The 568,807-nt window shown below is 41.3% G+C and overlaps 3 protein-coding genes, 1 long non-coding RNA gene and 1 pseudogene across 9 annotated transcripts; 4 read left to right on the top strand and 1 right to left on the bottom strand.

Annotated features, from left to right (window-relative positions):
• Window positions 1–30,381: 30,381 nt before the first annotated feature.
• LOC150060743 (small ribosomal subunit protein eS1 pseudogene) lies at window positions 30,382–31,169 on the top strand (annotated as a pseudogene).
• Window positions 31,170–63,271: 32,102 nt separating this feature from the next.
• Window positions 63,272–232,753, top strand: Sptbn1 (spectrin beta, non-erythrocytic 1). 2 transcript variants are annotated; one of them, XM_090336921.1, is made up of 36 exons: window positions 63,272–63,460; window positions 109,638–109,832; window positions 166,857–167,008; window positions 178,642–178,815; window positions 182,581–182,672; window positions 184,104–184,184; window positions 184,492–184,607; window positions 187,424–187,536; window positions 188,018–188,205; window positions 189,087–189,204; window positions 190,260–190,418; window positions 191,013–191,315; window positions 192,430–192,583; window positions 193,246–194,116; window positions 194,200–194,337; window positions 195,074–195,830; window positions 196,818–197,020; window positions 203,028–203,118; window positions 207,425–207,571; window positions 208,553–208,816; window positions 210,343–210,567; window positions 211,492–211,581; window positions 211,733–212,014; window positions 212,630–212,760; window positions 213,851–214,055; window positions 214,415–214,789; window positions 216,285–216,529; window positions 218,101–218,239; window positions 219,454–219,538; window positions 221,056–221,252; window positions 222,835–222,947; window positions 223,508–223,571; window positions 228,071–228,309; window positions 229,542–229,715; window positions 230,741–230,783; window positions 231,442–232,753. In XM_090336921.1, the coding sequence occupies exons 2-36, from the start codon at window positions 109,685–109,687 to the stop codon at window positions 231,658–231,660; spliced, it is 7,095 nt and encodes a 2,364-aa protein (XP_090193047.1). In that variant the 5' UTR covers window positions 63,272–63,460; window positions 109,638–109,684; the 3' UTR covers window positions 231,661–232,753. The 2 variants fall into 2 exon arrangements, with proteins under 2 accessions (XP_090193047.1, XP_090193049.1); XM_090336923.1 differs by lacking the exons at window positions 63,272–63,460; window positions 109,638–109,832 and adding an exon at window positions 133,785–134,189.
• Window positions 232,754–257,785: 25,032 nt separating this feature from the next.
• Window positions 257,786–258,986, top strand: LOC150060741 (uncharacterized). Its single transcript, XR_016536260.1, has 2 exons — window positions 257,786–257,959; window positions 258,900–258,986. It is a non-coding gene; the product is annotated as an uncharacterized LOC150060741 (long non-coding RNA).
• Window positions 258,987–259,378: 392 nt separating this feature from the next.
• On the top strand, window positions 259,379–482,933 carry Eml6 (EMAP like 6). The gene is made up of 41 exons (XM_090336920.1): window positions 259,379–259,719; window positions 329,996–330,155; window positions 335,964–336,062; window positions 340,380–340,448; window positions 346,430–346,615; window positions 348,644–348,779; window positions 364,394–364,595; window positions 367,027–367,164; window positions 370,748–371,004; window positions 375,287–375,499; window positions 381,633–381,800; window positions 382,730–382,836; window positions 385,604–385,722; window positions 388,776–388,962; window positions 392,196–392,301; window positions 400,366–400,459; window positions 405,734–405,834; window positions 406,970–407,172; window positions 408,609–408,720; window positions 408,897–409,024; window positions 412,751–412,892; window positions 415,289–415,441; window positions 415,622–415,753; window positions 423,587–423,675; window positions 426,439–426,615; window positions 436,612–436,813; window positions 436,908–437,034; window positions 458,376–458,454; window positions 460,663–460,792; window positions 461,954–462,052; window positions 463,183–463,356; window positions 466,705–466,913; window positions 467,556–467,713; window positions 468,315–468,429; window positions 470,769–470,957; window positions 474,008–474,180; window positions 474,565–474,727; window positions 477,006–477,109; window positions 478,263–478,416; window positions 478,773–478,873; window positions 481,071–482,933. Exons 1-41 carry the CDS (start codon window positions 259,523–259,525, stop codon window positions 481,093–481,095), a joined length of 5,877 nt encoding a protein of 1,958 aa, XP_090193046.1. The 5' UTR covers window positions 259,379–259,522; the 3' UTR covers window positions 481,096–482,933.
• Window positions 482,934–483,123: 190 nt separating this feature from the next.
• Rtn4 (reticulon 4) lies at window positions 483,124–537,911 on the bottom strand. 5 transcript variants are annotated; one of them, XM_090336912.1, is made up of 10 exons: window positions 537,108–537,911; window positions 520,860–520,916; window positions 517,652–520,012; window positions 493,975–494,182; window positions 492,263–492,401; window positions 485,308–485,377; window positions 484,624–484,670; window positions 484,394–484,452; window positions 484,018–484,102; window positions 483,124–483,766 (listed from the first exon to the last, which is right to left on the bottom strand). In XM_090336912.1, the coding sequence occupies exons 1-9, from the start codon at window positions 537,688–537,690 to the stop codon at window positions 484,060–484,062; spliced, it is 3,567 nt and encodes a 1,188-aa protein (XP_090193038.1). In that variant the 5' UTR covers window positions 537,691–537,911; the 3' UTR covers window positions 483,124–483,766; window positions 484,018–484,059. The 5 variants fall into 5 exon arrangements, with proteins under 5 accessions (XP_090193038.1, XP_090193037.1, XP_090193039.1 ...); XM_090336911.1 differs by having other exon boundaries at window positions 484,039–484,102; XM_090336913.1 differs by lacking the exon at window positions 517,652–520,012 and having other exon boundaries at window positions 484,039–484,102; window positions 537,108–537,901.
• Window positions 537,912–568,807: the final 30,896 nt, after the last annotated feature.

Here is a 568,807-nt window from a genome sequence, read left to right as displayed (position 1 = left end):
AATCCTAACTACTAAAAAGGCTGAGGTCTAAGGATCCCGTTCTAAGCCACCCTGCACAGGAAAGTCCTTGAGGGTCTTATCTCTAATAAACCACTGAGAAAAAAGTCAGAAGTGGCACTGGGGCTCAAGTGATAGATTGCTAACCTTGAGCAAAAGAAGCTTAGTGACAATGCCCAAGCCCTTTGTTCAAGCCCTAGGAAAGGTAAAAGATTAATAAGTTTTAAAGGAAAGGAAATAAAGGGGCAAATACTGAGAAGGGAGATTTAGGTCCTGGCATGGAATAAGAAGCAAGAAACATGGCTAGTTTAATTTTTTAGGAAGGGATAGTGAATTTTTTAGGGATAGTGAAGAACCAACTAGAAGTCAGTAGTAGATCTGTTGGGATGGGAAGAGAAACAAAGGTGCAAATCCATAGGTCTTCCATAGGTGATCCATGAATTCTCATTGTTGTGGAGAGATAGGGATAACCTAACCGTTCCTTCCAAAGATGTTTCCTCCCAAGAGCTTGTCCTTTGATAAAGGTACAGTTATCCCATGCTCATTTACCTAAGGATTTCTGGAATTGCATCTGAACATTCTGCTTATGCACAAAGGAAATCTGGTCCCTCTTCCCTGGAGAGAGGAATCCATTGGCCTAAAAGGGAATCTGGAAACAGTTTGTACACAGAGACCTAGTATTTCCAAAGAACCTATGCTCTTCCTGTGATGTGTGCAGGTGACATTTGGCCCAAACCCCAAGAAAGCCTCAAACCTGAGGGAAGTTCACACATTCACTGGAGAATATGACCTATTATGGCCTGTGCCAAATGAGTGGGACCTAAAATGTAGCATACAAGGCAAAGAAGATTCAGACTAAGGGAATTGGGTGGAAAGGAGGGAAGGGAGACATTATGACAGTAAAAAGAGAAGACAAGAAAACGAACAGAAGCCCTGCAGGGTCACTGCTGCATCCTCCAGAATAAAATGATCACGCTCCCAGCTGCAGAAATGTTACAGACTGAGCATCTTTGTCTTCCAAGGAGACCAAAACAAAGATCAAACAATCCAGGGGGTGGAGAGTGGGACTACAGAACTTCAGAGCGTGCTGACTTTAACACAGCATGTGATTCCAAAGTTTTGTTGTCTCATAGAGTAATTGGGTTCTTGGCCTTTTATAAGCACATGTGTTAACAGTTCCTTAATATCAGCATTGATCTCTCTTAACCTCTCTTTATGACTAATTAATAATTCCTAAAGAGAGCAGGTGTTTTAAACTTGTGTTGGAAATTATAATGGGATGTGCTGAAGGTAGTGTTAAGGGGGTGGTGGAACATTCTGGTTGCATATTAAAAATAACCCAGCCTGGACATGGTGGCTCATGTCTGTAATCCTAGCTATTCAGGAAGTAGAGGTCGGTAGAAGGGTGTTTCTGGGCCAGCCTAGGCAAGAAGATAGTGAGACCCCCATCTCAGAAACAAGCGGGGCATGGTAGTTTATATCTGTGATCCTAGTCATGTGGGAGGCATATGAAGGAAGATCACAATCCAAGAGTCCACGGAAAAACGCATGAGACCCTATCTGAAAAACACTTAACAGCAAAAAGGGCTAGGGGCATGGTTCATGGCTCAAATGGTGGAGCATTTGTCTAGGATGCACAAGGCCTTGAGTTCAAACACTAGACCTTCCCTTGTTCTTCCTCAAAAGATAGTCTAGCCGGGGACGGTGACTCATACCTGTCATCCTAGCTATTCAGGAGGCTGAGATCTGAGGATCGCGGTTCAAAGCCAACCCTGGGCACTAAAGACTGAGACGCTTATCTCCAATTAACCACCAGAAAACCGGAAGTGGCACTGTAGGGCAGTCGCCTTGAGCTGAAGAGCTCAGGGACAGCATCCAAGATGAGTCCAAGTCCCATGACTGACCAAAAAAAAAAAAAAAGATAGTCTAGAGAATTATAAAATACACCTGGAATTTCTGATTTGATTATTCTGGGGTTAGGGCAGTGCATTACTATGACTTTCAGGCGTTTCCATGGTGATTGGAATGTGCAGGTTGACATGAGAAGCAAGGTCTAAGTGGCTGACTTATCCCAAATAAGCACTGCTTCCTGAGAAGCAAAGGAACTCTCCTCAGGTACTGCACTGCAGTGTTCTAGTGAGCTGGGCACGCCAGGGAAGCCGGATCCCCCACCGAAGCTGACTGTAGGCTGTTTCCTCTCTAATCCCCAACTCCAATCCCAGATTTCAGTTCTTTATCACTCCAGGATTGACAGCCACACCCACAACAAGAAGCAAGAGAAGGAACACAAAGCCTTGAATGACCATAGCCCGGGCCTGCCTCAGCCAGGCAGTGAGAAGGAGCATGTCTACAGTAGCACAGGGGATGCTGGTCCTCCAGGGTGATCCTCGAGTCCCATGGCGCTTCATGCTAGAAGATGAAGGGAGGAAGAAGATACAACAAGTACTTCCCTGAGGAAGTAACACCAGGCCAGACCTCAAGTGTGGAAAGGAAGAAGAATATAGAGGAGTGGCACAAAAGGCCGCTCATTGCTCTGGTAGGGGTTAGCAGTAAGTGGACATTTGTGAGCAAGCACGGATGGAAAGAGACAGACATAACTGAAGTTGGCCTTGCCATTGCTCCACACATAGGATCACTTCATAAGGGGCAGACAAAAGGAAATTTCAAAGGGCAAATCCAACCCGTGCGGGGGCGGGCGGGGGAATGAAGGTGGAGACCAAGCAAGTTCTGAAGCTGGAGGAGCAGGCCCGTGGACTGGCAGCCTGGTGGTTCTCGTGGGCAACTGACTCAAGGTGTGGCACTGGCATCAAGAAAGATGTGGTCTGGGGCTTCTAGCCAGCTGGAAATAGCAGTTCCATACACAAAGTGCCTTCACTGAGCTGCCCTTCCTTCTTTAAGTAAAGGGCTTGAAAAACCTACCTGCCCAGGACATCAAATAGAAAAAAAATCAATACTAACAAAAACTCTAACAAGAAATCAAAACCAGGCCAGGCACCAGAGGCTCAGCCTGTAGTCCCAGCTACTCAGGAGTCTGAGATCTGAGGATCATGGGTCAAAGCCACCGCAGGGAAGAAAAGTCCTTGTAAGACTCTTATCTCCAAAAGTGGAGATCTCAGAAGTGGAGCTGTGGTGCAAAGTGTTAGAGCACTAGTCTTGAGCAAAAGAGTTAAAGACTGCACTCAAGCCCTGATTTGATGCCCCATGACTGACCAGGAAAGGAAGAAAGAAAGAAAGAAAGAAAGAAAGAAAGAAAGAAAGAAAGAAAGAAAGAAAGAAAGAAAGAAAGAAAGAAAGAAAGAAAGAAAGAAAGAAGAGAGAAAGAGAGCAAGGAGGGAGAGAGGGAGGGAGGGAGAAAAGGAGAAAGAAAGAAAGAGAGAAAGAAAGAAAGAAAAGAAAAGGAGGGAGGGAGGGAGGGAGAGGGAGTGAGGGGGAAGAGGAAGGAAGGAAAGAGAGAGAGAGAGAGTCAGAACCACACATCTATGGAGGGGTGAGGTCCAGATTACATCATCTGTATGGTATACGAATCCCAAGCCAAGGAATAAGAGTAGAAAACTGGGATAGATGCAATAAAACTCCTAGTCCACAGAGTCAAACACAAAACTCCCCTAATGTGATACTTCCACAACTCAGGAGGCACATGGGTCTCAAATGTGGAAGTTAACACCAGTGAATCATGGCACTCCAGAAAAATTATGAGCCACCCAGGATAATAAAATAGAACAAGGGAGAATCAGGAGAGGCAGCAAATGAGAGTAAGTATCCCACCTGAATAGTTATAAAATAACAAAAAATTACATACATTACAAGTAAGTAAAAGTATGTTTTAAAGGAATACAAAGAGAGAACATAAGTAAAGAGGGAAAGCACTGTTGAAGAGGACTCAGAGATTGTCCAGAATTTTTTTAAAATAGTGGCATTAAAGTTTTAGTGAACTGGTTAAAGAGAAAATACAACCTAATAGAGGAAAAATTCTTGTTCTAGAATATGGAAAGAAAAAATTTAGTTGGCAACCTAATGTGGAGAAGAGATTTAAGCCCTGTGACACTTTTATATCATGGTAATTTCCAAAAGAGCAAATAGAAAAAATGGAAACTATCAAACATTAGAAGACATAGTAATGGCATGTTCAGAATTATAGAAAGGTGTGAGTCCTCAGATTCAAAAAGCACACGCACTGGAAAGGATGAATGAAAGTAAATCTATAGAGGTACTGTACTAAAACATCACAACACTAAGGACAAAAACAAAAATCTTAAAACCAACCAGAGCGGGGGAGGGTGGGAGGGAAATGGGGACCATGTCATGAGAAAGAGAATGTTTGTGAAGTTATACACCTTCTATCTGGTGAATATAATGTAACCCTTCTATCAATCACAATAAAAATATTTAAAAAAACAACAAGAAAGAAATAATGGGTTACCTATAAAAAAGTAACAATTCGATCTATAAGCAAATATTCATATAAACACTACTCATAAGAGCCAAAACTTGAAATAATCCAAATGTCTGTCAACTACCTATAGATAAAATACTATTTATCAATGAGTAGAATATTTCATGATATGTGATAAAAATCATTATGCAAGTAAAAGACGCCAAATACTACAAGCCTGTGGCTTGGATGAATAATGTGCTGCATTGATGACACGCCAGTGACGTTGTTGGAAGTTCTATGAACAGTAACAACGAAATATACAAGTTCCAAATGATTGCATGATTTAGGTTATTTTTGTTTGTTTGGTTAGTTGGGTTTTTTTGTTTTTGTTTTTCTTTTTGCCAGTCCTACCTAAGCTTGAGCTCATGGCCTGAGCACTGTCCTTGAGCTTTCTCAAGGCCAGAGCTCTACCACTTGAGCCACAGCACCACTTCTGGCTTTTTTCTAGGTATGTGGTACAGAGGAATCAAACCTGGTCTTTGTGCATGCTAAGCAACCAATGAGTTAGGTTTTACCAGTCATTTAAAGAGCAGATAACCCTGATGCAATCCAAACGCTCTGCCATTGATAGCGTTTGTATTCCACTATGTATAAAGCTAATGCAACATGAGACTCAAATCTAAGCAATCTAACTCTGTGACTGATGAGTTGGGAAGGATTATTTTTTGTGGGGGAGGGATACGGGTGGGGCATGGAAAAGATGGTGTTTGGTTTTGAACTTAGGGCCTCATATGTGCTTGGCAGATGCTTTCAGACTTGAGGCATGCTTTTCTCTGGGATCTTATTTGTATGTTAGTTAAGAACTTTATTTTGGAAAGGATCTCACTTTTTACCCAAACTGGATGCAACACTTCCTTCGAACCTTCAATGAACTTTTTGCCCAAGCTAGCCTTAAACCATGATCCTTCTAATCTCAGCTTCCTGAGTAGGAAGCTAGATTATAAAGCCTCTGTACCTTGTGAGAAAGATTATTTCTTTTCCTTCCCTCCCTCCCTCCCTCCCTTCCTTCCTTTCTCTTCTTTTTTGCGCCTCTTCTGGGACTTGAATACAAGGCCTGCCCTCTCTGTCCCTGAGCTTTTGTGCTGAAGCTAGTGCTCTACCACTTGAGCTACAACCCTGCTTCTAGCTTTTTTGGTGGTTAATTGGAAATACAAGTCTCACAGACTTACCTGCCACTGATAGCTTTGAAATGCTGTCCTTAAATCTCAGTCTCATAAACAGCTTTGACTACAGGTGTGAGCTACTGGCACTTGACTTAGGATTATTTCCTTTTTTTTTTTTTTTACCCATCCTGGAGGTTGAACTCAGGGATGAGCACTGTCCTTGAGCTTTCTCAAGGCTAGAGCTCTACCACTTCAGTCACAGCGCCACTTCCAGCCTTTTTTCTCTGTATGTGGTACTGAGGAATTGAGCCCAGGTCTTTGTGTATGCTAGGCAAGCACTCTACCACTAGGCCAAACTCCCTGCCCCTAGGATTATTTCTTAAGAAAATGTACCACCATACAGGAAATTATGGTTTTTGACTACACTAAAATGTAAAATTAATGTATTGCAAAAGACACAATAAGCAAAAGCCTATCACCTTAGAAAATATGTATATTTCAACTAAAAAAGAATTGTATCCCCAAATAGAAGATAATATTGCAAATTGATTTTAAAAAGTAGCATCCAAATAGAAAAACAAGCGAAGAGTATAACTTAGTTGATAGAAAAACATCTTGTAAAGACCAATAACCATCTGAACAGAGCTACAATTAATCTATATCCAGAAAAATGCCAGATACAGTCATAAATGAACTCACCAGAATTACTAAATCCAAAAGTTTGGTAATAGCCATATTAGCTAGAATATTGAACTAGAGAAACAGTGTACATTGCAGGGTACAAATTTGCACAGTCACTTAAAAGAGCAGTTTTGTAATGTTTGTTAATGTAGAAGAAGACACTCATATCTTTCCAGAAATCAGTTTCACTGCTCAGTCAGGTCTGCCAGGTGTATTGCTTATAACATGAATGAGCTGGGAGAGTTAACATCCATCACTCTATCAATAATAGCATGGATAATTGTGGCTTCATTCTTATATCGTTGTTTTCAAATATTAAGTACATATGTACCTAGTTCAACATAGATTATTCTACAATGCAAAATTGAATATAAACAAAGTCACAATTATAAAAAAGTCATTTTGTATGACACCTTGTATAGAATATTACAGCAAATAATATATTTATGAACATTGTCATGGTTAATCTTATTAACTTGACTGGATTAAGAAACACCTAGGAGATTAGTAAGGCACACTTCTGTGATGGTGTTGTCAGAGACAATAAAATCATGAGAGCTCTGGCATGGGTGGATTTACTCCTTGATGGATTCATAATAGGATGACATTATTGGGAAAGAGGTAGTAGGTGAAACCTAGTTAGAGTAATTGAGGGTATGTGTGTCTCCCCCTCTCTCTCTCCCCTGTATCCCTCTCCTCTCTGTTTCCTGTCTTCCATGATGTAAACTTTCCTTCCCACCCTGATAGACCAAACCCTCTGAAATCATAAGCCAAAATAAGTACTTACTAATAAAATAAGAAATTATTTTTTATTACAGATACATGATATCTCTCAGATCACTTTTATTTATTAAAATTGGCATGAACTAATTTCTATTTTTTTGTTGTTTGTGGATATTGGTGCCGTGATCTAAATTTGGGGCCTGGGCACTGTCCCTTAGCATTTTTACGTAAGGCTAGTACTCTACAACTTGAGCCACAGCTCCACTTCTTACTTTTTGGTGGTTAATTGGCGATAAGAGTCTCACAGCTTTCCTGCTGGGCTGACTTTGAATCAGGATCCTCATATCTTAGCCACTAAGGGTAGCAAAGATTATAGGCATGAGTTACCAGGCACTTGGCTATAAACTAATCTAAATGAATCTCATAAGCTCTTCTCTCCTTCTTCAAGGTAGGCAGGGGTGCGTGCGTGTGTGTGTGTGTGTGTGTGTGTGTGTGTGTGTGTGTGTGTGTGTGTGTGTGCATGCACATTTGGTGTAAGCAAAGAGGCCTGGCTATCTGTCCTAACACCTCTGGTTGGGGGCGCTGAGAGGCTGAGGAGATACTCTTCTGTGGGTGGTGTTGAGGGTGACCTATTGGTCACACTAGCTTATGTTTGCTTTTGTTTTGAAACAAACTTTAAGGACACCCAAAATCTCTATGGTACCTGGGCCAATGAGAGCTAGATATACTCCAAGGGAAGCTTGTTGGGAACTGAAAGTGGTTAATACCTTATCCTGCTCTCCCTTGGGGCATCCAGAAACAGTACAGGTTCTGTCATCAAGCTCCTCACGGCCAAGTGCATCAAAGCAAAGGGGGTGGCCTGTTGGAGAAAACATGCTTTACATCCCTGGATTTTCAAGGACAGTATGCCTTTTCTGATTCTGTGTCATCTGGTATGGCCTTGTTTGGCCCTCTTCTCTGTTAGACTGAAACTGGTCAATGACTCTTCATGAATAATTGATCAACAACTGCATCAATACCCTTTTCAGTGCTGAGCTGAGGAAAGAAGGAAAAGACATGGGCGTCCCCCATCAAGGGGCCATATCTGAAAGAGCAAGAGGAAGCATTTAAGGATTCCATTCACAGCCATTTTTTTAAGAAAGAAGTTCATAGATAAATTCCCTCTGGAGACTGTGATCCTTTCATTTAACCATGTCCGCTTCTCACAGTCCTCACTTGCGTGTTCTTGCTGGCTTTTATGATTGTTTCCAGTAATGAGTCTGTCTTTGAGTAAAGACCTGGGTTGTAGAGCATCCTACTCCCAAAAGCTATCCCCAAAAGAACATAATTCACACCTTACAACAGGTTGGCTAGGCTTTATGGACATGTTCAAGGACCTCCATTTCATATAAAACTTGCTATATCTTCACTCTGTTTAATTTAGAGGCCCTAAGCTACTATGGTTCCATTCCTTACAGACTTCTACATAAAATTGTCTTTTCAGCAGGGTTTGGTGGTGCATATCTGTAATCTCAGCTCATAGAAGTCAGAGGCAAGTGGATCATGAATTCAGGGGTAGCCTGGGGGAAGATCTGTTTTAAATATCAAATATCCCTGGGTAGAAATTGATATAGGCTACATAGAATAATTCATGAAATTCTTTGATTAAGCACTATAGTCTATATATTAATGCAATTTCATTTTTTATGTTGTTGAGATGTTCAATAATTGATATGTTCTGGGCTCCAGATAGTTTCAATTTACATCAGTCAGAAGTTACCAAACTGAAATACAGTCTATCTAAATGGCATTTACATTCTTGTACATAGGCTCAGATATTGCCAGATAGCAAAAATAACCTTTTGAGGGCAATGCAGGATATCCAGGGAGAGATTTTGTTTCTTTTTAGGGTCAACAAAATCCTTGTCTTTTTACCAATTAAATCCCACACTTGATTTTCTTTCCTCTTAGTTCCTTCCATGACATTATTTTTCCTCTCAAATGTGCAGTCGAGTTCTTTACATTTTATGTCACTCAGACTAGTTAAAATTCTTCTTCCTTTAAAATATAAAAACCAAACTTTAATGAGCCCTGAGTTTCTATTTGTTTAACTTGTAAGAAGCAACATTGTCTGCACATCATAGAGGAGAGGATGAATCAATCTCCTTCTCCAACAAGAAGCACTGAAATATTTATAACCCAGGCAGGTCAAGGATAAATGCACTAGAGGGCGATTGGATGTATGCAATTAGCAGGATACACAGCCTAATGATGTGCAGAAAAAGTGACAGTTCAAATAACATCAGCCTCTTTAGCTAAATATACATCTTCTAAATGCCTCTGAACATTTCTGAATGTCTGTCATTCGCTGTTTTCCCTGGGATGGCTTTAATGAAATCATACATCCCTGTGTGAAAGTGAGTCACAGGCTCAGCCCACCCATCTGGATATGACTCAAGGCTCTAGTTTCTTGTTAGGAAAAAAATATGGGACTTAAAAACTCTGAAAGTGGGGCCGGGAGTTTAGCCTAGTGGTAGAGTGCTTGCCTAGCATGCACGAAGGCCACGGTGCAATTCCTCAGTACAACATACACAGAAAAAAAGCTGGAAGTAGTGCTGAAGCTCAAGTGATAGACCTCTATCTAGCCTTGAGAAAGTCCAAGGACAGTGCTCAGCCCTGAGCTCAAGCCCAAACTGGCAAAAGAAAAAACAAAAAATAATAAAACAACAAAAACAAAAAAGAAAACACCTCTGAAAGAAAAGAGTATGTCAGGAATTTCAGACGCTACTTGGAAAACCACCCTGGGGACCTCTAAGATCTTCATGTCATGAAGATCATGACCAATCACAGATCACAGTAAATTACCTCTCCTTGTCCATTTGGGGTATGTAGCAGGAGTGCTCCATTGGATGCTCTCTCTCTCTAAAGCATCCTCATTTTCTCTCTCTCCAGAGAGAGAGAATTAACCAGTGAAGTTGAACCTCTGTGCCTTTGAAGAGAGCTGTAAAGTACTAAATCTTGTTCTTTCTCCCCTCTTCACCTCCTGCTTCTCGTTCAGTGTTGGTAGAGACCTTGGTGTCTTCCAACTGGTGTTATGACTGGAGGGAGGGAGGGAGGGAAGGAAGGAGAGAGAGACAGAGGCAGAGACAGAAAGAAACCTATTATCCTATAATTTGGAGGTCTATTGGCTGGTTGGTAAGAGCCAATGCAAGGTCTCACCTATCCTCATGGTTTCCCCTCATTCTCATATGCTCCTCCTTCCCCCACTTGATCCATGTCTTTGCTTCCTGACTACCTGCTCACTTCAAGCTGCAGTACCAGAGGCAAGAACTTCACAGAGCTGATTGTCAACATGTCATTTGTTCCCACAAGTGTACACAATTACATTGCTTTATGATTAATTGCCTCATGATTCTGCTTCTCAGATACTTCTTGATGGACAGATACACTGATTTTACTTGGTTGGGTTCATTTTGGGGAATACAGGAAAACTAATTTAGACAACCACTGTGAAGGCCAGGAGAACACACCCCTTAGCCATATCTGGATAGACACTTGATGAACGCATTGACATATCTAGTTGGGTCAGATGCCCAGAATTATGACCAATAACACTTCTGTCTTCATTCTCAGAGCAGTTTAATGTTGCTTGTTTCATGCTGCTTTAGTTTCTCTGAAGTGAACTAACCCAGGATGGCTTAATGGAGATGTGGGTGGCCAGGGTTTAACTGTCACCTTTGGGAACATTCCACTGCGAGTCTCCTATCAGAGCTTGTCAGTACAAGGCTGCTAAACACTCTGGTCTGCCTTGTTAAGAAGAGGCCTTCTGAGGGAAATTCGTAATGCTGTTGGGCAGCCAAGCAGTGGGGATTTGTTTGACTCTTCTATCTGGGTGGGTCTGTTGATTTAAAAGGCCATGTTTTAAATTATGAAAGTTTCCCAGCAGCCACAAAACTACATTTTGGTTGCATGCATGCTTATGTAGAGAGCCAGCAGGGTCTGGAACACACTCTAGGAAGTTCTCAAAATTGTTCCTGTGGCTGAACCTTCCGATTTTTTTTAAACATGAGAGTTTCTTTTGGATCAAACTTAGGCATACAGGTCATGACTTGTTCAGGATCTTAAACAATCCCAAACCTAGACAAATAAGAGTATTTTCCCAGCACAGCTGCTTGACAATGGAGATTGCCAATGTTCTTTCAATAAGGAGGGGAACGAAAGATGTTTACAGGAAATCTATTTGCTTTCGTCTAAAGTTTGTTTTCACTCAATCTAAGAATGAAGACGTAATGTTTTATTGACTCTAAGCATCCATCTTTGAAATAATTTGGGGACAGACTTTGTGCCTTAATTATTTTTATAACCTTGCCTAATATTATGTTGGATTTATTCTGCATAGATCTGAGCAAATAGACTACTATTAGTCCATCCAGGCCCCCAAGTGACCCTACACAAGCCTGCCAGGAAGAGGTCATAGACAGGGAAGCCAAGCATCACTCAAGTGGAGGAGATTTCATTGCCTGATACAGTCTGCCACAATCACACTTGTCAATGCAGGCCACTAAGGCCTTGGAAGGCTCTGCCTGTCTGAGTGGATCAGGGCTCCTATATGCAGGCTATTCTGGAGTTTATATATATATATCCTGTATTCCTCCCATCTTAGCCCAACAATAAGAGCTAGACACAGAGTTGATGAATAACCATCGAAACTATCAGCTTCATTACTGAGAATGACTCTTCGATGATAACTATTAGTAATATAACTACAGGATTATTCTTACTGTCTCCCATCATAACCATCGTCATCACTCACTGGGTCAAGTTCTGTCCCACTAGACTTTCTCAATGGTCAGAAACAGATTAATCGGGAAGTTCCAAAGGAGAGAAGAGAGGAAGGGTGAGGGGCTGAGACAACCCAGTGTTCAATATTCCTAAACCCTATATTAGAGAAATCTCTTCCTTCTGTGAAGGGCAGAGAGTCCAAAATCCTGCTAGATTGTGATTCCTCCATGCAGACACTACACTTTCAAGAGTCTGTTGCTATCTCTGCATTGTTCAACCATCACTGTTAGAGCACTAGAACTTTCAACAAACTAAACATGGCCTAGTGACCTTTAGAAAAGCAATAAAGAATGTTTCTATTAATTTTAGCTTATTATACTAGCATTTTGCTAATATATTCCAGTTTTACTTAGGCTAAATATTAAGTATAAAATATTTAGGAAAATTCTAAACTAAATATTTCCTTTTCTAGCCTCCAATGCATAAGGGATGTACATGGGGCACAGTTTAAACCAATGAGACATAAATAGAAGTCTCTTGAGCTTTTTTGTATATTACTTTCCAGATTTTGAAAAAAAAATAGATCATAGTGTCCTCCATTCCCAGTTTCTTCTTCCTGCCTTGAAAGTAAGCCATTACTTTCAAGCCATTTTGCAGTCATGACAAGATAAAAGTAAGCACTGCCTCAGGAAGGATGGGTGGTACAGCCGCTAGAAGTGCACAATGGCTCCATTCCTCAGCTGAGCTACACAGGAGTCAGCCTACCTTTGGGTTTCTCCTAGACAGAACAACCAAAACAAGACCCAAGAACGTTTCTATAAGATCCTTTTAAGATGGATTTTCTGTGACTTGCAGATTCTTATAGTCCAAACTGACCTTGCTTCCACAAGCATCACCAAGAGGGTACTTTATAAAGCAGTAACAGGTCAAGGGGCTCTCTACCCTTTTGCCTACCAAGTCCCAGTCAGAAGAGCATTCAAACCAACACCAATAATGACAGATAAAATATGTCATGGCCACTTATCCCACATCCTGTCATCCTGTAATAACACTGAAGAGCAAAGCCTGCTTCCTTTGACCTCTTATGTGCTATTCTTACTCTGCTCTCGGTGCTCATACCAAGCCCAAGATTCACTGCCTCATTACCAGTGATCACAGAATCCTTTCTCCTGGCTCCCCATTTCAACTTAAGGGACAGCTAACATGTGACATCATCTCCCATTTGGAAGAAATAGGATAAGTGAGAACTGTGTTTTTAATAGAGTCCATTAATAAGAAGTTATTTTGTCATCAACTTCTCCAGCCTTTAAGGCAATCGATTCCCTTCTCAGCAAATTCAATAACTTGTTATCATCTGCAAAACAAGATTTATATTGAGTAGAAACAGGCTGAGTGAAGAGCTTCCTAGTACTAGATTGTTAAAGAAATCACATTTTCACTGGGTAGATTGTACATTCTGAAATTCCACAGAGCTCTGTCTTATATAATTTCATTCTATGTGAATGAAAGACAATTGATATAGAGAGAAAGAAAAACAACCACCATGTCATATCCAAATAGGCATGCAAACCTAAAAACAGTCAACCAGCTAAAGAAGGTCTCTGGATCCTTATTTTAATTATAAATATTAAGCAATATTTATCTAACAAGGAATATTAGACTCAGGGAACAAATCAGTACTTAATGCATTTAGCAGTGTTTCACTTCCTTCCATGAAAGGAACATTCCTCTAAATTGTCTGTACATTCATTGCAATACTTTCTATTACTTTGTGATATCTACATATTTGGATAGCTGTGGGTACATCATGTCTGATGTATCAGTTAGGATACACTGATCTGCAAGTATCAAAAATGTAATGAATTCAAAGGCAGGCAGGATTTTTGAGTATGGCTATCCTAGGGCCATCTGGCTTTGAATAACGTGATGCCATCAAGTGCTAAGGTTCTGTCTTTTTTACTCTGCCCTGCTCAGAGCTAAGGATGTTGCAAGACAGCTGTGAGAGCTTCCAGATCCAGTTCTCACAGGCAAAAGGCGGAGCAAAAAGATACAGATGGAAAGACTTCTCTGGCATCTTTATGAGGGGAAAAGGGTGTGTGTGTGTGTGTGTGTGTGTGTGTGTGTGTGTGTGTGTGTGTGTGTGTGTGTGTGTGTTTCAGCTAACTCCCACAGACTTCCTCATAGGACTTATTGACCAAGATTGGATTATATGACCACAAAGGGATCTAGGAAATCTACATTTCCAAACTTTTGTGTAGAGCCAGACAAGGACAAAGAGACTGAAAACATTGAATAGGCTACAGATATCACCTTCCCAGTATAAACCATTAGAGATTACCAACTGTAAACATTTATTTGCTATCTGGCAATAAAAAAAGATATGAAATAAAACATAAATACATGAAAATAAGCAGAGTAAATATGATCAAATAGTACTTAGCCGTAATGATGTCTTCTGTTCACTATCAATGGGCCCGTATTCAGGGATTTGTAAAACCGATTCACAATCTTATTTTATATTCATTTTCCATTTACAAGTGCAATATAATCATTCTTTTTTATAAATTGTTCATGACTATAAGTTTAGTGTAAAATAATTTTTTAACTAAGATTTATTCATCACAATTTACTTAGCCATTCACTCCTGTGGTACTCAGATAATTCTCCCCTCCCACTTTAAAAAAAAAAACTTAAATAGATTAGACTGCAATGTCAAGTTTATGCTAGTAAAGTTTTTCTGCTTGTAGAATTGTTTTAAGTGCAAAAACACTATAGAAATTTTATAACATAAAATATTGCCATATTGGGGACAAAAATATGAGAGGGGTATCAATGTGTGAGAAGTAATGCAACCTACTACCTGTAAATGTAATTGTAACCCCTCTATACATTAACCTGACAATAAAAAAAGAGACTACAAAAAAAATATTGCTATATTTTTAAACATCCAGTTTGACTATTGCAGTTCAAAATCCTCCTAGCAATATACATATATTTGTAAATTTAATAACAATTTTACTGACATGATGTTATAATTCTTTTGATTTTTAAAAAATTTACACTGTAAAGTATAATATTATATTTTGTTTTTATTCTTTTCCTGGAAGAACTGACCCATCCAGGCTGAAAATTGTAGTTGATGGCAGTTAGTCTCTTATCTAGAGCTAATTTTAAATAAAATACTAATAATAGTTTTTATATCTGAAGGGCATATGTAAGAAAGAGTTTGGTTGAGTTCTCTCACTTTTTGTTCTAGTTATTAAATGAATTTGGATAACTGTGGTTAGCAAATATAAGGGAGTTAGCATAACATATTTTTTTTCTTTTACTAAGCTCAGTTTTGATAGCGATAGGAGTATACACAAGAGAGAAGAATCTAAACAGGAGGCCAGAACACAGAGCCATGAGGGAGGAATGTAGAGCTGAGTATTAGCCAAGGCCCCAGAAGTTGGGGAGACCACAAGAAGGAACAGCATGTCCACAGTGGAACCAGGATTCCTACATGCCCTGAAGCCAGACAGGAGACAGGAGACAGGCTGGACTGCTAAAGAGTCAAGGAGAGAGCAGATTGTTTCTTTGATTGTGTCAAAGGGTTTTCTTACTGTTATTATTCATCTAAAATATGTCTTTGTAATTTGATATTAATTTAAGCACCAATTTCACAAATATTTGTTGTCTATGGTGTAAACATTGTCATAAGTCTGGTATGCAACCTATGACTAAAAATTTAGTCTGAGAAGACTTTCTCTAAGTACAAAGGATTATTAACCATTAGGAAGAAAAGGCAAGAATGGTAATGATGCAATGTCCAGGGGAAGAGAGATCTCTCTGAAGTCAGGTGGGAAAAAAAGTTCTCTGATGAGGTGCTTTTGACTAGAGCCTGATGTAACGAAGTGACACACAGGTGTGTATTGTGTTGAAAAGAAAACAGTCCTGTGTCTCTGGAATGGATCAATAAGGGGAGTGTGGTCAGAGGTGTGATCAAGGTAAGATCTAGATGCACAGGGCATAGGAGAAACTTGACATTATATTTTCAATAGTGGGGGAAAGAAGTTGCACTTGTAATACCTTATATTTTAAGGAATCACATGCCATAGTTTAAAGAAGAGATGAATAAGAGTTGGAGACAAGATTGAAAGCAAAGGACCAGTTGAAACTTATTGCAACAGTTTAAGTAAAAGTATTACTGTATTTGGTTTGGATTCAGGTGAAGGTTATAGAACTGTGAAGAACTTGATATTATGCTTTCAATATAAAGGAAAGTAGTTGAGTTTTCAAAGGCTTATATTTTATTTTTTCTGTGGGTCATGGGACTTGAACTTGGCCTGGGCACTGTCCCTGAGCTCATCAGCTCAAGGCTACCACACTACCCTTGAGCCAAGCCCCATTTCCCATTTTCTAGTGGTCAATTGGAAATAAGAGTCTTAGGTCCTTTTATGTTGGGATGGCTTTGAACCTTGATCCTCAGATCTCATCCTCCTGAGTAGCTAGGATTACAGGTGTGAGCCACCATGCCTGGTAAAATATATGCCATTCCTGGGCTTGAGCTCAGGGCCTGAGCACTGTCCATAGACTTTCTCAAGACTAGAGCTCTACCACTTGAGCCTCAGCACCACTTCTGGCTTTTTTTCTATGTATGTGGTACCGAGGAATCAAACCTGGGTCTTCATGCATGCTAGGCAAGCACTTTACCACTAGGCCAAACTCCGGCCCAGGCTTATATTTTAAAGGACTCACAAGTCAGTGTTTGAAAAAGAGGTGAGTTAAATTTGGAGAAAAGATTGAAAGCTATGGGACCAATTTGGGTTTATTGCAGCTGTCCAAGAAAGGTATCAGGAATTTGGATTAAAATGGAGGCTATGGGCCTGTGAACAGTGTTTGATTCTGATTCATTTTCAAGATGGAGATGAGAGAATGTGTTGATAGATAAAACTGACATGTTAGAGAAAAAGAAAAAGTCAGGATGCAAGATGGTCCCTCAGGTGTTAACCTGAACAATTAAGTGATCAACTGGTACTGCCTTTCCTACATTTTAGAGGAATGGGTTTAGAGGAGAAAAATCAAAACATTCAGTTCTCATAAGTCTGATATTCAGTAGCCAAATGAAGATGAGGAATTGGCAGTTGAATACAGTTCAGAGAAGAGATTTTTGTTTGGAGGTTCAATTTTAGAGTCTTTAGTGCATGAAGGCCGAGCCTGAATGCACTCATGGAGGGCCTGGGCACAGCAGGAGACTCTTCAGCAGGTAGGGATTAGGAAGTCAGGTTGCAGAAGTCACTAAATGGCAGTGACCAGAGAAAAGTCAAGTAAAACAATCCCAGCAGTCATCTCTCCCCAGATTGTTCTAGATTGATGTCAACAGAATTTAGGTTTCTTTATAATTTAGGACCAGCTGGCTCATGTCTGGATGTTCCATCATTTGTTGTCAGTCCTTGCTTCAGGGAGATATATGTTAGCTATTGTATGAGATTGTTTTGGGGGTTAAAATAGATGAGAAATGGAAAACATGAGGCACAGGGTCTAGTGCAGTATCATCACTGGATAATGTTGGCTTTGACTTTATAATGAGTCTAGAAGGTCTCACTTCATTTTTAGCTTTCATTTCAGGCTGTTGCTTAGCACTACCCCAGAGATAAGCACTAAGTTTTCTGGGAATAATTGAAAGGAATCTTAACATCTTAGAGCTGAAAGGACTGAAGAAATTCCTCCATTCTCTTCACCTGGCAGATTAAAAAACAAAAACAAAACTGAGATCAGCAAGATTAGGTGACTTCTTAAGGTTGTCCACCAAGTTAGTGGCAGAAGTCAGACCAAATCATGATCTCCCAGCTCTGTATTATTTCAAATTAGTGACAGTAAGGCTCATGATTTAATCACTTAAAACTTGATAATAATCACTGTCATTTTTTTTAATGCCAAGCATTTCCCCATAATGACTCCCTTTATTTTATTTTATATTATTATTTTTTTTGCCAGTCCTGGCCTTGAGCTCAGGGCCTGAGCACTGTCCTTGGACTTTCTCAAGGCTAGAGCTCTACCACTTGAGCCTCAGCATCATTTCTGGTTTTTTTCTATGTATGTGGTACCAAGGAATCGAACCCGGGTCTTCGTGCATGCTAGGCAAGCGCTCTACCACTAGGCCAAACTCCCAGCTCCTAATCACTGTCATTTTTTATTAAAATCCACCACTCTTGATTAAAACACTTGAGTTTTTCTTGTCTAGAGGATTTGAAATCCTTAAAGTTAGCCTTAACATTAGTTATTTTAAGCTCTAAAATCTTTGATCTTAAGGCAAGTGACAGCTTCATTTGACAATATTATAGTATTGTCAAATTCATCATGTATTTTTCTGGAAGAGCAGAAGAGTAAGAACAGCAGTGAGCTATTCTTCATCTAAAATTATACACACACATCACACACACACACACACACACACAGAACTGCAGAGGCATTATTATGAACATTTCAATACATGTTGCAGATCTGTGGCTCATGCAGAAATTAACCTGAAATGAACCAGTGTAATTTTTTCCTTCATCTCTTCAGAATCTACATGGGGCTCATATATATTTAGTTGTTGAAATATTTTATACTTCTAGTACATTTCCCATAGAGAAAACCTGAACACCTCTTCATTAAACTTATAAATAAGCCTATGAGAGATGAAGAATCAGACAGTCTTATTCCTATTTTAGAAATGTGAAAACTAACAACTCCAAAATGTTAGATATGCACAGAGGACCCATATGAACAGGAACAAAGTCCCTTTCCTCCCTCTCCCTTCTTACTCGTCAATCTTTGAGTTTTATCCAGTAGTCTGAATTTAGCCCTCTGTATTTTCAGCTGTTCCAAGAATAGATGCTGCCAGAAAAATAAAGACCGTCGATTCCTGGTGTTCACAAATCCACTCTCCACTTTCCCCTTCACTGGCAGCCTCAGGCTCAGCCTCTGCCAGCCTCTAGAGTCAGGTGGTGTCTGTCACCACAACAATGGTGGAATCCATCACATTTCACCCTGGATAGCTCTTAATAAGTCACCAGTCATTTATTTTTTATCCAATCTTACTAGAGCTTACTGAACTGTACATCTGTAAAGAATGAAGTAGCAAGCAAGAATGAAGTAGCAGCAGAATACTGTCTTTCCTTGATAGCTGTGAATGATGAGCAATGCTAGGTGTGGAGCTATATCTGGGCAATTGTAAGGTGGTTGGAAAGATTCGAATTCATGGGGCAACATGGTGCTTAGCAGAGTCAAAGAAAATGTTGCCGGGCACTGGGGGCTCATGCCTGTCACCTGAACTCCTCAGGAGGCTGAGATCTAAGGATCACTGTTTTAAGCCCGTCAGGAAAGTCCATGACTCTTAGCTCCAATACACTACTCGGAAAAAGCCGTAAGTGGCATTGTGGCTCAAGAAGAGCGCTAGACTTGACTAAAAGAAGCTCAAGGACAGCACCCAAGCCCTAAATTCAAGCCCCAGGACTGGGACAAAAAGAGAAAAAAGAAAAGAAAAAGTTTACAAAATGTTAGTGGTTGTTAGTACTAATAGTAATATAAGACAGATGATAGGATGTGGGAAGGACTAATAATCATAGTGGTGGTTGTGAGCTACGATTATCATGAGATTAAAGTTTAGTTTCATGATATGTTTATAAAGTGATTGTCATTTTACCCATTCCACAGATAAGACTTCCATAGATAAGACTAATAGTCACCAACGTTACTCCAGTATTACCAAATAGATTAATTTGTTTACCCACCAAATATTTAGCAAGTCTCTGTGCATTACGTACTGAATTAGGCAAAGAGAACAATAGATCTGTGACTTCATGGGGTTTAGAGTCTAACAAGGGGCATAGACAGGGAAAACACACATGTTATGGTATCCTGAAGGCAACTCCCATTCTTGTCCTTCCACCTTGCAGAAATCTTAACATAAATCTAGCCTAGGTTGGGGATATAGCAGAACAGTGCTTGCCTAGAATACAGAAGGCCCTGGGTTCCATCCCAAGCACCACAAAACAGAAAGAGGGGAGGAGAAGGGAAAGGTAGGGGAAAAGAGGGAAGAAAAGGGAAAAGAGTGGAGAGAAGGGGAAAAGGAAGGGAAGAGAAGAAGAGGATGAGGAAAGAAGAAAGAAAAGGGAATTGGGAGGGGGAATGAGAGAGGAAAGAGGGAGAAGGGTGGGAGAGGGAGAGGGGAAGGGGGAGGAGAGGGAGAGAGAGAGGAAGAGGATTATCCTACTAGGCCAGAGAGAAAAGGACATTTTCCTGAAGAATGTACAGGGGATATGTCAGGGGTTTATACTTCACAACCCACAGAATTCTTTTTCCCATAGACATTCTTGTCCTTTCTACCACCTTAATTCTTCATCTTTTCACCCCACCTCAGTTTCTACCTCAGTTTCTCAGGCTAGGGTCAGGTCCCTAGCCAACATGCTTCCTTGCCAGCCACTCTATGGCACTTTTTCATGCAATCCATTAAGCCTTATATCAAGATATTAAAAAGCTCCTCTCATTAGTAAGATAACCCACTTAGAAGATAACTAAGGGATTATAAAGAGATTGTTTGTTTGTTTGTTTGTTTTTTCCGTGCTATCTGCAGACAGGCAGTTTTAATGGGGTTGATCCCCTGCATTTAAAGGAACAATGAGAAACGAGTTTGAACCTGGACTTAGGGCAGCAGGGCAAATGTCCAGGAAAAAGTGACATTTAGAGTACTGTGGGTGTCACCGTTGCCTACTCAACATGCATTGTTGAACTGTTTGTAACTCTCCTAATTTGGAGACAGAAGGGGGGGTGCAGGATCTTGTACCTTCTATATAAAGCCCAGGTGCTGTGAGGTAAAAGGATTCTAGCATGCGGAGCTCAAGCCTAAGCTCCATTGTAAATTTCCATCTCCCGGCCACAGTTCTTGGATCAGAGATGAGCAAGAACTTAAGATGAGCCAATGAGGCTGAAAGAGATGCTGGGGGAATGGGAGCTGCTATGTGGCAGGAGCTGGCTCTGCTTTCTTTAGAATACTGTGAGGCCTCATCAGGAAGGTTTTGTTGACCATAGGGTGAAGAATTCAAAGAAAACAGAACGCTATGTCCCCAGTCTCAGTGCTGCGAGTCTTTCTTATCTGAGGTACTTATAAGTCAACCCGGTGTGACAGAGACAGAAGATGAGATCTGATTAATGAATAGCCAATAAACCTGGGAAGGGAGATAAACTTACAGAAGTTCATTTCAATGAAGTTATCAGATTTTCAGAAATACCATAAATATCTATATATATATATATATACATGCATTAATTTTTAAACTTAGAATAACTAGGAACTCATAACTTTTTGTTTTCTTTGGAAACAGGGTCTATCATAAAAATAGAAAGAATGAACACTTTTCCTAATAAGACCTTAGAGAATGTCTGTCATTAGGTTTCTGAGAGAACTTTCTTTCTTTCTTTTTTCTTTTGTTTCTTTTTTTTTCTAGTCCTGGCTTTGAACTCAGGTCCTGAGCACTGTCCTTGGGCTTTCTCAAGGCTAGAGTTCTTTTTTTTTTTTTTTGCCAGTCCTGGGCCTTAAACTCTGGGCCTAAGCACTGTCCTTGGGCTTTCTCAAGGCTAGAGCTCTACCACTTGAGCCTCAGCACCATTTCCGGCTTTTTTCTATGTATGTGGTACCGAGGAATCGAACCCTGGTCTTTGTGCATGCTAGGCAAGCACTCTACCACTAGGCCAAACTCCCAGCCCTCAAGGCTAGAGTTCTAACACTTGAGCCACAGCACCACTTCTGGCTTTTTCTGTGTATTTGGTACTGAGGAATTAAACGTAGGTCTTCATGCATGCTAGGCAAGAACTCTACCACTAAGCCAAACTCCCTGCCTCTGAGAGAACTTTTAATTTTCTGGTAAAAATGGGTTGATATGATCTCATTGCCCTTCCTTTCTCCTTTTAACTTGAGTTTCAACACCCATATTGATAACAGGAGGTAGTTAATATGAGGAAAAGGCCAAGAGAATTTGACTTTTTAGCATCAACATTATAGAGAGTTGAAATAATCCAGCAAGTCACACAGGCCTGGACTGCTTATAAAAGGAGAAGAAACCATTGTTACTCAGATTTCTGTTATTTGAAGTGAAATAATCATAACAGATTTAAAGAATGTTAGATAAAAGTAGAGTTAATAACAGTAATTTTTATTATGTAATTCTATTAGGGTTATGCCGTATTTTTTTTAACTTTTTGTTACTGTGAAGGCAATATTCAGACAATAAGACCATTTTTTGGACAATGTTATCTTTGCTCTCTCCCAGTAACAACAAATCTTTTATTAAATTTTTATTTTTTATTGTTATTATAAAGGTGATATACAAAGGGGTTACAGTTATCTAAGTCAGATGAGTACATTTACCTCAACATAATATAGATACATTAATAAATGAATTTAATATTATAAAAAAAAGAACAGAGGGATTGGGAGTTTGGCCTAGTGGTAGAGTACTTGCCTAGCATGCACAATGCTCTGGGTTCGATTCCTCAGTACTACATACACTGAAAAAAGCCGGAAGTGGTGCTGTGGCTCAAGCGGTAGAGCTCTGGCCTTTCAGCCCAAGGACAGTGCTCAAGCCCTGAATTCAAGCCCTAGGGCTGGCAAAAAAAAAAAAAAAAGAACAGAACACTGGAACAAATTTAGATCTATGAGAAGAAACATTCTTGTAACTTTATTAGGGATTGCAGAGAAAGAAATAGATAAGTATACACACACACACACACACACACACACACACACACACACACACAAATGTTAAACTTTCATATAATCAAAACACCAAAAACATAAGAAAATACACAGTATGGAAAATACATCAAATACGATACTGTAGGACACAAACACAATGAGAAAAGCTTACTCATCATTCTGACAAATGGTCAAAGGATAGGACCAAGAAATGTACCCAAGGAAAAACAGAAACATTCAATAGATATCTGAGAATATGTTCATCTCCAGTTCCAGTAGTAATCAAAGAAAAGCAAATTAAAGCAACCTTGAACTATCACTTGGAACCAACTAAAGTAGCATTTTGTGAAGTGATGGACTGGCAAGGTGACAGCAATCCTTGTTGTACCCATTTTTTATTAACACTACAAATTACAACCACGTTTGAGAAAGCAATATGGCAACCACAGAAAAATTTGTGCCCTTTGGCTCAGTAATTCCAGTTCTTACAATTAATGCCAAGGGAAATAATTCAACAGAAACAGAGACACACTATGGCTGTTCTTCATGGCCTCAGTAATTCAATTAAATCCAATTAACATATATTTACACCTTCTACTTGCCAAGCAGAGACAACAGGGAATCAGAAATTAATAAGACACTGTGTCTGACCTCAGGGGGCTCACAGTCTGGCTAACGAATCAGGTGAATAAGTACACTACAGAATGTCACAGAAAATCCAGCAGTAGAAGTCAGAAGAGCCAGATATATGGGGTGAGCAGGACAGGTGACCCAAGGACAGGCAGGCTGAGAAAGACACACTAAAGGGTTAGAGATGAAAGCACAGAGTTAAGACAGGGAACAATGAGTCATCCACTCATGCACGAAGACAGATTCTAGTTGGTTTATGGAAGGAGAGTTTTCAGTTGCTCTTGATGAACCGCAATAGTAATGAAAGTGGGACATTCATTATTGGTCAACATTAGAGTTACCTCTTCATGAATTGTGGCGCACAGTAAGGGTGCAAACTATAAAGAAGATATGTGAATATATGCACAAGACACTTTAGAATGATGGTATGCTGGCTAGATACTTGGGGGAAGTAGCTGGCCATCAACACTGATCATGGCTCCAAAATTCACTTTTTAAAATTTTTTATTGTTATTATAAAGGTGATATACAGAGGAGTCACAGTTATATAAGTCAGGTAATAAGTACATTTCTTCCCTGGCTATCACCCAGTTTTGCCCTCACATCCCCACCCACAAGTAGTATGGTTCATTTTTTAACATAGTGAGTACCATTGTTGAACTTGTTTACCCTTTGTCCCTTCATTTCTGTGCCCCCCTTACCCTCCCAAAGACAGATAAATGAACAAGTAAAACAGTAAAGAAAAGGCAACAAAAAACAGCAAAAAGAAAACTTTGTTTCCACAGGGTTCACTTTCATTGGATTCCCTTTATTAAAATGTAATCCGCATATCACAAAACACACTCATTTGAAGTGTACAGGTCAGTGGGATTTTTGATAATCTGTTTGTTTTGTTGGTTATGGGCTTGAACTCAGGACTTGGGTGCTATCCCTGCCCTCTTTTGCTTCAGGCCAGCATTCTACCACTTTGAGAGACAGTTCCTCTTCCAGGTTTCTAGTGATTAATTAGAAATAAGAGTCATTGATTTCCCTTCCTGGGCTGGCCTCAGTTCTCAGTCTCCTGAGTAGCTAGGATTTCAGGCATGAACTGCCAGCGCCTGGCAAAGACCGTGGTTTTGATATCTAAAAAAAGTTGTACTGCTTTCTCCAAGACCTAACTCCAGAATATTTTTGTTCCCTTATGCCGGGGCCAGCCGGCAGCAAACCAGGATTCGCGGATTGGGATTCGTGAAATAGGGGCAAGGACTAGGAAAAAATAGAAGAGAGACAAACAGATGGAGTTCGGGAGGACTACAGCCCAAGTCAGCAGTCCAAGAAGGCTGTGAGCTCCAGACTGCCGCCTAAGACTGTCCTGTTTATTTTAAGTTCCGACCTTAAATACTCTTCTTAAAACTAGGGAACTGCCAGAGGCTACATTCATACAAAATAGTAAACAAATCACATATAGGATAAATGAGAAAGGATTAACATTGCTTAAAGTCATCCTGATAAGAACTGATTGACATTGCTTAAAGTCATCATGATAAGAACTGATTGACATTGCTTAAAGTCATCCTGATAAGAGTTACTTCCTTGTGTATACAGTTGTGTAGGTCCAAGGTCAGGTCCAAGGTCATTGACCCCACAGTCGGTCCCCAACACCCCTAGAAAGAAAGCTGTTAGTAGTCACTCCAAATTGCCATGGCTCTTTGGTATGAATCTACCTCCACAGAATTGTTTTGTTTTGTTTTGTTTTGTTGTGCAGAGGGGCCTGGATGGGAGTCTGTTGGAACTCTGAGTCTTCTACTGGTTAAGCAAGTACTCTACCTCCATCTCCATCCCTTTTCTATAGTGATCATTTTTGAGATAGGGTCTGGCTTCCTTTTCCAAATATACATCTGAAACATGATCCTCCTACTTTTCACTTCCACCATGCCCAACTTCTTCCCTTGATGAGGCGTTTTTCCTGTCCTGGCTGGCCTAGCACTTTACCTCAGCCTCCTAGGTAGTTAGGATTACAGCTATGAGCCACTATGCCAGGCCAGAATAATCTACTTTTCATCTTCCTTTCCCATCCACTACTGGCACCCCCCTCCCTGCTCTAGCCTGGTAAAGCAAGCACAATACCTTATTTATTGTTCTGGCCCCAGTAGGGAAGCTGGCCCTTGGCAGAGTACAGCTGACTGAACCCTGTAAAAGGTATAGACATAACAGAGGGGAATTAAACACAGACTCTTGTGAAATGAGAGAATCTGCTTTCCAGCATGTGTAACTCCTTGCTCTGTGGGGTTCTGAAGGCCCATCCATCCTAATTTGAGTCCTTCCTCCCTGAGGTAAGGTGAACATGATCTTGGCTGCCACTCTAGCTTCCCTCTTTGACGTCTAGGGGTCCTTCCACAGCAGGACCACAACTAGGATAGGAGGGGACGGGGAGGGGGGGGGAAGCATCCCCGGTCAGTTACACACATGGAGGAAATCTGGTGCTGCGTTTAGTTTTCCACTAAGGAACTTTAAGAAGCCATTGTTCCTGTGGCTGCCTTTACTAGGCTCATTATCTCTCCTCCTCACTAGTCTTATCTCTGGCAGGACACTGGTTTTTATTCTTTCCTACGGACATCAAGTATAAAAGCTGTGGTTCTCTGTGGAAATAACCACAGATAAGTTTGTGTGTGTGTGTGTGTGAGTGTGTGTATGCCATTTCTACTTGTGCTTTTCTGATCAGTGAACGTTTAGTTACGCCCTTTTATTTTCTGCACCACAACACATTCCCTTGAGCAACCTCAGAGGTTCCAGATGTTACCTCACTCCTCAGAAAAAATTCAGAAATGATTCGTCAGGCACAATTCCAGATGAAGATGAGGATGAAGCCCAGTGCTGTGCTGGAAGCACAGACATGGAGAAACTCCATGTCTAAGGAGGAGAAGCACTGGCTGGGAGTCAGAGTGTCTGCATTTGGCTATAACTTCTCTCCTTCATTTCATTGATGTCGTGAAAGGCTGGAATGAAAAGAAGTCGTAGCAGTTCCTTCTAGATTTAAATTCCACAGGTGCTCCAAATTAATAAGGGAGAAATGTAATCTTACTGTTAAGGCATATTTGGTGTCAGAGTCCAGTGAAGGGCCTGAAAAGAAAGGTGAGGAAGGAAATGGAAGAAGACAAAGGATGGAATGGAAAAGACTGTAGGGAAGCAAGGGGAGAGGAGGAAGGGTACAGAAGTAAGCAAAGGGAAAAAAGAGGAGGAAGGAAACAGGAGGGAAAGAAAAAGGAAAAGTGGCAGCTAGGGGCCAGAAAAGGGGCAAATAGACAGGAGAAGAGGGGAAGAGAATGAAATTGAGGGCATAGGAGTCGGGAGGGGACAGGAGGAGAGATTGACAAACTGATGTGACTCATTGAAAAAAATGAAACAGGGCCGCCATTTCTGATGTCCCACCACATGGTAAATTATACAGCCAAGATAGGTTATCAGGATTGGTCTTCAATGAGAAACTGTATTTCAGATTCTTCAGTGTCCTCCCTGTGTGCTAAAAGGTCACTTTCCCTTTTCTTCAAGTGATTCTGAGGCTGGAGGCTTTGAGACAAGTGAAGAGAAGTTATTCATGCAACATCTTATATTAGCCATTCATAGTACACAGTGCAGACTCATCTACCAAGACGCATGTTCTGAGACTCTACAAGCCTGTGAAAAGACAATGCAGAAAAGAAAGGGAAGGAAAGGTTTCAGATTGGTTACCTCTCCACAAATGTAATTTAAAGACAAAAACAAAACAAAAAAGCCCAGGTCATGAACTTGGTCAATGAAATCCACCCACTATAAAAAAGAGGAAAACATAGACTAAGTACAACTTGTTCAATAAGATAAAGGCTCAGAAGCATTCTTGGCACAACAGGCCTCTGCCAGAACGATACTTCTTCCGTGCTGTGATGGCAGTTAACTTTTGCTATCTTACTTTTTAATAGTGACTTAGATTTAGCAATAATGCTTTAACTTGCATATTCACATTCATCATTTTACTATGACAATAAACAAGAGGACGGAGAAGAAGGAGCTCAAATAAAGCTTTTGTTTTGTTTTGTTTTTGCTAATCCTAGGGCTTGAACTCTGGGAGCTTTCTTTGAGCTTCTGGGTTTTTTGGCTTTTTTTCCCCTTTCCTCAAGGCTAGCAATCTACCACTGAAGCCAGAAGGCCACTTCTGGCTTTTTGGATAGTTAATTGGAAATAAGAGTCTCCTAGGCTGAGCTGCCCAGGGTTGGCTTCAAACTACAATCCTCAGATCACAGCTTCTTGAGTAGGTAGAATTGTAGGCATGGGCCACTGGTGATTAGTCAATTAAAGATTTTTGAGCCAGATCTGTTTGCTACACCTACCACTTAAGAGTTTTATGACCTTTGACTGGCTAACCATCTCAGGTCTCAGTCTTCTCTCCTTTAAGACGGGGGTTAATAAAAGTATGAATCTCATAGGTGGTGTAATGTGCATCCAAACAGATAAAACATGCCAAGTGTTGCTCTGCATATACTAAGTGCTCAAGAAATAGTTAACACCCTGCTCATGGGTAGGGAGAACCAACATAGTGAAAATGGCTATACTGCCAAAATTCATATACAAATTCAATGCAATCCCCATCAAAAGCCCAAAGACATTCTTTACTGAAATAGAAGATACAATCCAAAGGTTCACATGGAACAAGAAAAGACCTAGAATAGCCAAAACATTTCTAGGCAAAAAGAGCAATGCTGGTGGTATTACGATACCAGGCTTCAAACTCTACTATAGAGCCATAATAACAAAAACAGTATGGTATTGGCACAAAATAGACCAGAAGATCAATAGAACAGAATAGAAGATCCAGAAATAGAACCACGTACCTATAGTCAACTTGTATTTGACAAAGGACCCAAAGCTACACTGTGGAACAAACACAATCTATTCAATTATTGCTGGCAAAACTGGGCAGCCACATGCAGAAAACTAAAAATTGACCCTAGCTTTTCACCATGCACAAGCATTAACTCAAAGTGGATCAAAGACCTCAATGTCAGACCAGAAACCGTGAAGCTGCTACATGATAAAGTAGGAGAGACCCTGGAACTCATAGGCACAGGCAAAAGATTCCTGAACAGAATCCCAGAGTCACAACAGATTGGAGAGAGACTCGATAAATGGGACTACCTAAAAATAAAAAGTTTCTGCACAGATAAAAGCATAGTCGCGGGGCCCGGGAGTTTGGCCTAGCGGTTAAAGTGCTTGCCTAGCATGCACAAAGACCCGGGTTCGATTCCTCGGTATCCCACATACACAACCAAGCCGGAAGTGGCAGAGACGAGACACAACCAAACCGGAAAAGTGGCAGAGACAAGACTGCTACGGCGACAGAGAGCGAAAGAAGCGAGCTGAGCTGAAGTGAACAGAGCCCAACCGAGCGGGGCCGGAGCGAGCAGGACCAGAGCGTGCGGGAGCGAGCCGAGCCAGAGCCAGCGAGGCCGGAGCGAGCGGGGCCAGAGCAAGCCAGGAGCAGGGCCGGGCCGGAGTGAGCGGGGCCAGGAGCAAGCTGGAGCGAGCCGGGCGGAAGCGAGCAGGGCCAGAGCCAGCGGGGCCTGAACTAGAAAGAGGGCCTAGCCGGGCCGGAGCGAGCGGGGCCGGAGCGAGCGGGGCCGGAGCGAGCAGGGCCTGAGCTAGAAAGGGGGCTTAGCCGGGCCGGAGCGAGCGGGGCCGGAGCGAGCGGGGCCGGAGCTAGAAAGGGGCCAAAAATAAAAAAAAGCATAGTCGCAAAAGTAGAGAGACAGCCAACCAACTGGGAAAAGATATTCACCAACAATACATCTGACAAATGCTTAATATCCAGTATCTACAGGGAACTCAAGAAACTAATCACCACCCCCCCACAAATCCAACAAACCATTCACTAAATGGGCAAGAGAACTAAAGAGAGACTTATCAAAAGAAGAGATTAAAATGGCAGAAAAGCATATGAGGAAATGTTCATCATCCATGGTCATAAAGAAAATGCAAATAAAAACAACCCTAGGATACCACCTTACCCCAACAAGAATGACCAAGATTTTGAACTCAGACAATGACAGTTGCTGGCGGGGTTGTGGAGAAAAGGAACCCTACTATACTGCCGGTGGGATTGTAAATTAGTTCAGCCACTCTGGAAAGCAGTGTGGAGGTTTCTTAAAGAACTGAAAATTGACCTTCCCCATGATCCCGCTATACCACTTCTGGGCATCTATCCTGAATACCATAACCCAATATATGATAAGGACACCTGCTCAGCTATGTTTATCTCTGCACTATCACAATAGCCAGGCGATGGAAACAATCCAGATGCCCTACTGCAGATGAATGGATACAAAAAATGCAGTATATATATGTATATATATATATATATGTATATATATATATACACACACACACACACACACACACACACACACACAATGGAATGCTACATAGCCAACAGACAAGATAAAATAATGGCATTTGCAGGGAAGTGGATGAATCTAGAGTGAATCATGTTGAGTGAGACAAGTCAAGACCAAAGGAACAAACGGCACATGGTATCCTTAATATGTGGCTATTGGATCCAAACAGCACAAGAGCGAGGACTCAATATTCGCATACCCAATGACATGGACATGGTACAGGAAATATAAACACAACTACATAGACATAAAAACTTATGACTCTATAGACATAATGTTTTATTACATAGATTAATATGTATCTATGATATAGAAACCCTTAGCCTAATTTTGATTATGTTCTAAAAACTAAGTGCCAGTGATTGTATATAGAGATTCCCTTCTTGAATACTTGCTTGTTAAACACGTCATTTGAAATATGATATAAAAATCAATGTTAAGGGGCTGGGAGTTTGGCCTAGTGGTAGAGTGCTTGCCTAGCATGCACAAAGACCCAGGTTCAATTCCTCATTACCACATACATAGAAAAAACCCAGAAGTGGTGCTGAGGCTCAAGTGGTAGAGCTTTAGCCTTGAGAAAGTCCAAGAACAGTGCTCAAGCCCTGAGCTCAAGCCCAGAACTTGCAAAAAAAATCAATGTTAATAAATTCTTAAAAAAAAAAGAAATATTTAACAGACATAGATAGCTAGAGATAGAGCTATAGATATCAATATGTAGATATATCTATACAGATATATATTTATCGATATCTATCAGAAAAACAATCCAATATTTGAAAATAGGCAGAAAAGACTAATTCTTCCTTCAAAGCAGCAGTTTTAAGCTTTTCTGTTGATTTTAAAACGTTATGGAGATTAACTTGAAAATTTTTCTCTATAAAAATAATTTCTGAGTTGCATTTCTGCCCTTTTGGCTCTCTGACCAGCACCATGGTGGCTGGCAAGCACAAGAGCCTTACAAAAGGCAGCAAAAAAGGAGCCAAGAAGAAAGTGGTTGACCCATTTTCTAAGAGAGATTGGTATGATGTGAAAGCCCCGGCCATGTTCATTATAAGAAATATTGGGGAAACACCAGTCACGAGGACTCAAGGAACCAAAATTGCATCTGATGGCCTCAAGGGTTGGGTGTTTGAAGTGAGCCTTGCTGATCTGCAGAATGATGAAGCTGCATTTAGAAAATTCAAGCTAATTACTGAGGATATTCAGAGCAAGAACTGCCTGACCAACCTACATGGCATGAATCTCAACCGAGACAAAATGTGCTCCATGGTCAAAAAGTGGCAGACCATGATTGAAGCTCATGTTGATGTCAAGACTACACACGGTTATTTGCCTCGTCTCTTCTGTGTTGGCTTTACTAAAAAACGCAACAATCAGATCCACAAGACCTCGTATGCTCAGCATCAGCAAGTCCACCAGATCTGGAAGAAGATGATGGAAATCATGACCCAAGAAGTGCAGACTTGAAAGAAGTAGTTAATAAGTTGATTCCAGACAGCATCAGGAAAGACATAGAAAAGGCTTGCCAGTCTATTTACCCACTTCATGATGTCTTCGTTAGGAAAGTAAAAATGCTGAAGAAACCCAAGTTTGAATTGGAAAAACTCATGGAGCTTCATGGTGATGGTGGTAGTTCTGAAAAAGCTACTGGGGATGAGACCGGTGCTAAAATCGAGCGAGCTAATGGATATAAACCACCAGTCCAAGAATCTGTTTAAAATTCAGTTTTCTTAATGACAAATAAAAGACCTATTTGTGATGTTTGCTCTAAAAAAATAATTTCTGTCCAATAGAGCAGATGAGCACAAAAATTATAGCTTCATGTCTTTTGTGCAATATTCAGTTTTATATCTAACTCATAAATCTTGTAATATTCCTTTATTAAATTTAATCCATATACACATATCTCAAATACTCTCTGAACCAGTTTTAAAATCTTAATGTTCTCCTAAATAAATAAAATATTCATACTATATTTGCCTGAAATCTGATTTTTCCCCTTTTGAAAAGTAGGCTTTCATATGTCACATGCTAATTCAGGAGGAACTTTGAAATACCAAGAGATTTCCACTTGCTCGGAGCTCAGAATAAAATAAAATTATCTCAAATTCAAGCCCAATATCTTCGTTGTATCTTAAACCATTTCAACAAAATAGAATAGCAACAATGATATATAATGTAATATAATAAGAAAGAACAGAAAGCCACTTTTCTGGAAGGCTCTGGATGTTTCCAGGCTGTCTTCACAACCATCACACAATCAGAGAATGTGAGAAAGCTCCTATGGATCTCCTTTCCAAAGGTCTGCTTCTCTAAATATGTTTTCCATAACCTGAGAAAAAAAAGGGGGGAACTCTTTAAAATAGCATTGGTCTAAAAAAGGGGTGGAGCAAGGAATCTATAATTTACTAACCTTGGTAATGGGAAAAATAAAGTTAGTCTACATTGATTACTTAGATGGTGTGGGCTAATTCTGTTTGGGGATTTGAGCACACTGAGACTCTCTAAAAAGCCTCATATTCACTTTTCTCTACATGAAAGGAGAATTCCTTCAGAGCTCCAGAGAGGTGAAGAGAACCCTCTGTTATTTTTTAAATGAGGCAAGTATCTAAAACTAACATGTTGTTCAGTGTCCTGGGCCCAGGCTATTCTGGAAAAAGAATCCACAAGCAGAGATCTGAGTCTACCTCAAACAATAAATATGGATGTGGAAAGAGGATTTATTTAACTTAAGCAGAGCCTGAACCCAGTAAAAGTAGCCATGTTTGTACTTATCACAACTGCTATTATTGAAATAATAGCATAAGTGAAGAGAGAGTTTTGTATTAAGAATTTACCAACACCTCATTGTGGCATAGTTAGCTCTTGATTTCAAATTTGCCTGGATTTCATTCATTCTTTCCAGCTGCGTCTTCTCATCTCTTTTGCTGACTGCTCATATTCAGTTCCCCAGTGTATAAATATTGGATTCAGACTCCAAAATTTCTTGGTTCACATTTCTTGCCTTGTTTAAATGTCACCCATAGTCTAACACTTCCCCAATTTTATCTATATCATCAGAAGTAACCACATTTCCATGTGGATATCAAGAATCAACTTAAATTTCATAGTCAAGACAAATAATTCTATCCTCTCATGCTATATCCTTAGTTTCACAAAGCTAATTCTGCATGCGGGCCTTTTCACATACTGCCCTGTGGGCCTCAGCACTCTTCTTTCAATCTTTTCAGAGACAGTTTCCTTTGGTCATCCAGATCTCAGTTCAAACATGGCTTTCTTCCTGGAGCTCAGCTATCTCTGGTCCCCCACCTGAAGTAACCCCTCCCTTACTCAGCCATCACCACTCATTCCAGCCATCATAGACGTAACTTCAGGTTATTGGCTAAATATTACTGAAGTAATCATTGCTCACTATTAATCTTCCTCTATCCTTCTTCCTGAAGCTCTGTGTCATACTCCAATAAAAAGGTACCTCAAAGTGCTAAGACTCATCTATTTTAATTACTAATATTTGTCCAATACCTAATCAACAAGCTTTTACTGAATGTATATGTGCTTGCATGAACATATCTCTGGGGATCTTGTTTTCTTATAAAGCCTGAGGGCCATCATCACAAAAGCCATACAGGATAACTGGGAAGGGAGGAACTACATATTGAGGCATGATACATATGAGGCATATATAAGAAACATATGAGGCATTAAATTAGTTGGGGAACTAGTCAATTCTGGAACAGAAAGGAGATGGTGGGAGAAGAGATTTTGTGTCCTTTTTTGTTTCTGTTTTTGTTTTGGGGTTTCCTTTGCCAGTCGTGGGGACTGAACTCAGAGACTGGGCACTGTCCTTGGGCTTTCTCAAGGCTAACACTCTACCACTTGAGCCATAGCACCACTTCCAGCTTTTTCTGTGTATGTGATACTGAGGAATTGAACCCAGGTCTTTATGCATGCTACCACTAGGCCAAACTCCCTGCCCCAAGAAGATTTTTGTAAACAAAAACAATACAAAAAAGTAAATTTTTTAGTTTCCAGATTTTGAGATTCTAATAATATCCAGAAATCTTTAAGTCTTCAGAAAAACTTCAGGAGACTGATAAAGATGATTCAGTCCATTCTTTTTTTTGTTTTGGTTTTTGGCTTTTGGTTTTTTTGCCAGTCCTGGAGCTTGAATTCAAGGCCTGAACACTGTCCTTGGGTTTTCCCAAGGTTAGAGCTCTACCACTTGAGCCACTCCCAAACTCCCAGTACCCTATTTTTATTTTGCCAAGTAAAGATAAAAGAAATTTGTATCATCTATGATCACCCTACCAATATGTCCTAAAAAAATTTAACTTCTAAAAAATAGAAAAGACTCAGTCAACCTTGATTTATGGGAACTCTTTATTTTTTTCATACATTTTTATTGTAATTAATAGAAGGGTTACATTATATTCACCAGATAGAAGGTGCATTACTTCACAAACATTGATACCTTTCTCATGTCTTGGTCCCCATTAAGGACAACAATCACTCATTATATGGCTTTTTTTTAGTGTCACACTGTATGGCCTTATGTATCTAGGTTTTGCTCTATTGTAAATCTCTGCTAGAAGAGCACAAGGTTTCTAATGATTATGACAAATGAGGAAAACCATTGAGCCTGTGTTCTTTGGGTCTGGCTTACTTCACTTAATATGATTTTTTTCTAAGTCTTTCCATTTCCTTACAAATGGGGCGATGTCGTTCTTTCTGACAGCAGCATAGAATTCCATTGTGTATAAATAGCACATCTTGTTGATCCATTCATCAACTGAGGTTCATCTGGGTTGGTTCCATATCTTTGCTATGGTAAATAGTGCTGCAATGAACATCGTTGTGCTAGTGGATTTAGTATGTCCTTGTTTCTGGACTAGTGGATAAATGCCAAGTAGTGGAATTGCTGGGTCATAGGGGAGCTCTATGTTTAGTCTTTCAAGGAACTGCCATACTGCTTTCCATAGTGGTTGAATGAGTTTGCATTTCCACCAACAGTGTAGTAGTGATCCCTCCTGGTCACATCCCCTCCAGCATCTGTTGTTATTAGATTTCTTGATCAGGGCCATTCTAACTGGAGTGAGGTGGAATCTTAGAGTTGTTTTGATTTGCATTTCTTTTACGACCAGAGATGTTGAGCATTTCTTCATGTATCTATAGGCCATTCTTATTTCTTCTTCAGAGAAGACTCTAAGTCTTTGGCCTATCTTTTAATGGGATGGTTGTTACTTTGGAGATTAGTTTTGGAGTGATTCAATTTTTGGAACTGTTGATATATTTTAGATACAAAGCCTTTGTCCATTGTATGGTTAGTGAAGATTGTCTCCCATTCTGTAGGCTTCCTATTTAATTTACTAGGTATGTCCTTTGCCCTACAGAAGCTCTGCAGTTTAATGCAGTCCCACTTATCCAGCCTTTCTCTGATTTGTTGTGTTTTTTTGGTCCTTATTAAGAAAGTTTCAACCTGTGCCAAGGAGGCCTAGTGTGTCTCCTATTCCTTCTTGTAAAGTTTTCAATGTGTCAACTTTTACCTCGAGGACTTTGATCCATTTGGAGTTAATTCTAGTGCAGGGTGACAGAGAAGGATCCAAGTTTAGTTTTCTGCAGGTGCTTAACCAGTTCTGCCAGCACAACTTGTTGAAGAGGCTGTCTTTCTTCCATTCTACTTTTTTGGCTCCCTTGTCAAAGATTAGGTAGCCATAGGTCTGTGGTTTAATATCTGGGTCCTCAGTTCTATTCCATTGGTCTTCAGGTCTGTTCTTGTGCCAGTACCAAGCTGTTTTGATTATTATAGCTCTGTAATAGAGTTTAAAGTTTGGTATTGAAATTCCTCCTGCGCTGTTCTTTCTGCTAAGAATTGTTTTTGCTATACGGGGTCTTTTATTATTCCATATGAAATTTTGGATTGCCTCTTCTATTTCTTTAAAGAATGACATTGGGATATCGATGGGTATTGCGTTGAATTTGTAGATAGCCCTTGGGAAGATTGTCATTTTCACGATGTTGATTCTTCCAATTCAGGAGCATGGGGGTTTTTCCATTTCCTCAGTGCTGCTTTAATTTCCTTTTTCAGGGTTTTAAAGTTTTCATCAAAAAGGTCCTTTACATTCTTTGTTAAGCTAATTCCTAGGTACTTTATTTTCTTTGGGGCTATTGCAAAAGGAGTTGCTTTCCTGGTTGTTGCCTCATTCCTCTCACTGTTGGCATAGAGGAAGTCAGTTGATTATTTTTTTTTTTTGCCAGTCCTGGGCTTGGTCTCAGGGCCTGAGCACTGTCCCTGGATTTTTTCTCAAGGCTAGGGCTCTACCACTTGAGCCACAGCACCACTTCTGGCTTTTTGCTATGTATGTGGTACTGAGGAATTGAACCCAGGTCTTCGTGCATGCTAGGCAAGCTCTCTACCACTAGGCCAAACTCCCAGCCCTGGCAGTTGATTTTTGAGGGTTAATTTTATATCCTGCTACCTTTCCAAAGTTTTGACTCAGCTCAAGGAGCTTGGGAGTGGAGTCTATAGGGTTCTTTAAATACAGAATCATGTCATCTGTAAAGAGGGAGAGTTTCACTTCCTCTTTCTATGGGAACTCTTTATATTGATCTTATTTCTTTCATTTGCCTGCAGACTACTATGGAAGTATCACCCTGACATAAGAAACCACTGACTTAAGTGACTAGCTCAAGGTCAAAAAGAAATCACTAGCAAGTTTCCCAGCTTCTCAATATGTTGCCTGAGAGGCCTAGTGATAAAGTGCTTGCCTAGCATGCACAAAGGCCCAGGTTCAATTCCTGGGTACCATATACATAGAAAAAAGCTGGAAGTGGTGCTGTGGCTCAAGTGGTAGAGCTCTAGCCTTGAGAAAAGTCCAAGGACAGGGCTCAGACCCTGAGCTCAAGCCCCACGACTGGCAAAAAAAAAAAAAAGAAAGAAAGAAAGAAAAAAGCTCTCTGATAAATATTCTCTGCTAACGTGTTGCAATGTGTAGGTGAGCTCACTGAAATTTTTCTTAGAATTTTTCTTATGCAATAACCAATTATAAGGCATAAAATAAGATAAAATGTCTGATATGTTTGTTTGTATTTTAATATGGAAGAAATCAATGATACAGGGAAGTCGTAACATGTAAACAAGATTAGTAGTACCTACTGAAAATAATGGCCAAGATATCATTATTGTTGTATGCAATTGTGTCACATGCAACATAACATAGAATTTCCTTTTATTTTACTTTTAACTTTAAATTTTTTTTATTAGTACAAAGGTGATGTACAGAGAGGTTGCTGTTACATGAGTTAGGTAAAGCATACAATTCTTTTTGGACAACATAACCCCTTTCCTTTCTCTCATTCAGTTTTTCCCTCCTGTCCCCATAAATTGCTTTTATTTATTTATTTATTTATTTATTTATTGCCAGTCCTCGGCTTGTACTCAGGGGCTGAGCACTGTCCTTGTACTTTCTCAAGGCTAGAGCTCTACCACTTGAGCCTCAGCACCACTTCCAGCTTTTTTCTATGTATGTGGTACCAAGGAATTGAACCTTGGGTCTTCATGCATGCTAGGCAAGCACTCTACCACTCGGCCAAACTCCCAGCCCCATAAATTGTTTTTAAAATAAGCATTTTTAAAGAGTAAGATTAGATGGTACATATAACGTGAGGCAATTGGAAAAAAAATATTTAGTCTACTGGAGAAACTAAGTAACTAAATCAAGTGAGCCTCAGTCTACCAAGGATTATTCACATTGACTACTGAACCGATTTATTCAGGAATAACACCCACATGAGAAGGTGGATATTTTGAAATATGGAAAATATGAATAATTTTCTTAGATGACTTACTTCATCTAAAAAGAGAGAAATCTGCTCCCAGATAATATGCAGAATGCAAATTACAGTGATGAGAAACCAATTTTTTTGCCAGTCCTAGGGCTTGGACTCAGGGCTTAAGCACTGTCCTTGGGCTTTCTCAAGGCGAGAGCTCTACCACTTGAGCCTCAGCACCACTTCCAGCTTTTTGTATGTGTGTGGTACCAAGGAATGTAACCTGAGTCTTTGTGCATGCTAGGTAAGCACTCTACCACTAGGCCAAACTCCCAGCCCCCAAATTTTAAAGGGCTAAGAGTATTAGTCTGAGTATTTAAAAGAAGCAAGGTGACTGGGCCCTGTGTCACCACCAATTAGACACTATTGTAAGAAATTAGTAAGCTCCAGGGGAACACTGCATGTCCATCATCATATGTACAAGTGAAAAAAACCCATTAGGACTAAAGAATGTGGTGATTTAATCTGATTGGCTCTTGTAGGTGTCTGGCTCACTAGATCAACCACGGGAATGAGGGGGAATCATGGTTGTCCCCGTTTGGAACTCTAGCTCCACCGGACATCAGGTCCTCACTCAAGTCAAAAAGCCAGAGAATCCTCTGGAAGGAAGTCAAACTGGATCCCACACACTTCTGCCCTGCAGGGGCGGCTCCTGAGCTTCTGAACAGCAGTCAGGAAAGGAGGCTGCTCTGTAAACTGATTCTGTGAACTCAGGGTTCCAGTGAAGAGCTAAAGAGAGTAACACTAGGAGATAGAGTTGAATTGCTCATAACAACCCAAGACAGTCGTTGCATTTATTTCTAATAGTATTTTTATTTTATATTAGCACTGCTGATCTTCAGCTGATTCATCTTCAGTTGGACTAATGCCTGCCCCCACTCACTCTCTTTTCCAGAGACTGAGATCCATTTGAATGCCAAGTCTCACCATCCTCAAGGTAAAGCCGTTACATGATCATCCTATAAACCTTTCTATGTAAACCTAGTTTATGGAGTAACTGTGGATAGCAGTGGACATTAACCTTGTTTTTCTGTAATTGCATCTTTTGAACCATAAAATAAGATCATATGGTAGGAGGAGTGAGTTTTTTCCACTACAGTCAAACATCCTCTAAAGTGGTTTCTTTGGAGACAAGCAATTGGAGGGTACAATGCTGAAAGCAGACTGCATCTGAATCTGAGGCATGGAACAGATTAGAGACATTCCACTGGCAGAATAACTGCTGCTGGAACATGTAAACAGGCAATGACAATGCCAGGTACCCAATCAAAGTCAAGACAAAAAAGGGGGTCCCACTTTGTGACTGGGGTAGCAATTGTGAAGCTACTTAGTCTCCAGGGTTGGAATGCCGATCCATCAACACAGTTACCCAGCAGACATCTGATGCCGCTGCAGTGTGGATAGCACTGAAGTAGCAGCAGCAAGATGAGAATGCTAGACCAGAAAACCCAAGAATTTGGTGGGTTCAACTGAAAGACACTTGTAAGGTATTCCAATAAACAACTGATAAATACTGATAAGAGAGATTTCCAGTAAAACAGGCTCTATACCATAATAACTTAAGTATACCAAGGAAGAATAATTGTTGATGGTTACTGGCTAGTGGGGTCAGGGTATTCCTCTGATTACATCTACTACCATCCATATTAGTTTATCTCATCAATAGCCACTTAGTCTTCCGAAACTATCAAGGTCTATATTCTCTGACCTTCCATAAACAATCACACCTTCCATTGCTTCCTTTCATCTGTTGCTGTGTCAAGGAAAACAGAGATTCTGCATTGTGTTTAAAGTTACATTGAGTCTTTTTTTTTCTTTCTTTCAGTACTGGGATTGAACTCAGTGCCTCAGGCCCGCTAGGTTAAAAAAATGCTCTACCACTTGAGCCATACTGCCACAGCCCTTTTAGCTTTAGTTTATTTTTCAGTTAGGGTCTCTTAATTTTGTTCTTGTTTGGCTTTAGACTGAGATTCTTTTTTTTTCTTTCACTTTTTTTTAAATTGTAATTAGTAAAAGGGTTACATGCTATTTGCCAGATAGAAGGTGCATTAATTCACATACATTGATACCCTTTCACATATCTTGGTACCCATTAAGAGATTCTTCTTTTACCACCCAAATATTTGGATTACAGATGTAGATCATATCTAGATTGTTTTCTTTTTTAATTTAATTTTAATTTTTTTTGAGGTAGGGTCTCAATTACATTTATGCCTGGATCCTTCTATCTCTACTCTCAAGTCGCCTGCAATCATGTTCTGGGCTGGCATCTCTTCACCTTGTAAGGACACTAGTGCCTCTGGATTTGATAACCTCATTGACTCTTAATTACCTCCTTAAATGCCAAGCCTCTCGAACAGTCACATTGGAGGTTAGAACCTCAACATGATTAGAGACTAATTATGGAAGGATGCAATACAGTCTATAGCAACTACACATATACCAATGTAGCTAATATGAAAAATGAACACTATCAAGTACTGGAAACTAGAATGACAGGAACTCTCACATACTGTTGCTAGAACTCTAAATTTCTGTTTAGCAAAATACTTGCTTAGACTATTAGCCATAGATTCTACTCTAGGTATTTTATTCATGCATACATCTACTCACTAAAACACCACACAAGAACTTTTACAACAGTTCTGTTCAATATTGCCTTCAGCTAGAAGGAACTCAAATGTTTATACATCACAGGAAAGATAAATAAATTGTGGTATGTTCATACAATGGGATATTATACAACCACAAGATTGAATGTACTGTATCTCCCACCACACGATAGCATGAATGAAGCTCATAAACATAATGTTAATGGATAGAAGCTAGACTCAAAAGACTATATACTTTAAAATTCCAGCTAAATAAAGTTCAAAACAGATCTATGGTGTTAGGAGTCAGTCCAGTAGTCACACTGGGAGAGGAAAGAGGTGACTGGAAGGAAATGAGGGGACTTCAAGGACACTAGATATGTTATGATCTAACTTCTGGCTACACAGCTGTGTTCAGTTCATGAAAATTCATGGAGCTGAATACTTATATGTGCATATTTCTGCACATATTTTACACTTCAATAAAAGTTTTCTTTAAAAAAAAAAGAACTACTCTATAAACTCCACATTGTTCTGGAAAAAAAAAATCCCCAGTACATCAGCTTGGCCTCTTTATGACCTGGCCCCCAGCCCATCCTTATAACTTCTGGCTTAAACCACAGCCAAAACAAGATATCTTTAATACCCATAATGCATCAGGATCCTTCTGCTCCCTTGCTCCCCACCCAAAGCCTGAATAGCCTTCTCACTTTATCTACTTGGTTCACTCTGTTTTAAACAGCAAAAGTCAGCCCAGGATTGTATTCTCCTCCAGCAAGTCTTCCTTCCCTTGATACTCTCTGTGTACTTACTCTTCTGACATTGCACTGTCATCGCTGCTGGTTTACAAATCTGTTCTCTCCGCTGGACTGAGTGCCCAAAGGGCAAGCATTGGATCCTTTACCCTGCATAGGTAGCAGCTAAGGCGGTGCCCAGCACATAGCAAATGCCCTGTCAACAACAAACAAATAGAGATGAATGGAATTTAGTTTACGTCTTGATTTTGTTACAGAATTTTCCTTTGGTCAGTCTAGCAAGAAAAAGAAAAAGGTTTTGTAGTAAATGAAAACGAATCAGACAGCACAGATCATCCTAAGCTCAAAATGTAGTTTTCAGTGGGTTTTTTGTCTTTCATGAATGTATGTATCAGAGAAATCAAATACACATTTCTTAAAATGCATAATGGTAATATTGTCATTCCCTAAAGGCTATCCAGCTGTAGAAAAGGATCACATTCCTCTGGAATATGGGTGAAGTGTTAATGTTCTTGGTTGGCGAGAGACTCAAGAAATTCCTCTGACATCTAGATTGGCTATGTTTCTTGGTACATCTGCCAGAAATTCCTCAGATATCCCATTCTAGGATTTATAGACTGAGAGGTCTATGATATTTCAGAAGGTAGAATCGGCTATCGTTACACATATTAAACAAGTGAAGCAAATGCAGCGTAAGCTGTGATTGGGCTTAGTGCCCAAAAAGGGATCTAGCTTGACAACAGCCATTTTCTGTGCAGGTTCAGAAAAGCCGTCAGGTGCAATACTAAGTCATAGCTATAATCATAACAGATTCTCAACAAGTGTATGTTCCCTATTTCTGACTTAGGGCTTCAGAATAAAGAGCCAGAAAAGACTAATGACTGGTAGGTAGGAAAAAAGCGACTTACCATGCAAATAGTTAAGACAAAGATAAAGCAGTAAGTGTAAAATTGTGTGTGTGTGTGTGTGTGAGAGAGAGAGAGAGAGAGAGAGAGACAGAGACAGAGACCGAGACAGAGAGAGAGAGGCAGAGAGACAGAGAGAGAGACGGAGAGAGAGAGAGAGAGTCTTGGGGCTTAAACTCATGGCTTGGACATTGTTCCTGAGCTTTTGTGCTCAAGGCCAGGGTTCCCTCATTCGAGCCACAGTTCTTATGTCTTTTTGGTAGTTAACAGGAGATAAGAATCTCATGGAGCTGGGAATTTGGTCTAGTGATAGAGTGCTTGCCTAGCATGCATGAAGACCCAGGTCCAATTCCTCACTACCACATACATACAAAAAGCTGGAAGTGGTACTGTGACTCAAGTGATAGAGCTCTAGACTTGAGAAAGTCCAAGGACAGGACCTGAGTTCAAGCCTGGCAAAGGCAAAGCTGGCAAAAAAAAAAAAAAAAAAGAATCTCATGGATGGGCTTTCCTGACTAAGGTGGCTTTGAACTGTAACCTTCAGATTTCAGCCTCCTGAGTAGCTAGGATTTCAGGCATGAGCCGCTGGCACCCAGCTTATATAACTTTTTTTTAAGGTGAGAGGAAAGTTTATTAGAGAAGTCTGGCAGAGAAAAAATGCATGTGGCATAGACCTGCCACAGGAGGATGATACTTCATCTCATCTCAACCATCCAGTGCTGCTTTCCTCTTTACAGAGCTTGGCCTTGGATTAAATAGGGAAAATTGGGGCCTTTGAAGATGGCTTTCTGATTGGTGGGTCTCTTATGTGTCTGTAAGGTTGTGACACCAGTGATTTACAATCTCATTCTTATTTCCTCCTTCTTTGTGTATAACTTGGAAATGTATGCACACACTAATAGTTTGTCTAGACGAACTACACATTCTCAGCCTGTCTTCAGAGAAGTGTTTGCAGTGGGCACTGCCACTTGGCTGAGGACTTCTTGGTTCCACCCCTCTGACAGGGGATGCAGGCTTATTGGTAATACTCTTGGCTCTGCCTATCCCCCGTGAGTCAGCTGATTGGACCTAACATGAATACCCGATTCAAGCTGACCCAATGCCATGTTTTCCAGCTAAGTCCTATTTAGGCAGGCAGTCCAAGTAAAAGAGCCAGTAGGGCTACCTAGGTGGTCATTTGGGATCCAAAGGAGTAGGAAAGCTTCAATACATGGAAAGGGAAAGCGAAGAGATAGAGTTGTAGCTGGAGAGAGAGAATAGGATGGTGGGGGAAGTCAGTTCCCAGTAGCTTTCTCATTTCAGGTTCCAATTCCTTGGTTGAGAGCCTCGACACTCTCTGCATAAACTGAGCTAGGTTTTCATAACGAAGCACCACATCATTGTACTGGCTGTTTTGTGAGGATTTCTGAGCCTAGAATTCTCAGGCTGCTGTATTCAGGCAGATCTGCCTTCACTCCCCAGAAGTGAGGGTGAGTGGGGATTTAGGGTAGCTGGCCAGAGGGAGTCTGCCCTGCATCAGTCCTATCTCAGACCCAGGTTGGGCTTTCTGTTCTTGAGCCCTGAATGCTGGTGTCTTGGGAGAAGTTGGTTAAGGGAGGGTGTTAATCTGATTCTTTAAAACCGGAAACTGGACGTTGTAAATGATGACATTTGAACGTCAGCAATATCAAATTAAGCCCATGGAAAAATTTAATTACGATAGCTAGCACAGGAAATTGCATTTATGTATGGAAACTAAATTTAGCAGCCTGGACAAACTGACAGGATCCCTTCTTAAGTTGGCGTAAATAGCCCATGCCAGGTGGTAGGAAGTAGCAGGCGGGCAGCCGAGGCTGGCTGAGCAGCCCGGGCCCTGGCTGCCTGTCCTGGGATCTCAAGGAAGAAAAAGGCTTCTCTTTGGCAAGCCCAGCTTTTTAGAAGTCTTTTTTCCCCCCTAGGGTAGGAATGAGCAGTTTTTGGAAGAATCACTTTGCAGGGCAGTTCCTAGTATCTCTCAGCTTCAAATAAGGAAAGGGTGTGGTCTGACTTGGATTGGCCCTGGCCAGTGTTTTTTGAAGCCCAGAGTACTTAATAAGAAAGAGGAAGTATGGTGGTGGGTGAGGGACATGTCTCAGGCTCATTTTTCTCACCCAAGCTCCCTTTATTCTCAGGGTTCCCTCCTTTCCAAAGAGTGCCTTCTACTCACTGCAAGGCCAAGGGATATGAAGGACCTCTCCAGGGATCTAACTGGATTGTCCTCAAAGTCCACTTTTGTGAAGAAAGGAGAGTCAGCCCAGTCACAGAACCTCCCTTTCAGTCTGTGTCACCCCCACAGAGACCATGGGCCAGATTCACAGTATGCCTTTTCCAAGAGTCTGGTTTCAGGGTGCTGTAGGGACAGCTGTTAGGAGATGGTGTGGACGGGATTGGGGGGTGAAACTCAGATTCAGGGGTAAGTAGAGAAAGGCAGAAGCCAGGACCTGATTTTTCCCTCTCTTTGTAGAGTCTGAAAATACTTCTTTTGAAGCTGTCCTTCCAGGTTGTTTTGAAGGTTTATCTATCAATACAGGAGGAAAGGACACATTTTAACAGTTTAGCTTAATTTGTATCTATTTGGGCAGTTTTGGGATTTGAACTCAGGGTCTTTAGCTACATCCCTAGTTTCTCTTGTTTTAGGTACTTTTCTGACAGTTATTCCTTTTTTGCTCTAGGCCAGCCTTTGACCTCAGTCTTCCCACTTAAGTCTCCAGTATAGGTGGAATCACGGTTGCACAGTACTTACCCCTGGCTTATTGATTGAGATGGGGGTTCACCAGCATTATTTGACTAGTCTCAAATAGTGATCTCTCAATCCCGAGTGGCTGGGATTACATGTGTATGTGTCCGTGTACAGCTTTGACATCTACATAGAAAATGGACCTTGGAATGGCTCTATCCCTAGTATTGGGGCTGGGCTGTCACACAGTTTCCACACTGTTTGAACTTGAATGAGTACCCTAGATCCATGGTCCTCAAATTCCTTTTCTGCCAAATGAGGATAGTAACAGTAATAGTTATGTGAAAGCTTAAAGTATAATTATCATGTGCCATTGAGCAAGTTAATTTCCTGTGCTTCAGTTTTCTTATCTGTCAAATTGGGAGGATAATAATGATATCCATCTCTAAAACTTGTTATAACCAGGTATGCCAAGGTCTTGAACCAGGGTCTGATGCACAGTGAATGTTACTTGCATGTTAGTTGTTCTTACAGTTCAGCATCTGATACCTCTATCCCCATCTGGCTGACTGGATAAAAGGAACCCACGGTGCAATGTGTAGCTCACAGTAAGATCCACCTCTTCTACAATCTTGGAGGTTAGTTGAGATTTGCCTCATGCTCCACACTCATTACAAAATCCCTACCAGACTTCTTAGGAAGTGTAAGGCCTGTCCCTCCTTCCAACTGCAACTGTTACATTAGCCAAGTATAATCTGATGAATACAAACTAGGCGTTTTGTCCTGGGATAACCCCCATTCTTGATTGTGAAGTGCTCTGAGATCCACTCAGAAAGGTACAAAACAAACTTTACATCCCTGGGCAGAGATGTGGTGGTGGCAGAAAGTGAAGGATGGGAGGGAGGATGTTGGCCCCTCTCCTAAAATTCACTGATGGCCACTCTTGACTGTAGAAGAGCTTCTGCAACCCTGTGCATTGGCAGGCTCTCTGGACTGGACTGGGTTTGGGAATTGATTTCAAGTGTGGATTTTGTGAGAGGACTGAGCCTCTATAAGCAGTGACTTGATCACAAAAAAGATCTCTATGCCATGAAGAGTTATAAAGTGTTTCTGAACAGCAAGCCCCATGATACTGCCTCTGGGGATCAGAAACTCTGTTGAATGCTTAGTATCCAGAGACAGCCCAGTCCTCAGCTGTGGAAAGATCCCCATGAAACCTCTTTATAGAATTAATATTGCTAATAAAAAGAAGAGACTCCAAGTTGGCCAGTGGCCACCTGGGACACATCAAGCACCCAGATCCTCACCTGCAGTAGCATCTTCTCTCCTAAAGACCCACTGTAGGCACTTTCTTACTATGTCCCCTGCCTTTGTGGACACATTTTATCTTAGGAACATTTTATTCCTTAACCAAATGTTGGCATGAGTAAGAAAACAGCATACAGTATTATACCACTAAGATCTTTTCATTTTTAAAAATGTCTAGGAAAGGGCTGGGAGTTTAGCCTAGTGGTACAGAGCTTGCCTAGCATGCACAAAGACCCAGGTTCGATTCCTTGGTACTACATACGTAGAAAAGACTGGAAGTAGTGCTGTGGCTCAAGTGGCAGAGTGCTAGCCTTGAGAAAAGCCCAAGGACAATGCTCAGGCCCTGAGTTCAAGCCCCATGACTAGCAAAAAAAATGTCTAGGGAAATACTAGGCTGGGGAAGATTAGCATGTACCTGCACAATTTCAGATAGCAGTCAGAAGTTAAGGAGGATTTTGTTGGGCTATGGTTCTGGAAAATCAGGCCTTTTCCACAGTCTTTCTCATCTTTGAATCCTTTTCTTCAGACTAAACATTTCTCTGATGGTGCCTCCATGATGGGAAGGTCAATGACAATCATTGTGCTTTGGAGTTGTGTGGAAGGTATTCCCTTGGGCTCATTATCAATGACCATTAAACCCCAGTGGCTGTGGGTTCTAACTAAACCTTTACTTTGGAGGCTCCATCCCCTCATTGCCAATAGCTTTGAGTCATGGGAACAGTCAGTGAACAGTGTCCTCACCATCTTTTGTTCCTATTTGGAGGCTTCTGACCATGTAAACACCAAAGGAACAGAACCATTTTTACATATAGGAAAATGCTAGTGTGGGGAAAGCAGTGCCTTATTGGTTTGAGCCATTACTGTTGTCAAAATCATATTTGGTGCAGGATATCAATGTGTAAGTCGGTTTTGCATGCCATGTCAAATAAGCCCTGCAGTAAATTATAAACACCCTTGTGACATTTCTTCAAGGGAATAGCTGCTATGTGTAACTGGGTAACCACTTTCTCAAGAGTTAAACATCTGAGTTATTTAAATTCCTCTGCCAAGTATGAAAAGCAAATTAAGTAATCATGGCACAAGCACTGAAATCAGAAGAATGAGAACTGCAGTGTTTTTTTAAATAACTGTCGAGGCTAGCGATCTATGAAATCTGATTGTCAAAAATTCACTCAAAATCACTAGCTGTTGAAGGTTTTCCGAGAATACAGATACCCCTTGCAGATATCTGTCCTGGTGGCAAATGAAGTTACAAGTACTTGAATGCTGCCTGCTGGGCAGTACAGGGTGAGTCTCTAAGTCCAGGGTGTGGGGCTGAGCTTTGTAAGCATGTGTTCTGGGTGTGTCCATAAAGCAGCAGAACTATTTTTCTCAACTTTGTGTTTTTAAGGCTGTGTTACTTGGATAGCTGGTGAAAAGTTGAACCCAAACATGTGATGGTCAATTTATGTTTGCCCATGTGACCTAATTTAAATAAATCAATGGTATAGAAGCCATATTCTATCCCAGCTTTTCTCTGCTCAGAGGAAAACAAAGATACTGTTTATTTCCCATGAAGGAAAAGTTTGAGTTCCACCCTGAATGTACCTTTGATTGTTTGTAGAGCTGTTTCCTGTTTTTCCTTATCAAAATATTTCAGCTGTAACCCAACAGATTGGGGGATCCTGTCCCAATTAAATCAGAAAAGTATGCTTAATCACTGTCTTGAAATGACTTACTATGTTAGTAATTAGATAATTTTTAAAAAAGAGAGGGGCAGGAAGTAGTTTTATTCCATTCAGTATCTTCTACTGAGAAAAATTCACGAGAAAACAGCAATATTGAAACAAAATTAATGTAACTATACTATATAACAATCATAAGAGTTGCCTATGGTATTTGTTTCCTTTTATGGATAATGTACATATTTTTCTTTGAATATGCATTTATGCTTGAGTCTGGCAGTCAACAAACCTTAGAGGAATGAAATAGATGATTAATTTATGACCATAAAGAGACTTTATCCATTGCCACTCAGTGTGTGTTGATTTCATCATTTCAAGCACAAAATGTGTTTATATTCCTATTTCCTATTTCTTGGCTATGTTTATTTCCTTATATTCTATTTCTGGGCTATGTTGGGGAAGGGAGGAGTAGATATCTTCTTTTTGCTCACTTCAACACGTACACACATGAGATCAAATTCTAAGGAAACATATCCTAAATAATGTATTCTCATTTGATGGTAAATACAGCTTCCAGGCACCAAAAACCAGGGTGTTTTGCTTTAACTTTCTGTTTCTGCCTATACATCTGTCAATATATTGAGCAAGAAAGAACTGCCTCACTCTTTGGGCAGAAGGTTGAGCAAAGTGCTTAGATGGGTAAGAGAGTTAGTCATGTGTCCTAAAGTTGGCAGGTCTCACCTAGGGTATCCAGTTAACTAATCTTTAATTTTTGTACCAGGCACAGAGCCAGCCCATCCAGCTAATCAGGATAAATGATTAAGAAGGACTTTCTAAAACTGCTGAACATAATTCACTCTCACCAAATATAGGAATCTCTGAAGCCAACTTGCTTTGGTCAGGTGAAATGTAATGATGAAGTGCAAAGACAAAATGAGGGGTGATGGGAAGGGAAAAAATGGGAGAACATGAGGGAGAAGGTAACATTTCAAAAGCGGGGGTGGGGGGCAGATCCAAATTGGGGGGGGGGGCGGAATTCTCCCTGGTTAGGACAGGAAAAACAAACCATAAACAAAAAATCTTGGGAACTTTTTTAAAAATTAAGATTGAATTTAAGACTCATTGTGCACTGAATGATACAACCTTCTGGCTGGTGTTGAACAGCCACCAAAGTATCTCCCACAGCTCACAGTGAAAGGAAACTCCACGGTCAGTGTCCTTATCAGTGCTTCCCGAGACTTTAGAGAATGATGATTCCAAGTTTGGAACAGCCATAGGGAAAGAAAATATTTGGTCAGCTGTAGACTTGGGATTTGCTTATCTGAAGTGGTTTTCAACTTCAGAACAACTTTTGCTTTTTCTTAACAACCCATCATAGCTCAGGAGTTTGAGTCTTTGTTAAGCTATCTTAATGTAGTTTGTTTTGTTTTGTTTTAAATCAATTGCCTCAGAAGAAGCTTTTTTCTTTCTTCTTTGCCAGTCTCAGAGCTTGAACTCTGGGCCTGAGCACTGTCCTTTAGGTTTTGTGCTCAAAGCTAGCACTCTACCACTTGAGCCACAGCTCCATTTCCAGCTTTTTGTGGTTAATCGGACATAAGAATCTCATGGAGTTTCCTACCTGGGCTGGCTTTGAATCATCATCCTCAGATCCCAGCTTCCTGAGTAGCTAGGATTACAGGCACGAGCCACTATTGCCTGGTAGAGGAAACACTTTAAAAAAAAATATTTTTTTTGCCAGACATGGTAGCTAATGCCTGCAATCCTAGTTCAAAGCCAGCCTGGACACAAAAGGACTTGAGACTTTTATCTCCAATTAACCTCTAGAAAACAGGAAGTGTGGCTTGGCTCAAGGGTAGGGCGGTAGCCTAGAACTGAAGAGCTCAAGGATATGCCCAGGCTGAGTTCAAGCCCCATGACCCACAAAAATAAATTATTGTTATAGAGGTAATATGTAGAGGGGTTACACTAACATGAGCTAGGTAATGAGCACATTTCTTTTGGGATAATTTTACCACTTTCCTTGCTCTCTTAGTTTTTCCCTTCCATCCTTATCCACAAGTTGTATAGTTCATTTTCAACATAATGTCTAGTGAGTGCCACTGCTTCATTTATTCACCCAGGAATCATTTTTTTCAGTCCTTTCTAATTGTCTAGACAGGGTACAAGTATGTATATAAGGACATGATGTAGTCGCTGCTTGCAGAGAGGAGATCCAACAAGTGCTCTTGGCCTGTTTCCTGTGTGGATGTTCACAAAACAGGATCTGAACATGGCTTTTCTGTAACTTTGATATATTCTTTGGATATGTGTCCCACGATGGACTTTAAGGCTTCAGTTAACTTTAAAAAATCATTATTATACATAATAGAGAGGAAATGGTGAAATACTATGATGTAAAAAAATGAATCTTGTAACTCAATAAGACAAGCAACCCCAGATAAAAATATGCAAAAGACAATGGATACAGAAAATATGGTATATCTACACAATGGAATTCTACATAGCCAACAGACAAGATAAAATAATGGCATTCGCAGGGAAGTGGATGAATCTAGAGCAAATCATGTTGAGTGAGACAAGTCAAGACCTAAGGAACAAAAGGCGCATGGTATCCTTAATATGTGGCTATTAAATCCAAAGACTACAAGAGCAAGGACTCAATGACAGCATATCCAATGCTATGGACATGGTAATGGAAATATAAACATAACTATATAGACATAAAAACCTATGACTCTATAGACATAATATTTTATTTCATAAATTAATATGTTTTTATGACATACAAATCCTTAGCCTAATTTTGATTAAGTTCTAAATACTAAGTCCCAGTGATTGTAAATAGAGATTCCCTTCTTGAACACTTGTTTGTTAAACTTGTCATTTAAAATATGATGTAAAAATCAAAGTTAATAAATTCTTTAATAAAAAATATGCAAAAGATACATACAGTCCATTCAGGAAGAGGAACGAAGTATAGAAAGACACATGAAAATGTACTCCATCTCACTCATCATTTGAAAAGTCAAGTTCAATTGATGATGACATAGCAGTTTCACTTTCAATTGGTATAGATGATAGAAAGGAATGGAAAGCCCAGGATAAGCTATAAGGAAGCTGACACTCAAACCCATTATTGGTGAGGGCATTGGTTGGGGGCAAAGTTTTGTCTTAGCAACTTTGTGATAGCTATACAATTGACCTATATATTTTATTTGTACTAATGTAACCTAAGGAAACAAGTAAGTACACAAAAAATGTAGATGGACTGTTGTTGATTCAGCATAGATTCTAATAGAAAAAAACTGGAACCAAACTAGAAAAAGAACTCCATGCACTCTCACAGAAAGTGTTCAAAGACATAGCAACCAGTAAAAAGAGCAAATTATAAAAGAGACATAGAGAAAGCAAGACATAGAAATGATTTCCTTTTTGTTAAATATATTGGCAAAAGCTAATGGCTATATTCTCAGATATACATGCTAGCTATTTCTAAGGGTTGGCATTTTGGAGAAGCTTTCATTTGTATCGTAACTATTTCTATAGCATTTCAGCATATAGTAAAGAGAAAATAAAAGCAGTTTCAAAACCTACCATTAGGAACAAGTTGTTAAAAACGTTTTCTTGCTAAGCGTATTAAATCTGAATCTAAACATGAGTAAACAACACTTAAATAAATCCAGGTTCCTTGATGTTCTTTAAGATAAGAATTTGTCCTCCTACAATAAAATTTATCAATGTTATAGAACGTGAATGAGTCAAGGAGAGTCCTTTTTTTTTCTGTTGGTCCTGGGGCTTGAACTCTGGGCTTAGGAGCTGTCCCTGAGCTCCTCAGCCAAGGCTACCACCCTACCCCTGGAGCCACAGTGCCACTTCAGGTTTTCTAGTGGTTAATTAGAGTTAAGAGTTTCACTGACTTAATGCCCGGGCTGGCTTTGAACCGCAATCCTCAGCTGTCATCCTCCTGAGTAGCTAGGATTATAGGCATGAGCCAGTGTGTCCAGCTGAGTACAGCTTCTGACTTTTGCTTGAATCCTGAATTTATAAACACAAGGAGACAGTCTAAGGTACTTTATTTGGACATGATTGCATTAGCGATTGTAGGTGACTGGGTAGTATTTCTGTGGTTAAATTTGGAGACAGGCTAGTATGCAAAGTTTTCTTTTAACCAAATATTTTGTTTCTCTCCATAATAGATATTCCTATGTATATGTTATCTCATTTTAGTTTTGAATATTTATAGGACAAAAAGATGCTTTTCTAGTTAGGTTAAAACTCTATTTCTGTGACTGTGGAGGATATCAACATATTCCTTTCCAGAATATGTGATCCAGCTTATAGATTTCCAAATAATGCTAGATATCAATGGAATATATCATAAAGTTGGGGAAATTCTGAGCCAGAGCAGATGTTAAATATCACATGGGATCACAGTCAAAGAGTCTTACAAATGAGCAAATGAATCTGGATGAACCAGAGAACTTGCACATAATCAATTAGAAGTGTTGGGAAACCCGTATCCCCATAACCAGTACTCTTACCAAAAAGCCAGTTAGATTTATTTAACCCTTACTAAATATGAACGATGGATCAGACCCCACAATGACCTGCCCTGAGAGAAGCTGCTTTTTTGTATGTAAAAAAAAAAATAAAAGCCTTAGCACTTGAGAAATTGCATGATAATCTTCCAGGAACAAAGAACCTCCAACTTGTAGCACTTGTAATCATGCAGGCAGTCTGCCCAGTTCAGACTGAACCACGACATGCCCTTTGCTTGACTTTTTTGTTATATAAGAAGCACTAGGCATTCAAGCCAGCACTTTTTTTTCCTCTTTGAAAAAAAAAAGGAAAGAAAAAAGAAAAGTGGTGGTTTATGGAAGATGGATGACAGAAGTCTAAGTCCCTTATCCTCCTAATAAACATTTCCTGCTCTACTCCTTGCCAATACGCTCAGTATTTCGTTCATTGAATGATAGGGGAGGGATGAGATCAACTAGCCTTCAGAAATGTGTAAACCTCTTTCATGACTGAATGAAGAGAGACTCCAGCTTTACTCAACCACTGGAAATGATCTGGTGACTCACACAGTTGGTTGCCTGAAATCAAAAGGCCTTTCTTCCTAAAACAATATAAATGCCCACACCTTAGGGGCCAATGGAATGCTCCCCAGTGTTCAAGGAGAGGGTGACTTCTCGAAGTGACAAATATACATGAGGCAAAGGATTCTAGACCCACAGGGCAGGGCCAGCTTAGAGACTGTCTTAGAAAATAGCCCCAGAGACTGGCTGGCATGTGAGACTTAACCACTTTTGGCTGGCAGAACCCAATGTCTTTTTGTTCTGTTGCTTTTTTGAGACAGGGTCTCACTGTGTAGTCTGGTCTAGCCTCACTCTTGTAATCTTACTGCCTCCACCTCCTGATGCCTATGATTACAGATATATAGCATCATGCCTGGCTTTTTTTTTTTTTTAGGGAGTGGGTGGGTTATGTCTTGAATTAAATGAAGTGCTTAAGATCAGATAAACCAAGAACCACTAGGCAGGGTATTACAGCTGAGAATGCTGAGACTTGAGTTTTGATCTAGAGTCAAAAGTGGATCTTCACACCCAGTGAGGGTAAAAAGGATGTGAAGTCAACGGTAACACTGTTGTTGGTCTGAAAGTCAAGTCTGACCAAAAAACAATAGCAAGAATGAAGGCACGGAGAACAGGTAGCCAAGCTAATCACAGTCAGGGAAGAATAATGCGGTCCTGGGGGTGAGGATGGAGTGGTGCCAGGGCTCTCTGTTCTGCACCTGCAGCTCTGAATAGATATATATATCTAGGCCATTAGAAGGAGTACCACCATAAATGTATTTACTCTGTTTCCTGGCAGATGAACTGAAAGTATAAGGCAGAAAGAAGTTTGCTGCTGGAGAAGTATGTCTGCATTGAAACAAAGGACTATTGGAGACCTCAGACTTTTGAGCATACAAGAATACTTGTAAGCTGAAGCAAGAGAAGGGAGGAGATCAAACAGACCAGCCTGTGATCAGTCATATTGAGTTATTTTGCTGAGTGCTTGTGTTCCCATGGATCAGATCAGGATGCTTAAATGTGGGGAAGGGTTTGTAATGTTAACATGCAGAAGAGCCCTAGAAGTTCGGGTCAGATGCATTTATGTTTACACTCCCAGGAAATGGCATGAGGAAGCCCAGTGCATAGTTAGATCTGGAATGTCCCCTGAAAGGTCCCTATGCTAACAGCTTGCTCATTGGCCTGCAGAGGTACTGGGCGAGGGTGGAACCATTATGAGGTTAGGTCATTGGAAGCATGCCCTTGAAAAGGATGCTGGGACCATTGCACTTCCTTCTCTCTTTATTTCCTGGCCACCATGAGGTGAGCAGCTTCATTTCACACATGACTTTGCCAGGATGTGTTGTCTCATTTCAGGTCCAAACCCATCAAGCCAAATGACCATGGACAAGCCAAAACAACTTTTCCCTTTTCTCAACTTTTCTAAGGCATTTTGTCTTAGTAACTGGAAGATGATTAACAAATTCAGGTATTAGAGAAGGGGAAAATATAAATTCCCAGCAGAAATCCTGATAACTTAGTGTACAGAGCAAGGGGAAAGGGAAGGTGAACCATGCAGATGCTGTAGAGCTGACTTAGAAAGATAGTGAGTGGGGGCCAGGGCCCAGAGTGTGATCTGGTGGTAGAGTGTTTGCCTAGCATGCATGAAGCCCTGGGTTTGATTCCTCAATACCACATACCCAGAAAAAGCCAGAAGTGGTGTTGTGACTCAAGTGGCAGAGCTCTAGCCTTGAATAAAGCTCAAGGACAGTGCTCAGTTAAAGCTCCAGGCCAGGCAAAAAAAAAAAAAAAAAAAAAAAGGAGGGTCCAGCTAATGGGATGCCAATGTTTACCTCAACCATTTGAAAACTGTCACCCATTATGAGCAATGCCCAGTGCAGTCCATGTTCTTAGCTTTAAATCTGATGCTGTCATGTTTATCATGTAAGAACCCTTTCTCAAGGAATTCACTGTTGTTCTGGAAGACCCTGGTATTATACAATGGCCAAAAGAAGATGGGGGAGGAATCTATTCTTAGAGGGAGGGGAAGAAGCACATGTCAAAAAGTACAGAAAGTAGGGCTGGAAGCATAGCCTAGTGGTAGAGTGCTCATCTAGCATGCACAAAGACCTGGGTTTGATTCCTCAGTACCACATACACAGAATATGCTGGAAGTGGCACTGTGACTCAAGTGGCAGAGCACTAGCTTTGAGCAAAAAGTGTCCAAGGACAGTGCCCAAGGTCTGGCAAAAAAAGTATAGAAAGTTCTACCCTTCCCCTTTCAAAGTAGGACCTGAGCTGAACCTAAAAGGAGGAGAGGGCTTGAATGAGTACACAGGGCATTCCTAGCAGTGGGAACAGCATGAACTGAGGTAGTGATGCAGGTATGCTCAAAGGCCAGTTTGGGAAACAGAAAATAGAGAAAACATATGGATGACTAACAGTGTTTTTCATATTTAAAATCACTTATTCAGACTGTATCCTGAGCAAGGCCAATTTCCTGTTGTTTATAAATAGACTCTAGTTATTTTAGTATAACTGAAACACTGATAATAGTTCATGGAATGTTCCATGGAGACTTCAGTTTTCTAAGAGCCAGGAGAAAATGTATTAACATGTAAGAAATAGTATAGAACATGAAACACCACCAATAAAAGCTAATACAATGCTTATTCAGAAACTTAATGTTCTTCACCAGGTTTTGGCCTCCCTCTCCTTTTCTCTCTTCCTCCCTCTTGGACTGATCCTGAATTATTTTATAGAATGCCTAAGCTTTTTGAAAGATCTAGAAAGATGTTTAGGAGATAAACAAACACAAAAGATGAAATTATTATATTATTAGTTAAACTTTTCTTGCTCTTCCCCCTCCTTCTTTTTCTTCTCTTTCTCTTTCTCCTCCTTTTCCCTCTAAATTCCCTTCTTTTTTTCCTTTCCTCTTTCTCTTCTTGGCAGTAATAGGGCTTGAACTCAGGGCTTTATGCTTATTATGCAGCCCCTCTACCCTTAGAAACAAGCCTTAGTCCCTAGATTCATATTTTGTCTACTATCAGCATATTTAACTATGTTTTATACTACTATATCTCTCAGTTTGTTGATTAGTATTCCTATCATTAAAAATTGCTAGTTTTTACCTAGGAAAGATTACAAGCAAGCAAATCTATTTTATTTCTATTTTTTTCATTAGGGTCACTATTTCTATAGACAGGGCAAAAATGACCCCACAATATCCTACATATGCAGTCATAATGCAGCTAGGCTTGGGCTTCAATCACAAGTTGGAACACATTAAGTTTTAGTAGCAACAGCATAGTGCTACAAAATCTTTATCAGAGGAAACACCAAAAGGCAGTCCTTTCTTTTATCTGAAGATTGCCATCAAATATCTCCAAAACTCTTCAATCCTGCTTCTCTGAGTGATTCTAGAAGACCCTGTAGTTATGGCTAAGCCTCTAACCACACTTGAGCTCTTTAAATAAGAATAGGCATTATATCACTCTGAACCTAACAGTTATGTCATTTTATGGTGTAGAAAAACCACCTGCAGCAGCAGTCCTGGCCATTCTAATAGTCCCCTTAGACACCTTCAATTTTTGAAGGTACTCTAGGATTGAAAAGGAAGCTCCACTCCAATATTTTTTAAATAACAAGTCCCTACAACAATCCTGTTTAGCCTGGTGCCAGTGACTCACATCTGTGATCCTAACTACTCAGGGGGCTGACATCTGAGGATCGTGGTTCAAAGCCAGCCTGGGCACGAAAGTCTGTGAGACTCTTATCTCCACTTAACCACCAGAAAACTGGAAGTGGCACTGAGGCTCAAGTAGTAGAGCACTAGACTTGAGCTGAAGAGCTCAGGGACAGCACCCAGGCCCAAGGTACAAGCCCACCACCGAGAGGAAAAGAAAAATCTCCTTTAATTTGTAGCCAAGGGTCATTTTCACACTTGGCTTTTGTTTCTACAAACAAACTTTCTTAGTGATAAAGATTTTACTTGATTCAGCTACACCATGTGCATACGTTTACATTTCAGGGGGTCTTCCAGAGGAATTAGGTGAAGGCATGTTTATGGATAGATTCACAGTGACATGATGAGAACGTTGGATTCCATGTTAGACCAGCAGCTAATGAGAAGTATCATCTAACAGAGGTGTCCTACATATGATTTCTGCCTCAACATCCCAACCTGTTATGCAAGACATAGGAAAGAAACTTGGTATTTTCTCCTTTAGATATCAAATCAGATTTTGTTTTCCATTTTAATTAAAAAGTCATTTTAATTAAATCTTTGACAGTTGACATATTCCTGGTGTTTTCTCCTCACACCAGCCACATTGACTCACCAGTTCACAGTACCGGATTCCAGTGAATCAGAAACCAATGGCCACTATCTGTTTGGGGTGGAATTGGTGACCCTGTGAGAGGCAGCTGTATTAGCACCCTGTTCTTTTCGCAGGATTGGGGAGAATTCAATCAGTTGTGAGGGAAGGCGCAGCCTAGCAAACTCTCAAATCACTTTGAGGAAACTAAAACAACAAAAGAAGAATACCTGGGCAGGCTCTGATTCTACACAACATGTCAAGACATGATTCAGAGAACACTCTCCTAACTTTCCCCTATATATGCAGCATCCCCTTTGCAGCATCCCCTATCTCCCACCCAGTGGGAGAAATCCCAGGTTCTTCTCAATTCTGTTAATCCATATGGAAAAAAAAAAATCCCATCGGGCGCTGTGGCTCACACCTGTAATCCTACCTACTCAGGAGGCTGAGATCTGAAGATCAAGGTTCAAAGCCAGCCCTGGCACAAAAGGACCTCTAGAAAATGGGAAGTGGGGCTTGGCTCAACGGTAGGGCAGTAGCCTTGAGCTGAAGAGCTCAGGGACAGCACCTAGGCTGAGTTCAAGCCCCATGACCTACAAAAAAAACAAAAAGAAAAGAAAAGAAAAGAAAAAAAACCTATAATAAATACTTTTGTTTCTACTACAGAGTCCAAAGCATTTTGGAATCCACTGTATGACTTTTCTCAGGTCCAGAGTCCTCTTGGAGAGAATTCTGCAAGTATAAATGACTTGCAGCTGACTGCTGGCCTGGGCTGCATTAAAGCCCAGCACTCCTGCGTGGTGACTCCTGGGAAGGCTTCAGAAGAGCTCTTCAAAGCAGGCCTCATAAAAACAAACACCCCCACCGCCTCTGCCACCTCCTGTCCCCTTCAGAAAACAAATAACAATACTGCTCTGTTCACCAAACACAGGGGAAATTTTCTGTTTAAAGCTTTTTTTTTCTTTTCCTTATTCCATATTGGCAGCACTTATTAAGGAGCAGATGACTTTCAAGTTGGGTTATTTGAAACATAAGCACGTAAGAAGTCAGGTGCGTAAAACTTCTCAGACTACAGCCTTCACACACAAAAATTAGTTTTAGAAATTTGATTAAAATTGTCAGTTCTTTTTAAGTGTCTTTGACTATACATTTTGTCTATGTTTATGTTAAAACTAGTAAGTGGCTGGGTGCAGTGGCTCACGCCTAGCTACTTGGAAGGATCATAATTCCAGGTCAGTTTTGGCATTCACATGAGATTCTTTGTCCACCAATAGCTGGGCATGATTGTAGACAGCTGTCATCCCAGCTACAAAGGAAGCTTTAAAATAAGTGGATTGAAGGTATATACTTTGTCTCAAAAAATAACCACTGCAGCTGGGCACTGGTATGGCTCCTGCCTATGGTCCTAGTTATATGCAGGAGGCTGCAATCTGAGAATCAAGCCTGGGTAGACTAATTTTTGAGACTCTTATCTCTAATTAATCAGCAAAATCTGGAACTGCAGGTATGGCTCAAGTAGATGAGTGCTAGTCATGAGTAGAAAAGACCAAAACAAAGAAAACAGCGAGAAGACAAGGTTCTAGACAACATTTAAATTAAAGTAAATAAAAATAAGCCCAGTGCACAAAAGGGCCGGAAGCTTGTCTCAGCAGTCGAGCATGGCTGCCTCGTAAGCCCATGTCTGCTGTGGAATGGACACTGCTGAGTTGCCAGCATCCGGCTGCCTTAGGTTAGGAGGATCTCGATCTGAGGTTGACTGGGCAAAAACTAGAGACCCAACCTGAGAAGCGAAGTTAAATGAGGCCAAGGGAATGGCTCAAATGGTAAAGCATATGCCTAGCCAGGATGAGGCTCCAAGTTCACACATCACTACTACAAAAGAAAGAAAGAAAAAAACAAATAAGGAAAACATCTGAGCATCGCTCTCCTTTTTCAAACTTTCCAAAACAGCTTTGGCAGGTATAGTGGCACACACCCCTAATCCCAGTGCTCTGGAGCCTAAGGCAGGAGAATCTCAAATTCAAGACCAACCTGCGCTGAATAGTGAGGTGCTGTCTCACAAAGAATAAGAACAAGAGGATAAGATGCTGGAAGCAGTGTTGGTATCAGGTGGACCTGAGTTTGAATTGCTTTTCCTCACTGTAAGACCTCAAGCAAATGACTCAACCTCTTTGTGCCTCAGTTTTCTTGTCAATAAATGCAATCAGTAGTACATATCACACAGACTGGCTGTGGCAGAGTGTAATGTTCTTAGCAAAATGCCTATATATACATATATATGTATATATGTAGTGAGGATAATATTTAAACTACAGTAAAATTATCGTAACTTGTCTCTCATTTAGGAAAAAACACTTATTAGAAAAATGTTTTCTCATTTTTGTAATTCTTTAAGGGCTCTTATTTCAATCATTTTTTGTTTTGTTTTGTTTTTTTGTTTTTGTTTTTGCCAGTCCTGACTTGAACTCAGGGCCTGAGCACTGCCCTTGTGCTTTCTCAAGGCTAGAGCTCTACTACTTGAGCCACAGCACCTCTTCTGGCTTTTTTCTATGTATGTGGTACTGAGGAATAGAACTTGTCTCTTTGAGCTTGCTAGGCAAGCTCTCTACCACTAGGTCAAACTCCCAGTCCCATTGCATTCTTTTTTAAAGTAGATCTCTGAAATCTGATGTGTGTACAGATTTCATAAAAACGTTTAAGCTAAATCAATATTCAAGTTCTAAGCAGAAAAGTTCTCTAGTAACTGAACCAATAATTCTTTTAAAGATTAACTTACTTTTGTTGGAGATTGAATCTAGAACTTCTTACATGCTCGGCAGGGATGCTGCCAGTGAGCTAGATTCCCTAGCCCTACATTTAAATTGTAATTGATTAAAATTTAATAAAGTTAAAAATTCACTTCTGGTCATTGTAGTTGCTTAGCAAATAGGGTGAAGCCAGAAACTTACCTATACACACAAACACACACACACACACACACACACACACGCACACACACACACTATATGTGAATATAGTATAGATAAATATACAATGCATGATACATTATACACTATAATACATTGTTACATTTATATATGTCTTTATTATATATGATACACACAATAATATATATGGACTACTGGTGTTTTACTGGAATAAAGTGCTAAGGTTGTATGTGACCCTTTGTGAAGAGAAATTGAAAAACAAGTGGTACTGGAATGGAGGGAGGTAATTTATATATCAAACAAAGATTTATGGAAGTACTATTATCTGTGATATATATTTATTGAATAAATCAAAGAATGAATTATTCTACAGAGCAGCAGTGATTAGTGCTTAAAATTCATTTCATGATAATGATAGCTTAAGCATATGTCTTTAGATTTCTCACTACAAAATGAATACATGTAAATCCTTAAACTGAAACATTTTGATTTTGAGGAAACTTCCCAGACTAGCTCAGAGGTAAAGGGAAAACAAGTTTAGGAGTAAACAGAAATCAATCCTGGGCATGGAAGTACTTAGAAGCAGGGAGGCTGAGTTAGGAGTAGCCTGAGTTTGAGGCCTGCCTGGGCTACAAAGCAAGTTCAAGAGGAGGGAACCCATGGAGTCACTCCTGTAATCCTAGATACTCAGAAGGCTGAGTTCAAAGGCAGGTTGGACAGAAAATCTTCCAGATTTAATCTTCAAGTAACCAGCAAAAAACTTCTAGACTAGAGGCCTAGCTCAAGTGGCAGAGTACTAGCTGTGAATGCAAAAGCTGAGCAAGAACACAGGGCCCTGAGTTCAAGTCCTGGTACTTACACAAAAAGAAGAAAATAAAAAAAAATTTAAAAGACCCTGTCTCAAACAAAACGGAAACCAAAAACATGAGTAAATAGAAACTAAGAGAATGCATTCAAGTTTTTAAATGTGGTTTGGTTTTAAAGTGTGAAGCTGTTATTACTATAATAATTGGGTTGATTGAACAGGAAATAATATAAGGTATTATTCTTTCTTTTCTAAGTAAAAAAAGTTGTGGCAGACCATCCTATTTATTGTTTACTAAGACCTGGTTTTAGGTGTAGACATGTGACTTATTGTCACATGAATCAGGGAGAGTGAACCATGGGACTTTCCTGAGTGGAAGATGCCAACCAGAGGTGACTTTACAAAGGAATAAATTATCCTTTGTTGATCTGGGGACCTGTGTGCCATATTGAGATTTAGGAATTATGCTCCATAGCCATAGGTTATTGTTTCGTGTGTGTGTGTGTGTGTGTGTGTGTGTGTGTGTGTGTGTATGTGTAGCAAGATTTCCTCCTACATTTCGAATAGGAGTTAAAATGACAGTATGTCTAGAAAATTTTTGTAACCAAGAACCATTTGTATGGATGACAAAACCATATATAATCAGTGCTTTAAAAGAAATGTACTCATTACCTTACTTATGTAACTGTAACTCCATTGCTTATCAAATTTACAATAAGGATTTTTTAAAAATAGAAAGTAACATATGTTCCATAAATGATATTGATGAATTCCAGGTTCCTTGAAATCAATCTTGATTCTAATGTGAAGATGGAATTCAACACAGCTGCTTCTGAGCTATCTGGGGACCCTTCTGAGTCCCTGTTACCCCTTGAAAGCTTTTAAACTTTTTCCTAAAATATGGCCTTTCACTGAGATGTCTCCTAATAAACCTTCCAGGTTTAGACCTAGGTTTTAATTCTTCCACCAAAGAAGCAGAATTTTACATAGTGAGGTAGGTTTTGTATGTTTTAACTCTGAATGCTTTCACATTTTTGGAATAATTGCTGGTGCTTTACTGAGTTATGTGTGGCCCTCCTTATTAAAGAAAAATTGAAAAGCTTAAGTGGGAGTGGAAAGGGGAGGTGAGTCATTCAGCAAATGAGGATTTATTTAAGTACTGTTATCTGCAGTAAAGGAAGCAGTTAGGAGTCACCATTTCAGAACAGCACTGGAAGAATTTAAAGTGAGACACTTCCCAGTATTGAAGTTGTTTTCCTTGGTAATCCATTAACATTGTGTGTAGGGGGAGGCACTGGGGGCCACTGCAAAAACTAAACAAGGGAAAGGGAACAACTTTCATTCCCAGTGGATTTCCTGTATTACCTAATGGGAACAGCAGTTTCCACGTAGGTTCTGTTCAATTCAACAAATAAGTATCTTTTGAGATACTGCTATACTGTGAACAAACAGACACGAGAACAAATAGACAAAAGAACCCTTGGCTTGGAGAGTTTACCTTATGGTTTGGTTCATCAACCTGAGAAAAACGTTCAATTACTTACCTCCCTCAATTTCATAAATAGGTATCAAAAGAAAGCCTTGGACAAAATATTCAAACGGATGGCGAAGCCTTAAGAACAATCATCTTTAATCTGAGATGACAATTTTATTTAATTTTAAAGTATTTTAAAAATTCAAAAATATAAATCCATCAGACTAGGTTCTGATCCGAAGCTTCATTTGCATGATTTACCTGTCCGTACTTCTGGCTTTTATCCCGGAGATCAGATCTTTGGGAAGAGAACTACTGGGGTGTGTGTGTGTGTGTGTGTGTGTGTGTATTTAAAAAAAAAATTTTCCCAATCAAGACGGGCCCCTGTCCCCGCTGAAAACCCACCCTGCTCCGATGGGCTCTTTACAGAACTAGGAGAAAGTCTTGCAGTCGCATCTTTTCTCCCAGATGATGTAGGTTTCAGAGTCGCCCCCGGCCCAGGGCGGGGAGTGGGGGCTGTCGGGTGGGCCGGTCCTAACGGAGGTGGCACCGGCCCTTGATTCAACTTGAGGAAAACGTAGAGGAGGAGGACGGGGGCCAGCTCCAATCCCCAGGCCGCCCCGATGCGAGGGGGCGGAGGATGCGCCGCCACGACCCCACCCCGGGGTCGGCGGGGACCGCACCTGGCCCCGGGTAAAGGCCGAGCCCGTGCTGGGAGTCGGTCCACCGCCGGCAGGCTCTGTTCCCGGCTCCCCAGCAGAAAAAGGGGGAGCGGGGCGAGCAGGATGGAAAACACCCGGCTCCCCGCGGCGCCCGAGCTCTCCCGGGAGCGGCCGGGGACCTCCGCCCCGAGCTGGAGAAGACTGGCCGGCCTCCCCACCCAGATGGCCCGCGGCCGTGGAGGACGCCCCCCGCTCCGCCCTCCCTCCCTCCACCGCGCTCCCAGAGCTAACCTCGCGGGCGCACCGAGCCTGCGCAAGTCACCGAGAAAATTAGGCTGCCCTTTTCCAGGGCGATAATCGACTTAGCCTCAAATTAAACGTGAAATTGGACCTTGCTGGCGTTGGGGACAAAACCCCCCATTGTCCCCTTTTTTCTGTTTTGCTGGGGCGGCGGCCGCAGCGGAGCCCACTCCGCCCAGGCCAGGGAGTCAGGGTCCGGGGTTGGGCCGGAGCTGGGGAGAGCGGGGACGCGCCCGGAGATCGGCTGTCCCGGCCGAGCCAGCGCAGGGTGGGCGGCTGCGGGGCAGCGCGCGGCGCCCGAGGGCGGGCGAGGAGGGGGCGCGCAGAGGAGGACGGTGCGGGAGAGCGGAGGTGCGCGCGCCCGCAGCCCCAGCTCGCGCCGCGCCCGCGCGCGCCCGCCCTCTCCCCGCCCCTCGTCTCCCCCCCCCCCCCAGCTCGCTTTCTCCTCCCCTGCTTCGCGCTCCCCCGCCCCTCGCGCCCGCCCAGCCCCCGGAATCAGTGCAGCTGTTGCCGTGCAGGCTGCGGATTCCTCCAGTCCCTCCCTCGGCCGCCTCTCCTCCGGAGCGAGTGCGCAGCACCGCGCGGCAGCGCCCACCGGTCCCGTCCTGTGAGCCCCGGCCCCAGCCGCGGACAGCCCCGCGGAGTCGCGTCCCGGACCACCCGCCCGGCCGCCGAGGAGCGGGAGGAGGACGGGACCCCGGCGCCCCCACCCCGTCCCTGGAGGTAGGTAGGCGGTGGGGCTGGGCTGGGCGGGGGGACGAGGCAGGAAGATGCCAACTCACCGGGGCTCCCTCCCGGGCGGGCTCCGCGGCGGCGGGGGAGGGGCGCGAGCCCGAAGCCCGGGGACGCGGCCGCCCGGCGCCCGGGGGAGCGGCGTGGGGGCGGGGAGGCTGCAGAGCCCGGGCGGGGCGGCGCGGTGCGCGGAGCCCTGGGCTTCAGGGCTCATTTATTACGATCGGGGTGACCGGGGGCGAGGGGCGGCGAGCTCCGCAGTGAGGCCGCTTGCTTGCTGCAGACCCACCGCGCGCTCCCTGCCTCCTCCCGGGCCCCTTCTGCCCTAGGAGCGGGCGCTGCTGCGGTCCCCGACGCTGGGGTGGTGCGGGGTGGGCGGCCGAGCGGGGGGGGGGGTCTTTCCAGGTTCCCCCACCCCGGGCCCGGCGGGCGAGGAGCGGGGGTGGCGTTGACAGGGCCGGGACTCTGCGCCTAACGGTACCGGGGATGCGGCCAGGCGTGGTCCGGGCTGCGCCGCGCTGCAGCTGAGCCAGAGGCGGTGGCCGCGGGCTCCCCTCCCGCTTCCCGCCGGGTCCTGGCGCTCGCCCTCGCCCCCCCTGCCGGTCCCCGCCCTCGCCGCTGTCCCCACTCTCCCCGGGCTGGGCGTGAGCCTCCCCGGGGCGCCCAGCCGTCGCCTCGCCCGCCGGCTCGCCCCTCCTTCAACACCCAGCCTTCAACAGGTTCGTGCCAGCGCGGGGACCCGGGGCCCGGCGCGGGGAGGTGGGCATGGAGGCCCTCTCCTCGCACCCGGACTCCACGCCCGGGGCCCCCGGCGGGGGGGGCTTCCCTTTGTTTTTATGGCCAGGAAGGTGCCAGGTGCTGCCCTCCGACGAGGAGGGTACCCACACTCTCGGCCATTATTATTATTATTATTATTATTATTATTTTATTATTATTACATCCCAAAGCCCAACCCGACCGTGAGGGGCAGGCGCTGGGGGAGGGGAGAGGGTGCGCCATCGGAGGAGAAAAATGGATTCCCTGGTTGGTTTATCTGGGCGGGGATGTGCGTTTTTGGCAAGATGGATGGCTCGCGGTGCCCTCGTCGTGATGCAGCACAATGCCGCAGCCTGCCCCATCCTCGCCGGCGGGGCTTGGCACGGACACTCGGTGCCTGCGGCCCCCGCGCGGCCCCACCCAGACCCGGGGCTGCCCTTGGCCCGAGCTTGGAGCGGCATCTACCTCTTCGCGCTGCTCCGGCGGGATGTGGCATGGCGAGAACCAGATCACCTGGGTGGGAGTGAGAGGGAGTCGTCTCTTTCGGGGCGACCCCTCCTTGCTGTCCCAGCTGTGGGCTTGTGCGCCCGGGGCGCAGGGGTGTCCGCCCTTCCGCACCCATGCAGGCCGAAGCCGCGGGCCTGCAAAGGCAGACGAGACCCGGATCACCCACCAGGGGACCCGAACCCGAGGGAGGGGCCGCAGAGGGACACGGTGGGGTGCGGGGCAGTGGTGCAGTCAAGCTGAGTGTGGAAGCGTTTCTGTGCATCGCCCATCAAGCTGCAGCCATAGCCCAGATGGGCACTGATTCCATTTGTGAAAAGTTGGTGTCTATTCATTATTAGGCTTTTGCAGCTATGACATTACAGTTCCTTGTCTTTGGCCAATACTCAGAAAATGATTCGATCCTATAGGAAACCATTTTTTTTGTTGTTGTTGTTTTAAATGAGAGGAATGAATTTTAGTTATGATGTTCCTGAGAAGATTCATAAAAATTTTAGCCTTCAGTTGATTGTCTTAAAGGCATTTGACGTTGTTGATGGGCAGTAAATGATTCTTTTAACCTGTTTTTGCTCTGTTTTTCACTCATGCTTTTTCTGCAAGTCAAGTACTATTATATATATATATATTTTTTTTTTTTATTGGATTGTTAGGCAATTGAGTGCTTTGGTCGATGGTAGATTGCTATCCACACTTTAGAGGGTTGCAAGCTGCATTTATGTTTGTTTATATGGTTGTTCTGTATCTTTTTTCTTTCTTTCTTTCTTTTTTTAACAGCTGTGACTGAGTAGAGGATGACAGAGGCAGACCACCAAGGCCTCTGTGGCTGATATCTGGTCAGAGGAGTCAGTTCCCAATGTTATCTAAGTTTCCATTAACACACAGGACATACTCTGTTTACAAGGCCTGTGTGTGTGTGTGTGTGTGTGTGTGTGTGTGTGTGTGTGTGTGTGTGTGTGTGTGTGTATTTCACTCAGTGTGGGATGGCAGATGGGATATGTTTCAAATGTCATTCAGGCTCTTGTAAAAAGTGTAGGTAAAAAGGGAAATTTCAGTAGGCTAGCTTTAAGGGAAGGTCAGTGTTCAGAGCCAAGGGCGTGCCTGCTTTTTTATTTGTTTTAAATCTCTGATGAATCCTAGCTACTGCAGAGTAGATTTGCCTGTAAATTGTGTGTGTGTGTGGGGGGGAGATCTTGAGTTTCTCTAATAAACGCTGGTTAAAATAGGGAAGTTTACTAGGTTCAGATTACTTTTGGAATTGGATTTCACTGTTGTGCTGGGTGTATAAAGTTGCATTGCTAAAATTTTGGGGAGTGTTGTTTGCATGGATTATCTAATCTTTTTGGATAGAAATATCCTGTGTTGATGTCAGAAGGGGTTTAGCTGTTCTGGCTTATAAACCAGGAGCAAAATTCTGTTGGGTTAACTCATCCATCCCTTGAAAGACCAGAACCTTCATTGGTACCTTCCATGGTAGCCTTTTGTGGGGAAGATTCTTGGTGAGACTACTAACAACCTCTTGGTAGTAACAAGTGGAAAGATATCCCTGGGCAGGGCTTACCACCGGCAGGTTTCCTGGAAGTGTTTAATCATTTTGCCTTGATATAGGAGAGCATGACTTGCCTCATGGAAGTACTGTTTTGACATGGAAGGATTTTACTACTAGTAGTAAACAAATCTAGACATGTTGAGTATAAATCACTGGATGTGGGTTTTTAAATTGAAATAATTACAAGGTTGTCATTTGAAGAGTTTGTTTTTGAGTCTTGGTTTTACTTGGTGTTGCTTGGGCTGGTTTCAAACTTAAAGAGTTCAAGTCATCCTCCTGCTTCAGCCTCATGACTACAGGCTCCTTGCCACTATGCCTGGCTAAGATGTAATCAAGCTTTATTTAATGTTTTGTGGATTTCCTTATAGTAGCTCTGCTTTCTCTTTGCCAGATTATTGGGAATGCAAGCCATCCTTCCATTAGGAAAGAGCTAATTAATGTTTTTGCTAGGAGAGCTACTTTTGTGGTTCTGTACCATTTCTCTTGTAAGTTTACATAGTGTTCATATTTTCTGGAAGTACTTTGTGTTTGTAAGACTTTGCTTAAGTACTCTAATTTCCCTGGAAGTTGTGCTGTAGTCAAATTTATGTAGAATTCTCATCATCTTATTATCTTGATGAATAAAACTCAGTTACTCCAGTTAGATTTACTCATGTTTCTATTTTCAAAAATCTCTGCAGAGGGGCCAGGAGTATGGCCTAATGGCAGAATCCTTGCCTAGCATTCATGAAGCCCTGGGAGCAATTCCTTGGTACTACATACATAGAAAAAAAGCCAGAAGTGGTGCTGTGGCTCAAGTGGTGGTAGAGCTCTAGCCTTGAGGAAGCCCAAAGACAGTGCCTACGCTCTAAGTTCAAGCTCCAGGACTGGCAAAAACAAAGACAAACCCCACGAATGTCTTTGGAGAAGGTATTTTGATACTGCCCCTTGCATCTTAGTGAAGTTCCCAGACCATCAGCATTAGAATCCTCTGAGAATTTGTGAGAGACTCTTAAGTCTCACTCCAGACCTTCCAGTCAATCTCTACATTTTAATAAGACTCCTAAATGATATGCATAAAAGAAACTTGCCCACACCTTCAGATAGAGCCTTCAATATTAAATACCTCCTTTTCCTCCCCCTCTTCCTCCCCCCCCTCCTCCTCCTCCTCTTCTTCTTCTTCTTCTTCTTCTTCTTCTTCTTCCTCTTCCTCTTCCTCTTCCTCTTTTTTTTTTTTTCCTTTAGTGTGTGCCACTCTTGGGACTTGAAAACTCAGGATCTGGGTGCTGTCCCTGATTTTTTTTTTTTTTACACGAGGCTAGCACTCGGTCACTTGAGCCTCAGCTCAGTTTCCAAATGCTTCCTTCTTGTGTCTTCCTGTCTTTTCTTTGGCTTAAGTAGCGATGCCGATTTTTATTTTCATTTTCTTCAGTCACTCCATGATGAGAAAGGTGATGTGTTCACTGTTAATTATTTAATGCAGAAATTTTAAAAATAAAGTTCTACTTTAATCTTGAGTTTGAAGAGTCCTACTTGTGGTCAGTGTTTTGGATTCTTTTCTAAAATACCCATAAAGCTGAAAAACAGCTGAGGATGAGAAGGCATTAACTTTAAGGCAGCAGAGCTGGAGTCCAAGAAGCTAGTTTTTTTTTTTTTTTTTTTTTTTTTTTTTTGCCAGTCCTGGGCTTGAGCTCAGGTCCTGAGCACTGTCCTTGGGTTTTCTCAAGGCTAGAGCTCTACCACCTGAGGTGCAGTACCACTTCTGGCTTTTTACTTTGTATGTGGTACCAAGGAATCGAACCCCGGTCTTTGTGCATGCACTCTATAACTAAGCCAAACTCCTGGCCCCCAAGAAGCTAAATTTTGACCTCAGAGTCCTCCCTTTCTCTGGCATCTTGTCCTGTCCTTCTGATCCATTTGTTCCATTTTGTTTCTCTTTTTATTATTTTCTACTCTTTTCCTTTCCTTTTTGTGTGCCTGTGCATGTGCTGGTGCATGGGGCTGGGCACTGCCTCCAAGCTTTTTGCTCAAGGCTAGTACTCTCCCACTTGAATCTGAGCTCCGGTTTCAGCTGTTTTGATGGTTAATTGAAGATAAAGAGTCTCCTGGACTTGTCCTGCCTGGGCTGGCTTTGAACTTTAATCCTCAGCTCTCAGCCTCTTGAGTTGCTAGGAGTACAGGTATGAGCCACTGCCACCCAACAGTCCCTTGTTTTCTTAGGGCTGTGTGTTTTTTTTTTTTAATTAAGTAATTAGTAGATAAAAACAATTGTAAAACATATGTAGTACCACAGACCAGAAACACCTAAGTTCAAATAAGAACCTCATTCTGTATTCTGAGCTCTTCTACCCAATCTAAAGCAACTCCCATCATGGTTTAGCTCACTTTAAGAAATCTTAGTTTTGGGGCTGGGAGTTTGGCCTAGTGGTAGAGTGCTTGTCTAGCATGCATGAAGGACCCGGGTTCAATTCCTTGGTAACCACATACATAGAAAAAAGCCAGAAGTAGTGCTGTCTCAAGTGGTAGAGCTCTAGCTTTGAGACAAAGGAAGAGGTGATGATAAGTTCAAAGGTAGCCAAGGTAACAGTGATGGTTAAGGGAATGACAGGAAGGGGGAGTAGGTGGAAAGAATATGGTCTAGGTCCCATCCTGAGCCACCTATTTAATGGATGAACCCAGTAGATCAGGAGCTAAGGTGATAAAGGTTTCAAGTTGCAGTGACGACAAAGAGCATGGTCATTGTGATGATAGAAATAGGCAAATCAAGGGCATGAATGGATATTTGGTTGGGAAGAATTTTGTCTTACATGTTGAGTTTGCAGCCAAATCCTCAGTAGAAGTGGGAGAGAGGTCATGGTTACCAGAGCGTGATTGGTGGCCTTTGGATCACAGGGATCCAGACCCTCTCCAGTCTCACAGCTAGACTGCTCAGGTGCTCAGTCTCCTTGGACAAAGTTTTTGGATTCTCTCTGATGCCGCAGACTCTTCACTGATTAGGTAGTGGTAATGACAGTGCTTACCATAGGACTTTATTCAAACTAAGCAAGGTAATCTTGGACCCTCTGCAATACACTTTAGAGAATATAAAGTGTGGAAGTTTTGCTTTGTTTGCTCAATATAATTATTTATTTATTTTTGCTGTCCTTCAAATAAGTTGTTTGATTTGTTCAGGAAGGATGCATTCCAGCAAAAAAAAAAAACCTTTAAAATTTCCAAATTCATTTTATCTTAAACTGGTCAAAAGAATAAGAAAGGCAAAGCTAATTTAGTATGTATTTACTTTTAAATGACCAAGAAAACATTGAAACCCTAGTATCTGGGGAGAAGATATAGGTAGTTTACAAAAGTTATATTACATTTTTTATGTTCATCAGTATATCAAGTACAAATCAAAAGCCAAAGAATGGTTTCTCAGCACTTGGCAATATTATAGGCTAAGAATGGGAGGAACTACTTTTTTTTTTAATGCTAGTCCTTGATCTTGAACTCAGGGCCTAGGCTCTTTGAGTTTTTTTCTCAGGGCTAGTAGATCCAGAACTACACTTATAGATTTTTCTGGGACTTAGTGGTGGAGATAATTGGAGATGCGAGTCTCACAGATTTTCCTGCCCAGGCTAGCTTTGAACCATGATCTTTAGATCTCAGCCTCTAAGTAGCTAGGATTACAGGGTTGAGCCACTGGTGCCCAGCTGGGAGAAATTAATTTTAATGATACCTTTCTTTTCTATATGAAAAAAAAAAATCCTGGGCTGGGAGTTTGGCCTAGTGGTTGAGTGCTTGCCTAGCATGCATGAAGACCTGGGTTTGATTCCTTGGTACAACATACATAGAAAAAGCCAAACGTGGTGCTGTGGCTCAAGTGGTAGAGCTCTAGCCTTGAGAAAGTCCAAGGACAGTGCTCTGGCCCTGAGTTCAAGCCCAGGACTGGCCAAAGAAAAAAGTGTGTGTGTGTGTGTGTGTGTGTGTGTGTGTGTGTGTGTAAGAGAGAGAGACAGACAGAAATTTCATTGTGTCTGAAGGGACACAATGAGCTTTTCTAAGACTTTTTAAATGGAGGGTTTTTACAGATAGTATTTTATAGGTAGTATAGATACTATTTTGAAGCTGAATCCCACCAATGAGTCAAGTTGTTTTTAATATTGAAGGGAATAATACTTTTCTGTACAGAACCGACACTTTTTTTTTTAATAAAATTCTGCTTCAAATGTTACTTCCAGAAATTTTGTATATTTTTCTGCCATGAGCTTTAACCACATGGTTGTTTGAAGAGAGTTTTGAGGGTTATGTTATGAGATATAAAAGCAAGATTGTTGCACCAGCATGTATGAATCCCTGGGTTTGACCCTAATATTTGCTTATTTAAATTCAAATCAATTTTTATTTATAAATATGTAAGTTTAAATGATTTTTAATTTATAAATACATATAAAAGGAAGAGATATTATAATTTCAAGATTGCTTTAAAACTGACCCTTGTTTGTAGACATGTTCATTTCATTCTCAGTAAAGTCTCCACTAAGGGAGTAAGTACTGAATGATTTTTTAGAAGCATTGGATGTTTCTGCTCTAGAATCTCGAGTTCAATGCTAGTTCTAGTCTTTCATATACAAACTCAAAACCACTAGTTAGGTAGTAAAACATGCTGGAAGCGTATTTAGTAGGATTTTGAACCACAGGATAAACGAAAATGATATGTAGAATGGTATATAACAGAATTTATTCTTTTGAAGTATGTACATATTCAGCATGTAATTAAATATGCATTTAAATGTTTGTGCATAGTTAATTCAGAAACTTGTTACCACTGGTTATTTCTGGGTGAGGGGAATCCACCGCATGAGAAATACTTATTTGTGCTTTTTATCAAAAATATCTTACACTTCAAGCCAGGCACAGGTGGCTCAGGCCTGTGATCCTAGTTACTTAGGAAGCTGAGATCTGAGTATTGCTGTTCAAAGCCAGCTTGGGTAGGAAAGTCTGTGAAAATCCAGTTAACTACCAGAAAACCAGGAGCGGTGCTGTGGCTCAAAGTGGTAGAGTGCTAACCTTAAGCAAAAGACCTTAGAGACCGGCCCAGACCCTGAATTCAAGCCCCATGACCCACAAGAAAAATTGGAAATATTCTATATTTTAGAGTCCAACTCATAGTGAACTAATGCGGGGCAGGGGGAGAGATCTATCAGCTAACTTTACTGTCTGCTATTTAAATCCTTTTTCTATCAGAACCTAAAGAAATAGAATATTAATAAGGAAGGGGTAATAATACTGGAGTTTCAAACAAATTTTTTCATTCCTCATCTAAATGTGCATTTTGTTAGGGATTTGGTCCTTCCGTCCATGGCGTGTGAGAAAAGGTATATGAACTGGGCTGCAGGGAGCCTGAACAAGGTGAGAGCACGAGGGCCACTGCCTTTAACTCAATGAGTTCCCTTTAGTTTCTCTACCTATTGGGTAGCTCTTTCAGAGATAATTTTTCTAGTGTGTTTACCTCAAGGCCATATCTGAGTGTTAAAAGTTTGCACATTTTTTTCTGGAATGTTCTTCACCAGTTATACAGAATATTGGAGTGAGCAAGAGAAATTTTTTTTGGTGGGTGAGGACCCCTTTACTTCTTTTCTTATTTATTTAAATGGGAAGGCAAGTTTAGACTCCTCCTTAAAATAATATGTTTTGCTCTTTGATGTTCATCTTCAATGGGAAGTATTTGGAGAGCTTTTATTGAATTATAGAAGTCTTAAAACAAAATATATATGTACTGCTTTAGGAACCTTGCATTTTGACTGTGTCTGCTAATTTATTCAGCATGTATAGGTTTGTTTTCTGAACAGTTTATATAGAAAATCTTCATAAAAATATGGGTTAGCATAAAATCGCTATAACAAAAGTAGGAAAATGTTAAAAAAAATCTTTTGTTATCCACATAATGTTTATTGTAGATCATGCGGAAAATAAAGGCAAACCCCAAAAAGAAAATTAAAACCACTTGGTTTTCCACAACCCCAGAAATATAGTGGATGGACATTTTGGTGTTTATCCTATAAGCCTTTTTCCCTCTGTCCATCTCACCAATCTGTCATGAGGGCCAAAGGTGTAGTCTTTTGACTGTAAAATCACATGATGTATTAGTCTTCTAGATTATACATGTAGCATGGCAAAACATGAAAGTTGATAATAGGTCATGTCATAGCTAAGCTATCCCATGTCTGATGCCTAGAGCTGTTTTAGGAGTAGTGATATTAAAGGAAAACAATGAAGAAACAGAGAATCTAAAGTTTGTTCATTATAAACATTTCTTTTCTGAGTTAAATATTGTTTTTGTAGTGGAAAAATACCAGAAATCAAATTCTCATTAGATAATGTGTGCTTTCTGTTGTGTTTTGAAAGGAATTCCCATCAGAGTCACATTAATTCCCCTGAGAGATGGCTCCATATACTTTGGGACAGTGTCTGATTTTATTTTTTGCCTTCAGATTTTAGTGTCTTTACTCCATAATGTGTTGCAAATGGAATGAACTAGTTATAATCTTGTCATTTGTTAGTTTTTTTTCCTCTAATAAGTTTTACTAAGCAGGGTTTTGGGTATAGCTGTTGAAAGCATAAATTAGATTTGGGCTCTTTAAGGGTCTTTATAGTAACTGAATTCTTTAAAATTCTCTCTTTGGACATAGGGTCTGTTTAAATGAGAAAAGGAATTGTATATGCTTGATTGTGCAAGCCATTTCTCTTATCCTTGGGACATTTGTTTTCTCCAGGACCCACTAGCTGGCTCCTCTTCCTTGTCTCAGGTCTCATCTGGCCCCTTTCTGAGGCAGGCACTAAATGGCTTCTCTCTATGCTGAGGAAGAAGAGGGAGTGTGAAGAGAACAGAAACAACCCTTTGATTGGGAGAGAAAGTAAGCCCTTTCCCACAGTTTCCATTAGGCACATTGGGACTGTTGATTTTATACTGGGGAAAATGGCAAATGGTGTTCTTCTCAGGTTGACCACTAAAGTAGAGGCTCCTTTCCTACTCGAGAGAGTGATCTGGATTGGATGAGAGATCTGACAGTACTGGTGGACTTCCTTTCTCCAGACAAGGAATTCTTCAGAACTCCAGTTCTATGGGGGAGCATTCGCTACACTGGAGGCAGAAATCCATCAAGGGACTCTATGAGTCTCAACTCCCTTGCTGACCCTTCTTTCTTGCCTTGGTTCTGGTATTTAGTTCCTTTCTGAGGAAGAACCCTCACATGTTGCACATGTTGAGTCTTAACACTTGGCATTGCCCACAGGGTCCTGGTAGCCCAGGTTGGGCGAGGGTTGGGCACTCAAATGTGGCCTTAGCAGAACAACTGACTGGATGAGAGTACCTGTCACTATTTTGGGAAGTGAGTGGTTGCCAGAGGACTCAGTATGGTGGCCTCTCTGAGAGGGGCCTGGTCCTTCTCACAACAGCTTGACAGTTCTAGGTTGCCAGCTCCCCTTAGATTCTCAGCTTATCTCCCTGGTGGAGTGGGTAGAGATGTAGGAGTGCCCTAATCCTAGCACAGAGAAATTTGGGCACCGTTTGGAACGGGAAGAAATGGACACACACCTGTTTCATTCTTTGTGAAGGTATGATTTTTGTCATTGGTTGGTTGATTTGCTTATTTTTAAATAGTCTGCTGGTAAAGGGATTCTTAAGTTTTCCTAATTATAAAAATGACTTTTTTTTGGCCAGTCCTGGGCTTGAGCTCAAGGCCTGAGCACTGTCCTTGGGTTTTTCTCAAGGCTAGAACCCTACCACTTGAGCCACAGCACCACTTCTGGCTTTTTCTATGTATGTGGTACCGAGGAATTGAACCCAGGTCTTTGTGCATGCTAGGCAAGCACCCTACCACTAAGCCAAACTCCTGGCCCCAAACGACTTGTTTTTGAAATGATGTTGCTGACATGAATACTGATTTTATCCTACTGCTAAAAAACAAAACCACAACAACAACAACAAACCCTCATTTGATCCTTAAAAAGTTAAAGTTTAGAGTATAGGCTAGATAGTTTATCATTTTGTTTCAAAGGAAGATTTTTTTTCCTTTTTTTATTGTGAAGATGGGTTTCATTTACATAAGTAGCTACTGAGTATATTTCTTTTTTTTTTCCCCCAGTTCTGGGGGCTTGAACTGGAGGCCTGAGCATTGTCCTTTGGCTTTCCCAAGGTTAGAGCTTTACCACTTGAGCCATAGCACCACTTCAGGCTTTTCTATGTATGTGGTAGTGAGGAATCAAACCTGGGTCTTCGTGCATGCCAGGCAAGCACTCTACCACTAGGCCAAAATCCCCGCCCCATATAATTGATTTTCAATATAATGTCTAGTGAGTATCACTGCTGAATTAGTTCACCCTTTGTCTCAGTTGAATTTCTTAGATGTATTTTTCTGACTGTGAAAAAATATTTTCTTCGTGTATATTTGGATGTATTGTAAAATGCTTGTGGTAGTATACATTTTGTTAAAGAAAACTCAATCACAAGAAGAAAACAGGGTTTCAGTGCGACATACTTGAAAACGGTTTCTGTGTTTTCTACTTTAAAAATAACTAGATACTTAATGTAAAGAGTCTATCAATAGCTGGCCTATCACTGGAATGTTGTGCAGCTGTGCAGAACCCGAGGCTCAAATGTGCTAATTAAATACAGAATGGAATGTAGCAGCATGTGGTTAACCATTCCAGTTTGTTTTTGAAAAGGACTTTTTTTTTTTTTGCCAAATATTAACAGGAGAGTATTCTGACTTTTAGAAGATGTACTACTATGTTCAATTATTCTTTGCATGGAGTTAATGGAGCTTATTAAAATAAAGTAGGGATTGGACTTTAAAATACATAGGATTAATCATATGTTTTAACATGCAGGCAGTGGTGACTAGACAGGTTTAGCATCTGATGTCCTGTCTTTATTATGATTTGGTCTTTTTGTGGGATTTAATCTTCTTTCCTTAGTGTGTGAGTGCTTCACTTTGAGCAGTAAGGCACAGCAATTCTTTTCAGTTTGAGTAATATTCTGAAAGTTTTTGAGGGAGCCCAATATGACTGTGTCTTTTGGATTAAGCTGGATCCACACAGCTGGTGGTCTGAATTTTTTTTTTAAGTCTGGCATTGTGCAGAGTGGTCAGATTGGGGGAGGGGGAATGGTAATGTGGTTAGGTAATGTGGTAACATCTTACTTGATGTGTCTTGGGAGATAAGTGGGATGTGAGTCCAGCAAAGCTGAGCATAAAATGTTGGAATGCATTGGAGAGCTGCCAAGAGATTGGGAGCAAACTGTGTGACAAGCACCAATGCAGCTCATGTCCTGCCTTAAAATAGCTGCAGGTAAGCAAAAGGTCTTGGAACTTACCATTCCACTTGATCAGAGACTGTTCCTTTAAATACACTACCAAGAAATGGAGCAAAATGTTTAGTCTTTGTGATTTGATCAGGGCTCTGAAGATTTTTTAAATAAAGTCTTTTATTTTATATATTTAATTTATATTCTACATGAAACACTGATGTTTGAACACTGAAACACTGCAGAGGCAAAGTAAGAGGCACTGGGCACTATCATGTGGCATCTTAACTCATAATACATTTGCTGTTGTTTACTTAGGTCCATTGATGATTTATCTTCAGTACTCTTTTTTTTTTTTTTTTTTTTTTTTTGGTGGGTCATGAGGCTTGAACTCTGGGCCTGGGCACTGACCCTGAGCTCTTCAGCTCAAGGCCACCACCCTATCCCTGAGCCATAGCCTCACAGCTCCACTTCCTGTTTTCTAGTGATTAATTGGAGATAAGAGTCTTACAGTCTTTAGTGACTAGGGTGGGCTGGCTTTGAACTGCAGTCCTCAGATCTCAGCCTCCTGAGTAGCTAGGGTTATAGGCATGAGCCACAGCACCTGGCAGAGGTTTGTCTTTCAAGAAGAAATATACCCTGCCTGTCACGCAGGAGACCAGGGTTTGATTTCCTGACAGGGAGCCAAAAAAAAAAAGAAAGAAAGAAATATACTCAGTGCCTACTTATGACTTACATAATTGAAACCCCTCTGAAACTGCCCAGCTAAGTACTCTATTCTTGATTCTACTTGATTAACTTTCTAATTGTGGTCTCTGGCTTTCTCAGTAGAAAGACATACTTTTTTTTTTTTGCCAGTCCTGGGCTTGAGTCAGGGCCTGAGCACTGTCCTTGGATTTTTCTCAAGGGTAGAAGAGCTCTACCACTTGAGCCTCAGTACCACTTCCGGCTTTTTCTAAATATGTGGTAACAAGGAATTGAACCTTGGGTCTTCATGCATGCTAGGCAAGCACTCTACCACTAGGCCAAACTCCCAGCCCCAAAACACATGTTTTAAAGCAAGCAAGGAAGTGCTTTTTCCCTATACCGAAGAATTTTTAAAATTTAGTATTTGGGAATCAGGAGAAATAAAGTATATGTGAAAGAGCACATAGAAATAGTAAGTGACCTTTTGAGGGATGTAAACATAAGCAAAGTTTCTGTTAAGATTTATTAAAAGAAAATCTACAAGATAGCATTAATAGGCATTGAGACTATCACTTTTGGTTTTTTTTTTTTTTGGTCAGTTGTGGGGCTTGAACTTGAGGTCTGGGCACTGCCCCTTAGTTGTTTCTGCTTAAAGCTGGTACTCTACCATTTTGAGCCACAGCATCATTTCAATCCCATAACTTTTAAAGTCCTTTAGAAATTTGGAATTAGACTTATTGTAATCATTTTATACCTCCATAGAATATTCTGAAAATGGCTGTTTCTTTTGTATCAGTTTATATTTTCTATAGATCCTACAGTTTGTTTTGTCACTTCCAGTACTTTATACAAATCACATAGATGTGTTCTTGTTTAGAAACACCGTTTCCAGCTCTATGTAAGTGTCCTATGTGTAGATTTATCATTTGTGATTACTGTGCCTTTTGGTCAATAAGGATGTTTAGACTACATAAAATATTTTGAGTTCTTCAACTACATAGACATAAAAATATTTGACTCTATAGACATAATATTTTATTACATAGATTAATATGTATCTATGACATACAAACACTCAGCCTAATTTTAATTATGTTCTAAAATCTAAGTGCCAGTGATTGTATATAGAGATTTCCTTCCTGAATACTTGTTTATTAAGTACATCATTTGAAATATGATGTAAAAGTTAATGTTAATAAATTCTTTAATAAAAAAATTTGTGTTTTTGCAAAATGAAAAATGCTTTGTAGAAAACATGGAAATAGCTCCTTTAGATATATTTCTCTTTTTCACTTATTTTTTTGCCAGTCCTGGGTTTGAGCTTAGGGCCTGAGCACAATCCTTGGTCTTTCTCAAGGCTAGAGCTCTACTACTTGGACCACAGCACCACTTCTGGCTTTTTTCTATGTATGTGGTACCGAGGAATCAAACCCGTGTCTGAACCTGGGTCTTTGTGCATGCTAGGCAAGCACTCTACCATAGGCCAAACTCTCGGCCTCTGTCTTTTCATTTTTAAATTGCAATTCCCTATAGTATTTGTTAGTGGAAATGTTTCCCTTATTGAGCTTATGTCTACTTTTTGTTTTTGTGTTTCTCATATATACACACACACACACACACATGTTTTTGTGTTTCATACACACACACACACACATGTTTTTGTGTTTCATACACACACACACACACACACACACACACACACACACACACACACACACACCTTTTTTGTCTTGTTTGCTTTGCTTTTAAACCACAACCTTGAATCATGGTTTGAAGCCAGCCAGGACAGGAAAAGCAATGAGACTCTTAGCTCTTATTAACCACCAACAAAAACCTGGAAGTTGAGCTGTGGCTAGTAGAAGTGGTAGCTGTGGAAGTGGTAAAGTGATAGTCTTGAGTAAAAAACCTCAGGCACAGTGCCCAGGCCCCTAAATTCAAGCCCTAGAACTAATAAAACACAGTGTTAGATAATGTAACTGGTAAATTGAGTTCCAGAAGAAGTGAACTATTAGCTCTGTGTGTGTGTGTGTGTGTGTGTGTGTGTGTGTGTGTGTGTGTGTGTGTGTATTCTGTCTGTCTGTCTATCTGTCTTTCCTGAGCCTTGAACTCAGGGCCTAGGCACTGTCCTTGAGTTTTTTGCTCAAGATTAGCATTCTACCATTTGAACCACAGCTGTACTTCCAGCTCTTTTTGATGGTTCAGTTGAGATAAGAGTCTCACAGACTTTCCTGTCCAGGCTGGCTTCAAATCAGGATCCTGAGATCTCAGCCCCCTGAGTAGTTAGGATTACAGGTATGAGCCACCTGATCTACCATTTCCTTTACTTAGTATACTATTATTTCATCTGCTCATGGGAACCTGAGCAGACTGTTGTGACCTCAGACAATCCAGTGATTTAGAACATGCATTCACTCAGCTATGCAAGAGAATTCAGTCATTCATTCCCAAGATAAGCAGGCAGAAAGTTAAATATTTGAATACCGCTTTTTCTAAATTACTATCTGGACTAGAAAAAGTGATTTTTAAATTATTACAGGTTGGGTATGCTCCCTCCTTGTCTGTATGTATGATCTGTATGGGCACAATCCTGTAAGACTGGGAACAAATGACCTTAGCATTTAAAATATTCCAGATCAAAGAATGTTTGGAATTTGCATATATATACACATACATACATATATATATATATATATATATTGGACAGAGCAGGGTTAGTTGGCTTCTCATGTAGTGGGCAGGCAGATGACAGCTTTACTGAAATCTGCTATAGATGGCAGTAGCCTGGACAGGTGAGGACCACATGGGGAGGTCATTCCACTGGTAGGGGGGTAATGACTTCATTTATGCAATTCTAGCCATTCTAGATGTTTCCACGGCTGTTGTCAGCTAACCGAAAATATATCAAACTTGTTTTGCTGTCTGAATAGGCTTAGGTAAAATAGTGCTTCCCATACTTAAAAAATGTCAATTCTAACATACCAGTAAATCAGTTTGGGCAATAATTGAAAGATGCACATTAGTAAGCAAGCAGGCTCGATATCACAGAGGCAGGTAGTTGGTGTAGAGCCTCTGAATGCTGTGTCAAACAGGGCTGTTCTTACTGAGTCTGAACTATGATTTTACACTGTTGGTACTGTGGAAAAATTTGTAATAGCATAGGAGTTTTTAACAAAAGAAATTATATAGTGAGATTTCAGCTGTGTAAAACACACACACACGCACGCACACACACACACACACACAGAGAAATAAGGGCCAAGCACTGGTGGCTCAAGCCTCTAATTCTAGCTACGCAGGAGTCTAAGACTAGAGGACTGTAGTTGGAAGCCAACTGGGCAGAATAGTCTGCTTAGATGCTTATCTCTAATTAAATAACCAAAATGCTGCCTAGAAGCATGGCTCAAGTGGTAGATGCCAGCTGTGGGTGAAAAAAATGGAAGCCCAAGGTCCTGATTTCAGACCCTAGTACCAGCACAAAGAGGAGCAAGTAAGTGAGGGGAGAGAAATTATCACTGTTAATTTTTTTGGGGGGGGGTCAGGTAAAGGGGCAGTTGAACTTTGCTTCTTTCTCAGTGCTTTCTGAATTTTCTAGTGTTCTACCATAAACATATGTTACTTTTGCAGTTTGAAAAAGTAAGTTTTGTTTTCAGAAGTCCTCATATCCCTTGCAAACAATTAGTATGTTGATTGTAAGAACATATTATTCTTTAAAAGCTCAAGGCCTTCTATTTGGCAACAGTTTGCCTGCTTTCTGGTTCTGCAGTGCTTTCACATTCTTACAAAGTGCCCACGAGTAATGAATCTCAAAACGGTTTTAGTTTAGAAATTTCATGATTTGGATACCATTGGTTATCACCTGCCAGCTCAAAATGAAGCACAGCAGTCTATGCATGGGATTTATCAGGGTCTGGCACACTGTGGGAAACCAGTTAGTGATGTTCTTCCCTCACTCCCACCACGCTTTCCCTCAGGTAAACTACAAACCAGACTTGACCCTATGGAATTAATCACGGACTACCATGGTATTTAACTCTAGGGATCCATAGACCAACCTTATTGGCCTTATTGTTGTGTGCTTATTCTAGTCTCCATCTTCATGTAGCTCTGTACATGTCATTGTAGACATTTATTTAAGAAAAATTTCCTTCCATGGTTTGTCATGTAATTGAAGCTGAGGCCACAGTAACACAGACATTTTTAGAAACTTGAGTGGTACAAATTCACACCAGTGTAATCCTCACTCGTGTTGTGTATCTGGCCCAGAATGATGTGTTTTCTCTCTCTCAGGGACTCCAGCTAATTGACTATTGCATTTATCCAAGTTAGCCAGAACTTGTCACATGCTCTGCCTGCCCCACTACAAGGACAGCAGACAACAGTAATCCTCCTCTGTGACAAAAATGAGACTGAATACATGCGATGTTTAGAAGTTTCTAGTTACATAACACTGTGGATAATAGGGTCTGGCTCAGCATTTCATATCAGTTTCTTTGAACTTGAAGTATGTTGACACATATTACATATAAAAAACATTTCCTGGTTATATAAATTGGGAATGCTGGGCTAAAGTAAAACGTCCTAACAAGTTTGTTCAGGAAGGACTATTCAGAGCCATCCTGAGGAGAGTATGACATAGGGTATTTTCCAAACTTACCTGACCTTGGAATTCTTATTATTTTTTTGTAGCCTATCTTTGGCATGTAGTTTAGTAGGATGTGATTGGATATAGGAGTGTAGTCTATACTCAGAGAAATAATATTGGAATTGTATTTTGTTTATTAAAATTGTAAGAAAAAAGGGGGGTTAGGAAGAGCAATAGCGAGGATGAATTTGATCAGAGTATGTTATCTACATGTATGGACACATTTCAGTGAACCCTTTTGTATACTTAATATAGACTAGTTTTTTTAATTATAAGAAATATTTAATAATGGGTACCAAGACATGTGAAAGGGTATCAATGTATGTGAATTAATGCACCTTCTATCTGGCAAATATCATGTAACCCTTTTATTAATTACAATAAAAAATATAAAAAAAACAAATACAAAAAAGAAATATTTAAGTATTACTTACTTGGAGATAGGACTTTGCCTTTATTGTTTGTTAGAAGAGTTGACTATTTGAAGAATCTTGATTTCTACTGTTACAAAACAAATTGTCTGCAATACTTATGAATGTCAGTCACTCGATTATATGCTTATGTTGAATCTATAGGGTGTTTCTTCATTGCATTGATTTTTTGTTCCAAACCTACTATCAAAAAGAGAAAAGTTAAAAAAAAAAACTCATGACCACTTATTGTAGGGGTTAGGAAACATTATTTGGTTTGAAGAAATGACCCAAACACACTTTTTTTTCCCCACTAGCTTCAGGATTGTTCTTGGTTTTCTCTGACTCTGTAACAAGTTTTCTAGAAGTCTTGAAAAGAGACACTATTGGAATGGAGGCTCAGATAAGAACTAAGAGACAGCTTTTGCAAGAGAAGTCCATACTGAGATTCCTTCTAGAAAGCACAGAAACCTCGAGGATCTGTTGAAGAGCCAGCTGTTAGGAAGTTCTATGTAAGAGCAGTGTTATCTCTTTGCAAGCTAAAGTTCATGGTCAGAAAGAACATACAGAATGCATATAATTGGAGGTTTGGGGACTGGACAAGGCACTGTAGAAGATCTTGGTATATCCGTACTTTTATGTCAAGGGAGAGATTAGGGCTCAGAGAGCCTAGGTGAACTTACATAGTATAAGGACTGAAATTACCCTGAGTCCATGACATTTCAGTATCCTTGCAACTATTTTTCAAAGTGTCAAACCCTAAAGGGCATATATTGCATATATAATGTCATATTTTAATGACTTCTACATATGATACACTCGAATTATGTACTTATTTTTAGTCTTTCCACAGGAAAGTAGAATTCGCTTTCAGTTTCTGAGCTACCAATATATTTGCCATTTAGCTGCATAATGTACATCTGTGGTAGAGAGAAGGTTGCCATTGGGACACTCATTTATTAAGTTGTAGCTAATTAGCATTCACCGTAGAGAATACACTGCATAGCTGACCCTAAGATACAAGAATGGTTGTGTGGTTGAATGGGTGGGGAGTAGCAAAATGAAACCTTTTCTCTGCCTCTCTCAAACTTAAGGTTTTCCCAGTAGAAGTATATGTAGAGCTGCCAAGTGTAGGGGGGAAAATAAAAATACTTGGCTAATTTTGCATGTCAGATAAAAGCAGAGTTTTTAGTATGTCTCATGCAACATTTTGGCCCTACCTAAACAAAAATTTTACTTTTTAATCTGAAATTTAGCTTTGACTTGATGTCTGATATTTATCTGACAGTCAGTAGTTAATGTAATCTGAAGACAGTTTTAACACTGGCATTCACCATCACCAAGTTGTACATAAGAAAGTATAGCATGGATCCTATTTTATGTGCTCACAATTTTAAAAGCCTGCCTCCTATTGGTATGAATGGTTGAGGTTGGTATCCTGAGTAGCTGTTGCTGGGTACACACTCAAGCCAAGATGAAGAGGAATTTGTTCTGGTTTGCCACAGCCGCAGGAATTACATTGGCTGTGGAAGGATTTGGCAGTGATTGCAGATAGATGGACATAAGCCAGCTTTCTCCTTGGAGGGGAGTCCATTGGTTAAGGTGACTTGCAGAAGTTTTGGCCAACTCTATGAATTCTCCCTTATGTGACTGAATTGCTTTGGTAGTAATTGGAGGAGGAAGGGCATAATTTTGGATCTTTTATACTTGACTCATCCATGTAGAGGGAACAACGTTATTGTCAATGAATGACCTTCCAATAACCTTCCCTTTAAAATCTCTTCTTCCTGTTTTTGTAATGCTGCCTAGAAAATGCTGGGGGAGCTTTTTGCTTTGGAACGCTGTCAGCAGTCAACCTGAAGGGCACTGCATGCCTTTGGGAATTACTGATTGGAAGATTAGAGGCTGCAGAAACATGAGTGTCAGTCTGCCTTTCTTTCACTGTTGATCTGATCCGTGCCTTTGTTATCCATACCTCTGTTAAGTCAGGTCTCTGAACTAAAGCTTCTCCAGGTTAATGACATACTTGGTGAAATCAATAATGGTGAAGGTAGAGACTGTGCCTGCTGGAGAAGAGTGAGCCAGAGTGGACTGATTTTGCACCAGCACCTTTTCTTTTTAAATTGCTGCCAATGTAAAAAAATTGAGTGTGTCCAAAGAAAACACACAGGTTTCTAGTTCCCATTTGAAGAAAAAGATACAGCAAGAGTATACTATTAGGCACAAATAATATGTCTATGGCTTAACCATTGTAAAAAGAAAATCTAATTAAGAGCTGTTTAAAGTACTAGAATTAGAAGTGTTATTTTGTTGCCAAAGGGCAACTTATCTACAACCATATCTCCCCAGACACACACAATTTCTTTGGTTTTGGAAGCTAAGCAGGGTCAGGCTTGATTAGTACTTGGATGGGAGGTATGGGAATACCACATGCTCTAGAAGGTTCTTAAACAGAGAGGGGGGGGGGGGGTCGGGAGTTTGGCCTAGTGGTAGTGTGCTTGCCTAGCATGCACGAAGACCCGGGTTGATTCCTTGGTACCACATACATAGAAAAAAGCCAGAAGTGGTGCTGTGGCTCAAGTGGTAGAGCTCTAGCCTTGAGAAAGCCCAAGGACAGTGTTCAGGCCCTGAGTATAAGCCCCAAGGCTGGTTGAAAAAAGAGAGAGAGAGGGAGAGACATTGTCCAAAAAGAAATGTATTCACTACCTGATTTATGAAAGTATAATCCCTTTGTATATCATCTTTATAATAACAATGAAAAGAATGACTCCACAAAATGAATTATTTTTTACATACTAATGTGAGCTAGGCTTGGGATGCTAATGGTTATTTGAAAAGCTCAATTCCTGAAAGGACCTCCAGGATAATGAAACAAAAGCCATATAACAAATGATTGTTGTCCTTAATGTACTATGTTATCTCTCATCTCCTTTGCTGTCCCTTGGGTATCTCATATTGTTATAGTATCTCATTTTGTTATCTGATATATTGAATTTATTTGTATTTGGTTATTTGAAATTTGATAAGGAAGGGAGGAAAACCAAGATGGGTGGGGAAGTGTGGGGGGGAGGGTAATGGGTACCAAGACATGTGAAAGGGTATCAATGTATGTGAATTAAAGCACCTTCTATCTGGCAAATATCATGTAACCCTTTTATTAATTACAATAAAAAAATTTAAAAAAAGACCCAGATTCAATGCCTTGGTACCACATACATAGAAAAAGCTGGAAGTGGTGCTGTGGCTCAAAGGGTAGAGCTCTAGGCTTCAGAAAGCCCAAGGCCAGAACTCAGGTCCAGAGTTCAAGCCCCAAGGACTAGAAAAAAATTATTAGAGAATATTTACCTATGTGTGCATTTATGTCTATATTTAGATATCTCATGTGCTTATAAATCTGTGGAATTGACCTTGTCTAACATTAGTAAGTTTACAGTATAAAATATTCTCAAGCAAATAAAATGTCTTTGTTCATATTAAACCAAAAAAAAAAAAAAGGAAAGCTCAATTCCTTCCTTTTTTCTCCATGCCTTTTGGATGGTTTGCTCCTGACAAGCCTGAGGTTTGTCTTAGTGTCACCTAGTTGATTTACATAATGAATGCAACATTTGCCCTAATTGCTCACCTAGCCTAGTGTGTGCATCTGTCTGGTTAGATAGGAATTGGTTATTAATGGTAGAAGTGTTCACATTTTGGAGTAGATCTCATCCTTGGCAGCGCATTGGCATTACCTAAGAGCCTTAAAAAATGTCAGTGTCTGGGTCTCACTTCCAGAGAATCAATTTAATTGTCTGGGGTCAGGATGGATTTGGGAACTTGTAAGAGCATTATGGACGACTGAAAAATAGTGCAAAGTTGCATAGAATCTTCTGATCCACTCATAGAATCAGGGCCTACCTTATGCTATCCAATAAGAGAACCACAAACACTAGGTAACTACTTGCATTTAAATTGATCAAAATTAACTAGAACTATAAATTCAGACAAGGTTATCCTCCATCAAGCATCCTCAGCTGTTTGTTAGGAACATTCTGCCTCATGGTTGCCATACTGGACAGTGCAAATCTATGCTTACATCATGGTTGTGTTGGCAGCTTTGTTTATTAGGCTCCTTAAAGATTTCAGCCAAAACTGGGGAGACGTTGTAAACATTTGAGAAGTCTGACACAGGAAGGACAAACTCAGAATAGAGCTAATCCAACAGAGTCCTGTTAGAATCCTTGCCAGGCCCAAGTTACCACATACTTTTTAAGGCAGCCTTTTTCTCAATGGCCTTTTTGGCACCAGCGGCTCAGGAGCAGTTGGTATGATGGATTAAGTGTCACATCTCACAGAAAGGTCCCATTTAAAGCAGGCTGGCCTCAGAGGTGTAGTAAGGACTTGGGGCAGACAGATGTGAAACTGAGGAGGTGGGCTGGAGGAGAAAAAGAGTCAGTAGCTTCATTCCTCTAGAGCCTAGGAATGCCCTTAAAGGGACTGAAGTGTGAGAATTCAGGATGACATTGGGTGAGATGGTACTTTATGCCTTCTGCTGAAGACAGATCTGCCTAGGTTGTTTGTCTTGCCTGATTTGCCTTTTCTGTGGAACAAGGGTATTGCATCGGAAAGCTGCTGCCTTCTTGGAGAGTTGGGACATAGGAAAATTGAGAGAATAGAGTCACACTTAAATCCTGCTCATTCAGAGAGAAGATGACAGGGTCATGGAAAAGAGGAAGGTTAGAGAAGATGAAGTGTGTGAATAGGTGTGGGATATGTTTGGAGAGTAAGCAAAGAAGGTAGGCATCAAATGGATGCAGGTGAGTCCAAGTATGTGAGCCCCACCAGGCTCTCTGAGAGAGTTTTTCCTGTTTTATCTACTCTTGACCCAAATGGATTCTTAAGAGCCTGCTGGCAGATCTCATCAACTCTGGTTGTCTTACTTGATGATTTTTAATGGCTAATGTAGTAGAAAGCCATCTTGGTTGAACATTTCTGGGTGCTGCTTGACTGAGCTTTGCGACTTAGAGAACTAAATTTAAAGGACAAATAGAAAACTCACTTCCAAGCTTTTGAACATTTGTGTTCTAAAATATAGCCTTTTTGTTCTTAGTAGAGTACATAGAGAAATCTAGAGAAAAGTAGAACAGCATCCTCAGCAGTGAGATTAAATTGGATGAGGTGGTACTTTAGAAATCATTTGTTTGCTGATTTCCAGTGCATTGTCAGGACACTTAAGATGTTATTAAAGATATTACTGGTTCAAGGTCATAACACATGCCTGTGGATAGGCAGCCTTTTTAGGCACTGGGCCCAGAAACCTGTAGTTTTTAATTCCTAGGTGATTTTGGTAAACTGCTGAGTTGGGAACTCTTTGTCTTAGGGCCATACTGCAGTTTTCACATGAGAAAACTGAAGGGCTAGGGAATGAAATTGATTTCCTGGCAGTTAGAGGCACCCAGAGGTAAAGCTAGACCAGGATCTTTGTAAGGTCTCTTGTACCATAGAGAAACAAGGACTCTCTGATTTCACCTTAGACTGTTGTGGTATCTGACCCATACTGCAGTTTCCTTCCTAAAACCCACTTGTCTTTTTTTGGTTTCTTTTAAAATCTTGGCAAAGAGTTGAGTTCTCCTTTTTCACTCCCAGGGTGCTGGCTGTCTCACTCCATTGTAAAGGGTGGGGTGTCACACACTGGTCCTTTGTGGTCTTGCAACCTGGGTGTGAACTTTGGGACTTTTTTTTTCCCTCTAGACTCACAGTGTCTTGCATTATCTCATCCTGGTGCTTTGTGATTTAGTTTATTCTATTCCCCTCCCTGATACAAAAAAAAAAGTACCCTATCTTGATATATTTTTTTGGCTGCAGAATAACTACAGATGGTTCATTTTGTACAGGGAGAAAAATAACAGAAAATTTCACACTTTTCCATGAGTTGTTTTCTACTTTCAATTTTAATGAGTCTGTTAATATTACAAAGAATGCATTTTTAAGACAAATCTGAACAAACACACTTATAATTCCAGTGTGGCAAAAACTAATAAGTATTGTTACCATGAAAAGCTAAAATAACAATCCAGTTTTTCTTTTTTTTTTTTTGCCAGTCCTTGGCTTGAGCTCAGGGCCTGAGCACTATCCTTGGACTTTCTCAAGGCTAGAGCTCTACCAGTTGAACCTCAGCACTATTTCCGGCTTTTTTCTATGTATGTGGTACCAAAGAATCAAACCCTGGTCTTGATGCGTGCTAGGCAAGCGCTCTACCACTAGGTCACACTCCCGGCCCACAATCCAGTTTTTCTATAGAAAAAGTTAAGGAAGAGATCATTTAATGCTTGGGTTTGGCCTTGAAAAATGAGTGACAAAAGTGGGATCAAATAAAATGACAAATTTGAAAGTACTTTGAAAAATGTATTTCAGTGTGCCTTAAAAAGACATTGATGTTCAAAATAATTCTGATTTGAGAACTGATTTTTTAGATTAAGATCTTTTGTGAAGAGCATGTACACAAAAATGTCTACTCAGGAATGTTTTACAAAGTACTATTGAGTGAGTTATTTATAGAAAATCTTCTTTACTTTGAAATGATTCTTTTCATTATGGATTTTGTTTTCATAGTGGTGGGGATTCAACACCAGGCCTCACATGCATGCTAGCCAAATGCACTCCCACAGTCCCTAACCATAGCTTTTATCAGTTGGATTTTTCTGGATCAAAGAGAGGACCTACACAAATCTTGCATAAGCCTAAAATATGTTTAATCTTTGCTGTGTTCTCATAAGTATGTAAGATTACCTCAGCATTTGCTGCTTATGCTGATCTCATAGAGCTGCCCCCAAGAATCTGCTGTTTTTGTTCAGGCAATTGATGCAGAGGATGGAGGACAAAGTTGTGAAGGTTTTATAAATAGATCTATGTGAGTTTATGTGTGGGGTGGGGTCGGGGGTGGGGATACCTGATACTTGAACTCAGTGCTTCATGCTATTTTTCCCCCACTCAAGGCTGCTGCGCTTTCACTTCAGCCATACCTCTACACCTGGATTTTTTTTTTTTTTTTGCTGGTTAATTGGAGATAAGTCTCATGAACTTTTTCTGACCCAGTTGGCTTTGAACTGTGATCCTCAGATCTCAGCCTCCTGAATAGCTAAGATTACAGGCGTGCGCCACCTGCACCTTGCTGTTATTTTTTCTTTGTTTCTTTCTTTTTTTCTTTTTTTTTTTTTTGGTAGGTCATGTGGCTTAAACTTCGACTGGGCGCTATCCCTGATCTCTTCAGTTCAAGCCTACCACTCTACCCTTGAACCAAGCCCCACTTCCCGTTTTCTAGAGGTTAATTGGAGATAAGAGTCTCAGGTTCTTTTGTGACCAGGCTGGCTTTGAACCTTGATCCTCAGATCTCAGCCTCTGAGTAGCCCGGATTACAGGCGTGAGCCAAGCCACTACGCCCAGCTGATAGCCTGGCCGTTATTTATTCTATCTGGTTTACTTGCACTTGCGAATAAGCATATTCTTGCATACTTTACCATCTCTGTGTCTTTATATAATTGCGCTTGTTTTTGTTGCATCATGAGTTGAATCTATATTAAGAAAAACATTTAGCTGGGTGAAGTGGCTCATTTTTTTTCTACTCTAAAAAGGTACAGTGATGAGCATCATTGCATATAAATTTTTATCTGAACTCACTTTTCTCTTTCGATTCCTCAGAGGAGCATTGCTGGATCTGAGGATCAGCTTGGCATGTGTTTCAAAGGCAGTGTGATTGGTGTGATCTCATTGTAGGTGTCTGATCACTTCCTGCCCTTTGTGCTGGCTGACTTACAACTGGAGAAGATGACTTCAGATTTTAACAGAATGTTAACATTTTATATGCAGTTTGGTTTATGTTGCTTCAAAGGCTTTGCTCTTCCACATTTATTCAAATAGTAGCAGTCTTCATGGTAAGGAGACACGGACACCTGTCTTATGTCTTGAGCCAGGATATCCCCAGCCTACAGTAGAAATGTAATTGACTACTGGATAGATTTCCTTTCTTTTCATGTGGAGTAAAAATAAACTTTATTGGCTTGTATAAACTAGACCAGAAAAGTTAATAGGAATAATAAAAGCTGTCAGACTCTGTTGAGCTCTAGGATACTATTAAATTCAGATTCTTCTAAAGCTGTGTTTAGAAAATTGTATATATTGTGTAGTTTAATGTGTCTACAGAATATGGAGTATAGTACTTACCAGAAAATGTACTTACCTGTATAGTTTTAGTTAGAACCAAAGAGACAGCTTGCTATTTTCAAATTTCCTATTATTTTCTCTGTGTCATGGGTTGCTTTTACATATGTATATGTAAGATATATTATATCTGTAAACTGTATGCTTTTATATGCTTTAAATTTAACTAGGTCAAAGTTGGAGGAGAGGTTCCAAGACTTACATGCCAATAAACAAATATACAATATGCAAATATACATTTTCATCTGAATTACTTTTCTATCCATAGCACATCTTATATCTTATATTTATTGTTGAATAATGCCTTAAACAGGAGACTTTTGAAGACATACATTGAATTGTCAGTGATGATGGAATGGCTATGAAAGATTGAGAAAGTTTATAGACCTTTCTCAAAATCACGAGTAGGTTGCTTTCTTTATTTGGAACACAGACAAAGAGAGGATTCTTCATGAGACTGATCAGATCACAACCTCACTGGTAGAGAATGACAGAGAAAGAATGATTAATGGTACCATCCAAACTCAAGGGCACAGTGTCTCAGGACTATACAGCATATAGTACAAGATTTTATAGAACTCATTAATACAGGCTTGACTCATCCACATGCAAAGAATGGGGTTTTTAATTTTAGGTGTTTATTTTACCTTTTTTTTAAAAAAAAAGGACTCATCATCCCATATCCTTTAAAGAGGCCATTCCTTTAATATACTTAAATATTTGTCTACTCACTGTTGGCTTGTTTTGTTTTGTCTTTTAGAAAGAAAAAAAAAAAAACCTGGGCCAGGAGTGTGGCTTAGTGGTAGAGTGCATACCTAGCATGCATAAAGCCCTGGGTTTGATTCCTTGGTTTCACATACACAGAAAAGGCCAGAAATGGTACTGTGGTAGAACACTAGCTTTGAGAAAGCTCAAGGACAGTGCTCTTATTTTAAGCCCCAGAATTGGCACAAAAAAAGGAGGAGGGGTGAGGAAAGGGAGGCAGGGGAAGGGAAAAAAATCCTGTAGAATGTCCTACAATGCAGTTTCTTAATTGAGGTATAACCTGTGCTAGGACTTGACTTTCCATTTCTGAATACTTTTCTGGAACACCTAAGAAGGAAACAAAAGCATGTGTCCACATTAAAATATGTTCATCAAGGCGCTGGTGGCCTACACCTGTAATCCCAGCTACTCAGGAGGCTGAGATCTGAGGATCCTGGTTCAGAGCCAGCCTGGGCATGAAAGCTGGTGAGACTCTTTATCTCCAACTAACCATTAGAAAACCAGAAGTGGCACTGTGTCTCAAGTGGTAGAGCGCTAGCCTTGAGCTGAAGAACTCAGGGACAGCGCCCAGACAGAGTTCAAGCCCCACGACCAACCTCCCCTCCCCCCCCCCAAAAAAACGTGTTCACACAGAATGCTGTGTGTAGCTTTATTTGTGTATCCCAAATCACACAAATGTATCATCATAAATGAATAAACTTTTCTAGCTATTTTGAAATACTATTCAACAAGAAAAGGAGCAAACTGTTGCTGTATGAAGTCACATTGCTGAATCTCAAAATTATTATGCTGAAAGAAGTAGCCAAAGAAAGACTTTAGACTGCATTATTGTCTATTGAAAATGTAGGTGAGCCAGGCACGGTGGCTCACGCCTGTAATCCTAGCTACTCAGGAGGCTGAGATCGGAGGATCGATTCAAAGCCAGCCCGGGCATTAACCACTTGAAAACTGGAAATGGTGCTGTGGCTCAAGGGTAGGGCGGTATCCTTGAGCAGAAGAGCTCAGGGACAACGCCCAGGCCCAGAGTTCAAGTCACATGACACCGAAAAAAAAATGTAGGTGAATATATAGAAAGCAGATCCATGGTTCTGTGGGTGTGGGTGAACAGAAGGATGAGCTAGGAGAAATGGACGAAAGGGACGTGGGGAAGCTCTGTGCGGTGATTGACATGCACATTTCCCCTTCCTGCTCCGCCTTTTTGTACTAGAGATTATATTCACGGACTCCTGCTTACTAGGCACTCTTATTAGAGCCACACCCCCAGCCTCTTTTGGCATTGGTCATTTTCAAGGGCCAGCTTGGGCTGCTCTTCCTACTTGTGCTTTTCTGTGCCAGTTCATTTAGCCAGTGGGCCTCCCCTATATCTGAGATAATGGCCATTGGTTGATATGCAGTGTCTCAATCTGGCCTCTTAATCTTGAGCCTACCGATCTCCGCCTGCCTCCCAAGTAGTTAGAATAATCATTTTGAACTACTGCATCTACCCTGCTCATGTTGATTGTGGTGATGGTTTTACAGATACAGACGTAGGTCAAAACTTAATGTTGTATATCTTATATGTTCACAAAATGTGAAGTATCCGAACAGACAGGGACGGGCCAGCAGCTGGAGCAGTGTGAATACGGGATGGAGAAGGGTTGAGTGAAGAACCCTAGAGGTGAGCGCCAGCAACTGGGAAGGAGGGCATGGACCTACTGGGCCTGGGTATTGTTGGGATACAAACATTTGTGGCCGATAGGAGGGAAACTGGGATGGTCTGCAACTCTAGCAGTTTGCAGCTTTGCTTTGAAAGCCTTGGGTCATCACTGGTGGGTGGGTGGTAAGCAGGGACAAGGGTTTGTCCATCTCTGGGAGGATGCGGGGAGGCCAGAAATCTCAGGTTCAACCTCAAACCATCTTATTGAGATGCCACCATCCTTCCCCCACAGCCCCCCCCCATCTACCCAAAGAATGTCCCTATTTGGGGAGAACCTTTATTTTGCCAGTCGTGGGGCTTGAACTCCGGGCCTGAGCACTATCCTTGGACTTTTTCTTAAGGCTAGAGTTCTACCACTTGAGCCACAGCAGCACTTCTGGCTTTTTTCTATGTATGTGGTACCAAGGAATCGAACCTGGGTCTTCGTACATGCTAGGCAAGCACTCTACCACTAGGCCAAACTCCCAGCCCCTGGGGAGAACGTTTTTTTTATCCAAGAGGGGGTCTGTCTTGCCAGGCAGCTCTGCTGTGTCCAGGAAACTGCACACCACATTGGAATTCCCACCTGGATAAACACTTAACATTTCTCATTGAAAGATAAAGTGTTCTTTGAAGAAGAAAGTAAGAAACATATAGTTAGGAAAAATAAAAAAAATATTTAAATTGTCTTCACTCTCACAATGGTTTGGGACATTTCAGTGTACATTATTTTGCATATGTGTATGTCAAACAATAATAAAAATCATAACACATTTTGTCACCTGGCATTTTACTGATATTTTTCATGTTTTATGTTGAAATACAAGTTGAATTGTCCACATTATATGTTGTCTACATATTATTTAATCAAGCTCCCTTTTGTTTCTTGTTAAAAATTCTGGAATATACAAGAGCGAAGACTCAATATTTGCATACCCAATACTATGGGCATGGTAATGGAAATATCAACATAACTATATAGACATAAAAACCTATGACTCTATAGACATAATGTTCTATTTCATAAATTAATATGTTTCTATGACATACAAACCCTAAGCCTAATTTGGATTAAGTTCCAAAAACTAAGTCCCAGTGATTGTATATAGAGATTCCCTTCTTAAACACTTGTTTGTTAAACTTGTCATTTGAAATATGATGTAAAAATCAATGTTAATAAATTCTTTAATAAAAAAATTTTGGCACCATCTATCTGGCAAATATCATGTAACCCTTCTATTAATTACAATAAAAATATATGAAAAAAATTTTTGGAATACGCTGGGTGTGGTGGCTTACACCTGTAATCCTAGCTACTCAGGAGGCTGAGATCTGAGGATGGTGGTTCAAAGGCAGCCCAGGCCTTTACTAAGGTTCAAAGCAGCCCAGGCACTAAAAGTCCATGAGACTCTTATCTCCATTTAACCACTAGAAAACCAGAAGTGGCACTGTGGCTCAAGGTATAGGGTGGTAGCCTTGAGCTAAAGAACTCAGGGTCAGTGCCCAGGCCCAGAGTTCAAGCCCCACGACTGACAAAAAAAAATCTGAAACACAAATTACTTTCCTTTATTAACAAGCAAGCAAATCAAGGAATATAGTTATATTAAATTTTGTATTAAAAGATGTAATACCTTACTAGGTGTTGGTGTTTCATGCCTATAATCCTAACCTCACAAGGCTGAGATATGAGGATCCTAGTTCAAAGCCATCCCAGATAGGAGTCTGTGATACCTATATCTCTAGTAAACCACCGGCAAAAAAAAGTGATGCTGTGGCTCAAAGTAGTCGAGTGCTATCCTTGAGCAAAAGAGCCCAGGGACAGGATCCAGGCCTTGAGTTCAAGCCCGGTGACCGACATGAATGAATGAATAAATAAATAAAGCGGAGAGGATTGTAATGATTATTATGCTCATGGAAATAATGAGAATAGTGAACATTTACGTCATTAAGTGGAACGAGGGTCTCTCCCCTTTCATTTAGTTAAAATGTCTACTAGGCCAAGTCTGGTTTTCTGTGACATAAACTAAGAAACTATATCTCTTAAAATTTTTTTTAAGATTTTTTTTTTTTTTGCCTGTCATGGGCTTGAAATCAAGGCTTAAGCACTGTCCTTGGGCTTTCTCAAAGGCAGAGCTTTCCCACTTGAGGCACAGCACCATTTCTGTCTTTTTCTATGTATATGGCAGCGAAGAATCTAACCTGGGTCTTTGTGAATGCTAGGCGAGCACTCTACCACTAGGCCAAACTCCCAGCCTTATTAACATTGATTTTTACCTCATATTTCAAATGTCATGTTTAACAAACAAGTATTCAAGAAGGGATTATATACAATCAAACCTTAACAAAATTTTAATAAATGATACCTTTTTTTCTTCCTCAATTTTAAGATAGTCTCATTCTTTTTTTTCTTTTTTTTTTTTTTGTGGGTCATATGGGGGGCTTGAACTTGGCCTGGGTACTGTCCCTGAGCTCTTCAGCTCAAGGCTACCACCCTACCCTTGAGCCAAGACCTACTTCCTCTTTTCTAGAGGTTAATTGGAGATAAGAATCTCAGGTCCTTTTGTGCCTGGTCTAGCTTTGAACCTTGATCATCAGATCTCAGCCTCCTGAGTAGCTAGGATTACTGGCATGAGTCACCACGAAACCATGTCCAGCTGATAGTCTCATTCTAAAACCCATTTTGGTCTCAAACTCATAGCCCTCCTGTCTTATTCTCTCCCAAATGCTGTGATTATAAATATGGGCCATCACAAGTCAGATTTGTAACTGTATGTTCTTTTATTTACTTGTTAATAAGGGACTCTAGTAGAGACTTGCCTCTGTAAATTGTGGTCATCCACGGATATTCATAGAATTCTATATCCCTTCTAAAAATGGTGATTTGGGCATATATTTATAGGAATATTGTTTGGGAACCCATCGTGGTCCATGCCATGTGTGTCTACTCAGATCACCTAAAGTGATGTTCCATCCAGTGTGATGTTTTGAGAGCATCACCAAAACATATGCCTAATTTATTATTTGAAGTCCGATAGGGAAGGGAGGAAAACAAGATGAGGGGTGGAGGTCGGGGGAGGGAAATGGGGACCAAGACATGAGAAAGAATGTATGTGAAGTAATGTACCTTCTATCTGGTGAATATACTGTAACCCTTCTATTAACTACAATAAAAATATATGAAAAATATGCCTAGTTTAGAAGAGAGGAAAGGAATTCTTTGCAAAAGCAGCCTCACAACTAGAACACTAAGCCACAGAAAATAATCAAATTCTACCACCTAGTGCTAAATACTTCAATGTTTTCTATTCAGTGTGATCACTTGCCTTCCTCTCTCCCTTCTTCTTTCACTTCTTTGTCACACCTCACTTTATTTATTTGTTCCTTCATCCAGCAGTTTTCTTTTTCTTTTTACAGTTTACTTGTCCTAAACCCCACTTCATTTGAGCATTAGAAGCTGGCCATGTGGATACGGGTATTCTGCCCAGCAGCGGTTTGATGTGTTACCCTTAGGTAACTGAACAGCCACTTTTCCCCAAAGGTGTAACTAACTTGTTTGAGAATTGCAGAATGATAACTCTTCATTAACAACCCCCAAGGACAGCTTACCCTGAATCCTTTTCTAAGCAACAGAATTTAAAGTCCACCTTCATATCACCTACAGCCTTTGTTCCTTGTGTTACAAAAAGAACTTTTATGTGCTCCTTATATTTTGAAAAATATCTGTAGGTGTTTTGGGGAACTAAATTTGGGGAAGGGATAGCTTCTGGCTGAACCACCCTGCTGTGAAATTCATAAACACAGGACTTCAGCACTGGACAACAGGGCAGGTACAAGTATAAGCTAGTGACTTCACAGCCAGACACCATTCTCTAAACATCCTGCCAGGAGCAGGGTAGCAAATATCAAAGGAAAAGAAAACGTTCTAGTTGGCATTCTTGTTGAGGAAGTCCACCAAGAATCAAGCTGCAATTGGCTCGTTTGTATAGTTTTGGCTTAAAGAATACATGTTTGGCCAGGAGTTTGGCCTAGTGGTAGAGTGCTTCCCTAGCATACATGAAGACCCAGGTTCAATTCCTCAGTACCACACACATAGAAAAAAGCCGGAAGTGGTGCTGAGGCTCAGGTGGTAGAGCTCTATCCTTGAGAAAGTCCAAGGACAGTGCTCAGGCCCTGAGCTCTAGCCCAGGACTGGCCAAAAAAAGAAAACATGTTAGAGAGTCTAACCTGAAAAACTCACCTATTATGCTAGGCTTCTAAAGTTGGGATGCAGTATGGCGAATGGGACTTGAGGGTTTGGACCCAATCACAATGAAGGGGCAGTAGAAGAGTGAGTTGCAAGTGAGCCCCCGTGCTTCCAGTATACCGGTCTGTGATACTGGGATCTGGGCAGTCCACACTGTTTAGTATGGCTACCGTGGACAGCATATGGCTTCTGAGCTCATGTGGTTGGTGAGGCTGAGGAGGTACATTTTAAATGTTTATTTAATTTTAATTAACTTAAATTTGAATACCTACACATAGCATCAGATGGCCGTATTAGACCACATTGGTTGGGCTCAAAAGCTAGACCACTTGGGTTCAAATCCTATGTCTACTGTCTTTTATCTCTTTGACCTTGGGCAGATTCCCTCAGATCCTGAGCTGCTTCTCGCCTTTTTACACCTGTGGGGACCAGCTACATCTTGACTTCTGTAGAAATCTTGGGTAGACCACAGAAAAATACAAATCAAGAAATGAGCAATTAACAAAAATCGAAAAGTTTTATAATATCATGATGGCAAAAATACTGATTACATTTCAGTTCTGGAAGGGATTGGGTTTTTTAATTCCCTGATGATGATATTAATCCTTTGCCTATTTTGGTTCCTCTTTATAAAATAATGGCAGTACTAATTTGTGTGTGTGTGTGAGTTTTAACCTTTACTCCTTAAATAAATGTAAGGTGGAATACCACATTGGCCCTCCATTTCCGTTTGTTTAATTTTACTGGTTCATAAGCTCTAAAAGTCTGTACTTAAGGCTGCACAAGCTTCATTAGCTTATATAATGTTTTTGGTGTTTGTGTTGTACTGGGGTTTGAACACAAGGATTGATGCTTTACCTTGGATTTTTCACTCAGGTCTGGCATTCTGACACTCAACATTCACTTCAGGCCGTTAGAATTATGTGGCCTGAACCTCCATCCTCAGATCACTGCCTGCTGAGTAGCTAGGATTACAGGAGTGAGCTACCAGTACTTAGTTTATTGCTCTGTAATCATAGCATAGCTACTGAGGAGACTGAGATCTAAGGATCATGGTTTGAAGCCCAAGCAAGAAAGTTTGTGAAATTCTTTATCTCCAATAAATAGCCCAAAAGCCAGAAGTGGAGCTGTTGTATCAAGTAGTAGAGCACTAGCCTACAGCCTACATCAAGCCCCAGGATGGTACCCCAAACCAACAGACTATGAAATACTGAAAGTGAGAGGCTTTTGAACCATAATCGGTGTGATGAAGGGAAGTAACTGGTTATTTGCCTATTTCGTTTGCTTTCAGCATTTGATAAAGTGGAGAAGAAGGGAGAGAATCAAACCAATTTGCTTCTACAGCTGCAAAATATTAAAATGTTAGCATGGCCCAACAACTGACATAAGAAAAATCATTCCACAGTTAAGTCTCTAAATGTTGTCCTAAAAAACACAACATCTGTAATGATCTAATTAAATTAAAAAAGGCTGCAGGTAACCAAAGTAATATGGAAGGCATTTTCTGGCAGATAAAGAACCCTCCCATCTGCACATGATTATGAAGCCCCTGTTCTTATTTGGCTTTTCCCCTTCCTGTAGCCCCATTTCTCACTAGGAACTAATAGTACATAATAATAAAAGCTTGGATGGCAGCCAGTGCAGTTTTGGCTAGCTTTTTCAGTGTTTGTGAAAGTTGAAAAAGCAATGCAGCTGTTACACTGGGTACTTTCCAGTAGAGGATATGTTTTCCAGATGAAATCACAAATGGTAATTGAAATGTAATCAGTATTTTTGGCATCTTAGTATTATAATCCTTTTCACTTTTTGTTATGTTCATTGTTTATTTCTTAGGAATTGTTTGGTGTTTTCCTGTGGTCTATAATCTGCTAAAAGTAAGGGAATAAAAGAATGTTTTAGGCAAGTTCTTTAAGTGCAACGCAAACAGTTACATTTGCTGACTAGTTTTATTTTAAACAGCTATACAGCTTATTGTGAGTCTCATGCTTCAAGCAGTAGAGGAAACAAAATCTAAACTCCAACTCAAGTGTCCAAATTCAGCCGACTCATAGCTTTTAGATCACTTAAGTAGGTTTGCAAACATCACTCAGAATTGTCAGGCTCGCCCCGGCTGCTGGAGAGAGTCCTGTTCTCAGTGATTCGTGTACTTTTTCCATCTATATCTAGAATGCTGAATCGGGGCTGGGACAGGGATTGCTCAGATGATGTCATTGGCATTTTGGGGTGTAGGAAGATTTTTTTTTTTGTCTCTGGAGATCAATCCGAGTAGTAGTACCCAGTCTTTGGTTTCGTGTTTGAGGTATCCTGATAGTCACTGTATCATACCAGTACAAGTCCTGGTGCTTGTGATGTGTGTCTAGGGTTGAGAGACACTGTTCCAGTCCAGTCCTCCTTACAGATAAGGAAACTGAGGCCCCAAATAGCTAGAGGACTTTGTGACAACCCTTGGGGATAGTTTTCTGGAAGGGATATCTGGTGACCTTCCAAAAAAGACTGTGGGCTACCCTGCAGAGATCCAGTCCCTGCAGCTGCAGAGGAAAGTACTTGGGTTCCCTGTTGAGCGAGCCCTCATTTGCTGACTCTTCCACCCTGCGAGTCTCTGCCTATTTTCCACAGGAGCCACTGCCACTCTCAGCCTCCTCCAAGAGACAAGAAGCAAAGAAACAACTGCCGCAGGTGTTTTTTTTTTTTAATTCCCAAGACAAATAGGTTTGTAATTAACTAAATTTAGAAATAGCAACTTCCACACCAGTTGATGTTACAGAAATGTTGCTCAGAATAGCTGGTCTCCCTTAGCCTTTTGTGGAAACCTCTTTTTCGCTCCTTTTAGGGAACAGTACACAGTGTTTAGTTTTAACTGACCATTTCCATTGCCACAACGATTCATTAAGGATACTTGAATTAAACTCCAACCTGGCTGGACAGCAAGGTGTCGGATTGTGGTATCCAGAAAGAGGGGTTGGGCTTTATGGACTCTGGGCTGCTCTGTTTCAGCGCGTTGTGCTTTAGAAGCTGTGTTCTCTGTACCTGCTCTCCTTCCTGCAGAGTGCTCCTGGGTATTGAGCTTAGGTTGACGGCAGGTTGCTATCTGGGTGCACCTTGCTGGCACTGGGCACTGGATGGAGTATTCTCACTTCTAGCTGGGGCTGGAGAGGGGACAGAAAAGGAAACTGGAGAGATCTGGGGAGATTTGAGAAATGAAAGCTGGAAACTGAATAAGAAGCAGCAGCAGCTTCTGTGCTTCATTATGTATTGTGTGTGTGTTTGCATGCATGCGTGCGTGTGTGTATGTGTATTGGGGCTTGAATTCAGGGCCTGGATGTTACCCCTTAGCCTTTTCTGCTCAAGACTAGTGCTTTGAGCCACAGCTTCCTTTCCAGCTTTTGAGTGATTAATTGGAGATAAGAGGGTCCCAGGCCTTTTGCCTGGGCTAGCTCAGGAACCTTGATCCTCATGTCTCAGCCTTCTGGAGTAACTAGGATTACAAGTGTAAGCCACTGGCACCTGGCAACATGGAGACTTTTTGTGAGAGAAATTTGATCACAGTTTTTGCTAACTATTAATAATTATCTGAAAATGTATGCTGCAGATATCCATGCACGTATTTTGGAATATTTGACAGAACAACATTTTTATCATAAAGCAGGATTTGGATTAAAGGGCTTTTTTTTGGTTCATTTCCAGATTTTTTTACTTGTTCTTATTCAACATCTCTCTCCAAATGTGAAATGCAGTAAGAGTATGTACATGTGTAATATATATGCAATGCACATATATATACATATGTATACACACACATATATATATATAGTCACTCACCCCTTATCCATAGCACTTTCCCTCTGAAATAATGTCTTATATTTCAACATTCCTTCTTCTAAAAGAGTTCTAAACTGTGACCGTGATGGGGAAGGTGGTCCTTTCTTTCTTTCTTTTTTCTTTTGGGGGGGTGGTTGTGGGGCTTGGACCTTTTCTTTTAAAAAAAAGTCTTTCTTGCCCTAAAGGCCTTGTAGGTTTGTTAGTCTTGCTACAGGAAAATAGACTGTAGTAGGCAGCTGATGTTAATTTAGCGCTGTGGACTGGCCAGGCTGTCAGGGGTCTGGCCTTACCCGCCTACCCCTTCCTCTGTGAAGAAATGGGTTACATCAGAGAATCCTGCTCCTGGCTAGCTGTCTATTTCTGACACAGAGACAGACCACAGCAGAGGTGGAAGATAGCTCCTGCCATTTAGACAAAGAGGCATATTCACTTTAAAGAATTCATTAAAAGGCTATGTATGCCTGGGTGACAGCTCCCTGCTGCAATTCCTGCAAGTTTCACTACGTAGAAAAAGATTAATGGACATACCAAAAGGTCAGGCAGAGCTATGTTAATGAAAAAATCTATGTCAGTGCCAGACCAAGGACAAACTCTGGCCTTGCTGGTTTTATTTCCCATTTTGGAATGTGTACTGAAGTGATGGGGAGGGAATGGGATTGGTTACACTGGTTTTGTAAAGCCCTGTATCCAGAACCTTCTGGAACATATAGATGGAACTTCCTGGAGTGGGGAGCAAGGTGAGCATCAGGGCCAGTGCTTGCTGGCTTTGTCAGTAAAGAGCAGCCAGCAAGCACTGTCCTTGACATTGCTGTCAGGGTCTTCCTGTGCTGAGAGCTCTACACCCTGCCAGTGCTGCTGGCCCCTTTCTTGGCACTCTGTTTTACACTACGAGAGGTCCTAACAATTGAGTGCATTGTTAGTCTTCAGTTCAGTGATCCCTAGCTCAAGTATACACATACACACACCCAAGTGAAGCTTATTCTATTGAACTTGTTATTAAAAAAAAAACAAATAAAAGAAGATGGCATATTTGGACCTTAATGGTCCATTCGCATCTGCCCCTAAGACTTATGTCTCTATTCTGAGAGTTTATAATCAGCTCTGTTTGCTCTATTTGGAGACATGAGAAGAAATCATAGGAACTTTGCCAAAATTTTGCACCCTGTCTATCACCAATGGCTGCCTTCCTGTTCATGGCTTAGTGAGAAGGGTCTTTGCTCATCTGGATAATCCCTCTGTAAGTCAGAATTATGGGGACCCGATTGCTTTTTCCTGTCTGCCTTCCCGCAGGTCCAGAATAAGGAAGATGATTTCCAGAGGAATCTTTTCACACACACACACACACACACACACACACACACACACACACACACACGCATGAAGATCCAGGGATTTAGCAGAATTTAAAATAGCATTCAGGAGCCAGGACGTTGGCCTAATGGTAGAGTGCTTGCCTAGCATTCATGAAGACCTGACCCTGGTTTGATTCTTCAGTACCACATACATAGAAAAGCTGGAAGTGGTACTGGGGCTCAAGTGGTAGAGAGCTGGCCTTGAAGAAAGGCCAAGGACAGTGCTTAGACCCTGTGTTCAAGCCCCAGGATGTGCAAAATAAACAAACAAATAAAATAAGATAGCATCCAAGGTTAGACAAGAACTCGCTGACATTATAGGTTACTGTTTTGATGCATGCTCTCATCACTGGTCTCACAAATAGGCCTTTCTTATCTGGTCTTCAAATGCTCCAGCTGTTGTTGAGCAACATAGCAATATCAGAAACATACACCCATCACCCAAAACAAAACCAGCCAGCTTCTCATTAAGGAAGCGTTCCCAAATGCCTAAATCTTCACAACTCTTGGCTGGGTGTGGTTACAGAGTGTCTTACTTTCTTGATGCTTCCAAATGTATTAGTTCACTTTCCTCAAATATCTTAGTGTTGTCATCTATCTGTATAAAATGAACGTGATAAGAACACATGTGGGCACTGCATTAAAGAAGCCAATGAGGGGCCAGGAGTTTGGCCTAGTGGTAGAGTGCTTGCCTAGCGTGCACAAAGACCCGGGTTTGATTCCTTGGTACCACATACATATAAAAAAGACAGAAATGGTGCTGAGGCTCAAGTGGTAGAGTTCTAACCTTGAGAAAGTCCAAGGACAGTGCTCAGGCCCTGAGCTCAAGCCCACGACTGGCAAAAAAAAAAAAGAAGCCAATGAAAAATTCGACAGCTTTTATTCCAGATGACTCTTTGAGAAATTTTAAGTAATGAGATTTAAACCTAGTAATCCACTAGCCTTAGAGCTCAGGATTTCGGTAAATTATTTTTTTAAGAAATTGAGCCCTGTTTTGTTGAGCTAGAGTCTGGCTATGTAATGCAGGTAGGCCTTGAACTCTGAATCCTCCTGCCTCTAGAGTGTGATGACAGATGGGCCCTGCCATGCTTGGCAAGGGAAGTGATCTTAATTTATATAAAATGTGAAATAAAGCAAATCCAATGATGTTATGAGATGAGTATTCTTCTGCTCTACCACAAAATGGTACATCATGCTTTGCACCAGGTGAAAATAAACAATGAACATTAAGCTTTTGCTCAACAAATCCATGTGAAGAGAAGGCAGTGAAGAGACGGCTGTCGCTTACGTAAGAAAGAATTTTACTGGCATCGGGAATCACATTATTTAGGCAGAAAGGAACATTGTATTTCATATTTCACTTAGATGTCTGCATGGTGCTGCTGCTCCTGCCACCACCGGCTGTTTCATTTCACAGTTGTTTTTCAGCATTGCTCTGGCTGGGTGTTGGTGGTCTAAAAGTGAGCAGAACACAGGTATGCATGTTCCTAGAGAGAGGAGAATATATCATAGAAAACAGCTCGTGTAATAGTGCTTTTCATTTATTCATTTTATATATTTCTTGTATTTGATTGCTATTCCAGGTAATCAGGATGTGCATTTTTTACTGGATAGATTTGCAGAGAATGTTATACCCGGCAGCTTTCCCACAGAAAGCATATTCATTACTGCTGCCCTTGTGCTTGAAGCACACATGATGCTAACTTAGGAAATTTCACAACAAACAAGGCAGTAAAATGCCAAACTCACCAGAATTCCGTTTTGGATTTTGGTAGTAGTGTCATGAGAACTATGCCCTGATATTACTTAAAACAGTTTGGAAGTAAATGTAAGATTGAAGCAATTTTTATAGTGGTTCAAAACCTTACACCATCCCATAAAACTATGGCATGGTTAGTACAGAATTTCAGTTTTAATCACTCCTATAAAGTGAAACAGAAGATGAGGTATGGGGGGGTTACTATTACATGTACAAAGATTGGAACGTATTTTGTGTTATTTTTTTGGACAGTTTTAGTTTGGTTCCAATTTTGTAATTTTTGAAGTTTATAACTGAGAATGTAGTTTAGTGGTAGAGCGCTTGCCTAACCTGCATGAAGTCCTGGGTTCCATTCTTCAGTACCACAGAAACAGAAAAAGCTGTAAGTAGAGCTGTAGCTCAAAGTGGTAGAGTACTAATCTTGAACAAAAAGGCTCAGACAGCACCAGGGCCTTGAGTTCAAGCCCCACTAATACTAACAACAACAACAACAACAACAACAACAACAACAAAGGGGGGGTTGCAGGGAAAGAAAGGAGGATAAAAACATGAGAAGGGGTATCAAAGTTGGAGAAGTAGTGCACCCATTACCTAATATATATAACGGTAACTCCTCTACACTTTATCCAGACCATAAAATACAATTAAAAAATTATTCTGAAAAAAAAATCTTCTCTAATAAGGATTATTTTGCTCTTTGGAAGAATAGAGTCTAACTGAATTTGCCCAGTTTAAAAAGCAGTTTGAGCCAGGAATTTGGCCTAGTGGTACTGTGCTTGCCTAGCATGCACCAAGACCCCAGTTCAATTCCTCGGTACCACATACATAGAAAAGCTGGAAGTGGTACTGTGGCTTAAGTGGTAGAGCCATCGTTGAGAAAGTCCAAGGACAGTGCTCAGGCCCTGAGTTCAAGCCTTTGGACTGTCATAACAACAACTACAGCAACAAAAGTTTTTCATCAAGCTTTGTGACTTATTTCCCAGTGGCTTTGGGAAAGGGTTATCTCTGAATGTCATGAGTGAGGGTTTATAATGGTTATTTTATTCTTTCACTGTTACACAGAGAAGATAACCAACCTGGTACTGGCTCTGCAGAGTGCACCTGCACAGAGTTTACTTCAAGGAGATGAATTTTTCTCTTTAGGGTGGCTTCTAGCCTTTTTGAAAATTCTCACCCCCACCAGAAGTCTTTTGGGCATATTTCCCCTAATTGCCTATCTATGGCATTTTTATACCATAGATGCAGTGAATATCTATTCTTATATATGAAGGAGGTTTTTTTTCCACTTTAGTCTCAAGATAAGTTTTCAGCCCTTCGGAATCAATGCCATCTCTTTTCCTGATGTGCTTCCTAGGAAAGCTGCCTGTGGAAGCTGTGGAGAAGGCAGTGAGTAGACTTGGATGAGGTTCATCCAGTGAGATTCATCATTAAGTACTTGAAAACTTTAAGTACTTTTCTAATCACTGACAAGGGTTTTTGCCTCCAGTGGGAGGCTAAACTGTCCATGGAAAGCTCAAGTTTTACACAGTTGGTTCAAGACCTTTTGGCCTCATTCTCTTCTGGCCATCACTATCAAAGCCTTAGTCTTTTCATTAATTCAGTCTTTGATTAGCAAAATGGAGGCACCAATATTAGCTACCAGAAAAGTTTGTTGAGGAGACCAAAAGCACTAACCCCATATAAAATGAGCCTATCAAATCAGTATTAAGAGTTAATTGTGTTGAGTTTAGACTCTTCAGCATTGTCTTTTGGAGATTAGATTGTGTTGTTCTGGCTTTGAATTCAAGGTGATAAAGGTATTATGATAAAGATAGAGCTGTTTGCCTTGATGTAGCTGTTTGACATTAGAAAGTTAGAAATAATTGGGATGGAAACACATGTACTAGGCAGATACAACTATCAATCAGAGTAGAATTTTTGTATTAACGGATTGATATTTCACAACGTTGATAGCTTAATGAAGAAGATAAAAATAATAATTGTGTATACTTAGAAAAGTAGAAGGAAAATCTGATAATCATCGTGGGAGAATTCCCATACTTGGTAGTTGATAAATAAAGCAGAAAAAGTCAGCACATCTGTAGAATAAGTCTTCCTTTGCCCCAGGTTGGGTGGGAAGCACTTCTTGAAGAGCTTTGTGTACCATGTGGGCTTTCCCCATGTATGTGCACAGAGAACTCAGTGTGTAGAATGGCAGTCTGGGGTCCTTTGGGAGCACTAGCTCCACGAGACTACGAATAGGTAAGCAGGATATTCAGCACAGCGGTTTTGCTCGTGGTCTGCTGAATGCGCAGGTGCATGGTGAGCAGCAGGGTTCCACTTTCCTTCTTTTTGGTAACTGAATAGTTGAGTGAGGCAAAACCATCCCCTATCTGTCACCAAAAACCAGTGCCCTTAATTTTCATTTAAAGAAGTTTAAAAAAATAAAACACTATATCAGTCCAGTGTATTCTTGTATAAGTCTTTCGTAAGTAAGATGGGAGAGTTTTAAGTGTTTGCATACATATAGTCTGTGAATTCTGCCAAAGTAATTGTTAGTATCTGGTTTTCCTTCCGATAAAGGACTGGCAAACTTTGGCCAGTCTTTATTTTATTTAAATTTATGTCAGCTCTCAGTTAAGATTATTAGTCCGGCAGCGTGGCCCAGTGGTAGAGTGCTTGCCTAGCATACACAGAGCCTTAGGTTTGATTCCTTGGTACCATATCCACAGAAAAGCCAGAAGTGAGGCCGGGAGTTTGGCCTAGTGGTAAAGTGCTTGCCTAGCATGCACGAAGACCCGGGTACAATTCCTCAGCACCACATACATAGAAAAATGCTGGAAGTGGTGCTGTGGCTCAAGGGTAGAGCTCTAGCCTTGAAAAAAAAAAAGTCCAAGGACAGTGCTCAGGCCCTGAGTTCAAGTCCCAGAACTGGCAAAAAAAAAAGATTGAATATTAAAGATGTATGTGTGCATATGTGTGTGCTCACGTGTGCTGTGCTAGTGAAAAGTCTATTTATTTCTTTGCTCTGTGAAATCTGACTAGTTTAGACAAGAAATGATAATACTGATCATGACAAAGATTGCATTAAAAAAGGGAAAGCTAGATTTTCCTAGTACATGGAGAAGCACCGTATGCATTCACATTGTCTAGCAGCATGTTTTTTAAATGTGGCTCTGTTGAGAGCAGAATGTCCTCAGAATAACTGCCCTAGGGAGCAGTTGTCAGCATAGGGTAGGAATTAGACAGGGAAGTATGGCCATCTGGGGAGATTCTATACAGTAACAGGAGAGGGCGCTAGAAAGATTCTTGGACATGAACTCTTGTTCAAACAGATAAATACCTGTGGATTCAGGTGTGCCTGTGTGGCAGAAAATAAATGTAGTACCTTGGGCAGTAACATAATAAGTATGTAGAAAATCTGGCACGTGCATGTTGTAATTACAGGAATATTTTTGCTTTTTTTTGAACCTTTTTTTTATTTGAGGCTGGTACGCTACCAATTGAAGCACACTTCCATTTCCAGGAATCGCTTTGCCTTGTACATCTAGGAAAAGAGTTTCTTTATCTCTTTCTGTCTTGATCCCCTGCTTATTAAGACAGAAATTATAAAGTATTGAGAATTTCTATCTCTTGGAAATTTCCAGTTCATAAGACATGGAATTAAAGAAGAATGATCTGAGCAAAAGGGCATTAAAAAAAAAATACTCTCTGGGCTGGAAGTTCAACCTAGTCATAGAGTGCTTGTCTAGCATGCCCAAAGACCTGGGTTCAATTCCTCAGTACCACATACATAGAAAAAGAGGTGCTGTGGCTCATGTGGTAGAGCTCTAAGAAAGCCCAAAGAATACTCAGGCCCTGAGTTCAAGCCTCAGGACTGACAAAAAAAAATGCTCCTTATCTTTATGTGCTCCACATACAGTGGAGATGAATAGGGAAGGTAGATAGGCATTAATTATCTTCTCAAAACCTAGTCACAGGGGCTGGGAGTTTGGCCTAGTGGTAGAGTGCTTGCCTAGCATGCACAAAGACCCAGGTTCGATTCTCAGTACCACATACATAGAAAAAAACTGGAAGTGGTGTTGAGGCTCAGGTGGTAAAGCTCTAGCCTTGAGAAAGTCAAACCCAGGACTGGCAAAAACAAAAACAAAAACTAGTCACAAAGAACGTGGATATTAGTCATGTCACATCTAGGACAGAACTGCTTTTTCCTCACTCCAAGGCTATGTATTGAGCAGCTTGTGTGGTGGTCAAGACAGATGAGAACTCAGGCCCTTGCTAGGAGAGGAGCTGTCTCTCTGAAGGGAGAGCGTCCTGTCTTGTGCCGATCATACCCAGTCCTTTCAACAGTGGAACTCTTCATAGAGTTCCAGGCTGACCAAGCTTTCTTCCCTTCCATGGGGCTCATCTTCCCACAGCCGTTTGAGAAGTACAGATTATCTCATGGGCTCTGGGGAGGTGTGGTTGATAGTTCCTTGGGAAGAAAGAGGAATGCCTGCCTCTAGGTGTGATGATGTAAATGGTACTCACACCTGACACAACCTTGCTGAAAAGGGTTGAGGTGATGTTTGTGGCATGCTGACATCTGAAATCCCATTCAGAGAACTCTTTCCTGTTCTCCTGACTGGTCTTCACCTGCAGGTCTCGGTCTCTCAGTCCCCACCCTCCTGCCACTGAGTGCTCCAAGCACCCTTTTACAATGGCCCCAGTAGGGGTAGAAAGGAAGAGAGCCTTGAAAAAGTACCCTGAAAATCAGAAAAACTAAGAACTTAGATTTTGGATAATGGCTTTGAATAGATGGAGAATATGGAAGACAGGGTTCTTGATATCCAAATTCTAAGCTCATGAGTGTAACAATTGAGTAAAAATAATAGTGATGCCCGGTGCTAGTGGCTCACACTTGTGATCCTATGATTCTAGCTGTTTAGGAAGCTGAGATTTGAGAATGGGTTTGAAGCTTCTGAGACAAGAAAGTCTGTAAGACTTACCTCTAACTGCCAAAAAGCCAGAAGTAGGTTCAAATGGTAGACCACTAGCATTGAGCATAAAAGCTCAAGGACAGCACCCAGACCCTGAGTTCAAGCTCCAGGAGTTGTATACATACTACAGGTAAAGAAAAAAGTATAGCATCAGTGTTTCTTGTTCACCCAAACCACAGGTCCTTTGGTGTTGGGAGCCAGAGTGGAATCAAACTGTACCTTGATTTGCATCAGACAATGGCTTTATTGTCTTATTGTTTTCTGGCCTTATTCTGTTTAAATGACCTGAGATTTACCATATGAATGTAACACCTGGAAGTTCCCTGGTTTCAAGAAGGGATATAAGCCTCGAGTTGAGAATAAATGGGGCTGCAGTTTTTACCTGGGCTGCAGACCTCCCGGACCCCATGTGTTTGTCTCTCTTCTATTTTTTCCAGTCCTTGCCCCCTATTTCAGGAACCCCAGTTTGCTGCCGGTAGGCCCCGGCACTTTGGATTCCCAGTAAATTCTCTACATGTATATCATGCTATACACTCTACATTTGTAGTTATTGTGCATAAATTCAGTTGAAACAAAGGATGAACACTTGTTTATTGAGAAACCTACAGAAAGTAGTTGGTGATTGAAGATGTCAGTAGTGAGAAGAGATTTCAGTCACAGGTAGGGACAGATAAAGGGTGATTCTAGAGCCAAGGGTGGCAGGAGGTGGAGTTGGAACATAGACTGGTATTAGCTGTTCTGCCGGCTGAAGTAGGGCTTGTTATTCCTGGTCAGCAGGTGGCACCAAATAGCCAACTTATTTGGGAAGGTACATTGTGCCTGAGTTTCACCTTGAGTTGGATTTTATCAAATTCTCTATACTTTCAAAATTTGGGATTAATCACATACACACACACTCACACACCTCCAAAATTTAATTTTGTAAAGGCCTTTGATATTGCTATAGTTACGAAAAGTAACCATCTCCTTGGTCAAATGGCAGGTAACTCCACACTTCCCCTCCTTCCACCCTTTCTCCTTCCATCCCTCCCTAGACCATTCAGTATGTTTATTAATTTAGTTTTCTATAACTTTGTTTTTGTGAAATTCCCTAAGTATACAGTTAATGTAGATGTTAAAATTCATTTGTATTATTAAATTGGTTATCTGTAGTGGGAATTTTCCTTACATTCAGTGTTTTTGTTTGATGATGGATAACCATGTCTGGAACATTATTGAGCATGAAATAAGTCTTAAGTATATTTGTGTTCAGTGAGTGAATAATAGTTGAAAGGAGAAGCTACATGTACAGCTACACATCGCAGTGAAGACAGCAGTGGGTAAAGATTGAAGCCCAGGTCCTTATGTTTACAGCAAAACACTGACCCAGGAGTCGATGTTGGTGTTAGTCATGGGATTCATGACAGTTATAAACAATTGCAGACACGCCATGAACTGGCACTATTCATGGTGCCACTTATTTAAATCTTAATCTTAGACATTGCTTTCTAATGGGTGAGTGAGGTACACAGAAAGAAAGTTCTCATTCTTATTTTCTCATTACTTTTATCCTCTATATACTTGACACATTAAATGTTTTCCCCTTTCTTCCTCACAGAACTTTAAGAAGGAGCTGATGTGGAGGAGAAGCTGAGACAGACCAAGATGACCACCACAGTAGCCACAGATTACGACAACATTGAGATCCAACAGCAGTACAGCGATGTCAACAACCGCTGGGATGTGGATGACTGGGACAATGAGAACAGCTCTGCACGGCTCTTCGAACGGTCCCGGATCAAGGCTCTGGCAGGTGAGTCTTCTTGCCTGTCATTGGGGCACAGCATGCTCGATGGCCTTTTAAAAAGTCATGTACCTTGTTCCTGTTACAGCTGTTTGAGGATCATCTCACCTCTATTTGAATATGTCCCAGGAGAGCAAGCTGACCACATAGTAAGCAAGTTATGTTGAAGAGCTGTCCATTCCAGTGGCTAAAATCATTCAGGAAAGAGTGGGTTTTTATGGTTCTTTGGAAAGCACTATCCTAATATTGTAAGCTTTTTTTTTTGTATCCTCGCTTTTTGGTGGTTAATTGGAGCTAAGAGTCTCATGGATTTTTTTCTACCTGGAATGGCTTTGAATATCGATCCTTAGATCTGTGCCTCCCAAGTAACTAGGATTATAGGCACAAGCCACCAGTAACTGGCTTTTTTTTTCTTTTTGATGCATCTTCTAGTTCAAAATATTGAAAAATATATATACACAAAAATATCCAAGCTAACCTGTGTGTATTTAATATATGACATATTAACTGCTTGAATTGTATAAGATTGGTTAGTGTCCTATGCAAGGACTTCAGATTTGAAAAGTTAATATGGTAAGAGCATAGTTAATACTGTAATGTAGATCTGCCATTGATTTATCAGCATTGGGAGAATATGTCCATATTGTGCAATTCCTTATCCTTTATTCCTTATCCTTTGACAGTGACTCTGGTTAGGGTAGGTAGTGTGTTAAACTATAATTGCCCTATAAAACAAGAAAGTACTCCCATCGCTCTGAAAACAGTACCAAGTATATGTAAAACAAGACAAAATAATATATTCAGGCTCCTACCTTGTACTTTGAGATTTCAAAGGAAATTGTTTCTAAGAGAATTGTTTTTGTTCTTTTAATTTCCTCCTCTTAATAGTACCTTTGATTATAATAAATTAAAAATCACTACTTGATCAGGCACATTTACTGTTGGTTATAAAACTAGCTTACTTTTTTGTTACCTTTATAATGTAATCTGATAATGAAGCTTGCACCATTTTAAAGTAAAAGGAAACCTACCCCAAAGTGGCTTAAGTACGAAGAAAAAGTTAGCCTTAAACTTCTGGCTCACATGGTATGAACAGGACTTGGTTTCTTTCTCTCAACTTACTACATTTTTTTTTTTTTTGCTAGTATAAGTTCACAAGCTCTTGTAGTTTCAAGATGACTGCCAGAGATCCTAGACATACTATGTTTGGGAGCAGTTGATGAAAGAGCAACTCTCTATACCCATGGTATCTCACTGATCTTGATTAATTATGACTTGGGTTGGAGAATAGGATGCACTGGTAGAGTTCATATAAAGAGGATATAACCTTCTATTGAGAGAGTTTTCTCAGGGAAAACAGCTTCTTGCATGTTAGCATGGAGTTTTCAGAGTTGTGATTAAAAAATACATACTTTGGTCTAGTGGTAGAGTGCTTGCCTAGCATGCATGAAGACCCAGGTTCAATTCCTCGGTACTACATACATAGAAAAAAAGCTGGAAATGGTGCTATGGTTCAAGTGGTAGAGCTCTAGCCTTCAGAAAGTCCAAGAACAGCGCTCAGGCCCTGAGTTCAAGCCCCAGGACTGGCAAAAAAAAAATACATACTTTGTATTTAACCAATACAATTTAGCCAATACAATAATTGTACATGTCTTCAGGGAACAATGCAATCTGTACCTGTATATATGCAAATGTACCTGTATATAATGTTACAGTTAGGATTAGTAAGGACTTAATAGCTGAACCTTATTTTCCTTATCTACTGTTGAGGCTGTTTCCTAAATTATGCATTATCTGAGGTTGTGAGAGAACAGCACATGGTAAATACCCCCTTTTTAGAAATCTGTATCTGAAACAGCATTTCTTCTCCCGGAGGTTCAGGAAAATTGGTGAAGAGGAAGTCTGTTTAGACCATCACATGGGATCCTTGACTTGAAGAGTTTTGACTATAGGAATCAATGCATGACAGTTTTCTGCCTGTTTTTGTTTTTTCGGTCAGTCATGGGCCTTCAACTGTGGGCTTGGGTGTTGTCCCTGAGCTCTTCAGCTCAAGGCTGCTACCCTACCAACTTGAGCCACAGCACCACTTCTAATTTTTTGGTTTTAATTGGAGATAAATTGGAGTCTCACTGGAGGGCCAGGAGTTTGGCCTTGTGATAGTTTGCCTAGCATTCACGAAAGACCTGGGTTCCATTCCTCGGGACCTCATACATAAAAAAAAGCCAGAAATGGTGCTGAGGTTCAAGTGGTAGAGCTCTAGCCTTGAAAAAAAAAAAGAACCCAAGGACAGTGCTCAGGCTCTGAGTCCAACCCCAGGACTAGGGAGGAAAAAAAAAAGTCTCACTGGACTTTTGTGCCTGGGTTGGCTTTGAACCTTGATCTTCAGAACTCAGCCTCCTCAGTAGCAAGGATTACAGGCATGAGTCACCTGTGCCCAGCTTTTTTTTTTTTTTTTTTTTTTTTTAGGTACAGTTTCCCTCTCTTCCCTCCCCATGATGGTAGACCAAGTTTATTTCTTGTTTTTGAACCCAGGTTGGATCCTATTCTTTAATTCCACTTTATATCTGTTTTGTATTTTGTCAGTTGTAGGGCTTGAACTCTGGGCCTCAGTGCTGTCCCTGAGCTCTTCAGCTTAAGACTAGTGCTCTACCACTTGAGCCACAGCACCACTCCAGCTTTCTAGTGGTTAATTGGAGATAAGAGTCTCACAGACTTCTGTGTCTGGGCTGGCTTTGAACTACAATCCTCAGATCTCAGCCTACTGAGTAGCTAGGACTATAGGCATAAGCCACTGGCACCCAGCTTGTTTTTTATGCTTTTTTGTTTTTGTTTTTGTTTTTCCCCTTTTAATAGTGGCTGAAGTGTTATGGTAGCTGAGGTGAGTGATCCAAGCTTGAAAGAACAAGAAGATAATAAGAGTCTCATGCTGCCATGGTTCCCTTAATAAAACCTCTTAACTATATACTAGCTCTTTTCCCCAGCTAGTTTCCATCTTGGCCCTTGCTATTCCAGAACCAGTTCTTCTTCCTTAATTTCTTGAGTACATACTCAGGCTCACTTTTCCTCTAATCCTACCTCCCTTCCTCTCACTCCCTCCCCTCCTCCACTCCCCCCCCCCCCTGCCATTTTTCCTTCCTGGCCCATTTATCTCACTGATTTCCCCCCTTTCAGGAAACATAATTCAGGGGCTGGGCAGGGTAGCTCACACCGGTAACCCTAGCTACTCAGGAAGCTGAGATCTGAGGATCGAGGTTCAAAGCTAGCCCAGGGCACTAAAGTCTGAGAGACTCTTATCTCCAATTAACCACCAGAAAACCAGAAGTGGTTCTATGGCTCAAGGGGTAGAGAGGTAGCCTTGAGCTGAAGAGCTCAGGGACAACGCCCAGGCCCAGAGTTCAAATTCCACAACCCACCAAAAAAAAGAAAAAGAAAAGAAAACATAATTCACTTACTTAAGAACATCAAGAACTGTACAGCATTTTCCATGATCTAATTCCAGAACATTTTTATGGCTCCTGAAAGAAATCCTGTACACATTTAGTTGTGGCTTCCCATTTTCCCTTCCTTGTAGCACCAGGTGATCATTAATCTACCTTCTGACTGAGATTTGCCTGTTCTGACCTTTTCCCAAAAGCAAGAAGTTAGAAAAAAACAATTGTGTAACCTTTTCAACATTAACTTATAATTTTATTTTTTATACAAATGGAATCATAGAATATTTGGCCTTTTGTGAGTAGTTCCTTTCATTTAGCAAATTATTTTCAAGGCTCATCCATGTTGTGACATGTATTATTTATCCCTCTGCTCTAGCATATAAGTAACGGTGGATTAGTAAGAAAGAGCAGCCAAGACTATAAAAGCTACCAGCACCATAATATTGTGACTTTTATTTGGTAGCTGCTTAGGAACAGATGGCAGATCTATGTTCTATTACAGACCTAAAAGTGCTGTGGTCATCAGAAAGCCTACTGATAGATGCTTGGTGTCTTATGTGGTCATGTTTGTTGCTTTCATTTAATTTACCTCTGTAATTTAGTTCCTTTGCCACTTTTCTACAGCTCAAAGAGTTTGTGCCTAGGCATCAGAGGGATGTTAGACTTAGATGATGCAGAGGAATTATAGCATGGTAGAGGAAGGCTGTTTGTATTAGGATTAGAAAGAGACTGGGCACAGTATTCTATATGATTATAGAGAGCTAAGCACCCAGTATGAGGAAGGCCTGGACTTTTGTCTCTGTCTCTTAAGTGGTTGTCCCAGTGATAGGAGCCATGACTACCATCTGCTCCTGGGCTTCACTGCTGGCCTTCCTTTTCACCATTTTTTCTAGTTCGATTTGAAACAGGACCAGTATTTGGGAGTGAGGCAATAACTTACTAGGCTTTGGTTAAGTGGCTGCCCCTGAGCCAGTGAAGTGTGACATACAGTGAAGAGGGATGTAAAAACAGTGAATCTCCCATATAACCACATAGAGCTCCTTCCTTCCAAAGTGGCTGGGTGCTAGGAACATGACTGTAAATAATAGGTGTTCACAACAGACTTTCAGAAAATTAATGTTCTCAATTGAGTAAGACATTTTAGCAAAGTGTTCACATGTGACAAATTTCTTCTCTTTACCCATCCATCTGATGTGCTAGGGTTTGATCTCCGGATCTTGTGCTTGTTAGGCCATGCCACAGCTCCAGATTCTTCCTTTTTAAAGTAAGGAACCAAGCCAGATATGGTTACACACACCTGTAGTCCTAGTTTCAGAGGCTGAAACAGATTGTGAGTTGGAGGGCCAGCCTACGTGTTACATAGCGAACATTACACCAGCCTGAACTACATAGTAAAACTCTGTGTCACAGAAGAAAAAAGAAAAAGGAAAGGGAAGACAGATGAATGAATGAAGAAAGGAATGAAAGGAAAAGAATGGAACCAATATTGGACAGCTTCCTTTACAATCATGGGAAAGAAATAAAAGAGAAACATAATTTCAGTTGGTAAGAATATGTCTCCAGCAAGTTTTAGGTTATTTTGTGGGCTGTTAAACAGCTGGACTGAAGTCAGGAAGGAGCTGGACTCCCCACTCAGCAGACCTGGATCACCCTGTAAGCCTTCATGAACCCAGGTACTCTTCTTCAGTTTCTGCCCTGAACCCTAGTCCCATTAGGGACCTACTTAGTCTGGTGGCTAACACTGACTTTTTCTCTGTGAGAAGCTTCTTTGGGCCTCATTATTCTCTGTCTTGTGCCCTGTACATTATTATTTTCATGTGTGTACTCAGGGTGGGTAAATTCATAATCTCCTTCTGCCAGTTAGTCACTTCCTGGAATCAAGTGACAATGGCTTTTTCTTTTAGCATTACCTAAATAAGTCTTGAGTAGTTACTTATTGAGTACTTTGACAAGACTGAAAAACTCATTTATGCTCAAAATGAGTTCTTACCACTTAGAGAATGTTTGTGCTATTTAACCATTTTATTTAAGAATTTCACATTAAAATGTACTATGAAGTAGTGTATTGTATATCATATATTACAATGCATTCATTGAAGAGAAAGCAAAAACCCAAGCACTTCAGCAGTGGACAACGAATACATTCTTTCCCAAACCCATCTTACTCCCTGAAGATAATTTCTTTTAAATGTTCAGTGCATATCTTTTGGATTATCTTGTCAGGCATTTAATTGAAGACTTGAATATAAGATGTACATTCCCCTTTATATCCCTATGTTGAAATCCTGTTGCCCAAAATGCTGGAGTTAAGGGGTAAATCTTTGAAAGGAGACCTCAGAGTAGGACTAGTACCTTTATCCAAGGGGCACAGAGATGGTCTTTGTCCCAGGTATGTGAAAATACACAAAGAGGCCTCCACCAAGAAACAAGAGAGGGTCTTTCACCATGAAGCCAATCATGCTAGATCCTGACTTCTAGTCTTTAGAGCTGTGAAAAACAAGTGTGTATAGGTTAAGCATTCCCCCATTTTTTGTCTTCTTTATTTTTGTTTTGCCAGTACGCTTACTCAGTTTTGGGGGTTTTTTTTGTTTGTTTTGGTTAAGGCCTGATGCTCTACCACTTGAGCCACAGCTGCTCCACTTCCAATTTTTTTGGTGATTAAGTGGAGATAAGAGTCTCAGATTTGTCTGCCTAGGCTGACTCCAAACTATGATCCTTACATTTCAGCCTTCTAAATAGCTAGGCTTACAGGTGTGAGCCACCAGTACCTGGTTTACTTTTTTTTTTTTTTAAGGATAACAACAGAAACAGAAGATAAGAATCTTGCAATTTAATCTTCCTCACACCAACAGGATTTGCCTCAGATATTTTTCATTCTTTCAGTGTCTGGTCTACCCACCACAGAGTCAATTTAGCAGGACTGAACTTCAAAGTTGGGAGCATTGTCTATAATGACATAGACATGGTAGACCAGATGTCCTTCACACGAAGTGGTCAGTATAGTCTGTGCTTTTGTCAGTTTTTGCAAGTGTTTTATCCTTACCTGTTTTAGTCACATGAGCTAAGACTACAGATTTTTTTTTTGTCTATGCCTTTTTTAGTTCACAGTGATATTTCTGCACCTTTTCCGTTTTTACCTCTTTATCTTCCATATTTACTGTGAAAAGGTGCTTTATGAAGGATATAGGGTATTTAAGTCCAGTGGACAGGCACAGCAGGGAATGGGATGTCAGAGTAGTAATTACAATGAGAGAACTTCCATTTTGCTTCGGTAGCCAAGACCATTCATCCACCTTTTAGACAAGCAGAGCTTATTTTAACTCATGTGTAAGTTAGCCTTTTTTTTCCCCCTGTGACTGCTGACTTGAAAATCATTAAATCATTAAATCCATGACACCAGCGGTGTCTTGCATTTATCCAGTAGTACCCTGTAGCCCAATTTTTACCCTTTCTCTGGCCAGAGATACGTTTAACTGTCTCATGGATTGGCTTATAAATGATTTTGAATAAGTAACTTTACATACCCAACTCTTTTACCTCTTTATACATCTCCTGTTAGCGCACATACAGTTTTATGCCCAGAGCTGTTTACTCTGCCAAGGATTATTGTGTACTTCCAGCATCTGCTGAGGTCTGAAACACACCATCCATGGAATTGCACTCATGTCTCTAAACATTTGAAGGAAGGTCAGTGTTAGTGGGGATGTTTGTAAATAATGTAGAGGTATTCAAGACCGCCTGAGAAATACAGGATGGAGAGGAGGAAGAGCTTTCAGAGGATGCACCTGATACTAATGTGACACTTGAAACCCCAACACAGAATGAACAGGTGTGCTTGTGCAGCTTTCTTTGTGCATTTAATCAGCTGTAATCTTCAGGAATGCCCACATGTGGGTTGGCTTTTGAACTTTCACATTTAGGGAGCCATCTTAATTGGCACATTGAACATAGCTATTGTCTGAAGTGAACTTTATAATGGAAGCTGATTCTCTGTTCTCTTTTAAAACTAAATGGAGGAATTTAGAGCTATTTTGATGATTTAATCTATAACCAACTTGTGATTTTGGAAGAAATAGAAAAAAATGATGACTATACTTTTTAAACAATGAGATTATATGACCAATTTTTAATAAGAAATTAATTTATGTATGCAACTTCATACATTCATAAATATATTTGGTTGTGCATGCCCTCACATATTTAAGTTTCACAATGTAATGTTTACTTAATTTGATGAAATGCATTGAAGTTTTGTTTTGTTTTTGTCATGGGGCTTGAACTCTGGGCCTACAGGTTGTCTCTGAGCTCTTCAACTTAAGGCTACTGCCCTAACCCTTGAGCCACATCTTCATTTCCCATTTTCTAATGGTTAATTGGTGATGAGTCTCATATACTTTAGTTCCCCGGGTTGGCTTTGAAGCATACTCCTCAGATCTCAGCCTCCTGAAGAGCTAGGATTACAGGTGTGAGCCACCACACCCAGGGGCACATGAGGGTTGTGTCTGGTGGTTTTGATCACAAATTTGCAAAGCAGACCACTGTTTGATTTTTTTATTCTATTCATCCATCCATCCATCCATCCACCCATCCATCCATCCATCCATCCATCCATCCATCCATCCATCCATCCATCCTGTCTATCTTTTGCAGAGCAGGGGAGGCTGTACTGTATGGCTTCTAGTTTTAGAATTCACTTGTCCTTGGGTCACATTTGTCTACACTTGTCCAGCTTTTGGACACTATAAAGGCTCTGAGGCTCTTTCAGTTTGACTGTCTCTGCACTTCAGCCATCCTTAAGGGCCAAAGCGTCTGAATCCTCCTGCCTTTGGATCCATGCATCTAGGACTGTCCAGCTCAGGGCTGATGATGAACTCAAGAATGGCCTCAGAAGCCTAGGGTCCTATATAGGATCCCTGCTGTGACCCCTACTGCCTAGGAGATAGTAAACAAGTTGTCTCAATAGAATGGGAACACAGTATTTATGAGATTGTTATGAGAACTCAGAATATTGTTCAAGTGTCTTACTCTGAAAGGTGTTAATTTGTAACATTTCATTATGGAAAAAAAAAAACTTTTGGAGTATGGGATCTCTATTGCCACCCTAGACCTTCCATATTGAGAAGACTATATTAATGTCCAATGAGAAGGTTAGAAGTGGAGGTAGGAAAACAGGAACATTCAAAGGGCACATGTGTGGATGGCCCAAGGACACTGGTGACCTGTGGAGTGGTTTGCTGGGGTGTGCAGAAGATATTTGTGACTCTCAGTCCTTCTTCCTAGAGGCAGGAAAAACACTGAAAAAGATTGTTTTTGAATTAAAAAATTAATATGAGCTTCACATTTGTGTCTTCTTTTACTCTCCTCAGTTTTAGATTTATACTCAATACACATTAAAATCCTGCATAATCCCAGATTTACTGAGTGAATGATTCAGGATGCCATAAAAATGCTTTAAAACTTTTTGATAAATTGATTTTCCCTCCCCTTCCCCCAGCCCTCTAACCAAATGAATGAGCCCTATTGGAGGGAGATTGCGTGCCAGAGTAGAAAATTCCTGGTTGGGTGGGCTGCCTTGTCCCAGGCTGGCTGGCTCTTCATGGAAAGGGCTGGTCCTTTATGGGGTACTCTTATCTTTAGTGCTCTGCTCCTTTGTTGAGACAGCTCCTTTGTTGGCAAGGGGGATAACAAAAAAAGCGTGATTATTAGATTTTCAAGAGGATTAATTGTGTGTCACTTTCATGTTAGAGAACATAGTATATATTACCATAATATTCGTGGCAGTATTGGAGGGGTGTGATTTTTCGCTTTACAGATTTCATTCTCAGATTATTCAGAATCAGGTTGTCATTGCCTCAGCCTGTGTGAGTGGTCATGTAAATTGGGGGCTATGGCTTCATAGGCACTAATTGAAAACCTCTGATACTTTTTCAATCTTCTTGGAAATTGCCTTGCTTCACATTAAGTAGGTCTCCAAATACCCTTTAACTCATGGAAGATTTTTTTAAAAGAGCCTTATATAGCATGCACAAAGATCCAGGTTCAATTCCTCCATACCACACACATAGAAAAAGCTGGGAGTGTGGCCCAAGTGGTAGAGTACTAGCCTTGAAAAAGTCCAAGGACAATGCTCAGACCCTAAATTCTAGCCCCAGGACTGGCAACAAAACAAAACAAAACAAACAACAACAAAAAAAACCTCTTCCTATAATTACTTCATTTTAGAGAATTATGTGAAAGAGATAACTTGAGCATCTTGTAATGTTTGTGGTGATGGAGCTTATTAAAAACCTTTCACAAACACTAGGCTCCAATAGCACATGCCTATAAATTATAGCAACTCAGGAGGCTTAGATCTGAGAATCAGTTTGAAGCCAGCTCTAGCAGGAAGTCTGTGAGCCTCTTGCCACCAGTTAACCACCAAAAAGCTGGAAGTGGAGCTGTGACTCAAGTGGAAGGGTGCTAGCCTTGAACAAAGCTCAGGAACAGTACCCAGGCCGATTCAAGCTCCAAGACTAGCACCAAAATTAAAACAACAACAAAAGAAAAAACTTTCCAGCTGGGCATGGTGGCTAACCCCTGTAATCCTAGCTACTCAGGAGGCTGAGATCTGAGGATTGAGGTTCAAAACCAGCATAGGCACTAAAAACTGTGACCTGAAGAAAACGGTTAGTGGCTCTGTGGCTACAGGGGTAGGGCAGTAGCCTTGAGCTGAAGAGCTCAGGGACAGCGCCCAGGCCCAGAGTCCAAGCCCCAGGACAAACAAACAAAAAACAACAACAACAACAACAAAAATTTTCCTAGCTAGGCACTGTAATCCTAGCTACTAAGAAGGCTGAGATCTGAAGATTATGGTTTGAGACCAGCTAGGACAAGAAAGTCTATGAGAGAGACTCTTGTTCATTTAACCACCAAAAAGCCTAAAGTAGAGTTGTGGCTCAAATGACAGAGCACAATCCTTGCTTGAAAAATCTAAGGAACCCAGGCCTCAATTTCAAGCTCCATAGTGTCACCAAAAGCAAACCTTTGCCTGTATTACTGGAAAGACCAGGCGCTGAGAATCAGCTGCTTTACAGAGTATTTTCTTTATTTTCCTGATTGTCAAGTATAAGACAAGAGAAGCATGGCCAGTTAAAAAGGGGCATAAATAGGTTATTTTGATTTTAAAAAATCTGAGGTAAATCAGTTCTGTTCATTGGAACATCACTGATTATATCATTTTTCAGGACAGTTATACTGGGGCAAATAGGTTAAAATTGAACTGTACGGTATTTGCATTTAGGTTCAAAAGGACAGAATCTGTAGAAAAATTTATGTAACATAAAATTTGTCCAGATTTATTTTCATTTGGAGAAAGGAGTTCTGAAGTATCTCTAAAGCAGTTTTTACTCATCAATTGAAAGTCCTCCAAACAAAACTATTGGGAAACTATGGTGTGTAGTGGTGGAAAAGAAAAGCTCCCACAGTTTTTGGAAGGAATAACTTTAAAAATACTTAAATGGCTAAATTTACTTGGTGCAGTTAAGATAAACTTGTCAATTTTAACATTGCTGTTACATCTGAAATAAACTTATGTGATGCTCTGGTTAAAAAAAGGGGGGGCATAAATAATCTATTATTTAAAAGAATAAAGCCAGGCAATGGTGGCTTACATCTGTAACCCTAGCTACTGATCTGGATCATGGTTCGAAGCCAAGCCAGGCAGAAAAGTCTATGCTCTTATCTCCAATAAACTACTCAGAAAAAGCCAGAAACACTATTGTTCAAGTGGGAGAGTGCTAGTCTTGAGCACTGAGAGGCTCAGGGACAGAGCCCAGCCCCTGAGTTCAAGTCCCAGGTCTGCCAAAAAAAAAATCAAACATTTATACTAGATAGCATGCTAACAGAACAAAGCAGTATGAATTATCTTAGAAGATATGGAGGGCTAGGGTTGTAGCTCAGTAATAGAGAATTTACAAGGCCCTCGCTTTAAACTTCAGAACCAGGGGTAAAAAATATGATGATATAAAATATATTAGAAGCAATTAGCAAGCATTGTCTTGTTACTGAGGTGAATTTTGGCCTGTTTTCCAATTGATTTCTGGGTATATAGTGAGATGCACATGGTATGTTGGAATAGAGATAATAACAACCTTTGTTATTCTCCAGGAAAGAACTGCCCTATGATTCCAATTCAAGACCCAGTCTTAAGTTTTTGCTAATGTTTTATGTTTGATGAGTCAGAAATGCAGACTCCTGTAGAGTATAATTAACAAGAATTAGTACAACTTTGATTATAATCACTTCCAATTACAGACTTCTTTCCTGTGTAATAGGTTTTGCTATTTGCCCTTCCATAATCTTTAAAAGGCAGACAAGTACATTTTTTTTATCAGTAAGAACTTTGGTCAATTGCTTCATGAATCTTGAATAGCCTGAAATTATCTTTAACAGCAAGCTATGCACATGCCCAAAGGGACGGGCTATGTATATTGCCATTCTTTATCTGGTTAGGCAGGTCTTGGTATTTCAGGATAGGTGAGGATTTGCGTGTCACAAAACCTTCAGAGTAAGAGAAAGTATTCTAACATCTGCCGAAGTGATCCTGTGCACAAGTGATCCTGTGTAATTGTACACTTGTCTATGCACATGTACCCTGAAATTGTGTAATCGTAAGCATGCCTACTACTGTGATTAAAATACCTTTAGCTTCTTCAATGCTTTATGTGTCTGAGTGTTTGCATTTTTATATTTTGGTAGTAGTGGGATTTGATCTCGGGGTCTTGCTGGTCGGGTGCTCTACCATTTGAGCTGCACCTCCAGTCTTACCTCCATGTTTTGGATAATCAGTCTCCAAGATGCTGATTGAAAAACGAATTGAACAATTTCATGAAAGTTGGCCTGTAGTATTGATCACGAGCCTGGTGCAGGCAATGACTATGATGGATGGAGGTTGGACCACCCACGTGCAAGTGTGAGCCTGGGGGCAGTACCTAGCTTATGAAGCTTTTTGTTGAGGGGGGGGGAGATAACGGGGGGGGGGAGGGAGGAAGAAGAAGAAGAAGAAGAAGAGAGAGAGAGAGAGAGAAAGAGAGAGGGAGAGGGAGAGGGAGAGGAGGGGGGGAGAATTGGCAGGATTCCAGGTAAGTTCTAATTTCTTAAGGTTGGAAGAGAGGATTAGTACTGCTTGGAACCCTTTGAGCTCTAGAATCACAGACTCAGAACATGTGGTGGATCTGCTGTCTTTGCTGATACTGCGTTTTCCTTCCATCTTACTGAAGCATTCTTCATTCACTCATTCAGTCATTCCCCCCTTTTTTTTTTTTTTGCCAGTCCTGGGCTTGGGCTCAGGGCCTGCGCACTGTCCTTGGACTTTCTCAAGTCTAGAGCTCTACCACTTGAGCCTCAGCACCACTTCTGGCTTTTTTCTATGTATGTGGTACCGAGGAATCGAACCCGGGTCTTCGTGCATGCTTGGCAAGCACTCTACCACTAGGCGAAACTCCCGGCCCCTCAGTCATTCCTTTTTGAAGAGCCAGTGCTAGGGCTCGAACTCAGTGTGGGTACTGCCCCTTGCCTTTTTCAAGGCTGGTGCTTTTGGGTGGTAATTAGAGATAAGAATTTCACAGAAGCCAGGGGCATGGTAATGTGCTCGCCTAGCATGCACAAAGCCCTGGGTTTGATTCGCCGGTACTACATACACAGAAAAAGCCAGAAGTGGTGCTGTGGCTCAAGTGGCAGAGCGCTAGCTTTGAACAAAAAGTATCCAAGGACAGTGCCCAGTCCCTAAGTTCAAGCCCCAGAACTGGCCAAAAAAAAAAGATTTGCTGCCTGGGCTTTGAATTGTGATCCTCAGACTGATTAGTTAGGATGAGAGATATGCATCAACAGTGCCTAGCAATCTATTTATTTTTAATTTTGGTTAAAGAATAAAAGAACCCACATAGCATAAATCTTATCATCTTAACCATTTTTAAGTGTATTTACACTGTTGTGCAGTAGATATCTACAACCATTTCATTGTGTAAAACTGAAACTTTATACTCATTAAACAATCACTCCCTGTTTCTCCTACTCCTAGATTTCATTAACGGCCATTCTACCTTGTTTCTAGCTTGATGGCAGTAGGTACTTCCTGGAAGTAGAAACAATAGTATCTGCCTTTTAAAAAATTTTTTTAATTTTTAATTTTTGGTCATTGTAGGGCTTCCATTCAGGGCCTAGGAGCTGTCCTTGAGCAATTTTTTTTTTTTCCTCAAGGCTAGCACTCTGCCACTTTGAACCATAGCACCATTTCCAGTTTTTTGGTGTTTAATTGGAGATGAGTCTCACAGACTTTCCTTCCCAGGCTGGCTTTGAAATGTGATCCTCAGATCTCAGCCTCCTGGGTAGCTGGGTTTATAAGCATAAGGCCACCAGCACCTGGCATATATTTGCCCATTTTTTGACTGACTTAGTCAAAAAGTCCTGAGGGTTTGTTAGTGCTGTAGCCTGTGACCGGGTTTCCTTGAGGGTCTTTTTTGTTTTTTTAAACACTGAATAATATTACACTGTCAGCATTTATCCCAATTTTTTGATACATTAATGGATATTAAGACTGCCTTTACCTCTTTGCTGCTTTGAAGAATGCTACAGTGAACAGAGATATGTAGAATTTTCTTTTTGAAATCCTGCTTTGTTTCCCAAAAGTGGCAGCATATGGTGGTCCCAGCTGTTAATATTTTGGAGAGTATCCATTCCATAGCGGCTATGTCATTTTATATTTCCATTGATAGTACACAAAGGTTCTAATTTCTCTATATCCTTTAGTAAAGCTTGTATAATGTTATTAAGATAATATATAGTACAGAAAAAGGTACCATGTGGGTCTCAAGTTGTTTTTCTAGGTAGATGCTGAATTCAAGAGTGATAAAAAGGTAATGAAAATGAATGCCTAGACGGGTTTATAGGTGATCATAGGTGGCAGACATTACAAAGACCTTAATCCATTTCTTTTCTCGCTTCATTCCCACCTGTCATTAGAATTCTAGTTGCAATGAACGCAACCATTTGTGAAATATATATTTTTAAAATGTCTTCTACGTGGGTTTTCTATTGGACATTGTAAAAATGATGAAGCAAAGGTCAATGAAGAAAACAGAATGAATCGTCTTTGAACAGCCAAGTGTTTATGGACTGCTAGTATGCTTGGTTTTCTGTGCTATGCCAGGAGGATGAGATAGGGGCTGACAGTATCACAGTCTGGACTCTGCATCTCTCTAAGCTGGCACAAGTTGGGCATAAGAGAACATGGAAAGATTTTGATCATCTACTGCTTAGTATAGGCCTTTTGACTTTCCCATGGTGTTAGATGGTGGGAGAAAAGAGTAGAGTGCTGTCCCAGAGCTTCTGGTCAGGGCAAATGCTTTACCACTTCTGGCCATTTTTTGAGTAATTTGTTAGAGATGGTAGTCTCAGGGAGTTTCCTGCCCAGGCTGGCTTCAAACTGTGATCCTCAGATCTTAGCCTCCTGAGTAGCTAGGTTTACAGGCATGAGCCACCAGCACCTGGCAACTTCTGGAATTTCAACCCCTGGAACCATGTTATTTACAGAGAGGCACGAGAAAGGCAGGCCAGTTTTTGTTGTTGCTTATTCTGCTGATGTATTGAGGCTTGAACTCAGGACCTCGTGCTCTTGCTCAGCTTTTTCTGTTTTAGACTAATGCTGTATAGCTTGAGTCATGGCTCCATCTCTGACTTTTGATGGTTAATGGAGTATTAGAGTCTAACAGAATTTCTTGCCCATGCTAGCTTTGAGCTGCAGTCCTCAGATCTTAGCCTCCTGAGTAGCTAGGATTACAGATATGAGCCACCCTGCCCAGCCTTGCAGGCTGGTTCTTTGTCCTCAGCTTCCTACACCTTGAGATTTGCCCTAGAAATGAAGAGGCAACCATGACTCGGAAAACCTACTTTCAGATCTCTGGTATGCCAGTAACTTGGTCCATGCTTCATTTTTTTTAATCTATAAATGAGATGGTTGGCTTAGATACATAAGTTTTGAGGTGGCACTTTTGACACCTATTAGGAGTAGCTGTGAGGTGGGAGGGAGGCTTATGTAAGGTAGATTAGGCTCTTCAGCTGACCATGTGGGGCCACCTACCTGCAGAGCCTTTGCTTTGATGGTGTTTGGGCTCCGAAATGGCTACATTGTTTCTCAGAGACTATGATAGGAGATGGGGGGGGGGGGGGGGGGGGAGTAGGGATTCCAGAGACAGGCATCTGTCTAAACTAGCTCATGATCTGTTTCCAAGGGCATTCTACCAAAGGGCCTGAAATATTTTCTGCTGGGGAAGCTAAGGCACCAGCTCATTGTCACATAGCCGGTGTCCAAAGCTGATAATTGAGTCCACATTTTACTTCTCTTGAGTCTGTAACTGGTGCACTTCCATTATTTTAATTAAGCAGATAAGACTGGCGCACAACAAGGGGTAAGCAATACTGTAAGAGTGTGTGTAAGTGCCAGGTGAGGCAGGCTGCTAGGACTGGTGTAGGGTTTCTGAGAAGAAGCCATCATGCCAGCTGGTATAATCTGGGAAGAATTCTTGGAGAAGAGAAGGTTTCAAACTGTCTTGAAGGATAGATGGATGACTGAAGGAGAGAAGAATGGAGCTCCAAGAGAAGACATGGAAAGCCTGAGACAGGTGGTAGGGCACTTACTGGTCAGTGTGGTTAGAGCAGAGGGGCAAGATGGACAGGATGAGCACTGACATTTATTATTGCTTAGCCTATGTTACCTCAGCATCGCACGGAGAATGGCATGCTCATCATGCACTTGTTTGAGGGAATCACTCTCTCTGCCCCATTCCTGTACATTGGGACCCATCCTCCTTATGTAAAAGTCATTTATACTTGGATGCAATGGGAACTTACCTGGCTTTTAAAGTGGGGAGAGGAAAAAAAAAAGAGGAACAGATTGTATGTTTCTGTAAAGGTCTTGGATGTAGCTAATAGCTCCCTTTTTCAATAAGTCTGGAGTCTGCCTCCCACCTAACAGGCAATGGGCAGCTGGCAGGCCTTGGCACTCCTGAGTGACAGGGAAGTCTGTGAATTATTCAAATCCTGGGCTCAGTCATTGGCTGCCTAGCAAAGTCCTGTGGGAAGGAGGCTGTGCTATCTCATGGAGAGATCAGCAGAAGCTCAAGTGCTAGGTTGGGGCCGAGTGGATAACCACACTCAGAAAGCACTTCACATGCTGCTGTGGCTGGGCTGTGCACCATTGTTCCCTACCCCTGCAACTGGCTCTGTTTTTCACTCAGCAAGGACTGACTGACATTCAGTCAGTAAATACAATAAACTACTTTCATTTTAGCATGCTATATTCATGTTGGCAGAGGTTTGATTAGAAAATTACACATTCTAGCTGCCAGTGGCTGATGCCTGTAAACCTAGCTACTCAGTAGGCTGAGATCTGAGAATGATGGCTGGAAGTCAGCGCAGGCAGGAAAGTCTGTGAAACTCTTATCACCAGTAAGCCACCAAAAATCCCTAAGTGGCTCAAGTGGTAGAGTGCTAGCTTTGAACAGAAGGAAGTTCAGGGAAAGTATCCAGGACATGAGTTCAAGCCCCTGGACTGACACACACACACATACACACAAAATTTACACACATACACGTACATGCATACATACATGCAAACATGCATACATGCAGATGCTATGCTTAGGAACAGAAACTATTCATAGGAAAGAAACCCCTGCTGTTTTCTGATACTTCCCAGCCAAGTACAGAATCACAATTGCTATCACTGAGCATCTTTGTATCTGTGTCTGAGACCCTCCTGTGTTCCTGAGTGGGGCTGAGATCACTCAGGATGGGTTGATGGACCTCTTTGTGGACAAGGTATTGTAGAGCCTGTCTGGAGGTCTGCACACAGCTTGCTCCCTCCCTTTCTTTCCTTAAGTCCCCTAGGGCCTGGGAACTTGGTTCTTTTACCATTTCATTTCTGGGAAAAGATAAGATGGGTGTGACTGCCTGAGGGCAGGGTCCAAAGCTTATTTTCACCAAGAATAGATTCCTATTTCCTCCTTTTCCCATTTCTGAGCTATTTGGAGAACAGTGTCTTCTTATCACCCATTCAGCTCTGGTATATTCTTGTCCTGTGACTTTGAACACTGGTATCTAACAGCCTTGGTATCCATCAGCCATGTTGAAAGTAGAAAGCAGAACCAAAAATCCTGGGCATGAGCAGGCCTGGCCCCAATTGCATTCTTGGGATGTTCTTTTCATTTAAACCTCTCCACCTGTGGGGGAGGAGCTGGGTCCTCTCCTATCCCTGGTTTCTGTTACCTTCAGGAGCTTAGCAACACCTGTTTGCCAAAGGTGGAGCCTCTTCTGGGATGTTGTTTTGCCCATATAGGGAAACTTTGCCTGTGCAGTTAACTGATGTCATAAATGCTGGGGTAAGGTTTGACTGGGATAGAAGGTTCAATAAACTGCATTCCTGATCCAGGACCTTGGGTGGTTGTTATAAGTATAACTTGCTAGATAGTTTTCTCTGCAGCAGTAATGTCAGGTGCTTTTGGCCAGTTGGACAAGAAACAAGAAGAGAATATGAATGAAAATTATATTTTCCCTGGTATTTCAGATTCCTTATGTGACTAGATAGTTCTGGGTATGTATTGGGGGTGGGGGAAGATAGAGGATGAGGGAGAGAGATAGAGACAGAGAGAGAATGAGACAGAATCACCATGGAGGGAAATGTACTTTTTGGGGTCCCTTTAATTTTTCTTGTGCATAGCATATATCTAAAAACACCAAATCTGATTACCCCCTTAACAAAACAGTGATCCTTCTAAAAATATAGCCCTTGTAACCTGTTCCCTAGTGCATATTGCATTGGTATTGTCTCTGAAGCATTACTGCATTCTGGCTATAAAATGGGATTTTGAGTCTGTGTTTCCCTGCACATAATGAGGGAGTTAAAGAGTGATTATTTGCCAAACAGAGGACTTGTTTCTGCCACCTAGAAATGTCCTTGCCCGGTCCCCAGTGGACCTTCCTGGTACTGGGAGCCACAGCTATTCTTTAGAGAGCTGACTTTGAGAAAACCTGAGAGGCCAGAATGGGCAAGATGAAGGAAATGTGCTTTTCCAAAAACCTAAAAGGCTGACCATTCTGAGTTCCAGTTGAGGTCAGCATTTCCACATGAAGTCTGCACTATACCCAGCCAGTAGCTTTTAAGATGAAGTGAGAGATGGCCAAACATGGTGTAGAATTCAGTTTTGAAAATTCCCCAATGAGCAATTTAAAGGTTGATAATTATGACCACTAGGATTATGCTGGGATCTCTATAGACATTTTAGCTCACTTAATTTATAGATAACTCTGTGGTGATGGTCTCCTTGTTCTGCCAGTTTTTCAGGCACAATCACAAGGTTACAAAGTGCCAAGTCTGCTTTTCTCCATCTTCTCTTCCCTTCCTGAACTCGTCCAAACCCTGACTTAAAGGCTCTCGTGATCTGTATTCTAGCATGTGTTAAATCCTACACTGTATAGGACCAGTTGTATAGGTTCATTGGAGGCAGACTTGTGAGATTTAAGTTTACCCCACACCATTTACCAAGTTTTAAGGTTTTTCCCTTTTGTTTTTGACAAAATGAACCCTGTTGCTTGAGCCATGTTCCTAGCAAGTTTATAGTTTCTCAGAAAAGCATAGAAGTCTTTACCTCTGGTTTACTTCTAGTAAACTTGATATATCATTAACACTCAGGAGAAATGGCGGAGATGAAGGGGTAGAAAGAGTACTGCCTTGGTCAGCTTGGGGTATACCTGTTGGCTGTTTCCAGCCAGGTGGCTCTCGCTGAGGAAGGTACTAGGTATGCTTGACCCTCAATTACCCAAATTGAGACAGTATCTACCTCTTAGAGTTAGTCATTTTGTAAGCTACAGAGGGTGATGTTACAATTATCATGGCCATTCATTCAGTTTATGTGGAGTGGAGGATAATTGGGACTACAGTTATAACTGGGACCCAAGCAGGGGAGCACCCAAGTTGTGGATAAATCCATTTGGGAACAGAAGTAGTTTTTATGGCCATAGATTCCTGCTCATTTGCTTTATGGACCAGGATTGCGAAGCCTGGGAAAGTCAGGAACACATGCTCAGGATTATGTAGCTCTTGGTGGCACTCAGAAGTTAGAGTGAGCCTAAATACTTGATGTTGAACTTGGGTCCTTCCTTCCACAGATCACCAGAGGGACCTAGTTTTACCTTTCTGGTATCTCAGGATTGGCAAATACAAGGCCCTAGTTGCTTTGCTTGTGTAACTGCCTTCCTTGTCAATCCTGGCTTCTTGGAGAGTTTGGATACAACTTAAAGGCTGTTGTATCCAAGCTGGTGCACTGATCTGAATGAGGGACGTGGTTTTTGGATTAAGGGGGAAAAAGCCAAAATAGAAGGATCTGTTTCTGCAGAAAGCTTAATTGACTAAGCGTTCTGAGAACTGTCTTTACAGCTCTCCACTTAGTTACTATTCACATGCCACATGTTTCTGAATAGGGTAAGGACTTCTAAAGGCTTCTTCTAAGATCATGATAAATAAAACTGTGGGTAGAACCCATGGCCTCTTGCTCTCTTGCTTTTACTAAGGCAGTACTGAGAAAGATCCTGTAAATTCTTTCGACATTATTTGAAAAATACTCTCCTTCAACATGCACATTAGTCATTTGGCAATGTATTGTCAAATTCTCAGAAAGCTATGTGCCTGGTTCTGTTTCCTAGCAATACACTAAAATGTTAGAGAGCTTAAATGTAATGATGTTTCTGTAAAGAAACTGCATAATAAAATCCAGTTGATTTTTTTAAAAAAATCTCCTTTCCTCTTCAGAATATCTGGAATATCCATCCTCCCCCGCCCCTTCCGCTGAAGTTAAGCAGCTAAGGCTGACTGACTGCTCTACCTATATACACTTGTCTTTCATTACCCCTTCTTCTCTTTCTCCTTATTCTATAACCCCTGTAACTTGGCTTTTCCTGTATGAACCCACTGATTTTTTTTTTCTATTGTGAGGCTTGAACTCAGCACCTGGGCACTGACCCGGAGCTTTTTCACTCTACCACTTTGAGCTACAGTGCCACTTTTTTTTTTTTTTTTTTTTTTTTTGGTGGTTGATTGGAGATAATACTCTTACGGACTTTACTGCTGAAGCTGGCTTTGAAGTGCAGTCCTCAGATCTCAGCCTCCTGATTAGCTAGGATTACATGTGTGAGCCACCTGTGCCCAGCTCCACTGACCATCTCATTTGCATCCTAGCTCACCTTTTTTCCCCACTCAGTCCTTTCCAGTGTGTGATGCCATCTCTCCTGCCTCTCCTTGAGTACCTCTCTTCTGTATTAGACTTTACTTCCCCACGTCCTTTGGGATTGCCACTGATTTTTCTTCTGCCTTCAGTACCCAGGTCTTCCTCAGGCTTCTGCTCACCTCCTTGCCTTGTTCTTCCCCTCCTAGATATAAACCCACTGCTCTTTCAACTCCTATCTCTGTGCGCTGGACTGTATCTTCCGCTTTGAGCACCATCTAATCCTTGAGTGCTCTGGACTTGTCACCTGGTGTTACTGCAGGTGACGCAGAGTCAGCCTGTTTAGAAGGAAATATTAATCCTATGCCTTCCCCCCCCCACACACACACAGCCAGCTCTAATGCCCAGTCTTTCCTGTTCCTATCCTTTGAACTTCTTTGGTTACCAAAGTCCTATGGACTCTTACATCAGTCCCATTCCTTTTCATTCCTGTTGCTACACCCTGATTGATCCTTTGACCTGGAGAGTTACAGTCACCACCCAACTAAACTTGCTACCTTCAGAGGCTCTCTCTCTCCCTCTCCCCTTCTATTTCCCCATCCCCCCCTCACCTCCCACATTAATCATTCCTAGAGCCTAGCCCAAATTCTGTCCTCTGGCTCAAAAGTTTCCACCAGCTTGTGGCCTGTTTTTAGTTCTAACTTTCTCATGACTTCTCTCCTAGCCTCACAGTTCCTTATACACCAGCCACATTGTGGCACTGGGCAGCCCTATTCTTCCTACACACACATCAGTGAGGAGGCTTCTTTCTCCCTGCAGCTTATTGGTTATTTCTCTGGGTTCAAGGTCAGGTTAAAATGCCGTTTTGTCTCCTGGAGTTCTCACATGCCTTCTTAGTAGATGTGGCCTCCTTGTTCTCTGAACTCTTGTATTCTGATATTTGGTTGTTTGCATCTAATTTGTCCCATGTATCTCTCCCAGTCATCTTTGTCACTTCTCCAAAAAGAAAAAAGAAAACCCACAACTCTTCAGTAGTGTCCCCTGTACATGATGAATACTGTAACTGTAGCCCAATAAACCCTGGGAGAGAAAATTACAAAGTGTGTCTGACCTTTTACCTCCTTCCTGTTGCTGAATTAGAAATGGTCATATGGGCCTTCTTCTTTGGCTTCTTTATACCATTATCTCCATTTCTCACCCACTGTCCTTGTAGAATTAAACCTTTTCTTAGTCTCAAAACCTTTTAAATGCATGGGCACATTCACTCTGCCTGGTTTGATTGCTGCCAGCTTTTAGGCTTGTGACTGCACTGGTACCAGCTTCTGCTGTCACTCTATGCTGGCTATTTGGAAAAGCTCATTCCATGTACTTCCCCATACCTGAGGGAGCTAAAGGGAGATGCTGGTTAGTGACTCATACTCTGCTCACTAAATGGCTTACAGATTAAAAGTAAAATGGTATAAACTGGCAGAGCATGTTGTAATCTAATTTTCTGTGCCATATCTGGATCCTTAGACTTATTACCTCACCAGTATATTTAATAGCAAAGCAGTGCTTATTAAAAAGATCTTCACTGAGGCAATTCCCCATTTACTTCTCTTTGTAGTCTTGATGAGGTATGAAAGGGGGAAAATGTAAGGTGAAACAGGTACCTTGAAAAATGTACTTTTAATTTGTAGAAACATGAAAAAAATTGAAGCATTTTCATATTATCTCTTAAGTGACTTTCAGAGATAGGTGTTAATTCTTACTCCCTGTACCAGTTAAGAAAGGTGGACAATTTAGGAAGAATCCAGGGTTTGTCTCAAGGTCATGGGATAATGAGGAGGCCTAACCAGGTCCAGAAACTCAGGTCTTGGGAATAGTAGATAAGGTGGCAATTTTGTTTTGCTACCTTCCCACTTATTGCAGGTCAGCATTTGTGAAGTGGTAAAGCTTCGAAGACTTGAGCATATGCTCTACATCTTGGATAATGAGAAATATCTTCTTTCTTATCCTGATTGGGTCTGTCCTGAAAGCCAAAGCTTGACACTATGGGTTGTTGAACCCGGCACTTTCTGGGCTCTTGAGCTGAGCTTTTAACTTTGGGCAGGATAGACTGCAGCCCCCTTGAATGACAAATGTGCCTGCTTAAAGTGAATCTGGATTGGGGAAATGTTGGAATCCTTTAGGAATTTAGTGAATTATCTCTGTAGGGCTCAGCTTTAGCTAATGAGCAGGGTTTTTTGTTGTTTTTTTTTTAAAGGATGGGCGGAGGAACAGGAGTCAGTTATTTCCCAAGGGCACATTTGAAAGTTTCCCGACCACGAGGAAAACTAGAGAGAAAGTTGAATATTTCCGAAGAACCAGGGTTGTTTTTTTTTTTTTTTTTTTTTTTTAACAAATCAGAGTGGGATCTGAGGGCTTGTTTCTTCCTGATCGTAAGCTCCTCCGGGGTCAGGGATCTGGTGGTGTTTACCTGTGTACCTTTCTCCCACAATGCCCTGCGACTCGGTGCTCCCGGTAAACCCTCCTCACTTGGAATTTCTGCCTTAGGAAAAGCTTCCTCCCGCTTAACCTCCCGGGGTGGCGGCCCGTCCGCGGGAAAGGGCTCTCCCCAGGGCTAGAGCCTCCCCTCGGCTCCCCCGCCTGCGTCTAGTTAGTAGGGCGCTCAGCCCGACTTCGGCTTTACTTGGGGCGGGCGGGCGCGTATTTGGCGCCCGCGCGCACCCAGGTGTGTGTGTGTGTGTGTGTGCGCGCGCGCGCGCGTGTGCGTCCCGCGGGATCTCCGCGCTCCGCAGACGTTCTCACAGTGACCGGGTCGCGGGGGGTTGTGGGGGGTTGTGGGCGTGGGGGGGACCCTGCCCACGCTCCGGGCCTCCCCACGGCTCCGCGTTCCTCGCTACGCGATAGTAATCCGACACTTTTCCGTTACGCGGGGCGCCCGGCCCGACCCCAGCGGGCAGTTCCAGCATCTTGGCGGGGGGAAAGGTCCCCCCGCGGGCCCGGGGTGGGTGGGGTGCGCGCCGGCCCGCCCCCACCCGCTCGCCCGCGCCCCCTCCTCGTGGTGCCGCCCGCAGTTTCCTCCACAATGCTGTTATGCTAATCAGGTGACATCACCGCCCGCCCCGGCTCCTGATTAAATTACAAACCGGCAGCCTCCGGGAGGAGGTGTGTGCTGTCGGGAGCCGGGGCTCGGCGACCCGGGCGTGTTTAGGATTGGCCATATTTAAAACATTTTTTTTTTTTTTAGGTAGGACTGTTTCTCCCCTTTCCTCCTCCTCTTCTTCCTTCTGTCCTCGGCAATTTATTTCAAGCTTCTAGGCCAGGGCCACCCAAAGGAAGGAGGGCCCCAAGGAGTGGTGGGGACTCCACGCCCGGGCTTTAGGTGGACTCTGCGGCCGACCTGCTCGCCGTCTATCAGGTCACCCAGCACCCATTTCCGACTGGAATGCGGCTCGTTTGAGGTCCAGCCCTCTTGGCCGGGACGGGAGGCGGGCCTCACGGAAGCTGCTGCGAGTTGGATGGGGGTAGGAGGGGACCCGAGCGGGATTTCCAGTGTGCAGCCCGCCGGGGCGTTAAGCCGGGCATAATGGAATTGCAGAGGACATCCAGCATCTCTGGGCCGCTGTCGCCGGCCTACACCGGGCAGGTGCCTTACAACTACAACCAGCTGGAAGGGAGATTCAAGCAGCTCCAAGGTGAGTCCAATCCCCAGGCCCGAGCTGCCTTGGAAGGAGCTGGTGGGGGCTCTGAGGCTCTAATTCTGCCATATGGTAGGTCCTGACCCCGGTGAAGACGGTGGCCACAAGGCCTGGCCCCAGAGTCCCCGGCTGGTCGCCCACAGCTTCTTTCAGCACTTAGATTAGAGGAGGCAGTTGCACACGCTGCACCACACTAGCTACCACTTGGAGTTCCCTTTGCCTTTCCTGTACTCTACTCCAGGTATCCACTGCTTTCTCCCTCTTCGCCTCTTCTCCCCACCCCCCATCCCCTTTCCCCCTCTAAGAGTGCTAATAGAGCCATTAGGAGGCAAGTATTTGGTTCCTTAGTCACCTTTGCCTCCCAGCCCCCAGCCTCTTACCCCTGGGAGTCTTCAAGGTGTAAAGTGCCCTGTGGAGACCCAGTCTTGTAGAACAATAGCAAAAGGGTGGAGGGAGTGGTCTTTTTTTGTTGTTGTTGTAGTTCCTAAGTCTTCAGTAAATTACAGTTTTGATTCTGAAGCTTAATTTTATCCCTTTTAATGTATTGTGTCGGGGAAGAGCTTTCCCATCCGTTTAGTGGGCCATGTAATTTATAATAAAAGCCAGTAATTGTCATTCAATGCCATGGGCTGGATTAGTTGGATCAATTACAGGTTTTTTTGGAGTCTGTATCGGGTTCAGTTAATGAGATGCATCCAGAAGCTTACTGCCCATATATTTTGCCGTTCCTGGGCTTGAGCCCTGTCCTTGGACTTTCTCAAGGCTAGAGCTCTACCACTTGAGCCTCAACACCACTTCCAGCTTTTTTCTATGCATGTGGGTACCGAAGAATCGAACCCAGGTCCTCGTGCATGCCAGGCAAGCACTCTACCACTAGGCTAAACTCCCGGCCACTTACTCCCCATATTTTTAGGATGCATAGGATCCTGCACTGTGTTGGGTTCTGCCTGCCTGCAACCGGGAGCTGTCACTGACCAGCCTGCAGGCCCCTAGCAGTAACTGAAAACAGAAGCACTTCCGTTTGGAAGCTCCAGGAATCAGTACTAGGCCAGGAATGGCTCTAGTTCTGTAAAGCGTAGCATTGAAAATTTGTGTTTCCTATTTTAAGTCTTCCTGGTGGCACAAACGTGGTTCCTGTGAGGAGGAGAAAGGAAGGAAGCAACCTAGTCCTACTGTGTTTTCCTTGGGGGTGGGGGGAGGAAGGGAGAGTGTATTTCATTCATTGGTTTGTCTTGTGAAATAGCTGACAGTAATGACACTCTTGGAAAACGAGAAGCAGAACAGGACGTGATTTTAAACATTTGCTAGATGGTGCTGCATTCCTGGGGCAGTTAACTCAGAGGCAGTTCTGTTCACACTGGGGAATGATTAGGAGTCTTCAAAAGCAGAATCTGCTTGTTTGAAAGTTTAGGTATGAAGAGTTGCAAATGATGAAATGGATGAGTGTTCACTTTCTAGATTGTGGCTCTCTGGAGCTCTCTGTTGGGAGCCCAGGAACTCAGAATGTGACCACACTCCCTACTTCACTGTGTCATTTATTCAAGAAGAAAGCACTCATGGAGAAGTCTGTGAGAAAAAACCTATGACCAGTTTCCAGCCCACACCTCAGGAAAAAGGCAAAACTGTTGAAAATAAAAAGGTGTGGGAAGGAATGCACTCCCAGGCCCATCTGTAACAAAAGGCTGTTATTCCACTGGGGTTGAAGTGACTGTAAACTGCTCACTGAGCTGGGTGGAGCTGACACACAGGAAATATCTTAACTGACCTCTCTGGACAAGGAAATATTTAAATTAAGGAATTATCAGTACTTTCTGATATTTTTACCTCAGATGTTTTTATTATGGAAAGTCTTTCCAAATGGGTAGGTTTTGTGTTGTGTGGTAGCTTTAAAAAGTTCTTAACTTCTTAACCTCTGCCCTCCCAGTTTTTAGCTCCAGATAACTTTCTTATTTTAAAATATGGTGGTTTGGAGTTAGTTGCGCAAGTTTAGTGTTGGTATTTCTATAACAGAAAACCACCCAGTGTTGAGGAAGTGAGAATATTTGAATTACTTTTCAAGGGTAATAGATCACATTAAGATCACCTTTGAGTGTCCTGTGTAAGACATAAAACTGCATTTTTAACTACCATCTGAGAATTTCCCTAAAAACCTCTCCCCCCCCCCCACCTCTGTCTTGGTTCTCTGTTTAGTCCGAATAGCTCTCTTAGTCATCACTTCTTTCTCTGTGCTCATGTGTGCGTACCAGTACTGAGATTTGAACTGGGGACTTGGGCATTTTTCTGACAAGGCTGACACTCTACCACTTGAGCCAGAGCTCCATTTCTGACTTTTGTTGGTTAATGGGCTCTAAGAGTCTCAGGGATTTGTTTACCTCAGCTAGCTTTGAACCACAATCCTCAGATTTCAGCTTGTATAGCTAGGGTTTACAGGTCTGAGTCACTGGCTTCTGCCTCATCACCTATTTTTGATAACATGTAAATTCTCTTTGATTTAATTTTATACCTGTATACAAGGCCACCTCTTTACTCTTCTGGGTATAATCTTTCCTAGTTCTTAACACCTGTTGGAAAAATAACTACTCTGAATCTGTATTTTTTTAATACCTCCTATATATGTATACATTTAGTCTATACCTGCATGCTGTGATTCTCGGGGAGTTATTTCACATTTTTGCTGCATCCTAAGAATTTCAAAGCCCTAGAAGGAGGTTTGCTACTCTGGGTAAAGGAAGGATGATATTAAAATGAGCTGGTTGATTTACATAAGCAGAAGTAGCAGTAGAGATTTGTGGATCAACAAATCAGAGGGATAGAAACAGCTTCATTGACTTGGTGAGAGGGAGGAAGAGGGAAAGATAGATTGTATAGCGGCCTTTGGTATAAGACAAAATGGCATTCCTGATCCTCAATGTGTACTTTTTTCCTTCTGGCTTTTTTGTTTTGTTTTGTTTTTTTCTGTGTATGTGGTACCGAGGAATCGAACCCGGGTCCTCGTGCATGCTAGGCAAGCACTTCACCACTAGGCTAAACTCCCGGCCCCTGTTTTTCTTTTTTAGATGAGAGGACTATTGAAACAATTGAACTTGGTGTAACAAGTGTGGAAAAATCTGTGCTAACAGGTTCATGATACTTTCTCCCCAGTATCACCTATACCAGTTTAAGTCCTTATGAGAGAGTACTGAGCTTGCTCGCCTTAACTCTCTGAAACTGCTGTTTACATGCCTATTGTGTAAGTGAAATTCTGGCTCCAGCTGGGGATTCAAAGACAGACACCCACAGAAGAGTCTACCTCCTATGCCTTCTCTTCCAACTTCTGTCTTGCACTCAAACCTTCTGGGACTGCAGTTGTAACTTGCTTTCTTCTAGCACCCTCAGCACCTATCCCATTGGCCTTATTGGCCTTAGTAGTGAAGATGGAACCCAGTTGAAAAAGCATCACAGTGAATCTTGCCTTCTTTGCACCTTACCCTGACATTTAGCAGCTGACATTCTTGAAAAATGAGCTCTTTGGATTCAATGTATTTGCACTAGAAAGAGCCATAGAGTACCCAGTCAGCTGAGAAGGTCAGCTGAGAAGACAAAGGCTGAGTGAAGAGCTTCGAACTGCAGGAATGTATCACTCTTGTCATCCAGATTCCATGAATACAAGCTGCTGGCATGGAAAGTCAGTCTATGCAGAGAGCTCTGGTCAGATTTCTGGACATAGGCTGCTCCCAGGATTGGTGAGCCAGAAAGCCGCAGTGCTTTCAGTTGAAATTCTTGTCCCATTGGATGCTGGTAGCTCATGTCTGTAATTCTAGCTACATGGGAGGCAAAGATGAAGGAGAGTCATGTAGGGCTTAAGACCAACTCAGACCAACACTTGGCCAGATTCCATCTTATCAAATAGCTAAGTGAATCAGTATGCACCTGCCATCTCAGGTATGCAAGCAGCTGGGATGAGGAGGATTGTGATTCCAGGCTAGCCCAGGCAAAAAAAGTTCATAAGACTCCCACTCAGCAGGGACAGCTGGGCACAGTGGTGCATTATCTATCATTTTAGCCACTGTGCAAAGCTTAAATAGGCCAGCCTGGTCAAAAAGCATGATCCCATTTCAAAAATAACTGAAGAGCCAGGCACTGGTAGTTCATGCTTGTAAACCTAGCTACTCAGAAGGCTGAGATCTCAGGATCACTGTTCAAAACCAGCCCAGGCAGGAAAATCCATAAGACTCTTAATTCCAATTAACCACCAGAAAACTGAAAGTGTAACTGTGACTCAAAGTGGTAGAGCACTAGCCTTGAGCAAAAGAGCTCAGGGACACTACCCAGGCCCTGAGTTCAAGTCTCATGACAGACCACTCCCCCCACACCCTCCCACCCCCCGCCAAAAAAAAAAACCTTAAAAATAAAACTAAATCAAAAGGACTGAAGTATGGGGCAAGAAATAAAATGGCTACCTATCAAGTGGGAAGCCTTGAGTTCAAATCTCAGTACTAACAACAACAAAAAAAAACCCCTTAAGTCCAGTGTTTGGCAAGATTCTTAGAAGCCAATTATGTAGCAGAGAATTAGAGATAAACAGCTTTTGAAGACAAGATACCGCTTTGGTGAGGAGACTGAAGTCATGGGATTAAGGTGGGAGAGCTTTGGATGACTTCACATCTTCAGGCTGGAAAGGGTTCTAGTCACAGCCTCACTGTTCCTTTGTTTTTGTCTTCATGGCAAGTGCCTTCCTGCTCCTATCTATCCCTAAAGCCAGGCCCTGACAAGAGTTCTGCTCACAAAAATGTTTGGGATTTGACTACATTGGAATTTGAGTTGAGCCAACATTTCTGATTGTTTCTAGCTCCCATGCCTGATAAATGTCCTCAGTACAACCATGATTCCTTACCCCTGACCTGCATTTCCTCGTCATTCAAGACCTGCTATCCTTTTGGGAATCACTTCATGCATCAGAATTAATTCCTTCTGGGGTTCATTTCAGATTCTACTCTCTCTGAGCATTCCCAGAAGGAAAGAAAAGCTCAAAATCCCTGCTCTCTAGCCTTCCCTTTGAATAAGTTTAACTGCTTGGTCTTTTTCGTGTTATTTCCACATACTGCTTTTTTGTTACAGTTTTAGTTTGCTTTTTTTACATTATGTGAATCTGGGAGCCTAAAGACCAAGTGAGGTCCAGCGTAACCTGTCTTGCACATAATTATTTGTTAAAGGGCAAATAAAATGAATGTTACTACCTATCTATCATAGAGGATTTTAAACTGAAGCTCCTCAAACAATAACAATAACCTGAGAACTTGCTAGGAGTCCCCTTCTTCTTATCCCCATCAGAAACTGGGGGTGACTTTTAGCACCTGGCATATAGCCTCTATGCACAAGAAAGTTTGAGAAACAATCCCTTCTTAGTTCCTACTGCTTTTGAGGGGAAAAATGGGATGCTGGGCATTGGTGACTCAAGCCAGTAATCCTAGTTACTGAGAAGTCGAAATATGAGTATCACAGTTTAAAAACAGCCTGGGCAGGAAAGTCCATGAGACTCTTGTCTCTCTAGTTAACCACGGAAAGCTGGAAGTGGAACTGTAGCTCAAGTGGTTGTAAGCTAGCCTTGAGTGGAAAAGCCGTGAGTGGAGCACCCAGGCTCAGAATTCAAGCTCCAGGACTTGATAGTAAATAAATTTGGGGCTGGGCGCAGTGACTCATGCCTGTAAGCCTAGCTACTCAGGAGACTGAGATCTGAGGATCACGGTTCAAAGCCAGCCCGGGCTTTAAAGTCCTTGAAATTTATCTCTGATTGGCCATCAGAAATGGTGCTGTGGCTCCAGAGGTAAGGCGGTATCCTTGAGCTGAAGTGCTCAGGGACTGTGCCCAGGCCCAGAGTTCAAGCCCCACAACCAAAAGTGTGGGGGAGGGGGTGGGGAGGAGATAGTGGAAATAAGGAAAGAGTATAATTCCTTGAGTTTCTTCTAAGTAGGAGCAGGTATAATCTGATTCCTGATTGGCAAATGAAGAGTTGGGGGAAGGCATGTTTCAGAACAAAGTTGTGAAATTGAAAGGCATGCAGGCAGTCAGGAATGACTCTGTCTTGCTGTGTTAAGAGAAGCTATTTGACATCTGTGGCCTCACACCTCTGCCATGTGGGGTCAGTTACCCACTCTAGTCTCCCACTGAGTGGGAGAGCCATTACAGCGAGAGGTGCAAGTTCCAAAAATTGTATATGTAGGCTGTGAAGACAGTTTCAGGTATCAAGCATAGCTTTGTATTGTTAAAAACCAACCAACCACAAAAACCCTGTTGAGTTTAGCCTTAAATCTACATGTTAAGTCTCTTACAAGACCGGTGTTTAATAGCAAGTACTATAATCTCTGAAGTTTCTTTGAAAACTTGTCCATGTGCAGTTAAACATGTAAAGTATGGCTCTCGTTCCCATGATTATATTTCCTTATAAAGAAAACTAAATGTACTACAAATTCTAATATTGTTGCTTACCAAAAAATAAGGTAGAGCAGTTCAGGTATGGACTTTGAGTCCTCTTATCTGGAATGTGGCACAACTAAAGTTTTCCATGAAGGAGGGCTTCACATGGTATATTTGTACCATGCACCTTATCAAAATAAGCCAGGTGGATTTAATAAACCACCCATCTTTACATTCTAGTGCCTATTCTGCTTATTCTTCCGCTTTGTCCAACAAGTTCTTTTGTCATTGAGGTCCAGCTATTCCAAGTAATAATAGTGGTGAAGTAAATATAAGAACATTATAAGCACTTTTCTGACTTGAATATTCTCTGCAGAATTGGCTTAATTAAAAATACAGCAGTTGTTAAATCATTTTATGAGTGCACAGGACCTGCCATTTAAAAGCTTAGCTGTTGATCACTAATCTGAACTGCTTTAAAGCAGGAAGATGCTAAGAAATGAAATACTAAAATAAAGCCAACACTAAAAAGTGAGGTCGTTTTCTGTTTATCCTTATTAACAGATATTGATTGGTTACCTGCTTTTCTTTTTGTTGATGTGGTCCTGGGGCTTGAACTCTGGGCCTGAGCACTGTCGCTGAACTCTTCAGCTCAAGGCTACCACCCTACCCCTGGGCCTGGGTGTTGTCCCTGAGCCCTTCAGCTCTAGGCTATTGCCCTACCCCTTGGAGCCACAGCCCCACTTTCCTTTTTCTAGTAATTAGAGTTAAGAGGCTCTTGATCTTTAGTGCCTGGGATGACTTTGAACTGCGATCCTCAGATCTCAGCCTCTAGAGTAACTAGGATTACAAGTGTGAGGCACCATGCCTGGCTGGTTACCTGCTTTTCAATGAGCAGTTGTATTCTGTTAGAACTTATGTGGGCCAGCCTGTGTCAGCAGTGCCAGAAATGCTGCTGAGTTGACTAAAGCATAGAAGGAAGTAGAACAGGTCCAAGTGGGAGTGGGGGATTCAGGCTTGTTATGGGTGTCGAGAGCTTGGAGTGCAGAGGGAAGATGGTAGAAGGGGATTGGAAAGATAAGGAACTGTAAGGTTACAGAGTTGGAGGAGTAAATCAGGCACTGAAAAACGACTGGAAAAATTCAAATAGAATAATTTCATCTAGCTTTTATAATAGTTGACCCATGTGTGCCCTGTGTAGGATGGCTGCTTTGGAGGGTCACAGTCACCAGAAGCAGGAAACATGCTGCATTCCTTGGTGTGTGATAAGCTTGGAAACAACATAGCTTCCTTGAATTTAGAATTTTGTTGTTTAGTGTGATCTGTAGGTGACTTGGAATATGGTAGAAATGTAGCCTCTTAGGCTTAACTCAGATCTATGTCAGATTCATTTTATCAAGATCTTCAAGGGGGGATTCATGCACATTCTTCATTTTATTTTATTTTTGGCCAGTCCTGGGACTTGAACTCAGGAATGAGGCACTGTTTCAGAGTCTCTTTGTAGGACCAGCTCTGTCACTTGAGCCATGGCACCACTTCTAGCTTTTTCTGAATACTTCATTGGAGATAAAGAGTCTCATGGACTTTTCTGCCTGGGCTAGCTTCAAACAATTCTCAGATCTCAGCCTTCTGAGCAGCTAGGATTTCAGGCCTGAACCCTGGTGCCTGGCTTGCATATTCACATTTGAGTAGCTGCCTAGGTAATTGTACCTTCTTCCCCTCTCCCACATGAACAGAAAAGGTCTAACATTGATGTTTGTGTCATATATATAGTTCATGATAGACATGAGAAATGTTTATTTTTTTTGGTGTATATGTAAGCTATCATTTCAACTATAAAGAAGTCTTGAAAATCTGAATGTATAATAATTAAAGTTGATTAGTCTAAGAGATTACCAGGTTTTAAATGGTGGTTGGCTAGTTCCTAGCTTTATAAAGCTTGGTAGAGCTTGGTTGAGATTTTCCTACTTGCTAATCATGCAGTTACAGAAATTTGTGAGGCTAAAACAAGTTTCTTTTCATTAGTGGGGAAATTAGAAAAATATTTTGAGCCAGTGTGTTTAAATTTTAGCAGGCTAAGTGAAGTAGCAATATCTATATTCTCTTTACACTGTGCGTGCGCGTGCGTGCATGCGTGTGTGTGTGTGTGTGTGTGTGTGTGTGTGTGTGTGTGTGTGTGTGTGTTGTCATGGGGCTTGACCTCTGGGCCCGGGTACTGTCCCTGAGCTCTTCAGCTCAGGGCTAGCACTCTAACCCTTAAGCTACAGAGCCACTTCTGGTTTTCTGGTGGTTAATTGGAGATAAGAGTCTCATAGAATTTCATGGCTGGGCTGGGCTTGGCTTTTAACCCTTATCCTCAGATCTCAGCCTCCTGAGTAGCTAGGGTTACAGGTGTGAGCCCCCAGCTCCCAGTTCTCCTTTATACTTAAACATCATCATCGTTATTATTATTATTATTATTACTACTACTACTAGCCATTCCTGGGGCTTGAACTCAGGGCTTGTCCCTCAGTGTCCCTCAGATTTTTCTTTTCTTTTTTTTATCAAGACTGGCATTCTACCACTTGTGCCACACCTACTCTTAGCTTGTGGAGGTTAGAGATAAGAATCTCAGACTTTCCTGCCTGGGCTGGCTTCAGACTTCAGCCTTCCCATCGTAGGCTCTTGAGTAACTAGGGTTACAGGTGTATCTAGCACCAGGCTTAAACAATGTTTGTTTTTTTTTCAATGAAGCAAAAATGCCATGTATTACTAGAGTGAGTCTATATTTAATATTCTTGTAACTGGTTAGACTTCATTCCATTTGGATGCTTATCTTGCAGTGTTTTCAGGTTTGGGGGCTAAATGGGGACTAATATATGAAAGTGTGTATTCTTTGATAAATGTTCACTTCCAGATGTTCACTTCTTCTGAGTCTGCAGATGTTCTAAAATGGCTGGTATTGATTAGGGAAGGGAGAAAAACACTTGGTGAAAGTCATTTGCTTAAGAGCAAAAGGAAAGGACTGGAAGAGATAAGTGACCTCTGCATTTGACTAATACCCTTGTAGATTATTTCTGAGAGGCCAGTTCTAGTGGTAGAGTTGAGGGAAGCTAGAGCAGTGACTCTGGTGACAATTTGTTTTTCCAAGGCAGGGTTGGCAGTCATTATTCAACACAATTTTATTTCTGGCTATTTCTTTATTATCTAAACATGTTTTAATGTGTCATATCCACTGTATTATGATATCATCATGAGAAATAATCCCAGAAATCCGACTTTCCAATAGATGCCCATTATGTACTTAAGGTTTAACACTGTCATGATTATTGTGCACATTCAGTTTTGTCTAGGTATCTTGTTTTTATGTACCTCAGCAGACTTTGTCAGTATGCTTTGCAAACCAGAGCAATTTATTTACAGGCTTATTCCTAGAATGGGGGTAATACAAGTTTTATATAATGAAATTCTCAGGAGAATTTAACAAGATTCTCTTTGGACACTAATTAGTTATATGGCCCATTGTGGACTAGTCACTTATTGTATACAATAGTTGCAGGGCCTGGTTAAATAGGCAGATACAGCTAGGGTAAGCCTTCTGAACTTAAGCTGAATACCTCAACACCCACCCCACCCTTGAAACCTCTGGGTGTGGTTTCCTTCTTTGAGCCAGAAGGTTTAGTTTGTCTAAAAATGCACCCTGCTGAAACATCCTCTTTCTCCTTTAGAAAGGTTACTGGACTGATAGCTGGTACTTAGGTCATGTTACCTTTGATGTAGGTTGAAGGTCACAGTGGTAATGCCTCTCCCAAGTTCTTAAAAATCATCTGGAGCAGTTACTACTGAAGCCTCAGCTTCCAGCTGTAGATCAAAGAACTGCCTTTGTCAGAGATCAATATTGACCACCCTCCATGGAGACGTTGAATGCTTCTACTGTGTTTGCTTTTGAAAGGCCTTTCTTAGCCTTTCTCCTCCAACTCCCATTTTCAAGAGGCATAAGACCTTTAAGTAGAAAACACAGTAATCACAGTAGCATAGAGACATAGGCTGGCCTATATTTGGCTTTACAAAGGCCTTGTGAAAGATCTAACCTTTTGAATGCTGAAATGATGGAAGTAGAAAGTTAATTTGAGGATCAATCACTGTAGCACATTCTATTCATGATGAGCAAAACACAACTAGTCTAGAGGCTCTGTTCATCTCTGGTAACAAGGATATTACATAAGTTGTCATTATTTGGGTGAATTTCCTTCCACTCCCACCTTGGGAACAATTACAGTGGAATTATTTTTTCCATCCATCCTTATTTCCTCCTCTCCTTTCCTTTCCTTTCCTTTCCTTTCCTTTCCTTTCCTTTCCTTTCTTTTCTTTTCTTTTCTTTTTTTTTCTTTTCTTCTCCTCTCCTCTCCTTCCTTCCCTTCCCTTCCCTTCCCTTCCCTTCCCTTCCTTCCTTCCTTCCTTCCTTCCTTCCTTCCTTCCTTCCTTCCTTCCTTCCTTCCTTCCTTTTCTTTGTTGGCTCTGGGGCTTGAACTTAGGGCCTGGGTGCTGTCTCTGAGCTTCTTGTGCTCTAGGCTAGCACTCTATCACTTGAACCACAATGCCACTTCTGGCCTTTTCTGAGTAGTTTATTGGAGATAAGAGTCTCATGGACTTTTCTGCCTGGGATTGGCTTTGAAGCATGATCCTCAAAGCAAGTTACATTTAAGATGGTTAGAAAACCAAACCATCTCGTAATATGTGGCCTTGACATTTCTCAACTATGTTTCTTCATTTGGGTTTTTTGTGTAGCCAGAGCTGGCCTGTAGCTCATATTTCTTCCTCAGCCTTCCAAGTACTAGGATTGTAGGACTGTGCCTGACTTGTTCTTAAAAGTCTATATCTAGTCTGTTGAATTGTTAAATGTCATTAAGTTTCTGTAGGTCAACAGAATGTATAATATCTGAGACATGAATGCTAAGTGTGTTCTGGTGCTTGAAAGTGGTGCTCTGATTTCTATTGGAGAAGGCATTTATTCCTGTAGAGGTTTAAACAACATACTATAAAATTCAGCCTTGCAGTAGGTAGTAGAAGGGTGATTTATCTTCTAACACTTGCTGAGCAGATGAAATCCCAGCTGTGCAGTCTTTGAGGCGGCCTAGGAAACAGATTCCAAACTAGGTGGTGGTTGTGGTTTTGGTGAGGAGGGCCAGCCAGGGCTTTATCTCTCCTTCCAGAAGCAGAGTGGAACAAGGGTTTAAGATAGAAGCCAGCATTCAAATCCTGGCCTTGCCCATGACTTTACTCCTTTTCTACATCTAGGAAGAATTAAGTAGTCCATGGGCTCTGAAGATTATGCATTAATGGTGTGAACCCTCTATAGTTTACCAGACAGCTTTGGATTTTAATACTGAACATTCCATATTCAGGTTGATGAGTGGTGGGGCTCACCCTAATTAAGTGCGAAGGTACCTATTACCATGGAGCTGACACTCAGGTAAAGATTTGTAAATTTGCAGAAGGACATTGTGTCTGTGTCTGTCTCCCTATACATGGCACATTAACCTGTTTCATGAATGAGAAAAAAAGTAATGGAAGCACATAGGTAGCTGTGATGAGATGCCCTTAAGAGGTGGCATCTCTGCTACTTAATAAACATTGTGTTGAATGAAAGAATGAATCACTCATAATAATTTTTTATCTATTCTGTGGACATACTGTGACTATAGGAAGAATGGTTAAATAAGGTGAGCCTGTTGACATTTTTGATATGGACCTAGTGAACCTCTCCGATTGTAGCTCTGATTTAGGGACCTTGTATGAATGGATTCCTAAAACAGCAGGGTGCTAGGGATTTTTACTTTGTGGCTAGTTGAGGAGTATTGAGGTGCTTGAAAAACAAGTCATTCTCTAGAAGTTTTCTTTTTATTTTCCCTTTTATTTTTATTTTGAGTAGAATGGTCCAGTAAGAGTAATGTAATGTAGCTACATTGCAAAAAATTGGAAAAATGTACCCAGTGAAATGGAATCCCTTTTCCTAAATATAGTAGTCATTCACATATTATATGTGTGACAATAAAGCAAACACAACTTTTCTAACCACAAATGTCTTTGCTCTTGGAGGCATAGCATGATTAATACTTTTCTAGAAGCTAGGCAGGTAAATCACACTCTGACTAAATAGAGGCAGGGCCTCAGTAATTTAGATAACATTAATGTGGACACCCAGCCTATTCACCCGATTAAGTAGCAGAGAGAAAATGAATTGTGGCCTAAGAATTTCAGTGCCTCCCAGTCACCCCCCTTTAAAGTAAAAGTCTTTTTTTTCCCTTTGTATATAGATATGCATGGTTTCAGTGTATATGTCTGATGTCATTTTTTATATATTTTTATTGTAATTAATAAAAGGGTTACATGATATTTGCCAGATAGAAGGTGCATTAATTCACATACATTGATACCCTTTCACATGTCTTGGTACCCATTACCCTCCCCACCACCCACCCCCCACCCCCCTGATGTCAATTTTGAGGTTATTTCTTTTCACTTCAGACACAAGGCCCCACTCAGCTTGGCCTGGTGCCTGAAGACAAAGGGAAAGGATGTCTTTTCCATGACAGTAGCCAACATTTATTTGTACATTAGACTTATCACTATTTATTTGCTCCCCTCCCCCCCACCACCTTCAGCTTTTTTGAGGCAGGATTTCACTGTGTAGCCAGGCTGACCTCATATTCATAGCCCTCGTATCAGCCTTCTGACTGCTGGGACTTCAGTGGTGGGGCACCACCATCCTTGGCTTCTTTGCTACTTACTATATGTGTTATTACCTTACTTTACACTCAAGAATGCTAGAAATAGAGCCAAGTTATTTCTATTTACAGAGGAGAAAACCCAGGCTTGGAGAGATAAGGTAATTTGTTCGGTGAAGTGGTGGAGCTGGTCTTCATCCCTGGCTGTTTCTTCCCAAAGCCTCAGCATTAAACCTTTACTCCACACTGCCTGGTGGAGATAGTTACCTTCGTTAGAGGATTTGGGTGTGGGTGCAGCAGTTGAAGTCTAGTCTAGCTGTACCCCTTCACAGTTCCCTAACTCTGCTTTGAAGCAACTTCCTTAGCCCCACCTGCCCTGAAAGCATCCTGCCCTCTGAGTGGTGATATTTATGATATGGTTTCCTTCCTCTTACTTACCTGTGGGGACATCGGCTCTTCTTTCACCCAGAGCTTGAATTGCTCCGTGTTCCCCTTGTATTTACAATGTTATACTATGTGGGCCACAGAGTAAACCAGTGGTACTATGAGGAACTCTATCAGTGCTATCTGGTTTGGGACAGAGGTCATATCCTTAGGTCTACCACATGGCTCAGAAGTCCACTGATGCTTGTGATGTAAAAGTTAAACCACAAGCTTCAACCGCTGAATGTGACTTTAAGAAAACGTTTGTTGGGTGCCTTCCAGCGCGAACCGGGCATAAACCAGTACACTTCCCCTCAGCATCCACACCCTCTGATCCTTTCACCTTGTGAGCTGGGGCATGTCACATATGCTTCTGACAGCTGAAGTGTTCCCCAAGAGTAGAAGTACCTGACAAGTGACAGAATATATAGGAATGAAACTGTAGCAACTAGGATGTTATCCACGTTTATTTGAACTTGAAGTCCATTTTCTAAATAAGTAGAGATGCAAAGCTGGGTATAGTGTACATAGTTATCAGCTGATGGATAGGTATTACTAAATTTTTTTTTGTTTAAACCTAGAGCGTTGTATATTTGATCATTCCTATTAAGAGATTAGCCAAATTCATAGGTGTCCAGAGGAGTTCCACTTAACCTAGGAACACATTTGAACAGGCAGCTGGCAAATGGAAAACTTACCAGTTAGTTCTCAAATAACCAGTTTCTGATAAAGCTGTTGCTGTTGGTGAGTAAATCCTCCCACTATAAACATTGCAGCCAGCTAATTTGCTTATCGTTGATATTGTAAGCACAGCTTTAGAGGGATGAGTAATGTCTTTGCATATCTCCAAGGGCAAAACTGACATCACTCAAAAGGGATAGTGTTTAGCAACACAAGTGAGACATTTGGGGATGGAATTTGAGCCATATGCTAACTGTAGTTCAGTGATACAGAGGATTGGTTTGTCAGGGTCCTAGGGAAGATGGAGATGTGGGTGTAGATCCATTGGCCCTGATTGTCAATGCTCTGGATTTGAGCTGCTGGATAAAATACTGCAGCAAGAATGCCTGTTATGATACAATGAAACAGTGACTCAGTGGTAGCCAGACTGCATGAGGGTGGCTCCACTACAAGGTACAAGGGCTCATTTGAATCGGTCTCCTCACTTTGAAGACAGAAGGGAAATGTGTTCATATACATTAGGAAACTCTCGTTCGAACATGCCCCTGCTTAGACAGTCATGAGAACTATGTCTTTCCCCCTTTCTTCCAAGGCAGGAATAACCTAAAAGAAACATACTATGAGTGGGTGCTTAGGGCAGTGCCCAGAACTGATCCAGTTTAGCCCATGGCACCAGTGAGAAGAAAAGGTGGTGATGGTGGTGGTGTGTGTTACTCAGATCCTTCTGTTACCTTGGCTCAGTTAATGACTAAAGCTAAAACATCCACAGCAGGTATATGTAGCTGTTAGTTTAGTTTCACTCAATGTTTTGACTAAGCTGTGGTAACTTTCTAAAACATCCTCAAAATCCAACTGGCAAAGTTCCAAAGTTAGATGCTTATTCTATAGTTGATGCATTATTACAGACTGACTGTTGGAATAGAGTAATATGAGCCTCCTAATTAAGAACAAATATGATGAGATTGGTCCCATTGGCTATGCCTGTCATCCTAGCTACTCAGGAGGCTGAGATCTGATGATCATGGTTCAAAGCCAACCTGGGCACTAAAGACCAGGAGACTCTTATCTCCAATTAATCACTAGAAAACGAGAAGTGGGGCTGAGGCTCAAGGGCTAGGGCTGTAGCCTTGAGCTGAAGAACTCAGGGATGGCACTCAGGCCCAGAGTTCAAGCCCCATAACCCTCCTCCTCTCCTAAAAAAAGAACAAATGTGATGAATGAAGATATGACAACTTTCAGAAAACCTGTATGATGAGTATCTCCATTTTGAGGATAAGGAAACTAAGGCCTAAAGATGCCTAAGTATCAGGGATTACATTCTAAAAGGGAATACTAGGTTACAAAGTAGCAAGTGTTCCAAGACATGCAGGCAGTATTATTAGATGGGATTTTGCCTCCTTTGTTAAAGAAAGGCTGATGTTGGCATAGGTTCCTAGAATCAGCTGTTTAGCAGCTGACATCGGCAAAGTGACCTTGGATAAATGACTGGCCTCTCAGTTCTCTTGCAGGTTAGAAAAGGCTGTGGGTAATTGGATAAGAGATTTGTAGGATCCTGCAAATCAATACAGATCTTTATCATTGTCTTTTTCATTTGCCTCAATGTTTCTCCAAGTGTCTTATGGGTTTGCTTACTGCTTAAAAAACCCTAACAAACTTGGTTTGGGTTCTCTGGATTCCTAGAATTGGATCTGTGAAAGAAACTAAAGAAAAAAGTACATCATGCAGAGAACAGGAAGGCAGATAGATTCCTACCTCAGCCTCAACTCCAGCCTTGACAGCAATGATGATGGTGGTCGTGATATTAGGTCCTAGCAGTGCCTGATGCTCACTGAATGTAAGCACAATCTAAAGTATTTGCAGCATTGATTCATAAGTTCCTCACAATATTCTGTGGGGGTATTTGTACATTTGGAGGGTGAAGAGACCGACACACACAGGATATTGATTATCCAGAGATGCTTAACCTAGTAATGCAGGAGCCAGATTACCAACAGGCAGTCTCATCCTATTCCTCAACCGTTTTGTTGTACTGCCTCTTGAGTATTTCTTACGTGATGATTTCTACTAAAGACCTGATCTCTAGGATCTCAGCAGCCTTGATTTAGGAAAATCAGTTACTAAGAGGTAGAAATTCTTGATTGTGTTCCAACCTTAAAGGGCTTTGGTTGACACATTCTTGATTGGTGAAGGCCGCAAAGGGCAGCATGGTAAATGTAATGTGCAATTCCAGCCTTGCCCAATCTTGGAAGTCTTTCTTTCCTGTTTTTTGATGGTAAGTAGTTAGCTCTGGTGATTCTGGCAGACTAAAAGGGACTCAGCTGACAGTATAGATTCTTGTGGTCCAGATTTTGCCACTATGTAGCCAATGATTTGCAAAGGACCTAGAGTGAAGAGTGCTAGAATTGAAGTCAAATTTTGGAGTTAAAAGTGTGTTATTCATTCCTGAGTCACTGATTACACCAAAAGTGACTGAAGCAATTTTCAAAGATGAGGGATGATTACCTAGGCATATGGAATTGGGCCAAGAAAAACTTTTTTTTTTAAGGTTTTAAGTTCTAGGAGTTCACTATTTCTTGGCGTTAACCATTTTCAGCTGCTGAATGGTTCGTTGGCATGTTTAGGCCAAATGGTCTTTTGTTCTATGATGTCCATGCGTGAATAAAAGTATATAATCCGGGCCAGGAGTTTGGCCTAGTGGTAGAGTGCTTGCCTAGCATGCACGAAGACCCGGGTTCGATTCCTCGGTACCACATACATAGAAAAAAGCCAGAAGTGGTGCTGAGGCTCAAGTGGTAGAGCTCTAGCCTTGAGAAAGTCCAAGGACAGTGCAGTGCTCAGACCCTGAGCTTAGGCCCAGGACTGGCAAAAGAAAAAAAAAAAAGTAGATAATCCCTAATTCTGGTTTGGCTATTGCTGCATATCCTAAGTAAAGACTTCCAGTTGCTATTCACATGTTCCCACCCCACTCTACCCCACCCCCACTTTTTGAGTCTCCTTCTTGCTGGAATAAAAACCAGTTTTTAAAAGAGGCATCAATTCATCATCTATACCATACCCTTTAAGTTCTGGTCATTGTTTTCTACATTTAGCACCAAGATGCAAGCTATTGATTTGTATTTATTGCTTCTTCCAGAAATGATTTAATTTGACCTGAGCAAGTGTCCTCTGGTGATTTCGGGGTGTGTGTATGTATGTTCTGTTTGGAAAGGCTAGAATGACAAAATACACTCTAGGATTATTGGGCTAGTTAGTGGTGGGTTTATTCTCTTCTTTGGCCTCTCTGTCAAGAAAAATGTCTTCTTGGTTTCTCATGGCTTACCCAAAAGTTGCCAGATCACTGCTCTGTTTCAAAATACTTCAAGAATTTTTTTCTTTTTATTTGTGGATCATGGGGCTTGAACACAGCCTGGGCGCTGTCCCTGAGCTCTTCAGCTCAAGGCTATACCACCTTACCCTTGAGCCAAGCCCCATTTCCCCATTTTCTAGAGGTTAATTGGAGATAAGAGTCTCAGGTTCTTTTGTGCCCAGGATGGCTTTGAACCTTGATCCTCAGATCTCAGCCTTCTGACTGGCTAGGATTACAGGTGTGAGCCATCACACCCTGCTTCACTTCAAGAAATTCTCTATGGAGTGTCATAGAGCAACCCTCTTGTGTCAGTGTTTATATTATATATTCCTGGTTTCCTCTCCCCTCCTGTCTCCCCTCTCCCTCTCCCCTCTGTCTCCCCCCCTCCCTTTTGCCAGTTTTGGGCCTTGAACTCAGCCTGAGCACTGTCCTTGGGCTTTATAAAGGCTTAGAGCTGTACCACTTCAGCCACTTTCAGCATTTTTCTAAGTATGTGGTACCAAGGAATTGAACCCCAGTCTTCCTGCATGCTAGGCCACTCTACCACTTTACCACTAGGCCAAACTCCCAGCTCCTCTTCTCTTTTTGTTGGTTGTGGGGCTTGAACTCAGGGCTTAGGCACTGGCCCTCGGTCTATTTGTGCTCAAGACTACCACTCTCCCACTTGAGCCACAGCACCTTTTCTGGTTTTTGAGTGTTTAATTGGAGATAAGAGCCTCACACACTTTCCTGCCCAGGCTAGCTTTAAAACACGATCCTCAGATCTCAGCTGCCTGAGTAACCCCTCATACAGAGCTAAAAATCTATTATTTCTTTTGTTCTTGTTTTTTAGATTGTTTCTGTGGCAATGATACACAGTATGGCTTTTTTGGGGTGGGGAAGAGGGTAAGCCACATAATATCATAAACCAGAAGTTTCTGAAAACACCTACTCCTTGTCTTCATGTTCACTTATATGGCCTTGGCCACCCACTGCATAGCAGTTTCTGTGTGGTAAGGTTAGCACACAAGCCATCTTCCCTCCATGGCTGCATGTGGGGCACATCATGGGAATGGGGCATTGCTCTTGTCCTTCTTTTGAATTAGGAAGATGAGCTGCTGAATGGAATTCAGAAAAGAACCTTGAGTCCCAGAAGCTCCTGACTATTGACTGTTAGGATTATATAATGTCTTAGAAAATTGATGAGTGAATGTATTAACCAGTTTTAGCCAACAGTGCATTAAGACTAAATCGACGGTATTATACATCAAGCTTTGCTTAAAAAGTGCAATGTGACACAGAGATCCCCAAAATGTGAAAGTAAAATAGCCCCCAGCATTTAATTCTATTGACTTTGGAAAGATTCTGAGCCCAGCTTTACATTTCCTTTCTCCTCCCAGGGCTAAAAGCTGCTGCTCAGAGTTGTTCTTCCTGGTTGCTAGGACCAACCAACTGGTGTGACCTTCTTAAGTAAATAATTAACAGGGTCCTAGTTTCATTTACTTTACAACTCTAGGTGAAAGAGGTTTCTGGGCTGTTTCTGACAGTCTACTGTAGCCCCCATGGGTAAGGAGGCCCACTGTCAAAAATCAAACTTCTAAAATGGTCAGAAGGAATGCAGAAATGTTTTCTTCAAGGTGGATGACTTGAGAGGCAGTTTTTCTTCAGATAAAATTTTCATTTGAGCCCGTTGCTGGTGGATCACACCTTTAATCCTAGTTATTCAGGAGGCTGTGTTCTGAGGATCAATGTTTGAAGACAGCTTGGGCAGACAATTCAGTTTTTAAAAATCAGCCTAAATTGGGAATTGAAAATACAACTCAGGTGGAACAGCCCTTAGCCATGAGCAAAAAAGCGGAGCAAAGAGCATTACACCGATGGCTCGTGGCTGTACTCCTAGCTACTTAGGAAGCTGAGAGCTTGAGAGTTACTATTCAGAGGAAGCCAGAGCAGGAAAGTCCATGAGACTTATCTCCAGTTAATCTACAGAAAACTGGAAGTGGCCTAGCCTTGAGCAAAAGAACTCAGGGACAGTGCTCAGGCCCTGAGTTAAAGCCCCAAAATGGACAGTCAAAAAAAGCCAAGTAAGGGTTAGGATTCAAGCCCTGGTTCAGGCCCTGGGCGTGTGTACATTCACACACACATCCCTTTTGCTTTTTTTTGTTGTTGTTGTCTGTTTTGTTGTTGTTGCTGTTGTTGTTTTACATAGAATCTCATGTTTTGGCCTGGCTGCAATCTTCCTATTTGTGTTTCCTACGTAGCTGGACGGACAGGCAAGCATGTGGCACCATGCCCAGCCTTTTTTGTTGAGGGAAGGGTCTCGAGAACTTTTCTACTCTGGCTGGCCCAAAACTGTTGATTCTTCTAACCTCAGCTTCTTGCATACCTAGGTCTGCCATGCTGCCAGCTTACAACCTGTTTCCTAAATACATACAGAAAGAGCACATTCATCCACATTATTGGAAAAGAGTTTGAAGCATGGGCTGTAGGATTTGGGAGGATAGGCAGTATTGACCTCAACTGCTTATTTGTTGTTTGTGCAAGTGGAAAAAGGAGAGCCTGGTTTATACCCAACCTTCTCACTGTCCTCCGTGCTGGGGAGGTGTAGATGCCTTGAGTGGATACTTCTCCACAAGGTGGCATGAGACACAGGTGCACACCTCGCTCTCACAGATCTGCCCTGTAGTGCTGAGAATACTGAGGGGACTCAAGGCTAGTGCTCTACCACTTTAAGCTACAGTGGCACTTGGGGTTTTCTGATAGTTCATTGGAGATAGAGTCTCATAGACTTGCCTGCCCTGACTGGCTTTGAACCATGATCCTTAGATCTCAGCCTTTTGAGAATAGGTAGGATTACAAGTGTGAACCTGGCTTGTTTTTGTTTTTCCTGAGATCTCTTTGAAACTGTGAGTGGAACACCATTTAAGAAAAAGTGTCCCAGGTCTTGAAGTAAGGACAGAAGTGAAAACATTTTTCCTTTGTTATTACAGCTTCCTCCTCTGACTAATTAGCAATTAGCCAGCCTCTGCTGGTCTCATTAAATTTTGTTAATAATCAAGCATCTGTCTATAGGAACTGCCCGAACAAAAGGAAGCTCAGCTAAACATTTATGTTGCTCTTGCTAATTATCCCAAGCTATAATTATTATTTTATTATTATTATTAATTAATCATCCTTTTTGCCTCCAAATCTCAATGAAGAGCTTTTCCCTATGCCAGAGAACAGGCACTTAATCTTCCTTGGCTGTAGACATGGGGTTTCTCGGTTTGGTGTGTGGCTACTTGTAATTAGCAGAGCCAAAACAAGATGGCTCTGGAATCCACAGTGCAGAAAAAAACACATCTGGAAGCCTGATTATATGTACCTTGGCTTGCTCAACTCTTTCTTTCTGTCTATACTGATGTTGCCTGGAAGCAGGTGCAGGGATAAAATTCTTTCATCTTAAAAAAAAAAAAACTGTGGTGGTAAAACAGTTAAAGAAACTTCCTAAGTCACTGAGAAAGAAGTATTTTAGTGAAGATTTGGGATGAGAGTGTTAAGGCATGTCTTGCCATGTGTAAAGATGGTCCTATAAGCCAGGGCTCTTGGATAGGTCTGGGTGAATACACTTATCCCAGGTGCTATGCATACCTGGGAATGAGAATGTCTTTTTTCCTTAGTAGACTTCAAACAAAAACAAGCGCAGACATGGAGGATTATTTCTGATAGGGGCATCTGCATTGAATCATGTAAAACTCTCATACTGGGAATTGTTGGGAATTTAAGTTAGAGGATACCTTTAAGAGATTAACTCACAATGTTCTCATAGATGGGATAAACTTGACTCAGAACTCAAGACTGAACCTCATTTCATGGTAGGCTATAGCCTCTTGTCCTTGCTACCTATTGAAAGGAAGTATTAGTATTTGTTTACCTTACTAAGCTTATAAATGTTGTAAAAGGTTAAATATTGACTTAATAGTCTTAGGAAGAAAGATGGGAGAATTCAGAGTGGCATTTTATTTATTTTAGACTATTCATTGAAGACAGCAATTCACATACAACCTTTTGTGGTGCCAGGGAGAATTTGTTTTCCTCCAGCTTTGTATTCCTACTCATCAGTATCAGAACTATTGGAGAAACTCAGTTCTATTACCAAATAGATTGTCTATTTTATTCTCAAATGAAAATGACCTTATTTTTTTTTCAAAATGGGTATGTTTTTTTTTAAACTTTCAGCTGAGCTCTGCTTCTCTTTTTGTGTGTGTACATGCATGTATTTACACATGCTCATGTGTTTGCCTGCATGTAGGGATTGGACTCAGGGACTGGACATTATCTCTTGAGTTTTTTTGCTCAAGGATAGCTGTCTACCACATGAGGTAAGAGTCTCATGGACTTTCCTAGCTGAGGTGGCTTCAATCTGAGATCCTCAGATCTCAGCCTCTTGAATATTCAGGATTACAAATGTAAACAACTGGTGCCTGACTCTACTATTCTTTTTTTTTTTTTTTTTCTGACTCTACTATTCTTAAGCCAAACCTCCAGTCTGAACTTTTTGTAGGTTAATTAGAGATAAAGTCTTAAGGAATTGTCTGTCTGGGCAAGCTTTGAACTCTAGTCCTGAACTCTCAGTCTCCTGAGTTGCTAAGATTCCTTGGAACTCTGCCAAAGAGAATTATGTACTTTGTTATTTCCACTTATCATCCATTGATCACATAAGAATGAGTGTTCCTGTTTTTCCTGCCTTGAGTGAATGAAAAGATTTTGTCTTTCAAGTGTAAGATGGAATAGGTTTTCAGTTTTCTTTACATATACTTCCACATAGTATGCAACCATAGCAGATTATCTTTGAGCCTCCAGTGCTTACCACCTAGATCCAAGATAATTATCTTTATGGATGCTGTTGAGGAGAAATAGCTAAGCTATTCACTAAACAATAAAATGCCCCTGAATAACAAATTGGTAGAGCAATAGGCTTTCAGACTCTATCTGAATAACTAGCAATAATACTTTTCCCTTGACAAGGATATCACACCCTACCTCTAAACTGGCAAAATGACAAACAGCCAGTCCTCACACCTATTGGCAAAACCTGACTCAGTAGAGAAAAGCCTTATATTTGGTGAGGGGTAATTGGACGACATGGATGTGAGTGCACCCTTGAGGATGTCATAGAGACCTGTGTTGTCTTGTGAGGAGAGATGTACATTCCAATTTAGCAATAACTTTTAAGTGTCTAGGACAAATAAAACAGAGGTTACTTCCACCTTTGGTGTTTCCGTTTTCATTCAAAGCTTTATGCCTTAATTTGAAAAAAATATTCAGATGGCTTGTACATTATTTATGTAAATGGAGTTAAAGTATTTGTCAGTGTTCCTAATGAAAAGTTGGTTTTAATTTTTTTCCGAAGTCATTTAGTAAATACTGTAAGATGTTAATGGGTCTGCCACCCTGTCAGTTGACTAAGTTATTACTGGTAGTTGAATATGATGTTGAGTTGAATCCAGTGTTTCAGTCCTTCTTTACTAAAACAAGGCAATATACTTTATGTACTTAAGGGATCTGCCCGCCAAGACTTGGTACTATTTGGCTTAGAAAGTAATCTTGTGTAACCATTTATCATATGGGTGTGGCTAAAGAAGGCCACACAGGAAGGTGGCAGGTCTTATTTTTCAGTGCAATAGCTTTCTTTCCATTTGACAATGCCTGAGAAGTAATTAAATGAATGGACCAGTTATCTAGTGCTGTGAATTCTTAGGGACTTGGAAATATTCCTTAATTTTTTTTTTTTTTTGGATGGATCATAGGGCTTGAACTTAGCCTGGGTGCTGGCCCTGAGCTCTTCAGCTCAAGGCTACCACCCTACCCCTGAGCCTGGGCCTGGGCGTGGTCCCTGAGCTCTTCAGCACCAGGCTACTGCCCTACCCTTGAGCCAAGCTCCACTTCCCGTTTTTTAGAGTTAATGGGAGATAAGAGTCTCAGGTTCTTTTGTGCCCAGGATGGCTTTGAACGTCAATCCTCAAATCCCAGCCTCCTGAGTCACTAAACTTACAGGTGTGAGCCACCAGTGCCCAGCTACTCATGTTTGCTTTAAAAATATAATCTTTAGAGGCTGGGAGTTTGACCTAGTGGTAGAGTGCTTGCCTAGCATACACAAAGACCCGTGTTCAATTCCTCAATACCCCATACATAGAAAAAAGCCAGAAGTGGTGCTGTGGCTCAAGTGGTAGAACTCTAGCCTTGAGAAAGCCCAAGGACAGTGCTTAGACCCTGAGCCCAAGCCCAGACTGGCAAAAAAACAAAACAAACAAAAAAACCCCCATATATATGTATGTATATGTATATAAAATCTTTATTATTTTGTAAAAGCTTATCATAATTCTGTAGTTTCAAACGATGACTTGTCTTTCATTGCTGTGGTTTTCTTTGTTTGAAAATGCTAATTCTTTGGGCAGAAATTTTCACATATAACCTTATTTAGAGAACTTCTTTATTTGATTTAAGTTACCTTAGATGAAAGCTTTCATAATGAATTCATTTGGTAAATGCTACATTGTGTGTCAGAAAAAGACATCTTCGACTTTCCTTTCCTGTGTTTCCTATTTAAGAAAAGAGCTCATGGGCTTTAGCATTTTGGATTCAATGACTGACAGTAAATAGCCATCAAGAAAGGCTGTGGTTGGTGCAGTTACCCATGGGCTGCACTGGCACTGGGCTTCTGTGCCACAGAATATCCTTGGGTCTTAAATGTCCTTGACTTTTAGGGGTGTGTTGGGTGTATGAGAGAGAGGAATGGCCTTCCTTCAGTACTCTTAACCCTAATTCTTTTGATCTTAATTCTGGAGATCTGGAAAAGGTTAAAAATAATCATTAGCAAGGGCTAGGATATACAGAATCTTTTTTTTTAATTCTAAATGAGCACAAATGTGTTCCTCATTGTGTGAAAAAAAATAAAATAAGCATGGGCAAATTCAAATTTTGGTTCACTTCCATTGATTTCCAAGCTCCTGCAATAACAAGCCTCCAGTTTAACTTTGGAAATGAAATGTAGTCATTGCATAAAGACCTCGAGGTCCACCATGAACTGCTTGGTGAACTCTGCTGTTCGTGTGATGGCGAAATTGCTCATAGCACATTTCTTAGAATGTATCCTTGTCCTTAAACCATGCATGACTACAGATGATTCTAACTTGACTGGTGTATTTGTGTGTCCCATGGTTAACTGGTTTAGAATATTTATTGCTTTTTAAAAATATAGTATTGCTTAGATTATAAAAACAAATCACAAGATGAAGTTTGCTGACTTCTGTTTTTAATTGATCTTTGATATCATGAAGCATCTGACTTCAGATGGATTGTCATGATTTTTATCCTTCTCATTTCAGGAAAGTAATATTTTGTTTTCTTTAGTGTGAACAGGGCTTTGAGACCTAATTTGGGGGAGGGAAGGGAAGAGATGGGGGAGAAGTGGAGAGAGGCTGGTCCTGGGCTTGCTCAGGCCCTGGGCACTGTCCCTGAGCGTTTTCACTCCAGGATAGCACTCTACTACTTGAGCCACAGCTCTGCTTTCAGCTTTTTGGTGTTTAATTGGAGATAAGAATCTCATGGGCTTTATTTCCCTGGGCTGGCTTGAACCACAGATCTGAGTAGCTAGGATTACAGGTGTGAGCCACCAGTGCCTGGAGGCTTTGAGATACTTTAGGATTAATATGAAGATAGGTTTTAATCCTGGTTGCATCTTTGCTAGCAACATGTACTCAGGAGAGTCATAGAAACCTTTCTCTACTGTTGTGTTGAAAAGAGATAATAAGAAACAAGATGTTCATGAAGTACCTATCATAGCACCCACTGGTACATAGAAGCAGAATAGGGTTCATTCCATCCCTTCTGCAGTCCCCAGCTATTTCTTTCCTCTGTGTGTTTTGACTTGTGTCACCCATTTTTAGTCAGTAGTTTGGTTATCATGTTTTTTAATGCAATCCAGTTTCTCTGTCCTGAGAATGTTTACTTGAAGTTTGAGGTTATGACTCAAGCATAGAACACCTTTCTAGCAAGTACAAACTCAGTACTGCTGAAAGAGTACATTTACTTTCTCCTGTTTGTGGCACTTATTTTTAATTCCTCACCCTAGCTTTTACAACACAGATTATGTGTTAGTTAAAAGATCATTTGAATTTAAAGGAAATCCTCACCCTAGCCTCAGCTGCTTATGGACTGCAACTTTTTTTGGTCAGTCATGGGACTTGAACTCAGAGCCTGGGCACTGTCCCAGAGCTCTTTTGCTCAAGGCTAGTTAGTGCTGTACCACTTTGAGTTGCAGTGCCACTTGACGATATGAGTCTCATGGACTTTCCTACCTGTGCTGGCTTTGAACCACAGCCTCTGAGTAGCTAGGATTACAGGCGTGAGCCACCAGTGCCTGGAGGATTATGACTTTAAGGAGGTCACAGTACAGTGTCCTCGTGGAGGTGGTCTTCTTACAGGTTTCCTCACAGTGACTTTGTTTCCACACTGATGAAAAAGCATGTTGCTCATCAGCAAGCTGGTGTCACTAGCTGAGCCATATACCAGGAGCAGTTAACACAGTGTTCACAGTTGCTTTGTGGTTTACACGTCAGACTTAGTCAGCCGAGACTTGCCTGCTGCATGAGCATTTAGCCCAGATGTTGACATGTATGTTTTGTCCATGAAGTTGGTTAAACTGCAAGGGAAATGTTTTAACTCTATTTATAGTCAAACTAGCAAACATGAATTAAAGACCCCTAGATTAATCTGCCACCTGAGGCCTTTTCACTAAAAGATTAGTTTCCTTCCTCTTGTTCATTCAAGATAACAGTTTGATTCTCTACTATCCATATAGCCAGTTGCTGGTTTCCGGTTTCCTGCTCTGTGTTATTTTGTATGTTTCTCCAGGGAAATGGTTTATTTTTTAAGCTAAAGCACACAGGAGAACTCCACCCTATCATACTCTTTTGTTTTAAATTAAGATTCTTCCTTTTTAAAATTTTAAACAACTCAGGGATGGATAAATCCTGTTAAAAGTCTTGTTAAGGGATGCCCTTGTTTGTTTTTTAAACTTTACAGTTTTATAGTGAAAATTGCTCAGAAACAAAACACAATAAAATTTTGGGGAAAATGTCTCATCTCTTAAAGTTGTCTTTGAACTTCATTTAATCTGACAGATAATACCACACAATTACATTTTTATCATAGTTCAGCACTGAGAAGCAGTTATAAGAAAATGCAGTCATAAGAGATTTGTTATATAATGGAAACATTTAACTGCATATGGTCTGCCTATGTGATTGGGAATTTTCTCAATTTCTAGGGAGCCACTAGAAGCAGCAGCAGCAAGATTTCACCTATTAAACCTTGAAGGTTTGCCTATTCATTCAGCAGTGGTTTGATTGTATGCACACTCTTCCAGTTATATGCTATGGCTCTAAACAGCCATAAAACTGAACCCTACCCTTGATACAGTTTCAGTACAATTGAGGAAACAGGGTAGTATTTGAACAAAAAGATGAAGGGTAGACCACACTGGCTCTCTTGGAAGAAGTTAATTTTGACCTAGTTCTCAAAGCAAGACTAAAAGAAGAGAATATCTTCCAGGTAGTAAGTAAAGGTGGGGAAACAAGAACACATATCAAAAGAGTGCAGAACATGTGGCAGACAAGCAGCCAAGTTCTTGGATGAAGTTGGTGCCTTAGGAGTGACCACTCAGGATCTTTGGACACAGGCACAGAGAAATGGATTCTAATGTTTAGCGCAGAGTCATTGAAAATTTTAGTATAGTAGTACAGCTTTGAAAAAAAAAAACATTTGGGAAGTGTGATAGTGGCAGTGATACTTAAAGTGGCTGTGAAGAGGCACAGGACAGGGAACCTCAGAAGTTGATGGAGGCAGGACCAGAAGTCACACCCTGGTTGTGTCCAGGACATTTCTTCCAAATATCCAAAAATGCATTGCAGAATCATTCTCTTTGCAGTTGATTCCATATCCATTTTTTTCTTATTTTTAATTTTGCAGTTTTCCTAGCTAGACTTCCAGTTCACTGAGTGAAAATGAGCCTTAACTTAGACATATAATGTGCATTTTGAAATATTGCAGTTTATTAATACTCTCAGTATATTTTCAGGTTAGACAGCTTTAAGTAACAAGTTATGGGCATATGTTTGAAGAACGATTGCTTTATCATTTCCCTTTGACTGCTTCTCAGCTTCCATTCATACAACTCTTTTTCCTGTTTTAAACCCAGTTCTATATCCAACTTGGTTATGTCTGTGCAAAGCAAAAACTGCCCTTAATGACCTTTTTTTCTTAGAGCAGAAAGATGCCGCCCAGTCAGTCTCAATAACACAGTGTCCTGCTCACTGTAGGTGTTAATGTTTTATGTAATTTGGATCATAGTAACAGTGTTCATTTTTCTAGTAAGTAAAACATTCTTCAGCTGTCCAGTCTTGATAATGGCCATTACCTAGAAAGAAAAGAAGTAGCCATGTACCACTGGCTCAGCCTGTAATTCTGGCTATTTAGGAGGCTGAGCTCTGAGGATGGTAGTTTGAAGCCATCCTAGATAGGAAAAGTCCCTGATACTTTTTTTGGGGGGGGGGAGGGGCAGCTGGTCCTGGGTCTTGACAGTTGCTGTGAGGGTTTAGTGAGCTTTGAGAAAGTATCCATTGCTGTGCAGTTGCATGATGGCATCAGTACAGGCCACCTGCAATAAAATTGCATTACCAGAACCAGTATCTCTAATAGGATTTCACTTCCAGCTCACTCCTTCAGGAGTTAAACGCTGCTGTAAATGTTCCCACTTGCAGAAGCAGACATTCTTCCTGACTCCTATCCTCATGGCCATGTAGGCCACTTACCTGCTTCTCACATGGAAAGTTTCTGGTTCTTTTTCAGTTTTTTTCCCTTGCTTTTGCACTTTCACTCTCTGAGTGGTTTAGAGCTGCATCTGCCTTCAGAGCTAGGTTGTGTTGATAGGTGTGTGATGGCCAGGCTAAGGAGTGAAAGTGGCCTTAAGTATATTTTTGGCTTTTCTATATTTTCATTTCGAAGACTGGGTGATAAGCAGTGTTTAAGTCTGAATGCTTTACATCTAAAGATTGAGAAAGAGGCCTTCTCCTCCCCAACACCCCCCCCATCATCAGCCTCAAAATGCCACAGTGGCAGATCTAGTCTGGTGATACCATCCCATCAGTTGGAGTGTTAGTGATTGAAGATACACTTTGCAGAAATAAGAACTTGGATTAGGATGGAGGATTCGAAATCTTGCATCAGGAAAAGGTCCTTCTCCCCCTCCCCCCCAACAGGAGACATTTGTTACTCTGTAGTGATTGAGAAATTTGGCTGGAGCCAGCCTGATTGGGCAATTGTGAGGATTGTAAAGTATTTAGACCCACTGCCTGGGGCATAGTGAGGGTTAAGTGAATGCTACTTTTTTTTTAAAGAATAAATCCTTGTCTTTCCTTCTTTCATACTATCTCCTGCCACATACTTGTAGTTTCACCCAGTATTTGCTTTTATATATGGACCCAAATGTTGAAAAGTTTTTTGTTTTTGAAAGAAAGCTGACTGAGATGACTTCTGAAGGCTTGCTCAGCCTGAAGATGGTCTAATTTCATCATCGCTGGTAAATTCCTCTATTGTGTGAATTGATGAGAATGTCTCTTTGTTTCACAGTGGGGTTTAATGAGCAGACAGAATAATCTGGACATGTTACTGTATACTTTATGTCCTTCTATTTGATACTGGACTGTCATTTGGTGAGTCCCTGTTATATATAATATTGTATAATGTGAGGAAGGTAGGGGCAAACACAACTGAGAGATAGCCACAGATACCAGAAACCCTGTTCCTTAGAGAAAAGTGTGAAGCAGCACTGACCAGGAACCTGCAAAATGGGGTTTGGCTGTGTCAGCTTCCTGGAGGGAGAGGAGATACAGGCATGCATTCATTTAACAGTAGCCCTAGAAGGTCCTGAAAAAACAAGAGGGAAATGGAAAGGGCACAAGCAACAGGAATGTTTATCATACTGACCCAGACAGAGCTCCCAGCATTCCTGGCACTCTGCTGCTCCTCAGCTTTGCACCATGCTTTTTGTAGAATTAATAGAGCCTGAAGGCAGGGAATTTCTGCTGCCATCAAGCCAACATGCAAGCCATAAAGCTCAAAAAGCCTTTGATGTGGTCAAAGAGGATGATGAATAATAACCTCCTAACTTGAGTTTCCTTCTCCTGGGCTTGTAGTCTGACCAACTACTAATGCCAGCTGCCATCCATATAAGCTTACAATTTTGAAGTAATATTTTAGGCTGATAATTTGTTGTAGGTTGCGGGGGAGCTATCCCCTGTACTACAGGATGTTTAGCAGCAGCCTGATCTGTGCCCTCTAGATGCTATTGTTAAATGTCCCGGTGGGGGACACCCCGGTTTAAAAAAACAAAAAAAAAACACAGATCACTATGGATCTTGTAAGGACTACCTTTCCACCCCAGCAACGCTGCATCATGTTCATAGAACTTCCCTCCACCTCTCTTTGAGCCTGGAAACCTCCTATGGTTGTCTCCTACCCTCTAAGCCAAGAGCCTCCTGTCCTTCCCTGCCTATTTTCCCCAGCCTCCCTGGGTTGGAAATGCAGGGATGATGTCATTTTGCCTTTCCAGGGAGCATAGAACAAAGGATTGGGTCTCCCAGCCCTGGATCCTCATCCAGTAACTAGATCACTTGGTGGTGGGCTTCCTTCTCCCTCTCCCAACTTCCGCCTTCAGAAGTGTTGCTTGACATGAGTACTCAATTGTAGGACACACTAGCTGTCTCTGCTAAGTTGTTTTCTTGACCCCTTCCTCTGTGATCAAGGTGTTGATCATGTCTGGTCCCTGAGCAGAATCAGTCTTCCTGCCTTTTTCAGCCAGAGGAGCTTAGGGCCTGTGTGATTTTCCTAGTCCTCTTTACACTCCTGAAGCCAGTGGGGCATACAGCAGCCTCAGGGAGCCTTTCTTTGAGAAATCGGAGTCTGTTTTATTTCAATTCAGTTCTTCTTGCCCTGCCACTCACCCTCACCCCACCCCCTGCCCTTAAGTTTGCTTTTTTTTTTTGTGGGTAGGAGGGTTGGTATTGGACTAGAACTCTTCAGAGCAGGTTTGAAGCGAATTCTCAGAATTTTCTCATTAAAAAAAATAAATAAAAATAAAATAAACCTGCTATTGCAGCCGACAGTGTTTCTTTATAATGGCAGATTCACCTAAAGTAGAGGAATCTATTTTGCTTCTCCCTTTTCCCCCTACCCCCGCCCCAGTACTTTAATTCAAGCATGCTTTCCTTTAGATCTTGCTTACTTGATAGGTTGGGTGTGGTAATAACTTGGAGTCTCAAACCTTTCATTAAGAGCCTAAGATACCCATCAAGGACTTTATTAGACATTTTCCAACCCAGTATGGTACATAAAGGATATTAAATTTTTTTTCCCAATTAGTTGGCTCTAAATACTATGTGAATCAGGAGTTACTTGCCTCCTGGGTAGAGACCATCTGTGAAATGTCCCCAGCAGAAGCTTAATGTGTCTGTATTCTACAACCTTCCTCTTTCAAAACAACCAACCTTAGGCCAGAAAAGGCAGCTCCCCACACTGTGGAGTAGTGAAGTTATCATTCATCACAATGATGGTGTGATTAATAATACATGTGGTCTTGTCTAAGTGACAGTGTGCCTCTCACTTCCTTCCTCAATCTGCCTGTTTGATCCTTTGTTTCTGGTTGGCCTTTGTCCCTCTGCAGCCATTCCATCTGGTAAGGCTTTTTCTTTAGGAAAGGAAAGGCTCAAGGAGCTGCCGACAGTAGCAGGTGACCAGGTGCCTCAGTGAGTCCTCATTAGCTTACTTGTCAGGTTGTCAGCAGTAGTAAAGTCTCATAGAATGGCCCTCTGCCTCACTCCTTGTGGTGGGGTTGACAGTGACCTCAGCAAAATCTTCCAAGCAAACCTTTCTACAGCATGGGGTTGTTTGCTATCTCTTCAGCCAGCCTAGGAAACCTTAGGCCACCAAGTATATGCCCCATTCACAAGATTGGCTTTTCCATGCTACTCAGTGGTTTTGAAATCCATTAGAAATAACAAACTATCTGCTCCTTTTGTGAAGTCATGCATAAACATCTTTCTGGGTTTGTATTTACACTAGGAGGATGAGTAGTTCTTGGGTTCTTGTAGGATTAAACATACCTAATTGGCATTTGGGTAGCTCTGTAGGTAGCAGTGTCAAGGAGTGTTGGTGGTTGACCTAGGGAATCTTGGATGTCTGTTGAAGATACTCATCTGTCTGAAGTTAAAACATTCTGCAGAGACAAGACTGTGTGGATGTGGAAGGCTAGTTCTGCCTTAAATATCTATAGAGGTTTATCACCTAGACACCACTGAGACTTCAGACACAACACTGATGAGATGGCTCAAACTACAACGAACATAAATCAGCATCTGCCTTTTCAATGAATATGAAGATGATCATTTAGTCTGCTTACTTGGTAGAAGAGGGCACTGAAGCCAGGGTCTCAACACATTTTTGTTAAAACCCTAGTTATAGACCCTGGCCCTCCTGATGACTTTGTACTGTTTGTACTCCAGATTACTTTGTACTTTACCTTGTGGCCTGCCATTTTCTGTGATCCATAACACATGTGACATTGATTGCAAATGAAAGTTATGAGTAACTTGATCCTTTTTCAAAGTGTTGCCTAAGTTTTTGTTCATGAAGAAAACAATTTTGTTTTTCTTCCCCACATCGTTTTATATACTATGTGCTTCCCTCATACTCACTTTGAAGGAATAGTAGCTGAACATGTGTTAAACACGTTTCAAATGTTCTACTAGTTAGATACTGTACTTGACAGAAGCACTGCAGTGGCCTGTGTTGTCATCTACAGGGAGAGGAGGGAAGGAAATAGAGGGAGGGAAGGAACACTCAGCCAGCAGTAAACCTGGAGATTGCCTTGCTCAAGGAATGACTCCTTTTCTGTATTTCTATAGAGATACCTGCACTTAACAGGATGTAAGTGGAGGTTTCATTGGAGCTTACTTTTGCCAACTCCACTCCTATTGGTATACCCCTGCACTGCCAGCACCCAGTTGGTGGTAAATTGAGTTCTTCCTCTGTTTACAGATGAACGTGAAGCTGTACAAAAGAAGACCTTCACCAAATGGGTCAACTCTCACCTTGCCCGAGTGTCCTGTCGGATCACAGACCTGTACACTGACCTTCGGGATGGGCGGATGCTCATCAAGCTGCTGGAGGTGCTCTCTGGAGAGAGGCTGGTACGTAGGAATGGTAGTTGAGTGTCTTTTCCCAGAGTAGAAAAATAGCTTTTTTCAGAAATCATGTGAACTTGTCTCTTGTTGAATTCCACAATTAATAGTCCTCACAAAAGGGAATCTTGAGCTTTTGGGGAAAGCTCCAGTGTCACATTCTGAGTGTGGGTGATAGTTTTGAAACATAATAAAGAAGAATCGTTCTGGTAATTTGTGAGGTTGCTGCTTTTGGTCAGAAAGATCTTGGCTAGTGTCCCTGTTATAAACAAAGCACAGAAGCAGAAGGGCTGGGCCTGGACACAGATGAATCCATATCCTATATGAGATCATGGGATGATTTCTAAATTTGTATCTTACTGATTCTCTGGAAAATCTGAGCTGCCATCTCAAGGTGGCAAGAATTGACTGATTCTCTTTATTTCTTTCCTTCTCCTTTTTTGTTTTAAGGGTGGTGGTGGAGATTGGTATTTTGTTGTTTCCTTGGGAACTGAGCATTTAATGAATTCACCTCACCCTCGTGGAGAGGAAAAATTCCAGTCTGCAGTGAAACCATCACTGTTCCATTTCCCATAGCTGCTTAGGCCTCTCCTACTAGGACTTTTGTTCATGCATTTCAGACCACAGAAGCTTAAACCAGTCACTGTGGCTGACCCAACAGGTTTTATCTCTCCTTGCCTTGAAGACATATACCTGTATTTTCTACCAGAGCACTTGCTAGGTAGTGGTGGGATTGAGCCAAGAGCTCACGCCCAGGGTTAGAGCCCACATCTGCACTGACCTCACCAGGAAACTATGATGCCAGTGGTTGGCAGGGCTTCCAGAAAGCTATATTTTTAACTTGATCTCCACCCTGTAACTTGACAGCCATAAGAGGGTTTTCTCCGACCACACACACGGGAGCCAAGGTTGTACCTTTCCCTAATATTTCCCACAGATACAATTGCATCTCTGAACTCGAAGAAAAATAAGCATTTTTATAGCTCTTTGCCCCTTTGTTCAAGACCTGGCTCTGATGGAAGATAGTGGGAAGTTCCGTGTTGTAGGTACTGAGTTGTTGGTTCTTGGTGCCTGCAGATGTTACTGCCTTTTTTCTGTCATAGCTTATAGGTCAAACTAGACAGAGAATCCCTTCAAACCACAGTGGTTACCAGAAGGCAGTGGTTTATGATAAGGGAGGTAGGAGCAGTGCCCTACTCCTGGAGGGAAAATGTTACCTTTGGCCTTTTGTTTCATTTTCTTGAAGCAAGACTACTTGTTTGATAGTGTCTGTTAGAACTGCCGTAATATGCAGCTTAAAAAATATAATTTTGATAACCAGTATTTTTCTTCTCTACCACTTTTTTTTTTTTTTTTTTTTGCCAGTCCTGGGCTTGGGCTCAGGGCCTGAGCACTGTCCTTGGACTTTCTCAAGGCTAGAGCTCTACCACTTGAGCCTCAGCACCACTTCCGGCTTTTTTCTATGTATGTGGTACCGAGGAATCGAACCCGGGTCTTCATGCATGCTAGGCAAGCACTTTAACCACTAGGCCAAACTCCCGGCCTCTCTCTACCACTTTTTTTAATTTACCTCTTACCTTTCAATCTAGTATGATTGTTGATTTTTTTTTTCTTTGAAAGCTGAAAAAATTCATTCAGGTCACATGAATAGAAATAAGTTGGAACATTTATTTGTATTCCAGTGTGGTGCGGTCTTCTAGCCTGTAAGGAGTAAATTGTTTACTTTTGAACAGTAATGATGATAGATGGCATCAGGCCCATTTTCCTTCCCCCCCCCACCCCGGTTGGTTGTGGGGCTTAAACTCAGGGCCTGAGTCCCTGTCCCTATGCTCTTTTGCTCAAGGATAGCACTCTGCCACTTTGAGCCAGAGCACCACTTACAGTTTTCTGGTGGTTAACTACAGATAAGAGTCTCACCAACTTTTCTTCCTAAGCTGGCTTTACGATCCTCAGATCTCAGCCCCTAAATTGCAAGGGTGAGTCATGAGCACCTGTCTCCCTTTTATTCTGAATAGGACAACCAAAATTTTATCAGGGAGGGGAAATTATGAATACCTTCCACTCCTATTTGCTACTAGCAATATTTTTATTTTTGCAGTGACCCAGAGACCTAGGTCTAGAGATGAAAAAAGGAAGATGGCTGCCATCTCCACTCTCTTAAGCAACCAGCATCAGAAATTCTGGTTAGCAGTGATATAACAGTTTGTAAAACCCCAAGAGCTCTAACTTCTTTTGCTATCCATTTCTGATAGCCACCCTGGATAGAAGCTGGATAGTCCATTTGCTTGTATTCCAAGCATACTGTAGGTACAGTGAGCTAACCAACTTGTTCATTTGAACTGCAGATTTGTAGGATCTGTTTGTAAGGAACATAAACCACACTCTGCCTTCAGCTTCTAAGATTGTTAGGCCTTAAGTTAGAGACCTTCCTAGCTGGAACCAGAATCTCTCCCTGAGGCTTAGACCAAAAGATCCTTGCATATTCAGATTCCAAAACTAATGAGGTGATTACCGCTTCCAGGCCAGAGTAAATTAGTGTCCACAGCTAACTGTGCCATCAGATAACATTTAGCGCCAGGCTTTCTGCACCAGTGATCTGAAACTCTGGGTAACGTAAACATTTGCACTCCATCTGGACTCCTGTTTTAGGAGACTGGTGCTTTACCACCAGCTTGGCAGTTAATAATAGATAAATGTTTGAAGACCTGGATGATCCAAATTTACTGTGTTAATTGAGTGCTAGATTCCTTTACAGAGGTGTGTGTGGGGGGGGGAGAGGGAGAGATTCTTTACAAATGGACTCTAAAAAAAATGTTCATTTAATTACCCCTAAAATTACAGTGTAGGAACCAGGAGTTTAGTCTAGTGGTAGAGTGCTTGTCTAGAATGCACAAAGACCCGGGTTTGATTCCTCCGTGCCACATACACAGAAAAATCTGGAAGCGGTACTTGGATCAAGTGGTAGAGCGCTAGCCTAAAGACAGTGCACAGGCGCTGAGTTCATGCTCTAGGACTGCCCCCCCCCAAAAAAAATTGTTTTGTTTTTTTTTTTCCATTGTCACCTCACCTTGGATTTTGCCTCAGTACAATTTGAGTCAAGTTTGAATGGGTTTTAGGATGTTATTTGTGTTGTCACAGAACTTGATTCAGATACACTAGAGACCAGAAAGTTCCATCTGCCATCCTGGCTTGGGCAAGCTCTGTGTCCAGTGTCTTTCTTCCCTGTTTTGTTTCGTTTTGTTTTTTGGTCTTGGGAACGTCAGCTTATGGAGCAATGGGGCCATGTCAAAAACTAGCTGATGATTTTCTGAATTCACTATATGAGCTGTCAGATTTCAAAATTCTCTAAACAGCATAGGCCTGTCCTTTCTTTAGTGGCCCATTGGCAAGTAAAAATATAAGCACAAACCTGGTCCTAGTCACTCTGTTTGCATCTTGGCCTCAGAGTCAGAGAAGAATGAGACTTGAAGGAAGTATTGAGATGTAGAAGGAAAGGAGCCCCCTCCAGTAGTATCTGTAGGCCTGCATCTGGGTAGTAACGGTTATGCAGAAGTCATTAGCCTAGAGTAAGGGCTTGCCTGTGCTTGCCCTCCTCCCTTTGTGGGGCTTCTACAGAGAATACTTCCAGGGAAGATGGCAAGTGCTTTGCCTTGCTCCTGTCACAATAAGCTCACCTCTGAGATTGTTGGGAGCCCGAGTGGAATCAAACTGTACCTTGATTTGCATCAGACAATGGCTTTATTGTCTTATTGTTTTCTGGCCTTATTCTGTTTAAATGACCTGAGATTTACCATATGAATGTAACACCTGGAAGTTCCCTGGGTCTCAAGGAGGGTAGAAGCTGGAGTAAAAAATAAACGAGGCAGTCTTTACCTGGACTGCGGACATCCCGGACCCGGTGTGTCTGTCTCTCTTCTATTTCTTCCTAATCCTTGCCCACTATTTCAGGAACCCCAATCTGCGAACCCTGGTTTGCTGCCGGTTGGCCCCGGCATGAGATCGCTTTTCCAAAGGCCTCAGTTCTCTTCCCAAACCCTGACATTTCCAACCACAGACACTACTAGTTTTTGCTTGCCCATTGTTTCCTACTATTGTCTTCATGATGTTTTGATTGCGTGTTCCATTAGTCTCTAAAGAAGGAAAAAAAAAGTGAAACAGTCATTTGTTTTTCTTTTGTAAACATTAATTCTAAAACGGGCTAAGTGGGTAGGTTTACCATATTTGTTAAGCCTTAAATCTACATTGAACTGCTCTAAGAAAGGCTTTTCATAAAGTGTGTGTGGAGAGACCATACTGGCCTGTATTATTTGTTGAAACATGGTTTTGTGGCCAGTCCACAAAACCTAGCTGTTTGTCCTAAATATAATCTGAAAAAAAATTTAGTTTTGTTCTAAACAACCAGCCACCAACAACATGCCTCACATGTGAGTGACTCTTCTGCTCCGCTCTGTGTAACTTACGTTCCATGGCTAGAAGACACTGTCATTCAGACTGAGGGACCATCAAGACGAGGGAGTGGCATGTAGAGAAGATTAGGCTGTCACTTTCCAGGGCTGATCTTCTGTGCAGCAATTCATTCCTTGAAGAAGCAGGGCTCTGGGTGGCTTTGGAGTTTCTTAGGACCTCAATGAGGAGGGTGGAGAATGGGAATTACTAAGTGGGGCAGGATGGTCTGTCTACTCAGGGGCCTATCAAAATACATTGCTTGGGGCCAGGTGTGTAGCCTAGTGGTAGAGTGCTTGCCTAGCATGCACGAACACCTGGGTTCAATTCCTCAGTACCACATACATAGAAAAAGCCAGGAGTGGCACTGTGGGTCAAGTGGTAGAGCACTAGCCTTGAGAAAACTCAAGGACAATGCCCAGGCTCTGAGTTCAAGCCCCAGGATTGTTCTAAAGGAAACCAAATGGGCTTCCTAGGGGGAAGTATTCTTTCTTCAGGTTCTAATTATTCCACAGTTGTGTAAATCCCAAAGCCTGGCAGAGTATAGACCCACACCCAAAACTTCACAGGTAGTTGGGAAGAGCTAGGATCTTGGAAGGACCTTCCTCCCTTTGCTCTCTGGGGACTTCAAGTCCATGCAGGGGAATTAATGTAAGGCCACACTAACTTGAGGCAGGGCTTGGACTTGTGGCTCTACTAAGCAATTAAAAAAGTATATTTTCATACTCAAAAGGCCTCACAGTTTCCTCTCCTTTGAAGTAAGAAAAAGGATGGGCCTGGGGCAAAGATGTTGGTAAAGATTCAGAATAAAAAGGGGACCTTGGGAAGGAAAAACAGGAAAATGTCTGCAGAAAACACACAGCAGGGATCATGGTATGGGAAATAAAAGGAAGCCTGTTAAAGTGATTTAACAGAAGATCACTAAAAATAGGCATTTCCTGCTTGGTGTGGTGGCTCATGTTTATAATCCTAGCTGCTCAGGAAGCTGAGATCTGAGGACCATGGTTCAAAGCCAGCCCAGGCACAAAAGGACCTGAGACTCTTATCTCCAGTTAACCTCTAGAAAATGAGAAGTTTCTAGCTCCAGAGGTATGGCAGTAGCCTTGAGGTGAAGAGCTCAGGGACAATGCCCAGGCCCAGAGTTCAAGCCCCATGATCTCCCCCCACCCCCCCCAACACACAAATTTAAAAAATAAATACTCCTTTTGAATAGCCTCCCTGCCTTCAAAGCCCTTCTTGGATCTCAGGCCCATGAGCCTGGTATCTTATTGATCCATGTGAATGGCAATTCTGACTGTCTTATCAGAAAGACATGGGATAGAAATGCACGTGTTGCCATGGGAACAGGCCCATGCCACACTAGGAATCTGATGGTAATTAACAGAGGCAAGGCACAAGATGCTGCTCTTCTTGGCAGAATTAGCCACTCCCTGTGGGAGGCTTCAGAATGTGTTTATTACTGGATGCACCCCACCCCTCCCGTTGTGTTCCATTTGCACCACTGTTACCTTCTTCCTTTTGAGAAGATGAAGCTCAGATAAAAAAGAAGCTCAGTTAGATAAATATAGCTCTTACAAAGGAAAAGAACACTGCCAGATAGGACCTGAGACTTTTCCTTCCTTTCACATGGAAATGCATACCACTCTTCCTTGCATTTTGAGTTCCATGCTCTTGGTATAATATACAAAGGAGCTGTAGAATCTTAGGTCATCACATTTAGGAACTGGGCAGATGACTTCATCTCTCTGGGCCATCATATCCTCATCTGTAAAATGACATAAATGGAGATTGAAAAGTTAGTATGTGGCCCTATCTCTAAGCCACCTAGCTGAGAGGTGAACGCTGTGGTGCTCCATAAATGGTAGCCAAGTATTTTTGGATCTTGGAAGTTGTACAGTTGATAAACATGTTTCTTTGTATAGCTGTGAGGTTATCACCTTTTGAAATTAATTTATTGTAATTATCACTTTGAGAGACTCATTTAAGTGAATAAGACATAGATGATGGAACTTGGGCGTTTTTCCTTCTTCTGGGATTTAACCCAGAGCTTCACATGCAAGCAAGTGCTTTACCACTGAGCTTCATACTAAAGGCCTTATTATTATTATTGTTGTTGTTGTTGTTATTGTTATTATTATCATTATTTAATTTTGAGATAGGGTCTTGATAAATTGCCCAGGCTAGCCTCAAACGTATGATGTTCTTGTATCAGCCTGTTGGTAGCTAGGAGTTAAAGTGTGTGCCGCCATGTCCTGCACTATGTTGTACCAACAACGCATCACCAAACCTTGCCATGTCTCTTTGTGGTAAGTGGGGGGCAAATGGTCCATTGATGACAGATGAGCATCAATTATGAAAGTGAGGAAAGCACTTTGAAATGTGAGGGTGTTCTAGTGAAGTCATAAGTAATTTGACTCAAACAATACTTGACCCAGTATGAATTCCTTACTGCTGTGTAGCAGTTAATAGTTAATCTTAGAATTATAATGTGTAGAACTTCCCCTGGATGTCCATGTTTTCACATCTTATCACCATCTAGTCCTCTTCTAGCCATATTTTTTTCTCTACTATTTTTCCCTCTTTTTTCTTCCCCTTTTCCCGTATCATTCCCTTTCCCTTTTCTTCCTTTCTTTAGAATTCAGAATTTAACATGGTCTGTCAGGATTGGGAGAATAATATGGTTATCCCTATAACTGGACTGTACACAGCTCTTCTAGTTCTAAGTTTGCTTTTCAGCCGATACACATCAGTGTTTCTAGTTCTTCCTGGGAGAGTTCTAGACTCCTGGGATTCTTGTGGTGGACAGAGAGATGTGTTGTTGTTTGATGTATAGTGGCATAGGGAAAGAAGAGTCCCCCTCATTTTTTGTTGGGCCTGGAACTTGAACTCTAAGCCTGGGGATAGTACTAGAGCTCTTCAGCTTAAGGCTGAAGACAATGCCCCTTGGCCTGGGCATTGTCCCTGAGTTCTTCAACTCAAGGCTACCACCCTACCTCTTGAGCCATAGCGCCACTTCCAGTTTTCTGGTGGTGAATTGGAGAAGAGTCTCATGGACTTTTTAGTGCCCAGGCTGGCTTTGAACTGCAATCCTCAGAACTCTAGGCATGAGCCACCATGCCCAGCTAAGAGTCCCCTTTCGTAGGTAGAATTTTTTGAAGAAAATTGTTTGAGGTGCGCTTTGCTAGTAGAAAGACATTAGATTTAAGAATATCACAAGGGCTGAGAGTATGGCTCATGCTGGCACATGACAGTCGGCACAGGCCCTGGTTCAAACCAAAGAAACTGGGGGAAAAGCCCAAAACACCAAAAATAGCATCATGGTTAACCATTTTACTTAGAAACCAGATGAGATAATTGTCAGAAGTCCCATTTTACAGATAGTTAAGTGAAACTAGAAACTGTCATGTTGATCTGAGTCATTTATTACTTATACAACATTGCCCAGCAAAAACATGACGTATAAATCTAGTTTACTCCTGTTGAATACTTTTGAAAGTGTAAAGATCAGGAACAATAGGAAGGTTATACACTATTAAAAGGAAAGCAGGACTTCTTACTTCCTAGTCTTGGTATGATCTGCAAGGGAAACACAGATTTTGTTGTCACTTCTTTCTTTAAAAAAATGTATTATAAAGATGATACACGGGTTAGAGTTACATAAGTCAGGTAATGAGTGCATTCTTTTGGGGCAATGTCACTCCTTCCCTCTCCATTTTATTTCCATTGGTCAGAATATGTTTGCAGACCATTTTGATTTATGTCCCCTTGTCTCTCATGCCATCATTCTTCAGATGGCCGGTCTTTGATGACTAAATTTGTATCCACATTTGGAGTGGACAACATCTAGTTCATCTAGTATTGCCTGTTAGCACTACGGTGCCATCCCTGGAATACGTACCGTACTTCTTCAACCTATGGGAAAGCTCCATCTCTTCCTTTCTGTGTTGATTTATAAATGCATACACATTCCACTGAGGTTTTATACTTTGCTATTGGTGTAAAGGAGATACTGACAGGACTTTGTCTACTGCATTCATTTGAATGTGAACCAGGCTAAGTGATTATTTGAGATCTCGGTTTTCTGGGGTGGAGAGGAGGAAACCACTGTATTCTGCTATGGTGATGATCATGCCCATCTATTTAGGAAATGACTTTTCTGGTGGAGGTGCACTCACAGGGGATTTACACCTGCTACACCAGCATAATATTTCGCCTTTGAGCTGGAGGAGCACCAGGAGATGGTCACTTCACTGTCCCACTCCTTGGGTACATAAACATGGCAGAGACCAGAAGGTTGGGGGGAAGGGGAGAGAAGGGAGGTGTGGAGAAGTGAGGGGAGGGAAAAGAAATGGAGGATAGTAGAAAAACAGCTTCTGAATAGCAGGAAGAATTACCAGAAGCCTCTTTCCCATAATTGACATGCCTTTCAGAAGGGCACCTATTCCTTCCCTTGTCTTTAAACAAGAGTTTAACCAAGAACCTCATTCCACTATGAGGCCACCTAGGGATGAGAGCAGAGGCTCCTGTGTGTAGGCACTAGCTTAGCCAGAATTGACAGGTGATCCAGGAGATGAGGAGCAGAAACCGAAAGAACACCGGCGGGTCATGTGCTCATCACCAGAGCAGCAGCCTTACCTACTTCACTAGGGCGCACACACACATCTCCCAGGAGAGGAGACCTGCTATCACAGTTGACTTAGGAAGCTGGTGGATGGACCTTGGAAAGAGAGACCACCATCAGCTTACAGAAAAAAGCAGAACTTAAGATTGAAGTTTTCTCCTCCTATTTCATCTCACAGGTAACGGTTTTCCTGCCTCATCTGATAATTCCATTTTCATGCACAAATACCAGTTTTTAATAGTTCCCAAATTCCTAATTATCTTGTACTTTTGAAGTTTCTAAAAAGATATTCTCCTTTATCTTTTCTTGGATGTATTGAAGGCTGTCGTTATGTGCAAAGCTTGGTTTGTAGGGACATTTACCATTGCTGTTTGACAGAATTTATGGCGTCTTTAATTCTTATTTCCTGAATGGGAAACAGGAAATGTTTCTTTTTCTATTTCTCCCTACTTTAACCCAGTGACACTAAAATAAATTCTTGCTAAAACTTTGAAAAGAAGCAAAATTTACTAGTTATGTAAGGCCTTCATTTGTGACCTTATTTCCTTGGTGTCAAAGTAAATTCTTTCATTCTGTGTATTCTGTTTGTGTAAGAGAAAGGAAAGTAACAATTGTCTTGGGATTCAGCAGACTTGATATGGCCACTCGTCAGCCAAGTAACCTTCCTACACTGTTTTCTCGCTGGTAAGTAACTGAGGCTATTAACCACAGAGGAAAAGCAGGAAATGGAGAAGATACTCGCACAGGGCTGGCTGCCACCTTTACCTTGATATGCATCTCCATTTCTCTGCGCGGCCAGTTGATTTGTGTGTGGATGTTCACAGTACACATGCCTTATGCTCAGAACGGACCCAAACGCCCCTGAGAGTAATGTAGCAGAAGCCCAAAGCATGGTTTTTGCTCTCAAAATAACAAAACTAGCAGTCACATTAGAAGTTACTAGAACAATAAAAGAAGCAAGCAATAGTAAGTCTGGGCTTTGTGGTCCAGACCACCAACCAGAGTGTGAAATTTTGAGGAAAGAGATCTGCGAGAACTGGATGGTTGGAAGATGTGTCCTGACTGGAGCCTTGGAAGTTGAGTGAGCCACAGTGAGGTGGCTATGGAGAGGAGCCTCTGGGCAGCTAGGCTGAATGCATTCTTGTATGATTTCTGGTTTTTTTGTTTTTTGTCAGTCCTGGGCTTGAGCTGAGGGCCTGAGCACTGTCCTTGGACTTTCTCAAGGCTGGAGCTCTACCACTTGAGCCTCAGCACCACTTCCAGCTTTTTTGTATGTATGTGGTACCAAGGAATCAAACCCGGGTCTTCGCGCATACTAGGCAAGCACTTTAACCACTAGGCCAAACTCCCGGCCCCTTTGAATGCATTCTTATGTTGGGCTATGTGTGCACATCTTGGTGGCATCTTTGTGTTGAAATCAGCCCAAAGAGCAGCCTCTACCAAAGGGAATAGGTGGAAACAGAACAAAGGGAATGAAGGCATAGGCTTGCTCTCTCTCTCTCTCTCTCTCTCTCTTTTTTTTTTAAACCAGTCCTGGGGCTTGAACTCAGGGCCTGAGCGCTGTCCTTGGGCTTTCTCAAGACTAGAGCTCTACGACTTGAGCTACAGCACCACTGCCGGCTGTTTTCTATAATATGTGGTAACAAGGAATCGAACCTGGGTCTTCCTGCACACTAGGCAAGCACTCTACCAGTAGGCCAAACTCCCAGCCTGGGCTTGCTCTTGACATGGTCTATAATAGTGTCTCATTGAAAACTCTGTGTGTGTGTGTTAGATAAATGCGTAAGAATAATAAATTTGGTAGACATATGTAGTACATATAGTGGAGATAAGATACACTTATTGTAAATATATAGTTTTATTTGTATATGTCCTTTGCTTTACTTACAATGATTATCTGAAAATTTCATTTAGATTTTGATATAACTGGGTAAACAAAGGAACCTGCAATTTAAACTACTCTTATTCGCTCCTCCCTTTTCCCTTCTTTTCAGGGAGTCATGCCTTTATCTTTAAACCTCCCCTGTCCTCCACAAAATTTTTGATGGGGGCTGCGAGTTTGGCCTAGTGGTAGAGAACTTGCCTAGCATGCACGAAGCCCTGGGTTCAATTCCTTGATACTGCATACATAGAAAAGGCTGGAAGTGATACTGTGGCTCAAGTGATAGAGCGCAAGCCTTGAGAAAACCCAAGGCAGTGTTCAGACCCTGAGTTCAAGCCCCCAGGACTGGCTAAAACAAAACAATTGTTGATGGAAATTGTTTTGGTTCAGGGATGGGGAATGTCCCATTTTTACTGTGAGGTACATGAGTGGATGGCAGTTTTTAGTGCTGAAATTTTCTAAGCTTCCTATTCCTGTGTTCATTTGCAAGTTTTGTAATTTCTATGATCCAACAAATGCAAGAGCAATGGTTACCATTCCTTTAGATAAACTAAAGCTGTGAAATAAATTCTTCTTGGACCAGATGAGCACACGTGCTCTTTCTGGTTTGGGAGGTACTGTGTGACAGACTTTGGTAGCCCCGGGCCCATCTCTAGCTATGGTTGTGATCTGTCCCCCCTGTTCTCTCATCACCAGCCTAAACCCACCAAGGGAAGAATGCGCATCCACTGTCTAGAGAATGTGGACAAGGCCCTTCAGTTCCTGAAGGAACAGAGAGTCCATCTTGAGAACATGGGGTCCCACGACATTGTGGATGGGAACCACCGGCTGACCCTGGGCCTCATCTGGACCATCATCCTACGCTTCCAGGTAAGGAACTCAGTCCAGAGAACTCACCGATGCTAGGAACTTAGAGCCAGCCTCCCAGATAGAAGCATCTTATCCGGGTGGAGTCGGCTTCCCCTTCCAGAGGGACCAGGATGTCCAGGTTGGAACCAGACCTCAGAACCAGGCCTGCAGAGCATGTGTGGCATCTAGCCCTTGGGACTGACAAGCCTTGAATGCGTGTGGAAGCTTCTGCTTCCTCCTGTGTATTACTGTTCCTGACAGCCTTGGCTCTTACCAGTGACACATATCAAGGCTGCATCCCAGAGCATCCCCAACACCTCTAAAAGTCTGTGTCTGCCACTTGGCTTTCAGAAGCAAGAATAATAATTTTCCAGTGCCAGAGTATGTTAACGTCTCCAAATTGTGGCATACATTATAGACTACTTGGCACATGTGTGTAGCTCCGTTTTCACCTTCTCATTCTACTTGGGATGGAAGGAAGCAGTTTTCAGGGGAGAGAGCAAAAGCCTTACGTTTGTTTGAATCTGATCATTTTTATGGGGCATGAACTCATAGGATAGAAGTATATTAGTGAGAAGGTACTAAAAGGTCTGATGGGAGGGGAAGAAAGAGCACTCTCAGTCTTTTAAGATGAAGCTTTCCTGAGTCCTGGTTCATGCTAATACTTTTCAATTAAAACTTAAAATGCAGGAGCAACTTGTTACCCTTACCCTGATTTCTGGCTACTCTGCAAACAAATACCCTGGGTGACTGTGTTCCATGTGCCCTTCCTTCCTGTTTACCATCTTTTATCTCTGATAAAAATTGATTTTTTTTCTGGGTTTATACAAACTTTGCCAAAAAAAAAAAAAGCAAAAGAACTACCAAATTATAGCTATCTTTGTTTTCTTACTGAAACTCTGAAACCAGCGTGTGGCCAATCCTTTTTCCTTCTTCATTCCCTGGTGATGGAATGTTCTAGAGGCCCAGTGTGTGTTAAAGGGCAGGGGATTAAAGTGAAATTAACAGAAAGAGAAACTTTCCTGACTGGCTTGTTTCCAAACCTTGGCTGATTATCTGCCTCCATTGGGAACACAATAATTGAGATTCCCAGAGCCCAGCTTCAGGGATTCTAATTACCTAAGTCTGTGATAGATGCCATTGCTAATACAGTTAATTGCAACAATCAAGTCTTTTGCTTTTGTAGATAGAACTCTTAGGTAAGTTTTCTGTGAGCTTCTAAATGATTTGAAAGTGTAGTGAATATCATTCACCAATTATTGTTCTTGTATCTTATGCCAGCAGAGGTGACATTACCAGGGCACTGTTGCAATTCACCCGTTTTGTAAAGTACTTTGCTTGTATTGCTTTCGGCATGTGGTGATCAGAATATGGAAGGACATCTTCACTGTAGCCTCTGCTGGCCATCAGTGCCCATATCAGGGAACTAGCACACACGCCTTTCCAGCTATGAATCTGCATTGGGATTCTCAGCATAGATTAGATTGAGTCCTTGGCAGTGTGCTTTTTTTTTTTATTAATTTTTTTTTATTTTTTTAAATTGTAATTAGTAAAAGGGTTACATGATATTTGCCAGATAGAAGGTGCATTAATTCACATACATTGATACCCTTTCACATGTCTTGGTACCCATTTCCCTCACCCCCCCCACACCCCCCACCCGTCTTGGTAGGCAGTGTGCTTTTTTATACTTAGTATGTATATACCCATGGATTCTCTCTCTTCTAGGTGAGAGGCTTAGGGTGCCATTGTTAGTGTGTGACCTACAGAGGTAGTATCTGTCATGACTCAGCCTCTTCCAGTAGTTTTATTGGATGGTCAGGTAGTCTACAATATATGTTCTCTCTCTCTCAGCTCATCTTGTCTCTTCTGTGAAGTTTCTCTCTGTGTCCACAATATCTCTTCCCCCAGTTTTTGAATATAGATTTAAAAAAGTATTTTTTCTTTTAGCTCTTGAATATGGAGTTCCCAGCCTAACTACGTGCCTGTGTCTGTGTGTTTCTGTGTCTGTGTGTGTCTGTGTCGGTGTCTTTATCTGCGTGTTCTGTACAGCTTCTAGGACATACTATTCTATGTGTTCACAGTAGGAATCTATTAAATAATGATAGTAGCTAGAATTTGTTTCTGTATGAACATATCTAGAAACAGATGGCTTTCTTCACAGTGAAGCTAACAGTATTTAATTCATAAAGGTCTAGCCTGCCTTTCCCGAGTTTGCAACATTCTTTCACATTTATTTTCTGCATAAGAGCTAATGAGTCTAAGAAGAATTTAGGGTGTATGCAAATTCATACTTTACATTCTTGCTACAATTAGAAATAAATTTTTCTCAAGTATAGTTATTTGAATTCTTAGGGTTTTTTTAATAGAATTGTAACTTTTTAATCTTAGACATTTTTTCTTCCTATTTCTAGAAACTTCAGAAGGAATTCTAGGAGGTATTTATAACTTAGATGGAAAGAGGTCTGACAGGAGGAAGGACAGTGGAGTTTGGAATGTGGTTAGATCCAAAAGGTAAAAGAAGACCTCGTAGGCCACGCCTCCACTTTCAGCCCCTATTTCAAATTCAGTTATATGAAAGAAACTGCAGACTAAAAGGTATTTAGAACATTTGTCTAAAATCATGAAACTGGTAGCTGGCTCCTACTCCAAGAACAGACATCTATCTTTCTCATGAGCTAGCACTTCTTATTCTTTAACTCATTAAACACATAACAGTATTGTGAGGTAGCCATTGTTACTGCCATTCCTAAGTTGGGGATGCTGCAGTAATCCAGTAGTGCAATCTCAAGTCAGACCCAGGTTTTGGGTTTTGTGGTGGTGGTGGTGGTGGTGGTTGGTTAGTTGGTCGTAGGGCTTGACCTCTGGGTATGGGCGCTGAGTCTCAGAAAAGCTCAAGGCTACCACTCTACACTTAGAGCCACAGCAACATTTGTAGTTGTCTGGGGGTTAATTGGAGATAAGAGTTTCATGGGACTTGCCTGCCTGGCTGGCTTTGGACCTCACTCCTCAGATGTCAGCCTCCTGAGTAGCTAGGATTACAGGTGTCAGCCATTGGCACCTGGCAAGAGCCAGGTTTTGGTGCCATTATACGGGCTTTGTGTATAATGTTGAACTTTTGCTTGTGCGAGACTTGAAATGTAGATGATAGAATCACAGCATTTAAACATGCTTCCTGGGAGTTTACATCAGCTTTCAGGACATAGGGCACATAGAAGCTTCATCATTAAAGTCTAACCTTAGTGTGAAAAATAGTTGCCTATGAAAAACCACAGTAAATATTTCTCTAGGTCCTGACAAAGTTCCAGATGCTCTCTCAGGGGACATAAATGATCTCTTACAGGAAAATATACAAGTAAACTTTGCGTAACTTTAACTGTATCTGTGTGCAAAGTAGAAAACTTAGTTCTAGCTGGTATTTACTAGGTGATGTTGGACTTCAGGACAGTTTTTTTTTGGTTTTTGTCAGTCCTGGGCTTGAGGTCAGGGCCTGAGCACTGTCCTTGGACTTTCTCAAGGATAGAGCTCTACCACTTGAGCCTCAGCACCACTTCCAGCTTTTGTTCTATGTATGTAGTACTGAAGAATCAAGCGCATGCTAGGCAAGCGCTCTATCAGTAGGCCAAACTCCCGGCAGGACAGTATTTATTGATAGACATAACATAATCTGCAGAGTGAGACCTTGTTTGATCTTGTTCACTCTGTATATAAATGCAGATCTGTTCTTTGGTGACTATTAGGCAGCTGGTCCATCTGTTCATCTAATATTTCTTTTGTGTATCTTAGATCCAAGATATCAGTGTGGAAACTGAAGATAATAAAGAAAAGAAGTCTGCCAAGGATGCATTGCTGTTGTGGTGCCAGATGAAGACAGCTGGGTGAGTAGGAATGCAGAGGGCACCAGGGCTGCGTCTTCCAGGATTAAGTCCATTAATTATCACTTACCAAGTGCTGACAGTGTCTTGTCCTCAGCTTTCATTTAGTAGTCTTGTTAACACAGAACCAATTGCTACATTGACATTTCTATTAATTCTCAGAATGGAATAGAAGTAATTCTGATTTATATTTTGAACCTGTCATTTTTCCTCAGTCATTTGCTTAGAAAGCTCCAGGGACCATTATATTTTGGATTTTTAAATCCTGGAGGCACTTTTAAGAAGCACATCCACCATGTTTTAAAAATGCAGTTAGTAGGGGCCAGAGCATGGCCTAGTGGTAGAATGCTTGCCTAGCATGCACAAAGTCCTGGGTTCGATTCCTCAGTGCCACATACACAGAAAAAGCCAGAAGTGGTGCTAACGCTCAAGTGGTAGAGTGCCAGCCTTGAGAAAGCCCAAGAACAGTAGCCAAGCCCTGGGTTCAAGCTCTAGGACTGGCCAAAAAGAAATGCAGTTAGGAATTTGCTCCCCTTTCCTACCAGTTTCTGCTGTTTTGGGGAACTTTATGCAGTAAACTTAGTAGTGATTGCTGTGTATCATCTGCCCCTGTTTTCTTTCCTTTTATTCTTACACTGAAATTTAGTGACGCTAAACTGCATCATCTTGTTGGTCATTGAAATTGTCTGAGCTCAGCTGGTATTAAACCTGCAAACTTCTCATCAAATTCATTTACATCAAATTGGTTTAGGGTCATAAATTCTTAATGAAAACTTCTTTTATATCTGGTTACTTATAGTTACTATCCAAACTTCTTTATATGTACCTGTAACTAATGAACATGAAGTATTGAAAAAAGAGCTTAATAAACAGGTCAAGTCAGGTATGAGCCTTTAATCAACTACAAGTACAAGTTATTGATAACCAGTATGGCTGATTCAGGGTAAACTACAAACCAAGATACATTTTTAGGGATTTATACTGTATTTTCTAAAACTTTTTTCAGTTAAATGCAGCAAGGGAAAAAGAGAGCTGAGTGTCATATGAGAAGGTAATTCCAGCAACCTGTGAATTAAGATCGAGTGATTTAAGATCCTAGCATCTTAGTCAGTAGAAAGGCAGCAGAAGCCAGAGCAGTCTTAACCATATCAAAGCTGTGGCCACTCTTTCCTAAATAAGTACCATTTTAAATCTAGGACATAGTTCACATCTTTTGTGAGATTGAATTAACATACAGAAGAACCTACAGAACTCTACATTTATTTTTATTGTATAGCAAACTATTTGGAAAGATGCATACTTTGTCATTGTCTTAATTGATACTACTTAGACTTCACTGATTAGAAACATTTTTCTTAAGCACTGTATTTAGCAAAAGAATAAACATGTCTTTGGTAATTCTGAGGTTTTTCTCTTCCATTTTGTCCTTGGCAGATACCCCAATGTCAACATTCACAATTTTACCACTAGCTGGAGAGATGGTATGGCGTTTAATGCACTGATACACAAACACCGGTAAGTTCAAGAATTGAGGTTGACCATTATAGTATAGAATGTTTGCTGGTACTCTTGTATAGCATATAAAGGTGACCTTTGAGTCTCATATCCATTGCCTTCAATTTTACACCACTGTGGAAATTGCTGCATGCCAGAGGAGGAAAATATTAAAGAATGAGTTGTAATCTTGTAATTTCTTACAATATAGTAGCTGTTTTAACATTAAAAGTCATACCTCAGTATCAGCAATAATTGCATTTCATTTAGTTACAGGATCTGTTTCCAAGATGTAATTTTTGTTGTGCTGTTTTGTTGCTATATATAGGCCTGACCTGATAGACTTTGATAAACTGAAAAAATCCAATGCACACTACAATCTTCAGAATGCATTTAACCTGGCAGAACAGCACCTCGGCCTCACTAAACTGTTGGATCCTGAAGGTAAGGATTGCAGAGACACAGATGGTTAGCGTCAAAGGGTTAAAACAAAACTTGCTTTGTATTGGTATGCTTTATTTGTACAGTGCGGCTTTGGAAGTTAGCTAAGGAAGAAGCGCTTAAATACTAGGGAGCAGGGGATGCCTTTTGATGGGTGGAAATTGAGACAGGGGCCTCATTAAGAGTCTATGCTTTGCTAGTGAGTAAATGAGAGCTTATATGAGGAAGATGGTGTTTAGGGAATGTGTGATGGAAGTAGAAGCTTTCATAGTTTTATTTTCTTTCATCTGACTACCTCCCGTTCTCTTCCGTTTCACTCTCTGGAGCAGCTCACATTCTAATGAGATAGCACAGAGGTAACCATTGTGCAGCAGCCCACTGGGTCCTCATCTAGGTTTTAGAGCAGGGTGGTCTCTTGGATACTTTGTCTAATTTTGAGAAGCATTTAAAATAGATTTGTTTGTAGTGCTCAAGGTTTATAGTTCCTCAGTTATGAGCAAATATTAGAGGAGGGAGAGAGGGGGAAAAAAAGCATGTGAATGAATGTTGAAAGTTCTGATAAATATAGAACAGGAAGTTTAGCTCCCAAGGGCAGATGGAGGTCAGGGGACTGCCAAGCTGGTTTCTTGCTATTCTCCAATACATCAGATGCACTGATAAGTCCACTACAGGAAGCTGAGATAAAATTATCTTTGTGCTAACTCATTAAATTCTTTCTCAATATAAACAGAAAGCTAAAATTATTTGCATTACAGTAAATCTTTGTGCTTAACCCCAACATTACCATGGGAAGATTTTCCTGCACCCTAGCACTTTGTGCTTTTACAAACAACCTTTTTTTTTTTTTTTCTGTCACACTGACAAAAGTTTTATAATTTACTCACGTGTTAATCTTTACAAAAGGGGCATTGATGTTGCTCAGATGACAGCACACGAGCTAAGAACAGTGGCTAATGCCATACATTCTGTGCATTTGTTTTTGATTTTTAGTTGTTCTTAGCCCCAAGCTAAGATAATTCACAAGTATTACTAGTCACCCACTTGTAGGCAAGTGGAAAGCCAATTTGGCTTTCACACTCCTTCTATTATGCCGACATTTTTGGTTATTAAAAATTGCATGAACAGCTTGCTTTTTTTTTTTTTCCTCCCCCTCTCACCTTCAGTTCTCTCCTTGGGACACATTTTGATGGATCTGAATAGTGAGAGAGTCCTCAGATAGGAATAGTAGCTGTGTTCTGGATTTCACTATCACTTGGCTGCCTTGTTGATACTGGGTTGCAATCTCAGCCCTGTGTTCTCCATGCTTAAAATAAGAAAATAAAACTCTGTGGACCTGTGTATGTATGTGCTGTATGTATATGCTTGCGTGCCCCAACAATAGAGCTTGAACTCTGGGCCTGTGCATTATCTCTTAGCTTTTTTACACAAGACTGGCATGCTACCATTTGAGCCACCACTCCACTTCTGGCTTGTTTTTTATATTTTTGGTGGTTAGGTGGGGATATGATCTCATGGGTTTTCCTGCCTGGGCTGGCTTCAAATCAAGCTCCTCAGATCTCAGCCTCCTGAGTAGCTATGATTATAGAAGTGAGTTATATAGTCAGCACCCAACTAATAAAAGCAATCTTATTTCACTCAAGGCCTTTTGGAGAATATATGCAGATATATTTATGAATGTACTGAGAAAGAGTGTAATACAGCTATTGAGAGCCATCATGTTTCTCCTGTTGTTAATCTGAGGTTGGGTGCGTACTGTAGTGTATTACCTGCATAGACTTGTCATTGTCATTCATTCACCTCTCTTTAAATAAGTGTTTATTGATGGCCCACTTGGTACAGAAAGCACATTAGGAATTTGTAAAGTATAATGGAATAAGGGATTAAGGCAGAGTTTGTTTCCTTAGGAACTGACATGAGTAGGCAAATAAAACATGCATAAATGATATAGTCAGAAAATGGACTTTGTTGACCATAGACAGGATCCCCAGGGAACAAGGAGGCGCAATAATACTCAGCTATGAGGATGAGAAGAGGCTATGTTGGAGTGTAGCTTTTGCTCTCAACCTTGAGGGATGGAATGGGAAAAGGCCACGGTAAGGAAGGAGAGCCTTATTGGAAAGTAAAGGGCATGGACAGTCATATTTGGTTCAGATATACAGTGCCTGGAGAGAAGTAGTAGGCTGCCAAGTTAGGAATGCACATTACTTGGTACCTAGGAGAAGCCTGATAAATATTTTAGGAATAGATAAATGGAAAAAAAGAGTTAAATGGCTTTAATTCTAGAGCACTGGAGGGCACTCTTGAATACTTTAGACATGGGAGAATATGTTTGTGCGGTGTTCCCAAGTCAGCCTGGGTGCATTGTGTGCAGTCAGTGGGGCAGTTCTCCCCAGAGAGGGAGCATTGTCACAGGTCTGGTTATGTGACTGGCTTTGTGTCTGAACCCTGAGTGATAGTAAGAACTGGAGCAAGGAGACACAGATGAGTGGTGACTGTGAGGAAGGAACGGGGGCAGAGAGATTCTGGTGCTTAGAGCAGATATGGGGGGCTTAGGGATTTGGTGTTACGGGTTGAAATAAGGCATCAGGGAGACCAACATAGTGTCTGTAACAGGCATTTTATGTATATTTTAGGGTTCAATGAATCAATGATTCTCTTTCATCCTCATTATCCTCAAAATATGTACAATGATGGCAGAAGTCTTGAGTACTACAATAGGGAGATGTTGGATCACTCAGTGGTGTCAGTTGTTACGGCTTGTTCTGCTGCCTGGGTGGCACTGTGAGATAAGCCCTCATCGGGTCTTCTCTGGGTTATAGATATCAGCGTGGACCACCCTGATGAGAAGTCTATCATCACTTACGTGGTGACTTATTACCACTACTTCTCTAAGATGAAGGCCTTGGCTGTTGAAGGAAAACGAATTGGAAAGGTAAGTTCACACCAATTTAGTAAGTGATGTTGTCCTGTACTACAGTTGAGCCAAGCCCCTTCTTGTCCCATGCACTCAAGTTTGCAACTTTGTGTGGCCAGAGTTCACCTATATTTTTCAAACCACCTCCCTGTGCAGTGGAAAGAAAAATTTGTGAGACGAGATCAAGCTGAAAAGAGCCCTTTTACTTCTGTAGAAATTTTAGAGGTTGGGCTCCAGAAAGCATTTAAGTCTTTCCCAGGGTTCAGGAGGCTATAGAACCAATTATAGTTGAGTTCAGCTGTCATAGCTCACAAATAATAGACCCAGGCTACATGCCTATTTGTAAATGGTTGCTTGAGTTCAAATGCTCTGCCAAAGTGGCACAGAACTGTTTCCTAGCCAGTCATTAAGTGCCTGTGTTCATATGGATTTAACAGTCATGTTTTCTTTGCATGGTAATATCATCTTGATGTTCAGTTTTTCTAACCATTATTTACAGGTGCTTGACAATGCTATTGAAACAGAAAAAATGATTGAAAAGTATGAATCACTTGCCTCTGACCTTTTGGAATGGATTGAACAAACCATCATTATTCTGAACAATCGCAAATTTGCCAATTCCCTGGTTGGGGTTCAACAGCAACTTCAGGCATTCAACACGTATCGCACTGTAGAGAAACCACCCAAGTAAGATGCATTTTGTTGTGTGTTAGTGCTAATTCAGAAGAGAGGAAAATAGCAGCCAGTGGTCTCTGATTTCAGACATTGGTGATTTCATCTCTTAACTGAGGGCATGCCACTCTCCTTTGGGCCTGTCCTAATCCTTTTCATCTCTATGTTACTCTGTTACCATAAATCATGTTCCTGTAAGCTCTCAGTGGGAATATGTAAATGACATAAGGAAAGAGAGAAGCCTGAAGAATGATGAAGGTCCCTCATACCTTCTCCAAAATCTTTGTACCAAATGTCCGTGAAAATACTGCTTTCGCCAGGTGTGGGTGGCTCTCACCTGTAATTGAGCTACTCAGACCAAGATCTGAGGATCTCGGGATCAAAGCCAGCCTGGGCATGAAAGTCTGTGACACGCTTATCTCCAATTAACCACCAGAAAACCAGAAGTGGCACTGTGGCTCAAGGGGTAGAGATCTAGCCTTGAAAAAGCTCAAAGACAGTGCCCAGGTCCTGAGTTCAAGCCCCAAGAGTGGGGGGGGGGGAAAAAACACGCTAGCTAATCTTGTAGAACACTGTGGCTATACTCTCTGAATGAAAGAAGTCTATTGTCCCAGTCTTAGAGATTAAACCTTTCTTATGACTAATAAAAAAAAAGTATCCTGTGTCTTTGACATCTTAGCAATAATAAACAACCACAAAAAATTCCTTCAGCATATCCCAAGGTTTGAAAGGGCTGATAACCAGCACACTGCTGTCTCTCTAATATACACATCTGATAGCATCAAACCAGAGATAAATGGCTTTTAAAACTCTCTATGTAAAAAAAAAAAAAATTCTCCTTCAGTTGCCAATGAACACAATAAGTAAAGTTTATGGCTGACTTTCTCTATGTTTAGATTTACCGAGAAGGGGAACTTGGAAGTACTGCTTTTCACGATTCAGAGTAAGATGAGGGCCAACAATCAGAAGGTCTACATGCCCCGGGAGGGCAAGCTCATCTCTGATATCAACAAGGTAACACTCCAAAAGTCCTGCTTTAACTCCCCTCCCTACAAGTTTCAGATTTTTCTCTATTATTTTATTTTCTTTAGTTGTTTTTCAGATAGTCTTTTTAGTTGTTGTTGGTTGTAGGACTTGAACTCTGGGCCTGGGTGTTGTCCCTGAGCTCTTCAGCTCAAGGCTACTGACCTACCCCTTGAGCCACAGTGCCACTTCCGGTTTTCTGATATTTAATGGGATATGAGTCTCACAATCTTGAGTGCCTGGGCTGGCTTTGAACCTCAATCCTCAGATCTAAGCCTCTTGAGTAGCTAGGATTACAGGTGTGAGCCACCACACCTAACTTTTACTTTTACTTTTACTTTTTCTTTTTTTTTTTTTTTTTTTTTTTTTTGCCAGTACTGGGGCTTGAACTCGGGGCCTAAGCACCATCCTTCAGCTTTCTCAAGGCTAGCATTCTACCACTTTCTAAGTATGTGGTACCGAGGAAGAATTGAACCCGGTCTTTGTGGATGCTAGGCCATTGTGGGGTGTTTGAGTTTTGAATTTTTCCCCCCCTGGTGCCATCCCAGACAACCATTATCCTACCTTCTCCTCCCACATGGCTGGGAGGTTTGCACCACCACCCTCAGATTATTTGAGATGATATCTTGCTAACTTGTTGTCTGGGCTAGCATCAAATTTTGAATTCCCATTCCTCTCTCAAGCAGCTGGGAGCCACTGTGTACCAGTTTCTCTGAGTCTTCAGTTGGTAGAAGGACAGGAGAATGGAAAGGTTAATTACTGTTTCCTGTTAAAGAGATTTATAGTTGAGTTTCATTCTTCCATATCTACACTGTTTTGCTTTCCTGGCACCACAGGGGGAAGAGGAGTTTTGTTTTTTTTTTTCTCAAGGCTTGAGAGAGTCTATGAGGGTGGGCATGGAATTTCCCTTTCAGGTTCTCAGGTCATCCTGAGAAACACTAGCTGTTGGTTTAGCCAGAGAAGTTTCCTTGAATGTCACAGGAAATCATTCTTTTTTTTTTCTTTTCTTTTTCCTTTTTTTTTTTTTTTTTCCTTAATTTCTCCAGGCCTGGGAAAGACTGGAAAAAGCAGAACACGAGAGAGAACTGGCACTGCGGAATGAGCTCATAAGACAAGAGAAACTGGAACAGCTCGCCCGAAGATTTGATCGCAAGGCAGCTATGAGGGAGACTTGGCTAAGCGAAAACCAACGCCTGGTGTCTCAGGTCCTGTTCTCCCCATTCCTAGAGAAATGTACTCAAGAAAGCCTGAGCCACAAACAGCTGCTTTTCAGCAAACAGTGTCGGGAAGTTTTACTCTCCCTCGTCCCACTCACTTCCCACGAAGAGGATGTTTATCATTTCCAATGTACTTTCTTTCTTATCTGCTTTCTCTAACTTGTCAAAGACTTGGAAGCAGCTCAGTTTGTTCAGAACCAGTGATTTTGTGAACCATTCACTTTGGAAAAAAACAAAACAAAAAACTACCCTTTTTTTCTTTGACCAAGGAACCCTTCAAAGCAGTGAGACTAGTCGTGAAATAAATAAAAGTGGCTTTCTTTCCCATGGTTTGACATAAACTTCACTTGTTCCAGTCTCAAGTCAGGTGTTGTGAGCTGATAGAAAAATTGTTACCATCTTTTGGGGGAACATATCTGAGCTTAAACAGTCGAAAGAAGAATCCTTGTCTTAAATCAGTTGGGGAGGAGACCCGGAAACATACTTTTTTCCTTTTCCCTCCCCTCCTCCTTTTTACCTCTTTCCCATGTTTTGGGTGTGATGACTTATTTTCCATCTCTTTTTATTCACATTTCTCAATAGGACAACTTTGGATTTGACCTTCCTGCAGTTGAAGCCGCTACAAAAAAGCACGAGGCCATTGAAACAGACATTGCAGCATATGAGGAACGTGTGCAGGCCGTGGTGGCCGTGGCTCGAGAGCTTGAAGCAGAGAACTACCATGATATCAAGCGAATCACCGCAAGGAAGGACAATGTCATCCGGCTCTGGGAGTACCTGCTGGAGCTGCTCAGGGCCCGGAGACAGCGTCTCGAGATGAACTTGGGCTTGCAAAAAATATTCCAGGAAATGCTCTATATTATGGACTGGATGGATGAAATGAAGGTATTGACTCTAAGTACAAGAGGCCACAGCTGATTTAGCCCCCCCCCTTTTCCTTTTCCTTTATGTTTTTGTTAAGACCTATGTAGTAATCCCTCAACAGTCACATTTTACCCCTTGTCTAGTTTCCACTGTGTAAAGCCAGAGGCCACACTGTCCAGGATTAGCTCATAAATCCAATGAGATATAATGTGGAAAAGTTGGTAATAAGTACCAGCAAAGACCCCTTCCGTAGCTAGATTTCTAGTACTGTGATTTAGATTGGTCTTAAACATATCCCAATGTAGGGAACCAACTAAATTGTGTGGGTTTTAAAAAAATTATTCGAAATGTTGAAGCTTTCAATCGATAGAAGATCTTTTGTATAAGTGGATGGATGGATAAGTGCATTGGGAAGGTCTTTTGGATTCATGTTAGATCAGAAATGTCAGGTGCAATAAAAATTCCATCTGAAGACATTGCACAATTGATGGACAATATTAGGCCAATTGATGAAAGAAACAAAAAAAAAAGGAGAGAGAGAGAAAGAACATGTCAATGAGTTAAAAATTAAACCCAACATGCTGCTTTGAGTCTGCTAAACATGACAGTTATCTGACCTGGCTCCTAACTGGGTTAAAGATGTGTCTTACAAGCTTTTCAACTAGATTCTCCCATTGATTTTTATAGAGATCGTAGAGGCATACCAGTAAGCTATGGGACAGAAGGCATTCACTCAAACCTTTGAAGGAAACATTGCATTGATTACCTTTGTCTTTTACCTTCTTCAATGGTATTGTTGCAGCATCTTCTTGAAACCTCTGTTTACATCATTCGTATAAGTCCCTTGTATCCTACTCCCTTTACTTTTCCCTTATGTATTATTTTAGTCTGGATTTATCTTGTCTAGTCCAACCTAGATAAGTCTCTTTATTTTGTCTCTTCTGATGATGGCTTTCAGGTTTGGTTTGCTTTGCTTTACTCTAGCTTGTTCCCTTCTTTCTTCAAAGGCATTGGGTCAGTGGTAAGCTAGAGGAAAGGTACCTATCAATTGCCAAGTGTGCTTGTCTAAAGATGATGTGATGCTGAAGCCATGGTTGCCTTTATAGATGTCCTTTTTGTTGCCTCTTCTGTACAGGTGCTATTATTATCTCAAGACTATGGCAAACACTTGCTTGGTGTGGAGGACCTATTACAGAAGCATGCCCTTGTTGAAGCAGACATTGGAATCCAAGCAGAGCGTGTTAGAGGCGTCAATGCCTCTGCCCAGAAATTTGCAACAGATGGGGAAGGTAAGGAGGGACCATTCCCTTCATGTACTCCTGTAGAGCACATGAACTTTGTGTTGTATGCGGCAGTGGGGCTTTTAAAATTACTGCACCACTGAAGGTTCCTGGTGGCTTTCTTGCTGCTAAGTCAGGTGCAGTGGTGTGGTCTTTTGAACACTTGAACTCTTGTTTCTTTTTTTTCTGAAATAGATGTTTTCCTTTAACACTCAAAGGCTACTGGGTTTTGAATGGTGTGATGTCTGGCGGTGAAACTCTGCCAGACGACACTACATACATGCACGGACTAGTTCTTAGTGTGGTCATCCAGATGCTCATGACTTGAACACCTGGCTGTGTCCTGGCTAGAGGAGGTTTCAAAGCATTTGGCATTGCTTCTTAACAGTTTTAGAAACAGGCATGCAAACAACCTTCTCTTCTACGATTTCTGTGCTTTCTTGATTCACGAATAAAGATGGATCAAGAGGGCGATGCGTGTCATTGCCCCTTCCTCCTGTCCCACTCAACATTCGAGGTGCAGTGTACTCCATTGCCTACTCATGTAGTCCTGCGCTTAGCATTGACCTGGTAATCATACTTAAGTCATGGCTTACTGCCTGAAAAGGAGGGAAAACCCATGCCAACCTCGGTCAAACACCCACAAACCTTCCTTGCTTGGTATTAAACAGGCTACAAGCCCTGTGACCCTCAAGTGATCCGAGACCGCGTGGCCCACATGGAATTCTGCTATCAAGAGCTTTGCCAGCTAGCAGCTGAGCGCCGGGCCCGCCTGGAAGAGTCTCGCCGTCTCTGGAAGTTCTTCTGGGAGATGGCAGAAGAGGAGGGCTGGATCCGGGAGAAGGAGAAGATCCTGTCCTCGGATGATTATGGAAAAGACCTGACCAGCGTCATGCGCCTGCTCAGCAAGCACCGGGCATTTGAGGACGAGATGAGCGGCCGCAGTGGCCACTTTGAGCAGGCTATCAAGGAAGGTGAAGACATGATTGCGGAGGAGCACTTTGGATCAGAAAAGATCCGTGAGAGGATCATTTACATCCGGGAGCAGTGGGCCAACCTGGAACAGCTCTCAGCCATCCGGAAGAAGCGGCTGGAGGAGGCCTCGCTCCTCCATCAGTTCCAGGCCGATGCTGATGACATTGACGCCTGGATGCTGGACATCCTCAAGATCGTATCCAGCAACGACGTGGGCCACGACGAGTACTCCACACAGTCTCTGGTGAAAAAACACAAGGATGTGGCTGAAGAAATCACCAACTATAGGCCCACGATCGACACGCTGCATGAGCAAGCCAGCGCCCTCCCCCAGGCCCACGCAGAGTCTCCAGACGTGAGGGGACGTCTGGCGGGCATTGAAGAGCGCTACAAGGAAGTGGCAGAGCTCACGCGGCTGAGGAAACAGGCGCTGCAGGACACCCTGGCCCTGTACAAGATGTTCAGCGAGGCTGATGCCTGCGAGCTCTGGATCGATGAGAAGGAGCAGTGGCTCAATAATATGCAGATCCCAGAGAAACTGGAGGACCTTGAAGTCATCCAGCACAGGTAAGTGGGGATTGCTGTGCAGGGCCTGGGGCTCACTGCGTGCGGCCAGGAGAGTCACCCCTCTGTTGAATTGCTGTTTTCAGATTTGAGAGCCTTGAACCAGAAATGAACAACCAGGCTTCCCGGGTTGCCGTAGTCAACCAGATTGCACGTCAGCTGATGCACAGTGGCCATCCCAGTGAGAAGGAAATCAAAGCCCAACAGGACAAACTCAACACAAGGTCAGCAAGGCAGCAATGTGCCAGCTGTGCCAGCTACCTGTGTGTGAGGCTGGAGAGGGTGGGGTCACTCTCGAGGCCTTGCTGTCAGGAAAACTTCCAGCACATGGTCATTGTAGCACTGATGTCAGAACATTGACATCTGCCTTTCCACATGTCCTCTCCCCCTTTTTCCAGACATTTTGGGGGAGGGGTGAGATCATTCAGTGCAGGACAATGAGCTTTGACAGCCCAGTACCTTCCCCTCCTCTTACTGAAGTGGGGCCTTGGTGTGGCCTGAACCCCGTATGGTGAAAGAAACATGCACCTTTGCCATCCCTTTTAAATGATTTCCAGTCCAAGAATCTAGAATGTTTGGTATCTAATTTGCCAATGAAAGTCGCAGTTGTTAGGGTAGACCTTTGTCTCAGTCTCCAGTTTCCTGTGGGCCATGTTTAAATAGGCTTTGGAGGACAGTGGACTCCAGTAATAAGGGTTGCTGTCAGCGTTTGGGTCTAGGAAATGCTCCTTACGGTGAACTTTGGGCATGAGTAGTGTGTGTATAGCAGCTGTGGATTAATGGGTGCCATGGGACAAATGTGTTAGTACTAGTTGTGTTGGATCTCTTCACACAGCTTTCTTAGGGTCAGAAAAGCATATAGTCCAAGCAAAAGAGGAGGGGGAAAACTAGGTAGCCATCACTGTTCATTTTAGTGTCCAGCTGGTCTCCCCTGTTCATGCTTCGCTCTTGTGCTCACAGGTGGAGTCAGTTCAGAGAACTGGTTGACAGGAAGAAGGATGCTCTTCTGTCTGCCCTGAGCATCCAGAACTATCATCTTGAGTGCAATGAAACCAAATCTTGGATTCGAGAAAAGACCAAAGTTATTGAATCTACCCAGGACCTAGGCAACGACCTGGCTGGAGTCATGGCCCTTCAGCGGAAGCTGACTGGCATGGAGCGAGACTTGGTGGCCATCGAGGCAAAGCTGAGTGACCTGCAGAAGGAGGCAGAGAAGCTGGAGTCTGAGCACCCTGACCAGGCTCAGGCGATCCTGTCTCGGCTGGCCGAGATCAGTGACGTGTGGGAGGAGATGAAGACTACCCTGAAGAACCGAGAGGCCTCCCTGGGAGAAGCGAGCAAGCTGCAGCAGTTCCTACGGGACTTGGATGACTTCCAGTCATGGCTCTCCAGGACCCAGACAGCCATTGCCTCCGAGGACATGCCCAATACCCTGACGGAAGCAGAGAAGCTTCTCACACAGCATGAAAATATCAAAAATGAGATCGACAACTATGAGGAGGACTACCAGAAGATGAGGGACATGGGTGAGATGGTCACCCAGGGACAGACCGACGCCCAGTACATGTTTCTGCGCCAGCGGCTGCAGGCCTTGGACACTGGATGGAATGAGCTCCACAAAATGTGGGAGAACAGGCAAAATCTCCTCTCCCAGTCCCATGCCTACCAGCAGTTCCTTAGGGACACGAAGCAGGCCGAAGCCTTTCTTAACAACCAGGTAAATGATACCGCCTTTGAAGCAGGCCCTATCTGCCCTTGACAACCATACCAATGTGAAGTTACCATAGGGTCTGGGTTTGGGGTTTTTTCTTTAGTTTTTTGGGGTTTTTTTTTGGTCTTGTTTTGTTTTTGTTTTCCTGACTCTTAAATCACTGAGTTCTTAATCAGAGTATAAGAGGTAAGAATTGAGGATTTCTGAAATTTCCCTTGAAAGCCTTTCTACTATGTAGAAATAACCTGATTGGAAAGATTCTGTAAAATATTAGTCTAATTCAAAGGGTTTAGTGGGATTTGGGGGAGTGGGGGGAAACCAAATAGCTTGTCCTTGCTCTAGGATCAAGGACACACAGGAAGAGATTAGAAAAAAGAAGTCAGAGTATATCTTAAGAGACACAATTTGCAGCGTGTGTGCCGCCTGTTGTCCTCATGAGCAAAACAGGACCCCCACCCCCTGTGGCTGACACACATGATTCCCTTATGTTTCTTACTGTGAGAAGAATAAATTAGATCATTTAACCACTTGTAGAAAGTTAGTTAATTCAGACATGCCACTCTATTTGCATGCCACTCTGTTTGCATCTCTGTTTGAGTTTTTAAATATATATATATATATATATGTGGTTCAGGAGCTGGGAGTTTGATCTAGTTGTAGAGTGCTTGCCTAGCATGCACGAAGACCCAGGTTCGATTCCTCGGTACTACATACATAGAAAAAAGCCAGAAGTGGTGCTGAGGCTCAAGTGATAGATCCCTAGCCTTGAGAAAGCCCAAGGACAGTGCTCAGGCCCTGAACTCAAGCCCAGGACTGGCAAAACAATTCATACATATATATGTATATGTATGTGTGTATATATATCAGTAGATGATTTCATTCAGTGCAACAAAACAAATGTAATGAAGTGTGTTACATGAAAGTGCAGAGCATAAGAGTTTTTTGTTAAAATATCATGCCACCATATGTTTTTTTCCCCTCTTTTAAAATCAGGAATATGTTTTGGCTCATACTGAAATGCCCACTACCCTGGAAGGAGCTGAAGCAGCTATTAAGAAACAAGAGGACTTCATGACCACCATGGATGCCAATGAAGAGAAGATCAACGCTGTTGTGGAGACAGGCCGGAGGCTGGTGAGCGATGGGAACATCAACTCAGATCGCATCCAAGAGAAAGTGGACTCCATTGATGACAGGTGAGGTTTTCTGCAGCTTTGAAGGGAATTTCGCACTTTGGCACTCTCCAGACAGTGACCATAGTGATGTAAGCAGAATGTGAACACTAAGCATATATCGTCTACTTACACAGAAAATTAATGAGCAATGCATGCTTGTCTCCAGGTAGGGTTCTTAAAAGACATGTATTGAGGCTGAGCATCAGAGGCTTACACCCATAATCCTAACTACTCAGGAGTCTGAGACCTGAGGAGAAACCTAGACAAGAAAGTCTATGAGACTCTTAACCACCAGTTAACTACCAGAATTGAAGCTGTGGTTCAAGCAGTAGAGCACTGGCCTTCAACACAAAGTTCAGGGACAGCTCCCAGGCTCTGAGTCCAATCCCCAGAGTAATGGCAATCCTCCCCCCCCCCCCATATACACACACACACACACAGAAATGCACTGGTGTTCAACACAGAAAATAAAGCCAAAAAACCAAGCTAATCCTCAAACCATGAGTCATAAGTCTGAGTAGTGATCTGGTTTAAACCTTCAGTGCATGTCATTGATGAAAGCCAGATTTTTCCAGGCTCAAGCCACATTTGCCATCATCCATGTGAGACTTCGTTGAAGCCTGCCAGGAAAGAGTGAAGGGCGATGAGATTTACTTGTTTTGAGTACCTGGCAGAGCCACAGAGAAACATTATCTTAGAAAACTGGCTTGCATCATACTATCATGAGGTCTTTCTCATGATGAAAGAAAGGGCCATTTTCTTCTGCTAGGGCACTCTAAGGTCGGATTTTCTTTCCTTTTTTCATTTTCATTTATAAAAATTTTTTAAATTATTTTTCCTTATTGGCTTTCTCTTAAAGATTTCCTCCTTAGCTTGAAAGCCAGCATACAAGTATATTACTCCATTCAACCCTAATGCTTACCCTGTCCTGATTGCCTAACTTGGGAGGTCAGATTGGTTCTGAGCTGTTAATGTCCAGTATGGACTGGTTCTGGGCCAGCCTCTCTTCTAACCAATCCTCTCTGGTTAGGTTGGCTTTGAGCTCATTGTAAAACTAATAACAGGTTTCTCTGGCCTTCATGTTCAGTTCAAAAGGAAGAACTGTTTTCTGGGAGCTTTGCCTGGCAAGCCATCATGAAAGTCTCCTCTAGAACTCCAGAATAGCTTAACTTGAAATAAAATGTAGATTGAGAAGAATGGCTCTTGTTCCCATAAACATTTTTTTCCCAGCTCTAGCATTTCTGATCTTTCTTTGTGCCCTAATTCACAACTTAAATGATATATTCTAAGGATAGTTCTGCGAAATATAGCACAACCTTTACTAATTGTAAAATTGTGCCTTTTGGCTAGGGTGTGGGGGGTGGGTACCAGTCCTGGGGCTTGAATTCAGGGCCTAGATTCTATCCCTCAGCTTGTTTTGTTCAAAGTTAGTGCTCTCCCACTTGAGCCACAAGTCTATTTCTAGCTTTTTCCTTTTCTTTTCCCTCCGTCACTTCTGACTTTCCTGCCTGGACTGATTTTGAACCTCAGGCCTGTTTAGTAGCTAAAGAGAAACCGGAGTTGAGTATTTGTTTTTTTTCTTTTTTTGCCAGTTCTGGGACTTGAATTCAGGGCCTGAGCACTGCCCTTGGACTCTGTCAAGGCTAGTAGAACTCTACCACTTGAGCCACAGACCACTTCCAGCTTTTTTCTATGTATGTCGTACTGTCGAATCGAACCTGGGTCTTCATGCATGCTAGTCAAGCGTTCTACCACTAGGCCAAACTCCCAGCCCCTAGAGTTGAGCATTTCTTAACATAGGAAAACCCTTTTTTTGTTTTTCCTGGTGTGTCTCATTGTTTTTGTGAATATGATACTTCTTGTTCCTCCATTTTAAATACGCATACACAGCTGGTTTCCTCAGTGTAGGGCTGGCCCTGAGACACATGCACTCAGGCCAATGTGCAGCTGCTCTGTTGCTTCCTGGGTTTATTTATATATCTCCCAGTGCTGCAGCTGCGTGAGGATGTTGGGAGCTATTGGAAAGCAGGTGGTGCTGTCAAGGTGGTGAGTACTGGATAGGAGAGTTTGTCAGCAGTCCTCAGTCTCAGTTGTGGCTTAACCTTTCTTTTGCCCTTGACTGAGAGCCTTAGTTCATAGAGTTCCAGGACTGTTTAAGAACCCTGAATTTTAAAAAGCAACTGAAAAGAAGATCCTAAACTATTGATAAACATGAGAAAGATGAGAGAAGTTGCTTTCTGTTGTGTAGCATTTCTTGGCTACCTTTTTTCTTTTCTTTTTTTTGTGGGTAATGGGGCTTGAACTTGGCCTGGGCATTGTCCCTGAGGCTATCACCCTACCCTGTGCCACCCCAATTCCTGTTTTCTAGAGGTTAATTAGAGATAAGAGTCTCAGGTCCTTTTTGTGCCCGGGTAGGCTTTGAACCTTGATCCTCAGATCTCAGCCACCTTAGTAGCTAGGATTACAGGAGTGAGCCACCACGTCCAGCTTATTTTTTATTTATTTATTTTTAAATCTTAAGTACTAGTATCTGAATTCTGGTTTCATTTTAATGTCCAGAAATTTCCAGACCTGGAATTAACCCTAGAGAATGCTTGTTCCTAATTTGAATTCCAGGTGTTGGAAGAACACAAGCTAACTAATCATCTAAATGTTCCAACTCAATTTTTTTTTTTTACCGAGAAATAGTATGATGCCGTAGTGAAGCTAGTCTCATAGCATGTACTCATGACACACTCACATTTGGGAAATACCATGTTACCTCTGAGTTTGGGGGACATGGGAGGGAGGAGAACAAAAGTAAGAATGCTGCCTCTTGCTAACTGTAGGCAAAGCAGAGCACTAGTAGCTTTAAAAAGAAAAACAATCTACTATCCCAGCAGCATGCCTGGAGGTATGAATATAGGTGGGAGGAAGCCTCTTGGCTAGAAGGAAAATTCTAGTCACAGCCCAGACTTTGGAGAGCCAAGTGTGTTACCTATGGAAGGTCTTCCCTCTTCAGAGGAAGCAGAATACCCATTCTAAATCTGCTTTTGTGTGATAAGGGAGCTTTGGGTTTCTTATGGAAACAGGAAGCAAGAGAAGTTCATCTCAGAGAGCACACTCTGGGACTGTAAATAGAAACCATGTGTTTTACGGGGGCCGGGAGTTTGGCCTAGTGGTTAAAGTGCTTGCCTAGCATGCACGAACACCCGGGTTCGATTCCTCGGTACCCCACATACATAGCAAAAAAAAAGCCAGAAGTGGTGCTGAGGCTCAAGTGGTAGAGCTCTAGCCTTGAGAAAGTCCAAGGACAGTGCTCAGGCCCTGAGTTCAAGCCCAGGACTGGCAAAAAAAAAAAAAAAAAAAGAAACCATGTGTTTTAGAAAGTTCTTCTGGAATCTTTCTCTGCAATCTAGTCAGTAATCAAAATATGAGATACAGAGCCAGGAGTTTGGCCTAGTGGTAGAGTGCTTGCCTAGTATGCATGAAGACCCGGGTTCAATTCCTCGGTACCACATACATAGAAAAAAGCCGGAAGTGGTGCTGAGGCTCAAGTGGTAGATCTCTATCCTTGAGAAAGTCCACGGACAGTGCTCAGGCCCTGAGCTCAAGCCCAGGACTGGCCAAAAAAAAAAAAAATTATATATGAGAGAGAGAGACTTCCCCTTGAGAAACACCAAGTTGCCCCTGGCCAGCCATTAGGCCCCGCTCACTCTTTCTCTGAGTCAGCTGCCTACATGGCTGGCTGACTCCTAGAGCAAAGGCCAGCCTCAAGCCCACCCATAAAGTGGTCTCCCTTTTCCTCTTGTCATGATCCTTCTTTAAGAAAAAGATTTCAGGGGCTGGGAGTTTGGCCTAATGGTTAAAGTGCTTGCCTAGCATCATGAAGACCTGGGTTCGATTCCTTGGTACCACATACATAGAAAAAAGCCGGAAGTGGTGCTGAGGCTCAAGTGGTGGAGCTCTAGCCTTGAGAAAGTCCAAGGACAGTGCTCAGGCCCTGAGCTCAAGCCCAGGACTGGCAAAAAAAAAAAAAAAAAGAAAAAAGAAAAAGATTTCATGCAGGTGCAGTGCCCAGCTTGCGAACAAAACCCGAGACCTGAGACTCATTTCCAATTAATCTCTAGAAAATGGGAAGTGAGGCTTGGGTCAAGGGTAGGGCAGAAGCCTTGAACTGAAAAGCTCAGGGACAACACCCAGGCCCAGGCGTAGGGCGCTAACCTTGAGTTGAAGAGCTCAGGGACAGTGCATAGGCCGCGTTCAAGCTCCATGACCCACCAATAAATAAATAAATAATAAAAATATTTCTTTTCATTCCTTACCCACACACAGTTTTAGATGGCTATTCCTTTTAGCCTTAATTTATTAAAGTTTTACTCATTTTGAGGCTTCGAATGAAAAATAGTGACGAAAGTATCTATAGCCTTTGTTTTTTGCTATCACTGCTATGTTTAATCTTATCTCTAATACATACTGTGTTAGCATTTTTTCTTCTAATTTGTACCTTGATGTTGTATAATATTTAATATGAATAAAGTTTTCATTTAACATTTCATAGTAAGGATTTTTTCCTTACATTTGCATTTTGCCTAAGTGGCCTGAGCTTGTCAAGACTCCTTTTCCTATGGGAAGCTATGGACCCCCTTTCAACTTAAAACAACTGGGAAGTCCTTTTACATATCTAATACAGACAGGGCCATCACAGCAGTGGTTGGCACCCGCAGGAGATATGAGAGCATTTCCTCTGCTTCCCCTGGCAGAGATGATGCATGAAAGCCAGTTGTTTCATCAGCCCATGGTGACATGTGGCATCACCTTTCTTCTGGGGGATATTTTTCAGCTTCCATTAGCTGCATGTTCCCTGAGCTGCTGTTTGGCAGCTTTGTGGGAATCCTAAGTTGTGCTTTTCCTTACTTGGGCCTTAGGAAATAACAGGGGTGAAGGATCATCCTGCCTCCCTCCCCCCACCCTGCACCAATGATAAGTAACTTGGAGAGAATGAAAACCCAGCTCCCCCTACTTGCACTCTGCCTTTGCCCCTGAACATACTACACAGGGGACCAGGGATGTGTCTCCTCTTGGTCTTTACTGCAGAACAGCTTCCCACGTTGCATGTTTCCCACCACAGCATTCCTGCTCTTCGGTGTTTCTTTTCTTCTTCTTTTTTTTTTTTTATGGATCATGGGACTTGAACTCTGGGCCTGGGTTCTGTCCCTGTGCTCGTCAACTCAAGGCTACTGCCCTACCCCTTGAGCCACAGCCCCACTTCCCGTTTTCTAGTGATTAATTGGAGGTAAGAGTCTCATGTTCTTCAGTGCCCAGGTTGGCTTTGCACTGCAATCCTCAGATCTTAGCCTCCTGAGTGGGATTCCAGGCGTGAGCCACCACACCAGCTTGCTCTTCACTGTTTCTAGGGATGTACAGGAGGAACTTTTCCAGCAAGGAAATGTTCAAGCAAGGGAGCCAGCACCCCATTTTTTTTTATTACTGTTCAGTAGGTTGAAAAAGAAGCTTCCAAATCCTAATCTAAGTTTCTGTACTTACGCTTCTATAAACCTTAGCTACCCCTACCAAGGTAAAATTAAGTATCTAATATCACAGATCTAAAAACGTTTATTTGAGTTTTCTTTTGTTTTTGGTGACTTCTCAAGATGGACATTTGTTTAGCATGAAACTTTTATTAAAAGCCAGTTACATGATTTTGTATATGTTTTCTTAGCCTTGTTCCCAGTTATAAGTTTCTTAATAATTATCAAATTATTTTGAAAAGAGCTGAAAATGGGGATTTGAGTTCATGCTCAGCTCATTTCCCCAATACTAGCTTAGGAAGCTGCAGCTGTGTGAAGATTATATGGACTGCATAGATGTTCGAGTCTCTCTAGTACCTAGCCTGCTCATTTTGAGGATACTGGAGTCTCTTTTTCATCTTGCCTTCTCCATATAATTGAGAACTAAGCAAATTCTTTCTAGCATACATAGAAACTCAGGAGAGACAGTTGCTCATGAACTACGTGGTTTAAAAAATTTTGGTTACTGCTTTTCATAGACACAGGAAGAATCGTGAGGCAGCCAGTGAACTCTTGATGAGATTGAAAGACAACAGGGATCTTCAGAAATTCCTGCAAGATTGTCAAGAGGTATGTTGCCTTCAGTCCCTCTAGTGGTTTCATTTGGTGTTTGCAATTTGGCATGGAACATCTCTTGAATTGTAAAATTAGTGAGGCCAGAAAATTTTATCACTTGTTTGATAGAAGATCAAAAGTAGAAGATCAGGTAAAACTGACAAAAGTCCCCTATCAGCTGCCACTTAAAAGAATTAGATTACTGGGCCGGGAGTTTGGTCTAGTGGTTAAAGTGCTTGCCTAGTATGCATGAAGACCCGGGTTCAATTCCTCGGTACCACATACATAGAAAAAAGCCGGAAGTGGTGCTGAGGCTCAAGTGGTAGAGCTCTAGCCTTGAGAAAATCCAAGGACAGTGCTCAGGCCCTGAGCTCAAGCCCAGGACTGGAAAAAAAAAAAGAATTAGATTACTGTAATCTAAAGAACTAGAGAATAAGAACATACTGCTACTATAGCATCACTAGCCATTATTTTGAACTAATTAAAATTGAAAACATAGCTCCTCCAGCACACAGCTATATTTAAGTGATCATTTGCCAATATTTAACTAACTACAACCATCTTGAATCATTTAAACAAAGAACTTTTTCCATCTTTACAGAAGTTTTTATTAGACAGTGATACCCCAAAATATTCTGCAACCTAAAAGTGTTTAGTGTTGCTTTAACCTAAAAGTATTTACTGTTATTTAGTGTTTTGGAAAGCAATGACAAGAATTGAAACTGGCTACCACTTAGAAACCAGAGATTTTAAAACTATAAATTAGATTTGTGTAAGATCTTAACCATCTTTCAACTTTCTTACATATGTGTCTAATAGGCCAAGGGTGGGAATCTTGATTTCAAACACCAAAGTTTCACCATGTGGTATTAATCTCATGATTCCCATACTATCTCATGTTTCCCTGATAACATGGATAAACAAACTTTGAAAACTAAAGTTAGCCAAAAAAGCAGTCTGCAAGCTAGTTGGAGAAAACATCTAGCCACTTTCACATAGTATGTGTTCCTGAACACATCATATTTCTCTGTCTGCCAGAGAAGTGGATTACAATTTAGTTCTCTCTGGTTTATTAGAATAAATGTCCTTGAAGGCAAAAATGAAGTGGGGACATCCACTAGAAGCTGCAGGGGACGTCTAGGGGTGTGGGGACAATTTCTCTACAAAGAGTATAGCTTACATCATAAACACCTCGAATACAGAAGTATGGCTGGATGTTTAAATAAATACAGCTCTAATGGCAGCTATGTGAAATCCTTCATGACAAAATAGCTGTCTTGTATGTCCATTCAAAGTACTGTCTTACTCCGAATCTTGCCATATGCTCCAGTAGATAGAGCTTAACAAGGAAGGCCCCTTAAGGTCTGTCAACTTAAAGTGCCACATTGACAAATCTTGTTCTCTGGGGGATTTGCATGGAGCCAGACAGACTGAAGGCCAGAGTACCTCTTCTGAATGCCATGTGGGCATGAATAAGCCATTTGAAATGGATGTTTACTTAAAAGAGGTGATCATGTCCCGAGACATTGGGCTCAGAATTAAGCCATAGAGAGTGTGTTTTGCTACGCTGAGTACCAGTTGGTCCTCTGCATTAGAGACAGTGAAAGGATGTAGCACTTCTAGGCTGAGCAACACCTTCCACATACTGACATTTGTTGGGTCATGTGGATATTTGTTCCCTTGAAGTACACCCTTAGTGATGAGTTCTAACCTCAGGCTATGTATGTCCTTTTACCTAGAGGACTGGTAGACTTTATGTTCCTGATTTTAAAGGGAAATTCATTTATCTAATAAAGCCAAGGTAGAATTTGAGAAAATGGTCCAAGGAATGGGCAGAGTGGGAAACAAAGAAGGAAGCCTTGAGATAGCCAATTACAGCTAAAATTTTCAGCACTAGCCCTCTGTTTTCCACTTGTGTAATGCAGATGTATAAATAGAGATGTATGGGAAAAGTGAGTAGAGGAAGGGATGGTCCTTCCCACTGGAATCACAGAAAATAGTGGGTCTTATTGGCCTTTAGCTCTTTTCCATTTGTCAAAAATTAGTGAGAGTCAGTTATATCCAGGGATTTGGGTTCTACATAATTTCTACCCAAAATATGAAAGAAAGCTTGGGCCAAGTTCTATGCTGACAGTTATTTACATAGGATCCAGAAGTCACATTGAATGCTATCATTGATGTTAGTGTTTATGGCCCTGGGAATCAGGAGTTTTTTTCCCTACTCCCTTTCTCTTGGATACCTTGGCTGGAAAAGATGTGAGCAACGAACTCTGCCTTTGTTGCCAGTCCCATAAACAGCTGGGAATAACTGTTGGAATAACAATACAGTGCAAGTGAACTAGACCCCACCTGCCCCCACTTACAAAGAGTATCTTAATCTTTCTAGTGTTGCTTCAGTGGGATGTCCTGAGAAAATGCACAAATGTCTTAAAACTGAATTATTGTTTTTTCCTCCTATTTTCTGAAATGTACACGTTGATGTAGATAGATTATCATGGCACCAAAATGTGAGCTCAGCCCTTTGATCTTGGCTTAGTTCCAGAGTGCTGATGAAAGGCTGGTGCACTGGCAAGTTCCATAGAGCCACCACATTGTGCTGTATTGCACGATGCTTTATCTGTAGGATGATGTGTTCATCAAAGAAGATTTGTATATAAGCCAGTAATTTTTAGGTAGTAGTCTCGCTCTTAAAAAAAAAAATCCTTCTTGGATATTTGTGAATAGTGAAAAAATGTGAGTGTCCCTGGCAATTTGAATAAATGTCTTCTATTGTGTGGAATCTCTGTGTATGTAGAATTCAGCGACAAACATGTTGTTTGGGTTCCTTTCAACCTCTTAGATTAGATGAATCACCATAATATTTAAGATTTTACCACTTAAGATAACTTGGAAAATAGGTAATTCTTTAAAATTGAATATTTAAGTATTTGGAGTTTTGTGTGCAAGATCAATGACTTTTATTACAAAGGACATTTTAAGATTTATTAGTTTACCTCAGTTTTAAAAAATGACATCAAAGATCTTGCTACCTTTTGATTTCACTCTTTGCTCCTTCTGATTCTCCATTTAAAGAACATGAGAGGTAGAGCTGGCACCCAAGTTCACTGGCCCTCAGAGCTAGGAGTTTCCCAGTGACCCCCACTGACATAATTTCTAAAGAATAAACGTTCTGTAGTTGAAGGGAATGTGATCATTCCCATCTCAGCAATGACCAGAGTGTCAGCAAATGGCCCTGGGAACATCGATGCTACAACTACTTCCTTTCTGTTGGTCCTACTGCCACTCGTAGATATTGGGAAGTAAAATGATGAAGATAATCAAGTGTAAACAATGTGTCAGTGAGTGGTGTAAAAGTGGGCTTCATCATGTTACCTGGAAGAAAACAGATGGTCCCCGAAGGTTCTTGCTTCCAATCCAACTGAGCCTGACAACTAGGTTTTCATGTATCTTATGCCAAGGTGAAGAAAAAGCTCTTCTGAGTGATACCCAGTTGGGGAGAAACAACTTGGATAGCTGGAAAAATAGACCGCATTGAAAGAAAAGGCAATAAGAGATATATTCCAGAGCCTGACATTCAACTGACGCCTGCCCCAGACCTCTTGAATGAACTTCCTTTTATCTGTCAATTAGTTGCTAGCAGACTTTGCATGGTTTTCAACAGTTCACTCCAAATGGACATGTTGGGCCTCAGAACCAAGTATTCTTGGTCTGAATGGAAGGTAGGGATCTGAAGGCAATAGAAGAAAGTAAAGGTGACTTAGATTTGAAGGAAATGTTGACATGGCATCATTAGTGCCATACCTACAGCAAACAACAACAAAAAAGTTGTTCATGCTTTTTTGGCATTCTCATCATAACATACTCATAAATGGGCAGAGGGATAAATGAGTAGATTGGTTTGTTAGAATTTTTTTTTTTTTACTAGAAAGAATCAAAAGTATACAGTTGTCAAATGAATTAAAAGGCAGGATGAACATTTGGAAGGAAGAAAAGGTTTTGACTTGGACTAGTTAGAGCAGAGTTTTAAACACAAGCCTTTGGGAATAGCCGGTTGACATTGTCATCTACTTTGAATGTTGGTTCATTGTTTTTTACTTCTAGGTTTAATATTATGTATACAGTTTAGACCTAGCTTGGATGCAGATTCCTTATAATGGACACTTGTGGATCAGGGTTGGAAAGTTAAGCATCTGGCATCTGGTTGTGTGTTGACATGGAAATGTGCAGTGTGTAACAATACAGCCCTTTTTAGGGAGGAAAGATGCTGACATGTATAACAGTCTCTGAAAACTTCCTAATGTTTTGTTGTTGTTTTTTTCAGCTTTCTCTTTGGATCAATGAAAAGATGCTTACCGCCCAGGACATGTCTTACGATGAAGCCAGGAATCTACACAGTAAATGGTTGAAGCATCAAGCATTTATGGCAGAACTTGCATCCAACAAAGAATGGCTTGACAAAATTGAGAAGGTGGGTTAAAGTGTTTGATGAGGGCCCTCATTGCCATTTGATAGCCATGATGAGGAAAAGGAGCAAGGTCGGGTGGGGCGGAGGGGGGGGGGAATGGATGTACTTTTTTTTTTAAATATGCTAGCACATTTGAGCCTATGTTATGACAGCCAGTGGCAATTCCCCTCTCACTTGCCAGTTGGTGGCTTCAGCCCACCAAAAGAGAGAAAATAGAAATCATAACCAAGAATCCCTGAAAATGTGGCTCATCTTTAAGCAAATACTTGGTCTCTGTTATGCATCTCTTCTGCTGTTAAGTATTTGTCAAGTGATGGTGGCTTACACCTATAATCCTAGCTACTCAGGAGGCTGAGATCTGAGGATCACAGCCAGACCAAGCAGGAAAATCTGTGAGGCTCTATTGTTGGTTAATCACAAAAAAAGCTGGAAGTGGTGCTGTGGCTCAAGAGGTAGTGCTAGCCTGGAGCAAAAGAAACTCAGAAACAACATCCATGCCCAGAGTTGAAGGAACAGGAATGACAAAACTAAAAACTTTGTGTTGAAATCTGTGTGTGACTACTGTGACCCACCAGGCACTTGAACTGAGCACCGTGTGTTCCCCATCTTTCCTTCTCCCTTCATACTTGCTCTATTGCACCAGGCTCTTGAGAGTTAGAAAGACGTGTTAGGTGTGGTCTCTGGGGCGTGGAGGTGATGAAACCTTAGTATATTAGCACCGAATATCCCATTGCTCCAGTTAATAGTATTTCTGCATGTAGCACTTAGGAGTGTGTTTCCCTGAAATTTTGTTGTGAGAAGACAAGACTGTGGTTGATTTTTTTCAATAGTAACTTCTGTGGGAAGACTGTGTAAATGTGAGCGTGCACATGCTGAATGAATGGGTAAATCACAGATCAAGTATCTTAGGTTTGTTTTACACAGTGACATTTATTCGCTTGCAAATTGTATTTAGTTATAACCACACTGGTTTGTGTTTTCCAGGAAGGAATGCAGCTCATTTCAGAAAAGCCTGAGACAGAAGCCGTGGTAAAGGAGAAACTCACTGGTTTACATAAAATGTGGGAAGTCCTTGAATCCACCACCCAGACCAAAGCCCAGCGGCTCTTTGATGCAAACAAGGCTGAACTTTTCACCCAGAGCTGCGCAGATCTAGATAAATGGCTACACGGTCTGGAGAGTCAGATTCAGTCTGATGATTATGGCAAAGACCTTACCAGCGTCAATATCCTGCTGAAAAAGCAACAGGCAAGTGGACAAGGCATTGACTTAATGCCCAGTACAGTGCTCTCTCAGCATCAGTGGACATTTCCAGAGTCAGCTAGAAAAGCAGTGTCTGTAAAAGCATTGGGTGTCAGCATAGGAACAATTTTTTTTTTGGTTGGTCGTGGGGCTTGAACTCTGGGCCTGGGCCCTGTCCCTGAGCTCCTCATCTCAAGGCTACCACCCTACCTATGGAGCCAGTGGGCCACTACCGGTTTTCTAGTGGTTAACTGGAGATAAGAGACTCATGGACTTTAGTGCCTGGGCTGGCTTTGAACCAAGATCTTCAGATCTCAGTCTCCTGAGTAGCTAGGATTACAAGCGTGAGCCACTGTGCCCAGCTGGAACAGCTTTTTAAATACCATTTTAATTTTTTTCCAGTTCTGGGGCTTGAACTCAGGGGCTAACACTATCCATGGGCCTTCTCAAGGCTACAGCTATACCACTTGAGCCACAGTACCACTTCTGACTTTCTTCTCTATGAATGTGGTAGTGAAGAATCGAACCCAAGTCTTCGTGCATGCTAACATGCACTCTAGTATTAAGACATACTCCTGGCCCTTAAATATCATTTTGTAGTTACTTTATCTAGCAGTGCATCTGATGCAAGTGAAGGTATCATGTTTACATTGTTCGTTGTATAATATGTAGATAGGTATCCACTATCCAAATTATTTAGAGACTGTAAAAGAACTCTGGGTTTTTCCAGGTTTCTGTATCACAACAGAAGGCTCAAAAGGCAAAGGAATTTGCTTGAATTAATGAGAAACAATTGCCTTGCGGCTGAGAGAAGTATGTGGCAGAATCTTCCAGTGGCTATCCTGTCTGGCTCTGCTGTATGTGCAGTTGTGAGGAGAAAACTGTCACTATGGGACAGTACTGAGGCTGGCTCCTTCATCCAAAGTGATACTGACTTCTCCTTTTGCTAAATGACTTGATTACTCCTTGCTCTGCAAGCTGCTTACCTCCTCTACCTGGGAACAGAGTCAGTCAGTACACAAATGAAAAGCCTGTTTTCCCTAAGCTGTCAGCATGTGGTCTTCCCAGCGTGACAGTTCCTGGCGAGAGGCCTCTGCTTTCACTTGTACCTATGTTCTTTAAATGAACAACTAGTATGTGTTCTGTTGATTGTCCTTTTTGACCAAGGAAATGAAGGAAGATAACATAAACAAACTAGGGCTTCAAGACCAACCATAACTCCTTTCTAAAAGTGAAACTGGTTTCTGGACAGGAAAATAAGAGCTGTCTTTTTTCCATTTATCACCCTTGGCATTTCCTTCCCCAAGTTCATGGACAAGTTTAAATACTACCCACAGCTTTAAAATTCCAGAAAAGGGATGTTTCTACATCATTTGTTGAGCTGAATTACTGACTAGTAGAGCTATTTCTTGGGCTTTCTACTGTATAAGATAATATTGTTCATTCTTCCCTTTGGGCCAGTATACTAAGTACTTCATAGGTCATCTGTTTCCCCTGCTCTGAGGCAAAGTCGCTGTTTCTTTCACTTTTAGATGCTAGAGAACCAGATGGAAGTACGGAAGAAGGAGATTGAGGAGCTCCAGAGCCAGGCCCAAGCGCTGAGTCAGGAAGGGAAGAGTACCGACGAGGTAGACAGCAAGCGCCTCACTGTGCAGACCAAGTTCATGGAGCTGCTCGAACCCTTGAATGAAAGGAAGCATAATCTGCTGGCCTCCAAAGAGATCCATCAGTTCAACAGGGATGTGGAGGATGAGATCGTGAGTGGACCCCTGTCACAAGTAGTCTTAATTTTCCTGACCCCATGTTCTCACTACTCTGTTATGCTCACTTTGGCCACATCAGTAAGCTCAGCTTTCACACCCATACTCTGTTTTTTGTTTTTTTGTTTTTTTTTGTTGGTCGTGGGACTTGAACTCTGGGCCTGGGCGTAATCCCTGAGCTCTTCAGCTCAAGGCTACTACCCCTGGAGCCACAGCACCACTTCCCATGTTCTAGTGGTTAATTGGAGATAAGAGCCTCATGGACTTCAAGTGCCCAGGCTGGCTTTGAACCATGATCCTCAGATCTCAGCCCCTTGAGTAGCTAGGATTATAGGCATGAGCCACTGCACCCAGCTGCTTCCTCTCTCTCTTTCCATGATACTGAAGTTGGAGCTCAGTTTCACATTTGCCAAACAGGCATTGTGCCGCTGAGGTATACCTTCAGTCTTTTTTTTTTTTTCTTTATTGCATTGTTTATTTTGACACAAGGTCTTACTTTTTGACCAATCATTTGCCTGACCCAGGATCTGCCTATTTGACACTTCCCATTGTGATTGGAATGACAAGTGGCTGTATTGTGTCTAGCTTCTTTGGTTGAGATGGAGGCTTGTGAACTTTTTGCCCAAGCTGGCCTTGGAACTTGATTCCCTTATTCGCAGCCTCCAGAGTTGCCAGGATTATAAGCATGCGCCTCCGTGCCTTTCTGTACTCCTGAATTTTACTAAAGCTCTGACATTGAGGATGAAGTGGGATTTGAAAGATTTGCCAGGGGTCCAAGAAGACCATGACCCATCACCCACCTTCTGATGTCCCTTGGAAGAAGGGTTTGACACTCTCTGTAGCCAGTCTTCCTGCTACTCTTTGTCAAGTATTTGTCCTCTGTACAGTCAGTCCTGACCACTTGTTTACAATTCTTTCCAGTTGTGGGTAGGTGAGAGGATGCCTTTGGCAACTTCCACAGATCACGGCCACAACCTCCAGACTGTTCAGCTGCTGATAAAGAAAAACCAGGTAAGTGTTTCTGCTCGAACTAGCTCAGCTTCCTAAAGGCAGAGCACATAAGAGAGCTCTGAAGGTGTGCACATTCTTGGTTCTTAGCAGTCCACGTAAGTATCAGACTGTGATTATCAAGGCTTGGGGTGTGTGTTCCACTCCCACACAGACTCTCCAGAAAGAAATCCAGGGGCATCAGCCTCGCATTGATGACATCTTTGAGAGAAGCCAAAACATTGTCACTGACAGTAGCAGCCTCAATGCTGAAGCCATCAGACAGAGGCTCGCCGACCTGAAGCAGCTGTGGGGGCTCCTCATCGAGGAGACAGAGAAACGCCACCGGCGGCTTGAGGAGGCGCACAAGGCTCAGCAATACTACTTTGATGCAGCTGAGGCCGAAGCATGGATGAGCGAGCAGGAGCTATACATGATGTCTGAGGAGAAGGCCAAGGTGAGAAGAAGAAGCACGGGTCCCCATCCTCAAAGGGGTCTCAGACTGGGACCTTGGGCTTGTTTGCTGGTGGCTCTGTCAATGAGCCACCTTTTGCATCTTCCTTTGAGTTTTAAAGAGGCATCCTAGTGGCAGAAGCATCTAAAATCTGACTTCTCTTTGCCCTAGACACATCTTCTTGATTAAATTGTACACCATTGTGATTTGTCCTGTCGTTTCTTTTGTATAAAGGGATTTTCCAGAATCCTACATAGAATGCCATGGGCTTTACAATGTACAAAATGGTTTTGATGCCTTTAAAATATTTCAAGGTTCTCTAGTGTCGTCATCTTCATACTTGACAGGCTGTGGGGGTTTCGGCCAGGCAGGACTCACTTGGCCTGCCTGTACTTGACTCTGTACCTCAAGAGGGCCTTGATCACTCTGGGTCATCATGTGCCCCTTGTAGACCCTCTCGGAACATTCCTGTTTACAAGTCACACCACATTTTTAGTGTTTTCCTGTTTGTCCTACCGCTTGTCCCATTGCACAGTTAGCCTTTTGTTCCTTAAGGTAGAATCAGGCCAGAAGAGCTACTGTGCTTGTCTGTGGTTGTGACAATCCATCTCTTTTCAGGATGAGCAGAGTGCTGTCTCCATGTTGAAGAAACACCAAATTTTAGAGCAAGCGGTAGAAGACTATGCAGAGACAGTACACCAGCTCTCCAAGACAAGCCGGGCCCTGGTGGCTGACAGCCATCCTGAAAGGTGAGTGATTCTTTTTTTTTTTTATTAACACTGATTTTTTTACATCATATTTCAGATGTCAGGTTTAACAAGTATTCAAGAATTGAATCTCTATATGCAATCACTGGCACATAAAATTAAGCTGAGAGTTTGTCATAAATACATATCTATATATCATTATGTCTGCAGAGTAAACATCCCACCATAGATTTTTGTCTATGTAGTTATATATTTATATCTTCAAGGTCATGTGTGAGTGATTCTTTTGAGGCTGCCATCAGATACTCTGTACCTCCGTGAGAGCCCAAGAAGAAAATGGCCACATTCATCTTAAATTAGTGTTGAGGGGGATCTTTGTTCTTACATATAATTCAACAGCCTAAGGTGAACAGGAAGAGTAAAGGGTTACACTGTCAACTAATAGGAAGGCAGTTAGTACTTTGAGGGTAAGGATCTGCAGGCTGGGGGTGGAGCTCAGATGTGGAATATTTATTTGGAAAATGCATGTTCAAGGTCCTAGATCTGAGCCTCTAAGTACAAGTAAATAAGTAAACGAATGGACCTATAAGGGAAAAAAAGGACAAAAGGATAGCTCAACTTTTATGCAAGTACTCAGAATATCTTAGAGTAAATAGGCATGTGTGTGGTGTTTGCTCTGCGGCAAGAGTGTTAACTTGAGAAGCGCCCACTTCGGGCATTTTCTAGAATTGCTTTTTAGGAATTAAGGCAGATGAAGAGAGATGAAGTCACCCTTCCCTGCCCCCTGTTTTCCTGTCTCCAGGATAGGCACCAGCAAGTCCTTGTCTCTCTGATTTCCTGATGGGAGACTCTTACTCTGAGTAGAAGGTGGAGGGGAGAAAATTTAACCTCTTTAAAAAAAAAAAAATGCACTCAAGACCCAGGAAATGGAAGTAGCTAGAACCAGCTGTCATAGTAGGGGTAGGCAATACACACTGTTAGAAAAGATAGAGGCCATCGGTAGAGTTTTTCTTTTCAGGCTAAAAGATAGAAGTAGAAGCTTCCTTAGAGAAAATTTGTATTAATATTCCCTCCTTTGTGTCTCCCCAGAAGAAACTTGACATTTAAGGTGTCCTTTCTCCCCTCTTTTCAGTGAGCGCATCAGCATGCGGCAGTCCAAAGTGGATAAGCTGTATGCTGGCCTGAAGGACCTTGCCGAAGAGAGGAGAGGCAAGCTAGATGAGAGGCACAGGCTATTCCAGCTCAACCGAGAGGTGGATGACCTGGAGCAGTGGATTGCTGAGAGGGAGGTGGTCGCAGGGTCCCATGAACTGGGGCAGGACTACGAGCATGTCACTGTAAGTACCTGGGCAGAGCATGAGTGGCCTTTATCAAGGAAGTTGTGGAAGGCTGTGAGCAGATGTGATGTCCTGGACTCTAATCAGAAGTTGTGAGGTTCAGTTTCCACTTGGTTCTTTATCAAGTAATGTTGACTTAGATCGGCTCACCTCTCTTTGCCCCATCCTCTGACAATTATAGAAGGTCCAGTGAGAAAGACATGATAGTTTTTTTAGCACAGATTTGTTGTCCTTAAAGTCATGCCATACTACTTGTTACCTCCCACATGATTCCAGTTTCGTTGCCAGTGGCATTCACATGATCACAAAGTAAAATGTTCCCAATGGTCTCATTGATTTCTTTATACCCATCCTTTCAGATGTTGCAAGAACGATTCCGGGAATTTGCTCGAGACACAGGGAACATTGGGCAGGAACGTGTGGATACAGTCAATCACATGGCAGATGATCTCATCAACTCCGGGCACTCGGATGCTGCTACCATCGCCGAGTGGAAGGATGGTCTTAATGAAGCCTGGGCTGACCTGCTGGAGCTCATTGACACGAGAACACAGATTCTGGCTGCCTCCTATGAACTGCATAAGTTTTATCATGATGCCAAGGAGATCTTTGGGCGTATCCAAGACAAACACAAGAAACTGCCTGAGGAGCTTGGGAGAGATCAGAACACTGTGGAGACCTTACAACGAATGCACACCACCTTTGAGCATGACATCCAAGCTCTGGGCACTCAGGTGGGTGGTGATGCACTAAGATGCTATGTAGAAACTTCCCATTGCATCTCTTTGTTCCTTAGCTCCTCCAAACCTGCCTGAAAAGATTAGCAGAATTAAATATACATGTACTTGTGCACACATTATGATAATACTCCCATTTTGCAAGAGCTTTTCAGTCCATTGAGTTCTAAGTTTGCCACATTTGTAAACATGGTTAAATAACTCATGATGATAATAATTCTGCACATATAAACATTTGCAAGGTGTAGGCCTCAACAAGATTTTGTTTTATGTTATTGTGTCCATCCAGAATCTTTGCCAAAACCATGAACCATCCGAAAAGAAAAAATGAGATTTTAACATTTTAATATGCCTGATGTTTTCCACCCAGTATTGAAGGGCTAACACAAAGACTTTGTTTAAAAGATGTTTGACAAAGTAATAACAGTATAAGAGAAAATCTAGTGTAAACATTCGCTAGTTTCTACACTCTGTGCAGTTTCCTGTTTAATCATATCCCTTTTAGTTGAAAATGGAATGATATATTTCAGATCCCTAGAAAATAAGTCAGTTTGATTGTAAATGGATTTTGAGGGGTTTTGTTTTTGTCTATTGTGAATGTTTCCAGGCACTGGTGGCTCAATCCTAATTACTCATGAGGCTGAGATCTGAGAATAGATATTTGAAGCCAGCCTGGGCAGACAAAACTGTGAAATTCTTATCTCCAGTTAATGAGAATAAAGCTGCAAGTGGAGATGTGGCTCAAGTGGTAGATCACCAGCCTTGAGCAAAAAACTTAAGAGCATAGGGCTTCTGTGTGAAGCCACAAGAGTGGAGAACAGCCAAACCATTGATTAGTGCCCTGTGTAGCAAACATTTTCTACCAGAGGCCAGATAGTAAATATTTTGGCTTTGTATGGAACATTTAGTCTTTATTATAGCTATTTGCCTTTGCCATCTTAGCATAAAGCAGCTATAGGCAACAGGGGATGAATAGTTATAGCTGTGTTATAGTATATATTTATTTAAAAAGAAAGAAAAAGAGTCACAGACTTTTCTGCCTGGGGTTAGCAGGAAATCCTCAGATTGGCACAATCCTCAGATCTCAGCATCCAGAGAATCTAGGATTGCAAGAGTCATCAGCACGTGGCTGATAGAAATTATCTTTACCCTGAATAAGCAGGGAAGGTGTTGGTTTTGGGGACTGTATCTGGAAATGTCCCACTCATGCCATCTTTATATCTTTATATCCCAGGCTACATCCAGGGCTCCTTTCCTCACCTTTCTTGCCTGTATATCTGTAGCATTTATTTTATATTGGTATGAAGCCAACAATGCAGTTGCATAGGTTTACAGAACCTGTCTCTTTCTGACTGGGGCCTCCTCAGTGAAATCAGAGCTCTTGAGGGACAATGGCCCCATTTGGCCTGGCGCTCCTTTAGTAGCTGAGTGATAAGGAAGGAGTGTGGGGAGATTGGGGTCAACTTGACTCATCTTCCCCATGGCTTTGCAGGTGAGGCAGCTACAGGAAGACGCAGCTCGCCTCCAGGCAGCCTATGCGGGTGACAAAGCTGACGACATCCAGAAACGTGAGAACGAGGTCCTAGAAGCCTGGAAGTCCCTGCTGGACGCCTGTGAGGGCCGCAGGGTGCGGCTGGTGGACACAGGGGACAAGTTCCGCTTCTTCAGCATGGTGCGGGACCTCATGCTCTGGATGGAGGATGTCATCCGGCAGATAGAAGCCCAAGAGAAGCCAAGGTAATAAATACTCTGGGCCCTCTGGGTGCAGAGATGGGGACAGCCATCACTGCTTCCGATGTCTCTTGCACTCCATTGCCAGGACCCGTGGACCTTCCTAGGTTCTATTCCATACTCACCTGTGCCTTCCTGGTCATGTATCCTAGGCACTCATAGCCATCTTATCTTTGGAATGAGATAGCATTTTCTAAGATTTTGATTTTTTGTTTTTGTTTTTGTTTTTTTTGGCCAGTCCTAGGGATTGAACTTAGGGCCTGAGCACTGTCCTTGGGCTTTCTCAAGGCTAGAACTCTACCACTTGAGCCACAGTACCACTTCTGGCTTTTCTTTGTATGTAGTACTGAGGAATTGAACCTGGGTCTTCGTGCATGCTAGGCAAGCACTCTACCACTAGACCAAACTCCTGACCCCTAAGTTTGTTTGTTTGTTTTTGTGCTGATCATAGGACCTACGCTCTAACCTGGAGCTTTTTTGCTTAAGGCTAGTACTCTACCACTTGAGCCAAAGCTCTACTTTGTGAGGGTTGGTGATCAATTGAGATGAGTCTTATGAACTTCCTGCTCAGACTGGCTTTGAACTGAGATCTCTAGATCTCAGCCTCCTAAGCAATTAGGATGACAGGCGTGAACCACAGGCACCCAGCTCACTCTTCCCCTGCTGATTAGATTAAAAGTCCTTCTGTCCCTTTCCATACACATTACCAAAGAGATCACTCTCCACATCTGCTTTAGTGGTGTTGTGGGATGATAAGTTAATGTTCGTTCTCTGCTTTTGTTTCATTCAAAGCAGTGAAAAGTTCAATAGTTGAACAAACAAGCACAGATATAACCTACCAACTTTCACTCCCTTGTAACTGAGATAAAAAACTGTACCATAATATAAGAAATATTTCTGTCAGTCTTACCAGGTGCTGGTGTCACATGTCTGTAATTCTAGCTATTTAGGAGGCTGAGATCAGAGGATCTCAGTCAAAGCCAGCCCAGGAAGAAAGTCTGTGAGATTCTTACCTCTAACTAACCATCAGAGAACTGGAAGTGGCACTGTGACTCAAAGTGGTAGAACACCAGCCTTGAGCAGAAGAGCTTGAGGACAGTGCCCAGACCCTGAGTTCAAGCCCCACAACCAATAAATAAAATAATAAAAAGCAGTCTTACTCCCTGGGCCATGGCCAGTAGATTTTGATCTATGAGGAGTTCTCACAACAAAACCACTGATTTCCCCTCTCTATTATTTTCTGTCTTGGTTCTGAGACTCCCCACCTGTTCTGGGGTATACATCCTGAGCCCTGTGGACAGAGCGCCTGCCCAAATTGCATTTCGGGATAAAGGTTTATACTGAAAATAGGCAGTTTTCTTACACTTACCAAATGACCCTTCTGAATTACTCAGCACAAATAAAAGGAGCTGAGTGAGTCATCCCCCCTGGGACCTTAGCCTCATGGACCTGTGAACCAGCCTCAAAGGCCAGTTCAACCATCATTTTCCCTCAAATTGACCACATATTTTAAAACCTACATACTTGTATTTAAAACACTTGATTTCCTAAAAGAGGTGTTACTGGTCTAATTTTAGGGATGTGTCATCTGTTGAACTATTAATGAATAATCATCAAGGTATTAAAGCTGAAATTGATGCTCGCAACGACAGTTTCACAACCTGCATTGAACTTGGGAAATCCCTGCTGGCTAGAAAGCACTATGCATCTGAGGAGGTAATGCCACTCCTTGGGGCTGTGGGAGGGATCAGCCTGTGGGACGGATTAGCTGGAGATGAGATAAAAACTAACTGGAGAGGGTGTGTGCAGATGCACACACATCATAAACAGAAAGCTATGAATGGCTATCCCTGGATTCTATCCACGACCTCCCTAAATCCTAGACTCCCTAGATGCTTATATAAAATGCTATATTATTTGTAAATCACCAACAGCATCCTCCCACATGTTTTAAAGCTGGGTTACTCATAACAGCTAACACAAGGTGAATGAAATGTAATTATTATACTAGGCTGCCTAAAGAATGACAAGAAAAAGAAGTTCATGTGTTCCTTACACTTAGTTACTTTTTGTAATGTTTCCAGTCTGCATTGGTTAAATTCTTATTTACAGAACCTGCAAGTACAAAGTAAACCACATGTGTGCACACCCTCATACACAAATTTCAAAACTTACTTTCTCCTGCCTGCCTAGAATGACAGGAAATTTTCTTTTTACTTTATTTATTTTGCCAGTCTTGGGCTTAGCTCAGGGTCTGAGCCCTGCCGTTGGATTTTATGTATGTGGTACTGAAGAATCGAACCTGGGTCTTCGTGCATGCTAGGCCCTGGGTCTTCGTGCATGCTAGGCAAGCACTCTACCACTAGGCCAAACTCCGGGCCCAAGACAGGCAATATTGTAGACCAGAGCCAGCAATTCTGTGACAAAGAAGGTAATTTTTTAAGGGCCTCTGGTTAAAAAATTGACCTGTCTTTACTCCTCCATCAGTACCCTGCTGGTTCACACCTATTCTCCATTAAATTTGTCTTTAGCATTTTGTTGCTTTGCTCATGGGGTGGTGGCATTGACAAGTTCCGTGACAGGGCCCCTGTGTGAGGGTGGATGTCATCCTCTTACAGAGGCCAGGACATGGCTCCGTTGCTGTTCCTCTCTTTGTGAATATGATCACTCCAGGACTGATCTCCCAGGGGTCAGGGATGCCCAGTGCATTGTTGGCTCCTTACAAGAAAGCAGCTTTGCGGGGTGTTCCTTCTGAAAGAAACCATGCCTTTCCAGCTGTAGTCCCAGGATGCATATCAACTGAGCTCATGGTTCCTAGCTTAGTGGTAGTCACTGCAGAAAAGACTTACTTGTGTGAAATGACCTCTAGGAAAGATAAGAAGGACACAGTGTGCACCTGCTAAGATGTCTGGAATCTTCTTTTCATGCAGATCAAAGAAAAGTTACTACAGTTGACGGAAAAGAGAAAAGAAATGATTGACAAGTGGGAAGACAGATGGGAATGGTTAAGACTGAGTAAGGACATACTTCATTTCTCTTTCTACTCTATTGGGGCATCCATGGAAAGCATGCATGGTTTTCTCTCAGCTTTATTTAATGCATTATTATTACTTGATGATTTTTGGCATTCGATATGCTTTTTCTTGCTGGCATAGTCAATATTTTTCACTCTATGATTGATCATAGTGTTGTAAGTGGGATTTGGGACTTAGATGCATGAGTATGAGAATGTGACGCATGAGTATGAGAATGTGACATCTGTCTAGATACAAAGCCCCTCCCATCATCTTCAACATGATTTCTTCACAATCAAAGTGAAAAACTAGCTCGCCTTATATCTGGTATTTTTTAGTGGAAGATTGTTAGCATTAACATCTCTTAAAGTTTTGCCTTGCACTCAGCATTCTTCTGAGTGTTTTGTCACATGTAAATACCTCCAATGATCTTGTGAGGTAGAATCTATTTTTTGTCCTCATATTTATCAAGGAAGATGAGCCCTTGCAAGGATTATAGTGTATAATATTAGAAATTACATCTCATAATTGGTCTGAACATTAAAAATAGAGTAATTCACCATACTTTGACATTCTGTGATAGAACTCTGGGTACTGCCCTTAGGTTCTAAGCCCATTCATATACACATTGGGTGCTTGCTAGAAGTAAACTGCAAAGGAGTCCTTTTGAAAAGGTTTGTAGAAGATTCGTGGAGGCACATCCTGTTAGGCCTATAGTTCTGATGTCTCGCTCTGGGCCATTCTTTGAGAATTTGACTTAGTTTTTTTGAAAACTCTCAATTTCATTCAGTGAATCAAAAGCCATGTATCATATACTGCGATAAACTGAATACCACATGATCTGCACAGTCCTTACCTTAAGACCCTACGCAGAGATGCCTTATTCTCTGTTTACTAAATTGGGAGCCACTAAGGTGTCAAAACATAACCATCCTACTGCAGGGATACTGGTGCCGCCCGCAGTCCACTTCTTACCTGGCTAGCCCTGGAATTGCCAGCAGTAATACAGTGAGAAGTAATGTTAGCTCGGTGTGAAGCCAGGTTTGCTAGGTCCCATCTCCTCCTGCTTGCAGGGTAGAAATGTTCTGTGGTTTCACATGGAGGGACAAGGATGAGGCACAATGCCACTTTGGTCCAAACTGTTGCTTCCCTCCACCACCACCCCCAAGAGAAAACGGGGTCCCACGAATCCTTCTAGGTTCTAAGGACCTGTTTCATGGAGGTAGAGCTAAGTGATGAGAATACATTGTGGATGTGCACCGTTTAATCTGCTAGGCGTTGTCCCACTTAGGAAATGTTCGCACACTGTTATGGAAGTCTGCTCTCAGTATAAAATCTGCCCAGTAATATTTATTTAGTCATGACTGCCGTGAAGATAAAATAGCATATATGACCCGTACTGCGCTTGCATTGGAGGATGCCAGGCTTGTAGACCATAAACTGTGCGCACAATGCCTCCAGAGGGCAGTGGTGCCAGGTGACCCTGAGGCCTGAATTCACTATTGGTACCCTGTGCAGTTTTGGAGGTCCATCAGTTCTCAAGGGATGCCAGCGTGGCCGAGGCTTGGCTGCTCGGACAGGAGCCATACCTATCCAGCCGCGAAATTGGCCAGAGCGTGGATGAGGTGGAGAAGCTCATCAAGCGCCACGAGGCATTTGAGAAGTCTGCAGCGACCTGGGATGAGAGGTTCTCCGCCCTGGAAAGGCTGACAACAGTAAGCAATCTCTAGATACAGAGCCTGGGCATGGCACTGGGCCTATGTTGATAGTCCCCAATCAGTTTCACATGCCTGTGATCCTAACCCTTAGCAGGCTGAGGCAGAAGGTGTGTAGGAAAGTTTGATGCCAGCCTGGACCACATGGTAAGACCAGCAGAAACCTCTCTCTCATAGCACCAGAAGCGGCTTAGGACTCCTCTCCTCCAGATACCTGGATTGAGATATTTGTCTAGTAGGCTTCTGCCTGATAACTGATGGCCAAGATTTAGACTTGTCTTTCTTTGACTGTTTGGCCTTCAGTAGCTCAGGTTGAGTTAGGAACTTCTCAGGAAATTAAGGATTTGAATTCTCATTTAGTAGCTTCCCCCTGGGCCACTGTAAGGCCTCTCATTTGCGTTGGTGTCTTTCACCAGCACAGATCCCTTGTGGGGGCGGCTAGGGTGCTATTGTTTCTTCTTCTAAGACTTTCGTACTCATGGTCAAAAATGAATTCCTTGTAGTATACAAAAATGACAGGGGGAAATTGCCCTTATTTCTACAGTTCTGGAAAATTAACATGCACCTGCATCCTTTTTCTGCTAAAACAGTACTTTCACTGTGTGTGTACATTGCTCATAAAATGGCTGTGGTACAGGTAAATGGAATTTCTCCCCTCCCCCCTTCTCTCTCTTGCTTATTTGTGCCAGTCTGGGCTTGAATTTAGAGCTTGGGCACTGTCCTTGAGCTTTTTTTTTCTTTCTTTTTTTTTTTTTTTAAACCAGTCATTGGGATTGAACTCAGGGCCTGAGCACTGTCCCGGGCTTTCCTCAAGGCTAGAGCTGTACCACTTGAGCCATAGCACCACTTCCGGCTTTTTCTATGTATGTGGTTACTGAGGAACCTAACCTCCGTCTTCCTTTGTGCTAGGCAAGCACCCTACCACTAGGCCAAACTCTAGGCCCCTGTCCTTGAGCTTTCTTAAGGCTAGTGCTCTACCACTTGAGCCACAGCACCGCTTCTGGCCTTTTCTGTATATGTGGTACTAAGGAATCAAACTCAGGGCTTTGTGGCATGCTAGGCAAGTGCTCTACCAGTAGGCCACACTCCGGGCCCTGGCCCTGAACTTTCTTTGCTTAAGGCTAGTACTCTACTACTGAAATTATAGCCGCCCCACTTCTGGCTTTTTAGTAGTTACTTGGAGATGACAGTCTCATGAACTTCCCTGCTCAGACCGGCTTCAAACCACAATCCTCAGGTCTCAGCATCCTAAGTAGCAAGGATTATAGGCATGAGCTGAGCTCTGCTGTCTTGTGTTGGTGGTGGTGTTTATATGTTCTGGAGATTTGGACACTTTTCTCCTGGCAGAGTTGATGTAGAAATTAAACCCATTCTCCTAACAGACACACAAACCAATAGGAAAGGGAGATTTTGCTGGCTTAGCCCAGCTGTAGTTGCTATGAACTCCCTACCATTTTACTGGGGACAGTAAAGCTTCAGGTTGCCCCATGTGAACTAGGGTAGAGAACCAGATGCAAGGGCCTCCCTTTCCATAAAAGTTTCAAGTGCAAGCCCTGCTGAGCCTCACCATGTTCTCCCCCAGCTGGAGTTACTGGAAGTGCGCAGACAGCAAGAGGAAGAGGAAAGGAAGAGGAGGCCACCTTCTCCAGAGCCAAGCACAAAGGCTTCGGAGGAGGCCGAGTCCCAGCAGCAGTGGTAAGTCGTGCAGCATGAGAGGCTGGAATCTCCATCTCAGTAGCCAGCAAGGTTTCTCCTTGTCTGTGAGGGCCTGGCCATATCCCTTCCCACTCATTATTTTATTACACCATTTAAAAATCCATGTTACCCCCAGGTCACAGCTGAGCCGGTGGCAGAGCTGGAATGTAGACAGTACCTCTTGGACTGTGGGCACCTGAACACACACACAGGCTCAGAATTTCCATAGCATGTGGGGAGTGAACTGCCCTACCCAGATTTTAGGCCAGCTATTTCATGGCAGTTGCTCTGAAAATCCTTGGTAGCTTCACATAAAGGGAGAACTTCACATAAAAGGCTGCTTATGTTGGTGTGGTGGGGTGCAGACAGAACATCCCCTTAATCTTACTGTATATGAGATCTGTCCAGAACACTTGGAAATTGCAAGTTGGTTTTGTTTTAAGTCACATTGTGTGAAAGACATTGTGCTTATTTTCTTTTTCTCTTCTTCCCTCCTTGCCCTTTTCCTTCCTGTTTTTCCTTCTGCCTCTTTCCTCTTTTCCCTTCCCCTCACCTAACAGGGATACTTCAAAAGGAGAGCAAGTTTCCCAGAACGGTTTGCCGGCTGAGCAGGGATCGCCACGGGTTAGTTACCGCTCTCAAACCTACCAAAACTACAAAAACTTTAATAGACGGACAGCCAGTGACCAGCCATGGTCTGGAATGTGAAGTTCACTACCGTGTGTCAAGAAACCAGTTTTTCCAGATACTGTTGGGTTTGACTTTTTTTTTTTCTTCCACTTCACCCAAAGTTTTAAAAGTTTTACTTAATTCATAGCCTTTTGTGATATATGTTTGCATTTAATTCATGTTTATTTGGGTCTCCTAACTGATGGATGCTCGATGCCTTAAAGCAGCATACTTACTTTTTGTTTATTGTGAGCTTTTTACTTTATTAAGATTTTACAGCGAAAGCCTTACATGAGTAATTGAAATTAAATGAGATTACAGCATTATGAAGAAGAAAACTAGAATCTTAACAGGTATGGCATATCCAGTTATACTAACAGGGCACAGTACTGCACTGAAGGTACTGTGCCATTTGCAGAAGCTATTAACCTGCAAGTTTATCCTAGTAACCAGAAAGCTGGTATGTAAGGAAGGAGGGATTGAGTAGTGAAATGAAAACTTAGTCATCTATGTAACATTCCAGGAAGGATGCATTATTTCATTGAAGATGATAGGAGATGGGGGCAAGGGAGAGGAACTCTGATCTTCTCAGGAAACTGTTCAACTTTTCAGTGCAGAATTACAATATTTTGAGAGCCTGGGTTCATTTATTTTTTATAAACCAATTGCTCTCTTTTCTGCCAAGTCCCTAGTTGAGAACCATAGACTTCCTTGCAGCCCACATTGCTGCCAGCCTTGGAAGTAAATTGCCCACTGACTGCTGCCACCTCTGTCTTGGTCACTGTCAGCCCTCATCAGACATGGCAAAGTGCCAGCAGCTTACAGAGTTCTGGAAGCCTGCCTTACCAGGCTTCCTGACTTCTCTGTTCAGTGACTTCAGGGTGTCAAATTGAATTTCCCAAACAAATGAAACTAAAGCCATTCTGGTTCATCCTGATTACTTGAGCAACACATGGCAGGACCTGTGCCAGGGGCACTCGAGAACCTCCTGGCTTCAGAGGTCACTTTAGTGTCTGTGAATAGAAACTCAGTGGTATAGCTCGAGTGAATCTTCTGATTCATTCATTTTTCTCAAAACTTTTTGTGGGACTCTAATGAAGAGTCTTTTAAGATGGCATATTACCAGGCCACCAACAGGGATTGAAAATGTTTTAACAGAAATCCTTTTCCTTAGGAATAAAAGCTGATGAAAGAGGTGATTGCCTGATCAAAACAAAACAAAATCCATACTGCATCAAAGCCTTGTGAGACATTCACTTGCTTATTTGCCATATTTAGATGTGTTAGTGAGTCAGAAACCTGTTTTGGTATGTGTTCTCCATGAGTTGAGTCTGATTTGTCTTTTCATTTCATGATGCATGTCTTTTTTTTTCTTTTGTCAGGATAACATCATATAGCATCTTGTTTGTTTTTCATTATCTCTATGTACATATCTATCTACTTGTGACTGTAGATGGGTATATAGATAGATGCCAAGCTTCGTATGTTCTGGGGGTAGTGTGTTCCATTATTGGGTCTCTGCCTTAAAACACATCCAAATTTTTTATGGGGAAGGGGCCTTGCTTTGATCGTTAAGGAACCCTAAAACATGTTTCTGGCCCCAAATTACATTTTGTGTGTTACTGAAGTATACGTATATGTGATGGTATCGTATATGTGTGTATGTGTGTGTGTTTAAATTTTGTGTCATCCAGACTGATGGCTCAGTTTTCTTTTTATACTCAGAAGTCAAAGTAAAACTCCACATACACACATGAGAAAAGAGTGCTATGATGCTTTTGTAGCCTTTGCTCTCATGCCTATTTTTAATCTAGATTTCAAATGATAGTCTTGCTAGAACAAAATTGTAATTGACAATTGAAGAAAAGGCTATTCCATTCTTTTGGAGTGATGATGCAGAGACTCAAGTTAATGAACTTGAAAGTGGTGTTGCTTCATGCACTTTGAAAATCGAGCAGGAGTTTCCTGTGCTACTAGTCACATTGCATTTCTGTTCACCTCCTGATTTAAGCCTCTCAGATGTGGCCAACCACTAAAGCACTGTGGACTAATGCTGGAGGGAAGCACTGGGGTGGGCGTGGGGATGGGATGTCCACATGTAACTGCTGTTTGATCATAGCACTATGATTTGCTTTTGATGTTTGTCTCTAGTGGTGTGTTGTCTGTTGGCATGCTTGAAGCACATGTCCATTAAAATTCATTTTGTTCCTTTTATTTTCCTTGTTTTCTTGGTTAGTGACTCATTTGCATAAATATTAATTCCCTCTTTGCATACTGGTTTGGGGTTTTCTCTTTCCCTCTAACTCTAAATTTAGAAAAAAAATTTTTGCTGCAGCATTTCCCTCAGAAGAGATTTCTCTGGACTCCTTACCTTGAAGTTGATCAAGTCTGATAAAGTCTAGCTTTTCTCAGATAAACATCTGCCTCTCCACGTCATCACTGTTACTAGTGGCTTTCAGGCCAAACCTGCAGCACGAAATTTTTTTTAACTTGGTTTCTGTACATCCTAACTAACCCCGTGTCACTCTGGACTCACACTTTCTACACCAAACTCACTTACTCCTCACCACAAGTTTCCTGAGACCTCCTACTAGAAGAGATTTGTCAACTATAAAATCCACTCCTGTTTTAATTCAGAGTTTCTGTCTTAGTTATTATTTCCTCTCCTACAACTCTCTCCTAAAAGTGAAAGGGAAGCCAGGCACAGTGATGTACACTTGCAGTCCCCGCTATTTGAAAGACTGAGGCAAGAACATTGGGAGCCTGCACCTAACCTAAACCTAGCAGTAAGACAATTTTCTTTCCCTTTCCCCAAGAAGTGGTGTAAAGAGGAGGGTGGGGTTGTAATAGCTTCTGGCTCATAGACACATCTCAGCAGGTTGATATATAATAAGGCCAGGATAACACACACACACACACACACACACACACACACACACCCCTACCTACCTACCTTTCTGCCCTAATATGCTTTTTACATCACTGTGATAGCAAAGAATTCCAATCAAAAGCACCTTAAATTGCACAGCCTCTAGTCACACCCTAAACCTTGATGCCAGTTATGATGACTTGCATAAACTAGTGACTCTCCACTCCTTCCAGCCCCAGGGAATGAATTTCATTTAAAATCGAGCTTTAGACTCAGCCACATAGATAAAACCCAAGTGAGAAGCCCAGTCCCTGAGAGTTGACAGATCTGTGTTCAAGTGGTGGCGGCCAGTCTACCGCTTCTCCTGCCAAGGTTGTTGCTGCTAATTTGGTGTCACTCGGATTCTGGGCAGCAGTGGGATGTAGCTAATGAGTGTGCCATTGACACCTCCATGTTTGTCTGTGTATAAGGGTGCTGTAATCCACTAAAGCGTCAGCCACACCCAGCTTTAGTAACTTGCTAATCCACGCCCTGGGTGTATCAGCCAGGGGCTGCTACAGTTCATGGTACACAGTTGATGGTACACAGGCTGAAAGTGGTAATGAATCAAGAGAGCCTACTCCATGTCCAAAGCCGAAAAGCTGTGAGGGTCACAGTTTAAGTGAGCTTGGGAAGGAACGCTCCCGAAGACGTCTCCAGCCTGCTGGGTCGGAGCCCTGGAAGCCTGGCTGTCTCTGGGCTTTCTCGTCTCAGTGCAGCAAGGCACCGTGATCAACCACCCGTGATGGGGAAGGCCCTGGTTCTGTCTGTGTTTGGGGGTAAATAGCTGTGTGGTGTTGAGTGACTGTGATTGGCTTTTCCAGCTCCTTTAACAAAAACTACAACCCACTCACCATCCACCTTTCGGCAGATGTGATTCCATTGGTGTTTGTTGACCTGCCTTTTTTTCCTTCCAGCCCTTAAGCTCTGAAGTCTAACGGGGAGGGGAGATATGAAATGCATGACTGTCATCCTAATTCTGCATGTGTTTATGACCATGTGTTTGCGGGGAGGCAGGGAGGCAGAGCCTTTTCAGAAACCTGAGATCTCTCCTTGTCTCAGTGTGTGGGAATGCTGGATAGTTGTGGTAGAGTTGTGTCTCCATCTGTTTGTGAATGCCCTTTTGCTTCAACCTCAGCCCTCTGGTGGCACCCTTGGATGTAAGGTGGCTGCTGTATAACGTCCATTCTCTCTCATATTAAATGTGTGATCGTTGCTGTTGTCCTTTTGTTTTAAAGTAACCCTAAGAGGAGATGGTCTGAGCTATGTCCAAGAAAACAGAGGTATCAGGGGAGCATAGTGCAGTAAAACTCACCCTGGCATTTCGCTTTTCTCATTTTCCCCGCGAGCGGGCGGCCCTTAATCCATTCCTACTTTCTAATGTCCTTGGTGTCCAGCTGGCTTTGTGGGGTATGCAAGGGTTTTACTGTACTGCCTCCATCTGTGCCAGACATTTATACACAGCCACGTGTGCAAGTCAGTCAGAGCATATACAGTGGCCCTGTGGCTCTCAAGGTTAGCTAAGTAGCCTCTCTGCTGTCCCTAGATTACAGATACCATGGACACCAGTGAAATGGTCAACGGCGCTGCTGAGCAGAGGACAAGCTCCAAAGAGTCCAGTCCCATCCCCTCCCCAACCTCTGACCGCAAGGCCAAGTCTGCACTCCCAGCCCAGAGTGCCGCCACCCTGCCAGCCAGGACGCAGGAGACACCCTCCGCCCAGATGGAAGGCTTCCTAAACCGGAAGCACGAGTGGGAGGCCCACAATAAGAAAGCCTCAAGCAGGTAAGGGTAGCTCAGGCATGGCAGCCTGGGAGTGGGAGGGATGGGACAGGGTAGCCTCGGGGTGGACCAGCTGCCCAGCCCAGGGGAGGAGGCCAGGCTCCTGTGCAGTCACAGGTGCAGCAGCCCCTGGGGTTCGCTTCTACTTGGGACAGACACTGGAAGGCCTGGAATGGAGTGTCATTCTCGGTTCATCCTGAGAAGGAATTTGCTGCACTGACAAGTCTTCCTTACATTTAATGATTCCTCTAGGACTCCAGGTGGGATCTACCTGCTAAGTTTCCTCTGGCCTTATCCTGTCAAATCAAACATGTCCTAAGGGGTACTCTCAGCTAGCAAAGATGGTGTAAAACTCATCTCATTATAAATCCTTTGTGCTTAACAGTCTGTACTGCGTAGGTTGACAATTGTGCAGTCATGCAGGCTGCCCACCTCAGGGGGCTATGCTATCTGATATCTGTCATTCTTGTTGGCGATGACATACACACAAATTCATGTGATTATTGTGAAAAATTAACATCATGGTTTACTATACATAGGGAAGGTCCCCTTAGTCCAGCAGAAATACCCAGAAGTGTTAATGGCTTTGGATCTGCCACCTTGTCAAGTAGCTGAATCACATAAACAAGGCCACCAAGACAGGAGGAGCTTCCACTTGAAACTAAACATGTTTCAAACGAGCCCAGCCTGACCCCTTTGCCATAGCAGAGAGCCTGAGCACCAGTGGTTCCCAGCAGAGCTGAGCGAGCCTTTGCTTAATAGAAAGCAGGACCACGTTTCTCCCCCAAATTCAGACATGGTGGTACCCTCAAAAGTTGCCACTGCAGCCACATAGGGTCTGCCCCAGGAGTCTCTGAAGGAATTTTATTCTGTATTTTAATGCTTAGTGCAATATTTAGGTGGGCCTTTTAGGAAGAGTGGTCACACTGTGGTGACCATTTCATGTCAGATTCTTTTTTTGGGGGGGGGGCGCGGGTCGTGGGGCTTGAACTCGGCCTGGGCATTGTCCCTGAGCTCTTCAGCTCAAGGCTACTGACAACACTTGAGCCCAGACCCATTTCCTGTTTTTCTAGAGGTTAATTGGAGATAAGAGTCTCAGGTCCTTTTGTGCCCAGGCTGGCTCTGAACCTTGATCTTCAGATCTCAGTCTCTTGAGTAGCTAAGATCACAGGCGTGAGCCACCACACCGCCTTCAATCAGATTCTTAATGACAGATCTTTCTTTGCTATGTGTAGGTCCTGGCACAATGTATATTGTGTCATAAATAACCAAGAAATGGGTTTCTACAAAGACGCCAAAACCGCTGCTTCCGGCATCCCCTACCACAGTGAGGTCCCTGTGAGCCTGAAGGAAGCAGTCTGCGAAGTGGCCCTTGACTACAAGAAGAAGAAACACGTGTTCAAGCTCAGGTGAGGGTTGGCATGCTTTATGGTGACTGAAAGTGACTGTGAATTTATGTTTACCCCACAGTTTTATATTTTTGTCTTTTTTTGCAAGACAGAGAGAGAGAGAATGTGTTGTATTTTTTTCCCTCTTTATTTCAGTACTGGGATTGAACTCAGGTCACTGAACTTGCTAGGCAGAGCTCTATCACACCTCCAGCCCTGGGAGTGGTTTTCTTCCATCAGACTGTGATGGATTGGTTGAGGCATTTGGTGGCTTGTCCGGTAGGGTGTAGGGGGAAAATTGTCTTTTTTTGGACTCAGGGCCTGAGCACTGTCCTTGGGCTTTCTCAAGGCTAGAGCTCTACCACTTGAGCCTCAGCACCTCCACATACACGAAGGAAAGCCTCAGCTTTTTTTTCTATGTATGAGGTACCAAGGAATTGAACCTGGGTCTTCATGCATGCTAGGCAAGCACTCTACCACGAGGCCAAACTCCCGGCTCCAGAAAATTGTCTTTTGAATTCAGTTTTAGACCAACAATCAAAAGCACAAGTACTCTTCATTCTACAATAAAGTCAGGTGTTGTTCAGTACTTTTTTTCTTTTTGGTGCCAGTCCTAGGGCTTGAACTCAAGGGCCTAAAAGCCATCCCTAAGGATTTGTACTCAAGGCTAGCACTCTACATTTAAGCTATAGCTCTATTGACATCTTTTGATAGTTAATTGGAGATAAGAGTCTCACAGTTTCCTGCCCCAGCTGGCTTTGAATGGTGATCCTCAGATCTCAGTCTCCTGAGTAACTAAGATTACAGGTGTGAGCATCGAGCAGCTGTAGTATGGCGTGGGGAATTACATCACTTTTGGATGCCGAGGGGCTGTTGCTGGACCTGTCTGGGTCTCCAGGGATGCTTGGTTGGCAATGTGGGTAAAATTCTCATTGTTTCTGGTGTGAATCTGTGGCTTGCTCAGATCTCATGTAGAATATGGAAAGTGGTGTATTTACATTTTTGATATTAAATAGTAATCCTTTTTTATTTTTTTACAATTACAGACTAAATGATGGCAATGAGTACCTCTTCCAAGCCAAAGATGATGTAAGTTACTAGCTTTTGTTTTTCTCAAATATGCAGCACAAGTAAGTTTGTGTAATGTTGTTTGCCTAAGTAATGATCAATGGCGATGTGTCCTGTGCTCTGCACAGTCACAGTCTCTAACATGATGCTTCTTTCCATGTCTTTGGAAAGCAGCCAGTGTCATCCTGTGTCCCTCTGCGATGGAAGGGGGTTGGCACTTACACTGGAGTTAAGGGAGGAATCCTTGCCTGCCCTTCCCAGCTGGAGGGCGCAGGAGGGGGTGTAGAAACACAGGCCCGGTCAGGAGCCTTCTGTGCCACAGCCTTCCACCTCTATCCAGCTGTGGTGTGGCTGTATTCCACTGATGGAAAGAGAGGCAACAGTATGCATTTGAAAAGTTTCCCCTAAGGAAAGAAAGAAAAGGCCTTGGCTAGGGTGATACTTGATAACCCACAGCTGGTGCCCAGGCTCCTGCCATCTGTCTAACGGCAGCCTAAACCTCAGTTTCTGTGATGTGAGCTCTTCTGGAGGCAGGTGCCTTTAGGAACCATGTATGGAAGCAAGTCTGCTCAGCCGAGCTTAGACACACCATTCCTAGGCCTAAGTCAGGACAGTGCCTGGGGCCCTTCCCACCCCTACCTCGGGGCCAAGTCTCACCCGTATTCCCTGCTCTGTCCAGGAGGAAATGAACACGTGGATCCAGGCCATCTCCTCCGCCATCACCTCTGACAAACACGACCTGTCTGCCAGCACCCAGAGCACGCCGGCCTCAAGCCGGGCGCAGACCTTGCCCACCAGCGTGGTCACCATCACCAGCGAGTCTAGTCCCGGCAAGCGGGAGAAGGACAAAGAAAAAGACAAAGAGAAGCGCTTCAGCCTTTTCGGCAAAAAGAAGTGAACTCTTCTGTGTTGTTTCCTGTCCTCCTCTTACCTTTTCAGTGAGATCCAGCATGCAAGCTCAGACCAACACATTACTCTGTGCCTAACGTTCCCTCCATGTGGTCAATTCTTTTTTTTTTTTTTTTTTAATTTATAGAGCTTTTCTTGGGGTGTTGGAAGAATACACCTAAAACACTTCTATCTCCAAGTTTGAGGTGCAGAAGAAAGGCCAGGTTTTTTTTTTTTAAATGAAATTATATAGATTAGATCTCAATATTTAAACTGTTCCTCAATTTTGTGAGGCTGTGTTGGAAATAACCTGCCTCTAGTGCTGTTGGTTTGCAAGGCAGCGGTGCTTAAACAATATTTCCTGTGCTCACCAGAGACAAGATATACCAGTTTCCTGGTCCCATCCTCCTCCACTTCTGGTGGTGACCCTGAGTCATGACTATTAGAAATGCCCGTGCTGGTTGTACTTTTACTTAAACAGATCGTGTATTATGATCAGCCATAGGGCAGTTCCAAGTTGAAACCTACAGACCAAACCATTTGTATCTGGCTTCACTTACTAACACACAACATGCAGCCTTTCTGCATCAACTGCGACAAGCTTTCAGAGTGTCGACACATACACGAAGGAAATAGAAAACTGATACTGTTTTAAATAATCTGTAATTTCAATCCTTTTTTTTTTGCTGAAATACATTATATTGTATGTTTGAGATAATTCTAGTACAAAGTATAATAAAACTAGATGTATAATAAACCCTTTAAATCATTGGTAAGTGTACAAGTGGAACGGAAGCATTTACTGGACAAAGTAATGTTACTCTAATGGTTACTTGCTCGTGCGTTGCCACACTTTGTTATAATTTGCTTCATTACCTTGCTGTTTGATACATAGTGTGCATTTCTCTGTCACTGTAACTATTGTAATGACAAATTTTCATCCTACTGCACAATCAAAATGGCATTGATAGGAATGAACTCCAGAGGCTGGGCCTGAACAAGGAGTGGTCGCTCAGGCCTGGTGCTCCTCGTACGACCTGTACCTCTCAACTTTTGCCCTATCTGTTAAATATATGCTATGTCATTAAATGCTTTTAAATCTAGCATGGTGACTAATGGTGGTCTTTCCTATCCTGTGAATCACCCAGGAAGACTTGGTGAGTGGAAAAGCACCATACAGTCTATGTGCATGTGTTTAGAATCCCTAGCAGAGTAATCCGTAGCGGGAGAGCAGTAAGACATCCAGATTTGATCTTTGATTTAGGACACGGATGGACCAATTTTCCTTATAGACTGTCAGGGTTAATGTTTTAGACCTGGACAGTCACAGTCTTCTCTTCTAGAACAGAGGCCATGAGTGGTAGTGTACAAAGCTGGGTGTGCTGTCCCAGTTAAGCTACTACAGGGAACATACTGGAATCATATAATTATTACATGGCACATAATTTTACTTGGGTTCATTTTTGAAATGTTGAAGGTATAAAATCCATTTTGCAGTTGATATAAAACAGGCCAGAGACCAGCTTTGGCTCTTGGCTGTGGGTTGCTGGTACCAGCATCAAGTCATCAGTGATAGATTCGTCCCACTTCTCCTGGTCGCCTGACTCCATACCACTTTTATTTCAGATGCCATAGATTCCACAATCTAATGACACCAGAACTTTCTGTAGCTCTAAACGACTATCACTGTGGCACATCAATCCAAGGTTTCCCTCTTACTATGGTTTGCCCCTTACCTTACTCAAGATTAGAGTCAAGTTGTTCCATTTTCAGCAGATCAAAATGTTAAGAGAAAGCTTGTGATTAATTATAGCCACTGCAGATATAGCCATGCAGGTACCCTGAATGCCATGCCACATCTAATCCCACTAAATCGCATGCTCAGGCCGGGTGAGGTGGCTCAAGCTTGTAATCCTAGCTACTCAGGAGGCTGAGATCTGAGGATCAAGGTTCAAAGCCAGCTGGGCACAAAAGAACCTAAGATTTATCTCCAGTTGACCTCTAGTATAGGGGAAGTGGGGCTTAGCTTAAGGGTGAGGGCGGTAGCCTTAAGCTGAAGACTATGCACAAGACTCTTGGCCCCTGTTGGTCCTGTGTCTAGGCCATATTAATAGACTGCTGAATAAAGCTTATACTCAAATTCAGTATTGCAGGAATTTTCCTTAACATCCTCTATATTGTATGAGAATCAACTTTGGTTTTGCCTCACTGTGGCTCCCATTTGTAATCCTAGCTCCTCAAGAGGCTGAGATCTGAGGATCCCAGTTCAAAGAAAACCCAGGCAGACAAATCTGAGAGATTGGTCTTCAATAAACCATCGAAAAGCTGAAAGTAGAGGTGTGGCTCAAGCAATAGGGCACCAGCTTTAAAAATAGCTGGGTAAAATTGCAAGACCCAAAATTCAAGCCCTGGTACTGGCATAAAAAAAAAAAAAAAAGCTTTTTAATTATCTACAATATAGGAGAAAAGATACTTGTTTGCTTTATCTCATGTTATAAACAGGGTATTCAGGACAGCAATAGTGTATTATTGCCACTGGCACACTTAACTAAGAACAGAGTTTGCTTTGCTTTGCTTTGCTTTGAGATGGAGTCTCGCTATATTGCCCGGGCTGTTTTGAACTCCTGGCCTCAAGGGATTCTGCTTCAGGGTCCCATGTGCTGGGACTACAGGCACATATCACCACACACAGGTATCTTTTTAACTACACTTAACATTCTTTTAATAGAGATTTACATGTAGTAAATAATATAGCCCTCATTTTTCCCGGTGGAAGGTTCTTGAACATCCAGAACATTGTCATTGAGAGTGAGGACTGTAGTTAACACTTACAATCCTAGTTGTTCAGGAGGTGAAAATTAGGATCTCAGTTCAAGATCAGTCAGGGCAAAAAAATTGTGTGACAACCCCTTCCCCCTATCTCAATCAGGAATTGAGCATGGTGGTACCCACATGCCTGTCATCCCAAGTACCCAGGAAGTATAAATAGAAGGGTTGTAATCTAGCCCAACTTGGGCATAGATCCAAGACAACTCAAAGAATAAAGCTAAAGAACCTGAGGGTATGGTTCAAGTTGTGTCAATGGAATTATACAAGATAAAATTTGTATGATTTAGGATATTTTTCTATTTCATATTTTTTATTTCTGTGAAGTCATCCAAGTAATATTCCTTGTATCAAAAGGTCGTTTCTGTGGGGCCCTGGTGGCTCATGCCTATAAACCTAGCTACTCGGCAGGCTAAGAGCTGAGGATTGCAAAAGTCCATGAGACTCATCTCCAATAACCACCAGAAAAGTACCATGGAAGTGGTGCCATGGCTTAACGTGGTAGAGGGCTAGCCTTGAGCTGAAGAGGTCTGGGACAGCATCCAGGCCCAGAGTTCAAGCTCCATGACCAAAAAAAAGCTCGTTTCTGTTGCTGAATAGTATGCCCTGGTAAGGATGCACACAGTTCAGCCATTCACTTACTGAGGGATATCTGGGTTTCCATTGTAGACCTTAAGAATAGAGGTACTGGGGCCGGGAGTTTGGCCTGGTGGTAGAGTGCTTGCCTAGCATACAAAAAGCCCTGGGTTCGATTCCTCGGTACCACATACATAGAAAAAAAGCTGAGAGTGGTGCTGTGGCTTAAGGGTAGAGCTCTATCTAGTCTTGAGGAAAGCCCAAAGATGGTGTTCAGGCCCTGAGTTCAAGCCCCAGGACTGGCAAAAAAAAAAAAAAAGAATAGAGGTACTATAAGGTTTATATGAACATAGATCCTCCTGAGTAAAGAAATGCCTAAGGGCTGGGTGCATGGCTCACACATGTAATCCTAGCTACTGGGGAGGCTGAGATCTGCAGATCTCCCAGCCAGGACAGGAAAGTCTATGAGGTTCTTATCTCCAATTAACCTTCTCTTCCCCCCCCCCCAAAAAAAAAGCCAGAAGTGGAGCTGTGACTCAAATGGTGGAGTGCTAGCCTTGAACAAAAAGAGCTCAGGGACAGCATCCAGACCCTTTAGTTAAGCTCCTGGACTGGCACAAAAAAAAAAGAAAAATGCCTAAGAGCTGAAACAGTTTCTAAATATGTTTTGTTAGTTTCTCCATTCTCCCCTCCGTCTAATTTTTTGGTAGTTTTTCTCATTTTCTAGGCATTTTATCAGAGATGAGTAAATGGCCCTTTTTCTCTCTCCCTCCCTTGCATTGCTCATTCCCCCATTTTCCCCCTCCTCTCCCTTTCACCCTTTTCCTAAGCAGCAGCAGAGACCTGGGTCAGGAAAGAATGTACTCTATGTTTACCGTGCTGTTAAACCATAGCCCTGGTGGTTTGAATGCATTTTTTTGTCTTGCAATGTTTTCTGTTTCTAGTGGGATGTAACCATGGTGATGAGCACCTGAAATGGTGTATCCAATCAGTCTCACTTCAGGGCTCCCTAGACACTGTTGCCTGAAGCTTTGTTCCTGTGGTGTAGGGGTGTGTGTGTGTGTGTGTGTGTGTGTGTGTGTGTGTGTGTGTAATACATTGAGTTGATTTCTCCACCTTGAGCCCCTGCCCCTTTATCTGGCCAGATCTCTGGAGTAAGCACCTAAAGTAGGGTTCTCTTCTGTTCCTTTCAGAACTGAATAAAGGTCTCCCAAAAGAGGAATGAATCAGCGCTTCACTAATTTTCAAGGTTTAGATCCAACTTCAAGGACACTGGCCACCCTAGAAATTAATAATAAGTGCACCTGGCCTCACTAGATGAAGAGCATCTTGCCCTGAGCCTTCTAAAGGAAGAGTTTTAGGAAATGGAGTTGGAGAGGAAGTGGAGGTGGGGACTCAAGTGATGGTGTACCAGCCTGGGAGGAGGGGGAGGGGGAATTGGAGGAACCTGGCTTTTTCAGGTTGGTTTGTGATTGGTTGAGACCATATTTCACTATTTAGCCCAGGCTGACCTTGAACTTGGATGATCCTTCTGCCACAGTGCTGGAACTACAGGTATCCACTAGCATGCCTGGCTCCCTTTGGTTGAAATTAGGGATCAAGATGAGTGAGAAACTGATGCTTCTCTCCCATGTTATCCAGTGCATTTCCATTCATGCTGATAATTCACCATCAATCTCTCCTGGAGAACCTTAAAAGAGTTAGTAATTGAGGGAGAATCATTAATTGAATTATTAGAATTCATGTCATTCCTAGGTAATAGCTCATTTTGACTCTTGTCCCGAGGGATGCTGGAGCTTCCTAAAGCACCTAGGTTCATTGCATGGGCTGCACTGGTTGCTGTCTGTCTAGATTCTGCTTCAAGCTGTCACTATTGTTTTTCTTGTGACCAGGACAGATTCACAGCAGGAATGGAACCATACCTAGAGGCTGCTTTTCACTCTGGCCTGCAGAGGCCTGATGGGTAATTGAAAGTAGGATAAAGCTTAGCATCTCTGCCATCTTCTCTGAGCCCTTGGATTCTAAAGACAATATGTCTGATCCATAATCATCATGGGATAAGAATTATATCTATTGCAGGCACCGGTGCCTGCAATACTTTGAGCTACACCTCAGTTTCTTCAGAGGTTTTGCTTTATGCCCAGGCTAGCCTGAGCTATCACTTTTCTACTTGTGCTTCCTCTTGCTGGCAATGACAAACACGGTCCCCCAGGCCCAACTATTGGCTGTAATGGAGTCTCACATTTTTACAATTGCTGGCCTCAAGCCACAATACTTCAGTCTCTGCCTCTTACGTAGCTAGAGTTACAGGTTCAAGCCACTGTCCCTAACCACCCGTGTCTCTCTCATAATGGAACTCCCCACCTGACCAGTCTCAACACTGTGATGAACCAGACCACGGTTAATCACATGCTTACTCCTTGCCCCTTCCCTGTAGAATCTGGAAACTCATACCTTACAGTCCTCTAAAGGAATACTTGTGGACGTGGAGCTGAGCAGAAAATGCTCAGGGACAGCGCCCTTGCCCTGAGTGCAAGCCCCACAATAGACAGAAAAAGACTTGAGCCCACTTCGCCTCTTTATCAGGCCTTCCCAATGTGGCCAATGTTCACTTCCATTACCGTCCAAGTCCCTGCCGTTTATGTGAAATTGGGACTCTTGGAGTTGGAGTTTATGCTCTGAAACTCTAGCAACAGGAAGAGGAACATGAGCATAAAACCCTTAAATCAAGACCCAGAAGAACTCAAAGGACCCCTCCCTCTTACCCCCCCCCCCCATGTTGTGCCTACACGGCCTGCAGCTGCTCCCGGGGGAGAGGCCTTGTTCTGTGCTTCCCAGTCCCAGCACAGACAGCCTGGAGGGAGGCCATGTTGGGGCCACCAGAGGTAAGTAGGCTTGCACAACTCCCCCTGCCTTCCCTAGTCCCTGACAGCTGTTTATCACACTCGGAGGCCCTTTGTGTCTGGGTGTGGGAATGGAGGGAGAGGAACATGAGAAGTTTCTGAAACTGACTATAACAAGAAAGGGAGTTTTCTCTTTCACAAGCCCACAGGGGCTTTCTGGGCTGGGTGGAGCATCCTGCATTCCAGAGTCTGGGCTTGGGCGGATCTTTCTCCACCAACGCTGAGACCAGGCCCTGGCTCCCAGCATTTCCCCCAGGACATCTGCTCAGCTTTCAGGCGCCATTTTAGTCTATGTCAGTGAATTCTTTCCTGTGTGGCTGGGCCCCGAGCTTCGTTTTGTGAGGGAAATAGCCACTGAAGGTTCTGATCTCCCATCCAAGGTCTCTGTCTAAGGGGCCTAGTGTGGAAACAGTGCTTGCTAAGATGTAAGCCAGGCCCTTTCCTGCTTCCCTTCGGCCATTTGTTGCACAGGTCTGCCTCATTTCTCCTCTTGTGAGTTGATTGCTTTGGCCTGCTTGCTAAGCCTCTGCTTTTCGGGGAATTGGACATAGGCTTTTAGGACAGGCTGATTGAAGTGTTGCTCATTACCTGCCACCTGCACAAGTGTGCCCTTGTCACTTCTGCAAGCACCACTCGGCCACTCAGAGAACAGCTCCGGTGCCATCCTCTACCATCTGCATCAACTGAGCCTTGCTCTTCCTTCTTGAAAGCTGGACAGATGGAAATCAGGAGTGATCACCACCCTCCAGAAATTACTTTCACCTCCCCTGGTGGCATTCTTCCAGGTGAGAGACTTCAAAGCTCGTTGTGCTCACGGCTGCCCCCTGACTTTGTATATCTTAAAAAAATGTCTCCTTGTTTTGTTCTACCAAGGTGCTTTGGAGAGTAAACATGTAGGAAGGGGCTCGGGAATCCCACCCCACCTGGTACCCCCGGCTGAGCTTGCACCTCATCAGTGCTTGGGTAACTTCCCACACAACTAAATACCTGCCAGAGGAATTCAATTCTCACCTTTAGAAATAAGGCCCTGCGCATCCATATGCTGAAAACTAAAAGTGGATCCCTGCTTGTCACTGTGTTCTAATATCAATTCGGAGTAGACCAGAGACCTCAGCTTCAGATCTGAAACTTTACTACAAGAGAGAGTAGAAGAAACATTAGAACTTACAGGTAAAGGTAGAAACTTCTTGAACACAGCCCCAAAGGCACAGTTAATATGAGAGAGATTTGACCAGTAGGACTATCAAAATGAAAAATTCATGCAAAGCTAAGGGTATTTTTCTAAACTAGAAAGACAGCCAGCAGACTGGGAGACAATCTTTGCCAGCAACACGTCAAAGACCTAATATCTGATATACACAAGGAGCTCAAGAAACTAACCCTCCCTAGCCTAATAAACCAGTCACTAAATGGGCAAGAGAGTTAAGCAGAGATTTCTCAGCAGAGATAATGGCAAAAAAGAGGGGGGGGGGACGGGAGTTTAGCCTAGTGGTAGAGTGCTTGCCTAGCATGCACGAGGACCCGGGTTCAATTCTTCAGTACCACATACATAGAGAAAAAAAAATCAGAAGTGGTGCTGAGGCTCAAGTGGTAGAGCTGTAACCTTGAGAAAGTTCAAGGACAGTGCTGAGCTCAAGCCCAGGGCTGGCAAAACACACACACACACACACACACACACACACACACACACACACACAAAACCCATGAGGAAATACTCATCATCCCTGGGCACAATGGAAATGCACATCAAAACCACTCTGAGACTCCATCTCACCCCAGTTAGATTGGTCAACATGGTAAATGTGAACACGTGTCAATAGGGTTATAAGGAAAAAGGAACCTCACAGAACTATTAGTGGAAATAAAAACTAGTGAAACTAAGTATAGACCTTCCCTACGACCCCGCCATACCATACCTGTGCCTCTACCCTGAACATAATGAACCAAAATATGATAAAGACACCCGCACATCCATGTTCATTGCCACATGATTCACAGTAGCCAAGATAAGGAAACAGCAGCCTGGATGCTCCACAGAAGAAGAGTGGGTCCAAAAACTGTGTTATCTATACACAATGAAATTTTACACAGCCATTGGAAAGAATACAACTATAATTTTCAGCGAAATGAATGGAACTAGAAAAAAATCATGTTCAGTGCATGTTTTCTCTGATATGCAGAAATTAGATCTAAAATACACTGGGATATGATGAATTATACAGGATTCTGGATATTCACACACAATGAGACCCAAAGAGGATACTGTTAAGATTGAAAAACACAAATGTGCAATGCCTATGTGCCTCTTCATATTAACAAACACATACCCACCCCACGCCCACAAACATATCAAAATGAACTCCATTGGAGTTAATGGAAACAACAGACCTCTCTCTTTTTTGCTTTTAATTTTTTTTGCCAGTCCTGGGGCTTTCTCAAGGCTAGAGCTCTACCACTTGAGCCACAGCACCATTTCCATCTTTTTCTATGTATGTGGTACTGAGGAATCAAACCCAGGTCTTCCTGCATGCTAGGCAAGCACTCTACCACTGGGCCAAACTCTTGACCAAACTCCCAGTTTCTTTTAATTTTTTTATATTGAGGGTACAGACAATAGCTTTAGGTTTAAATGAAAGAATTAAGGAAGGAGGATTTTTTTTTTTTTTTTTGCCAGTCCTGGGCTTGAGCTCAGGGCCTGAGCACTGTCCTTGGACTTTCTCAAGGCTAGAGCTCTACCACTTGAGCCTCAGCACCATTTCCAGCTTTTTTCTATATGTGGTACCGAGGAATCAAACCCGGGTCTTCATGCATGCTAGGCAAGCACTTTAACCACTAGGCCAAACTCCCAGCCCCCAGGAGGATTTTTTTGTATCTATAATTAACCACTCCCTGTCAAGGTGATAAAAGGTGTGCTCTAGTTACTCTTTATCTTGCACTGGTCAGGCTGCCTTGTCGCTGATGCCTGGAAGGCAGCCCTGATTCCTACCACGGGAAGTGCATCCTAGGTGTCTAGCTGCAAGCAGACAATAGGATACAACAGCTCTGAGCAAGATCACGTGCAATTAAAGACGGCATCTTTAGCCCAAGTGAAAAGTCAGTGTTTTGAGCAAAGACAGTTATAAAATTACCTAAGTACCTGTTACAAACTTACTGAGGCAACTGGTGACGGGGGCCAGGCGCGTCTCGTGTGCATGAGTATGAAACTGGGTTTTCAGAAGTCTAAAATTAGGTCTTCCACTCCCGCCCATGCCAAATAAAGAAGCATGGCGAAAAGCAAAGAAAGGAAATGTATTACATCGCCGCCATGAGATGATAACACTTCACTATATATTCAGCCATCTTCCAAAATACAGACATTGGCTACAAGTTCAATAGGGAAAATTGGGGTCGGCGATGAGAAAGGTATGACTTAGTTAAACTAGTCCCAAGTAACAGATAGGGCCTGACTGAGCATTAGCTCAGTCTCTGACTCTGGAAAAGTTCTAGAAGAATTTCCATTTCGTTCCTGGAACAGAGAAGAGATAAGATTGTCTCCTAAAGTTTCGGTTTTTTGCTTTCAGATGGTAAGAAGGAGATGTCACCTGTTTGACAGGCAGTTTAGCTTCTACCAAGAATGACATTTATGAATCCCATCTTTCTCAGAATCTGTGGTGATTTTGAAGAGGAAAACTCAGATGAAAGGGCACAGACACAATGTTAGGGGACTATTCTGCTTACAAGTGCATCATGGGAGATAAAAGGGTGGCAGGGCTATGGGTGTTGGGTATGGAGGTGGTGGGGGGAAGCCATTACTCAGGAGTAAGGTCTATGCAAAAGGGTGCTATCAGGTTTAGAAGAAAGAGGGAAGGATGTCTGACACTCCTCTAGAGGGGTTAAGAATTCAACTTCCACAGAACAATTTGTAAGGGTGAGTCTACCCTTCCTTGTGCTATCTCACTTAATTGTGCCGCTTGACATTTGTGGGCTCTGAGAGAGGGCACTAAGGAGGGCATCTCTGCTGTGGGAACACAGATTCCTGGGTGCCAGGACTGTGGGGCACCGATGTGTCCCAGTCCATGAGTGTCCTTGTACTTGCAACCCAGTCGAGAGTAGTGCCATTATCCCACCAGCTGTGCATTTGCAAACTCTTGCTGCATGCTGCAGGTGCTGCCTCTGGTTCTTCCTCACAATGCCTGGAAGGTGGACACTAGCTGCAGAGGTGCTGTTACAGCTGTCACCAGAGCTGTCACCAGGGAATGGAAGACAGTGAGATAAGTCAAAGCTGTTAGAAATGAGCCCAGAATATCTAAAACTTTGGGAAGTTCTTCATGAACCTATGGCCAACCTATTCCTCTACCTCATCCCCACTGAGCTCTTGATAAATTGAGATTAAGAGAGTGTGTGTCCAGGATCTCACTGGAATTTCCTTGACAGGTCCTTTCTCTGTGTAAGTGGAGGTGTGAGTGTGAACACCCCACAGTAAAAGCAAGGGAGCATTGCTGAGAAATAAGGGGCTCCAGTTGATCCAGGAGAGAGTGACTGGCTAGACATAGTGACTTAGATGACCTGGAAGAGCTGCTTTTACCTGTTCCCACCCTTTGTTCTTCTCCAGATATAATGACTTTATCTCACTGGTAGTAACAGATAACCATGGCTGGGATTCTGTGCCAGACTCTATGCCAAGCTGAGAAATTGCGTCATCTCATCAAACCTGCACAGCAACTCTGATGTAAGGTCTTAATTACATTGAGATGGAAATTAAGGCTCAGAGAGTTGAATAATTATACAAATAGCATCTAGAGGTGCAAATCCAGGTGCATCTCTTCAGAGGCCCTCGCTGCTCTTACCTGCCCTGACTGTCTAATGTGATGCTTTCCACAGAATGCGTTTCTGTCCTTCTCTGTGGGACGAGGCCAGATGGCCGTGCTGTGTGCCAGCCAGGAGGGAGGCTCTGTGCAAACCATCGCCCTCATGACGGGCTTTTAGGGAAAGAACCACTCATATCATGTAAACTCAGATGTGTAAAGTCACAGTGCTTCAATAACCTCCCCGGCTCTGTCCCTCTAGAATTTAGATATGCAAGTGCAAGTGTTGCTGTCCAAGACTTGTACAGTGTAATTGGGATGACTGATGTCAGATCCACTGTCTTACAACACTAGTTGTTCAGACCTGAGCTGCCAATACTTGTTCAAGTCTTCTTGGGTCAGAGTGAATGATAGATATATGATAAATATTAAGAAGGAAGAGAAGAAAAAAGGGCAAGACAGGAGCAAAAGTGTCCTCTAATTATCTGGGTTCTTCATTGCCTCAGAAAATGGCAAAAACAAATCATGGCTAAACATAAAAATCTATGACTGTGTTGGGCAATTTTTTTTTCCAGTCCTGGGGTCTAGGCACTGTCTTTGGGCTTTCTCAAGGCTAGCATTCTAACTTGAGCCACAGCACCACTTCCGGCTTTTTCTATGTATGTGGTCCCAAGGAATCAAACCCAGGACTTCGGGCATGCTAGACAAGCGCTCCCACTCCTTGCCTGGGCATTTTTAAAGGTGTGTCAGGTGTCCAGCACAAAGCCTACAAGGGTGCTTTCCTTCTGTCTTCATCATATCAAGAAAAATGTTAAGGACAAATTTTAGGAACCGATGGGTTCCTCCTGAATGAGACAGATTAAATTTCCGTCCTTGCTCCCTGACTGGGCCACAGGCTTGCTTGTTTTCTAACTTCCATCATAATTCTGTTATACGATTTCTGATTCTCTCCACTGTGTATCTGACTCCTTTTCTCACATCTGTGGCTCCATCTCCTCCAAGATCTTAACCATACAGCATCTTCTAAGGCTCAGCCAAAATCCAGTGGCCAGCTGGTTCCTTGTGAGGTTTTTGTTGTTGTTGTTTAGCAATTGCTTTTCCTCACAACTTTTCATTTCTGCCATAACATAAAATAACTTTCTCCTCTTCATCCCTCTCTTCCTCTTTCTTTTCCTCTACCTCCTTCTCCTCATTTTTTTCTCTTCATTCTTTTAATTTTTTTTTTTTTGCCAGTTGTGGGGCTTGAACTCAGGGCCTGGGCACTGTCCTTGGACTTTTCTCAAGGCTAGAGCTCTATCACTTGAGCCACAGCACCACTTCCAGCTTTTTTTCTATGTGGTACTGAGGAATCGAACCTGGGTCTTTGTGCATGCTAGGCAAGCACACTACCACTAGGCCAAATTCCTGGTCCCTTTTTCTCTTCATTCTTGTCCTCTTTCCACTTCTTTTGTAGTATTGGGCTTTGAACTCAGGGTAGGAATGACTGCTGTATCTGACAGTCTGTGCCCTGCCACCAGAATACTGTCATACTTGCCTTGAGTTAATCTTCCATGCATAGAGCTAGAATTTCAAGGTCTCCAGAGGCAGATGTGGGATTGTGATGTATATATAACCTGATCACATTAGAAGTCAGAGACACTCATGAAAGAAATTTTCTGTGAATAAATTATTATCGATAAGTTTACAGAAAAAGAAATTGCTGGGTTATTTAGGTTTTTGTCTAAGAAGTTCTGGAATGAACTAGAACAGTACATTAAGCTCCATGGTCACTGTTATACAATGCTGAACATTTTCTCCTTCTCTGGTTTCCTATCCTGATTTAGGTCCAGTTACATAAAGTATGTGAAATCATACACCCAGAGGCAATTACTGTCAAAATTTTAATTCATGTCCTTCAAGACTTGAACAACTCACTTTGTATTTTGAACAGTAGTGCATTCTCATGATTTAAAAACAGCAAATATACAGTAAAAAGTCTTTTTATGCTTATTCCCCAAGTGCCAATTTGCTTCCTGTTCTTAGATTTCTAAACTTATACGTACATACAAATTGAGAGATTAAATTTTTTTCATTTGGTCTGAAAAGGAGCACTGTTTAAAGTTGTTTTCTTTTTCTTTTTTTAATTTTACAATACGTTTGAAGCAGGCCTTGAATTTGCTAGGCTCTCAACCACATGAGGCACACTCTTATTCCTTTTTTGCTTCTGTTAGTTTTCAGATAAGGTCTCTTGATTGATTTTCTCCTTGCCAATCTCCAACTGCAATCCTCCTTCCAATCTGCTTTCCAAGTAGGTGAGATTACAAACATGTGCTACCATGACTGATTGAAATTTATCTTTTTTTTTTTTTTGGCCAGTCCTGGGATTGAGCTCAGGGCCTGAGCCCTGTCCTTGGACTTTCTTAAGGCTAGAACTCTATCACTTGAGCCTCAGCACCATTTCTGGCTTTTTTCTGTGTATGTGGTACCGAGGAATCGAAGCCGGGTTTTTGTGCATGCTAGGCAAGCATTCTTCCACTAGGTCAAACTCCCGGCCCCTCTTTTTTTTTTTTAAAGTAATATATTTCCATCTCAGTGGGTGGAAATCCTGCTGATTTTTGTAGTTACCTAGTACTCCATTGTGTGACTGTAGTAGTTTATTTAAATAATTCAGTGTTCACTCTTCCTTTATTTCTGTGCTTCCTTTTTATTCTGCTTTAAAAAGACAGAACAACAAAACTAAAAATGACAATAAAAGACAGTCCAGTGTTAATGCACTTACATTCTCTAGGTAAATTTCTTCTGTATAGTTTTCTGGAGTTTCATAATTACCTTAGTATCTTTGCATTTTAAGCAAAGCACATTTATAATCTGTTGCTATCTTTAATGAATAATTTAAATAGTTGATTAGGCTATGAAGGTGGTCAAAACCTGTTGATATTAATTGGATTTCTAATTTCTTGAGTTAAAAGATAAACACAGAGGCACAGAATTCTAAAAAGATAAGACTGTGGAAATGGATTCCCTTCATGCCAGGCAACTGCAGATTCAGTGCGCGAGCAGATATGATGACAGGGCCCTGTGCAGCAATCTGTCAGCGTTTTCAGAAATATGACTCTCCATGCCCAAGCATCCGCCAGCCAGGCTCCCCAGTAGACCTGGTGGTGAGGACCAGCCTGATGGGGTGCCATTTGTTTTGAAGGAGATCAGAGTCTATAGCACATCACAGGGTATCAGAATCCTTCTGACTTTTCAGTTGGATATAAATTTTATCAAGATGAAATGTATACACATAGTAATGCTTGTCTCAGGGCCAGGAGCTTGGCCTAGTGGTAGAGTGCTTGCCTAGCATGAATGAAGACCCCGGTTCAATTCCTTGGTTTCCTCATACATAGGGGAAAAAAAAAAAAAAAGCCAGAAGTGGTGTTGTAGCTAAAGTGGTAGTGCTCTTAGCCTTGAGAAAGCCCAAGGACAGTGCTCAGGCCCTGATTTCAAGCCCCAGGACTTGCCAAAATCAAAAACAATAAAAGTAATGCTTGTCTCATAGAAACCTGTCGTAGCTGGGTGCTACTTGGGAGGCTGAGATCAAAGGATTGCGGTTCAAAGCTAGCCCCGGCAGTAAAGACCGCGAAACTTATCTCCAATTAAACACCAGAAACCAGAAGTGGCGCTGTGGCTCAAGTGGTAGAGTACTAGCCTTGAGCTGAAGAGCTCAGGGACAGAGCCCAGGCCCTGAGTTCAAGCCCCAAGACTGAAAAAAAAAAAAGAAGAAAAAAAGAGAAGAACTTAAGGCCATGTGTCTCAACTATTTGTGGCTGTGTAATAAGGTATCTCTCAGGGTAGTTAGCTAAAGGACTGGAGGGTCATATCAGCTCCTCCTCCCAAGGGAGGGGCTTCCGCTTCCTCCGCCCCCAGTAAACAGCGTGCTGCAGTTGCAATATCCAGATGGCTTCTCAAATCACTTGGCCTTCCACCCTTCCTTGGTCTCCCCCAGAGAGCAAGATCCCACAGGCACGTGAATATTAATGCTTCGGCATGTGCTACACTTGGTAATACACCATTGAAGTGAGGCTGACGGCCGGTACCAGGTAAGGACGTGATACCAAGACACCATTGGGCACCAGAGTAACTCTGTGTTTATCTCTAATGTTTTATTTATAAGGGACATAGTTCCCACTGGAAAAAAAGAACTGGATAGAAGGAAGAGAAACACAGAAAAGGCCTCAGAGGAGACACACAGGTGACAGCTCTGAGACTGACTAGTGAGGCATCTGAGACTAAATGTATCCCCGCCCCCAAAGGCAGTGCAGCTGAGAGAGAGGTGCCACTGCAAAGGTGAAACATACAAACTGCAACATTGTTTTTCTTTGTAATACTAGGAATGGAACCAGGGCCTAGCACGCTAGGCAAGTGTTCTGCCATCCCACTCCACCCTCAGCCTTAATACAAGTGTCCGTTTTTCCAGCGAACAAACTGCCTGCTGTGTAGGTAGGTTCTTTGGACACCCCATTGCTCAGGATTTAGGAGAATCTTGGCCGGGGGGCTCTACTTCCTCTGCTGTGGCTGCCATTCGGATGAAGAGAGGCTACACATAAGTGCCCTCAGGGACGGGCCAGTGCAGGCTCATTACTGCTGAAGGACGAAGGACGTACCGATCATAGCAGCTGGGAGACAAAAATGAGGAGTGATTCCATCAAAAGTGAAACATTCCAATTCTGAGGACAATACTCTTTGGGAACGAATAATTATCCCAGGGATAGTGGCAAGAAAACTGGGATTTATAATTAAATCAAACTCATTCGATGAAAAAACAAAACAGACCTACCCAAATTAACAGAATAACTGAATCCTGGCCAGGTGGGAGGGGGCATTTGGAAAGTTAGTTTGGCAGTTTTAGAATACCAATGACAGGGAAAAGGATGAGTGTTAAAGGAACAGTTTAAATCTTCAGATAGTGAACACTATCAAAATGCAGGTGGCGGCTCACACCTGTAATCCTAGCTATTTAAGAGGTCAGTATTCAGAGGATCAAGACTTGAGGCCAGCAAAAATACCAACAAAATACCAACAAAAAGCCAGGGCACAAGTAGGGCTCAAATACTAAGAGGCCAGTTAAGCAAAGAAGCTGAGTGAGTGAGCAAGAGATCCTGAGTTCAAATGCTGGGTAGGAAGGTGGGGTAGGGGAGAGGTTGGCAATACAACAAAACTAAGCATTTCCTTCAAATTTGGGTAGATTACTCATTAAATTCATGAAATTTGGAAAATAGAGCACACTTTATTTCTCTCTCTCTCTCTCTCTCTCTCTCTCTCTCTCTCTCTCTCTCTCTCTCTCTTTGCTTAACACATCTAGAGTAAATACTGAAGCAGAAACACAGACTGGCACTGCAGATGTATATATATATAATTTATTTATATTTAAAGAAGAAATAGATTGGCAAAATATGTCTTTTTCGATAAATTTGCTTTATGTAATTTTTTGTTACACCAAAAACTATCAAGATTCTAAATGGAAGGTTGGACAGAATTACACACACCTGTAATATCAGTATTCAGGAGGCAGGGGCAAGAAGATCAAGTCCAGTGTAGACAAAATAGTGATACCCTCTCTAAAAAAATAATAAACAGATTGTAAATGGCAATTAAAGTAAAGTGACTTCTCAGCCAGATTGTTTGATGGCCATTTTGGTTGCTTCATTATAACAAACAGAATAATATGACATGATAAAAAAAAAGTAAAAAGATAAGCCAGATGCCAGTGGCTCATGACTGTAAATCCTAGCTACTCAGGAGGCTGAGCTTTAAGAATTGTGGTTTAAAGCCAGTCTAGATACAAAGTCCATGAGACTTTTACCTCCAAGTAAACACAAACATCCAGAAGTGGAGCTGTGACTCTAGTGGTAGAATGATACCCTTGAGCACAAAAGCTTAGGGACAAGCACCTAGGCTCAGAGTTCAAGCCCCAGGACCAGCAAAAGAAAGAAAAGGTATTCAAATTATTTTTCATCTTGTCTTTGGTTGGCCAATTTTGATAACCATGCCTTTTTTTCCTAAAATGTGGTGAAAGAAATGTTCCAACCATTCCTTCTGTAGCATGTACACATAGCCATGATGGTTTGGTGATGAGAGCTGCCATTCAGTGAATGAGTGGTATATGAACCTGACACTGCACTGGAAAGTGCTCACATGTTTATTCTGTTGCTTGTTCTTGGTTTACAGATGAGGAAATTAAGACAATGTTAAGCAATCCTCAACTTTATCTAATAATATTCACTCAAATAAAAATGAAAGCCACTTATTTGCTTAAATAGAGACTAGAGCAGGCAGACTGACAGTAGCTCTTACATCCCATGAGTTTGGGTTTGAACAAGGCAGAGAGGTAAACATGGCAGAGAGTGTCTGAAACATCAAAGGAGGATTGCCTGCCTGCCTAGATCCATATATAATCTACCCAAGTTTCCTATTTCCAGTCACAATCCTCCCTCTTTTTTTTCTGTTGCTACTGGGACAAAGCATGCAAAGTTACCCAAATGGTACACTCCTTAAACTCATGGGAGTCTAGAAATACCACTTACTTATGGCTTTTAAAATTATGAATATAATAAAGCACTTTGGTACTTTCCACTTTGTCAGGCTTGGCTGATCTCTTGTACACAAAACACATCCCTGAAGTACAGACATGGTCCTGTGTCGCCCTCTTCAGGAAGAGAGAAACATTTCCTTTGTCTTTAGCTGTCAGTTTTTAACAATTTCTACCTGTTAGGTACTAAAAAACAGAGAAGTAAATGTCTGAACTGTGTTTGCAGTGGCTTAGTATTTAAAGAGTACCAAAAACTCAATTTTAATTAAGAAAAACAAGAGCATTATAAAAAGTTGTTTGCTATTTTTAAAGGAAAATTTTAATAAACTACTCCATCAAATATAACTGTAAACATTGTGCTTGCCTGCTAAAAGTGTTTAACTTTCTAAATTATTTTTCTAAGGTTATTTTTGGGGTATAGAACCCCTTCCATTCATCCTTATGTTACATAGAACATACATGGCTCTCTTCCAAGCAGGACCCTAAATTTCTAGGCTTGGGGCCCGCTGAAGGCTTTCAAAAAACACTTGAGAGTGAATTGGGGCTTCTCTACTGATTGAGCCACAGCTCCACTTCTGTCTTTTTCCTGGTTAACTGGAGATAGGAGTCTCACTGACTTTTACTGCCTGGGCTGGCTTCAAACTATGATCCTCAGATCACAACCTCCTGAGATATAAGCTACAGGCATTTAAATTGAATCTATTTTTACTGTATAGCTGCACACATCCTAAATTAACCCAAAACTTCAGAATAAGCCCAAGTGGCATGACTTATTTATTTATTTATTTATTTATTGCCAGTCCTGGGGCTTGAACTCAGGGCCTGGGCACTGTCCCTGGCTTTCTCAAGGTTAGTTTTCTACCACTTGAGCCACAGCACCACTTCTGGCTTCTTCTATGTATGTGGTACTGAGGAATCAAACCCAGGGCTTTGTGCATGCTAGGCAAGCAAACTTACCACTAGGCCATGCTCCTGGCAGGCATGTCTTTTATTAATTAGGGAAATAAATGAGCTTTCTCTAAGGTAAATAAGCCTTTAGAATAAAGAAGTAACAAAATAAATAAATTACCTTTTCACAGGGTCTAAAAGTTCATTAGAAAAAAATTCATCCCTTTTGAGAATGACTCATTACCAGTCCAAATGTTTATAATTTCTAGAAAAGTTAATAGCTTTACTGCTATTAACTCTAAGCTTTACTCAGTCAAGGGCAGACTTAACCCCTGGTTAAGGGATACTTCAGGAGGTAGGCCATATGAATTGGGAGAAGTGAACAATTTGGAGCATAGAAAGTGGTAGTGTGGATCTAGAATGTTCCCCAAAGGCCCACGTACTCAAATTTTTATTATTATTTTGTTTCTGTGGTATTGAGGAATTAAACCCAGAGCCTCATGCATGCCAGGCAAGCACTATACCATTAAGTCACATTTCCAGCTCAAACTCTTGGTCCTTAGCTTGGTGCTATGGGGAGTTGGTAAAACCTAATGGAAGGAAGTTAGATTCCTAGGAACATGTCTCTGTGGGAATATTGGGATCTTAACCTCCCCCACTACCTCTTTTCCTGCAGCTTCCACCACGATGTGCTCTCTCACCACAGGCCCAGAAGTAATGGACCAAATCAGGCAAGGTGGCTCACGCCTGTAATCCGAGCTACTCAGGATGCTGAGATGAGGATCATGCAGTTCGAGGTCAGCCCAGATACAAAAATCCCCGTGAGATTCTTAACTCAGGAAAGAGGGGAGGTGGCACTGAGGCTCAAGTGTAGAGCACTAGCTTTGAGCACGCAGAGGCTTAGGGATAGAGATCAGGCCCTGAATTCAAGACCCATCACTGGAAAAACAACAATGGACCAACCCACTGTGGACTAAAAGCTCCAAAACTGAGCCAAAATATATCTCTCCTTCCTGAATCTGACTGAATCTGAGGTATACTGTACCGGGCACAAGGCTGACACAAGAAGGAAATATTAGAATCTCTGCATATCACACCTTTGAAGTGTTTCTTTTGTAGGATTTCTAAGGTATATGACATCATAGTGCACATATAGGATTTGCATCATATCAGTTGTGGGTTGCTTAATGATGACAATACATTCTAAGAAGTCGGCTATCCAGTGGTTCATCATTGTGTAAGCATAGATGATTCAGGCCAGTTTCTCAGCATGTCCCTCTAGTGCAGTCAAGAGAGGTACTGCACTGTGATGGCTTCATCATAATTTTTCTCTTTCTTTCTTTTTTTTTTTTCTTTTTCCAGTCCTAGAGACTGAACTCATGGCCTGAGCACTGTCCTTGGACTTTCTCAAGGCTAGAACGCTACCACTTGAGCCACAGCACCACGTCCTGCTTTTTTCTGTGTGTGGTCCTGGGGAGTTGAACCTAGGTCTTTGTGTACTCTACCACCAGGCCAAACTCCCAGCCTCCTTAATCTCTTTTTTTTTCTTTTTGCCAGTATTAAGACTTGAACTCAGGGCCTGAGCACTGTCCTTGGGCTTTCTCAAGGATAGAGCTCTACACTTGAGCCACCGCACCACTTCTGGCTTTTTTTCTATGTATGTGGTACAGAGGAATCGAACCCGGGTCCTCATGCATGCTAAGCAAGCACTCTACCACTAGGTCAGACTCCCGGCCCCTGTACTTTTCTTTTGTCAGTAGTGGGGCTTGAACTCAGAGCCTGAACATTGTTCCTGAGCTTTTGTGCTCCAGGTTAGTGCTCTACTACTTTAAGTCATAGATCCACTTCCATTTTTCTGCTGGTTAAATGGAGCTAAGAGTCTCATGTACACACACATGCATGCATGCACACAGACACACAGACACACACACACATCTTATTTTGGGAATGAATAGCCTTGATTTCGCCTTTTCCTTACCACTTTGTACTACCTCTCTGGCAGGACTAGGATTTGAGCTCAGGATCTTGTACCTCCTAGGCAAGCCCTTTACCTCTGAAACATGACTCCAATCCTTATACTTCTTTGAAATATACATCTCCAATAAGAAACACACACTATTTGTTGTTCATACATTTACTTCATTACATAGTTGTGTAAATTAAGATCTAAAGACCTTGACTGCCTTGTTCAAAGATATGAAGAGTTTGGGGCTAGACTCCAAGTCTTGTTTTAATTTCCTGTCCCTGGCTCTACGATTCTTTTCCATTCTGTTCAAAACTTTCACCTTTAGTAAGAAATAGTACCTTACTAATATGAAATATTAGGGATTTATGGGTTTTGGCGTAAGGATAGGGATCAAAATGTACATTTTTATTATATAGTTTTTTCTTTTGGGATTTTTTTTTTTTTTGCTCATATTAGAACTTGAACTCTAGGCTTAGGTCTTGTCCCTGAGCTTCTTTTTGTTCAAGTCTAGCACTCTACCTCTGGAGGCATAGTGCCACTTCAACTTTTTCTGTGATTAATTGGAGATAAGAATCTCATGAACTTTCCTGCCCCAGCTGGCTTTGAATGTGATCCTCAGATCTTAGCCTCCTGAGCCTCCTGAGCCAGTGGCACCTGACTATTGTATAGCTGTTGTTGTTAAATGATTTGTTTAGATCTGAATCCAAGTAAGTTCCATGAGGTGGGTTGCTATGTCTTTTTTTTTTTTGCCAGTCCTGGGGCTTGAATTCAGTGCCAGGGCACTGGCTTTGGACTTTCTCAAAGCTAGTGCTCTACTACTTGAGCCACAGCACCACTTCTGGCTTTTTCTATTTATGTGGTAGCAAAGAATCGAATCCAAGTCTTCGTGAATGCTAGGCAAGTACTCTACCACAAAGTTACACTCCTGGCCTGTCTTTTCTTTTTATCTTGAAGAATTAAATCTTTTCATTAAGAGTGACTTAAAAAATGTGTGCCAGGGGGCTGGGAGTTTGGCCTAGTGGTTAAAGTGCTTGCCTAGCATGCACGAAGACCCGGGTTCGATTCCTTGGTACCACATACATAGAAAAAAGCCAGAAATGGTGCTGAGGCTCAAGTGGTAGAGTTCTAGCCTTGAGAAAGTCCAAGGACAGTGCTCAGGCCCTAAGCTCAAGCCCAGGACTGGCAAAAAAAAAAAGTGTGCCAGTCTGTGTTAAAAATCAGTGTGCTTTTAGGTTACATTTCTCTTATTTTGAGAAATATTTTCCACACAGTTAAGGGTCATTTAACATTTCTTTTCATGTGAACTGCTTGCTCATATTTTATTTATCTAGTAATCATTTAATTTTGGCAGTTGTTGGCATTTGAACTCAGAGCCTTGCACTTGTTAGGCTGGTGTCATACCACTGAGCCTTGTTGCCTATTATTGATTTTTTTTTTTTTTGCTTTTGGTTTTGTGTGTGCACTAGTCCAGCTTGTGTGTGTGCGCGCATGTGTGCTTAATTGAAGATAACAAACTTTCTTGTTCAAGCTGACTTCAAACTGCCATCCTCAGATCTGTTTCCTGAGTAGCTATGTGAATCACCACTGCCCAGCATTAAACAATATCTTTTTTAAAAAAATGTTTATTTATTTATTCAAATAAGGGAAGAGAAAAACAAGATGATGAAACAAAGGACAAAGGATGAACCAATGTAACAGCAATATTCACAAGCCAATATGTTGGAAATAAACCTTACTACTTGGGAGGGGGTAAGGGAGGCAAAGTGGGAGAAATACATGAGAAGGGATAACAATATCTGAGAAATAATATACTCATTACTTACAAATGTAACTGTAACCCCTCTATTCATCACTCTTACAATAGTTTTTTTTTATTTTAACATCATATTTTATTTATTTATTTATTTATTTATTTTTGCCAGTCCTGGGCTTGAGCTTAGGGCCTGAGCACTGTCCTTGGACTTTCTCAAGGCTAGAGCTCTACCACTTGAGCCTCAGCACCACTTCCGGCTTTTTTCTGTGTATGTGGTACCAAGGAATCGAACCCGGGTCTTCATGCATGCTAGGCAAGCACTTTAACCACTAGGCCAAACTCCTGGCCCCTTTTAATCTTTTTTTTTTTTTTTTTTGCCAGTCCTGGACTTAAGCTCAGGGGCTGAGCACTGTCCTTGGATTTTTCTCAAGGCTAGAGCTCTACCACTTGAGCCTCAGCACCATGTCCGGCTTTTTCTAAGTATGTGGTACCAAGGAATCGAACCCGGGTCTTCGTGCATGCTAGGCAAGCACTCTACCACTAGGCCAAACTCCCGGCCCTGACGTTTTTTTGTTTTGTTTTGTTTTGCTTTTTGCCAGTCCTGGGCTTAAGCTCAGGGCCTGAGCACTGTCCTTGGATTTTTCTCAAGGCAAGCACTTTAACCACTAGGCCAAACTCCCGGCCCATCATATTTTAAATGACAGGTTTAACAAACAAGTATTCAAGAAGGGAATCTCTACAATCACTGGGACTTAGTATTTAGAACTTAATCAAAATTAGGCTAAGGGTTTGTATGTCATAGAAACATATTAATAAAAAAACATTATGTCTATAGAGTCATAGGTTTTTATATCTTTATAGTTATGTTTATATTTCCATTACCATTGGGTATGCAGGTATTGAGTCCTCACTCTTGTACTCTTTGGATTTAAAAGCCACATATGAAGGATACCATGCGCCTTTTGTTTAAAAAAATATCTTATGTAAGCTTTTGAGACATAATTCACACACACAGCACACAACTCACCTACTTTAAAGTGTACAAGTCAACAGTATTTCTGTATATTGGCAAGTTATGCAACCATTAGCATAGTTTCATTTTTTAGTTCTATATTTTTTTTTTGCCGGTCCTGGGCTTGAGCTCAAGGCCTGAGCACTATCTTTGGCCTTTCTCAAGGCTATAGCTCTACCACTTGAGTCTCAGCACCATTTCTGGCTTTTTTCTATGTATGTGGTACCGAGGAATTGAACCCAGGTCTTCGTGCATACTAGGCAAGCACTCTACCACTAGGCCAAACTCCTGGCCCCTAGTTCTATAATTTTGATTAGTGTACCTTAGTTGTACATGGAGGTTTCATTGGGAGAGTTCCATCTATACATAAATGCATCCTGATCAAACTCACCTCCTCTATCCCTCTTCCTTTTCCCCTCCCTCCAATTTCAACAGGTTCCATTACTTTATTTTCATATATGCAAATAAACTACTTGGAACATATTTACCTAGTTTGCCCTCCCATATTCCACTGATACCCAGCCCCTTAAATAGTCTGTCTTACTTCCTGTGGAACACAACCAATAGAACACTCTTGTCATTCCAAAAAGGAATTCTCCTATTAGCTCTGACTCTCACCAAGTCTACCAGCTGTAACAGAAGACTAGTCTTTTAAAAAATAATTGGAACCAGGCGCGGTGGCTCACATCTGTAGTCCTAGCTACTCAGGAGGCTGAGATCGGAGGATCACTATTCAAAGCCAGCCTGGGCACTACAAAGCCGTGAGACTCTTATCTCCAATTAATCATTAGAAAAAGGGAAGGGGGGCTGTGGCTCAAGGGTAAGGTGGGTAGCCTTGAGCTGAAGCGCTTAGGGACAACGTCCAGGCCTAGGGGTAGTGCAGTAGCCTTGAGGGACAGTGACCAGCCCCGGAGTTCAAGCCCCATACCCCCCTCCATACATACAAAGTAACAATAATAATTGGCCGGGAGAGAACCTGGATTCGATTACTCGGTACCATATACATAGAAAAAAGCCGGAAGTGGTGCTGCGGCTCAAGAAGTAGAGCTCTAACCTTGAGAAAGCCCAAGGACAGCACTCAGGCCCTGAGCTGAAGGCCCAGGACTGGCAAAAAAGGAAAAAAGAAAAAACCCAGAAGTGGTACGGTGGCTCAAGTGGTAGAACCTTAGACTGGAGAAAAAAACCCAAGGACAGTGCTCAGGCCCTGAGCCCAATCCCAAGACTGCCATTTATCTACTCCCTCCTCTCATTCTACCTAGATTTACTATTTCTTTCATGCCTTTTTTTTTTTTTTGCCAGTCCACTTCTGGCTCTTTTTTTTCTACCTATGTGTTACCAGGAATTGAACCCGGGTCTTCTTGCATGGTAGGCAAGCACTCTACCACTAGGCCAAACTCCCAGCTGCTCATGACTTTTTTTTTTTTAAAGAAATGCAAACCTAGGAAAGTTCTTCATCTTATAAATTCCTACATAAAATGTCTATTTACTTGTTACTGATGTGTGGAATTGTCATCATTGGCCATCTATATTTTCGCTGTGTCTCTGTTATGGTTTTAATGTACCCTTAAGAAGGTCTTGTCTTGAAACTTTAATTCCTAAAATCATGTTAGTAGTATGTGGAAGTGGGACTTTTGGGAGGATTAGATGATGTCATTAGAGTGGGGTCCCTTGCTGTAATTAGTGGCTTTATAAGAGGAGGAAGAGATACGTGGACTAACATGTTTGCTCTGCCTTGTCCTGTGATGTCTTCCCCAGTGTTATAATGGGAAAAGGAGTCCCACAGCCAGATGCTAGATTCCATGTTCAGAGCCCGATGAACTACTGTTTCTAAATTATCCAGTCTTGAGTATCTTGTTATAGAAACATGAAAGAGACAAAGGTTAGTATCAAACCTTCGGTCGTGTTTTTTTCTTTCTGCTAGTGCCTATAACATTGTCACTAGCTACAAAAGGAACTCTCACAGACTCGTGGTTTCTTTTTTGAAAGATGAGACCAATTCACATAGTCTTCTTTGCTGCAGAGAGCAACTGCTCATCCAAACTTTGGCACTTCGAATCTTCTGGAACCTTTCCTACCAGGTCGGGAGGATGGTGTTAAAGCTTGAGGTTAGAGAGAAGAACGGAGCAGAGAATTTCCTCCTTAGCTTGGATAGGAAGTGTCAAACGTCAAGTCTATTAACCTCTTAGTTGCTGGGATTTTCAAATCTACTCTTCGCAATGGCCGGGTTGCCGTCAACTGAAAACAGGCTGCAGAACGCGGAGGCTTCAGGACTGTGGCTGGCGTCCGGGTCCGGGGGCGGAGTGGCTCCTGGCCCGAGCGCCTCCCCGGTTCCAAACTGGGCAGTTTAACGGAGCAGGCCGGTGCTAGGAGGGCACTTGTTCCCACCTGTGGGCCGACGCGAGGCAGCACGCCCAGCGTTTCTCTTACACCTGGCAGGACAAGTCGGAAGCCATCCGAATTTAAAGGAAAAGCGAGGTAGAAAGGAGCCGGAGCTTGATCAAGCGCTGCGGTACCGTGCGGTGGGCACGGTCCCCCTGGGAGCCGCGCCGCAGCGCTGAGGTGGGGCCATCGAGACTGCCCGTGGTTTACCAGCTGCTGTCCTCCAGCTGGACAGCACACGCAGCCGGCCCTGCGCCCCGCTCAGTCACTACGGGACATTAGTGCGGACTACGGTCACCCCGGGTGAACCGGGGTCTCCACAGCAGACAACCGCAGACTCCACGGATCTCGTGCCAGCTTCTCCGGAGCCCCTCCAGTGAGCGCGCGGATTCCTGGGACTCGTAGTCCATTTCGCGCGCTCTTCCGCGTTAGCTAAGGCGGGGAGGACTACCTTTCCCAGAAGGCACCAGGATAAAGCGGGGCGGGAGGGGGCGGTGTCAAGTCCTGAGCGGGCGTCGCCGTTTCCTAGCGTCCCGCTTTTTTCTCCCTAGTTACCGTGGCGGCGGTTCCCGAAAGCCGTGCTGTAACCCCGCCTCCCCACCTCCGGGAGCCCCGGCTGAAGGACGAACCTGTCTCCCGCGGCGCCCCAGTGACGAAGCCGGCCCCAGGGTGCGCGAGGCGAAGAGGGGAGCGGGAGAGGGCTGGGCAGGCAGAGGATTTCGCTGGTTGGTGCGGGATCCCGGGCGCGCCGGCGGCGCCTGCTGGCAGCTGAGGTTAGACGCGGAGAGAGCGGTTTTGCTCCGCGGCTAGGTTGGAGCTGGAGTGGGTGGAGTGCTGGATGCCGTCGGGGCGGCCCTGCTCGCGGGCGGGGGTGTCCGGGCGGGGCGGGGTGGGGATGGGGAGAACCCCTCGGCCCGCCGCGGCCGACGCCCCTCGTGCGTGTGTGAGTGCGCGCGCGCGCGTGCGGGAGCGCCGGGTCGCTGATCCCGCGATCCCCGCCGCCCCTAGGGCGCCCCCGCCGGGCCCGGATCCCCCAGCTCGCGCAGACTTTCCCCGGGAGGTGACTGCTGGGTGATCCTTTTTTGGGGGCGGGGGTCACTTGTCAATTATTTAATTTCCCGGGAACCCAGGAGCGTTTGTTTGTAGCGCTCGCCCCCCTCCCACTGCACGCGTACTCGGCCTGGTTTCCTTGGATTCGGGAGGAGGGCCGGCGATTTGGAGTTGCCGGCTAGGGAAAGCGGCTAAGTTCTCCGGAGGTTCTCTCGGTGCTGAAGACAGGGGTCAGAAGGGTCATATCCGTTTTAAACCATTACATGACATCTAACTGGAGCATCCCCCCCCCAAAAATAATAATCCCGATCATTGCAGATTTTCCCAGGCTTACTGGGGGAAAACAGTAAATATGTTTTTTAAATTAAATAATCAACCACCAACCAGCAACATTTAGGGCATTTTTCAGTCGTTCGAGAGGTGGATCTGGAGGGACAACGGTGGAGTAATTGACAAACCAACAAACCAAAACACCACCTCGGTTTAGTGTGGGGGATTATTTTCTTGGACGGGGTGACTGACACAGAAATTGTGTTTCTTCCTCGCTCTTGCATCCTAGATGTAGACTGTCCGCCACGGAGCCGAAGGACGGTGATGGCAAAGCTTACCGGGACCGCTGGTCCAATAAAACCGGTGACCAGATAAATCCCGCCGCCCGCCGCGAATCCTCTTCCTGGCCCCCGCCTCCCCGCCCGTCCCCTGCGCTCCGCACCGAAAACTTCTCGAGCGAACTGGGGTGATCCGTGTCTAGGATATGCAGATCTCTGATTTAAAAGGTGGGGTGGCCCTCCCGAGAACCGCTCCCAGGGGCCGAAGCCCGCGGGTGCAGTGAGGCGCGTGCGCGCAAGCCCGCACCGGTGCCGGCGCCCCCTGAAGCAGCCCGGCCCCCGGGGAAGGGAGCCGGGGCGCCCCGCGGGGTCTGGCTGCGGCGCACGGGCGGCGGCGGCGGCTCGTCTCGGTCTCCGGCGGCGGCGGCGGCGGCGGCGGCGGAGGCGGATGATGGTGGCGGCCGGCGCGCTGGGCTGTGCCTGTGCGTCGCCGCGGAAATCAGCGCTGGGCGCTGCACGCTGAGCCCTTGCAGGTCCGCAGCAGCCCCAGCCTCGGCGAGGACCGGCCCGGCGCGGAGGGGACACGGACCCGCACGCGGAGGGGAGGCCGGGGAGCCAGCGGGGTCGGCTTATCATGGCGGATCGGACAGCTCCCAGCTGCCAGCTGCGGCTGGAGTGGGTGTACGGGTACCGGGGTCACCAGTGCCGCAACAACCTGTACTACACCGCCGGCAAGGAGGTGGTCTACTTTGTGGCTGGGGTCGGGGTGGTGTACAACACCCGCGAGCACAGCCAGAAATTCTTCTTGGGACACAACGACGACATTATCAGGTAAGGGGGTGGTGGACCCGGGCGGTGGGAGGTGGAGAATCGAAGGGTGGGCAGAAAAAAACAACAAAAAAACAGCGGACCAGTTGGGCTTTTGCAGAGTCAGATCGGGGCGCCCCGTGGAATAAAGGATTCTTCTCTGGGCCCGCATGGAATTACAGAAGAGCTACTGATTCTAGGGCTAGGGCCCAAATGGGGCGGTGGGGGTCAATGGGGGCAGTGGAGAGGGAGAGATTTCTTATTTCTCCTGCTTGAGTGCTGGATGCTTTCTGTTGTTCTTTCCTGCTACAAGTGGAGGGTAACTGTCTCCTTCCTCCCTATTAGGTAAATGGCTGGAATAGTGGAACCAGCAGTGGAATTGGGTGGTATCCTTGAGGGGCTCCTCAGCAAGCAAGAGGATTTTAAATTCCAAAGATTTTTTTTTTTGCCACGGGCAGTTTGTAATTATAATCTCAGATACTTTGGACCTGGGAAATTTCTGTGTTGGATGGAGAGTTCGTTCTCTGATATTTTCAGCCAGCAGTATTTTCACACTTACACACTACACGGATCTCTCACAACATCACTGGGTTTATAAAAGGCTGGCAGCTGCAGGACCACAAAATCCTCCCCATAGAATGCTCAGTATTTGGTAGTGGAAGATCCAGGACTGGTCGGTAGAACTCCATGGACTGAATAGCCCTGTTAAGGGCACTGATGGTTAAATGGAAGGGGGCGCACATTTTATGCTATCCCCTGGGCTTCTATGACCAAACAAGGTCTGGTCCAGATGCTGCTGTTCCCAGGGAATCCCTTTCTGCCTCTGGCAATTAAAGGTTTCCGTGATGGGAACTTCTACTCAGGGAAAACAACGTGCAGCTGACAGAGACCCTATTTGTGTGTTTCATTGAGAGAAAGCATCTTCTATCCCATTTTCAGAATATTACTACTTTTGCTCTAAGTTTTCCTTTTACAATAAAAGAATCAATAGCAGAACTGGGTGGCACCTCCATCGAGGTGGTGTCTTGTCTTATGGTTCTAATTTCTCAATGGGAAGGATAATGAGAGAAATCTTTTCCCCTTATCAATATGCTTGTATTCTGAGCCTTGTTTCTTGAGGCTAAAAGTCTAACGATTGCTTTAGAAGGTAAAACCCTAATGTTTGAAGACACAGAAAAATATTGTAAAAAAAACCTTCCATGTTAGCAGATGAAGAATTGAAATACCCGGAGCTCTCACGTTCTCAAGGTTTGGTGGGACTGACATGCAAAAACTTTCTCCATATCACAAAAGATATGCCAGCCTTTTTCATCTCTCCCTGATATGGTAATGATGTGACTGGGACATCCTTCCTTAGTTCAGCCTGCAGATTTTGCTTCTCTTAATTGCTAGGCTGATTATTAGAGTCACAGGTGCAAATGATTAACAGTGACTCATGAAAAGGTTGGATGTTTAAAAATTTAAACCCATTATGTTTTTGCTCTTGTCTGTCTTAATGCAGGGCTTTCCATTACAACATCAAAATAAGATGTGGTCCTTTGGGGGGAGAGAATGGCAATTAAACAAAAAATTCCCTGGGGTTAGATAATATTGATGTGACAGTTCACTGAACTATATTGAAGATTTGAACTCTTAATTCTACTTTCTCTAATAGGGAAAAATCAAATACACAGTTGAAACAGAAGGTGGGAGAAGGGTGGAGCTGCAGTATGACAAGCAGCTGTGCCTAGTTGGATTCTATTGAGTGCTTAAGAAACTCAAATTTGAAGAAAAAGTGAATGAAGTTCAGAGACCTTTAACTGATGAAAAGGAAAAAAGTGTATCTTAAGGTGATGGATGATGTCTCTGCTGAATACTGACATAGTAACACATGTTTTCAGAGAGAGGTCTTTGAATTCTTCATGATGTTTAGTTGAGTCTTAGGTCTGTAGACAGGCGAGCTGAGGTTTCTAATATCCATGTCTTTGCACAAAAGGAACAAAATGAAGTTTAATGGGCTAAAACCCACAAACTATGTATCTTTATGAAATTAAGAGCCATAAAATTGGAATACTTATGCTGTCACTTTGCATTTTCTTACATATGTGACTATCTTAACCCAGTGAAGGCCTTGCACAAGCCACAGCATATCTTTATGCATTTCAACTCGTTTATGTGTATGGTAGACATAATTTAGGTAGATCCCAGTACTCTACTATTTTTCCAATTGAGAAATTGAAGTTCGGGGCCGGGAATTTGGCCTAGTGCTTAAAGTGCTTGCCTAGCATGCATGAAGACCCGGGTTCGATTCCTTGGTACCACATATAGAAAAAAGCTGGAAGTGGTGCTGAGGCTCAAGTGGTAGAGCTCTAGCCTTGAGAAAGTTCAAGGACAGTGCTCAGGCCCTGAGCTCAAGCCCAGGACTGGCAAAAAAAAAAAAAAAGAGAAATTGAAGTTCATTATTGAGGGGAGGATAATAAGCTAAGGTTGCTAAGGTTTCAATTCAGAGTCATTTGAACTTTTTGGAATAGTACCTGAACATGAAAACTTCTTGCTCTTGATTGTGTCAAATGTGAGCACAAGTAATTGTCCATTTGATTTGAAAACCTGTTCATATGCATGCATTTCCTACTGCTTGATTTTGTGTGTGTGTGTGTGTGTGTGTGTGTGTGTAGCTTTGCCTAGAATATTAGCATGACCAACTTTGCTAACACACTCCATTTTATGAAACTGTGCCCTCTGAGATCATGACAAACCTTCATAATGATGTAGGATTTGGCAGAGCTCATTAGAGCTCAACATATGTCCTCTTTTTTGACAGGCTGTGTATTTAAATCAGATTTTTAGAAATGATGGTGCATGAGATTTATTGGACATAGAGGTTTAATTTTCTTCTCTTGAATGATTGCTTTTCAGTGCAGATTACAGATTAGAAAATGATGCCATATTTTAGCCTTGATAAAGGCTAAACCATGGGATGAGACAGGTATCAATAGCATTCTTGCTTTTGGGTTAACTGTAGGATTCAAATTAGGGATTGAAGGCTAGGACAGTATAGGCTTCTGCTTCAGAGAACACATGCCTGAAGGTAGGTAAATGAAAGGAAAGTCATGATAAATTCACAGCAACTCCCATTTAGATATTTGATCTTGTCCACTCCGGATCTCAATATTGCTGCTGGATCATTTCCATTTGTAGATAGTTCTCTCCTCTGGATAGTTCTCATCTCTTGGTAGTTCCAACTTCTGGATAGTTCCTACCTCTGAATAATTTGTCTTTCTGTTTAATTCTCTCATGTTTCAGGGCTCTGTTGCAAGGGATTCTATTAGCAGTGTTATTTTAAGGGAAAGAATACTGACTTCAACATCACCAGTTTATGGGTATGAACCCCACTTTGCCATTTGCTGGAGGCATCCACTGACTGGTGTGACCTCTCAGGGCCTTGTGCATTTGTGAATGGAGTGACAACATCTAAAACTGCAGAGTTGTTAGAAATAGTCATCTGTAAAAGGTTTAGTGTGAGGTCATGCCCTTGGTTGGTTCTCAACAAGCATTCTTCATTACTGTTTAAGTAAAACCATGCAGACCACAACCAAAACAGTTCTCAGCTTTCTCAATTTTACATTTCTCTCACTAACATTTTATGTGTATGTTTTGCTTAAAAGAATAATGGGCTGCTTTCTTCCTATTTTCCATATAATGTGATTATTCTGCTCTTCCCTGACACATACTGTAATGACTTAGCTTTTTCCTCCTTTCTCTTCTGCCTCTGTCCACTCCATCTATAAGTTGGGTGGCTGAGCAAACAAAATGATTTCTTACTAATAAATGGAGTTTGTAGGTATCTAATTGATAGTTTGTGGTGAAGATTATAGACAAGGTGCCCATGTTGTTTGGAAATATGAGCGCCTACCAGGGGGGTCTGTCTGTGCATATTGCAAGGTGCCATCTGCGTCAGTCTTGCTTTTGTCGTGTAACCATTTGCCATCCTCAGAGGAAGGATGTCAGCACTTCTGAAGTCCTGCATCCTTTCTGACCAACGTTGCGCAGTTGCTATGCATTTAGTGTCATTCTTTCATTTTGAGTATTTTCCTTTACGAGTGGACACGAGTTCCTTGATGCTAGGAATGAACCTTAGCACTAAACAAAGCTAAGTGTGTGCATGGATTGATTGTTTCCATTCTTTTACCTGCTCTGTAAAGGAGGAGGTAGTGTTACCGTCTCCTGGCGAGGCAGCAGGCATAGAAATGTGAAGGGTCTTGCCCTTCATCCCTATCAAGCTGATTATAGAATGGGATGTGAACCAGATCAGTCTGATTCCAAGGCCTGAAGCTACTACCTCACTGCTTTCTGGTCTCTTGTCTTAGATATTATGGTTCCTACCTTAATGTGACTAGCTAGAATTCAATGAGTTTATCCTTATCTCAACTTTATCTGGTAGTCTATAAATCCTATGCTTTATTCAAGAGTACTTGAAACAGATTGCTAGAATTCAGTCTAGATATGTACTCATGTTCAAGTTCACTTTAAGAACATCACCAGTGTTGAAGCAATGACCTGAAACGATCTACTAGAGATGTTTAATTAAATATGTTTTAAAATTCTGAATTGTGACATGCTAAAATAATCTAGAGCTGAAAACAAAGCTGAACTTGTTGGTTTGAAGAGAGCAGTTTGAGCACCATGGTTGGGCCTAGGGTAAGAAGTAAACTGGTCATCCTCTGACCAGTTTGAAGGAGAGAAACAGAGATGGGTAAAGAATTAAATTCTGAGCTTGAGATGTAGCTCTGTAGTAGAGCTTAGTTTATGTATAAGACACCAAGTTCAATCTCCAGTACTATAAAAAAAAAGAAGTCTTGCCACTCAGACAAGGGCATGAATAAGAGTGGGAAAGAAACTTGTTATTAAAGGCAAGGTCTTGTTATGTTGCCTAGGCTTAAAAAAAATCTTTAGTATATGAGCCTTGGAGTGGCTAAGCTGGTGTGATAGCATTGAGCAGTATCTCCAGTTCTCCCAGGCTTGCCTTAAACTTGAGATCCTTCTACCTCAGCCTCCTGAATACTGGGATTACAGGCACACACTACCATACTCAGGTGCAAAAGCTCTTGATGAAAACATGTGATCTGTTTATAAATGGTCTTATTATTAATGAGTTACTGGTGCATTTGATGGAATAATAAATTATTTCTCTAAGTTGGTAGTCACACATACCTGCATGCACGCGTGCGTGCATGCGCGCACGTGCGTGTGCGTGTGTGTTTGTGTGTGTGTGCACGCGCATGCCAATTCTGGGACTTGAACTTGGGGTCTGGAGTTGTCTTGACCATTTGTACTCAAGGGTAGCCCTTTACCAATTGATCCACAGCTAATTGGACATAACTGAATAGATAATTGGAGGATGCATAATTTGGTAGATAATTGGATTATCTCAGAACAAAGATACTCAGATCATGGCCCCCTAAGTAGATAGGATTATATACATGAGCTACCAGTGACAGGCTTATTCTTTAAGTTTTATTCCTCCTCATTAGTTTATTCACTAGGAACACATATGTAAAATGTGTCAGGTGCAGTTGGTACAGCAGGTGTCAAGACAAAGCTCCTGCTCCCTTGAAGTTTGTATTCTGGTGGGGAGAGGGCCACAATGCATGAAGGAAACAGGTGGCTATGGATGGTAACACATGCCGGAAGGGAGTAGTCACAAGTGCTAGACTGTGTGTCTTGGAGTAACCTTAGGTAAGGTTTCCAAAGCAGCTGTTGAGGGGAAGTGTCATTAAGCTGTGGTCTGAGGGGTGAAAAGAGGCAGATGGATACAGATGTGATGATGGAGGAGATAGCATGTGCAGAGACATCAGGGTGGGAATATCTATCATGTGCCCAGAATTCTGGTATAGATAACCAGAGAGACCAAGGTCATCATGGTTCTCATCCAGGTCACTGATGCCTCATGGGCTTTGCTTCATATGTCCTAGATTTACTCCATTCAGTGACTGCTGTGAGTATACTTTTTCTTCTCACTTCATGGATCTCAAATTTTAATTCAGAAATATGGCTGTGTTCTTATTTGAAAAACTATGGCTAATACTTTACAGGCTTATTGTTTGAAGATATTGCACTGAATTATCCTATGTTATGAGGGATCACATCTATCCCAGCCACACCAATGGCCTGTGAGATGCTGTGGGAAGCAAAAGGCTGTTCTGTGGGCCATCTCCAAGCAGGGTGATCCTCTGGTTTCCCCTTTATCCCAGAATGTGTATCTGAACACCTTTGTAATAACCATACAATGATACTGGAAGACTTGACTGACTGACTGGTTCTACTCTGAGGCTGACATACCCAGTAAGATGATATGATCAAAAACACAATAAGTCTTGGCAAAGGTATGGAGAAACTGGAACTCTGATACACTAATGGAACTACAGAATGGAATGGCTGCTTTGGAAGTGCTTCAAAAGATCAAACAGAGTGCCTATAGGACCCAGAAATTGTACTTGTAATTATACACCCAAGAGAGTGGAAAACATATGTCCATTTCTTACAGTGACTGCTTGGTTTTTTGATATATGGAGGGCTTGGAGTTTGGCCTAGTGGTAGAGTCCTTGCCTACTATGCACAAAGCCCTAGGTTCAATAACTTGGTACCACATACACAGAAAAAGTCCGAAGTAGCGCTGTGGCTTAAGTGGTAGAGTGCTAGCTGTGGGCAAAAAGAAGCTCAAGGACAGTGCCCAGGCCCTGAGTTCAAGCCCAGGACTAGCAAAAAAATAAATAAAAATGTATAATTAAAAAAAAGGAAGCCGGGCGTCGGTGGCTCACACCTGTAATCCTCAGGAGGCTAAGATCTGAAGATGGTAGTTCAAAGCCAATCCTGGGCACAAAGTCCGTGAGACTCTTGTCTCCAACTAACCCCCAGAAAACCAGAAGTGGCACTGTGGCTCAAAGTAGAGCACTAACCTTGAGCTGAAGAGCTCATGGACAGCACTCAGATCCAGAGTTTTAGCCCTGTGAGTGACAAAAAAAAAAAAAAAAAAAGGAACAGTGAGCGAAGTGCCAACAATAGACTATCAATTCAAAGGTACAACGAATATATGTATCATAAATACATCCATACATGATTAAAAGTCTGTCTTCTAGCTTACAACACATTCTGGGTTGAAAACACACTTGTCTCTGGAGCTCTGAAATAGTGACATTCAAAATGCTGTTGTTAGGGCCGGGAGTTTGGCCTAGTGGTAGAGTGCTTGCCTAGCATGCACGAAGACCTGGATTCGATTCCTTGGTACCACATACATAGGAAAAAGCCGGAAGTGGTGCTGAGGCTCAAGTGGTAGAGCTCTAGCCTTGAGAAATCCCAAGAACAGAGCTCAGTCCCTGAGCTCAAGCCCGGAACTGGCAAAAAAAAAAAAAATGCTGTTGTTAGAAATTTGACTTGAGGAGCAGCAGCATTACCTAAGAGCTGGTCCTTGAAGAATGCCAGACCACACTCCAAACCTACTGATCCAGATGCCGGGCTTTAGCAGGTAGCCAGGTGCCTTTAACTGGTTATTCTAAAAACTTTTTGGCATTTTTATTATCTTTAAATAGTTGTACAAAGAGGACTGAATTCAACATATCAATTCTCTCGAAATGTTACCTTCAATTAAGAGAAATACACATGTCACATGTTCCTCTGGCCAGGAGTTTGGCCTAGTGGTAGAGTGCTTGTGTAGCATGTGTAGCATGCACAAAGACCCAGGTTCGATTCCTCGGTACCACATACATAGAAAAAAACCAGTAGTAGTGCTGAGGCTCAAGTGATAGAGTTCTAGCCTTGAGAAAGTCCAAAGACAGTGCTCAGGCCCTGAGCTCAAGCCCAGGACTGGCAAAAGAAAAGTATTCACGAGTCTGAATGTAGATCTTTCCCCCCATTTCATCAGCTGTACAAAATAATGGGCTTCAACAATGTTGTTGGTCATGGGGCTTGAACTCAGGTCCTGGACACTGTCTTTGAATGGTGATCCTTAGATCTCAGCCTCGTGAGTAGCTAGAATTACAGGTGTGAACCACTTTTTGGTCGGTTATGGGGCCTGAATTCTGGGCCTGGGCACTTCCTGAGCTCAAAGTTAACTCTCTACCACTTGAACCACAGTGCCAGTTCCCCTATCCCTAGTCTTTATATTAGTTTTGCTTAATTCCCCCAAATGATTCCTTTTTGGAAATGAATTCATAGATTTCTGCCCTTCTGTGAATATGGGTCTTTTGAAGTGGTGATGGTATGGAAAACAAAAAGGCTCACTTTCTTTTTTTTTGTTTGGTTCGTCGTGGGACTTGAACTCTGGGCCTGGATTCTGTCCCTGAGCTCTTCAGCTCAAGGCTACCACCCTACACTTTGAGTCACAGTGCCACTTCTGGTTTTCTGGTTAATTGGAGATAAGAGTCTCAAGATCTTGAGTGCCTGGGCAGCTTTGAACCGTGATCCTCAGGTCTCAGCCATCTCTGCCTCCTGAGTAGCTGGGATTACAGGTGCGAGCCACCCACCGTCTGAAAGGCACACTTTTATCATACTTCCTTCCCCCAAAGGAAGCAGGCTTCTGGATAGATTTGGTGTAGAAGCTGACCAGTTTGGGAATTTCCCATCAGCACAGAAGAGCAATCACAGGGCTATTCTGTTTTCCTTTAATTGGCATTTAATTGTGTTACCAAGACATTATTCTGGGTTCATTGCTAATTAATTTTAGGAGTAAGAATGAAACAAGATTTACAAGTAAAAGGATGTCTTTTAAGTAAGGGATTTCAGTTGTAAGAAACCAAAACTTTTTCAAAGAAGCCCAGTTAAAGCAGGAAAATGTTTTGATCTTTGTTAGAAGGGAGTGTGGCTGTCTCTCAGCCATTGCACAGATACCAGGCAGCTTGTCTTTTCCTACTTCTTTCTCTTATACGTGTCCTCATGCTTCTCAAGGATTCACATCTCTGCCCTCTGAACAGTGTAATCTGTCTTAGCACCCATGACTAGATTCAAACTCAATCTTTTGAGTTTTAATTCCAAAGTCCTAGGACAGAGAATAAAATTGATTTAGCATGCTCAAGATGTGCACCCAGTGCAATCACCTGTAGCCTGGAGGAGGAACTGTTTCAAAGGACTTCCCTTTTAAGGAAGATCATCTACTAAGAGCAGGGCTATTGGACTGAGGAGGAGTGGACTGCAGCTTTCTGTAGGAGATGGGCAAGAAGAGGACAGATGAGAAAGACTGAGTGGAGGACAAAAAGTAGAGAAAGGGATATAAATAGAACTGAAATTCAGAATATATCTCATATACTGTGGAATTTTCAGTCTCAGAAGTGGCCATGTTAGGGTGGCTTTAGGAGGTACTAACTTGTCTCTGCACATGCCTTTTTGGCTGCCTGAAAGGACAACTTATTTTTCTACTGGTGCAGTCTTTTCCTTCCTCCAGTCTCAAAGTAAGTGTCATATCTTCCTGAAGTTAGAGGACCTGACAGCTCCACATTGTTTTAGGCCCTTCGTTTTCTGTGTGTCCCTACCATAATGCATGTTCCTCCCTTATTGAGCCATTGTATCAAATTTCCTCCTGTCTTTAGCTCCAGGCCTAGCCCCTTGTGATGGACAAAGTAAGTGAACTAAAGTGTTTTTGTTTCTTCATATTTGAAATTACTCATAAGAACTAAGGTTTGGGGCCGGGAGTTTGGCCTAGTGGTTAAAGTGCTTGCCTAGCATGCATGAAGACCCGGGTTCGATTCCTCGGTACCACACACATAGAAAAAAGCCGGAAGTGGTGCTGAGGCTGAGGTGGTAGAGCTCTAACCTTGAGAAAATCCAAGGACAGTGCTCAGGCCCTGAGCTCAAGCCCAGGACTAGCCAAAAAAACAAAAAAAAACAAAAACAAAAAAAACAAAAAATAAAGAACTAAGGTTTGAAATAGGGGAGAAGTTTCTATTGAACTCACTTTATATATTGTAGGGAGTAACTTCAGAGAGCATTCTCCTCCTCCTCATCCTCCTCCTCCTCTTCTCCCCATCTTCTTTTTCCTTCTTCATCTTTTTGTGCCTGTCCTGGGGCTTGAACTCAGGACTTGGGCAGTGTTCCTGAACTTTGTGCTCAAGGCTAGCACTCTGTTTCTGGCTTTTTTGGGTATGTGTAGTTACTTCGAAATAAGAGTTTCATTGACTTTCCTACCCAGTCTGGCTTCAAACTTCAGTCTTGTGATCTCAGTCTCCTCTTCTCCCCCTTCTCCCACCTCTTCCTCCTCCTTCTCTTTCTTCGTCTTCTTCCTTCTTCCCACTGATGGAAATATGACCAATTATTCAGTGTTCTTAATTGAACATCGAATTCCATTTGACTTCTTCCCTCTACTGCTTTGTTTATGACCATTGAAAGAAGGGATTTCTGTTGAAATAACACCTTAGATCTCATAATGAATGAAATACTTGTTTGTGTTTTTGACAGAATGTCATCTTATAATGAATGAGCTAGGCTCTCACTAGGAGTTCAAGCTAGCCTCTAACTTGAGATCTTCTTGCCTTTGCCCCTGGTATCAGGGCCTCACACTTGCTAGGCCAACATGATACTCCTTCATTTACACCCCATTCCTCCAAAGGATTATAAGGAAGCTGAAAAATTCCTGTCACCTCTGACACCTAGCTGTCTTACTGACATGGCTGTTATAATGTTGTTGAATAATACATTTCCCATGTGTCTGTGGCAATACTGGTATAAATAAACCTTTTGTACTTCCAGTTGTATAAAAGTATGGACATATACATTTACATACAGTATACAACTACTTGATAATAAATGACCATGTTACTGACATTTATGAATAATACAGACTTTTAGTTGTTATTTTAACATACTTTAAAAAAACTTTATGTGAAAATGTTTATTGGGGGGCTGGGGGCGTAGCCTAGTGGTAGAGTGCTTGCCTAGCATGCACAGAGCCCTGGGTTCAAATCCTCAGTACCACATACACAGAAAAAGGCGCTGTGGCTCAAGTGGCAGAGCATTAGCCTTGAGCAAAATGTGTCCAAGGACAGTGCCCAGGCCCTAAGTTCAAGCCCCAGGACTGGCCAGAAAAAAAAGTTTAAGCTGGCACAGCACGGTGGCTCATGCCTAGAATCCTAGCTACTCAGGAGGCTGAGATCTGAGGATCCAGATGCAAAGTCAGCCTGGGCACAAAAGGACCTGAGACTCTTATGTCCAATTAACCTCCAGAAAATGGGAAGTGGGACTTGGCTCAAGGATAGGGTGGTAGCCTTGAGCTGAAGAGCTCAGGCCAAGTTCAAGCCCCATGACCCACCAAAAAAAAAAGTTTATAGTAGCTTTTGCATGTAATTCTAGTTGTTTAGGAGGCTGAGATCTGAGGATTTCAGTACTAAATGAGCCCAGGCAGTGAGAAAAAGTGGAAAAGTAGCTCAAGTGGTAGAACCTTGAGTGGAAAAGCTCAGGGACAGTTCCTAGGTCCTGAATCCAAGCCACAGTATTGAAATACATGCTCATCCATGCGTCTACAAGTACACATGTGCTTCCCCCTCTTCCTCCGCTTTAGTGAAAAGTGACGGCATGCCATGTTCCTCTGGCCACAGCCTGTTAGAATGCATGTCTGCTGCATCTTGTGACAACAGCAGGAAGTCAGGTTGAATGACTGACATATACCATGTAGATTTGTGAAAGTACACCTTATGATGGTCACAGTAACAAAACCACATAATGATTCAGTTCTCACAATGTAGGCCTGCCCTTAAAGTGGGGCATACCTGTATTTGGATAGAGATGTTATTATTATATGTCTAGATTGGTCTCTTGCTCAGGAGTGGGAGTTAGAGTTGTGTGTAGGAGTGGATGAGATAACCCAGAGAATACGGGGAGGGAAAAGAAGAGGGAGCCAATACTTAAGAAAAGACACCAACAGAGAAGGAAATGCTTGTGGACAATGAGAATAGTTGCAGTGGTGAAAAGTTAAACCAAGAAGGTGGAATGCCCTGGAAAACAAGTACAGGGAGGATGTCAGGAAGACAACTGTATCCATAGAATAAGTTTGGTAAAGGGCCCAGTAGGTTGAGTGTTGAAAAAGTTACTGATGAATTGCTTTTACTATATAAATTCTGGAAGGTTTCCCCCCTCCAGATTGTACTTTTATTTGAGACTTTCTGTTGTAAAAGAGTGTCCAAGGGTCATTTCCTTTTAGCTTTACTTTGCTTCTTACATCCCTTTTATATATTTTGTTCAGGCTCCAGTGAGTTTTATGCTGCAGTGATGGTACGTGGTTTCTCAATGACTTTCTATCCCTAGCAGATTAACAATTCCTCCTCCTCCTCTTCCTCCTCCTCCTGCTCTTTCTCTTCTTCCTCTTCCTCCTCCTGTCCTCCTACTCTTCCTCCTCCTTGTTCTTTGCATAACAGGAAATATTGCTAAAGACGTGGATTCTTCATTAAAAATGAAAAGCCTTCCAGGTCTGTTTTGCTGCATCATAGGCACAAGTACAAGCACGTTGACTAGGTCATGTTTATCTGCAAGAGAGCCTGGCCTGCTATTGGTGAATTCCTGTCATCCTTCTTGTCTTGAAAAACTCAGTTTCTGTTCCATGTCATAAAACAACCCACAAAAGGGTGATAAATTCTAGAATATTAGCCTGTAACCCCAGCCACTTGGCAGGCAGAGATTGGAAGAATGGCAGTTCAAGGCAAATGTGACACCTTACTCTGAAAAATCACTAAAGCAAAAAGAGGTGTGTGACTCAAATGGTAGAGTGACTACCTAGCAAGTGAGGCCCTGATTTCAAACCCTGTACTGCTAAACCAAGAATTCTAGTATGTTTTATAATAATTTCCCCCCATAATGCCACCTGGATCCTCCCCCACCCCCACACTATCGGAGTTTTAAACTCAGGGCCTTGTGCTTGACAGGCACAAAGGAGCAAGTTTAGAGCTGGGCTCTCGCAGCTTTTATAATTTCAGTCAGGAGGCTGAGATTTAAGGATCCTGAATCAAAGCCAGACTGAACAGAAAAGCCCATGAGGCTTTATCTCCAATTAACCAAGCCAGAAGTGCAGGTATGGCTCAAGTGGTAGATGTAGGCCTTGAGTGAAAAGGCTTTGAAAATATGAGGCTCTGACATGTATGCCCCCAATACTGATGCATGTGTACACACACGCACACACACACACACACACACACACACACACACACACACACACACACAGGAAAAGATGAGATAATTAAACCCTTGTTTAGTGCTTACTATGTAAGCGACAATGTAAGAAACCTTGAATGCCTGCTCTTTGCCCCCCACTTTCCCATTGTCCATTAGTCACAGTTCAGATGATTTTGTCCTTTCTCTGTCCTGCTTCTCCCTTCATTCTTGCCCCTTGATAGTTGTAGTAGTCTCCATTTGGTCTCCTTGCCTCCACCATCATTCCCCTAGTTCATCCTCTGCTCAGAAACCTGGCTAAATTTCCAGGCATATAGATTTATGAGCCATTACCTAAAGATTCTGATTCAGTAGGTATGAAGCCCCCAGATTTTACGAAGAATTTTTCATATAAACCCAGATAAGTTTGCAGATAAATTATCATACACATGGACACACACACATGCATACTTGTTCTGTTCATTGGGATGATCCAAGGAGCAATGACCGCAGTAGAAAGAATGCACCCAACATACAAAACTGTTTCTAACCATTGTTCACAAGATCAGAAGTCCTCAGAGAAGTGACTTTAGAACTGAGGTTGGAGAGAGCACAAGATGAATCTGGAATGTATTCACATGCTAGGAAGTATAGGGATATTCCCATGGCGCTGACCACGGTCCTCCCACTTAGTGTCCTTCCAGATCTCTACGTGAGACAGATTCATGGGATCTAAAAAATAACTGCAGTGCAGCCATCTCTATAAAGTTCTCTCAGAGTTCTTGAGGTGGAATCAGTCTTTGTTTCTACAGCATTTTCTCTGCACTTCTTTTAGAGCACTTTTCATATTATTCAACTTCCCACTTGTCCATCATTTTGTCCATCATGCCAAAATGGCCAAATGGCCATAGGAGGCCATAGCCTCCTATGTCTTGGAGGTACTTCATGTAGTAAGTAAAGCTAGAACACTAGAACCAGAGTAGGTTAGATTCTGGTTCTGCCATTTAAAAGTTTCTCATTCACCTCAGCTTATTTCCTAGAATTTGACTGGTGATGCAGATAAATAAGTCTTCTGGGAGATTCATCTCCAGGCAGCTTCCAGAGACATTCCTGCTGGTAGCCGTCTGTGTGAGGTCAGAGAAAGCATGTGAAGTGAAAAGGGATGAGAGCCTATGTCAGAGCCATGTGTCACACTCTTTATTGCCTGTAAGTGGTGAGGAAAGGGAAAGGCACACCATGGGTGTTTGAAGCCAAGCCTGGCACAAACATCTCTGCATGTTTTGGTGGGGCTGGTGGTAAAGAGGTCTACTGTGAAAAAGCTCTGTGGAAAAGATGGACGGGGATGGGGGTCTCAAAGAAATTTTATACTTTAGGGAGAGTGGTTTCATTCTAGTGGGACAGGCAGGATGTGGATTGCTAGAACAATAAGAATGAAAATGTGGAGGCAAGAAGAATGTGTTGCCTAATTAGGGCTACATTCCCACATATGGGGGCAGGGAACACCCTGGTATTTGGAAGATTTAAGAGTTGTCTTGCTCATAGGTACCTATTCTAGGAAATTCAGCACCCCCAAAATGCCATCTGTCTGAGTAGTGAAGACTGAATGTACAAGCTGACCATTAACTGAATCTCTTCTCTAAATTATCTTCATCAGAGAATATAGGTCTGAGGCAATAAACCAGGGATTTCAAAAATCTATTTATTGTTTTCTTACCATAGAGGCTTGTGATTTTATCTGGTTTTGTACTGATTTGTTATTTTTAATACCCTATTCTACTTAAGTGTTTTAGCTGAATTAAAAATGAAGAGAGAAAAGTATTTTTTGTTGTTAATTTACATTAATTCAAATTTCATATAATTCAAAGCCTTGCTTTTCTTTTCTGAGTTAGGACAGCAGCGTTTTCTTTTTCTATTATTCTTTTTTTTTTTTCATTTGCCAGTCCTGGGGCTTGAACTCTGGGCCTGAGTGCTGTCCTTGGACTTTTCTCAAGGCTAGAGCTCTACCACTACAGCCACAACACCACTTCAGGCTTTTTCTATGTATATGGTACCAAGGATTCGAACCTAGGTCTTCATGCATGCTAGGCTAGCACGCTACCACTAGGTCAAGCCCCTGGCGCCTGGCAGCTTTTTCTTTAGGTGAGAAGTTTTTGTTTTATGGGAAATAATTGATCTGTCTACAGGCCTATTTAATTCTATACATGTCCTAGTTTCATATAAACCTCAAAAGCTAGCTTCCTGAATGCCATAAAAAAAAGAGGAAATCAAATTTCCAGCAACAAACCAATGAAAGCATCACTCCACCAGAGGTCACCCAGAGGTGCCACTGGAAGGACATAGTTACCAATAGACATCATGCAAGTGGGCAGAGGATGTGTGTGACAGGAGTTTTAACCAAAGGTTAGAAAAGGAACTAATACATTTTGAGAAAATAATACATTTTGGTACATATATATATTACAAATATTATTGAAAGAATCTTAGAACTTTGCCAAATGCTACCACAGTGCTAATGGATAAAATGCTGACTGGTGTTCATGGTGCGACAGTATATGCCGTGACATGGGAGGCTCTGAGCTGGCCAGTATACCTTTTCAACCACAGAGCAAGTGAAGGTAGTAGCTAAGGACATCCTTCTTTGCATGCCAGCGGTGCTTTGTGGGTTCTAAGGTAAATCATCTGCTACACTGATGTTCTGTTAGTGGCAAACGACCACTAACAGAATGACCAAGAAATATACTACAACAGAACCAGATCTCAGAAATTCAGAGTAATGGCTTAGTGGTAGAATGCTTGCCTAGCATGCATGAAGCCCTGGGTTCAATTCCTCTGTACCACATAAATAGAAAAAGCCAAAATTTTCACTGTGTTCAAGTGGTAGAGTGCTAGTCTTACACAAAAGAAGCTCAAGGACAGTGCCCAGGCCTTGAGATCATCAAGCCCCAAGACTGGCAGAAAAAAAAAAAGAAAGAAAAAAGAAATTCTGAATAGTAGACATAAATAAGGTGATATTGAAATTTTTGGCCTTATGATTAGCATTGTATGGAAATTCCAGAAATGGTAGCTGGGTGCAGTAGCTCACATCTATAATCCTAGCTACTCAAGAGGCTGAGATCTAAGGGTCAGGGTTCAAAGTCAACCTGGGAACTAAAGTCTGTGAGACTCTTATCTCCAATTAACCACTAGAAAACTGGAAGTGCTGCTTGGTTCAAGGGATAGGATGGTAACCTAGAGCTGAAGAGCTCAGGGACAACGCTAAGGTCCAGAGTTCAAGCCCCATGGCCAACCAAAAAAAAAAAAAAAAAGGTGATATGGGAATTGTGTACATGTTTGTGAAATGATTGAAAACAAACTCATTAATTCTATGTAATCTGCTATAATCTCCATGTCCCTAGGCTAGAGGAATATGGTATCTATGTCTGAAGCCCATGTAAAGAATGGACTTAAATCCATTACAGGCTCATGCCTATAATGTAACCCCAGGTACTTAGGAGGCTAAAATCTGAGGATTGTTGAAAGCCAGCCCAGGCAGGAAACTCTGTGAGACTTACCTCCAATTAAACCATAGAAAAAGCCGGAAGTGATGCTGTGACTCAGGTGGTTTTGCCTATACCAAAAAGAGCTCAGAGACAGTACCCAGGTTATGTTCAAGCCTCAGGACCAGGAAAAAAAATGGACTTAATTCCCATTTAATACTAAATTAAAAACCCATGCATTGGTGGCTCATGCCTATAACCCTAGCTACTCCAAGGTCAGGTTTCAAAGCCAGCCTGGGCCCAAAAGTCCAGGAGACTCATCTCTAATTAACCACCAGAAAACCGGAAGTGGTGCTATGGCTCAAGTGGTAAAGCAGTAGACAGCCTTAAGCTGAAGAGCTCAGAGACAATGCCCAGGCCGAGTTCAAGTCCCATGACCAAAAAAAAAAAGGAATAAAATAACAATATAAAGCAATGAGGTGGGGGGGGAATTAAAACTTTTAAGTAAATTTATATTAGATTCCTTGTCTTCTTTTATTTGAACCCTAAGCAAAAATTCACTATACTAATTAGCATGATAGATTTTTTTAAAATAATTTTTTATTGTGATTAATAGAAGGGTTACATTATATTCACCAGATAGAAGGTGCATAACTTCACAAACATTGATACCCTTTCTCATGACATGGTCCCTATTTCCCTCCCCCTCACTACCCCCCCCATGCTTATCTTGATTTCCCCCTTCCCTATCCGATTTCAAATAACTAATTAAGCACATATAAAATATAGCATGATAGTTTTTTTATAGAATGTTGTTCATCCTCAAGATATTTGAAGCTGTGAAAAAAAATCTTACAATATAATTGAAAAAATATCAAGCAGTTCTTGTTTCTATTAGTGTACTCACATTAATCATCATTATTTGTGACTATATTATAGAAATATATCCAGAATTACTAATTTACATTAATACTTTACAAACTTGAATCATTATTACTTATTCTCATTTTGAGGGTTGTTAAAATTCTTTAAATTTATAATTTTAGTATGTGCAAGGTGTTCTAGTCATTTAGGAGAGAATGGATTTATTTCAGTGAAGTGCACTGCAAAAATTATAAAGGAGAAGTTTGTTTATTGATTTTTGGCAAGCCACCAAAAGAAATTATTGCTATTCGAACAGAAAATTCAGGAGAAATAAATAGGTAGATGATAGAAAATTATGAAAACTATGATTATATGGTGTCAAAGGAAGATTTAATAAGGTTTCATTTCCTTTGAACACAAATTTGCCCCACTGATTTTGGTGGTTATAAATTTTATGTGACTCACAGTGTAAATTATAAATTATTGCTATTTTTTTTGTTGGTCATGGGCTTGAACTCTGGGCCTATGTGCTGTATCTGAGCTCTTCAACTCAAGGCTTATGCTCTACCACTTGAGCCACTGTGCCACTTCTAGTTTTCTGGCATTTAATTGAAGAATCTCATGGCTTTGAACTGTGATCCTCTGATCTCAGCCTCTGGAGTAGCTAGGATTACAGGAGTAAGCTACTGGGACCTGGCTTATAGATTATTATTAAACAGAGAATCTTATAAGAACCTAGCTGGACTAGGTAGGATGATAGTTTTAGTTTTTCTTTTTGCTGAAGGCCTGAGTTGATCTTGTTCAGCATGTTATCACTATGGGCCTGTGAAGAACACATCCTTGTTGACTTGAATTGACTTTAGAGGCAAGAATTTGCCTGTATTGTGGCTGGTTATTGGATGGATACCTGCAATTCTAGTTTGTCAATTCAATGCTTTTTTTGTGCCTAAGTATTCTTTTTTTAATTAAATGTTTATTTAAAAATATATATCCTTTGGAGCTGAGAGTTTGGCCTAGTGGTAGAGTGCTTACCTAGCATCGATGAAGACTCGTATATGATTCCTCAGTACGACATACATAGAAAAGCCAGAAGTGGTGCTGTGGCTCAAGTGGTAGAGCTCTAGCATTGAGGAAAATGCCCAAGGATAGAGTTTAGGCCGTGAGCTCAAGCTCCAGGACTGGCAAAAAAATACATATATATATATATATATACATTTATATATTATTGTGTGCTAGTGCTTTGCTGAGCATTTTGCATATATTATCTTATTTAATCCTCACAAACTGTTATTGAGGTAGAACCTGTTATTCCCTAAGCTGGGATTTAAACTCAGGTCTCTCTTACCCTTGAATCCATTTACTAGTTTGCTAATTGCCTGGCCTATTTCTGTCACTCATTATCTGATGGTAAGAATCAAAGATGTTTTCCAAAGACAATCTATTGGGACTATCTCTCAAGGTATATTTCTTTGTGGCTGTCGATGTTGATAATGCTGCTGTTGCTGATGATAAAGCTAGACTTCTAAGAACTTCATTTTGATATTAAGCCAAATCAGCATTTTTTCTGGGTGGATTTGCTGAAAGCAAAGATAAAAGTCATTATTATAATTATTTTTGCAAATAGAGGAAAGTATATTGGTGTGTGCTCCTGGACAACCCCCCTGGGCCAACCCAGAGAGGTTGTCCCCATTATTATTATTATTATTATTATTATTATTTTGTACAAGGGGAGATTAGTTCCTCTACATAGAAAAGACAAAGGTTATGACTGAGACACACATAGCCCAGAGCAAGGCCCTACCACAGTGAGTTCCAAGACTGGATATGGTTCACTGTCTGGACATCATAGGCTGACTTCCCAGGATAAGTCTGACTTTTTTTTTCCAATCCTGGGTCTTGAACTCAGGGCCTGGGCACTGCCCCTGAGCTTCTTTTGCTCAACCCTATCACTGGACCACTTGGGCCACAGAGCCAATTCTATCTTTTTCTGTGTATGTGGTACTGAGGAATCAAACCCAGGGCTTTATGAATGGTAGGCAAGCACTCTACCACTAAACCATATTCTCCACCCCGGTCTGACTTTTTGATGTAGAGCAGAAAGAATTCAGTGACATGCAGACCCATGACTTTTAGTTTCTGGAACTAGACTTAGTTTTAGAGCTTCAATGGTCAGCCTGGAAATGTGTTATTTCTAAGTCTCCATGGCCACTTACTGGAGGTACTGGCTCTTCTGGGAAGCCGCTAAGAGTTGGTAAAAAGCCCGGTGCCTGTGGCTCACACTTGTAGTCCTAGCCACTCAGGAGGCTAAGATTTGAGAATCTCAGTTTGAAGCCAGTCCAGGCAGAAAAGTCTGTGACTCATCTCCAATAAACTACTTAGGAAAAACTAAAAGTGGTGCTGTACCTCAAGTGGTAGCACACGAGTCTTGAGCACAAAGAGGCTCAGGGACAGTACCTAGGCCCTGAGTTCAAGCCCTAGGGTTCCCCCCCACCAAAAAAAAAGAGTTGGTGAGAATGGCCATGTCCCAATTTATATTGCTATTGTACAGTGTTTTGGTGATTTGAGACTTGGGGAACAAAGGAATCAAGTAGTTTATGCCACTGGAAAGTTCCAAATTGGTGTTCACATCAGGACCTCAGATTGCCACTGTCAGTGCTTTGATCCCCTCTCCATGTCTTGGCTGCATTGCATTTTGGTCATTGGCTCCATTCTTTCATGCTGACATATTCCTTTCAAACTGAGAGGCTAGATGGTTTGGTGAGGTCATGTCATGAATGGCTTCTGGTTTTCAGACTCTCAGAGAGAGAGAGAGAGAGATGTAAGAAGAAACTGGGAGCTTTTTCAAGTTCAGCTTGTAAAATTGTAGAAAGTAAATTCTGATTGGCCCTGAATAGTCATGTGACCACATATTGGCTACCTAACTACAATAAATAATCATGTTAGGCAGTGTAAGTGCAACTGTGATTGGCAGTCTTCCAGACTTTCAGCCATGTGGGAAAGGAAGGGTTAATTCCTAAAAGAGGGGATAGAGTTATTACCAGGAAAAAGAAATGTTGAGTTTACTAATACTGTATATTCCAGAGTGGTAATAACAGGAAAGCTTGGAAGTGACAAAATATGGAACATGAATTATGCTTAAAAGAACATATTAGACCTATTTATTTATTCCTCTTTGAAGGAAATGATCATCTTCCCCAATATCATTTTGCTTTTTGCCAATCCTGGAGCTTGAACGCAGGACCTGAGCATTATCCTTGGTCTTTTTCAAGGCTAGCACTCTACTATTTGAGCCATAGCACCACTTCTGGCTCTTTCTTGTGTATGTGGTACCGAGGAATTGAACCCAGGGCTTCGTGTATGCTAGGCAAGCACTCTACCAATATCGTTTTTAAAAATTAGTTTTTATTTGAAACAAACAAACAAAGCTTGTGTGTATCTATGGGCCTGTCAAATGATGCTTTGATATGTGCATATATTATATAATGTATACATCAAGTTAAACATCTCTTCAAACGTTTGTCATTTCTTTATGGTGAACCTAAATCTTTTTAGACTGAGGTTCAGAGCCATTTTTATGGCGACACAGACAGTTTACTTGGGCAAAGGGCAGAATAATTGGAAGGCATTAGGCAGCAAGCATGAAGCCTGCTGTTGGATTAGCAGTGTGGATGAGGGAGATTACCTCTGGGCTTTAATTCCTGCAAACATACATATATGAGAGGGAGGATTTTCTTCTTAGTGGAAAGACTGCTGAGAGTAGTAATGAAGAGGAGGCTTCAGAACCAGAGTACTTAGGTACTGAGCAGGTTTATAAGCACTTCAATTTTATTTTTTGCCAGTCCTGGGCCTTGAACTGAGAGCCTGAGCACTGTCCTTGGGCTTTCTCAAGGCTAGCGCTGTACCACCTGAGCCACCACACCACTTCTAGCTTTTTTCTGTATATGGTACAGAGGAATCAAACCCAAGTCTTCGTGTATGGTAGGCAAGCACTCTACCACTAGGCCAAACTCCCATCCCCCAAAGCACTTCAGTTATTTACACAAAAGATAAAAACAGAGCATCTACCTCCAGGAAGAAAAAATCATTGTGTTTAAAAAGAAACATAAAGAACAAACACTGTCTAGCACACAGTAACATCTCCTCCCTTCCTCCCTCCTCAACTTCATTATTAAACTTTAGACTCATTAAAAAAAGGAGGGAGGGGTCAGAAGTGTGGTATAGTGGTAGAGTACTTGCCTAGCATGCACAAAGCCCTAGGTTTGATTCCTTAGTACCACATACACAGAAAAAGTCAAAATTGGTGTGGCTCAAGTAGTAGAATGCTAGCTTTGAGACAGTTCAAGGGCAGTGCCCAGGCCCTGAGTTCAAGCCCCAGTACTGGCAAAAACAAAAACAAAAATGAAGAAAGAAATCACTGCAGTTATTTTGTAGGGTTCTGTGCAGAATTTATTCTTCACTTGAGATAGAATGTGTTATTCTAAAACTTTGCTTTGTTGATTGTACAAAGTGTGCTTTGTCAAATTTATGGTGCCATTTATTGTTACTTTCCTAGCTAAGAAGTGCCTTTCCAATTCCTCTGTGAAAATTAAGGCAGTGTGAGGATTAAGAACAGGATGAGCAGAATGAACAGGATGAGCAGAATGAACAGGATGGCACACACCAGTAATCTAGCTACTCAGGAGACTAAGACCTGAAGAACAGAGTTCAAATTCAGCCTAAGAAAGTAAGTCCATGAGAGTCTTACCTACAATCAACCAGAAAAAAGCTAGAAGTGAAGATGTGATTCAAATAGTAGAGCATAAGCCTTGATTGATAAAGCTCAGAGACAGTGCCAAAGCCCTGAGTTTAAGCCCCAGAATACTCTCTTTTTCTCTCTCTCTCTCTCTCTCTCTCTCTCTCTCTCTCTCTCTCTCTCTCTCTCTCTCTCTCTCTCTCTCTCTCACACACACACACACACACACACACACACACACACATACACATACACACACTAACATGAGACCTTTGTTACTCATTTTTAAGAAATAAGACTGGTGGGCCTTTGGATTTCATTTTGATTACCTGGGTGCTTTAAAAGTATACTTTTACATGTGTAACTATTTTGAATTGGAGCTTCTGTAGTTGATGGATTTGGGCTTTCCTATTGCTTTGTACCTAGATCTCAGGGAATGCACATGCTTAGCTTCCAAAGCTTTGCTGCTAGACACTTTTCACATGTAGTTATGCCATTTTAGATAGCAGTGCTGTATGAGGGTTCTAATTTTCCTGCATCTTGCCAACAATTAATGTTGTTGTCATTTTCAGTTCTAGCCATCTTGGATGATGTAACACATTATTATACTTATTAATTATTGAATCATTAAAAATAATAATATTTTTATACTGTATTTGAAAATTGACCTTCTCCAATGAGTAGTAAATAACTGTGGTATAGGGAGATAATAGGCCTTGAAAGGGATTCACATCCTAATCTCTTAGACCTGTGAAGATGTGATCTGCACAAATGTGATTAAGTTAAGGATCTGAAAATAGGGAGGTAATCCTGGATTATCCCTAAGAATTTCAGGTAATCACAAAGGTCCTTATAAGGGAAAGAGGGGTGGCAGGAGAGTTAGATAAGGAGACTTTAGAGACTCTTGGTTGTTGCTAGGTTGGAGGATAAAAGGGGTCCACTAGCCAAGGAATGTAGGCAGCCTCAAGATTAAAAAAGAAAAGAATATATTTCTCCCTAGAGCTCCCAGAAGGAATGTAGTTTTGAGGACATCTTGGGTTTGCCTCTTGACACTCAGTTGTTTTAAATCACTAAGTGTGTGGTAAGTTACTATTGCACAGCAATAGGAAATTAATGCAGGCAGCTTTTCATATGTTCATCTGGTTACCTGCATTTATTAAGTGTCTGATCAAATCTTTTGACCTTGTAATAACTAGATTGTCTAGTGCCTTTTCTAAGTTATTTTTTTATTAAAGAATTTATTAACATTGATTTTTACATCATATTTTAAATGACATGTTTAACAAACAAGTGTTCAAGAAGGGAATCTCTATATACAATTACTGGCACTTAGTTTTTAGAGCATAATCAAAATTAGGCTAAGGGTTTATATATCACAGATACATATTAATTTATGAAATAAAACATTATATCTATAGAGTTTTTATGTCTATGTAGTTGTGTTTATATTTCCTGTATCATGTCCATGTCATTGGGTATGCAAATATTGAGTCCTCGCTCTTGTACTGTTCGGATCTAATAGCCTTATATTAAGGATACCATGCGTCTTTTGTTGCTTTGGTCTTGACTTGTCTCACTCAACATGATTTGCTCTAGATTCATCCACTTCCTTGCGAATGCCATTATTTTATCTTGTCTGTTGGCTATGTAGAATTCCATTGTATACATATACGACATTTTGTGTATCCATTAATCTTCAGTAGGGCATCTGGATTGTTTCCATTGCTTGGCTATTGTGAATAATGCAGAGATAAACGTAGCTGAGCAGGTGTCCTTATCATATCTTGGGTTATGATGTTCAGGGTAGATGCCCAGAACTGGTATGGCTGGATTGTAGGGAAGGTCAATTTTCAGTTCTTTAAGAAACCTCCATCTAGTGCCTTTTTAAAAAAAAAACTGGAGCTTGAACTCTGACCTGGGTGCTGTCATTTAGCTTTCTTATTCAAGGCTGGCACTCTACCACTTGAGCCACAACCCCATTTCTGCCTTTTTGGTGGTTAATTGGAGGTACAATTCTCTTAGGGTTGGTTAATTGGAGATAAGAGTCACAGAGTTTCCTACCCAGGCCGACTCCCTCTGTCCTCAGATTTCAGTCTTCTGAACAGGTAGGATTACAGGAGTGAGCCACCAGTGCCTGGCTTTTTCCAAAGTTGAACTTTGATATTTTACCACAACTAATTTTTATCTTCTTAGTTTCTAGAAGGACTCCTCAGCTTCTCTGCCTGTCTTGTCTGCCTGTCTGTCTGTCTGTCTGCTTGTCTGCCTGCTGGCCAGCCTTCCTATCTATTGGCATCCTGCTATTTGAACCACAGCTTTACGTCTATCTTTTTGCTGGTTTATTGGAGTTAAGGATCTTACTGACTTTCCTCCTTGATGTGTCTTTGAACTTTGATCCTCACATTTCAGGTTCTAAGTAGCTAGGATTATAGGAGTGAGCCACTGGCACCCAGCTGAGCATTTTTTAACAAACGCATTTTGTGGGGTGTGGTATTATTAATAATGGCACTACCAATTTATTACTGTGGTTGCTTTCTCTGAAAATTTTGGAATTCATGCACAAATGTGACAGTAATGTACCTTTACTTGAGTTTTTTTCCTCTCATTGTTCTGCTCTTTTGGGCCCTTTTAATCTGTGCTCCTTCAGTTCTGGCTTTTTCTTGAATTGCTGCTGTGATAAAGCTTTCCTCCTCATTCTCTCTGCATTTTCTTTTTCAAACTATTCTTTACAGACCTCGGTAATTACAGTCCTATATTACACACCATTGTTACAATTCCTATTTTGTAGTGGATTTTTCCAATTTTATCTTCCAAACCTTCGATTAAATTTTTATTTCTATTATACTTTAAATGTTTTAAAGCTTTTAAGAATTATAGAATATGTGTTATTATTTCTTGTTCTTGTGTCAATAGAATATTTTCTCTCTTATTCTCTAAAATATTATTTTTAAGTTCAATATCTGTTATATGGAGTCTGATTGATATGTCGATATATGCACACAGGATACTGTATTTTCTTTCCTCCCCTCCTTTCTCTGGCCATTTTCAAACAGCATTTGGGTGCCTTTTTTTCTTTTGAGGGTATCAGTTGTGGTGGTTTTTACCATTCTCTGCCCCTTCCAGCTTCTCGTTTTCCTTCCTTTTTGGCTCCATATGTGGTCTCCAATTTTTAGGTTTGTAGCGTTCATTAAAGGTTGGGTAGCTTTGAGTTTCATATGTGTGTAAGCCACTCTCCAGAGAGCTTATTGGAAGTTGCAAAGAGACTTGGCAGTAAGAGAGTAAGGGGTGCACCAGCTTTTCCAGTGTAGGATGTTACAGTGTCACAACTGGAAAGTATTTTCTCTTGATTTATCCAGTGTCCCCCATCTCTTGATTGGGTCATGGCTGGCAGTGTTCCAGTAGCCAAGGAACAGGGTGGATTATGATCCAGAGGCTGGACCTCAGTGGGGCAGCCTTCTCAGCCTCTGCAGTGGTTGGTGAGTCCTCTTGGTTTCCCCTGCCCTCCATACCTGCCGTCAGGTTCTCCCATCTTCAAGTCTCATCTCCCCGTTTCTGGCTCGGGAACTGCTGGTTCTTCTGTTCTCCCTCACTGAGGAGGGCTTACTTACATTTGTAGGACTTTAAAATCAGTCACCACTTACTCATTTTCCTTCTGGCTCCTCTATCTTCTTTGTAAGTTTCTTTTTGATACTTGTCTCTTTGCTTTTGTGTGTTTCTGTCTTTGGAAATAACTCCCTACCCCCTTTTATTTTAACTGTATTTTTTTTTGTCTTTTCTTTTTTGGCACTGGGAATCGAACCCAGGACGTTGCACTTCCTAGGCAAGCACTTTGCCACTGAGCTGCATCCCAGCCCTCCTTTTTTAAAGTTTACTTTTGGCAAGAAGCTTAGGTTGATGCTTTAACACTGAAAAGTCTTGCATTGGAGTTTGAATGTTGTCTCTATTATTCATCTCTAAAAGTTCTATTTGATTTCGAATTTCTTTGTGTTCTCATTTATTCTCCTCATGTAGTGTGTATATTCTCTTTTACCATTGTATTGATTTAAATGAACTTGCAACCTTTTGTCCTTCTTGGTTTTTTTCCAAGCCTTACAGTGGCAGGGGTCTATGGGGCGTCAGTTTTCATTCGCTTCTCCTCACCTCCTCATTATGGAATATTGGGTTCTGATGGCAAGGTGTGTCTTTCCCTCTTCTTGGCCGGAATGTGTCCTTCCTTCTAGTCTCTTTCAACACTCCAGTTTTCTCAGTTTTGGCCATCTCTGTGTTGTCTCTCAGGTCTCTGTTTGGGAATCATTTTCTTTAATGCTGATTTCTTGTATTCTTCCTGAGTACCCAGCACCTTCTTCAACACAGGGTAGTACTCATTATTCTTCAACATCTTCAGCATTCTTTAGTTAGCCATTTATTTCCCTCTGTCTTTAGGAAGACTAAATCCTGAGAGGCAGGATAGTTGGATCCGTGCTATCCTGTTCACTGTTAAGTACCAACCAAAGTACCTGGTTCTCATTAGGGGTCTGTCAGCAAATATTTTCTAAATGAATCTGATGCCATATATTGTTTTAAGAGGCTTTGCTGAGATGGATTACGGATTGGGCCGAAAGTCCAATACAGGGGTAATACTCATGCTAGCTACTCTTACAGTGAAGCAGGTGAGGGGAGGGATGCTGCATGTATAAGATGTGGAGGGTGTATGAGTTCACAGATTGACTTTTAGAACAGCTAGAAGGCAAAATCACAGATTTAAATGTCTAATAGACATTTATTTGTGATTCTAGAATTGGCTGTTTTGATGAGTTCAACGGAGGAGGTTGGCTTTATAGACAAAAGGTTGGAACAAAAGGATAAATGGAAAAAAAAGCAGATTTGTCATTTCAAAATTACTTTTGTAGAGGATTAGAAAAGAGGGAACTTCCTTGTTATACTGATTCATTTCAAGTAGAACCTCTTGAAAAAGTTAAAAAAAACTGTTTGAAATTCTGTTTGGTGATGTGAAACATGAATGACTCCATTCTGCTTTAGTCTGATCTGTTGAGGCCTCATGCAGGAAGCTAGTCCAAAACAGTGACCGCCAGTAAATCATCTGGCAGAACTATTAGGGCTCTTCTGTAATTGTCACTTCTACAAATAACATATAAACGGATCACATGTTTGAAAAGGTAGAATCATATCAGAGTGGTTGGTAGTTGGCATATGGTACCCTTTAGTTGTGGCTCACTTACAGAGAAGCCTCTTCCCTCATGTCAATGTTTTCTTTTCCTCTTCTGTTTTCCTCCAGAAGCCAATTGCTCTGCGTCCTTGCACTTTTAGTTTCTTTTTCAGATAGGATCTCTCATTTTTTTGTGATCATGATCTTCTGCTTCACTCTCCTGAGTGTCTGGAGTTACTTACAGGTGTATATCACCATTCCAAGTGTTTTTTAGTTCCATTTTCTATTTGTGAATTGTGAACTTTGAAAAAACTGTATAGCAATCTGTTGTGTCTATAGTGCCCTTTTTACAGTTACTAAGGAATAACAAGTCATATTGGCAGTCATATGCATATCTAATAATTAAGCCTGTAGATCATTTTTGCTGTAACTACCCTCAAAATTGGAGTTTAGAAATATTGTCTAAAAATTTTGGTTTGATAAAAAATTAACTAAATGAATGAATGACTTTAGTTTTCTGAAGTATTTGCAGGCAAATACTAGAATGAAGAGAAATGGGGAAATACTGTATTTTGCATATTCTGGAAATAATGGTATTTGCTAAAGTTTGTTGAATACTTACTACATACCAGGCATTCTTCTAGAATCTTGAAGACAGGTGCCGGGGGCTCATGCCTGTAATCCTACCTACTCAGGAGGCTGAGATCTGAGGATCATGGTTCAAAGCCAGCCTGGGCACAAAAGTCTGTGAGACTCTTATCTCCAATTAATCACTAGAAAACCGAAAGTGGCACTGTGGCTCAAGTGGTAGAATGCTAGCCTTGAGCTGAAGAGCTCAGGGACAGTGCCCAAGCCCAGAGTTCAAGCCCCACAACCAACCACACACAAAAAAACCCCCAGCTTTCTAACTTGACAAGCTTAAAAATCTTTAAATCTAAAGAATATTGAGTTTATACCAATAAATACGTATAATTAGCATCTGTGTGAGTGCTTGGTAGATAGCATTCAGAATCTATTCAAAATGGAATCGAATTTGGTTAAAACCCAATATTACAATACATAGGATGATAAGTACTGCTGTAATTCTTTGTTTTTGAACAAACTTACTATTAATTTTCCAGTAGTGTCTACTAATGACAGGTTAGGTAGTTTGGGCCAGTTCTCCCAAGAAAGTGACTGAAGGAACTAGATGGTTTTCCAGAAATTTCAAAGTATATGTCCTAAGTATATCTCACTAGGCAGCAAGAGTCATTTCCATATTGCTGCTGAGAAAGATTTGGGGTTCCCACCTCTTCAGGACTTGTCATCCTCAAGAGCTCAGTAGTAGAATGCTTCCTGCCCCTCCTCTGTTTTATTTGAAAATATAAGGTTTTTGAGAGAATTTCCTGCTGGCATTTTTCCAGCCTTTGGATTTTATATATTATTCAATATTAAAGTTTCAAGTCAGAAAAATGAACAAGATTATACCTAATACTTTGGGGAACTTCCTTCCTTCTTGATGGTTTTTTTTTAGTGCTTAAGCATAGGTGAAGAAATTTGATAGTCTTCTGTCTGTAAGTAGCAGAATTCCTTATGTGCTGGAGGACAGAGCCTCAGGCACTGATTCTGGGCCATCTCTACCTTGATTTAAAATGCTAGTAATGGTCCAGGTGCCAGTAGTACCTGTAACCCCAGCTATTCAGAAGACCGAGATTGGAGGATTGCAATTGAAAGGCAGCCCAAGCAGGAAAGTGCTTGTGACTCTTGTCTCCAACTCCCAAAAGCCGGAAGGGGAGCTGTGGCTCGAATGGTAAAATGCCAACCCTGAGCAGAAAAGCCCAAGAGTAAGTGCCTGGGTTCTGAGTTCAAGCCCCAGTATTGGCACTTGGGTGTGTGAACACACACACACACACACACACACACACACACACACACACACACACAGAGTAATTCAAATTGCAATCCTAATTAGCCCATTAGTAGCCCTAATTAACACTATTTCTGCTTCTCTTATTTCATATTCCAGTTGGTCTATTGTAGATTTTTTTCCCAATTTTATTTTAATGTCAGGATGATATACAAAGGGGTTACAATTACATATATAAGGCAGTGAGTACATTTCTTCTTGAATGTTCATACCCCTTCCCATATTTTTCTCCAATTTTTCCCTCCCCTCACCCCCTCTCAAGTTGTAAAGTTCATTTCCAACATACTGCCTTGTGAGTATCACTGTTACATTGGTTCACTCCATTGTAGATTTTTTTTAACTTAATGTTTAGTTTGATATGTTTTGTCCCTCTTGGTCCTTTAAAGTTAATTATTTTAATGGTTCACAATGTACTTTTTTTTAAAACTTTAGAATATTCAAGATTTTTTTCCCTTAGATACAAAAGGGCATATAGAATGAGGCTAAATGAAGGACCTCCAGGATATGGAAACAAGAGCTATATAATGAGTGAATGTTGTTCTTAATGTACTATGTTATTTCTCATCTCTTTCGTTGTCCCTTCGTTATTCTCATATTGTTACAGTATCTTACCTTGTTATCTGGTATATTGTATATATATATTTGTTTATTTGAAATAGGAAAGGGAGGGGCCGGGAGTTTGGCCTAGTGGTTAAAGTGCTTGCCTAGCATGCATGAAGACCCGGGTTCGATTCCTTGGTACCACATACATAGACAAAAAGCCGGAAATGGTGCTGAGGCTCAAGTGGTAGAGTGCTAGCCTTGAGAAAGTCCAAGGACAGTGCTCAGGCCCTGAGCTCAAGCCCAGGACTGGCAAAAAAAAAAAAAAAAAAAAAAGAAATAGGAAAGGGAAGGGGGGGAAACAAGATGAGGGGAGGGGTTGGGGGAGGGAAATGGGGACAAAAACATGAGAAGGGGTATCAATATATGTTAAGTAATGCACCTTCTATCTGGCGAATATAACTGTAACCCTTTAATTACAATAAAATAAATAAATTTTTAAAAAGATTATTTTTTGTCTGTCGTGGGGCTTGAACTCTGGGCCTGTTTACTGTCCCTAAGCTCTTCAGCTCAAGGCTACCACCCTACCCCTTGAGTTACAGTGTCTCACTGTCTTTAGTGCCTGGGCTGGTTTTGAATCCCGATCCTCAGATCTCAGCCTCCTGAGATCTGATTAGGCATGAACCACCTAGCCTGGCAAGATTTTATTTTTTATTTCCTGATCCCCATCCTGCTGCTGTGAGTTTGACCTTGTGTTTATGTATTTACCCACGAGAGTAAAGTATCACTTTGTGTTTCTTCTCTTCAATATAGTTTTGTCTGTTGATAAACTTTTGGGTTTTTTTGGTTCTTCTGCTTGTTGAGCAGTGTTTTAATGAATACTTAAAAATGGAATGATATCCCAACTGAGTAGAATTAGTTGCTGATAGGAATGTTAATTTTCAGTGGTATATTAATTTTGCAGACATGCACTACCAAGAAGTAGCAGGCTTGAAGAGTATATTCATTTCACCATGACCAGTTCCATATATGACACTATTAAAAGTGTGTGTGTAGGGGGGGCTTGAACTCAGGGCCTGGGCACCATTTCTTAGATTTTAAGAAATCTAAGAGGCTGGCACTCTACCACTTGAGCAACAGCTCCAGCCTTTTGGTGGTTAATTACAGATAAGCTCTTCCAGAGCGTGCTATGAACTGGGATCTTCAGATCTCAACTTCTGAGTGGCTGAGATTACTGGCACGAACCACCTTCATTCTTTTTGCTAAATGTGGTTTCTTTCTTAGATGAAGAAGTATGTTTGGAAACATTCCCCCTTTTCCTTAGTTGTGCAAACCTTGACAATTGTCTCCTGCTATTGCCTGAGAATTTAGAAGACTTCAAAGGCGGTAGTCATAATGGTATGTGAGATCTGTTCTTTCTCTCTTTTGATGGGAGATTGAAAGAACATAGTTTCTTAAAATTTTTTTAAACTAGAAAAAACAATCTGGGACAGAGTACAATCAGGCAGGTTACTCTGTTTGGGTAATATTAACCTGCTGACTACAGAAGAATGAGGCTTATCACTGTAAAGTGGTGACGGGTGATGTTTTAAACTGGGAAGCGCTGAGTTTGGTTATCAGTGTCTTTGAGGTTTACACTAGTGAAGTTCATCCTAAAGCATTTTAGAAATCAGCTTTTCAGCTTCCCTGCTTTGTGCTTTAATTCCTACTTTATTCTTAGTGACAGTGCAGTTGAATATCAAGTGTCATCTTTGAGAAAGTATTTTCCACTTATGGCTATTTCATCAGAGAATGTAAGTTTAGATGGATTAGAAATATAATAGTACATCAAGTTGTAGACTTAAATTTTGCATAGCTTTTGTGAATACTATGGGTTTATTTTTTAAAGGAGTTTTTATTTTAAAAAAGCTAACAAGAGTTACTTGTTTTTGTTACTATTGAGGAAAATACAACAGTGTAACAGAATTTTGGTACTAACAAAGTCAAATAGTTGTTTTCATTTTCAGAGTAGTTTTCTAGTCCAGTTCAAACTATGTTGTAATATATGAGTACAACTATTTTTAGTGTCAAATATTTGATTTACTACTTTGAAAATTACAAAGGCACAAAAGTAAACAGTTACAAATCACATTATACTTTGGTCAAAAGTGGTTCTGGTAACATAAACCATAAACTCTGTAGATATAGCTTGACTTTAATTTGCTTGAATTATACTGTTCAAAGTTAAAAAGAACTAACACAAGCTGACATAGTGGCTCATGCCTATAATCCTAGCTATTCAGGAGGCTGAGATCTGAGGATCAAGGTTCAAAGCCAGCCTGGGCACAAAAGGACCTGACTCTTATCTCCAGTTTACTGCTAGAAAACGGGAAGTGGTCCTAATACTTGTTTGTTAAACATGTCATTTGAAATATGTAAAAATCAATGTTAATAAATTCTTTAAAAAAAAAAAAGAAAATAGGAAGTGGGGCTTGGCTCTAGGGTAGGGGGATAGCCTTAAGCTGAAGAGCTCAGGGACAGTGCTCAAGCTGAGGTCAAGCCCCATGACCCACAAAAAACAAAACCAACAAAAAACCGAACACAGTTCTGTTTCCCTCCCTCCCTCCCTCCCTCCCTCCCTCCCTCCCTCCCCCCCCCCTCTCTCTCTCTCTCTCTCTTTCTCTGCACAAGTACTAGGACTTGAACTCAGAGAGCCTTGGACTTGTCCCTTAACTTTTTTTTTCAGGGAAAACACTCTACCACTTGAGCCACGGCTCCACTTCCAACTTTTTGCTTGTTCATTGCTAGCCTGGGCATAAAATGAGACCCTATCTTGAAAATAACCAAGACAAAGAGCATGGGCATAAGTAGTAGAATGCCTGCCTGCCTTGCAAGCACAGGCCCTCAGTTCAACCCCAGTACAGCACTCTTCCCTCACAAAAAGATGTTTAGGGTTCAGTTTGGGTGTAGTGTTAATTTCAGTGGAAACAAGTTCAACAAGCCAGAGGAGGGGCTTGAAAAGATGGTGAGGTTTCCTTGTTTGACCCTAGGGGGTGCATTGACTTTGTGCCTTCCAGCCCCCTCAGCCAGGCTGAAGTGAGGTTCAAGATTTTCAACCCTAAAGGCCTTCCAGAACTATCACAGAACTATATAGTTTGGAGCATATCTTAGAGTTTTGAGCAGGGGAAGGAGTGGCAGTTGACTCCTGGTCTCCTCCCACTTTGATCTCCTTATCTTCTTGTTTCCACCCAACATTTCATTTTGTTTAGGTGGGCAGAAATGGCTGAGTTAAGTAATCTGCCAAGTGCCATAATTCAGACCCCAAGCTGTTTATTTTCATTATGTCAACTTAATAATTGTAAAGAACAGCCATGTTTTTCTTCCTGTGAAATAAGATTAAGGCCACATTATTTCCAAATACGCAATAAACTGCCACTCAGAAGAGAATATTATCAGAGAATTCCATTGATAGCCGTATAAAGTAAATAGGAAATTAATGACATTAGACCAAAAGAAAAAAGTTGAACTGATAATTATCCCAACATCTGGTCCACCAAAGTAATCATAAATAAATTTGTTTTCCTTATTGCTCATAAAACCTCGGAGATAGTCCATTTGTATAAAGAATTTGAGGTGCATGAACCTTAAATTGTACCTGCGTGCTTCTTGTTGCTTGAATTGAGTAGGATTATTCACATGGTTTATGTTTTAACGCTTTATTATTCAATGGCTAGAGAAAAATTCTCAAGCTCTAACTATGCAGAGATGATTAAATGATGCACTTATCAGAAAATACAAGGGTGAGTAGAAAGATGATTGTGTATCCACAATACCACCTATCTTTCAGTGCAGTGACTAATTCAGTAATTCTCTACTCAGGACAAAATCAAGCTGAACTGGAAATAGGGTAGCCCAAGGCCAAGGTAGTTTTGTTAGCTTTGTTTCTATTCAGCATATGAATGCAGGAGATACCAAATTCTCTTATTTAAGCTCTACTATTTATAAAATTGCTTACGCTAAAATTTATTCATGAGTGCTTTCATTAGGCTTTTAGTGGATTTTCCCCATCTGGGATTGTTGATATTTGATAAGAAGAAAGTGGTAAAATGCATATATCAATAGCTAAATAATGATTTTGCTTTCAGTTTCATTTTTTCCTATTTTTATCTCTTTTGCCTTTATTAGAATTTTTTCTGCTTTCTTATAAACACAGTATTTTTTTCTGTTCATCTTACTTTGATTGGAAAAATAGGTGCATTTCAAATCCCAGTGGTGATTGTTTTAGAAGCAGGTAAATATTTTAATATTTGACCTCTAAATTCTTTTTTGTGATTATATGCACAGAAAAGTAAATTTTTAGAAAATTATTTACCAAGAGATGAGCATGGTGTCACATATCTGTAATCCCAGCTCTCAGGAGTCTGAGAAAAGAGGATGATGAGTTCACACAGCCAGCTTTGGCTACAAAGTAAAAAATGTTTTTTTCTTTCATAGTCATTGCAAATTCTATTGTAAGAACAGAAATGTTGGAAGATCTTACATGTTTGGTATGGTTGATGTATTTTAAGTCTTCCTAAACAACATCCTAAAGTTCTTATGGATTAATGTTGTATACCTGTCATTTTAGTATTTAATTTCATATCTATCCTTTTAAACTTTTCTGTTCACATTTTTTTGGGTGTGTATCAGGGACTTGTGCTTGTTAAACAAATGCTCTTCCACTTGAGGCAGGATTCCAGCTTCTGTTGGCTTTAATTTATTTTTATCAGATATGGTCTTGTACCATTGCCTCATGGGCTAGCCTCACTCCAATGTCCACATTTGCATTACTATCTTTCTTATTCTCTCCATTTCCTTTTCTCATCTCCTTTTCTTTTCCTTCATCCATCTGTCTATCCATTTGTCCATTCATCCACCTACCTATTCAGCCATCTTATTATATACATGTATATATATTTATATATATATACATATTCTTTATGAGTCCTTTGAGAGTAAGATGCAGGCTAAATGTCTTTGCCTTGCAAATACTTCTATATGTTGTTCCTTAAAAACAAGGATCTTCTTTGTGTAACTGCAGTATAATTAGGAAATTACCACTTAAGCAATACTATCATCTAATCTATAGAGCTGATTAACATTTTGTATATGTTCCCAATAATGGCATTTGAATAAAAGAAAATCCTGGACCACATATTACTTCTATCAAGTCTTCAGTTTAGAATATTTTTCTGTTCCTTCTGTGTCTTTTGTGATGTTGAAAGTATTGAAGAGTCTAGACCATTGTTTTGTAGAATGATTTTCAATTTGAGTTTTTCATTGTTTGCTAATAATTTGGGCTATATTATTTTGACAGGTATATCATCAAAGTGATGCGTTTTTCTTTGTGTATAGGTCCAGGAGGCACACAATATTAATTTGTCTTGCTACTAGTGATGCTTATTTTGGTCACTTTGATTTTGAAGGAATCCATCAGCTTTCTCTTCTATATATTTACTGTTTTCCTTTTGTATTTAATGAGGATATTGTGAGAAGAGACTGAGAATTATCAAAACATGTTTCTTATCTGAAATTTATCCAACTGATCAACTGATGATTCATGCCTTAAAATGTTAACTGTGATGGTTGTCAAATTTGCTTTTCAAAATTTGGAATATTTATGCTCTTTTTTATTTTAATTTTTTTGCCAGTCCTGGGCTTGAGCTCAGGGCCTGAGCACTGTCCTTGGACTTTCTCAAGGATAGCACTCTACCACTTGAGCCTCAGAACCACTTCTGGCTTTTTTCCATGTATGTGATACCGAGGAATTGAACCTGGGTCTTCTTGCATGCTAGGCAAGCACTCTATCACTAGGCCAAACTCCTGGCCCCTGTGATGTTTTTTTTCCTGCCAGTCCTGAGATTTGAACTCAGGGCCTTGGTGCTGTCTTTGAGCCTTTTTGTGTTCAAGGCTATCATTCTGTTACTTGAGCCACAATGCCACTTCTGGCTTTTCTGAATAGTTTATTAGAAATAAATATCTCATGGACTTTCCTGCCATGGAAGCTTTGAACTATGATCCCCAGCCTAGAGGAGTTAGGATTACATATGTGAGCCACTGGCACCTGGTTTATGCTCTTTTCTTACAAAGAACATAGTTAGTGGAGAGGTGCTGTACAGGACATTATAGTTATATAAATCAAGTAGTAAGTACATTTGTTTTTGAACCATGTCACACCTATTTATGTTCTTTGTTTAGCTTCAGGATTCCCTCCAAGTTCTTGGTCAATGTATACTTTAATCTCTTTGTGAAGTAACATTTGTTTACTTCTCACAAATGATTTCATAAATAATACTTTTTGTGACAGTAGATTCATCCATTAACATTTATTTGCACCTAACACTAAACATATTAAGAATCATAGGCCAAGCAGCCCACATTTGCAGCCCCAAATTGCAGGCCTGGGGCTTGAACTCAGAGTCTGAGCACTGTCGTTGGGTTTTTCCTCAAGGCTACCTCTCTACCACTTGAGCCACAGCACCACTTTTAGCTTTTTTCTATGTATGTGGTACCAAGGAAGCGAACCTGGTTCTTCATGCATGCTAGTAAGCACGCTTCTGCTAGACCAAACTCTCAGCCCCTGTAGTATATTTTTTTTATAGACTCCATAGTATATTTTATTTTATTTTTTTTGGGGGGGGGTTCCCAAGTTTTATTCACGAACTCATACAAAATATTCCAGATAAATGAATTTTAATCCTCATTTTCCTCTTCTTCGTCCTGGTTATTTTATGTTAAAAGACAATTAAGTTTATATTTTTTAGTTGCCAACCTAAAAGGGTATTTTGAAAGGCAATTTCTATAGTGTTTACTTCAGTTCAGTTCTATATAACACATATTTATTGAACTTGGAGTTGTAAAAAGAGGATGTATGTGTGTGTATACTCATCTGCCATGTGTATATACCCATATGCATCCACACACCTATTTGACATATAGCTTTAACTTATAAAAATATTTGGGGAAATATCTTCAATTTAATCTTAAGTACTACTTGCAGACATCTGTAAGATTCAATTCTCATTTATGTACTAATTCCACATAGGTAAGTTATTGTGTTCATTTAGCTATAGGACTTTAGAGACAAATATTTGTGGATGAAATTATATTCAGAGTTTACTTCCTGATTGATAATATCTTGAGTTTTCATTATAGTTCTAAATATACCAGAAAAAAAAAGTTTTTTGATGATCCATTGTTTTGTTTTTTGCCAGTCCCTGTCCGTTTACTGTGTTTTTAAGAACAAAAAAATACAAATTTAGCTAAGTTCAAAAATGCCACTCATTTATCTACCTGTTTTTAATGAAAGGGATTCAGCAACTGTCAGAGAAGCAGATTTAGAAATGTTTTGGCACTTTGTGCTAGAGTCTGCTGACAGATGAAACATGTCAGGGATTTCGTACAAGCACCTCTTTCCTAGTTTGTTCCTACTATTTTAATTCACAATGACAGCAGAGGAACTCAGAATTAACTCTCCTGCAAAGTTTGCAGTGTGGCAGGAGGTATAGAGAGAACAGTTGTGAAAAGTTTATATGAAAGTCTGTAATTTATTATTATTTTGCTTTGTGCCAATCCTCAGTCTTGAACTTAGTGTCTGAACACTGCCCCTGAGTTTTTTTGTTCGGAGCTAGCACCCTACCACTTGAGCCACAGCTCACTTCTGTGGTAGTTAATTGGGGTAAGAGTCTCACAGACTTTTCTGCCTAGGCTGACTTTAAACCATCATCTTCAGATCTCACAGTAGCTCGGACTACAGATGTGAGTCCCCAGCATCCAACTGTATTATAAACACTGCCCTAATGTCTCACAGTGTAATATTCAGAAGAACTTATTTTATTGGTAGCACTTAGAGATATTTATAGTCAGAAAGCCCAGATTCCTGCTGTTAGTTTTCCGTATTATTCAGGGAAAGCTCCTGTCTCTCCCTTGTGTTTTCTCTTGTTTTTTTTTGTTTGTTTGTTTTGTTTTGTTTTGTTTTGTTTTAGTATTGGTATAAAATTGATTTTCAAAATTATTTCTTTTTATGTGGAAATAAATGACATTTCCTAATAAATAGATCCTAAAGAAATGGAATTATTTGTGAAATTATAATAAATAAGATGATTATAATACTTATAATATGTATAATATTATAAATAATTTGTTTTTGTGTGGGTCATGGGGCTTGAATTGGGCCTGGACACTGTACCTGAGCTCTTCAGCTCAAGGCTAGTGCTCTACCCCTGGGCTTGGGCGTTGTCCCTGAGCTCTTCAGCTCAAGGCTACCACCCTATCCTTGAGCAAAGCCCCACTTCCCGTTCTCTAGAGGTTAATTGGAGATAAGAGTCTCAGGTCCTTTTGTGCCCAGGCTGGTTTTGCACCTGGATCCTCAGATCTCAGCCTCCTGAGTAGCTAGGATTACAGGCATGAGCCACCGTGCCAGGCATGAAATTTATTTTTATCTTTTCTTTTTAAACATTTTAAAATCATTATACTAAAGGTGATATACAGAGGGGTTACAGTTACACAAGTCAGATAATAAGTGCAGATAATAATTTCTTTTTGGACAATGTCATCCCTTCCCTCATTCCCTGTTTTCTTCTCCTGTTTCTACCCTCAAATAGTATATAGCTCATTTTCAACGTAGTATCTAGTAAGAATTATTGCTGCATTTGCTCACCCTTTGTCCCTCCATGTAAATGAAATTTATAATAAATCCTAAATAAATGGAGTTTTTGTGAGAATTATACAAAATACTAAGTCCAAATGTATTAGTTCCACCTTAAATGTTTTATGTTTGCATCAACATAATAATACACAATTTACATAAAAATTTTAACTTTGTGGGGCAGCTGAGTACCTTGGTATCCAAGAAGATGGAAAATACTAATGGTTCAAAATACAGTGTGTGGATGAGTGGGATGATCTACTGTATTTGACAGGACTTTTTCTTTTGTGGGTCATGTTGGGTTAAGATGTGTGTTATATCCCAGGTGAAGACATCAAGTGAGCAGTTAGATGCACAAGTTTTGAGTTCATTGGAAGAATCAAGACAGATCTATACAACCAGTGCAGTTAATCTTAATGACATGCTGTAAAAATTTTGAGTTATCATTTAGTTTTACTATCGTCACTGGATCAGCCCTAAATTCTTTAATTCAGACTGGCTAGATTATGTCACTTGATATTCTGTTCTCCTCATTATGCTTATTCTCTGAGCTACCACATTACCTGTAATTTCCCAGACAATCATTTCTTACCCATATCAGAACAGGTGCATTATTGTAGATGTCTTATACTTCATCTACAGTTATTCAAAAGTCAGTCGCCTCAGTTGGGCTTTATCAACCATTTATCTGCTATCTTTCTATTGATAGTTATATAGACGAAGGCACATGTGGAAGGTCATCTACGAAAAGGAATTATGTTCATGCCACTGTGTGTGTGTGTGTGTGTGTGTGTGTGTGTGTGTGTGTGTGTGTGTGTGTGATGGTCCTGGGGTTTGAGCTCAGAATCTGAGTGCTCTCCTGAGATTCTTTTTCTAAACGGTAGCATTCTGCCACTTGTGCCACCGTGCTACTTCTGCCTTTTCTGAGTAGTTTTAGGGGAGATAAGAGTCTCACAGACTTTCCAGCCCAGGCTGACTTTGCACTGCCACCCTTAGATCTCAGCCTCCTTGGCAGCTAAGTTACAGGTATGAGCCAACATTGCCAGGCTCTCAAGCTACCAGTGCCTGGCATTGATGCCTCATGTATCTAACTTAGCTGCTCAGGAGGCTGAGATCTGAGCCAGCCCAGCAGGAAGGTCCATGAGACTCTATCTCCAGTTAATCACCAAAAAGCCTGAAGTGGCTCAAATGGCAGAGCCCTAGTCTTGAGCACAAAAAGCTTAGAGATAGAGCTCATGTCCTGAACTTAAGCCCCAGACCAGCAAATAACAACAACAAAACTGTACTACAAATTATTTTGGAAAGTGCTAGCTTGTGTGCCTGTGATAGACATTTTTAATTGGGGATGCAGTTATTTCTCACAATTGTTCAATCATCTGTTGACTTTTGTAGTTTTTTCTTTGGGGCATAAAATGACAGAGAAAGAGAGAGAGAGAGAGAGAGAGAGAGAGAGACACTCTGATAGCCTAAATTTTTGTTACCTCTTCAAGAAGAAAATTAAGTTGACAAAGCAAGCAAAGCTTAAAATTGAATTAATTTTAGATTTGTAATAAAAAGTGGGATCTCTCCTATCTCAGTGTTAAGTAGTACCCTGTGGGCTATGCAAACTTAATTGACATATTCTCATTAAAATGATATATTCTCCAGTACAATGTGCTAGCACTCAGTCTTCTCGGAAATGTGTTGTGACTTAGGTTCACAGCTGTCAGTAGGATTATGGAACTGAGAGCAGTTTTTACAAAGCCTTTGAAAACCACAACATTATTAAATGGGTATGATTTTACCAATTATTTGTACAATTCCTATGGATAAATAACCCATGAGTTTTATCATCAAATGGCTTTGCATCTGGTAAGAAATCAAGGTTAAAGTGACTTGGTTGGTTAGTGGCATGAAAGAAAAGCTATGGTATTATTCCCAGCTGGCTTGTTCTGACAAGAAGTAACTAGGTTATGACACATGGACTTAGCTGAATTTCACCATAGAACAGTCATTCTAATACTATACAAATTAGAAAATGTTTTAGGTGCAGTTAAGTATCATGGGATAAATTCAAAACCTCTTTTTATATGCGTCAGTCCTGGAGCTTGAACTCAGGGCCTGAACCTTCGTGCTCCAGGCTAGCACTCTACCACCAGAGCCACCACTTTACTTTTGGATTTAATTAGAGATAAGATCTTTATGACTCTTCCTTCCTGGGGTTGACGTAGAACTGTGATCCTCAGATCTCAGCATTCAGAGTAGCTAGGATTACAGATGTGAACCACCAGTGCCTAACCAACATCCTTTTTTTTTTTTTTTGCCAGTCCTGGGGCTTGAACTCAGGGCCTGGCTACTTGAGCTTTCTCAAGGCTATAGCACTCACCCACTTGAGCCACAGCACCACTTCTGCCTTTTTTCTGTGTATGTGATACCAAGGCATGAAACCCATGCTAGGTAAGCACTATACCACTAGGCCACACTCCTGGCCCAACATCCTTTTTTAAAATAATTATATTTTTAAATTATCTTTCAGTAGCTGTACAAAAGGGCTGCCATTCACCATGTCCATTTATAAGTACAGTGCATCATAATTGATCACCATTTTCATCATTCTCCCCCATACCTCCCAACCCAACTTCTCGCTTCAGTTTTTCTAGATTCCTAAGATATGCATTGGTTTATCTTTAAGGATATTTTATTATTTTATTCTAAGGAAAAATTTATCCTAAACTGAAGCTACCTACCTTTCTGCTTATAAGAATGACAGACACTTACAGGAAATCTGGTATGTGCTACCTATCTATGCATATTCCTCATAAGAATGCCAGCACTTCCCCAGTGGGGCTAATATTACCCATGCAGTTTATGCAGGATAGATGAGCAGATTTGCATGGTACTTACACATCTGCTAAATGGCAGAGCTGGGCTACATATAGAGCTCTGCTCAACTTTAGAGGCCATATGTTCTCCTCTCCATGCCCTGCCCCAGAATCTGTGATTACTGCTTGATGAAGGTGATGACACCAGCAGAATCCATGCACACTTTTCTGAATTAATTCAACTAGATATTACCTTTGGACAAGTCTTAGAACTAGATCCCTTTTAGTACTTTTAGTGCTTTGCTGGCTCTGTGATCTGAGAGCTTAGGTACTGGAAAGGCTCAGTATAGGGCATCATTGGCTGCATCTGCTATCTTCATGTCAGGGAATAAGACCCAGGTGTTAGAGAAAGTAGTGTGTCTCTTGATCCTGTAAGAGCTGCCTTACCACTGGCCAGCATGTGGGTCACTTACATGGGATAACCATTTGCTGGAGGCTGGGGCTCTCCCCTGAGGCATTCCTGGATATGCAAGGAGAAATATCTTCTCTTGGGAAGAACCAGAGTTACAATAAATTGCAGTTCTTGAGAATCAGAAGGTACCACTTAGCAATGAAACTCAGTATATAACCTGACACTGGGAGAAGATCTGATTCTACAACAAAGCCAGACATGCAATCAGAGGTGGGCATAACCATCTTATTAAGGATGCCAAGGAAAGGATAAAAGGAGATTCTGTGCCAGTCACTAGTATTGCTATGGATAACAAAAGAGGAAATTGATAATTAAACAGATATCTGGGTCACATAAGAATTAAAATATTACGATTTTAAATCAAGTGTCTGAAATGCCCAAGTTATGGCAGTTTCTCCTGATTTCACGTGACTGAAAAAGATGGAAATATAATTAGCACCTAGGGAGCACATATAAATCACTGAGATTAAGAAAAGGAGCTGGGTGAGATGGCTCACGCCTGTAATCTTAGCTACTCAGGAGGCTGAGATCTGAGGATCTTGGTTCAAAGCCAGCCCTGGCACTAAAGAACATGAAATTCTTATCTTTAATTAACCACTAGAAAACCAGAAATGGGGCTGTAGCTCCAGGGGTAGGGTGGTAGCCTTGAGCTAAAGAGCTCATAGACAGCACCCACGCCCAGAGTTCAAGCCCCCATGACCTACAAAATTAAAAAAAAAAAAAACAAGAAAGAAAGAAAGAAAAAAGAAATCCTAAAAGTTGTAAATAACTCTCCTGGGTCAACTAAATGCTGTTTCTTTTTTAACCTAAATTCTACCTTCTCCTTATTTATTTATTTATTTTTTCCTTTGGGTCATGGGGCTTGAACTCTGGGCCTGGGCGCTGACCCCGAGCTCTTCTTCAGCTCAAAGCTATCACCCTTGAGCCACAGCCCCACTTCCCTTTTTCTAGTGACTCATTGGAGATAAGAGTCTCATGTTCTTTAGTGCCTGGGCTGGCTTTGAACTGAGATCCTCAGATCCCAGCCTTCTGAGTAGCTAAGATTACAGATGTGAGCCACTTAGCCCGGCCTACCTTCTCATATCTATTCACCAATCAATCTATATTTATGTATATATAATACCATATACATATATATTTGATCAATGAAATGCTATTGTTAAGTTCTTTCTTCATTACACACACACACACACACACACACACACACACACACACACACACACACACAGAGTATATGCATATATGTCTACTGCAGGGCATCTGGACTATTTCCATAATTTGCTATGGTGAATAGTGCAACAATGAACATGAGTGTGCAGGTGTCTTTATTATTCTGGCTTGATGTAATATTCTTATATTCTTTTCAAGGCACTTTATTTTACTCTTATTTATTGCTCATCTTTAGCTCATCTTCATTTTGTAAATCTCTTGATCCTTGAGTAAAGGCTATTACCTCCACTAAAAGAACATGTTTCAGACCTACACAATCTCCCTCCACTTCATGACCCATGGTGAGTCCCAGGAGTTTCATTAGGGAAGAAAGGTGAGGTTAGCACCTGACCGAGGGCTGTGAGGATGATTAAATTTAATGAAGTAATAATCTGTATCAGGGGCTAGTGTCCTGCCTGGAGCATAGCAAAGCCTAGTAAATTATAGCTGTTCATATTGCTACTAGGAAGTATTAGCTTTGCAGTTATCTGCATGACAGTAATGTGTGTACACACATCCATATATTATGTCAATCAGTAAATGATACCAAACAAAAGTCACATCATATGCTCTATCACAACCAACATGGAAATGCTTCATTGTAATGCCTGAAAAAATGTCACTCATTGACCTCATATCTTGTCTCATGAAACAAGAAATTATTCGTATCCCATGGCAATTGATGTGTATGTATACATATGTATTTCTTTTTTTAATTGTTGTAGATTTCATCTAAGTATTGTAATTAAACGCTGTGTTATATTGCAAGCAAACACCAAATAACACTTGCCTACCAAGTATGCGGCTTTGAGTTCAGTTCCTGGTACTACCACCACTACTACCATCACCATTGAAGCCCAATTTAATTTATGCTTTTAAATATTCTCTCTAACTAGGTGTGGTGGCTCAGGTATGTAATCCTACCTACTTGAGAACTGGAGATCAGGAGATGAAGGCTTGAGGCCAATCCTGGGATGAGGGATAAAAGTCTGTGAGACTCCATCTCAACCAATGATTGGAAACGGTGGTGAGTGCTTGTTACCGCAGCAATATGAGCAAGCACAAATAGGCAGATTATAACCATGGCCCTCTGTGACCCTACCTCACAAAGGACCAAGGCAAATAGGGCTGAGGTTTAATTCAAGGTTTAATTGTGAGGCCCTCACTTCAAACCCCAGCACTGTCAAAAAGTCTTTCCTTTAATTTTTAGAGCACTCTTCAGAACATCATTGTTTTTTGTATTATCATATAGTCAGTTTGTATATAGCTCTTAGAGGTGTGTGTGTGAGAGAGTGCTTGTGTATAGTATTTTTTTTTACAGTACTGGAATTTGAACTCATGGTTTTACAATGGCTAGAGAGATGCTCTACCATTAAGTGACTAGTTGTATTCTATATAAGTTCAGCTGGCTCAACTTATATATGTAACCTTGAGTTGTGTATATATGTACTACCTTAGGTGTGGAGGCCAAGTTTTGGGCAAAGGCCACTTTTATCTAGGCAGGCACTGTACAACTAGGCCAAACTCCAGGCCAATGCCTACTTTTAATAATAATTAGTGAGTGACTTGGTAAGAGTCATATATATGGAGATGTCTACTGGAGGGCTTCCTTTAGGTTTCTCAAATCAGACTTTACAGATTTTCTCTGTCTCAGGTGGCCTATATTTACATAGTTTATTGTTGAAATCTCTTTTCTGAAGTTGTTACTTCCTTGACATCCATTTTTAGGTAGTATGTAAATTATTTGAAAACTTACCACATGTACTCCATCACCTTTGGCCTAGTTGTACCTCGAGGACCTCTGTGGTGATTTGTGCCTTTGCCTGTTTGTTTCTCATACCCCAGACTCCAATCCCTGCACACCCACAGCTACTGTTCATCATTGCAACCTAAAAATTAACACCAGCGTTAAATAAGTAAGACTTTCCTACTTCACACATGTTTTCTTCTTTGTAGTGCTGGGATTGGAACCTAGGCCTGCACTCTACCACTGAACTACAACTCTAGTAACATACACATTTCCTTTAGCCAATCCACAGCCACCAGTGGAAAAGCCTGCAGGGTCTTGATTATGAACCTTGACAAAAGCTCTGCCTTCTAGGGACTTCTCTTCCTTTCCCTGTTGGCTCCTTCATGGCTGTGACTCACATGGCTCCCATCTTCCTTGTAGCTCTGTGAGGTATACTGCCCTCCTCCATGGGATCTGCATGTTAGCATAAGGCTTTGCTGTTTTATATGTCCGTGTGTTACTTTCTCTGTGTCTCACCTGACTAACTTTTCTTGCACTCAGGACTGGACCCAGGTTACACAGGAATTGCAGAGTGAAGTTTTCCGTAAGAGGGACATCTAGTCACTGAGTCGCTTGACTGTCTGCCAGGATTAAGAAGTATTCGGTGGAAGATTTCCTTAAAGCCCAGCCAATGAGCGGGGAACTGATAGCTAAGCTTCAGAGAGATATCAACACCAAAGTAAAGGGAAATAAAAACTCTTGACAACATAATTTCAAGTAATGTATCTAATGAATTGGCTAGATTTACTCTCAATGTCTGACAGTATTATAGCAGCCACATTATTGGAAATCCTCACAGGTGTTTATTTTTTATTTATTTTGAGGTGAAATGGTGATGAACTTTAATTGGATTAAAAAATGGAACCAACTTTTTAAAGCATTTACTTCAGAGGTTAATGAAGATCTTCCCCCACTCTGTAGGCTTTCTAGTTAGTTTGCTATGTCCTTTGCCATACAGAAGCTCTGCACTTTAACGCAATCCCACTTATCCAGACTTTCTTTGGTTTGTTATGTTTCAGGGTCCTTATTAAGAAAGTTTCGACCTGTGCCAAGGAGACCTACTGTATCTCCTATTCCTTCTTGTAAAGTTTTCAGTGAATCTGCTGTTACCTCCAGGTCTTTGATCCATTTGAAGTTAATCTTGGTGAAGGGTGACAAAGAAGGATCCAACTTTAGTTTTCTGCAGGTGCTTAACCAGTTCTGCCAGCACCACTTGTTGAAGAGGCTGTCTTTCTTCCATTCTATTTTTTTTAGCTCCCTTATCAAAGATTAGTTGGCCATAGGTCTGTGGGTTAATATCTGGGTCCTCAGTTCTATTCTATTGGTCCTCAGGCCTGTCCTTGTGCCAGTACCAAGCTGTTTTGATTACTGTAGCTCTCTAATAGAGTGTAAAGTTTGGTATTGAAATTCTTCCAGTGCTATTCTTTCTGCTAAGAATTGTTTTTGCTATATGGGGTCTTTTATTATTCCATATGAAATTTTGGATTGCCTCTTCTATTTCTTTAAAGAATGCCATTGGGATATTGATGCGTATTACATTGAATTTGTAGATAGCCCTTGGCAAGATTGCCATTTTCACGATGTTAATTCATCTAATCCAGGAACATGGGAGATTTTTCCATTTCCTCAGTTCTGCTTTAATTTCCTTTTTCAAGGTTTTAAAGTTTTCATCAAAAAGGTCCTTTACAAAGCTGATACACTGAAAACTTTGCAAGAAGGAATGGGAGACACACTAGGCCTCCTTGGCACAGGTCGAAACTTTCTCAATAAGGACCAAGAAACACAACAAATCAGAGAAAGGCTGGAAAAGTGGGACTGCATTAAACTGCAGAGCTTCTGTATGGCAAAGGACACAGCTAGTAAATTAATTAGGAAGCCTACAGAATGGGAGAAGATATTCACTAACCATACAACGGACAAAGGCCTCATATCTAAAATATATCAACAGCTCAAAAAATTGAATCACTCCAAAACTAATCTCCAAAGTAACAACCATCCCATTAAAAGATGGGCCAAAGACTTAAAGAGAGTCTTCTCTGAAGAAGAAACAAAAATGGCCTATAGACACATGAAGAAATGCTCAACATCTCTGGTCATAAAAGAAATGCAAATCAAAATAACTCTAAGATTCCACCTCACTCCAGTTAGAATGGCCAGGATCAAAAAAACTAATAGCAACAGATGCTGGTGGGGATGTGGCCAGGAGGGATCACTACTACACTGTTGGTAGGAGTGCAAACTTGTTCAACCACTATGGAAAGCAGTATGGCAGTTCCTCAAAAGACAAACATAGAGCTCCCCTATGACCCAGCAATTCCACTACTTGGCATTTACCCAACTGTCCAGAAACAAGGACATACTAAATCCACTGCACAATGATGTTCATTGCAGCACTATTTACCATAGCAAAGATATGGAACCAACCCAGATGTTCCTCAGTTGATGAATGGATCAACAAGATGTGGTATTTATGCACAGTGGAATTCTATGCTGTTATCAGAAAGAATGACATCATCCCATTTGTAAGGAAATGGAGAGACTTAGAAAAAATCCTATTAAGTGAAGTAAGCCAGACTCAAAGGAACATGGGCCCAATGGTTTCCCTCATTCGTCATAATCAGTAGAAACCTTGGGCTCTCCTACCAGAGATTTGCAATAGAGCAAAATCTAGACACATAAGGCCATATAGTATGACGCTAAATGAAAGGACCTCTAGGATATAGAAACAAAACCCATATAATGAGTGATTGTTGTTCTTAATGTACTATGTTATCTCTCATCTCTTTTGCTGTCCCTTGGTTATCTCATTTTTTTTTTTTTTTGCCAGTCCTGGGCTTGAGCTCACGGCCTGAGCACTGTCCTTGGACTTTCTCAAGGCTAGAGCTCTACCACTTGAGCCTCAGCACCACTTCCGGCTTTTTTCTATTTGTGTGGTACCGAGGAATTGAACCCGGGTCTTCATGCATGCTAGGCAAGCACTTTAACCACTAGGCCAAACTCTCGGCCCCTTGGTTATCTCATATTGTTACAGTATTTCACTTTGTTATCTGATATATTGTATATATGCATATTTGGTTATTTGAAATTGGATAGGGAAGGGAGGAAAACAAGATGAGGGGTGGGGGTGGGGGTAGGGAAATGGGGACCAAGACATGAGAAAGGATATCAATGTATGTGAAGTAATGCTCCTTCTATCTGGTGAATATAATGTAACCCTTCTATTAATTACAATAAAAAATATATGAAAAAAGGTCCTTTACATTCTTAGTTAAGATAATTCCTAGGTACTTAATTTTCTTTGATGCTATTGCAAAAGGAGTTGCTTTCCTGATTGTTGCCTTGTTCCTCTCATTGTTGACATATAGGAAGGCAGTTGATTTTTGAGGGTTAATTTTATACCCTGCTACCTTACCAAAGTTTTGAATCAGCTCAAGGAGCTTGGGAGTGGACTCTATAGAGTTCTTTACATACAGAATCATGTCATCTGCAAAGAGGGATAGTTTCACTTCCTCTTTTCCTATTTGGATCCCCTTTATGCTTGCTTCTTGCCTTATTGCTCTGGCTAGGAATTCTAATACTATGTTAAAGAGGAGTGGAGGGAGTGGGCATCCTTGTCTCATTCCTGATTTTAGAGGAAATGGCTTCAGCTTTTGGCCATTAAGTATAATGCTAGCTATGGGTTTGTCATACACAGCCTTTATTTTACTGAGGAATGGGTTCCTAGTTTCTCCAGAGCTTTTAGCATAAAGGGTTGTTGGATCTTGTCAAATGCCTTTTCTGCATCTATTGAGACAATCATGTGATTTTTGTCCTTGCTCCTGTTGATGTGTTGAATTATATTAATTGACTTGCATATGTTGAACCAGCTTTGCATCCTTGTGATGAATCCTGTTTGATCATAGGGTATAATTTTTTTGATGAGTCTCACTTGTATTTTTTCTGAATATAGATTACAATATTAAAATAGGTGTATAGATCAATTCAGAGTAGGGTAGAGAGTTTTCTCCAGTATTTTTTTTCCTTTGAGTTATGCTTGGTAACCTAAGTTCTATGATCAATGTCTGATCAATGTATAATAGCCTAGTTAGGGTACCTCTGGGTTTGCTCATGCAAGCAGGAAGGCCCTTTCTTATCTACTGATAAGATTATGTGTTGTGAGTATCCCTACATTCTTTTAGTTGGAGATTCCAATGGTAGTTTTCCACCATCAGGTAAGAATCAATTCTAAATTTATACTGAAATTTATAATTTATAATTTATTAAATTAAAAGAAATTTGCATAACCAAGGCCAATGAAATCCAGAGGATCATTAGGAGATATTTAAAAAACTTATATTCCAATAACTGGAAAATTTAGAATGAATTAATAAATTTCTAGATGTAATAAACCTACCAAAATTGAAATGTGGATAATAAAAGTCCCTTAAATCGATATATAAGAAGCAATGAAATGGAAACAGTAATAAAGAGAACACAAACAAAGAGCTCGGGACAAGATGGATTCACTCATGAATTCTGCCAGATTTCAAAGCAAAACTAATACCAATGCTCCTCAAATTATTCTGTAAAATAGAAAGGGAAGAAGTGGTACCAAATGTTATTCTATGAAGCTAGTAGTTCCCTGATAACAAAACTGTACAAAAAATTGTAAAGCTTTTGTACATCAAAGAGACAATCACTAGGATGAAGAGACAACTCAAGGAGTGGGAGAAAATCTTCACCAGAAGTCCAACAGATAAATGATTAATATCCAGAATAGTCAGAGAGCTAAAAACATTAAATACTGAAGGAACAAAGAAATTGATGGGGGAAATGAATTAGACAGTTCTCAGAAGAAGTACAAATGACTAAAAACATGAAGAAAGGTTTAACATCTTAAAAAAAATCGCAGACTGAGAGTTTGGCCTAGTGATAAGAGTGCTTGTCTAGCATGCACGAAGACCGGGGTTCAACATAGAAAAAGTTGGAAATGGTGCTGTGGCTCAAGTGGTAGAGCTCTAGCCTTGAGAAAGCCCAAGGACAGTGCTTTGTCCTGAGTTCAAGCCCTGGAATTGGCAAAAAAAAAAAAATGCAGCCGGGCATGATGGCTCATGCTTGTAATCCTGGTTACTCAGGAGGCTGAGATCTGAGGATCACAGTTCAAAGCCAGCCCAGGCTCTAAAGACCATGAGACTTTTATCTCCAATTAACCACCAGAAAACTGGAAGTGGCGCTTAAGCTTGAGGTGTAGGCCAGTAGCCTTGAGCTGAAGAGCTCAGGGACAGCGTCCAGGCCCAGAGTCCATGCCCCATGCCCCATTAAAAAGAAAAAAAGGAAGAGGAAGAGATTGGAAGAGGAAGAATACTAAGGACAGGGAGAGAAAATAGTGATTTCACAAGGATTCACAAAACTGACCCCAAGAGAGGTAAACTCTATTGACCCAAATATTCAGATAATAGCTCATTCAGTATTTTCTCTTTTCTTTCCCTCTTTTCTTTCCCTCCCTCCTCTCCCTCCCTTCCTTCTTTTTTCTTTTTTTCTTTTTTTTTTTGCCAGTTCTGGGACTTGAACTCAGGGCCTGAGCACTGCCCTTGGACTTTGTCAAGGCTAGAACTCTACCACTTGAGCCACAGAGCACTTGTGGCTTTTTTTGTGTATGTGGTACCAAGCCATCCTGGCCTAGAACTTCCATATTTTATCTGGTACATATTGGTGTGTCTGTAAACTAAGTCCCCTTATCATCCATCACCTTTCCCTGACAAAGGATTAGCAGGCAAGGATATAGGAAGGTAGCTGACCTGCTGCTTAGCCATGCAGGGAGCTGAGCAAGGCCTTTGCCATACACTGTGCCCCTTCCCATTCAATCCTCATTGAGAAGCATAATTCAGCCTCATGAACCATACCTCTTTTTCTGTTCTTGACTATCATTTTCTTATATAAAAGTTTCAGTAGCAAGAGGATTAATTACCATGTGACTTCATTATTAAAATACCCATTCTCAGTCTTCTTCTGGCAGAAACATCTGGAACATGGGCAGACATCCACAGTCCAGATGTGGAATAGCTACAGAGTTGATTGTAGGACTCCTTCAGGATATCAAAATCTGTGAATGGGGGCCGGGAGTTTGGCCTAGTGGTAGAGTGCTTTCCTAGCATGCACGAAGACCTGGGTTTGATTCCTTGGTACCATATACTTAGAAAAAGCCGGAAGTGGTGCTGAGCCTCAAGTGGCAGAGCTCTAGCCTTGAGAAAAATCCAAGGACAGTGCTCAGGCCCTGAGCTTAAGCCCAGGACTGGCAAAAAAAAAAAAAAAAAAAGAATGTGAATGCTCAAATCCTTTATATAATAGTGTAACATAATCTATGCTCATCTTCCTATACAATTTAAGTTAACATTAGATTTATAATGTCTAATGCAATATAACGTTATATACGTCTTTGTTGTACTGTTTAGGGAAAAATGATAAGAAAACATTCCACGTTCAGTATAGATGCAATTTTTCTTCCCAAGTTTTCCCTCTTTCTCCTCCTTCTCCTTTTTCTTTGTTGGTATTAGGGTGTGAACTCAGGGCCTCATAGTTGATAGGCAGATACTCTACCTGCTTCCAATCCTTTGGGTGTATGTGTGTGTGTGTGTGTGTGTGTGTGTGTGTGTGTGTGTGTGTGCGTGTGTGCATGTGTACGCCCGCGCGTGCATGCACACACATGTGTACTCATGTGCATGTATGTATGCGAGAGAGAGAGAGGGAGAGAGAGAGAGTCAATACTGAGGATTGAGCTCGAGGCTTCAAGCCCTCATTTAGCTTTTTCACTCATAGCTGGTGCTCTACCACTTTATTAAACTTCCACTTCCAGTTTTTTATTCTCATTAATTGGAGATGAATCCCTTGGATTTGCTTTCCCAGTGTTGACTAAATCCAGATTCTCAGACCTCACCCTTGAGTAGTTAGGGTTATAGGAACTTGTTTTCCCCAACCCTTCCTTGACCACACCCTCCTACCTATAACCTCCTGTGTAGCTGGGGTACAGAGGTAAAGCACCAGATCCAACTCATTGGTTGAGATCGGTCTCACTTTTTGGGCTGGCCCTCAGTCCTTCCAGTCTATACCTCCCAAATGCCTAGAATTACAGGAGTAAGCTGTAATGCCCAGCCCCAAATGGTTTCCATCCATGCTTGGTTGTTTCCATGAATGTATAATCTATGGATAGAGAAGGCTGCTGTACATAGGCAGGACGGGGAGGGGTGGGGTGAGCAGTAGAAAGAAGAAAATACTCATTAATCCTCTTTTGATTATCCTAGCTGCCATCAACACATCTTTTTAGGCTTCTTATAGCTACTCCCTCACAATTTCCTGTGCCGTTCTCTACTAGGTGGTAGCCTTTGTCAGCTGCTTCTCTCTAGGTTTGTTTTTTTCCTAAATAGTAAAATTCTTGAGGGGGTAGGAATAGTGAGTGTCATTAAACACACCACCTGCTGAACCTAAGAGGAACAGAGAAGGAGAGCAATTTAAAAAGCCGAGAGTCCTGCCTATCCCTGTGAGGAGTGTGTGCCCCAAGAATGGGCCTCACTCCCTAATGTCTAGTGAGAACAGTGATATGCTTAGAGTAGTACTTTGGGGATTTATGTCTTAAGAATTTAAGATAGATGTTGCTTATTTGGCTGAAGAAGAAGCTGCTTCTGTGGAGCTTGCATGATTTCTACTTTATGAAATGCTAATTAGCAGCTACAACTGTGAGCACTGAAAACCCAGCACCATAATCTAGATGAGATATATTCATCATCCAAAATTTATTAAAAACACTGAGTACTAGATGAGATTAAACAAATAAATGAAGCTATAATCTTTCTATATGAGAAAGTTTGAGACAAAGATTTCACAGTATTCCTAAAGGAAATAAAAGGCAGAGATGATCTAAAACCCATCTAGGATGTAAATAAATTCCTGGGCTATCATATCCAAGGATGACGTCTCTCCACCTCTGTGTCTTATTTTAACCAGAAGAAATCTCTCTGGGAATCAGTCTGATTAATGGCTTCTAAAAATGACTGATGAGAGGGAAAATATCTTCTGATGAATTTCCCTATTCTGTTCAGTCTTTACTCATTGCACTCAAAATAACACAATAAGAGCATTAAAAAAAAGCTAAATGACCTATTTCTTTAGAGGAATATATTTCTTAAAGGAAAAATGAAGTATTTCTACTTGTGGAAGAATTAACATTTATGCTATTTATGTCTTTTTGAAAAAATGTTGAGTGAAAGTAAGGGTTTTGATATTTTAGGTGGGGTTTTTTTTGGGGGGGGCAAATTGAATCTTAGGTGAAATATACTTGGAGAGCTCACTATCTTTTTTTTATTAAAGAATTTATTAACACTGATTTTTACATTATATTTCAAATGACATGTTTAACAAACAAGTGTTCAAGAAGGGAATCTCTATATAATCACTGGCACTTAGTTTTTAGAACATAATCAAAATTAGGCTAAGGGTTTGTATATCATAGATACATATTAATTTATGAAATAAAACATGTCTCTAGAGGGGCCAGGAGTTTGGCCAAGTGGTAGAGTGCTTGCCTAGAATGCATAAAGACCCGGGTTCGATTCCTTAGTACCCCACATACATAGCAAAAAGCTGGAAGTGGCGCTGAGGCTCAAGTGGTAGAGTGCTAGCCTTGAGAAAGTCCAAGGACAGTGCTCAGGCCCTGAGCTCAAGCCCAGGACTGGCAAAAAACAAAAACAAAAACAAAAAAACATGTCTATAGAGTCATAGTTTTTTTCCAGTCCTGGGCTTGAACTCAGAGACTGAGCACTGTCCTTGGATTTTCTCAAGGCTAGAACTCTACCATTTGAGCCACAGCACCACTTATGGCTTTTTTCTATGTATGTGGTACTGAGGAATCGAACTTGGGTGTTTGTGCATGCTAGGCAAGAACTCTACCACTAAGCCAAACTCCCAGCCCCAGAGTCATAGGTTTTTATGTTTACATTTCCAATACCATGTCCATACGATTGGGTATGCAAATATTGAGTCCTCGAAAGCTCACTATTTTAATGGAACCTTTATTAAATTGTGTATGTGTGTGGTTAGGGGCTTAAACTCAGGGCCTGGGTACATACTGTCTCTGAGCCTCTTTGTATTCAAGGCTAGTGCTCTACCACTTGAGCCGCAGCTTGTGGATTTTTTCTGAATAGTTTATTGGTGATAAGCTTTATTTTCCTGCCTCAGGTGGCTTTGAGCTATGATCACCAGATCTTAGCCTCCTTAGTAGCTAGAATTACAGGTGTGAGCCACTGGCACCTGGCTATTAAATCCTTTTATAATACAAAGTGAATATATTACGCATGTGTGCACACATTAGTTGGTTCAGTGCCACAAGACCTTAGAGCAGCCCAAACTTAGTCTATAAAGCCTTTAGCAAAGGTTTTGAGGATCACTACAGCCAGTTAGAACTGGCTTATCTTCTGCAGCACCACCATCAGGCCATGGAAAATGTAAGGCTTTAAGGCAACAGGCACTCTTAAGAGTGGTACAGCAGAACAGAACCCCCTATCTGCTGAGCACATGTTCTACCACCCACCTACTACTTAACCCTCTACTGTGGCTTTTTTTCTTTCTTTCCAGTTACAATGAGACTAAAATCAAGGCAAGGACTATTTTTTTTCAGGGACAGATTAGATTTGCAAATTGGAAGAAAGCAGGTAGAGTTTTGAAGTGGAACCAGTGACCCACCTAGGTGAAGCAGGACTGAGGCTTTGACAACAAAAGAGGAATGCACTTCTTGACAGGAGTTTACCAGGATTGAAGTGACCAGAATGAATGGAAGCCAGGGTGATCAGAACTTGAGCTTGTCTCCAAGTCTTTTTTTTTTTTTAATTTGGTTTTGAGATAGGATCTTACTCCTTTTGCTCAGTCTGACCTAGAACTCAAGATCCTTTTGGCTTTGTCTCTTAAGTACCTGGGATTATAGACATATACCTCGATATGAGACTAGGTTCTGCTTTTCTTGTTTTAATAAGTGCCTATCTCTGCTTATTGAGGCCACTGCTTTATAATATTTCTGCCATTTTAAGGCAAAAGCTAGCTCTAATATTTACCATAGCACAGAGAAAATATCATAATACAAATGAAAATAAAGGCAACCATACGTGTTCTCACCAGGGATAATTTACCTTATTTGCATATATATATGAAAAGAGCTTGGTAAACTGTAAATGCTTTACATGACTTAATGACTATTCATTATCCTCAAACAATATTATACAAACCATCAGTCTGTGAGTGTGTGGCAGCTTTTCTTTCTTCTGCCTCTGTGGTACCTACATCACAGACCATATCTAAGTCCATTACATCTCTCCTTATAGATTTTATCGTAGCTTAGCTCTCACAGAGGCCTTTGTGTGCTTAGACCAGGATAGTGAGTGGATGATGATGTAGACGCCCTTTAATTTTTGGCACTGATGTGTTCTTCATTGTGTAATGTCTAAAGGTTAAGATTTTGGTCTTAACCTCTTCAGAATACCACATAAAATTTGTAGCCCCTTTCTAGACATCTGAGCTGCCTAAAACTCAATATGTCTAGAATGGGAGTGGTACATAATAGAGAACTCACCAGATCCCACTGCGTGGGCACCAGAAGTGAGGTCCCCTGCCTTGGCAAGCTAGCAGTCCATCCTTTCTCCTGTTTCTTCCCTTTCCATTCATTGCAGACCCATTCTGGGAGATGTCCCTCTAGTCATAGCTCCTGCTAGCCTAGCACTTATCTAAGTCCGTCTTCTTGGGTTGCTTTCCTATTTATTCTGTCCTGTACATCTCTTCCCTCACTACCTTTGTTTAGGGGCTTCGCAATTGCTTCCTGATTGTACCCAGTGTTCTTTCTTTTGCTTTTGTACTCTGTGCTTCTGCTTTGACACCTGCTCCCCAAAACTTTGTCCTTTCTTCTTATCTGTCTCCTAAGGATGTGGTAGCCTTATTATTGGTATATGCCTAGCTTGTACCACAGTGGCATCTGGCAAGTGTTTGTTGAATGAGAAAACATGACTTGAGTTATGTCTTGGTAATGTGATTACCACACTTAATGTAATTAAGTGGAGACAGCATGAGATTGGAATTCAAGCCCGTTTCTTCCCTCCACTGTGACCTAGGTCTCAATTTACTCTATTTATAATTGTGACTATCCTCTGTAATTCCCACTTCCCAAGGCATTCTTCAGTTTCCTGATATTAATTTTGTCAAACTGTTAAATGTTCAAAGCAAGTTACACCATGGAATTTCACTCCTTATGTACTGTTCTTTAGTCAGCTTGATCCCAATCTCTGTCTCCTGAAAAGCTAGAATTATACACATGAGCCACATACCGAGCTCCTAGTCCTGTTTTTATTTTAATTGCTGATGACATCTATCACAAGTCAGTGATTTGTAGTTAATTTTAAAGCCATCATTGCAAATTAGAGTGGTATTTCCATGTAGATTTATTAGTGAGATGTCTGTTTTAACGTTGATGTACAGAGGTAATTTCTTAAAGAAAGGCAGGGAGACCTGTATCATTCTATTAGTTAAATGTCCAGTTTGAATAACATTAATAAAACTATTTGTCTTAGTGGCTTGAAAGGAAAACTAATGGTTTTCATTCCTTGATTTTCCAAGCCAAGTATATGATTCACTAATGTGCCTAGTGAGGAATTAGATTTGGGCCTCAATAGCCCAGCTCTAGAATCCATTTTTCTAGAAGAGGAAATAATTTTAAGGATGGAAAACACACCCCTCAACCCCAGTCTCCAGCATTAATTTCAACCAGTTTCCAAAGGGACTTACTTGCCACTCCTTTCTCTCATTTTCTTTGTTCATCAAAGAACCTAATATGTATTATACATCAGTTTATATGTGTGTGTGTGTATGTGTGTGTGTGGATGAGTGTGGATGTGTGTGTATGCACATATATATATATATATATATTTGCGATTTGTAACTCTCCAGGAAATAGCTTTTTGGTTAAAGGATTTTGGCATTTATTTTAAACATTAATAGAACTTTTATTAGAAATACATTTTATACTTTTAGTTACAATCTGTTGTCTCTATTTCACCAAATTCACGGTTGTATAGTATTCCATCAAATGAATATAATAGAATAGCATTGATTTTCCTGTGAATAGGCAGAAGTTACCTGTTGTAAGTCATGGTAGAATCATAGATGTTGGAGCTACAAACAACAACAAAAAACCCCCACTGTGATGGACAGGGTTTGTAGGAAGACTTTTAAACTGATGGTTGGCAATGGGTAGATACTGAAAGAGGATGGCATAATGTAAGAGCCAGCAGGAGGCCAGATCCAGCCCACTGCTTGTTTTCACATGGTCTATGAGCTTACAATTTTTTTTACATTTAAAAATTCATTCTAGTTGCACAAAATCCAAGTAAAAATAATATTTCACAATGTTTGAAAAACATGAAATTTAGATTTCAGGGCTTATAAATAGTTTGACTGGAAAACAGATGCAGTCATTTATGTGTCTTCTGTGGCTGCTTTATGCGAGCATGGCTGAATTGAGTAACTGCAATACAAGCTATATAATCCATGAAGATGAAAATATTGGCTCTTCCTTCACAGAAAAAATTGCTGATTCAGTGTAATAAAAATGAAACTGGTGTTAAAAATGTAAAATTAGCTCTACATTTTCAGAATCAGGTAAACCTTCATTTGAATCTTTGCTCTACTGCTTACTATCTGGAGTTCTCTGCCTCTCTGTTCAAGGACAGTGAATGTGAAATGGCTTTCCAAGTTGCTGGTAAACCTTACACAGTTGTTTGTTTCCAGAGCAAACTTCTAACCTATTAGCCTAAAGGATTTGAGCAAGACTTCTTTATTGTGTCAGTCATGGGGCTTGAACTTGGGGCTCGGGTAGTGTCCCAGAGCGCGCGCGCTCTCTCTCCCTCTCGCGCGCTTTCTCTCTCTCTCTCTCTCTCTCTCTCTCTCTCTCTCTCTCTCTCTCTCTCTCTCTCTTTTTTAAGATTTTATTAACATTGATTTTTTACATCATGTTTCAAATGTCATGTTGAACAAACAAGTATTCAAATAGGGATTATCTATATACAATCATTGGCACATAGATTTTAGAACATAATTCAAATTAGGCTGAGGGTTTGTATGTCATGGATACATATCAATCTATATAACATTATGTCTATAGAGTATATATCCCATCGTATATTTTTATGTCTATGTAGCTATGTTTTATATCTCCAAGACCATGTCCACAACCTTGGGTGCCCAAATATTGAGTCGTCGCTCTTGTACTGTTTGGATTTAATATCCACATATTAAGGATACCATGTACGTTTTGTTCCTTCGGTGTTGACTTATCTCACTCAACATAATTCGCTCTAGATTTATCCGCTTCCCAGCGAATACCATTATTTTATCTTGTTTGTTGGCTATGTAGAATTCCATTGTATTTATTTAATTTTGGCTAAAAAAGTATGAGATCCTGTGAATTAAAATATTTTGCCATTGTTTTTCTGAGTGACATTTAAGAAATCAGATCTTGATTTGCTGGAAAACTTTCTGGTACTTTCTTGTGAATTACTAGCACCAAATATAAATGATGTTCTTTCTGATCTTTCTTGTATGTTGAGTTCATGATAGGAATTATGTGCATGAAAGATACTTTACCATTTAATGTATTATTTCACCCATCTTTCAGAATTGTGTGCTTATTTACTTATTCAATATATATTCATGAAAACATCCATTGATGTTAGGCATGGGGTTATTCCAGGTATCACTGATGAACAAGGGCTAAAGCATTAACCTTTTGTAGCTAGTATTCCTTCCTTCCTTCCTTCTTTCTTTCTTTCTTTCTTTCTTTCTTTCTTTCTTTCTTTCTTTCTTTCTTTCTTTCTTTCTTTCTTATTGTAATGTATAGAGGGGTCACAGTTACATTCTCCAGACAGAGGGTACATCACTTCTCACACATTGACACCCCCTCTCATGTTTTTGTCCCCATTTCCCTCTCCCTACCCCCTCCCAATCATCTTGTTTCCCCCCCTTCCCTTTCCTATTTCAAATAAACAAATAAAGGTATATACAATATACCAGGTAACAAAGTCAGATACTGTAACAATATGAGATTAACCAAAGGGCAACAAAAGAGAAAAGAAATAACATAGTACATTAAGAACAACAATCACATAGGGAAGTTCTTGTTTTCACATGTTGAAGATCCTTTCATTTGCAGCTAATATTCCTTATAAATACTGATTAGAGCCACTGCTTCTAACAGAATAAGAAATGAAAAAGATAATTAGTTTTCATTTTCCACATCTAAAAATCACAAGTAACTCCTCTGGTTTGTTTAAGGTGTGAATTTTTCTCCTTTGGTTATAAATCATTTTAGTTGTTTTGAGGAAGAGCCTTGTCACTTCCAGCCACAATTTATTGAGCACTTACTATGCTAGGTGCTTACATTATAAAACATCAATTAACTCTACTCATTGGATTCTGTATTATACTTAAGGAATCTTAAAAAGGGTTAAATTGTCACTGATACCAAATTCATAATGATGGATTCTAAACCACTGAAAATACTGAATACCTGGGCCTGCTAGATAAAATATAGTATCTCTTCTACAGACAGAAAATGTGAAAAGGGATGAGCCAGCAAAGAGAAACAAATTACAACAAAGGGAGGAAGGTGCTGGGGACCCAAATCAAAATGAACCCAAGCTCTTCGTGCAGATTGCTGTCGTATGGCTTCTGTAGTTACCAGGCAGTCCCATGCTGCTCTCGATGGCAATAGTTGCTTCAGTATGAATGGTTTGATCACAGTCAAGTAATCTAGGCAGTTAGCTGTCTAAACCTGTCTTTATTGGAAAAGAGGGGTTTCAGTTTAGCCTAATGAATAGCCTGAGAAATCAGTCTTCCAAGGGGTGGGGGTTGATGAAGGCAGTTAAGACGTTGGGCTCTTTTCTAGGCTTTATCTTTGCCTCATACCTTCATCAAGTCATTCCAGATGGGTGGACCTCTCCAATCCCCCTCCCCCTTTAACATTTATTTCAGATAGCAGTTTGTGGAGCATTCATATGAGCATTTTTATTGTCATACCGTAGCAAACTAGTTAGGAAATTGGTAACTCAGAGCTAACTCTGTCTAATCAATCCATTGAAATAACTGTCATTTTAATATACGGTCACAAGGCTATGCCTCTGAGTAGTTTTTAAGTATCTAAACCTGCCATGTTTCCATTTAAGAATCCTCCATAGGGAGAAAATACTTCCAGGATTCTTCTCATGTTGGAGTTTTGTGGTCTCCTGGGTGTGAAATGTAGGTAGGTGGTCACCTACCTGTCCCTATCATTCTGACTCTACTTCCACATGGAGCTACATCTGAAATGTTTGACAGCACAGTTACAGGAAGTGGAAACGAGGAAATTACTTGCAATTCAACAATAGAATTCCATTTAATTCCACCTTGACTCAGTTGGAGTGGTGTAACACAGTTGTTCAGCTTGCCTCCCACTTTGCAGATCCCTTGATGCTGTAAACAAGCAAATTAAAACTTAGCCTGAAAAATGGCTGCATGTTATTTTACAATAGAGGTAGACTATTCATGGAGCAGAACACACAGAGGTAGTAACATTTTGCCATCTGGCAAAGCCACTGGGCCAGATGGATTCACTAATGACTTCTCTAAAGTATTTAATCAGGCCTTGCTGAAACACATGACTGGCATATTTAATTATCCTAAATTAACAGGACTCCTGCTAGATATAACTCTCAATGCTTGAGTCATGCTCCTTTGCTTAAAGAAAGGAAGAAAGAGATGAATAGTTCCTGAAAGCTGGGTTTTGCATAGACCCCTCTTATTAGTGAAACTTCTCATTAGCAAATTGCTGTGTTACAGACTTAGGCAGTATTTCTCCTTTTTCAGAGAGTTCACTGTAAGATCAGCCATGCTGATCAGATTTATTTTATCAGAGACAATTTTACTGATGAGAACATCTGGTGATTGATAAAGCTAATTCAATCATCAGACTTCCCTCCCTACTTCCTGCCTCTGTTGGAAAACTTCTAAACTATCTGGTGCTGCCCTTTGTGTGCAAATTCTCCTTTCTGTAGGTCATTTTTAGTTATTTGACTTAGTTTCTGGTTTGTGTAAAACTGAGATACACAACTCAAAAATTTCAGAAAACCTTACGCCAAAACATTGTTCTCACTCTGCCCTTTGCCACCTGGCTACCTTTCAAAGGAGCAGTTTCAGTTCTTTGTGATTTTTTTGGGGGGGGTGGTTATTTATCAAGACAGAATGATGGATGGGGAGAATGAAGGAAGAGGTGACAGTGATCAAGATACTCATAAACTTATTGACATGTTGAATTGAGACTCATTTGTACAATTCCTTAAAGATAATTTTGAAACATTTGGAAGAAAGTACAATTGTGGCTATTCCTTGTTTTATCTATCTTGTATGTAATTGACTTTTAATATCCATGAGGGTGAAACTTATATTTAATAGTCATATATCCATTTTCTTTTCTTCCCAGAGATTTTATTATTATTATTCCTCTAATATTAACATTTGTAGCTTTAAGTTACATTTTTCTACCTTTATTATTTGGAATGGTCAACTAGATATGATGAGGATATCAGTGACTTGAGAATTTTCCTGAATACTCTAGGGCTGCACTGAGAAAAACATAGCAAGTTTGAGATTCTTCCACGCTGTGTATATCAGAAGTTCTTTTTTTTAATTGCAAGGAACTGGAACAATTCTATTGCATAAACAATGCATAATTTGTTTATTGGCTTTTCTGTTAATGGCAGCTGTTTCTAGTAGTAAGTGACATAAATAAAGATACTATGAAGATTCATAAACAAGTATATTTTAATCATTTCCTTTTATTTCTCTTAGGCAAACATCTAAGGGTGAAATTGTCAGGTCTTACCTAGTTAAGTTTATGTTTCACTCCATAAGAAACATCCAAACGTCCTTCCAAAATAATTTATTACGTTTTATTCCCATTAGTAGCGTATTTCAGTTACACTTCTGTTGACTTAGGTCTTCCCTTGTTATTGTTGGCTTTTTAATTTTCTTTAACAATGTGCAAGTCATTTTTTCATATTTCAAATTGGATTATGTTTTAATTATTAGTCATTCTTTATTATATTTTGGGTACCAGTCATTGGTGACTTGTGTTTGTGTGTTTGAAATGGATTTTGATTCTAAAATCCAGTGCATCCATTATTTTACGTGCTTGTTTTGTCTCCAAAGATCATTACCTATCAAAGGTCACAAACCTTTTTCTTTTTTTAAATATGTATAGAAGGATTTTATTGTGATATATTTATACATGAATCTAATGTACTTTGATCATACATATTCTATTACTTTTTCTTATCCTCATTTAAAAATAATTTTAAAGCCAGACATGGTGGCTGTAATCCTAGCTACTCAGGAGGCTGAGAACCTGAGGATTGTGGTTCAAAGCCAGCCCAGGTAGTAAAGTCCCTGAGACTCTTCCCCGCCCTCCCCAGCCTCCAGGAGAAGAGAGTTTATTGTGTGAGGGAAAGAGCAGACCTCCTCTTGGGTGGAGCAAGAGAGTTCATGGAGGGAAGTGAGAAATTATATAGGAGAAGGGGTGTGACCACAACAATAATTTTAAATCATTTTGATTATATTTTCATACATGTATGTAAAATACTTTGCTTATGCTCACCCCTGCTACATCCTTTTCCCCTCCCACTTTCCTGCCATTTGCCACTCTCAGATAGTTTATCCTATTTTATATTCAGGTCATTCTTTTTTGGGAGAGGGGCATCTACATTCTGAATATAAGAGAGAATATATGATATTTATTTTTCTCAATCTGGCTTATTTCCTCTTATTAAGTTGCTTCTATCAGTTGTATACTTTAGTTCTTAATTCTTGGTCCATTTGAGTAAATGCTTTCCTGCTTCAGATGCTTTCTCTTTAGGGTAGCAATTTCAGATAACTGAGCTCATCTTTTCTACATTTTATCAGTTTATTACTGGGAAGGTAATCTTATTTTTATATTTGGGAGGATGGGTCACTGTAGCTCTTACACAGATTTCCTTGGCTTAGGATGTCAGTTCTTTAGGCCAAGGCATATAGGCTTGATGTATGTTTGCCACATGCTAGCTAATAATAACCCCCTCTCTATTGAATATGACTTAATGATTTAAGCGCTACTATTTTTATTACTGCTTTAAGCCTTTTTTTTCTGTTTCTTTTTGCCCTGTCCTGGGGTTTGAACTCGAGGCCTGAGCACTGTCCCTTCTGGCTCTTTCTGTTTCAGTGGTACAGAGGAATCAAACCCAGAGCTTCTTGCGTGCTATGCAAGCACTTTACCACTAAGCCACATTACAGCCCTCCTTTAAGTCTTTTTAAACCCATATAGTACCTCATTTATGCTGTTATTGGTTAAGAAACTGAGGCAAGGAGAGGTTAATTTATTTGCTGATGATTTCTAAGAAAGTAAGTTTGCCAATAAATGAATTTTGCACTTCAATTTATCCTCTGGTGACTGACAGCCCACTCTCCAAGAGAAATATACATACATGTTCACAGGGGTTTATTATAAATTTTACTGGTAAATATATAACTGACATGGCTATTTTACAAGAGATAAAATGTATTACTGTATTAATAATACTCCACATCATGAGTCAATTTTCATAGGATGCTTTCATTGAAATTTTTTTGCTGATCTCTTGTATCATTGGACAACCTGTGGTTGTAGTTCAACCATCATTTGACAAATTTAGATGATAAATCTGATTTAGAGAGGAAGTCTTGGGCTGATAGTGTAGCAGGAGACTCATCTACCATGCAGGAGGCTCTAGGTTCAATCCCCAGCACTGGGGGAAAAATGTGTCCTCTACTGACAAGTAAGTATAGCTCTAATGTAAATAGTAGTTGGTAGTCTTATTTATGTCAATAAGAGGGAAAAAAAAAGAAAGAAGACATCCTGAAGCTTTAAACAGTTGCTAATGATATGAGTAACTTCTTTGCTGGCCTATATATAGTTTGAATACTGAAATATTTTCTCAATTTTTATGTGTAAGTTTATTTGGAATTAAGCTTTTATCTTTCTATCACTCAAGTCTAGATAATTAACAAAGTCTTGTTTTATGGCATTGGTTGATTTCCATGGTGCAACTATTTCCACTATGGTTGATTTCAAGCTGCCAAAATGACATTGAAAATGGAGCTGGGAAGAGATGTGTGGTATCATACCATCCTGTAGTATAGAAATACTGCCATTCAAATAGGATGGTAATAGTTATCTTAAGACTGTAGATAATAGTAAAATACAGTACATTAAGAATGGAGTGATACTTTTTTCAGCACATTGCCTTTTAATATACTGTATTTAACTATAGTTTTACATAAGTTGTATAACTACTAGTTCACAGAGTACCTGAAATCAAGTCAGCTACTGCCAGTTCACATAGTTCTAGCCATGCTACTGTGTGGTCAGATTCCACTAGCCAAACCACAACTCCCTCCCTAGATCCCTCCCTTTCTCCTTTCCTCTCTCTTTCCCTCCCTGCCTCTTTTTTTCTTCCTTCATTCTGTCTGTTTCTTTCCATATATCTCCCCTCTTCTTCCCCCTCCCTTCCCTCTACTTTTCTCCTCTCCTCAAGGTACGATCCTCCTTTATAGCTTAGGTTGTCCTTGAACTTGAATCTTCTTGTCTCTGGGAGCTAGGATTACAGGGAAGAATACCACACCCAGCTCCAAACCACTACAGTCTTAACCATTCCTTAATATATTTCCATGTCACAGGAATATGGTGTATAGTATGGCAGCACATTGTATGAAAGATAATGTATTTCTTGTCTAAATTACATCAATTTTTTTTCAGTTGGTTGTGGGGCTTGAATTCTGGGCCTGGGTGCTGACCCTGAGCTTGTCAGCTCAAGGCTAATGCTTTACCATTTGAGCCACAGTATCACTTCCAGTTGTCTGGTGGTTAATTGGCGAGAAGAGTCTTATGGATTTTAGTGCCTGGGCTGGCTTTGAACCATGATTTTCAGATCTCAGCCTCCTGAGTAGCTAAAATTACAGGCATGAGCCACCAGTGCCCAGCTAAATTATTACATCAATTCTTATTAGGTATATCACTTACCATGTTTGTTGAGAAGTCCAGTTTGAGGAGTCGTGCTCAGCTCAGGCTGTATACATACACTGATGCTATGCTATTTAGGAGACCTGGTGGATTCTGGTGGTTTCTGAGTGACTGCTTCTCCCATTCACCTGGTCCAGGCCAACCTGGGCCCTCTCCATGGTGTTAGATCACAAGTCTGGGTAGTATGACTGGTGGTAAAACAGTGCTAAGCACACCTCTGTGGACCAGTACTAACCACCCTGCCTGAGGCTCCACTACTTCAGACCATTGTCTTCAAACCAAGCCTGCCTTTGTCTTTTCTGACTCACTAAGAGTGGGAAACTTCCTGTTCAGCCCACAGAGCAAAGCTTCTCCTCTGCCTCAGGAAGTCCAATATAATGACCTTGGTGTGTCTTTCCTCAACACTGGAAAACTTCATCCAGGATCATGTTCATGGGAGGGAAAGAAAAGGCTTTCATGCTTTCCTGGTGAGATCATTAAAAAAAGAAAACAGCCTAGGCAACACTGAGATGAGGTGTCACAGAGTAAAGTCGGAAGCATGAATGTTTTCTATATACTGCACTTGGAACAGGTGCTCCAATACAATTTTTTTTTTGGCCTAGGGAATCAAGAATGATGAGTATTGATTAGTGGGTGTTGTCCAGCCCACTAAGGTTTGCCATTAATGGTGTCATTAATTCTCATCTTCTTCAATATTCAACATATTTGGAAAATTTCCAGATCGCATCCAATATCAGGAAGATATGTTTTTGCTCTCTTGACATATTACAGAAACAAATTAATTTCTTCTCCCCAACAGGCTGATGAAAGTCTTCTCTGACTTGCTTCCTATTGCTATGGTAACAAGAGATGGGCTTCCCAGTGGAACTTGATTTATATATGCCGAGGAAAACATTATTTCAGAGGTCAATCCCTTCCTGGTTGTCAGGCTTATAACACAATAAAAGCAGTAAACTGAGTGCCAAAGAAGAGCAGAATGACACCAACTATTTTCTGTGGGTGCCTCATTTTATTGAGACCTCTGGTTAAAGAGATCTCACTTTAGAAAGTTTTAATAGTGTGGCATTGCTATTGTGGCTATAATGTTTATGAAATTGATGAAGTGCAGGGGTTTTTTGTTTTTGTTTTTAGAAAAGCAAAAAATTGGATTTATGGGCTCTCATCCTGCAGATAGACTTGAACTCTAAGTTTTATTAGCATTTCCAGGCACAGAGTGAACTACAACACTGCTGAGGTAGATGAGATGATAAGAAGGTGAAAAGCAGGCTGGGAGTTTGGCCTAGTGGTAGAGTGCCTGCCTAGCATGCACGAAGACCCAGGTTCGATTCTTCGGTACCACATACTGAGGGAAAAAAGCCAGAAGTGGTGCTGAGGCTCAAGTGGTAGAGCTCTAACCTTGAGAAAGTCCAAGGACAGTGCTTTGCCCTGAGCTCAAGCACAGGACTGGCCAAAAAAAAAAAAAAGGCAAAAGCAGAGAGTTTGTATAGTTTCCTCAGTGGAAAGGCACAGTAGTTGACCATATCTCATGAGACAGTGTCATGTACCCAGGTACTTAGAGAAAATATCACTTAGCTAATACAGAGATCGAGGCTTTAACCTGCTGATTGGTTTAGCGGCATCACTGAAGCATGGATCAGTAGGCGCAGGGTACTCTAGAAGGAGCGAAGAGCCAGTATATAGAACAGGAGGGGTTTGGTTTTATAAAAGTAAATATAGGAAGTTTCTTTGTCTTTTTTTTTTTTTTGCCAGTCCTGGGCCTTGATCTCAGTCCTGGGCACTGTCATTGGGCTTTTTCAAGGCCAGAGTTCTACCACTTGAGCCACAGCACCATTTCGGGCTTTTTGCTATGTATGTGGTACCAGGAATTGAACCCAGGTCTTCGTGCATGCTAGGCAAGCACTCTACCACTAGGCTAAACTCCTGGCCCTGTCTTTTTAAAATTTTTTTTTGTCAGTCATGGGACTTGGACTCTGGGCCTGGGCACTGTCCGTGAGTTCTTCAGCTCAAGGTTCTCATTCTGCCACTTGAGCCATAGCACCACTTTTGGTTTTCTGGTGGTTTATTGGAGATAAGCATCTCATGGACTTCAGTGCCCAGGCTGGTTCTGAACCTTGATCCTCAGATCTCAGCCTCCTGAGTAGCTAGGATAACAGGTATAAGCCACCATGCCTGGCTATATTTGTCATTTTAAATGTTTCTGGTAAACCTTGGGCTCTACTAGCAGAGATTTGCAATAGAGCAAAAACTTGATACATAAGGCCATATAGTATGAAGCTAATTGAATGGACCTCTAGGATATTGAAACAAAAGCCATATAATGAATGATTGCTGTCCTTAATGTGCTATGTTATCTCATCTCTTTTGCTGTTCTTTTGTTATCTCATATTGACACAATATCTCACTTTGTTATCTGATATATTGGATACATTTGTATTTGGTTACTTGAAATTGGATAGGGAAGGGGGGGGAACCCAAGAGGGGGGTGGGGGGAGGGTAATGGGACCAAGACATGTGGAAGGGTATCAATGTATGTGAATTAATGCACCTTCTATCTGGCAAATATCATGTTACCCTTTTATTAATTCAATAAAAAAAATCTCAAAAAAAATTAAATGTTTCTGGGTAGAAATTCTGAAGATGTTTGGGATTAGACAAAAGTAGATCCTGCACAAAATGACTTTCCATGAAATTCTTGAACTCACTGCAGATATGGGAAGAAGGAGATACTTTGACATTAGCTCAAAACTTAAGTCAACAAATGCTTCTGAAACTTCACTATTACTGATACATTATGCTCTTGCAACTCTAGTGATTTAAATTTATAGTTTCTTTTCTTTTGTTTGTTTGTTTCTCTTTTTTTTGTGCCAATCCTCGGGCTTGAACCCAGTGCCTGAGCACTGTCTTTGGGCTTTCTTTTTTTTTTTTTGCCAGTCCTGGGCTTGAGCTCAGGGCCTGAGCACTGTCCTTGGACTTTCTCAAGGCTAGAGCTCTACCACTTGAGCCTCAGCACCACTTCTGGCTTTTTTCTATGTATGTGGTACCGAGGAATCGAACCCGGGTCTTCATGCATGCGAGGCAAGCACTTTAACCACTAGGCCGAACTCCTGGCCCCTCTTTGGGCTTTCTTAAGGCTAGTGCTCCACCACTTGAATCACAGCACCACTTCTGGCTTTTTCTGTGTATGTGGTACTGAGAAATCAAACCCAGAGCTTCATGCATGCTAGGCCAGCACTCTATCTCTATGAGGCCATGCTCCCGACCTCATAGTTTCTTTTTCCTTAACATGTTTTGAAAAGTGTTTTTTAATTGGCAAATGTAATATAAAAGTAAATGTCACCTGTCTATATCCTGGATAATACAAAAAGCATATTAGGTGAAAGGAACAATTTCTGGGAAGCTTGAGGGTGTGGGGGAGTAAACAAATGGCAAATTGAATAAATTTAGAGCCAGTTGCATAAATGATTGATGGCACTCTGTACCAGATACTTTACTAGGTACTTTGTATTCATTATATTTTTTGTGTGTTGTGGGTGAAGAAACCAAAGCCAAAGAGCTAAAGTGTTTTGTCCAAAAATCCAGAGTTAATAAGGGGAAGCCACTAGACAAATCCAAAGCTTGATTCCAAAGTGTGAAATTTTTTGCCACTTCTGGAGCTTGAACTCAGGGCCTTGTCATGGTTTTGAGCTTTACAGTACCACTGCCAGGTTTTTCTGTATATGTGGTATCAAGGAATCGATCTCAGGGCTTCATGCATGCTAAGCAAGCACTCTACCACTAGGCCACATTCGTGGCTCCCAAAGCGGGAATTCTTAATGTCATGCTAAAACGTAAAAAGGAAATGAGCTCACTTTTGCTTATTGTGCATACAGATGCTGAAAAGTGAAACTGGGAAATAGTCTACTTCTGTTTTAGGTAAACAGTGCTCTGCTAGTTTTCCACGTAGGTTACAGGCTTTGGAGTTTTCAATTGTTAAACTCTCCATGCCTATTTTTCAAATGGCAAAACTTCTTTATATAATGGACTCCTCCTATAATGATTTCTCATCTAGAAGTAATGCCGCTAACCTCTCTCCCTCTTGACTACTACAGATTCTTTGAAATACTATTTGCTATTTGACAGTTTTATTTTGATTGGACTACAGAGGGAAATTGCTGCACAAACCACAAACAGTAATTTGTAGTTCTCACAGTGACTTATGTAAAATAGACATTTTTCATTTAAAATGCATAATCTGTGACAACAGACAGAAGCCATACCTGACCTTGGAGGCCTGTCGATGCTTTGAAATCCTAATGAGGAGAATATCTAGGGCTTCTGTCAGCAGATTTCATTAATTGATGAGTGAATTTTCTCCTAGCAACAGGATTTTCTTTCAAGCTAATTCAGAAGTTATCTTGAAAACTCAGTAATATTTTGAAAAAAACAATAAGTACATATCATTAACAACACAATTCTAAAATCATATAGGATGTGGTTCTAGAACCATATAAGATATCTTTCTCTTTTAATTTCAATTTTATTGTAAAGATTATATACAAAGGGGTTACAGTTACATAAGTCAGGTAATGGGTACATTTCTTTTTGAATAGTGTCGCCCCTTCCCTTATTTTCTCCCACTTGCCCCCTTCTTCCAAAGTTGTAGAATTCATTTCCAACATAGTGCGTATCACTGTTGAATTGGTTCACCCTTTGTTCCACTGTTTCTGCGATTCCTCTTCCCTTTCCCAATCTGATAAACTGATTTGTTTACAAGATAAACAGATATACAGAAATTAAAAAAAACCAATGACATCAGGGAATAAACCAAAGGGGGAAAAAAGAAAGAAGAAATAGCTGCAAACAATACATTACAAAAAATAAAAAACCAAAAAACTCTTGTTTCCTTTTCTTGGAGTTCATTTTGATAAGCATCATTTTACATGGTCATATACATTGAGCTATTTTGGTCCTCTCCTAAAAATATCCTAGACATATCCTAATTATTACAAATCAGAGAAAATATATAGCCTGGGTTTCTTTGTGTCTGGCTTACTTTGCTTAATGTAATTTTTTCCCCACATTTTTCCATTTCCTTATGAGTGGGGCAATGTCATTCCTTTTGACGGAAGCATAGCATTCGTTGTGTATATATATCACATTTTTGATCCATTTGATCCTCTGAAGGAGAGTCTGGATTGATTATATAGATTTTCTAATTGGAGAATTATAATCATCATAATAGTTCCTGACTTTCAAGAGAACCAATTAGGTAAAATTAGATGAAATTATTGTCAAACTTTGGTAAGACCCTCTACCAAAGCTGAATATTTCAGTTTAGGTCATCAGGTAATTTAATTATGCTGGGGAACAGTTAGACTCTTAAGATCATTTCATTAGATCATTTGATATGAGAAGCAAACTTGGATAAAATATGATCTATGTCTCTTAACTTTGTTCAAATAGAAGATGTGAAAAGAAGTCTTTTTCTCTTTCAGCCTTGCCTTACACCCAGACAAAACTCTGATTGCAACTGGCCAAGTTGGGAAGGAGCCATATATTTGCATATGGGATTCCTATAATGTCCAGACTGTGTCTATTCTTAAAGATGTCCATACACATGGAGTTGCCTGCCTGGCTTTCGACTCTGATGGGCAGGTGTGTATCTTCCTCTATTTATGTTTCCTTTAATGATGTCCTAAATTTCACACAAAATTGCAGTGAACATAGCCATCAACCAGTTCTCTTTGGCAACCTCTAGAACTCCTTACTTTGACCCTTTTCCCAGCTTATTGTACGGGCAACAGACCTAGTTTTGATACCTCAGTCTCATTATCTGGTTAAAAACCTCCATAGATGAACTCAAGTCCACCAGGGTTCAGCAATTTTAGTTTGTCACTCATTATTAGCTTCCTATTGGGATATATATATATAGGGCTGGATCAAGACATTTTCACAGACCTCAAGCCGTGAGTATTATGCTCTCAAAAGGTAACATCATCTCGGGGCCGGGAGTTTGGCCTAGTGGTTAAAGTGCTTGCCTAGCATGCACGAAGACCCCAGTTCGATTCCTTGGTACCACATACTTAGAAAAAGCCTGAAGTGGTGCTGAGGCTCAAGTGGTAGAGCTCTAGCCTTGAGAAAAATCCAAGGACAGTGCTCAGGCCTTGAGCTTAAGCCTAGGACTGGCAAAAAAAAAAAAAAAGAAACATCATCTCATAATTCACCACGGAGATTTCTTTTCCCTTCCCTCTTCCTCTTCCTCTTTTCCTCCCCTTCTGCCTCCTCTCTTCCCCTCCTTCCCTTTCTCTTCCCTCTTTTCTTCTTTCCTTCTCTTCCCTACTCTGAGTTTGACTTAAGGCCTCAAGCTTGTTAGCTTCCCAAGAAGCTGTGATTATGGGAATGAACTGTCTAGAGTGTCTTTGATTTCACCTTGAGGTAACTTTAGCTTCTTTTCCTTGCCCCTGTCACCAATTCCTATGTTTTACTCTTCTTTCTAGAACTAGATTTACTACATGTGTGCACCCCTACTATATATGTTTTTAATTTTACTAGTCTGTAATCTTATGTAAGTAAGCCAGAACAATTGTTGGTTCTTCTGTATATCCATGTCTATGGAGAAATAGTTGGACCATGGAATTTGTTCAGGCTTGCAGTTTCTTGGCTTCCTGATTAACTTGAATGTGTCATGATGTGAATGCAGGTGTAGTATTAAGTGTATATGTATACTTATACAAATATTTTGCAGTTGTCATTAGGCAAATATGTTTATCAAAATTTGTTCTGAAGTAGCAGAAGCAAATGTAATACAGTGGAGGAAAGTGAACTTTATTTAACTACTTGTTTTTACCCATGTTATTTCTTGTTAGGATCCTACCTATTTCCTCCCAGTGAGTTTCCATTTTGAAGGGAACGGATGGCTGTAAACTGTTGTTTTTAACTTGCCACTTGAGAAAAATAACCTCATATTTGGCATGATAGATTTCATAGCTTGTTGGTTTCTGCTGTTCAGGTCTGCTGTATTCCCTGGACATGGACAAAGTTCACTAGAATCAAATAATGTTCAGAAAATGACAAATGGCCCATTACCTCATAATAGACAAAGGCAACAGAAATGCTTTACCAGGTAGCTATAGGACTTGTCATTACAAATTGAAAAAATTAATTTCTTTTGACTTTTTATCACTTAAAAAATAAGATATATTGCTAGGTGCCAGGGGTTCATGCCTGTAATTTTAGATACGTAGGAGGCTGAGATCTGAGGATCATGGTTCAAAGCCAGCTTGGGCATGAAAGTCTTTCTCCAAATAACCACTAGAAAACTAGAAGTGGTGCTGTGACTCAGGTGGTAGAATACTAGCCTTGAGCTGAAAAGCTCAGGAACAGTGCTCAGACCCAGAATTTAAGGTCCATAGCCAACAAAGAAGAAGGAAAAGAAGGAGGAGGAGGAGAAAGAGGAGGAGGAGGAGGACAAGGAAGAAGAGGAGGAGGAGGATGAGGAGGAGGACAAGGAAGAAGAGGAGGAGTAGGAGGAGAGAAGAAGAAGAAATAATATTGTATTCAGAAACTGCTTTGTTAAATGGCAACTCCTTTGTACAACTACTTAAGGAAAATAATAAGAAAAATAAAATAAAAAGAAATAGGGTTTCATTTTACCCATAATTGTTAACTTATTGTCTTACTAAAAGAATAAACAGAATGTAATTCATTCATTTAGATTTTTTTTTAAAAAATAGTACTGGGTATCAAACTTGTAGCATTGCTCCTGCTAGGCAAGCACTTTGCTAGTAAGCTATACCCCAGCCCTAGTTTTTTTCAATATGAATAAAAATATACTATGTCTTTGGTCATTAGATTCAAACAATACAAGAGCAATGACTCAATGTTCGGATACCCAAGGTTATGGACATGGTATTGGAGATATAAACATAACTACATAGTTCCCTCATTTGTCATAATCAATAGAAACTTCGGGCTCTCCTAGCAGAGATTTACAATAGAACAAAACCTAGATTCTTAAGGCCATATAGAATGACGCTAAATGAAAGGACCTCCAGGATATAGAAACAAAAGCCATATAATGAGTGATTGTTGTCTTTAATGTACTATGTTATCTCTCATCTCTTTTGCTGTCCCTTGGTTATCTCATATTACAGTATTTTACCTGGTTGTCTGATATATTGTATCTATGTGTATTTGGTTATTTGAAGTCGGATAGGGAAGGGAGGAAAACAAGATGAGGGGCGGGGGTGGGGGGAGGAAAATGGGGACCAAGACATGATAAAGGGTATCAATATATCTGAAGTAATGCACCTTCTATCTGGTGAATATAATGTAACTCTTCTATTAAGTATAATAAAAATATATGAAAAAACATAACTACATAGACATAAAAATCTATGGTGGGATATATACTCTATAGACATAATGCTATATTTTATAGATTGATATGGATCTATGACATACAAACTCTCAGCTTAATTGTATAGAGATTCCCTTTTTGAATACTTGTTTGTTAAACATGATATTTGAAATATGATGTAAAAATCAGTGTTAATAAAATCTTTAGGCCTGGACTTTGGCCTAGTGGTAGAGTGCTTGCCTAGCATGTACAAAGACCCGGGTTTGATTCCTCGGTACCATATACATAGAAAAAAGCTAGAAGTGGTGCTGAAGCTCAAGTAGTAGAGCTCTAGCCTTGAGAAAGTCCAAGGACAGTGCTCAGACCCTGAGCTTAAGCCTAGGACTGGCAAAATAAACATAAAAATAAATCTCGAAAAAAAAGAAATGTACTCACTACCTTATGTATGTAACTGTAACCCTATTTACAGCTATCTGTGCACTAACCCAAAATGACATTAAGAAAATCATTGCATTCTTAACTTCTAGCCAACTAGGCTTAATAATAGTTACTTTAGGAATTAATTAACCTTGTCCTCTGTACATCACTGTGACAAGAAAATAGAACTTAAAATAAAACAAAATTGTTAAATCACATACAAGATAAATAAATGCACAGTTCATCAGTTTCATATATATATCATGTCTCATAATCACTTTTATTGATAGAATTTTCAAAGAAAAATTACAGTAGGGGGACAGAAGCTTGGCCTAGTGGTAGAATGCTTGCCTAGCATGCATGAAGACATACATAGAAAAAGCCAGAAGTGGTGCTGTGGTTCAAGTGGTAAAGCTGTAGCCTTGAGAAAAACCCAAGGATAGTGCTCATGCCCTGAACTCAAATCGAAAGAAAGAAAAAAAGAAAGAAAGAAAGATAGATTACAGAAAAGGCTTTTCTCAGCTGCACATGCTTTTAATACTACATCTTCTAGTGAATGCAATCTTAAGCAAAGAAATATGAATACTCCCTGAGTAAGTACATATGAACCTTTATTATCCCATGCATGCCTTAGGAGTGTGCTCACTGGTGCTCACACTCACCGGTGATTTACATTGTTTCACTTACATGATACAACAATCCTACAAACAGGAAAAATCCAAGTATTTTATTTTTATTTATTTATTTTATTTAGTTATTTATTTAGGTGCCAATACTGGGGCTCCTTAGTTCTCCCATTCTTACTTGAATTTTTCAATCAAAATTGGTACTCTTATCACTTCAACCACACCTCTATTCCTGCATTTCGTTAGTTAATTAAGTAAGAATCTCACACTTTCCCTGTCTGGGCTGGCTTCATATCACAATCTTCAGTAGCAGCTAAAGATTACAAGCCTGAGTAACTAAGATTGTAGGTGTGAGCCCCAGTGCCTGGTTCATAATTTTTAATACTCATTTTACAAATGAGAAAGTTGAGATTGACAGTTACTAACTTATTGTTTTCAAAGTCATAGATGGCTACTTACAAAATCAAAAGGGAACCCAAATATGCTTATTTCCAATCTCTTATACAACTTTTTTTTTTTTTTTAGTGTGGGTCATGGGGCTTGAATTTGGCCTGGGCACTGTCCCTGAGCTCTTCAGCTCCAGGTTACCACCCTACCTCTGGGCCTGAGTGCTGTCCGGGAGTTCTTCAGCTAAAGGCTACCTCCCTACCCTTGAGCCAAGCCCTACTTCCTGTTTTTTTCTAGAGGTTAATTGGAGATAAGAGTTTCAAGTCAGGACCGGGAGTTTGGCCTAGTGGTTAAAGTGCTTGCCTAGCATGCACGAAGACCCGGGTTTGATTCCTTGGTACCACATACATAGAAAAAAGCCAGAAGTGGTGCTGAGGCTCAAGTGGTAGAGCTAGTCTAAGGACAGTGCTCAGGCCCTGAGCTCAAGCCCAGGACTGGCAAAAAAAAAAAAAAAAAGAGTTTCAAGTCATTTTATGCCAGCTGGCTTTGAACCTTGATCCTTAGATCTCAGCCTCCTGAGTAGCTAGAATTACAGGTGTGAGCCACTGTGCCTGAATCTTCATATACAATTTTATCTATTAAGTGATCTTCTGAGTTGCATGTCTTAAATACCTGTTTATGATATTTTTCATAAACTGTATTTGTTGAATTTCCTTTTTCCTTTGAAGATAACTTACTACTTAGAATGTAATTTAGACTGGGAGGTGAACTTTTTTGTTACTAAAATTATATATTCTCCTATAGTTATTTATTTCTTTTGCTAGTCCTGGGGCATGAACTGAGGGCCTGAGCACTATCGTTGGGCTTTTCTCAAGGCTAGAGCTCTATCACATGAAGCCATAGCACCATAGCACCATTTCCAGCTTTTTCTGTACATGTGGTGCCAAGGAGCTGAACCTTGGGTTCAACAGTGCTAGGCAAGCACTGTTATCACTAGGCCAAACTCCCGGCCCATTCTATAGTTATTTTTAAAGTTTGTGAAATTATACAAATTTAAGATTAAGAATAGGCTCATGGCCGGGAGTTTGGCCTAGTGGTTAAAGTGCTTGCCTAGCATGCATGAAGACCCGGGTTCGATTCCTCGGTACCACATACATAGAAAAAAGCTGGAAGTGGTGCTGAGGCTCAAGTGGTAGAGCTCTAGCCTTGAGAAAGTCTAAGACAGTGCTCAGGCCCTGAGCTCAAGCCCAGGACTGGCAAAAAAAAAAGAATAGGCTCATTTACTGGATTTATCCTTTTCAAATCCTTTATTTTTCACAGTCTGGTGAGACTTTTCAACCACAGAGTTTAATATTTCTTCAATCTCACATTAAGGTTTTAAACTTGAAGTTCAAGTTAATTCTGTTCTTATGACTTCCACTGATCTATCAGACATCACCAGAGATTTCTGACATGTTGCTTATGTTGAAAAGGACAAATGAGCAGTAGCTTTAGGTCTTTGGAATTTCTATATATACTAATGTAACTTGTCTGTTATGATACCTTGGAATTTAGTTTGGATAGGGAGAAATTGTTCATAAGAAATCCAACTGTTTGTTTAAAGTGGATGTGAATCATAGGAAATCTTCCCATCACTTTCAGGCATTAAACTATCCTGGTTTTGTTGTTTTTCAGCGTTTAGCTTCTGTGGGATTAGATGCCAAAAATACAGTTTGCATTTGGGACTGGAGGAAGGGAAAACTTCTGGCTTCAGCCACTGGCCATTCTGACCGGGTAAGACTTTTGTTGGATCACACTATGCAGATTTCAGAACTGTGAAATAATTATGATTTTTAAATGTGAATTAGCTATGTTTAATTTTTTCTCTACGTACTCAGCTTATACATGTACCATTTTCTTTTATTCATGATAGATTGCAAACTGTGTTAGCATGATTGCTTCTGGTGAGCAAGTACTTTAAGTTGAAGTCTGAAAATCTTTGATGTTAGTATTTGGCTTTATAAAAATCAAACTAGAATTAAATTTGAAATTATATGTATAGCTTAGATGTATTAAATTAGATCTGTAAATGGTTTTAGAAAATATAATTACAAAGACATGTATTTTAATTTCAGATGAGCATAATGACAACTTTGTGACTCTTTGTTATATCTGAGAATACTGGATGCAAATTGTAGCCTGATTATTCAGATTGAGCTCCATGTGATCATAAATGACAATTACATACAGTGATAGAACAAAAGATAAAGGATTATGCGGGAATATGCATGTAACTAGTCACAGAATTATTTCTCCCTTGTTTGCATAATTGACTAGTTAGATTTCTTTATTGTCCTGTTTTCTAGTTTAAAAGTAAGTTTGCATGACTGTCTTACCTGGAATTTCTTCTAGTTGTTCTATATTTCTGTTCAATATAATTGTCTACATAGAATGAAGCTTTAATTAAACATTAAATTTATTACATCTAAAGTGATATGAACACTGAAACATGTTTTTAAGAATGGCACAAATAGGAGCTGGGAGTTTTGCCTAGTGGTAAGAGTGCTTACCTACCATGCACAAAAGCCTGGATTCAATTCTTTGGTATCACATATATGGAAAAAGCCAGAAGTGATACTGTGGCTCAAGTAGTAGAGCTCTAGCCTTGAGAAAGACCAAGGAGAGTTCTCAGGCCTTGAGCTCAAGCCCAGGACTGGCAAAAAAAAAAAAAAAAGGCACATCTATCTATGGCAATTTTCAGATAAAGAAACCTTAGAGTTGATGGGAAGTCCCATCCAGAATCAAGCCTTCAGATCCTGAAGTAGTAATGGTCATTCCAAGAGTTACCAACCATAGGACTTAAGTGTTGGAAAAGGATATCATCCCTCTTTTTTTTGGGGGGGGGGAGAAGGGTGGGTCATGGGGCTTGAACCTAGGCCTGGGCACTATCCCTGAGCTCTTCAGTTCAAGACTACCCCTTGAGCCACAGCACTGCTGCTTTTCTAGTGGCTAATTGGAGATAAGAGTCTCACGTTCTTTAGTGCCCAGGCTGGCTATGAACCATGATCCTCAGATCTCATCTTCCTGAGTAGCTAGAATTACAGGCATGAGCCACTGGCTGGCTATATCCTCCCTCTTGTGCAATGATTTTCACCTCCAAATGAACGTAGACTCCTCCTCTATGGAGATATTACATGTTAATGACATTAGGTCTCTATCTTTAAGAATTTGAACTTATTGGATACCATCTTAGTCCTCTGTTAGTCAGCATTTCCTATCACTATGATAAAATAGCAATAAGTGAAGGAAAGATTTATTTTGGCTTACTGTTTCAGAGGTTTCAATCCATGGCCACTTGGCTATATATTTCTGGATCTGTGATGAGCCAATACGTTCATGTGGAAAGTGCATGGCAGAAAGCTGTTTCCCTCACTGTGGTCAGGAAGTAGAAAAAGACAGAGCATGGGACCAGAGACAAGATAAAGCTACCTACACACAGTGACACACTTCCTTCCACCAGGCCCTACCTCCTAATAGTCCATTCACCTCTGAACTCATCAATGGAGTAATGAGGGTAGTGCCCCTCTGGTCCAGTCACCCCCTTATTAGCACCACCTTTTGGGAACCAAACCTTAAACACATGCAGGAAGACAACTTAAACACATGAAATGTCTGTTTTGGAGGACATTTCATATCTAAACCATAATGTATTTATGTGAAAATATTTTACACGTGTGTGTGTGTGTGTGTGTGTGTGTGTGTGTGTATATGTGCATTCATGCTCATGCACATGTGTATGGGGGGCTTGAACTCTGGCCTGGGCACTGTCCCTGGGCTCTTCAGCTCAAGGCTACTGCCCTACCCCTGCAGCCACAGCCCCACTTCCTATTTTCCTGAGGTTAATTGGAGATAAGAGTCTCAACTTCTTTTGTGCTTGGGCTGGTTTTGAACCATGATCCTCAGATCTCAGCCTCCTGAGTAGCTAGGATTACAGTCGTGAGCCAAGGCACCCAGGCTGTCCCTTAACTTTTTTGCTCAAGGTAGTTGTTCTACCATTTGAGTCACATCTCCACTTCCAGCATTTTCATGATAAATTGGAGAGAATCTAAGGCCTGACTCAAACCTGTAATCCTAGCTAATCAGGAGGCTGAGATCTGAGGATCATAGTTCAAAGCCAGCCCTGGCACTCAAAAGTCCATGAGACTTTTAGCTCCAGTTAATCACCAGAAAAGTGGAAGTGGCGCTGTGGCTTAAGGGGTAGACTTGAGCTGAAAGCTCAAGGATAGCGCCCAGGCCTAGAGTTCAAGCCCCATGACCCACCTTCCCCCCCCCAAAAAAAAGAGGGGTGATATCCTTTTCCAACACTTAATCCTCAGACCTCCAGACTGGTGCCTAGTGCCGACTTGAAAATGCTTCTAATACTTATGTTTAGCTGTTACTTTGTTTCTGCTTATATTGTGATGCAATCATATGCATCTTTTATTTATTTATTTATTTACTTATTTATTTATTGGTAGGTCATGGGATTTAAACTCTGGGCCTGGGTGCTGTTCTTCAGTTTGGCAGCTCAACCCTAGTGCTCTATCACTTGAGCCACAGTACTACTTCCCATATGTATGTTTTAAAGAAAGTTGAGTTGGACTGTATCAATACAAAGAGCGGACTTGAGACTCATTACATACAATTGTGTGCTATGATTGTGAAAACATGTGCCCACGTCATTTTTTACCTGTTATTCTGTGATTACTATGTTAAGTTGTAAAAACTTGTGCATAGCCTGACTTGAAGTAATAAAGTGTATGTCAGAGTTTTTGCCTGATTTCCTTGTGGGAACATATAGGAAGCTACAATTGTGAATATTTCTATCAGTAAAATCTTTCTTTGATTAACAAAAAAAAGAGCCTAATGCAGTTACTTTCTCTGATATATAAAGTGCTTTCATCCTATTGTTGAATTAAATTTGTCCTAAACCTGATCCTATGCTTTGAGGTTGTATATATAAGGAACTGCTTAATTCCTTGGTGCATCAACAAACTAAAAGCTTAAATTAGGAGTATACTTTTGTAACAAATAGCTGAGTCAGTCCCAGTAGCTGAGCTTCTGCCAATCCAAGGAAGCCAATTGAACAGATCATACCTAAATGAGACAGATGGCAAGCTTTAACACTGAGCTGTTTAGAGCTGGTTCTGTACCTCAGTCCCCGGTTTGTGTATTTTGTCTGTCCAGGTTGTAGAGTAGAGCTCTCTGAATTTACTGATTCCAGTTGCAAATAATCTCTCATCTGTTAATTCATCTAAACTTTTTTATTTTTTCTACTAAATATTCCAAGATCAATTCATCTGATTTCAGTTACTGTGCCCTATTAAACTGTTACACTTTCTAATCAGGGAATTATTGGAAAAAGTGCAATATTACTATAGTGAGAAGTTATAGTTAAAACCCCTGGCCATAAGACCTGGCTCTGGTCTCTGGCTCTATTAAGATAAAATGGTATATATGAAAATGGAAAATGAATATATTTGTAATTATGGTTATAATTGGGAAGAGATAAGTATCTCAATTTGCTTCTTTCTTGCCCATAGTAGTGTATGCGTGTATAAGCCCCAGTTACTGGGTAGAGATTCTCCAAGCATATCTAATGGGTCAAAAAGTATTCTGCCCTGGTCATTGGGCTTGGACTCTAGGCCTCGGTGCTGTCTCTGAGCCCTTCAGATCAAGGATACCACCCTACCCATTGAGCAACAGCGCCACTTCCACTTGGAAATAAGAGTCTCACAGTCTTTAGTGTCCAGGCTGGCTTTGGACCGTGATCCTCAGATCTCACCCTCCTGAGTAATTTGGATTACAGGTGTGAGCCACTGCACCCAGCAACAAAACTAAAAATATGACAGTTCTCTCAATTACTGTGGTTAATTGCACATGTACCTAAGCCTAAGGTAAGTAGCTCTGTCTAGATAAGTGTTAGATGTATGTCACTCATTCTCAAAGCCAGAGTTTTCACTGTCATTCTGTGCAAGTAAGATTGTGTTCTAAATGTTTTAAGGTAGTTTTGTTGACCTCTGAAAAAAAGACAAAAACATAGAAAATGATCACTATTTCTTTTTTGGACAGATTTTTGATATTTCCTGGGATCCATATCAGCCAAACAGAGTGGTTAGCTGTGGAGTAAAACATATCAAGGTAAGGTAGTTACCTTAAATGTCTATGAAAAGAATCTTTGGTCCTAGTAAAGACTACTTGATGTGCAGAAACTGATTTTTCTTTTTTCCAGCTTAAATTTAGAGCCCTGCTAGCTGTTCTCTCTGGTCCTGAAATAAGTTAAGATTGTCTCTCAGAAGTGCAAAGCAATGTCAATAAAGTGAAGTTCTCAGCCCAAAGCTGAAAAGGAAATCTAACTAATTAAATATTAAACTCAAGTTACATGACTTTTAAGGATTGCATAGTTAAAACAGTTCCTTTTTCTGACGTGTTGTTATATTCTCTTAGTAGAAAAGTGTTTAATATGGAAGTAGATACACAGTGCAGTCCTTTCAGAGACAATTTTAAAAATACTGGTCTTCCTCTAGACTACACAGCTGGAATCCATTCTAAAGAACCACATTTGCTTCTTCTATTTTATGATTACAAGTAGTAGAATTAACCCTATCAAAAGTCTGTGCTCTCATAGAAAAAAACATCTCCTAAACTGTAGCATAGGGCCTAGGAACTTCTATGTATAGTGTTATGAATAATGTAAATTAAAAATAAATAAATAGGATTACTCTGTCAAAAGGACTATGTGTGGCCCTCTGCAAGTACAAACATGCTATTTTTGCCAATGCCAATGAAGTAGATGTTGTATTATTCATCCAATAGTCATTCCTATTTTCCAGTTCTTTTGTTCTTCTTTTATGATCTTGTTCATTATTTCTACTTAATGATAAGATATGAAATAGGAGCCTTGAATTTGGCCTAGTGGTGGAATGTTTGCCTAGCATGCACGAAGCCCTAGGTTCAATTCCTTGGTACCACATATGTAGAAAAAGCTGGAAGTGGCATTGTGACTCAAGTGGCATAGCACTAGCCTTGAGCAAAAATTGTCCAAGGACAGTGCCCAGGACCCTGAGTTCAAGCCCCAAGACTGGCAATATATATATATATATATATATATATATATATATGAAATAGACTATAATTGCTCAGAAATAAATATAAGAACTATGTAAATCATAACTAAAGCATACTATAAAACTTTATAGAGACACATAAAAGAAGTCTTAGACAAATAGAGAGTATCCTGATTCTGGCATCAAAAATTTATAAATGTGGCAGGGAGTTTGGCCTAGTGGTAGAGTGCTTGCCTAGCATGCACAAAGACCCAGGTTCGATTTTGGTACCACATACATAGAAAAAGCTGGAAGTGGTACTAAGGCTCAAGTGGTAAAGCTCTAGCCTTGAGAAGGCCCAAGGACAAAGGGACAGTGCTAGGCTCTTGAGTTCAAGCCTCAGGACTGGAAAAAGAAAAAAAAAGAAAAATGATGACAAATACTCACTATTTACTAAAGTAATTAGGATTTAAAATAATGAAGATGGTAGAAGACTGGGATAAGGGGAAAGAAATCAATTTTTTTTTGCCAGCAGAAATCAGTTTTTCTAACAGCTCAGAAATAGACATTGATATGTGTGACAAATTAGACTATAACAATAATATCTGTAACTATCAGGCACTTTAAGTATTTGGGGGGATATATTACTTCATACTATATACTACATAAATTGAAGGTGAATTTAAGAGTTAAATATTTAAAGAAAATTAAGAGAAGTATGTAGACAAATGTTAAAATGCTTTAAAGTTTGGTGAAAGAGCCTTTTAAATATACAAGCAAAGAAAGAAGCCATAGGATATTTACCATATTGGTAGATTTAGTCAATTATTCAGTTATTTCATATTCATTAAAATATTTTGTTGACTTACCTCTGCAAAGAAGGAAACCATGACTAGCAATTATAAATGACAATTGTAGCAATACTGTTGTATTCTTCAAATGCAAACCAGCAAACTTGTAGAATGGTTATAGAGAACTGAAAAAAATTTAAAATTTTCATCATTTAAGATTATGGGGGCCGGGAGTTTGGCCTAGTGGTAGAAATTCATGCAGTGTGAATTTCTAATCAGATTAAAATATGATAAGGCACAGTTTTTTAGACGTAAGTAAAGAAACAGTGAGGTGACGATGAGTTCCATTAGGCTCTGTGGCTTTCTGGAAATCCAGGGCCCTGGTCTGGAACCTGTAAGTCAACTTGAATGTTCCACACTAGGAAGCTGAGATGCAAGGGGTTGTTTAACTTTGAATTCTGATTCTGTCTCCTTCCTTCAACTTGACCGACTGCTTTTACCTGATTATTCATTTCCTCTAGGCTTTCTTCTTCTCTGCCCCCAATATGGGGATTTACTACCTTTTGAATTCATTAAGAGTTATGTTCAGTGATGTATAGAAGCAGTAGGAATACTATAATGCAAATTTCCCATTTCCTAAGATTACAAAATTGATAGCAGACATAAAATAAACAGAGACAGGGGCTCTTCCTGCTGAGACGTTACTTCCTTTATGCTCCATCTTGGCTTAACTTGTCTCCAAAACTCAACACTCACTGGAGTCTAGATGAGCTGCTTCATTTGAAAAAATTATTTGGATTCCTCTCTATTTCTTTCTATCTTTAACTCTAACTTTTAATCAATTCTTATAGTGGAGACCGATGAAATCCAGGAACATTATTCAGAAACATTAAGAGTTGCTAATTTGCTAATTGTTGTGGGTTTAGGCAGTTTTCCCACAAACAAAACGAGAATATCTCCCTCAAATGGAAGAATCTGCAAATATACACTTAGCTACCCTTTATTAATTCTGTTTAGAAATAAATCTACAGGACCGGGAGTTTGGCCTAGTGGTTAAAGTGCTTGCCTAGCATGCTTAAAGACCCGGGTTCGATTCCTTGGTACCACATACATAGAAAAAAGCTGGAAGTGGTGCTGAGGCTCAAGTGGTAGAGTTCTAGCCTTGAGAAAGTCCAAGGACAGTGCTCAGGCCTTGAGCTCAAGCCCAGGACTGGCAAAAAAAAAAAAAGAAATAAATCTACAGTAAAGTTAAGTAAAGTTAAACAGGCTTGTTAATTGTCAGTTAATTTTGCAACTGAATGTAATGAGTTCAAATCTTGGTGAATACAAAGATGGAATAAACACAGGATGTGAATGAAGAAAGATTTATTACTTTCAGCAGTTGAGGAGACCCTGGTAAGCAATACCTCCTTGAACAAAAGAAAGGTAGGGATTTCATTAAGGAAGCCTGGCATAGCCACAAGATAGCACACTGTAGAGTGTGCCCCTCCCCAGGCACTCTCAACTTAAGATACACCTTTCTGGGCACTTCAGTTTAAGGTCATAGTTCACGAAGGAAAGATGGCAGAAAGGAACTTTTTTTTTTTTTTGGACACAATTAGCTTGCATTGTTAAGATGGCAGTCAGGAATACTTACAGCCCTGCTTTTCCCCAAACATCTTTTAGCTTTGGCCAAAGGAAAGGACACTTCGCAGGTGTGTTAATATAGGAGTTTGCCTTGATGGGTGTCTGTCTTACTTAGCTGCTAACCTTACCAATGTTTTCTATATCTGATTCAAGATTCTCCCATTCCCTAAACCCTCTATTAACTGATTTCATTTACAAGTTGAGTGCAAAAATCTTAATATTTCAAGAAAAATAGGTATGTGAAATTTTTTGTAGATAGGTAAAAATCTCTTCTGGTTTCCCAAGCTTTCAGTGTTTGACAGTTGAGTTACAATTTTCCAAAACAAATGCTCGCAAAAGCAGTTAACAGCTGAACATCTGCTTCGTCGGTTTTACAGCAAGCGAGCCAACAGGTTTGTGGATACTCTTGAGTCTCTTCCAATCTTTAGTTATGACTGAAGGAACCTGGGGGATCCTAACAAAATTTGTAACTGTATATTGAACAGTGTATGTCCAGTTGATATAAATTTAATGGTGCATTTCCATCCTAAAATGCCAGTTTTCTGTATGGAAAATTGGCTCTCAAAAAGAGACAGTCTTTTAGGTGTTCATCTTTTTCTGCAGAAAAACTCATTCATTATCCTGGCATCACATCTCTAGGTGCTTTATAAGGAGAATCATGTGACAATTTGAAATGTTTTCTGTGGGCATCATAGCATCTAACTGGGTGCCTTTTGTCAGGAAACCTGCTGTGATCAAACACATGATTATTATTTTCTTGTAGTTTTCCAAAGAGAAATTTTAGACTCAAGCCAGAGAGGCACCTTCCAAGTAAAAGAACAAAATCATCACTCTGCAGTTAATCTTGATGCATGAGGAAATATAATGAGAAAGGAAAATGCATGCCTAGTGTAACACTGAGCAGCGAGCTCTGGCATATTTGTGCAATCACTAATCATTTGTGTCTAAACAGTTTGTTGACATTCCCCCATTTAAAACATGAATGTTTTCCACAGCTTATACCTAGAGAGCTTTTCTCCAAATCTTCTTATCTTCTTGATGTATATACATCAACAAAAAATAATAATACACAAATGAACAAGTCACCAGAGCTGACACATTTCTCCTTAGAGAGGGGAGTCTGCACAGTGAAATGGTTTCACATTTGCATCTTGTGCTTGCTAAGGCAGGCCTGCAGAACAGCCCTCCCCACCCCCTGCCACCATCTCCACAGCTGCCTGCACCCATGCCTGCCCACCAATGCAGTGATGCCATCATCCTAGACCTGCTTCCTCCAATATTCAGCTACCTTGACAGGTTTCTAATTTTCCTCTTCTGCAGGTACCAGTATTCCAGTTGTCATTGATTTTTCCCCCTTCATACATTTCTGCCATCTGGAGTCATCTAATCTTGTTCTCCTGAGCCAGATGCAATTGCTTTCTCACCACTGATCCAAATCCTACTCTTGTTCATTTTCTCTAATCTAACTTGCTTGTGTAGCTCTGGATTTTTTTGCCCCTTGTGAACAGACTGCCTGGAAAATCTTGCTCATTGTTTTGTATGTATCTTCTTTATTAGCTTAAAAAGTTCTCAAGGCAAAGGTCAAGAATTTCATAGTTTTTCATGTATAGTTACCATTGAACCTGTACTTTTGGCAAACCATGGATGCCTTCTTTCCTGTACTTCCATGGGGGTAAAAGTAGACTCTACCTTAGCCTATCCTTGGGAATTATTGAGAGCTTTTATAAAGAAAGGGAATGGGCTGGGAGTATGGCCTAGTGGTAGCGTGCTTGCCTAGAATGCGCCAAGTCCTGGATTTGATTCCTTAATACTACATACACAGAAAAAGCCACAAGTGGTGCTGTGGCTCAAGTGATAGAGTGCTAGTCTTGAGAAAGCCCAAGGATAGTGCCCAGGCCCCAAGTTTAAGCCCCAGGACTGGCAAAATAAAAAGAGGGGCTGTATAAAAGGCAGTGAGTCATCCATTATTCATATATACATTTAAAACTATACCAAGGAAAGCACTAGATGTCTATGTGACCTTGAGAGTGCCTCAGTTGCCTTCTGTAAATTCTCCCAGGCTTTATGCTTTTGGTCTTTCACATGAACCGTACAATTAAAAGAGCCTAGTGCACTGTTCAGCCATGGGAAAATATCACATCTGTTTTGAAACATTAGTGAATAACATTTCTGAGGCAAAATGATTATGACACTTTTATTTTGAAAGTAGTTACACACACACACACTCACATGTTGATTGCCTAGATGATATATCAACATGCCAACAGAAAGTTATAATTTCAATTTCCCTTTTTATATTCATCTATATTTCTAAAACTGTCTACAATAATCTTACCCTAGTTTTATAATTTGCCAAAGAAATTGAAAGCATGACTCATCCTCTTTCTTCCAACTCCAAGAACACTGGCACTTTCTATTTAGCTGCCATTCCATGTTTTGACAGTTTAGAACTTGGATAGTTTTAAAAAATATCATTATTGGTTTTTCTGCTGCTCCTACAGGAAGGCCAAAATGTGTTTTATTGTCATTACTGAGGACAATTTATTTGTGCTTGGTTCAGATATTTTACGTCCTCTAAAATGCACTGAAAGGTGAATCCCTATGATACAATGCATCAGGATACTTGATTGTAGGATCTCTTTCTTTTATTACTTCTTAGTTTTGGACACTATGCGGAAATGCCCTGACTGCAAAAAGAGGAATATTTGGCAAAACAGGAGATCTTCAGACCATTCTTTGCCTTGCATGTGCCAAAGAAGACATCACCTACTCTGGTGCTTTAAATGGTGACATCTATGTTTGGAAAGGGCTCAATTTAGTCCGCACCATTCAAGGCGCACACAGCGTAAGTATGGCCAGGTGGGAACTGGGTCATGACTTACATTGTATGAGTTAAGATCACAAATCCCTGTGTTTCCCTCCTACCCCCAACTTGAGAGTCAAAAGACATTTACCAGACACTCCCAAAATACTCTGAAGACTTAAACTATTTTTGTTCATCTGAAAGAATATTTGAAAAAGTATTCAGACTCAGCCTCTACCCTAGTTGGCGGATTCATGTCTATTCATCTGTTAGTTTCACAAGAGACTAGAATTGTTTCCTCCTGAGTTCTCAAGTTGAAAATTGCCTGCATTCCCTCAGGACTTTGCTTCCATTCACATTCTACAGTGTGGATCTAGAGGGTGCTTAGTGCTTCCACTCCTATGACCCAGAGTCAGAACTGGAAGCCTATGGGTGACTTATTTTTATGCTGATTGTCCTCATTTTTGCAGAGGTGCCAGAGTGTCACCTCCCTATCCAATGTTAGACAGTTGATAACCTTCTGTCTTGGTGATCTGTTCTGTAAAAACAAGGACAGACTTCATTGACACTCTGTTGTCTGTGATACCCATGAAAATGGTCACATTGTTAATAAATACTTATGATACAATGGAAATACCCAGAAGAACAGAGGGATGATATGAAAAGTAAAAGCTAGTATGGTAGATGGAAATTGCATAAAGTATTCCTGGAGGCTTGACATGTTTTAGTTCATTGCTTCCAAACTATTACTTTTCTGTTTGTTTGTTTCTGATACTGATGATCAAACTCAGAGCCTCATGCCTACTACCCAATGCTTTACCACGGACTATGCTCCTTGCCCCATATTAATCTTTTTTTTTTTTTTGCCAGTCCTGGGGCTTGAACTCAGGGCCTGGGCATTGTCCTTGGACACACTTTGCTCAAGGCTAGCACCCTGCCACTTGAGCCACAGCACCACTTCTTGCTTTTTCTGTGTGTGTGGTACCAAGAATCTAATGAGGGCTCCATGCATGCTAGGTGAGCACTCTACTAGTAGGCTAAACTCCCAGCCCCTATTAATCTTAATATATGTGAAGGAAAGCTTCATAAGCAACTCTTGGCAAAAGAGCTGTGAATTTTAGATCTTTCACTGCATATTGTATGTCAAAGGCTAGCTTTCTTAGTTTGACTCATATGAATGAAACAAGTAAAATTGAGTAGAACAAGAGGTCAGTTTTTGTCCTCATTCATAACAGCAGCTGATTGAGTAATCAAGTTTCTTTTTACACTGGCTCTAATGTCAATGTGATATGCTTCTAACACTTGAGCAAACTAATAAACAAGTACATCACTTCAAGAGGCATTTTACATGTTCTGGTATACAAAGAACGTCTTTATAGGATATATATCAGGCTGCCTCAGATTCTATTCATGCTTTGGTTAAGCTCCCATGATGCCTGTTACCTATTGAGATGTATTTCAGTCACCTTCACACCAGTGACAGGGTTCATATGTTCTTTTAACATCTTTATTTGATTACTTTGGATAGGAATTTTTATGAAGAATTTCCACTGCTTTTTGTTTTAGAAGGCTTAGTTATCATATATAGGAATTTCTGATTTCCATATCTACTTCAACCAAGATATTCCTAAATAACATTTTTTGTTGTTGGTTTTAGGACTTGAACTCTGGACCTGGGCATTGTCCTGAGCTCTTCAGCTCAAGGCTAGCACCCTACCCCTTGAGCCACAGCACTACTTTCAGTTTTCTGGTAGTTAATTGGAGATAAGAGTCTCATGGTCTTTCATGCCCTGGCTGGCTTTGAACCTCAATCCTCAGATCTCAGCCTCCTCAGTAGCTAGGATTACAGACGTGAGCCACCGTGCCTTGGTGCCAGTTTTGTAATACAAAACTGGATGGTGATTATAAATATTTAAGATCTAACTGAGATGAAAGATGATATAAATGGCTATTTGGTCTGTTATCAGGATTTCAAATTGTCTGTTTTTTGTTTTATTTTACTTCATAATATTTTAAAATCAACTGTGACTATTATATGATGGTTGAGTATTATCTGTTTTTACTCAATAGGCGGGAATCTTCAGCATGTATGCATGTGAAGAAGGCTTTGCCACTGGTGGACGAGATGGTTGTATACGATTATGGGATACTGACTTCAAACCAATAACCAAAATTGATCTCAGGGAGACAGAACAAGGATATAAAGGTAATATATGTATTAATACTTATCTCTTGTTCCAGAAGTATTCAGTATACTGTGAAATTCTGTATTTTTGAGTTTTGTTTTGTTTTTAGTTTTTTGGTCGATCATGGGGCTTAAACTCTGAGCTTTGGTGTTGTCCCTGAGCTCTTCAGCTCAAGGCTACTGCCCTACCCCTTGAGCCTCAGCCTCACTTCCAGTTTTCTAGTGATTAATTGGAAATGAGTCTCTCCAACTTTAGTGCCCAGACTGGCTTTGAACCGCAATCCTCAGATCTCAGCCTTCTGAGTAGCTAAGATTATAGGCGTGAGCCACCCTGCCCAGCTTGTTTTTGAGTTTTTGAGAGGAGGTTGTACTAATTATCCCAGGATATCCCTGGAATTACAGGCATTTACTACCATGTCTGGCTTTTGTTTCTGTTTGAGAGAATTAAATATAATGTGAAATTTTGTGTTATATATTTTTCTCCTGTCTTCTACCTTGTTTGTTAAAGGATTTAAGGAAGTTAATGTAAATACATTGAACAAAAGATCAGTAGCAATAAAACAAATGAATACCATTTTTCCTAGTTGGCATGAAGATACCATATGTAGCAACAGTCCAGCAGCAAAGGTAAACGATGTTGTGGGTAAAGCTGCTGAGTGGTTTCCTAGGAGATGGAATTTTCAATGATAAAACAAACAGTTATGAACAAGTTAGTCAACCTAAATGTGGCTGTGCCCAACCTGTAAAGTGCATTTGAAGATAAGTGATAAGAAAACCAAAGAATATATATATATATATATTTTTTTTTTTCTTTTGCCAGTCCTGGGCTTGAGCTCAGGGCCTGATCAGTGTCCTTGGACTTTCTCAAGGCTAGAGCTCTACCACTTGAGCCTCAGCACCACTTCTGGCTTTTTTTCTATGTATGTGGTACTGAGGAATCAAACTCAGGTCTTTGTGCATGCTAGGCAAACACTACCTCTAGGCCCAACTCCCGGCCCAACAATATTTTCTTTAAAAAATAAATTTTAGCCAGACATGGTTGGTCACGCCTGTAATCCCAGCTACTTGGGCATTAAAGTCCATCAGACTCCTATCTCCAATTAACCACTAGAAAACCAAAAGTGGCACTGTGGCTCAAGGGTATGGCATTAACCTTGAGCTGAAGAGCTCAGGGACAGTGCCCATGCCCAGGGTTCAAGCCCCAGAATAGGGGTTGAGGGGGATAAAATAAAATAAATTTAAAGTAATATATACCACATAATAGGAGGAGCAGGACTAGGTTTAAATTCAGCAGTATTTGAATAACTGCTGATTAGCTTGTAGATGGTTTTTTTTTAAACCATAAACTGGCTTCTTGTTGGGGAGTCATCACTTGAAGCTTGTGATTCCTTGTGAATTGAACAAGTGACACCATAATTTGATGGCTCCTTTTTGTCAACTACTTCACCCAATTCAGCTAAAAATTATACCACACAATTGAGGTAAAAATTTTAAGCATGAGGATCAGGATCAAAGCCATTATTAACTTGCTTTGCTCTACTTTTCTACTTGATACTGAGTGGGCCCTGAGCTGGCTCATCATGAGCAGCGATGCACTATCTTTACATTACTCACACAGGCAACTCTGTTGCCATCTCCTGTGCCCAAATTACAAGGAGAATAGTCATGAATAGTCTCCATCTTGAATCCGTCTAAGCAGATTTCTATACGAACCCCTTTGCAGAACCAAAGCAGTCCTGGATGGTACCTGGTAGACAGATGGGGCCCAAAACAGGCCTACATCCTGTAGGATGTGTCCTGTGACACCAGGGCTTAGTTTATCTGGGAGGAAGTGGCAGGCACACTAGAGGGATGACTAATGGACAGTCCCTGCATGCCAGGGGGAAGAGTGGACTTTGTGCTCTTGCAGGATGGTTTATAACATCTTCTACTTTAGGCCCAAGGAATTCCTGAGAGTAGTGGGGCTAGAAGGGCGCTCCTGGAAAATGGCCCCCACGCTCTGTGATTGTTTAGCCATGGTCTTGATTTTTAGAATTGCTACTCACTGCTAGTACTCATATATATATATATATATATATATATATATATATATATATATATATTTGTGGGTCATGGGGCTTGAAGTCGGCCTAGACACTGTCCCTGAGTTCTTCAGCTCAAGGCTGCCACCCTACCCTTGAGCCAAGCCCCACTTCTCATTTTCTTGAGGATAATTTAAGATGAGTCTCAGGTCCTTTTGTGCCAGGGCAGGCTATGAACCTTGATCCTCAGATCTCAGCCTCCTGAGTAGCTAGGATTACAGGCGTGAGCCACCACGCCCAGCTCATTTATATTTTTAACCTTGTAGCTAATACAGCTTTTAAAACTTTTTGTAATGTTAAGTAATAACATCTGTAAAATCACAGGCTAAATATGCTGCATTTTTTTCCTCACTAAAGGAAATTCTAACTATGGAAATAAGAGATCAGCACCCAGCCATCTAAATTTATTTTATATCTCCCCTCTCCATGCCTGAACGGATGTATTTTGGGAATAGAACTGTCACAGTTCATTAGATCTCACCAAATTTCAGAGATCATGATATCCCTTCCAGCCCTCAGTGGAAAGACAGAATGCACAGCTATAGTCAAAGAACTCAAGATTCCTGGTCAAATTAGTGGTCCCCACCAAATCCAGTTCTGTCATCCTAGATCAATGGGTTCTCAAGCCTGTGTGGGACAAGGCCATGCTGGGAAATCTGCTGTTCCTCACCCTTATCCTGGCCTCAGCCATCCTCATGCTGATGCTGGAAAGGAGGTTGTTGAGTTCAGAAGCTACTTTGCACAACCCAGACCAGAAGTGAGTCTCAGGATAGGCCTCCTGCTGTGATCTCTAGCTTTCTAGGCCACCCTATGACAAAGGTAGGTCTTCAAAAGCACATAAAGGTTGTACTCCATGGTCGCAGTGATACAGGAGACCCAGCACAAGTATAGTAACTAAAATATATATGATTGGAGATTAGAATCCATGAATAAACAGTTTTCTGGCCCAGCATGCATAGGATGTGAGTGAAATAGGGAAGCAGGGAAAACTGGCAGGGAAAGAGCGGGGCAGGTGGAAGGCGGCAGAATGAAATGAAGCTGAAAACAATCTTGACCTGCTCCATCTACTTTTTGCTTAAAAAAGTAGCCTGGCACTGATGGCTGATGCCTGTAATCCTAGCTACTCAGGAGGCTGAGATCTGAGGATCAAGTTCAAAGCCAGCCCAGGCAGGGCTGTTGGTGAGATTTTTGTCTCTAATGAACTACTCAGAAAAAGCTGAAAGTGGTAGAGTGCTAGTCTTGAGCAAAAGAATCTCAGGGACAGAACCTAGGCCCCAGGACTGGCGAAAGAAAGAAAGAGAGAAGAAAGAAAGAAAGAAAGAAAGAAAGAAAGAAAGAAAGAAAGAAAGAAAGAAAGAAAGAAAGGAAAAAAAGAAAGGAAGGAAGGAAGAAAGGAAGGAAGGAAGGAAGGAAAAGAAAAGAAAAGAAAAGAGAAAATGGCATACAAAGCAACTTGCTCTCAGTGGGGTATAAAGATACCTGTATGGATGGTTTTCTTACTTTATGGATGGTCTATTACTTGATAAGAACTTACTGACATATGTGAACTTTCCTCCATATTTTCCACATTTGTATAATGATAACTTGAGTTCATTTCTATGAAGATGTTGTGACTTCATGTTTTACCTTAATGGCTTTCTAAACAAATTTAACAAGAGAATTATACTCATGGTCCCAATCTCATTGTTTGGTACTGATCGTTTTCTGTGCTTCTTAACTTTAAAAGCATTAGCTAAAATTAAGACTTCTGCTACTTACTGGCATTTGGAAATCCAAGTCTTTTAATAGATCACACTTAATGTGCTACCTATAAAGACTTCTGTAGATTTCTTCCTAATCTACAAAAGGAATCCAGCAATTTTCAGATTTTTTTAAATGCAGCATTTGTGTACATTTTCATCTTTTGGTAACTTTTACTTCTCAGGTATCAAGAGAAACAAAACTTTTTTTTGCCAGTCCTGAGGACTGACCTTGGACTTTCTCAAGGCTAGAGCTCTACCACTTGAGCCTCAGTACCACTTCTATATATGTGCTACTGAAAAATCGAACCTGGGTCTTTGTGCATGCTATACAAGCACTCTACCACTAGGCTAAACTCCAGGCAGGCCCCGAAACAAAACATTTTTAATGATCTAAAATACTACTAAGCTTAGCTAGGTATGGTGGGATATTCTTGTAATCCCAGCACTTGAGAGGCTGAGGCAGGAAGATCATGAGTCTGAGGTCAATCCAGACTACACAGTGAGACCTTCTCTCATAAAACAAAAGAACAAGCAAACAAACCCCAAAACTAAGTTTAGAAATATGATAGGCGTTGTTATGGAAAGGTGTTATTATTTAGTTTTCTTACATCTTTATAGGCAAGCCTGAGCTAATTAAAAGTCGTAATTAAGGCTTTTGACTTTCAGTGTAAGGAGAATAATGGGTGACTAAGCTTAGAGGTGGATCAAGCTTACATCCACAAGATTCAGAAAGGCCAGTACTGATTCTTAGGGCTTCCTTTTCCCATTCTGCTCCTTAAAGTTCAGTCAGAGGAAATGTCCTTCACATTTCTCAATCAAGGGGATTGTAGGAGTTCTGTTACTCCAGTGGCTTATACAATATTGACCAGATTTTTGTTAATGGTTCAAACTTTCTCTAGCAAAAACTACCCATAACAGCTTATTCATCCAGAATGTGCAGTTCTGAAAGTCAAGCAATTTAGAACTAAAAAAAAATCTTTTTGAATGGCAACTTTCATTGGAAAGGCTGACCTAAATTGACATGAAGCTATTCATATGTCTGAATATTTATATATTTCACTACAGGTTCTGTAGTGAGTGTTTGCTTCAGATTCCTTTGGACATGTGTCAAGACAGGTCTAACCCTTTCTGAATTCCTAGCTGCACTTGGCACTAAAGGATTTCAGATGTGTGAGATGATGGACTGCCAATGGATGTTTCAGTGATTTTCAGATTCTGGAATTTTTAAGGTAGAGAGATAAGGGATGTCTATGAGAGGACTCCCTCACCTTCTAGATGAGAATGAAGATGAGCTCAGGACCATTAGCATCAAGCTAATTGTAGACTTAGGGTTCTCATTCCTTTTACACCAAACTACATTCTGCATTTAATACATTTTAAAACAAATTCATGATCTGAGAAAAATAACCAAGTTTCAAATGATGTAGACAGGGACAAGAAAAGCTAAAAATAGTTCCTTATAGCAAGACAACCCAAATGAATTATTTCTATGGTGGTAACACAGTTTTAGTTAATGGCTATTAATAATTATGTCTAAAGGAATACAGTAATTAGTCACATAGCTTAAGATATATTATTTATCCATTCAATAAACATTCATTATATGTCTATTAGATATCCAGTTCCTATGCCAAGCAAGTGGATAGAAAGTTCTACCAAGCCTACATTAGTCATGATTACATTTTACTAGGAGCGGGTTATTTATTTGTTACAATTGCAAGCCCATATTTACTGAATTGTTGCTTTGTCCGTTCAACTATAAACTCCAAATCCAGAGAAATCTTGCATTAAGCCAATCACTGCGCAAGAGTTGGAGGCTTGAGGTTGGTCCTCAGGATACAGAAATTCCCCTTCTTCCATTTATCACTATGTCCACGCTTCCTCCCTGGCATGGGCCATGATTCCGTCACATAATTTACAGCAGTTCCTGTGTATTTTGTGTGCCTGCTTTGATCATTTTTCTCTAGATAGCAGCTCAAAAGATTGTTTGGTGTTGGCCTGAGCCAGATCCCACTATTGCCTTTCCAAAAGCCTTGCAGGGCACCTGTATTTCTCGATGAGTCCAAGTCTGTGCTGGCTGTGTAGCCCCTGCCTTTCTTGCTCTTGGCACCAGCTGTTCTACATGTGAGCTGCTCTCTCTGCTTGCAGAGGCTTCCCAACAACCTGCAGGACTTTCTTCCTCTCATTGAGCCTTTACTGCAGTGAAGCCTTCCCTGGTCACCTCAGTTTTTGTTTTGTTTTGTTTTCCCAGTCCTGGGGCTTGAACTCAGGGCCTGGGCACTGTCCTTGGACATGTTTTGCTCAAGACTACCACTCTGTCACTTGAGCCACAGCACCACTTTTGGCTTTTTTTCTTTCTTTCCTTCTTTTTTTTTATTTTTGGCCAGACCTGGGGCTTGAACTCAGGGCCTGGGCACTGTCCTTAGACACTTTTTGCTCAAGTCTAACACTCTGCCTCTTGAGCCACAGCACCACTTCTGGCTTTTTCTGTGTTTGTGGTACCAAGGAATTGAACCCAGGGCTTTGTGCCTGCTAGGCAAGCACTCTGCCACTAGGCTATGCTCCCAGCCCGCTGGTCATCTCATTTGACATTGCAGCTGGCTGGGTACTTCCATACTTCCAGTCCCTTCTTCCAGATGTACCTTGCAGCTTATAGCATGGAATGTAACTTACAACCTCAAGGGTTTGCATTTGTTTATGGCTCCCCTGTTTCTACAAGAGTGGGGATCTCTTTGTTCTGAGAGCCTCCAGAGCACCACTTGCCACAGTGTCTGGAATCACTGTGGGATGAGTAGAGACCTCATGCTACGATTAGTGTACACAGCCAAGCAGAAGGAAGGATGCTGTACTAGGCTCCTTTATGCCCAAGGTCCTGGAGAAGAGGTCAAAGAATAGGTTGAGGAAAGTAAGACACATGGTACCCTCGTGGCAAAGAGTTGATAGAGTGGGACAGGAGGAGGTGGGGGCCCCATATCATCTTCCACTAACAGTATATCACGGTCCCCTTTTGATCACATCCGTAGCAGCATCTGTTATTGTTCACTTTCTTGATAATGGCTATTCTAACTGGGATGAGATAAGTCTCTGTGTGGCTTTGATTTACATTTCCTTTATAGCCAGAGATGTTGAGCATTTCTTCACTTATCTATTGGCCATTTTTACTTTTTCTGTTGAAACTCTCTTTAGCTTAGGGCTGCATCAGACTGTGATCTCCTACCTATGATCTCCCGTGTATTTTGGATCAAAAGCCTGTACCATCAGACCTGACTTCCTGAGTGAGATGAGATCTTGTTAACTTTTTGTCCAGGATAGCTCCAACTGCAATCTTCCTAATCTTTCTCCTTCTGAGTAGCTAGGATTTCAGGTATGAGCCACCATAACCTAACCTTCATATTTCTTACCATTTTCTTCCTTAAAATGTATTTAGAGACATATGGCCTAACAGTTCTCAATCAGAGGAAATCTCTCTCTAGAGCACATTTGGCATTAGCTGGAGATATTTTTGGATGTTACAACTGCACAAGTATGACTTGCAGTTGTGGGTAGAGATTGGGGTTGCTGTAAAGCCTACTGCAATGCACAGGAAGTCCCAATAATGAAGAATTACATGGTCCCCAGTATTAATGATGTCACAATTGAGAAGTCCTGGTATAAAATATTCAAAAGACCTACTCAAACCCGAGAACACACTGTTCACAAAAGATATCTAGAAAACACTTTCTGATGTTTTCTTAGTGCATTGGGAAGTTTCATTCCTCACCTTTCTGCTTCTCTTAGCCTCTGCCACTCTCCTGTATATCCACTGTCTTCCTTCAGGCCAGGCCTTCCTGTCTCACTGCTCTACTGGGAAGGTGTTAACAGGCTGCGGGAACTGGGGATGGAGAGGTGTGCAGCTGGGAGGCCTGGAGGTGTGTTTACTCAGACTCTGGTGTCAGACAAGCAGAGGGCTGGCTGGCTGTTCCTTCTTATGTTAATTCTTCTGTAAATACACTTCCCAGAGCTGACTTTCCATAAAAGACAGCCTGGGTAGAAGGCTGTGGGTTTTGTAGGTTTTATGAGTATCTCAGCGCTCCCAGGGCTAGAGGATCTTGGGTCCTTGATATAGACTTTGAAATAACCAGACATGTCCGGAACAACTTTCACAGTGAATTCAGCTGGAAGCCTCAGGCAAAGAACTTTGGAAACAGGGGTAGTAGCTGAACAGCATATGGATGAAGAATCACCCAGGCCCAGTTCCTGGAAAGGCCCTGTGACTCAGGAAAGCCCTGCTCTGTAGTGGCCCTTGTACTGTGCTCTCTACACTCAGGATCCATTTAACCCGTGTACAGGCAGGGAGTTCCTGCCTTGTTGCATCTGAGACCTGTTTATACAGGTCCCTGTGCTCAGAAGGTCCACAAGCTCAGATGAGTGCTTTGTTACCATTGTCTTCAAGTTATTCAGCTCCTATTTTAAACCAAAATAAACTAGGGATATTAATTTTTGAATAGATTTTCCTTTTCTAGTTTTAACTCAAACTTACATTGATTTGTACTAATTATACATATTAATACAGTTCATATTTCCATACATGCATGTAGCATGCACCAATCAAATCTAATTTCCCTTTTATCTAACCCCTCCTGCCATTTCCAGCCTCTACTAATTAGTAGTCTACATTCAGGTTTTTCTTCTTTCATCTTGTTTTCATTGTTTTTCATCTTCATATTTCTTTTGGGGAATTTGCACCTGTGAGCCCAAGTCATCAGTTGGAGGTTTTGTCATGTGGTCTTCCAGTTGATGTTGTCTTGGGTATTCTAGTTGAGCTGGGCACTTTCTTACCACTGCGTTGGGAATATAGATCTGCAACCAAACATTCACCTACATGATTGGGGCACTTGGCACCATCCCAGCATCACTCAGAGAAAAGAAATTCGTTGCAGTCTTGTCATTCTAACTGTACAGATTAATGCTGTATATGGGCTAAGGATCGGGCTGTCAAAGGTCGCTTGTCTGCTTCCCAACTTTCATTTAGAAGCTTTCCTTCTTTGTGTCCTGAGAGATGCTGCCGACTGCAAAGAGCTTTACAACCTGTAAACAGGCAGATTCCCCCTTACTCCACAGTTTATGCCGAAGCATTCTAGCTTAGGTGTGTCTCATGAACATGTTGGAGAGTTGAGGAGGCAAAAAACTCAAGAGTTCTAGAATGGAGGGAGACAATGTAGGGATGCCATACCCTTAGCTTTTAACTTAAGGCATCCAGGCCCTGAGTTCAAGCTCCAGCATGCACACGCATGCACATGCAGGAACACATGCCCCCCCCCCAAACTGTAAAGATGCACAAAGAAATTATAACATAGGGAAATAATTGAGACTCAAGGGAAGAGACATGTGGAAACATCTTTAAAGTGTTTGAACTGATCAAAGTCTGATCATACCCACAGCAATTTGTTTCAAATTGGGATATGCTCTTAGTAATAAGACTGCAGCAAGACAAAAGACCTACAGATTAAATAATAACATAATTTCTAGGTATGGTGTACCATGCCTCTAACTCTAGCTACTCAATTGTAGTTTGAAACTAGCCTAGGCAAAAAAAGCAAAGAATCAATCAATCAAACACTGAACATGACTCTGGGGTCCCAGCTCTGTAGGAGGATCAAAACCTATGACCCAGTCTGAGAAAAAAATAAAATAAAATAAGATCTTATCTAAAAACTAAAGCTCAGGTGCCTATGTCTCATGCCTGTAATCCTAACTACTCAGGAGGCTGAGATATAAGGATTATGGTTTGTAGCTAGCCCTGTTAGGAAAATCTGCAAGATTCTTATTTCCAGTTAAAAAAAAATGTGTGACCAAAGGAGGATACTCTTAGGAGAGGACCACAAAGGCACAATGCCTACGTCACATGATGAGATAAAATAATATTTATTGAAATGTGTGAGAGCGTGAAAAGCTGAGCTATGAGGCCTCAAAAGACTGGGAGTTTGGAAGGCCTGCTCCCAACATGAACTCAGAACACCAAGTTTCCTGGAAAGGTCAATCAGCCCTGACTTAATAGGAGTTCACTTCTGTCCAGAGTGTGGGCTAATTCTACCCTAAACTGCCTAGGAGCCCCTGGGAGTAGACTAAGGTTTATTCAAATTGAAAGCTGTTTACTGTTTAGCTGTCATTCCCAAGAGTGTCACATGTTGATAGTTATACCTTACTTTCTGCATATACTTCCGTATACAAAACCAAAAACTTTAATGAATGGAACCTTGGGCCCTGGTGCCCCAAATCTCAGCCCTATATTGGTTACTGCTTTGTCCTCTGTTATGGCAGGTTGCAGCAGAAATGAACAAGAGTTTTTTCTTCATTGCAAAAAAAAAGCCCAAAGTGGAGCTATGGCTCAAGCAATAGAGGGCTAGCCTTAAGCAAAAATTCTTAGTGACAGCCAGGCACTGGTGGCTCACACCTGTAATCCTAGCTACTCTGGAGGCTGAGATCTGAGGATTGCTGTTCAAAACCAGCCTGGGCACTAAAGTCTGTGAGACTCCTATCTCCAATTGACCACCAGAAAACCGGAAATGGGGCTGTGGCTCAAGGGGCAGAGCTCAGGGACATCACCCAGGCCCAGAGTTCAATCCTGACAACCAACCAAAATAATAATGATGATAATAATAATAATAATAATAATAATTCTTTGTGGCAGAGCCTAGATCTTAAGCTCCAGGTATACATGCACACAGAGAAACAAGCAAACAAACAAAACCAGAGGAAATGTAGAGATATAACTAAGTGAAAGATCACTTGTCTGGTATAAGGCCATGAATTCAAATCTCAGTACCACCAAAAAATTAATTACTAGTATTATGCTGATTAACTTAATGATTCTAGATTCTGTCTCATTACTATTGTGATTCCTCACAATTCTGTGAAGTGAGAGCACTAATATCTCCTTTACAGATGAAAAAACTGAAGATTTGAAAAGTAGCTTGCTACATCCCATAACTAGGAGGGGATTAGGTATAAGCCTTGCTTGTTAGTCAACAAGTAGAACCCATAATAGTGGCTATAGCAGATAGGGGTGTTGTTTTCTACTCTCTGGTCTGACTATAAATCCAGGACACAGAAGTTTTTAGATTTAGAGGATTTTTAGATTTAAATGAGTGGTTTGCTATATGGTGCCACCTGCTGGCAGTGTGTATACCAAGCTAAGGGCAGGGCTTCACATCTCTCATAGCTATGATGTAGAAAAGGGCCTGGTGTCCAAAAAGTAGCAACCTTATCATACTGTCAAAATATGTGCAATATTCATTTTGGAAAAAAAGAGGACTTCCATGGTTTTAGTAGTCAGGATGGCTTTTCCCATAGCTCTTCATTATTGCAGGATTTCTAACTATATCTCAAATTATAGCCTATGTTCTCTTGACCCAGAGGAAAAGATAAAGGAGCAAACACTCAGTTACTTCCCAATGCAGTGACCGCTCAGCTGGGCTCAGCCAGGACCACGTCTTCTGCCTTTGCATCAGGGAAGCTAACAGCAAGCCCATGTAGACAGGAGAAAAGAAGAACAGGACAACCATAGCTGTGTGGCATCCATAAGACACAGATTGTGTTGAGCCCTGTGTCTCATGCCTGTAATCCTACCTGCTCTGAAGGAGAGATCTAGAGATTGCAGTTTGAAGCCAAACTGGACAGAAAAACCCTCTCACTCTCACCTCCAATTAACCAGCAAGAAACTGGACTTAGAGGCATGATTCAAGTAATAGTGCACCAGCCATGAACACCACCACCAACAACAAAAAAAGAGAAATAGGGAGGGACGGGGGAGGGAGATGGAGAGGGAGAGGGAGGGAGGGCCTGGCTCTGATTTCAAGCCAAAGTACTTTCAAACACACACACACACACACACACACACACACACACACACACACACACACACACACACACACCCTACACACGTACCTCCACAACCAACAATAACGACAACACCAAAACACATGATTGTAAGGACCTGACAGAAAGACGGGCTAGAGCTTCATAACTAGCCTCTTGACCTCCCATTTCTTGGTCATCTTCCTTCTAAGCACCCAGAGCTCTTCTAAGGAATCAGGATCCTGGGGTGTCGTCAAAATTCAGGACAGGGCATAACTTGGATGACTCATCTGCCTGGGCTGAGTTGACAAATTCATGTTTGTTACTGAGCTGCTTTACAGGGAAAGTAGACAAAACATTAAAAAAATTAATAGATTTAAGTACAGATAATGGGTTGTTGATTTCTTTGTGTTTTGTGAATTTTGTTTCCTCAGACAAAGTTAGAAATGTTGGATGTTGTGGAAAGAATATTTGTACTTTGGGCCAAATACAGTGGTGGCTGTTTGGAAGAGTTTTCTGTTCTCAAGCCAGTTAGTCTTAGATGACTAGACTTGCTTTTAAAGACAGGGGAGGATTGGTGGTGGGTTTGTGTTCAGTGAAGCTGTGGCTTCCAGGCCTGCTTGGAAAATGGCAGTGTCTAAAACAAACCATGGAGCTTCAGAAGGAGTGTGGTGTGATCAATTGATAACAGTTAAAATATTATGATACATATGCATCTATTATATTCTGTGTATCTATGTATATGTCATTTTGGTTGGGTTTTGGTATACACCTGCCCACTAATAAAGATCCAGCCTCTTGTTAAAGGGCAAATTCCCTTGGGGCAGAAGTCTGGCTTTTTCTGTTTGAGCTCCAATATCAGGCATATAGTAGGTGCTGAGTAGACTTGGTAAAATACATTTGTGACATTCCCTCCTTTCTCTAAATGTTCTCATTGATAACAGGGACAGAGTGTTTCATTCTTTGGTGCCTTCAAGGACACGGGAAATGTTTGTGATTTTGATTATTTATTTTCTGCATTCAAGAATTCTCAGCATCTTTGACTTGCCAGTCACTGTGCTATGTGCTAAAGGTACAGAAGAAAATAAAGGTGGTAAGACAATTGTCCTCACAGAAGTGCTGTTCTACTGAAAGGATAATAAATAATGAGAATGGTGTGTTCCTTGCTGATGTTAGGATATCATTGACTCTTTACTTTCCATTAGCTGAAGGACAGTGCCATGCCCTTCTGGTAGTAACATTCTGGGAAAATGCAAAGCCTGCTGAGAAAACAGTGAATTCAACCCCTCTGTCAGCCTCTTACAAGAGCTAAGGAGACATTGATTCACAATGGGAGCTAAATGCACGACAAGAAAGACTGTAGCAAAAGGCTTGTTGCTATGGCTTTGGGAGAGTGGTTCCTTGGCCACCGACCTGCATTCTTTATTTCACTGGGGCGTCCTACCCCTCCTGCGCCTTCCATCCTATCTTCAGCCTAGCCTGAGCTTCTCAGAGGAGGATTGAGTGATGGACTCTGAAGCAGCAATGCTGAGGTTCCCTGCTTGCATCCTCCCCAATAGCAGGAAGCATGAACCTTGGACGTGCTTGTGGCTTCCTCCACTTCAGGACATGGGACAGATTCAGAGCAATGTGTAGCCTTATGCCTTAAAATAAATTAAAAAGAAATCATTCAATGCACTATCTCATTTGATCCCTTGACAATCACAGATGAGGATCTCAGCTAGAGTGCCCTTAACTTCTGATATCTGGGATCCCATCTGGCTTAGCATTTGCCCTAGATTAAAAAATAATAATAATATTTCTTTTTATTTTATTTTTTGCCAGTCTTGGGCTTGGGCTCAGGGCCTGAGCGCTGTCCTTGGACGTTCTCAAGGCTAGAGCTCTACCACCTGAGCCTCAGCACCACTTCCAGCTTTTTTCTATGTATGTGGTACCGAGGAATCGAACCTGGGTCTTTGTGCATGCTAGGCAAGCACTCTACCACTAGGCCAAACTCCCGGCCCCAATAATAATATTTCTTAGAGCAGTTTTAGGTCCACAGGAAAATAGAGTGGGAGGCATTCCCCCTCCCCCACCATACACAGCCTCACTCCCATCAGAGTGGACGAGCAGAGAACCAGTCTCCATGACATGACATTGCCACCCAGACTCCTTAGTTCACATGAGGGGTCACAGACAACTGCTCAATGCCATGTATCTGTCAGTATAGTGTCCTACAGAAGATTCTCATTTCCCTTCATCCTAAAATTTTACCTTGCAATAGTATTATTAGAATTTAATACTAAATTGTTTAAAAACTAGGACCATGGCTTGAACTCAAGGCCTTGTATGCTCACTGGGCTTGCTTGCTCATGGATGGTATGCTACCATTTGAGCCATTCCCCTAGCCTTGCTTTTTGGACATGGAGTATCAGGGACGGTTCTACTTGGGCAGGCTTTTTAACTGTGATCCTGTGTAGCTAGGATCATAGCCGTGAGCCTCTAGAATCTGGCTTACTTTTGAAATTCTGGATAGGACTATTTCATAGATCTTTCCATATAGTGAAACTACTGTCGAGGACAGTAAATAAATAGCCCCCAAATTAGATAAACTTAATTGTTTTTAGAGTTTCCTTCTACTTTCAATATGGGATCAAATTTGGGTGCTAAATTATGTGATCTCCTTATAGTCTACACTTTGCAGGGAGAAAAACTCATGGCTATAGAGCAAGGGACTGTCCTTTAGGCATCAGATGAATGGAGACTATCTGGGACTTCTGTACTGCCCTGGTGTGTGGTTGCTCCCACTTGCTGGCTGGGGCGTGGGCATCGGCTGCCTCACCCTGTTTCTCACAGACTCCAGTAACTCAAGGAAGTACTTCTGTTTCCTGCCATGAAACCCAAAGATGAGAAGGAGACTGCAGCAGCCACAGATACAGTGAAAAGCTCAATGCTTGGGACTTCTGTCTAGAAAAGTATGACAAGTCTTATAACTCAAGCAGTGTTGCACTTCTGCAAAAAATAAACATGGTGAGGGAATTCTTATATCACCATCCATTCAACTACAATTCTGTTCAGCCACCAGGACAGAGAAGAGGGATTGCAAAGTTCTTTTTACTCCTTATTAATAAATAAACCACTTACCTCTTTAAAAAAAAAGAAAAGAAAAGATGGCATCTGGGGCTTCTGGGATTTTGTTTATCCAAAGAGACAAAGTGGGCTAATGAGGCAGCTTAGATTGCATAACATATTGTAGACTTGCTTTATTAGGGGCAAGGAAAATGGAATTGCTTGTATATTTCTAACTCATCTGTGAGAAAATTCCCTGTGTAAGTCAGTAAATAATGAACCCAGTAACAATGGAGAAAAGAATACAAGCAAGCAAACAAGTCTCCCCTTAGAGAGTGTGACACCTCCACAGGGGGAAGCTACCCTGAAAAGGAATATTCTACTGTTCAGAAAGATTCTGTTAATTCACCAACAAATGTTCGGTGGTGTTTTCAGACTGAAATTAGTTTCATTTGCGTATCTCTGGGACATAATCCATCTGTCTATCCAGCAAAATGAGCTTAGATTCTTACCAGATCGGAACTTAATTTGCCTAATATGATAATTACCCATCTTGAAGCATCATTTACATGAAACTAAAGTACAATGTTATCCTAAACATTGAAGTGATTACTTTTTCCATAGCCAATGGAAATTGCTTCTTGGAGGCTAGACCTTCATAAAGACGGATTTGTTCATTTCTATCCATTTTGGGGTGGTACTTCAGATAAGTCCTATGTAAAAACAGATTTCCAGGGTTAGACCAAAAAGAGTGGTTATTCTAACAAAGTCATAAGATGTGGGCAACAGGTGTATAATTGGCACATCCTGGTGATTGGCATCAATTTCTGCCTCCAGGAGTTTGGTGAGAGGGTATCTTCTTTGGGTGTTCTTTTTTCCTTTTTTTTTGTGCATGGCATGAAGCAACTGTCTTTCTTCTTCCTGTCAGGCCTCTCTATCCGGAGCGTGTGCTGGAGAGCAGACCGTCTTCTGGCTGGGACCCAGGACAGCGAGATATTTGAGGTGATTGTGCGAGAGCGTGACAAGCCAATGCTGATCCTCCAGGGCCATTGTGAAGGGGAGCTCTGGGCTCTGGCTCTGCACCCCAAGAAGCCTCTGGCTGTGACAGGCAGCGATGATCGCTCTGTCAGGTAAGACCCCAGAGGCTCTGACTTCCTTGAGACAATGAATCTCCTTTGCCTAAATGAAATGAACCACAGGATGACACATTTTCTGGATGGAAGGTGAGGACATTTAGCTCACCATGCATTGGCTTCTTGATAAGTCAGTGTTGTTGTTTCTTTCCTTTAGCTACATCTTGAGTCAGAAGAACATTCTTAGAAGTGAAAATAGGTAAATTTGGTCTAGGCTGGCCTCCAGTTTTGTTTTCTTTTCTAGCTCAAGGTAAGGATCTAGGTTCACTGGTCTGTGATAAGAGCAGATTTTTCCCTCGTTGATTCCTCAGCTTGTATAGTCCTTTCACAGTTCTTGCACACTTATTCCTCAGGAGACCTTCCCTTCTGATTTTCAAAGTTGTCTTCAGCACAGGAGTGAATTATTTGTTTCTTTGTGAATTCTCAGGGGGAATTTTGAACATGGTTCTTCTAGGAGGAAGCGAGGCTCAGAGAAGACATGCACTTTCCTTAGGGCCTCCATGGCCCCTGATATGTGCAACACAAAATTGGATCAAATGAGCCTCCTGGGCTCTTAGACTGATTGAAGCAGTGAATAAATAGTTCAAAAGTTTTGAATGGACACCATTACACTGGCTTCAGGATTTTAGTACTTATTTTAGCTGTAAATATGCCCAATAACAAATGTCCCTCACAAGAGTGAGGGAAAAGAGCAGTTAATTATTTGATGGACCAGTTACTGCTTCTGTAATTTAACTGCTAGAATAGAACATTGTGGGGCGATGGTCACTGCTCCCCCTGCCTTCTCTATAGGTTCTTACATCGAATCATGCACCATTTACTCCATTCTGATTTTCACCTTCTACCAAGCACAAAAACCTTGCTGGTTTCCAAATCTATGGAAACACTTCCATCTGTCTCCTTGTACAGCGTAAGTGTGTATTTGCAGTCTACTTCTCTCAACTCTCACTTCTTCTCATGCTTTCTTTTCTTCATATGAGCATTCCAAAACATTCCCTGGATTCAGATCCATCTTCAATGGAAGGATTTCTGAAGGCCCTGGCTCCTGTGTTTCAGGAAATATGTTGAGTCTGAGACCTAGAAACATCCTATACAGAGCCCTGGTTGCCAGAACCTGTTGTATTCCCCTTATCTACTAATGTGGCTAAATTTTAAAAGGAGATTTTATACTGAGTACTGAAATTGAAGGGAAGTCATAATTTCCTGAGAAAGATTCACTCCATGACTTTATAGATATAGTGCTCTTTATTGAGGGCTTGCTCATCCTAAAAAAGCAAACCTTACGTTACTTAAAATAGTACAAGGCTATAAACAGCATAGGATTATGAACAAAGGACAAGTTATTGAGAAAATATCCTAAGATTTAGGCTGAACAGTACAGGTTGCCCAAGGAACCAGCAAACTCCTCTTCATGCAACTACAAAAGGTAAGGGGTGTGTCTTAACTCTCCTGAAGCAGAGTGCATTTGGGGAACAAATACATGGACTCTTCCCCTGCACTTGTGTTCTGTAGGTTTTTGGCCCCTCAGCAGACATTGTTGTTTGTGTTAGGACTGTCTTAAGAAAAGTTCTCTAGTATAGATCAGACACTGCATTGTAACTTACATGGAAATCCTCAGTTGTAACCTGGAGGTATTTTATTGGGGTTCACTTAATTTGGGGTGCCTAGATTAGGTGCTCTGTAGCTGGAAACATAGGTAGACAGCTGTATGTTCTCTACACTTGCTTTGAACTGCTATTTCACCAGCAGTGGCTGAACTCATTGGCCACCAGCCCAGTGAAGCCTGGGCCTATTAGTGGTAGAGCACCCAGGAGCCTTGAGAGTGAAAGCCATGATAGCCAGCATTAGAACCATCCTGGAGGGGTAATGTTCACTATTGCTTAGCTCAGATGCATTTTCTTAACGAGGGAGACTCACAAACATGTTTCAGTGTGCATGTGCTTAGATGCCAGCTACTAGAAAGTTCCTCATGTAGGCTGTTTATAAACTAACACCAGCAGTACTGGAGACTCTTCTCAGTTATCAGGGTGATTAAGATCATAAAGTAGTGTTTATGTTTCCTTCTTCTGTGAATCTCACTTTTTTTTTCAAATATGATCTTTCTGAGTAGTTTGCGCTAGTCTGGAATTTACTGTGTAGTCCAAGCTGGCCTCAAACTCGACATCTTCCTGCCTCTCTCTCCCAAGTGCTGAGCCATCATAGCTGGCACAAATCTCAACAATTTTAGAACTGTTACTTCATTTCCTGTTGCTTGCTGTTTTGTTTTGTTTTTAATGTGAAACTGACCCAAAGATGGACAAAACACCTTCCTAGGCTCCTTGTCAAGAAATGTACCAGAATAGTGCTGTTCTGAGTCGTAAGTCAACCTTTCCATGTTGGTTGAGAAGAAGTGGGTTTGCTTTTGTTTCTACTTTGTTCTTGTGCTTAGGCTGTGGAGCCTGGCTGACCACGCCTTGATTGCCCGCTGTAACATGGAGGAAGCGGTTCGAAGTGTGGCTTTCAGCCCGGATGGATCTCAGTTGGCCCTGGGCATGAAGGATGGCTCTTTCATTGTTCTCAGAGTCAGGTATGTACCAGACTGAAAATAGTATCTAGAGATGCCCTTGTTAAAATTTAAGGATTATCACCAGGTGCTAGTAGCTCTCACCAGTAATCCTAGCTACTCCAGAGGCTGAGATCTGAGGATTGCAATTCAAAGCCAACCTGGACAGGGAAGGCTCTGAGACTCATCTCCAGTTAACCACCCAACATATGGAAGTGGAGTTGTAGTTCAAAGTGGAAGCTCAGGGACAACACCCAGTCCCTGAGTTCAAGTTCAGGAGGGCCTTTGAAAGCAAATAGAATTTACTCTTTCAAATCCTAAGTCCCCTATCTGTAATTCTGAAGTCTCTAAAGCACTATGAAAACCTAGTGTCTTTGGTAATTTATTTGAAGCAGAGCCTAACCCTGTTAACTGATGGGAGACTGTTCATGGTCTCTCGGTCTCTTAAAATGAATAATGATATGTTTAATGAGTTGGTGCAAGAAATACTATGTTTGATACAAGATGCTTCCCCACCTTTTTTCATACTGTCTGTGAGCTTTTCTGAAAGCCAATGAATAACATCTGATCCAAGGGCTTCTGATAAGAGATTGTTGGCTGTTTGTTAAGTCAAGACAGGAAGAAGAAAGAACAAAGCTGCAAGCAGCAGCACACCAGGTTTTTAGAGGTCAAGTTGGATAAGATTTCTTCTTTTCATAATTGATAAGAAGTAGAATGTTTTCTATTTGGCAATGCCTGTGTTATTTTTCCTGAACAAAAATTATGACCTGCCCTTATAATTTCTCTGAATACGTTAGTTGTTTTCCTGGCTCGCACGTTTGGAATTACCAAAAAGCAATGCAGCTGTAAAGTAAATGTCCCATGTTTTGCAAAGAATTCTGTACAGCATTGAAGAATGCGCTTGGTATTTACTATTATACTAATGTTTAATATACTAATGTTTTCATTACTAGCTACATTAACCAAATTGGTGGGCAACATTTCCTTTTTCTGATGACTGATGGCTAATTACTAGATTTTCTTTCTGATGGAGTTCCCAAGCCAAAAAGAAAAAGAAAAAAAAGACTAAACAAATCTACATATCTGCTTTATGGTATTACTGGATACCATAAAATATTAATAAGTGATAGCAGGTATAAGGGATTATCTTGTGGAAGCAAATACTTGTTATGATTGATTCATTCAGTTTTGGAATTGATAAAGCTGTTTTTACCAGTTCAAGGGCCCTATCAGTCATAATCCTCTAATAGTTGGAAAGGAAAAAGCAACCTCAGTAAGCAGTTAAATGTTAGCAGAAATTCTTAAAAGGTACAAATGACTTCAGTGGTACAGTTTATTCATTACTGATCATTCATAATGAAGAATCATCACATAGCAGTTTAACAATGAAAAAGTAATTTCCCTATGCTTTTTGGACTTGTTCTTTTTGCAATACTGTGCATCAAGTTTATTAGACACCTCCCTCTGTCTCTCTGTCTCTCTCTCTGTGTTGCTGTCTCTGTCTCTCTCTGTCTCTGTCCCTCTCTGTCTCTGTCTCTCTATATCTCTCTGTCTCTGTCTCTCTCTCTCTCTCTCTCTGTGTCTGTGTATGTGTCTGTCTGTCTGTCTGTCTCTCTCTCTCTCTTTCTCTCTCTCTCTCTCTCTCTGTCTCTCTCTCTCTCCCCTTCTCGCAGTACTGGGGTTTGCACTTGTTAGGTGGGTGCTCTGCCACTGGAATAATGCTCCCCAGTTCTTTTTGCTTTAGCTATTTTCAAATTGAATCTTACATTTATGCCTGGGCCATCTGAGACTGCAGTCCTTTCTGTGAATCTTGGATAACATCTGTGTACCAAGATGGGATCTCACAAGCTTTTTGGTCAGACTGGCCTTGAACCTAGATCTTCCTGGTCTCCTTTCTAAGTAGATAGGACTACTTGTGAACCACTGTACTCAGCAAGTTTCTTATTCTTTAATATGTAAAAGATAGTTTTATTTATGGTTCATCAACTCTAAAACCAAATGAATCAATTGTAACAAGTATTTGCTTCCATAAGTTAATCCCTTATACCTGCTATTGTTATGGGGTCAAGAGGAGGGGATTATTCCACATCCCTCCAGGTGGGGATTCCACGTCCCACCAGAGTCCACCACACAGAGACAGTCTCATATAAAAAGGTGAATTTATTGGGGAAGTAATGGTGCACTGACCAGCCAGGGGAAATAGATGGTGAACTGACCGGCCAGGGACACAGTGCAGACTCGGGAGCTGACACTGTGACCCTGAGCAGCTCTCACGCAGGGTTTTTTTAAGGGCAAAACCCATGTGGTCGAACCTGGCCACACAGGTGGCCAATGGGATAGTCACATACACAGAGGGACCATTACCAGCTCCGGCCACACGCAGGTAGCCAATAGGGTCACAGTCCAGTGTTCGAATTTACCTATCACCTTAGCTGGAGTTGGCAGGCAAATTGGAAAGGTCTCCACACAAAACAGGCCCCCTCCCATCCAAGTGGATATCCCTCCTCATGGGGGTGGGGAGAAGGTCAAGGTTGCCCTTCCCTAGAAGGGCAAAGGTGGCTGGGCTGTACCACATATCCCTCCTCATGGGGAGGTTGGGGAGGTCAAGGTGGCTGGGCTGTACCATTGTCGACCTTCCACAATGGGGCGGGGGAACTCTTAGGCATTCTGGATGGCGCCAGTCCCTGCTCCCCTTAACACTCCCTGCTCCCCTCAACACTATCACTTACTAATATATTATGCTAATTTGTCTTTCTCCATGGCTTTTTTTAAAATTAAAAAATTTATTAACATTGATTTTTACATCATATTTCAAATGACTTATTTAACAAACAAGTATTCAAGAAGGGAATCTCTATATAAAATCACTGGCACTTAGATTTTAGAACATAAGTAAAATTAGGCTGAGAGTTTGTATGTCATAGATACATAATAATCTATGTAATAAAACATTATGTCTATAGAGTAATAAGTTTTTATGACTATGTAGTTGTGTTTATATTTCCAATACCGTGTCCATAGCATTGGGTATGCAACTTTTCAGTCCTCGCTCTTGTACTGTTTGGATCTAATAGCCACATATTAAGGATACCATGTGTACATGGCATATTTTCAAAATAATTTTTGGTAGTACTGGGGCTTAAACTCAGAACCTTACACTTGTTAGGCAAGGGTTCTGCCACTTGAGCCATGCTTTTAGAACTCTTTTCTTTCAGTTATTTTTTGGGTTAGGATCTCAAGGGAAAAAAAATAAAAGAACACTTTTTTTTGGAGACCCAAAAAACAAACAAAAAAATTTCAATTTCTTAAACAAAAAGCTTAGGGAAAAAACAATAAAGAGTTGAAAGTGAATGAAAATATTCTTTGAATTAAAGTTTTCTACACTTAAGTTATTGAAAGCCCAAAATATTGTTCTAATGTTTACTCTTAATTTTATGCACTGGCTATAAATTTTAAATAGTATGTCATATCTCAGAAGTTACTCTTTTAATTCCTATGTGGTTTCTCTTCCTTTTAAAACATTTTTCTCTGATGTATATTTTAAGGCAAGACTTGGGATTCCTATTTCTAGATTTCTGCTTATCACTTTTGCTTTTTATTCTTTCAGAGATATGACAGAAGTGGTTCATATCAAAGATCGAAAAGAAGTCATTCATGAAATGAAGTTTTCTCCAGATGGCTCTTACCTGGCAGTGGGGTCCAATGATGGACCAGTGGATGTCTATGCTGTTGCTCAGCGGTATAAGAAAATAGGAGAATGCAACAAGTCCCTTAGTTTTATTACACACATTGACTGGTCCTTGGATAGTAAATACTTGCAAACTAATGATGGTGCAGGAGAAAGATTGTTCTACAAAATGCCATGTAAGTTGTGTAGTCAATGATTGCTTGTGAAACTCCGAACCACATGAAGAAAATATAAAAGAGCCAGGTGCAGTGGCTCACACCTGTAATCCTAGCTACTCAGGAGGCGGAGATCTGAGGGTGGAGGTTCAAAGCCAGCTCCAGTACTAAAGAATGTGAGACTCTTATCTCCAATTAACCACTAGAAAACCAGAAGTGGTGCTGTGGCTCAAGGGGTAAAGCAGTAGCCTTTCAGCTCAGGGACAATGCCCAGACCCAGGGTAGGGCAATAGCCTTGAGCTGAAGAGCTCAGGGACAGTGACCAGGCCCAGAGTCCAAACCCCACAATGGATAAAAAAATAAAATAAAATATAAAAGAATACCTTCTGACATAAAACAAGGAATAATTTCATTTTTCTTTTTTTTCTTTCTTTCTTTCTTTCTTTCTTTCTTTCTTTCTTTCTTTCTTTCTTTCTTTCTTTCTTTCTCTCTTTTTTTTTTTTTGTGGGTCATGGGGCTTGATCTCAGCCTGGGTGCTGTCCTTGAGCTCTGAGCTCAAGGCCACCACCCTACCCTTAGCGAAGCTTTACTTCCCTGTTTTTTCTACAGTTTAATTAAAGATAAGATAGAGATAAGAGTCTCAGGTCCTTTTATGCAGGGCTGGCTTTGAATCTTGATCCTCAGATAGCCTTTTGAGTAGCTAGAATTATAGGCAACCATGCCCAAGGAGACAAGTAATAATTTCTGAGACAAGATCTATGAATCCCAAATCCCTATAGCAGATTACTAAGTCAGAACACATATAAATAGAGAACTAAGCCCGGCACTGGTGGCTCATGCCTATAATCCTAGCTACTCAGGAGGCTGAGATCTGATGATCACAATTCAAAACCAGCCTGGGCAGGAAAGTCTATGTGACTTTCATCTCCAACTAACCACGAGAAAACTATTGGTTCTGTGACTTAATGTGATAGAGCACTAGCCTTGAGTGGAAGAAGTTCAGGGACAGCACTCAGACCCTGAGTTCATGCGTAATAATAATAATAATAATAATAATAATAATAATAATAATTTTCTATTCTTACTATAATAGAAAACTAATAGAATGTAAGTTTCAGAGACAAGGAATAGACTAGGGATAAATCCTTTGCAATTGTTATAAAGTGCAAAAGGTATACACAAAGTATGTAAAGAATGGCTAAAAATAAATGAAAGGAAAACTACATATCTTAAAAGACCACTAAATGGATGAACTAAGCACCAAATAAACAAGAATATGGTAACTGAAATTATGAGGTATCATTTTACGTTATATAGAATAGAAGTAGTCTGTCAGTGTTGAATGCTGAGAAAAGGGAAATAAAACCATGTGCATTAATGGCAGGAATATATACCAAAGGCTCATGTGCAGGAATGCTGTGGCATGAGTGAGGCATACCTAGTTTCTCAATGACGCTTAGCATGGGAGAGCTTAATTAAATGGAAATGGTAATAGGATACTGTAATGAATCTAACCTAGAGCTACTTGAGTCAATATGGATGGATTTCAAAAATATAATGTTGAGCAAATACAAGTTGAGAGCAAATGCAGAAGGCTATGGACAAGTTATGATCATTTAATATAAAATTTTAGGATGTGAAAATGCATCACACATTGTATAATCATAAACATACATAAGATTTAAAAATGATAACCACCTAAATCTGGATGCTGGTTACCTTGACAAAAGGAGGAGGCATGAAATTGGAAGGAGTGCCCAGTGAAAGTTAACTGTCTGTAACATTTTCTTTTGATTTCTATGATAAAGACCAAAATGTTAAGCTGTATTATAGCTGGATGATGGACACAGTTGTGCATTATAGTAGAATCTATGGTATTATGTATTCCTAAAATATTTCATCATTTTAAAAGTAGATATATCAGAATTAGTTGTCCAGCTAACTTCCAAATATTTGAAGGTTCATGACCCATTTAGTTCTTTTTTTTTTTTTTTTTTTGCCAGTCCTAGGGCTTGAACTCAGGGCCTGGGCACTGTCCTTGGACACTTTTTGCTCAAGGCTAGAGGTCTACCACTTGAGCCACAGCACCACTTCCGATTTTTTCTGAGTATGTGGTATTCAGGAATTGGACCCAGGGCTTTGTGCATGCTAGGCAAGCGCTCTACCACTAGGCTAGTCTCCCGGCCCCCCATTTAGTTCTTTATCCAGGTTTTTTGTCTCATCAGCCACTCCCTCTTTCCAGCTTCTTGCTAATTTCAGTGTTCATTAATGCATGTCTGAAAGGCTTAATAAGTAACAGGATACTTTCAGAGTAGTCACCATTTCTGTCTGAACATATAATTCTGCAGAAGGCTTAGAAGTAGATGAAAATAATCTGGAGAGCAAACCTGTAGGTTGCCTGGCAGAAGCACTTTGTCATGATGCACATAAAAAGGGTCGTTGGCCTCGTGAGCATTAGGAGAGCATTCTGCTTTCTGCTCGGATCCAAAGGTGCACAGTAATCTATGGAAACTTTAGAAAGAGAAATTAGACTGTCTCTGAAATCAGTTTGGAGCTTCTAAATAGCAGCTCAAGATTGAGTCCTCAAAGATGTGAAATTCTAGTCCTCATTTGCTGTAATTACTTTAGTCCCAAGCCTGTACTCTTCCTAACTAAATTCCTCATAATATGATTATTTGGTAAAATATGTTCACTGGGATTTTTTCCAAAGCCACAATTTTTATTTGTGACCATGCTTTTGTAAGAGATTAGTGGAATGTTCATAATAATAGTAGCAGTTTATAATTACTAAAATTTCATAAATGATGGATGTATATATTTCTAATAAGTTTTCAAAATGTAAAGAACAAAATTTTAGCATTAATCTTGACCCTAAATAATAATAAATTACCTTTAGCTTTTATTGGAAAATTATTTATAACTACTTAGAAGGTTAAAGGACCACAAGTTTGAGGTCTACATTAGACCTTGTCTCAAAATAAAAAATTTAAAAACTGAGGGGGATAGCTCAGTAATAGAATATTTGCCTACCATGCACAAAGCTCTGGGTTAATTCCCTAGATCTGCAGAAAAATAGTTACCATAGCATAATCTCTAACATACAACTCTATTTTAAGAGTATCTGTATTACCAAATCAATCATTGCACCATTGTTTAAGTGTTTCATTCTTTATATCTTCTCTCTACATGTGCTCTCATATATTTTTCTGTGTGTGGAAACATCTGGAATATGTTTGTCATTTTTAATAACAAAATAATATCCTGCTCAGTGATGAACTCATAATCTACATTATGGCTATTATTGTACACTTGGGCTTATTTCCAGCTTCTCTGCTAGTCCAGATAGTACAGCTCCAAATGAGTGTATAAAGGTGGGGTTTCCTTTTTTGAGTTACTTCCTACGTCTGCATTCTCTAAAGGAGGTCAGGGGTTATGGTCTATCTACAAATTCACCTATTCCATGGATTTTTCTAATGAATTCTTAAGCAGTATTGTTTAGTCCACTGTCTGGGGCATGAACTGAACAGCACAAACAATGTGTCAGGGCATCTATGCTCAGATTCTTTTCTTAAACAAGCCACGGTTCCTTTCAAGAAGGTAACTGTCCAGACAGAACCTTAACTGTATTAATTTAAAAATTTTAAATTGTGTCTGGCTATTTGCCAAGCATTTTCTTATTGGTTGTATTTTCCCCTTACGTGTTCTTTCTACTGGTGGAAATGATGTATGTGACGGTATGTTTGGGACCAGACCCAACACAATGGTGTTGAGAACTGTTTTCCCCAACCAGTTTACATCTGTCATGGTAATGTGGATTTGGTGCCCAGAACTGTAAAGCGTAATAAAATCTATTGTTTTTTAGAAACTGATTTACAGTCTGAATAAAAAAAAAACATCATATATAAGCATCCTTAAAGCATGAAAAATAGAAGCTTAGGATAATAGCCAAAGTTTTAAGCCTAGCAAAATGTTGATGATATAGTGTGATAACGCTTGATAACGTAACCATTTAATTAAAAATGTGAAACATAATAGCACTATATCTAAGTAATTAAAGACAAATAGATACTAATATTTGAGAAATTATATTTAATCTAACAATTATCTTCTATTTTTATGCCTGAGTTTTGAGTGAGTGCTTTCCTTAAAACCTCAAAAATAAAATCACAAAATGGGTGAAGAGTTTCTTTAATTTAGAAAAATTGCAGTTATAGAAAAATTTACAAGAAAAATGAACCTGGTAGATTTGACTCTACTTTTTTTTTTATAAATCTAACTGTACATTCTTGCCAATCACTTTCAGCGGGGAAACCTTTAACAAGTAAAGAAGAGATCAAGGGGATTCCCTGGGCCTCATGGACCTGTGTGAAAGGCCCAGAAGTGACTGGAATTTGGCCTAAGTACACTGAGATTACCGACATCAACTCAGTGGATGCAAATTATAACAGCTCAGTGCTTGTGTCTGGAGATGATTTTGGACTGGTCAAATTGTTTAAATTTCCTTGTCTCAAAAAAGGTAAGGCCAAAAAAGTGAAGATTGCTCTGGACTATAAAATAGTACAAAAGGCTTCGTTTCTAGGTGCTTATTTAGCACATTCATTACTTCCTTTTATATATCTATATTACTCTTTATTTTACATAGCATTTGTTGCAAGGTCTGTGTGTGTGTGTGTGTGTGTGTGTGTGTGTGTGTGTGTGTGTGTCTATGTATGTGTACTGAGGCTTGAACTCTGGCACGTGTGCTCTTGTTTTTTATGCTCAAGGCTAGGGCTCATACTTCCACTTCTGGCTTTTGGGTGTTAGGTGAAAATAAGAGTTTTATAGACTTTCTGCCCAAGTTGGCTTTGAACTCTGTTCCTCAGATCTCAGCCTTCTGAGTAGCTAGGATTTCTCATATGAGCCACCAGGGCCTGGCTCCAGATCTGCTCTGTCATCCTAAGATACATGTTTTTGCAAATTCAAGTCAGGATTTGTTAATAATAACATTTCATGATTCATAAGCCTTTCTGGCTCACGTTCCAAAAAAGAGTCCTATTTTATGTACATTTATATAAATATTCATTATTTAAATTATATATTCATTATTAAAATGTTATAATATGCTTCTTAGCTTTTTGGGCTTGTACACAGATAAGTAAAGCTGATTAGACATAATTAAAATCTGAAAGTGATCTTCCTGGTGACAGGGCAGATTATAGATCCCTTGTCACAGCACTGATATTTCAAGGCAGATTTAGAAAAACTAATTGGTAATTTTTTTTTTACCAGTACTGGGACTTGAACTCAAGGCCCACGTACTGTCTTTGAGCTTTCTCAAGGCTAGTACTCTACCACTTGAGCCACAGCACCACTTCTGGCCTTTTCTGTATATGTGGTACGAAGGATTGAAGCCAGGGCTTTGTATATGCTAGGCAAGCACTCTATCACTAGGCTATACTCCTGGCCCTTAACTAATTTTTGAGTGAGAAATTAGGTTCAAAACAACTTTCAATGCCCTCAAGTTTTGTTACTGTGTATATTATTGTTGAACTTGTGTCAATGCAGTTATGTGGTACCTTCCAGCTATGTAAAATGACCAAATTAGCTATACAGTAATCTCATTCTCTTCTTCCTCTTCAAGTTTACATAGACTATCTACACGGGCTCTTTCTGAGGCTTGGCCACCATGTTCTGAAAAATAGGATCTCACAAAAGTAATCAGCAGAGACATGTTGCTGCTTCAACACTCTCTCACTTGAGCGATTTTTAAATTAAGCAAGAACAGGGATTGGAAAATGTAATCAGAAAGTCATTTTCAGCTAACTGGCAGTTTTGAAATAGTGACAATTATGGTACAGAATGGAACATGAAATATATTGCAGCAGTGCCATTACTGACACTTGACCAAACAGCCATCAGCTTCAACAGTACAGAAGTACCTTTGTGTGCTAGTTCACACTCCTCCCTCTCTTCCTAAAGGACCATGTGAGTAGAGACAGCTGATTACACAGAGTGAAGTGCTGGCCAAGGGTAAGGTAGGCAAGTTAGATGATGTGTGGAAATTCAGGATTCAGAGGACACATGTCTGATTGAGGTCAGAAGTAGTGTTGCTGGTCTCCACTGTGAGAACTCAAGAGTTCTGGGTGTTATCTCCTGTGTATCCTGTGCATCTCATCTGTGAAGCACAGTTGGATCTGGAAGATGGCAAAGGAAGTGAGGCTCTATCCCCAGAGTTGAGAGCGGGTGACTGGTGATGTCTGTCAAAATAGGAAATTTTATGTGAACAGTAATCCTGTGCAGATGGCCCACAGAAGGAATAAGAATGGACAGACAGGGCCGGGAGTTTGGCCTAGTGGTTAAAGTGCTTGCCTAGCATGCATGAAGACCCAGGTTCGATTCCTCCGTACCACATATAGAAAAAAGCCGGAAGTGGTGCTGAGGCTCAAGTGGTAGAGCTCTAGCCTTGAGAAAGTCCAAGGACAGTGCTCAGGCCCTGAGCTCAAGCCCAGGACTGGCAAAAAAAAAAAAAAAAAAGAATGGACAGACAAGGTGACTGCTGTGTGAGAGCAGAGAAGGCCCTCCCTGCACCTCGGAACTCGGCCTCAATAGTCACATCCTCCTGGCAAAGGGAGTTATTCCACCTCAAGTGATGTATACTTATACATTTTGCAGTTCGCCTTAGAGACTTCTAGGCATTTGTGTCATTGTTTTTCTTTTCTGGTGTTGAAACTGTTCTTGGGGAAGTTAAGAAAAATCTATGATAATTGTTGGTAGGAATAACAGTTGTGGAACTTTCCCCTCTCTGACACAGGGTACCAGTGAGAAGTACTCCCCACCCCCTTCCCACCCAAGCTCTGAACCTGTGTGAACCTCTGTTCATATGTGTCTTTTACTGTGAATAAGTGTGAGATGCTGAGCAAGCATGGTTTCCTCCTGTAATTAAATAGAACTCACCAAACTAACTTGACACACTTGGATACACACACACACACATTCTAATTCACAGTACTTTCACCTAATGTAGTTAATGAAAATGGCTGAATTGGCTTTATTTTTTCATATATTTTTATTGTAATTAATAGACGGGTTACATTATATTCACCAGATAGAAGGTGTATTATTTCAGAAACATTGATACCCTTTCTCATGTTTTGATCCCCATTTCCCTCCCCCAATCCCCGCCCATACAGACAAAGCCATTTGTGTTTCTCATTTTGACAGCTCTCGAATCTTACAGTAATCAAAATTGATACTGGCAGTTTTTCCTATGTTCATCCTGTTTGGTCTCCGCACAGACTCCAACATGAGGTGGAGGCCATGGCTTGTCACCCTTGGTGCCATGCCTTCTCCAAGGGCCCATGTTTTCCCATCCCATTCTCCCTCTACATGCATACCTCTGTACACAGATCTAGAGCTCTACATCCTGTGACAAGGGTCCAGGATGTTGTGAACTTGACTTGCAGAAACCTGGGAAGGCGAGTGTTGGCTTTCACTGTTGCTGAAGTGTGCCTGAGGTAGAGCAGGTCAGACAATCGTGAGGGAAGAGATGTGCCATGAGGTTGAAGAGGGTGGCAGGCCCATACCATGCACAGATCTGTAGTTGCTACTAAAAAAGTGGGTTCTATTCTGGGTGCAGTGAAAAAGTCCTGAGGATTGAAGTGGAGGAGTGACATGACCAACTTGAGCTGTCCAAAGACCACTGTAATACTATGACAGTGGGAGAGTGGGGGAGCTCAATTGAGAGGCCATATGGCTAGGATTAATATAGGCAAGATTTCAAGAAGTGAGCTGGAGGTCTTATTGACAGACTCTGTTGGAAAAGAGGGGGAAAACAATGAGGATACCTCCTAAATTGGGGGTTTGAACAATGAAATAGCAGGTAGTACCATTTACAAAGATGAAAAAGTAAAAAAAAGGCCAAGCACAAGTTGTTCACATTTATAATCCTAGCTACTCTGGAGGTTTAGATCTGAAGGTCATGGCTTGTTGCCAGCCTGAGCAAGAAAGTCTTGTGAGACTCTTATCTCCAGTTAATCACGAAATGCCTGGAAATGGAACTTTGGGTCAAGTGGTAGAGTGCTAGTCTTGAGCAAAAAAGCTCAGGGACAGTGCCCAGGCTTTGAGTTCAAGACCAGAACTGGGACACCAATAAAGAAACTAAATAAAGAAAATAAGGAAAGAAAATGCTGCATGTTTTATAGGATCAAGAATGGGAAAGAAAACTCCTCTGTTTTATCCATGGCAAGTTGGAGGCACCTGTTAGATGTTGAAGTAGACATGGCACATGGGCCATGGAGAGAATTCAAGGCTGGAGATGAACATTGAGTAGTCACAGGGTGCATGGATTGTTTTTAAAGACATGAGTGAGAAAATAGAGAAGAAATGGAGATGAGGCCTGAGCCTCTGGTAGGACAAAGAACAAAAGGAAAACTTGTCCCATCACTTATCCTAAGGAGAAACTTGGAGGAGATAGATTGATTGGGCCTTCATTTATTTGATAACTATTATTTAACTGCTATGGCAGATATGGCAATAAGCAAAACAAAGCACATCGTGATGCCCTCATAGAGCTTCTGTTCTACTGGTGAACACAGTCAATACACAAGAAAAAGTAAATAAGGGTGGTGTGTTCTGTATCAAATAAGGTCAAAAGACAGGCTCACAGGTAGTTATTTGACTAGCAGCAACCTGAAGGAAAAAAGATAAGCAGACAATTAGATATCCAGGAAAGCAGCATTCCAAAGGGAAGCATCAGCAAACTCAAGACTTAGAGGCAGAGAGTACCTGGTGCACTTGAGGAATCCAAAGGGGCCTGTGTGCTTGTAGTGAACTAGATGAGGGAGAGGGACCAGAAAATCACATGAGAGCCCTTGAGTCTAGTAATATAATCCTTTCCCAGGATCTGGTTCCAGATCCGCCTCCCACCCCCCCACCCCCCCCCTCGCCGCCCCAAATTTACCACCTTTGAATAAGAAACATGTATGATCTCACGGGTTTTGTTTTCTTTGCCTCCAGGGAGCTGGGGAATATGATATCTGGGATTCATGAATAGAACAGCTGGATGGTTCAGGTTCAAGGTCTCTCATGAGGAGGAAGTCGTGTAAAGGATACCAGAGGACCAGCTTCCTCTTGGTCCCAGAACGTGTAGTTGAAAGTGTTACATATTTTTGTCACATGACTGTTTATGTAGGCTGCCTGAGTATCTTTATGACATGATCCAAGACAGAGAGCAAAGCAGATTGGCAGTGGCTTTTGTAACTTCCTCTTGGATGACATACCTGCACTTTTGTCATATTCCATTTGCTTTGTTTTGAAGCAAAGAATTCTCTGCCGTGTCTTTCAGATCACTATGAATAATCTCAGAGGATAGCCCTGCACTTTTAGGACCTCCAGAGGCATGTGACAACACACTTTCCTCCCAGTTACTAAGTTAATACTATTTGTATCGGCCCTGTTTGGAATCAATTTGACATTCCTGCCAAAATCTATTTAGGCCACTGGTGACCTAGGCAGGTTTACATTCAAAGCCCAGCGCTTCACAGATCTACAACAAATCTACACGTGGTCAATGCTGTAGCTGAGTGGCCATGAAAAGCCATCTATATATGTTATTGGCGTTTCTAACTTTTTGCTTGTCCCATCATTACAAAGACAATTAAAAACCAGGTGCCAGTGGCTCATGCCTGTAATCCTGGTTACTCAGGAGGCTAAGATCTGAGGATCTTGGTTCAATGTCAGCCTGGCATGAAAGTCCATGAGACCCTTATCTCCAGTTAACTACCAGAAAACCAGAAGTGGAACTGTGACTCAATTGGTAGATGCTAGTGTTGAGCTGAAGAACTCAAGGACAGTACCCAGTCCCAGAGCCCAAGGCCCATGACCGACCAAAACAAAACCCCCCAAAACTAATGCCTTTTTTTCTTCTGTGGCAGTAAGCCAGTAGGCTTGGGGTGGGGGAGTGGGTGGAAGAAGATTCACCAGGGTACAGATAGTAGTCATTTTTACCTCCATATAAATTTAAGTCATTACATTTCCCATGAATATTTGAATTTTAAAGCTGTGAAAGGGATTTAAGAATGAGAAGAGACATGGGGATTCTTGGAGTGGGAAAGGGACATGCTGTTAACCTCCCCCCTCCATAGTGTGTGGAGTTCACGGTCTGCATATAGTAAGCAGGCTCTTGCTTTTCCCATTGCACTCACTCCCTGGATCTGGTGTTGGTTGAGTAAAGCAACCAGTTTAAGAGAGACTGAAAAAAAAAAATCATTCTCTTACCTGTGGGACCCCAAACAATTATTCTTAAAAAATTTCCACAGAATCCCTTTTTGTTTTCCAGCTGTGAAACACTGCCAATTTTATATTCCATTTGAATAAGAATATGTATTCATTCTTATTTGTTTTCAGAGTCAGTGAGGCAGTAAGTGTTATTTGGAACAGGTTCAGATCTGTCTTTAGCTTGCACCTTAAGATTGAACATCAGATTAATTCAGAATAGAATAAATGAGATACATTTTAGAGCATTTGTTTGCTATCACATATAAGACGAACCATTTTTCTGATATATGTTAAGACTTTACTCAATGTGAATAGGAACATGAGTTCCTTTTAATGACTGAATTTCTTTTTTTTTTTTTGACATGACTAACCTTCTCATAAAAATACCTTTACAGGAGCCAAATTTAGAAAGTATGTGGGCCATTCTGCACACGTCACCAATGTCCGCTGGTCCCATGACTTCCAATGGGTGTTAAGCACGGGAGGGGCCGACCACTCTGTTTTCCAGTGGAGGTTTATTCCAGAAGGTGTCAGCAACGGCTTGCTAGAGACCTCACCCCAGGGTAAAATGAGCCACTGCTTTCCAATATCTTTTTGTCAATGAAAAGTATTGAAGGGATAATTCTAACATCTATTCTGGGGGTAAAGAGTTAAAGCAATTTTGAAATGTATAATAAATTTTTTAATATTTTGAAAAAGAAAAAATGTTTGGGATTAATATGGGTCAGTGAGATAGTTTTCTTTGAAAAGGATTTTGCTTCTAGCAAATACCCTGTGGGAAATCAAAGAAATATTGGGACTAGATGTTGCCACCAGAATATTGAGATTCAGAGAATGGTTCATGAGGGGAGTCCAGGAGTTCCAGTTCAGTCTTATTATTTATATCCATGGATATGTCAGCAGGAATGAGCAGGTAATAAAATGAATAATCATTGAGCATTTATTGGGAAGGGCTCTGCATGCAGGGTTTTGACTAGGACAATTTTCAGTACTTGGTAGGCATGTTGAAAAGCTAGGGGTTTGCAGGTATGGCTCAGTGGTAAAGTTCCTGTCTAGCAAGCTTGAGGCTCAGAGTTCAAGTCCCAGTATGTCAGTATGCTCCTTCCCCCTCCCAAAAAAAGTGTTTATTGTTATGATTAGATTTACTTTTGCCCTGTTTTTTCTCTTTGATAAAACCTGAACATTTTACATTTTTCAAAGCAAGGCTTTAAACTCCAGGGATCCTCTCTAACAAAAGCAAATGTGTCCTGTCTGCCTGAAGAGAAGTTGTCACTGTCTGTTGATGTTCCTGGAAAGGGAGATAAGGGAAGCTCTGAACTAAGCCAAAAAATGGAAGGAAAGAGATTTTTAGGAACTATATTAAGTGAAAGCTGTGGTGTTTTTGTTTACTTTGCTAGAAGAAAGGAAGAAAATGCTTCAAATGAACATTTTTAAAAAAACTATTTAGCATCTGAGCATTTTGACTTGTGTCCTATGGGTTATTTTTCCTCAGAGGGTGGCACGGATTCCTGCAGTGAAGAATCTGATTCTGACTTATCTGATGTGCCTGAGTTGGACTCTGATATTGAACAAGAAACTCAAATCAATTATGATCGCCAGGTTTGTGAGCAGAGCACAGTGAGAATGTGTAGCTAGAGCCTGGACATCTTTGGATTGGGGAATTATGCTAAAAACGGCTGTCTCTTAGACAGAAGAGCAGTAAGGCAAAAACTTCTTGCCTTCAAATATGTTTTCAATGAAGTAATTTATTCCAATCAGATCATTTTAAATAGTAAATGAAAATTAGTTGCAATATTCCCTAGCCAGAACCCCTAATATTTGATCTTTTTGCTTCCTTACTATGTAAAACCTTCCTTTTGTTTTTTGTGGGTTTTTTTTTTGCAGAGAAATGTGAATATAAACTACAAGATTTTCCATCTTCATTTTCTTAGCAAAGGACATGGGAGATTGTATGTGAGCCTCTGGCCTCCTTTCTCTCCTAACTCACAGCAACCATTATCTATTTAATTGAAAGCAAAAGCCCTACAAGCCCAATTACAGTGTGTATTCTTTTCTCCTGTCAGAAATCATCTCTACTAGTAAAAGTTCTTCATTGCATTCAATTTTTTAAAAGCTGACGTTTCATTTTAGCTCTAAACAGACTGCTAAGGAAATTAATCCTTATGAGGAATCTAGATACACATCCCTTCATCACTGGGTTGCTGTAGAGATTCTGTTTTCTACCCTGTCATTTATAAAGGTATGAGGAGGAGTGTGTGCACAAGCATGCAGTGAATATCTGCTTTGAGGTATACTGCCTGTCAGTGTTGTCCATGGAGATGTACCAGATCAACCTGTATGGGCCAAATCTTAGCCCTGGGTAGTGAAGTATGTCCATGATTGGAGGCTAAGAAAGCTAGCCTGAGCTTCTCTACAAAACAAATAGTCTAGGTACTTCTGGGCTTCTACTGCTTTTCACCTGATTTATGCTTTTCTTCCTATAATTATCACTGATTCAGTGTTTGAAAAATTGGATTAGTACAAAGGCAATCCAACATATAGTTTAGGGCCAACCTCATGATTAGGTCAGTTGACTATGTACTGATAAATTGATTAAGCACAATGACAGTGAAAAAGGATTTGGAAAGGAATGATTAATCTGAGAATGTTATACAAACACTAAACAATATACCCTGATATCAAGAGGAAATGAAATTGAAGCAAAATGAGCATAAAATTTGCAGGGGAACATTGACTTGCAGGGGAACAAGTCGCTTTGTGCAGTTGGGTTTTTTTTTTCTCTTGAGACAGTGATGCTAGTGAAGAATGAAAGGCCATGACTTATATTGAGATCCATCTGTTATACTTATACATTCTCCTGGCACCTTGGTTTTCAATATTTCCAGCTATATTATTTGATTTATGTTCACAGTATTCTGAGTCATTAGTGAATAGGGACTTATTCTCCTCTAACAAATGGGAAATTGAGGCCCACAGAGGCTATGAGATTTCATCAGATGAGCAGTAGAAATAGTCCAGAATTCAGTGCTCTAAAGTAAGTAACTGATGACCTTGAGAGAGTGTCATGAATTCAGATGAATAATTATCTTTGGACTTGAAAACTTAGTTCACTGTCTCGGTAATAAACAAAATTAATATCTTTCCATTTCTTTTTGTAATGATTTTTGGCCGACTTCGAAATAGACTTTATAATATTTCATGATTTTTGTGGTATTTGTAATTGACCAAATGAAGACTTTCCTGCATGAAGAAATTAATACATTATACTTCATTTTCAGTATATTAAATATTTCTTGATGGTAGAACATAAAAATGATATTTATGTAGATTTCAGTTAAATTATAGAAAATTTTTGTCTCAGCTGCCAGGTTTATGTACCAAATTAGGTGGAGAGAGTGAGCTTGTCTCAGAGTCTGATCTGTGAAGATGCATGAGGCCCTGGAAAGACTAGAATACCAAAGGGAAAAAAATGACTCACAAGACTCTTATTTTGTATCAAGAGATTTCTTACCCAAAAAGAAACTAATTGTACCTTATTGAAAATGACTGCTAATGTAACAATTTAATTTATTTTTTGGACATAAATACCTAAGAAAATAATAACAAATCAAATGAGTAAAAGAACATTATTTTGAATCCCAGTCATTAAAAAAAGGTTGCACCAGTGGCCCATGCCTATACTCCTAGCTATTCAGAAGACAGAGACCTGGAGATTGAAGTTTGAAGCTAGTCTGGACAGAAAAGACTGTGAGACTTCAAAATAACCAGCAGAAAGCAGGGTGTGAGGAATAGTTCAAGTGGTAAAATGCCAGCTGAGCAAGCAAGTTGAGTGAATTTAAGGCCTTGAGTTCAAACCTCAGTAATACCCTCCCCCTCCCAATCTTAATTTTTGGTCATTAAGAGAAAATAATGACTGGGTGTGATGACTCATACCTGTAACCCTAACTACTCAGAAAGTGGAAAGGCCACAGTTTCAAATCATCAAGGGCAAAATATTATTGAAATTCCCATCTTAGTGAGTGGAGCATGGTGTCGTACACCTTTAATAACAGCTATGTGGGAAGTATAGATAAGAAGATTGAGGTCTGGAGATAGCCTGGCTAAAAAAATACGAAAGCAAAAGGAGGGTTGAGAGTATGGCTTGAGTGATAGAATGCCTACCTAACAAGTAGAAGGCCCTGGGTTAAAAACAAACAGTACCACCAAAAATAAATAATTACAAATAGAAAATAATAGTTAATCTCAATGTCTTATGTTTTTTAAGCATCCTATTAAAGCAATGGAGAGTTTCTCAATAAGTCTACCATCTTGCTGTTTTGAAACCTGGAAAAGGAGTGCTGTCTGAATGTTTCTGTTGTACTTTAAGGTTTACAAAGAAGATCTACCTCAGCTAAAACAGCAAAGTAAAGAGAAAAACCATGCAGTGCCCTTCCTCAAACGGGAGAAGGCTCCCGAGGACAGCCTGAAACTCCAGTTCGTACATGGGTGAGGAGCCTGTCTCAAGTGCCCTGTGCTGCTTCTTCAGTCTTTGCCAAGCCTGTCACCAGCCTCAGAACAAGCTGAAGGACTCACTTTCCTTTCAATTGGCTCTCATTCCTGTGGCTGACATTTTAGCTGTGACTCTGTCGGGTTTTGCCAGGCATGCGGAAGCGGCCATTGCCATGTGATTGCCGCTGGAGTTTGTGTTCATGTTGCTGAGCATTATGGCTGTTTCTGTGCCTGGCTGCCTCGCTGCTCTTTCTCTTCCAGCTCTGTTTTCTTTTCTCTCATCTCCCAGCCCATTGCTTTCTTTGGCTGCATCCCATTCAAGGGCAGTATTTTCTCCAAATATTTTTCTCATGTCCAAAATAATTTTGACCTTTATAAAAATTACATACACTCTTACCCATGTTGGCACCTAAAACTCTCCTATGTGAGTTTACATGGTCAAGAAGAATACATATATATCTGGTGTATAATAAATGTTCACATCTGTCATTTTAATGGGCCAATAGAATCTAAGTGGCATAAATTATTTTATTCTACTATTACAACATGAAAAAGTACTTCTGTTATATCCTCTGTCTATCATACTTCTATCCATTCTAATTTTCCCTAAAAATCTTTACCTCACCTGTAGTTTTTATGCCCAACAGTCTTTAGTAACTGCATATCATACCTTCTGTTCTCAGTTTAAATTTCATTTCCTCTGACACTACATGTTAACTCTGCCCAGTGGAGTATTCACTAGGTATCCCTGGCTATAAGGCACTTAAAACACAACGAAAGTGAGATGTGCTGTGTATGTAAAGTGCGCATCAATTTTAAAGTCTTGACATAAAAAATGAAGACTGAGTATACATATATATATATATATATATATATGTATCATTGTTTGCTATTTCAGCCACTTAGGAAGCTGAGATTAGGAGAATCAGTTAGAAGTCAGCCCAGACAGAACTTTGCAAGACTGTCTCAACTAAGACTTGAGGGTGGTGGCACATACCTGTTGCCCTGTTTTAGGGAGCCTAAAATAGACAGATTGCACATGCTGAGCAGAAAGTAAGACTCTACTTAAAAAATAACCAGTAGCGGGCCAGGAGTTTGGCCTATTGGTAGAGCGCTTGCCTAGCATGCACTAATACCCGGGTTCCATTCCTTGGTACCACATACATAGAAAAAAACCGGAAGTGGTGCTGAGGCTCAAGTGGTAGAGCGCTACCCATGAGAAAGTCCAAGGACAATGTTCAGGCCCTGAGCCCAAGCCCAAGACTGGCAAAAAAAAAAAAAAAAAAAAAAATAACCAGTAGAAAAAACTCCTATGTGGCTGAGCAATGGAGCACCAATCTGGATTCAAATCTAAATAGCACCAAAATAATGTAGGCCATCGCATTAAATATTTTTATTGATTTAAATATGTTAAGACTTTCCTCTAAGCGTCATCTGTTTTTTTTAATGTGGCCACTAGAAATGTTTTTTTTTTCCTATGTGGCACATATTATACTTCTGTTAGCCAATGCTGCTCTTAATTTTTTTAAAAAAGTTATTGTATGGGGCCGGGAGTTTGGCCTAGTGGTTAAAGTGCTTGCCTAGCATGCACAAAGACCTGGGTTCGATTCCTCGGTACCACATACATACAGAAAAAAAAGCCGGAAGTGGTGCTGAGGCTCAAGTGGTAGAGCTCTAGCCTTGAGAAAGTCCAAGGACAGTGCTCAGGCCCTGAGCTCAATCCCAGGACTGGCAAAAAAAAAAAAAATTATTGTAAAGGTGATAAACTAAGGGATTACAATTACATGAGTCAGGTAATTGAGTCAGTACATTTCCTTTTGAACAGTGTCACCCCCTACCACATTCTCTCCCAATTTTTTCCCTCCTGACTTCTCTCCCCACAAAGTTCATTTCCAACATAGTGTTTAATGGGCTTCACTGTTGAATTGGTTCAGCCTTTGTCCCAGGGTTTCTGTGCTTCTTCCCCTTTCACTCTTCAAATCAGATAAACTTATATATAAGACAAAGGGTATAGAAATTAGAATCAGTGATAGAAAAGAATAGACCTAAGGGGGAAAAAAACCCATAAACAGTAAATAAAAGACCTCTTACTTTTGTTTCTTAGGGTTCATTTCAATAAGCATCATTTTATGTGATTTATGTGATTTTGAGCCCCTGCGATCCTTTCCTAAGAAGCTCTTAATATTTTAACTGAGTTGTTATGATTACTTGCAGGGAAAAATTTACCACATCAACATAAATGTTACAAATTATATTATTCAACATTTGGAATTATTTTAATAAGAGGATCTCTTTCTAGTTCAGCTATCTGTGCATATATGTTATTTCTTGGTAGAATGTAGTAGAGTTTAGCATTGAGTCCATTCCACTTTTTCATCTTTTTGTAGATTAAACACTAGGGGTTTATTCTCATTAAAGGTAGACGAGATAGAAATGATTCATCATAGCAATGTTTTTCTGTTCTTTGAGCTCCTTCTGTATTATAAATGAAATAATATTTTGATTTTGATAATGTCACAAAAAATAGTCATCCATCACTATTCATTTGTGTCTCTGTTCAATCTTGCCAAAAAGCAGAGAACTAGAGATCACTTGATTTGCAGAGGATACCGGTCATTAAGAGTTGTTCGCTTGTACTTTGAATTGCCTCTTTGTTTCAGTGATCCTGGAAGGTTCCATGCCCCAGTGTAACACCCACACTCAGATTCCAGGAAGGACAGTGACCTCTAAAGTGAGAGAAGAGTGTCACGAAAGGAGAGATGAAGTAAGGAAGGCCTGATCATGGGCGAGTTCACAAAGGTCGATTTTAGGAAAGAATTACATTTAGTAGCTGAGGATCTCTGAACAGATTCAGTTAAAATGATCACTGCTCAGGTGCCTCTTAGAATGTCATCCCATGCCTCAGAGGTCCTCTTCTAGCCATTCAACAGTTGTGCTTTGGGCTCCATTTGCACATTTACTTCAACATGTTTTCTTTGTCTCTGAGAACTCTTGCACCTCACATTCCCCATTCATTCAACCAGCATGCATTGCTCTGCCCTGTCCTTCAGTTACAGAGGCTACGACTGTAGAAACAATCTATTCTACACACAAGCTGGAGAAGTGGTCTACCATATTGCTGCAGTTGCTGTTGTGTATAACAGGCAACAACACACCCAGAGACTCTACCTGGGACATGACGATGACATTCTCAGCCTGACCATCCATCCAGTGAAGGATTATGTGGCCACCGGACAGGTGTGTTTCTCTAGCCAAAAAGAGAGGTCAATTCAAGAAATGCTGAGTAGAAGTAAATTTGAGGCAGGAGGCTGAAGATTCAGAGAACATTGGATCATTCCTTAATGATGAGAGAATCAATCAATCAACATGTTCTAGAACTAGGAACCCCTCAGGATCTGTCTTTCTGAAGTGATGAAATCTGAAAAGAATGTATCTGATAGTGAACAATTTATGAAGGAACAACTTTTGTATTTCTTTTATCATTGTATACCCAGCATTTAATATATCTTAAGTAACAAATACTGATTGGACCAACAGGATTTAACTGTTGTAACAACTAGATTGTAGTCATTTTCACAAAACTCTAGCAAATATATAAGACTTGCTAACTTATCACTTTATAGTCGAGCCTTGAAAAACTTTAAACTTTATCTGAACTGTTTTATTTGTTGTTGTTGTTGTTGTTGTTGTTTTTTGCCAGTCCTGCTACTTAAACTCAGGGCCTGACCACTGTCCTTAGATTTTTTTCTCAAGGCTGGAGCTCTACCACTTCTGGCTTTTTTCTATGAATGTGGTGCTGAGTAATCGAACCCCGGTCTTCATGCATGCTAGGCAAGCACTACTACTAGGCCAAACTCCTGGCTCCTGAACTGTTTTTTAGAATGCTAAATCTTGAATTGAGACTATTACTAAAATGTTACCCCAAACTAAGGCCTTCTGTCTATTCTGACATTTAGCAGAGGAGAGGTGAGAAAAATAAAAATTTAGTAAACAAAGAATCTATTAAATTGAGGTGGAGGATCTTGCTAGGAAAATGGTAAAAGTAGCCAAAATATTCTCAATGTACTATTTTTCTCAGACAAGTATATTTTGCTTTTGTTTAGTTTGATCACAAACTTTTCATTGAAGGTAATACTTCAACTAATGCTCACTAAACTACAAATTCAAGAATAGTCTCTTGCTGTTCTATCAAAAGTTAGCATGAAACCATTATATTCTGCCTGTTTCTGAGAGTCAATATCTAGGCTGTAGAGGCTTCTGAGTGAGTTTTATAACGAGCTTGATGAGGTCCATGGATGACATCAAGAGAGTCAAAGGTGGGCAACCCATAGAAAATGTGCATCTGGGGGAGAAAAAATGAGCAATAACCTTTATAGTGATTGTAAAAAATACTACAGTACCCTAAAAGTTGAGCACCACTGCTTTGCTCCTGTCTAGCTGCTGGTAAGGCCATGCATCCTGAGTTAGCTGGCATCAGTGGGCTTCACAGCAAGTGATCATTGCTTTGCCTTATTACTTGCATTTACTTTTTTGTGTATCTTATAAACAGATCGTTCTCAGTTCATGAAATTTAAATACCTTTTTTTTTTGAAACTGGAGCTTGGTTCTTTGCATACACCTGTACTCAGTCCAATAACTGGCAAATAAGATGTCATCGGTCATTGGTAGGGGATGGGAGCTGAACTGGGAAGGAGTGAAGGTAGAGTCTAGACCTCCAGGTAGAGGCTCCCTCAGACTTTCTTAGTAAGATCTCTGACTGTTGCTTTTCTGTTTAGAAGCGGTCATACCCAGTGGGATTTTTTCCCCCCTAGGTATTGTGAAGAATGTCATTTTACTATTTTAATTTTTTTCTTTTGGTGAAATTAGTACAGTAGAAGCTCATATCCTCACAAGGACAGTTTGCCTTAGGGACACATAGTAAAGCCATGAAATTTTTTGTCAGGGATAGAAACAGAGTTGGGTCTTCCAGTGGTAGAAAATAATTAAAAGTAGGAAGACCTTCGTGGATAATGTCATGATAACACGTGCATGACTTCTTTGACCACAAAGTAGAGTCTTATGAAATACAAAAAGGCAGCATAGGGAAAGACAGAAAAGACAGCACAGTAGACATTTGAAGTAGAGTCTTAAATGTCTCTTAACTAGCCGGACACTGGTGTTTCACACCTGTAATCCTAGCTACTCGGGAGGCTGAGATCTGAGGATCGCGGTTCAAAACCAGTCCGGGCACAAAAAGTCTGTGAGACTCTTATCTCCAAAGTCTTGAGACTCTTATCTTCAATTAACCATCAGAAAACCAGAAGTGTCATTGTGGATCAAGTGACAGAGGGCTAGCCTTGAACTGTAGAGCTCAGGGACAGAGCCCAGGCCCCAGAGTTCAAGCCCTATGACTGACCAAACAAACAAACAAAAAGTCTCTTAACTGAGGGTTGGGTGTGGCAATTCACACCTGTCATCCTACTATTCAGGAAATTGAATTTAGGAGGATTGTAGTTCAAAGAGAGCCTGGACAAAAAAGCCATTGAGACTCAACTCAATAATGAGTCTGAGGCCAGCTCAGGGCTAAACATGAGGCCTTATATAAAAATAAAAGCAAAAACAAATAAAAAGCTGGGGGCTGGGAGTTTGGCCTAGTGGTAGAGTGCTTGCCTAGCATGCATGAAGACCTGAGTTCAATTGCTCGGTGCCACATACATAGAAAAAAACAGGAAGTGGTGCTGAGGCTCAAGTGGTAGAGCTCTAGCCTTGAGAAAGTCCAAGGACAGTGCTCAGGCCCTGAGCTCAAGCCCACGACTAGCCAAAAAAAAAAAAAAAAAAAGAGCAGGGGGCATAGCTCGAGTGGTTAAGTACCTGCTCAGCACCCATGAGGCCCTGGGTTCAATTTCCCAGTGTCACATAAACAAAAAAAGGTCAGAAGTGGCTCTGTGGCTCAAGTGGTAGAGGGCTAGCCTTGAGCAAAAGAAGATCAGGAACAGTGCCCAGGCCTTGAATTCAAGCCGTAGGATTGGCACAAAAAAAAAAAATCTGAAAAACAAAAAACCCAAAGTTCAAACGCCAGTACTGAGGAAAAAAGACTTTTAACTGGAAACTATAAGCCAGTTGTTTTCATCTGGAAAAACTGATGAACCAGGTTACTTCCAGTGTTCTTTTCACTTTGCAAATATGTACATTCCTTAATTTGTGAGTAGTGCTTGACCCTAAGGCACCAAATTCTTCTTCATTTCTTTTTGCCAGTCCTGGGGCTTGAACATGGGGCCTGAACACCGTCCTTGGGCTTTCTCAAGGCTAGAGCCCTACCACTTGAGCCACAGTACCACTTCCAGCTTTTTCTGTGTATGTGGTACTGAGGAATCAAATCCAGTCTTCATGAATGCTAGGCAAGCACTCTACCATCAGAACAAACTCCCAGCCAAATTCTTCTTCTTCTTGTAGTCTATAAATAGTTAACAGTATTCATGTTATTATTCCAGGTGGGAAGAGATGCGGCTATCCATGTGTGGGATACACAAACTCTAAAATGCCTGTCCTTGTTGAAAGGACAACATCAGAGAGGGGTGTGCGCCCTTGAGTTTTCAGGTAAGCAACCTCAGTGACTTCTGACAGAGTCACTGCCAGATGGCTTCATGGTTAATTTTTTCCAATCATTTTGTGTCCCCATTTGGTTCCATTAATGATGAGGTCAGCCCAGCCTGAGACTGGGAGTAGATGTGACCCGTTTACCAGATTTGGAAAAGCTGGCCTCCAGATTACACATCCTTACCTCACCTTCCTGGTTTCCTCTCCCAGGTCATTTCCCAGAGCGCGTGCTGGGTCTGGATTTGCTTGAGCTGTTTGAAATCCAGAGCAGCTGCTGCTGTTGCCAAGTCTTAGCTACAAAAGTCTGGCAGCAACTCCGGACATCCATTTCGCCTACAAATGAGTAGGAGGACAGTTGCTTCTGACTGAAATATACAGAACCAGGGAGAGGGCTTCAGATCTTCTGAAAAGAACCACTTTATAACACTGGTATTTTGGAAATACATTCCATAGTAAACAAAAATAACACTGGAGCCTTCCTCTCCTCCATTTAAATACTATTGTAAAAATACTACTTGGTGAATGCACTTTTCTTTAGAGAAGGTATTTATTTAAAGTAGAATTTGAAAATGAGGTTATATCACAAAAGATGTTATTACCTAGAAATTTTCAGTAATCTCAGTGGCAGAAATTAGGTCAGATGTAAACATTCTATATAAAACGAACTCTAGGGCTGGGAATGTGGCTTAGTGGTAGAGTGTTACATAGCATGCATGAAGCCCTGGCTTCAGTTCCTCATTACAGAAACAGAAAAGGCCAGAAGTGGAACTGTGGCTCAAGTCGTAGAGTGCTAGCCTTGAACACGAGAGGCTCAGGGACAGCGCCCAAGCCCTGAGTTCAAGCCCCAGGACCAACTAAAATTAAAAATTAAAAATAAAACTGACTCTATAATTTCCTTTTTCTAAATGCCATTTAAGTGTTGCGTGTGTGTAACATTAGTCATGAAAGCCCATCATTCCACATTCCACTCATCCTTGTACTTTCTGTCCTCTCTACTCCACCTGTTGAAGTCTTCACTTCCTGTCATCCATGTCATCATAGCCTCTGATTCCCTTCCCATTCCTCCAGTCCACCCTGCCCATTCTAAAGCTTTCTGGAAGCATAGTGGCTATTGCTTCCCCGTGGCTTCCCTACCTCTGGTGGTTGTGAACTGGTAAAATCAAGGCTAGACAGTCCTTCCTTACTGCTACTTGCTGGTACAGTTCTGGTACTTAATGCGGCCCTGTGGGTCACAGGCAGAGAGGACTGTTGAGCACGCTGTCTGCATGTTAAATGTTCAGATGCACACTTGATAAGCAGCAAATCAAAGACTTCCAGAAGCTCAGGCAAGCAGTGTTAAAAAATAATTGATCTACATGTCCTTGGTAAAGCAGTAAAATCTAAGTGGAAATCATAATTTTAGTTTACATATGGCTCTATCCCAAAGACTTCAATGAATTTCCTTGGCCTTTTCTCCACAGTTGTTCTGCTCCTCAGTGCAAGTTCAATTACTCTTTTCCTAAAATGTTTTTTTCAGGTACATACATATAGGTATATCTAATGAAAATAAATATTTAATTACAGAACTATAAGACACTCAAGCAGTAAGACAATAAAACCCAAATGTTTATAATATTACAGGAACTCAATATATCCAGTGTTTGGTCACATGGAAAAATTGATTCAATAATGCTAGAAAACAATTTAGCAGCGTTTCATAAAAGCTACAATTTAAGGTGTCAAGTTTTTCATCATGTATATTGCATGCACATTTCTATATATCAAGTAAAGGAAAAAATAGAACACAAAATAATATCTCTCATTGATTCCATGTGAAAACGTATGTGTATATTAACATAAACAAAGGAATTCTGTATGGCAGGGAATTTAGAGAAATATAAATAGAATTTCTATAGAGTTGACTCATTTTTCTGGTTTTACATTTAAAACAACTAGAGGAATTACAAGGAATACTTTAGACAGCCAGGCACCAGTGACTCATGCCTATAACCCTAATCCTACCTTCTCAGGACAAGGAGACCTAGCTAGCCTAGATAGAAAAGTCTTAAAGACTATCTCCAATTGCCCAGCAAAATACCTCACTGAAGGCATGACTCAAGTGTTAGAGTGCCAGCCATGAGTAAACAAGAAGTGGGAGGCCTTGAGTTCAAGCCCTAGTACTACTAGCATGTGTGCACACACAACTTAGAGGGTGAGCATTCATTGAAGACCCTGTATGTGGGTTGGTAACAATGAGCTAGTACCCAGTACCTTGGTCCCTGAAATTCTTGGATCTCATATCTCTTCTAGACTTATTGGTTTTAGGGAAGAAAGAACAAGAGATTAAGTTTGCCTAGGAAGCTTTCCCTTAAGAGGCAAATGTTGCCCTAGTAGAGAAACCAGATACCCTGTGAAGAGGTGGGAAAGTGGGTTGAATCTGAGTCTGTTACCATCTTGAGCAAATGCAGAAACTTTTAGGTAGAAAGTATATCAGCCTAAGAAGGTCATTAGGGTTTTAGCAATAGAGTCCCAATATAGTCCCTCAGATAACAGTCATTAGAAAAGTGCCATTTGTTCAGCAAATATGTAATTTTTATTATGAAAAATTGGTTTTGTCTTCTATATGAAGTATGTCCATGTGTAGATAGTGGAAAGGCATATGGTCAAAGTAGTTTTAGAAATCATTCATTTCAAAGTCTATTCAGAACTTTCACCATAGTCAGCCATGAGTTATGCACAGATGATTCACAGTTGATGATTTTTCTGTCCTCTCTGGTGACACTTGAAAGAGTCGTTGTCTCTTTCATGTCATTTATTGATAAGTCTTTTTGTTATAATGCTGTATCTAAGACATTTGGCTAGCCAGAGATAATGCTTTCAGGATGTCTAATTGGTAGTCCAACTGTGTGTTTCAGTGCCCTACTGCCACCTGTCTTGTTGAGTCAGTTTCTTGTGTACTTTGCTTCTTTATTTTACTTTTTTTTTTTATCTGGTAATGAGATTTCAGTTTGGGGCCTTATTCTTGCTAGACAGATGCTCTACTGATTGAGCCATGCTTCCAACTCTTTTTTTTTTTTTTGCCAGTCCTGGGCTTGAGCTCAGGGCCTGAGCACTGTCCTTGGACTTTCTCAAGGCTACAGCTCTACCACTTGAGCCTCAGCACCACTTCTGGCTTTTTTCTATGTATGTGGTACTGAGGAATCGAACCCGGGTCTTCATGCATGCTAGGCAAGCACTTTAACTGCTAGGCCAAACTCCCGGCCCATAAACAGGATTTACTTTTTTTTTTGCCAGTCCTGTGGCTTGAGCTCAGGGCCCGAGCATTGTCCTTGGACTTTCTCAAGGCTAGCACTCTACCACTTGAGCCACAGCACCACTTCTGGCTTTTTCTATGTATGTGGAGTGCTGAGGAATCAAACCAGGGTCTTCGTGCATGCTAGGCAAGCACTCTTACCACTAGGCCAAACTCCCAGCCCGCTTCCAACTCTTTTTGTTTTGGTTCTTTTTGCCTAGGCTAACTTGGACAGTGATCTTTCCATTTATACTTTTTAGATGCTTGGGAATGGCAGATATGGATCATCATGACAAGCTTCTTCTGTTGAGATGGGTTGGTAGCAGTGAGCTGGTACCCAGTACCTTGGTCTCTGCAATTCTTGAAGCTCATATCTCTTCTACATTTATTGGTTTTAGGGAATCATGGCCTGGAACCCTCCCAATCTCACTCTCCCACATAGCTAAAGTGGTAGGCAGTCACCTTTATACCTAGTTATTAATTGAAGTGAGGAGCCTGTAAACTTTGTGCCTGGGCTGGAACTGTGATCCTCCTGTTCTGTACCTCCTGTTCTATCTCCCCCTGCATAAACGAGCAGTACCCAACAGTACTTTGCCTTATTTTTAATCAAAAACCTTTTCCACATCCAGATTATGCAGACAGGAAGGAGTAGATTATATTACTTTGCCTAACTGAGCAACTCTTGTTGCCATTTTTGCCTTGCCCCTGGTAGTTGTGAAAGTGTTTCTTCAGGAAAAGAAAATCAGCATGGACAGAAAAATTCAGCCATATGGATACTTTCTAACCTAAGTATCATCTGCATTTTTTTTCTTTTTGCCTGTCCTGGGGCTTGAATTTAGGTCCTGGGCTCTGTCCCTGCGCCTCTCTATGCTCAAGCCTAGTGCTCTATCATTTTTGTCACAGTGCCACTTGTGGTTTTTTTTCTAAGTGGTTTCTTGGAGATAAGAATCTCACAGATTTTTCTTCCCAGGCTGGCTTTGAACTGTGATCCTCTGATCTCAACCTCCAGAACAGCGATAGCCATGGCATCTAGCTTCATCTGCATATTAAAAGAAAACTTTGTGGGATAATAGATAAATAAGCACACATTTACCACCAAGCTGATTTCCTCCTGTTCAATTAAGAAAGTATGCATTTTAATGAGTCTGGAATAGGAGGACCAACTTACTATTATCTAAATAAAAACTTTCTCTTTCTAATTTGCCCTTTACTGTTGACATTAAATCCCTTCGAATTATTTCTGGTCTCTGTCACAGCCATCCATAATTAATACACACTGAGACTGGAAAGATTTGAAAGGGCACCCTTACCTAGACTTGAAAAATATGGCCCGAAATAGAAGAACAACTAATTGGTCAGGGAACAATAGTTTTCAAAGCTAAGGTCAAGTCCCTGCAGGGCTATCGAAAGCCAGCAAAAATGAAAAGGAAGCCAATTATATTTCCAAAGCATGCTATCCAGAAATAAATAGCTTACACCTGCATGCTTCAAGACAAGTGCTCAGAGAGGAGGTGTGGCTGTCAGGCCACCTCTGGATTTGTACTATTCCTTCCAGGGCTGCCCACAGTCTCTGCTGGGGCAGAGAAGGTCACATAATGGAGTGGAAGCTGGTGAAGCCTTGTGGACATTCTAAAAACAATCCCCTCCCTGCACACATCCGATCTATACAATTTTCCTTAAGCCTGCTTCAGAAGAAAGAAACGTTAAGAACTGTCATTTTAAGTGAGTAGATACTTGCATCCCCAAAACATATTCATTCAGCTGCACAGCTTTCAAAGCACACTTAAACTTCAGAATTCACAAAGGCCAAAAGACAAAAGGTATTGAATATTTATGCAGTGCCTGGGTGTTGTCCCTAAGCTCTTCAGTTTAAGGCTACCGCCATACCCCCTGAGCCACAGCCCGGTGACAAGTTAATTGGAGATGAGTCTCTCTCATTCTTTAGTGCTTGGGCTGGCTTTGCACTGCGATCCTCAGATCTTAGCCTCCTGAGTGGCTAGGATTACAAGTGTGAGCCCCCATGCCAGGCAACTTTTTTTTTTTTTTTTTGCTAGTTTTGAGGCTTGTCCTTGGACTTTTTCAAGGCTAGAGCTCTACCACTTGAGCCATAGCACCACTTCCGGCTTTTTTCTATGTAAGTGGGACCAAGGAATCAAACCCAGTCTTCGTGCATGCTGGGCAAGCACTCTACCACTAGGCCAAACTCCCAGCCCCGACAATTTTTTAATAGATTTTTGTGTTGTTATTATAGAGTTGATACACAGAGGGGTTACAGTTACATGAATCAGGTAATATGTAATGAATACAATTCTTTTGGAACCATGTCTCCCCTTCTGTCACTCTCTCCTAGTTTTTCCTTTCTATCCCCATCCATAAAATATCCAATTCATTTTCCACAGGGTCTAGTAAGTATCACCACTGTGTTAGTTTACCGTTGTTCCATCTTTTATGTGTCCTCCTTTACCCTCCAAATACAAACAAACAAGCCAAAGGCAGCAATGGCAACTAAATTTCCTTTTTCTTGGAGTTCATAGAATATTATTTTATACGATTATCTGTACATAGCTATTGAGACTTTGTCCACCACTCCTTTGCATAGCCTCCTTTGGCCTCTGTATGTGAATGATTAGAGTCCTATATAATTTAACATGTTCCAGTGCATGTGCAGATAGATAGATGGATAGATAAATAGATAATAGATTTGACTTTCCTTGTCTCTTTAGTGTCACTGTCATCATCAGCATTCATTAAATACTAGCACAGTTTGAGGATTGTGTGATATAATTATCATGAATCTTAAAAGATGGATGATCCCCAAAGGAAGAGAAAAAAATTGAAAATACCATCACCTGATACAGAGCCATGCTAACAGAAACATAGCCAGGCCATATGAGAGATATGGGAAAAATAATGTTGTAAGTAATGAATAGAAAGTCATTGCTGGTCCCTTCTCCCAAGTGCATTCACCAGACACCTTGCCCAGTTTAAAGTCTGGTTAAGAGAAAGCATGAGGACATTGGTTGTTGATAGTAGTCATCTGGTGACAGTTACTCCAGGAAAGTGTGGGAAGTCTGTGTGGAATGCTATAGCTTTGCAGCCTGAAAGGATTTGGGTAACTAATCTTTAAGTGATATATAGTAGTGATTGCAGATGAGGAGGGCTTGGCTTGTTAAGCAGAATGCTTCCTTCCTCCGACTCTCATTCTTCCTCTAGACAGGAAAGAGCAGGCCAGTAGTTCTCTTTTGCTTAGAGAAGGGTCTTTGTATAACCACAGCATTCAAAGGATAGAATTTGGTTAGAATTTGAGGTAGGGTTGCCAAATGTAGGCAATAAAAATACAAGAGTCAAATACATTTTAATTCGGGCTCTACCCTAGGCCTGCCATTTGAAAGTAACAGTTAAGACCCTAAGGGGTCACAGGCTGGGCAGGCAGTATATCATATTCTGGTGCTGTTTTACCCTAATGCCTGGTCCTCTAGTGAGAGGAGAAACCCTGGCAACCTGATGCAGAATGAGCTGGATCATTGTTTCCTAGCAACTGCACAAGGAGTGGTGCTGTGGGCTCAGGGATGCTTCTTTGAACCTAGCCTTGTGACAAAGCAGCCAAGACTTTTTCACTATCTCCTCTCCTGCCTTGAACAATAAAAGCAAATTAATTACTTTTATCATAAATGTACTTATACATTGATACTACTTTAAAAGGTTTCTGGTGAGAGACAAGTGCCAGTGACTCATGCTACTCAGGAGACTGAGATCTGAGGATTGTAGTTTGAAACCAACTTGGGCAGGAAAGCTTTATCTCTAGTTAACCTCCAAAAAGCCAGAAATGGGGCTGTGGTTCAAGTGGTAAAGTGCTAGTTTTGAGCAAAAAAGCTCAGGGTAGCACTTGGGCCCCGAGTTCAAATCCCACACACACACACACACACACACACACACACACACAAGTTGGGGTTGGGCCCCGAGTTCAAATCCCACAGCCAGCACACACACACACACACACACACACACACACACACGCACACACACACACACACACACACACAAAGTTGGGGTTAGCCTAAATGTCCTAATTCTAGTAATCATGGATAATACTACAAATGTTTAATAACTAGGAAAAATAGTCATGATATAGAAGAGAAAAGATGATTGGTTGTTGAATATGATACTGCTTTTATTTTTCAAATGTCATTTATGTTGAGAAAAGTACCAGTAGGCTATACACCAAATGTAGGTCTAGGAATGGTGACACTTTTAATATATTCTGTATGTTTTCTAAATATCCTATAGCAAGCACATGGCATTTGAAATAGGGAAAAATAAGTACTAGAGTAGTTTTTTATTGAAAATCATCATTTGAAATAATTTTTGAAGTTAAAATTTATTCCAAAAATAGTGGAATCCCAATTTTTACAGTTGAAAATCAACTCAGAGGAGTCACAAAAGCAAGTGGCCCTTTACAGTAAATGTCATGAGGCTTGTCTCTAGATTCAAGATTATCTGCCATTATAGACAAGATTTTTGTGACATACCTGACACACCACCCATAATTCTGTGTCTCAGATTAGAATACCAGGCCAGTGATTGACTTCAGCAAGTGATTATGTGTTAGAAAACTTGACTGATGCTGATAATGATTTTATTCTATGTAGTCACCTGACTCTACTGTATTTCAAATATATTTGAGTCAAAAGAAGTTGTTAAGATCATCTCCTTCATCTTTACAGCCTATAAAAGTACTTTATGTTTTTTGATGAAGAAATAAGTCATTCGAGATTTGTGTTGTTTTTATGCAGCTGATGGAAAATGTCTGGTGTCAATTGGTTTGGATGATTTTCACAGTATTGTATTTTGGGACTGGAAAAAGGGTGAGAAAATAGCCACGACAAGGTAAGAAGCTGCTGGGTTCCTCTGATATCTTGCTGATAGCATGCTTTGGTAAAAAGTGATAGTTTTTATTTCCCTGTAAGATTTCATCTTCAAATTCAGATGGAAATACACATAGAAAGCTTTCACACCCCAGCAAAAACATAACTCTTGTTTTCTGGTGCCAAACCTGATATGTACCCGTTAATGTTTGTTGTAGACAATTAGAAAATTCTGGAAGTTTTCCCAGAGAGCTCTTCATCACTTTGCTTTCAGGCATCTGCATATTACCTCCACCACAGCTTTTGATCAGCAGCAGAAAAGCAGCTTTCCTCAGACTCGCACCTCACCCCTGTTTTTCCTTGTCTTAGCATCTGTGAAGGATTGTCAATGTCAGAAGCACCATTTGTCATAAGGCAGAGACACAGAGCAAAGGAGGCCCCTCCATTTGCATCTGGCACTTGCTTTCCCAGTGGGCAAATTGTTTCCCTAATCTCCCTCTCCAACCCCCATCTTATAAATAGACTCCTCAAGATCAACTGCTGTTTATAGACCACCTGTCCTCCCTCACCCTGGCCTCCCTCCCTGCTGAGTTAACACTAAGTCTGAACTTGACTTTCTACTACTTAACATCCAGCCCAACCATGTGCCTGGCACAGGCCTGAAGGCAAGATCATGGGGCAGTTGCCATCTAGCCAGACAACTTGTTGCGCAGCCTCAGAAGCACCTCCTAGCTGCTCTTTTACCAGTGCCCTCCTGTGTCTCTCACAGCATCAAAACATACTTAGGTTGAAGGTCTGGAGCTCCTAGATTCACATTGTAAATTAGTATTGTCCTCTACAGTGGTAAATGGGGAAAAGTTGTTTTGACAACTCAGTTTCATGAATGCAGATCTACAAATTGCTGGAGAGGGCGAGGAGTGGCAGATGGAGCCTCGAGGTCTGCAGCTGACCTTCTTAGGAGTGAAAGACAAGCTTTTCTGATGGCTGCTCTCTCGAGCTGGAATTCTTGGCACAAGTGCACAAGTGCTTTCTTTCCTGCCAGATCTACCCTTCCCTGCACACCACTTGTCTCCAGACTCCAGCTCTGTCCCTAGTCAGAGCTCTGTCTTCCTCCTACAGGAGGTCCTGAGTTTTAGTTTATGTTTTTAATGGTGTACATCCTGCATTTATAAGTAATCTGAGGAAAAGTACATGTCTGATTTAAAAAAAAAAAAACAGAAATGCAATTTTCCTGCTAGAAAATCCTCTGCCATTGTGGGTGGCACAAGAGTTATTTGAGAGTTAAAGGAACTGAAAAAAGAAATTTTTCTTGTTTTCTTTTTGGTGGTAAGGGTGTTTGAATTCAAGACCTCACACTTGCTAGGGCAAGCAGTCTTCTGTTGAGCCAAGCTTTTAGCTTTAGCTTTGTGTACACACATACACACACATACACACAACATTTTTGTTTACCCTTTGTCACTCTATTTCTGTGCCTACCTTCCTAACCCACCCAGTTTTTTATTGGTTGAGAAGAAGTCTAACAAAGTTTTGGCTTGGGCTGGCCTTACCATGCAATTCTTCTGATCTCTGCCGTCTAACTGCAGGTGTGTTGGGAGCCAGAGTGGAATCAAACTGTACCTTGATTTGCATCAGACAATGGCTTTATTGTCTTATTGTTTTCTGACCTTATTCTGTTTAAATGACCTGAGATTTACCATATGAATGTAACACCTGGAAGTTCCCTGGTTTCAAGGAGGGAGAGGAGCCTGGAGTTGACAATAAACGAGGCGGCAGTTTTTACCTGGGCTGCAGACCTCCCAGACCGATGTGTTTGTCTCTCTTCTATTTTTTCCAGTCCCTGCCCCCTATTTCAGGAACCCCAATTTGCTGCCGGTAGGCACAGGTGTGACATACTATGCTCAGCTCTAATTCTTTTCTTTTGTGCCAGTTCTGGAGCTTGAACTTTTTGCTCAAGGTTAGCACTCTACCACTTGATCCTTAGCTCTACTTCTAGGTTTTTGGTGGCTAACTAGAAACAAGAGTGTCATGGACTTTCCTGCCCAGGCTGGCTTTGAAACCACAATCTTCAGATCTCAGTCTTCTGAGAAGCTAGGATTTCAGGTGTGAGCCACTGGTTCTGAGATACATTATTTTCTTCTGAATTTTTTATATGTACATGATATCATGTGTCATTATAAGTTTTACCTCATCCCTTCTAACTCTTCTGACTGTATCTTTTAAAATTTTGTTCAATTGCTTTAGTCAGTATGTTCAAGGTAATATTAAATGAGAATAGCTATACTTTCTTTTCTGACCATACTGAGAGTGTCAGTAAGTAAAAATTGGATTTTTGAGTTTACACACATGCACACACACACACACACACACACACAAGCATCATGGTCAGGTAAGCAGTGGTGTGGTCTGATCTTAAAGAAAGGAGAATAGCACACACCTGTGTGGAGAATCATCCTGTGTATGATTATCTTTAAAATAATCCCACTTTCTCAGTGATAAGGACTGCCAGGAAGCTGGAAGGGCTGATGGTGAAGACTGAAATGTCCATTCATTCCTATATTATTGTGTTGATGTATTTTAAATAATAAATGAGCGTTATATTTTTGCCAAGTATTTTCAGCCTTTGAAAAATAGTAATATTAAATTATACAGTAATTAAGTAACACACTGAGTCATGTTGTTACTCAACTTCTTAATTTATTTTGAACTACCCTTGCATTTGGTCATAATGCATTATTTTAAATGTTCGTGTCCATTTTCTTATTTGCATTTATGTGGGCTATTATGTTTAACACATCCAGACACAATGAGCCAGATAATCTTTACAGGGGTTCAGGAAGGCCATGCTTTCTGCCCTAACTGGCTCCTGGTCCTTAATTGCCTAATTTGGGCTCCGTGTTATAGGTGAATGACAGGCAAGTTCCACCACACTGAGAATACCATGCAGTCCTGTGGTAGTAGTATTGACTTTGTCTTATAGAGGCAATCTGGTACACTATAAATATTTGATTAATTTGCACAAAGCGTAACTTTAGTGGCAATATTGGGGTAAGCAGAGAGGCTCAAACATGCACAAGGAAGCCACACTCATCACTTTAGTATAGGCCCCTGTGTACATTATGAATCATGCTCTAATTTGGTTGTCGTGTTTGGTAGGCTTCATGAAAGTCACACTAGATTCATGCTGTTAAAACTCTGAATTGGAGTGGATGGATAGATGGATGGAGGGATAGAACTGATAGATTGAATAGAGTAGTAAAGTTTAAATTTATGGGTGTTGACAGATGTTGGGGAGAAGACTTGGAAAGAAAATGGAAAAAGGGTAAAAAATAAATCATATCTCATTCATTTGCTTCTAATAATTAACTTAATTCATTCACTATTCTTCAAACACTCTTATAATGAATATTGGCCTTCTTAATATTCTCATGCCCCTGTATTAAAAGTCGCTGAAATATTAGATTTGCCTTCCAAATCTGCTTACTGAACTTGAGAGAAAATATTTCCCTACAGTTTATTTGGGCACATTTTATTGGCCCTTAAAATGTTATAACAAACAAAAGTTCTATAAGCAACTTCTTCATCTAGCCAAGGTGGAGTAATATTTACCAACTGTCTTTAAAAAAATAAAGAATTGCACAAAGTACATGTAACGACAGGATTTTCAAGACATTGGCTATCAGGAAAATAGACACAGTGATCCCTGTGAAACAGGAAATAAAGGAGATAAGTCCTACAATCCTCTCAACTTCCTGTCTGGAGAGTGTCCATATCATAGTGCAGAAAAGGGAGATCTTTAGGCCTAGAAGATTCTTTGTGTTGAAGAAACAGACTTAAGAACCTGGGGAAACCAAGGCAGCTAGAGTTCATAGTGTAAAGAGAAAGAGAAAAATTCAGGATGGCTGCAGAGTATCTCCCTTGAATTTTAGCAGCACTTGCATGAAAATCTGGGGAAAGAGACCTTGGCCAGGTCCACAGGTATCAGTGTGCAGTGCTCACAGGACCATAAATGATGCTTGCTCCTATAAGCCTGAGGAAGGGTAGCAAAGGGGTGGCATCAAAGGAGAGATTATGAAAGGGAAGAATATAAGAGATGGTGGCACACACTCATAATTCCAGCACTTGGGAGGGAAAGGCAAGACTAGCTTGGGCTATTGAGGTGAACTTAAAACTAAGTAAATGAATGAACAAATTGGAGGTGGTGCTCATATTTTTTATTGTGGAAGTGCTTTCATGGCTGTGCATACAGTAAGTAAAAATTTGCCAAAGTGTACATTCTACACATAGTGAAAGATGTTTTCCATTAGTTATACCTCAGTAGAGCTATTAAAAGTATAGTAATTAAATGGTAATGGCACAGACTATTGTGAATGCTTTTTTTTATTTTGCTTTTGAATGGCCTATAAATAGTTCTCAAAGATGGACATTCACTTATTCATTGATTGTCAAAGTATTTGATCCACATGAAAACAGCTACAATTAAAAAAAAATAAGCAGCTAATGCTGTCAGAAAGAATGATATTGCCCCATTTGTAAGGAAATTTAAAGACTTAGAAAAAATCATATTAAGTGAAGTAAGCCAGACTCAAAGGAACATAGGCTCAATGGTTTCCCTCATTTGTCATAATCAGTAGAAACCTTGGGCTCTCCTAGCAGAGATTTACAATAGAACAAAACCTGGTTGCATAAGGCCATATAATATGATGCTAAATGTAAGGACCTCCAGGATATAGAAACAAAAGCCATATAATGAGTGATTGTTGTCCTTAATATACTATGTTATCTCTCATCTCTTTTGCTGTCCCTTGGTTATCTCATATTACAATATTTCACTTTGTTATCTGATATATTTTATATATGCTTAATTGATTATTTGAAATAGGAGAGGGAAGGGGGCAGAACAAGAGTGGGGGGGAGGGAAATGGGGACCATGACATAAGAAAGGGTATCAATATTTGTGAAGTAATGTACCTTCTATCTGGTGAATATAATGTAACCCTTTTATTAATAACAATAAAAAATATATGAAAAAAAACACTGAATTGGACCAGGAGTTTGGCCTACTGGTAGAGTGCTTGCGTAGCATGCACGAAGACCCGGGTTCAATTCCTTGGTACCATATACGTAGAAAAAAAGCCAGAAGTGGTGCTGTAGCTCAAGTGATAGAACTCTAGCCTTGAGAAAGCCCAAGGACAGTGCTCAGGCCCTGAGTTCAAGCCCTAGGACTGGCAAAAAAAAAACAAAACACTGAATCACTTTCCATCCACACTGGATTATTTTCCCTTTTTGTCTTTTGCAGGGGGCATAAAGATAAAATCTTTGTGGTGAAGTGTAACCCACACCATGTGGACAAACTGGTCACAGTTGGCATAAAGCACATCAAGTTCTGGCAACAAGCAGGTACTGTCACAGGGCCTCTGTAACCTCTGGATTGAGAGCACAGCCCTTCACAAAGGGCACCTGGCCCTTTGTGAGGCCCCTATGCCAACAAGCTAGAATAGAACAAAATCAAATGCCCCTTCCGTGTTATCCTGGACTGTTCAATATCTAAGCTATGAGACTGCCTGATGCTATGCACACTTACCAGTTTCTAGAAAACTTTGGAAAATATTCTTCTGAGAAAATGATTATTTTTATCTTGAGTTGTCTGGTGCTGAAAGCAATAATTATGTTGGACTGCTGAGCAGGAAATACTTTGGTTGGGTGAATAAAGTTTTCAATATTTTGAGGGTTCTTTTATTAATCCATCATTGCATTTAGTGTATGAATTCAACCCTGCTGCCCCTAAGCACAGAACATAGTTAAATATTTGTGGATCACGTGATACTGGTGGCAACGCCTAAGTAGGCCTGGGAAAACATAGAAGTGTAACTTACTCTTCTCACTAATAAGTCAGACCTGTTATAGTGAACACTTCTGAATTCTTACATCAACTCAATTCAATCTTTCTTTTTTTTTTTTCTTTTTGTGCTCGTACTGAACTCAGAGCTTAGGCATTGATCCTTAGATTTTTTGTTCAAGCTCTACCACTTGAACTATAGCTCCATTTCTGGCATTTTGGTAGTTATTGGAGATTAAAAAAATTCTTTGACTTTTCTGCTCCAGCTGACTTCAAACCACACTCCTCAGATCCAGGCTCCTGAACAGCTAGGATTGCAGGAGTGAGCCACTGTTGCATGGCTCCTTTTCTGCATCTTTATGTACTCATGATGCTGATACATTGATTTTTCATTGAAGATTGTCATACTATCTGCTCATAGGAAGTGTCCACTTTTTTTTTTTTTGTCCATCTTGGGGCTTGAACTCTGGGCCTGGGCGCTGTCCCTGAGCTCCTCAGCTCAAGGCTGCCACCCTACCACTTCCAGTTTTCTAGTGATTAATTGGAGATAAGAGTTCCATGGACTTTAGTGTCTGGCTTTGAACCTTGATCCTCAGATCTCAGCCTCCTGAGTAGCTAGGATTACAGGTGTGAGCCACTGAGCCCAGCAAAGTGTCTGCTTTTTAAAAGATATTGAGTGTTCTTGGTCTTCTCCAGGTGGAGGCTTCACCTCTAGGAGGGGAGTTTTTGGAAGTTCTGGGAAACTGGAAACAATGATGTGTGTTTCTTATGGGCGAGTAGAAGACCTTGTGTTCTCAGGAGCAGCCACTGGTGACATTTTTATCTGGAAAGACATTCTGCTCCTGAAGACGGTGAAAGCTCATGACGGGCCTGTATTTGCTATGTATGCGCTGGATAAGGTGTGGTGTGCTACTTGAAAAGTTGTTCCTTTCCTCAGTTTTCTGGGATTTTAGGATGCCCTAGGAGGGTCATTAAGCAGATGCCTGAACCTAAAACTAGTTCAGTTTGAGTTAGGAAGTAGTTGTCATGAAGCTCTAGTCAAATGAAGATAAGGAGGACAGCACATAAATAGATGTATGATTTAGTTTTCATTAATAATCATTTCCTTATTTACAATTTCTCTGGGGGTCGGGGAGACTCTTGAGAACTATCGGGATAAGCCTATAATCTAGTCACTTGGGAAATGGAGATGGGAAGATCACATCATAAGGCTAACCCTAACCAAGTGCAAGTGAGACTTTATCTCTAATAACAAGCTGTGCATGGTGAATCATGCCCATAATCCCTAGCTACTCCATAGCATAGATAGGAAGATCATAGTTCCAGGCTAGTCCAGGACGAAGAGCATCAGACCCTATTTGAAAATTAACTAAAATAAAACAAAAACCTGGGGGCATGCCTCAAGTAGTAGAGCACTTGCTTAGAAAGTTCAAAGACCAGAGTTTAAAACCCTAGTTCTGAATTTAAGAAATGGTGCGAGGAAATCTAAAATATAGTTCAGCAATGACTTCTGCTTTTGGGCACATACCAAGTGGATCAGTTATTGTCTCACACATTATTTAGTTATGATGAAAGTGATTTTCCATAATCAGTTTGCTCTTGTGTAGATAGATTCAGCTTTACTAAAAGTGATAGAATGAAGCCTTCTCATAAACATAATACTGGATACAACATAGTAGGAGGTAAACAGTCATAGTTCTATGTTGTTTAAGAAATTACACGAAAGAAGCCTATATTTTTCAATACTGATGCAATATTTTTATTAACATAACTGTAACGTGGGGGGGGGTTAGTCCTGGGGCTTGAATGCAGGGCCTATGCACAATTTCTTAGCATTTTTGCTCATTAGTGCTCTACCACTTGAGACACATCACTCAGAACCAGCCAGCTGTGGGCCAAGTCCCTGACCAGTGATCTGAGTGACTATGACTAGACTTATAGTAAAAAAAATTAATTAAGTGCTTAATTTTGATGGATGCTTCTAGAAAATATTACCATATGAAGATTGTCAACACCAGGTTTTTAAGTCTTAGGCAGAATATAGACATAAGGGTCGGGAGTTTAGCCTAGTGGTAGAGTGCTTGCCCAGGATGCACTAGGCTGGGTTTGATTCCTCAGTACCACATACATAGAAAAAGCTGCAAGAGGTACTGTGGCACAAGTGGTGGCTCTAGCCTTGAGAAAGCCCAAGGACAGTGCTTAGTCCCTGAGTTCAAGCCTCAGGACTGTCCCCCCCCCCCCCACATAAGGCTGCCTTCCCCGGGGAAGTCGTGTTGGGCGGGTGACTGGTTGGTGGTTTGATGTGTCTGTAATGCTTCCTTGTGTGTCTTCTTAGGGTTTTGTCACAGGTGGAAAGGATGGAATCGTGGAGCTCTGGGACGACATGTTTGAAAGATGCTTAAAGACTTATGCCATTAAAAGAGCAGCCTTGTCAACAAGCTCAAAAGGTGCCACCCCTGACTGTCCAATAGGAAGCTTTCTGCTTTATATATACTAAGCTATCAGCTCTTTTCCTTTGCCCTTACCAAGGGCACTTCTTAGTGCTTTAGAGCTAAAAGAATGAATCCTACACTAACCACCAGTCTTTTCGTTGTGGTACTAAATACAACATTTCCCCCCTCAGGTTTGCTTTTGGAAGATAACCCTTCAATTCGTGCCATCACTCTGGGCCATGGACATATCCTGGTGGGGACCAAAAACGGAGAAATTCTGGAGATTGATAAAAGTGGCCCAATGACGCTGCTTGTGCAGGTATCTTCTGTGCAGGTGCTGTGAGCCATAGTTCTTCTTAGGACTGTGGCTGGACTGTGCAAGGTCTGCCGCTGCTGTGTGGTGTGTGTCACAAACTGGAGACAAAACTGGTTTGCCATCTGTTCCTGTGGGTTGAGACTCTGAGCAGGGGCTTGCTCAGCTGTGGTTCAAATTCATCCTTGTGATGGGAGAACTGAGGCTTTCCTTCTTACTGGCTCCTGACCAGAGACTGCCCTCAGCCAGTATAGGCTACTCAAAATTCCTTGACATATAGTATTTCTCATCACCAACAAGGAAGAAAAACTGACCCTATAGTCACAGTCACCATAATCATATCTTCTTCACACACGTCGCTGTGAACTTTCTGTAACTTGTGCCACCTTTTGTTGATTGGGAACAAGGTAATGCCACAAGTGAAGGGAAGTGGTTGCTCCAGGCTCTGAAAACCCAGAGGTCATGAAGGTCACCCCTAGGACCCTGCCATTGTTCTCCATCCTCAAGACACTAAAAAATATCCTTCTCACAATTTCCACAACTGTATTCAGTAGCAACAGCTTTCCTAATTAAGACTCTTGTCACCTATATTAGGTCCAAGTATGCATGGGTCTCTTGAGATGATACCTTTTCCTTCTCTGTGTGTCTCTGCCTGTCTTTCCATCTGTCTGTCCCCTCTCCCCTGGCACAGTAGGAGATAGGTTATCTGCTTCCCCACACACTGAGATACAGCCTCCTTACTCCACCCTTCCCTCAAGAATCGTAGGTGCCAGGTAGGAGGGAGCGGGGGGGGGGGGGCGGGGGGAAGGAAGAATCACAGTTAGGTAAAACTATATTAAGAAATAAAGCAATAAGATCTCTCTCGATGCAGGAAGGGGCAGGATATAGATGTGGGTATGGGTTTCTGTCTGCTTTGGTCTTGCATGGCCCTTACTTACAGGTCAGGAGGCAGGTTAGAGCTTGTGTTCAAAAGCCGGGGTGGCTTACATGAGAAAATATGTACCTGTTGTCTCTCTGAGTTTGGTGTACTTCCCTTAACATGATTTGTTCTAGGTCCTCCATTTCTTTGCAAATGACATATTATTCTTTCTAATGGCTGTGTAAAATTTTATTGTGTATACATACCACATTCTTGAACCCCTTCACCTATTGTAAATAATGAGGCAATGAACATGGATGTGCAAGTGTCTTTACATATCCTGGCTCTTGATGTTAAGGTAGATACCCAGAAGTGGTACAGCTGGGTTGTAGGGAAGATCTAAATTTAGTTTTTTGAGGAAACTCCAGACTTCTGTCCAGAGTGGTTGTACAAGTTTACATTCCCACCAATAGTGCAACAGAGTTCATTTCTCCCTACATTTCTTGCTGTTCAAATTCACCTTTTGATTCTTTACCATTTTATCCTCTGTTTCTGTTGCTTTAATAGTAAAACTAATCTTCACCATCATTTATTTAGTATTTTGTGTTGAGGTGATGTACATTTCTCTTCACCTTCACAATAAATTTTCTGTTAAAAATGTTTCGGAAGCTGATAGCTTGTGGACGCACACCTGTCATCTTAGATATTTGGGAGGCTTAGCCCAGGCAGAAAAGTCTCCATCTCAGTGCAAGCTTGGTGTAGTGGTGGACACATGTCATCCTAGCTATGAAAGGAAATGAAAAAATAGGAGGATCTTGGTCCAAGTGTGCACATAGCCAGGGTAATAAAGGGCAAGAGGCCTGGCTGAATGGTAGAACATCTGCCTAGCAAAATCAAAGCCCTAAGTTCAAAACCCCAGTACTTCCACACCCTCACAAAAGTAAAAGTATTTTGTAAGTAAGGGACTAATGCCTAGAAAATTGCTCAGTCATTGCTAAAAACTGAGGAGGTAGGATTCAAGCCACCATGTGCCAGACACGGGCCCTTCCTCTCATATTCCAGGCCATTCTCTACTAGTCTGGTCATTGTGGATACAGCAGAAAGCTTGAGGTGGCCAGTGGAGCTAATGGAACCTTTAGCCCATATGTTAGGTACCACAATGTTCTCACTTTACCTGGCTCTGTGAGCCATCTGTCTTCTCCTCAGCACCTCTTGTTCCTCTTCTGTGCTACCTCTCTGGTGCCATTTGCTTCTAGGTAGATGCCATAGTTTCAGTCAGTGGAGCCCCCCACCCTGTGTCCCAGACTGTGCATGAGGAAAAAGGGCTTTTTGCTCCATTAGGATGCACAATGCTATTCTAGAGATAGACAGTGAGGCACAGAACCAATGTGGGTAAGACCACTGTCCTGATGTAGGGCGGTGTCAGACCTCTAATTCCATGCTGAATGCATTCTGGTATACTTGTACTGGACTGTTCACAGTTCAAGAGAAGGAAAGCTAGTTTGGGGAATGGGATGAGAGGCATGCAGTGGATTATGGATATCCCCATGTATGTACTTGCATATAATCAGCTCTGGTCATTACACTGTTGGCAATCAACATTATGGGTAATGACTAGCAAGGTAAGATCCTTGGCCCAATTCCTTGGGCCATCCAAGGTACTTCTGGCCAACCACCCTCATTTTCTGCTGCTTTGCCATGCAGGAATTCAAATAATACAATTGTGAAATCAGTTCAACCGAGTGACTTGAAAGATTATCAGGGCCTCATACTCTGATAACTCTTTCCTTTAAGTAAAGGACACAGCACTCAGACAAAGGAAACTCTCAGCAGAGCCAGGCCAGGAGGTAGGTGGAGTGCACACCTGAGCTAGTCTCTGTGACAAGGGCTGGGGGTGCAGTAGAAGGCTTCCCAAGAGCACTGGGGTCATACAATGTGAGGTGTCCCCAAATGCAGTCATTAAAAGCCATCCTTCAGTCCCATGTTTTCTCAGCTGACTGTCAAGTATGTTAGGAACACTGCATTTTGTATCAAATTACTGTTTTTCTCAAATAGCTTCCCAATTAAATTGGAGCCATTCGATTCCTCTATGGAAATCCACCTGTTTCCCAAAGTATTCCAGTTCCAAACACCTTCCAGGGACCTGCTTGTTCAGTCTTCCTGTTTGCTTGCTCCCTAAGCAAAGGCTTCTTGTAATGAGCCACTAAAATCAGGAATTGGTAAACAATCTGGTCTATTTGATTGCTCTGTAGCACTATTGCTTTACTGAGTGCTAGATTAGAGAAATCCAATTTATTTTCTTCCTGTTAAGGGATCATTTTTAAAAGTACTTTTTTTGAATTGTTCTAGTCCCTTGTGTGTGTGTGTGTGTGTGTGTGTGTGTGTGTGTGTGTGTGTGTGTGTGTATACTGGATCTTGAACTCAGTACCTGAGCACTGTCACTTAGCTTTTTCACTCAGGGCTAACACTTCACCATCCACATCTTCACTTTTAAAGTTTCACAGACTTTCCTGAACAGGCTGGCTTCAAACAGTAATTCTCAGATCTAAACTTTCTGAGTTGCTAGAATTACAGCCGCTGTCACCCACCTGGTCCATTATCTTAAGTAGTTTTCTGATACTTATTGTAGGCATAAGGACAGACTGATTTGTGAACAGATGTTGAGCCTAAGCTAACACTCAAAATAGTCTGAAACTTGGATTTATCCCTGATCAGCTAAATGCTGTGCATTAAAGGTCTGAAACAAGAAGCAAGAACATTGCTATCCAGTTCCATAACAAAGATAGGTGGTGATATGCAGCACAGAGCTAAGGAAGAGCCAGCCAGAAAGCTTGGCCTGGTTTACACTGCCCTGTCTCCCTCCTCTCCCACAGGGACACATGGAAGGAGAAGTGTGGGGTCTGGCAGCTCACCCTCTCCTGCCCATCTGTGCAACCGTGAGTGATGATAAGACCCTGAGGATCTGGGAACTATCCTCCCAGCACCGTATGCTGGCAGTACGGAAGCTCAAAAAAGGTACACCACATCACCCTCCACACCTGTGAAGGTATTTACAAGCCATCACATGTATTAGGTTCATTTACTCATTCAACTGAGAGTATTCGTGAAGCTCCCCCCCCAAAATATGCTTGGTCGTGGAAACTCAGAGCTCCATGTGCAGTTAAAACCAACCGGATGTAGAGTTTTCTTAGAAGGCTGGCCTTATCCAGTAGTTTTCTGGCTCTGTTGTGCACCCAGACTGTTCACTTCGTTTTCCTTGTACTGCACAGACATTTGCCACCTGGGGGCAATATGTCCCTCTTCTTCTCATTGCCACGGATGAAACTTCGCAGCTTTATCACAAAACCCCCAATACTTATTACTGAAAAAACAAGGGCCAATTCTGCTAGAAAATGCTTAATATCAAAAAATGAATAATTATATATTGAGTATCTATGTGCACTTAGGAGGGACACCTGGAGGTGCAAACTCAGCAATCACGTGCTGAGTACCTTCTCTGTCTGTGTCAGGCACTGGGAATCTCAGGATGGACAAATCTCACATCTTGTGTCAAAGCTGGACATGGCTCGAACATAGTCCCAACAACAGGTGGCCAATTCAAATTGGGTAATTTGAGAAGAATCTAAAAATGGAACCCTTTGTACAGTGGTGGGTAGGGTGTAAAGAAAGGAATGGGACTCCATGACCAGCCTGGGCCTGAAGGAATAAGAGGAGGGAGCCATTAATAGGACTTTTGAAACAGAGAGCTGGAGGAGATGACCATTAGGTAACAGACTCGGCCAGCACACAGACCCCAACGCCAATCTGCCCTCTTCCATCCTTCTTCTCCTGTCATGCTCCCAGTTAGAACCAGAAACTAGGGGCAAAGGAGCCCCCAATACAGCTCTAGGCCAGCTGCAGGCAGAGAGCTGGTGGGAGAGTGGAGAGGGGGAAGAGAGGGTGCAAGAATGTAAGCTGAGGCTATCCCATACAGACCATGGAGGTCCAGATGCCATGTAAGCTCCTAGAATACCTGTTGCCTACCAGGGGCTACATCAGAGCTAAGGCAGAATGGTTTACTTGAGTTCTTAAGATGAGATAAGATTGGCAGGTGGCCCTATAGAAGAATCTAGAATAAGAACAAGTGGCAGCAACAGCAACAACCATGGGCCAGTGTCTGGGCTGTACTCCACAAGCAGTCTGTCTTGAAACCCAATGGGGACAGCCATTGTTATATTACTTGAGGATCAGGAATTGAGGCACAGGGTTGTTCTGAAGTCACACAGCTAGTAAGTAGTAGGACTGTCTAATTCAAACCCAGGCAAGGTGGTCCCAGGGACCATATCTTGTCACCACTGCTTGTCCCTATGTGGCCTCTGTGCCCTACAAAATGGAGGAGCCCATATTGCACTCTAGGCCTGAGTCTTCAACAATGCTTGGAACACTAAGACTGACTCCTTTGATCCACCTATTGAGCCTGTTCCTCATCATGGAAGACTTCAGGGTCAGGCAATGGACTTTATCACCTAGGTTAAGAATTCATTCTAAAAGAACAACTATTGACATATCTTAGAAAAGATGACAGTTCCGCTCAGTTTACCCCAGTTATCCTGGTACAATTAGTAACAGAGGCCCAATCTGTGTAGGAAATCATGGTTCTAATCCTGATGATTTTCTGCCTTCACCACAACTGTGGCTGACACACAGAAGGCAAATGAGAGAGAGGATGATGGAATGGAGATAACCATTAGATAAAGTTATTGAGCATAGCATATGGTATGCCAGGAACAGTGGCAGGGCTCTGTGGGAGCTCAGCTTCAGATGGCTTGGCACCAGGCAGCCTGGCTGTTCCATCCTTGGGCTGTGTTAGTGAAAATCTTTACAGAAGTATTGATTCGTGGATTGTGGTGATGGTTATACAACTCTATGATCATATTAGGGGAATTGCATGACACATTAATTATATGTCAACAAAGCTGTTCGGGGGAAAATGCTAACAGAGGTGACTATATTCTGAAGTAGGTTCCCTATTAAACATATACCACAAAGTCCATGCCCCCTCATTCAGGAACATCTCCCCATGGTCCTGTAAGACGACTGTCTTAGCATCAGTCAGGCTCATAGAAAAATGTCATATTCCATTCTTCCTGTGATCAGTGATGTCCAGAATCTTCTACCTCTGCTTCATGATCCATGAAGCAGAAACCAGAGTGACTGAAATTTGAGCAAGGAAGCTTTATAAATCAAGCAAGTGTATATGTCTGAAGGGAGGAGATGTTTTAAATTAGGGAATTTTGGCTCTCACATGTGGAGTGATAAAGATCTAGCCACATGTTCCTTCGTGACACCCCTGTGCCATTCCTCCATGCTTCCATTCCGTATGGGAGACAGTAGGTATGTGTGCTGAGTGTTCACTGTGGATTCTTTGGCAGGTGGGAGGTGCTGCGCCTTCTCCCCGGATGGGAAAGCCTTAGCAGTTGGCTTGAACGATGGGAGTTTCCTGGTGGTGAATGCTGAGACTGTGGAAGACATGGTCTCCTTCCATCACAGAAAAGAAATGATTTCAGACATTAAATTCTCTAAAGGTGAGAATGGCAGCAGATACTTTGAAAAGTTTCATTCTTGGAACAAAAATAAATAAATAAAACTAGACTATGTTAACTTGTCTATTTCACCTTTCCCCCCGCTACTTTAAAATACCAAGGTCCTGAAAGGCAATTCCCATACTGAATGCTTTGATGTTGACTGCACATCTATCATTGTAGATACGGGAAAATACCTTGCTGTTGCATCCCATGACAACTTTGTGGACATTTACAATGTGCTTACAAGCAAGAGGGTTGGCATCTGTAAAGGAGCATCTAGCTACATCACACATATTGACTGGGACTCTCGAGGTAAGGCATGTTGTGGTCTGCAAGGTGTAACTTCTGTGTGGGTTTATTTTAATCAAAGTCTGCTCATATGTTGTTCCTAGAGAGAATGGCCCTTGAGTTTCAAAGGAAATAAAGATGGAGGGAGGCACACAGCAATGTTAATAGCTGCAATTTCTGTTATCATGTTGAGTACTTCCCCTCTGTGTGTGTGTGTGTGTGTGTGTGTGTGTGTGTGTGTCTGTGTCTGTGTCTGTGTCTGTGTCTGTGTCTGTGTCTGTCCTACAGCTTGAACTCAGTGTACCTACATGCTGTCCCTAAGTTTTCCACTCAGGGTTAGCACTCTACCACTTGAGCTACACCTCCACTTCCAGCTTTTTTTTTTTTTTTGTGGGTCATATGCTTGAACTCGGCCTGGGTGGTGTCCCTGAGCTCTTCAGCTCAAGGCAACCACTCTACCCTTGAGCCAAGCACCACTTCCCATTTTCTAGAGGTTAATTGGAGATAAGAGTCTCAGGTCCTTTTGTGCATGGGCTGGTTTTGAACCTTGATCATCAGACCTCAGCCTCCTGAGTAGTTAGGATTACAGGCATGAGCCACCATGCCTGGCTACTTCCAGTTTCAGTTTTTGGTGGTTAATTGGAGCTAAGAGCCTCATGGACTTTTCAGCTCCAGCTGGCTTTGAGCCATGTTCCTCAGATCCTCCTGAGTAGCCAGGATTGCAGGCATGAACCACTGGCACCTAGCTTCATCTGTTAAAAATTACCATTACTGTTTCCAAGCCATTGAGTTTTCAGAGCGTTGAAGATGTGTGGTGCCTTCTATCACCATGCAAATTTCACCTTGGTTCTAGTCTCCTCTTCCTTCCTGCTTCCCAAAACTTGCCCTTTTGGAGAAAAGCCCTGGATGTCTCTAGCAGCTTTCATCTGTCAGTGGAAACAGAAAGCCATGTTTAGATTGCTGACCTAAATTTATTTTTCTAAGCTTGCAGCTTGGCCTTGCTCTATTCCCACAAATACCATGAAGACTTGTTGACTTATTTAATACAGCTATCTTCTACCATTTTTCAAGTCATAAGCCAGAAAATGTGGAGAATCTACAAGTGAGGCATGATTCTACGCTTGAGAATTTCTAATTTAGTGAGTGAGGCATCCGTCTATTGAAATACTATAGGAGCACAGAACTGGAAACTGGGTGGGGCCTGGGAGTGAGAAGTGGTAAGTCATGGAAGAGGTGGAGCCAGGACCAAGACAGCCTTAGCATGGAGCAGAAGTGCCATAGGCTGGGTCACTTTTAGATCCTATCCCAGACACTTAGCTGATGGTTAGAGATTGGTGCAGACATTAGGACTGGGTAGACATCATTTTTGTGGAGATATTAAAGTACCAGGCACAGTGTATGCTGTGAGAAGAGAAGTCATAGGGCAAACCCTGCGGCCTTCATCATAAGTGTGGCTTTGGAGATAAGCAGAAACTCCCCAGTTATGGAAATCCAAGAAGAAAATTCCAGATAAAGAGGAACATGATATACTGAACTATGAAGTTGGGAAGACCCACAGAATGATTAAGGAACGAGTAATACTGAGTGGCCAGCGAGGTGGAGAATGGAAAGAATGTGGAACGGCAGACAACAGGGATAGGTTGAAGAGTGATTCGTACATCATGAACTTTATTCTGGAGGCACTGGGTGACTCAAGCTATTCTGAATTGAGTATTCAGTATCCCCGTCCTCTTGGGGAGAGCAAGTGAAGAAGGAGCTGGAAAGCAACTAATACAAATAGTGAACAAGGATATGAGGGTCTTAGCCAGGAAGAGCTTACTGCAAAGACACCAGAACACTTGCTTCATTTCACATATTTCTCAAAGTAGCCATAGGCTGAGGTGGGTGTGATGGGGCACACCTGAAATCTCTGTCACTTGGAGGCAGAGACAGGAGGCTTTTGAGTTGAGGTCAATCAAGGCAAAGTTAATGAGATTTAGTCTCAAAAACAACATGAAAGGGGATGGGCTTGGGCATAGCTCAAGTGATAGAGCACATACGTAGCAAGCACAAGGCCTTGGGTTCAATCCTCAGTAGAAGGAAGAGGAGGAGGAGAAGAAGGAGGAGGAGGAGGCGGGAGGAAAGAAAGAAGAGAGAAAAGAGGGGGGAAGGAAGGAAGGATTGAAATCCCTTTGTACAACTACTTAATAATAATAGAAAATAAAGAAGAGAGATGAGGTTAAAAAAAGGGGGGGTGAGGGGAAGGGAGGGATGAGGAGAGAAGAGAAAAGGGGTAGTCATAGACTGGGCCTGGTAATCCTCTGCCCAGCAGGTTTGTGGTTGTGGCTGGACCTGCTGCCACACTGGAATTTGGACTTCAGCTTTACGGCCTGTGCCACAGCACCACTTCTGGTTTTCTGGTGGATAACTGGAGATAAGTCTCACGGACTTTAGTGCTATACTGGCTTTGAACTGTGATCCACAGATCTCAGCCTCCTGAGTAGCTAGGATTATAGGCGTGAGCCACCAGCACCCAACTCCTACAGAGATTTTATAGTGTGTTAGAAGGGGAGGGAAACATTGAATCCACTCTTAGAGGCCCAAATCCCAACAAGGGCAGAGGAAGATCAGATGAGTCCCTTGCTTTCATGCCAGGGCTGTGCTGGCCACACAGTGTCCAGGGCACAGGCTGGCACTTACGATCAGGGAGGAAACAGGTCACCTGAGAGTCATCTAGGAACTGGAGATGCCAAGTACATACCTGAAGAGGAGTTTGCTTCCCAGTCCTCTTCTTTAATATTCTCTGCGTTGTCATTTGTGGCGGAAGGGGGTTTGTGGGGGGGGGGAGGCAATAATATTTCTCTATTTTCTTTCTGGATAGGGCAGTGCAAACAACATCCCTCTTCCTCCCCTGGTAACTAACATTCTACTTTCTTTTTGAGTTGACCACTCTAAGTACCTCACTTAAGTGGAATCACAAAGGATTCCCTTTGTTACCAATTTATGTACCACAGTATCTTCAAGTTCTTCCATTCTGTAGCATATATCAGAATTTATTTCCTTTTTAGTGCTGAAGAATATTTCATTGTATGCATATCTCACATTTTGCTTGTATAGCTTTCTGTTTATGGAAATCTAGGTTGCTTCCACATTTCAGCTATTATGAGTAATGCTGCTGTGAATCCAAATGCACAAAAACCTTTTTAAGATTCTGTTTTTATTTCTTTGGGGTACACCCAAAGATGGAGTTTCTGGATGCCCGGGTACTTAGTACAAAGGGTTCTGATTTCTCTACATCCTGGCCAAACTGTTCTTATGTGTGTGGGGGGTGGGGGGAATGGGATGCTCACACACACCTGGCACTTAAACTCAGGGTCTAGGCACTGTCCCTGAGCTTTTTTGTTCAAGGCTACTGTTCTACTTTCAGCTGTGTGTGTGTGTGTGTGTGTGTGTGTGTGTGTGTGTGTGTGTGTGTGTGATTAATGGTAGATAAAAGTCTCACCAACTTCCCTGCCCAGTGTGACTTTGAGCCTCATCAGATCTCAGACTCCTGAGTAGCTAGAATTACAAGCATGAGCCACCAGCAACAACTTAAATTGTTCTCTTTGTGTTGAAAAGGACCATTCTCAGGCCTAAGAGGCAGTATCTCATTGTGCCTCCAATTTGCATTTGGGGATTTAGTTTGCATTTTGTTGTTTTGGTTATGCAAAGTTATTGCCCCTGTGTCAGGTGCTGGAGGGAGGGGGAGGGGAGTGAGTCCAGGGTGGAAAGCAGCAAACCTTGGCTAGGACCCTGTGACCGCCACTGTGGGAAGGCTGGAGTGACCCTTGGTGGGCAGAGGCAAGCCAGCCCCCTGCAGCCCAGAGCTGTGGGAAGTTCACATCAGGAGGAGGAGGAAGAGAAGATGGAGGTTTTGAAAAAACCACCTGCAGTCTTATCTTGAGAACCTTTTCAGTCTAGGGAGAGGGTGGGGCCTACATCTGGAGAGCAAATTAGAGATCTTCCCAGTACTGGAGGTGGACTGTGCCATGTGGAAAATGAGAGCAGGTGTGCCCAAGCACCATGCTTGAGTGCAGGGTCATGAGCCACATGACATCCTGACTTCCGAGGTCCCAGGAGACCTGAATGTGCCAGGCTGTGTCAAGACTAGCCTAGCCCTGCACATTAAGCACCTTGAGGCTTTGGCAGGAGTCGAGAGCAGAATGTAGAAGCAGGGTCTGCTGTCTTCCTCTGATCCTGTCAGAAACAGTGAAAGCTTTTGCCAGAGCCAGCTGCCTCATGAGGGGCAGGGATGGCACATTCGCAGCCCAGCCTCAACAGGCTTGGTGCCCATGGCAACTGTAGGGTCCAGAAAAACCCAGGAGCACATCAGCTTCTGCAGAAACCTTGGCTACTCCACATGAAAGCTCACATGAACACCAGAGAAAGGGAAAACACACGAAGGGAGACATGTACAGAAGGAGGGAGGACTTATGAGATGCTAAGATCATTTCTAGAAATATTAGGACAGGGAGATCCTTTAACCATTAACACTGGGAGCCACCTCGACACTTCATTCACGTTTGCATTGTAGATGCCTTGTAAGTGTGATCAGTGTAGGATGAATTATAGGATTATTCAAATTTATACATTATGCAGCAATTAGAACAATGTATGGGCCCCACTTTGAAGAATACCAAATTCTGTGTGGTTGAAAAATAAGAGACTTACAATATCTTCTCTCTCTGTTCTCAGAAGTTTGCAAGTGCGCACACACACACACACACACACACACACACACACACACACACACACACACCAGAGAGAGAGAGAGAAACCAAGAAACAGAAAGAGAAGGGGGGGAGAGAGAGAGAACACACAGCAGGCAGCAGGAGAAAATAACAGTGACCTAAATACTTTCTTTTCACTTAAAAAGGAGACAGTATAATAACAGTCGTAAAGAAAATTTCAGGGAAAAAAGTACCATGCCCATAATTATGCCTTTCTAGCAAAAGAATAAGTTGTTGGGTAGTTTTGAAATTTATGCCCTAGATTACAAGCAACAGACCCTCTCTCCCCCTTCAAACTAGCTTAAGTTTTAAAGGAATAATGACCACTGGATTTATTGGAAAGATCTAGAGTAGGAACCAGCTTTTGGAATGGACTGGAAAATACCCTGAGCCAAGCCTCCTGGCTGCCTTTGGCTGCTCTGTCTGCACGAATAGATTTTCCCTAATTTGCAGCACGAATAGATTTTCCCTAATTTGCAGTGGCTCAGTTTTAGCTGTCGCCAAATGCCACCTGCAGTCACAAACCCCATAGCCAGGCACACATTGATTCAGCCCTCCTGCTTTCAGCTTCACAGGAGGGAGAATCTGGTGGCCCAGGCAGTTGGGGTCTAGGCCTTCCTGGGTCAGCATCTGCCTCCTGAGTGAAAGAGCCCTGCGGGGGGTCAGGTGATGGCAAAGGGGCCTCAGCTGCAAGGTGTCTACAGCACCCTCTAGCATTTCTGGTGCTTGTCTCTGTACTGAGTCCTTAATTTACTCCTTATAATAAGGAAGCATCTCATTGAGACTTTGTGTGACTTTGTATTCTTTAGCTATATTTTTTCTAAGAAGTATATTTCTGGATTACTATATAATATATAGCAATGAGAGATAAGGAAATGTTATGTATATATATATATGTATACATATACATACATTGACTTATTTGTGGATAAAATACTTTGATGTATGATATTTGCTTTAAAAATCTCTTAGAATAGCAGTGTATGGAAGGAAGTTCACGAGTTCTCCTCTCTCTCTCTCTCTCTCTCTCTCTCTCTCTCTCTCTCTCTCTCTCTCTCTCTCTCTCTCTCTCTCTCTCTCTCATCCTGGGGCTTGAACTCAGGGCCTGAGCACTGTCCTTGAGCTTTTTCAAAGCTAGCACTCTACCACTTGAGCTACAACACCATTTCTGGCTTTTTCTGTATATATGGGAATTGAACCCAGACCTTTGTGCATGCGAGGCAAGCACTCTACCACTCCAACCCTACTTTTTAACTTTGAAGCAGAACCCAAGCACACAACGGTTCTTAATGCTGAGTTTTTTTGGTTTTTGGTTTTGGGGGGTTGTTTTTGCCAGTCCTAGGGCTTGAACTCAAGGCCTGAGCACCGTGCTTGGGCTTTCTCAAGGCTAGTGCTCTACCACTTGAGCCATAGCACCACTTCCAGCTTTTCCAGTATATACCAATGAATCGAACCCCAGTCTTTGTGCATGCTACGCAAGCACTCTACCACTAGGCCAAACTCCCAGCCCCTCTAATGCTATCTGATGTCCATGTCTTGAAACTTTCCATAATTACAGCAATTCTGAAAAATCAAAGACTGTGTATATCCTGAGTAATTACAATTTTTAATCCACAAAGGACGGTTACCCCTGTTAAAGTATTTTTCAACAATCAACATGAATCTAAGATCGTAGTTTTATATCAGACTGAAAGACTTTATTTTCTCAACATTTTGTTTGAGGAAAGTCTTGTATTTCTTTACCAATTGTTTAAGTAAGGCACACGAGAAAGGCATGAGAAATTAGCCTTTCTTAATGGGTTCATTCTATTTCTACCAATTTAAGATTTAAACCTAAAGGCAACATTGACCAAGACTCATTGTCAGAAACAATGGAGTGGCAACTCCTTTGCACAGCTGCTTAAAGATAATTTTAAAAATTAGACCTAAGTAAATGCAATGCTTAGAAAAAGGACTTATTTCTAATTCTGTACTTCCTGCCAGAATGGTTTATTTGTGACCCATCTATATTGTAGAAGGCAATCAGGGAGTCAGGGTGGGGGTGGGGGAATGTGGTGGCTCACACCTGTAATCCTAGCTACTCAGGAGGTTGAGATCTGAGGATCAAGGTTCAAAGCCAGCCTGGGCACAAAAGGACCTGAGAGTCTTATGTCTAGTTAACGTCCGGAAAACAGGAAGTGGAGCTTGGCTCAAGGGTATGATGGTAGCCTTGAACTGAAGAGCTCAGGGACAGTGCCCAAGCCAAGTTCAAACCCCATGACCCACAGAAACAAAAACAAAAGCAAAACTTTGTCAGGCTTTTGAAAATCGTAACTGTAGTCAACATAACAGAGTAAAACATATCAATCTTGGGAGGAAAAATGGGAGAAAATCATGGGAAGGCATAACAATATTTGAGTAGTAATGTATTCACTACCTTATAAATGGAACTGTATCCCCTCTATAAATCACCCTGACAATAAATTTTTAAAAAAATCATATCAAAGTTGATCTGTCTGTTATTAAAAGGATGTTCAAAAACAAATTCTGAAAATCATAGCTTTGGGGTTTGTATCATACCAGGTAATTTTCTGTACATATCTTTCTGAGTAATTTAGCATATATTTAAGTATGGGACTTTAAGTCAAATGAAACTAATCAAAGTCATGTGATTTTTATTTATTTATTTATTTATTTATTTATTGCCAGTCGTGGGGCTTCAGCTCAGGGCCTGAGCACTGTCCTAGGACTTTTATCAAGGCTAGAGCTCTACCACTTGAGCCACAGCACCACTTCCAGCTTTAGTCTATGTATGTGGTACTGAGGAATTGAACCCCGGTCTTCGTGCATGCTAGCAAGCACTCTACCACTAGGCCAAACTCCCAGCCCCAGTTTTTTAAAATTTTATTATCAGGGTGATGTATAGAGGGGTTGTAGTTACATTTGTAAGGTAGTGAGTGCATTACTTTTTGAACATTGTTACCCCTTCCCATCTTTTTTGTTTCCCACTTTCCCTCTCCCCACCCCCAAGTCATGTGATTTAAATGAATGGAAAATATTAACAGTCATCCTTATCATATTATAATAAAGTGATAATACACAGTTTTTCTTTCTTCTTCTATCCTAACAGGAAAATTGTTGCAAGTTAATTCAGGTGCCAAAGAACAATTATTTTTTGAAGCTCCGAGAGGCAAAAGACATATTATAAGACCATCAGAGGTAACAATCAGATACAAAGCTCTTAAAAAACTATTATGTAAAGTTAAAAGTACATCTTTTAATCTTAGTTATTAATGCAAATCAATTCTAATTTGCTTTTAGGTTCAATCTTTTTTTTTTTAATCTGATCACTGCTTTTTAGTCCCTAAGTTCTAAGCTAACTTCCTAATTTCTCCAGCCTGAAGACTATGAATATTTTGGATGCTACAGTTTTCTTTGTACAAAATGACACATGGCAAATGTCATTTTGCACAAAGCTTTCAATGAACATGAAGTTTTATTTATTATGTAAGAATAGCTGGGCACAGTGGCTCACTCCTGTAATCCAAGCTACTCAGGAGGCTGAGATCTAAAGATCTCAGTTCAAAGCCAGCCCCGACACTAAAGTCCATGAGACTCTTATCTCCAAGTAACCACCAGAAAATTGGAGTGGCACTGTGGCTCAAGGAGTAGAGTGGTAGCCTTGAGCTAAAGAGCCCAGGGACAGCATCCAGGCCCAGAGTTCAAGTCCCACAACTGACAAAAAAGGAAGAATAAGTAACATTTGCCATAATAAATAATTGTATCTACAATAATAAGAGAAATTACTTTTTGCTTTGGTGCCAGTCCTATGGCTTGAATTTAGAGCTTGGACTTTGTCCCTGAACTGTTTTTAGTCAAAACTGGTGCTCTACCACTTGAGCCAAAGCTCCCCTTCCAATGTTTGTGGTGCTTAATTGGAGATAAGAGTTTCCTCGACTTTCTCTCTTTGGCTGGCTTCAAACAATGATTCGCATACTCCTGAGTAGCTTGGATTACAGATGTGAACTACTGGCATCAACTGAGAAATTACTTTCCAAAATGAAGAATAACCACAGTCTGACAGTTCCAGTGGAGACCAGGCTTGTTTTCTTCTTCTTTTCCTTTACCCTTAACCATATAAGTAATCTTTTAATTATTGACATGAAACACATATGAAATTTTAAATCCACAAACTAATGCCTTTTTGGAAGTTAGGTTGTTTGTGGATTAGAATAGAGGCATATAGGATGCCTGGCTAAGTTAACAAATAATAAATGAGTGACATAGCTATAAATTTGTCTTATTCGAGGTACTAAGGACCAAGAGACCCTTGAGTACTCTGCTTTCATTTCACTTTCAGAGTTCTTTTTTTTTTCTCACTCAATCATGCTTTATTTTACCCACTCCAAAATTATCTTTAAAATTGCACATATCCCATAATATTTGCTGTGACATCATCATACTGAGATGTTCCATAATTATCCACTATATGCATGTATCCTCACTCAAAATGATGAGTCAAGCTGGGCACTAGTGACTCATGCCTATAATCCCAGCTACTCAGGAGGCTGAGATCTGAGGACTGAAGGCAGCCTAGCCAGGAAAATCCATAGACTCTTCTCTCCAATTAATCACCAAAGAGCCACAAGTGGAACTGTGGCTCAGATGGTAATGAAAATGCTAAGGGACAATGCTCAGGCCTTGAGTTGAATGAAGCTCAAGCTCTAGTACTGGCAGATACACACACACACACACACACACACACACACACACACAGTAAATGAATGTAAATGACTAAATAAGTGAATTGAAATCCCTTTGTAAATGTACTTGAAGATAATAATAATAAAAAAATTAAAAGTAAGTGAAATAAAATCCAGGGAAAGCCTAATACACCTATAGGGCTGCTGCTGTTTGTTTTTTTTTTAAACAAACAAAACAAAAAAACCAGTAAGCCCAATTTTCTCAGAATGTTATGTATACAAACCTTCTAGCTATAAATTTCAGACACATAGCTGGTTTTTTGTTTTGTTTTTTGTTTTTGTCAGTCATGGGACTTGAACTCTGGGCCTGGGTGCTGTCCCTGAGCTCTTCAGTTCATGGCTAGTGCCCTACCCCTGCAGCCACAGTGCCACTTCCAATTTTCTAGTGGTTAATTGGAGGTAAGAGTCTCACAGACTTTAGTGCCCATGCTGACTTTGAACTGTGATCCTCATATCTCAGCCTCCTGAGTAGCTAAGATTACAGGTGTGAGCCACTGGCACCCAGCCAGACACACAGTTTTTAAAAATAAAATGTATGTTCATGGCAACACAATGTAATTTTTTTCATACTCTTTTTATTGTCCTTAAGTTATACAAAGGAGTTGCCTTAATAAAGCAGTTTATTAATACATTGCATCTTGATCAGTCATCCCTTTCAACATTCTCACTTATCCTTCCTTTTCATTTTAAAAATAATCTCTCTAGAACATATAGGATAGTAAACTAGCTGCGGATCTGATCACTTTTTCCTCCAAGGAAGCCATCATTAAAAAAAAACTGCAGTTATGTTCTGAGCCTGTGTAGTGATATCTGTGGACAAGGTATGGTTCTGGCACCCAGGGCTGCTGCTGAGCATCCTGCCATGCACAGGGCACTTGCCATAACAGCTATCCGGCCTAGGGTATCTGTACTGAGGATTGAGAAACCCAGATGTAGTTTATGGCTTATACAATGCTAAGAGTCTAGGGAAAAACAAAACAAAACAAAACTTCACTCTTGTCAGATTCCATAATTCCAAAGTACACCTTTGGCTATTTGACTGTAGTATTGGTTTATTAAGCCAATGCAGATAGTACCTGAAGTACACCACTTAGAATATATATACCTCAGCACTCGACACCAATGCCTGATGTTGCCAAGCCATGGTGTGAACTACTCAGCCATGACGGAAAGAATCTAGGCTGGAAAAAGCTCTAATGTTCTGTTCCTTCTGTTGTAGATTGAGAAACTCGAGTGGGACACATGGACCTGTGTCCTGGGGCCCACCTGTGAGGGTATCTGGCCAGCACATAGCGATGTGACTGATGTCAACGCTGCCAGCCTTACTAAAGACTGCTCCCTCTTAGCCACTGGAGATGATTTTGGTTTTGTTAAGCTTTTTTCATATCCTGTCAAGGTAATATTTCATGCTTATTATACATTTTTGGGGGGTCTCATTAATTCAAAACCTGTTGTATCTAAGTGGATTTTCAAATTTTGAAGACAATCAGTAACATTATTTACAGTGTCCCTTATGCTAAATAAAAACAAGCTTGCTGGGCCAAGAGTTTGGCCTAGTGGTAGAGTGCTTGCCTAGCATGCATGAAAACCCGGGTTCGATTCCTCAATACCACATACATAGAAAAAAAAGCCAGAAGTGGTGCTGAGGCTCAAGTGGTAGAGCTCTAGCCTTGAGAAAGTCCAAGGACAATGCTCAGGTCCTGAGCTCAAGCCCAGGTCTGGCAAAAAATAAAATAAAAAAACAAGCTTGCTTGCTGTTATATCTGAATTACTAATTTGAGTGGAATTCTGGCCATAGAATTCCTTCTAGAAGAGCCCTTATTGGTCATCAAACCTAGTGTCTCATAAACGGCATATTGTGCATCATTTTACCTATATCTCATACCTTTCTGGCTGACTCAGGACTTTCTGATTTGTACCAGCATAATTTCAGGGAAGAGGAACTTACTACTTCAAAGAGCAGTCCACTTCTGTTCTTAATAACTGTGTTGTTAAAAAGGCATTTTACACTATACTGAGCTGGATTCCTTCCTCTTTAGCTGAAGTTCTGCCTTTGTATGGAGAGAGGTTATAGTGATTCTCTTTAATCTCTTCCTCTGGTTTGAGTCCCTCCAGTTCCTTCAGCTATATCTAGTTACTATCTACCCTTTCCTTAATGCCACACTCATTTTATCAACTTTATTTAATGGTCTCATCCAGTACTGAATTCCCTTCTGGGCAGCTGACCACAGCACAGTAGGACTGTTAACTTCTTGGTTTTGATTTTACATTTGCATTAGATCAAACTAAAGTGGCATCAATTGAATTGAAATCATAGTCAAACCATAGATACAGTCATTCTCAAAAACATTTAGCTTATCCTCCATTGTGTACTTACACTATTGATTTTCTACGATCTGAGTGTTCAACTTTATATCTCTAAGAAAAAGTTTGATCTTGTTTGCTTAATTTCAATATTCCAGCCTCCCAATATCTTTTAAATACCTTTTCAGAATATTTACTCTCTTCTCCAGCATCATGACATCATTTTCTTTCATAATCATGAGTTCTAAATTGTAGTAAGAAAAATAAGATAGTAGAACCACCAAATACTAACACCAGGAACCCACATTCAATCATATATTCCATTTGTGAATCTACACATTTAGTTACAATTTTTCAGTCAGTAATAAATATTTAAAATTTGTCTGATTGCATGTATAATCATGCAGCCTAGACCAACAAGACATCAATAAAATACTTGGTAAATATCTTGTTTGGATCCAGTTTTATTTTGTCTTTGTTAACCCTGATCTTCTTTTAAATAAACCACCCATAAAAAAAAGAGGAAATTAGTTCATGATGAACTGGTTTTCCTGTTTGGTAATAGTTGATTCCTTTCTCAAGTACTTATCAAATTAGCTTCTGCATAATGTTTCATCCTGGATTTTCTCCTGGGTTGCATCAGCTCATGAATCAATGGTTGTCAGAGTACACTAGTTTTTTCCCTTTTAGATACAACATTTTTATGGCTCTTGCCACCTCTCCTGATCTCTAAACTCCTCAGCTTTCTTAAGTTTTGTGATTACTTTTGACGCACCTTTGGTGGTCATACAAATGGGCTGTTTTGCCCTTTTTGGTTTGAAGAGCTTGCTTGCTTGCTTTCTCTCTCTCTTTCTTTCTTTCCTTCCTTCCTTCCTTCCTTCCTTCCTCCTTTCTTTCTTTCCTCCTTTCTTTCTTTCCTCCTTTCTTTCTTTCTTTCTTTCTTTCTTTCTTTCTTTCTTTCTTTCTTTCTTTCTTTCTTTCTTTCTTTCTTTCTTTCTTTCTTTCTTTCTTTCTTTCTTTCTTTCTTTCTTTCTTTCTTCTTGCACCAGTCCTGGGACTTGAACTCGGGGCCTGGACAGTGTCTCTGAGCTTCTTTTGCTCAAGGCTAGTGCTCTACCACTTGAACCACAGTACTACTTCTGGCTTTTTGTGTTTATGTGGTACTGAGGAATAGAATCCAGGGCTTCATGCATGCTAGGCCACTAAGCCACATTTCCAGCCCTGAAGAGCATTCATTCTTTTTGACACAGAAACTCTGTCTGCTTTCTGTTAATATTAATAGCTTTGCTCTATTTTTCTTGTTAGTTTTTTACTTTACTCTTATTGAGTCAACATTTGTACTCATTCATGATAATTTGCTTTTCCAGCTATTACATTTAAATGTACAGCTGTACATTTAAAATCTAAAAATACAAGTTCCCTTAGTTCCATTTACCTTTGGATGCTTTTCTTCTTTGTTTATTAATACATTTGTCAGATTATTGTTTTGAGTATTGTTTTAAAGTACAGGTTTGAATGTTCATTGTTGCTTTCACTGTGTGTCCTAAATTTCATTGCCAACTGGCAACCTTTGCCAAATGATTCATCACATCCCTTTCACTTCTCAAACATTTTTACTTTAACAATATTGAGTTCTAACCAACCATTCTCCTTGATACCAAACAAAGAACATAATAATATGAAGATAAGAAACTTGAAATGTTTTGATTTTAGTAGACTCGGTTTCTCAGGTACCTCAGTAGCTGAAACCTCTATGAAACCATGGTATCTTGCTCTTGTACTAGAAATTCATCATCCATCCCCAGCCTGATCAGGTGGGTGGGATTTCTGCAGCAGACTTTTGGAGCTGTGTTCCTCAGATTCACAGAGTTCCATGGAGATGTCTTAGGGATCGGGAGAAAGGAGCTCTGAGGCTCCGATTGTATAAGCGTCAATCCATTTTGTATTTTATTCATCAAGTTACTTTGTAAGACTTCTTCCAACATAACATCATATAAACTTTCAATCATACAGATAAAATGAAACAGAGAATTCCTACAAACCCACAATTCAAAATAAACTGGAGAATTAAGAAGCAGATCTCAGTTTTATATTTCAAGGAACTATAGAAGAACAAGAAGGAGGAGGAGGAGGAAGACGAAGAGAAGGAGGAGGAGAAGGAGGAGGAGGAGGAAGAAATAAGGATTACAGTACAAATCAGTCAAATAGATACTATAAAGATCATAGAGAAGAGCAATGAAACTAGGAAGTCATTCTTTGAAAAAGATATAATTGACAAATCTTCAGCTAGATTAACTATTGGAAAAGAGGGAAATTATAAATAAAAGGAGAGAATCAGGAGTTTTGCCTGGTGGTAGAGTACCTGCCTAGCATGCACAGAGAGCCGGGTTTGGTTCCTCAGTATCACATACATATTAAAAAAAAAAACAAAAAAACTGGAAGTGGTGTTGTGACTCAAGTGGTAGAGTGCTAGCCTTGAGAAGAAAGTCCAAGGACAGTGCTCAGGCCATGAGCTCAAGCCCAGGACTGGTTAAATAAATAAACAAATAAATAAATAGAGATAGTACAGTTAGTCTACCATGAGGAATTTATGCCAATAAGTTGATAACCCAGAGGAAAGTGATAAATTCCTAGGAGCATAAAAACTACCAAGGCCAAATGATAAAAAAGTAGAAAATCTGAATAGAGAGTAATGACTAAACAGATTTCTTCATTGATTAAAATCTTCCTAGAAAGAAGATGGAAAGGGCTTCAAAAAAGAATTCTATCACACATTTAAAAAAAAGGGCCGGGGGTCGGGAGTTTGGCCTAGTGGTTAAAGTGCTTGCCTAGCATGCATGAAGACCCGGGTTTGATTCCTTGATACCACATACATAGAAAAAAGCCAGAAGTGGTGCTGAGGCTCAGGTGGTAGAGCTCTAGCCTTGAGAAAGTCCAAGGCCGGTGCTCAGGCCCTGAGCTCAAGCCCAGGATTGGCAAAAAAAAAAAAATTAATGCCTGTGGTTCAAGTGGTAGAGTGCTAGCTTTGAGGAAAAAGCCCAAGGACAGTGCTCAGGCCCTGAATTCAAGCCCCAGGACTGGCCCCCAGAAAAATTAATGCCAAACTTCTCAAACTTTAAAAAAGAATAACCTAGGAGATTAAGGAATACATCCAAACTAATTTATAAGGTCAGCACTATACTCGCATCAAAGGCAGTTGAAGATACTATAAGAAAAGACAGTTATAAATCAATGGCCTTGATGAACATCCTCAACAAGTGAGACCTATCTCTGGATGCAAGAGAATAAGAGTGATCTTGCAATATTAACAGAATAAAGGATAAAAAAACATGATTATCTCAATAGGCATGAAAAGGGCATTTCCCAAAATTTACCTCCTTTTATGATTAAAAAAAATTAGGGGAGTTTGGCCTAGTAGTAGATTGCTTACATAGCATGCACGAACACCTGGGTTCAATTTCTCCATATCACATACATAGAAAAAGCTGGAAGTGGTTCTGTGGCTCAAGTGGTAAAGCTCTAGCCTTGAGAAAGCCCAAGGACAGTGCTCAGGACCTGAGTTCAAGCCCCAGGACTGGCAAAAAATTAGATAAAGACGAAATGTACATAGCTGGGAGCAGTGGCTCACGTCTATAATCCTAGCTACTCAGGAGGCTGAGATCTAAGGTTCCTGGTTCAAAGCCAGCTTGGGCAGTAACCACTAGAAAACCAGAAGTGGTGCTGTGACTCAAGGAGTAGGGTGGTAGCCTTGAGCTGAAGAGCTCAGGGACACAACACCCAGGCCCAGAGTCCAAGCCCCATGACCAAAGGGGAAAAAAAAAGGAAAGAAAAGGAAAAGAAAAAGAAAGAAATGTAAATGAATATAATAGTAGCCAGAAGTAATCAGCTCAGAGCTAATATAATATCCAAGGTGAAAAGCTAAAGCTTTCCCTTTAAGCTTAAAAACAAGATAATTATGCTAATTTTCACCACTTCTGTTTAATATAAACCTGGAAGTCATAGCCAGAGCAAATAGGCAAGAAAAAGAAAAGGCATCTAAATAAGAAAGCTAGACGTGAAGTCATCTCTATTTGTAAATAATATGATCTTATATACAAACAATCCTAGAGATTCCCCTATTAGAAATATTTAGTAAAATTTCAGGATATGAAATTAACATATAACCATCAGTTGCATTTGTATGTACTAACAATACAATATCCATAAAAGAAAATAATACCAAAAAACAATAAAAGTATTAAGAATAAATTTAATTAGTCAGGCATCAATGATTCACACCTGTGATCCTAGCTACTCAGGAGACTGAGATCTGAGGACTGCAGTTTGAAGCCAGCCTGAGCAGGACAGTCTGTGAGACTTTTGTCAAATTAACCACCAAAAAGCCAGAAGTGGAGCTATAACACAAGTGATAGAGCACTGTTCTAAGCTCAGAGATGGCATCCAGGCCCTTAGTTCAAGCCTAAAGACTAGCATAAAAAACAAAAAAGAATTAAGGAGATGAAAGATTTACGTGCTGACAATAAAATATCATGAATGAAAGAAACTGAAGATAACAAAAACAAGTAGAGTACATAAGGTCATATAGATTGAGATTAAATGAAAGGAGCTCTAGGATATGGAAACAAGCTTCATCTTATGTGATTGTTGTTCTTAATGTACTGTGTTATTTCTCTTCTCTTTTTTTGCCCTTTGGTTATTCTCATATTGTTACTGTATCTGACTTTGTTACCTGGTATATTGTATATACATTTATTTGTTTATTTGAGATAGGAAAGGGAAGGGGAGAAAACAAGATGATTGGGAGGGGATGGGGAGAGGGGAATGGGGACAAAAACATGAGAAGGGGTATCAAGGTGTGAGAAGTAATGCACCTGCTACCTGGCGAATGTAAATGTAACCCCTTTATACATTACCCCGACAATAAAAAATAAAATAAAAAACAAGTAGATATAAGATATACAATAAGATATCCTTGCTCATAGATTGAATGGATTAATATTGTTAAAATTTCTGTACTACCTGAAACAAGTTTTATTTCCAATGACTTTTTTCACTGAAATTGAAAAATCATCCTAAAATTCACATTTGAGGGAATATGAAAGATCCTCAGTAGGAAAACCAATCTTGAGAAGGAAGAATGAATATTTCACTGGGTTTTAAATTGGTGAAGATATTAGAGCTGAGATGCATTCCCTACACATGCATTATGTAATGATTTATCAACCTAACTAATATTCAATCCAGTGAGAATTCAGAGAATAACCCATCAGGAAGACTTTGGGCAATGTAAGGCCCAAACCACAAGGGGTGCTCAGATGAGTAAGATTATTTAGAGTTTTTTAAATGGTTAATTCAAATACAAGTACAAAAGAGCTTCAACCTAGCATGCCCAGTTATGTGTACAATGTTTGTTGATCAGTGTCATCCCTTCTATCATTCTTCCTCGCCCTTCCATCTCTCTCATCCCCACCCATTTCCTGGTTCCATTTTCATATATGGATGACTATATTTGCTCACTATTCTACTCCCCATTCATCTCCCCATACCCTTAATCCTGACCTCTGAAGCAAGAGGGCTACAAGTTCAAGACCAGCCTGCACTACATAGTAAGATCTGCCTCACAAAAAGATACCACACTGTACTCTCTGCAAACACAGGTGTGTGCACACAGGAAAAGCCCTGTGAGTACACAGATAGTCGCTGCGAATCTACAAGCCAGGAAGAAAGTTCAGGAACTGAATCAGCCGCCAAACTGTGATAAGTAGGCTCCTGTTGTTTAGATTTCTCAGCGAGGTATATTCGGTCTAGGCTGCCACATTTGCACTGCCATCACTGTGTTCTAGCACTGACTTCCGGGTCATCACTTCTGGGTGATACCGAAGATCTCCTGTTATCATCACATAGATCGGTTCCAAACTCCGAACTCTATTTGTTAACTGCCAAGGTCTTAGGTCTTCTTGACCCTGTTTCCCATTCTCTTTTCCCTTGGGTTAACAGGCATTTCTTCCAAATATTTGTCTTTCCATAGGAAATGTGCATCCTTCTTAGTGTTCAGTTTTATGGTTTAGAACCTTTTAATGTGATCTTTGGCTTTTAATGTGAGGGAAGCCTCATCTGGTCTGTACCCTCCAGGAGAGACTCCGACTCCTGCCTGAGCTCAGCCATTTTTTCAGTACTTTAAACAATGATCCAGAAAAGGTTCTGTTCTCAAAACCATCTAGGTAGTTAGCCAGTTGTTTCTTGTAACTTCCCTTCCCTTGTAAACCTATGGCCTTTCACTAGACAGAGAACTAGACTATCATGCTACTTACAGTTGTAAAACCCTCTGCCCTCAAGTTTCCTTGTTGAACATCAACCCCCCCAAAATTTTTTTTTTTGCACAGAGGAGCTGTATGTAAGTGCTGTGAATTGTGGGAAGGGTGCATCGCAGTCATCAGGTTCTTAGGCATTTCTTACCTAACAGGTCTTAGGAATCCCTTATCTAATGGGTTAACCACCAGTGCTCTGGAGACATTCCACAGACTTCTGGCTCTCATCACCCATTTTTTTCCCATGACTCAGTGAAAAAAGAGTTGTAGAAACCTTGGTGAGTCCAGAAATACAGTTTGGCATGACAGCCCAAAAGAACGGCTCACCAGACTGACTATGGCAGGTCTTGGAGGTTGAGGGGAAGCCAAGCATGCCTGCCAGCTGCCTCTTCTTGAGACATGGCTGGTTTTCTGGAACTTTCCAGGAACCATGGCTTCTTTTTATTGTTTTATTGATCTTGTTTCCTGTTTCGAGGATCACCCTTGCAGGAAGGAGCTGGGCTTTATTAAACAGCTCCAGGAGTTCTTATTTTTCTCCTCTCCTTTGTATTTCTTTCTCTCTGCAGCCTGACTATTCACATTTGCATCTTTTTTCCCTAGAGTGTTTTTTAAATTCTTCCTTCCATTTTCTTGTTAGTAAGCATATAAAGAAGTTTATCTTTGGCTCTTTCCATTCTATAATTGTAAAGAAACTAACTCGAAAGCTGAGTGCTGGTTGCTCATGACTGTGATCCTAGCTACTCAAGAGGTTGTGATCTGAAAATTGTGGCTTAAAGCCAGGACTGGCAGGAAAACATCTGAGAGTCTTATCTCCAATTAACCATCAGCAAGTTGGAAATGGAGCTGTGACTCAAGTGATAGAGCACTAGCTTTGAGCACAAAATCTCAGGACCAGTGCCCAAGCCCCGAGTTCAAGCCCCAGGACAAGCACAAAGAAAAGGAAGAAGAAGAAGAAGGAGAAGAGGAAGAGGAAAAAGAAGAAGGAAAAGAAGGAAAAAGTAACTTGCAGTGATATACTGCAGGCTTGGAAAAAGACCAGCCGGATATGAGCCCACAGCCACTATTTTGAACAGTGCCATGCTTCTCACGTGATCCCACAAAATGATTCCTTGCAAATTCTTACTTTGTTCTGTCTATTGGTTAGCAAATGAGTGGCTCCAGTGGCTTCTTAGAACTGTGTCTGCTTGTTTGCATGGCTGATGTTTCTCCACTGCTGCTAAGGAGGGGACAGCTCCACTGAGCTGGCAGCTTGGAGTCAGCCAGATACAAAGAGATCCTGATCAAGAGTATTTCAAAGTCACAGAAGCCCCTGCACCTGTTTCCTGCTGGTTTCAGGTTTTCCAGTATACCAATCCAAACTTCTCTGGACGCCTTGGGTCAGTTATATCCTGAAGTTTTCATCTGGGACACTGGTGGCCATCTCGTGGCCTCAGAGAGTTCATGTGTACATTGCATAAGGTATTCCCTGGGAGTCGCTGACAGGGTGGAAAATCTCTATCCCTCCATGGCTCTTGCTAGAGCTGTTTTTGCCAGACTGTGTCTCATGAGCTCAAAGTGGAAGCTCTTTTTAGTTAGTGCCAGGTCTGGCTTCTACCAGTTGTCAGGACTGCCCTGGAGAGAGCTACCAACCACATTCTACCCTCAACTCTCACCCTCTGGGGATAGACGTGATGGAGCCCAGGCACCCTCTCCAAAAGCTTCTAGTAGCTACTCATAAACTTGATGTGATTTAGTTAGGTGTGTATATTTGAGAAGGAGTTTGCTTTGTCTTTAAACCAATTTTCTTAGTCTTTCTGGCAGGAGAAATGGTTTCTAGGATGTGAAGCAGAAACTGCTGCTGTATTTGGTTTAAATATTACTCAGGGTCCTTGCTCTTCTGATGCCCCTGGGCTATGAGACCAAAATCACTGTGGGGGATGGCTATGAAGACACTTTTGATCTCAAATGTCAGTCAGACTCTCACTAAACACCCGTGGAGATGCCACGTTTGATATTTGAGAGAAACAGAAACAAGCTCAGAAATGTTTCATTAAGTGCCAAATACTGTCTTAAGACAAGAATTTGAGATCCTGTCCTCCTGGAATATGTAATCCAATGACAGATAAGGAAATCATTGCTTTTCAATAAATAATTTCATTACAGAGTAGAAACCACCTTAGAGTATACATGGCTCAGTTGGTATAGTGCCAGTCGAGTGTAATGGAGCTAAGTGAGTGTGAGGTCCTTGAGTTCAAGCCCCAGTATTGTCAGCAAGAAAGAGAGAGAGTGCAAGAGTGTTGGGGGAGGGGGAAGAAGGGAAAGAGGGAGAAAAGGACAGAAAGAAAGTAAAGAAAGGGTGGGAGAGAGGGGGAAAGGGAAAGGAGGGAAGAAGAAAGGAAGGAAAGAGAGGAGAAGGGAGAGAAAGGGAGGGAGAGGAAGGAAGGAAAGAGAAGGGAGCGAGGGGTAAGGGAGGGAGGGAGAGAACAAGTATGGTTGAATTAGCCCAGGGAGAAGGATAAAGATCCACAGGCTGCTGGCATGGTGGCTCACACCTGTAACCCTAGCAATTCCAGAGGCTGAGACCTGAGGATCAAGGTTCACAGCCAGCATGGGCACAAAAAGTCCAGGAGACTACCAGAAACCAGAAGTGGCTCTGTGGCTGAAAGTGATAGAGCACTAACTTTGAGCTGAAGAGCTCAGGGACAGTGCCCAGGCCCAGAGTTCAAGGCCCACAACCAACAAGGAAAAAAAACTATCCACTGACTGGGAGGGTAACTTCCAATTTCTGGCTTTGTTTACAGGGACAGCATGCAAGATTCAAGAAGTATGTGGGGCACAGTGCACATGTCACCAATGTTAGATGGCTGCACAACGACTCTGTGCTACTCACAGTAGGCGGTGCAGACACAGCCTTGATGATTTGGACCAGGGAATTTGTGGGGACCCAGGAGAGCAAGCTGGTGGACAGTGAGGAGTCAGACACAGATGCTGAAGAGGACGGAGGTGAGTCCCCACCCCAGTGACTTCACCTTCTTCCATTGTCCCCTCCCAAGCCACCACAAACCAATGGCTCCCCAATCTCCTTCTGTTGTTTGAGGCTATGACAGCGATGTTGCTAGAGAAAAGGCCATTGATTATACCACCAAGATCTATGCCGTGAGCATCAGGGAGATGGAAGGCACCAAACCACACCAGCAGCTGAAAGAAGTATCGGTGGAAGAAAGGTATGGTGTTGCCAGGTTTGCATTTGCTTAACTCAACAAGAAACTTATGTAAACCAGAATACATTTTCCTTGCCCTCAAAGTTGATATTGAAAAGAATCTTTTCCACCCAGAGTCCTAACCTGTCTACAAACCTAAGCTAAGGAACATTGCCTAGTGCCTCACTGCACAGCCCAGGGTGGCTTAGAATTTATAAAGAGGAGTTGGCTATGGATCTAGGAAAATTGGCTGGACTAGATTTGTCTTTCCTGGAAGTCCAGAGATTGCCCTAAATATGATGGCTATCAGTGTGCTCGCTAGCAATATAGGAGAGTTTCTGAAGTGGTGGAGGGCTATTTGGGAATTGTGGGAAATTGTCTTCCAATTAACCAGTCTGTGGGTATGCTCAGTTCTTTGGGCTAATTTCTCTTCTAGTGTCTTTTCTTGCCCACGTTTGTTCAGTGACTGGCTCATTTATTTTTGTTGCCTTTGATACAAAAAGTGGATTTCTAGTCTTATATTACACTTTCTAAAGTATAATTTTAAATACTGGTAAGATTTATTGAGTCAGATATGACAGCATAGTCTATAATCCCAGCTCTGGGGAGGCAGAAGCAAGAGGATCATAAGTCTGTGGCCAGCCTGGCTTACACAGCGAGCTTCAACAAACAAAGATAAATCAGGAAAGATTTTAGAATTTCTAAAAAGCAAAGCTCATATTACATAATTTACCATGTTTTCACTTAAGGGGGAAATATTGAGTAAAAACTAACACCTGAGGAGAATTTCATGGATGTCGAAGATGTGTGAGGAATTCTGAGAGCTCAACAAAAGATAACTCCGATCTTTCACTCTAATACCACCTGATGATGCTGGGGAATGGCTGGGGCTTCTCTGAATCAGAATCCATCTTAGCCTGTGCGGTGACTCACACCTGTAATCCTAGCTACTTAGGAGGCTGAGATCTGAGGATTAAGGTTCAAAAGCCAGCCCAGGCACAAAAGGATCTGAGACTCTTATCTACAATTAACCTCTAAAAAACAGGAAGTGGGGCTTGACTCAAGGATAGGGAGGTAACCTTGAGCTAAAGAGCTCAGGAACAGCGCCCAGGCAGAGTTTAAGCCCATGACCACCCCCCACCCCCCCACTTCTACCCCCCTCCCTCCCCCCCCCACCAAAAAAAAAAAAAAGAATCCATCTTAGAGGAAGGAGCAGGTTCACTGCTGGGCCAAGTTAATCTTAGTGTCTTTCACTGGGCTGAAGCCAAAGGTGGTGAAGTCACATTGTATATCTTTGTATCTAAATCCACACCTTAGGGTAAGTACTGATAGGTCATATTTATGAAATCATTATTGCTAGGCACAAAGCCTTACAAGAGCAAGCAACTTCAATCCTATATTATACATCATGACACCAATGCAACTGGCAATGCTGGGACTACCACTTTCCCATTCTGTTATGAAAGGCATTGACTTGGCTACGATTCCAAGATAATGCCTAGCTAATTTCTACAAAATGTAGTGTTATATTATGCTGGATTTAGACCAGTTAGTAAGTACAGTCATCTAACTAATGCCCTAATTCTTAAATGTTACAACTGACTTCCGACTTAATCCATAGCTTAATCCTTGTCTCATTGTCTCTTTATCAGTTCCATAAAATGTCACACTGTCCAATCTAGAGGAGAGAGCGTTCTTAAGAATTTTCCATTTTGAAATTCAAAATTTTTAATAAAATGAATTTTGAAGTTATCATTTTCTTCACCATGCTGGATTTCAAATTTGTCGTACAGTAGGACAAATTGAATTATTGACGTGTGTGTGTGTGTGTGTGTGTGTGTGTGTGTGTGTGTGTGTGTGTGTGAGCGCGCGCGCGCAAGCAGTCCTGGGGAGCTTCAGGGTCTGGGAGCTGTCCCTAAGTTTTGTGCTCAAGGCTAACTCTCTACCTCTTGAGCCACAATTTCACTTCTGGTCTTTTTAGTGGTTAATTGGAGATGAGAGTCTCATGGGCTTTCCTGCCTGGGCTGGCTTTGAACTTCATCAGATCTCAACCTCCTGGGTAGCTAGGGTTACAAGCCTGAGCCCCTGGCACCTGGCTAAATTTAGCAAAAGGAAAAAAAAAGTTCCATGATCTTATGGTATAGGCGTAAGCATTTTGGTACTTTTGTGACACTTTTAAAAACAATTTACTCTGGAATACACAGACGAAAACCCAGAGTGAAGAAAACTTTTAAGATAATTATAAGGTCCACAGGAACAATCAGGCTTTCTCTATAGAGAGCTGCTTACTTGATAACTTAAGCTTGACAAAGCATCATTTTGCAGAAGGGGATGTAACCAGAGGGATAATGCCAGCTTCACAGCATGCTGGGAGCAGAGCCAGAGCTGTAGGTGAGATTTTCCTTAGCAGCCTCTGTGGAGGAAAAACATAATCAGAACCAAGGACAGGCTGTCTCTCTCCATCGTGGTGAATATTGAAGCTTGCCTGGGCCAGCCGGCAGCGAACCAGGATTCCTGAAATAGGGGGCAGGGACTAGGAAAAAATAGAAGAGAGACAAACAGATGGGGTTTGGGAGGACCACAGCCCAAGTCAGCAGCCCAAGAAGACTGTGAGCTCCAGACTGCAGCCTCGGTTATTTCCAAATCAAGGCTTAAATACTTTCTCGAAAACAGGGAACTGCTAGGGGTTACATTGATATGGCAAATCTCAGATCAGTTAAACCAGGGAACTGCCAAAAAACAATAAAGCAATAAATCAAAGAGATCAGAAAGATTACAATACAGACAATGTAGCTTCAGAAGTTCCTAGGCATGGCACCCGCTCACTTCTTAGTGTGGTTATCTTACTCAGATGTGCAGATTCAAGGGACAGCCTGGCTCCACACTCTGGCTCCCAACATCTCTGTAGCTTCAGAAGTTCCTGGGCAAGGCTATACATGACAGCTCACTTCTTTGTGTGGTTATCTGATGCAGATCAAAGGACAGTTTGATTCCACTCTGGCTCCCAACAGAAGCTCAGGTCAGACTTTAGGCAGCTTCTGAATTGTGACAGAGAGAGAAGCCAAGCAAGGCAGGGCATTGAGGGGATTTGTGAGAAGCAGGATGAGTGATAAATGTGGGGCAAGACTGGGACAAGGGACAGGTTGGTGGGATTCATAGGTGAACCCTACTGCACATTTCAGGCTTCTTAATGGGCTCATGGACTCTAACCTCCTGGAAATGAGAGAGGAGAAAGACAGAAAATTGCTATGGGTGCCTAACCCATTGGTAGCGTGAAGCCAAGCAGTGGCCAGAGTTTCCTTGGGACTGTTTGGAACTGTCATTCAGCAGCTCCTGAGCTACTTCCCTTTGACTTAACCCTGCTGATTCAGAGGCAAGGCTTTCCTTGGCCTTGTTTTATCATCTCTCCAGTGTAAACTATGCATTTACTGCGATGCCTTTCCCAAACCCCTGGGCCAAGTCACACACCAGTGAGTCTAAGAGCTGAGCACTCAAGAACCAATAGAGATGGGTACTTGGAATGCTCCTTTGTGAAGGGCCCTATATTTTGCCTTTTAACAATGGTTTAGGCAGTTCTCTGTCGTTTAAATCCCTCTCCACTTTCCAAAAGTAGTTACAAAGAACCAGGTGAGTGCAGCATCTGTCAAAGCAAGAAAATGTCTAGAAGACAGACACACATTATACATCAATCATTTTTGTAAATCTTCATTATACTTAGCTGTACAAACGAGTTACCATTCCTCATCAGTGTCACCCTTTCATCATTCTTCCCCATCCCTCCCAACCCAGCTCCTCCCCTCATTCTTCCTAGTTTCATAGAATATGCATTACATAAGTTATTCTTTTTGCCAGTCATGGGGCTTAAACTCAGGGCCTGAGCACTGTCCTTGGGCCTTCTTAAGGCTAGTGGTCTGCCACTTGAGCCATAGCACCACTTTGGCTTTTTCTGTAGATGTGGTACTGAGGAATCAAACCTTGGTCTTCGTGCATGCTAGGCAAGCACTCTACCCCTAAGCCAAATGAGCTATTTTTTAAGCCACCAAATTCCTGATTCTTAAAGTGTACTCATCTGTTTTCTCCTAATTTGACTCTTAATTACTGATTTTTAAATAGCCATGTGACTTTTGAGGATGCTTTCTTGTACAATTTTAAGCACACTTCTTCTGAAGTCAGCCTTTCAAGATGTGAGTAAGCTGATAAAAACACTATCTATCTACCAAGACATGTGAAAGGGTATCAATGTATGTGAATTAATGCACCTTCTATCTGGCAAATATCATGTAACCCTTTTACTAATTACAATAAAAAAATAATTAAATTGAAAAAATAAAAAAATAAAAAAAACACTATCTATCTATCTATATATATGTAAATATATGTGTATATATATTCAGAATACTGGCCTCTGCCTCTCAGGTGTGCATTGTTTATGGTTCTTGGCTGGCATTCACCTTTGCTGCAGCATGCCTGCTGTTTGGCTTCCTTGACTTGGACTCATTCAGCCAGTCCCCAACCTCGAGTAAGCCTGCTGTTCAGTTGCCATGTGTGACCCATGCCTGAGGAAAACCCTGAAATCTTTTCCACTTCGGAAATCTATGATTTTCACAGCATATCTGGATTCCTTGGGGCCGCTGCACACTCTTCCTTCATGCTGAGCTGACTCTGTTCTAACTCTGGTCCAGAGATTCCTTTCTAAACCTTCCAAACCTCCAACTCTCCGGATCCCCACACTAACCTGAACTGCCCCTTCCCCTTGACCAAATCTCTTACTTTTCCATCTTCTCCCAGAAGATGATGCTCATTTTGTCCATCTGCCGACAAATTACTCAATAGAAATGGCAGGAAGTTCTTTCTAAAAAAGGATACAGGGAAAGCATCATTTTCTTCAAGCAACTGAAGGTATAAAATGCTGGCATCAGAAGCTGCATGACTGATCGATCAAAACCCTGCACTGACCTAAGGCATGCTTTTTTTTTTTTAATTTTGCCAGTCCGGGGGCTTGAACTCGGGGCCTGAGCACTATCCTTGGGCTTTCCTTAAGGCTAGTTCTCTGTCACTTGAGTTCAGCACTACTTCTGGCTTTTCTATGTATGTAGTACCAAGGAATTGAACCCAGATTTCCATGCATGCTAGGCAAGCACTCTACCACTGGGCCAAACTCCTGGTTCCTAAGGCATGTTCTTTTCTTTCCTCAGGAAGACTTTGGGCTTGTGCCAGACTCTCCTGCTTTATCCCAGTCTGGAAAGGTCATCCATCCCTTGAAAGAATGAAATAGACTATTTTAAAAACAAATTTTATTGTCTAGCCAGACGTGGTGGCTTACATCTGTAATCCTAGCTACTCAGGAGGCTGAGATCTGAGGATTGCAGTTCAAAGCCAGCCCAGGTACTAAAGTCCATGAAACTCTTATCTCCAGTTAACCACTAGAAAACCAGAAGTGGAGCTGTGGCTCCAGAGTTACAGCAGTACCCTTAAGCTGAAGAGCTCAGGGACAGCCCCCAGGCCCAGAGTTCAAGCTCCACAATCGACAAATAAATTATCTTAGAACTAGTCTAATGTACTTTGCTTATTGATTGTGAATATATACGTATAGCAATAATGATACTATTTTAGTAACCTACTTATCAAATATGTTTAGTCAAATATATTTAGATGTCCTGTTTTGGCAAGTAACATGTATATAATCATCTTGTTTTCTAAAAAGAACCTTTAGGAAACAATGGTTAAAAGAGAGAGATAAAAGAAATAATCCAACCCCTTAGGGGTTGGAGGCATGGTTCAGTTGAGCAAACATACCAAGTACTAAGTTCAAGTCCCAGTCTCATACCTAAAATTTTAAAAAGAGAGAGAAAAAAGCAATATACTTTTGGTCTTATCAGTTATGGGCCTTGAACTCAGGGCCTAGATGCTGTCCCAGAGCCTCTTTGTGTTCAAGGCTAGTGCTCTACCACTTGAGCAAAACACCATTTCTGGGTTTTGACTGGTTAACTGAAGATAAGAGTTTCCCAGGACTTAGTTACTTAGTTCTGAAATCTATGAATTTCAAAAGAAAAGTTGACTCAATGAGAGTCAAGACAAAACTTGTGCTCCCCTTGTGCCCCAATGAAATGAAGTATAGTGAAGCTTCCCTGTAAATGTGGGAACTCTTCACTTAGGTTCCTTGACTTCAACTGCCAAATAAGAATTTCTGGACAAGTCACAATGCTAAGAAAATTGGCAAAGCTTTATTGAATAAGTAAACAAGCAAGCAGACAAACAGAAGGGCAGGGGACACTCTAACCGAGTGTGGGTGCTTTCATAAGGAGAGAGATAAACAGAGAGAGACCTAGACCCAGAGAGAGAGATATACACACAAGGAGAAACCCAGAGGACACACAGCAATCTGGGCAGTTAGGGTATTTATATGGGGGAGTTAGCTTCAAAGTTATATAAAGATAGGTGCTTTGTCTTTTGCTCTAATCACACCTGGTGTTACTGTCCGAAATTCCCATCCTGCCATAAAACAGATCCTTATCCTTGAGATAAGGAAGTATCCTGCTGTCTGCATTTGGGGGCAGATAGCTTCAGTTTGGAGAAGCATTTTTCTCAGGAAGGCATACATCCTGTCAGACAAGTGTTAATTCTTAGGGTGAGAAATGCATCCCTCAGAAAGGAATGCATCCTCTTGTCTCTCTTTGAAGAAAAATGACACTTCTGTGTTTCTAAATACTATGTTTCTGAGTTGCCTTCACCAGGCCTCAGTTTCCTAAAATGACTTTGCTCCCTTAATCTTGAGGGAAGTAGGGGCCAGGAGTTTGGCCTAGTGGTAGAGTGCTTGCCTAGCATGCACAAAGACTTCGGTTTGATTCCTGGGTAACACATACACAGAAAAAGCCAGAAGTGGTGCTGTGGCTCGAGTGGTAGGGGTCTAGCCATGAAAAAGTGCTCAGTGCTCAGGCCCTAAGCTCAAACCCAGGACTGGCAAAAAAAAAAAAAAAAAAAAGAAAGAAAGAAAGAAAAGAAAATCATTTTTGTTTGTTTTTTGTTTTTTTTATATTTTTTTATTGTAATTAATAGAAGAGTTACATTATATTTGCCAGATAGAAGGTACATTAATTCCCGTACATTGATACCCTTTCTCATGTCTTGGTCCCCATTTCCCTCCCCCCCACCCCACCCCCTCATCTTGTTTTCCCCCTTCCCTATCCAATTTCAAATAACCAAATACAACTATATCCAATACATCAGATAACAAAGTAAGATACTGTAACAATATGAGATAATCAAGGGATAGCAAAAGAGATGAGAGATAACATAGTATGTTAAAGACAACAATCCCTCATTATATGGCTTTTGTTTCTAGGTGAGACCAAGGTTTCTACCGATTATGACAAATGAGGGAAACCATTGAGCCTATCTTCCTTTGAGTCTGGCTACTTCACTTAATATGATTTAAGAAAAGAAAACCTTAAGGGAAGTGTATGAAGGTATATCTCCTGTATTTGCTGTAAGATGCCCATTCCTCATTTTCCCTAGTTCGCCCGGCTTCATACTTGGAGTTCCTCTTACATGTGAAGAATCCAATATTTACCCTGAAAGTAGCTGCTGCCTTCTGGCAAAGGCTTAAAGATGTCCTGTGCACTAATCCCACTCCTAACCAATGTGCTTTTAGTCTTCATAATGGGATAGTAATGTAAGTGGTTGTACATAAATTACAGATTGTACAATTCCTTTAATTTTGAGAGTGTTTAGAAACCTATCAGTAGGGCTCCATAAAACAGCAGCTAATAGCATTACCTGGGACATGGTTGAGTTTCCCTTGCTCCTTGTAAGCACGGAAACATGCTTAGGAGCTTTTTCCAAACACAAGAGGCTTTCCTTACTGTTTTCCTGAGCTGTTTGTTTGTTTGTTTAAGGTTGTTTTGGGGTTTTTTTTGGCCAGTCCTAGGGCATGAACTCAGGACCTGGACACTGTCCTTGGATACTTTTTGCTAGCACTCTGCCACTTGAGCCACTGCGCCACTTCTGGCTTTTCCTGTGTATGTGGTTCCAGGGAATCAAACCCAGGGCTTTGTGCATGCTAGGTGAGCACTCTTACCAGTAGGCCATGCTCCTGGGCATGACAGGCATTTCTAACGCACTTTAGCATGTCTGCTATAAAGTCAGAGAAGCTAACTGGCTTTCCTTCAGCATTCTGTCTCAGCTGGCTCAGGGCAGATGAAGATAGCTTCCTTCACCATTCCTCTGGCTCTTCCTTTCACAAATTCTTGAAAGCACAATTTCTGTTTCATCTAATGTTTCAACTCTAAAACCAAGAGTGTGCTAGCAACTCAGTAAATATTTTCTAAATGATGAATCAAGTTAACAGTTAACCAAGATTTAGCTTCTTTGCCAGTTGGTATATTTGGATTATAAATGGAAGTGTGAGATCTTGCTGATACACTGGCTTTGAAATTCAAAATCCAGCATGAAAATTCCTGCCTATAAGTAATTGGCACTTCCAGTGGTCAAGTTGTAGTTTCCCTCTGGCTTCTGCCTTTAGATAATTCCACACAATGGCCAGAAATGGAAGGCCCCTTACCTCTTGTCTGCATCTTAGGAGCTTTGCAGGTAGTTGTCCCCTTTGTCTGGCAGAGAATTTTGACAATAGGTATTTAAGAGGGACCCAGAGATCAGGCAACTCTTCTTTAACAAACAAGTATTCAAGAAGGGAATCTTTATGTGCAATCACTGGCACATAAATTTAAGAGCATAATTAAAATTAAGCTGAGTCTTCATATGTCATAAATATTGATCTATATATCAATATGTCCATAGAATATATATCCCATCATAAACTTATATGTCTATATAGATGTATTTATATCTCCAAGTTCATGTCAATGACCTTGAATCATTGCTCTTGTATTGTTTGAATCTAATATCCATATATCAAAAAGACCATGCATCTTTTGTTCCTTTCATCTTGGCTTATCTCACTCAACATGATTTGCTCTAGTTCCATCCACTTCGCAGAGAATGCCATTTTTTAAATTTTGTCTGTTGGCTATTTAGAATTCTATTGTATATATGTACCACAATTTTTGTGTCCATTCATCTATAGTGGGGCATCTGGGTTGTTTCCATCGCTTAAGTATTGTGAATAGTGCAGAGCTGAACATAGCTGAGCAGGTATCCTTATCATATCCTGGGTTATGATGTTCAGGGTAGATGCCTAGGAGTGGTATGGCTGGGTTGTAAGGAAGGTCTATTTTTAGTTTTTTGAGGAACTTCCAAACTGCCTTCTAGAGTGGCTGAACTAATTTACATTTCTACCAGCAGTGCAATAGAATTCCTCTTTCTCCATATCCCTGCCAGCATTTGTCGTTGTCTGAGTTCAGAATATTGGCCATTCTGATTGGGGTAAGGTGGTATCTTGGGATTGTTTTTATTTGCATTTCCTTTATGACCATGGATGATGAGCATTTTTCTTATGTTTCTTTGCCATATTTACCTCTTCCTCTGATAAGTCTCTCTTTAGTTCCCTCAGGCAGCTCTTCTTTATCACTCATGTATGCTGAAAATCCTTCCCATGTGTGTATGAATGGGCCTAGAAAGCCTCCACGAATAGATACCTTTCCAGGTTCCAGTGACCCATCTAACACTCACCCACATCAGTGTCCCACCGTCTACCAATAACCCTCACTGTGGACCTGCATTCAGATCAGGATCTTGAAGGATAAGCTTTGCCCTACTACAGTGCTTCTTGTCTGGGCTTTGCCAATTGTCTCTTTACTTCCTTCACTTCCTAGCAACAACAGGAGCTAAGGACTTTTGTACAAGAGATAATCATCTTGGATTAAAATGGGTTGGACCTCCCTAACCTAGGACTGGAGTGGTGTACTAACTGGAATCCCTCTCCTCTCTTCTGGACTGAATAAAGAAACATTTGTCATATCACAAACTGCCTTCCATCACAAAGACAGTTCACTCTCCATCCATCCCAGCTGCCAGCACAGAGAACATTGAGATGAAGTGCCAGGGTTATTCTTAGCAGGGATTATAAAGAAAGAATCTGCTAGTATTCCCTTACATTCAAACTTGAGACCTTCTAGTATGTAATCACTCTCAGTCTACAGCATGTGTTCCTTAGGAAGCCATGGAACTTTAAACAAATCAAAATGAGAAGCAGATTTTGAGCCTTTTAAACCTCATTGTCCTTCCATCTGTGAAGTGACAGGTGCCAGCTCCAAATGACCTTAGAATTGCATTCTGGCATTTTCTTAAACTGTGCCTATAACTAAATGGATATTGCCCTAAACTTTGTCTTTAATCTTGTTCCTTTTCGTGAGTTGATTTGAATAGGTTTATAAGCCTAAGTTAAAGCTTTCTTTCTGTGAAGAAAAGTGTATTCCATGGTTTTGTAAAGAAACATTAGTGTGATTTTTTATTATGGTTTTGTTTGTTTTAATTATTTTTATTTTGTTCTAATTTCATCTGATTTTATTTTCATTTTTATTTTAGTCCCAAATTATCAGCCTTCTTTAATTTTTGGATCCCTAATACGTGAGGGGTGTGTGTGTGTGTGTGTGTGTGTGTGTGTGTGTGTGTGTGTGTACAGAGATTTCAGATCACCAGATTTCAGACTTGACTTCTATGGGTTGGTGCCATATCTGTTATGGTATCATCATGTGCCCAACACAGAGCCTTGCCTATAGGATGTAGTAAATGTCTCTTGAATAAGTAGGTGAATGGCCTTCTTTCTCTCTCCTTCTCTTTCTCTCTGTACTTCTTTTCTTTCTTATTTTTTGTGCTGATACTAGGTTTTGAACTCAGAGCCTCACACTCTTGCTTGACTTCTTCATTCAAGGCTGGAGCTCTACCACTTGAGCATATCTTTACAGTTTTTTACACCAAATGGCTGCCAACTTCAATTCTCAGATCTTAGCTTCCTGAGTAACTAGGATTACAGGCAAGAGCCACCGAGACCCACTAACTACTTCCCTTTTTTCTTTTCTTTCTTTCTTTCTTTCTTTCTTTTTTTTTTTTTTGTGGGTCATGGGGCTTGAACTCGGCCTGGGCACAGTCCCTGAGTTCTTAAGCTCTAGGATACCACTCTACCCTTGAGCCAAGACCCACTTCCCTTTTTCTGGAGGTTAATTGGAGATAAGAGTCTCAGGTCTTTTTGTGCCGGGCTGGCTTTGAACCTTGATGCTGAGATCTCAGCCTCCTGAGTAGCTAGGATTACAGGCGTGAGCCACTGCATTTTGATAAATGAACCCATCCTCAGAATGATCTGTAGGCCCATGCCTTAAAAGCAAGCGTGTCTGCCTACATTTTATTCACACCTGTGATGGTCTTTGCAGGAAGCAGTGAGGCCAGTATAAAGCTGAGAATGCCCTAACTGTCCATGAGATGCTCTGTTAATTTTTTTTTAACTTCATCTTATCTCTACAGTAGGAATTGAAATGTTTGTTTAGCTTTAATATATTTATTACTGTGTAGAAGGAAGTAAAAAGAAACTTGTGTTGTCGTAACCATCACGTCTATTTTGTATACAAAACTTCATCTGTAAATTTAGAATGAAAGAAGGAATGTACTTACCAGTAACTGAAAAAAAAAAAAATAGGAAGATTTAGACAAATTTCTTCAGTTTAAAACACTCCACCATATATAGGCAATCCCAGTTTTTCTTCTAACCTTTCATTCTATGTTTGGATATAGAAATCTGCTGGGAAAGCCTGCCCCCAATTTCGAAAAAGAAATTGCTTTACTTAATCAGTCGCTGTGTGGGAATTTCAAGCTTGCCCGAGTGATGAGCATGAAGAAGGCAGACAAGGCGTGGCCACGGCCATGACCAACTGCCGGTAAACAGCCTCTGCTTCTAGCGTTTTCTTCAGCTCAGACAGAGGCTCTTTGTCATCCAGGATCAATAGGTGCTTTGTAAGCTTGTATTGTTAGAGTTGTTAAGAACTGACAATCCGGCTAAGCAAGCAAGCGCTGCTGAATTTGTGCTACTGAGACCCTCAAAACTGCCAAATCCTGTCTTGAAGCCTGGCCCAGTAAACACACAGCAACCTTTAATCCTGCACTTCCATTCCATTTGTGAGGGAAGACTGACTGGCTTTCACAAGACTGGCATGTTTTATAAGAGCTAAACTCAGCTCTCAGGATGGGAGAATGTGCTTGGGGGAGGGGAGGAAGCGGGGGGGGGGGGGGGGAGGGTGGACTGCAGCTTGCTCCACAGAGCCTTGTCTGCACGAAGTTCTCCTTCATCCTCCAGCCCTTCATTGTGCAAGAGGCCTGCACTCACAGCAGCTCAGGACAGGTAGAACATAGTAAAACATTTGGGTTTGCTTCAGGTAGGAGGAAGGAACTGGTATTATATTATCTATTACGACTTGAAATCATTATACTCATCATTTCTGATGCCTATGTTTAGATGGATGACTCCACCGAGGCCTGAATAATTTGTTTCTTTTTAGAGTAAATTTAGGGCTATTTTCCTTTTATTTTCTGTGTTGGTTTACAGCAAAGCGAGAACTTCTGTGTACCTAATACTTTTAGAAATTAAATCTGCCATTCATTACAAAATAGCTTGTTTACTTTTTATTATAAACAGTATAATAACAGGGCATAATCATCTAGAACTAAAATGCTAAAAATAGCAAATTATTTTTAAAAGACTAATATACCTATATTTTTAAAAGACTAATCGCATTCCTACACAATACCAAGTTGAATTAAACCTACACATTCTTGAAAATTAAAAAAAAAAAAAAAAGGCAGCCTAAGCACCAGTGGCTCATACCTGTAACCTTAGCTCTTCTGGAGGCTAAGATTAGATTATTGCTGTTTAAAGCTAGCTCAAGCATTAAAGTCTGTGGGACTCTTATCTCTCACCAAAAAGCTGAATGTAGAGTTTTGACTTAAGTGGTAGAGCATAGACTTGAACAGAAAAGCTAAGAAAAAGCAACCAGGTCCTGAATTCAAGCCCTAGTACCAACACACACACACACACACACACACACACACACACACACACACACACACACACACACACACACACTGGGCATAGTGACTTATACTTGTAATCCTGGCTACTCAGGAGACTAAGGTCAAGAGGATTGTGATTTGAGGCCATTCCAGACAAAAAAGTTTGTGAGATCCCTCCCATCTCTACCATAAAGAAAAAGATAAGTACAATGATTTACTTATTATCCCAGCTAAGCTAGAAACATCTAGGCCTATGCAACAAAGAAAACTGTATTTTAAAATAATGAAAGTAAAACAGGTTGGGAGTGTGTCTCAAGTGGAAATGCGTAGCAAATATAAGGTCTTAAATTCAAACTCCACTACTGCCAAATACAGAGAGAGAGAGGGAGGAAGGGAGGGAGGGAGGGAGGGAGGGAGGGAGAGAGAGAGAGAGAGAGAGAGAGAGAGAGAGAGAGAGAGAGAGGGGGGGGGGGGGCTGGATACTAGTGGTGCCTAGCTACTCAGGAGGCCGAGATCTGAGAATCATGGTTCAAAGCCAGCCCAGGCAGGAAAGCCCAAAAGACTCTTATCTCCGATTAACCACCAAAAAGCCAAAAGTGGAGGTGCAATTCAAGTGATAGAACTCCAGTTCAAGTCCAGGACTGACCAGCAGGCACACAGGCGCATACGCACACACAAGCATGCACTTTTCTTTCAAAAAGGAGACTCTCAGTCAGGCACAGTGGCTCACACTTATAATCCTAGCTCCTTAATAAGTGGAAATTAGGAGCAAAAGTTCAAGGCCAGCCTCAAGATAAAGCAAAAACCCTATCTTAAAAAGAAGATAGGGTGCCGAGAGTGTGGTCTAGTGCTTACCTAGCTAGTGCAAAGATTTCTCAGTACCACCTACATAGAAAAAGCTGGAAATCTGAATACTAAAAAAGAAAAAGCTGGAAATCATGCTGTGGCTTACATGGTAGAGCTCTAGCCTTGAGAAAGCCCAAGGAGAGTGCTCAGGCCCTGAGTTCAAGTCCCAGGACTGGCTAAATAAATAAATAAAGATGGGGCCAATTTAGATGGTAGAATACTTGACTTGTAAGCTTGAAGCCTGAGTCCAAAATACATCAGTAAGCCAGATTTTTGCACTTCTTAACTTTCTACGCTGCCTCTTGGCAGATAGCTTTTCTTCCATCCTTCCTTACTAAAACAGAAGCCTTTGGACATATTCTTTGTCTTGACATTTGGAATTTTACATCCCAGACTCCACCTATGTAAACCATTCACTTCCTTTCTTCTCCTTGCAGACCAGGTGAGTTCAAGCCTGGGCTCAGAGTGGTGTTTGGACCCCCTCCTTCTGTCCAGTTGTGTCCCTTCGCCTCTTCCTGTGTCACTGCTCCACACCAGGAGCCATGCACTTTGCCAATAAGCACGTTCTAGTCTTTCCCAGCCTACCCAGATCCCTTCAGGAAAAAGTGGAGTGATAATCCCTTCTCTCCCTTCCCTTTTCTTCTCATCTAAGTTTCCCAAAGCCTCTCATTTGTTTTCTGTCCCTTCCATTCTGCTGATGTGGAGACTTTCTGACTGTTTCTATCAGCTCCCCTATCACTGTCTGGCTTAATCAGATATCCCTTCTCTCCCCTCCCTTTTCTTCTCATCTAGGTTTCCTAGAGCCTTTCTTTTACCCTTATCCCTTTCATTTGTTTTCTGTCCTTTCCATTCTGCTGATGTGGAGACTTTTTGACTGATTCTATCAGCTCCCCTATCACCATCTGGCTTAAAGGAAGAACTTGTTTTCCTCTGGATTTGTATTGTGCAATACAGTATGATGGACAGAGACCCAATGGACAGGGTTCATGAAGATGAATATACCCCAAGTACTTTATAAGCTCATGTGGAAATAAAACCATGAAACCTTTATATATATATATATACATATATATATATACACACTCATAATTAAATCTGTTATTGATAGATGTTATTGATATAAAATATGAGGTCCAACAGGCAAGAGCCTTAGCTTATGTGTATGTAGGCAAGAACATTTAAGGCTGTGTTCCATTTGACTCAAGCAGGAGAGTGTGAAAGGCTGACCTTTAACTGCTTCATAAACATGGAAGACGTCACACTGTGGTAATAATTGCATTGTAATTATTCTTAATTTGTTTAAATGTTGTTTTAGTCCTGTAATCATTCCCAGAAGGCTGCCAGAATTCAGTATGTGAAAATGTGGCCAGAGGGGCCGAGAGTTTGGCCTAGTGGTAGAGTGCTTGCCTAGCATGCACAAAGACCCGGGTTCGATTCTTCAGTACCACATACATAGAAAAAAGCCAGAAGTGGTACTATGGCTCAAGTGGTAGAGCTCTAGCCTTGAGAAAACCCAAAGACAGTACTTAGGCCCTGAGCCCAAGCCCAGGACTGGCAAAAAAAAAAAAAAAAAAAAAAGAAAATGTGGCCAGAGTCCACAAAATCTGGAGCTGCTAGTGTCAGCCCTTTTCTAGCCTATGTTCTACTTCAGATTATAATGTTACCCTTAGGAAATAGTATTTCAATAATATATACATATGTATGTACATGATTTTTCTAGAAGCTGAATTTACAAGGTTAAGAAATAATGAAATTAATTTTAGGAATATATTTTAAGAATACATTAAAACACTTCAAACTATAATCAAGGGAAGAAGGAATCATTTTGTATCCTTTGTAGCCAGACCTATAGGCACACATTTGTAGTCCTATACTTGAGAAGCTAAGGCCAAGAGGATTGTGAGTTCAGTGCCATCCTAGGCTATGTTGCACGATGTTACTTCATCAGGAAAATATATGTGTTTTTACTATACATATTAGTAGGTCTTCAAAACCTATGTGCTTTACAATTATACAAAGTCTTAAATAGGAGTTCTCCAGTTCACATGCCTAGCAGCCACATAGTCTACTATAACTACTAGTGTAGTTATATGTGTTCTCTGATTCATCTACTTGATAAACGAGAACATGTGAATGAATCTGGAAGCTCAATAAATGAAGCTCAACAGTCTGAGATGCAGATAATCCCAGTGTCCATCTTATCTCATTGACCCTTGGAAACAACCTTGCTTGGCCTTTCTACTTTCTTCTCAGCTGCTCACATGCTGTTGATCCTCAGGATTTCACCTTTATCTGCTTTGTCTTTTTACTCTTTTTCTCACCCTGATAAAACACATTTGTCCTGTTGGTCAGCTTGTGATTTCCAGGGTTGTATCTCTGACTCTCACCTCTCAACTAAACTTCTAGCTAATATCCAGAAGCTTGACTTGCCAGTGCAGAAGTCATCTTCCCTCATGAACTCTTTTCTCCTGTCTCCATCAATGCTATCACTATTTGCTCAGATATCCAGGCCAGAACATTCGTGTTGCACTTGGATACCTCTCCGACTTCATCCCCCAAAGCCAGTAACCACCACTGCTCCAGTCACGGTCTTCTCTGTTATCCTTTGGATTATTGCAATGGCTTCCTCAATATTTCTCTAACTTGACTTAGTTCATTCCATTCCTTTTTTTTTTTCTTTCTTTTTTTTTGGTGGGTCATGGGGCTTGCACTCGGCCTGGGCATTGTCCCTGAGCTCTTCAGCTCAAGGCTACCACCCTGCCCTTGAGCCAACCCCCACTTCCCATTTTCTTGAAGTTAATTGGAGATAAGAGTCTCAGATCCTTTTGTGTCAGGGCTGGCTTTGAACCTTGATCCTCAGATCTCAGCATCCTGAGTAGCTATGATTATAGGCGTGACCCACTGCGCCCAGCTCCTATTCCATCTTTTAAAACCTTACTTTTGGGGCAGGGTGTTTGGCCTAGTGGTAGAGAGAGTGCTTGCCTGGCATTGCACGAAAACCTAAGCTCAATTCCTTGGTACCACATACATAGAAAAGCCGGAAGTGGTTGCTGTGGCTCAAGTGGCAGAGCGCTAGTCTGGAGAAAGCCCAAGGACAGTGCTCAGGCCCTGAGTTCAAGCCCCAGGACTGGCACAAAAACAAACAAACAACAACAAAACTTTACTCTTTCATCCAAATACTTTTCTGTTCACATAAAATGGCCAATTATAAGCCCCATTTGTGTGTGGAGGGGTGGGGGGGCTGGGTTGGTTGGTCCTAGGGCTTGAACTGGGATCTTTTGCTTCCATATTAGTAATTCCCACTGAGTTTTTTGATGCTCAGTTGGAGATAAGAGTCTCACACTTTGCTTCCTCCACTGGCTTTGAACTGCAATCCTCAGATCTCAGCTTCCTGAATAGATAGGACTATGGGCATGAGGCACCAATATCTGGCTTACATCCATTTTGTAAGGCTTTGTTAATGCCTTTAGTCAAGAGCATTTTCAAGATGGTGGGCTTTTTCAGAACATCCTGTAATTACCCTGCCTAACATTTTTCTATCCGCTCTACTTACCACTGAGAAGATCCATAGATGGATCTGGAAAACACAGGAACACACAGAACAGAATCCAATTCCTGCCCCCCTCCTTTTTTTTTAACTAATGAAGTCCTTGTGACCTTGTAGATTATTCCCAAACCTGGATTTATCTTACTTCACTGGATGAATTTTGAATCCCTGTACCTCTTCCTTGTCCTCTTCCTCACCCTCTCAGAATTTGAAAGTCTGATTGAAATGTGCTTCCTTTTTGTGTGTGTGGTGAAAGGGGAGTGGACTTATTGAGTCACAGGAGTTGATCCATGAACTAATCTTGGGAAGCAATTCTAAAATGGAGTTCAGCTTATGTAGTAGTTCCCCACTAAGGCTATGATCTAAAGTTAGCTCAATTTCCCAAGACAACTCGAGGAGCAGTTTTTTTGTTTGTTTTGGTTTTGGTGCTAGTCTTTGGGCTTGAACTCAGGGCCTGGGTGCTGTCTCTGAGCTTTTTTTGCTCAGGCCTTGCACTCTACCACTTGAGCTACAGCTCTACTTCTGGCTTTTTTTGTGTGTGTGTGATTAGTTGGAGATATAAATTTCCCAGACTTTCCTGCACTGGCTAGTTTTGAATTATGAACCTCAGTTCTCAATCTCTTGAGGTGAGCCACCAGCGCCTGCCCTCTTGAAGCATTTTATTTTGGAATCTAAGCAGTTCTAGTTCCTCCAAGAACACTTTGAACATGAAACAACTTTAAATTTGCATTTTGTAGCTAATTGGAGCTGACTTTTTCTATTCCTACACTCCCTCTTCACAAAATCTGCTTAGGAAAACTTCCTTTCTCACCTGCTCTCACCACCCCATTTGGCTCTGACCTCAGCTCATCATGAGTTGTGACATAGTTATTGCTGAAACTTTAAGTGCCTGAGTTCTGGACTCCTGACTGGAGCTGGTTAGTGTGTGCTTTTCACCTTCCCCTGCTCTGCCAGTTCACACCTGGGGAGGGGGTCAAACAAGGAGGAAATACTACTAAGACATTCTCTACCCTTGGCAGCCTTCACAGGGTAAGACTGTGTCAGGACAACACTCCACTCAGGTGAGTCTAAGCTTTCTCTTCAGCAGCCTCACTGGTGTGCACTGTGTTTGCAGCCAGGGCTGACTTTCCCATGGCCTTGGCCTGCCTACCCCACAGAATATGCCACAGAGTAGGAGCCACTAAAGGCATCTGTACAGCACCTCCAGCCTTGGGGCGCTAAGCACTGCACTGCCTCTTTAGTCAACGAGCCACACATTTCAGTCTCAAGATCTCTCCGTGGGTTTCCTGCCTTCACTCACTGCCTTGGCTGAGCTTCTCTTTGCTCCTCTGCAGCTCAGGCCTTCGTGCTTTGCCCTCTCAGGGTTATCCACGTGTTTGCTCGTGCAAGCTTCCTACTTATGTTTCCTGCCCATTGCTAGCTCTCCTCCTTGTTCCCCCGAAATTACTGCAAAGCCCCATTTCCTTTGATGTCTCTACTTCTCCCAACTACAAGCCAGCCCCTCACCCTCCCAGCTCTTAACCTCTTTGGGGGTCTCTTGTAGGGTCTTCCTGGCCGTCAAGGCCAGTTCTCTATGTAGTATTTGGTGGACTAAAAAACCCAATACACGCTCCACTCTTGCCCACTGCAGCAGGGCTTTTGCAAGTCACATTTCCAATGGAAATTAAATCTGGAAGGATTCAGATTTGCTGAAGAATGCTAAACTTCCTGTGTTGGCTTTGTTGGAAATTTTTGGCAGTCCCTCCCACATCTGATATTACAAACTCTGTTTATAGATGCTTGGAAAGAAGCCTTTAATACTTGTATTGTGTTTTAACTTGCTTTCCTTTGGAGGCAGGGAATTGTCAAGTAAGTATCTGCAGCACTCTGGAAGAGCACAGGTGTTGGGTGAACACCCAGACTAAGGGTTCATGCAGAATCCACAAACTTGAAGGGCCAATACTTAAAACCTGCTGAATTCACCACGATACAAGTTCCTTCCCCTTGCTTCCCTCATCTTCAGTTTTAAAGCAATCAAGCTATAAACATATGCTTGTGAAATTTAAAAAAAAAAAAAAAGAAGCATCCTGAGATGGCTTTACTTTGTAGCTTTTTTTTAAACAGAGAAATCAAGATGAAAAAAAAAGCATTGGATTGCTTTTGTATGTGTATATATACAATCTTGTGTGTATATATATAAAGATATAGTGTTTGTGCTTGTATGCATACTTGATCTACACTGTATAATATGCTATGTATTATACAACTTGTATGGACCCTGGAACGAAGCCCTGTGTTCAGTCTCAAGCCATGCCTTCTGAGCCATGCCGTAGTTCCAGCAGATTCTCGCTCTCATTGCAGCCCCTGGCTCGCTTTTATCATACACTCCCACATCTTAGGTAAAAGAAGAAACCCATGGATTTCATTGGAAAGTCCCACTAAAACAGAAGAAAGAGCAGATGTCCTGGGAAACGATAATTAATGTGCAGGAAATGCCTTTATTGTGAGGACTAACATGCCCCAGCCTGGAGACTGTGCTCAATTGGGCGGTGATGATGTCAGCTGGGGGTGTGATTAGGCAGAGAGCGCTCTGTGCTCTCTCTCCCATCCTTCACCAGGAATTACAATACCATTTGGTCCAATTATCACTTATGATTACATAATATGTTTTGATTGAAGACTTTCAGAAAAAATAAAGGTGCTTTGTTTCCCTCCCCCAGCCCCACAAGCCATTCAGCAGGCAAGCTGACCTACTGAGAAAAGCTGGGAAATAATTAGGTTAAATTATGAATTGAACTTAATTTGGGAACAAAGCACCCATTGTGTACAACTGCCCTCCCTGCCCACATCCAGGAGGATGTCATTGTTTTCCTGACAAGTTTCTCTCCAGATACTCTAAAAGAAGCAAGGTCCCAGGGTGCAGAGTGTGTAGGCCCAAGAACGAGGGGAAGCGTTCACCGGCTTCCTTTTCTCTTCCTGTCTGTAGGCACTTAGTGCAGAGTTTGCCCCGACACCACAGGGTATGAGCTTTTGGAATTTGTAGACTTGGTGCACTCTTTCATTTCTGTTTTAGTTCTTTGCTGGCATGCTGGGGAAGCATGGTTTGTGCCACGCAGGAATGTCTGTTCTCTTGGAAACTGCTTGTGCATGACTGAGGTGGTTACTAACACTGCTCTAAACTGTACTAAGTTTCTCACTTGGCTTTGTTTGCTGCTTCCAAGGGGATCAAGGTAATTCTTTCTCTTCAAGTTCCCCACAATGATTAGTAGTGGTTTTGGAACATGGACTGGGAGCTGCTATGTGTCTCCCTGCACTCATTCTGTGTTCTGAAACTTGGAGAAATCTGGTTTTAGGGAGTGCAATACCACCAAGAATCAGACTGTTTATAGGGAAGCCCAATCCACCCTTATACAATTCTTAATTGAGTTTGGAGGCCCCAGTCCGCAAATCTGAGAAGAGGAAATCAACCTTTGAGATGATGATAGTGGCTAACACACCTGAACCGGGAGGATCAGGGCAGAGGAGAATATGTCCCTCCATCCCCTTTCTTCCTTCTTGCCCTTGTGTGGTCAGACCACCATGGGCTGTTCCAAAGCCCAGCTTGTATGCTGGTTCACACCACTGTGTGATCTCTGACCACAGTGCTTCTGAGAAACATCGGCGTGTCCCTGTCAAAAAAGAAAAAGACACAAAGAGAAAATGCCAGTAAATTTAGAAAGTACAGCTTGTTCCTTCCCATTCACAAGTGGGTCCTTTTCCACAAAGCAAGCCCTCTCTGCACAGTTTTTCCTGGCTCCCAGGGGGCACGGGAAAGGGACATTGCCTAAGTGCCTTAGACATGAGGAACCTGGGCCTACCACAGTCCTGTCAGAATCTGCTTTTTTCTTGGAGAGAGGGCAGCATTGAGCACACCCCAGTTGAGGGTCTTTTGAGGGGGACAGAAGGGTGAGAATCTTCAGCCGGCCTCAACTGGTTCCAGGGAAAGTAGCCTGGGGTCTTTCATCCAATGCTGTGTTCCCTCTGGTTCTCTCTGTTGCAGACCACCTGTTAGCCGAGCAGCTCCCCAGCCTGAGAAACTCCAGAAGAACAATATCACCAAGAAGAAGAAACTAGTTGAGGTAAGGAGGAGACAGCATTGTGACTGCAATCTAATGTTCCAAGGCTGCCTTGTTCATGTGGCTTCTCCATCTGCCTGTCCCACAAATGCCATGAAAATTGAACTCAAATGCATCCACTGGCTCTCTTTTATTCCCTTCCATTCTGGGTGGCAATGTCTCCAGGGCAAGAATTATATCTACCGAGCCACTCTCCTCTTCCCCGAGTCCTTCAACCCTCCTACCACTTTAGGTACTCATTATGCCTTTCATGGACAAGAAAGAAGAGAGAGGAGGGGAGAGGAGAGTTGATGTGCCAAGGGCTATCCTGCATACTTCTCGGGATATTTTGCCTGATGTCCTCGAGTGGGAGGTGGGCATGGTTGGTGCAAGGGAAGGTGGGCTGGGAGGTTAAGCACATGTTAGACCCATGGGCGTGGTTTCTAGTACAGGGAGCAGAGAAGATCTGAACTCAGTCCTGAAGACCTCACTCCTGGTTTATGTCAGTAAACCTGCCATGTTTACAGACCCGACCCCATTCCCAGAGTTAAGTTTTCAAAATAGAAATCTTTCATGCTTCCTGACAGTTGTAAAATCCAGTAGATTCCCACATGAACTTGAATCCCATTGAGACTGAGTCCCACATTGGGATTCAAGTTAATGACTGCAAAACCTTACCCAGAGCCATCTTCTAAGCTCATTGCCTGTGATTCTCCTGCAACCCCAATCTCCAGTCTCAAAGCCCAACTCCAGCTTTACCACTTAATGTCCTCTGAGTTTGCTGGAAACTTTCAAGTCTCTATGATTTAATTCCTTCTGCTTTTTAAGAGGCCTTTCTGTGCTCTGGTTGCCATACTTCACAGATCCTTCTCTGGGTAATCTTTCCTAAACACTCTCTCCTATGTACACACACTCCTCACACTTGTCATCACCTCTTGTACTTGTCTCCCTTACTAGACTGTAATCTCACTGATGCCAGAAAAAGCTAGCATCAATCTCTTTGTTTTGTCAGAAAGGGGAAATCTACTGAGAGGATGATTTACTATACAACATAGCACAGATCAGGAGGGCATCGAAGTTTCAGAAAAAACACAATCCAGGAGATAAAAAGTTATCATAAGCCCAGAGGGCACCACCCCTCTGCTCAACAAGGCCTGTGTTTACCTGATGTTTCTTCCTAAGGCTTCTTGGAACAGTATGCCTGCACATAACCCCTGCAGGTGATCCCCAGCACTTCAATTGGGCCTACTAGTTCCTTGTTCTAAGTTCCTGGGAGACTATCTGATTGGCCTGGCTTAGGTCACTTGTCCTTCGTGTCTAGGAGCAGAGTCACATAGTAAACACTGTTTCCAGGAAACACATTGGGAATAGTGTATAGAAACTGAGAAGGGCTTTCCAGACAAGTGGGTACTTTAAAAAAGCAAACACGGAAAGTGAGGAAAGCTTATGATAGATGGACTAAGTAGATAAGTAGTCAATTTATCCATGTTTGAGCTTTATCTCAAAGACAGTGAAAGACAGGGAATGCTTTTAAGGAAAGAGGTATCATAGTATCTTAGAAGAATTAACCTGCTGTTTGCAATTGGCAGGCTCTGGATAGAATCAGGAAAAGTAGAGAGAGGGGCCTGGCATCTTGTTCATATTGTATCACCTGCCAGCACAGGGCCAGGTACAGAGTTGGTGCCCAGAACATGTCTGTTGAATGGAATTGACGGCTGAAGTGAATCAAGCCCTGCTCTTTGTCATTGAAGTCAGGAAGAAGAGAAATACATCAACCCAGAACAGGATCTACTTGCTGAAGATTTTTCTCTGCAAATCTGCAGGAACTTTGTAGGGTGAACACCAACCAACAGAGCAGGCATGGCACTTGCCCAGAATCCTGCCCTGCCAGTCCTGTGGGTTGGCCAGAGAAAGTCTCTGAACCACCACTGAGCCAATCTAAGGAGTACCTGTGAAGGCACGGAGATGAAGCTTCTAGTTTACATTTGGGGGTTGGCAAACCTAGAGACTGACTCGCTTAAGGGAGCAGAAGGAAAGCTGGCTTATTTAGGACTGTTGTTCTGCATTTCAGGGAAGTCAAGAAAAGGCTGTGCTTGGTGGTTGTTTTTTTCCCCAGCATCTGTGTCCTGGCCACCGTGTTCCTTCACCATTGGTGGTTGCTCATGCAGCGTGGGCTTGCCCTCTGCTCTTCCTTCCTTGAAGGCTGGCTCTCTTCTGTGTGTGCCCATGTAGGAGCTGGCTCTCGACCATGTGTTTGGCTACAGAGGATTTGACTGTCGCAACAACCTGCACTACCTTAACGACGGCGCTGACATTATCTTCCACACAGCAGCGGCTGGCATCGTCCAGAACCTCTCCACAGGTAGCTAGCCGCAAGGAGCTTGTCAAAACTTCAGCTATCAGACATCCACCCTTACCCACTCAATCACCTGCCTCTTCTTTGCTTTGAAGCACTTGATCTCCTTTGCTTCATGCCTCAGAATAGACCTTTTGGTTGTGCAAACTCTTCTGTTTTTTTTTTTTTTTTCCTGTTCTGTGTCATTGTGATGTGACTTTGGATGGAGCTTATCTATCACTGGCATGCATTGGGGTCTGTCCATTTTTTCCCATTTTCTAGATGCACAGTGTCATGCTAGTAGCCATGTGTTGCTTGGATAGCAATGCCTGTGTTTGCTTCTTCATTCTTGAGCCTTTGAATGGGTTTAAAGTGGTTGCATGGGTTTGAATGGATTTAATGCAGAGCTGTGACTCAAGTGGTACAGTATCGCCCTTGGATGAAAAAGCTAAGGGGAAAAAGAAAAGAAAGCAAAATTTGAAAGAAAAAAAAAAGGCTAAGGGATAGCACCCAGGTTCTGAGTTCAAGCCCTGTCAGCACACATGTACACACACACACACACACACACACACACACACACACACACACACACGTTATTGAAGTGGCTACTTGGGAAGTCAGCAAGCCCATTTGCAGTAGAAATAAAAAGTATCTTTCGTCTTTCTTCAACTTGCTGTGGCATATATCAGCTTAGGGCTTTGGGAGTTAAAGCCATGACCTGTGCCATTCAGACACCCACATGACTTGGTAGTTGGCAAGTTAAAGGGACTCCCCTTTTATGAGAGCAAGGGTTTCCATTCTGCTCAATAAAATGTTACCTCCAGGCTTGTGCTCTACACAGAAGTAGACTCCAAGAAGTTGTCAGTCCTGTGCTTTGGGAAGGAAGAATTCTTAAACATTGCTGTGTTTCTTTCTGGAAGCCTTTGCACTTGGACAATGCACTAGACCCACAGAGTGGTCTAGTTGGGGTGGAGCTTGGGTATGGGAGATAAAGATCAGCTCTTCCCTTGGATCTAGAACAGAATGTATGAATTTTAAAAAGTTGCCCACATTTCTCAGGACAATTCTGAAAGTGAAAATTAGGACCTGTCAGCTCCCACTTTTTACAGTCTTTTGTGTGAGTCTGTGAGGTTTTCCTGAAAAGTCTTTGAACTTTGCCATTCACTTTTCCTGTAACCTCTCTCCTAGGCAGCCAGAGCTTCTACCTGGAGCATACAGATGACATCCTCTGCCTCACTGTGAACCAGCACCCCAAGTACAGAAATGTGGTGGCCACCAGCCAGATAGGTAGGAGACCTCCCGGCGGCTGAGACCCTCTGAGCGGAGTGGTACCACTGGCTTATTAGAAAATCCCAGGAGAGGAAATGGGTCACTGACATCCATCCTTGCTTATTGGTGTTGCTTTGATTTCTTGAACCTTAAATGTACTTAAGCTGGTCCATACAGTGATGGTGCTTCTTAGGAATGCAGAAGTAGACCAGAGCCTCATTTCTGTGGATTTGTGAGAATAATTTTTGAACCCACCTGGTCTTCAAGCTTGCCGATTTAGATTGCAATATGTGTGTCTGGCCCTTCTGTGCCCTAGGAAACTGCCAACAACAAATATGAACCCACACCCATTTGTGAGAAGTTTGCTTGCTTGTTTGGTTTTACTTTGTCATTTCCAGGCTGTTTGTACCAAAGTATCTTCCTGCTTGTTTTCATTGATCCCATATCCATTTTTAAAATTTATTTTGGAGCTTTCTGATACTGGTGTTGAGTGCTTTACACTTAAAAGACGTGACTTACCATAGCTATTGTTTTCCCTTGCTGCTTCCTCATTGCCATTGCCCACTCAATGCAGGTGATAGCGCAGAAACCCCAGGTAAGGCTGTTCCATTTGTGAGTAGTTCCCATCTGCACAGCAAACTCATGTCAGAGCATCATGCTTGCTGATTGTATCTGCCTGCAACATTGCTGATACAAATCACTGACCTCACCAGTTTCCCAGTAGAAACCCCTTCCTGAGTGTGTGAGGGATGGAAGTGCTACAGAGGGCTCTGCCTTGAACACAAGACTCCCAGAGCTTTTGTCTGGCCAGGTCACATTAGAAATCTCTTATGCTGGGCCGGGAGTTTGGCCTCGTGGTAGAGTGCTTGCCTAGCATGCACAAAGACCTGGGTTCAATTCCTCGGTACTATATACGGAGAAAAAGCTGGAAATGGTGCTGTGACTCAAGTGGTAGAGCTCTAGCCTTGAGAAAGCCCAAGGACAGTGCTCAGGCCCAGAGTTCAAGCCACAGAACTGGCAAAAGAAAAAAAAAAAATTTCTTATGCCTAGTAACTGTAACACATCCTGAACCCTTGTCCAAGGGAGGGCTTTTAAAGCTACGTAAGCATTACCTTACTCCACCAATTTTGTCATGCCTCCACACTCAGGAACAACGCCTTCCATCCACATCTGGGACGCCATGACGAAGCACACCCTCTCCATGCTGCGGTGCTTCCACTCCAAGGGCGTGAATTACATCAACTTTAGTGCGACTGGAAAGCTCCTGGTGTCGGTGGGAGTGGACCCCGAGCATACCATCACTGTCTGGCGGTGGCAGGAAGGTAAAGCGTGAGACTTCGTGTGTGTTACCTCAACAGGGCTTGTCTGTGTTGTGGGCTGGGAAGGAACCCAGAGCTGCCTCATTCAAAGCCCACCATGGGTCCTCCTGCCTGCCAGCAGCAGACACTTCTTGGAAGAGCTTCCAATGCCCCTGCACCCCTCAGCCCTCGCCAGGCCAGTGTTGGCCAGGAGCTCAGGAAGCATCGTGAGGTTCTTGGGGAAAGTACTGATGGGAGTAGTTCTCTGCACAGAGGCATCATCCATCTTCACCAACATCCTGCCTGAACTTCCTGGTGGTCCTGGAACCCGTGGCTCCCTGTCACTGTAGACCTCCACCACCTTTTCCAGAGCAAATCAACGTTTTTACAATAGTTATATGTTTTAACTTGTTTCAAATGGACATTAATCTTCTAGCCAAGATTTATATTTAATGGATTTCTTTCTCATCCTCCCCACCAAAACACAGGAAATGAACACCCATGCTTGTATACACACACACACACACACACACACACACACACACACACACACACTCTCATACATGTACACCAGATGCCACTAAATTTATTGCCATCTTCCAAGTAAAAATGTGCAGTTTTCTGAGTATATCCTGAGGTCAGGTGCTGCTTTAGCAAAAGCAGATCCAATTAGTGAGGACATTAATGAGGTCTATGTCTGTGCAGCTGGTATCTAGGACACGCTGAGCAGGCAAGCGGGGGTGGGGGGCACTTATCCAATCCAGGGCTCTGGAGTCCCATTGTCTCCTCATCTTTCCATGGAGGGGGAGGGGAGTGGGATAGAAAGAGATGGGCACATTAGAAAGCAAGTTCCGACCTTTTCTGAGCCCCAGTTGAGGGAAGCTGGCAGATGTTAGGATTAGACTCATTTATTACATCCTATCAGGAGGAAGCTAGGAGCTCTTTTTTATGAAGCGCTGTCAAACCCTGAGAGGGTAATGATCTTATGGCTTTTCACACATGCTTGTCTTTGAAAGTTCAGGTTCCCTGTCCTTAGGGCCACCTATCCCTCTAGAAACACCTGCTCTTGTGCTGTCCCAGACTCTTGCTCATCCTGAATCCCTTCTCATCTCCCAAGTGAGGAGTGGAGGATCCTTTAGACAAGCTCTCAGGAACAAAGAAGTCTGCTCTTTGATGAGTTCTCTCTTTTTCTTAGTGGGTACCAGTCTGTAAAAAGGATTCTGAGCCAGAGGTACCGTGGAATAGCATGCCACCCACCATACCTCTTCCCAGTTCACTGGATATGGTATCTCTTTTTCTTCTCTCATGTGCATTTCCCTTCACTTCAAGTTCTGCTTTCAGATAAGCAATATGTTTGGAATCATTTATATACATTCTTGTTATCACTACAGAAAATCTGAACATTTGGGGAAATGTGGGTATAAAAATAAAACAAGGGGGGCCGGGAGTTTGGCCTAGTGGTAGAGTGCTTGCCTAGCATGCACGAAGACCCGGGTTCGATTCCTTGGTACCACATACTTAGAAAAAGCCAGAAGTGGTGCTGAGGCTCAAGTGGTAGAGTTCTAACCTTGAGAAAAATCCAAGGACAGTCCTCAGGCCCTGAGCTTAAGCCCAGGACTGGCAAAAAATAAAAATAAAAATAAATAATAATAGAAAAAATAAAACAAGGGCCAGGAGTGTGGCCTAGTGGCAGAGCTTGCCTAACATGCACAAAGCCCTGCATTTGATTCCTCGGTACCACATACACAGGAAAAGCCGGAAATGGTGCTGTGGCTTAAGTGGTAGAGTGCTAGCCTTAAGAAAACTCAAAGACAGTGCCCAGCCCTTGAGTTCAAGCTCCAGGATTACCAAAAAAAATAAATAAATAAATAAAAGCCAGGCATGTTGGCTCACGCCTGGGCACTAAAGTCCATGAGACTCTTATCTCCAATTAACCACCAGAAAACTGGAAGTAGTGTTGTGGCTCAAGGGGTAGAGCAGTAGCCTTGAGCTGAAGAGCTTAGGGACAGCGCCAAGGCCCAGAGTTCAAGCCACTCAGAAGACTGAAATGTGAGGATTATGGTTCAAAGCCATCCTGGGCACAAAAGTCCATGAGACTCTTATCTCCAATGTAACCACCAGAAAACTGGAAATGGTACTGTGACTCCAAGTGGCAGAGCACTAGCCTTGAGCTGTAAAGGTCAGAGACAGCACCCAGGCCCAGAGTTCAAGCCCCATCACCAATAAATAAATAAATAAAAAACAATTATTAAATACTTCATTTGCTCTGAGAAGACTAGAAGCCAATGTAAACAGGGATTCAGGTATCTCTACAATTTGAAGTATTCATGAGATTACAAAGAAAAAAACCCACATAACTTAGGGGAAAAAATGTGGATCTAGTTGTTATTTTGCATTTTCCCTATGGCTAGTGAAATGGATCCCCTTTGCATTTTTTGTTGGCTACTGTTTTTGGTTTTGTAATTCACATCTATTTTAATTTTTGGCTGGGAGTTTGGCCTACTGGTAGAGTGCTTGCCTAGCATGCCTGAAGACCTGGGTTCAATTCCTTGTTACCACATACACAGAAAAGCCAGAAGTGATGCTGTGGCACAAGTGGTAGAGCTCTAGCCTTGAGAAAGTCCAAGGACAGTGCTCAGGTCCTGAGCTCAAGCCCAGGACTGCCCCCCCCCCCAAAAAAAAGGAAGAAAAAGAAAAAAGAGGGCTGGGAGTTTGGCCTAGTGGTTAAAGTGCTTGCCTAGCATGCATGAAGACCCGGGTTCGATTCCTTGGTACCACATACATAGAAAAAAGCCGGAAGTGGTGCTGAGGCTCAAGTGGTAGAGTGCTAGCCTTGAGAAAGTCCAAGGACAGTGCTCAGGCCCTGAGCCCAAGCCCAGGACTGGCAAAAAAAGTGTGGGGGGGAGTTTTAGCCCTAAACCCTACAAAATAAAAAGGATTATGGAGTTATGGAGAATGCCTTTTTTTTCTTCTTTTTAGAAAATAAGTGCAGAAAAGCTTGGAAAGAAATGAAGTGAAAGGTATCTAGTGGAAGGCAGGTGTCTTGCCAGCAGGGAAGGGGCTTGGCTTCCTGAGGTTGGCTGGGAGTTGAGTATGCCATCCCAATCATTCTGTCTCTTCCTCAGTTCTGGAAGCTTGTATCTCATGGGCGATTCTTTGCTGGATCCTGGGTAGGGTTCTGTTTCAGCAGCTGCTGTTGTGGAAACACTTGGAGTAGTGTCTGAGGGGAAAGGATGTTGCGGATGTTCACGTAACACACTACAGTGCGTGTGAGCCTTGCAGGGATGAGGGCAGCCTGGATCATAGTTGTCTGCCCTGGCTCAGGCAGCAAAGGAGGAGCACCAGACTCACTGGATGCTGTCATCCACACAGGTGCCAAGGTTGCCAGCCGAGGGGGTCACCTGGAGCGCATATTTGTGGTGGAATTTCGTCCGGACTCAGACACCCAGTTTGTTTCTGTTGGGGTGAAACACATGAAGTTCTGGACGCTGGCAGGCAGTGCTCTGCTTTATAAGAAAGGAGTTATCGGATCTATGGAGGCTGCCAAGATGCAGACCATGCTGTCTGTGGCCTTCGGTGCTGTAAGTGCCAACAGATGCATCCTCGCAGGGAAGCCCTGAGCCCTGGGCACGGGTGGGCAGGAAGCTGAAAACACAGCGCACTCCCTTTCTATACTACATTTCTCCCCTGCCTCTGGGTGACTCCAGAGGCAGACCTTGGCCTGCAAGCCTCTCACAGCCTTAGGCTAAGCAGCCCCTGAACACACTAAACAACTGCTACCATGAGCTCAGAGCTTGTCCTCAGAAGCTTTCTTGTTCCCTAAGTCCCCCTCTTGTTGCTAACCTTAGGCCAGCCAAAGGGGACATTTGGGGCATGGTCTGCTCTTACTTCTCCTAGGATGGATTTATTGACTTCCCAGCTAGGCTCAGGAAAGTTTCCTAGGCCAGAGCCACCTAGTGCCTGGCTGTCACCTGATAGAGCTGTTGTACTGTGTGTGCAGTGGGGAAATGAATTGGCCAAACCCACCAGGTCCAAACAGAGTGAATGTCAGCCAGGTGATCAATCTCTCACTCTGTCCATGGTTTTCCTGCAAATTCTACTACTTGCTTATGCGCAGATGAAGTTGACGATGCATGGCTGGGACTTTGAATACGGTGTGTGGGAGGGAATCGTCCTCTTGATGGCGTGTGTTCCTGCTGCTGAAGATGCCCCTTGATTTGCAGAACAATCTCACTTTCACGGGTGCCATCAACGGAGATGTGTACGTGTGGAAGGACCACTTCCTCATCCGGCTGGTGGCCAAGGCGCACACAGGCCCTGTGTTCACAATGTACACCACCCTCCGAGACGGCCTCATCGTGACCGGAGGCAAAGAGCGGCCGTGAGTGAAAGACCTTCTGCCGACAACTCGTCCTCAGTCACGGACACACATTCCCCTCACTTAGGCCTTCTGTTTTTTGTGTGTGCCAGGCATTTTGGCCTGTTGTCTCTCTAAGAGGATCAAAAACTTCCCAAGTGAAAAACCAATGGAGGCCAAGGGATGTTGTAGTTAAGCACACACACACACACACCCTTGAAAGATATTCTTTAATAACCCAGGGTGGCTTTGCTGTTCCAAATGCTACTCTTAGTAGCTCTTTGGGGGAAGGGAAGAAGGAGAAGGAAAAGGGAATAAATTCAGAGGGACAAGACAGGTGACCATGACATGAAGACAGAAGTGTTCTGATAGTGCCCTAAGGAAAACGTCTTGACTGGTAACTTCATAGTGCCTGCATTCTTTCTTCCAAAGATCATGGCATTTGAAGACACTTTAGGAAGTCAGGTAAAGGTGGTGATGACTTATTGCCAGGGCCTATAAAGGAAGCCACTAGAGGGTCCATGACCTTGGTGACTGGGAGAGGGAAGAGGGAGACTCATGGGAAAGTCCTAAGACAAAGATGCAAGACTGAGTCCTTCTTTATATTGTCTGCTTGATTGTTTAGGACCAAGGAAGGAGGGGCTGTAAAACTGTGGGACCAGGAGATGAAGCGCTGCCGGGCCTTCCAGCTGGAGACAGGGCAGCTGGTGGAATGTGTGCGCTCTGTGTGCCGAGGCAAGGTAAGCAGCTGCTCTTCCCCCAGCCGCTGAGCTGGGGGCAGGGATGGGGAGGGGAGTCTTGGTGAGTCTTTCCTAACTTCTCAGCTGGCCTCCAATGTGCAGATTTTACTGCAGTGCAGAAGTAGACAGACAGATCTGGGTAAACTGATTCCCAGAAGGGCAGGTTGTGGGCCTCGCAGACATGTTTTATAAACTGTCTATATCCAGCATGCATGTGAGAACTGCCTTTCCATATACCTGGTAGATCAGGGAATGATTGCTATTATTATTATTATTACTATTATTATTATTGCTATTATTATTGCTAGTTTCTTATGATCCCCCTGTCTTAGCTCTTCAAGTGTTTAGATTACAGGTATGCCTTACTATGCTTGGTAATAATTTGCTATGTTTAAGATTATGAAGCCAGTAGGGAAGGATAAGGGCCAACAAACTGGCTTCAAGGTCATTGGTTTTCACCTCTTACTTCTGCTGAGTAGGATAAACAATTGAGCTGCCAGTTCAAAATCTCATGGGTACTGCCTCAACCTGTGTTTTCCTCCCCCAGTCCCTCTGCTTGAACTCAGAGCCTGGACACTGATCCTGAGTTTCATTTTGCTCAAGACTGGCACTTTACTATTCTATTTACAGCACCACTTTTAGCTTTTGGGTGGTTAATTGGAGATAAAAATCTCATAGACTTTCTTAACCTCTTTGGCCAAACCATGATCCTTAGATCTCAGCCTCCTGAGTAGCTAGGGTTACAAGCTTGAACCACCAGTACCCAGCTCTTTTCTTTGCTTTAAAAAAAATTCCTATAGGGAATTTGATGTACTTGCAAACATATCTCTTGATCTCCAGTTAATACTGAGTTTGTTTTTGAATTGGTATCAACCTAAAAATTTACTTTCTAGTTGTTCTCTGTAAGAAAAGCAAAGTTGATTTGCAGTCCACATATTTCAAAATTGGGAATTTAGTCTTAAATAATAAGTGTGATTCCTCTGGAAGCATGATTACAGAAGATGAAGAACTGAGCCCAGAACCTGGCAATTGCCAGGAACTAGGTCTGGTTGAGTGGAAGGCACAACTTAGAGCTTTCCAGGAATAGCTCTATAGGGAACATGCAGTTTCTGAGGAATGTTCTAGCAAGGGCCTGACTGATGCTGGACTCTGTTCACGTTCCTACCCAAGGTGGTTGACAGAGAAAAAAGACAAAGCAAAAATGTGCTCCCCTTTCTGGCTCATGGATATACGGTTCAGTTAAGAAATCACCTCTCAACTCTTCTTCAACCAACACAGCAAAGCCACTGTCCCAAGTTTTTCTAGTAGTGATTTTTGTTGTTGGTGGTGGTATTGGTGATGGGGAATGGGCGGGGCTTGAACTCAGGACCTGGGCGTGGTACCTGAACTTTTTCACTCAAGGCTAGCACTCTACCACTTTAAGCTACAGTGCCACTTCTAATTGGAGATAAGAATCTCATAGACTTTTCTGCCTAGGCTGGCTTTGAACTGTGATCCTCATATCAGCCCCCTGATTAGCTAAGATTGCAGGCATTGTTATAAGATGCAAATTTATCGCACTTTACAACAGCATGAGCCACTGTTGCCCTAGCCTCTAATAGTGATTTTTAAAAATCCATTTTTGTTTTTGTTTTTGTTTTGTGGGTCATGGGGCTTGATCTCTGCCTAAGCACTGTCCCCTGAGCTCTTCCCTACCCCTATGCCTGAGTGTTATCCCTGAGCTCTTTAGCTCAAGGCTATCACCCTACCCTTGAACCAAGCCCCACTTCCTTTTTTCTAGAGGTTAATTGGAGATAAAGAGCCTCAGGTCCTTTTGTGCCCGGGGTTGGCTTTGAACCTTGATCCTCAGATCTCAGCCTCCTGAGTAGCTAGGATTACAGGCGTGAGCCTCCACACTCCGCTTAGAAATCCATCTTTATATAGTTGTAAAATATAGTACCATGACACTTACCATTTTCACTTGTTGTTTTGTTTTGTTGTTTTTTGCTTTGGTAGTGCAAGGGTTTGAACGCAGGGCCTCTCACTTGCTACACAGGCATTCTACAGCTAGCAATACGTCCAGCTTTTGTTTCGATCACTTAAACATACCGTTCTGTGACACCAAGCTCACTGTCATCACATAGCTATCACCCCTGTGCATCAGTCCATCCATCCATCCATCCATCCACCCACTTCTCTTGTCTAATGAATTCTGTCCTCCCTGAATGTTGTCTTTTCTTGGCTTCCCTCCAGCCCCTGGTGACCTCCACTCTTCCTCCTGTCTTCTCAACGTGACTACTCTAGGTGCCTGACCTGACATGTCTGGGACCACTTTTCTAATCGTGTTTTGGTTACAACAGGGAAAAATTTTAGTAGGAACCAAAGATGGAGAAATAATTGAAGTTGGAGAAAAAAATGCTGCTTCCAACATCCTGATTGACGGGCACATGGAGGGGGCGATCTGGGGCCTGGCCACTCACCCCTCCAAAGACATCTTCATCTCTGCCAGCAATGACGGCACGGCCCGCATCTGGGACCTGGCTGACAAGGTGAGGGTGGGCTCTGTCTGGCGCGGATGTCCACAGCAGTAGAGCCAAGGGAATGGCGCTCTGCCACAGCAATCATGTCAGAAAGCATAATAATAAAAGAAATGCCATTGCAGACTCCATTGAAGTATGCTTTAGCTCTATATCCATCGATAGACCTTGATCACCTAGGTACAATCTGTTTGAGGTTTCTCTTGTCATGAAAGCTTCCACAAAAAAAAAAAAACCCAAAATAGAGACAAAACTTGTCTTCCGTACATGGGAAGACTAAAGAGGTTTTTAGATGTCACATGTTCCCACCAAGGCTAATGAGTTCCCGTCAAAATTCTAAAATTTCTCTGAGAGCTTGGGAAAACAATTTTAAAGTTCATCTGGGGTAAAAATGTAAAACAGCAGAGAATAATCCAGAAGAAAAGTCATCAAACCTTACCCAGTCCAAAGCAAGTACTGAGGTTCTAATGAAATCATTTTCATTACCAAGTGACTAGGAAACATTTCTATCATTTTAAATAGATACGCAGAAGCTTTCGTGTGATTGTTGTACTCCTAAATTACTCTTCAGATTTTATGGTCATTAGGCCTCACTGAAGACTTGCTGTGTGTCACTTACTTTATGTATAATATTATTAGTTTTTACCACACCCTCTGTAAGAAGAAAACTGAGAAGTTAATCCAGCACATCTCTAGTAAGAGTGGGGATTTGGGGTTTGAGCTAGAGGATGCTGAAGTTCAATATATGGCCCTGAGGACCAGGTCTGACCTGCATCCTGTTTCTACAAGGAAGCCATGTCATGTTATGTTTTCATGCTGCAAAGCACAGTTGAGTAGTTAGGGCTGAAACCATGTGGCCCACAGTCTAAAACGCTGACTGCCTAACCATTTACAGAGGAGGAAGTTTGCTAAATCCTTTTCTAAAGCGTGCTGTTCCCCAAGCTGTTCTGGTCAAATATCCCGCTCACTCAGCTGCTCAGGGCTGTGTACCAGAAGCCAGAGGCAGTGGCCTGTGGCAGCCACCTGACCTCTCGAGCCTGGAGCAGGATTCTCCTACAGACCAGCAAGGAGACAAGGCTCAGGGGACTTTTTGTATGTGTGCCGGTACTTAGGCTTGAACTCAGGGTCTGGGCACTATCTTCATTTTTTTAAAGGAATATAAAACTATTTATTGACCACTGTTCACCATTATTTACAATAAAGTAAACAATATACAGTTGGGTAACATTCTGATTACTACAAAGTTGTTTTTCTGGCTTTTGTGGAACCAGTAACCCAATACTGAAATAAATTGAGCCTACATGTTAGGAATGAGTTAGGGTAAAGTAAAAGCATGCAGGTCAACAATTATAAAATTTTGTCCACTCATTTAGGCCAGTAGGTCCTAAATAGTCAAAACCTCTAACCAGTTGATTTTACATTTCCATGAGCAGAGTCTTAGATAGCTCCTGATCTATGAGCTTTTAGTATACAGATTCTAATATTTTGTAAAGGAATGCTCATTACAGAAACTTTTAATGAAAGGAAATCAAAATTTATCTTAGTTGTCTCATCTGGGTGAGGGAAGCTGTTGATAGAGATACTTTTCCTTTCAAGACATTTTGCAAATGTATTAAATTTGCTATCTATGGCAGAGGCAGGAGGACCTAAAGTTGAGACTAGCCTGGCTACCTAGTAAGTTCCAGGACAGTCTGAGCTGCCTAGTGACCCTGTCTTGAACAACAACAAAATAAAACAAGGGCCAGGGATGTAACACAGTGATACATCATTTGCCTACATATGCAAGGCTCTGGGTCTGATGCCCAATACCTCTAAACAAGCACAATCTCCGAAACAAAAAACTACCTATGTAAGTATTTTGTTTATACACACACAAAAAAAAATTCAGGATGGTCCTTTGACGTAGCAGTTAAAGACTGCTATGTTGTTGTTGCCATGTTGTTCTGATTAAGTAATGGCCAAAAAAAGTTGCCTTATATATAAAAAAATAATCTTTTCCTGAATACAGAGTAAATATACCATGCTATTAAATATTCTATTCTGATAAAGGAAGCAACTACAGGAAGCCTAATTATATTTGTTCAAAGTAACCAGTACTATTGAGGAGGAAAAAAAAAACAAACTCAACAAGTCCCAATACTACTTTCAAAACCAACATATCAAACTTGATTTTCATTAGAATGTAGTTGTTTCACACCATTAATTCAAAAACCAAGACTCAGATTTTGTATCTATGTATAAATATATATATATATAACAATGCAAACAATTATTGAGCTTCATCTTCTGGACAAGAATGCCAAGTTAGTCTCTCTTCATAACAAGCAATTATAATCTGAGGATACTTCATATTTGCCTCTTTTGCCAGCACCAAGTTAGCTTCATCTGAATCTTTCCATTTCATGAGAAACATCAACTCTCCACTGCTGTCTGTGGCACCAATGATTCCTTCATGATCTAGACCTCTAGCAAAGCCCCTTGGTTTATCAGCAGTATCTTTTTTTCTTTGATTTGCTGTCCTCAGATTCACTATCTGATAGAGATTTTCTTTGTATGCCATCCTTTTCTTTACCAGCTTTTTGAGAATTAAGAAATGCTTCAATTAATTCTGGACAACCTGAATTTTCTTCAGGTTCCCAGGTATCATCAGCATCTGTAAATCTCTTCCACTTCAGGAGATATTCCACCTTCCCGTTCACTACACATCAGTCCAGTACTTTTTCCACAACAAATTCTTCAGGCTCTGCTGCCTAACTTTTTTACTCTTACATTTTTTGCAATGTAGTTTTGTTAGAGGCTATTTTTAATTGTAGACTTGATGAACTATTATTCATTACCTCAGATGCTCCAGGTTGTGATTGTGCAGCAGCAGCGTCTCCCCATTTTTTTAATTTTGTTAAAGTCTGGCACTATACCATGTAAGCCATAGCTCTCTTTTTGCCTTTCAGCTTTCCTGCCTCAACTGGCTTCAAACCATGATCCTCAGCCTGCTGAGTAGCCAGGGTTACAGCCTGCTATGCCACTGAGCTTTCAGATGACTTTTTTTTCTAATATTAATATAGAAACTGCTAAACAAGGTGAATCTGGGCCATGCAGCCAGCTGTGCAGCCTACAGCCCTGATGGGGAGATGGTAGCCATTGGGATGAAGAATGGAGAGTTTGTCATCTTGTTGGTGAACAGTTTGAAAGTATGGGGTAAAAAACGGGACCGGAAGTCTGCCATCCAAGATATCAGGTACTTATGCAAGGGGTCTAAGCAGAGAAAGGCTGCACTCTCCTAAGCATGGCACCCTTTCAGGTCCACAGTGCATTGAAGAACATGATTGTGTCAGGATGGCCTTCATAACCACACAAGGGTACATGGCTTCACAAGTTCATTGTCAGATCTGACTCTGCTAACGTCCATGAGCAATAAAGCACTTGCAAGATGTCATGCTGCAGAATACCATATGCACACACCATATCCTTTTGAGGGATTTGATCCAGAGAGGTTGTTGAACTCCATACAACATACTCACAAGCTCACGTGTGAGTCATGCTAGCATACAACAGGTCTTTGGACCTGGCAGCCCCAAGCAGGCTTCTCATGGACCTTATATTCTTGGACTGCTTTTTCTAGGATCAGCCCAGACAACCGATTCTTAGCTGTTGGTTCTTCTGAGCACACAGTTGACTTCTATGACCTCACTCAGGGCACAAGTCTAAACCGTATTGGATACTGCAAAGATATCCCAAGCTTTGTCATCCACATGGATTTTTCTGCAGATAGCAAATACATTCAGGTATGATTTCTAGTTATTTATACTGGGGGGCAACCAATAATAGCAGCAGTACAATCATTTTATTTTAGTTGAGTGCTAGCGATGTGCTAATTTATTCATCACAGAAAATCTTCAAGTACACTTACTTTTCTCCTACATTAATAAGTATAGAACAAGGCTTAGAAAATCTTGAGAAGTAGAAATAAGTACATTGGCCACAGAATTTGTGATGCTGGCAAAAATTGACATTATGGCAAGGGCAAAAGTGATAACCAATTCCAGTTCACTGGGACTAAGAAGTATTTCAACTCTTACTCTGTCACAGCTAGAATGAATTGTGTACTGACTGGCTGCATATAGAGGCATTGCTTGCTGGTCATATACTTTAATGCTTAACAAGACTCCTGTGGTGAAAACAACATCAATGGATTCTAAAACGTCTGATCTCATCTGTTAAATTCCTAAGCCTGGAGACCGAAATTCAACTCATCATAGAATACTCAGTTTGTACAACAAATCTGGAATAATACTAAAACTTTTTCATTGAAAAAAAAAAAAAAGCGGGGCTGGGAGTTTGGCCTAGTGGCAGAGTGCTTGCCTAGCATTTGCGAAGACAAGGGTTTGATTCCTCAGTACCACATACATAGAAAAGGCCAGAAATGGTGCTGTGGCTCAAGTGTTAGAGCTCTAACCTTGAGAAAGCTGAAGGACAGCACTCAGGTGGTGAGTTCAAGCCCCAGGACACACACACACACACACACACACACACACACACACACACACACACACACACACACACACACACACACACACACACACACACACACACACACACACACACACACACACACACACACACACACACACACACACACACAGCAATGCCAGGTGCCAATAGTTCATGCCTCCAATCATTGCTACTCCAGAGGCTGAGATCTGAAGATCACAGCTCAAAGCCAGCGCAGGCAGAAAAGTCCCTGTGAAACTCTTTATCTCCAAAAAAAACACTCAAAAACTGAAAGTGGACCTGTGGCTCGAGTGTTAGGCTTGAGCACAAAGAGGCTCAGGGACAGTGCCCAGGCTTTGCGTTCAAGCCCCATGACAAAGAAAAAAGAAAAAGAAAGCAAAAACAAAAGCCAGAAACAGGTCATGACCATTCCAGCCTCTCTTTAGAGCTTCTGAGTTCTGTGCCATGCACCACGCCACAGTGCTTCTTACGTTTACTTTTCTTCCCAATTCTTCTGGGCACCCTTGGGACCTGGACTCCAGACAGTGGACCTGGAAGAGAGCCCACCACTGGGTTCCAGGACAGTTGAGCAGTGGGGTGGGGTGAGGAAAGACCCCCCCCCCTTGGGAATAGGCAGCTGAAAACAAGGATTTCTCCAGCTTAACTTGGAGTTTGGAGTTGGCTAGTCCCTATGGAGGGAGGAAGAATTTCACTCGTGCATTCACTGATCAGGTATTATCTAAGCCAGACACTATGCCAGATAGGTTTTTAGATGAACCAAAATATGCTTAGCCCTTGTCTCCTCATGGAGCTTGCTCTGTTGTAGAAAATAAAACATTAAACAATCGCGAAGAATGCACGTAATTACAGATTGTGATTGTGGGCTGAAAAGGCAAAGCACAGGGTGCTGAGGAGCATATAACAAGCTGAATTTAGACTTGCTTCCTTTCTGCAAAAGTGACATTTAAGTTGAGGTGTGTAGGATGTGTGAGTTAGCTGACAGAGGGGCGGGAGCACTGTCCCAGCCCCAGCATGAAACCCAGGGTGGTAAAGACTTCCATGAGTCGCAGAAAAGCTTGAGTGCTGTGGTAGGGGTTCCTCCTGGAGAGAAGGGAACCATAGGCAGGCAGAGGCCTTTTGCAGGCAGACGGCCCTGATGCTCGAAGACCCCCTAGGGAAACAAAGTCAGGTAGGAGACATTTTAAAAATTGTAGTTAGCAACAGGTGTTCGTGAGAAGACTTGCCTTCCATCTGCACTGGAGGTTCTTGGTTTGCCTAGAGCAGAGATTCCTGGGGATCAGAACCCTGGGAAAGCTGGGTTAAGACAAAGATTGCTGTGTCCTATGCTCACAGCGTAGTTTGTGTAGTGGCTGAGGTAGGGCTCAACACTCTGTATTTCCAATACATTCCACGAGAGATGGATGAGGAGCCACACTTCCAGACCCACTGTCTTGGGACTTGACAATGCAAGGTTGGAAGGGTGTGTGTGTGTGTGTGTGTGTGCTCCCGTGCAAACAGCATGCCAGAAAGCAGCTCCTTTGGATTGAGTTCACGATTCCCTTCCATCTGTAGGTGTCAACAGGAGCTTATAAGCGCCAGGTGCATGAGGTCCCGCAGGGGAAGCAGGTGGCCGAAGCTGTGCTCATTGAGAAGATCACCTGGGCATCCTGGACAAGGTGACTGGAGAAAGGACTTCATGAGGAAAAAGTCATGAGGGAGTCTTGTCCCAGGTTCTAAGTTCATGACAACCAGTATCAGAAGGCTCAGAGATGGCGCTTTTTTTTTTTTTTTTTTTGCCAGTCCTGGGTTTGAGCTCAGGGCCTGAGCACTGTCCTTGGACTTTCTCAAGGCTAGAGCTCTACCACTTGAGCCTCAGCACCACTTCCGGCTTTTTTCTATGCATGTGGTACAGAGGAATCGAACCTGGGTTTTCATGCATGCTAGGCAAGCACTTTAATCACTAGGCCAAATTCCTGGCCCCAAATGATGGCGCTCTTTTTATCTCCTGCAGATGAGGTCGGGAGGCTTCTCTGTTCTAGTTAGGCCCAGGACTGGATCTGACCAGGCCCCTCTTTTTATGTCATCATGACCTCAAGTCTGCAACCCTATGCCGCAAATTCAAAGAAAAACCATTTTCCATCTCTTGGCCAACCCCAGTTGCACAATGAGGTCTCTAGTCACTAGGAAAAGAGAATGGAGGCTAGAAAAGAAACGGTGCCATCAGCCACGCAAGGGCCGGGAGGTCATTGAACCTCTGAGTGTGCAGGAGCTCCCCACGCCCACCATGTTCAAAAAGACTATAGGAAGGACTAAGAACCTGAGGTGGAGCCGGGCATGGTGGCTCACACCTGTAATCCTCACTACTCAGGAGGCTGAGATCTGAGGATTGCAGTTCAAAGCCAACCTGGGCATTAAAAAGCCCATAAGACTATTACCTCCAATGAACCACCAGAAAACCAAAGTGGGGCTGTGGCTCAAGGGGAGGGGCGATAGCTTGAGCTGAAGAGCTCAGGGTCAGTGCCCAGGCCCAGAGTTCAAGCTCCATCACACACACACACACACACACACACACACACACACACACACACACACACACACTCTGAGATAGAGGTGACTTTTCTTTCTCAAGTGTTGGGGACTGAAGCAGAGTGGTAGGAGCTAGCCCAACTGTACACAGGGCAAGGTGGGGGGGATGCTTTCATGATGGAAGAGCCGCCTGACCATCCTCATGTAGAATACCCCTCCCTCTTATCCCTGGGAGGGGATGACTAACTCCAGAAAAACGGCTGTCACATGTCTTCCTGCTAATATCTCTCCCTAATGGAACAGCACTCTGGGAGACGAAGTCATTGGAATCTGGCCTCGAAATGCAGACAAGGCTGATGTCAACTGCGCATGTGTGACCCACGCTGGCCTGAACATTGTCACAGGAGATGATTTTGGGCTGGTGAAGCTCTTTGATTTTCCATGCACAGAAAAATTTGTGAGTCTCCCTGGGCAGTCCCCTGCACTGCCTCTCCTGTGGTTCTCAGGACGGTGGTCACATCTAGATGGCCCTTTGGGTGATGGGAATCTCCTGTGGAGATTTGGTAGTGATCAAGTTTTTTCATCAACTTCTGGAGGGTCAGCCCTAAAAGCTGGGAGGATGGAGGATGGCAGGTGCATGGAAGGCCACGGGCATGATAGCAATGAAGCAGGAAAGTCAGCAAAGTGCTGGCTAACAGATTTGCTCAGACCAAATAGAGCTAACCACCCCTCCCCTCCGCTCCCCTCCCCACAGATGAAGGTTATTGGGTGGAATGCAGTCTCAGTCTCAGCTGTCTCCAATTTTCCTCACAGGCCAAACACAAGCGTTACTTTGGTCATTCGGCTCATGTGACGAACATCCGGTTCTCTTACGATGACAAGTACGTGGTCAGCACTGGAGGGGATGACTGCAGGTACTGACCAGATTAAGTTTTGACTCCTCTTGACCCCCCCCCACTCACTTTTTTCCACCGGTGTTTTCTCTATTGAGTTGTGCCAGGAACTTGGAAAGGGGCTGGTGTGAGACAGTATTGAGCACTGTGGAACGCAAGGACTTCCAGGTGTAAGGCATTCAGTGTGTGGAGATTCAGTCCAAACCCTGATAGGCCTGCGCTCCCCAGAGCTGTTTCAGGATTGGTGAGATTGCAGCCACATGGCAGCAGCTCTGGGCTCTCAGCATTGTGTAGGGAGCAATGTAGTGAGAAGATGGCTGGTTCCAGTAGTACTCTGGACAGTCCACAAACGTCTAGAGACTAATCGTATAGGAGTGGCAATTCATCCACGTGCCCTTAAGAGGTCAGTCCAGTCTAAAGTCCGTAAGATATACAATTAACCAGCAGCTAAGAGAAAGGGAAAACTGTCAAGGCAAGGGCTGAGCCCCGAGTCTGACATGAGATGAGAGGAGAGGTAACGCAGTAGGTAAGGCCCCATTGCCCACTGTTGAGTCAACAGGGTGAGGCGGCTTTTGATCTTAGTGTGAAACAGGTGCGTGTTCTGCATTAAGCATGAATGGGAAAGCTGGGTTTGGAAGTCTCTCAACCAATCTGATCTATAGATGACACCAGCCGCTTCCATTTCATAACAGGCAGCTTTCTTCTCCCACCACCCTCTGCCGTGGAGGCCATGCTTACACACTCAGTTTCTCTACATGTCACAGGAAGGCTTTATCCTACTATGAAAATTTGTTTCTGCTTTGCTTGTACTAAACTCTTAAGGGAATAAAGAGGAAATGCATGCATACTGATGTCTTTTACTGGTCAGAATTAGGTCATAAGGGCCAGGAGTTTGGCCTCGTGGTACAGTATTTGCCTAGCAATTACAAAGACCTGGGTTCGATTCCTCAGTACCACATACATAGAAAAAGCCAGAAATGGTATTGTGGCTCAAGTGGCAGAGCTCTTGCCTTGAGAAGGCCCAAGAACAGTGCTCAGTCCCTGAGATCAAACCCTGGGACTGGCAAAAAAAAAAAAAAAAAAAAAAGCCGTAAGAAAGGTGCTTACAGTTACTTCAGCCCGCTCTCCCCCAAAACTGTGTAAAACATGGCACCAAGGATGCTTGCCTTGGTCTGCTAGCTATCTAGCATACGGTGCCAGCACTGCTGTACTTGTACCCTTAGGAGAGTGCTGACAGCAATCCCCTGTGAACACTACTCAGAACGTTCCCAGATAAACTGAACAAGCTGGTCTGCCTAGTGCAGGAAATACTAGGTGATTTCTGTATACCACCAAGTCTTAGAGTAACCCTACTCTAAGACTCATGCCAGGCGCTGGTGGCTCATGCCTATAAACCTAGCTGCTCAGGAATCTCAGCCCTAAGGATTGAGATTCAAAACCAGCCAGCCAGGGAAGTCCGTGAGACTCTTATCTCCAATAACTATTCAAAAAAAGGCAGAGTGGAGCTGTGGCTCAAGTAGCAGGGCTCCAGCCTTAAAGAAAAAAAGTTTAGGGACAGTGCCCAGAGTCTGAGTTCAAACCCCAAGACCAACACGCACGCGCACACACACACACACACACACACACACACACACACACACACACACACACTGCAGGGCCTATAGGCATGTTAGCACAGGTGTATATCATGACCTCTGGCTCTGTGACACTTCAAAACTCTCTGACTCAAGTGGCATTGATAAAAAGCTTTTTTAACAACTACAGAAAAGATAGTGTGAAGTCACATTGCCAAAAGCCCTTACTAACTACATTGAGCTGCTTAGTCAAACAAATTAAAAATAACTCTTACAGGGGCCCCGAGTTTGGCCTAGTGATAGAATGCTTGCCTAGAATGCATGAAGACCCGGGTTCAATTCCTCTGTACCACACATATAGAAAAAAGCTGGAAGTGGTGCTGAGGCTCAAGTGGTAGAGCCTTGAGAAAGTCCAAGGACAGGGCTCAAGCCCAGGACTGGCTAAATAAATAAATAAATAAATAAATAAAATAACTTACAAAAGGCAGTAAGGACCAAGAGAGTTCAAGGCCAGACTGACTACACAGTGAGGCCCTGTCCCAAAAGGCATGGATGGCAAGATCACTGACTTGTGTCTTGAGTCAAAATAGGAAGGTATAGGTATCCTGTCCAACTATGCCAAGTTGACTGGTGTGCTTTTCCAGTGTCTTTGTGTGGCGATGTCTGTAAATGCCAGCCAGAAACCTCTTCCATGTCGCTGCTGCCACTCCCACCCTGCAAGTGCATTGGCAGTGCCAAGGGGCCTTCTCGCTGCTGGCTGCCGGGGAATGCCTCTGGGCCGTCAGGATGTGCAAGCTCCACTTGCTAGTGAAGTCGTGCGACTGCTCCCTCAATCTGGACTCTGCAAGGCTGTGATGCCAAGAAGGTAAAGTTTTAAAATGTCGGCACTGCTTGCCTCTCTGTTCGAGACTAAAAAATGGTATCTGGTGATGTAGCCCACCCAGCCACCCTGACCTATATGTAGCTTTTCATTTGCATCAGAATTTTTACAAGGGCGTTGTGCTATTCTGTTTCTACATACAGAATGTCATTTTTACAAATAAGTTGAACAAGACAGCTTAAGTTAAATACACTGAAGTACTAGAAGTGTCAGAAGTACAGCTAGTCTGTCCTCCACATTTAGCTTTCAAAACCAAATGAGCCATGTACAAACAAGTTGAGAAACTTAATTTTTTAATGTTTCATTTGCAATTTTATATCCATTAAGTGCCTTGAAAAGTTCCCAGTTGTGTGGGCTGCCGTCTCACCTCCCAGATTATCTCCTTTCTACATATGGTGCTAAAACTTCCAAACTGAGGAGGGCTACAGGACTCTTAGCAGATGCATAGTCTATCACCTGTGTCCTGTGTTTATGTCAAGGCTTTCTAAGAGACCTCAGTTACCTGCTTGGTTAACAGTGACTGAAAGGGAGGTGAGCAGCAAAGGGACTTAAGTTCAGGGGTGGAACAGATTTTCTTTGTTGTTAGTGCCAAACATGCAAAATCCAAACTAGAATTCAAATAAAACCATTATGAAGGGAAAAGGAAAACAAAAACCCCTCCTAAGTGATTTATATAAGTGGTTTATATCTAAGTGATTTATAGAAGTTGATTTGGCTTGTTAAGTCTTAAAATGGTGGTAAGTGGGGCGGCTTGTGTGCACCTCGGCTTACACCCCGACTGGGGTTGGCTTGACTCCAGTGGTTTGCTTCAGGTGAACTACAGATCAAGTCCAGATCGAAGACAAGGTTTTTGCAACATAAATTCCTAATCCAAGGACTATTTAGTAAATCACACTTACAAAGCAAAATTGTGCTTTGAAGTTCATCAAAATTAGTTGTAGGACAGTATGTGGCTTGGATAATGTGAACAGGAAGCTGTGTGCTCACATGCATGCACACAGCCAGTTACTTCCGGTGGGAGGGACGAGACAGCACTCCCCGAAAGGACGGTTGGTGGAGAAGGGTCACGGAGCACAGACACCAACTTCCCCTTCCAGTCAGCGCACTAACAATTCCGGAACTGGAGTTCCAGCCTATCTGCAGTTACCAGTTTAGAGAAAATGAAATGAACCACTTTCAATTAAAAAACTAGATTGACATTTACCACAGAAGTGCTTCAGCATTCTAAATGGATTAGATTACTCATTAAGTTATTTTTATATGCCTATTTATTAATGCCTTACATTAATCCACCAATAGGTTGTTGGGCCCACAGTAGCGTCCCTGTGCAGTCCTAATTGTGTTTTCTGTGATCATGTGACTGGTGACGCTGAGTGATAACCGTGTTTGCCTATAATGTACTACCAACCTTCTCCTACTGACCGGGTCTTGCATTAAAATAACTATGTGGATGAACAATGAATCAATGATATATATGTACAAGAATACTTAAAAGCAATAGTGTCTGTGTGTCGAATCATTTGTAAACATTTATATGGCATACTTTTATGTATGTTGATAAATCCTACACTGTATTCTACTATATGTTAAAATATTGGTGCATGAATTTATTTTCAAGTCATCTAAGTATAAATAAATTAAAAACATTTTGGTATGTGTCAAATAAATTTGATTATGTAAAAAGGGTTCTTGGGCCTTTATTTCCATGAGCTGAAAACATTTCTAAAAGTACACATTAACACTCATTGATGAAAACCAAGTCTACCCCATGTTTATTTTTTGTCTACTGTAGTTTCATGAAGCTAAAATACCACACATTTTTGTCTATAAGCTTTATTGATACTTTGCTTTTACAGTTCACAATGCATTCCACAGATTTAGTTCAGTACAGCTTAACCACAAAGGTATAAGTCATTTTGACTTCTTACATAACAATGTTTGATATTTGCAAACAACATTTTTGGAAGCATTAAGATTCAGTCCATAGATTTTAGAGTCTGTGACAAAATTAACTACTGTTAAGTCTCTGCAATGAAGTTCTATGTGTGTGGCAATGTTTCATGTGGAAAACAGATGGTGGTGCTCCTAGAAATATATTTTCTTTTTCAAGCTTACAAGCTTCAGAACTAGACATGTATGACCAATGACTGAAATGTCAAGCACTGTGGGGCAACTGGAAGGTAAAGGTCTAAGCTTTGTGAAACACTATATATATAGATATATATAATCTATATTTACTTATATTGGCAATTCATATAACAGTAAAATTCACAATACACCTAGAGCATACCAGAAAGGCAAGCTTTTTCATCCCTGCTTTAGTGGTATGATCTTGTCTAAACATTTCATTTCGGAAAATCTGCATCAATCTACACCATACACAGTGCACAAACTGTGAAAAGGGTTGTTTTGTTTCCAGCTCTGCCTTCTCTGCAACGTCCCAAAATACAGCAAGACTACCTGCAACAAAACGTAACATACAGCTTGTTCAGACTGCTTTTTCTTCACCAGGGCCTTAATAGCAGAAACAAATATAGTCACAATTTAAATCCACACAGAGCAGCTTACAATACCTAGGACCAACACCTGGCAGTCAAGACAGGTACGTATTCCTTAAGCAGTGCATTGCTAAAAATAAAGATCTGTGAAACTGCACTGTGACGCCACGGTTGCGTTCTTCCCTGACCCTCCCCACATACGTGAATAAATACCCTTTAAAGATGAGCGCCTACTGTTAATTGTTTTGGGCTTTTTCATTCAGCTTTGCGCTTCAAGCCAGGGATTTTTGCTTGGATTCTACAAATGAAAAGGAAAGAAAACATTATTTTCAAGAACTACTAGTATATTATTTAACCCACCCAAGAAATAAAGTCCTAAAGCTGCCAGATTACAAGGTTGCTTCTGCTTAACTACAGCAAACTTTGAAATAATGGCCCAGATTTAAGGGAAAAAAAATACATTGCCAACTCTTATGTCACCCATAGGGCTTCTGTAGATTTGGTATTCACTGTGACTGCAATGTGAAAGCACTATACTAGCTCATAACCTAGCACGCCCTATCCTTAGTAAGTCGCCCATTACACTTACTTAGCCATGGCATCCTTAAAGTTCTTATTTGCAAGTCCTAGATAATGATCTATCTGTCCCTGAAAAGAGAAAATAAATGAGTTATTAGACAATCACTACCACATTACTATATGCCAGCAAATTAAAGACTTAGAAATATCATATTTGATGAGGTTTGAGGAGCAGTGTTGATGCATTTGTAGATTTTACAAAGGAGTAAGCTCTGTCTTCTAAGTCAAATAAGGAATTACCTGATGCCGTTCATAAATAACAGGAACACTGAAGAGTGAAATCAGAGCTGAAAAGAAATACACACATTTTTAAAAGACAAGTATGATTATGGAAACAAGCAATGAACTATCACACTGGCTGTACTCCAGATAACCAGGTAGCTGTGTACTAAGTCCTAGACACGGCTATGGAGGTATGTTGAGGGGTGAGTGAACTGAGGCTATAGGAGCTACAGCTTCAAATCATATCATACATGCTTTGTAAAACGCAGGCAGAGATATATGATTTGCATCAGGTAAGGTTACCAGGTTTATCACCATTCAGAGTAACAGTCTTTTGGAACTAAAGTAGCATGTCAATAAATCAAGTACTGGCAATTTAAAGAGATTTAACCTTGCCAGGCACAGTGGCTCACGCCTGTAATCCTAGCTACTCAGGAGGCTGAGATCTGAGGACCATGGTTCAAAGCCAGCCTGGGCACTAACGATGGTAAACCTCTTATCTCCAATTAATCACTAGAAAATGAGAAGTGTCACCGTGGCTCACCGTGGCTCAGAGTTCAAGCCCCACAACCAAAAGAAAAAAAAAGATTCAACCTCAAATCTCTACCTACTTTTCTCATAATCTAAGAACACGCTGCACTAATATCTCTAAGTTCTTTACACATAATCTTTCTTTCCATTCAAATGGTTTTGTAGACTTACCTAAAATCAGGAGTGTCAGACCATTGAACAAGGCGCCAACGTAAGTGAATACCCACATCAGCACTGCAAACTGCAAGCAAGCAAACAATGGTTCATGAAATCAAATCCAGTCAAGCTCAATTAAGCTCCCCCCCCCCCAAAAAAAAAGGAAACTCGTAAATGCCAATCTCTTAGAGACAAAACCCTTGAAGACTTGGTAAAACAAATAGTAATTTGGTCTAAATCACCATCTCAGTTCAGAATTTTAGAATCCTAACAAAACCAGTTTTCTTTTAACCACAATTTAACATAATTGATTTGTTTTCTTGAAGATCAGAAAACATGCCAAAGGTACATCTTACTCATTATTAGAGCTCTAACAGTCATCTAGTTCTAAAACCATTTAGCTTTTACATAGGGTAAAGGTGTAATGAGAATTAGCTATTAAAATTAAAGTGCTAAAAAAGTGCTTTTTATGTGACATTACCTTTAACCACCTTACAGATCTCGCACTGGCCATTAATGAATGTTTAAGGGCTACAGTTAAGGATTCTTCAAACTTTTATACCTATTAATTAAACTAACCATTCTTCTAACTACTGCCATTTTATTTGCAAACACTAAAATGTGTATATTCTGGTCCTACTTAAATACTTTACCAGTACAGAGATAACATGCTCTTAACCTTACAAGAGAGGTAATGTCAGCATTATAAAAAGCATATAAAGAGCTGGGAGTGTGGCATGCATGAAACCATGGGTTCAATTCCTCAGTACCACAGAAACAGAAAAGGCTAGAAGTGGTGCTGTGGCACAAGTGGTATAGTACTAAGCTTGAGCAAAAGGCAAAAGAAGCTCAGGGACAGTGCTCAGATCCTGAGTTCAAGCCCCAAGGCTGCCCCCCCCCAAAAAAAAAGTGTATACAGACACTGAAACAAAAGGGGGGTACATGCACATGTGCAAGTGTCAGTATCGGGGCCTCAACGCTCACTCAGCTTTTTCACTCAAGGCTGAAATTCTTGCATTTGAGCCACAGCTCCAATTGCAGCTTTTTGGTGGTTATTTGGAGATAAGACTCTCATGGACTTGTGATATTGTGCCATTCATAAGGAAATGGAAAGACTTGGAAAAAATTATATTAAAGTAAGCCAGACCCAGGAAAACTAAGCTTGCGTCGTTTCCCTCATTAGTGGTAGAGAGAACGTGTCTATTAATCTATAAGTAAACAAGTGGGGCAATATGCAAGTGGTTACAAATGAATTAACTGAAGCATAAACTCCATGAAGAGCTCATAGTATTATCTTTTAGGAAGATTAGGTCAAAGCCCAACAAAATCATCACTAGGAAATGAGTCCATGAAAAAAGGAAGCCAAGGGGAGTAGATAAATGAAATGGGGGGGAGGGAAATGCAGTCAAGAATTCATTGAATATGCAGTCAGTCTGAATTTCCATTGATCATGGTTAGCGATTACTCTGCTTACCTTTCAGTAACAATCACTTGAATTGATTTAGTAGGTAATAAGCCTACTAACAATGCCACCATTAATATGGTGTTGCTTCTACTCTAATGACCAACAAGCAGCTCTGTAAGGAGTAAGCAACACTATTCCCGTGCTTCAACTGGATTGAGTGAACATTCAAACTAGAAAAACACCAGGCAATCTATCAATTAACATCGATTCCAAATTTAATCATTTTTATACTTATTTTTTTATTTTGAAATTCCCTATTCTGTCTATACAAGAACCTTTGCTCAAACTTTCCACAAAGGTAGCAGTGAATTTTGAGAACATTTTACATTTCCCACCCCCTCAGCAAAAAGATAAATCACAGTGTAAATTATGTTTTTTTTGTTGTTGTCATCTTTGGCTGGGGTGAGACCTAGAAGTTGTTGACTAGCAAACAAATATAAGCCAAATATTGCTAGTGTTTCTTAGGCCTTTAAGCAACTCAGCAAGGAACGTTTGCAACTGATCTCTATTGAAGTACCACCCAGGCCGCTGAAATAACTCAGCTGGGAGAGCGTTGGACTGAAGTAGCACCCAGGGGGTATGACAGCATTAACTCCAAATTTAATAATTTTTTTTTTAAACTGCTACCTTGTCAGTTATGGATGGAAAGGTTTAGAAGATGTTATGAGTCTTATCCCCCTCTCATGTAGTTTTATATACTCCTGTTACAGAAACTAAATATAACTTATGCAATTGACCAAGTTTCTAACAGCTAGAGAGCTATTTTTATCCACGGCAGTTCACAAGCGCCAACAACCTTCCACACCTTAGAGGAAACTGCTCTAGCAATACATACTCATATTCTGCCGGAATTCAGACGATAGAACATATAAGCTAAAACGAAGTCCTTAATTTGGCTGTGACAGCCCCTGACATGGCTGGACTTCAAATCCAAACAGACAGCAATCCAAGAGCCCATATCTGGCTGGGCAGAGTTTAAAAGCTATTTGGCTCTTTAAGGACACTCTTCTTAAAAGCCAGGCTATGCAGAGGCAAGAGAGTGGAAAGACACTTCAACAGTTCCGGGGACAAGAAAGCAGCCTAGATGTACCAGAAAGCTGCATGCGGGCCAAGGCACTCTAACACAAGGTTCTCTCCACAACAGCACCCGCCACCCAGCTCCACCGACTGCGGCACCCGTGGGTGCTGGGCCAGCGCTGTCAACTTGCCCACTTTTAGAAAGAAATTAGAAACTTGCAGTTTTATGTGCTGTCACTGAAGTTTCAAATATCATAGCGACATTTGGAGAAAGATTTAATGCTTTGTGGGGGTTCTGAAGAGCACACCAACACAAGACAAGGGACACAAGGAGACTTTGCCTCTAGTGTTTGTACTATTATTGGAGCTGTTATAGACTAACAAGAGCAAAGAACTTAAAAAAAACACTATGATAGTTGCTGTGTTTCATAAAGCACATTGGATGCTGGGCGCCAGTGGCTTACATCTGTAATCCTAGCTACTCAGGAGGCTGAGATCTGAGGATCACGGTTCAAAGCCAGCTTGGGCACTAAAAGTCAGTGAGACTCACCACCAGAGAACTGGAAGTGGCACTGTGGCTCAGTTGATAGAGTGATAGCCTTGAGCTGAAAAGTCCAGTGCCCAGGCCCAGAGTTCAAGCCCCACAACCGACAAAAACAAAACACACATTAGTCATGCACATCTTATAACTAGGCCCTTTCACATTAAATTGTCACTCTCTACAGAAGAGACTCTCAAAAGCAGATTAGACAAGTTGCTAAAATAGAGGCTACAATGACCCCAGGTTTATCTGGCCCCAGAAGGCATTCTGACCCCAGAACATGCCTCCGTGCCTACAGAGGAACCATCATTGGTCTGAGTCTGTCACAAATGTGCAGTACATAAGGAGGCACCATTTCAAACTACAAATATTCATCAACAATATTCCTTGTGGAAAAATATATCAACTGTGGAAGTCCAAGGTTATCTCCCCTTTGGAGTAATGACCCAGGGACAGAGGCCTGAGCCTAATGCAAATTGAGAGAGACCAGGCCATGTCTTACCTGCCTGACTTCTCCCTTTTTTCTTTTTTGTAAAATTATTATTATTACTATTATTATTAGTTTTGCCTGCCCTGGGGCAGTCAGGGCACTATCCTTGGGCTTTCCTCAAGGCTAGCACTCAACCACTTGGGCCACAGCATCACTCCAGGCTTTTTTCTATGTCTATGGTACCATGGAATTGAACCTGGGTCTTCATGCATGCTAGGCAAGCACTCTACCACTAGGCCAAACTCCCAGCCCACCTGCCTGACTTCTATGGAGTGGGGTTGAATTAAGCTGGTGCCGCCCCCCCTGACAACTGCAGAGATATGATGCTTCTAAATACTAAAAATTCTGTTTTTGTTGTTGTTGCTTTACATTTTGTCTCATTAAAATGGCTTTAACCGACTCTACATATCCCTTCTTATTTTCCTATAATGCACAGAAATGTGACAGGAAACTGTCAGAATGTGTACATTACTAGCTGCTAAGAGCCTGGGGGCTAGAACTTAATGTTCTTTTGAATAGATATTTCAGAGCCCAGGTCTTTTTTTCCCCCTCTTAATTTCAGATTTCAGATTGTATCCTGGAACACTATGCCTGTCTATCAGGCAGCTATGGTTAGAAATTTTCTTACAGGTAACTTTTCACTGAGAATCATAGACTATCACACAAGATCTACACAAAGCCACATTACAGAAACACATCCCATGCTGAAAACACCTGGTCTTATTCTAGTAAGAAATTAAATTATTAGATCATTTCTGGGTTTTTAGCTTCCAAAAAGCAGGTTTGTCTTTTTCTTTCTTATTACACCTCTGTAGCTGGGACTATAAACATGTACCATAACTCCCAGATTAAAAACAGGAATTGCCGGGTTGCGGTAGCTCACACCTGTAATCCTAGCTACTCAGGAGGCTGAGATCTGAGGATCAAGGTTCAAAGCAGCTGTGGCTCCAGGGGTAGGGCAGTAGCCTGGAGCTGAAGAGCTCAGGGACAGCGCCCAGGCCTAGAGTTCAAGCCACATGACTCCCCCCCAGTCCCCCCCCATAAAAAAAGGCAGGAACTAGTTAGCAATGTCTGGAGCCTCCTTGGGTTTGAAGCCTAGGAAGGTCTACACTGTAAGGTTTCCTTTAAAATAGGGAGTTAAGATATAATTCAGAGCGGCCAGGAGTGTGGCCTAGTGGTAGAGTGCTCTCCTAGCATGCACGAAGCCCTGGGTTCAGTTCCCCAGAACCACATACATAGAAAAAGCTGGAGGTGGTGCTGTGGCTCAAGTGGCAGAAAAAAAGGATATAATTCAAAGTTTTCCGTTTAATGCCACAGGGAGCAGGACTGGGACATGAAGTCAGGTCAGGCACTCTACTGAGAGAAGCCATGCTTCTCTGTCCTTTTGTGTATTTTTTCTCTTCTTTTTTTCTTCTTCTTCTTTTTTTTTGGTGAGTCATGGGGCTTGAACTCTGGGTATTGTCCCTAGACATGGTCCCTGAGCTATTCAGCTTAAGGCTAGCACTCTACCACTTGAGCCACATGACCACTTCTGGCTTTCTGGTGGTTAATTGGAGATAAGAGTCTCACGCTCTTTTGTGCCCTGGTGGCTTTGAACCGTGACTCTCAGATCTCGGCCTCCCGAGTAGCTAGGATTACAAGCATGAGCCACCAGTATCCAGCCTTTCTTGCACTTAAAAAAATAGGATCTAGCCGGCCACAGTGGCCTACTCCTGTAATCCTAGCTACTCAGGAGGTTGAAATCTAAGGACCAAGGTTCAAAGCTAGCCCAGGCACAAAAGGACCTGAGACTTATCTTCAATTAACCTCTAGAAAAGGAAAGTGGGGCTTGGCTCAAGGGTCTTCTCCTATCCCAATATTAATAAACCACGATGTTTAACGGTAAGCGGAGCGTAACCTAGCCACTCCAGAAGTGACCAAGACTGCGCTTCAAGGCCAGCCCAGGCAGAGTCGGGGTTTGTACAACCGCCAAACCAGCTACAGCAGAAAGAGAGGTGTACACAGAGAGACTTAGCAGCTACCCTTGGCTCATGCCTGTAATCCTAGCTACTAAGGAGACTGAGATATAAGGATGGCAGTTCAAATCTGGCCCAGGTAGGAAAGTCTGGGAAACTCATCTCCAATTAGCTGCCAAAAAACTGAAAGAAGAGCTGAGGATCAAGTGGCAGAGCATTATCCTTGAGCAAAAAATGCTCAGGGACAGCACCAGGCCTCGAGTTCAAGCTGCAGTACTGACAGCAAAAACAACAGGAAAAAAAAAAACAGGACGATTGTGAACCAAGCCAACCTGGGTTAAAAAATAAAACTAACATAAAAATAAAAACTAACCTGCCTAGCATAATATGTGAGAAAGGAACGTTTTATTTACATAGTCCATGTCTATTAAAGCATATAACTGAAAATGATGTATCACTTGCTTGTTACAAAGGCTAAAATACTTTTTTTTTTTTTTTTTTTTTGCCAGTCCTGGGCTTGAGCTCAGGGCCTGAGCACTGTCCTTGGACTTTCTCAAGGCTAGAGCTCTACCACTTGAGCTTCAGCACCACTTCTGGCTTTTTTTTTTGTATGTATGTGGTACCAAGGAATCAAACCCGGGTCTTCGTGCATGCTAGGCAAGCACTTTAACCACTAGGCCAAACTCCCAGCCCTAAAATACTTTTTTAAATACATTTTACATATTAGAACCTATTCTGATCACTCAGAAATTATATTTCCTGTTGATACAATACTCATGGCTTGCATCATCAATTGTAAACTAAAGTATTTCTCTTGGGGGAAAAAGACAATTATCATCACACTGGATTTCTACAAAGGTCTAGGTTGGAAAGGAATCAAAGTGCATACAGTAGAATCATAGGTCATAGTACCTATGATAAAGCATAAATTACAAGCTCATGTGAAAAACAAGTGGAATGCTTCCAGTGCTGGGCTCAAATTATGTGAAGGTTGGTACTTATGTCTAGTCAATCAGAAATTTGGTAGTTTACTTGCAAGGTGAGATTCTATATGGTGGGACAAAAGAACTAAAGAAAATTTCCTACATATACCAAAAAAGATCAGTTGAGATTTTTCTTCAATTAAGTATTTTCCAGGATACAAGGGAAAATCCAAGATATGAAATCCATTATGTATGTGTATAAATCACACAAGAACTGAAAAACTGAGAGCTAAATTCTAAAACAAGGTCAAACAGAATAAATAGCATGCAGTATTAGAAGCATTAAATACTGTTTACTCTTGAAAGCCAGCTAAAATTTCCTTCAGTTTCATAATTTCTGAAAGTATGAAATAATATATGAATTAATGAGTAGCACTCTCCTCCAAAATATATTATTAGACATTGACTTCTAAAACGTAAGCTTACAATAATGTGATTTCATTACATCCTTATCATTTACTTGAATACAGAGAAATAGAATTCCGTGTATGTTTAGAAAAAGAAAACAAATAAATTTACCTTCAGAGAATCAATTAGATCGTCAACTAAGAAAAGGCGCCTGAGTTCTTTTATTGTGCAGTTCACATGGCCAAGAGCAGAATTACTGTATTTCTGAATTAATTCCTCAGATATAGTGACTTCAGATTCCAAATATGCCCTGGAAAACAAAACACATATTTCTCATTGATTCATCCCCAAATGTCAATCAGCAAACATTTATATATAAATGAACATTTATAAAAGTAGCTTACTTTTAATAAAAATCTACTGTTTCTACATAAAGCAAAATATAAAAGTTCATCTAGACTTAATTTCATTGGTATATACTGTCAGCTGACAAGCAAAAAACCATATGCTTCCTGCTGCTGGTGACTCTTGCCTGTAACTGTGGGGCTCATGGTTTGAAGCTAGGTCAGACGGTAAAGTCCTTGAGATTCTTCTCTCCAATCAACCACCAGTAAGCGGAAAGTGGAGATACAGTTTGGTGGTAGAGGACAGAAGTCAAATGAGAGCATGAGGCCCTGAGTACACAAAGAAGGAAGGGACACAGGAGGATGAGTACACACAGAAGGAAGGGAGGCAGGAGGGAGGGTGAGCACATACATGGAAAGGAGGGAAGGAGGAAGGGGAAAAGAAGCCAGACCCACCTGTGCCTGGCCTACGTCACCTCACAGGTACTTAATCATGTCTCTAAGAGCCTCAGTTTCCTCTCACTTATAAATGGAAATTACCATGGGAATCCACTGACTAAAGTTCTTAACATAACTAGATCCAGGGAATCATTTGCTAGATGGTGTTTAGAAAAATTAATCTATTAATACCTACAAAGATTGATGCAATCTGAGGCAACCAGAAATCAATCTGCTAAGAGGGAGTCCAATCAGAGAGAGCTGGGCAGACTGACTCTGTACTTCAGCCTCGAAGTCCTTACTTGTCTCTAGGACAGCTAAACTCTGCTATTATAGTATGCAAGCTGTTAAATGAATGGGCTTTGTAGTATTCCAGTAAAATGTTATCTGCACATCATATAATACATTGGATTTGGCCATGGCTACAGTTTCAGATCAGTGGTCCACAGTGAAGGAACAGTGGGAAAACACAAAATGTAGTAATCTGTACATAAGATGAAAACAAATATAACATTAAAACTAGGAGGCCAAAACCTAAGATGACAGAGTGTTACTAGATGTATATATATGTTTGAAGAAAATCATTTACAGACATGATGAATTAGTAGTAGAACCTGAGTGAAAAGTAACTGTTAATAAACGTAGAGATTCTTTTGGTATGAAATGTCCCAGAATTAGATGTATGGCCATACAACTCTGAATATATATATTCTTTGAATACTGAGGTTTTTTTGTTTTGTTTTGTTTTTTACCAGTCCTGGGCTTGGGCTCAGGGCCTGAGCACTGTCCTTGGACTTTCTCAAGGCTAGAACTCTACCACTTGAGCCTCAGCACCACTTCCAGCTTTTTTCTATGTATGTGGTACCGAGGAATCGAACCCGGGTCTTAGTGCATGCTAGGCAATCACTCTACCACTAGGCCAAACTCCTGGCCCGAATACTGAGTTTTATATATAGTATAAACTATCTCAAAAAAGTGGAAAGAAACATGAGTACATGAGAATGGAAGAGCAGTACATATGGCACAACACTTCAGAAGCAAACACGTGGCTGCAATTCTGTAGTATCTTCTCTGTGTGCCTTGTTTTTCCAGACATCTCACCTGAATGGGTGGCCTTCGTCTGATTTCTGGATAGCTTGGATCACACCCTTGTATGTTCTAAAGCTGATAGTCACAGAGAGCAGGGCCAAGGCAATGTAGGCGGTTACACTCACAATGCTGAACACTGTCAGTGAAAGCAGCAGGAATAAGCTGGCACCGAACACCACTCCAGTCTTCTTAATGTCTCTCCAGTAGAGGAGGTCAACAACTAAATTTGGGGAAAAGAAATCTGAATTAGAATAGTATTTTAATCTAGTTGGACTTGGCACATTCATAGTGGCTCTACTACAGAAGTAAAAGACCACTGGCTCTATCAACCTAAAATATGAAAGCCTTTTAAGATACATTTTAAACCTACTGTAATTTAGTATATGTAATATCTACACCTGTTTGTACTTTTTTTTTTTTTAACCACAAAATGTCTTTTCTTGGGGGTGGGGGAGTCAGTCCTGGACTCTGTCCCTGAATTTCTTTGTGCTCAAGGGTAGTGCACAGCTCAAGGGTGAGCTGCAGTGCCACTTCTAACCTTTCATGATTCGTTTATTGGGGATAAGTCTCATAGACTTTCCTACCCAGTTTTCAAACTGTATCCTCAGTGATCCTCAAATGCCAGTCTCCTCAGAAGCTAGGATTATACAACTAAACACAACTAAAGCGTCTTTTATTCCAAGCAATTTCCTGCATAATCAACTCACTCTGGTGAAAAACAAACAAGCAAACAAAAAAAAACCCTAGAAACTGTTTCAGGCTTGGCAAACTTGCACTCCAAAATAAGACTAATCACTGGAGGGTTTTCTTCTTCATGAAATTAATGATATATATTCAAGTTATAGGGAAAACTTTAATAAATACTGTAATCAGATACCCCCAATAAGACAAAAGTGCAGAAAATCACTAATTCAAAAATGTTGAGATTGAAATTTTATTTAAAAATTATTCGCCCAAGATTTATAGTTTTACTTTTAGAAGGTATGAAATTTAAAATGCTACATAGCTTATCACTAACATGTTTCCTACATAGCAAAAGATAGGGGAAACAGCACTTACATAGCTGAAAATCTACCACACGAGGAAAAACATGCCATAAAAACTTAGGAGTCTAAGAAAACTGTAAAAACTACATCTGCAGGCTGTTATACAACAGTTATTAATAGTAAGGAGGCAAAACCAAATTTAACAAGTCAGCTCTTGGCCCATAGTCTCAGTGCCACAGTAGGATCAAATAACCGTAGGCCTATGGTCTTAAGATTAGGTTACAACCAACCTAAGGAGAACGATGCAATGTGCCACAGGGCTCTTTGTTAGGCTACACAGAATTCATCTCTGCCAGTCCCAGGAGGCTGACATCTGAGGACCGTGGTTCCAACCCAGCCATGCAGCAAAGTCCATGAAACTCATCGCCAATAAACTACTCCAAAAACAAAAGAAAACTCGAAGTGACACTGTGGCTCAAGTGATGAGGCACTAGCCTTGAGTAAAAGACACTCAGGGACAACATTCAGACTCTGAAGTTCAGACCCCAGGACCAGCATACACACAAAAAAAGAATTCATCTCTTTCTGAATCCTGTTTAATTGTGAGGGGAAAAAAAATCATGTAAAATTTTAAATATTCTTTGATAAAGGAGAAAACATAAAAGAAGCCCCATGCCCTTTTTGGAAGTACCAGGGCTTGAACTTGGGTCTTAATACCTACATAGTCTGCTTGATTAATAAGTGCTCTACCACTGGAGTCAAACTTTCAGTCCTGCTTTCTGTTGGCCATTTTGGAGATGTCTCATAGACTTTTCAGCCTGGGCTGGCTTCTAATTGCAATGCTCCAGGATCAGACTCTTGAACAGCAGGGATTACAGGCATGAGTAAGCTGCCCAGCAAGCTGCCTACTGTGGTTTAAAGGCTACTGTGGTTTTGATCCTTAGGAAGTTCTAAGTGTGTATGTATATGTATATGTGACTTCCCTTTATTGTCATGGGTACTTTCTATATGAAGAACTATATATGAAAACTGTAAAATGCAAGGTGTTATAAACTGTGTCCTTTCATCTCTCTCAGCATACTCTACAAGCACCCTGGCAGCAGTGTGTGTGCCTAGCATGTACAAGACCATGGGTTAATCTCTACACCCTTCCTCACAAGAAAAGACATTTTAAGTACACATTTTTAAGTACATTTTTAGCTAGAAGGAATCTAATACATTTTTATTCCATTCTCTTAACTATCATTTGATAGTTTAACATTCCCTATCATGAAAACTTTCATTTTGAAAGTGTCCACATTAATTTCAAGCCTTTCCCAACTTGTGTTTTACAACCATGCCTAGAATAGCTAATAGCATTTTTTTAAATGTATATAAGTTTCTGACATTGTAAAAAAAAAAATTAGGCATTGGTGTCGAATCACCTAGACCCCAACAACAGCTTCATAAATTAATAGATATGTAACTTCAGGCAGGTGACTACATTCCTCTCTACTTTATCTCCCAAATGTGTGTAAAAACAAATGTTTTCCCTGGGATGTTGACTTATTAAGCGAAGTAATGAATTAAGATTTCTCATATTAGCCACTAATATCTGTAATCCTAGCTATTCAGGAGGCTGAGCTCTGATGATTCTAATTGGACGCCAGCCCAGGGCAGCAAAGTCTGTGGTACTCTTATAAACAAAGCTAAGGGACCCAGGCTCACTTCAAGTCCTAGGAATAGCACAAAAATCAAGGAAAAGGTTTTTTAAAATTAATAAATCCTTAAGTACTTCAATAAGCAGGAAGAACTCTAGAAATCATACATGCAAGCCTACACATGTTGCATCAAAATATGTAGATGACCTTAGAATAGAGACCGTGACAGACATGTTGACATAAGCTGGAAGAAGACTGCAGTGCCACTGCTCATGAGAGCCTTAGGGAAGAACGGTGAGAGGTGAGACAATTTGGTGGGAATAGTCACACAGAAGACAGAAGCAATTACTATCTAGAATAGGAAAGCGTCACAGGCTGCTACCAAAGGCACCAGGAAGGGTATTAAAAGACTTCAATCTTGTTTTGAAAAGGAGGTTGTTCCTGCTGCAAGGATGAAAAAAACACTAGTTTCTAACTAGGTTGCCTTGAGAGTCATCAATAGTATTTCTAGTCCATGGATTGCTGAAAGTTTTCTGATTAATCCAGGATTGCTGGATGAAGGGGGGGGGGTCATGAAACCTTATCAAAATCCCATGTGAGCACAGAAATGGAGGGACAAAGGGCGAACAAATGCAGGGGTGCTCACCAGACAAGATGCTGAAGATGAACCAACCACTTCTATGTGGGACGGAGGGGGAAACGGAGGGAGCAAAGGAAGGGGTGGCACTGTCCAAAAAGCAATGAACTCATCACTGACTTGCAAAACTGCAACTGCTCTCTACATTCACCTTTATAACAATAAATAGCAAAAATAATGAAAAATCCCATCCGAGAAATATTTCAAACCCTGCTCTTTCTAGTGTTCCTCAGTTATTATATTCATTAGTTTATAGAGTGTTTGTTCAGTTCCGATACCAAAACCAGAGTACAGATACAGTAATCCTCAAAGAAATAGTAAACCCAGTTCTGTAACGTACAGAATACAGATATGATCACCACACAGATGCATTAAAAGCCCCGGACTAAGATCCAATGCTCTTTCATGGTAACTGAATGATTGAACATGGGCTTGACCAAGAAAAGCTTAGCTTTTCATGGCTGTCCAATATTGTATAATCAAGTGTCAATTATGCATGTACTTTACTCTTATCTAAAATTTCTAAAATAGTTGTGGGGTTTGTTATTTGATTTCATTTTGATGTCCATCTTAAGGTCTGAACTCAAGGCCTAGACATTATCTCTGAGCTTTTTTGCTCAAGGCTAGCACTCTACTACTACCTGAAGCCAAGTTCCATTTCTGACTTTCTGGTACTTAATTGGCAGTAAAAGTGTCTCACAGGTAGCTAAGCAGGCAGCTATAGCTTACACTTATAATCCTAGCTACTCAGAAGGCTGAGGTCTAAGGATTGCAGTTCAAAGCTCGCCCTAGCAGGAAAGTCCATGAGACTCTAACCTTCAGTTAGCCACTGGAAAATCAGAAGTGGTGGCTATGGCTCATAGTGGTAAAACACTAGCCTTTTGAGCAGAAAAAGCTCAGAGACAGTGCTCACACCCTGACTTCAAGTCCCAGGACTGATAAATCAAAACAAACAAAAAGAAGAGTCTCACAGGCTTTCCTGCCTGGGATGGCTTCAAACTGGGATCATCAGATCTCAGCCTCTTAAGTATAGGTATAAGCTACCTGCGCCCAACTACAACCACAATTTTAATAAACTTCCTGTAATTAAAAAGAAGAGATTTGGGCTGGGAATATGGCTTGTTGGTAGAGTGCTTGCCTAGCATGCATGAAGCCCTGGGTTTGGTTCCTCAGTGCCACATACACAGAAAAAGCCGGAAGTAGCACTAAGGTTCAAGTCATAGAGTGCTGGCCCCAAAACAGTGTGTGGGGGTGGGGGACAGTGTGTGGGGGTGGGGGAAGAGGAGGAAATTTACTCCTTAAAATCCTTGTTCATTTGTTTTCAAAATAAACATTATAAAAATCATTGTGCTTCTGAATAGAACAAATAGTATAGCACCCTTAATCAAACAAATTTTAAATTAAAATAATTCAGTAAACTATAACATTTTAAATAAAATTTCTGGTACATTGCAAAGTAAAGAGTTGCCTACATTTGGAAATCACAAACTGTCATCTGCCATAGCTAAAAATAGCACTAGCCCACATGCCTTACTTGCAGCAGTCACGCTATTATATTCTGCCTCTGACCAAATTCTTATTAAAGCTGTTCTCTGAATAGTCAACCTAGGTTTCAATGTTAGTCTTTTGCATAGGGAAAAAAAAATGTTGAACTAGCTAATCCTAAAAATTACTGGGAAAACAAGGAATGGCTGGTAGAAAAATAACTTAATTCTTAGCAAAAGTAAATAGTTAAGTTCTGTTTTGTAAAGTCATGTTTAGAATGAAAAAGGAGTTAAATATTGGGCAACAAATATTGGGCATTAGAATATTAAAATTTCAGTTATTTTTAACAACCATGATCTTTGTTTTAGAAATTACATATTTTAATAAATGATAATTTAGTACACAGTCCACTTCTGAGTCACACAGTAAGCATTCATCTCACACATAGATGACAGGTGGAAGTCCAGAAAAAGGATCCGTATAAGACGGGTGCTTAGCTCTTTCCACAAAGACAGTAAGAAGTTTGGGCATATTCCTTCTAATTTACCACCAGTGTAACCTGAGCACATCACTTAACCTACTTTCCCATGTATAAAGTTAGTGAAAAAATTACACCCATCTAAAATGTTACTTAAACATACAGAAATGCTTGCCAAAATAAATATAACAGATGAACAAATGACTAAAGTTACTCAGGGAATTCAAGTAGTTTAAATGCAATGTTTACAAGTAAGCCCTGATTTTTTGTTTCTAAATCAGCTTGCCTTAAGAGCATTGCTAACTTGGGCTCTTTCCAGCTAATAGAACATGCTATTTACTACAAAGAATCTCAACCAAATGCTTGCCTATCTCTTCTTCCCAGAACTAGTTTACTGTGTATATATTATCTCTAATCACAAATCTGTATTTATTTTGTTTTACATATAACCATGAGCAAAGTTAAATGAGATCAATAAATTCCAATAATACACTCAATAATAAGTAAGCCACATTCTGTAAATTGTATTTCCTAGAAGCAACTTAATTGTCCTCCATACTAAAAATACATTAAAACTATAACTGTGATTATATAATTCCTCTTACTCGAGAATTTTTTTGGAGGGAGTTGCCTAGCATGCCTGAAAACCGAGTTCAATTACTAGGTACCACATACATAGAAAAAAGCCTGAAGTGGTGCTGTGGCTCAAGTGGTAGAGCTCTAGCCTTGAGAAAACCCAAGGCCCTGAGCCCAAGCCCAGGACTGGCAAAAAAAAAATAAATAAAAATAAAGAGAATTTTTTAGGAGGGGAGGGGTATCAGGGAGCTTGAACGCAGCCTGGCACTTCTACTCAAAGCTAGAGCTCTACCATTTGGATCCATAGTTCCACTTCTAGTTTTGAGTGGCTATTTGGAGATCAAAACCCTCAGGGAGACTTCTGCCTCTGCTGGCTTCAAACCAGATCTCAGCCTCCTTAGTAGCTAGTATTACAGGTGTGAGCCATGGCACCTGGCTTATGTAACTTAAATAACTTGTACAACTTATTTAAATAGGAGTACAAAAGAATCCTCCCATCCAGATTTTAAAATGTTAAAGAGTTATGAAGTAACTGAAATCATAAGGTAGCAGAAGAAAGCAAATTATCATAAATAATACTCCAACCTCATAAATCCAAACTAAAGATTCTTTTAACCTCACCATCCAGCCTCACTCATCACCTAAACTCCTTACCACATAAAATAACACACATCAGGTGAGCACTGGAAGATGACAGTTCGAAGCCAGCCAGCCTAGGCAGTAAAGTCTATGAAACTCTTACCTCCAATTAACCACCAAAAAGCCAGATGTGGTCAATAGCTCAAGTGGTACAGTGCTATCCTTGAGCAAAAAAGATTCAGGGACAGTACACCCAGGCCCTGTGTTCAAGTCCCAGGACGAGCACCAAAAAAACAAAACAAAATCAACTACAAAAGTGTAAACTCTACTAATGGGAATTTCACAAGGTTATGGTATTGAGTGACGTTGGAAAAGTGCTCCAAAATACTGAAAGTTCTCCAAAGACTAAAAGCCCTAGGAAAGTAAATGAAACTTCAACATCTTACTGAGACCATTATTATATACAATTTACCAGAAAATAAAATAAAGATGCCATTCTGGATTACTGTGCATTTTTTGACAAAAATTATACTCCCAAAGTTAAAAAAAAAAAACTTGATGCATCCTTTATTTATTCTAAAACTTATGCACAGCTGGGCACGATGGCTCAATCCTAACTGCTTAGGGGGCTGAGTTCTGAGGATCAAGGTTCAAAGCAAGCCTGGGCACTAAAGACAGTGAGATCCCTATCTCCAATTAACCACTGGAAAACGGGAAATGGGGCTGTGGCTCAAGAAGTAGGGCAGTAGCTTTGAGCTGAAGAGAGTTCAAGCCCCATGACTGACAAAAACAAACAAAAAACTTATGCACAGCTATAATTATAAACTAAATTTCATTAAGAAAACAAACTTATTTTCTGAATTCTTAATTTACTGTTTTAAGATAAGTTCTAAATCATCCTCCCCTCATTATTTGGTATGAAATTTGGGTTCATTTAGTTGTATTTCTCCCCTAAAAATTTGAAGTAGAAAATGCCTAAATATTACAGAAAAGTAAAAATAAGCTATGGTCATTTGTTGTTTCCTATGAATGAGATTCACCTTAATAAGAAATATTAAGATTCAGTTATCATCAACATGCCTCACTTATCACTATTAGCCTCAAGCCTACTATTAAAGACACCAAGATTAAGATTCAAAAGCCCGCTCAGGCAAACAAGTTTTCAACTAATCAGCAAAACCCAGAAAGGCATACGTGTAGTGGTAGAGGTCCAGCTCTGAGTGAAAATGCCAAGTGAAACCACAAGGCTCAACTCAAGCTCCAGTACAGGTGCACTGTACTATTTTTTTTTTTTTTGCCAATCCTGGGCTTAAGCTCAGGGCCTGAGCACTGTCCTTGGATTTTTCTCAAGGCTAGAGCTCTACCACTTGAGCCTCCGCACCACTTCTGGCTTTTTCTAAGTATGTGGTGCCAAGGAATCAAACCCGGGTCTTCGTGCATGCTAGGCAAGCACTTTAACCACTAGGCCAAACTCCCAGCCTGGTGCACTGCCCTCTTAAACTGACCGGTGAATGGCAACCCCTTGGTACAACTACTTCAAATTATAAAAGTGTAATTAAGAGAAATATTCCCTATTATTTAGGTCATATTGAAAAACCATATGAGATCAGAGCAGAAGAGCCCTAACTTCCCACTTTTCTAAACCATGTTAATTTCTCCCTCACAGCAAAATCTATACATTTAATATATTTTCAAGGGAGAATAATAGATGGTATCCACATACTCAAAGTCAGTATTCTCTTCACAAGTTGTACAATCTTAAATATCTTAAACTAAGCTAGGCATGGTGGCTCACGCCTGTAATCCTAGCTACTCAGGAGGCTGAGATCTGAGGACCACACAAAGCCAGCCCAGGCACTAAAGAAGTCCATGAGACTGCTGTGAGTTTAGCCTAGTGGTAGAGTGCTTGCCTATCATATAGGAAGACTCAGGTTCGATTCCTCTGGACTGCATACATAGAAAAAGCCGGAAGTGGCTCAAGTGGTAGAGTGCTTGCTATAGAAGGCCCAAGGATATTGGGACTCTTATCCAATTCACCATTAGAAAACTGTAAGTGGCACTGTGGCTCAAGGGATAGCCTTGAACTGAAGAACTCAGGGACAATGCCCAAGCCCAGAGTTCAAGCCTCATGACCTACCAAAAAAATCTGTTTAAACTGTATAGGATTACTTAGGTGTAAACAATCAGAATCTAAAGAAAGAACTAAATAGAACAAAAAACATTTGTAATTCCTCACATTTTTAAGGAAATTTTTAAGGAATTTTAGGAAGTCTGTACTCTAACGATTAATTCCCAAGTATACTTCAATACCAATTCTTGCAATGTTATCATTAATTTTTGGTATTTTTTGGTTAAATTTGCATGACCTTCTAAAGTAAATGTTATAGAAAATAAAATTATAGGAGTGGCAATACAGTAGCTGAAGAAAGACAATAGTACTGTAGTATCTATCAAGCCTCATACAGGTCTAAGAAGTGAAAGCCATGAAGAAGATATATACAGTTATATACATAAACCTTTTTGAGAAGGCAGAGAAAACTAAAAACTCAGAATACTGCTCCAAGGGAAAATAAGTAAAATTTTAACATCCTTATCCCAAAGTCTAACAACAGATGAGATCAAGAGCATAAGTAAAAAGGAAATGTAAAGATGCTGAGAAAAAAATTAGAATTCTATTCACTAAATGTTCTCCTATATTCAAGCATATAATCCAATCCCTGAAGGCTAAGATAAGTTCTACCCAGTCCAGGGAGTTCCCACCTGCTTAGCCACATCTACTTTCTCTCCTGGCTGCTGTCACTGACTACTGCCTTTTACTGCAGAGGACCACACAAAAAGAAACTTACATCATCCCAGTAAGAGGCCAAATTTAGACTGCACAGATGTAACACCAAACATGGGTCATTTTAGCTTCCATATTTCAGCTTCTTCTATTCATCAATCTTTGGTTATTTAAATACAAATCATAAAGCAGAAAGGGTCTCACAGTACCAGTTAAGTGGTCCTGAACAAATAATTTGTTTTTTCGTTTTTGGGGTTTTTTTTTTTTGGTGGTTGTGGGGCTTGAACTCTGGGTCTGGGCATTGTCCCTAAGCTCTTTAGGTCAAGGTCTCGGTCTACCCCTTGATCCACAGCTCCACTTCCTGTTTTCTAGTGGTTCACTGGAGATAAGAATCTCTCGGACTTTAGCCCAGGCTGGCTTTGAACCACGATCCTCAGATCTCAGACTCCTGAGTAGCTGCAAAATGAGAAAGTTGTACTACATGACTATAAAAATGCCTTGTCCGGCCAGGCACAGTGGCTCACGCCTGTAATCCTAGCTACTCAGGAGGCTGAGACCTGAAGATGAAGGTTCAAAGCCAGCCTGAGTATATAAAAGGACCTGAGACTCTTACCTCCAATTAACCTCTAGAAAACAGGAAGTGGGGCTTGGCTCAAGGGTAGAGGAGAAGCCTTGAGCCAACAAGTTCAGGGACAGTGCCCAGGCCAGAGTCCAAGACCCATGACCCACAAAAAAAAAAAAAAAAAAAAAGAGGAGGGGCCAGGAGTTTGGCCTAGTAGTAGAGTGCTTGCCAAGCATGCACGAAGACCCAGGTTGGATTCCTCAGGACCACAAACAGAAAAAAAAAAAAAAAGCCAGAAGTGGTGCTATGGCTCAAATGATAGAGCTCTAGCCTTGAGAGCCCTGAGCCCAAGCCCAGGACTGGGGGGAAAAATGCCTTGTCTGAGGATATACTCTAAAATCCTGAATTTATATAAGTTGCTAAAGTTACTTAATTTCTCCTTTAAGAAAGGAGAAGTTTTTTTCTACTAGGAAAAAAAAAATTCAAAAAATGTACATGTAAGCCGGTGTGGAAGCTCACGTATGTAATCCTAGCTACTCAGGAAGCTGAGATCTGAGGATCACGGTTCAAAGCCAGCCCAGGCACTAAAGTCCACAAGACTCTTATCTCAAGAGGTAGGGCACAGCCTTGAGCTGAAGAGCTCAGGGACAGCGTGGAGGCCCAAAGTACAGGCCCCATGATCAACAACAACAACAAAAAAGAATTAAAAGCCAGGAGTAAACCTGAACTCTGAACTCTGAACTCAGAGGTCTCAGCTTTCAGCTTCTCTCTCTCTTTTTTTTTTTTTCAGAAGCTGTGCAGAACCAAACAGGAGAACTAGCCATGAAACTATCATTTTTGCCTTCGAGGAATTTACAGGCTAGAAAAATGGCCACGATACATATAAATTGCTATATAAGAAGGCACACACTGAAAACCTAGTGATAGGAATTAACAACAAACATAGATCACTCCTGTGTGAGGAATCTGGGTCTTCAAAACAATTTGGACAAAACATGTTAAGCAGAGAAGAAAACATGAGCAAATGCCCTAGCAGGTATACTTAGAAAACAAGACCTTCAATGTGGCCTGGCACAGGTATCACATAGAGGGGCACCATACTGGAGACGAGGTCACAAAATGCCTTTCAAAAGTCAGGAGAGGACCGGGAGTTTGGCCTAGTGGTTAAAGTGCTTGCCTAGCATGCATGAAGACCTGGGTTCGATTCCTCGGTACCACATACATAGAAAAAAAGCTGGAAGTGGTGCTGAGGCTCAAGTGGTAGAGCTCTAGCCTTGAGAAAGTCCAAGGACAGTGCTCAGGCCCTGAGCTCAAGCCCAGGACTGGCAAAAAAAAAAAAAAAAAGTCCAGGAGAGGCAACATGAATTTTAAGAACTGAACTTTAGGAAGGTTCATTTTAATTTGGCTGTGACACTTGAGATTTAGGTGGAAAGATCACTTAGAAGTCATGGCAAAAAAATCAGGAATATCCAGTTTGGGGTAAATAAACACAAAGACTTACTTTCAAGTACTTACCCTTATTAGACACTAAATCCTATATTTTCTACATACATAGAAAACACATGCACATCTGTTATTTTTTTCTTCTTGTAATACAAACTTGGTTCTCATAAAGTAATTTACTTACACTGACAAAATGCCTAACTTGAAAATGGTTTTGAAAATTACATACACACATAACACACTGTTTTAGCTATGGCTCCATGAGAGACACTCACTTGTTACCCATAAGAACATTTTGCACAATCTTTCTGGAGGGCATCAGAGGCCTAAATAAATACTATACCCTAGAAACTCTGAAGTAATCCTGGATTAGAACAAAAATCTGATTCAATTGTAATCATTTTTGCATTATACTCCCAATACTTGAGGCATTTCCATATTTAGTGATTAATATATGAAAGGATGGGGCCGGGAGTTTGGTCTAGTTGTTGAGTGCATGCCTAGTATGAACTCAGTACCACATACATAGAAAAGGCCAGAAATAGTACTGTGTGGCTCAAGTGGTAGAGTTCTAGCTTTGAGAAAGCCCAAGGAGACTGCTTAGGCCCTGAGTTCAAGCCCAGGACTGCCTGCCCCTCCCCCGCTCGAATGAAATACATACATGCTTTTTTTTTTGGTTGGTCATGGGGCTTGAACTCTGGGTCTGGGTGCTGATCCTGACTCAAAGCTAGCCTTCTACCACTAGAGCCACAGAACCACTTCCCGTTTTCTGGCGGTTAACTGCACGTAGGAGTCTCACGTTCTTTAGTGTCCAGGCTGACTTGGCATGGTGATCGTCAGACCTCAGCCTCCTGATAGCTAAGATTACAGGTGTGAGCCACCGGCATCCAGCACATGCTTTAAAAGATATATTCCTGCTCACTTCCTGTGAACTGATAGGTTTGCCTTCTACATAGCTTCAAAAGTTTCTATAACATGCACATTGAGCATGTTAACTTATACAACATCCAGGAGAAATCCCAAACCTTTATTACTCTCTACTATAAAACTCTCAAAAGCTGGGGATAAAATTCCAACCCCAATGTCTTCTACAATCTGGTCCAAAGTATCTATTCATAAACCAGAAAACCTCAAAATAAAACCCTACAAATCATACAAAAGAGAAAATGAAAGATTTTTAAAAGGCAAGTTTCTTACTCCATCCAAAATCAAATTAAAGCAGAATAGAAGCTTCAAATCCTACATTAGTTTTCCAAATTTGCCTCATTATAAAATGAGTTACATCAGATTACAAAGTTTTTTTACACAAGACTGCCTGGCCCTACAAAATCCGACTCTGTAGCTTAAAATGATATGAATCTATATTTTTTAAACTAGGTGATTTTTTTCATACATAGAAGAATTTGAGGAAACCTGACCTCAGTCTTCCAAATCTATATTCTTTGACCACACCAATCTTTCAACTTCAGTTCCATTTTTCTGTTGTATCCAGAACATTTTTCTGTTGTATCCGGCTTAGCTTACCTGTATTTTTTATTGTTTTAATCCAAGGTTTCCATATAGCCCTAATAATCAAATACTATTAAGATTCTAATTATTATACATAGGTATTCTGCTAAGGAATGATAAAAATATAAGGACTATACAAAAATGCAAATTGTTAATACTGGTTTTAGACTAAAAGATCAAATATCCAATCAGCAAAAAATAAACAAGTCACAAACGCACGCACGCATGCATGCATGCAATCACGCTCACTGTTTCCTAAGTCACTGAAATCAAAACACTTGGCTTCTATTATACTTAGGGGTAGGGTTTGGAGGAAGAATGAAAAGCAGGGGGAAGAATAAGCCTCAATATCCTTTTAACTTTATTTAAGACCCTACATTATGTTCCTTCTTTCATTGTCACATACCTTTCAAAAAATGAAACAAATTTATTCCGTGGCAGTTTTTTGGTAACTTCCAAACTTTAGTCTTATTCTGCAATCTATAACATTAAAATTAGTTGCTGATAAAACACTAAAATGTAACTTACTCAATCAGAAAAAGAAAGTAAAGTTGGTTTTATTCACCAATATGGTTTAAACAAGCAGTAAAAAGTACTGAGCCATTCTATTTACATACCAAGTAAGGCTCTACAGAGAGAATTAAGAGTAAATTTGGTTTCACATTTGATGTCTGAAAACAAAACAAAGGATTTCTGGTAAGAGATGGACTATATAAGATCTTAATTTCTCCTGCCTTAAATATTCCTAATTCACTTTATCAAATAAAGAACTTAGCAGTTTATTTAACAGTCTATCATTTAAATTCTTAGCACAAAACCTTGGAAGTTACAGAATAGGCCATATCGTGTCTTTTTTTTTTTTTTTGCTATGTTGAATACTTGTATTTCCTCATCCAAAGTGAGTATATCAACTAATTTTTCATTTTGAACACTAGTACCTAGAAGGATAAATAATTCTTCTCTTGAGTTCACATTTGAAAAGAATCATAAAGGGGAAAAATCCAAAGCAGTAATTTGTTTTCTATTCTTTACACTGAATTTAAGGTCTTTCAATGTTTCAACCTTAAAATTCACCTTTTCCCTATATTTCTTGACCAAATAATTGTTTTAAAGGACACTTTGTAAGTTATTGGAATTAACTTTAGACAGTGCTCTGAGATATTATCCTCATCCTGCTAACAATTCTGTTCTAAAAACTAAAAATACCTTAGAAGAATTTTAAAACTTGAAGATAGCCAGAAAAAAAAGTAATAAATAAACAACAACAAAAATAACTCTTGATTGTATGTGATATCCATTTGGACTACTTAAAAATAGTTCTCACGTTTTTAAAAAAACTTACCCTAAATGTTCAGATATTTAGCTTACTACTTCCTCATTTAAAAAATGGCATTTAACCATCTACATAATAAAATGCAGTTAAGGATATTCATTACAGTCAACCTTTGACCACTTTAAGGCTTAAATTCTTACACAATGATCCACAGAGATTTGAAAGGATCTGAGCTTTCAAGGGGGAGGAAAAGGGATCAAGATCACTGATTGGTTATTAGAAGGACAAAGGTTAGTGATTTAAATAGAAGTGTGCATTTAAGAGTAGGCACATGTTTGAAGAATTCCAAGATACATAAAATAAAATTAAAAGGTATCTGGTAATATTTTAAAGGTTCCTTAGAGTACAAAAGAAGAAAATCTATTTATTGCACATGCAGCGACCTTGCTACCTATACAAACCTTTGGGCAGAATTTCAACTACCTAAATAAATAAGTCTTTTTAAAAAGTCACAGAAAACACCACCAAGGGATACAAATACTTATATTTATCACACCTAAATGACCACACAAATGAAATCTATTAAATCTTAACTATTTACAATATGCAAGGTTAAAAAATAAAACCTAAACAAGACAAAACCAAACACCAGTGAAAAAGAACATTTTCTAACACACAACCAGTTATAAAACCGTGTAAGATAGCTGTTTCAATCTTTCGGCCTTTAAACTCTTCACGGTCTTCACTTTTGGTCCAAAATACAGCAAAACGACAACACTAATCTGCAGAAATACATTATTGGCTAGACATAAAAACTCCAAAAGAACAGAAAGCAGATCTACCCTTGTCCTTCCAGTTTTTCTTCTGACCGTCCATCTCTTGTCACGATCTGCCCTCCAGCTGCAATGATCAATTATGCATTCCAACAGAAAAACTGAGACTGCAGAAATCTCCTCCCCAAGACATGAAATAGCTGTTTCTTTCACTCAGGTCTGCAGTCTGTTCTGCTGCACAACTGCAGCAGGACTGAAGTCACCTGACTTGTCTTCTGGGTGTGGAGCAATCTGACGCAGTGTACTCTGTAACTAGGCTACTAATTCTCACCCATTAATGCCTTCCTTCTATATGGTTATTGTTCTAGTCATTTGCTTGTCTCTCATACCAAATGGAGCTGCCTTGGTAAGGGCAGGGGCAAACCTACAAAAATAGCTAAGAGGGTTATTCTTCCCACAGAGCTACTAAATGTACTGAAATATACATAGACCTGTATGCCCTTCTCCCCTTTCCTTTCCTTCTTCTCTTTTTGCTTTTCTTTGGACAGATAATTATGCTGCATGTTCTTTTTTCTGTCCACTTTCAATAGAAACTTTAATAGTTACCTACTAAGATAAAAATGGACTGCTAGGGGCCAGAAGTTTGGCCTAGTGGTAGAGTGCTTGCCTAACATGCACAAAGACCTGGGTTCGACTCCTCAGTACCACAAACATAGGAAAAAAAAAAAAAGCCATAAGTGGTGCTGAAGCTCAAGTGGTAGAGCTCTAGCTTTGAGAAAGTCCAAGGACAGTGCTCAGGCCCTGAGCTCAAGCCCAGAACTGCTCCAAAATGGATAATAGCTTAAATTTCATGCTTGGAAAATGCTGAAATTCTTATTTTCTCAAGTTTATTAAGACTTAAAACATTCAACATTTTAGTGTTGAGAGTAGAGGCAGAGAATCAGCATTAAATTGTTCACTGAATTTATATTACTTCAATAGAAAATTCTCAATTTCAACAATCTAAACTTTTAATCTTTTTTTTCTTTGCAATCATGGAAATCCACACACTAGCAAATATACATTTAATTATTACTTACCCCAGCTCAGTCTTTCAATTCATGTTAAATAAATACCACTGCAGGCATTGTAAGTAGGTCCCAAGTTAAGGAAGAAATCTTCATGTGCTAATTCTATCTTTTGCCTTGGAAAAATGACGTAAGGGCAAATCAAGTTTATAGCATTTCTATCATTTCTGTTCCTTTCTACAAGTTGGCGATCATTCCAGTGGAGAACAGCATGCCGTTAGCAATGTGCCACAACTAGTTTACCTGATGCTAACATCTGCCTATGCAGAAAAGGAAAAGCTACAATGAATCAGGAAACATGTTCCAGAACTTGCTATAAATCTTGGCTACAAAACCTTGAGAAATCCTAAACATTAGAAGTGGAGTGAATGTGATAGCTCATTTTTCTCCTTTCTCTCTTCCTCCAATATTAAGAAAAGTCAAGTGAACTCTTTTTCTTTTCCCCCAGTTAACTCTTAAACTTGATCTGAGTTAACATTTAACATTAAAAATTATTCACTGGGCCTGGAGTTTGGCCTGGTGGTAGAGTGCCAGCCAAGCATGCATGAAGACCCGGGTTCAATTCCTTGGTACCACATACAAGTGGTACTGTGGCTCAAGTGGTAGAGCTCTACCCATGAAGAAGACCAAAGGACAGTGCTCACGCCTTGAGTTCAGGTCCCAGGACTGGCAAAAAATAAATAAATAAAATTATTCACTGATCCCTTGCATAATGTGATAAAGTAATACTGTTTATCAAGATGTGGCCTCCTTACACTACAGTTTAGAATTCCACAGTATTTACCAAGTACTAAGCTTTCTAGTAGCAAGTCTTTTAAAACTGGGTTGGGGCTGGGAACACAGGTCAGTGGTAGAGTGCTAGACTAGCATGCTCTAGGCTTTGGGCTCTAATCCCACCATGGCCAAACTTTGTCAAGAGAGAAGAAAAACCTGAAGGTCAATAAAGCCTAGCATGAGGCTGACATACTCCCAAAACAGCAGTTACACACTTCAAGTTAATAGAAGGAGAGAAATGATTTCTTGGTATTATAAAAGCAATTAGCATTTATACTACTCACATCTTAGTGGAACCTGATTTAGTTTGTTTTCTAAACTTAAGAGTCCTAAGAATCTACAACAATACGTAATCACTCATTTCAACATTACACATAATCTCCCAAGAGATTAAAAAGTCAAAATAGAAAGCTTTTAAGTTCTAGAAGCATTTCAACCCTGTATAGTGATAACTACTTCTTCACAACTGTTAAGATTAGCTCAGCAGGATACTTACAATTTGGAAAAAAAATTGATGAATACAACAGGTGCTGGGGTTTTTTTTTTTTTGGGGGGGGGAGGCGGGCGTGAGGCTTAAACTTGGGGCCTGGGTGCTATTCCTGAGCTTTTTCGCTCAAGGCTAGTACTCTACCACTTTGAGTCACAGTGCCACTTACAGTTTTCTGGGGGTTAATTGGAGATAAGTGTCACAGACTTTCCTGCATGGACTGGCTTTGAACTGCAATCTTCAGATTTCAGCCTCCTGAGTAGCTAGGATGACAGGCGTGAGCCACCAGTGGCCAGCCACAGACAGAACTTTTTAAATACAACTCCATAGTTCCTATCCAGTTTCCCGATCCTCAATGACCTTATTCCTACAGCCTCCTCCCAAGCATGGCAAAGATCTTCCCAAGTGCATCCCAACTCCTTGCCACAGGATGCTGTACTCAGTAATTACCTGCTTTCCATGTCTCTTCTAACATCCCACATCAAGATGTTCTTTTTTTGTTTAAACTGTGCTTATGTAAGCAGGGGGGTTACATCAATCTTGCCAGAGAATGTTTTAAAAATCTTCTTTCTATAACTCAGAAATAAATGTGTATACTTTCTGAGCTTGTACTTAATTGGCAGAAATTCACACAGCAAAGAACTGTATTTTAGAATAGGTAGCAAAAGGCAAAACATCTATCAGTCTGTCCAGGTCTCCTAAGGTATTTTTCCTTTCCCATTTGTTTCCCACTTCTTCTCTGGAAGTCAAGAAGAACTTGCTTTGCTTTTGATCTGTTTTCTTTACAATGGTTACTGATACAAGGGACATAAAGGATGAAAGAAGCAATCATATATCCAAAGTGTTAACTTCAAAGACTTCTTGCGCCAGGTGCCAGTGCCTCACGCCTGTAATCCTATCTACTCAGGAGGCTGAGATCTGAGGACCTCTTGGGTCCTAGCACAGGCACCAACATCCAGAAGTGGTGCTGTGGCTCAAGTGGTAGAGCTTGAGCGTACGCTGAAGAACTCAGGCAAACAAAACAAAAACAAAAACCTGCTTGCATGCTGTCCTTCATAGCTGCAGTAATTACTTCTATTTCTAGCAATAGAGGACAGGAGTCTTTATTAATATAAAACAATTATAACTATACCAGTGTTACTTTTCTCAAAATTCTAAGCTATATAGAGGTACAAATTTAAGCAATGTCTCATTACTGAGAAGTACTGAATAATTTTTAAACCGTGCTTTGTAATATTGTTGTAATATGTTGTAATATAATGCCCTCTATGGACGAGATTATAGCACGACATTACTGAATTAAATCTTAAGAAATGAGGGCTTTAATTTAGAAAATTAATGACAATAAAACCTAAAATAGCAAAACGAACATTTTTAAAGTCCAGATATGATGTCATATTCATTGCTAAATAAACACTAAACTCCATAAAGAAAAAAATTAAGTTAATGAAAATACTGATTTACGGTACATTAAAGTCTAAAATGCATAGATATTCATTCCCAAAGGTCCAAAGCATTTGTAAATTCAAAACCTGGTCATTAGGCTTTCAATAAATCTAGCTTTCAAGTTTACATTGAAGTACACAGATTTGAGAAAAAACCTGTGGTCATTTAAAATCTTAAATGATAGCTTAACTCTTTTGTTCAATTAGGTAGAAGACATCGAAATTCAAACGTGCTTATAGGTTCATCTTGAAAGTTATTTATAAGACATCTACAGCACACTAAACTTCTCTACCCAGCTGAATTTATTCCAGATGATCAATTATAAGTAATCTACTGACTTGTTTCCCATCAACACTAGATGGCACCAACACCCAGTCTACAGTTATTCAAGTGACCAAGTCAACCAATCTAGCAAGACTACTACTCATAATGTGGTAGCTCTGAGCCTCCAGAGAACAGCTGCCTGAAACTAAAATGCTAAATCAGCGTGATGGAAATATGAAAGACAACTCCACTAGCAAAAAGACACATGAAACAAATTACCTCAAGCCAGAATCCAAAAGCAAGTTTAAATAAAATAGGTCAAAATTAAATATAAAAATCAAACAGTAAGTAATTTTTTAAAAAGTAGACTTTTCTTTTGGAAATGTGAAAATGTCCACTAAAATGTAAAATAAAACTTTAAAAAATCAAAGTGGGGGAGGGGGGCTGGGAGTTTTGCCTCGTGGTAGAGAGAGAGGAAGGAAGGAAGGAAGGAAGGAAGGAAGGAAGGAAGGAAGGAAGGAAGGAGGGAAGGAGGGAAGGAGGGAAGGAGGGAAGGAGGGAAGGAGGGAAGGAGGGAAGGAGGGAAGGGAAATAAATATATTCAAGGAAAAATTGTAACACAAGAGTTTGCAGCCAGACGCGGTGACTCATGCCTGTAATCCTAGCTACTTAGGAGGCTGAGATCTGAGGATGGAGGTTCAAAGTCAGCCCAGGCACTAAAGTCTGTGAGATTCTTACCTTCAATTAACCACCAGAAAATGGGAAGTGGTGCTGTGGCTCAAGGCGTAGGGCCTTGAGCTAAAAAGCTCAGGGACAATACCCAGGCCCAGAGGCCAAGTCCCATGACTGCCCCCCCACCAAAAAAGAGTTTGCAGCAATAAGATCAGGAAAAAAAAAAAAAACACACCTATATTTTAAAAAAAGACAAGGCCGGGAGTTTGGTAGAGTGCTTGCCTAGCATGCACGAAGACCCAGGTTCGATTCCTCAGTACCACATACATAGAAAAAAAAAAGCTGGAAGTGGTGTTAAGGCTTAAGTGGTAGAGAGCTAGCTTTGAGAAAGCCAAGGACAGTCCTCAGGTCTTGAGTTCAAGCCTAGGACTAGCAAAAAAAAAATAGATATGAATATGAACTTCACAAAAGCCAAAACATAAATACCTAATAAATATATTGAATATATTCTTATTTACTAGCAATAAAAAAACCTATATTATACATAACTTCTACCAAACTGGTGAAGGTTTTGTTTAAAATACCAAGTATAAAAGGTCTGGAAGAATATTTAGGAAACAAGAAATTGTCGAAATTCTTTAAAATGTCCATTTTAATTGACTCATGTGTTTTTCTAGTAATTAGAGAAAATACTTCAGATGTGTAAAAATAAGTGTAAATATACAGAGTCTAATAAACTAGCATTATTTATAAACTAAATACAGGTATGCCTCACCAGAGTTAGCTGGAGAAAGAGAAGACTTCACAGGCATCTCACCACTGCTCACATGCCTGCTGTTTATGTCTCCCCAGACCCCTCATACCAGGCTGCTCGGATGTTTTTCCATTGTTTTCTCCTCCACACTTTTTTTTTTTTAAACTGTGCTTCTTGAAACCCTCATTCTCCTAAACCTTTGACTACTTTGCTAAGTATTTCTGCCCTCACCTCAACTTATTAACACCCAGCTCTTCCCCGTGGAGCTTTCTAAGCGGAGGCATCCTGTTCTATACTCTGGATATCACCTAGGATGGGGAGTCAGTGCGCAGGCTCCAGACTTACTTCATGAACCTTGGCTAATCAGCTATATGGTTCTTTGTCCTTTATTATGCTTACCTACTATTCTATTGATTGTCTCCTTCCCTTTTACCAAATATTCTTGTCCTTATTTCTTCTTCTTCATCATCTTATTTCTTCTTCATCTTCATCTGTCACATCTTGGATGATTTCAATGCCATATGAAATGCAATTTAACCTCCTGACCTCATAATTTACTTCTCCTTAACCTCCAGCAAACTTCACCCAACTCCTTCCCTCATGGCCAAATCTTGGGCAACATACACTCAACCTGAACTGTCACTGTTCTTTTCTAAATTCAGTATTCAAAAGGCTCACTCACATATACTCATCATCTTATTTGGAACACAACGTTCTGGTAGTCATTTAATTCTGCTGTTTGGGGTTCTCAAATCTAATTTAGAACTGAAGTCCACTGAAGGCATCCTCCTCCAAGCAATCCCTCAACTTAAGATGCTCAGCTCTCTTCACTTACTGTCCTCCACTAACCCTTCACTTCTATAATCCCAGCTACACAAGCAACAGTTTGGAAGTATCTCAGTTTGAGTCAAGCTAGGGCAAAAAGTTGGGAAGATCCCATATTTTGTTTTCTCCCTTGGCTTTACAAAATTTCATGCCTGCGAGATAGGAGCCAGTGCTTGAGGCACACTTCCATCCCTGTTTCTCTGACCATTGTTTGAGATAGGACCTTGCTTTCTGCCAAGGCTGCTGGCCTAGACTGAGCTTCTATTTACACTTTCCACAACAGCTGTGATGACAGGTACAAGTGTTGCCTGGGCCTTCCTTGAACTGTGATCTTACTGATCCCTGCATTCTGAGTAACTAGGATTATATACAAGAGCTACTGATGCCCAATAAATAGGACTACAGGAGTGAATGAACTGTGAGTTTTAAACTTGCTGTAGTGCTGTCTATCTGGTACTCCAGCGACACAGGAGCTGTATGGCATACTTAAAGTCATTTGGTGTTCTTGGTGACAGCTCAGTAGTAAGGGCCTTGCTAACGCATGTGCAAAGTCAAAGCACCTTCTTGTGCAAAATTTTCCTTGGTGGTACTAGAGTTTAAACTTGGGAGGTTACACTTACTAAGCAGATACTGTATCACTTGAGCCCTGACTCCCTAGGCCTATAATTTCCTTTTGGTTATTATTATTCTGTATTTAGTGGTACTGGGGTTTGAACTCAGGACCTTAGCTTGTTAGGCAGGCTCTGAGCTGAGCCACATCTCTAGCCCTTTTTTTGCACTGATTATTTTTGAGATCTCACTTCTTACCTGGACCATAAATCTGCCTAGCTTCTTGAACACATCACCACGTCCAACTTCTCCCATTGGGGTGAAATCTTGCAGAGTTTCTGCAAGATTAGCCTCCCACACAGCTAGGACGACAGGCAGGTGTCATCTATCTGATGACAGAGGGTCTCGTGATCTGGGTTAGCTCAAACTGTGATCCTTTTGATATCCACTACCCAAGCAACTAAAATTACAAGCAGAGCCACTAACATATAGCACTTTACTTAATTTCAGGGATAGCCTCATATTTTTGTACAAGATGGCCTATGGCCTCCTGCACAGCTGGGACCACACGCATTCACCACCACACCTAGCTTACTGATATAGGATCTCAACAACTTTTTGCCTGGACTTAACCTTGAACCATCATCCTCCCAATTGTCTCCTTCTGAGTAACTGGGATCAGTTACTCAGTAACTTCTTCCGTAAGTCTAATAACTTCCCTTAAACTCTGGAGCCCACCCAATCCTTTAGAACACATATCAGATCCCAACTCCATCAGCTCCCATAGTCAGAACTGTCAAAAAAACAAACAAAAAAAAAAGACTTCTCCACCCCATACTTTATATTTTACTCCTACGTTCTTTGGTGGTGGTGGTGTTGTTAGTTATGGGGCTTGAACTCTGGGCCTGCATGCTGTCCCTGAGCTCTTCAGCTCAAGGATACCACCCTACCCCTTGAGCCACAGCACTACTTCCCATTTTCTAAAGATTAACTGGAGATAAGAATGGGCTGGCTTTGAACTGTGATCCTCAGATCTCAAGCCTCCTGAATAGCTAGGATTAAGGTGTGAGCCACTGTGCCTGGCTAGCTTTATATCTTTTTCTTTTGTTGTTCCCTAGCTGGTATCTGTAATTTTTATTTCGCCAAGCTGATGGCAAATTTACACATAGAACTCAAGTCTTTCTCAAGAGTATTATATGCATAATACCCATAATTTCTTAGACATCTTTATTGGTACCTCAAAAATAACATTTAATCTGAATTTATCTTCTCTTTGTAAACCCACTTCATATTCTTATGTTCCCTATCTCAGTTTATCATATGGCTAAATCCACACGTGTACATGCTGGGAGCTCACAATTCCTGGAGTCATCTTTGCCTTTTCTGCTTATCTTTCATGTTTTTATTCAAAGAGGCAATCTCGATTCGCAATTCACTCCCAGAAACTCTTCTGCTTTGTAACACAGTTTCTAAATGATCTGGCGGTAACTACTACTACTCATTTCCACACCTAAGTATATTTAATAAATACAATTGCTAATTGTAGCAATTAAATATAATTGCTACCCGTTTTATTAGAAAACATAGCTAAATTGGAAAACTAAATGTTAAAATGTGTGCAAATCATTTATGCAAATAGGATAAGCAGAAAATATAGAGCTAAAACAGAATCAAAACTTTTCAGAATAATAGCATGTATTCCGTAGGCCTAACCTTTATATGTCACTGGGAAAATAATGTACTACATTGTAATAGTAAAAACATGCTACAGAAATGTCCATCCTTTACAAATTAAATATAAAATTATTTCTACGATAATAAATAAGCACATTATTTTGTTTCTAAAGCTGTTGTTCTTCAAGTTATTTGGGGAAACACTGAGGGGAGGGGGAAACGATTAAAAAAATTTCTGGTTCCATGATTCAATATATAACTGGAAAAGTTAAAGAGCAAGGGTAAGTGGTGAGTTCAAGGAGGAGGGAAAAAAATAACAGATAATAAAAAAGAATTCTAACTAGTGTGGCATATTAGACACTATGGAGTGCAAGAGGACAGAGTATAGTGGGTGTTCCATGATAAGTCAAAAAATGGCATGAAAGCACGAAACGGCATGGGTTGGATTGATTACCTGAAGTTTTACTCAGTTCTGATGAAAATACAGAAGGTGGTGATCTGTTCTCCTTTTCTGTGTCAGGAAGTTTTTTCTCAGCTTCTTCTGTGTGCTCTTTGGGTTTAACTGTATTGCCTATCTCTGTCTGAGATGCCAAAGCAGAACCATCTGGAGGCAGCAGGGGTTCTTTTGATTCATCAGACCTATCTTTGGAGAATTCATCTGAGACACGGACTTTATCTTCATCTTTTGGGTGTACATTCTTGAAAGAAAGGTCATGGGGCAATTCTGCGCAGGGCACTGAGCCAGCTCCGTCCTGGACACTGGCAATTTCACTTTGGGGGGATACGTCTAGGTCAGTGTATTCCCTGACTACTTTAGGAGAGGAATCAGCTTTGGAAGTAACAAATGGAGGGAATTCATCTATAATTTCAATTGGAGAAGAATCTGAAAATGTCTCACTTTCTCTTAATTTTTCTGCCTGAGAAGTAAGTAAATCATTTGAATAAGCTGCAGTGTTGAGCTCTTCCATCTGTAAAGGAATTTTCTCTTTGTTTAATGTGGAAACTTCACCAGGAGACACGGCATCTTTTGTGGTATGGATATTTAGCTGAAAAGACTCCAGATATGGCTTTCCCCCCTCGGAGGGTGAAACACTGAAGTGTTCCTTTTTCGCACTTTCTATTACTGATTCAGATGAAGCTTCAGGGAAGTTTTCTTTCATGAGCATCACTGCTTCCTCGACTTTTTGAGGAACTTCGGGAATTGAATCATCGCTAAATAAGTCAACTGGTTCAGAGTCAGGTGAGGAATCCTCCATGAGCTCAGAATGCTCAGGCACTGGCTTCTCAATGTTTGCCATTTCTGAGTAAGCAGAGAAAACTGGACTTGGTTCTGTGGAGAGCTTTGTTTCTTTAATTAAATCACATGCAATGGATATATAAGGAGCCTCTGTCTCCTGAAAAGCAGCACTAACTTCAGGCTTTTTAATTTCTTCCTTTATTCCATGTATGGCTTCTTCATATGGTGGCGGATTTTCAGGCTCAAGCTTTGTACTGTCATAATCAAGTGACACCGGGGCACCTGATGGAGATGAACTGGACTGCACCACAGAGGCACCGGCAGCAGGAAGTAGAGAATTCAGTGGAGCTTCCATCACAATGTCAGGCAAAACAGGTGAAGGAGTTGCTTCCGATTCTTCAAATGATGGGCAGAGCTGTGCTGCAGGGTAGAGCGACTCCTGACCTGTTTCTGATGTTTGCACCAAGTCCATTTTTGTTTCATACACCATCTTTGTACCTGTGGCTTCGTTTAGTTCACTTTCACATGCTTCCTGTACTAAATCTGGGGTTAGACCTTCAGGCATGTTTGCCACTACTGCCTGGGTCACCTTTGACAAATTATCTGTTGTAACATAATCTATCTTGTGGTCCTGCGTGGCTACGAGAAAAGGGTTTGATGTTCTAATGTTAGCTGTCTTTTCTGGTACAGTGAGAGCCTTCTTTTCTTCTATTTTTTTCTCATCAGTCTTATTTTCTGAAGCATGATCTTCTAGCAGAGGGGAAATGTTTGCTGCAATGGTCTCAGGAGTGGGGTTAAAGGGAGCACATGAGATATATCCAGTGGAGCCACCTTCAGGTGTACTTGGAAAAGAAGCATCATCGTTACTGCTTTCACTATCTTTTTCAGGACTTGCTTCCTCCAGGCTATCTGTCAAACCTTTCCCATCCTCACTACTTTCCAATTTGCTTTCTACATTAACTCTAGCAGTTGAAACATCACTATCTCCCTTAAAAGTATCTCTCACTTCCCAAACTTGCTCAAATGGCTTGAAGTCTGCATATTCCTCTCTGATGAGTGATTCTCCGGCAACTTCAATGTCATTAAAACTGTCCTTTGATTTTTCTGGAGATATAACTTTGTCTTCTTTAACCAATTTAGGAAGAGTTCCAGGTGATTCTTGTGGCTCATGAAGGATAGTGCTACTAACCAAATCTTCTTCATCTTTTTTCTTGACAATTATTTCTTCCCTAGGGTGTTCTACTAGTACAGCAGACTCTGCTTTTGGAGTACCATTGAATGGTGACCCCATTTCTGAGTATTCTAACTCTGAAAAGTGAGCTGAATCTCTACCTACAAATGGGTTTTTTGCCTTATCTGAGAACTCTTTAGAAGCTTCATTTAAAGTTTCTTGAAGTGTTCTTTCTGTGGGTGAGACTGCTGGTAAATTACCAAGGTATTCACGTTCTTTAAAAGAATCAGCTGAGAAAGGAGATAGAGAAGGAAGAGAAGCAGCAGTTTCGAGCAGGACAGATGGGAAATCCTCTTGACCAGCCGAAACAGTGTTACCTGGCTGCTCCTTCAAGTCCATCATTTTTTCTGTGGCCATGGACAGAAAGGAAAGTTAGAGAATGCCAGTGTTCTCAGAGTTAATGCAAGTTTTATGAGACTCATAAAAAAGTGTTAGTAAAGGTTTACTGTTAACTAAAATGAAGTGTTAATAGCATTTACTTAGTAAGTATTGGTAGGCTTGGATCTTACTGAAAATAAGAAACTATCATCTAAAAACACGTGCGTAACTACTTTCAGTGTAGAAACTATCGTTAATAATGTATCATGTATTTCAATATCGCCAAAAAAAGATTTAAAAAAATTTTTTTTGCCAGTCCTGGGCTTTGAACTCAGGGTCTGAGCTCTGTCCTTGGGCTTTCTCAAGGCCAGAGCTCTATCACTTGAGCCACAGCACCACTTTTGGCTTTTTCTGTGTATGTGGTACCAAGGAATCAAATCCTGGTCTTCATGCATGCTAAGCAAGCATTCTACCACTAGGCCAAACTCCCAGCCCAATATGAGCTACTTTTAAACAGTTTTTGACAAGCGTATTTGAGAAGAGAATTGACAATATAGAAAAATGATCATATTCATTTACATTAAAGAAAAAAACCTTTGGTATAAGAAGGTAAACTAAGAAAGCAAATTGTCAATGTATAAAAAGATTGTCAATGTGTAAATGTAGATCAAGAGCCCAAGATATCTTACATAGTTCAATTATTAGTCAAGGTCTGCTCATTTCTCATATTAATGTAAATTTCAACTTTTCCAGTAGAAAAATAATCTAGGAATTATACTAATTTCCAGTATATCCAAACTACTCTGAATAGAGTTAACACAACTAGAGTAAAAAGTTAGAATACACAGAAGATAAAGGCTGGCAGAGAGAACTTGCCTGCAGAGGAGTGTATCACAGGCTCAGATGCAGCAGGAAGAGCAAAAAGGGTCTCATCTGAAAAACAAATAGAATACAAACTCAGCAGAAATAAAGACAGGCTGGTGGAGGACTAAAGGTAAGAAGAGCATGCAAAGGTATAGCAAGGGTCTAACCAAAAACTTGTATCTACAGAGAAAAAGCCAAAAGAGAAAGACAGAAATAGCAGTGCCATTGAATTCAAGCAACCATCATCTATATTAAAGTTAACTAAATGCTAGTCATAAGACCTATCATTTTTCAAGAGACAATCTAACATGTTCATATAGTTAAACCTCATGAACCAATGCAACTTTAGGACTGCATTCTCCACATACTACATCCAAGGCTTTTAACTCACATATTGATGTGAAGATAAATTGTTTTGTCCTAGTGAAGCCAAGATTTAGATGAATGAGTAAAACTAGTAACTTCCTTTGTTTAATTCTTCACTAGGCATATAAATTTGAAGTGCAATTTCAGAATTATCCATTTTCTTTCTTTCTAGGTTGCCTGTCTTGAAAGAAAAATATTAAGTCGTCACACTTATGCTGATGTATCTTTAAATAATATAGATACTTCTCATCTGTCTTGTTTAAAAATGTACATTGGTTAAGGACTACTTGTTACTCTAAGTGCTTTAGGAAGACAGTTTTTTTTTTTTACAAAATATCAATTCACTTTACAAAATAACAAACCACTAATGCTGAGACCAATTTCCTTGGAAAGTGAAGTACAAAATTATATTACTTTGATGATCAGATGAAAAGGTAAACTGTATTTAAAATTAAACCAAAATTTTCAAGTATTTCTTAATACGTAACTTTATTTCTGTGCAGTACTAAAGTCTCTCCTATAGAAAAACATGTTCCTAATATGATGCCAAGTTTTGAAATTAGTATTTTAAATATTCATTAAATTTCCACTAGAAAACAAAATCTTCATTGTTTAAAATAGGATTTGACCCAGAATTAGTCACAAAATAAGTATTTAATTTCTAAAAATTCTTTTTAAAACAAATCCAGAAAAGGTCCTTACTGTTTGGGAATTCAAGAACAGCTGCCAGCAATCACAGGTTCAAATTCCTTTGTCCTATACTTAGGGTTTACACAACCCTACGTAAATGATTACTTAGACCGTTAGGGCTCATTTCATTTGTAAAATAAGTATATACTACCTATCTCAAAATGTAGGGGCTGAAAAAAAAGAACAACAAAACAACAAAAAAGTGCTCTGAGAATTAGGGGACCAGGTTTCAAGCCAATATAACTCTCCAAGACCTTGTGCTTGACCTCTGCATTTGTACAAACATAAATACAAACTTATCAGCTCCCTCAAATTCACCCTCCAGAAACAAGATAAACTACATCAGTGAATGCTTTCTAATTATCCAAAAGAAACTAGTTACTAGTTTCTATTAAAGCAATGTCATAACATAAACATCCATGGGTACCAGAGTGGGGACCTGACACCAGAGGCCACATCTACTTGTATTTCAGCTGTCTTTCAAGTTTCCAAACCACCTGATAGATACTATTAGTATCCCCAGTTCACACACAAGGAAACAGGCATGGTGTAAGAAAGCTAAGTAACTTCTCCAGTCCCCAAACCAAAAATAACGGATCTAAGATCTGAACTCAGAGTTTATAAATCCATGTCCTTTCCTTTTTAATGTTATTATAAAGGTGATACACAGAGAGGTTACAGCCGCTAGTCAGGTGGAGAGTACATTTATTTCTATTTTAGTCAATGTTACCCCTTCCCTGGCTCTGGCAGTTTCTCCTTTTTGTCTCTACCCACAAGCTGTATAGTTTATTTACAAAATGTTGTCTAATGCGTACCACTGCTGCATTTGTTCATCCTTTGCATGTCCTTTTCTTTTTTTTTCCCCTAGTCCTGGGGCTTGAACTCAGAGCCTGGACACTGTCGCTGGTTTTCTCAAGGCTAGCACTCTACCACTTGAGCCACACCACTTCTGGCCTTTTCTGTATATGTGCTACTGAGAAATCAAATCCAGGGCTCCCTGCATGCTAGGCAAGTGCTCTATCACTCGGCCCCGCTCCAGGTCCTGCATGTCCTTTTCTTTGACCACTATAAAATACATTTCCTGAACTTTAGAAGTTTAAATGGCTACTGAATAAAGTTAAAGATGGTTTAAAGAGAGACAGAGACAGAGAGAAGGGAGAGAGAGAAGAAAAAAGAAAAGAGAACAGAGAGTGGTAAGGAGAGGGGAACAGTGAGAAAAGGTGGGGGGGATTGATTGTTTGAGCCCGGTAGGGGTGAAAGACTGTGATTTAGTGAGGGCTGGGCTGCCTACGCTTAAAAGTTCTCAAGAATGTATCTCAACCAATGGCTGGGCAGTGGCTCACAACTGTCACCCCAAGCTAAGGAAGAAGCACAATGTCTGGGCACAGTGGCATGGACATCTGTCAAAAGGAAGCAGAATATGAGGATCACAGTCGTCATCCCAGACATAAAGCAAGGAAATTACCACTGTAAAAACAGAATGGCAGCCAGGCACAGTGGCTCACGCTTGTAATCCTAGCTACTCAGGAGGCTGAGATCTGAGTTCAAAGCCAGCCCCGGGACTAAAGAATGTGAGATTTTTTTTCTTGGGGGGGGGGGCGGGTGGCAGTCCTGGGCTTGAGCTCAGGACCTGAGCACTGTCCTTGGACTTTCTCAATGCTAACGCTCTACCACTTGAGCCACAACACCACTTCTGACATTTTTCTCTGTATGTTGGACCAAGGAATCAAACCCGAGCCTTCATGCATGCTAATAAGCAAGCACTCTACCACTAGGCCAAACTCCCAGCCCAAAAATATGAGATTCTTATCTCCAATTAACCTCTAGAAAATGGGAAGTGGGGCTATGGCTCAAGGGATAGGGCTTGAGCTGAAGAGCTCAGGGACAGCACCCAGGCCCTAACTTCAAGCCCCATGACGAGAGAGAGAGAGAGAGAGAGAGAGAGAGAGAGAGAGAGAGAGAGAGAGGGAGAGGGAGAGGGAGAGGGAGAGGGAGAGGGAGAGGGAGAGGGAGAGGGAGAGGGAGAGGGAGAGGGAGAGGGAGAGGGAGAGGGAGAGGGAGAGGGAGAGGGAGGGAGGGAGGGAGGGAGGGAGGGAGAGGGAGAGAGGGAGAGAGAGAGAGAGAGAGAGAGAGACAGAGAGAGAGAGAGACAGAGAGAGAGAGAGACGAGAGAGAGAGAGAGAGAGACAGAGAGAGAGAGAGGGAGAGGGAGAAAGAACGAGGGGGGGGGAAGGGGGAGGGAGAGAGAGGGACAGAGAGAGAGAGAAAGACAGAGAGGGGGGGAGAGGGAGACAGGCAGACAGACTAGCAGAGCAGTTCAAGTGATACAGTACCTGCTTAGTAAGTGCAAGGTACTCAAGTCCCAATAATAATATTATACATTTTATTTTTTTTAAAAAGAACTGAAGACTATGCTGTAAAGCAGAAGATAATCTAAGCCAAATTTCAGCATATTATGGCTACTGGACCAAAGTTCTATTTATTTAAACTCAGCAATTCCCACTCATACATGTATGTCTTCAGCTACTTTGGCACAATAAGGATAGAGATTAGTTAACCTAGAGACTGACTGTATGGATCACAAGCCTAAAATATTTTCTGTAAAAAATATTTAAGAAAAAATTCCTTTCAACCTACTCGAACCTTATGATCAAAACTTGAAAACAATCACAATTTGCCAGCAAACTGTGTTGTAAGACAAAATAAGCATTATTATATTCATTACACACAGACCAAAATAAAAAATGACTAGACATGTAAAGAAGCATAAAAATATGACTACAAACAGGGGAACTATTCAGTCATAGTTGGATAACTCAATAAATGTTGGGACACACATTAAGCAAATTAAGTCATTAAAATATTATTAAGTATACAGAGAAAAAAAAGATGAGTGATAACCTTGGTAGAAAAATACAGCCTACAAAGAAAAGGAACCTAGAAAAACACTACATGCAAAAATACATAGAAAAATTTACTGATAAATTTAAGGATCAACAGAAATTACTCAAAGTGAAACACAGCATGAAGGAAAAAATGAACACAGACCAAATGACTTCAAAGACAAGCAACTAAAATAACTGCACTAAAAGAAAACAAATGACTACAGAAAAAAGCTGAAAATAAAATACTCAAATTTCAACAAAAGTTGGATTTAGATCCAAAAACTCAGTGAACATGAGGCAGAATAAACTAAATAACTTAAAAATCAGAGGAAAAAGAAAAACATTAAGAACGACATAATCACTGCAACAATGACAAAGTCTAAAGGTAATTAAAGATTTCGTTTTTTTTTTTAAAGTCGGGTGCAACAGCTCCTGCCTGTAATCCTAGTTACTCAGGAGGTTGAGATCTGAGGATCAAACCCTGGGCACTAAGTCCCTGAGATTCTTATCTCCAGTTAACCACCAGAAAACCAGAAGTGGCTGTGGTTCAAGGGTTAGGTCGGTAGCCTTGAGCTGAAGGGCTCAGGGAAAATGCCCAGGCTCAGAGTTCAAGTCCCACTACAGACAAAAATAAGGGGGGGGGGGCAAGAGTTTGGCCTAGTGGTAGAGTGCTTGCCTGGCATGCACGAGACGGCCTGGGTTGGATTCCTTGGTACCACATACATAGAAAAAGCTGGAAGTGGTGCTGAGGCTCCAGTAGTAGAGCACTAGCCTTGAGAAAGCCCAAGGACAGCGCTCAGGCCCTGCGCTAAAGCCCAGAACTGAACAACAACAACAAAAAGATTTTAAAAAAATCAACAATCTAGAATATATTCAGTAGACAGTCATTATTCACTGATTTCTTCTTTGCAAAGTCACCTACTCATTAAATTTCTAACTCCAAAATCAATGCATCTACGTTGCCTGGAAATCAGTATGTATACTATTTTCTGGAACATGCCCACAGGCAGAACAGGCAAATGTTTGAGTATACAACTTGCTGAGGCAGGACAAAGCAACCACCTATGCCTTCTTCTGTTCTCATGCTATAGATAAATGTCCCTTTCTCTATTTCTTGCCATGTTTCACTTTCATGGGCTTGAGCTCTTCAGCTCAAGGCTACCACCCTACCCCTGGAGCCACAGCCCCACATCCCATTTTCTAGTGATTAATTATAGATGAAGAATCTCATGTTCTTTAGTGCCTGAGTTGGCTTTGAACCAGATCCTCAAATTTCAGTAGATAAAATTACAAGCATGAGCCACTATGCCCAGCCTGCCATGTTTCACTTTTTGTTAGTGATGACTGTTTAAAATAGCTTCTGACAATACTGTTAACCAGCTACCTAATGTTCTTAACTTGAACAAAACCTGTGAATCTTACAGAGAAAGCAGTATAGCCTCTTTCTGGTGTGAATTTTAGTGCTCCACTGTGAGTTCAATGGTAATAGATCAACAATACAGATTAAATAAATCATCATTAAGTAGAAACACACATAAAATAAATTATTTTGTCAGCCTTGGGGTTTGAACTCTTGGCCTGGATGCTGTACATGAGCTCTTCAACTCAAGGCTAGCACTCTACCAATTGAGTCAAGCACCACTTCCAGTTTCCTAGTGGTTAATTGGAGATAAGACTCTCACAAACTTCGGTTGCGGGCTTGCTTTGAATTGTAATCTGTGATCTCAGCCTCCTCTGTAGCTAGGATTACAGGCATGAGCCATCAGGCCTGGCTTAAACCAAATTTTGTGATAACTGGTTAATGAAAATACAAGCAAAGGGGACTGGGAGTTTGGCCTAGTGGTAGGGTGCGTGTCTAGCATGCACAAAGACCTGGGTTCGATTCCTCAGAAAAAAGCCCAAAGTGATGCTGTGGCTCAAGTGGTAGAGATCTAGCCTTGAGAAAGCTCAAGGGCAGCACTCAGACCCTGAGTTCAAGCCAGGACTGGCGAAATAAATGAATAAATAAATGAACAAATGACTAAATAAATAAATGTGGGATGGGAATGTGACTTAGTGGTAGAGTGCTTGCCTAACATGCATGAACAGAAAAAGCCAGAAGTGGAGCTGTAGCTCAAGTGGTATAGCACTAGCCTTGAGCACAGAGAGGTTCAGGGACAGACAGAAAGAAGGAAGGAAAGAAAGAGAGAGAGAGAGAGAGAGAGAGAGAGAGAGAGAGAGAGAGAGAGAGAGAGAGAGAGAGAGAGAAAGAAAGACACACTGCCTAATACCAGCAACTTCCTTGTCCAAGTACTCAATAATCAAGTGCTGGTGGCTCATGCCTGTAATCCTAGCTACTCAGGAAGCTGAGGTCTGAGGACTGCAATTCAAAGCCAGCTGGAGCAGGAAAGTCCATTAGATTCTTATCTCCAATAGACTACCAAAGAGCCAGAAATGGAGCCATAGATCAAAGTGGTAGTGCTAGAGCATTAATCTTCAGCACAAAAGCTCAAGGACATAACTAGGCACCTGTGTTTTATGCATGTACGTAGAGGAGGCTGAGATCTGATGATCACGGTTTAAATCCAGCTCAGGACTCCTCTCCAATTAATCACCAGGAAACCGGATTGGCGCTATGGCTCAAGAGGTAAGTTAGCCTTGAGCTGCGCCCAGGTTGAGAGTTCAAGCCCAGCAATTGACCAAAAAAAAAAAAAAGTTGGTTCCTTAAAAGGATCCATAGAAATGAAGTAGTACTATCACAGTTGTAAATATTTACTTACGATAATATTGTGCAATAAATTACAGTTTAGATTCCTTAATTCCACTATTCCACAATTCCTTAATGTCCACTTACCAAGTCCAAAACACTCATCCAAAATTAAATAGGCAAGTTCTCTGAAAGATATCAATTACCAAAACTGACACAAAGGGAAATGGAAATCTAAAACAATCCTGCCCCTTAAAGTATGCCTGTAATATAAACTTCATAAAGAAAACTCTAAGTACAGGTGACTTCATTCTCTCAAATGTAAGAGGTGAAACCATAAAACATCTAGGAGAACAAGGCATTTTTACAGTCTTAAGCAAAGATGTCTTAACATGCAATACCAAAACCATAAAAGACTTCGTGAAAATTAAAGCTTAAACTCAACAAGAGATTATCAATAAAACTTATTCATCAAAAAAACTATCCATAAAACAGGACTTCATTCATATGCTCACACACACATACATATACATCTACATGCACATGCTGATATGTATGTATGAGACAATTACTGACACCTGCAGTATCACTGATAAATCTCAAGTGTCATATTTGAATGCAAGCAACCAGACATACACAGAAAGACTATTACTATGACTCCATTCACATGATGCTTAAAAAAAAAAAAATCTGGGCATGATGACCCACACTTGTAAATCGTAGCTACAAGAGGATGACTGACCTCTGTGGATCATGAAGTCCTTGCAACTCTCATCTCCAGTTAACCACCAGAAAACCAGAAGAGGCCCTGGCTCTGGCCAGTAGAGCACTGGCTTTGAGCAAAGGAGCTCAGTGACAGTGCCCAGGCCTTGAGTTTGAGTTCAAAGGGTACTTTAAAATTTGCAAAGTATGTAACAAAATATTTATCAAGTTTTGCAATTTGCAGGATCAGCTAAAGGTTGATTGATGATGGTTAGAACTATAATGACCAAAAAAAAAAAAAAAAAACCACAGTTTTACCATTTTATTTTTAAAAATAAACATGGCCAGCCAGGTGGCTCATGCCTGTAATCCTAGCTATGTAGGAGGCTGAGATCTAAGGATTGTGGCTTGAAGCCAATCGGGGTAGGATAGTCCATGAGACTCCAATGAATCACAGAAAAAGCCAGCAGTGGCACTGTGACTCAAGTGGCAGAGTGCTAGCTAACACTGAGCAAAAAGGAGCTCAAGGACAGAGCCTAGGACCTGAGTTTGAGCCCCAGAAGCAGCCCCCAACTCCCCCGCCCCCCGCAAAACAGTAAAATATAAATGGTCATCTTTTTGGCTAAAATGTTGGCATTTTCCTTTCTTCTGTTCCCGGGCTTGAACTCAGGGTCTGGGTACTGTCCCTGAGCCCCTTGGTGCTCAAGGGTAGCTCTCTACTACGGGAGCCACAGCAACACTTTTGGCTTTTTCTGACTAGTTTACTGGAAATAGTCTCACAGACTTTCCTGCCCAGACTAGCTTCAACCATGAGCCTCAGACCTCAGTCTCCTGCGTAGATAGGACTGCAGGTGTGCCAGCTTGGATGACTTTTGTAAATGAGGCAACTGGTGAGTAGGGGTAGTTTTAGGATGGGGTCTGGTCAGGTCACTAGAAAAAAACAATACATGACTGGAGGATTGGAACTGGCAGTCCCACCCTCCCCGACCCAAGAAGCATCAGAGGGGAAGGAGTGGAAGGCCATGTAAAGTTCTATGACACAGTCAAGCATGCCAGCACAATGACCCCATTCTCCATAAGGATTGTTCCAAAAACCTCGACACATGAACATGTCTGATCAAGTTCCTAGAGTGCAATGCTATCTTGTCTCTTCCCAGTAAGCTTTGGCCTATTAATCTTTCATCTGTTTATCTGTACTTTGTATAATGCCCTTTAGAATAAATGGGCACACATAAATATTCCCCCGAGTTTTATGAGTCACTATAGCAAAATTAACCAAACAAAAGGAAGGGGTCATGGAAACATCAACTTACAGCCCAGCCAGTAAAAATTCCAGAGGAACAGACTTGGGACTAGCTTCTGAGCCAAGGGTCAGTCTAATTAATGAGCTTGATGCTTGACCTACAGGATCTGCCACTCTCTCCAGCTTCAGAATGGAACCAAAGGAACAGAACACATTCTGTGTTCTTTTGTTGATGCTTTACATAATCCCCAAAACAGATTTAAGAGAATGTGAATGAACAAACTAAAGGTATACTATGTTGAAGCCCCTCCAATTTTACCCTTCTTTTAACAAATCATTAAAATACACACTTTCTTCCATCAATGCTAAACTTAACTACAGCCCCTGAAACATATTTTATTAACAGAAGTTTCAGTGAAGACTGGTGTGTTGGCAGGTACTTATTCAAAAGCGATGCCTTAACAGCTATCTTCATAGCAGATTGGTGGGTGCTATTGGCCTATAAAATATAGCACAATGGAACACTTACCTTTTAATACTAATTTTCATATTCCCCTTATGCAAAGTGAAAACATTTCTAAAAAAGTTTTGATCAACTTGCTCTGTCTAAAAGCCAAAGTATCAGAATTTAGAAATGGTGTTGGTAAGCTCATACTTGAAAGATAGAAAGGAAAGCAGATGATAGGTTTAATAACAGAATGAAAAGAATTAATGCTCTAATTTTCTGAGCTCAAAAGCACTGATGGATTAAAAAAATTAACACTTTAGGTCAGTTCCATGTAGGGCCATCAGAGCACTAAGATAACTGAATTTAATAATATTTCAAACCATAACATAGGAAAAACACTGCCAGCACACAAGGAATCCCAGGTCCTCCTTTCACAAAAGTAGATATGTAAATGTATTATTGTTCTTACATTACAACTACTAGACATCTCTGGCTTTAAAAGCAGAAAATCCTTTATAACACAGGGCTTCTCTGTCTTTCCCTTAATATGATATTTGTCTCTCACAACCTCTACTCATCCTTTCTTCTCCCCATAATCTACCCTACATTGAGTTTTAAAAATTAATATCATACAAGGATCACAACCGCTACTTTATAAACTTTTTTTTTTTTTTTTTGCCAGTCCTGGGCTTGTACTCAGGGCCTCAGCAATGTCCTTGGGCTTTCTCAAGGCTAGAACTCTACCACTTGAGCCACAGCACCACTTCCAGCTTTTTCTATGAATGGGGTACCAGGGAATCGAACCTGGGTCTTCATGCATGCTAGGCAAGCACTGTACCACTAGGCCAAACTCCTGCCCCTGTTTGGACAAATTTTATAAACTTCCTGTATCTGTTTGCAATTCCTGAATGAGAACAACCATTATAGAAATAATGATCGGTGAAACCTAATGGGCCTCATAAATAAATGACACAGAGATGGCTTTGACAAAAAAGGAGAGAGAAAATAAGAGAAAAAAATATCCAGTTTTTTGCAGCTACAACTCCTACCATGGGAATAAAGAAAATGTTTTCCTCTTTCTCAATACAACTTTTTTAAATCTTTATCTTTCTTTTCTAGGCTATCTATAACCAATGAGTGAGTCAAAACAACTGTAAAATGCAGTATTTCAAGTATTTTAGAACTCAGTAGGTTACAGTACTTAGTATTTATTTTTTTAACCCTGTATTTCCCTAAATTTGAGTGTTTTTTTTTGTTGTTGTTGTTTTGGGGTTTCTTTTTGGCCAGTCCTAGGGCTTGAACTCAGGGCCTGACTACTGTCCTTGGGCTTTCCTCTAGGCTAGCACTTTACCACTTGAGCCACAGCACCACTTCTGGTTTTTCTATGTATGTGGTACTGAGTAATTGAACCCGGGTCTTCATGTATGCTAGGCAAGCACTACCACTAGGCCAAATCCCTGGCCCCATAAAAGTGAGTTTAAATTTTTATATATTAAAGCAGGGTACCAGTGGCTCATGCTGTAATCTTAGCTATGCAGGAGACTCAGATCTGAGGATCATAATTCAAAGTCAACCTAGGCAAGAAAGGTTGTGAGACTCCTTATCTTCAATAATCTACCAGGAAAAAAAAGAAAAAAAGCCAGGAATGGAACTGTGGCTTAAGTAGTCTGATCTAGTGGTGGAGTGCTTGCCTGGCATGCACAAAGACCAGGATTCCATTCCTTGGTACCACAACATAGAAAAAAAAAAGCCAGAAGTAGTGTTGTGGCTCAAGTGGTAAAGCTCTAGCCTTGAGAAGCCCAAGGGCAGTGCTCAGGCCAAGTTCAAGCCCCAGGACTGGCAAAAAAAAAAAAAAAAAAAAGCTCAGGGACAGTACCCAGTCCCTATGTTCAAGCCTCAGCATTGACACACAAAAAAATTTATTTATTAAGCCTGGCTCCAGTGGCTCATGAAAGGACCTGAGCCTCTTATCTCCAATTAACCTCTAGAAAACAAGAAGTGGGGCTTGGCTCAAGGGTAGGTGGTAGCCTTGAGCTGAAGAGATCAGGGACAGCACCCAGACCAAGTTCAAGCTCCATGATCCACCAAAAAAAAAAAAAAAAAAGAATGTATATATTAATAGAAACTGTATTTTTGGAAAAAATATGTAATACCAATAATAAAAATAGATCAACTGCCCACTATATTTAGTACAACAAGATAGGAGCCAAGATAACTAATTGAATGACTTGTATTCCAAGTCATTAAGGAAATTGTAAATCTGACTAAATAAAAAAGCTTATCGGCTGGGAGTGTGGCCTAGTGGTAGCGTGCTTGCCTACCATGCACAAAGCCCTGGTTTCAAGTCCCTGGAACCAGAATGCACAGAGAAAGCCAAAAGTGGTGCTGTGACTCAAGAGGCAGCGCACTACCCTTGAGCAAAAAGTGTCCAAAGACAGTGCCCAGGCCCTGAGTTCAAGTCCCAGGACTGGCAAAAAAACAAAAACAAAACCTTATGCACAGAAAAATTCACAATATAGTCAAAATACAAATAACAAAATACATGTCAAAAAAGCTTATAGTAGCTCAAGTGATCCTACATCTGTAGAAAATTCTCAAAGTTATTAGAAAAAAAAATGTACTTGCAAGTAAGCATATCAAAAGAATATACAAATGAAAATTTAAAAAAACCTGCCTGACTACCAGTTTACCAATACCCTGTGTGACGTTAGTAAAGACATAAGGAAAAAAGTAGCTGTAACATAACATTCTTAGGAATATAGGTTGCCACAACTCTGTAGGACAATTTGGCATAATCTAACACTTGTAATGTGAATACCCTTTGAACTAGTAATTCTATTTGAAAAACACAACAGCAAGCAGCATGTAGTCCCAAAGAAATACATATAGGGGTTTTCACAAAAAAAAAAAAAAATTATATGTAACAGAAAAAAGCTAAAAATCAATGAAACTAACAAACAAGACAGAGCACAATGAATACAATACAGTAATTCCCCCTTAATTCATGATATACATATATATATTTCAAGACCCTGTGGATGCCAAAGACTGAGATAACAATGAACTCTATATATGTATTTTATTTTGCCCTATACATAAATATTTATGATAAACTTTCACCACTCACTCAAGGGAAGCACTTTACTTTTGCCAGCCTCTCTACTGTTGCATTTGGGGGCTATTATTTAATAAAATAAGAGTTACATGAACACAAGCACTGTGAAACCATTAGTTTCTCTGATAACCAGGGCAATCAGTGTCTAACAAACAAGTAGCCTATAGCACATGGATACAATGTAGAAACTGATGATTCACAGTAACCTTAGAATTACAAAAAATATATACTAGGAACAGCAATGCTATGGTTGGGGTGTGTCTGCAAGGAATTATGTGTTGACATCCTGGTTCCTCTGTACAGATGCTAAGAAACAGTGGGGCCTTTATGAATGGTGTGAGGCCTCTCAAATTCTTTTCTTTCCTTTGTATTTACATCCACAGCCTCCAAGTCCTACTAATTCTTAAGCCCTCTTTTCATAGGCCCTCTTAGTAACCTAACTAAAAAATTAAGAAATTCACAACCAATGAAAGAAAATTCCTGTTTTACATTCCTCTTATCTACTCCCATCTTCACCAAACGACCTAGCAATGAGCTAGTTCAGACTGATCTCTAATGACTACTGCAAATGTTGTTTGTTGTTGTTTTGCCAGTCCCAGGGCTTGACTCAGGGCCTGAGTACTGTCCTTAGGCTTTCTCAACTCTAAATCTCTAACATTTGGGCCACAACACTACTTTCAGCTTTTTCTATGCATGTGGTACCAAGTAATCTAACCCAGTTCTAACCCCAGTCTTCCTGTATGCTAGGCAAGCACTATGCCACTACGTCAAACTCCCAGCCCCTACAAAAGCTTTTAAAGCAGCTCAGCTGGTTTTCCTTCCAACCTATTCTGAATTTTTGCCAGTTATTAACACTGTTCTCATGATGTCATGCCTCAGTTTAATAATCTTCATGACTCTTTAATCTGTAAAGCAGTAATACAGATGAGGAGTTAAAAACAAATAATACTTTAAAATAACCATAATGAAACAAAATACTCTTGGTTTCATGACATAAGGTAAGGAAAACTTTGAATGGGGAATAAAGCTGAATCATAAAACTAAAACTTCTTAATTTGGTATAAAATAATCTTCAGGATTCAGACCTACCACATATTTTCAATCTTTAGTTCAGAACATGTCCAGATATCAACTCCCAATCATCTTTACTGATAAAGCTTACACTCCTCAAACTGATTTCTATCTACTTTCCCTTGCATATCCTCCAAGACTAAGCTAACCAACCAGCTTTTCAACTGAAAGCCACACTTCTGAGAAAAACAGTCATGTTAGATGTGGTAGTCTCAGCTTCTATCACTAAGCTTGTTAATGGACAATGTTCTAGGCACAATATCCAACCATGAAGTTTTACTAACTTACTGAAGGAAATCAGAGTTAACTAAACCCTAATGTATGTAGCAATGTTAAATACTGACGTGTTAGGACCCTATAAACCATACTCCAGGTAGGTTATTAGTCTGTTTCTAACCATGGTCCTTCCTCACACTGCTCACTTGCTTTTGTCTTTATTCCTTTCAGTCAGTTCCTCTGAATCTCCAAAACTGTATTTTCACTCCAAAACATAATTATTTTATAAAGTGTACTGAAATAACTAATTTTTTTTGTCAGTCATGAGGCTTGAACTCTGGGCCTGGGTGCTGTCCCCGAGGTCTTCAGCTCAAGGCTACCGCCCTACCTCTCAAGCCACTACCCATTTTCTAGTGGTTGACTGGAGATAAGAATCCCATGGCCTTGTGTGCCTGGGATGGCTCTGAACCATGATTCTTAGATCTCAGCCTCCTCAGTAGCTAGGATTACAGGCATGAGCCGCAGTGCCGCTTGAAATAAGTAATTTTTAAGCCAAACATTTTACCATAGCCCATGGGAAGCCCCAAATGATCTTTTCCTATGATCCAACACACACACACTCACACACACACAGGTTTTCTTGATAGACTTACTAAACACATGACAAGTTCATTCTACCTCAAGTCTTCTGCACTGTGAGTTACTTGAATATTTCTGATCTCTGTAGCTAAAACTTCAAATTGTCTGAAAGACCTTTCTTAGCATCACCTAAACTAAAAAGGGACCCACATATCTCAATATTACCATATCCTCCTACAGTGTATTTTTCCTTGAAACACCCTTATCCAAGTCCTTTAGTTATGTGCTTTTTGTGTGTAGTTCCCCTTCCATAGAGAATACATCTGACTGGCCTTTTGTCATCCTGTCTACCCTACTAGCATCTGTACCTTAGTAAGATAATAGGATCGATCAATCGAAGAGCAAATTCTTCAGTTCATTAAGAAATGTAGATGTACCAAAATGGTACATCCATAATTACAATCACTATTTCTGCACTTAGTAAAGGAACTGAAACTTATGAGCATAATCAATATACAATTATACAGAATTCCTGAGGAGTATCTTCTGTCTTCTAAACTTACTGTAACAGTCAAGACTTAAAGGAAATGCTGTTATCTCCTGAATTCCCAACATTCAAAAAACAGAATTGTTACCATGTTAGATGCCATGTCAGGATGCTTTTGTCAATCATGACACTTTCAGTTTAAAAGGTTCTTTATATTTTCGACCTTAAATTTCCCCCAATTCTGTCCTTTTTATACAAAAATAAGGAAGAGTAAAGAGGGCTATCTTCTAAGATAAATGGTGTAAATTAGTATTTTGAGTAGTGCCTTGGGGCTATGTAGATCATAAAGCATTATCCAATTTGTTTATTTTCCCTATTGTGGAAGAATGAATTAAAGAAAAAGCTGGTATTACTTCACTGATATTCATTTTCTAGAAAATAAACCGTCTCCAAATTCCTACAAGGTTATGAAAAATTACCGGCAGGTAGTTAACACTCACTAATTCTTGACCTTTACATATAAAGAAAGGTCTTGCAGTTCCTGAGACATTAGGTTCCAAAAGCAATATAATACTTAGCAATAAACATGTACGATGCATTCTCAAACTCTTACCCAACTGATTTTTTTCCCTTAAAAAGTAACCGCCCAAGGTAAACAGGACAATAAAACCGTGTTCGTAAAAATATAAATGTAATAATAACATGAAATCAAGTATTAATGTGAATGCCAAGCCTTGAAAACTATCTTGATAATCAGACATACTCTTGTCAAACCTATACTTGCAAAAAAAAAAAAAAAAAAAGAAATAGCATTTCTAACCAAAGGATGAAAAAAAAAAAAACGGTCTTATTACATTTCATTAAGTCTCTGGGTAAACCTGCCACAAGTTCAATTAGTCAAGTCCTGGTAAAGAATCCTCAAGCTCTTCCTCCTTTAAGAATGTCTACCATTTTTGGCCATTTCATTAAGACTCAGGTACGATGGATGAAAAGGCTGAGCGGCCTGCACTCACAGCTGGCAGTTCCGCTCACCCTGCAGGTGAGATCCTGGCACCAGCACTGCGCCCTCTCGGAACACAAAGCCCATATCCTCTTTCCCTGGCTTGGTCTAGCAGGCTGGGGAGATGCCACTTTGCACAGCCGAGGGGAGCTGGGCGGTGGCGGGGCTCGCTCCCCCTGCTCCACGAAACGCCACTGGAGGCGCTCGGCCCGCACTGCAGCTGGGTCAGTGTGGACCTTTCCACTCGGCCAAGCTTCGCACCCGCTCCAAGAAGCGGGGAGGGGAGAAGTGCTCGGAGGGCCGGCCGCCCACGGACCCCCGGCGAGGGGCACCCTTTCCTCTCGACTTGAGCCAGTCTCCAAAGCCCCGCATGGCCTGGAGCTGGGGGGGCCAGGGCCTTCCCACCCTCACCCCCAGCCGAGCCAGCCCGGGGAATCCAGACCCCGAGTTCCCGGACGCACACCCGCTCCCGCTGGGGGCTGGAGCCAAACTTCCGGGACGCGGGGGCCCGGGGGCCACCGGGAAGATCACGAGCGCGGGCTGGGGCTGCACGTGTTCCCCGAAACCCAGACAATGAAGAACGAGCCCGTTCTTCCGAAAGCGCCCCACCCTTCTCCACCAGTGCGGGGAGAAGGGGGCGCCAACGCCCCGACGTCTGCAGACAAAGCCCCCTCGGGGTGGAGAGGAGGCCCAGCCCCAGGCGGGGGGGGGGGAGGGGGAAGGGGTGTGCACACAAAAGAGGGCGGGGCGCGGGCAGGGGCGCGGCACTCACCCACGGAGCCCTTGCGCTTGGGCGCGGCCGGGGTGGAGGGCGGCGCGGGGGGCGCGGCGGGCGCTGGGGCGGGCGGGGTCCACGCGGGCTCGGCCTGGGGGCTCACGCCGGCCGGGGGCGGCGGGGGAGGCCGCGCCGGAGGCTCGTCGTTGTCGTCGTCCTCGGGGAGCCTGGAGGGCGGAACTGCGGCGGCAGCGGACGGAAAGGATGGCGCGGGCCCCGACGGCGGCGCGGGGCTCCGATCCCACGACGGCGGGCGCTCGGGGGCGGCGGGGGGCGCGGCTGGCAGGGGCCCGCGGGGCGCCGGGGGCACGCAATCATTCCCGAAGTCCAGCAGGGGTGCGGCGGCGGGTGCGGCGGGAGCGGAGGGCACCGGGGCCGCGGAGAGCCCGGCGGCGGGCTTCCTCTCCAGCACCTCTAGCTCCTCCAGGTCCTCGTCCTCGTCCTCCTCGTCCTCCTCCTCGTCCTCCTCTTCCTCGTCCTCGGGCTCCTTGGTGAACTGGTACTTGAACGCGGGCTGCGGCCGGGGCGGGCTGTCCGCCGAGGACGAGGAGACCAGAGGCGACTGGTCCAGGTCTTCCATGGCTGGCGGGCCGGAGAGGATGCTGCAGCTGCTGCCGCCGCGGGGCTGCTTCTCCTCGGAGCTGCGGGCGGTTGTGGGGGGTTGGGAAGGACGGAGGAGCCGGGCCGACCAAGAAAGGGACCTGCAGTGGCGACGGCTCCCGGAACAATGAGGCTGCTCCTCCTGCCTCCGCGCCCGTGATGCGCCACCCGCCCCGTCCCCAGTTGCCGCCGCCGCCGCCGCCGCCCAGACGAGCGTAGAAGACAGGCCAGCAGACTCCCCGCCCAGTTTGGCGTGACTCACCCTCCCTTGGCAGAGAAAGAAGGGATTGGCGCGGGAGGGAAAGAGCCAATTGGCTGCTGGATGGGGAAGATGAACAGCTAGCCTATCCAGTGAAAAGGGAAGGCGATGGACATGGGTGGGGATTTTCGTACTTCTCTCTAACTAGTTGATGAGGCCAGGTGGGCGGGCCATGGGGCTGAGGCGCTCCACCCTCCCGACTTGAGTACATTGGGATGGGATGGGGTCTTGGCCTTGGCAGCGGCTGGACGCCCATCCGTAACGAGAGAACTGAAAAAGAGGGCGGGCTCCCGGCTGGAGGGTTTGGGTGAGCAAGTCACCGGAAGGGCGTTATCCTGCGGACCTGGGGGTGGAAACTTTCCTCCCCGGAAAGGGAAAAAACCAGTGTGGAAGTATAAACTGGACTGTAAAGTGGGTTCTAAGGCACTTTTCTTTTTTTCTTTGAACTAGGTAGTTCAAAGTTAAAATTCCCAAACCACATTCAAAATAAAGAAACTTGTTTTTAATACAATTTTAGGCTCACTCCCAGTTTAAACTGCAGATGCTGAATGAAATAGGAGCGAAACAACAAAACAGCCAGGCTAGATGATCTGGGAATCCAGGGCCAATCATTGGGATCGGCTCTTCCAAAGAGCCTACTGCAGTACTCAAACATGATCACACACACACACTAGGCAGAAGAGAGAGTATGGTGGAAATAGAAAGACCTGGAAGGCAAAACTGGTTCACATTTCATTTCAAACACCTTAAGCTCATGAGTCAACATTTCAGATGATTCAGGCTTTCTGGGAGTCAGGAAGCCCCAGTACTTGCTCACTGGTTTGCTAGGCAAGAAGAAGCGTTTTGTAGAACTGGAGAGTTTAAAGAAAATTGTTGCAGAGCATATAAGAATTATCAACCAGAGGTTTAGAGAACCCTTTTATCCTTTATGATACACTTTTCAAAAAGGGCATTGGCTGCTTACCTACTATAAAGGCCTGGAGAAAAGAGGATGACCTGCATTCAGATTGCTCATTTTACACCTGCGCCCTACATTCGTGATGGAATGTCTGTGGCCAAAATTCTTGAACTGAGATGTGCTCTAAGTGTAAAATGCACCTTAGAGTTCCAGAATTCGTAACAAATATGTAAAAGCCTTAATCTTTATATTGGCTATATGTTGAAGAGGGTATTACTTTGGATGCATTGGAATAAATGTGGTTAATTGAGCTAACTTGGGTCTTTCTTTTTAAGCGGCTTAGAAAAATGTAAATGCACACATGGTTCACATTATATTTCTGTTGGACAATAATGAATAAGAAACTATGATTGCCACAGGGAATCGTTGGGTTATTTAAGCAAATTCTAAGTTTCAGCTAATTAATGTTACCCTACGCTTAATTTAAAAAGAAGGGTTGGGGGAGGGATGACTAGGTAGAGCTCAGTTTTTAGACAGAGAAACTATCCTGTATTATATTTTAATGGTAGATGTATAACAAACATTTGTCAGAGCCTGTACAACTATCCAACAGAAAGAGTGAACCCTAATGTAAACTAAGGGGGCTTTAGTTAATAACTATCTGTAGCACTTGTCTAGCAAGATACTGGATTTAATCCTGAGCATTGCAAAAATTATTGTTATCATTACTGTTATTATTATCATCGTCGTAATTAATACTGCCTTCCCAGTTGCAACAGCTGGACCACATCATTGCAAGTATTAGTGGACGGGAAACGTTGGAATTTGGGGTGGAAGTGTATAGGAACTTCACCTTTTCTGTAAACCTAAAACTTAAGAAAGTTGCTGTTCACAGTGTTGTTTGCATCTAGTTACAACTATGCATATCAAGCTAAGCAATAGGGTTTCTTAACTTTTTTTTTTAAAGAAAGTAAAAATAAAACCAGGATTCCTGGTAATGTTGGTTTATCAAGTTAATCAGCAATCTATCCAAGAGCTAACATATGAATTCCACAGCAAAGAAATAGCTTTCTACCAAAGGGCTGTGAGTTGTTTTGAGTTTGTTTGTTTGAACTTTTGGGAGGAATTGAGAAGGTATAGAATATACAGCAGAGGTTAATAGCAAAATTAATTTTAAAAAAATTTCAACAGTAATAACTAAAGTACTATTTGATGTCTTTGTCAAATATTTGTCACAAAAAAAAAGTGGGATTGGGAGCTTAGCCTAGTTGGTAGAGTGCTCCCCTAACATGCACGAAGCCCTAGGTTCAATTCCTTGGTACTACATACTCAGAAAAAAACGAAGTAGTGCTGTGGCTCAAGTGGCAGAGCACTATCCTTGAGTAAAAAGTGTCCAAGGACAGTGCCCAGGCCCTGAATTCAAGCCCCAGGACTGTTAAGAAAAAAAGTGTTTGGCTTTAACTAATTGGATACATGTACAAAAATTGTACTGACAAAGGCTGGGAATGTAGCTTAATAATGAGTGCTTGCCGAGCATGCAAGAAACCATGGGGTCTATTCCTTAGTACCACATAAATAGAAAAGGCCAGAAGTAGAATTGTGGCTCAAGCGGTAGAGTACTTGCCTTGAGCAAAAGAAGCTCATGGACAGTGCCCAGGTCCTGAGGTCAAGCCCTAGGACTGGCAAAAAAAAAAAAAAAATACTGACAAAAATGTATACTATGAACTTTTTCTATTAAGTGAGCAGTGCAGGCTCACTTATGCTACAATTGTAAAATTCCCTAATAGAAAATTTCACTGGATTTCCATCTATTATATATTACTTATATGATGTTTCGTTTTTTTTCTTTTCTTTTTCTTTTTTTGCCAGTCCTAGGGCTTGAACTCAAGGTTTTAGCACTGTCATTGGTCACTTTTTGCTCAAGTCTAGCACTCTGCCACTTGAGCCACAGCACCACTTCTGGCTTTTTTTTAATCTGAGTATGTGGTACTGAGGAATCGAACCCAGGGCTTTGTGCATGCTAGGCAAGCATTCTACCACTAGGCTGCGCTCTGGGCCCCTATACTCTTATTTCTGAACATGCTACTACTAAAATAGTCTCAAAGGAATATCTTTATAAATGTTTCATAGATGGTTAAAAGAAAGTGATAGATTCACAGCTTTGATCGTGAATAGCAGTAAGTATAGAATCAATAATATAAACATTCTTCTGTGGTAAACAAAAAGAATAACATTATATTAGTCTTGGAGACTTTTTGAAAATTAAGTATGTGGTGTCTGAATAAGAGGAAGGGGTTTACCTAGTATCCATAGAATGAGCAACAAAATATCAAGAGAGGGGAATGCTGCTGCTGTTACTATACTGGAATTAAAAATAGAACCAGACACACTGTAACTAAATGTAAATTCACTCTTGGACATCTTTTTTTTTTTTTTTGAGGGGGTGGTGGTGCAGGGACTGAAACCTCAAGGTCTGGGTGCTGTTCTTGACCTTTTTTGCTCAAGGCTAGCACTCTGCCTTCTGATCCATACTTCTACTTCTGCCTTTTTGATGGTTTTGAAGGACTGACTTCAAAGTATGATCCTCAGATCTCAGCCTGAGAAACAAGGATTGCAGGCATAAGCCCCTGGTCACTAGCTCTAACAAAATTTTGGTGGTTATTTGGAATGGTTATAAGAGGAGCACAAATTCTAGATTTTAATAATTGCATGAAAATAACTATTCAATGAATTCTTCTTGACAATATCTTACCAAAGAGAAGATTAAACTTTCCAAATTGCAACAGTTGGTAATTATAGAAGAAACATAGATTTCCAGAGTCACAAGAAACAGTGGGATGTGAGCTTGACCAGTCTTCTTCTCATCACCAAAATTCTCTAACAGAAGATTTTTAAAGCAGGTCATTTGTGCTAATTTATAAAAAAAAAAAAAAAAAAAAAGGCCAGGCACAGTGGCTCTCACCTGTAATCCTGTTTTAAGAGTATTCATCCCTAACATTTTTTAAAATTGTTATTATAAAGGTGATGTACAGAGGGATTACACTTAAGAGTACAAATAAGAGTACAGTTAAGATGTACAGATAAGAGTACATTTCTTTCTGGACAAGTTACCTCTTCACTCACTCTTTCTGTGTTTTTCCTTCACATTCCTACCCACAAGTTGTGTAGATCATTTTCCACATAGTGCAGCCACAACTTTTTCACCTACTAAAAGTGACTTGATTGTATGCAAGAACATCACTGAATTACATTTTACCTTTCTAGTTTTAAAATGTGCATTTTTTAGACTATTTCAATAAGCATTATTTCTCTGGTAAAATTTATTTGATCTAGCAAAAAATTATACTTCAAATGGCATTTTTTTTTTTAATTTTAGGTTTTGGTTTTTTTTTTTTTTTGGCCAATCTGGGGGCTTGAACTCAGGGCCTGGGCATTGTCCTCGGGATTTCTCAAGACTAGCACTCTACCACTTGAGGTACAGCACCACTTCCAGCTTTTTCTGTGTATGTGGTACCCAGTGAGCACTATACCATTAGGACATGCTCCCAGCCCCAAATATATATTTTTTTACCTAGCAACACAGAGCAAAATATTTCCTATATAACAAATAAAAATGTGTGTTTTCATAAGAAAGAATGAATGACAGAGAAGAGTCGACAAAGTAAATAACTAGAATAGAGCCCACTCTTCCTAACATCTAAAGATTGAAGTACAAGGGGTCAGGAGTGGGGCCTAGTGGTAGAGTTCTTGTCTAGCTTGGTTCCACATTCACAGAAAAAGCCAGCAATGGTGCTGTAGCTCAAGTGATAGAGCTTTAGCCTTGAGAAAGCTCAAGGACAGTGCCCAGGCCCTGAGTCCATGACCCAGGACTGGAGAAAAAAAAAAAAAGACATATAATTCCTGTTCCTTTGTCTTCCATGGAGATAGAAACAGATTTTTGAATAAACACAATTCATTCAATCAACTAAAATTCATGAGGCACTAGGCTTTGATAATATAAGAGACACATTTCTTAATGTCAAAGAACATATAATGTAGTTTTTATAAGAATATACACAGTTTAAGAGTCGAGTGTGGTAGCTCAGGACTGTAATCCCAGCTACTCAGGAGGCTAAGATTTGAAGATCAAGGTTCAAGGCCAGCCTCGGCACAAAAGGACCTGAGTCTCTTATCTCCAATTAACCTCTAGAAAATGGGAAGTGGGGCTTGGCTCAAGGGTAGGGCAAGAGTAGCCTTGAGCTGAAGAGTTCAGGACAACGCCCATGCCGAGGTCAAGCCCCATGACCCAGGGGAAAAAAAAAATACACTCAGTTTGTATAATTTGTGGGGGGGAGGGGGAGAGAGAAAGAGAGAGAGAGAGAGAGAGAGAGAGAGAGAGAGAGAGAGAGAGACAGAGAGACAGAGAGAGAGAGAGAGAGAGAGAGACAGAGAGACAGAGAGAGAGAGAGAGAGAGAGAGAGAGAGAGAGAGAGATGCTAATTCTGTTTGAGGACAGCTTCATAAAAGTAGCTGGTACTTAATCTTTTTTCTTTCTCCCACCCCCCCCAAGTCCTGGCGCTTGACAGCACTGAACCTCAGTGCTGTCCCTGAGCTTTTGTGCTCAAGGCTAACACTACCACTTGAGCCACAGCTCCACTTCTGTCTTTTTGTGGTTATTTGGACACAGTTTCCTGCCTGGGCTGTCTTTGAACCAGCTTTAAACCACAATCCTCAGATATTAGACCCTCAGAGTAACTAGAAGTACAGGCATTAGCGACTGGAACTAGGCAGGACTTGATCTTTTGAGGTATAGAAAGGAAGATATTTAAAGGAGAGGAAATAATACCTGTAGTAGCAGGAAGAAATAAAATGCCATCAAGAATTCAAGATGCACAAAGACGTCTAAGGTAGATAGGTAAGTAGACAGACAGACAGAGTTAGACTGACAGGAAGTAATTGAAGATAAAACCAGAAAAACGAATTTCAAAAGTGAAAAGGCTCTAATATCATGTTAAAAAGTAGAAGCATTATTTTGAGGAGTTATTAAAACAATAGCAGGAGCACCTGACTGATAACTTATAAAAACAATCCTAACAAAGAACAGATTGTGGGGCCAGGAGTTTGGCCTGGTAGTAGAGTGCTTCCTAGCATGCATGAAAACTGGGGTTGGATTCCTCGGTACCACATACATAAAAAAAAGCCTGACATGGTGCCGTGGCTCAAGTGGTAGAGTGCTAGCCTTGTGAAAACCCAAGGACAATGATCAGGCCCTGAGACCAAGCCCAGTACTGGAAAAATAAAAATAGAATGGATTGTGTGTGCTTGTAAGAAAAAAATATTGAAAGCACAATTGCCATATTTCAGGTAATCATTGTCCAGTAAATCATTTAGCTACTGTGTTTAAATGAAACATACTTATCGATTATAGTTCAGGTAAACATTGGTGAAAGCGTGGAAGTGGAGGCATGGCTCAAGTGGCGGAGTGCCAGTCCTGAGCAAAATTAAAAGTTGGTGGAAACCTAAATAGAAGATAGATCTGAAAAAATCTCTAAGAGAGAAGTTGGTAGCAAAGGATAGAGAGGCAATGGGAAAAAAAAGAAAAGTTGATTCCAAAGTTCAGGCTCAGGTGCCCAGGTAAGTTGGTGCTGCCATTTCTAAACAAAAGAAGCACAGCGTGGATGAGCAATGCTGACGAGAATAAGATGACTAGAGCTTGTAGATACACTGAAGCTGAGTTCACTATTAAACATTGAATGAGAAAACGTGAAAGAAAAATGAGAAAGAAAAAAATGAGAAAAAATAAGGCAGGCTTAGAATAGAGAACGAACTGAAGAGCAGGAATTTAACTGAGGTTTCTTGACTAAAAATTTGACAGGAGGTGGAGGTAGATAGAGAAAATATTGGGATGTTCAAGTGGATTAAAAGGTAAAGAGAAAACAGACAACAATGGAGACCTAGATATCAACATACAGTGTCTTAGGATGTATACTTCTTATGTGATCTAAATGAACTCGTTTACTCTTCTGACCAAATTTTTTTCATATATTTTTTTTTTTGCCAGTCCTGGGCTTGAGCTCAGGGCCTGAGCACTGTCCTTGGACTTTCTCAAGGCTAGAGCTCTACCACTTGAGCCTCAGCACCACTTCTGGCTTTTTTCTATGTATGTGGTACCGAGGAATCGAACCTGGGCCTTCATGCATGCTAGGCAAGCACTTTAACCACTAGGCCAAACTCCCGGCCCCTTTTCATATATTTTTATTGTAATTAATAGAAGGGTTACATTATATTCACCAGATAGAAGGTGCATTACTTCACATACATTGATACCCTTTCTCATGTCTTGGTCCCCATTTCCCTCCCCCCCGACCCCCACCCCTCATCTTGTTTTCCCCCATTCCCTATCCAATTTCAAATAACCAAATACGCATTTATCCAATATATCAGATAACAAAGTGAAATACTGTAAGGATATGAGATAACCAAGGGACAGCAAAAGAGATGAGAGATAACATAGTACATTAAGGACAACAATCACTCATTATATGGCTTTTGTTTTTATATCCTAGAGGTCCTTTCATTTAGCATCATACTGTATGGCTTTATGTATCTAGGTTTTGTCCTATTGCAAATCTCTGCTAGGAGAGCCCAAGGTTTCTACTGATTATGACAAATGAGGGAAACCATTGAGCCTTTGTTCCTTTGCGTCTGGCTTACTTCACTTAAGATGATTTTTTCTAAGTCTTTCCATTTCCTTACAAATGGGGCAATATCGTTCTTTCTGACAGCAGCATAGAATTCCATTGTGTATAAATACCACATCTTGTTGATCCACTCATCAACTGAGGGACATCTGGGTTGGTTCCATATCTTTGCTATGGTAAATAGTGCTGCAATGAACATCATTGTGCTAGTGGATTTAGTATGCCCTTGTTTCTGGACGGTTGGGTAAATGCCAAGTAGTGGAATTGCTGCTGACCAAAATTTTTAAGACGAGTAGATACAGGGCTTTAATGGTGTACCTCAGTGGTAGACCATTTGCCTAGCATATATATGTATGGTGGTGGGTTCATTGTCATAATCATAAAAGAAAACCAAAACTATCTTTATCCTTCCTTTACAGGTCCAGTTCTTTAATTTTTAAATTGCTGCCTTTTAAAAAGTCTCTGTCCACCTTAACTATGAAACTTAAAATTTAACGTAGAATTCCAGTAAGTATTCAGTATGATTATATTTAGCATAAAGTAATCTACAGCAGTAGGGATGGCGCCAACAAAGTAAGCCTACAGAAGATAATCCTTAAGCCCCCATTAAGCTGGTACCGCAGCCTCTCAGCCAACAACAAGTAGCAGAATGCTGGTGGACTTTTGCTTTTTCCACCATTCACTAATGAAAAATCTACAAAAATGGCAGAAAGAAATGCAATAGAAGATTGAACAAGCTCTATTCAATTACAAATTTAGGCATATAATTCTTTTATACCCTGCTTCCTAATTGTTTGTTGTTGTTGTTGTTTTATCAGATCTATATTCCTCCTAGAATTTCCCTTTTACCCAGGAAATTCGAATCATCACTACAAAAGCTATGCAATGTTACCTGCCTATGTTTTTAAAATTCATTTTTATTACTAATAACCATAATAAATTTTAAATTTCCATTCCCTTGCTTCCATTCTCAAACTTTAATTTGTTATTTTGAGCAGAAAATGTTCTCATCTAAATGTAAAGGAATGTTGCAAGGCGAGGCATGGTGGTACACGTCTATAATCCTAGCTACTCAGGAGGCTGAGATCTGAGGATCACAGTTCAAAGCCAGCCTTCAATTACCTTCAATTAACCACTGGAAGTGGTGCTGTGGATGAGGGGTAGGGCAGTAGCCTTGAGCTGAAGAGCTCAGGGACAGCACCCAGTCCCAAAGTTCAAGCCCTATGACCAGAAAAAAAAAGTTGCCGGTACTGTGGCCTGGTGGTAGAGTACTTGCCCAGCATCCATGAAGCCCTGGGTTTGATTCCCCAGTACCACATACACATAAAAAGCCAGAAATGGCACTGTGGTTCAAGTGATGGAGTGCTACTCTTGAAAAAGTCTAAGAACAGTACTCAGGCCCTGAGTTCAAGCCCCAGGACAGCCCCCCCCCCCACTCCAAAAAAAAACAAAGAAAAGAATAAAAACCTCAGAGGTTTAGACTTGGAGGACTGAGAAACAGTGGACAAGGTAAAAGTGGCAACTGCTCTCTCTGTATCCCCACAGACTCCCAGAAAACCTGGAGAAAAGCCTAAATAAATTCCTGCCACCCCTCATACACACCACTGTTACCCAACTCCTGCCGCATTAATCTCCAGACAGAAAACTAGAGAATTCTCATGTGGATAAAAATTCCTCAAGCGACTGGCCTCTGGACTACTCAATCAACCCTAAGTCAGCTCTGTCAGTCTGCCCTCTTCACCCTGCCCCGCAAAGCCTCTGGTACCTTGGGGTGGGCTTAGGGGAGCCCCCTCCTCAGCCTCTTGAGTACTCAGATTACAATCCAGATCATTAAAAACACATAAAACCAATAGACACCTGAATTTTTACAAGTGAAAACACACAGAAAAAGAGAAACAGACAGAACAGAATTTTTAAAAATCTATTTTGAGAGAGATGAAAGAAGATATTTTCATAAAACAACAGAAACAATAAAAGAAAATTTAAAATCTGAGAACTGAAGAGTTCATGAATTAGTATCAATTGTACATCCATAGCAACTTTATTCTCAGTAGTCCAAGGATGAAAACCAAATTTCCATCCACAGATGATAACAGGATAAACAAAATGGAGTATGCACAGATGATGCAATACTATTGAGTTTTTAAAAGGAATGAAACTTTGATACATATTATTGTTTATGTATATATGTGTATGTATGTGTATGTATGCATAGTTTTTGGAGAGTGTGTGTGTGTGTGTGTGTGTTGCAGTACTAGGGTTTGAAATCAGGGCTTAATGATTGCCACACAGGTACTCTACTCCTTAAGCCACACTACCAGCCATTTTTGCTCTGCTTACTTTTGTGCTAGGGTCTTGTTATTTCCCTAGGTTGGCCTGAACAGTGGTTCTCTGATTTACACTTGCTTTCACAAAAAGGATGACAGGTATGCCACCACATCTAGCTACTAGTTGAGATGGGGGTCTTATGAACTTTTTGCTTGGGTTGACCTCAAACTGGGGCTACTAGAAGCTAAAGAAAGCAGGGGGGTCCATGCTTCTAATACTTTCATTCCCATCTAGCCTCCAAAACAAGGCAAAATACATTTTTTTGTTATTTTAAACTTCCCAGCCTGTGGTCCTTTGCTGCGACAGCCATAAAAAAGTAATAATAATGTGTACATAGGTGCTATGCACACACACACACACACACACACACACATAGACACATGCACACACACACACACCTCTCAAAAAAAGAAAAAAATAATTTCATTTTCATCATTACTGGTTTTCTAAAAATCTAATAGAATTGTCAGAATGAAGGTATGAATTTGAGTAATTACAGCAATGTACAGTGCTTAATAACATTTGTATAATCTATTTAAGAGTTGAAATTTCAATTTTTTGTACAATAAGGAAACTAACCAAAAGTCATATTTTCTCAAGGAAGAAATAACACAATATCCCTAAGAGTATCAACACAGTCCACTTGGGGGATTAAAAACCCAGAGGAAAACAACTCCAGCACTATTATTTTCTTCCTTCCTTCCTTCCTTCCTTCCTTTCTTCCTTCCTTCCTGCCTTCCTTCCTGCCTTCCTCTCTCTTTCCCTCTCTCCTTCCTTTCTTCATTTACCTCTCTTTCTTTCTGTCCTGGGGCTTGAACTCAGGGCCTGGACACTCTCCTTGGACACCTTTTTCTCAAGGCTAGTGCTCTGCCACTTGAGCCACGGCACCATTTCTGGCTTTTTCTGTGTATGTGGTTCCGGGGAATCAAACCCAGTACTTTGTGCATGCTAGGTGAGCACTCAATAGGCTACACTTCCAGCCCCTCCAGCACTCTTTCTAAACAGCCAAGTCAAGCACATTTGGGTCTCAAAAATAAGGACAATGATAATATTGTAGTTTAGAAAGTCATGGTAAAACAACTTACTATGGTTTGCATATAATGACTCTTCTTCAACAGGCTCATATATTAAAGGCTAGGTCCTCAACACAAGAAGTGTTCTGAGACGGGCTTTGGGAAAGTGATTGGAACGAAGTCTCTTCATTCGTCCATGGATTTATCCATGGCAGATTCATAATTTGATGGTGTTATTGGGAAGTAATGGAAGCCTTCAGATGTGGGGCCTGATTAGAGTACCACAACCTAGAAAGTATGTTTTTATGGATTTTTTGGATAGATTTTATCCCAAACTCCTCTCCTGGGGCCAGGAGTTTGGCCTAGTGGTAGAGTGCTTGCCTAGCATGCACATATATATGGTACCATATACATGTACACACACACACACACACACACACATATGCCAGAAGTGGTGCTGTGGCTCAAGTGGTAGAGCTCTAGCCTTGAGAAAACCCAAGGACAGGACAGTGCTCAGACTTTGAGTTCAAGCCCCAGTACTGGCAAAAAAAAAAAAAAAAAAAAAAAAAAAACCACCAAAAACCCCTCTCCTGGCTGTGATAAGGTGAAGAGCTTCTTTATCCACATGATCTGCTCTCGCAAGGTTCCACCTTCCTCCTCTGGCCCAAAGCAGTGGAGTCATCCCTCTATAGACTGAAATCTGCAAACGCCAAATTTATATCAAGTAAAACTGATGTAGTGCTTCTGAAGGCAACGTAATGGTTAGTGTTGACCACTAACCAATACCTTTTACAACTGATAATGTTTGGCCAATTGTTTCATTCACTAAACTTAGATTGTATCTACTGTGGCCTGTTTTCCATGTTTGATAGAAAAATGACAAGAGTCATAGGATACAGGTATGCTACTAAGCACTATACCAATCTTTAAATCAGTGAATTGATAAAATCAGTGTCAACAACTTTTGTTTGGCTAGTCATTAAAAAAAAAAGTTCAAGACATGTGAAAGGGTATCAATGTATGTGAATTAATGCACCTTCTATCTGGCAAATATCATGTAACCCTTCTACTAATTACAATAAAAAAAAAAAAGTTCCAGGAGCTCTGAGGATTTCAGTTCAATCCCAAGCTGGGCAGGAAAGTTTTAAGTGTCTTAGCTGCCAGAAGCAGAGCTGTGGCTCAAGTGGTAGAGTACTAGTCTTGAGCATAAAAACTCAAGGACAGTGAGTAAGCCTTGAGTTCAAGCCCCAGGACTCACACACACACACACACACACACACACACACACACACACACACACACACGCACACTCTCCCAGGATGATGAGAGTAGAAATAAAGAATATATTTGAGGAATTTAAAGACAGAGAGAAGTCTGCTTAGTGATATGCAGATAGTAAAGGAAAGCAAAGAGTCACTGTAAACATTTTCTTAGTTTATTGTATTTACTTATTAGATAGTGCTAAATGAATCCTGAGTTGATGGATTCTGAGCGAGGCACTCAGGGAATGTTTGTTCTGGGTAGACGCAAGCACTCTCATGATGCCACCCACCATTCACACCAAAGTTAAGCTGAGATGTGGTGTGGGAGGGAATCAGGGGTTTCTCTTCAGCCACGAACAGATTTGAACCGAAGCCGTAGGTGGGGATGATGTTAAATATGCACACATGCTCACAGATTTATTTTTTTTTTACTCATATGGAATTTCCATGATATACATGCCAGCCTCCAGCCACTTTCAGCCTTGTCTGCGTTTCACAGCTTCTGAATGGCTGATAGAATTCTAGTGGACGTTCTCTCAGTGTGAAGTGGGTGGTGGTCAGAGCTCTTTGTTCTCCCTTGATGGTCTCCAGTGGGTCTCCAGCGGCTGGAGATCAGGAACAAGAAGAGAGGAGCTAAAATGATACTTTTAGATGGTTACGGGAAAATAAAATCACAGAAATGAGAGAATATAAAGATCATTGCTGCAGAAAGAATTTATTTTGGTTGATCATGTTGTAACTCCAGTGGCTGCCCTTGCTTGCAGTTTTGCTTTGTGGGAAGGTAGTGAGGAATGTAAAGCATGCAAGTCGAGGAATGGGAAACCATGGGTTCTCATACTGCATTTGCTTCTGACCATGGAAATGGCCTTGAGTAAATCAATTAATTTTTTTTTCTTGGTCAGTCATGAGGCTTGAACGCTGGTCCTGGGCGCTGTACCTGAACTTTTCAACTCAAGGCTACCTCCTTATCCCTTTTGCCACAGTGCCACTTCTGGTTTTCTAGTGGTTAATTGGAGACAAGAATCTCATGGAATTTAGTGCCCAGGGTTGGCTTTGAACGACGATCCTCAGATCTCAGCCTCCTGAGTAGCTAGGATTACAGGCGTGAGCCACCATGTGCCCAACCATAATTTTTAAATGCAGAGATCTTGTAAGTGACATTTGCTGCATTCTCAATGTCAGTAAAGACATGGGTAACTTCTTCACTCTTTTCCCATTCTTGGTTCATTCATTCATTTAACAAATATATACAGAAGTCAGTTACTAATCATAGCTACGCAGAAGGCTGTCACCTGAGAATCATAGTTGGAAGCCATGAAAGTCTGTGAGCTACCTGAGCCACACTTTCTAGCTTTTTTGGTGGTTAACAGGAGATAAGAGACTCACAGACATTCCTGTCCAGGCCGGCTTTGAACGATGATTCTCAGCTTTCTGTGCAGCTAAGATTATACATATGAGCCACCACCATTCATCTTAAAAACATCTTGGATATGTTATAGTTAATTCCATCGTGAATTATATTATCTAGGACAGTTATTAATGTGCTATTAAGTGCTAATGCAGTCATTTCTTGGAAGCATGAGCATATTGGTTAAAATTTTATTAAAGAGTAGATGGGTGGGGGGCCTGGGAGCATGGCCTAGTGGTAGAGTGCCTGCCAAGAATGCATGAAGCCCTGGGCTTCATTCCTCCATACCACATACACAGAAAAAGTCAGAAGTGGTGCTGTGGCAAAATAAATTAATAAATATTTTTTAAAAAAGAAGCGGTGCTGTGACTCAAGTGGTAGAGCACTAGCCTTGAGAAAGCCCAAGGACAATGCCCAGGCCCTGAATTCAAGCACCAGAATTGGCAAAAAAAAACCCAAAAAACCAGCCAGAATAATTGTGTATTTAGTTCTTAGTTTTAGGGCTTTATTAATCATATTTTGATGCTTAAGTTGTGGCAATTTTTATTTTTATATAGTAAATTGTCTTAATTTTAGAGTAAGTAAATAAAATTGCATTTGGTTGACACGATGAAATTATCATGTTTGTAATTAAAAAGTGAGAGGATATTGAGTTTCATATAGTTTGATCTCATACAAGAAAATCATCCATTTAGATATTACTTAAACCAGAATTTTAAACAATTTGAATATTCAACCTATAGAGAATAACTCAATCCAATATATTACCATTAACCAAATAAATTAACCATGTGTGAGTATAGCATATGATGGTTTACTTTCTTTCTTTTTTTTTTTTTTTTTGCCAGTCCTGGGCTTGGGCTCAGGGCCTGAGCACTGTCCTTGGACTTTCTCAAGGCTTAGCACTCTACCACTTGAGCCTCAGCACCACTTCCAGCTTTTTTCAATGTATGTGGTACCAAGGAATCGAACCCGGGTCTTTGTGCATGCTAGGCAAGCACTCTACCACTAGGCCAAACTCCTGGCCCCGATGGTTTACTTTCCTTGTAGGAATTTACTTTCTAGAAAAATTAAACATCTAATTCTCTCTAAGGGAGTCAGGACAGGCTTCTGCCTCCTCCATCCAACCAGTCTTCCAAAACTAAAAGCAGAAACTGGGATACAAGAAGTGCCCAATCATCATTCTTAGTAGCGCTTTCAGGGCCTAAAACGCCAGCTTCATGATACTGAACTTGTTGGCTTTTGTGAGTGTGTGTGTGTGTGTGTGTGTGTGTGCGCGCGCGCGCGCGCGTGCGAGCAGGCGCACACATGTCAAGGGGCTTGTACTCGGGGCCTGGGCATTGTCCCTGAGCTCCTCAGCTCAGGGCTACCACCCTACCCCCTGAGTCTCAGCTCCACTGCCCATTTTCTAGTGGCTAATTGGAGATAAAAGTCTCACGTTCTTTAGTGCCCGGGCTGGATTTGAACTCAGATCTCAGCCTCCTATATAGCTAGGATTACAGGTATGAGCCACCACACCCAGCTATAATTTTTTTTAACTAGAACATCAAAACTCTGAACTCAGGCTGAGTTCCTAGAATGGTTTCAAAGTTGCCTTCCACAGTAATAATTTACTGGCTACAGGTGAGGGAATTTGCTTATAATTTGTGAGGTACAAGGTCCAGCTCCAGCTTCGAGTCACCATCCTGGGTCCTATCCCTACTCTGCAATTAACTCAGTAGGTCCCGGTTTCATCATTGTTCAAAAGGGAGCAATAGCACCTTACCCAACTTTTAGACAGGTGATTATAAACGTGTAATAAAAGGTGGTGGAAAAGTGCTTTGAAGTTAAAAGAAACTATACCCACACAGCAGTAAGTTTCTATTGTCTTTGAAAAGAAAACCAGAAACAAAAAGTGAAAACCCATTAACAAACAACATTAAAGAGCCTGAAGCCCTTGGGACCACTTGGCACTAAAAACACTAATCATGTGCTACTATTAAAAATGTAAATGTGAGCTGATTCTGTGAAAAATGCTGTACTCAGTGATCTTCAGACTTTCTGTCGATAGATCACCTCTTCTTACAGGCTATCACCACAGCTGCAGTGACCATAAAAAAAAAAAGCAAACAGGGCTGGGAGTTTGGCCTAGTGGTTAGAGTGCTTGCCTAGTATGCATGAAGACCCCGGTTCGATTCTTCAGTGCCACATACATAGAAAAAGCTGGAAGTGGTGCAGTGGCTCAAGTAGTAGAGCTCTAGCCTTGAGGAAAGTCCAAGTACACTGCCCAAGCCCTGAGCTCAAGCCCAGGACTGCGGGGAGGGGGGAGAAGCAAACAAAACTCTTGAAGATGTTTGAGGCACAGTGGATATACTGGTAAGTAACAGGAAATTTTAAAGATCTTCAACAGTTTAGGAGTAATGAATCCAAATTTCTTTGTGACAAAGACGTTTTATAACTTTTGAATTAGGTGGAAGATTTTAGGTTCCTAAAGGAGAGGCTCGAGAGATAAAAGAGAAGTGAAGTGCAGAAGCAAGGTTGCAAGACAGTTAAGTTGCTTTCCATTGGGTAAAATTTTTCTAAGGTGTTTCCTACACCAATGGTTGCCATCAATAATCCAAGTCATTAAAAAATTCTTCCACCAAAAAAGATAGCCTTTTTAATAACTGGGAAATTTGAGCATCCCAGAACAGTGCCTGGTACAGAACAGTGTTAATAACCATTTGTGCAATGAATGTGACTGAGTTCCACTTGCTTCATGCCTCCCCTCTATCATTTTAACCCATGGAAGCACTTGACAAAAACCTGGGTTCACTAGTGTTGTTATTTAACAACTTTCCCATAAGTCAGTTTGTGCTCCCCTGGGAAAAGCAGGGACTCTCTGAACCTGGCCGAGACCTTAGGAAAAGTCATTCAAAAAGGCACACAGGCATTCTCCTAGTGGGATTTTTTTTGTTGTTGTTTTAGTTTAGTCACTACCTTCACTTAGTAATCGAAAACTTCAATGTTGGGTCTAGGAGTTTGGTCTAGTGGTAGAATGTTTGCCTAGCATGCACAAAGACCGGGGTTTGATTCCTCAGTACCACATACATAGAAAAGCCAGAAGTGGTGCTGTGGCTCATGTGGTAGAGCTCTAGCCTTGAGGAAAGCCCAAGGACAGTGCTCAGGCCCTGAGTTCAAGCCCCAGAACTGGAAAAAAAAAAAAACCAACAAACCCACTTCAATGTTGTTTATTAAGTTCTGATAATGGTGTGATATGTGCTGTGTGTGTGTGTGTGTGTGTGTGTGTGTGTGGTGCCTGTGTATGTTTGTGTGAGGTGATGAGGGGGCCTACCTTTGTCCTAGTTCATTGGAAATGTTTATGTTCTTATAGCCTGAATATATGCATATTCAGGGGCCTGCAAATTATGGAAATAGTCCTTCTAGTGAAGAAATGGTGCAAATATTGATTTTTATATACTATATTTAATCATGGTAATTTCTTGTAAGTGCCTACCTAGTAGTTCAACAGATTCTAAAGGTGAAGTGCTCAAAAGCACAATTAGAATGCCACTAAATTCTAAATGGCTGAAAGCTGATTATATCTCATTTATACACACACACACACACACACACACACACATGCACATGTATCTTGAATAAATTAAGCAGTAATGATCCTGAGTCACAAGAGAGGACTCTGCATTCCTTTGTTAGAGCAGAAATGTAATGGTTGTGTTTGGGGAGATCTTTTCCTGTCAACCTTGAGCAATTTTCACCAGCACAGCTTAGAGTGGCTGTTTCTCCAGGTCTAAGCTCTGAATTGTTTCTTGAACCCCTCCTGGGACTATGAGTGTGCAAAGGCCCCCTCTGCCCTTCCCCCATCAGGACTGGGGAGGAGGAGAATGTCAGAGATGGAGAAGGAAAAAGGGAAAATAGGGCCAATTCTTCCCATCTCTGATTATAACCAGAGGAAAGCAGTCTGAGAACCTCTTAATTAACTCCCTTTTAAGGTCTGGCAAGGATTAAAATGCATTGAACTTAGTTATGCTTGCTCCTGCTGCCTGAATGGCTTGCTTTCTCTGAGAGGAAAAAAGAAATGGGCAAGGAATTATAAACAAGAAAGATTCATGCTTTTATTCTTTTTTTAATCTTTCGTTATCTTTAAGTAATTGTACAAAAGGAGCTTTTAGTCTTTTTATAAAGACCATCTGAGAGGAAAATAGAAATGCCATATAAAAGAGTCATAATTATATTTTCTCTCTATCATTAATATCTTAGATGTTCAAGGACTCAGTGGCATGACACTGTTAAATGTGGACTGGATTATATCTCCTTCCCAGTCCTGTTGAAAATGCACCCCGATGTAATGGGGTTAGGGGGTATCAGGAAAAAAAAACATTGTCCCTTTCTTCCCTTTCCCTCTCCTCTGTACTCCTCTCTTCTCTTCTCCCCTCTTCTTCTTTTCTTTTGCTTTCATGGCTGCTAATCAGCTCGATATGAAAGGATTTGGTAGAGAGGAATAAAAGCTATGTGTCACAAAACAAGCTTAAGAACTTGAATTTCAACCCACAGGACAGTGTTTTCAAGCTACAGGTTTTACGTAAGTTTAGGGAATCCCTAATGACAATTATTTTTTAAATAAAATTAAAATGAGGGGAAAAATAATCACTTTAGGAAAAAAAATCTCATGACTGAGTAACCATGTTTCTTTGTCCTCTTCTCCATCAACTCTCCAGTCATATTGGATGAAGGATAATGTCTTATTTGTTGTTGTTGTTGTTGTTTTGACCTCTTAAGATGTGTTTGGATTCCCAGCACCTAACATAGAGTAAGCACTCAATAAATGTGTGTGACACGGTAGTAAAGATGTAAGGAGAGGGCCAGGAGTTTAGCCCAATAGTGTAGTGCTTGCCTAGCATGAATGAAGATTCAGGTTCAATTCCTCGGTACTACATACATAGAAAAAAGCCAGAAGCGGTGCTGTGGCTAAAGTGGTAGAACTCTAGCCTTGAGAAAGCCCAAGGACAGTGCCCAGGCCCTGAGTTCAAGGCCCAGGATTGGCAAAAAAAAAAAAAAAAAGATATAAGGAGAATTTATTAATTTGTAATGTATAAATGAATCTACTCAAGTAATAGCTACAGACCTATTATACATTTTTGCTGGTATTTTAGGACATAATTCCATCTGATTTTTCTCTTCCTACTTCTATCTCCAGGATCTTACATTTTATTTTAAGAATAGCTACTAAAAGTTTTCTTTTCTCCATTATTGTAGCATAGAAAAAGGATATATTCAAATCAAATATGATATAGCTTATCACCTCACAATATTCAAATGTTTTAGACCAAATCAGCTATGCATGCCTTGATAAGAAGCAGTGTATGCTTTGTGCAAACCAAAATTAGTCATTTAATCAAAATATTTTATTATGGTGATTTTTAAGAGGGGGGTTGTCAATGCTAGGATTTGCACTCAGTTTCTAGATGCTGTCCTTTAGTTATTTTCACACTACTACTTGAGTCACAGTTCCACTTCTAGCTTTTTTGTTTATTGGCGAAAAAGAGTCTCCTGGACCTTTCTGCCCAGTTTGATTTCAAACCCTGATCCTCAGATCTTAGTCTCCTGTGTAAGTAGGATTATAAACATGAGCCACCAGCACCTGGCTTATTATGGTGAGTTTTAAACTAAAACAACAGTAGAAAGAATAGTAATAATCATCCATATATTCAATAATTATCTTCTCAGAGACAGGTTTGTTTTTGGGGGGGGCAGTCTTGGGCCTTGAACTCTGAGCCTGGGTGCCTGTCCCTGAGCTCTTCAGCTCAAGGCTAGTGCTCTACCACTTGAGCCACACCACCACTTCTAGTTTTCTGGTGGTTAATTGGAGATAAGAGTCTCATAGAATTTTTAGTACCAGAGCTGGCTTTGAACCTTGATCCTCAGATCTCAGCCTCCTGAGTAGCTAGGATTGTAGGCGTGAACTACCACGCCTGGCTTGTTGCATATTGTTTTAAAGTAAACGTGTAAAATACACACTTCATCAGTACAAGTGGAGGCCTTAAAAATGATCTATTGTAGACCTTCCTTAGATCCCACCATTCTACTCCTGGGCATCTACCCTGAACATCATAACCCAGGATATGAAAAGGACACCTGCTCAGCTATGTTCATCTCTGCACTATTCACAATAGCCAGGCGATGGAAACAATCCAGATGCCCTACTGCAGATGAATGGATACAGAAAATGTGGTATATATACACAATGGAATTCTACATAGCCAACAGACAAGATAAAATAATGGCATTCGCAGGGAAGTGGATGAATCTAGAGCGAATCACATTGAGTGAGACAAGTCAAGACCTAAGGAACAAAAGGCACATGGTATCCTTAATATGTGGCAATTAGATCCAAACAGTACAAGAGTGAGGACTCAATATTTGCATACCCAATGCTATGGACATGGTACTGGAAATATAAACACAACTACATAGACATAAAGACCTATGACTCCATGGGCTGGGAGTTTGGCTTAGTGGTAGAGTGCTTTGCCTAGCATGAACGAAGACCCAGGTTCGATTCCTCAGTACCACATACATCGAAAAAAGCCAGAAGTGGTGCTGAGGCTCAAGTGGTAGAGCTCTAGCCTTGAGAAAGTCCAAGGACAGTGCTCAGGCCCTGAGCTCAAGCCCAGGACTGGCACAAAAAAAAAAAAAAAAAAAAAAAAAAACCTATGACTCTATAAACATAATGTTTTATTACATGGATTAATATGTATCTATGACACACAAACCCTCAGCCTAATTTTAATTATGTTCTAAAATCTAAGTGCCAGTGATTGTATATAGAGATTCCCTTCTTGAATGCTTGTTTGTTAAATACGTCATTTGAAATATGATGTAAAAATCAATGTGAATAAATTCTTTAATAAAATGGAATGATGTATTGGCTGGCAATGTGGCTTAGTGGTAGAGTGGTTACCTAGCATACCTGAGATCCTGGGTTCAATTTCTTGGCAACACAATCAAAAACTAAATAAAATTAACTTAAAAGAAAAAAAAGGATGCTGCACTCCTAAGTTTAAAAATGATCTATTATAGCCAGCACATGGCTCACACCTGTAATCCTAATTACTCAAGAGGCTGAGATCTGAGGATCAAGGTTCAAAGCTAGCCCAGGCACAAAAGAACCTGAGATGCTTATCTCCAATTAACCTCTAGAAAAGGGAAGTGGGGCTTGGCTCAAGGGTAGGGTGGTAACCTTAAACTGAAGATCTCAGGGATAATGCCCAGGCCCAGGGATAGGGCTGTAGCCTTGAGCTGAAGAGCTTAAGGACAGCACCCAGGCTGAGTTTAAGCCCCAGGACCCACAAAAAACAACAACAACAAAAAACAACAACAACAAAAAAACCCTATTATAATTATCAAACTTAACACTCAACTCCTTAATATCAAACACGATTCCAGTAGCCTTTGATATACCTTTCTCACCATGTATATGGAAAAGTTCTTTTTTCTCTTGTTCACTTCCTGCCAGACCTTAAATCAGCCATTTTCCCAAGTAGCCTGGCTCTTTTAGTTGGGCTGTGTCATTTCATCATTGATCAGGGTTCTTGGGAAGGTTCACTGTTGGTTAGACATTGACTTCAACACTTCAGGTTACTGAGATACATGTGGTTAACATTAGATGGTCCAGAGGTAGACTGCCTTTTTCTTGTTCTTGTTCTTGTTTGTTTGTTTGTTTCTTTTTTTTTTGGTGGATCATGGGGCTTGAACTTGGCCTGGGAGCTGTCCCTGAGCTCTTCAGCTCAAGGCTACTGCCCTACCCTTGAGCCAAGCCACAGTCCCCATTTTCTAGAGGTTAATTGGAGATAAGAGTTTCAGGTCCTTTCGTGCCCAGGCTAGCTTTGAACTTGCTCCTCAGATCTCTTTTTTGGGGGGAGCAGGGGGTTCATGGAGCTTGAACTCCATGGGCACTGTCCCAGTGCTCTTCAGCTCAAGGCTACTACCTCCCCTTGGGCCTGGGTGCTGTCCTTGAGCTCTTCAGTTCAAGGCTACCACCCTACCCTTGAGCCACAGCCCCACTTTTTTTTTCTAGTGATTAATTGGAGATTAGAGCCTCTCAGCTTTGTATTGCCCTGGCTGGCCTTCAACTGCGATTCTCACATCTCAGCCTTCTAAGTAGCTAGGATTACAGGCGTGAGCCACCACACCTGCCTTGCCTGGGTTTGAATCACCACTCTGCATGCCATTAGGTCTATGAGACTGGGTCCATTTATCAACTTGTCTGTCTCTCAGTTTTCCCAACTGTAAAATTTGAATAATACCAGTACATAAATTTGTAGGATTCTAGTAAAGTTTAAGTGAAATAACATGTAAAATGCTTAGACTGGGCCCTGACACATAGGACTGGGTAGGTTGGTTATTATTATTCTTATTACTAGTCTCATTCTAGCCTAGACATTTCCATCATTATAATCACGGTTGCTTGCTCATACTGTGGTCATCTGACATGCAATACAGACTTAGATTTTATTCATATCTAATGACACACTTGTTTGTTTTAATAAAAAACCTATTCTAAAGTTCCATCTGCCACATTTGTCCTGCTAGTATGCTGCTCTAAAATGATTCAACACACATATTAGAACATTTCCTGTAAAGAAACCCAAGTTCAACAGAACAAATGGCATTCATAACGTCCCTAAACACCAGAGTACTTCCTGCTTTTTACATGTGTCTGGAAAGGGACAGATTGGCAGGAATCTGGCTGTGAGTGACCCAACCAATGGAGTTAAGGTTTACTTTGCACTGGGATCTTTGCCAAGGCACATATATTTGGTCTTCCCTAGCTGACCATAGAGAGTTATCGGGGATAGCAATCCCCAGAACCCCCTAATTCTCTTTCTAATCAAACCAGCCGAGCTACAAGATGTCCAATGATCACAGAAATCTCACTACAAATTCTGCCTGGAATTAGGAAAGTTTAGTCTATTAGCCGTTGTTACACTATTCTTCCTACATGTGTTGAGGTGAAATGCCCTCAGTATTACTGCTTCTGAGTTTTCCAAAGGAAAGACAGCAAGAGGGAAGCAGTAGCCCTATGTGGCCGTCCAGGAGACCCCAAGAAAGCCTCTAGGAACTTCTCTACCCTTGAAAACTCTGCAAAGCCCTAAAACCAAGTCTCAACGGTGGCTCTGCCACACCCCCTTCAGAACAAAAGGGTTTCCAATTTTATATACTTGCCTCACTGACATGTGATTGTGCTGCCATTGCATCATCCCTGCCAACATATCTGCAGCTTGTTCTCTAGAAATTCCCAAGATACACTGAGGGCCAGTGTTGCTTAAACAGAAATTTACTTCCCCGGCTTTCTTTTTTTTCTTTCTTGTTCTTTCTTTCTTTCTTTCTTTCTTTCTCTTGAGAGCCCTCAGCAATTTTCTAAGTAGCTGTTTGTTTCACTAAGATGAATTGGCATTTAAAGAATTTTAAAATGTAACCTTAATTCAAATGTTTCTTAATAGAAAAGGATCTGTGGATAAATGATAGCATACTTGTATAGTGGATACTGCTTAGTCACTAAAAATAAAGTAGAGGCTTGAGTAGTGACATAGAAACTCACTTTGAGGAAAACAGCACTGTAGCTCAAGTGTTAGAGCCCCAGCCTTTAGCTGAACAGCTCAAAGACAAAGCCCAGGCCCAGAGTGCAAGCCCCACAACCGACCCCCAAAAAGAGAAAGAAAGAAAGAAGAAAGAAAGGAAGGAAGAAAGGAAGAAAGAAAGGAAGAAAGAAACTTGAGGATCATATTGTAGTAGAATAACAATTACTGTATACATCGGGATATACGAGTATATATGTATATATATATGCAAGCTATATATAAAACATAGATATATGAGAGAGACATATATATAAGATATATATCACACACACAAATATGTGTCTGAAAAAAAGATAGCATAAGTTGTAAATGGTGGTTATCTTTAGAGAAAAGTTACCATTCAATTTTCCTATTTCTATAGTCCCTGAATTGCTTATGAATAGATATTATGTATACATTCTTTGGAAAAACCAATGTTGTTATAATTTGTTTAGAATGTAGATTGCATTATAAAGTATACTAACAGTTTTAATGTTTTATGGTAGCTTCTCAGGGAAGTTGTATAATAATAGTAAGCTTTTATTTTCAGTTTATTGTTAAACAGTAGCCAAACATATTTAAAAGCATGTCTTCATTAACTCAAAATAGGTTAGAAGGTATTCAATACATATTTGAAACCAGATGGAATTTAAAACATGGATAATTAGAACAGAGCACATTTGTTAGCTGGACATGTATTTCTGTTGTATTATATGTGCCAGACAATGTGCTGAGTGTGTAAGTACCACGTACACAGAGAAGAAAAAGATAAACTCAGCTGTCCTCATCTAATGGTATGTGTATCCTAGAGCATTATCAACCATTAGCTATAAGAATTACTGCATATGAATAAATTATGAGCAAACTAATTATAGTTCTATTGAAATCTGCCAGGGGCCAACCGGCAGCAAACCAGGGTTCGCAGATTGGGGTTCCTGAAATAGGGGGCAAGGACTAGGAAGAAATAGAAGAGAGACAGACACACCGGGTCCGGGATGTCCGCAGTCCAGGTAAAGACTGCCGCGTTTATTTTTCACTCCCGCTTCTTCCCTCCTTCAGACCCAGGCAAACTCCAGGTGTTACATTCATATGGTAAATCTCAGGTCATTTACATAGAATAAGGCCAGAAAACAATAAGACAATAAAGCCATTGTCTGATGCAAGTCAAGGTACAGTTTGATTTCACTCTGGCTCCCAACAGAAATCTTCATGGCTAAGATGAATTTTTCATTTGATTAAAACTAAATATCTAAGAAGATTATGTATTTCATCAGCATATTCACAAAATTGTCACTCGCTGGAGGTTATGTACTTAAATTCTTGCTATTTTTAAATCAAATAAAGACAAAAAGAATAAATACATTGAAAGTTGATGGCTCTGGAGCTTTAGTTTTAACTGTGATGTCTGAATTCTTAAGATGTATATGTATATACATGTTTGGTACTAGGGTTTGAACTCATAGCCTGGCTTGCTTGCTCAGAGCAGGCTCTCCACCATGTGAGCCACTCTTCCAATTCAGCATTTTGCAGATTTTTCTGCCTACATTAGCTTCCAGTTGAGATTTTCTAGGTCTCAGCCTCCTGAATATCTAGGATTATAGTCATGAGACACCAGTGCAAGATATTTTGTATCTTAAGACATCCTCTGGTTTCTGATTTGTGTCCTATGCTGATTTATAGAGTTAACAAGTTAATTACTTGACCTATGTAATTGTAACTCCTCTGTACATTGTCTTTGTAATAACAATAAAAAATTATTTTAAAGTTAACAACCCAGGGACCTCTTGCCTAGGCTGGCTTTGAACCATGGTCCTCAGATCTTAGCCTCCTAAGTAGCAAAGATTATAGGCATGCACCAGGGCTACCAGCATCTGTCTGCAACAGTGAGTTTTAAAAGGCAGCTCTGAATAACAGAGATGTCTATTCCTTCCTTTTCTTATTGCACATTAGGGAATAATTATGTTTAAAAAATAATGTAAATGTGAGGCCGGGAGTTCGGCCTCGTAGTAGTGGTAGGGTGTTTAGCTAGCATACATGAAACCCTGGGTTTGATTTCTCAGTACCACATACAGAGAAAAAGCCAGAAGTGATGCTATGGCTCAAGTGGTAGAGCTCTAGCCTTGAGAAAGCCTGAGGACAGTGCCCAGGCCCTGAGCTGAAGCCCCAGGACTGACAAAAAAAAAAAAAAATTAAAAAATAACAACTATTTGCCTGGATTAATGGGAAAAAAAAGCATCTTTCCAATTCTCTCATTGACATTGCTCTGGTTACATTCTTTATACATCCACAAGCCATTTATTTTTTATTTTTGCAAATTTCTCAGTATCTGTTGCAACCCACAATGAATAGGGACAAGGCATTTATGGAGACCAGACCCTGGAATTGAGATTTGGGGTAACAGAGGCCTGAAGCCTTTTGCTAGCTTCAGGTGCTGGAGGTTCCAGGAACAAGGTATTTCTTTTTTTTTTTTTTTTTTTTTTTTGCCAGTTGTGGCTTGGACTCAGGGCCTGAGCACTGTCCTTGGGCTTTCTCAAGGCTAGAGCTCTACCACTTGAGCCTCAGCACCACTTCTGGCTTTTTTTCTGTGTATGTGGTACCAAGGAATTGAACCTGGGTCTTGGTGCATGCTAGGCAAGCACTCTACCACTAGGCCAAACTCCTTGCCCCAAGGTATTTCTTTATTTGGGTAAGGTGAGCATATGCGGGAAGTAAGGTATCAGTATCCTTGATGTCAGCACCAACACATGATACAATCTTGATCAATATCTTTGAAGTCACAGCACCAATATGATACAATCTTATATGCAAGTCATAAGTGACTTCCTTATCTTAGGAAGTAGAGGTGAATAATAAAAACTTACAATTTTCATAGGCCTTTGTCCCTGATTTTCTTTAGTTCAAGGCTAGAAACCTACCACTTAAGTCACAGCACCACTCTGGCTTTTTCTGTGTATGTGATACTGAGAAATCAAACCCAGGGTTTCATGTATGTAAGGCAAGCACTCTACCACTAAGCCGCATTTCCAGTCCCTCCTTCCCTAAAATTTTGTTTAAATTCTGCCCAAACCTGTCCACTGCTACTGGCCTCCATTCCTGCTTGGAGCAGCTTGGCAGGTCTGTCTCTCAGTAAAGCCTGGAGTCCGTATGGGTAAAGAGCCTCTCATTTCTTGTAGCCAATTCTGGGACTTAAACTCAGGACCTAAGCAGTCCCTTAGCTTTTTTGCTCAAAGCTAGCACACATCCACTTGAGCCTCAATTCCACTTCCAGATTTTTTTTGATAATTAATTGAAGATAAGAGTATCATGGACTTTCCTGAATGGCCTGGCTTTGAACCGTGATCCTCAGATCTCAGCTTTTTGAATAGCTAGGATTACAAGCACAAGCCACCAGTGCCCACCTGGTATTTTTTTTTAATATTAAGCTGTTGGGATTGATGTCCAGATTGATGTATAAATCAGAAACCCAAAGTTATAATTATTTTGGGATTGGAGGTATGGGTCACATGGTAGGGTGCCTGCCAATGAGTGAAAGCATTAGATACCAAGTTTGAGTCTCTGTCTTACATGAAAGAAAAAAGGAAAGAAGGGAAGGAGGGAAGGAGGGAGGGAGGGAAAGAGGGAGGAAGGATTTCCTAAATAGCTCACCTACCATCATATATTTAAATCCTGCCTAATCTTTAGTGTCAGCTCAAGTGCATGTTCCTGAGGAAGCCTTTTAGAATCCCTTGCTTGGAAGAAAATCTCCCGCTGTTCCTTTTCTCACTTCTCTCCCATATTTCTCTTTCATATTATAATTATTGTCTATTCTATTATACCAGGCTGAATGGTTCTTGAGAGCTGGAACTGGGTCTTATTCTTCTTTGTATCCCCCCAAAGCTCTTATCCAGGGCCTCATGGCTTTGTGGGCAAGTCATAGCAGCTCTAGGCCTGTGCACTCCCCACCTCCACATATACACAGAGGAGAGCAGATGAAATCGCACAACCCGGATGGGGGCTGCCTGCCTAGTGCATTTGGAATCCATGGCAAGTCTTATTTGAACTTCTTTGAAGGATGGTATTTATAGAATGGTCATGGACTTCAGGCTAAACAGATTTAAGATATGTCAGTCAGGCTCCAAGTAGATAAAGGACTCTGTGGGCATCTAGATACTTGCTATCTGGGAGCATCGGGAATGTCTACATCACTCCCAGAACAGAGATTCTCAGGACAGATTTCTTAGCCTTGGCCAAGTACAATGTCAAAAACAAATATTGTGAAGTACTTCTCCAGGGCTCAGGAAAGGTTATAGTGGGAACATAGGCTGGAGAATATGGTGTAAGGTAATTCAATTGTGAGAAACAGAGAAGCCACATTTTGAGAGGTTGAATTGGAAATCTTTATTAGAAAGCCAAGATGGTACCAATTAGATCCAGTATCCTTATTGCAAATATATAACAGATTCTAGATAATCTCATGGTGCCTTAAGACATGACTGGGCTTTACCTATAAAACGTGCTTTTCCTAACACATTGAACTCTGTTTGATAGCAATGCAGGTATAAATTTAGGAAAGTATGATTAAGCCTTTTATAACTTGGCCTGTTTCAACTCAAATTGTCTCTGGCTTAGATGTGCCAATCTGAGTACTAATATCCTGACAGGAAGAAGAGGACTGGAAGAGGCTCATTGGTGAAAAGTGGACCTAGAAATAGACTGGATGTCAATGACATATTAATATCAAAAGAATGATTAAGGGGCCAGAAGTTTGGCTTAGTGGTAGAGTGCTTGCCTAGCATGCACAAAGACCCCGGTTTGATTCCTTGGTACCACATACATAGAACGGTACCACATACATAGAAAAGCCGGAAGTGGTGCTGTGGCTCAAGGGGTAGAGCTCTAGCCTTGAAGAAGAAGCCTAAGGACAGTGCTCAGGCCCTGAGTTCAAACCCCAGAACGGGGGAAAAAAAAAAAGATTAGGCATGAAGTTCTTGGTTAGGCATTGGTAGGTCTTTTCGTTGTTAAACACTAGTTTTTTGTTTTGTTTGTTTTGTTTTTTTGTTTTGTTTTTGCCAGTCCTGGGCTTGAACTCAGGGTCTGAGCATTGTCCTTGCCCTTTCTTAAGGCTAGAGCTCTACCACTTGTGCTTCAGTGCCACTTCCAGCTTTTATCTATGTATGTGGTACCAAGGAATCGAACCCGGGTCTTCATGAATGCTAGGCAAGCACTCTACCACTAGGCCAAACTCCCAGCCCCTAAACACTAGTTTGAGTGGAAGAATGTAAAGATAGTAAAGAGAAAAAAGTTGGCCATAATAGGTTTTTTACTAGATCTTGTTTTCAACTTCACCAATTTCTTCTCTCTGATTACTCTGACCTCCACAAAGAAATAGCGATAAATCTATTTCTCTGAGTAAAGAATAGTGGATCAATAGGAAATCTTAATAAATACAGACTAATTACAGACTGATTCTAGGAGCTACACTAAATGCAGTCATATGTAAATCCTATAGCAGAGAGAACGCCAAATCTAGAAGCTTCTTCAGATCCTCAGCATTTTCTAGTGACAGCAAGCTCAGCTGGCTTCTATCATATAGAATTTCTGGATAATGAGAAAAGAGGCTATATTATATTGTGGATTGAACTATTATTTTAAATATACTTGCTTGAGAAATGTTTCAGCCAAACTAAGACTTATGATAAATCACAAGTTCCTGAAATCTTGAAATTCAAGAAAAGTTAAACATGCTTAATTCCATCTTCATTATACTGATTGTCCAAGATCCCAATAATAATGAAAAACTCAACAAGTAGAGTATTGCATAGAATAAAGGGCCTGAACAGGTTGAGCTCTTCAATAATGGATACAGGGCTGGGAGTTTGGCATAGTGGTAGAGTGCTTGCCTGGCATGCACGAAGACCCAGGTTCGATTCCTCGGTATCACATACATAGAAAAAAGCTGGAAATGGTGCTGAGGCTCGAGTGGTAGATCTCTAGCCTTGAGAAAGTCCAAGGACAGTGCTCAGGTCCTGAGCTCAAGCCCAGGACTGGCAAAAAAATAAAATAAAAATAATAGATACAAAGTTAAGGAAATGTCAACACTGAGAATAAATTTCTTAGGAAGACTCAAAAGCAGTTTCTACCCCACTAAATACATCTAGTATTAACTGTGCTTGGAAAAGCAAATAGCTCACATTTCTTCTGCTGTATAAAAAGCCAAAAAAGCCAGGCACGGTGCTTACACCTGTAATCCTAGCTACTCAAGAGGCTGAGATCTGAGGACCGAGATTCAAAGCCAGCTGAGGCACTAAAGAACATAAGATTCTTATCTCCAATTAAACATTAGAAACTGGAAGTGGTGCTGAGGCTTACAGGGTAAGTGAGGTAGTCTTGAGCTGAAGAGCTCGGGGATGGCACCCAGGTCCAGAGTCCAAGCTCTATGACTGACAAAACAAAAACAAACAAAAAAAGCCAACAAATTCAGTATCATGAAGCTGGATAGGCCTTGAATTAGGAATAACTCAACATTGATTTAAAAAAAATTGTCCCCAGAATTTCTGTCCTCTGAAAATACTAAGAATATGTACCCTCCAACTATTCTTCTAGAACTTCAAGGAATGGAAGAACTTGAACAGGGTGAGCTGGGAGTTTGGTCTAGCAGTAAAGTGCTTGCCTAGCATGCAAGAAACCCTGGGTTTGATTCCTTGGTACTACCTATACACAAAAAAGCAGAAGTGGTGCTGTGGCTCAAGTGGTAGAGCTCTAACCTTGAGAAAGCCCAAGGACAGTGCTCAGGCCCCGAGTTTAAGCCCCAGGACTAGCAAAAAACAAAAATCAAAAAAATAGGACTGAAACAGGAGGTGTGTGTGTGGGGGGGGTGTGTGTGTGTGGGTGTGTGTGGGGGGGGGGTCCTGGAGCTTGAATTTAGGGCCTGGGAACAATCCCTGAACTCATTTGCTCAAGGCTAGTGCTCTACCACTTTGATCTACAGTGCCATTTCCAGCTTTTTGGTGGTTACTTGGAGATAAGAGCCTCACAGGGCTGGGAGCATGGCCTAGTGGTAGCATGCACAAAGCCCTGGGTTCAATCCCTCGGTACTACATACTGAGAAAAAAGCCAGAAGTGGTACTGTAGTTCAAGTGGTAGAGTGCTAGCCTTGAGAAAGCCCAAAGACAATGCCCAGGCCCTCAGTTCTAGCCCAGGACTGGCATAAAAAAAAAAAAAAAAAAAAGAGCCTCATGAACTTTCCTGCCCAGGCTATCTTCAAACTTCACATCTCAGCCTCCTGAATAGCTAGGATTATAGGCATGAGCCACTGATCCACTGATACCCAGCCAGAATACTTATTTTTTTTCACAGGTATGCTCTGGGCAAGAGAGTGTTATTATGTAAGAATCTATGTTAAGGATTTGTCTGGGGAAAAGTCGCACACCTAAGGACAGAACATAGGGTAGTCTGAGTGCTATAGCTCACAGGAGTTCCAAGCAGAATAAATAGTCTCTAAGTACTTGAAAATTAGGCTCATCCAGCCAAAGGGAAGAATGTGAAGGAGCAACCAGATAAGACCTCACACTCACAGAAGGAGATATTTATTCCCTGGAGAACAATTTTTTTCTCATCATGTTAATAGTCAGAAGTGGTAAGAAAAACAGTCAGTTAAAGAAGCAGTGTTAA

This window comes from Megascapheus bottae, chromosome 7 (genome assembly GCF_031878675.1).
Source record: "Megascapheus bottae isolate mThoBot1 chromosome 7, mThoBot2.hap1, whole genome shotgun sequence".
NCBI lineage: Eukaryota > Metazoa > Chordata > Mammalia > Rodentia > Geomyidae > Megascapheus > Megascapheus bottae.
This window is presented reverse-complemented; position numbering and strand designations above follow the sequence as displayed.

Excerpts from the sequence above, each read along its gene's own strand:
- Sptbn1 (XM_090336921.1), top strand. The coding sequence starts at position 109,685 with ATGACCACCACAGTAGCCACAGATTACGACAACATTGAGATCCAACAG. Across the intron at positions 197,021-203,027 it reads GTGGACTCCATTGATGACAG|ACACAGGAAGAATCGTGAGG; the intron begins GTGAGGTTTTCT and ends TGCTTTTCATAG. Across the intron at positions 210,568-211,491 it reads GGGATGTGGAGGATGAGATC|TTGTGGGTAGGTGAGAGGAT; the intron begins GTGAGTGGACCC and ends AATTCTTTCCAG.
- Eml6 (XM_090336920.1), top strand. The coding sequence starts at position 259,523 with ATGGCGGATCGGACAGCTCCCAGCTGCCAGCTGCGGCTGGAGTGGGTG. Across the intron at positions 340,449-346,429 it reads GTGGAGTAAAACATATCAAG|TTTTGGACACTATGCGGAAA; the intron begins GTAAGGTAGTTA and ends ATTACTTCTTAG. Across the intron at positions 408,721-408,896 it reads CTTGTCAACAAGCTCAAAAG|GTTTGCTTTTGGAAGATAAC; the intron begins GTGCCACCCCTG and ends TTCCCCCCTCAG.
- Rtn4 (XM_090336912.1), bottom strand. The coding sequence starts at position 537,690 with ATGGAAGACCTGGACCAGTCGCCTCTGGTCTCCTCGTCCTCGGCGGAC. Across the intron at positions 520,917-537,107 it reads CAAGCGCAAGGGCTCCGTGG|ATGAGACCCTTTTTGCTCTT; the intron begins GTGAGTGCCGCG and ends TTTGTTTTTCAG. Across the intron at positions 494,183-517,651 it reads AGAACTGAGTAAAACTTCAG|TTGTTGACCTCCTCTACTGG; the intron begins GTAATCAATCCA and ends CCCCAAATTTAG.